This window comes from Phlebotomus papatasi, chromosome 2 (assembly GCF_024763615.1).
Source record: "Phlebotomus papatasi isolate M1 chromosome 2, Ppap_2.1, whole genome shotgun sequence".
Taxonomy (NCBI): Eukaryota; Metazoa; Arthropoda; class Insecta; order Diptera; family Psychodidae; genus Phlebotomus; species Phlebotomus papatasi.
The window spans coordinates 88,915,119-89,469,908 of record NC_077223.1 but is presented as its reverse complement, the minus strand read 5'-3'; the positions used below and the strand labels follow the sequence as shown (position 1 = coordinate 89,469,908).

At 33.8% G+C, this 554,790-nt stretch overlaps 16 protein-coding genes across 25 annotated transcripts; 11 read left to right on the top strand and 5 right to left on the bottom strand.

Moving 5' to 3' along the window:
- Nucleotides 1–1,415, bottom strand: LOC129804978 (histone H3.3A). Its single transcript, XM_055852777.1, has 3 exons — nt 1,282–1,415; nt 432–720; nt 1–330 (listed from the first exon to the last, which is right to left on the bottom strand). Exons 2-3 carry the CDS (start codon nt 711–713, stop codon nt 202–204), a joined length of 411 nt encoding a protein of 136 aa, XP_055708752.1. The 5' UTR covers nt 714–720; nt 1,282–1,415; the 3' UTR covers nt 1–201.
- Nucleotides 1,416–5,752: 4,337 nt separating this feature from the next.
- Nucleotides 5,753–21,478, top strand: LOC129804977 (protein ABHD1). 3 transcript variants are annotated; one of them, XM_055852776.1, is made up of 6 exons: nt 5,753–6,032; nt 7,156–7,284; nt 15,063–15,443; nt 15,512–15,635; nt 19,974–20,060; nt 20,127–21,478. In XM_055852776.1, the coding sequence occupies exons 2-6, from the start codon at nt 7,180–7,182 to the stop codon at nt 20,651–20,653; spliced, it is 1,224 nt and encodes a 407-aa protein (XP_055708751.1). In that variant the 5' UTR covers nt 5,753–6,032; nt 7,156–7,179; the 3' UTR covers nt 20,654–21,478. The 3 variants fall into 3 exon arrangements, with proteins under 3 accessions (XP_055708751.1, XP_055708749.1, XP_055708750.1); XM_055852774.1 differs by lacking the exon at nt 5,753–6,032 and adding an exon at nt 6,613–6,883; XM_055852775.1 differs by lacking the exon at nt 5,753–6,032 and adding an exon at nt 6,680–6,969.
- On the bottom strand, nt 21,393–32,292 carry LOC129804972 (protein MMS22-like). Its single transcript, XM_055852769.1, has 5 exons — nt 31,153–32,292; nt 30,769–30,995; nt 29,835–30,707; nt 26,850–27,911; nt 21,393–21,655 (listed from the first exon to the last, which is right to left on the bottom strand). Exons 1-5 carry the CDS (start codon nt 32,182–32,184, stop codon nt 21,481–21,483), a joined length of 3,369 nt encoding a protein of 1,122 aa, XP_055708744.1. The 5' UTR covers nt 32,185–32,292; the 3' UTR covers nt 21,393–21,480.
- A 2,573-nt stretch (nt 32,293–34,865) lies between these two features.
- Nucleotides 34,866–42,192, top strand: LOC129804973 (peroxisomal targeting signal 1 receptor). The gene is made up of 3 exons (XM_055852770.1): nt 34,866–35,784; nt 35,844–36,384; nt 41,521–42,192. Exons 1-3 carry the CDS (start codon nt 34,995–34,997, stop codon nt 42,062–42,064), a joined length of 1,875 nt encoding a protein of 624 aa, XP_055708745.1. The 5' UTR covers nt 34,866–34,994; the 3' UTR covers nt 42,065–42,192.
- Nucleotides 42,193–42,234: 42 nt separating this feature from the next.
- On the top strand, nt 42,235–53,790 carry LOC129804976 (3-ketoacyl-CoA thiolase, mitochondrial). The gene is made up of 7 exons (XM_055852773.1): nt 42,235–42,406; nt 42,669–42,835; nt 42,903–43,013; nt 47,767–48,146; nt 52,910–52,991; nt 53,073–53,273; nt 53,339–53,790. Exons 1-7 carry the CDS (start codon nt 42,388–42,390, stop codon nt 53,573–53,575), a joined length of 1,197 nt encoding a protein of 398 aa, XP_055708748.1. The 5' UTR covers nt 42,235–42,387; the 3' UTR covers nt 53,576–53,790.
- Nucleotides 53,791–67,438: 13,648 nt separating this feature from the next.
- Nucleotides 67,439–151,226, top strand: LOC129804968 (uncharacterized). Of its 7 annotated transcripts, none has more exons than XM_055852766.1 (5): nt 67,595–67,770; nt 77,981–78,261; nt 78,618–79,167; nt 95,341–96,841; nt 150,710–151,226. In XM_055852766.1, the coding sequence occupies exons 3-5, from the start codon at nt 78,677–78,679 to the stop codon at nt 150,911–150,913; spliced, it is 2,196 nt and encodes a 731-aa protein (XP_055708741.1). In that variant the 5' UTR covers nt 67,595–67,770; nt 77,981–78,261; nt 78,618–78,676; the 3' UTR covers nt 150,914–151,226. The 7 variants fall into 7 exon arrangements, with proteins under 7 accessions (XP_055708738.1, XP_055708735.1, XP_055708737.1 ...); XM_055852765.1 differs by lacking the exon at nt 77,981–78,261 and adding an exon at nt 68,161–68,346; XM_055852764.1 differs by lacking the exon at nt 77,981–78,261 and adding an exon at nt 68,161–68,346 and having other exon boundaries at nt 67,595–67,860.
- Nucleotides 104,815–344,284, top strand: LOC129804969 (translin). The gene is made up of 4 exons (XM_055852767.1): nt 104,815–104,826; nt 343,174–343,296; nt 343,370–343,457; nt 343,511–344,284. Exons 2-4 carry the CDS (start codon nt 343,222–343,224, stop codon nt 344,074–344,076), a joined length of 729 nt encoding a protein of 242 aa, XP_055708742.1. The 5' UTR covers nt 104,815–104,826; nt 343,174–343,221; the 3' UTR covers nt 344,077–344,284.
- On the top strand, nt 154,553–165,930 carry LOC129804967 (zinc finger protein 184-like). Its single transcript, XM_055852759.1, has 4 exons — nt 154,553–154,884; nt 155,162–155,887; nt 160,630–164,563; nt 164,797–165,930. The coding sequence occupies exons 1-3, from the start codon at nt 154,714–154,716 to the stop codon at nt 162,229–162,231; spliced, it is 2,499 nt and encodes an 832-aa protein (XP_055708734.1). The 5' UTR covers nt 154,553–154,713; the 3' UTR covers nt 162,232–164,563; nt 164,797–165,930.
- LOC129804971 (5-formyltetrahydrofolate cyclo-ligase) lies at nt 165,628–176,922 on the bottom strand. The gene is made up of 5 exons (XM_055852768.1): nt 176,709–176,922; nt 171,773–171,906; nt 171,595–171,708; nt 166,263–166,404; nt 165,628–166,176 (listed from the first exon to the last, which is right to left on the bottom strand). Exons 2-5 carry the CDS (start codon nt 171,878–171,880, stop codon nt 165,950–165,952), a joined length of 591 nt encoding a protein of 196 aa, XP_055708743.1. The 5' UTR covers nt 171,881–171,906; nt 176,709–176,922; the 3' UTR covers nt 165,628–165,949.
- LOC129804966 (uncharacterized) lies at nt 193,823–200,640 on the top strand. 2 transcript variants are annotated; one of them, XM_055852757.1, is made up of 3 exons: nt 193,823–193,951; nt 194,013–194,208; nt 194,265–200,640. In XM_055852757.1, exon 3 carries the CDS (start codon nt 194,553–194,555, stop codon nt 200,043–200,045), a length of 5,493 nt encoding a protein of 1,830 aa, XP_055708732.1. In that variant the 5' UTR covers nt 193,823–193,951; nt 194,013–194,208; nt 194,265–194,552; the 3' UTR covers nt 200,046–200,640. The 2 variants fall into 2 exon arrangements, with proteins under 2 accessions (XP_055708732.1, XP_055708731.1); XM_055852756.1 differs by having other exon boundaries at nt 193,823–194,208.
- On the top strand, nt 215,302–333,204 carry LOC129804965 (transient receptor potential cation channel trpm). The gene is made up of 28 exons (XM_055852755.1): nt 215,302–215,612; nt 220,841–221,316; nt 232,258–232,314; nt 259,534–259,616; nt 272,070–272,232; nt 276,208–276,348; nt 278,665–278,737; nt 287,372–287,531; nt 287,605–287,741; nt 288,237–288,393; nt 292,117–292,451; nt 292,592–292,748; nt 293,290–293,391; nt 297,543–297,729; nt 297,811–298,212; nt 298,280–298,435; nt 309,370–309,426; nt 310,272–310,424; nt 313,465–313,622; nt 313,746–313,936; nt 315,602–315,747; nt 315,820–316,041; nt 320,036–320,159; nt 320,242–320,804; nt 320,874–321,120; nt 326,986–327,150; nt 327,655–328,136; nt 332,095–333,204. Exons 2-28 carry the CDS (start codon nt 221,281–221,283, stop codon nt 332,788–332,790), a joined length of 5,550 nt encoding a protein of 1,849 aa, XP_055708730.1. The 5' UTR covers nt 215,302–215,612; nt 220,841–221,280; the 3' UTR covers nt 332,791–333,204.
- Nucleotides 344,285–353,376: 9,092 nt separating the features above from the next.
- LOC129804877 (myosin heavy chain, non-muscle) lies at nt 353,377–430,964 on the bottom strand. Its single transcript, XM_055852546.1, has 14 exons — nt 430,519–430,964; nt 419,991–420,206; nt 401,494–401,650; nt 394,975–395,090; nt 385,586–385,609; nt 380,096–380,188; nt 378,517–379,946; nt 373,567–374,876; nt 366,432–367,984; nt 362,849–362,974; nt 362,321–362,773; nt 362,085–362,248; nt 354,031–354,157; nt 353,377–353,886 (listed from the first exon to the last, which is right to left on the bottom strand). Exons 1-13 carry the CDS (start codon nt 430,651–430,653, stop codon nt 354,043–354,045), a joined length of 5,892 nt encoding a protein of 1,963 aa, XP_055708521.1. The 5' UTR covers nt 430,654–430,964; the 3' UTR covers nt 353,377–353,886; nt 354,031–354,042.
- Nucleotides 430,965–435,026: 4,062 nt separating this feature from the next.
- Nucleotides 435,027–436,352, top strand: LOC129804942 (AP-3 complex subunit sigma-2). The gene is made up of 3 exons (XM_055852733.1): nt 435,027–435,231; nt 435,322–435,413; nt 435,479–436,352. The coding sequence occupies exons 1-3, from the start codon at nt 435,163–435,165 to the stop codon at nt 435,891–435,893; spliced, it is 576 nt and encodes a 191-aa protein (XP_055708708.1). The 5' UTR covers nt 435,027–435,162; the 3' UTR covers nt 435,894–436,352.
- A 4,823-nt stretch (nt 436,353–441,175) lies between these two features.
- Nucleotides 441,176–457,057, bottom strand: LOC129804932 (cyclin-dependent kinase 6). The gene is made up of 6 exons (XM_055852720.1): nt 456,854–457,057; nt 456,516–456,684; nt 447,811–448,120; nt 447,555–447,715; nt 447,344–447,479; nt 441,176–442,068 (listed from the first exon to the last, which is right to left on the bottom strand). Exons 1-6 carry the CDS (start codon nt 456,933–456,935, stop codon nt 441,985–441,987), a joined length of 942 nt encoding a protein of 313 aa, XP_055708695.1. The 5' UTR covers nt 456,936–457,057; the 3' UTR covers nt 441,176–441,984.
- A 9,650-nt stretch (nt 457,058–466,707) lies between these two features.
- Nucleotides 466,708–537,850, top strand: LOC129804920 (uncharacterized). The gene is made up of 6 exons (XM_055852705.1): nt 466,708–467,147; nt 532,202–532,580; nt 536,048–536,278; nt 536,810–536,957; nt 537,030–537,165; nt 537,243–537,850. Exons 1-6 carry the CDS (start codon nt 467,075–467,077, stop codon nt 537,482–537,484), a joined length of 1,209 nt encoding a protein of 402 aa, XP_055708680.1. The 5' UTR covers nt 466,708–467,074; the 3' UTR covers nt 537,485–537,850.
- A 2,172-nt stretch (nt 537,851–540,022) lies between these two features.
- Nucleotides 540,023–553,186, top strand: LOC129804914 (alpha-1,3-mannosyl-glycoprotein 2-beta-N-acetylglucosaminyltransferase). The gene is made up of 7 exons (XM_055852690.1): nt 540,023–540,702; nt 544,748–545,028; nt 545,150–545,299; nt 545,375–545,479; nt 552,243–552,333; nt 552,400–552,570; nt 552,640–553,186. Exons 1-7 carry the CDS (start codon nt 540,262–540,264, stop codon nt 552,751–552,753), a joined length of 1,353 nt encoding a protein of 450 aa, XP_055708665.1. The 5' UTR covers nt 540,023–540,261; the 3' UTR covers nt 552,754–553,186.
- The last annotated feature ends 1,604 nt before the right edge of the window (nt 553,187–554,790 follow it).

The window sequence follows — 554,790 nt, the reverse complement described above, 5'->3', positions numbered from 1 at the left end:
ATTTATTTGTGAATTCAACTAAACACAGAAAAGAAAATTTATGGATCGGCGCTTGAAATTCCTTCTGCTTCAACTTTTTGTGAATTTGTAATTTGGGGCGCGCGATCCGGCCAGATAGTACACCTTATTTGAAATTGTCTTAATACAAAGAAATAGAAAACTCTGGAACAAATGTGTCCACATGGAGTGTGAGAAGAGAACTTAGGCGCGTTCTCCACGGATTCGCCGCGCCAGCTGGATATCCTTGGGCATGATGGTTACACGCTTGGCGTGGATTGCGCACAGATTGGTGTCTTCGAACAGGCCAACCAAGTAGGCTTCACTGGCCTCCTGCGAATGAGAAACAGAGAGAGAGTTTAGATTTGTAGGTTAGAAAGAGATAGAAACAGGATTAAGGTTCTTTCTTTGTCTGTGGGGAAAAATAAACAAACCTGGAGAGCTCCAATGGCGGCCGACTGGAAGCGCAAATCGGTCTTGAAGTCCTGCGCAATCTCACGAACAAGACGCTGGAACGGCAACTTGCGGATGAGCAATTCAGTGGATTTCTGGTAGCGACGAATTTCACGAAGAGCTACAGTTCCAGGACGGTAGCGATGGGGCTTCTTCACACCACCAGTAGATGGGGCGCTTTTGCGGGCAGCTTTGGTGGCCAGCTGCTTCCTTGGAGCCTTTCCTCCAGTTGACTTACGAGCTGTCTGCTTGGTACGAGCCATCTCTCACCTGCCAAATCCAGACACAAAATCAGCAACAAAACAAAAAAAAAGTCCCAAGCACGAGGGGGACTCTTCGGATCACCATCGCATCCACTTCGGCCCACAAAAACGAGAACAAATGCGCAGGCGCTCGGACGCCAGCAGCGCCTCTTCCACCATTTCTCCCGCCTTTATTTTCTCACACGACTCTTTTTTCACAATAAATTACCTTTTGTCCCCGAAATTCCCCAGAAAATTTATCATCAAAATTCCCAGAATTTCCCATCCCAAAAAATCAAAGCAACCAATATTTTTCACCCAAAAAACCTCCCCCAAGAACAATTTTCCAAACTTTGGCAATAGCGAAGTGCTTCTCCGAAGCAAGAAAATAAAAGTGGGGGGCCCAGCTAGATAAAAATGGCTGGCGCGTCCCTTTGGATGCCCTCGAAGACTCTCACAGTAAAACCCACAAAAAAAGCCTCAAAAACACCCTCCCGATCGCATTAACTGTGCGACTTTTGTTCCTTGGGGCCCAAAGAAGATGCAATGTGGTGAAATTCGGGAAAATATTAGCCTTGTTTTGATTTACCTGCGATTTTTCACTAGCACTGCACAAAAGTGAACAAATTTCGACAAAAGACGCGAGTGAACTGACAAGATGGAGAAGAGAGAATAGCGAAGAAAGAGAGAGACCGAAGAGAGCAGGGCTGCCAACTTCGAATTGAATCGGTTCAAGTAACCCGGCTGGAATGGCGGTAAGAGGAAATAAATTATTAGTATATCATATTTATCAGTGGCCTTTTACTCACATTTTAAGTTTGGAGCTTCATAGTATTAATTCTATTCAATATTATGCTAAAGTGATAGTACGAATGTATAGAGAATTTTATTAGCTTTCGTTTAGTAGAAAAAAATAGTTGATAACTTTTCTATTATTTAAAAAATTGAGAAAAAAAACAAAAAATGGGCGTAGAATACCATGGCGTAAAATGCTACATTTTTATATGGAGTTGGCATCATAAATGGACATTTGAATGGCTTTTATACTACATAACCGCCATAACCTAAAAAATGTTAAAATTTTTTGAGTTTTGTCACGATTAGAAAAAATCCTAGAATTGTTGTAGAGTAGTATAGTAAAGAAAAATAATGTCGTGGATGGGACTTCCGGGAAGGCAGCTGATCGCGGAAAAGGGGCTCGACGATGAATTCTGGAGGGAATCTGTCCCCTTTGACAGATGAACCAATGACAACACAACCTTTTAGTTTACTTCTGGGTTTTATTAAATTTCCACTAGGGGCGCTATCAGCGCAAATGTACAAAGTCGATAATGCAGGCAAAATACAAGGTTATGTCTTCAAGAGGCAAATGTCAAGAGTTGTTTTGGTTTTGTGGTGATGTGGTAGTGATCGTGACTGTGGACTTTCCTGGAGTATCAGAGGGTTTTGGTGAGTATTTCCTTTTCCGCCTGCTTCACCCAGGCCTGATCTCCTTTGTCTAACAACAGCTGGAGGGTATACAGCGGTGTGCCAAAGCCAACAGCTAGAGCAAGAAGATCCTCCTTGGCGTAGAGGACAGGGTGGTTAGGCAACTCTCTCAAGGGCCCCCGTGGGGGTGGGTTTATCCCAGCACAGCCAATGCCTTCTGTCTCAAGGCCAGAGGCTTCTACGAGCTGCTTCCGGTGATGGTGTCGCAGCTTAGCTCGTGTCAGCAGCCTACTTGGGGCCGAGGTTACTCCCGGACAAAATGAGGGTGGCCAAAATGCAGGTGAACACCAGTATAGGGTGTCTTGGGTGCAACACAACCTCTACGTGGCAACAGACTTCACGGAGATGCTGCCCCAGGCCAGAGGGTTCACCAGGGCACGTAATCCCTCACGCAACGTCTGCAGGGAGATCAGGCTTCTGGCTTTTCCAGACTACACTCTCAGGGAGTCCGGATCTTTCACCGCACGGGGTCGCCCGAGAAAAGGGAAATCACTGCTGGAGTTCGATCCTCGAGCACCGCAAAATCCACAAGGGAAGGAAAGGTAAGTAAAGTGTGTGAGAGGGAGGGAAATTTTAGCGCACTAGGAGCTATTTAGAACGCTGGTTTCATCAGCGATTCTAGATGCTCTCATCCAGTGCAAAAGTAAGGGTTATCGTGCCACCGGAAGCTATTTAGTGCGCTAGACTCAGCCCGCGCTTCTAAATGCTTCTGACCAGGGCAATACAGAGGGGCTCTCAAGTGCTACCGGGAGCTATTTAGAGCGCTAGATTAACCCGCGCCTCTGAATGCTCTATCCAGCAACAGTAGAGGTGACAGGAATGGCCACTGAGAGCTATAAGGAGCGTGGCTTTTATGCTACGCTGCGGTATGCTACCTGATCAGTGGAAGAGTGGGAAGGAGACGACTTACTTATTTCTCTCTCGCTCTCTCTCTTTAGGTCACACATACACTAATTCACCAGAATTATGGCTTTTAGAGTGTGCCAATGGAATTGATTACATTGTCAAAACCAACAACTAGGTCATTGCCCGATATTTCTGGTGTACGCCTGAAGTATACGGGGATTTTACAAAAAGGCATTTTTCGCCCCTAAAACACTCATAGGGTGCCGAATCCCACCCCAAAAGGATTCGACACAACAATAAGGTGAAAATTCACTTTACGCTTTGTTTTTCTTTTTTGATACCGTTTTAATTTCACATAAAATTTTCTTAAACAAAAACGCAAACTAGGGTAAAGTGATATAATTTGGAATTAGTGTTACAAGTTGGACAATTCGCCGGTACAAGTTGGACATGGCTTTTTTCTTGATAAATACAATGCAAAATTTGTTTTTAAGCACAAGAAACCAAATTATAAAACTAAATCATTAAAAATATACAAATAAAAATTAAGTACTAAATTTATCAAGACAAAAAGCCCTGTCCAAATCGTACTGTTCAGACCTGAACATGGCTTTCGCTAATTTATCTTATTTTTAATCCGATCTTGTGCGGAAGATCTTTATATTTAAATAATAATTTCCCAACTAAAGTATTTTTACTATTTTTAAATATACGCACAAGAAGTTTCATTAATTAACTGTCAATAGTTTGCTGAATATTAACAATTAAAGTTGTAATGTTTACCATAGGTCAGTATATCTATACATGTGACAGTGTAGATATACACAACCGATTGAATTTGCCTAGTCATTATATATGAAATTAATTTCTCCCATTTCTCCCTACATTTTCGTAGGCGTGCACTTTTATGCACTTTTTCCCCAATTTTCTCCCACCTCAATTTGTATATTTTAGAACTAAGTACCTTTGTATAAATAGGCAATTATGCCGAATAAAGACACCTTTTGATCATAAAACCCCGAAGACTTCTCATTGCGGAGCTAAGCATAGAAACCCATATTTGGGCGATGCTGTAGGAGTTTTAAGAGAAAGAGTTCAAGACAAGCAGTTAAGTGAAGTTGAGAGAAGTAAGACGTCTAAAATCCCTAGCAGATGAACTCCAGAGGACTAAGAAGCCGAAGGAGTTACCAGAGACATCAAGATTTGAGTAAGATATTCCTCCCAAGAATAATTTTTGTGAGACGCTTTGTGCTCCTGAAATTATTCTTTTCCCCCCATTTCAAGTGTAGCGATACACGCTCCTTAAATTGGGTCCTAGCTCACGGGAGCACATCCCTACACTTCCCCTTTATTAGCTCTGCCACTGAACACGTACCATTGTCCAACTTGTACCACTGTACAACTTGTACCACTTTACCCTATATGACAATTTTAAAATTTTATTTACAGGAAAATATATAGATATATGTTCTAAGATCCTTGCCAAATTGCTAGGAACAAAGAAATTCAATAGAAATTGGCTTTTTGCTACGCAAATCTGTAAAAATTCACTTTGGCATTTTTTGTGAATTTTCAGAAAATTTATATAAAAATGATAAGAAAATGGAAAATGAACTTATGAGTCGTAAAACTGCTGTAGACGTCTTACGGAACGAAAAACTATTGAAAAATTGCTATTTTGTTGAAAATATCTGCACTGGAATTTTATGTCAGTTTGGTATTTTACGTGATTTTTTGCCTCGGGTTTTAAAGTGTTTTATAAAAGATAAAACGATAAAACTGATAAAACACATCATAGTTTGTCGGTTTATTTTTGGAAATTTCCTCGCCACCCAAATAGGATTCGATAGAGGAAAAAATTTCTGCTGTCTGAGCTTTAGGTGTGTCTACAAATATGTGAAATTTCCATCAAAAATGAGCTTCAAGAAGAACTTTCTTGAAGCTCATTTTTGATAGAAATTTCTCATAATTGGCTACACATTGATGAGAATTTTTGACAAAAAGATGGGTTTTTAAGGAAAATTTGCCTAATGTGTAGACAATTTCTTTCAAAAGTCATATCCAATTGAAGGTATTAATTTTCATCAAAAAAAAAAATTTTGAAATAAATTACCCGCTTACACATTGGAACAAAATTCATCAGTCATTTTTGACATAATTTTTAAAGGACACCATCACGATTCGAGATTGTTTTTCACGAAAATTTCTTGATTTCTGCTGGAAAAAGTGAGAAAAGCGTTTGTGAAAGCTTCTTAGGATACACTCAGTCCCGGGATTATGCACATTTTCAGGACCGAAAAAACGCGAGAAATGGCATTATGCATTGAGAAATTTTGCATACCCGCAGGAACTTTCTTTTTAATAAATCGCCGTAGAACGAATTTTGCGCGGAGTGAAAGTAGTCATAACAAAAAAGATTCAACTGTTTAAAAGAAACAATTTAACAAACAGTACTTTTGGCTAGAATTCTTCAATAAATTGTTAGAATATGAAGCTTTAGGACCGTGCAAAGTATGGGCTGGGCACTTTCTCCTATTTTTGGAAGAAAAATCTCCAGAAAGGCCTTACACTTAACGTATATCATATGACGGATTGCTTGGTTTCTAGTTGGGATTTTTCAAATTTTACCCCTTTATTTCTCCAATCGGTAAATCGGTAAACGACCAAACGCATCGGTTTTTTGAATAGGGGTTGTTGTGGCGCGACTTTTGTAGGGTAGTAGGAGTTCACTCGTGTTTGCGCTCCAGTGAGAACCACCCTCATTCACTGTCCTCAATTTTCTTGTGATTTTTTGACTTTATGATATTTATTTAAATTTTTGTGATACTTTTTCTCAAATTTCTGCATTAAGAATTTTTCTCTGTGTATCAAGGGTGATAATCCTCAGCCAAATCCATTGATTTGTTCGGATTTTTCTACAATAAAAAAATCTGTGATTTTTTCAACTGAAAATTCTTCAGTGACCCTATTTTCTGCACAAAGTGGTGAAAAACAAAAGAAGTCAAGGTAATTAGAGAATCTGGAATTTGGGTAGAAACCCTTGCAATTAGCAAAGGTAAAAGTAAATTTTCCTCATGGGAGAGAAATCGATTAGCCGCAGTGCGAAAGTTCATGGAACATTTGGGGGCTTTTTTTGGGGGGTGATTAGGGTTGGGGGGATGGAGAAAGGTCCACATGGGAAATCTCAAGGGATTATTGGGTGTAATCTGCTTAAACACCTGCTCTCGTCTGTTTTAAAAGAAAAACTGTCTTTATTGCTTGTCTGGATTTTCTTGTTTTATGGGAAAATTATTACAATTGCATGAGGAATAAAATTGTTGTTTTTTTTTTGAAGCATTTTTCTTGGGAAAGAAAATCAATTCGCAAATTGGGGCAATTGAAGCCCGACGTTCTGACGCATTTTCAGGCCATATCGCGGGGAAAAAGCGATTATAGTGGATTGAATTATTGATAAAATGGGATTGATTGGAAAAATCAGCTGGAAGAGCGGTTTTTTATTCCCATATCACCTACGCCACTGGCCTGGTAGGGATGACGTAATCGGGCACGAGTTTTTAACCGCCGATGCACGCACATTGCTCATCGGGGAACGGACGAGACAGACCGAGGGTGGCCGAGGAGTAGCCGAAGTTCATTCATGGGTTTTCATTCGGTAAAATGAGATCACGATCGGCAGTTGTGGGTTCACCACAGTCGTGATAGGTTGGGGATTTGCTCGCGCATTTGCGAAAATCACTGATTTAGCAATCGCGTCTGTGTGTGAGAATATCTAACAAAAGTACCACCCAAAACTCTTCTTATCAGTTTAACTGTGAAAATCCCCATAGGAATTACAGTGAGATTTTCTAAATACTTTGGTGAGTGATTGGTGTAGGCAAAAAAAAAGCGAGGGAAAAAATGTAGAAAGGGAATAGTTTTAGGTGATTTCTTGCACAAGAAACAGGTGAAAATAGAGTTAATTCCAACCAAGTATAAAGCGAGGACGTGAGATTGACTCACTGAATCCCGTTCAAAGGTCGTCAAGAGAGGCAAAAATTCTCATTTTCTCTCTCTCCCTGATTTTTTGCGCCAATTTTTCTGTGTGGAAGAAACATCATCAAGATCATCCTTTTTGGTATTTTCCTTGCAGATTTTGGTTCTAAGGATAATCATCATGATATACGATTTATTTCTTTACTTCATGGATCTACCTCGGTGGCACTTCTTTGCCTTCTTCTTCATCGGCTACTTGTGCTACTACTTCTGGGAGGTTGTTAAGGTAAAGTGTCTATGAACAACAATATCGGGTCAATTTGTATAAATCAGATGCATCAGACAATTGCTCACTTTGCCACAATTCTTCTATAAATAGATATCCGCACGTTTTACCACACAATTCACCACAATTGGCATTTTCCGTGCATTTTCACACTGCCACAGTACCCTCCAAGTCCCATTGATTTTCTCGTGATTCCTTACAAGTTTTTTATGTGACTCCAAAACATGAAAAGAAAAACAACTGAGATAAGGTCAGTAGTGGCCAAAGTTGAGTCTTTTTCATAAAAAAAAGATCAATTGTATCAGCGGTATCCACGATAAGAAAGGTCAGTTTCGAATAAGAAACTAATGAAGAATATATTTAATATATACATATTTTTCATTACGGTTTCAAACGGTTCATTTGGACAAATGCTGTCCTAAAAATTTCAAGTTCATTGGAAACCTTGATGTTTCAAAAAAGGTTGAATAATATAAATTTAGTGTTGACGAATCATCATAAATGTTTGTGTCTTATGTCACGTATAAGTACATAATATGAATTTTCTGAATGGATTAACATAATAAAAGTTGTAAAATAATTTGGTTTTTAAAGGAAAATTCGTGGGTTTATTATTAAATGCCGAAATTTGCCAGAAAATAGTGAAAATGTGGTGTAAACTTTAAAATTCGATATGTTCTAAGTTCTAAAATAAAAGAGCTAGAAACGTCAATTTTTTACCATACTGATATCGATGGCTCAGAACAAGACTCAAATACCTTGAATTGAAATCGGTAAACAATTTGTGCTCGATCAGTGTTCCATTAAACTAGTCAAAATTTTATCCGTTTCTGTGACAGAAGAACAGCTTGCTCGACGTGATTCTTTACCCATAAAATTCTACTCGTAATCGAATTTTCACGCATTTAGAGTTGCAAGCACTCCGATGTTGTCTGTGGTAAGAATCTTAGGTACCATAAATATATCTAGGCTTATCACTGCTATTTTTTTTACTGTGTACTTTCACATCATCTACTATTTATTGGTGTGCAATCGATTTAAACCCGTTAATAGAACTACTTGAATCATGCAAAAGTTCTGCCAAAATAGCTTAAGAGTAATACAAATGGATCTCGAACAAAAAAACAGTTCATAATCGGTTAATTACTGGTGCAAAACCGATTGAAATCGGTTCAGTCTTGTCGAAAATTTCAAGACCTTTGTAAGGAGTGCGCATATGAACCTCTTCAGTTAAAAATTACAATTTATAGGGTCTTTTTAAACCTTAGTTCTGGACAAAATGATATTAGGAATGATTGAAAGGTACAGTAGACTGTTTCAAATTCGGGTATTTGGGACCGAAATGTCACCCGAATTAGAGAGAAATTCGGGCGTCAAACTTTTTGAAATGCAACGATTTTTTGGTCATCTGCACACTTATATTAATTTTACATACTCATATTTTATAGTAAATTTCATGAAAACCATTAAATACTACAAAATCACATCATAACTAAGACAAACCATGGCAAAAGTTGAGCATATTTGCTTCATTCGAAAACTTGAATAATGTTGGCAATTTTTTTTTTTTAATTTAATTGTTGCCCGAATTAAAAAGTAGTCCGATTTTAAAAGAGCCGGATTAGCGAGAGTCTACTGTATATAGTTCACCTTAGGCTACCTCCAAGACAAGTGTCACGATGTGATTTCGAGAAATCTAAAAAAAACATGGTTTTGCAGGGGAAAATATCATGTTAATTTTCCTTCAGTCGACTTATGGGGGGGGGGTTCCTGATGGTCCCAAGTCATTATCTCTAACAGTTTAGCTCTTAGAACTGGCGACGATCGGACGGATGGACGGACGGACTAGCAGCGTGGCGTCATTTCTCTGTCAGAATGATCTGAAACGTTTAAATTTCATTGGGAAAAGTGTTTTCGGGGGGTGAAAGTTGAAAATGTTGGGGCACGAAAATAGTGAAGGATTATACACAATATAGGGTAAAGTGATATAATTTGGAATTAGTGTTACAAGTTGGACAATTCGCCGGTACAAGTTGGACATGGCTTTTTTCTTGATAAATACAGTACAACATTTGTTTTTAAGCACAAGGAACCAAATTATAAAACTAAAGCATTAAAAATATACAAATAAAAATGAAGTACTAAATTTATCAAGAAAAAAGCCCTGTCCAAATTGTACCATTGCATTATCCAACTTGTAACACTTTACCCTACAGTTCCCTCTTTTTAGTTCAATTTCAATCAGTAAGAAAACCAATGCAAATTATGTAAAATCACGACTTGCAATCATTCTCCTGCAAAGTCGATCGCATTTTAGGATTGTTCTGATCTTGCTTTATATAGGTCTCTTTAAATGTATAATTCTCAGGCAAGGAATATGTTGAGTTGATTTAAAAAAATGAATGTTGAATCCTCTTTTTTTTTAAAAAATATTTTCCTATCTCGAGAATAAGAGATATTAATTTTGACCTACTAAAATATTTGCATTATTAATGAGCCTCTTTAGGAGAAACTTTGATTCTCTGATCATGAATTTGTTGTTCGTTTTAGGATTTTCTTCGTAATAGCCCTTAGAGCCCAAATAAACTCAATATAGAAATCAGGCTGATTCTCGAGAATAATAAAATTTATTTCGCTATAACTCTTTAAATATGTATATTAATACTTACGATTATTTTATTAAAATCAATTTATATTCATTTTGCATCGACACATTTATACTAATTGCACTTCCTCTTCTCTGTTCTGTTTTATTTTCCAAACTTTCTATATAGAAGTTTATTATCTTTACCCTGCATTTTCTTGTTTTAAAGTAATTTAGATTTACGTTAAAGGTATTATTGGCAATGAAAATTGCATTGAAAATATTTTCTCTGGACATTTATATGGTAAATTTAAATAATTTTAAGACAATTAGGGTTACAGAAACAATTTAAAATAGATTGGCAATGATTCGGGAATATTGGAAAGAGGTTTAATATTGACCAGATAGATTCAGGCTGATCCTCAAGATTATTTATCCTGTAAAATTTAGCTGTATAAAGATTTATCCTAAACTGTCGTACTCTGTCTGAAGCCTCAGAATCATCAAGTATTAGAAGTTCTTTGCATAAATTTCCCTTTTCGAATGCTTCTAATGATCCAACCCAAGAAGCAATTTTTTCTTAATATAGTCTTGTAGAATTCTCTAAGTAAGGCACTATAGAACCAAAAAATCTTTTTATTTGCTTATAACCCTCTTGGTTCCATCACTGAGATTACTATAAGTAAAGTGGCGCACTCTTAAGGATCTTAAGAGCTTCTATAGGAATTTCAACAGAAAATTCTCACTCTAAGTCTTTTAAAAGTGCACTAGAAGACTTGTCTAATATTTAGTTCTAAAAGGCAGCTATTTTGCTTCTTGGGAAGGATCATTATGCCTCTCGTTTCCCCTCTAAAATCATGTTTGTTTGGGTAATGCTCAAAAATGCATTATGCGATTTTTTTTCATTTTTGAATATCTTTTTAAAGATTTTCCAGGCGGACATTTCATCCTTATACGAAAATACCGTTGAATCATTGCTAACAATGGTTTTTCAAGGTCAAAGGTTAAAAGAGCTATAGAAAGATTATTTCTCAACCGAACGTTATCATATTTCGGATCGTTACAAAGGTCTAGGAATTCCTGAGAAGCCTGAACCGATTCCAATGGGTTCTAAACCGGTAGTGAACCGGTTAATAACCCATAAATTATTTTTATCCGAAAAAAATTATTTTGGTCGATCTTTTGAGTGATTCAATCGGTTCAATAAATCGGTTATGAAACAGTAAACGGTAGATGATGTGAAAGTACTTTTAAGGTATATCGTTTAAGTCACGAGTTCGAGCATTCCGCAAAGTTGTAACGCTTTACCATCCCTTTTATGTTAGAAAGCTTGACAAATTTTATGATTTGTGGCACTTAAATTGTTCATAAATTAGGTTTTATAAGTTTTTACTTTATAATGGTCTTTTAAAGAAGACATTACGACATGTTTAGTAATTTTCTTTTGACAAATTACTGCAGAGAAGGATGTGGATATTACACAAATCTGAATTTCTTTTTAAAGCTCACACTAAACATTAATTAAATTCATTTAGTTTCTCTTAGATTTTGGCTATTTAAAGTTTTATATTTTTCAATATCATGAATCAATAAACTGCTCCACCCTTCCTTAATATGTCACTTAATCCTTTTCTTTATTATTTAAACTTCTTTCTTTCTGAGTGCACAAAATAATCTTTTTCAACCTTTGAAGTAACCTCTAATTAATTAAGACTTCATAAATTTCATCAAAAGGAAATTACATCCAAATCCAAAGCCAATGAAAGTCACATTATCTGAGATAATCGCAACAATGCCTTTAATCTTTGCGGAATTAATAATATTTTAGTCATATAGGAGATAAGAGAAACTCCATTACGAAATACCTGAGATATTGGAATGGAAACCTTATCGAGATCACAGTGATAAAATTTTCTCAAGTCATTCTTTGATTTTGAGTGCATTTCTCTCTGTGTAATCATTACATTAAGCAGACAACGAAAAGCGTGACTTAAAAATTCCGAATGAATGACCAGAGTTTGAATTCATGTGACCTCTCAGTTGATACGAGTTTATCTTGACTTGACACGGACTCATCTCCAACACAAATTGGAGTTTGAACCGCGTGCTCTATTGAAATATAACTTCCTCCTCCCCAAGTCCACCAATGAGAGGCGTGTGCGAATTACTAGAGTTTAAAAAAAAACTCAATTACAATTTTTATCAGCTTAGGCAAATTTGCGAAAAAAACGTGCGTATTTTTTAAGCGTGGGTGAAATGAAAGAGAGTTGATAGATCTCTAGATAAGAGATAAACGATAAGCATTTCTATGGTATTCTCGATGATTTATTCGCTCTGTAATATGTATAGTAGTTAAATATTGTCTAAGATTTGATAACAAATGACCTCCAACGCTATTGCGATATGTCTGATAGTGAATGTTTGTTATTCTCAATTGCTTTTAGTTACAAAAAAATTTCGTGATAAGGGTGAGAATTTCGGAAATTAATTGAGCATTTATAGATGTTTTTAGACTTATGAGATTCTAATTAACAAATAATAATTTATTAACTTTAAATAAAAATCACTTATAAATGTGTGATTTAAATAAAAGTCAGAACCGAACGGTGTGTTTCTGGAGGCTTAACCCTGTCCTCAAATGACTCTAATCTCTCTTCTAAATAAATCCTGAATAATAATAATAATAATAATAATAATAATAATAATAATAATAATAATAATAATAATAATAATAATAATAATAATAATAATAATAATATCCAGAAAGGATAAACACCCCTGACATGCCCGGAAGGAATTTATCTCCCTGATTCTCAAGATTTCCATCCTAGTTTTTTTTAAATTTATTTTGCTTAAGTAAATAAGGTCTCCGATAATCCTTTCCCTTATATTGGGATAACAAATAGTTGACAAGCATTACAGGAATTCCAAAAAATTTCCCTCACGCATGAGTTCTTGCAGTATAGTTTGTTGGGAAGAAATAAGGGGCTATCAAACAGAGCCTAAAAAAAAAGCAGTAGTATTTTCATGAAACTTTCGATCATTATGGATTGAAAAATTATGCCCATTTTTGAAAAAAAAATTATTTTTTTACTGGTCTAACTTAATTTTATTTTTTGATGACCAAATATATTTTTTTACTTCTCATTTGTTTTTGTCTTCTTTGACGCTTCTAGGGGGGGGGCAGCTGCCACCCCCCTGCCCCTAGCTGGGTACGCCCATGTCGCACCATGCTACCTATACAATCTATCTATCTTGAAATGCAAGCTCATCACAAACAGTTATTTGAAGGGCCTTGAATTTAATAAAAGAAATTGCAAGTATCAACAATTTCTTCTCTTCACTTTTTTTTTGTAAAATTTGATTAAAACTTTAAACAGCTGATTTTCAGTGGTCGTTTTCCTGAAATTTTACAATTTTAATAAATTTATCATCCATTTATTTTTGGGGATCTCATTGGCTCAGGTGATAAGAGCACTGTACTCTTTGGCGCAAAGATTCCTGATTCGAACGGTTGAAGTCGAATAGCGTCTGGGGCAAACTTTGAGAAATCATGAGAAAGAGCTATATCCGTGTTGTATATGAATATATGTGTGTATGTATATGATCGACGACCTTGCACTCAATCAATAAATAATACACCGACCGTCAATGGATAAAGTTATTTCATTAAAGAGGGGGTCCGTGGTGCAATTGGTAAGAGCGTTCAGCTCTTGGGCGGTGTGACCCCTGGCTCGACTGTCACAGTTGTGAGTTCGAGTCCCGCTCGGTGCAAATGATTGAAGCGTCTGAATGGATATTTTTCACCAAACATTGTAAACTGAATAATAAACTTGTAAACTCAACAATGTACAAAATGGCAATAAAAGCCCGGTACATCGAAATAAATAAAATAAAATAATGTTTCATTAAAGTGCGATCCTGACATGGAGATCGTGACACGTATATTATCTTTTCGCATGCTTTTTGGGTACATAACGCTTTACTACCGATCAAACTGATTGATAAATTAAAAAAAAAAACATTTTGAAATAAGGAACTGCTTAAGAAAAGGCGGTTTTAAATTAGCATGGGTAATAAGTATACGAACAAATCAAAAAGTAAATCCGTGAAAGATGAATCATTTACGGAATTACTACCGATTCATTACTTATCAAGTCCGATACATATACGTTAGACATTTCAAGATCTTTCAAAAAAAAAAATCCAAATTTAAGCAAATCGGTTAAAAAATCGGCTTTCCAAAGATGGTTAAACTTTGATGTTCGAAAATTCGATATCGAAGTGGTTTTCGAACATAGGTGTCCAAGGACGAAATATTCGCCTTGACTACCTTTAAAACATATCCGAAAATGAAACAAAATCATAGGAGCCGTTTTTGAAATAAACCAATTTTTCGGTATTAATCCAAAGTGAACAAAATATCATGTAGGATGTTGAACATACAGTAAAACTCCGCTATAGACTCATATTTGGTTCCAGATTTGACACTTCGGTCGCACTATAGTCCGTGTCATTTTTTAAACTTATCAACGACTTTTAGTATTGAAATTGCTCAACGGCTTCCACTTTCTTTGCGATTGTGATACTTGTCCTCGCTCTCTTCATTATAGATCACAATTATCACAACTACTCAATAAAGTTTGCCAAAAATATTTAAATAATTATGACAACATTGCATGTCGCGTACTGAAAAACATAACCTAACTTAAAATCAGTGTTTTGAAATCAACGGTCGATAAATTGTGGACTATAGAGCGATGGCTTATAGCGGGGCTCTACTGTACAGTACAGTACTCCCTCTCAATTGTGCATTTAGGGAAAAATGTCGTCCGAAGTATCGAGAGATTTGGGTGGTGTAAAGTCATTGTAAATTTCATAAAAAGCGCTCAATTATAACGAATCACGATAAAATAAGAGGAACTACGCCTAATTTGAGCAAATTTTCTTCAAAATCAAACGTTAAAATTGCCAATAACATTTTTCGCCCAATTGAGAAAGAGTCCAATTGAGTGAGAGTCTACTGTATTTTTCTTCTAGATTTTTTTTACTGAAAACAAACTAATTCCCAAACAGTCCATGAAAAATAAATTTTATAATTTCGTGTGGAAAAGTGATGCATTTGTAAAGAGAAAAAGAAAATCTTTCATCTATAATTTTTTCTACTTGGTTAATAAGTAAATATTTTCCATAGCGCCCCATATTGGCCGTTTCCGAGGGACCCTTCAAGAAGTTCCTGCTGAAGAATGTGCCAACGCTGGAGATGAAGTTCTGGCCGACTTTCTGGTGCGTTGAGAGTCGCGCTCAGACAGTTTTTGCCTCTATCCTTCGCTCCCAAATCATTCCACGTATCAACTACCGCCGCGAAGTGTTGGCCCTAAAAGATGGCGGTGAAGTAGCCCTAGATTGGCTCGAGGAAGGTTGCGAACCCGACGCACCGCTAATTCTCATCTTGCCTGGACTCACGGGAGAGTCTCAGGCGGAATACATCAAGTGCCTAGTAACTGCGGCCAATATGATAGGAATAAGGACAGTTGTGTTCAATAATCGGGGACTTGGTGGACTCACTCTTAAGGTGAACTATTTCCTTCTGAATTTCTCTCTTGCATTTCAATTTATTAAATTTGTTTTTCCCCCCAAAAGACACCTAGACTCTACTGTGCAGCTAATTGTGAAGATCTGTCGGAAGTTGTGAACCACGTTAAGAAGCTCAATCCGATGGTTAAACTCGGGGCAACAGGAATATCCATGGGTGGACTAATTCTAGGTGAGTTCATTTGCATTTTTCCGCTTAAATTTGTGCTTCAGTGAACTTAAATGGGTTTTCGTCGTAAGAATTGTGGAGGAAGTAAAAATTTGCAGAGAATTTTTCCACAAGGCAGTAGTGCAATTATTTAAAAAAAAAATAAAACTTTCATAACTTTCAATGATGATTGAGGAAAGAAAAACAGGTCAATCACATTATTAACTAATACAGAATTGTAACAATTTTGGCGCCATTGGCAATTCGCACGTGAACACACGTGAATGACTTGACTCTGAAATAGTAAATTGTGGAGTTGGAAAAGTATATTTCACTTAGAAATTCAGAATTTTTGATGAAGAAAAGTCAAAATGCATTTTTAATCCTTTTGTTCTTTTCTTAATTCTTGAAAGTCATTTTTGCGATGTAGTATCACGAGAAATTTTAATGAAAATTTTAACTATACCTTCAATTATAATAATAATAATTCTGTAGGAAAGTTTCCTGTTGCTTCTATGAGTCATGAAAACAGACAGAAAGTGGTGCATTTTAAATCAAAACATTGTGCTGAATTATTACATTTTATATCCAAAAACTTCAAGCATTTGCATAAAAAGAATATTTAAGAGTTTTTGTTGGGATTTCATTTTAATCTCTTCTGAGGTTTCAACTAGTTATAGTTATTTTGCTTAACTTTTAATGAGCGATAAGGCTATTACTCTTTATTAGGGGCTCATTAGGTATAAAATAAAGGCGGGTAAAAGCATCTCATGCTTCGCGAAATGCTCGAACTCATATTTGAGATACTATATCTCCATTATTATTATTATTATTATATTATATCTCCAGAGCTTTCGAATCATTTACCGTTTATCGGTTCACAATCCATTTGAACCGATTTATTATACACTTAAAAAGTCGTCTAAAAAAGCTTAGAAGATATAATATTCAACAATTTCTGAACTATTGCACTTATCTATCGAAGTAACATAATTGTATTCAATTACCAGTGGTTTTATGATTATTATTAGGCATTTAGCGTTGAATGAAATATAAGACGGTTCTGACAATTTTCATTTGAGTTCCGAAAGTTCGTGAGGGGCAGTTCCATGCAAGCACACGGAGAAGTTTCCAGTGTGTAACAATTTACTTTTTTAATCAAAATTAACTTAAAATGATCATTGAAAACGTTTTGTAGCTGTTTTGTCGATAAAGTTTGAAATTATGGAAAGTAGTATTTCCTAAAAGTTCATAAAAAAAATTTAAAAAAAAAATTTTCAGTGTTTTTTAAGTGCTTAAAAATGATGAATTTAATTGTCTTAATATATTTTCAGAATGTTTTCAGCAAGATATGGTAAATTTTTTTAATATTATAAAAATTCAAGACTTAAAAATACTATTATAAAATTGTTATACTAAAAAGGACATGTTCTAAGGCGATATAATGATCCAACAATGTACAGAATTTGCTTAGCACTACAAAAGACATTTTTTTCGTATAAAATTTTAAAGAAAATTGGTCAATTAATGAGAAGTAAGCTTGTAAATCTTTGGCGATATTTTATTTTTTCTGTATGATTAATTAGTGTTAAAATTCTGTTATAAAGTTCTTGTTCGATTATATTTCTATTTTAGAGTCTTTGAAGGCTTCAAAATAGTAATTGTCAAGGATTCAGAGAGACCTATCAAAAGAATTTAAACTTATTCCTATCAACTGTTAAACACGATCCTATACATCTGTTTAGCTTTTGACATTGAAATAACGATTTGAAGGAATCAAACAATGTTATTAGCGTATACAAACAAAGCCCTTACGAAACATTTAAATCGTATTCAAAAATGAAAAACAAAATCGCAGCAAACGGTCTAAGAACGAAAAATCGCAAAAACGGTTATAAAAGGGTTAAAAGAGATTTTTGCGGGAATTTGGTAGCTTATCTTCAGCCAAAACCAGAAATCACGAGTTCGCGGAAATCGTAACTTCTGTTTACAATTTGAAAAACAAACAAAACCTGCCTTAAAAAAATAATAAAATTACAATAATAATAGGAAATTTAATGGGTATTTAAATTTTTATAGAATCCCAAATTGCTACAGATTCTAATTAGTCTTACAAAAATTGTAAGACTATAATCGAATTTAACATTATTCACAAAGAAAAATAACCACTTTGTAGTTACACGAAAAATTTACGGCTTAAAATTTACTTGATTGCTTTTTATTTATTCATTTATATTTAATTCTCATAGTGCACTAGGCGCAACATGATACAGGAAGTTCTGCTTTGAAAGAAATTCTCGTGACCGAAAGAAAGCCCGTGAATTTATACTCCAGTGCAGTGACACAGAAAATTTGCATACCCACAAGAGATATCTTTGTAATAAGATACGGAAACGCCATGATGTATGCAAATTATTTTCGGAGCCAAGTTTTCGGCCTATTATTATTATTATTATTATTAATGCATTTCAAATTTACATCGTGAAAAATATTTTCATACATTTAGGGGAATTCCAAAATGATTTTATAAAAATAAGCTTCCAATAGTAGGCAATTCATATCACATTCTTTCAATTTGTTTCATAATTTCTTTCAATTTATTTCAATTCTTTCAATGGTTCCGAAAATTAGCTACCAACGATCGAATTTTCAAAATTTTTCATTTTTTTTTTTTAAATTTTGATCTAAAGTTACTCTTTCATATCCCAAAAGTTGGAATTTCTAAAATATTTTCTACACAATAAATTATTATCAGAAAAAGGCATATTTTTTGACCTGAGAGACCCATGTAACGCCTTAAGCCGGAACTCCCTGTTATTCTTATTCCCGACCACTCCAAAACCGTTTTGTAAGGATTTTTAGAGAACGCGTCATGGGATTTTTTTTTTAATTTTTGGATAAATTTTTGAGGTTAGATATTTTGTCTTTATAAAAAAAAATAGGGATCATTCTTAATAACTTTTTTTCGAGATCAAAAGTTAAAAAGGCTCTAAAGAGCGTATTTCTCAATCAAATGGAAGCATGTTTGGACTCTCTGGAAAGACCTTGGAATTTTCGACAAGTCTCAACTGATTTCAATCGGTTATTAACCGATAAGAAATTTTTATCTAAAGTGTAATTGTATATATAAAACATTACAAAAAGTTTCATTTTGATGCAGTTTTATAAAATCAATCACAGAATTCAAACGAGAAGTGTCACGAAATTAATTATTTTTATGAACATAGGCCTCAGTTATCTCTTCAATAACATAAAGGTTTTATCCCATTCCTTTCAAAGGGATAAGATGAATATGCAAAAATTGAAACAGACCCATCCTTCCCTACCTCGCCTCGACCTTTATTTATACCTAATCTGACTGGACTCTGTAATATTTATTGTTTAGAATAGAAATAAAATATTTAGAAACGTAATTTAGAATAAAAAATGACCAGCGATAAACCCAGATAGACTTATGGTAGCTGAAATTCCTTACAGGCGAACTCAGAATGCTTTAAAGTCAAAAAACCCGATTTGGAGCAGGTTCTGAATTAGACTATTCTACCAAGCCCCTGCCAAGTGTTTTTATATGGAGCTATTTGAAGCCAACTCATAAATTTATCTTGGAATCAGGCCACAGTGCTCAGAGGGAAAGTATATTTAAACAAAAATGTGGTATACTTATCCCTACATACAGTACTCGATCTTATAATACAAGAAAACTTCTTGCTTTTAAGATATTTCGTGTAACTGTCGCGAGTACAAAAAGAATCCCATATTTAATTGGAAGTATGAGATGGATGTAGCATAGTAGTCAATATAAAAGAGATGAAATGAAAAACAACTAGTTAAAAGCAAAAAGGCAAGTAACACGAGCTTCAGACCTAATGCTTAACCATATGGCTTAACTGCTCTAATTTCTTATCAATTATGGTTTTTTGGAGAAAAATAAGTTAGGGTTAATTTATTGAAGATAAAAGAACTACAATAAAATTGCTCGCTATTTAAGATTTTGAAACCATCGCGAACTTAGATAAACTTCTTCTAGTCTGAAGACCGCTTTATAGAACTCAATGCATCTCTTATCATCATTTTTTTGTTCTTTATTTTTGTATTTAAGATTTCAGGCTACTTTTCTAATTGGTAAAACTGGTTCTGACTCCATAATCTAGGCAAAACCATTTTGCTCTTTTTTGGCATTTAAGAAGCTATTAGATCCGATTCTGCTGAATCGATTTAATTCTTCATAAGGAGAAAGTTAAAGGCCTTTGAATAGCCGATAATTCTCTAGAACTAGGGAAGTTCATAAGACCCACACTAGGGGCGCTGTAGCCTCAAATGCTGAAAGAGACTAAAAATGAAATTTTTCAATGTTTCTTTTAGGTAATTACTTGGCTTTACATTCTGATGAAGCTCGCCGTTCGATCACGGCTGCAAAGATTATATCGGTTCCTTGGGATGTTCACAAAGGTTAGCATATACCTGACTCCTTTCCCAAAGCATTTCCTTCATAAAATTTCAGTTGCTTTTGCACAGGAACTGCCAGTATTGAGAAGCCCTACTTGAACAGCATGCTCGGCCGTCACTTGGCTGGAAGTTTGTGTGCGACGGTGAGCAAGTACGATATATTCCAGGATGGCAAAGTGGACATGACAAAAGTGCTGCAGAGTAAGACGATAAAGGAATTCGATGCTAATTTTACCTCCAAGCAATTTGGATTCAAAGACGTTGATAGCTACTATCAGGCTGCGACGTTGCACAACAAACTCGACATGATTAAAGTGCCTTTGCTCTGTCTGTCGGCTGCTGATGATCCCTTTCAGCCATTGGATGCTATCCCAATCAAAGCTGCGGAGAAGTCTTCGCATGTGGCAATTGTGGTGACAGCCCGTGGGGGTCATATTGGGTTTTTGGAGGGATGGTGGCCTTCGTCCAAGGATCAGTACATGGGAAGGTTGTTTAGTCAATTCTTTGCAGCAGCTCTCTTTGACACCAACAAGGATTTCGAAAGGACGTCTCAAACAATGATGATTGGAGTGGAATGTACATCGAAAAGTGATTAAGAGGATGAGACAGATCCTCTTCAAATCTTTCCATCACTTCTCTTTTTCTTTCAGTGGTGCACAAGTGAGTAAAATAGTAATGGCTCTAAGAGCCTTGGCTTTTTTCCTATAGAGACAATTTTTCAGCTGTTTAGTCCCCATTTAGGGGGGATTGAGAAAATGCAAATCTTGCCCACTAAAGAATCTTTAGCATAAAATAAAGTGAATGACGATGGAAAACAGAATGAAAAATAACGAGAAAATTCTAAAAAAAAAACTTTAAACGATTTGCCTTTCCAATTTTTACCTCTAGAGTGCAATAAATCGCAAATATAGATTGTATTAATAAAAACATATCACCCAAATTCATAAATAAATCATTCCACATTTCACACTTAAATCCTACCCGTTGTGCTACGAGTTTTTTTATGGAAGATTCTAGAAAACCAGGACTTTCTTAAAGAACATTTAGAATAAATCAAAAAAGAGAGTTACTGAGCTTTTAAGTTTCTCTTAAAAAAAACAAATAAACAATAAAAAAATAAGCAAAAAGACAAATTGTAGATAAAAGGATAAAATATGCAATAAACTGTAGATAGCAAAATAATTTTTCTTTTAGCAATAGATCTCGGCATTGGTTGAGAAAGTGAGCACAATAAATGCAATGTTTTTAACTAGTTGTAATTACTTAGGAATTTTTCAAAGAACTTTGAAATGATGGTTCTCCGTTTTTTGGGAATTAACTTTCAAAAACTAATAATCTTTAATTTATTAATCTTTAATCCTGTTAAGTGTTTTTTTGTAGTGGAAACATATTGATATAAATAAATATGAATTTACCTTTGACTTCAGGCAGTTTCTTTCTCAGCTACTACAGCATCTTCCAGACTGTTGAGTTGCTGCCGAAGACGTGCATCGCGTCCGGAACCTCGTCTAAATTCCACTTCGATAATTTGATCCTTGAGAAAGGGCAGAAGGTCACTCACAGCCAAAGGATTCACTTTGGCCATTTTCAGCATGAAACTGCAAGACAATTTTTGAACATTTGATGCGTATTTAATCAATTTTATTGATGTAAATGTTTAAATCGGACCCTAACATTTTTTATATAAAGATATCCAAAATATCTTTGCTTAGGAATTAATCAGACAGACTCCTTGTGGAGCTTATAAAATCTAGGGGTTGCAATTCTGCGAATTCTGCAGTGCTTCTATAGTCATGACTAGTAACTCTAGTCCTACTTACTTGCTATACTTGAGGATTAGCCGAGAGACGACTTAGCCTAATTATAACACTGTGCAACAATTTTGAACTTTTTTTTGTCCCTGGGTTCTCATGCTATTTTTTCTATTGCTAAGGTCAAATGATTTACGAAAATACTTATCATTTTGATTTCATTTGGATATTGCGCCTGCTATTTAGGAAAAACCGTTTTTGCCGTTTTTTGATACTTGGGTGGCTATATCTCCGATTCTGCTGAACCGATTTATTTCTCACTAAGGAATAATTTGTTGTCCTTTACATGCCCGATAAATCCTCTGAACAGATGAAGTTCGTACAACTGACACCAGGGGCGCTGTAGTCTCAAATATGTCAGAAAACATGGGAAAATCGAACTTTTTAGCAACTTTGATCAAAAATATCTAGAAAACTAGGACTGCCCCTAACAATCTGTTTTGTGGGTTTCATAGAGAATTTAATCAGCTACATTTTCGTCCATGTACGACTTTTCTCTCAGATTATTTTTTAACCTCGATATTGCGGTTCAAACGAAAAATGAGCATTCAGCCAACTAAATAAAACCTTCACAATTTCGAGTGTTATTGTTTTTTTCCTCGCAATTAGGTAGAGTATGAAGTAAAGAGATTCTTGTTTTTTTTTCATTTATCTTTCCATGTAAGTAGTCTTTATCTCCGGTAATTATCCATTGGATTGTTATCAAATAGGTTCAAGCTAAATAATTAATTAATTTCACATTTGCTATCTATTTAATCATTTCTTGAAGTCTTAAAAGTACCTGAATTAAATTTAATATATACATTTCCCCTTTTGTTAAAAGCTTGAACCGTTTACTTTAGTCCAATTTTTTTTTCTTTTTGAATTCAAACTTTGTAAGAGTGCTGCTTGTCAGACCTCAGTTAGGGCAATACTGTCAAGTAGTTTAGGTTAGATGGACTCACTTATATTTGTACAAAATAGCCTCACGGCTGAAGTACAATAAAGAATTAATCAATCAATCAATCCTCGCAATTAGGCAGCACAAGCTTTTATTATATTATTTAATACTTGAATATCGATATTATGGTGATTTTTAAATGACATTTTAAATTTTTAAATATTATTTTATTACTTGGAAACTGGTATAAAACTTTAACATATGTGATATACATACAGTAACAATTACAAGTTCAAAAACTAGTTTTAGATTTATTTCGACGAAAATCACGTAATTATGAGGTTAAAATTGTAGGATTGTAGATAAATGTAGGAAATTTTTTTAAATAATTATAAAAAGAAATGAATTTAGAAAAAGGATTTTTTGCAAAGTTTTCCATACGTAACTGGTATGTAAAAGGTAAAATAGATACTTATTGATTCTAAAACGTAAATTTAACAAGAAATATTCTTTGAAATATTTAAAATTTTGCAATATGCAGTTAATATGCCTTTTTTTGTAATAGTCTTTTGAGATTGAAATAACACTGAAATCTTACTGAAGATATTGTTTGAGTTATTATCTTGTATTATATCTAAACACATTTTATAATGCAATAAGTATTAATTAAGTCATACAATTGTAAGAAAAGTGAAAATAATACTCTGGGTTATCTAAACTTGAAAAGAAAAAGTCAAAATGTGCGAAATAGTTAAGTTTTTCTTTAGTTGGTTGGGTGCTCGTTTTTCAATTGAACCTCAATATCGAGGTTAAAAAACAATCTGAGAGAAAAGTTGTACATGGACGAAAATGTAGCTGATTAAATTCTCTATCAAACCCACAAAACAGATTGTTAGGGACAGTCCTAGTTTTCGAGATATTTTTGATCAAAATTGCTAAAAAGTTCGATTTTTCCATGTTTTCTGACATATTTCAGACTACAGCGCCCCTGGTGTCAGTTGTACGAACTTCATCTGTTCAGAGGATTTATCGGGCATGTAAAGGAGACCAGATTATTCCGTAGTGAGAAATAAATCGTTTCAGCAGATTCGGAGATATATATAGGCACCCAAGTATCAAAAAACGGAAAAAACGGTTTTTCCTAAATACCAGGCGCAAAATCCAAATGAAATCAAAATGATAAGTATTTTCGTAAATCATTTGACCCTAGCAATAGAAAAAATAGCATGAGAACCCAGGGACAAAATCATCGTTGCACAGTGAATCGAAACAATGATTAAACCGCATTTCTATCATTTTCCACTAAGTAATAAAAGATTATTTATTTTGATCTCTTGAGCATATAAAAGCACATTTTAACGATGTATAATCAAAATAATAATCAGATAACATTTCCATCAGTATCTCTGACTAATCCATCTCTCAGTTTAAGCCGAGAAATCGATTGAATTTCACTAAATTAAATAGGTGTGCCATTCCCATAAATCCATAAAATTTAATCCTATTTTATCAGATCTAGCAAAAAATATTTTTTTTTAAGTCTCAAGCATTAACCTTTTGTCCAACCTACAACAGAATTGAAAACCAATTTTTAATTTTTTTAGAATTTAATTATTTGAACATTTACTTCACATAATTCTAGCATTTAATGTTCAGCCTCAATTTAATTCTCTAACCGGTAATGGTTACTGTGCTAATAAAATTTTTATTACTTTTTAAATTTGTTTATAGTTCCCTGAGTCATAGTCTTATTGACATCTAAACGTTTGAACACAATTTACTCATTTATTTCCTTCCTATTGTCACTTTTAATGTAAAAAAATCAGAACCATCGAAACAAAACCAATTAAAATAATGGGCAAAATTTTGTTATTTATACAAATTGAAAAAAAAGTCTGTACTATAATCTGGGAGAAGTAAATGACTTCTTTCCTGAATGGTAAACATTTCTACTTTTTTTAAATTACTTAATGTAAAAAATTTAGAGCCTGAGAAACGTAAAGAAATTCACCAATTTTTATGTTTTCACACCTGGCGCTTAAACGAAAAAAAAGATCAAGTCGTTTTCTAATGTTAATTGGACTATATAACTGTAGAAATAATTATCTAATTACATTTTTTTATTAAAAAACAAGGTCAAAGGATTATGTCTGAAGTTTGCTTTTTAAATTGGAAAATAACTTTCTTCTTAAGTGGAAAAGAGTAAAAAAAACCCGCATATTTTCTCTAACTTTTTTAAATGTTAAACGTTTGGACCTGATATTTAATTGGTAAAGTAGTGGTTCTATGACTGCATAAATAAGAAATGCATAATGGGCGTAAATAAGTGGCGTGGCTGCAGCGGATCCGTAAGGAATGGGTCGGCTTAGGGCAGAATCACATTGACAGTGAAGTGCTCGCCGTATTTCGTTAATTTACGCATTTTAATTGCAATTCTTACGCAAATTCTGAATTACCGTATTACCTTATCTCATACTCGGTGGCACTAGGTGAAAATAATATAAGACAATTGAAGAAATAAAACGAAAATGCGATAAACGGTGAGCAACAAAACTAAACGATTATTTTGTCGTACAGTGTTTTTTGCTCACCATTTATAGAATTTTCGCTTTATTTCTTTAATTTTCTTATATTATTTTCACCTAGTGCTACCGAGTATGAGATAAGGTAATACGGTAATGGAAAATTTACGTAAGAATTGCAATTAAAATGCGTAAATTAACGAAATACGGTGAGCATTTTACTGTCAATGTGATTCTGCCCTAAGCCGACCCATAGTAAGATCATTATCTAATCTTGATCTTAAAATCGTGCTTGACATTTCACATCGTTTAATTGACCTTTGACCTTCCAAAAATTTAAAATGGCAAATTTTGGAGTTATAGGCGCTCATGTCAAGGCCTAAAAACAAGTTTGTCTTTCCCAAAAACGGGCCACGTCAATGGCAAGCGGACTTGCCGTCATCAAATCCCCTGTTCCGCATGAAGCAGGGAACAACGGACAAACACAGAAGTGGGGGGTGGTTTGGGTGACCCCACAGTCACAAAGGGTGTCACATTCGGAGAATCCCCATCGCCGTCTCTTGTCTCTCGACCGCGTTACGCCGCTTCTCAAATTATTGAGAGACTTTCATGTCTTCCAGTCTTGGTCACCATCAAGAGGAAGGTCTTCCCTTAATTCGGAAAAATCTGGTAGAAAGACTTCCTTCCACAGATTAAGTCTAGCCGCTTCCGAAAGCGAATGAAATCGCTATGGCCATTTTGAGATAAACTTAAATCTGGGTCCATATTCATGAGCACAGATAAGTTTTTTTGACTTGTTACTATGGTTAATATATTTAATAGAGATAATTTTGCTTCACTGCTTAAAAAAGGAAAAGTGTCCCGGATAAATACAAAACGGGGTGTTGTATTAAATAATTGGTTTTGGGCATGGCTAAACTTCCGATTAACCAGGCGATCGACGAACGAAATAGATAGTAAACCAGTAATCAGTTTTGACTGGTTACGTTCGAGAATTTGACAGATGGCTGGCTTAACGTAAATACGAACAAAATAATGATTAGACTGTAATTCCATAAATTTATCACTAAGCCGTCTCTTGGCATAAATTGCAAGTCTGTCTAGGGCATGAGATTCTCTAAAGGAATTTGTTGCTCTCTAAGATTCAAGCTCAAATACTTTACATTTAAACTTTTAACCCTTTAAGGACGAGAAGCTTTCCGCTGAGCGAAATTTAATGAAATCAAGTTACCCTCGATATTTTAGCTTAAATAAGAGATTTACGGTTAAAAAGAAATTTTCTCATCCCTAGGAGTCCTGGAAAACCATGGGTCATATATGACCCAATCGTCCATAAAGGTAAAAAAAGCACAAAATTTTCCAGACGACTAGTTTGCTCGTTTGCTCTGTTATTTTTGAAAGATAAATAACTTGAATATATTTGTAATAATAAAAAAAAATATTTAGAGTACGAGTAAAAATTAAAACGATCAAAAATTAATTTAAAAAAATCTCATTCCATTTTTGGTCTCAAAGACTCTTTAGAAAAAAAAGCTGAAAATATTAAAAAAAAAGAGTAATAAAATAAAAAAGCACTTACAGAAAATAAGCTGAAGTCTGGAAGGACAGTTTAGAAGTTGTAATATTTTTTAGACCTTGCCCAACAATCTGCCGGCATTTTGGTGCATTTTTGTACGTGGGGCTCTTGAATACGAACTCCAGAAGATCCAGAATCAATTTATTGCTTGGAGCAAAGTCATCAGTCATCAGGACGTGATCCATAAGTGGACAGCATGCGACTCCAAGAAGAGTTTCGAAGGCGTCTGCTGAAGAGGCCATTTGTGTGAAGATCTCTCGCAGAATATTGATCGCAAGAGCTGCGTTTGTGTTGCCCTTCCGTGGGACTTGCGGGAAGAACCCTTCACAGTATTTCTCAATGACAAAGAGCCCCATTTGAGGACATTTCGAAGAGAGGCACTTGATAAAAGGTTTAGCTGCTATTGAGGCATTTGTGGCATTTTTGAAGTGCGGAGTCCAGTGGATGATCATGTCACTGATCAACTTCGTCAAGTAGGTATCATTCTTAAAGTTCAACTTGGCAATTCCTTCCAGGAAAACTGGAAAAATCTTCATCATAGCCTTAATCACATGGACAGATTGATTTTTTCCCAAGATCAATGATGACGGAAGAATGAATTCGGACACGAGAATCCTCAAAAAGCAGTTTGCCTTCATTGGCACGTAGATGATGTTTGAGCAATGAAGGACAATCACAGCTATTGTCCTGTATACATTGCTAGCTCCATCTTGGCTGTCCAATCCTTGCAGAGCCCACTTTTCAAAGCCCTTCACATAATTGTGAAATTTATTCGAAAGACCCATTTTGTCTCGTGGATTCTCCATCTGTTGGAATTTCTGCCCAATTCCGAAGAGGAAGGCATAGAAGGGTTCTTTGGATGCAAGAAATTCCTCCTGATTTATAGCACATACTTCCTGGAGCTCAGGAAGTGAGGCAATGGCTTCAGTGGCCAGGCGAAAATCTGCCGTTGAAGCTGAAGAGCAGAAGATCATGCAGCGGATCCAGTGTTGGATCAAGAGGGCAGGATTCAATGCAGATACTTTGTCAGAAGTGGCAATCATTGAGAAGAGGGTGAAAAGTGATCTGGAATATCAGGGATTCCCAGAAGACTTTTTTAGATTGTTTTCATTGTAGAAAGTTTGGGGAAATTTTGAATTAATTTTGCGGGGGAATAATTTTAGGCCACGCCTCCTTTAAAAGCTTTTGCTTACTAGCTTACTTGGTTTTCTTTTTTTACTTTTTATATTTTGAATTTTTATTTTACATTTTAAAATCAAAATCGCAAATTCCTGAACATCGAACGGCAAATCCCGAAAAAGTTAAAATCTTGAAAAGGACAAAATCGGCAATATCCTAATGGCACTGGCACACCTTTTCGATTGAGTGAATTTCAACCGATTGAAATTTTGCCTCTTACTCTTTTAAAGTGAAACAAAGATGTATCTCTTTCTGCCAAATGAAAATTGAAATTGAAATTCCAATTTTAATTTCAAAGAGACAACTATATCTGATTTCACTTTGAAAGAGTAAGAGGTAAAATTTCAATCGATTGAAATTCATTCAATTGAAAATGTGTGCCAGCGCCATAAAAATACAAAATTCCGGACGCAAAAATTATGAAAGCCAAAATCCTGAATGGTCCCACATCCCGAAAGTTTCGATTTTTCGGAATGTTGGCTTTTTGGGATTTCGGATTTTTGCTTTTCCGAATTTTGATCCTTTCGGGTTTTCGGCATTCAGAATTTCGGCTTTTCGGGATTTTGGCTTCCAGAATTTTGGCCCTTTCGGAATTTCGGCATTCAGAATTTTCAATTTTCAGGATTTTGGCTATTGCGATTTTTTCTTTCAGAATTTTGGACCTTGCGGGATTTTGGCATCCGAGATTCTGGCATGTTTTTGGTTTTCGGGATTTTGAATTTTCACAATTTTGTCTTTCAGAATTTTGGGCCTCTCGGGATTTTGGCTTCTACTTGATCTTGGAATTCGGAATTTTGGATTTTTAGAATTTTTGGCACTTTCTGGATTTTGGATTTCAAGATTTTGGCTTTTCGGGGTCTTAGGCGTTCTAGATTTTTGCTTTTTTTGGGAAATTAGGTTTCGGGATTTTAGCCCTTTCGAGATATTGGCTTTTTCGGCACATTAGCTTTCGGAATTTTCGCTTTTTCGGGATTTAGGCCTTTTCGAGATTTTGCCGTCCGAGATTCTGGCATGTGGAACTTTGACTCTCAGGACTTTGACTTTCGGTATTTTGGATTTTCAGGATTTTGTCTTTCAGAATTTTGGCCCTTTCGGGATTATGACTCTTACTGGATTTTAGAGTTTTTGGCCCTTTCGGGATTTTGGATTTTAAGATTTTAGTTTTTTGGGATTTCAGCGTTCGAGATTATGGCTTTCGAGATTTTGGATTTCGGGTTTTTGGCTTTCGGTATTTTATCCCTTTCGAGGTTTTGGCTTTTTCAGCTCTTTAGCATTCGGAATTTTGGCTTTCAGGATTTTGGCCCTTACGGAATTTTGGCTTTTTCAGGATTTAGGCGGCCGAGATTCTGGCATATGTGACTTTGACTTTCGGAATTTTGGCTTTCGGGATTTTGTATTTTCAGCATTTTCAGGATTTTCTCTATCAGAATTTTGACCCTTTCGGGATATTGACTCTTACTGCATTTTGGTATTCGGGATTTTGAATTTCAGGATTTAAGCTTTCGGGATTTTGGCCCTTTCGAGATTTTGGATTATTCGGCAATTTAACTTTTGGGATTTTGATTTCCAGGTTTTTGGCTTAAGAGATTTTTGATTTTAACTTTCGGAATTTTGGTTTTCGGGTTTTTGGCTTTAGGGAATTTGACTTTCAGGATTTTAGATTTTCAAGGTTTAGGCTCTTTCGGGATTTTGGCGTTTGGAATTTAGCTTATTCTGGATTTTGGCTTTCTAGATTTTAGCATTCGGCATTTTGGCCGGTAACCCGTGTCAGTAAATATTCTACGATGAAGAATAAAAGTTTGAACTTACTTGGGATTGCGACAGTTCATCTCCATGAAGCTGCAGAACAGATCCTCAATCCTAGGCAGTCCATTTTGTCCAGAAGCTGCCAGGCAGAGATTTCCCGTGAGCTCTGGCAGCCACAAAATCCCCTCATTGGACTCATACTCCTCCCTGATGTATGGCAAAAGGTGACTAAAAAAGGCACGAAGTAATTCCTGAAGATTGGAAGACTCATCGCCTCTGGAGATGATGCCCTGAATCCTTACGAGTGTTTTATTCAGATGATTGAGCAGAAATTCCCGATCGTTTTCCGAGCAGGATTTCAGGTACTGCCAGATCCAGGGAGCGACCAAAATATGCTCTTCTCGATTGAAGAGCTCAGACTCCGTGAAGATATCGCATAGTCCATGTGCAAAGACCTTGAGGACAATTTGGGGCGTGGGAGTTTCTGGAACTTGCAGATTGAGTTTACTCATGAGTTTTCCGGGATACTGAGATGGTTGGCATTGCCTGAAGGCAAGGATCAGGAGGGCTATTAGGGATTTCGAAGCTGCCAGTTGACGAGGAACTGACAATTCTTGAAGGGGAATTAAGAGGCAGATACTTTCAACCCTCTCTGTGATTTTTTCATCACCCATCGTAGCCAGAATCACCAGTAAACTGGTCAGGTTGTGTATTCCTGTCTCATTCATCGACTGCCACTTTTTTGTTGTGAACTTGATGAAGATTCTCCCGGAAATCCGCTGAAAGTTCTTCATGAACTCGGATTGAGAGAATTTCTGCAGGAAGTGCCCGATTATCTGGCAGAAAGTCGTGTAGCTCGTTTGAGTGGGAGGAATGTTCTTCAGGGAAGTCCCCAGTTGCTGTCTAGCAGCTTTCAAGTAGCTCATAGCTGAGTCACTGTGGAGAAAATCGGGATAAGTTGAAGGACGGGAAAATTAGGAAGACTCTGAAAATTTACTTTGAAACCAGAAGAGAGTTCATTCCATCGCTCGGAATGTAGAAGTTTGTGTTGATTTTTTTGTGGAAGTACTCCCAAAATTGCACAATAACATCAATCGCGGATGCCCAGTAGTTCAGAATAAGTCCGGAAACTATCCTAATGGCCACACGGACTTCCTGCTCTGAAGGTTCTTCAGCAAAGAAGGACTTTACCGTCCTGTCGAGAAGATCAACGTTCTGGAGTGTCTAAAAACCAGTGATAAGCTTGTTTTATCTCATGGATCAGGTAAAGCACGCCTGTAGACACTAAAAATTCTAGTTTCTAGCTTCCGAGACAATCATCTTTAGAAGTTCTCAGTGATTGGCTATCCAGGGCACTTGACAAGATTATTTAACGTCTTACCTCTTTTGAAATACTCTTCGAAGTGATATCCTGGAACTTAACGAGATGCTGGAGAATCCACATTGTGAAGATGTGAGGATTCTCACATTTACTTGGACCTCTTCGCACTCTGGAAATCTTCTCAGATCCCAAGGAAGACACCAAACAATTGAGACTTGTAGTGAAAATTTCCCAGAAGGAAATCTTCTCCCTGAAGGATTCGAGAAGAGAAATGATGAGGAACCAGGACTCCTTGACGCAGACACAGGCAAAAGGAGTCACAGTCAGAACATCCTGTAGCTTATTTCCGTTGAATTTGTTGAGAGAAATCTTCAGTAAATCGAAGACATACAAGCTGATAGCATCCAGGAGCCTCTCCCAGCTCTGACATTCCCTGAAATCATTTTCCAGGGCATTTTCCTGATAGTTCCGGAGGAGAATGGTCAGGTAGAGCCATCGCCATTCGAGATAACCATGGAAGAAATGATGATTTGCCGATGATGGATTGCTGTGGATCGTGGACAGGAGATTGAAGCTGGGAATAGAATCTTCAGCTTCTAGGATACTTTCCAACACTTTCAGGTTCCTAAACAAATCCTCTTGTTCAATTAAATGAAAGGAACTCCTTGTAAAGTGCAGAAGTCGAGTGATATGCATTCTCTTGTCGAAATTTGACTCTGAAACAGCTCTTGGAAGTTTCTTCCCACACTTTAACTCCAAAGCTGTAGTCTTTGCCATCAAATAGAGCGTCCGGAGGAGGCTTTTCTCCAAAAAGACTTCTTGGCAGGCATTCAGGTTGAAGAGAGACAAATTGTCGAGATTCACTTTTCTGCCGGTATTTATCACATTGAGATCATTGTTCTGGACAAAGGAGATACTGTGGAAAACAGAATCTGGACCATCATCTCCAGTACAGACAAAGTGGGATGCATGAAACTCTTCCGGAAGTATACAGTTCATTTGGGACGTTGTTACTTCATTCTCTTCCAGTTGAGCTGATATTTCCATGAGCGCTTCATCATTTTCTTCATCATCACTCCACGCGAAATCCATTTTCTTTTATTTTCACACAATTTTCTTTATTATTTTTCAAAGTTTCTCACGATTTTGCAGATCAAAACAAAACTAACCTCAAAGTGAGAATGTTTTCGCGCTATTTTTGTCACGTGCTCTTCCTTTATTATTTCGGTCACAGCTATTGCATGTGATTGAATTTTTGTTATATGGGATTCTTACAGCGATTCCCTTCTAGCTATAGAATTTTGTGGATTGAAGCAATTTTTTATACAGGGTTAAACAAAAAATATGTTGATGTGCTGTTCTACCATCTTTATAATTTTAATTACATAACGTATTGGGGGCACAAAAAAGTCCTCGCTGTTTTTTTTATAAAAAAAAACAAATTTTATTAAAGAAATTTAGAAAATATGATTTCATTCAAAATACAGTAGACTCTCGCAAATTCGGCTCTTTTAAGATCGGGCTACTTTTTAATTCGGGCAGCGGTTACATTTGAAAAAAGTTTGTTGTCATTTTTCAAGTTTGATTATGATTATCAAATGAATCAAATATGCTCAAATTTGCCATGGTTTGTCTTAGTTTTGATGTGATTTTGCATTATTGAGGGATTTTCATGCAATTTACGATATTATATGAGTGTGTAAACTCAATATCTATATGCACATGAATAAAAAATCGTTGCATTTCAAAAAGTTTGTTGCCCGAATTTCTGTCCAATTCGGCTGACATTTCGGTCCCATATGCCCGAATTTGAGAGAGTCTACTGTATTGTCCCTTGCTTGCTACTACTTTCTCTCATCTTTCAGGCAGAATACGGACACCTCGTCGAAAGAATGAGGTATCTTTTCCCTTTATCCAAGAGTCTACCCATTTCTGGATGTCTTCGTAGGACTTGAAGTGCACACCAGTCAGGAGGGGAATTCTGTAACGCTCTGGCAATGCCATATAACAAATTGGGTTTGAGTCTCAGGAGAGCTTTTAAGAAAATACGATTCTGTAGCTGTGGCATTGCCATTTCAGCTCACTTGGCATTGTCAGAAGTCACGTATTTGAGATTTCTGGCTATTAAAATGACAAAGAATGTCGTTAAACAAATCAACCAAGACAGACTGTATTTGCATAATATCACTAAGTAAAGGCATTTCATTAAAAAATCAATGAATTGCATTTTCGAACTCATATGATATGACAAAAAAAGCTCGATTGGCATTGTCAGGTAACATGAAACATGAAAGGAAGATCTTTTTTTTTTAAATAAAATCGCGGTGGAAAGTGGTAACTGACTCTAATTATTGTATATGGTATGCCACTCAATTTAATTATTTTAGATAATGTTTTTGTATGAAATTATTCTTGGGCTCTATAATAATAAGCTCGCGCGGTTCAACTGTTGTTTGAACCGCGCGTTGCTTGAAGATCTATGCGTCATAGATTCTGTACTCTATTTAGTGAGCCACGAGATCACCAAATATTGCAGGAGCTTTCGAGAAAATAGACAATACACTCACTCAGTCCCGTCCCGGTATTATGCACTTCGGGATTATGCATTTGACGTGACTATCCACATAATTATGCATGTTTGCCTACCATTGGGAGTCAATTTATGAAATCATTTTTGAAATACGCCTGAATATATACTACTTTGTGACGCGGGAAATTGAACAACACTATGATTATTTTTCAGGGTAAAACTTTGATTTATTTGATTAAGGTAAATTTCTTGAATAGTCTATCAACTTATTGAACAACTATGGCCAAAAAGTACTTTCGTTCATGCCATTTTGCGGGTTTTTGTCGATCCTGAAATTGTTCATAATCCCGGAATTGAGTGTAATTCGACATTCAACAAACTGTATTCAGCAAATTGAATAAAACACAGGTAAAGTAAATCAAATGTTTAATTTTTTATATTAAATTTCGAGTAGAATTATCTGATAAATTATCACAAAAGCAGATTTCATATCAACATTTATAACTCATTATTGATGATCTCATGAGAGCTCATCATTTGCACCAAAGTTGTCAGTCTTGTCAGTTTTTTATGTATTTTCCTCAAAACATTCATTTAACAAGATTTAAAATGATCTATATAAACTAGATTTTCTAGATCGTGCAAGAATGTATGGAATTCTTGCACGATCTTGCACGATCTTGGAAATATTCTTTGAAAAATCAAAGTTTTAGGGTTTTATATTTTTTTCTGCGATAACACCAATTTTTTTTAGATCTTGTAAGGTGTCAACTGGTGTCAACATAATAAAAATGGCAGGGTAGGAGGAAATCTCAAATTAGAATTAGAAATTATTGTAGAGTGCTAAATTTAGCAATGTAAATTTAATGTTCAGCAATTTATCTCAAAATTGGAAAGATAGATTTTTTTTATATAAATTAATTCAGAATTAAGTGAGTAACCAAGAAAAAAATCCGAAATAAATCTAAGGTTACCTTTAGAAAAAAAAAATGAAAAGCTCACCAAAGTAACGGAATGAAGTATATAAAATAAAATGCTTGATATTTTATTTAAAAAGGAAATTCTGAGTGGAAATAGTATTGGATAGACGGTGTGGTTTTCAGAAGAATCTGTGATACTAGAGACAAACGTGGTTTACCTTTTTCTTACTTTGCAATGCGCCATCTGTTTTTGGTAAACTGTAGTTTAATCTTCTTTATTTTGGTATATTTCTACGATTTCCACAGACAAATCTGAGTATTCCGCAGTACTTTCTCTGATGGGAAGCGAGACAGCTGTCTTATTTTTTGTGCAAAAAAAACACGAGTATTTTTATCGTGTTTTCTAGTGATTTTCCGTTTAATCGTGTCTCAATTCCCCGGAATAAGTCACAATGTCCATCCGCGATTTAGTTGATCCCGAATGCGGAGGTGCCAATCAGCTGGTGCGGCTGGGAAATCAAATAACACGAGACCATACGTACAAGGATGAGGGATTCTCGGGGGCACCTCAATCCGCCCTTCCTGGGCGATCTGTGTTCAGTTCTGAGCAGTTGATCAATGACTTTATGGCCCAGGTGACCAATGCACCGCCTCCACAGTCATTTAGGATGGATACGCTGCTGAAAGAGATGCGTGACATCGATGCCCAGAGTTTTGGGCATCCCGTTGTGCCGGCTCCTCCAGTCATCCAGGAAGTCCACAGGAGTGACACGTGGTCTACGGAGTTCCTGGAGCACCAGAAGCAAATTTTCGAGCCAGATAAAGTGTCCAGTGGCAGCGGGGAAGCTATTTGGACCCCGAGAATGCCTCCTGGAATGATGTCTGATGGACTGATGCTGCCGCCAATGCAGAATTCAGCTGGGAATGTTGCCTGGACGAGGGATTTCTTTGACAGAGCTGAGAAGGCTGACAAGGAGAAGGGTATGGAATCGGAACCGAGTGCTGAGGATCAAGATGAACTCCGAAGGGCAGCTGATGAACTCCTTCGAACCATGGGCAATGATTCAGATCCATTCCAATATTCTGAATTTGTGGACTTCATGAAGAGTGTCAAGGAGGATCCTACGGTTCTTGGTGAGCAGGGAGAAAAAGTTGCTGAAGACTTTCAACATCCTGACGACCCTCAGGCTACGGCCTCCGGCGACTGGGTCAAAGATTACGCTGACAAAATGAAGGAGGAAGGTATTTTGTACCCCTAATCTCGATAGCTTTGAGTGTTTAATCAGCTTTTTCTGTTCCAGCTGATAAGAAAGACGAGTACAACCAGCAATTTTGGAATCGCCTGCAAGACGAATGGAGGAAGATTGCTGAGGAAAATGATGAACATCATCCATGGCTGACTGAATTCCAGGATTTCTACGATCCCTACAAGGAATACAAATTCGACGAGGACAATCCAATGACCAACGATGAAAATGTCTTTGAAAAGGGAAAGGCTTTCCTGGCTCAGGGAGACAGTTCCAGTGCCGCTCTGTGCTTCGAGTCGGCTGCCAAGCAGGATCCCAACAATGCTGAATGCTGGGAATTGCTGGGCAGGGCTCAGGCGGAGAATGAAAAAGATCCTCATGCCATTGCAGCGCTGAAAAGGGCACTGGAACTCAATCCGGATAACATGAACGTGATGATGGCTCTGGCTGTTTCCTACACGAATGAAGGCCTTCAGACCCAGGCTCTCAGGATGCTGGTCAATTGGATGAGGATGCATCCTAAGTACACTCATCTGGTGCCTGAGAACATGGGACAACTGGAAGAGGGAGCTGTTGGAGGATCAATTGCAAAGCCGTAAGTAATTAATTTTAATCTTTTACAGCTTCTTATTTTCCGGTTTAAACCCGATTGGATCGGTTCAGCCATATTTTGGATTTCAAGACCTTTCAATTAAGCCCGGTCTTTTCTAAATCGGCCGAGAAATACTCCTTTTAAATAAACTTTATTTAAAATTTGTTTTTAAATTGAAATTGCATAAATTACATTATATTTTTACGCGTAATTTATTTTGAGTAATAAAATATATTATTAATAAAGTATTAAACAAATTTATTCAGTTTGATTTTTAAAAATCTTCGTTAAAGCCTGAAATAAGGAAAATGTGGAATAAAAATTATTATGAAATTTCCGAAATTCTTAATTTTTGAGGTTATTGGTTAAAAAAACTAATAAACTTATTCTACACTGAGAGAAATCCGAAAATGTTAAAATAACATTCCGGAAATGTTAATTTTACCCTGCAGTATTGATCCAAAATCGGTGTAAATATTATGCCTTTTAGGTGTATTATGGGTTAAAGTTACCTTTTTCATGTTAATTTTACCCTTAAAAAGGTGTAAAATTAACATTAAAAAATGTTGATATATTTTTACACCTAAAAAGTGTTAAAGTTATGAGGAAAAAATGTTAATCGCACCCCCGTTTTTTTCTCAATGCAGTATTGTGGTATTTTACGTATTTAGCTCAGCTTTTAGTGCAATTTCGAAAGAGTCACTTAGAACATCGAATCTGGATATTTCGCACAGAAATTACATTATTCAGTTTGTTGAGGTTATGTTTTATTTACTTAATTTTCCTTGAGGGCAATTTTAAAACATTTAATGATATAATTGGCCAACTATAATAGCCAGAACATATTTTACTACTTGGTAATACATTTCTTTGAGCTATGATTAATTAAAATCTGGGAGATAACTTGCGTAGTTGAGGTTATGTTTAAAAATACTACAGTAGACTCTCTCTCAATTGGGCATTTGGGGCGAAATGTCATCCGGTTTATCGATAGATTTGGGCGTCAAAGCCTTTGTAAATTCCACAAAAAGTGGTCAATTATAAAGAATCACAATAAAATAGGAAGAACTGCAGCGAATTTGCAGCTTCATAATTAAACGTGAAAATTGTCAACATTTTTCGCCCGATTGAAAAAGAGCCGATTGAGTGAGAGTCTACTGTACCAGAAAATCACTTCAAAATCTCCAATTGTTGTTAAATTTAGGGGAATGTAGGCAGGGTTCACACGTGTGAGCTTTCGAACGATGCGAATTTTCTCTTTGTTGGCAAAGAGTTGGTTCCGCATTTCTTAGCCATAAGTTAAGTATTTATGAACCTTATCTTCATTGTAAAAATAGGCAGCCAAGTCCTTCTTTCCTAGGTGCTAGGATCACAAATAGAAAATTGGCCCGAAATGGGTAATTTTGATGGCGCACATTTCATTTGATTTCTCATAGTTAAACTCATTTCTAAAAAAAATCACTTACACAGTGGATGAAGAGCATACTTGAGATGATATTTACGTAACATTTTTTTGCATCGGAGGGAAATTATTTTCACGGTGGCGGAAAATTTGCAAGTACTACACTGTGTATGGTTTCAAACACTGAATGTGTCAGTGTTCACACATCCATCAGGCAACTCCAGCTAGAAAATCATAACCTCACTAAAGTTTTGTTTTTCTTATGTGAGAGTTGTGATTTTGTGAAGTGGAAAAGATCAAAAATGGAAAACGGAAGAGGAAGGAGAAAATTCAGTGATGAACCCTGGTTGAACAACCCTGGATGTTTGAGCCATTCAATCAGTGCGCAACGTCTTTTGACAATTGGGTTCAAGCCGGGAACACAATCACCGTACAAAACATAGCAAAGCATTCTGGAATTCCTTTCATGAAGGGATTTAGTTCCTCCAACATAAAATCAGGATTCCGAGTAGGAGGTATATATCCATTGGACAGGGAAAAAGTGTTCAAACTTTTTTGATGCCAGAATTTGTAGGTTCATCGCAAACACCCAGGGTTGTTTCGGTAGAAAATGATGTTGCTGTTGAGATACACATGAACTCAAGAATGATATCTCAAATACCAATCAATGTGTGTGAGTCTTTGCATCAACCATCCATAGATCTGGTTGATACTTAACAGGCTTCAATGGATGTCATGAGTGATCCTCAGGCTAATTTGCAACACTCATCAGATGATGCAATTGTAGTTTCAATGGAGGTAGAAGATGAATCTCGAAGTAGTAAATGTTTCTGATATCGCTGACTCCTTGGAAAATGCACATGCACACCTACACACCTCAGAAACCTCTTATGCTTCCAATGTGCATATTATCAGGAGATGCTGTATTTGATGTTTCTCCGGAGGTGAAGAATGAGTATCGTGGGTTGGAAAACTTTCCCAATTTGACTAAGGCGCTAGAAGGTCTGGAAGCTGTTGGGCGCCCTATGACTTTCAAAATGCCATCGAATATTCACTCACCATTTTCCACTCGAGAAGATAGGCAAACGGGGCACTCGTTCATGGCATTGTCAGATGAGGGGTTGAGTCTCACTAACAAGGCACCACCAAAAATTGACAAACTTCTGTCTCAAGGTAGAGTGTATCCGAATGTGGCTTTCCCAGTCTACCCTCTTAATCTTTCTAAAAATTCAACTCGGTCGATCTGCTCTGCACACCTGGCTCTGAACTTCGTTTTGGTGGTTTAGAATCAATTAAGCCAAGTTCCCACACCCATAAGTCACACTAAACATACGAGGAAAATTCGAGAGATGGTATCTACAGTCACTGGGTCTCCGGAACTGAGGAAAACAAAACAATATAAACATAATCTCTACAATGTTTCAGCGGTTCCAGAAATTCCAGCAGACCAGATGATTAATTTTTTAGGGTTTCCACATTTGAAATTTTGACAATTTAGTCGGTTTTCTATATTCATTTGGAAGAAAAAAACAATGCTCCAGAAAATGTAAAAAAAAGTGTTTTAAAAATCTTCTTTTAGTGCAGTGATAGTTTTTGCGGGTTCACAGGGATACACTATAACAATCCGAAAATCATTTTTATTTGTGGATAAAATTTATTTCGAGAAAAAAAGCAACGACGAACCCGAACCCCCTATCGTGTGAACGCTGCCTCCGGGGGCAAGAATCACACGAATCGTCATATTTTTTTCATTTTCCTGTCCAGGAAAAACCAACAATTCTGTGGTAATGTACTAAGCATGCATGGAAACCTAAAAGATCAGGGAACTTTTTCGTGTAGTACAATTCACTGCCCATATTAGAGTTTAGTCAGGAAAAAATTCTAAATATGAAGCACGAAAAAATGTGTGAAGGCTGCCTACATTCCCCTAAAATTTTTAGGAACGCGACCTTTAAACTTTAATCTATACGAAGTTATGGAATAACTTTGAAATACTTAAGCCTTTCGAAAATTCTATGTCGAAAATGTTTTCGGTTATAGGCATGTGTAATCGAAAATGGTCACATGAGTTACTTCCAAAACATATCCGAAACTAAAAATAGCCCTTTAGAACTGTTTTCGAAATCACCGAAAGTCACCGAGGACCGGAAGTTTATATTTCTTATCTTGTTAAAAATAAAATATTAATGAAAGTTAAACCAATTACTGGCACTTTACCGATTTATTACCGATTGGAATCGATGCAGACAGATTGGAAATTTCAAGACCTTTCCAAAAAACCCAAAATTCAGCAAATCGATTGAAAAATAGGTTCTCTAGAGTGGTTAAACTTTAACATTCGAAAATTCGATGTCGAAAATTTTTTCGGTCATCACATTTAAAATTATTTTGAGGTCATGTGTGAATGTATGTTCAGCAATGAAAATGAATTATCCTAGGGTAAGTGTACCAAATTCCGGCCAGCTTGCAATTCCGGCCACATTTTTTGTTTTTCAAATTTCCATGAATTTTTAGTTTTTACATACTCTAGATATTATACAATACAGAAAATAATAAAAAAATATCGCTTCGACGAGCAAGATAATCTGAAAAAGACATTGGAAGAATTTCGGAAGGGCAAGAAACTATGAGAATGAAGGTGGCCGGAATAAGCCACCAATGCCATGTCTACATTTTTATTCGTTTTAAAATATATAAAGAATGATTTTAGAGAAAATAAAGACGATAAACTGTCTACAAGGTTCCATGCAACACTCCTTACAAAAAAAGTAACAAAAAACTCAATTTGTATTAAAAATATTACATTTCAAACTTGAGACTTTAGCGCTTGCATGCAATTATGCCGAGATTTGGCACACTTACCCTATGATGTTTTTGTTTAATAAATGAAGTATAATGGCATAGAATTCTGTAATTATGTCTTTTTAAGCTTCTTTAAAATTTTTGTTCTAATTCTACAAAAAAAATCTTGTATTAGACTTTCGAGACGTTGAACAAATTCAAAAAATCCATCCGGATTACGAAGCGGACATCTGTCATAGATGCCATTTACACCGCCGCATTGGATTGAGATTGAATTGTCCCAAAATTGGATTTTAGGACAATTCAGTTTGAATCTAATGCGACTATCTAAATTACTTTAATGAAACCGTTAAGATTGCGGTCTTTGATTGAGACTTAATGATCCGTAATCCGATTTTGGAACAATTCAAACCCAATCTAATGCGGCAATGTAAATAGCCTCATATTGTCTCCCAATCATCCGGATAACGAAGCGGACACTGTACTTCATAAACATATTCGAAAATGAAAAATATCGTAGGAGTTTTCGAAATAAACTACCATCACCGAAAACGGGAAGATACTCTAACCGTTTGGACCTTGGTCCGCCTTGGACCTCTAAATCAGTGAGAAATTCGAAAAAAACGGATTGTTACTGCTTTCCCTTCGAGTTCGAGCAGTAAAGCGAGTAAAGCACGCAAGAGGTGATACCGCATAAAACCTCAAGCCGCTATCCCAAATCGTTTGACCTGTAAGGGCCCAAATAGAGTCTGAAGATTTTGTTCTGTCGTACACTGAGGTCTTAGTAGGATCATCCTTCCCTTAATCCTTTACTGACAAATTTTACAGGCTAAATATTCTCGAGGATCAGCCTGAGTCTATTTGGGCTCTAAGTTTTTAGAGAGTTTTTGAACATTTATTAATAAAACAACTTAATTTTCCCTGGAAATTCGCAGGCCATATCTGACAGATGTCCAGGATCTCTTCCTGGCCGCCGTAAGAATGGATCCCAGTGTAATAGACACGGATATCCAGGAAGCTTTGGGAGTCCTCTTCAATCTCTCAGCGGATTACGACAAAGCAGTGGACTGTTTTGAGGCTGTGGTGAAGATGTCTCCGGATAATCCCAAAGCCTGGAATCGTCTGGGAGCTAGTTTGGCCAATGGAAATCGCTCAGTTGAAGCTGTGGATGCGTATCAGCGCGCCCTGGCTATTCATCCGGGTTTTATCAGGGCACGGTACAATGTAGGCATTATCTGTATCAACCTCAAAGCGTACAAAGAGGCAGCAGAGCATCTTCTGACTGCTCTCAATCATCAAGCCACCTCATCAGCACGATCAGGAATCGTTAGGGATTCTTCGTATAAGCAAATGTCGAATAGCATTTGGAGTACTCTGAGGATGGCTGTGTCTCTTCTGGGGCGCCATGATCTTCAGCCGGCTATTGATAAGAAGGATTTGGATGCGATGAATGCGGCTTTTGAGATGAACGATGTTTAAGGTTGTTTTTAAACGTAAAATTTGTTTTATTTCATGGTGATACTCTTTGACTGGCAATGAGTTATTTTAATTTTGTAAATGGATTGCAATAAATGTGGGGAAGTGGTATTTTTTTTATTGTCCAGAAATGTTTGGTTAGAGTTATTTTGGCGGGAGATTCTGAAGATTGCAGGTGTGTGCGTGCGAAAGTGGACTTTGACGTATCATCAGTGGAGTTTGGACTCTGATTGGAAGTTTGCAGTTCTCCGCGAAGTTTTGTGTGTTTTTTCTTAATTTCTCTGTTTATTAAATTGTTTTTTTTTTGCATAAAATCCACCTCCGCAATGTCTGCTGTTACCAAAGGTGAGAAAACGCCCTGGAAATCGCAGTGACAGGGCATAAATCACTGAACAATAAAACTCCAAAAATTCTGTCTTGTGCATTTGTAATTAAATGAATTTTAATTTATTGAAGGAAGTTTATTAAAATGCCCATAAATTGCTCAGCTAATTTGGCATGTTTGACCTGTTTGACTCTTGAGGCAAAGATCCTCTGTGTCCGCTGTAATGCACTTTGGCAGTATTCTAAGGCCCATTGATGACATTTTTTTTGTACTTTTTTTCAGGAATCTTCATTGTAGCCGCCAAAAGGACAGCTTTTGGGACATTTGGGGGTGCCTTCAAGAACACTACAAGTACCCAGCTTCAGACAGTGGCTGCCAAGGCTGCAATTGAGGCTTCCGGACTCCAACCAACCCAGATAGATTCCGTTAACATTGGCAACATTCTAGCGGTGGGTTGTCTACAAATTAATTGTTGACTCGCGTAAACAATTGCTTATCTTTCCGGTTTTGTCTCAGGTCTCATCCACAGATGGAATTTATCTGCCACGTCACGTGCTCCTGAACTGTGGCATTCCACAAGATCGTCCAGCTCTGGGAGTTAATCGGCTTTGCGGCTCTGGTTTCCAGGTAAGGATCAGTACGTTGTTAATTATTACCCCAAATGAATATTACGTTTATTACCCCAAATGAAGATTAGAATTACCAAATAAAAATGATACGCTATGATATGATATGTTACGCCAATAATAAGCTTATTGCACACTAAAGGAGCCATATTTCTATTATCAGACCTAAAAAAGCTATAAGTAAGTTATACTGCTCGAACTCCATAGGAGAGCAGTAACTATAATCCTTCTATATTTTACTCACCAAAATTTCCACTTTTCTCAACAAATCTCCGTGATTCAGACGATTTCTGAGAAATAATGCCACTCTGTTAATCCGTCTGCCCGTATAGGGGCCACACGGTTTCAGATAGAAACTTGGGACTTTCGAGGGATTGCCCATAAGTCGACCCTGGGGCCAGTGATTAATTTTCCTCTCATCCATGTTTTAGAGGTTATTCAGATGGACATTTCATCCTTATACGAAAATACCGTTGAGTCATTCCCAATAACGGTTTCTCAAGGTCAAAGATTACAAATACTCTACTCTGAAAAAAAAAATGTTTTGTCAAACTAACAAGACAACTCTGTAAAAAAGATGTTCTTCCATACAGAATATGGAGAAGTTTTGTCAAATCGGCGGCCAACTGGATCTTGTTAAAAGTTTGTCAAAAGGGTGTTTTTATATATAAAATGCAAGAAAAAGTTTTGTCAAATTGGTAAATAACATCCTTTTGACAAAATTTCAACAAAATCCATTTGTTCGTTTAACAAGACATTTTTTTCAGAGTAGAGAGCGTATTTCTCAACCAAATGGTATCATTTTTGATCTTGTTGGAAAGGTCTTGGAATTTTTGACAACCCTGAACCGATTCCAATTATTTTTGAACCGGTTTATAACCGATAACTAATTTTTATCCGAAATTTAACTATATTACTGCTAAGGTAAGGAGGTCTCGGGATTATGCACATTTCCGAGATTTAGAAAAACCGCGTGAAATGACCTTAGGCATACAGAAACTTTGTAGTTGTAATGTAGACCCTCAGGAGATTTCTCTTGAATAAGTTACTGAAACGCCGTAAAATATGCAAAATTTTGTTGGCGCAAATTTCTTGGGCTATTTCAAATTTCAGCGTCAATTCTTCTTAACTTATTTGCTTACTTAGTCGCTGCAATGTCCCTTTTAGGGACCGGGCGTCTCTCACTAACCTCCTCCAGTTCTGATGATTCCGTTAACTCGCTCCAGAAACGTTGGATAGGTCTCTGTCGAAAAATCCGTACTATCGGATGTTCCTTGCGATTTTTCGTAACAATTTTTCTTTTACGGGGAGGGGTTGTTAACCCCTCGCCCAACCTTCTCTAGAAAAACCAGATCCCTTGTTCGGTATACGGGCTTCAAACCTAAGGCTTAGCCATATGGCTTAACTATTTTAATTTACTATCAATCACAATCACGATTTTTTGGAAAAATTTGACTGATTGTGTTATTAAAGATAAGTGATCTATTAGGTTCTTAAAAATCAATAAAATTGCGCGCTGTTCAGGATTTTCAGACTTTCGAGAACTAGACTAAACCTTTAGTCCGAAGACCGCTTTATACGGGCAGACCTAAGGGCCGTGACAGACCTGAGGATAAGCCGAAAGACGGCTTAGCGTAATTATATTAGAAATAATGGTTAAACTACTTTTCCAGAATTTTCCACTAAGTCGTCTCGGCTTAAGTCGTAAGTGTGTCTAGGGCATAAGATTTAGCCATATGGCTTAACTGTTGTAATTTCTTATTAATCACGTTTTTTTTGGAAAAAAATTAATTTAGGATTTGATTTTTAAAGACAAGTGGCCTATAGATCCCCAAAAAACAATAAAATTGCTTGCTATTCAAGATTTTGAGACCTACGGGAACTGGGCTAAGCCTCTAGTATGATGACCGCCTTAGTCTCAGGTTCGCGACTTCCCACTGGGGTTGGTTACCCAATCTTCTCTCACTCACTTGAGTGTACCGGGGCCTAGCAGAGGCATCGAGTACGCTTGAAGATGAACAAAGGAATTGAGGGGAATTCAGACCCATATTTAGACCCCATTTTTAAATTATGTATTTAAAATTTACCGTCTTGAAAAAATTGCATAATTTAGGAGTATTTGATAAATGATTTCACAAATTGGCTCCTAATGTTAGGCAAGTATACATAAGTTGCAAAATCCTATCATTTACAATTTACATAATCCCGGGATCCCTTGTATTTTGGGTAATGTTTTAAATGATTTATAAATAGGTTCAAATCGGTTATGAACCGATTATGAACTGATAAATAATTTTTGACACAAAGCCCATTCTATTACTCTTAAAGCTATTTTGGGGGATCTTTAGAGTGATTTACGAATCGGTTATAATCGGTTAAGAACCGCTAACCGGTAAATTAGGCGAAAGTACTTTTGTAGTATGACATCTAATTCTACATTTCGAGCACTTTGCAAAGCCTAAGACGCTTTTATACCTCTTTATTATTTATAACATTTGTTTTGCGTCTAGTGATCATTGTGATTATAAAATGTTTTTATTGACATCACTTCCAAGTCTTTTTTGCTCTTGTCAAGATAAGAAGTGTTAAGAGCTTTTCCAGCAAATACAGTTTCTGCGGAGGGGGGGCTAAACTCGGGCTAAATCAGTTTGTTTCACACAACAAACTTATTACAAAAAGTGAGAAAGTATTTCAAGGAACCGGGATCTGGAATTTACTCGTCTTTTAGAAGGAATTTATCAAATTTATTATCCGGAAATACTGAGGATCTTTTGCAAATACTTAAAAATCTCTAAAAATTCTGAGAAATTAAATCAGACAGAACCATTGAATGCGCGTAAAAATAGTTGCGTGAAAAATGTCATCAGTGTGTGTAAAGCTGTCTACACTACACACTAGATAAATTATGACCATGAAAACATTTCAATGTAACATTAAAGTGATGGCCTCTATACACTACAGAAATTTATGTCCATATTGAAGAGTTTCTCCTACGTAGGCGTAGGGAATTTGCTTCAATATGGACATAAATTTCTCTAGTGTGTAGATGCCATTAAACTTCAATATTGTTGACGATATTACAACTTATTGAACTACCATTCTAGTCAGATATTCAGTTCTTTGATGATTCAGTTCTACGGATTTTGATGTATATGTTGAGCAATTCATCCCAGAAATCCATCTAGGTCAGGACATCTCCCCTGCTTGCTTCAGGAAATTCCACATCTTCTGGAATTTTGCTGTATCTTTTGTTAAGTACGCTCAGAATACCCATAATTATTAGATGATTTCTCCTGGTTGCTCCAGGAAATCACAGATTTTCTGGGATATTGCTGTTATCTTTTGTGAAGTACGCCCTAAATACCCAATTCGGTCCGAGGATTTCTTTTGTTACTTCAGGAAATCACAGATTTTCTGGGATATTGCTGTTACCTTTAGTCAAGTACACACGGAATACAGAAGTTGCTTAGAAGATTTCTCCTGGGTGCTTTAGGAAATCACAGTTTTTCTGATTTTTTTGCTGTGTCTCTTGTCAAGTGCGTTCAGAATACTCATTATGGTCAGAAGATTTCTCCTGGTGCTTCCAGGGAATCACAGATTTTCTAGGATATTGCTGTATCATTTGTAAAGTACGCCCTCAATACTCAAGTTGGTCAGAAGGTTTCTCTTGGTTCCCTTAGGAAATCACAGATCTTCTGATTTTTTTGCTCGAGTACGTTCAGAATACTCACTATGGTCAGAAGATTTATCCTGGTTACTCCAGGAACGGGCAGATTTTCTGGGATTTTGCTGTATCTTTTGTTAAGCACGTTCAAAATATCCAGGTTGGTTAGATTATTTCTCTTGGTTCCTTCAGGAAATCACATATTTTCTGGGATATTGCTGTATCATTTGTCAAATACGCTCAGAAAACTGAAGTTAGTCAGAAGATTTTTCCTGGTTCCTCCAGAAAACACAGATTTTCTGTGATTTTGGTGTATCATTTGTCATGTACGTCCTCAATACCCAAGTTGGTCAGAAAATTTCTCTTGATTCCTTTAGAAAATCACAGATTTTCTGTGATATTGCTGTATCTTTTGTCAAATACGCCCAGAATACTGAAATTGGTCAGGAGATTTCTTTTGTTCCTTCAGGAAATCACATTTTCTGGGATTCTGTTAGATCTCTTCTTAAGTACGTTCAGAATATTCACACTGCTCAAAAGATTTCGCCTAGTTCCTCTAGGAAATCACCGATTTTCTGGGATATTGCTGTATCATTTGTCAAATATGCCCTCAGTACCAAAGTTGGTCAGAAGATTTCTTTTGGTTCCTTCAGGAAATCACAGATTTTCTGGGATATTGCTGTAATATTTGTCAAATACGCCCAGAATACCGAAGTTGGTCAGAAGATTTCTTCTGGTTCCTCCAGGAAATCACTGATCTTCATTTTATTTCAATGTTATTTTGAAATTTTTAATGGGCATTATTTGTCCTAGTGTGTAGCCGATCAAGTTCAAAATAATGAAATAAAATATTGAAAAACTTGCTTCACATTGCAACAAATATTGCAATAATTACGTAACTGGACAAAGTTTCTTCAATTTTGAAATTTTATGTCAATAAATCTTTGCAGTGTGGAGGCAATTCTTCTCAATATTAGATATTGAAAGCAAATATTGCAATAATTTTTGTCTAATGTGTAGGCAGCTTAACTTTTCTATTTACGCTTACGCGTAAATAGTAGAATGAGATTTTTATTTATTTTCTTTCCAGGCTGTTGTCAATGGGGCCCAGGACATTCTCATGGGAGCTGCAAAGGTATCCCTGACGGGAGGAGTTGAGAATATGACACAGACTCCATTTGTGGCTCGTGGGGCACGTTTTGGGATTCCTCTGGGAACAAATGGTGTCCTGGAGGATGCTCTGTGGGCTGGCCTTACAGATACTTACTGCAAACTCCCAATGGCCCTAACAGCAGAAAATCTTGCTGCTCAGTACAAGATTCCACGGGAAACTGTGGACAAGTTTGCACTGAAGTCGCAGCATAATTGGAAAAAAGGTCAGGATGAGGGTGCTTTTGCAGCTGAAATTGCTCCAATCAAGATAAAAGTCAAAGGAAAGGAAGTTGATTTCACCGTTGATGAGCATCCAAGGTAGGAAGAATTTAAAATTGCATTATTTTTTTGTTGTCGTTGTTGTTGGTGAAATAACTAACCCTGGCTTGTGAAATGCTTCCGGACAGTTGCAAATTTAACTGGCAAAATCACGTCTCATTGAGAGTCGTGAGCTTTCTTTAATTTTTTTTTGGGAATGCCTCTGGGAGATTCCAGGAAATCTCCCGGCCTTTCTGTCATGCATGTCCATCACGCTTTTTCTACCATTTATGTTGCACTCTGTCATGGGCAATTTATTCCAAATCTCTGCTGGTTGCAATAACTTGTGCTTCTTTATTTGTGTTAATAAATTTTTGGCTCGAGAATTTGTCAAATTTTGCCAGTCATACCTTGAAACATATTTTAACGAAAAGTGCTACGCAAGATTCATGCCAAAATTGGGATAAAATTTCCATATTTTCTTGATTTTCAAGCTTATCTTGCGAAGAGATCTATCAAAATGCTAAAAATATCGTCAAAATGAATAATAAATTTTCCATATAATTTGTGTCATTAACCATCTTTTTCTTAAACTTTTATGGATTATTTAAATGATTTAAATGGATGTTGTGCAATTCTTTATAATAGTAATAAAAAACGTTTTTATTAATTAGCTTTTCATCAAACACTAAATCATGTAGGAAAATTACTTCAAATGAAGCAGAAAATTTTGCTTAATTGTTAATTGAAACAATTGTTTCATCAATTGTTGCAATGTGTAAAGTGCATATGAAAACAGTTGTTCAATTAAATTTGCTTATTCACATTACATTTTTATTTCTCAAAGACCATAAAATGCAGTTTAATTGAAGATTTTGCATGAGAATTGCTTCTTTGATATTTTTACCAGTTAATTCTGCTCAATTAATTCCCGTGGTTCTGGTTTGATCTTTTGTAACATTTGCATGTACTTTTGTCTCAATTCTGAGATTAAAACTGAACAATATATTAAGACTTAGATTTTCGGACACCAAAAAAAACTTATCTAAAAAGTGATTTTTGAGATTAGAATACTTCTCAAAATTTCATGACCCTAATTTTAGGGCTAGAACACAGTGATTTACAATTTCGATGGTCTTACCTAAAACCTTCTAGCTTAGTCTAATCGTTTTAAATAATTTTAAACTATTGACCTTTAAAAAATTAATTAAATAAAATTTGTCATTAGAATGTGGAAAAAATTAATAGCGAAGAAACTATTCTAAAATTTTTATAGTTAGCGGAGACACGGCCCATTAAAAATACTTAAACTTGCATTGTAGTACTTATCCAATGAAAAATGAAATAGGAAAATCTTGACAAGCGGAAAAATGCCTGTTTTAATGTGTTTCTGCATTATCGACTTTACTATTTGTTGCTTCTTGTCTTGACTGCTTTCCTTAGTCTTTATTGTTTTAAAATATCACCAAATAGTCGCGACAGCAACCATTACCATTAAAGTCAATAACGCAGAAGAACATGAGAACAGGTATTTTTCTCACTTCCGAGATGTCATGTTTTTATTTTTCATTCAAATAGCACCATTATTCTTGAATGATTTTGATCAAACTACAGTGGGACCTCGATAGAGTCAACTAATTATTTCCAGACCTGTTGACTCTATTGGATTCGTTGACTCTATCAGAGTCCGAAAAAATCATTTAAAATGTGAAATTTTTATATAAAGGGGTATTATTTTATGTTTGTACTAGATCATTGATAAATTCAATACGATAGTAGAATATTTTATTAAATTATTGCATTTATTAAATTAATCTCTGGCCCAAAAAAAATCGTGTATTTAGGCAAAAATGGGAGATTAAGGAATGATTTTTAAAAATATTTTTATTATTAGTAAATACACTCAGTCCAGGAATTATGCACATTTTCGGGACGGAAAAACGCGCGAAATGGCATAATGGGATTTCTTTTTAATGAATTCGCTTAAAAATTTTTTTGCTTAAAAATTTTTGATTTTCTGTTGCTTATTTTTGTTTTTGATCCAAATTTTCTTTTGAGATACTGATATTTTAAATTAAAAATGTAAGGTAAAATAAATTTACACGTTTTCTTTCGAAGCGTAATTTTTATGATTGTTTATCATATACATTTTTATAGAAGACTTTTTGGGTCTTTAAAAAGTTCGAATAAATTTAGAAAAGTAAATTCTTTACATTGTGATCATAGACCTAATCAAAAAATCTTAAGACAAGAGAACTTTCAATCGGTCAAAAAGCTTAAAATCACGTAAAGAAAATTATTTTGTTGGAAAATGATTACACGGTTAATAAACCTACGAATTTTATCACAAAATTACCATGTCCTTAGATAAATATATTTTTTCTTGTGTTCAAAGTGTTACGCCCAACGCACAATAATTTTTGTTTTGTAAAGATGTTTTTGACATTTCAGTGAGAGTGAGTGAGATCTAGATCTAGTCATCTCGCTCACTCTCACAGGAAATTTTGAAAACATGTTTACAAACAAAAGTTATTGTGCACTGGTCATTACGTTGATACACAATAAGACTGGTTTTTATTTCGAAAAGATCATAATAAAATCATAAATTTTATTAGTTCAATAATAAAGGAAAAGTTGACTCTGTCGTAGTCATCGTAGTCAATTTGGGTCCATGTTCACACTATCGGAGTCCGTAGAGTAAAAAAATAGCTGTTGACTAATGGAGATTGACTCTATCGGGGGTTGACTCTATCGAGGTTCCACTGTACTTAGAATTACAGGCTGGTATCATCTGGCAAAATTACTATGCAATATTCTAAAAGATTTCTGGGATATTCTAATTAGAGAGGAATATTTGGACATTTTCAGACAAAAAACATGCAATTTTCAATAGCCAATAAAATGTTCTATAAAGGGAGTGTCCTATATTTTTCGCAGGCTTGTCTTTTGAACGAACTCCTACTTTAGTTTTAGAATGATATGGTTCTAGAATATAAAAGGATTTTTGTTTCAAGGTATAGGAATTTAATAATATAAACTTCAGTTAGTTATTGAGGAAAGCGTTCTTCTGACGACTCAAACTTCGAATAATTTATTCTTTTCGATACATTTTTAATGAATTTGACCCATTAATTAGGCTAATCGAGGTAGTCCAATGCTTCAAATTTCCTGAAAAGAGCCATGTGTCAAGTCTTCATAAAATGGATCTTGGTAGTGAACCTGTCTCACTATCACTGAAATTTTTCTTATGAAGATCCAATTTGTACAGAAAAATTCTAGGCTGATTGGATCTCTTAGGCTAATTGGAGCCCTCTTCTTTCCCTCCAAAACCATGTTTGATTTAGCGAAAATGACATCCATATACGAAAATACTATTGAATCATTCCTAACAAAAGTTTTTCAAGGTCAAAAGCTAAAAAGGCTCTAGAGATCGTGTTTCTCAACGGAATGTAGACACATTTTGGTTCTTTAGAAAGGTCTTGGAATTTATGTCAAGACTGTACAGATTCCAATCTGTTATGGACCTATATATCTATTTTTATCCGAAATTCAATTGAATTAAACTATATTGGATGATTTTTTGAGTGATTTTTGCATCGGTTCAAATCGATTGAGAGCCAGTTACCGGTAAATGATGCGAAAGTGCTCAAGGTATTTATAACATACAATTTATGAATTAGAGCTTTTTGCAAAACATACGAGACCGAAAAAAGCCCGTGAATTCACTCCAGTGACACAGTAAAAAGTATACTTACAGGAGATATTTTTGGAATAAGTTAAAGAAACGCCGTGATATATGCAAAACGTTTACTGTAACAATTTTTGGCATATTCAGCGCCAATGGTTTATAAGCAATATAATTTCAATAAGCGTGAAAAATATTTGAACAATTTTTACCCGTGAGAAACAATTTTCAAATGAGTTTCATAATTTATTATTATTAATAAATTATTTATTAATTTAAATCGGATGATACGATTTTTGATAGTTTTTAATCGATTATATTGCAAAATATTTATTGGTATTAAGCATCTATAACAAAGTTTTGATTATTACATTACCATTGAAGACTTGTATGCCTATTAGAAGCTTATACTGATTTATTTTGTGCTTTTGATATTTGTTGCTTTTCTGTATAATCTTTTAATCCGATTTTATTGTTCAAGTTGAATATATTACATGAGCTCCCTGAGCTGCATATCCTCTTTAGCGGTTGTATATATCAGTATTTTTTATTTATTTCTGAATTACAAAATCTTATAAATCTCATGAATATCGTGACGAAATCTTCTACTATAACTATCATTTTAATATTCATGGTTATTAGGTGTTTTTTTTACAGCTTTTCTATGTCTCTTTTGTACTGTCGGCTAAATTACCCACTTAAATTATTATTCTCTTTTTTTTTTATTATTTTGCTACCCTTTCCAATTGATTTCTTATTCTTTAATTAGTCCTGCACGCAATATTCTCTCTTAAAAATGTTTTTAGGAGAAATTGTAAACATGGTAAGACGCAATGGGTACGACTGTGTCACCCAAATAACCACGAAATTGTACTATTGTGCAATATTTGCTTTTAATTTAGCGACTTTATGTTTCAATAGATTGATTTGTGACCATTTGTGGCTTGGTATTTTGTGTATTTGTGTCTTAAGAGCTTTTTCATACTCATCTGCATTTGCACATTCTTTGCTTTGGCTTCACTTTGGTGGAAAAGTGTTTGTCTTGGTCAATCATGCAAAAATTGTCGAGTGAATGAGGGAAAAATTAACATGGAAATACTTTGGAATAATTGTATGATAAGCAATTTTCTGTATGCAGACCACAAACAACTCTCGAAGGTTTGGCCAAATTGCCGACGCTGTTTAAAAAAGATGGCGTCGTAACGGCTGGATCAGCTTCAGTGAGTGCAAAATTGATTTAGCCACCGTAATGCCCATTTCCTGTTGCAATATTTGGCAAATGTTGGTACTTTCCTTTGTAGGGAATTTGCGATGGTGGAGCTGCGGTTATTGTTGCTTCTGAAGATGCTGTCCGGGAATACAATTTGAAGCCATTGGCTCGTCTTGTGGCATATTCGGCTGTTGGTGTTGCTCCAGAAATTATGGGAATTGGTCCAGTTCCAGCTATTCAGAATGTGCTCAAAGTTACTGGACTTTCTCTCAATGATATCGATCTCATTGAGGTTTGTCTGTTGAGGTGATTTACCAGAAGAATTATAAGATCAAAGATAGGGTTTTTTTTTTGTAGATCAACGAAGCATTTGGTGTTCAAACTCTTGCCTGTGCTGAAGCTCTGAAGTTGGATCAGAACAAACTCAATGTCAATGGTGGTGCTATTGCACTTGGACATCCTCTAGCGGCTTCTGGTGCCAGAATAACTGGACACTTGGTACATGAATTGCGTCGCAAGAAGCTGAAGAGAGCCGTTGGATCAGCTTGCATTGGAGGTGGTCAGGGCATTGCCCTTCTCCTAGAAGCTGTCTAGGATGGAGATTTTTAAGAGACTGCAAAAATCACTGAACAAGAAAAACCACAAAATTTCCCACAAAACTTCCTCAAAAGTTTGAGTTTTTTTAATACACCACAAAACCTCATATCTAAGTCAACATTTTCTAATGAATCGAAGCGGTGATGTGAGAAATATTCCGGATAGAAATGCAAACAAGAGATTATGCAATAAATAATTTTTGGGTATATGAATGATTCGCATTATTCACTTATCGCTCTTTCCCATGCAATAATAAATTGGTGATAAAGAATGGAGAAATTTCATAATTTGAAATCAAAATCTCCATAAGGCTCTTTTCTGACCATTTCGACGTATACCGTGTGAAATGAACATCTTCAGGTAGTGACGCAAAGATTGCATCGATGAGACGGAATTTATACATTGAGATTGAGCGACGTAACAAGATTGGGATCTTTGGCTGTTCCGGGCAAAAATTGTATTTGGTGCGCACAGAGAGTCAATTTGTGTCAGGTGAGGATGGAAGTTGAAAAAGTCAAGAATTCACATTCCGGCATTCAATGTCGTGCAAAAAGCCAATTTTAGAGAAGTAGATTTTTTCCAATTAGCAAGAGATCAACGGTGAATTCTGCATGTGACATTGAAAATTTCACTTTTAATCGGATTCAAGAGAGAAAAATATTTTTTGGAACGAATACGTGAGAAGTTGGACGGTGCCAATTGGATCTGCCTCTTATGGTGCGCCATGGAATTAAGAGATGGGCAATTGTTGACGGAAAAGATGTAGAAAATATTATTGGTATATTAAATTAAGAATTTGTTTTGATCTTGTAATTAAAAATAAGAAAAAAACATCAATAAAATGGAGTATTGGTATTCTTCTAAAAAAAAGGGGTAGAAAAGCATCCTAGGCTTTGCGAAATCCTCCAACTCATGACTTATGTCCTAGACACACTTACGACTAAAGTCCAGAGACGACTAAGCTAGTTCATAGCCAAGTCAGTTCCTGACACACTACAAATGAGGATTAGCATTCACTGGTATCCACAAAACATAACTTTCCTGGGTTATTATGCAAATATTTCTACTGAAATGCACTAATACTCCTCTGAAAATGAAAGCGTAAAGTGTAGGTGTGTCCAGGACATTACACGCTATACCTCAAAAGTACTTTCATATCATTTCCATTTACCGGTTCACAACTGATTTATTGAACAGATTGAATTACTCAAAATATTGCCCAAAATATACCTTAGAAGAGTAATACAATTGAATTTTGATAAAAATTAGTTATAAGTTATGAACCGGTTCATTAGCGGTTCATAACCGATTGGAATCAGTTCAGGCATGTCAGGAATTCCAAGACCTTTCTAACGAGCCCAAACATTAACCCCCTCGGTTGAGAAATACGCTCTTTAGAGCCTTTTTAACCTTTGACTTTGAAAAAAAACTCTTGTCGAGTTGTCCGCCTGAAGAACCTCTATATCCAAAACTTTCTAGATTTCTGGACTTGGGTATACACTCAATCCCGGTATTATGCACATTTTCGGGACCGAAAAAACGCGCGAAATGGCATTACGTATCGAGAAAATTTGCATACCCGCAGGGGCTTTCTTTTGTGTAAATCGGCCGTAGAACGAATTTCGCGCGGAGTAAAAATAGTGAGAACAAAAAGATTACAACTGTTTAATAGAACCGCATTAACAAACGGTACTTTTTTAAAATTAAAAGGGACAGATAATCCTAACCGGCTTATGTAGGTGAGATTCTTAACGTGAGCTAACTCGGAGTGCATGCAAATTCGATTTGGAGCTGAAATTGTGAGTCGCCATTCAGTTATCTTGAATCAAATTCGTGAAATTATACAAATTTTGTATTTAAACCAAAATATCAAGGATTTGGATGAACTAACAGAAAAGTGTTATATGGGTGAAATGTAGACCAGAATGTTCTCTATAATTTTGCCGTAGAACTTGAACTCATCGATTACTCAGAAGCCAAGATAAGCGAGGTTTTTTGTTTCTTAACTCGTTTTTTCATCCAGAGTGCCCCAAGTAGTCATTTGTTGAACTTCAACTATTTCAAAGAATTGTTGTATTTTGTGGGACTTTCCATTTAAAACCCTATTTTAAGTGTCTTGGTGGTGTAGAGGCAGTCAAATTGGCATCTGAGTGATTTCAAAGCGTTATTATGGGAAAAATCATTTTTTTCACACTTAAACGGCAAAATCGGAGTGATAGCGTAGTCTGAGCGGAAAATGATGTATGGACGAAATGTAGAGACAAATGTGTTCTACAATTGTGTCGAAGTAATCAACAAAATCGGTTTAGCGACAGCCGAGATAATTGAGGTTATGTGATATTGAAATTGGTTTTTCGACTGTGGCGCCCCTGGTGTTGGTCCCACGAAGTTCAAATATTCTACAAAGTTGTAGCATTTGGTGAGATCTTTCGTTTAAGCCCTCATTCATCAAAATCGGTCACATAGAACCGGAGATATGATTTTTTGAATTTCGTGAAATTTGACCCCTCATATCTCCGGTTCTGTTTTAACCACAGCGCGCATATGCACCATTTTGGAAACGTCCTAGACTGGACTACAACATACTAAAATTTCATTAACTTGCACAATGCCGTTTTTGAGAAAAGTGACTTTGAATTTCGATGAATTTTGACGCTATCACAGCGCCACCTGTGGTGACTTTTTGAACTTCCATCTGAAAGTGCTCATCGAGACGAAACCAAAAAGGTAAAATTTAGGCCGCTATGTTAATTAGAACCGGAGATAGAGGCCGGTCAATGTTCGAACTTTGACCCCTTATAGCTCGGGTCAGGGGTTATGGATCGACTTAAGGTTTTTTTTGTTTGATAGGTATAATCAACGGCTACAACATACTAAAATTTCAGCCCGATTGCATAAGGAATTTTTGAGTTATTTAACTTTTAAGATTTAAAAATTTTCTTTTTAATAATAGCGCCCCTAGCGGTGGTTTTATGAACTTGCGATGTTAGAAGGGGAAGTGGCATTTCACGAGAGCTTTCCAAAAAGCCCTCACTTTTTAAATTCTGACAATTAGAACCGGAGTTATGGCCATTTTAAGAAATTTTTTTTGGACCCTTATAGCTCGGGTCAGGGGGGTCGGGGGACCTTAAGTTTGGTATTGATGGAAAGCTCTAAGGCCCAGCTATAACATACTAAAATTTGAGTCCGCTGAATGCCATAGGGGCGGAGCTATTGAAAAAACAAAAAAAGGGGGGTCTTCAAAATGGCGGAAGGAGGGGTGGGGGGTGGGGGGTCTATGCACCAAGTTGCAATTTTCACCCGATATATAACCTTTGCCGAAAACCGCAAGTCGATATCTTTTTTAGTTTAGGAGCTATTAAGCTCCAAAGAGCGGCCGGCCGGCCGGCCGGCCGGCCGGCCGGCCGGCCGGCCGGGAACGTAACTTAGCCACATATATATTCGGAATCAGGAAGTGGCGAAACACATTTTGGCCAAATTTGAGGTCGATCGGACGACATGAAATTTTGTTAGGATTATAGTAGGTGAGATTTTGTTAAGAATCTCACCTAATTGTGCTATTTCGACAAATCATAACATGCATGGAATAGAGCCACCAATGCAGGTCATGGCAAATTTCAAGGCCTTTCCAATGATACCTATTTCTTCGCATTTGGTTAAGCCTTTTTGAAAAACTTTCAATATTTCTTTTTTTTTTTTTGAAAATAATGAATCTACTAAAAGTACTATTTTGATATTTTCTCTGCAGATATTAGGATCACTCAAGTTGATTAAGTAGAAGTGAAAATCCTGGTTATACGACAAGAATATTTGAACAGTTAATTACAAATCAAAGCAATTGAGAGTATTTCTGTACTGGTTTCAATGGTTTCAAGAATTTCCGATGTAAATGATGAGTAAGTTTCGACAACTGGAGATCAAAGCGACGACTTGCAATTGGCTAGCCGCATAATAAAACGAAACTAGCAAATTTTAGTTTCAGTTTCGAAATTTTGTCCTATATTTTCTGTTTTCGGTTCTCTTTTTTTGTCTAAAATCATTTAATCGTTTAAAGATCAGTGGATCACCTGGTGTACCAAAAACAAGACCAATTTATTCTACTTACAGGGGTAGGGTAAAATTTGTAAAGATGGACACTTAAGGTACATATTAACTTCCTACATTTGAGAACATTCGAGCCATTTTACACAGTTCAACTTCACTGAGAAAAAAAGAGGGTGCGATTAACTTTTTTCCTCATAACTTTAACACTTTTTAGGTGTAAAAATATATCAACATTTTTTAATGTTAATTTTACACCTTCTTAAGGGCAAAATTAAAATGAAAAAGGGTAACTTTAACCCCTAATAAAAAAAAGGGTAATATTTACACCGATTTTGGATCAATACTGCAGGGTAAAATTAACATTTCCGGAATGTTATTTTAACTTTTTCGGATTTCTCTCAGTGTTTCAATAAGTTCGATTTCCAGAGCTGACCGACTTTTAGCGGTGTCTGACTTTTAACGAATCACTCTAACTTAGAATCGGATCTAAATTTGAATTTTGATCTCTTTTTCATTGTTTCACATTGCCAAAGAGAAAAGAACACTTTTCGGACACACGAAAAGTCGAACTACGATATTCAACTTTAGCAAACAGATACTTACGAAGTTGAGCTGTTTCGTAAGTGTTCGTTTTTCGAAATTTTACCCTATAATCTACATTTTTTGGTTTTCCATTCCCAGTTTTCAATTTTGTTTGTTTTAATTTTTCGATTTTATTGTGTAATTACTCATTTCGAGTTAGGGTCCTAATTTAAAACTTTCGATTTTATACGTTTAGTTTTGGTGTTGATTTTAGTCTTGAGCCTCAAACATTCATTTTACTATTCTTTGATTTTGTAATTTTTTAATTGTTGCTAATTAGGCTTTTGTCGACCGATTCTTGCTTTTACTATTCCACTTTTGATCTTTCAGTTTTCTATTTTGTTTTTCTGACATAATTTTGAGAATTATTCATGTAACTACCTTATTTCGGATTTGTGCTATCAATTTTTAAAAGTTTTGTTCTTATACGTTTGTTGGCCCCTATTGGTTTTTCTTCTTTTATTTTTCAATTTTAGGTTATCTTTTTCGATTTTGGTTTTTGTTTTTAACATTTTTTGATAGGGTTTCCATTTTTTTTCTCTCGTTTAAAGTCCGATTTTAAGTTTTACGATTTGTTTTTGTATCTTTAAGTCGTCCTATAAATAACAAAATCGAGATAACCTTTTCTTAATTTAATAATTCCTACTGCTACTTCTGTCTACGTTGTTTTGAAGTTGTACAAATTTAATTGTCTACATCCCTACACAATCGATATATGCTCCAATTACCATAAAAAATATTAATTGAGAATAAGTCAACAAAAACGAATGTCGATGTAGATTTACAAAATGTATACTTGAAAGAGGTTTCGGTAGATCTGAAGCAGATGCAGCAATCAAAACTATCCCAATTTTTTAGCACTCTTGTCAGCTATAATTGTGGACAATGAAATTAGAGTGGATAATTATATATGGAGAGCTTTTATGTAATTGACCAATTATGAAATAGCATCAGTGAAATTTTTTTCTGGTAGTATTTTTTATTGGTAAAATATGTGTCTTAAAAATTAGGCAATTAAGATGGACTTGAGTGAGTTTTAAGCGGACATGGTGAAAAAGTTCATTTTCCTAAAAACCTTAAACAAACGTCTCGGCTGGTGTTGTTTTTCTTTCCACCAAAGAGAGTCTCAAGGTTTATATTTATCATTTGAGTGTGGCAGGTTAATTTGTAATTTAATATTGTGTTCTTCATTTGACCACACACAGTTTTGTCCACTCTTTTCGCTTAATTTTCTGCATCGTGCACGCATTTGGAAGGCTTTTTCTAATGAGGCGCCTTGTGAATGCTTGACAGATCAACTTGATTTTTCGAGTTTTTCGTGACTGGGATAGGGTTGTAAGATCCCACGATTACCAATTTGTCTCAATCAATCAAGAGTCTTTTGCCATGGATTGGTTTAAAATTGCCAAATATCCTTAAAATAATTGGCTGTCACTTGCAATTATACAATTTAAGGTGATGACCTTAGATCTCCTCTGATCCAATAAATAAATCTTCCCATCCAGAGTTGATTAAATGCTGCGGTGACTTGTAGAGAGGATTAAAGATAAGGTCATTGACAATTTTATAGTTATTGCATATGATTTTCTTTTTAATAAAATTATTTAAACTGTGACATTTTAAAGTACATTCCTGTCGGAATTATGGATCATTTAAGAACATTAATACGTCCAAATTTGTAAAACTTAACCAACATGAGAAGAAAAATGAACTTTATAAAATTTAAATTAATTAACCACAGACGGCCTTTAAAATTTGAGATGAAAAGATAAATTTAACAAAACTTCAAGAGAAAAAATCGTTGGTCTCTTATAATCAGCCAATGGGAAACGATCATTTTCAATATGGCGTCATCGCGTAATATGACAGTTGGTCATTTGAAAATTTAAAAAATAACTGTTTAACACGTTTGAGATCAGATTAAAATTTTCGGTTTAGTGGAAAAGTTTTAGCTGACTCTCACATTTACACAGGTGGTAACTCTGGACAAAAGCATAAAACTGATGGATTGCCAGGTGTAATACGTCTGTCCAGAAGAGTGACCAAGAAAATGTGCGTAGTAAAAAAGAGGAACGATTGATTTACACAAATCCCCAATTCGGTTGTCACTGACAGAGAAGAATTTCACAATGCAACCTTAACATATTCCAATCATGCATAATATCGATGCTTCAATAAAACCATCGCGTTCATCTTCTCTCAATTTTTTTTTGCAAAGCAACATCATAACAGAAAATTATTTGCCTCGCAAACACAAATGCATGTAGGTGGCTATTTGTTGAAAGATTAGCCACGGTTGCGCTCGCTTAAGAATGCAATTGGGACAATTTGGAGGTGATTTTTCCATCAGATTCTCAATCTTATAGGAGATACTCATGCGATTCCGTAAGTTAATTGAACCTTTATTTGAATTGTGTGTAGATGTTTTTCCTCAGAATCAATTTGGCGCTTCAGAGATTCTCAATCTTAGGCACTAAAATAATTTTTTTTTCTATGTCACAGTTTGAAGAGCAAAAAGAAATTTATATGTATGAAGAGGAAATGAATTTGAGTGTGTGGTTTTTTTAATGAATTTATCAAACTTGCATATATTTCACAGTTTCGCAATATCATTAAAATTGTACTCAATCTTTCTCTCAATTCATACTTTTACGTAACTTTATTGTTTTCCATAAATTCAAGAGATTGATTAACATGAAATATTGCTATTTAAATAAATATTGATAGGTTTTAGTCTTATGGAATTGGATGATGAATAACATTCCAGCAGCAATGAATTTAATAAAATTTCACTGATTAAATATTTATGTTTTCTAGTGACCTTATTTAAATGCCTTAAAACAAACAATTGTCCTTAAAACTAAAGTTTGTTTGACATTTGATCTATTGAAAACAAAATAATTAAGCATAGGGGTCATGAAAATCATGAAGTTGATATATCTAATCGTTCGGTCTCTGTTGGCATCTACTTAATGTGAGGAATTTTCGTAAAAATGTAGGATTTTAAAGTAAATTTGCAAGTGTTCACGTAAGTCGTGTTGTAAAGTTCAATATATGCAGATCTACTCCAACAACACTTAGCACTTTACTGTTCTCAAGTGCATCTGTATTATCGACTTTTCTTTGTGTTGGTCCCTGTCTCGACTGTTTTGTCCAGTTCTCGCCGTGTTCTAAACTACCAAATAGTTGTGACAGGAACCAAGCCACAGAAGAGTCGATAATACAGAAGCACTTGAGAACAGTAAAGTACACAGTAAAAAATTACAAGGATAATCGTTGGTTTGGTTTTTTACCACCATTATTCTTGTAAAGTTACTTAAATTATGTATTAATCGTAAACAGTGTAATCTATTAAATGATGACATATTGTAATTTTTAAGTAATGTTCTGTTGCTAATGCGAAAATAGAGAGAATACTGTAACGGGAGTGGTTTTTTACGTCACACGGTATCAAATTTCACTTTCTTGTTTTATATTACGTCTTTTTTCACCGTACGGTAAAATTAGCGAACAATTACATATCGTGTACATTTTGTTATAGATTTCGTGTCACATTACACAGTTTACAGACAAAATGTGTAGAAATTACATGAATGTGTACCAGTATACACAATGTAAAATTTACAGTGAAAATCATGGTAAAGCAGCCAAATTTTTTTACTGTGTAGGGGAGACTGGGGCAAAAAGTAACAAAACGGATATTTTATTTTTTTACAAGCTACCCTAGCGCCCCAAAAATTTCTAATTAGTGCAGTTTTATAGGATATTTGCTGCTCTACAACTTTGTGAAAGTCATTTTCCTGTATGTTGTAAGGAAATACATTTATCTAGCTGTTTTGTAAAAGGTAATTTTGTGACTATTCTCAAAAATGCTGGGGCAAATAGTACCAGGTATGGGATATTATCACATTTTGATTTGCTTTATTACGAGCTTTCGTAAATTTAAAAAAAATAGCTAGGTGACATATTTTCATAGGAAATTTATTCCTCTACACCTTTTTAAAACACAGTTTTCTTTATCTGAACGAGAAAAGCGCTTTTCAAGCTGTTTTAGATTAGCTGTCACCAATGCTAAGACGGCGATGGACGCAGTCACTGTTTTCTGCCAAATCTTTGTAATTATATGCATATATATTTGCTTTCAAGAGCACCTGCTCAAAAGCATTAATTATTAATTGAAATTAATATATAACTAACACCACACATTTAGGCGTTTGAGGCAGAAATTAATTTAAAAGGTTTAAAAGTAGTTGGTTCTTGAAAAAATACTACAAGAAAATAAATATTTTTATAAATTGCTACAGGTGTAAATTTTCAAAGTCTTGGGAAATTCCAAAACCAATTTAGTACCCGCATGTACTAAACTAAATAGTGACTTTACGTCACTTGCATAAAAGAAATTAGGCTGTTACTCTCCTTCTGTCTTGTTTTAGTTTGAATCCGCCTGATCCTTCATACAATAATTAATTAGTACAAATTGGCTATGCCGTGAAACTTTGTTGTGACATTACTTTCTTCTAGTTTTAATTATACTTTTTCATTTTATTTTATTTTCTTCTTCTATACTCTTGTCTATTTCAATCTTAATTCTGACCTATTCTAACCTTTAAAATGTTTTTAGTACATGCTTGTGCTAAATCTTACACTTTATTTTCAATATTTACTTAATGAAAATTTATTGTTTTGTTTGACTTGAGAAATATTATGATATTGCAAAAGTCAAAGATTGAGAATCTTTCCTTCCGAGATATTGCATAAGATTTTTCAGTGGCAAACACTAGAAAAATTGATTGGGTCTCTCTTGTGAAAATGGCAAGATAAAAAGAATGAAGAGAGAGAAAGACAAAAAAAGATGCAAAGTTTCACTTTCTCACCTTAATACTTTTTTTTTTAACCCGCTATAAAGTGAATCCAATAAATAATTGTTGAGAGAGACATACTGAAATTCCACAAATTGCAACAATAACGATGTATATATAAAATCTCAGCAAATTGTCGTCGAAGAAATTGCAAATTTTAATGAAATATGTTGCAATTTTACTGGAATGATGTCTTTTCATCTTGTAGCCCCAGTGCAAAAATTTCAAAACGGTGTGATTGAGTATATATTATATTTTTTTATCGGTTCACTCCCTATTTTGTCTTCTTGTTACCTTTTTTTTTCGTGAACCAATATGTGTGTACCTGAAAGTGAAATTATTTGCATACGTGGTTCGATGGCGATTCTGGCCTCTTGAAAGCAAATTTATTCATTTGATCCACTGATATGACCTACATCTCACCAAGCGTCAGGCATTAAGTTGCCGAGGACTGTTGGTGATGGTGCCTCTCAGAAATGCCGGCTTTGGAGGAAATCTCTTAGTGGTCAGCACCTCCTCTCTGTCTCTCCCTGATGCGATGGGCTTGGGTGGTGCTTTTGATCGTGCTCGATATATATTATTTGCACTTATTCCAATTGAGCGCAAATTTCTAATTACAATTTCATTTGAGCCTCATTCTAATCTAATATTATGTATAATTGTTGGATTGAAAATTGCACTCGAGCCACTTTTTTACCATCGTCATCCAACACTTGGGAGCTTGGGTATGTGCTGGTGATCTGGTCAAGCAACATTTCCCCGTCAATTCTTTGTACAAAGATAAAAAAGAGAAAAATGAGCTTGCCAAAAAAAACACCACTATTCAGATGGCAAAACTGTATTAAATATATCAATCACAGATTTGGACTGTAAGTCCAAGTGGCGGTATTAAAAAAAAGAGTAAATCTAGTGCAATGGAAAAATTGGGTCATTTAGTTTGAAATTGGTACATAAGTATCTAAAATTTATGCCAAATTCTTGAAATATAACACAATACTTTGCAAGAAAATAGATTTAAGTATTCTTAATAAAATCAAAGAATTGAAGAAAATCGTTTTCGAAGTCTCTTCAGAACAAACCATTCCTAGAATAATAAGCCAGAATAAGACTCTTCACTTAAAAACAAGTCCCGCCTCTTACAAAATTTACATTTAAGAAGTGAAGAATGTTGTGTTTTTAAAAGAAAAATTTATAAGTGTTGCTTAGAATTCACAAGAAACTTATAAGTCGAACAGTAGAAATTTTTAACCTAGAACTATGATATCTACGCAAAAACTAGGCAAATTGAGCATTTCTTGAATACAAGTTTTATTCCAATACACGTTTTTAAATCAGCATAGTGTTGATTTTACACCTGATATTGACCTTATAGACGTTCAATAACTATTTATGAGAATTTAATAAATTAGTGACTGAAATTTGATGTAGGTTTGAATTTATATTTTCTTTAATGCTAAAAAGAATCTAAAAACAGGGTTAGTTTATACAATCTTTAGTACGTAATTTCAAACCCAAAATGATTAAACTCTTATGGTGCCTACACACTAGAAGCAATTTTCGTCAAAAATTCCCTTTTTTAAAAAAATCTGACGTTTCTGCCTACAAGGATAGGGGAAATTTTCTTTAAAAATGCATTTTTTAAAGAAATTTCTTCAAGTATGTAGAGGCCATTACGTCAAAATGATTAAACATTAAACGTTAAAGGATGATGAATGATTAAAGGAGATGAATTCCTTCCGGATGCGTCAGGGGGTGTAATCCTTTCAGGACGAAAAAAATTAAAATTTTTTTCCAAAGCTTTCGGCGTTTCAACCCGCCTTCCTCTGTGGTGCTCCTTGGATATTGATCTGAGACCAACTCATCAATGTCCAAGAACCCGCGATGAATTCCCAATTTTCCCTAATTGAATCCTTAATTGGAATAGTGGATATACTTTGCAGAAAAATATTCAGAGCAAATTCACAGACTTGAACCGCCGAAAGTTTTGGCAAATAATTTTGTGTTTTTCTGTCTTGAAAGGATTGCATCCCCTGACGCATCCGGAGAAAGTTCATTTTTTTGATTTGCTTGTGCTATCGCTGCCGCCAGTATTTGATTAAAAAATTCTTTTTGTAACTCATGAACGAAAAGGCTTTTCGGTTTTTAAAATGTCATGAAGTATCCGCATATATTCGTATCGTAGAGCATCCACGTTTCAGTTCCAGTAATCCGACGCGTAAATCCCTTCTTTTTCTGTCGTTTAAGCAGCTTTTTCACAAGGGACTATAAACACCATTCGATGTCTCGCTTCAGTTGCTTCATACGATTTTCTTTTTTTTTATTTTTAATTCATTTCCAACGCTTTAAACCGTTTGGACCGTTTGGACACTGAGTGATCAACTCCTAATGTTTTTTTCTGCAGTTCTTCTTGTGTTTGATTTGGGTCTTCCTTGAATAGTGCTACCAATTTTTTCGTCTCTAACCATCTTCGGCTCACCAGAGCATTCTAGCAAGGCCCTGGTCGGTCTGCAATGGACTTAGAAGATTCTTCCAACAAGGGATATGACATCGTAACAATAATTACCTTGTAATACAAGCATTTCGATATGATTAAAAATAATAATAATAATCCTAATCATGTTAATTTCATCTTCAAAGTAAAGCTTAATAGGTCTCAAAACATTTTCCTTCAACTGAAATAATTCAAATAGGGGTTCATTATTAGGCTAATTTGATAAAATTATATATAGGGGGAAGTAGGGCACCTTTGAAATTTGGATTTTTCACCTATTTTTAATTAAAATTGAGCCCTATCGTGATACATTTTAGCAGCACAAACTCCCCATTAAACATATACAGGTCTGTCGATTTTATACGAATCTGAACGAAAAATATTTAAAGATAGTGACTCGGGGTCTTCATCAGGGCTCCAATCTCCTATAAAACGATTATGATGGAAAATTATTAGGTTCTTTTACTGCTCCAACTCAAAGAGTGAGCAGCATAGAATCTGCTTCTTTTACAACTTGGCATTGTCTTCTAAAACTTAACCCTTTAAGGACAATTGGAACATCGGTGTCCCATAAAGAAAATAATTTTTCCTGACTACCTAAAGTTATTTTTTTCTAGTGTTTGTGTATAATTGTAAAGTAGAAGGTTGAAGGAATCTAGAAAATTTTTTGCAAGTCTCTAGCTATTTGCTATGTAGTAAATATTTAAGCTCAAAAATGGCGAATTTTTAAATTCTCAAATTCATAATTGATTTTATTTATTTTTTATACTTCCATTTTTTTTTTTTTTAAAAAGCCTTTTGCCAATAAAAACTACAATATTCATATACGTAATATTTTTCATTAAAGCGAAAAATATTATTCATTGGTATTGTCAGAAAAATTACTTAAATTTTTGGGCTATTTTTGTCCCTATCGTTCATAGAAGCACAAAATACACCAAATCAGACTGTTGGACTTTCGAAGGTTAGATGTAAGACTTATCATTGATTATGTTTCTCAGTTTAATTTATATTGTTGATTTTCAGTCCGTAAAAAGTGTCTCGTCGTTAAAGGGTTAAACGGTAAAAGATATAAATTTTCGGTCTTCGGTGATCTCCAATAAAAAAAAAAACAATATTCCAACCGTTTTTTCGTTTTCTCCCTCCCACTCCCCTCTATCCCCTAATAAACTATGTTTTCTAGTATTTTTCAAAATTAGCCCATTCTTTTTCTATATAATTTTCGGATATGGTTTAGAGGTAGCCTAGATGAACGTTTCGTCCAAACATACCTACCTATGACTGGAAAACTCGTCATTTTGATTTTTTGAAGGTCAAAGTTCAACAACTTAGGAAGGGAAGGATATTTTTCAACCGATTTCCTTAAATTTGGATTTTTTGGAAAGGTCTTAGAATTTCCTATCCGTCTGTATCAATTTCAACTGGTAATAAATTGGTCAAGTAATCGTAATTGATTTACTTTTCACGAGTATCCTTTTTTTATTTATGCACAAGTATGTCACTAATGTTAATTTAATCAGTAATAAATAAACCAGTGTACCTACACGCTTTGTTATCTCTTTTTAAGGAAATAACGATTTTAATGGTTCCGGCACACCTTTTAGATCAGGAAAATTTCATGAAGTCGAAATTCAAATCTCTTTCTTTCTCACATGCTTTGCATATGTCTATCTTATTCTTTCGCACTCTTCTTCTTTTAAACATCACACTAAATGAAATTTAGCTCAATCGAATTTGGTACGCGAAAGAATGAGATAGTCGTGTGCAAAATATGTGAGAAAGAAAGGGATGCGAATTTTGACTTCATGAAATTTTCCTGATCTAAAAGGTGTGCCGGAGCCATAAGGATCATTTTATATTGGCTTAATATTTTTTCCAGGACACTGTAACCGGTGGAATCTGCAGTCTCTCTTCGCCTGAGCGACTCTCATCTCTGTGGTGATATCAATTTTAGAGGTTTCAGTGCCATCAAAAGTGATCAGCAGCAAAACTGGAACTTTCATTGCTCTCGTGAGTATATTAATTTTCTGAAGATTTTCTGGCTTCATGGTTTTTTCGGTGTCGTCCACATGGTATATTGGGTATCGCGAGAGCCAAGTGCACTTTCAGGGGGAGAGGTTTTAGTGCTGAGTCTTGGAAATTGACTCACGAGGTGCTGAGGTCTTGCACGTCGCCACAAGCTCAATTCAGTTGCTATTCGATCGTCAGGCGAGAAGGTGGAAAAGCATATTTCGTGTTAATCTGTGCCCCCACGTTTTCTTTTTAGTAGCATACCGTTTCTCTCTCTCACTTGCAGAGATGATCTTGTAATTTTCATCAAATTACCAATTGTGCGGTGTTTTGTGTGTTTTCTTGTGATTTTTTTTCTCTTTGCCGGGGTGAAAGAAGAAAAAAAAAGATCTTGAAAGTTTGATCCCAATCGGAATATTTCAATATGTGTGTGCAACAGAGTTTTTAACGGACTTGTGATTCAATGCAACTCTTCATTATAAGCTTGGCATTATCCATAGAGATTTCCAAGAGGAGGATTTAATTTATGGATTAAAATTTCAATCTTCTCTGCATTTGATTACAGATTGAAAATTATCTCTATTTTTTTTTTAAAGAAAGAAGTTATTTGTGGTGGTGGTGAATTTCCACATGAGATGATTATGAAAGGGGAAGGCGGAAAATATTGAGGATTATCAATCTTCTTGCAACACAAGAAAAATGTTCAAATGTGCATTGAAAGGGGAGGCGTGAAAGAGCACAAAAATCTTGTGCGCGTGTGCATTTGATGTTATCACTAAAATGTAAGTTTTTGAGCGCATAATAGGAAAATCATGCGCAAGCAATAGACCTTTCATTGCCAGAAAATTCATTTTGCATTGAATTTCAAAGTAAATAAAATTTGCAATTTTCTCCCACACAAACCTTTTGTATTTTTCACAAAAAAAAAATAAATAAAATAAAGTAAAATTAGAATGTAAATTAATTGGATGAAATTGAGAAGGGAGGAAAAAATTCATCCAATTAATTGTGACCAATGTATAATACTTTCCATTTTTTTTGTTGTTGTTGACTATTCACCAAGTGGAAGTTGAATAATTTTTCAAGCTCATGCACCTTCCGTTGAGTGTAGGCGTGTGAATTTTCATCCATTTTCCCCTGATCATCTTTCTTGTGAATCTCATGATTTTGGTTAATTTGGTCATTTTTACACTGATTAATGTACCTCAGATGCCAAAAGAGGAATGAACAAACCAAAAAAGCATAACTTTTGTGTAAATATTAAGTGAAAAAATGTATTTGACATGAGAAGTGAATTTTTTATCAGGTTTTTTTTTTGCTTGAAAGTCACTTCAATTGGGTATTGTGTGTACTTTTTGGGTGGGATTTTCATTTCATGTTTGATCTGTCTGTTGAGATCGCGAGGATTGCGAGTTTTACCAAAAAAAAAGACGAAACATCTTGTAGACAAATAAAAGTTGATCGTGGAGAGAAAATTTGCAAATGCCATCTGCTAAAGATTATACTACCATGAGGGAGAAAAATGGAAATACAGATAGAAGATATTGTCAAAATTAGTTACATTGTTATATATTGTCTGTAGAAGGGAATCTGATTAAACTGGTTGATAAGAGTGAAGAAGTGATTTGGGAAATTTTCAGAGTATCTTTTCAATGGATAACTTTTGCAAAAGCCAAATCTTAACACATGATTAATTGTCTGTTTCTTTTATTTAACCATTCGTATTCCTTTTATGACAAACTTCAAATGCGAAAATGAATAGAAATCCTAATGGTTATAATTATTAAACACAGTTGGATTCATGTTTAGGAATATTAGAGAGGTAAAAGAATTCAAAAAATCACAATATTCAAAGAATGAAATGTATATTAATTTTATATTTGATTTATTTAAAAATTGCATTCATAATTTTATTCAAAAGCTAGATTTATAAGGCCTAGAAATTTGGAAAATTTGAAATTTTATATTCGTTTTTTATCCATCTATGTATCAAAATTTTTGTTTTTAGCTTTCTAAGTCTTCAACTAATATTTTAGATATTTTTTACCAATAGAAAACGGAAAATTTCTAAAAAAAAATACAAAAACTAGTTTAAGTGTCGGTCTTTGCTAGCTACATATTTTTGCCATCTCTAGAACATCTCCTAAACTAGAAGAGATAGATCCCCCAAAGTTGGCATCAAAAAAATTTTTTTAGGCCTATACTGTATTAAATATCGTTATTTGTCGTTATTAAATAACGACAAAATGAAACGTTCTTGGATTAAAACCATTCATACATCCAATTTTTCACTTCACTGAGAGAAATCCGAAAAAGCTAAAATAACATTCCGGAAATGTTTATTTTACCCTGCAGTATTGATCCAAAATCGGTGTAAATATTACCCTTTTTAGGTGTATTAGGGGTTAAATTAACCCTTTTTCATGTTAATTTTAGACTTCAAAAGGTATAAAATTAACATGAAAAAATGTTCATATATTTTTACACCTAAAAAGTGTTAAAGTTACGAAGAAAAAAAGTTAATCGCACCCCATTTTTTTTCTCAGTGTTCTTCAAAATTGACAAATTGCTGCTTATAGGCACACAATGAGAAATTAACCAGAACAATTTGTGATCGGAAGTAGCTAGGTGTGACAGATACAGGGGGGCTAGTAGAATATCTCATTTTAGTTTTTTTTATGTTGTCTTGGATCATAAAAGTTCGATACTACCACAGAGCGTTGTCATATTGTAATACCAGTCGTTTGTATAGTTTTTGATCGATTTTGACTAGATTTTGATCAATGTCTGATCGCTATTGATCGGTAGTAAATATTTATTGACAATACCACTGGGTTTAAGCAACTTGTATTGCATGATTTCCCGTCGTTTAAACGTTTTCGGATCGGCGCCATAAATTATTTTTGGTCTTTTTGTCCTTTGCTTCGAATATTTTAATAGCTAGTTTAAAGTCACACATTTTCTGAAAAAATTAAGTCAGATTCATTAAGGAATATAGGAAAAATATGAAGTGTTCGAAGCCAGAGTATCTGCGAAGCTTGAAAGCCTTCCCCTAATTTAATACATTTTTGCAATAGCTAATTAGTAAAAAGGAGTGAATAATTTTTACCTCATTTTCTTTTTTCCATTTCGTGTTCTGGGTCTCTAAGGAGCGGATAATTATGCATTCCGGAGCCCAGGGCAATATATAGATCCAGTCTTTTTTTTCGTTTTAGAATTTGAAAACCAATATACTTACATACTTTTATGTTCATATAAAGTTTACTCTTAAAGATAGAAGCGCTTAATTTTAACTCAGTTAAAGTTTTTGAAATTACACGTTGGGAAATTACATTTTGGACTTTATCCCAAATGGCCCATAGCTCAGTAAAAGCTAGTCATTTTTTTGCATCCTAAAATGAATAAATATTTAAAAGCAAAATGAATTTATTGACTATTCGAAGATAACATACATAATTTTAATTAATTTAAATTTTCCATGGCCGAAATTACACTCAAAGTGGCCGAAATTAGAAGCTGGCCGAACTTTGGCACACTTACACTATACAACTTGATAAGAAGCTTTCCCACCGTTGTGCTCTGGAGGTTGGTCTCCAACGCTACTATGGCGGTGGACGCTGAAAATTATACACAGTTTCCCATCAAAACTAAATTGTTCTTCGTAAGCATTGTTGATAAATAATCTATATTGTCAGAATTTTTACAATATCGGTAATAAACTGATATTATCTTATTGATAATAAATCGTTATACGCTCAAATATCATGAGAAAAGTTAGTCGAAACTGGGGCACCACCAAACACGGGGTAGCACCAAACACTGCGATTTTTTAATCAGACAGGAATTTATAGGCACTATAGGGATGCTTGTCTACTGAAGAAATGGTTGAGATAGTCCAAGTAGTTAAGAAATAAAAATTAGTGTTTGGTGCTACCCTGTGTTTGGTGGTGCCCCAGTATCCCCTAAGTCATGGGTTCTGACATTCCGCAAAACTGGGACGCTTTACCATCGCTTTAAAACACACAGAAAAAAATATTTTGTAAAATTGTTCGTTATTGTTTCTGAATTTTTACTGAGTATTTACGAAATACTCACAAATCGTATAACCCACAAAAAATCGTAAAATTTTGTACTTTTTCCACAAATATTGTTCGTGATAACATTTATTCCAAAATTTTCGTGAACCACACTTAAAAAAGCTCGTAAACTTTTGTAATTTGTTCGTAAAGTTTTGCCAGAAAAACAAAAACGTACGTAAAAATGTTTCTTAAAGAAAGAAAAATGCTCGTCAAGTGATCATCTTACGAACGATGTTTTCGAAAAAAGTACAGACTTTACGAACTTGTTTGTGGGTTATACTATTTACATTTATTTCGTAAGTTTCTAGTCGGAATTCACAAGGATATTTATGAACAATTTTACGAAATAAGTATTTTTTTTCTGTATAGAGGGCCAGTAACTGGTCATTGGTTTTAAAATGCCAATTTTTAAAGTACATTAGAAGCAGTTTGTAAATATGAGAAGATTATTTTAACAGGGGGAAGTGGAGCATCTTTCAAAGTGGGGCACCTTTGAAATAGGGATTTTTAACCTATTTTTAAATAAAATTGAACCTTCTCGTGATATAACTTAGCTGCACAAAGAGATTGAGAAGCTATATTACATTTTGATATGGCTCAGTTCCACATAAACAGGAAAAAAATCCCAATTTCATAGGTGTCTCACTTTCAAAGGTGCCCCACTTTCAAAGGTGCCTCACTCACCCCTATATGTAGTAATAATAAAAAGAACCATGAAATGTTAAATAAAGCAAATAGTGTCACATTTATTTGCTGATAGAACAACAATATTTACGCTTTTATGGCGTTTAAACTAAATTTTTGTGGGCCAAGTTCGGTTTTTCCTCTTTGAAAATAAAAAAAATCCAATGTACTGTGTGATAGCATGGTTATGGTATTTTAAAAATAAATTTCATATTTTCATTCAAAGGGCTTAAATATTCTCGGTCTAATACGTATGTTTAGTACCAATAATAACATAAATAAAAAAAAAATAACAGAAAAAACTTTTTGTACGGTTTTGCTTTTTTTTTTAAAGATTCTTTTAAGCTTGCTATGATATACGTACGTGAGCCTATGTACTCAATTATAAAGTTTAATTTTTTTTTAAATAATAAACTTTTTTATTAAATAAATAACAAAAACTACTTTTAAGGTCATTTCATTTCTGCAATGACAATTCATCAAAACTATTTTGATTGCTTTGGCAATCTGCAAGTTTTATCACGTGTTAATTTAGTATATACTCAACTCATGTGCTAAGTATTTTCAATAATTTAGCATTGAATCTTGAAATTTGGATCTTATGTGTGAAGCAATAAGGAAAATGTGCTTTATTGATACTAAATGCATTTTATATTTATTATCTTCATTGGTTCGGTCTTTAAAATGACCTTTTAAATATTGTTTGGGACATTACTTTATATCCAAAATATTTTATGATTTGTCAGTCCCATATACTTTGCGGAAGTGACTGCAGTAAAGTTTACTGGATGCAATTAAAATTCAAATACTTTTGATTGCTAGAACGTTTCTGGTGACCTAAAGGGGATTTGAACTCGAGATATTCGCATAATTGAACAAGTGCTCTAGGGAAAACTAGGGCATCACTTAGCATGGGGTAGCGCCGAACACTAAAAGAACTTTTGTTATACTCCTAATTGTAAACATATTTAAAATAAAACCAAAAAGATTGATCTAAAATTAAAATTTTATAAAGAATCAAATCTTTTTCATTATAATTTTTAATTAATGTTCTTTATTATTGCCAAGACGTAATTAAAAAACATACTTAATAATTTTCAATTAGAAAGATATAGTGGACAGGAAGTGTATCAGTAAAATTTCCAGAAGACACCAGTTTGGGATTTTGATAATCACACATTATCTATATTTTTTCACACACCTGCTAAGTGCGGGGAAAACAGGTGACTAAACCCAGAAATGGGTAGAGTGGAGTCTGAAATTCTAATTGATAGTGCAAATATAATTGTGGAAAATTTCAAATTTTGCGCACTGATCAGCAAATTAGCGTTTTCTGGCGGTATTTAACGATTTTTTTTTCAATGAAACTTACTCTACCCAAACGGAGGGTGAAGGCCTCTGACTTGGAGGTTCAATCATGCATCGCACGAATTTTATAGTTTTTTTTTTACATAATCACTCCTCTGAAATTTGTACATTATGTAGAGTTTTAGGATTAATAAAATTGTGGGTTGATAATTTGCGATTTTTTTTTCGCTGATGGCTACTTCATGCAGAATATTGGTGTTTCGTGTGCAGTCAAATTAGAGTTGGGTGATTCACAAATACACAAGAAACTTTCACTCTCTTGGTGGATTACCCACAAAACAGCAGCAACAAAATTCACTCTCGTTTGGGGGCTTCTCTACCCAAAAGACAACTTGGAGAGAGAAAAGAGCATGGTACAAAAAAAAAATAAACCACGAGCGGTGTTTATTAAATACACATGAGCAATGAAATAAACTCATTAGCCCATTTTACATAACACATAACAATACAGCAGAACGCTTCAAAAGACACTCTTTGGCCAGTTTGATGGTCGGTCTTGAGGAAAATCCCTCCATTGATATTCATCACATGAAATCTTTCGAGTAGTTCTGCAGTTAGCACAAACAAAATCGTGGCAAAATTGAGCAGTTACCGATTAAACTGGGTAGATTTTGCTGTGCAATTTTGCTACTGTAGGGTAAGATTATGGTCTTTTATTTGTTTTTCAAACTAAATAGCATGTCTGATTCTTTTATTTTGCAACATTGTTGAAATCGCTAGCGTTTTACAATAATAATAGATTTGTTAAAGGAAAGATTGAAATATTGAGCAAGCGTGAAAGATTGCTTTTGGCAAAATTGTGGGAGATTTTTTATTTGTGGTTTCAACTGATATTGAAACATCTTTGATAAATTGTGACATTTTTATGATTGAGGAATTTTTTTATGAACCACAAAGTCTTGCACATGGTTAGGGCATAAATGCAACCTTTAATGGAGCTATTATATTGCCAAGAAAAAAAGCAAAACCGGAAAATTATAATGAAAAGAATGTTTTGAAAATACACTTTTGATAGGAATACCTCTGGTACCTTAAGTAGAGTTTTTTCTCATATTTTGAATGAAACTTCACTTTACTATGTGAAATAATTTAGCGCTACATATTAATTTTGAAGCAAAATTACATTATGATAGAGCTCAGATCCATTTGGAAAAAGGGAAAAAGTCCAAGGAACCTCCACTTCCCCTTACACATACTTGTGATGCATATTAAGGATTTTTAAGTTAGCATTGTGAAAACTTAACCTTATCAGAAGGGAACGCTCATCATTTTATATATTTAGTTTTAGTGAATTGTAATCACGGTAAAATGGGGTAATTTGATATCAATTATGATTTGAAATTTTGAGATTTCCTCACAGGTTCAGAGTCATAAAGAAGATGAATATCACAACGAAGTAAAAGCTTAATTCAAGAGTATCGAGAGTTCTCAATAATACTCTTGAATTGAGTAATAGTAGTAAACCAAGAGTACTTCTTGGGTTTACATTTACAAATTCTCAAAATTCCAAATTAGAAAAGATTACAAATTGCCCAATTTATTGCCAAATGGTAATTTAATTTAAATGAATATTAAAAATATATAAAATATTCTAGGTCAAAATCCTGAAAATCTAAAATTCCGAAGGCCAAAATCATGAAAACCAAAATTTCGAAAGCCAAAATTCCGATTACTAAAATCCCGAAAGGACCAAATTTCCAAAATACAAAATCCTGAAAGCCAAAATCCCTAATCCGGCAAGTCAAAATCCTCAAAATCAAAATACCAAAAAGCATAAGTTCCAAAAACCAAAACCCTGATAACCAAAATCCTGAGATGGCCAAAATCCCGAAAGCCAAAATCCCGAGAAGCTAAAATCCCAAAAACCAAAATTCTGAACGCCAAAATATCGAAATTCAAAATCCCGAAAATAAGAATCTCGTACGCCAAAATCCTGAAAATCAAAATCTAGAAAGCCAAAATCCTGAAAATCAAAATCAGGCAAGCCAAGATTCCGAAAACTGAAATTCTGAAAGCCAAAATATGTAAAGAATGGGCCAAAATCCCGAATTCTTAAAACCGTCATAGCGTCATAGCCATTCTCACGATTGCACTCACGCTTATTGGAGACAAAAGGGAATTTTCTGTGTTTTGGCAAATTATTCCACACATTATCTTCTGTATAATTTCGTCCAATCCGGGAATTTTGGTTTTCGAGACTTTAGGTATCGCAATTTTAGTTTTTCGGAAATTTGTCTTTCTGGACTTTGACTCAAACCGGATGACACAAAATACGCACTTTTTAAACCATTTTCGCCTTGGCATATCCCCTCTAATAATTTAATTTCTTTAACTTTCTACTATAAGTAATGATTTTCTAAACAAAATCTTAGAAAGAAAATATAGGTTTTCCGTATTTTTAGGAATTATTTAGGAGAAAAAAAAATGCAGATAAACTTTGTAATATTTCTAAATTAAGTAACTTTACTTCTTTAATTCTTTATCAGTCTAAATTTTTCCGAAAATTTTCAATTAGGATTGGATTATTATAGTTATATGATCCATTAGATTTTGAAAAACGAATAAAATTGGTTGTTATTTGGGATTTTCAGACCTTCGGGAACTGGGCTATAAACCTCTGGTCTGAAAACCGCCTTAGGGCCTTGACAGACCTGAGGATTAGCCGAGAGACGGCTTAACGTGATTTTATTCGAAATAATGATTAAACTACATTTCCATAATTTTCCACAAAGTCGTCTCTCGGCTTAAGTCGTAAGTGTGTTTAAGGCATTAGCCATATGGCATAACTGCTATAATTTCTTATGAGGCAAGATTTTTTGGAAAAATTTAACTTAAGATTGAATTATTAACCCTCTAACGGGGAAGACCGCCTCCAGGCGGTCTTCACAAAAATCACATTTACAGCGATAATAAAGGTTTTATTTATTTAAAAGTGCTATAGTGTCCTCGGTAATAGTCTTATAAACATCTTTTGAAAGTTTGAACTCATTTTGACTCTTCGTTTTGTTGCTATATGTGCAAAAAAACTCATTTCCAATTTCCATAAAAATACCGATTTAAAGTTATCTGACTAAAATAAATTTGTTTTTTACTGAAAGATATGTCATTCTACTTTATATATTTTATTTAAAAAATTTGAAAAAACTAAAAATATGAATTTTAGATGCAAAAAGAGTTTCAAAAAATGTTTATATTTTCTCATCTAGCGCCTAAACTAAAAAAGATAATGAAGAATGGTTGGTTTTTTCGACTTTATTGGATCATAATTATCCTAGAAAACATTGATTTAGAACTTTTTTTCGCATATTATGGAAAACACCGTTAGAGGGTTAAGGCCAAATGATCTATTAGTTTCTTAAAAATCAAAAGAAAAATTGGTTGCTATTTAGGATTTTGAGACCTCAAGGAGCTAGGCTAAACCTCTTGTCTGAAGACCACTTTAGAGGGGTCACTGTAGACCGATATCTCTTACCGTTTATTTAAGATGGGCAAACGTGGTTTTGTATTTTTCTGAAATTGATTTTTTTTCGGATTTCGAAAATTCTAAAAATTTTTGACAAAATAGAATAATAGGGTAAAGTGGTACAAGTTAGAAAGTAGTACAAGTTGGACAATGGTACAATTTGGACAGGGTTTTTTGTCTTGATAAATTTAGTACTTCATTTTTATTTGTATTTTTTAATGCTTTAGTTTTATAATTTGGTTCTTGTGCTTAAAAACAAATTTTCTACTGTATTTATCAAGAAAAAAATGTATGTATATTTTAAAATCGGTAGATTTCTATTGTAAGCTTTAGGTTTTAAACTTATTAACTGGGTTTAAAAACAATTTCAGAATATAAATATTCTGAACCTCAGTGTTTAAAATTCAGGTGAATGAAACATATTAGATAAATTTAAGCATTTTTAAATCTTGACAATAGAAAAATATATGGATCTGACAACGTTTAATGTAAATGACGATATAAATTTCTTAAAGTTCGATCAATATAAAAATGGGAAAGCAATAAGGCTACATGAAGAAGAAATGTAGCACAATATTGAAAATTAAAGATAAGTAAATAAGCTTCCGAAAATTAGCGAAAGAACCTTTGGTAAAAGTTCAGAAGTCATTGAATTGGTTTTCGAAAGATACAAACTATTTATTATTTCCACATTTATATTCGTGATTGAATTTACAGTCTCAAAACCCACATCAGACTGAAAGTGTATCAACATAATGATCAATTTTGCGTATGATAGACTGTGGGTCTTAATGGGTTAATTTAGTATTGTTGTGATTTCAGCAATTGAAAAAGTAAATTGAATTTTGAAGTTTCAATTTGTAATTTACAACCATGCTGAAATACCAGAACCATAATATGAAAACTCTCCTATAAAATTATAAAGACTCTTTCGGATTAAAAAAAAATGTTGCAATCCAGAAGGGAGTGTGAGATTGATTTTTCACGAATTGACACCAATATTCAGAGGTGATTTCTTGTGAGGAGCCCACAAAATAAAGTTATATTGACTGCAAGATCATTTATCACTGACCATTTGCCTCAGTCTATGGGTGAATATGTAGGTAATATGAAAATTAAATTTACAATTCATTTATAGTATTTGAGCCCCATAAGCGACAAATCAAATTATTTCGTATTTGGGTTTGTACCACCAATGCCTAAGTGAGATATCGTAGGTGTTTTTGGACATGATTTACCTCAAGAGTGTTGCCTGTACACAATTAAATTGTTTGCTGTGTACACTTTTGAGACACTTAATTTGATTAAGGGGATAGTTTGGATGGTTTGGATTGAGTATTAAAAGGCAAAAAAAATGTCTCCACCATACACTGCACAATTTCTCAATTTAACATAAAAGATTAATGGGTGGCTTTTTTTCTCTGTTGCCTCAATCTCTCCACTCCACCTCTATGGGCAGTTCCATATGACCAGGTGTGTTCGGCGTAAAGGTAGACAATTGTGCCAGAAGAGTGAAATATGTCGAGATGGAAAGACACGGTGAAAAAGAGAGAATTTACCGGAGATGCAAAAAGCCACCCTGGGCACTTGGATGAGATTCTTCCAGCGCCAATTGAGAATGATCCACAGAGTGTTATGGAGGAGGGACGGATTAGTGTGCCAAAGACTCGGAGTATTGCTGGGCTCTCGAGGAGCTATCTGAAGAAATTCACCAATTACTTCACGAATAGCTCCACCCTCGGCAAAAGCCGAAAGAATCCCTTCACCGTGGAGGAGAAGTTCACGGTAAAGGCCGAGGGGGATAATTTGAGTAGTGATGGCTCAACGAAGGAACTATGCTCAGTTGAATCGCCCAAAGTGATGCAGAAAACTACTGCGACTAAGACAGAAAAAACTGAAGATGGCCAGAGAGCTGAATTACCAGATTCTTCATCGTCAGCAGGAACACCAAATCCGGAATATAACGCGTTTCTCCTGCCGCGAGTCTGCCTCAAGCAACAGGAATCCGGGTAAGTGATCAAGATTTCTACTCTCAAACGAGTTACTATATTTTTTTTTTAAAAACCTCCAATTTCTTGCATAATAGAATTTCTAATAGATTGTCAAACGTTTGTGTTTTGTTTAAATATTTTTCAAGTGCTTCCGTATTTGAAGAATTCCTTTGTATAATAAAATTGAGAAGATATTGGTATAAACATTTTATTAAAATATTAAGTTGTGAAGCTTTCATTTTCAAACAGCTCTTTATGAATTCTTCAATTTCTTTAAAATTTAATTAAGATATGAACTTTGCAAATTGCCAAAGACTAATGAATATACAGTAGAACCCCGCTATAGGCCACCCAACGTTCTATAGTTCACAATTTATCGATCGTTGATTTCAAAACACTGATTTTAAATTAGGTTATGTTTTTTAAGTACGCGACATGCAATGTTGTCATAATTATTTTAATATTTTTGGCAAACTTTATTGAGTAGTTGTGATAATTGTGATCCATAATGAAGAGAGCGAAGACAAGTACCACAATCGCAAAGAAAGTGGAAGCCGTCGAGCAATTTCAATACTAAAAGTCGTTGATAATTTAAAAAAAAATGACATGGACTAGAGTGCGACCCAAGTGTAAAATCTGGAACCAAATATGGACTATAGCGAGGCTCTACTGTACAAGTAATCATGCATTTCTTTGCGACTTTTTTAAAGAGTTCTTGAAGATTTTACGAAGTTCATTTAGTACATACTTGTACTAAATTGGCTAAAATTACATATCGGTTCATAGCCTGTTATTTACTGGTTCATAACCGATTGAAACCGATTTATAAATCACTCAAAAGATTTTCCAAAATACTTTAGAATGTAAAACGAAAAGGTAAATCTTTGCCTTTAACATTTTTTTAGTACAGGATTCTTATGTGTTTCTGTATAATCGACCTTTCTTTTAGTTGGTTGTTGTCACTACTTATTTACTCAGTCCTATTCGTATTCTAAAACCACCAAACCGTCATTACAGGACCCAACACAAAGTACATGGGAACAGTTATGTACTAAAAAAAACTATTCTAGTAGAAAGATTTCCTTTTTTCATATTATTTGGAATATTACAATAATTCTTTATTATTCATAAAGATGCCATTCCAAAAAAATGCAAAGGCGAAATCTTTCTCTTGAACATTTCTTTTAGCACATGACTGTTATCAAGTACTTCTGCATTATCGACATTTCTTTGTGTTGGTTTCTGTCTGGACTGTTGTCCCCACTCCTCGTCGTGTTCTAAACCACCAAATAGTCGTGACAGGAACCAATACAAGGAAAATCGGTTACACAGAATAGCACATAACAACAGTCATGTACTAAAAATATGTTCCAGTAGAAAGTTTTCTTTTTTTCATTTTTAATTGGAATAGCATCACAATTCTTGACAATTCATATTGGTGCTATTCCAATGAAAAATGCAAGAATAAAATCTTTCTCCTGAACATTTTTTTAGTACATTTTAGTACATACCTGTTCTCGTGTGGTTTTGCTTTTTTTGTTGGGTCTATCCATCGTGACAGAAACCAATACAAAGAAAAGTCGAATACACAGAAGTACATGAGAACAGTCATGTACTAAAAGAATGTTGTAAGAGAAAGATTTCCCCTTTTCATTTTTCAATGGAATAGCACCATAATTTTTCACAATTCATAATTCTTTCTTGTTGGATGAGAATTATATTAGAAAATAATTTAGAACTTTTCTAGTGATTCAAAAACCTCAAATGAATTACTTTTCCAAATCCAATTCTTTCTTCAATAAATCTTGTAGGTTATGAAAGTGAAAGAAAAGAAAATATATACTATGGCTCCTTGTTAATTAATTAGACAAGTTAAACACAGTTATTACTAATGTGGTCTGAAGAAACTACAGGAGTTTTGGTTATTTTGAAAACCAATAAATATATTACAAATATTTAGAAGAAAAAAATACTTTGAAAAATTGTTCGTAAATATTTGTGAATTCCTATTGAGGGCTTATGAAATGCTCGTAAATCGTATAATCAATTAAAAAGTTCGCAAAAGTTTTTACTTTTTTCACAAACATTGTTCGTAACATGATCACTTGACTAGCATTTTTTGTTCTTTTACAAACATTTGTTCGTACATTTATATTTGTCTGATAAAACTTTACGAACAAATGACAAAATTATACAAACACTTTTTTAGGATGTTTACGAACATTTACAAACAAGTGTTTGTAAGAAAATGAAAAATGCTTGTCAAGTTTGTGAGCAAAGTTTGTAGAAAAGTACAAACTTTTACGGACTTGTTTGCAGGTTATACGATTTACGAGCATTTCGTAAGGTCCCCGTAGGAATTCACAAACATTTACGAACAATTTTACAAAATACTTTTTACTGTGAACTTAAAAAAATCAATTCCCTTTAAAGCCAGCCTTGCCATGAGGGAGAATGTAAAAGAATGAGGATATTATTAAAGGTGAGAATGACCCAATAAAAGTTTCAATTAAATGAGATAAGACGACCTTGACCGGTGATTATGGTTGGTAGTTCATTTACATAGAAAAGACACGATGATGTTTTTATTTCTCTGTTTATACTTTTCTGTGTCAAAAGACGAAAAACAAGAGCTTTTAAAATTCCATTTCAGTTGCTCTACTTTTGGTCATGTTTGAAGGTCGTCATTTCACTGATTTTTATATTGGATTATTACAAAATTCATGCTGTGTTCTCACTCTTGGGCTATTCAATTCCTTCTCATCCACATACTAAAAAATCATTCGCGGTTTTTATCTTGTTTTTTCTTTTCAACCATTCATGGTGAAGAGAAAAAAAAACATCTTTTTAGAACTTGAGTAAGATGTCATCAGGAATGGGCAAAAGATGGGCAAAATAAACACAATTTTAGGAATATCTAAGGTCTGCTAAACGTGATTAGCTAATTCTGCATTTTAATTCGTCGTTCACGCCTTTTCTGTGCCATTCCTCATGAGCATGATGTGTAATTTTTCTTTTGAGAAAAGAGCAACTTAATATGAGGTTGTCCATTTGAAATGCTAATTGTATTGCTGATTGTTTCCTTAAGTAGTTTAGTATCTTTTGCATAATTTGTGCAATGATTTCTTTACTTAGCATTTAATTTATTTTGAGCTAATATCGTGAGAGTCTTTATAATGTTTTCCAGCACATAATGGTGCAATTCGGAAGGTCTCTCAATGATCACTCCGAACAAGTGTTTTGGATTTTCTTATTAGAAATTCTGCGAAATTTCTTACAAGACACTGAATTATTGATGACTCTTATTTGGTCACTATTTGACTTGGCAAAAGTCAAGAAAAACACACTAAATTATTCATTTTGTAAAATTTCCGCAATATGTTGTGTAGTATTTCAGATGAGAGGTAGTTTAGAATGCTGGAGAAATACTTGAAATGCAATTATCACATAGTTTGAGACTTACTATTTGACAAAGTTTTCCTGATCGTTAAAGTTATTTAAATTTGAAATATTTATTTATTGTTACGAACAATAGGCGATTCATTGACCTTACTGGATTCTGAAGATTAAGGGAGAGACAGACCGAACTGGTAACATTCAGTAAAAATAATTTAATCTTTTACACTGGATACAGAATTTTTTTTGGATTTAGATTAAATTACTTGCATTCGAATTTATTTAAAGTCTAAATGAAGGATAAAATAATAAGGATTTACTAAAAAAAACTCACTTGTTTAACAAATATTTAGTAAATATTCGAAATATTTAGTTAAAATCCAGAAAACATGGAAAAAGTCGAGTAAATAAAGTTTTTGAATTACTAAATCGAATAAGACTTCTGCACAAATTCAGTAAATAATTATTACAGAATGTAGCGGCATTAGAAACTTAAAAAAAACTAAGTGTAATGAATAATTTAATTACTGGAAATAATAGAAATCCAAAAATATCCTAAGAAATTAGTATAACATCGAAAGAATAAATTAGTTTTCTACAATTCTGAAAAAAACTACCATAAATTAATGTATTAATTCTCTAATGAATATGTTGAGGTAGATGTAGGAAAATTTCAGTTTAAGTACTGTGATTAAATTTCCCTACCATTGAATCCGATTTTAGAACAAGTCCAGTAAATAAATATTATTGAGATAAGAGCAAAAACTCTGTATAAGTTAGTAATTTTTTACTCATAAACTCGCAGTAAAACACTTATAATTTTCTTAGAATCATTATCATTTTTTTTATTTTGTGTTTTTTTTTTAACATCTGTTTTTTAGTATTTATTTAGCAATTACCAAAAATACTACTTATACTTAGTTTTTCCTCTGTAATTTTTACTGCCCGATTTCAAAGAGAGATCAGTATATACAATCCGCTTTTTCGAATTTATCACCTACCTAGAGCTTACACGGTAATAAATATCAGCTTCCGGTCTTCGGTGACCCCTAATAAAATAACATTATCTGCAGGCGTTTTTCCCCTATTCCCCTTACCCCTTTATACTTACCTCTGCAAAACTCTGTTTTATATGTTTTATAGTTATTTCGAAAATGGTTCCTATCGTTCCTATGATTCCTTTGTTTTCGGACATACATTCTTATGATTGAAAAAAAAAATTCGACTTCGAATTTTCGAAGGTCAGAGTTTAACCACCCTGGAGGTCTCATTACATATTTAAGCGGTAGGGGAAAATCCCTATGCTTTGCACGGTCCCAAGTTTCATAATGACTAAATTTATCCTATGTTTTTCAATAAATGTGACTCATCGCAGCCATATTTTTTAAACTAGGGTGAAATGTCTTGTTTTTAAAATATATTGCGAAGTCATATTTATTCAGAAACATAGGAAAAATTTAGTCATTATGAAGCTTGGGATGTGCAAACAAGGGTACTTTCCCCTATACTTAAATTTGATATTTTGGAACGGTTTTCAAATTTCCAATTCGGATGCACGGTAAGAGATATCGACTTCTGGTGTGCGGTGACCCCTCCTTAAGTCAATTTTCCCCCTTTTACATATATTAGTCTCATTCCCCTTTTTCGAATATGTTTTGGAAGTATTCAAGATGAATATTTCGTTCATACACACCTATGACCGGAAAACAATTCGATTTCGAATTTTCGAAGGTCAAAGTTAAATCAGTTTTCACCTTACCCCACTTCTTTCCCTCCATAACTTTTTTTTGTTTATTTCGAAGACGGCCTCTACGAATTCTTTTATTTTCCAATATGTTTTAATTTAAAGGTAGCTCAGATGAATATTTTGTACATACATATGAAGCTATTACCGATGAAATTTTCGACATCGTATAAGACATTTAACCATCGAATTCTCGACTCCTGATGTATTCTAAAATTATTTCAGATTCTAGTGCGGATTGTAAAATTTAATATTTTTCAATTTATTAATAATTCTCAATTTTGAGATGATTTGAAGTTTATGAAACAGTTTAGATCGATAGTCAACCGCCATGGCGACAAAAATCTATGAATTATTTTGTCAAATTATTTTTAAACCTTTAAAAAGAAATATTATTAACTATAAAATACCAAAGCTGAAATGGAAATTTTAAACATCCTTTAGTATTCTTTAATTTTTAAAGCTAGTTGGGAGGAAATTTTAAACCTTTAAGTAACGATAATTTTGCGGCAAGATTGAAATAGAAAAAAAAAAACAATTTAACATAAATCTTCAAGCTTCCTTACCCAAGATTTGAGGAGGAAATCCATGTTATCCATTTTATTGAGTTATTTTTTATAAAAATTTTTAAAAGTATTGAAGCTTTTGCAATAAAAAATATTAGTTGTTGATATTTATGGCGGTGTGATGTATTGAAATAAATATTTAGGATTAAAAAAGATTTATTAAACCTATTACATCGTGTTTACAGTTTTATTACATTTTAGAAATAAATCTTTTTTTATTACTTGATTATAGATTAAAATACATTTTATATAATAAATTGTGCTATAACACTGACTTAAAGAAATGCAAAAATGTTAAAATAACATTCCGGAAATGTTTATTTTACCCTGCAGTATTGGTCCGAAATCGGTGTAAATATTACGCTTTTTAGGTGTATTAGGGGTTAAAGTTATCCTTTTTCATATTAATTTTACACTTAAAAAGGTGTAAAATTAACATTAAAAAATGTTGATATAATTTTACACCTAAAAAGTGTTAAATTTATCAGGAGAAAAAGTTAATCGCACCCCCGTTTTTTTCTCAATGAAAGAGCATTATAATAGCATAACGTACTTACTGCATTCTCGAGTCTTCCCTTTTTTCATGTTAATTAAATTTTTTTTTATAAAGAAAAACTATTTGGGTTGATTGGGGTAATATTTTGATTCAAGAAAAAAAACTTCTTTGCCAATTTTTGCAAATGAGCAATAACTAATTTGCCTAGAGGTTGTTTTTGTCAACTATTGCTAAATATATTTTAGAAATTCTTTTCCACTTTGTTTAATCCCATTTATCAAATCATTGAATTAAACCCATGGAATTGGCATTTTAGCAAAACACCCAAAACGAAATATATAATGACTTTGTGTTGTCCATCGCAGTGTTGTTTATTTATTTTTTTTTATTTTTTGCTTCTCTGAAATCACTCTCTATAGCAAATTAATCTTGTAAAAATTGATACGGAGATAATTGAAAATGTTTGCTTGTTTCTTGGTATGTTCTTGACTTATTTAACCCCGCTGATCTTAACTTGAAATGATTTGCGAGTTTCTGCAGGTAAAATAGATGAAAATTCTTCAGTGATTTGACCCAAAAGTGGAAGGGGAAGTGAAAGGCCATTGACTTCGTGCAAGTTAAAATTGCCAATTGGCGCATAAAGTTATTTGTCAATGAAATTCATAATGTACTTCTTTTTGCAAACTTTGCCGAAACAGATCGGAATTTCGGTTAATTGGGTAATGCTTTTTTTAAAAAAACAATTATGGATATGTTTTCTTTTTTATAAGATGAAAAAGCAGAGAAGAACAAAGGTTAAGATATGCGGTTTACAAGTCAGAATATCAATTTTTCTTATCTCAAATGTATGATAATTGAGAGACAAAGATCTTCAAGACACCATTTTTTTTATATGGACTTGAAGCTCGCAAGAGGCTTAATTGGGGGGGGGGGGCTTTATCTGGAGGAAAATACCAAACATTCGCTACTCAATTTGTTTATGGTGTCAGGGGGACGAGTTTTTTTGTTGGAGGTCTCGTCCAGGACAAATTCCACAAAAGTGACCAGATGGAAGATGCTGGGGAATTTTAATATCAAAGATCGATGCTGTGTTTGTCCTTAAAGCAAAGTGGAAAAGATTGATAACGTACTTTTGATTGCATCCGATTGAAAAGCCAATCGAGATTAATGCTAATGGGAGGTCAATCGTGTCACGGATTATTGGGAAATCGTCAGAAATTGTTCGGTTGTTTCAATGGCTTCAATTTCCAAAGCCGTGAGCGAAAATTACAAACTCAATTTTGGGAAGAGACTCTTTTACGTAAAAATCAGTAATAAGTCTAGATTAGCTTATACTGAGTGAGATTCTTTATATAAACCTTTTTTTTACAAACTTTAGGCTGATTGAGAATTTTCAGAGAAACATTTAAAAAAAAACACTAAAAGTATATCTCTTCCATTACTTATTGTCTATTTGCAAGATAAGATAAAGTTTCAACACTTGTATTTCTTGGAAAAGCTTTCAATAAGGTCATCTTAGAATTGATTTGAAATAGTTTACTTTTATTTGATTGTTTTGATTTTATTCTGAAATGTTATTTGGCATTATTTTCTAAATTTTCATAGTTTTGTACGAATTTTTCAATTAAAAAAAGTCTCATGGTTTTATTTTCACTGAGAAATAGAAACAAAAAAGTTGCTGAGCATTAGAGGGAGGTGTGGCACCTTTGAAATTGGGACTTTTCACCTATTTTTAAATAAAATTGAGCCTTATCGTGATATAATTTAGCTGCACAAACAGATTGAGAAGCTATATCACGATAAGACTCAATTTTATTTAAAAATAGGTGAAAAATCCCAATTTCAAACGTGCCCCACTTCCCCTTACTGACAATGCGTATGCTTTTCTTCGTGTGAGGGCACTGTTTTTCTCCGCGAGTGGCGCTGGCAACTGTTCTCAAAATTTAATACCCGGGCTTTTAATTTTAAGGGGTTTAATTTTAAAAACTGGGCACTTCTCCCTAGTACTTAAAATGTAGATGCAATGAATCACATTTATTGAAAATTTAGTCATTACGAACAAAGAACGGGTATTTTCCGCTATTCTACATTAGTAGCTCTTCTTAGCTGCTTGGCTAACACATTAAGTACTTAATTAAGTATTTAATAAGTTTTTAAATAAAGGACTTGATTTTAAGGAGTAATGGGACAATCAACTGCTTAAAAAATATATGGAACAGGAGACAAACTTCAGCACCTGATGGCTAATAACGGAACTAATATGACATGATGCAGCTTTCCCCATAGCAAAAGAAAGCGGAACAGGAATAACAAGCGAAAAATTCCTCGGAATTTTCCAGTATTTTTCCTTGAAAAAATCCATGGAAATTTTCCATAATAGGTTCCAAGAAAAATTTGATGGATTTATGCTGGATTTTTTCTGTGGAATATATCCATGGAATGTTCGTGGAATTTATGTGGATTTTTCCACCTAAATAAAATGGAGAAAAAAATGAAGCTGTCACATGCAACTCGTGATTTTACTTCCGAATATTAAAGAAATAGCAAAGATTACGAGGATTATAATATGTTTTACTAAACCAGCAATAACGAATTAACACTTTATGCAATAAAAAAAATATTTTATAAAAAATATTTTTTCCTAAAATATATATTAAATGACATAAAAACAGTATTATTTTAGGTTGGCGAGCTATTTAATGTAATCACTAAACTATTATCCACACGAAACGCAGTATCGCATAATTAATTATATTATAATTGCCACATGAATCACTAAAAATGTTTGCGGAAGGTTTTCAAATAGGGTGAAAGGAACGTCTGTTCGACAGGGAACCCCTATTGACACTCTCATCAAAACATTGAAATTTATTTAATATAAATTGTTTATATCTAGTGAAATTCATGTAATCTGACCTGCTTTCCTTTAACCTACCCTTTTCTAGAACTCTTCTGCGAATTTAAGAAGGTTTTAAAAAGGTTTAAGCAATTTCAATTGTCGACGTGGAGAAATTTCAAGATTCTTATGAAAAAGTGTAAGAAAGAAGCTTTTAGAAAAAATTTTTTTTTCTATTTTTTTTAATAAAATGAACGTATATCTGTTGCATAACAGTCAAAAAATAACTAAATTTTAATTTAATACACAATTTGCATCAATTTATTTTAATTAAAATGAATTTAATTACAGTGTCAATAAACCGAGACAAAATCGTCGATTTCAACGTCTATTGACAGGTACAGATTGCCGACTTTTGTATCAGCTTGATAGATGAAGAAGAATAAGAAGAATGAATAAAAGTAAACAAAGTTGGTGCATTTTTGTGAAAGAAATAGTGAAATTACTAACAAGTTAAGTCTTTGTGCGCAAAAAAGACTAAGAATGTTTGTTGGTGAGTTGCCACTGGTGATATTTTTATAGTAGAACTTCCTTCAGCTCTAGCACTGCAGAAATCTAATGCGTGACAAAAATTTCGACTGCACCAGAGATGCCCTAATGGAAAGAGTATTGTCTATAAACTATTGAGAGAGAATTCTTAAGGAGAGTGTCAAGTTTTATAAATCTAAAAGCTGCCCATTGCATCCTGTAAGGAATACAATGTAAGATTATGAGGATAGAGAAGTTCATCATCACGAGAATGGCTGCTGTGAAGGGACATAAGATTTACAGAAATCTCTGTGAGGAAGAGTTTCTTACGGAAGGACGGGGCATTCTGGATGGAGATTTAATATATTCCCTGGTTGGCAGTCCCCCAGATGGAGTCATCCAGTGCAATAAGGAAGTTTTCAACCAAAATCTCAATCAAAGGTGTAAAGAAAAAGTGTCCAATAGGTGTTCAAATTTCGTGTGTCAATAGATACCGAAAGTGTCAATAGATATGGCATTTAGTCATGATCTTAAAAAATACAGTTTTTTTTAGTTTTTCAAACATTTTGAGAAAAGTGAATAATACTGAACGGTAGTCAAATTAATAAGTTGATATAAGTTAATATTTAAACACAAAAAAATTTAATACAATAGAAGATATCAGTCAGGAAAGTTACGAAAGTTCTTAAAGTGTCAATAGACGTTCCTTTGACCCTAAATTATCCACCTTGTCACAACACCATTTTATTTGTTTGACATTCGAGAAAAATAGTGGAAAAAACCATGGGAAAACCTGTGGAAAGATAGTGGAAATTTCCATAGGATTTTTCCAGCTTATCCCGCGGACGTTTCACGTGTGAGTTTCCATGTAAATATTCCACGGGATTCAATGCTGGAATTTCAGTGGTTTGTACTTGAAATTCCATGGAGAGCTATGATTCCAATGAAATTTCCGGCTCCGAATTCCATGGGAAACTTAGTGGAATTTTTGCGTCAAATTCCGGAGATTTTTGCAATTTGGACGTTAGTTTTCCACTGGAATTTCCGCGGAATTTTGCTATGGGGTTACTAAGCACTTAATTAAGGTCTTTGTCAAAGTATTTAGTTAAGTAGTCAGTATTAAGGATATGAAAAGTATTTTCAGTAAGTACTTAATTAAGGAGTTTCGACTAAGGATTTTCTAAGGAGATACCATAATGGCCCTAATGCCTATAAAATTTTTTTTATTCCTCTTATTTTTTATTTCTGTAAAATGTATTTCCATATGCTTGTCTTCTTGTTATAATCAATACGACATAATTGCTTTAAAGCCTGTTGAACTGGAGGCACACTAGGTTTGAGTTGATGCCGGATGAGCTCTTGAAATCCCTCAGCATAAATTCCGGCAATCAGTGTCTAGAACTAGAAAATCATTAAGATGATAGGTTAAAAAGTGAAAATTTCATAAAGTTATGCCCTAGATACACTTACACCTTAAGCCGAGAGACGATGACGATGAAGAATTTTCGGGCATGTCATTATTAATCCACCTCTTTGTATCCAGTCGTTGACATGTATCCATCGCATTCTCTATTTTAGTCCCCACTTCTTGCCACCAGATTTCACTACCATCGCCTAGAAGATTCCTTAATTAAGGACTTAAAAAGTACTTATTAAGGATTTATTTTTTGCACTTGGACAAAGTTCTTATTTAAGACTATGGGCAATGCCTTTAATTAGAGCATTAAGCTAGTAAACCTTACGTTGTGTTAGCCGGGTATGGGGTATATGAATTTCAGGCATGCTGGAGAACTTCGAAAGATCTTTTCTTATTTTAATTGAGATGCTCAGAGCAAAAGTTGACTCTTTTAATAGGGAAATGCATATACAAAGGAGAATACTTCTGCTCTGAAGGTCTCGATTAAGAAATGTCTTGGGTTCCGATGCATGCTTTGCCAAAGCTTAAACCCGATCAGATAATATGGTCGTGACAATCATAACAGCTGAAATGATTAAGAATCTAATACTTCACACTCAGCATTTTGTTTCAGATAAAATTTTCCGTCCTGTCTTGTTAAAGGGAGAAAGATAAAAAATACATAATTCAACTTTTTTCGGGTGTTTTGTGGGTTTTTTATGCTGCCTCTAGCAATTTCATAATTTCACTTTTTCTCTCACGTTTATTCTCCTCCCAAGATTGTGGTCAGAGACTTTACTTTTTTCGCACTTTTTTTCCACGAGCTATACAGAATGACGAAAATCTGATCAAAAGAGAAATAATATACATTAATAATTCAATTAACGATCATTGTATCATAATATAGAATACGATGGAAAATTTTTGGCGCCAAAATATCGAATGGTGCTGGAGAGTCTTTGGGAGATTGCTCCCAATTCAAATCTCTTATGGTAAAATGCCTCAAAATAAAGTCCAAAAAACCTGTTCCAAATATTTCATGAGGTTTTTTTTTCTTCAGCCACTCTCGATGTGTGGTGATGGAATATGCCATGTGACGAGCACATTTACCTTCACAAATCTCTGTTGAGTAGGTCAGTTATACCACATTGGACTTCTGTCTGGGTTGTCCCGCATGAAGTGATTAGAAATGCTTCTCAAAGGTATATCACTTGAGACTTGCCATTTAGCCCATATATTCCATGTACTAATCATACGGCCAATGCCCCTTTCTGCTTAATTAAATTTTTGACAGTCAATTGGGAGGTGTTATAAAGATTTCCATAGCAAACACATGATGTTAGTGACGACAAAAAAGACTTAAATGATTTGAAAGTGACTCTTGTTCATCAAAAATCGACAACTATATCTGTTGAATTTCTTTTTTATTGCCCTTCCACACCGATTAATTTACGATAAAACTCTCAACACGCTCTACCTAATTGCTGAATTTACTGGTTTTTTTTGTGTATTTTTCAACAAAAAATAAATTTCCTGTCACTACCATAAAGCTCTCTTTGTCTTTTTTATTTGTCCCATTGCACTGCAAAGAGTATAGAGAGAAAATGCAGAAATTTCCTTTGCACTGCTTCAAGATGAAAGAAAAAGATATTTAATGAAATGGATGTACGCGGGGTATGAGAAAAAGTCGAAGTGAAAAGTCCAGTTTTGCGTTTGACCGACTAACATAGAACAAGTTGGGTGTCATTAGAAATTTCTCCTCCTGGCTAGATATTTCTTCATGCAGCTGGTTGTTTGTGGGTTGAAAAGGGAGCGAAATGTATTGCAATTTTCATGAAAGATAATGAACAGTATAAAGAGAATAAATTAGCTCTTTCAAAACGATTAGGAAGACTGTTTTCTTACACTTTTATCTAATTTTGAATTTTAAGATTTACTCACTGTTTTAGATAAACAAAAAGAGATTTGATGTTGGGTGCATATAGGTTTACTAACTATTCAATTGATTCATGAATTCAAAAACCATTCCTAAATAAAAAATTGCTTACAAAAACAGATTTTAGAATATTTTAGCATGAGTAACAAGCCTGCGGACTTATAAAAAAAAACTCAAGAAAGTTATATCATTTAGGGTACTTTACCGATCAAGCTCGATGTAACCGGGTTGGAAATTTGAAGACGTTCCAAAAAAAAAAAAAACCAAAAGCAAATCGGTTGAAAAATAGGCCCAACAAAGTGTTTAATCTTTGACCTTCGAAAATTCTATATCGAAATTTTTTTCCACTTATGTTCGAAATATTCACCTTGACTACCTCCGAAACTTATACGAAAATGAAAAAAAAAATCTAGCGAGAAGCTATATTCGAAATAAACCAAAATAACATGGTTTTGGAGGAATAAGGGTGGTAAGGGGAAAAATTTAGAGTGTAAAAATTAAAAATTATAGAGTGTTTTTCATAAAATCAATTTTCTAAAATTTACTAGTTATCTGGACAAATACACTCCAGTATCTAATAAAATTAATATCTGTGCTGTATTTCATATATTAAATTCTTATTGCTTATTATTTTATATTACTTATTGTATTGTATTATTACTGTTTTTATTGGTGCTATTCAAATAGTCATTAAAAGCTGTCTCAACTTCTTATTATTGAATATTTTTATAAGCTTAAAATTACCTTTGTAAATTTGTAATTTTCTATTAGAATTGATTTTTTTTTATTTTATGTCCAAATGTGACATATTACACTGACATATTACACTAGTATATAATAACAATAATCAGTTCCGATTATTGTAAAAAAAAATAGAAGTGAATTTTTCTATATGATTTTCAAATTCTTTATCATTATTCGTTATCCTTCATCGTCAGGATCGTATAACCCTTAGGAAAAAAGGCTTAAAAAGCTCTAGTGAGTGAATTTATTAACTAAATGGTATCATGTTTGGGTTCGTAATCGTTGGAAAGGTCTTGGAATCCTTGATAAGCCTAGACCGATTCCAGTAGGTTATAAAGCGGTAATGCACAGGTTCATAACCGATAACTAATTTTTCTCAGAAATTCAATTTTATATTACGCTTAAGGTATTTTGGGCAATGTTTTGGGCAGTTAGTTGTTGTGAACTGCTTAATGCACCGGTTATGAACCGATACGTAATTATTATCCAAAAATCAATTTTATTACTCTTAAAACAATTTTGGGAGATCTTTTGTGTGATTTATGAATCGGTTCAAATCCGTTGAAAACCGGTAAACAGTAACTGATGCGAATGTACTTTTGAGCTATAGTCACGAGTTTGAGCACTTTACAAAGTCTAGGACACTGTCATAATTTTTCTTTACTTAATGTATTTTGTTTTATTGATTTTGAAAATCGCAAATGAAAGAGGGATACTATTTTTGTGAGGCAAATTTACGTTTATTTTCGCATGGAATCGAATTTCTAATTTCTAGTAAAGAATTATTTAGTATAAACTTTATTAGGATAGGATAGATATTTGACGAACTTATGACTAGGCATTTTTTTAGGATAATCAATAAAAGCTCAATTGAAAGATTTAAAAAAAAAAAAAAAAAAACAAATTTGTTGCATTGTTATATGGGAAAATTTTAAAATTCTGAATGCCAATAGGGTGGAAAATAATATTCTTTGAAAAGGGAAGCTTCGCTTTTTGTAAGTGATTAGCAGCCGCATTCAAGTACTAATTGAACCGATGCTGGCCAAAATGCCGATTTGGTATTTTTATGTTCAGGATTTTGGCGTATTATATGGGATTTTGACCTCTTTGAAATTTTGAGGTGCGAAATTTCGATTGTCGGGATTTTGGCTTTTGGTATATTGACTTTCCGGGATTTAGACTTTCCAGGTTTTTTTTTTTGGATTTTTGAATTTTGGCTTTCGGAATTTTGGCGTTCGGGTTTTTGGCTTTCAGATTGAGGCCTTTTCGAAATTTTCACATTTGGGTTTCCGGTTTCCGGGATTTTGGCTTTTCAGGATTTAGGCTTCCGAGATTTTGACTTTCCAGGATTTTCTTTTGGGATTTCTGAATTTTGGCTTTCGAAATTTTGGCGTTCGGGTTTTTGGCTTTCGGATTTAGGCCCTTTCGAAATTTTCACATTTGGGTTTTCGGTTTCCGGGATTTTGGCTTTTCAGGATTTAGGCTTCCGAGATTTTGACTTTCCAGGATTTTCTTTTGGGATTTCTGAATTTTGGCCTTCGGAATTTTGGCGTTCGGATTTTTGGCTAACAGATTTAGGCCGTTCCGAGATTTTTACACTCGAGATTTCGGTTTCCGGGATTTTGGCTTTTCGGTATTTCGATTTCCGGGGTTTTGGCTTTCGAAATTTTGATCAGGAGCTAACTGAACATAAAAAATGAATTGAATTGAAACGAAGTATTCTTGAATCATATCTTGGATCTTGGATTTTTCTTATAATTTTTTGCGCTATTTATCAATCATAAAGAACATTTTCTCCAAATTTGTTAATTAAAATGGCATTAGGGTTTAAAAGTCTTACGAACTATGGCTGTATGACTCAACAGAAGTATTTTCTAAGTGTGTGAAATTGATTGATTTGTTATCTATTTATTTATTTATTCCGCGTAGGTTTGCGATCGTAATAGACAATGAGTATAAGACCTGAGTAAAGAGGATTAAGGAGGAAAAAAGAACATTTTTCTGACCAAAATGGATAATTTACTAATCAAAAATGTTTATTCCTTGAATAAATATCTAAGAACTGTACCAAATATATTCGAATACTCAAGAAAAATAAACAAGAAGACATTTACCTAATTAATTTTGAATACAGTTCATATTAATGCATGAAAATCGTGAAAAGATTGATTTGTGTAAAAACTGTATCATTGCCTCTATTTTTTCTGTAAATGCGATATTTTTTTTTTGTGAATAACGACTGGATAAAAAAATTTAAAATTGTTTTTTTTGCAATTATGCTACATTATTTTGGAATTTTCATCAAAATTTCAATCTTGAATCTTCATTTGCGATGTTGCTCTCTATGCAATCCCCATGTGCATCAAGTGCATAAAAAGCATACAAAACTACTTTATTATCTTTGATGGTAACATGATAAACTAAATGGAAGTCAAAACATTATTTTCCGGCAATTGCAGAAGTATGCCATCCCCTGAAGATATGCTGATTAATCATCATGTTATTTTGCCCCCAGAGTAATTGTATGCAATTGGCTTTGTGCCTTTCAGAGTCACCATGAGACGATCCAATAATTCCGGTTCGGAAAAAGGTTACAGCAAATCTGGTCATGAACGCATTTCATCGTCTCACTATTCAACGGACAAGAGTGGCTCATCGGGATACTATAGCTCTAATCTCTACTCCACTGGCTCTGTCGATGAGCACATTTACAGTGAGCCGGTGATTGATGCTATTGAGGCGTCGGCGGTAAAGATGACACCAAAGATCGCAGAGAAGAAGAATAATAAAACGTGCAATTTTGCTGACACCCTCAATGATGATGAACGAAAGGTTCACCGATCTGTTGGGTATGATTTTGAGAATGAACAGCATTATGGATCACCATTGGAGAGGCGTCTATCACTAGAGTATGCAAAGAGATCGACACAGAAATTACCGACAATTATGGAGGGTATCGATGGGCAAATTCCCCGTCCAATCTGGCCATCGGATATGGATGATTCTCTTGTGGATATCAATTTGGACTCATTTCTGCTCAATAAGGAGAAAAATGGGCAAGTGGATGGGAATGGAAGTTCAGTTGAGGGAATTATCAATCCAGCTCTGGATTGTGATGATTTGTCGGAGAGCAATAGCCTGGAGAATAACTATCGATGTGCCAAATATGTCAATTCCTGTCCAGAAAATCCGTATTGCGTTGAGGGTGTTCTGGAGGATTTGCAGTCATCTGTGGACAAATCCCTTTCGCTCTATCTGCAGAAATGTGAGGATAATATCACCATTCAGACGACAAGGGAATTCCTCGAGGATATCCGGAAGAAACTTACTACTCTCCTGGAGGAGCACTATGACGAAAATGGTGATCCATTGACACCAACACGAAGCACGATTGTCCGTGCGGATGACAAGCGACAGTCTCGTCGCAAATATACCACTGTGATCAAGGAGGACATCAAGAATCTCCGGAGTGACCTGGATGACTATCTAAAGGTCATGAATCAGACGAATGAATTTGAAATTCAGCAGCTATGCACAGGAATTGCACGGGATGCTCGATTGACCACCATGAAGAATGCCCTGGAGAATCGGATGCGCAATCAGGAGAATGAACGACGACTGGGAAGTCTGGTCATGAGGAATTTTTCCGATGGATGTCGTGGATCCGGAAGGCGATCTCTAGCCTTCTATGACGAAGATCTTCTTCATCAGAGTGAAGATCCGAATTTTCAGCTTAAACGAAAAACCTCTCCATGCTCCTCAGATTGTGATCCAATGGCACAGGAAATTGTGGATAGTGATGCCATTGTTCCGGCTGAACAGAGTCAAATGCAGCAGAATATTGCAATGCAGCCAGCGCCTCTTCTTCTGCCGAAGATATACAAGGGCCCGGCGTCTGAGCAAGAAATGATTCTCGAGTGGCATCGCAATAAACCAAGCATCTGGGAGCAGTATTATGGGATCAATAGACCGGATCAGCCAATAATTGTGAGGAAGACCAAAATCACCAGCGGCAACGGCAAGAAGAAGCCCATCTCCGTGGTCTCATACGTGAGTACAATATTAATATTTCTTAATAATATATCCGATTTATCCATAAAGCACCCTCCCACCCTGATATACGCCCCATCTCTCTGTGCTCACACCTCAAATCGCGCTATTTATGGGCCTCATGGTGCGAACAAATTGCGTGTAACCTTGTCGTGGCATCGAATCGTGTATTTTGTAACGTCAACCATGTCTTCGTGGGCCTCTCTTCCTCCTCCCGGACAGCACTGTGCATAGTAGCACGATGCTCTCTAAACTTGGCTATTGCGCCTCTTGTGCAATCTACACACACTTTATTCATATCGCGTCTCACCCAAACAGTGGCTTCTGTCTTGCACTCAAAATGAGGCATTTCGTGTCACGGCTCTGTTCTTCGGAACAGAGCTGTGAATACTTTGGTGAATTCAGATTCAGATTTTGCATTAATCATTGAGAATTTAAAATAATTTATTTGATGACTTTATGATTCTATTTCAATGAAAAATGAAAAGACGGAATTTTTCATTCGAACATATTTTTTTAGCATTATGCACAACGCACAATAAATTTTGTTTAGTAAACATGTTTTTGACATTTCAGTGAGAGTGAGTGAGATCTAGATATAGTCATCTCGCTCATTCTCATGGGAAATTTTGGAAACATGTTTACAAACAAAAGTTATTGTGCGCTGGTCATTATACTGTTCTTAAGTGCTTCTGCATTATTGACTTTTCTTTGTGTTAGTTCCTGTCTCGACTACTTTGTCCAGTTCTTGCCGTGTTCTAAAACCGCCAAACAGTTGAGACATGAACCAATACAAAGAAAAGTCGATAATTCAGAAGCACTTGAGAAGAGTAAAGTGCTAAAAAATATTCAGGAGAAAGATTTTTTCTCTTACTTTTCCTTTTTTATCGAGCTCCTATATTATTTTTAATCGTAACGAGATATTTGCATTGGTAATCATTTTTACAATGACGTATCCCGTAGTAGAAAAAATCTGCTAAGTCCATTGTAGATAGCCTAGGAGCGCTTTCCCGTAGTCCAGAATATTTTCTTTAGAACTTTACTGTTGACAAGTGTTTCTGCATTATCGACTTTTCTTTGTGTTGGTTCCTGTCTCGACTGTTTTGCCCAGTTCTCGCCGTGTTCTAAAACCACTTAACAGTCAAGACATGAACCAACACAAAGAAACGTCAGTTATGTAGAAGCACTTGAGAACAGATGCTAAGAAATGTTCAGGAGAAAGATTTTCTCTATTCCTTTTCCCTTATAAGAAGGGGAAATCTTTCCCCTAAACATTTTCTTAGCACATTACCGAGCTCCTATATTACTTTTATTGGTAACGAGATATTTGCATTGGTAATCATTTTTACAATGATGTATCCCGTAGCGGAAGAGTCTGCTAAGTCCATTGTAGACTGCCCAGGAGCGCTTTACCGTAGTCCTGAATATTTTTTTTTAGAACTTTACTGTTCACAAGTGTTTCTGCATTATCGACTTTTCTTTGTGTTGGTTACTGTCTCGACTGTTTTGTCCAGTTTTCGGCGTGTTCTAAAACCACCAAACAGTCGAGACATGAACCAATACAAAGAAAAGTCTATAATTCAGAAGCACTTGTGAGCAGCAAAGTTCTAAAACAATGTTCTAGCTGATGTTAAGGCATTTTCAGAACATATATAACATCCAACCTAAGTCAAGCGATTGTCTGGATACAGGGGCTCGAAGTTCAAAATTTTGACACTTTCATGAATACAGAACTACGAGGAGCTTCTTTCATCGAAATCATTACAAAAAGGCAGCGCTATCGTTAGACGATAAGATCTAACATACAAAAAAAAAGAAAATTAATGTTTTTGTTTATTTATCATATTATTTGAGGATCTGAAAATCTGTTTTTGCAAAGATGAAAAAAATAAAAGAAAAAAATAAATAAATGCATTTTCGTTTATTTTTTAAATTATGTAAGAGTAAATAAATATATAAAATAAAAGCCTCAACCATTTTTAATGGTTACTGAGGCATTTCGTTTAGGTTTTAAAATTCAGTATTGGACAATAAAGATCGCACAAATATGAATATTTCAAAATTTTAAAATTTGAGATACTGTATCTAGATAAATGTTTGATTTAGACTGGAACATAGATACGTTCTGAAAAGGTCTTGACATCAGCTACAACATACTAAAATTTCAACCTAATCGGACCAGTTTTAGGTTTTGACAGTTATTCAAAATGGCGGACGGAAACGTGAAATCAAGATGGCGACCACGTCAACTTGTAGATCTCGTGCATTTTACCCTTAGATGTGAACATCTTGATTGTCACTTATTATCAGAAATTGTTGATTTTTTAGTATTTATTAAAAAGTGTAAAGTCACTCGCACCTTATCCCAAGTGCAAGCCTTTTTTTGATTTTTTTTTTAACATCGAAAAATTTTACAAAATTAATGCTAGTGGCACAAAATCAATTCATTAACAACTGAATACAAATAATTTTACCCATTCACCTCCCTCCTTTCACTTTAACTGTCCACTTTTAGTGGGTAAAGTTGAAAAACAGCGAAAAAAGTGCAGTCACCCACAACGACGTTACGAGAACTGCAGTATTTCTCATTATTATTTTTTGTTTATCGTCGAATTGAAAATGCAGCAATTAATAAGGACTTGTCGCTGCTTTTGAAAATACCTTCAGTTTTTGAAATAAATACCGTTTCTTCTTGTTAAAAAGGATTTAGTAAATACACCCATATATTTTAGTGAATACACAAACCAATACTTAGGTATTTAAAAAAATAATTTATTAATAATAAGCATAATTTTCTACAGCTGTAAAAAGCAATTATAAAACTACTTTTTTTCTGAAGATTTTTATCAATACATTTTGAAATTTAATAACCATAGAATTTAGTAAACACACAAACATTTTAAACTCAATATTCGATATCGAAAAAATATAAAACAAACTGACTTAGAATAGCTTATTTATAACATATTCTCGATTGGAGGCTTTTCTATCAAGTTTTAAATTTTAGCAAAAATAAAAGCGTTTATGGAATGTATGAAATTCTTATGGTCAACGCACAATAAATTTTGTTTTGTAAATATGTTTTTGACATTTCAATGAGAGTGAATGAAACAGAGATCCAGCCATGTCGTTCTCTCTCATAGGAGACTTTGAAAACATGTTTATAAAAAAAAGTTATTGTGCGCTGGGCATTAAAAATTATACCAATTACATATAATATTTTCTTTGAAAGATTTTTGGCTTATTAGAAATTTAAACAACTTATTTGAACTATATTTCGGTTTTTAGTATTTTTAGTAACTATCCAAGAATTTTTACAATCTCATATTCTCGTTCAAGTTTAAAATCAGGATTTCCTCCCGATATTAATTGGAGTTTGATTCTCTAATTGTGTCTTGGATAAAGGATAAATGGAAATCTGAATTAGAACTATTTTTCTCTAGTGTTTCCTCAATATTGTCGTATTATATTAATTTCCTCAACAAATTTCACCTATTTAACAACAAATTCCATTGATAAAATTGTCTAAAGTTATTTTCCTTAATTTAGGAATAGTTAATTTTACATGAATTCCGTTGATTCCGTTACGTTTTTGAAAATATTGTTCAAATTTGAGGAACTCTACTGTACCTTTTATCCGAGACACAATTGAAGAATCAAATTCCAGCTGTGAATAGGAACTGTATGTGTCTCAGCTAACGCTTACTTAGCTTCTATAATATAAAATGAATATAAATTATTAATTTCCATTTTTAATTATCAAATTAATGTACGGTATAAATTCCATCGTCTTTCTATCGTTTATATGAAAAATATAAAAAAGTATTAGACCTTTATTAATAGATTTAAATTAAAAGCTTTAAATATCTTTATTTATGTTGCCTTTGGGGCAATATAATGAATTAAAGCATTTTATATGAAATATTTTGTCATGTGCTTTCATGAATATTTCTCAATGAACCTAGAACTGGGTGCTGTCTTGGATAATTAAATTGATTTTTTTCTAAATATTTACTAACTCAGTTTTAATTCCTCTTTCACTTGAATTTTTTTTGCTAAATCTGCGTAAATCTTCTCGAAAGACATTTAAATAATATATCTGCAATACTTCAGTAATTCTTTATGCGTGCAATTGCACAATAAGACAGTGCTCTTTTGCCATCGTTGGCCTAGTTTTTTCAGAAGTAGACTGCAATTATCTCTTTTGTGACATCTCTTATCACCAAGCCAGCAACTCTGTTCTGCGCGTACAAACCGCAATAATTTTACGTGTTTGTAGGTCTTTGAGATGTCTTTTCTGCATTGTTGTTTATTATGACAATTCAAGAGATGATAGAAAAATGTGTATAAGTCTGTTGTGGAAAACAAATAGAGACGGAGATGAGGCATATATATGATTTTTTTCTTTTATGTGATGCCATTGGCAACTGGAATAATTTGCCGCTTGATGACCCACTTTTGTAGAGTCTGCGGCGTGTCAGACTGGACCGTGGATCCACCCTTCTCATGTCGAAATGCCTCTTCATGATCATTCTTCTTCATTCTCCTTAAAATCTATGATTGCCACTTTTGGCATTCCAAACATCTGAAAAATACCTCAATGTTACTGTCCATTAGGAGTATTACATGCGGGGATTTCTCTCTCTTTACAAAATACTAGAAACAATTTGACTCCCCGAGGTTCATGGCAACTGTTCCACTCACGATTGTTTTCCTGACCACGAGAAAATATCTTTCTTCTTTTTTTTTCGTACAAAAATTGTGACCGTGCACAGATTAACTTTTGCCACTGAAAAATTATCCAAAGAAAAGAGAGAGATGAAAATGTTTTGCGTGGGCAGTTGATATACCATCAAAATGAATCCCATGGCTGTTAAAAAAAAGTACCCAACCATGTGGACTTCCAGAGAGTGGCAAAGATTGGAAATCTCTGGGTAACAATCATTTAAGCGCTATAAATATTTATTAAATCGTCGACTTGTCTTTAATGTTTAATCATGCCTTGAACTTTCTCTCCAACACACTCTGTGTGAATTTTTCTGTGTGTCCAAGTGCACTTTTGGATTGTAAGAATAAAATTGGAAGGGAGAGACGTAGAGATAAAGGAATCATGTGGCATTTGATTGAGAAAAATATCTCAACAATGCTCATCAGATTGGGTAAATGGTAGAAATTTGTCTTTTAACTGCTGATTAATTGTTTTCTCGTTGAGTAGCTTCCATCGAGGGAATTTTCAAGGTACTATATTACTTATTTTTTAATTTGGTAATGATTCCTAATAGAGTTATTAGAGGATATTACATTAATAGGGCGTGAAGTATGTGAAATTTGATTGGTAAATTAAACGAATAAAATGATAATAATTTTTTGAAAATAGATTTTTAACTTCAGCTGTGAACTGCAAGGTTTCTCCAATATAGCTAGTGATTTTAAATTACTTTAGTACAAAAAATAATAAGTTTTGGACAAAAAATGACTTATATTGCAAAATTGGATTGTTTCCGATTAAATCTTCGTTAAAACCGAGTTAGATTTATTGGTAATTCAAAGGCCTTTCCGTCAAAACCAAACTTACCTCATTCAGTCGAGAAATACGCTCTCTAGAGTCTTTTGTACCTTTGACCTTGAAAACTCTCCATTGGGAATTCAAGGGCACTTTCGTATATAGTCAAAAATAAAATAATCCCGAAGTCTTAGAGTTCAAATAGACTCATACTGATTCTCGGGCATATTTGGACTGTAACATTTTTCAATAAAGGATTAGGTAAAGGAAATTTATGCAAAGAACTTCCAATTGATGATTCTTAGTCCTCAGGGTTTGACAGTTTGAGATAAATCCTTACTACCAAAATTTACAAGCTAAATATCTCGAGGATCAGCCTGAGTTTTCTATTTGGGCCATAAGACTTTATAATATTATTCTATTTCTGTTTGTATACGAAAGTGCCCTTGAATCGTTTCTAAAAGCGATTTTCAAGGTCAAAGGTTCAAAAGACTCTAAAAAACGTAGTTCTAACAGAATGGTGCAAGTTTAGCTTCGATGGAAAGGTCTTGGATTCCCTGATAAGTCTAGTGGTAAAAAGGGGAAAATCTCTTTTTTGCAATGTTTTTTCTATAACTCATTCAGAATTTATACAAACTATCTGAAATTTTTTTTTAAAACTCCTATTGAAACCAATAAGTTACCGTCTGTCTTTGCATTAACCCATTCCTTACCATGGTATTATACATCATACGCAAATTGAGTAATTTTAGATGATTTATTTCTGAGCAATTGCTATACGAATTGATGTCGGGAATGGATTTTTAGTTAATTTAGTCCCTGAATTTCTTGGAAAAAATAGTCCGACAGAGATGGAAATACATTTTGTTGTTCTTTTCTCGCTTCGCGGAAGGTCATGCAAAATTTTTGCTCAAAATGGCGAACGGAAAATTCGACATCCCGACGAATTTGTTAAAATTGGCGTCTTTCCTCTTTCTTGATTTGAATTCTAGTTGCCAATTTGTTTTCTTGGATAGTTACTCTATTAAAATCAATAGAGTAGTGAATTAATGCACAGAATTTAAATTCACTAACCGTTAAGACGTATGTTTGACAGGGGTTCCCCGCGCCCCCATAATAGGTAAATTTTTTTTCTTTTCAAAAAATTCATCTATTAATCAGTAAGAATATAATTGCAAAATATGAACATTCTATCTCAAGTATTTCTAGTACATTGACTGAATGGGTTAACAGAAAAATTCTTGAAATTATAAACCTCTTGAACTTTTAGTTTAAAACATTTACAATGAGACCAATTAAGATCTTTATTGCTGGAATGTCAAACCATAAAAAATATTGTGTAAAAAAAAATTATGCTATTGCCTCTTTCGTTAGAGTATTAATTATAGTACAAACGCAGTAAAGTTGAAGTTTTGGTAAATATTTCGCAGCATGGATATTTTAGTGGCACATTGGCTCTTTTTAGTAATAACTTCTGAAAGAGACAAAGCCTCCAAAGTCCATCCAAACTTATTCGAAAATTGACCAGGAGGGGAATTCTGTAACGCTCTGGCAATGCCATGTGACAAATTGGGTTTAATTAAATATTAGAAGAACTTTTTCGAAAATGCGATTCTGTAGCCGTGACATTGCCATTTCAGCTCACGTGACATTGTCAGAAGTCACATATTAGAGATTTCTGGCAATTCAAATGACAATGAATTTTGTTAAACAAATCAACCAAGAAGTATTGTATTTACATAAAATCATCAAGTAAAGGAATTTCATTATAAAAGCTATGAATTGCATTTTTGAACTCATATGATATGACAAAAAAAGCTCGATTGATATTGTCATTTTTCGAACTCACGCAAGACAATGCCACGAAAATTACAGAATTCTTCTAGAGAAATCTAATGTGCAAGTTCATATTTTCGTCACTTTAGCGTTGGCTGGATCATCTGTTTCGAATTTTCGGTATTCTTGACACTTCCAATCATTTAACAACAACAAGACTGTGTAAACGTTTGCTGCGAAAAGTGAATTTTCGTGTAGGTTGTGTAGTTTGTGTAGATATTTTCCTGAATTTTTGGCTAAAGAAAATATTTACTAAAAGGCAAGGATATGAAAAATTTAGAGATGAAATTATAAAAAGGAAGGCTTACTGATAAATGAGAAATACAGAGATTGGATTCACCGGGATGTAGATAAGTGTCAGCCTATACTGAGGGATCTTAGGAAGATGGAGCTGTAGTAAATAGGGTAGCTCATCGGTTGGCTGTTAAAGTCATGAAAATCTCATGTTAAAGTTATGAAAATCTCTAGTCTCTCTACAAAGTTCAAGATCTTTCAAATAAATAAATAAATAAAATAAAATTTAAGCAAAAACGGTTGAAAAATTGGTCCTCCAAAGTAGTTAAATTTTGACCTTCAAATATTCGATATCGAAATGTTTTTCGAACATAGGTGTGTAAGGACAAAATGACAACTTCCAAAACATATTCGCAATTGAAATGAGTCGCTTTCCAAATAAACCCAAAACAGGTTTTTGGCGTGTAATGTCCTAGACATACTTACGACTTAAGCCGAGAGACAACTTAATGGAAAATGGTGGAAATGTAGATTAACCATTATTTCTAATATAATTACACTAAGCCGTCTCTTGGCTAATCCTCAGGTCTATCAGGGCCCTAAGGAGGGGAATGGGGGTAAAGAGAAAAGACTGTCATAAATAATGTTGATTTATGGAAAGGTCGAAGATCGGAAGTCGTGTATGAATGTTCTATGATTACAACAAAAATTGTAAATTTTAGGGAAAATCTTTCGGAATGCAAACATTTTATAGTTATCGTGCACGAACAGAGTTTTCTCGACCGTTGCGGGATTTAGTCTCGACCTTTTAGCGGTGATGATGTTCCCGGCGGACGATAAATTACTCTCTGAAAGTGCACTCGTGAGGGGAATTAAAAAGATTTTCCTAGCGATTTTTTTTGCATTAACCCTTTAAGGACAAATGGAACACCGGTGTCCCAAAAATAAAAACGAATTTTTCGGACTATTTAGGGGACAAAATACCTTTTTATTGTCAAAAAAAAAAAGTTTTTGTTTTTGAGACACTGGTGTTCCACTCGTCCTTAAAGGATCCAGTCTTTTCTCCTCTTCCTTCTACCACACCAGTACATCTTCTATCTCTGTATCTATTTTTGTCGGCGAAGAAGAAATTGGCGCCGCTCCGAGAGACATCTATGTTGTCAATTCAAAAACCAACAGGGGTTTGACTTTGAGGAGAATCTAGTGCAGACGTGTGCAAGAACCGTTTGAAACCGAATAAACGTCAAAATAAGTTAATTCAAATAGCGTTTTGATCATTGACGTACAAGTTTCATTTGACATTTGTTCGGTTTCAAACCGTTCTTGCACTCCTCTGATCTAGTGCTAGCATAAAATAGAATTTTTGAAACTAGAGAAAATTCACAATCATTTTACGTAAAAAAAAATTGAAAAATCCTCAAAAGCAAATAAAATATTCATAATGCAATTTAATTCCCTTGCATTTAAGCTTGAAGTTGTAATAAATTTTTCCTAATGTTGGACCACGAGTTACAAATTGGAGTTCGCATGGAGAGATAGGGGGAGGCTTTGATCGTTCGCACATACGCTACCTTCAGACACTTCATATTTCTCCCATATTCCTTTATGAATCTCACATATGGCTATATATTGTAATAGCTAACCTTAAATCCCATCTTTCCTGAAAAAATTGAGAGTCTAATCCTTTTTTCCTAGTTTCAGGAAACAAAAAATAAAAACAGGTCCAAAACTGTAATTTTGCTGTGCAATATTTCATACGATTGTGCAGAATTAATATCACTTTTCTGAAAAACTACTATCACAAAGGGTAGAAGGGTTATTAGGAATCAGATTTATGTAAAAATCTTTTAGGCTGAACAGGCACTTTTTGTGGGTGGAACAAAATTCACAAACTTGACTCAGATTCATCGATCGCACATAGAAGACTGCTTCTTTCAGATATTTTCCAGGAAACTTCATTTTAGATACGATCCCTCATATTCACATCTATTGTAATCTACCGATTTGATCCACCACTAAAAAGGAAAACTTAAAAATCGTAAAGTTGATAAACAAGAAGTAATTTGACTCAAATAGGCTGCAGTTGAGTAATTATTAAGCAATTTTGCATTTCCTTGATATAAAAATATTTTTCAAGCTTGCACAAACTGAATGTGCAATGAAAGAATCACATCTGCAATAAGCTCATACAGTTTACAACTGGTTTTTTGACAATCTTTGACATAACCTCACTATTGTGTTGTTTTGCATGACAAAGAAAAGAAATTGCGTCCGTAAGAAGATGTTTTGTGAAAATTTTAGCTTGTTCACCTGCTGAAGCTCAATATCTGTGCTAAATCCCGATTCCTGCAGCTGCAGGAACAGAGAAATCTTCAATGATGCGCATTCAAACGTTTTTGTGCATATCCGGCTCCGTGGAGGAATGGTGGAATCTTGTGTGGTCTTCTCGCTTGCAGAGTTTTAGTCAATTTTTAGCTTTAAAAACTTATTGATTCGTGTAAATTTGGTGATATTTGGACTTTTTAAGAAAGTATTCATCAGATTTAACCGTTTCCGGAGTGAAATTCTCGTAGAACCAATCAAAAAAATGGTTTTTAATGTCAATAAAACATCTCTCAGAAAAGTTCCAAAAAAGTGATATTAAAATGTTTTATTCTATATAAAAATGGTTTAATCAAGTAGATTAGAGTTCCCTTTAAACAATGATGTGCAACTTTTAGTGTCCGGTGCAAAATTTACGGTGAAAATGGGGTGTTCAATGATGGCGTGAATCGTGTGCGATAATAGAAACTTGATTCATCTATCGGATAAATCGCCATTAAATTTTCATTTTCCTCTGGAGGAAAATCTAAGGATTTCCTGGAATTTTGTTTGGTGGGATTATAAACCTTATAAGTAAGACATTTTTTTGGCATAGTTGGAGAATCCATACAGTTTGCATGGTAGTCAGAAAAAATCACTGAACTTGAACATCATTTTTGTATGCGAAAGTTCAAAGCCTCCCCCTATATGTTTCTCCAATTTGACGATTTGTAATGTAGACTTGCAATGCAACTGTTAAAGTGATGTGGAAAATAGTAAATTTTCCGCCCAAATTGGCACAGACATTGCACGAAAATGGTAGACAAAAATGCCAATAATTCGCGATACACATGTAGATCAGCAAAGGGGATTATTATTCCCTCTGTGCCTTTTAGTAGTCAGAAGATTGTGAACTCGTGAAATTAGATAATATCGGCAATTTTTCTTCGAAAAAAGAGTAGAGAGATCGGAGTGAAAAAAATAGAAGAGAGAAATGATATAATTTCTCGTTTTATAACTTAGCAAAGTACTGTGAAATTGCATCATGCTCCTGTACATTTGTGGAGTACATTGGGAACTACGGAGTCACCTCTTTTGTCTCCTCCACCTCCAACAACTTTGGCAATTTCAGCTGTTCGTCAAATTAGTATGTGCGTGTTTATGCGAAAAATTCCACAATATCGAGAAATATGCATGCGTCTAAATGACTGTGTCTGTTTCACAGAGTATGTATATTTAGTTTAAAGGTTTTATGTGAAATTTATTACGCGCACGTCGCTTCATGAAATGCACCATAAAAAGGCTCAATTTGTAAATTTTTCTCATTCATTTGGAAATTCTCTTTGAAAATCCATCTAATGATGCTTCTTTCCTATTCAGTTCACCTGCCGCAATTTTAATATTTTCCATAAATGAAGACCAACTTTGAATAACGTTTGACGGTAATTTTCTTATTGTAGGGTTATTTAGTGAAGTTGGAAAGGTTTATTGCTTTTGAAATGTTTGCGACAGTGCTTTATTTATTATTTAAAATTTTAAATAGTGGCACGTCTCTTTCTAACAAAAACGAACTATTGATGGGAAATTTAAGAATTTTTGTCATGTAAAAAATGTTTTTTTAAAGGTTATGTTAGTTTTAGGTTATCTTCCAGTAAAACAAAAATACAGTAGAGTTCCTCAAATTTGGACATTGGGGGGGGGGGTATACATGACATTCTCACTCCTCAAATTTGAACAATATATTCAAAAACGTAACTGAATTCATGTGAAATGCACTTTCCCAAATTTAAGAAAGATAACTTTACAGAATATATCAATGTAATTTATTGTTCAAGAAATGGAATTTGTTGCGGAAGATACGATAATATTGAGGAAACACCAGAGAAAAATAGTTCTAATTCAGACTCGACGCAAAACTTTCTTCACATAACCTCAAATTTTACATTTTGAACTCAACCGTCGTCGTTCAAATTTGAGGAACTCGACTGTATATAACAAAAGTGTTCGAAGTTTTTTTTTCAACTGTTTTACACTAGAATAGACGAAAAATTCAGTCACATTTACAAAAAATATGTTGTTATATTAGGTTATGTTGTAAAGAAAGCAAAACTCAAAATATGATAAAAATTTTAATTTTTGAATTTGATTTTAATTGCTTCATTAACAAATGGAGTTCAAAAAATTCGAAGATCGCTTTCGAAAGTCAGAGGAAAGACATTTTTAATTCTTGAATCATTTGATTGGTGGCCAAGGCACTTTCTGTTCAAATTTCGAAGTGTCCTGAAGTGAAATGAAGGCAACAATGGCCCATTTTATTATAAAAACTCTCATAATCACTAAGTAATATTTTTAACAGATTTTTAATGTGATTTTTTATGAATTTTCCCAATATTGTGCGAAAATTTTGTTGAAAAATTCGAAAGCAAATTTGAATTTTTCGAACAACAACGACTTTTAGTGCAAATAAAATTCCAAGGCACTGTAAAATAATCTAACTCCAGATGTGAATGAGAAGAAGATGTCTAAATGAAAAAAAAATAGTAACAAACATTTTTTTTATAAAATAAATGAAGCTCCTATTTTTAGTCACGATTGAGTTTAGAATGTTTTCGTGCGTCAAAAATGTTGAAATGTCAAATATTTGTGGTTGTGTCAGGATATAGGCTTGTTGAATATGATTATAAGTACAGTAGAGTCTTCTAAATTCGAACGCTCGGGGGGTATTTTTGACATTTCTCACCTCCCAAATTCGAACGATTTTTTCAAAACCAACGAAATTTATTTGAGATTAAATTGTACTTTGAATCAAATTCTCGTACTTTCTCGCAAGTTTTATTGGTAACATACTTCCTTTTCATTTTATACGATAATAATCTATGTAAACATACAGGAAGAAGCACATAAATATGATTTTCATTCACCAAGAATACGAACTTTCTAACATAACCTCACAATCGACATTTTGAATCTAAACGGCGTTCGAATTTGAGAGATTCAGATTTGAGAGACTCTACTGTAACCTTAAAATGACAGAGGAATAGTAGTATGTGCACTCATTCAAATATGAAAAGATGGCATAATTCAAATGCATTTTTTAGAATTAACCTCATTTCAAACATAACCTCCTTTTTAAAGAATTTCTTCCCTAACGAATGTTTTTATTTAATTTTCTAAAATTCTACGAGTTTTTTTCTCTGAATAACCCTGTTATTTTTACAAAAGACTGCGCAAAAGAAACATTTTGACTCATTTTTCGGTTCAAAAACCGATTTTATTGTGTATATGATGTCAACACTTTCTTTTCAATGAATACCAAAAAAATCACTTTTCAGATAATTTTTCTTAAACCCAAAACGTGACGCATAAAACATTACAAAACATTTACATAGCAATTGAGAGTGTTTTCACTAAAATTCGATTTAATACACTCTCCGTTTATTTATTTTTTTTTCAATTCATCAGATCATCTTTAGACACCTTTTAAAACCATCTTGTATAGTAAAGTCGTGAAATCTCTTCTTCCGCAAATGGTCTTGCCAAAAAATTGCTCAATAATTTACGATTTTAGTAGAGGCTAAAATTGAGAGTCATATCAATTAACACTGAAGTCTGCCTCGTGCTAGACGGACATTTCAGTTACTTATCGCTAATATGGATTGAAGATGATTTGTAGTTCTTCAGGTAATTTATCTGTAAACTGTATCGCTCTTTTCAAAGTGATGCTAATGAACCTGAAAAAGATCCGATCGTCCCGGAGATGATCAAGTGGATTATTTACTTTTAGTTCACCTTTCGAATGTCTTTGGAACAACTAATATTTTTTATAACTCTGACTATCTGATTGGATTTCCACTTTCGAAAGATATTTTCAATTTTTCAGTGAAATTTTTCAACTTTACACCAATTTACTTTTATACATATAATACTCTGTAATGCGTCATAAATTTATTGAGGATATGAATGTAGGTGGCAATTATTGCACGCAAATGCAATTATGCGTTGGATAAATCGTCCATAAAATCAATTCAATTGGTTATAAGTGACAAATTTTGCAATTATAATTCCACTTCAAACTTAATTTAATACAAGTGTGCATATACTTTCTTTCAATAAACACCTTTTACATTAAGTGTAAAATATTGAACTGATATGATATTTATTTATTTAACATTTTAATAAAACGGATAATCCATTTGAATTGATCGCAATGAAAATTCGGACGTTCCATGTGGACGTTCGATTTTGTGTAATTTCGGAAGAGTTATGATACTATTCTTATTAGAAATTAGAAGGGAAAATCTTTCTCTTGAACATTTTTTTAGAACACGACTGTTCTCAAGTGCTTCTGCATTATCGACCTTTCCTTGTTTTGGTTTCTGTCAAGACTGTTTTCCCAGTCCTCGCCGTGTTCTAAAACCACCAAATAGTCGTGACAGGAATCAATATAAAGAAAAGTCGATAATGCAGAACCAAAAAACCTCCAAGAGAAAGATTTCTTCTTTTTATTTTTCATTGGAATAGCATCATTATGATGCTATTGCAATGAAAAGTGAACATGTTTTTTAGCTCTTATTTTTTAGTTCTCAAGTGCTTCTAGATAATTTATTTTTTTTATTGGTTCCTCTAACAACTGTTCTTAGTTTTGGAACACGGTGGGGACTGAAGTATCTTGGTAATCTTGGTACGCCGATGGCTCCCAGTAACAATTTCAGGCTTATCTTGTCAAGAACTGCCGCTGATCACAGTGAAACTTATTATAGAGAGCACGAAAGAAACATCCCTATTGGAAGTTGTCGGAGTTGGGCAGTCCATTAGTGGACCGGATAATTTGTCCAGTACAGGATAATTTGATAAAAGAATGAATCTCTCTTAAGTGAATGAACGCATTATCTGGTTTGTGACGTCGGCCCATGATATTTTCTCAAAACCTTAAACACTTTTCAATTTGGAACATCCTCATTTTTGCCCATTTGACCAAGGTAACCATTTAACCGGACCGACAGTCCTTTTACACTCCGTTTAAAGTATCCGAAATAATCCTGTGTCCTGATGGGATCCAAGGGATCCAAAAATCTTCCGTAAAGAATTTGTTCAGAGTTTGTTAAGACAAAACTTTTTCATTTGATTTATATAGGTTTTTGTGGTTAAAAGTTCATGAATGATCCTTTATCTTGATAAGGGTCTTCCAAAAATCGTGACTTACTGTTTTCTGTCACATGTTTTAACAAAAGCTCTTGATTTTCTCACAAAATCACAAAATGAAAAACTAATGTTGACGATGTTGACGGTTTCTTTCTTATTGTTGCATTGAAATCTTCTGTTAGAGTAATTATAGTACTGATACCTTCTTCCATTTTCGTACATTTCTAATGGTACTCTCTCCACGAATATTGAACTTGTTAAATGTTAAACCGTTCTTTTCATTTAACAATCGTGATTTTCAATCAAAACCTGAGAATTTGAAAAACTTTCCACCAGAGTGCAATTTCTTTTGGTGTCATCTACAAAAGTAAGGTGCATCTTTCACCTTACTTTTATGCCATCTGTGTCGTCTCAGTGTCTGCAGAGAGGTGAAATGATGATGCCAATAAGGCAGTGATGATTGAGAGTCCAAAAATGAGCAATGTGGGAAAATTTGTTGCAATATATACAATGTCAATGTCGCTCACCGATATATTGTCCAATCTGCCCAAAAGGTTATATTAATAACTTGATGGTTGAAATATCGTGTAAGATTAGGTGAATAAGAAAGAGAGAGAGATTGTGAGAGTTCCGGTTGTTTATTTTCACATATATATGACATTCATTTGGCCATTCACCAATTTACAAATAAAAAAAAGATGAAGTGTTTTTGGGTGAGTGAATAAAGGTAGTTCATATACCTTTACGTAACATTCTTCACATGCGATTCCACGCATCATATGGCTGAATTTGGATCGAATGAATACAACTTCTTTTCCATCCAAAAACTGATCTTTCTCTCCATGATTTGATGCACTACATTTTTCTTTTCGTTGATTTGGCTGTGACAATGAACTCGTCAAACGAGATGACCTTCATGGTCATTTGTGGTGAAATTAATTGTGTCCAAGTATTGCAATCTGATAAATTTATATGACTAGTTTAAAATTTGCATTTCTCGATGTCATCTTCATCAACATTGCGAAATGCAATTTTGTCATCGTCACCTTCGAAATGACGATGCTGGTGCCATGAATACTCTCTGCAATATTCTATAGAAATTTTTCCTCTCATTGAATATTTTTTTCACTCTTGCAATTTTATCATATATTTTATGCTTATGTGTTTTTATTTGTGCCAATTTGGAGATTTTTTTAAAAATGAATTTTGTCACATTTATACGTCCCCTTTTTCGTGCTGGTATTCCGTGCTGGCAATGAAGACGAATAAATCCAAGAATTTTTAGTGTGCAAAACAAAACACCTGAATGGCATCGAATCGTTTATCTTGATTGATGCAACGACATACATAATTTCTTTTTCACATTTTATGCTTAATTGAAGAACATCCAGTGAGTTTTTGAGATTTTAAGCTGCTAAGCACGTTTTTATTATGTTATTGGATTTAAATAATTTATTTTTATTTAGAAGGGGTTTACAAGTTCTTGCAGTAGAGTCCCGCTATAGGCCATCGCTCTATAGTCCACAATTTATCGACCGTTGATTTCAAAATACTGATTTTAAGTTAGGTTATGTTTTTTAGTACGCGACATGCAATGTTGTTATAATTATTTTAATATTTTTGGCAAACTTAATTGAGTAGTTGTGATAATTGTGATCCATAATGCGAAGAGAGCGAGGACAAGTACCACAATCGCAAAGAAAGTGGAAGCCGTCGAGCAATTACAATACCTAAAGTCGTTGATAATTTTAAAAAAATGACACGGACTATAGTGCGACCCAAGTGTCAAATCTGGAACCAAATATGGACTATAGCGGGGCTCTACTATATTGCATTAAAAATAATCCTTTTAAAAAACTTGAGTTCTGTTCAAAGAAAATTTTAGGCCGCGTCTTTTTAAAAGGCACAGCTAAAAATAAGGATGTCTTCTTTCTAATTTTTATTTATTTTTTTTTATAAAATAAGATTATCAACGGTTCCCCATACAAGAAAAATAAGTTTTTTTTAAAGAAATTTCGATTAGGATAAACACCTCGGACGATAAAAGCTGGCATTGTAAAGATTGACAGCTAAAATTTAAAATTAATGTGCAAAGCATAAGTTTTGAAAAAAAAAAAATATTTCGGGTGGGGAATATTTTTTGATAGACCAGATACTTCAAATTTTGTCTATGACTTGAATTAGAATATCAAAACTTTCATTAGCCATGTCAAATAACCATAAGGGGCGTGGCTTAAAATTGTATTTGGGTGTAAGATCTTAGAGGTCCATGTTATTATGATAAACTTAGGGAGAATCCACTATCAGCTGCTGTCATGTAGTAGTGGCACTGGGTGCACTCAGAGCTGTAATATGGAGCGGCTACCCATATCAGACAGAAAAGGAGTAGTGAAACATAAAGGGCCCATTTGTGGCCTGGATCCATCGGTAATCCGAAATGGAGAACTGATCCTTAGCAAAATCTTATGGCCTCTACACATTGGAAACAGTTTTCGTCAAGAATTGCATTTTTGATAGAATTTTTACGTTGCAGACAATTTCCTTCAAAAAAGCATTTTTTGATGAAAATAGCTCTTAATGTGTAGAGGCCTTTATGTTATATAGAATCCTCAGTCAGAGCGAGTGCCATAAAGCGGCCTTCAGACTAGAGTTTTAGCCCAGTTTCCGAAGGTCTCAAAATCCTAAATAACGATCAATTTCATTGCTTTTTGAAAGCTTAATAGGTCATTAATCTTTAATAATCCAATCCAAAGTTAAATTTTTCCAAAAAATCGTGATTGTTAAGAAATTAAAGCTGTTAAGCCATTTGGCTAAGTCTCAGGACGCTCAGGACTGAAACCCATATAACTCAGTGGTAGAGTAGTCACCTAGATAGCGAAAAGTCCTCAGTTCAAATCTGAGTGGAGGCAGGAGTATTTCTTGTCTTTAGATAGATAGATAGATAGATAATTTATTTCATCAACAATGTCTTAATAGCGCGTTACAATAGGATTTTTGTGACTTTACGTCCACCGCCGTCTTAGCGTTGGTGCCCAACCTCCAGAGCAAAACGGTGGAAAAGCTCTTTCGTAGGTTGTATATGCCTAATTTAATGAGAACTATGAAGATTGGGTGTACTGTTCACTTGTTCTGACTGAAATCAAAAACAAAATACTCTTGGGTTTACAAAAGAGTTCAACATGTTCAAAAACATTAAAATCTTGCAATTATCGTGTTCCAAAATTAGGAATTTAAAAAGATAATGGCTTGTTGTGTGTGATAGAGCTACCAAAAGACCCCTGATCTCCCTGAGCCTTCTACTGAATCAATATACCTTTTTGATAAGATACCAAAGAGCACATGAATCGCCTTATACTTCGAATCCTTAAACTTCTGTGATATCAAATGTGGAAAAGGAGGAATATCTGATTATCCGGAATAAAGTGATGGGATTTCTTCTTTCTTTATTCAAAAGTGGCTTCGATAATAACTAATGTAATTTAATAGATAACTATATTACAAAAGAAAAATGGCTTCAAATTAACTTTTTTTCTGGATGATGCAATCCTTGTGGCTCCTCTTTTCGATGACTGGCAAGAACGTGAAGAATGATGGCGTATGTTCTATTCAAGGCAGTTGATTGGTCTTGCCCGTCTTGCCTGATAACCTGTTGTATTGTCATTTTTGTAAATTTTTAAAGGCATCAGGTTTACTTTTTACGATCACTTTAAGATTAAGATTAGGATTTGTCTATGGGTCGGTTATATTCCTTTCGGAACCGCTGCACGGAGTTCATTTATTTGGGCCTATTATCCCAATTCTCCTGTTCTATCTTAACCCTCGAGACCGTAAAGAAAGAAGTAAAATATTATCAAAATCGATGCTATGTCAAACTTTCTTTGCCTAACTTTGTGCACAAACTTTTCATATCTTGCCGCGAAGCGAGAAAATAGTAACAAAATGTATTTTTACTTCAGTCAGGTCAGGATATTTTTCCAAAGTCATTGCAGACCTGAAACAATCACAAATCATTTTCGGGTAGCAATTAATTGTGCTGAGATAAATTATTCAAAAATGTCTACTCAGAAAAAAAAAGTTTTGTCAAATTAACAAGAAAAGTTTATCAAAAGGAAGTTTTGTCAAATTGATAAACAACATTCTTTTAACGAAATTGTAATAAGATCCGTTTGTTCGCATAACAAAAGTTTTTTCAGAGTAGTTTGCGTATGATGTATAATGCTATAGATGCGAATGAGTTAATTAATAGGTCAGCTATAGATTGTACCTCCAATGCAAATTTTGAAGTTTGCAATAGAAATTATTCGCCTCTTGTTATTCTTTATTAAAAAATAATCCAATCAAAGAGGTATTTTCGTTCAATGTCTTTTCATCAATTTCCACGATAGATTTTGATGGATGGGACTAAAGGCAAGTGGAGGGATTATTTCGTGATTTTCGTAATTAATATCGATTTAGGTCAATTTATGTTACTTTTGTTAAACCTTAACTTAGTCGCGTGTAGCTCAAGGAAAAGAAGAAAATAACTTTTCATGCGTTTTTGGTCAGTTATGCTGTAATTTCAATTGTTCACCATTTTATAGAATTGATTTTTTTTGTAACCTGTTCATTTTATTGACACTTCATTTATAATTCAATTATTGCCAATTGATCAAAGATGTTTTTATAGTTATTTGCTGAAGACATCAAGAGACTTTTATGGGTGTTTCTTTTTTTTTGCATTTTTCTTTCATCTTTTCATGTCTTAAGGTCAGTCGGGCGCATCCACAGCATTAAAAAGATACATGATTGTAGGTTTCTTGTTGCAAATGCATATATGTGTATATATACAAAACTGGAATCCCCAATAAAACACTCTCACCTTCATTTTAGCATATGAGAAAATAAATAAAGCCGCCAAGATGCATAGAAAATTGATATTGAAGAGTGAAAATATTCACAATTAAAAAGATGAAGACAAAGCATATGGTGTTACTGTTCCTTATACTTATTTTATACCATGCTCATTTGTGCGTTTTATACATTTTTATATGGATGTTTTTTTTTTAGTTATACATTTCTTGTACATTGGATGGGGCTCGTCTTATGCACCATTCATCGCTGTGCCTAATTGCCGATGGAATTGAGAAAATATTCAACATTGGTGAATAGATTTTACTTGGAAAAATTGTTTGTATACAAATCTTAGCAATTGTACTGCATGGAATTACATAAATTCCCTCATATCATGCTGGCGGATGATGTTAGAGTTTGAATTTATGACTTTCCACACCGTTAGAAATTACATATACACCTTTTCACCTATGCTTTTTGGCACCTATTTTGAGATTTAACCCGGTACTAGATAGAGTAATTTCACCATTTGACAATGCGGGGGAGAGATTTTGTCATTTTGGAAATGCCAAGAAGCTAATTGCGTGGAAATGTGATTAAAATCCTAGCCAAGTCAATGAGAATTTTTCATTCATAATTTTCTATGCTGCAAGTGACATAAATGCACATTAACGTGGGAAAAGTGTTTAAAAAAAATTGAAAAGGGCAAAAATTTAGCAATGTGCACGAATTTATTGAGTAAGACGAGTAAGACAATGATAATGTGACATTAGAGCAAACATTACTAATTATTGTAGTACTATGGTAAAAGATATTCTTTGAAAAGATGATTATGGTAAACGAAAAATTGCAATGTTTGTTGAATTATGTAGGTAACAGGTAACCCCTTTGAAGTATATGGCTTTAAGCTGAAGAATGTATGAATTGAGGATACAATTCACATGTTAAGAAATCAGTAATTAAATTCAATGCTCAATTGCAATGACTTCCATATGAGATTCATCATTTTGTAATATTTTTTCTCTGTGTATAGGGGATTGCAGGAGGTTTAGGACGGGATATCTTGGTATAAGGGGTTGTTTTTGGGGCTTCACAGCCAGAAAATTTGTAAATTAAGATTATTGTGGTTAAACCAGTTAAATCGGGTTTAGCTGAGGGTTAAGTCGTTTTGACTATTTTAGTCAGTAAAACGTTCAACTGATTTTCTAGTTACTTATGTCATGGCTAAAATGGTTATTTCTTACTCTTCAGCAAACAATAAAGCCTAATGTAGAATCAGTATTAGCCTGTTGTCTAAAGCAATCTTAAGACTAGCGGTCAAGCCTAAATCCGAAAAAATATAGAACTTCCAAATTCAAGCAATCAATTTATAAGTTAGAATATCCGGAAAATCTTATGCTTACTGATACATCTTATACTACTTTCAGACCAGAGACTTATGGCTGAGACTTAGAGTTTAAGTCATAGTCTGAAAAGATCGCGCAAAAATTTGATAACTTACGCAGCTTTCATACGAGAAATTTAGCCTAATTTTCGAAGGTCTCAAAACCCTAAATAGCAACCAATTTAATAGGTTTCTCAGAATCTAATAGATCATTTGCCTTGAATAATCCAATCCTAATTTAAAATTTACCAAAAATCCTTGACTGATAAGAAATTACACAAATTGAGTCATATGGCTAATGCCGGCTTCAGACTGGATGTTTAGCACAGTTCCTGAAGGTCTCAAAAATCTAAATAACAAGCAATTTTATTGATTTTTCAAATTCTAATGAATCTGCCCTTATAATCTAATCCTAAACATTTTTTTAGAATCGTCCCTGATTAGGAATTAGAGGAGTTAGGTCAGATGGCTAAGTCTTAGGTCTGAAGCCCGTATTAGATAAGTCCCTGTTAAAACGAAGATTTAGTGCTTTGTTCGCGGTTTATCGACCCAGTGAAGCATAAAATCAATCATACCTAAAGTAAAAAAAAAGAATTATGCGGTGTTTGGGAAATGTTTTAAGAATTTTAAACTAAAAATTGTGGCAACCAAAATAACTCAAAACGAAATTTCTGCAACATACTCAAGATAGATATATAATTTTGCGTATAAACGTTTGAAAACGCATTTTGTTTATATTTTCCATAAGTTCTATTTGACAGCCGGCCCGATTCAATGTTTTGTCAGAATCCAAGCACCAAGTCTGAATTTAGGTTTGTTGTTCATACTTAAAGCCATCTTAGTGAGAACTATAGCATTAGCCTAAGGTCTGAAGCTGGCTTTAGATTTAAAGCCTGTCTAAAATGGGTTTTCGGCCAGAGGCTTATGTTCTAGACATACTTACGAATTAAGCCAAGAGACGGTTTAACGTAATTTATAATTAAAATAAAGATTAGACTACATTCTCATCAGTTTCCCACTACACCGTCTCTCGGCTTATGCCGTAAGTTTGTCTAAGGTATTAGTCTATTCTCTGAATGTTTTGATTTAAAAAAAAAAAACAAGAAAATACAGCCATTTTTTTAAATGTGATAGATCACTTTGTCTTTAAAATACAAACCTAATTGAAAATTTTCAATTTTTTTAAAGAACTTATGGGTTTTAAGCCACATTCATTTACCTTAGAGACCAATTAGATTCAAGCTGACTCTAGATAATATTTAACCTGCACAATTTAGCAGTGCAAGATATGGAAATTTATACAAAGGACCTCTAACCGTTGAACCCCAGCCCTTAGTGTATGACAGTTTGGGTATCGTTACTGCCCAATTTTACAGGCTAAATATTCTCGAGGATCAGTCTGAGTTTACTTTAATTAATCTGTATTTAATATGATCAACAATCAATTAAATGTTTTATCTTTATTATCTATTTATGAAAATTAAAAAGAAATATATCTGAGCCACTAGACTTAAAATAAGCATTGGGATTAGTTTGAAGGGCATATGAATCGGTGGCAGCCAAAATCCCGAAAGCCAAAATTCAGAAAGCCAAAATCCTAAAATTTTTACTTTCCGGATTTTGGCCCATTCGGGATTTTGGCGTTTGGCATTTTGGCCTATTCGGGATTTTGGTTTTCGGAATTTTGACAGGGACCCATATGAATATCTTCCATGTTTCAACCGGTGATAAACGCGGTTATGAACCAATCAATGAATTTTTATTCAAATTACACATCGATGCCGATCGAATCGAGAAAAAAAAACATAAAACTCTTCGACTGTTAATTATCGTCTGCATCAAAACAATGCAGAACCAATTTTTTAAGATATCGTATTCAAGCCACAAAATCGGGTAATCAATAAAGTTTTGGTTCCTTTTCCGCCCCTTTCAATTTTCAGAATTTTAATTTAAAATCAGGTCCTGGTTAAAATCCCGAAAGCCAAAATCTTAATCTTCAAAAATCAAATCCCGAAGGCCGAAATCTTGAATTCTTAAAATTCTCTCAAAAAACTCCAACGATTGCGTTCGTGTTTGCTTGTGGCAAAGGGAAATTTTCTTAGTTCTGGAATGTTTTTCCACACATTATCCTCCGGATAGTTTCGTCTCTTTTAGGATTTTGATCATTTGGGATTTTAGATTTTACCATAGTTTTTTAAAGTCTAATCGTAAATAAGTACTCCCGCACTCCCCTAATTCTTAGAGTTATTTTTTGCATTTTGAAGGAAGTTTCTTTTTTCAATATTGAATTTTCACTTAAAAATTTTATTTCCTCTTTTTCTCATAGTTGTTCATAACATTGTACGAGACACTTGACAGAGAGACATTCATGATGAAGTAAATTAAAATTTTAAAAAATCCTACTTTTGCCCATGTAATCATGCAATTTGATTTATTGTTCACTTGTGTTCAATTTCTGCAATTCCGTGGATTCTTGTGCGAGAGACAAAAAAGAAACCATTTCTCAAGAGTGATTTAATCCCAAAGGCGGAAAAACGACAAACAATTTTCTCAGATATTGCCAAAGCTATACATAAAAGTAATCTTTTCTTTTCTGACTTATTATTGTTGAGTAATTTATCGGAAATTATAGTGTGGCGGAAGTTCAAAAGTCGTCAATAACTTTTGTGAAGAACTCAAAATCCCTTTCAGCAGTAGCATTGTGCCAAATGATGAAAAATTCACCTCAATTTTGGAGGTAAAAATCATTAAGTGACATTATATTATCAATTATCTGTCCATTGATTGTCTGTAGATGTATGGTCAATGGGAGACGATATTGTGCAATTTGTGTCTCTGATGGGATGAAGATAATTCAATTAGTTGGCATTTCCATGCCCAGAGAGACAACATCAGCCTTGATAGTCATTTTGGATTGATTGTTGGTCTCCGATTAGTGACTTTGGCGTGACGCTTTGAGATGATGAAAAATTCAACACAATTATCTTTTTTTCTTTAATATTTTGATAAAGGTTTTTTTCCGAACAGAAAAAAATCATTTAAGAATTTTTCATCAGAGTTGCATAAGAGTGTGAGAAAATGGTGAGGGTACCATAAAAAAAAAAACATTAAAGATATCGCTGAAAATAAATGGCGTGTGCAAGAGGCGCCAAAAAAATGAACGCGAAGTCGTCCGGTCTTCCGAGACTGCAGAAACTGACCTTAACTGTCGCATCGCACCACTTTCCATTGACGGGGGACCCTCAATAAAATCTCGTATCTCATGCGTGAAAACATGTGAGAGAATCCATTCTTCAGCTGCTCTTGGAGAATGTTCAAAGGGGTACACTACGAGGAAAGGTTTACCACAAATTTGCATAAAATATTGTGGAAGTTACGAAATATTTACATTTGTGTTAAATTTTCTTTAAGGATGGCGAACCGATATTTGTGCAAATTTTCTAATTATGGTAACCTTACAAGCTCATTTTGCTAAATTAGTCAAGTTTTATAGGTAAAAGTCCCATAAATTACTCCTAAACTTCAAAATGTGTATGCTGTCCGATTTTTAAAGCGATTAATTAATTAAATATTCAATACATGTCATAGTTATTAGAACTAAAATCCTCTAATGATCTTGTAAAAGTTTTATGAATTATTTATAGGGAGAGGTGGTATAGATCCACACCGCTCAAAATTTTTTAAAGGCTCATTAGGAAAACGGAAATATTATAATTAATTCACCGAAAAATATTCAGCATAATACCTCCTACAAACGGTTAACCAAGTAGATGAAAATGTTATCTAAAGACAAATGTGGAATTTTTATGTCCAGTGTAATGTTTACAATAAGGCGTACATAAGCGAAAAAAAAATTGTACGTAGTTGAGAAAATCAGGGCAGCTTCGTAAAAATCACCACTAAATTTTCATTTTCCTGTAGAGAAAAATCCAAGAATTTTCAGGGATTTTATGAGGTGGAACTATGAACCTAGTAAGAGTATGAGGTTTTTCTTTTACATAGTAGTATAATTGATGCGGTTTGTGTCGCATTCAGTGAAAAATCTTAAATCTTGGACATCATTTTCCGTACGAAGCTGCACAAACTCCCCCTAACAATCAAAAAAGCGTTGACACTATTAGAGTCGTACTGTAATTTATCCGTGAAACTGCAATATGCTTACATTATTATTATTATTAGTATTTATTATCTTGTCTTTTTTGACTCACGCTCTGTGCGGCCATCGACGTCTTAGCATCGATACCAACCTTGGTTACTCACTTAGGTTGCTGCGACGTTCCTTTAAGGCACCGGGCCTCTCGCACTATCCTCTTGCAGTTCTAGCGACTCTCCGTTAGCTCGCATCAGAAACGTATTCAGATCCCTTCGGGAGGGGTATCACAGAGAGAATTAGCATTGAGATTTAGTTCATGTTGGATCGTCGTAGGGGATAGTTCATTAGGAGGAACGCTGAGTGTTGTAGAGAAACTTCAAAAAGGTCAAGGCGCTTATCAACATGATAGCCTTAAGGGTTTCTTCCTTTACAGATTCCCTAACGGATATTTAACAATAGTCTTTTCTTAATAATCATAATACACTTTATAGTGAAGAGATACTAGGCATTGTACTTTGTTTGCAATATCGGACACTAAGTTTCTTGGAGTTTCCTTCTCTTTCGAAACTCTTCCAAGACTTTTTTCACGGTTGTTTGTTTTTAGAGACTACGTGTTTTTTTTTGTTTTTCTGGCTTTTAGCTTCTAGTCTATGTTTCTAGAAAAAATAAATAAAAACTTAACATTTATGTATTTTTGAGAAACATATCAAGTGCCCGATATTGCAAGCTGTCCGAAATTTCGTACAAAGTATCAATCAGTTTCTAATCTTACTGTCTTATAATTATATAAAACAAGTAAAATTTGAACGAATAGCAAGAATCTCTTGAATCATTAAATGAAATCAATATTTTTCTCAGTGTATCATTTTACAATATTCAATGTTAAAACTGTATCAGAGCTCTTCATCTTTAGCTTACTGTTTGGAAATTGGTCGATTTTTTTCAAGTGATTAACGTTTGTCTGGTGTTAATCGATAACCGTAAATTAAGTTCACTTTTTTTCGATGACAACAGGTTCCAATTTGCTACATATATATATTATCAACATGCCCCAGAGAAACGGTGTTTTATATATAAATTTTCCTGGGTTTAAAGTCATATGCACTCAATTGAGGACGAATTGGAATTGTGACACAATTACCTGTCAGGTGAGGAAAGCATGACATTCTGAACGACCTTTAAAGGACGAACACCTGACTTTGCGTGCTTTTGGTGTTGATTTGCGCAAAAGTTGATTGGATGAAGTGAAAAGGAGACAACCCAGACATAATGATAGGAATTATTTCTACATAGTCAATGTAATTTTTTTTTCCAATGTGGGTTTTATGCGAAATCGAAAAGTGATTGTCAACAGAGCGGAGATTGGTTATGTTCAGATTAAAACCGGAAGATACAGGTATAAGAGGGAATTGCTCAAAAAGAGTATTTATGCCTTTACCATAAATAATTGTCCACTTGACTCCTCTTTTGTCATAGATTTTCTCGATGTAATAAATCTGTTAAGAGGGAAAATTCCTCTGCAACAGTCAACGACAAGCGTGACGATTGTGACATGGTCTGACCTTTTCTCAATCACATCAGCTAATTTTTCTGCACACTCCCTCACCACCCACATCTCAATATTTCCATATACAGGAATTATGAAGAAATTTCCAAATAGTTTCGCGATAGAATATTCATTATTGTTTAGTATGACTCGTTCGGAAGATTAAGAGGTGTTATTGTGAAAGACAATTTCCTCACATACCAATTACGATTACGTCTTATTAGATTCTTTTTGCTTACCAATTTATCATCCTCACGTTCATGAGATTTCTTTCCCTTTCGGCACTTTTCTTTTGCACAAATCTTTCCAAATGGAAGCAATTTTCTGAAGTATTCTCTTTACCCTCAAGCCAATCATGATAAGTAAAATTATAGTAGCTTTATGGAAAGAAAATTCTGGCCTTTTGACTGTGATAATGTGAGAAAATTGGATAAATTTTTCAGATTCCAGTGTGGTGTTTCAATGTTGCAAAACCAAACACCGTAGATAATTTGTAAGAATAATTTAAAAGCAGTTAAAGTTTTATGTAGGTTTAGACAGAATGAAAAGACACTAAATGTACAAATTCGACTAATGTTTGTTATGGCTGCGGCACACCTTTTAGATCAAGAAAATTTCATGAATTCGAAATTCGAAACCCTTTCTTTCTCACATGTTTTGCATATTACTATCTCATTCTTTCGCATACCAAATTCGATTGAGCTAAATTGAATTTGGAGTGATGTTTAAGAGAAGAAGAAGAGTGCGAAAGAATGAGCTAGACATATGGAAAACACTCAAGAAAGAAAGGGATGTGAATTTTGATAGCATGAAATTTACATCCTTTCTTTCTTCAAAGATTTTTAACGTCTATCCTACTCTTTCATACTCTTCTTCTTCTTTTGAACATCACATGAAATTAAATGTAGTTCAGTCCAATTTTGGAGTCCGAAAGAGTGGGATAGACTTATGCAAATCTTCTGAGATGGAAAGGGACGTGAATTTTGATTTCATTAAATTATACCGAGCTAAAAGGTCTGCCGTAGCCATAAAGATTAATTTTTCACTGACTAAAAATTTCATGACCAAATTTGACGTTTTACATTTTTTGCGAAATTTTACTGATAATTTTTTTAAATATTTCATTTATTAAAATATAAATTATCGGATTATGGATTTAAACTACACTGAGAGAATCCGAAAAAGTTAAAATAACATTCCGGATATGTTCATTTTACCCTACATTATTGATCCGAAATCGGTGTAAATATTATGCATTTTAGGTGTATTAGGGGTTAAAGTTACCCTTTTTCATGTTAATTTTCTCCTAAAAAGGATGTAAAATTAACATTAAAAAATGTTGATATATTTTTACACCTAAAAAGTGTTAAAGTTCTGAGGAAAAAAAGTTAATCACACCCTCTTATTTTTTCTCAGTGTAGTAATTTTCGTTGGGATCAAGATATTTCAGGGATTTAAATGTTTAATTATTTTCAAATAATGCTTTAACAATTATAATGTTAACTATAGAAATTTGTTCTATCAGCAAAAGTTTTACTTAGGGTAAGTGTGCCAAATTTCAACATAGTTGCATGCAAGCGCCAAAGTTATAAGTTTGAAATGTAATATTTTTAATTCAAATTGATTTTTTGTTATTTTTTTATAAGGAGCGTTGCTTGGAACCTTGTAGACAGTCTATCGTCTTTATCTTCTCTAAATTCTTTCTTAATACATTTTAAAATTAATAAAAATTTAGACATAGCATTGGTGGCCTGTTCTGGCCACCTTCATTCTCATGGTTCCTTGCCTATCCGGAATTCTTCTAATGTCTTTTTCAGATCATCTTGTTCGTCGAAGTGCCATTTTCGTTATTTTTTGCATTGTATAATCTGTAGAGTATGCAAAAACTGAAAATTTATGGAAATTCGAGGAAAAATAAAATGTGGCCGAAACTGAAAACTGGCCGAAATTTGGTACACTTACCTTATATGATAATCTTACTGTTTTTAGTGATTTTGGCACATATTTTTGATCAGGACAATGTCATGAATCAAAATTCACATTCCATTCTTTGCCAAATATTTTGCATATGTCTACAGTAGGCTCTCGCTCAATCGGCTCTTTCTCAATCGGGCGAAAAATTTTGTTGACAATTTTCACGTTTAATTATGAAGCTAATTTGCTCAAATTCGATGTAGTTCTTCCTATTTCAGAGGTGTGGAAAAACCGTTAAAATTGAATTAACGTCAAAATAAGTTTCTTATAGTAGCGTTTTGACCATTGACGTACATGTTTTATTTGACGTTTATTCGGTTTCAACGGTTCTTGCACGCCTCTGTCCTATTTCATCGTGATTCTTTATAATTGAGCCCTTTTTGTGGAATTTACAAAGGCTTTGACGCCCAAATCTATCGATAAACCGGATGACATTTTGCCCCAAATGCCCAATTGAGAGAGAGTCTACTGTACTTCACTTTTCGCACTCTTCTTCTTCTTTTTAACATCACAACAAATTTAATCAATTCAGTTTGAGTTTCAAAGAAAGAGACAGACATATACAAAATATTTCATATAGAAAGAGTGTGATAAATTTTGTTTTCGTCAAATCATCTTGATCTAAAAGGTGTACGAAGGCATAATGGCTCAGAAAAACATTTTAGATCAGGAAAGTTTGATGAAATCAAAATTTAATTCCTTTTCTTTCTCAAGCATTTTGCATCTATCCCACTTTTCGGCACTCTTCTTCTTCTTTTAAACTTCACAACAAATTTAATTCAATTTGTATGCCAAAAAATGGGATTGACATTATGCTAAACAAATTGAGAGAGAAGAACGTGTGAATTTTGATTTGATGGAATTTTCAGGCCAAATTTGAATTTTCACTAATCAAATTAAATTTTTCTTATTGAGCATATAGCGCTAAAATTTAATATTAGAAAAAATGTTTATATCCTCTTTTTCCATAAAGCCTTTCTATTTCATTTGATTTCAATTTCAATTTCAATTGATAAGTTGCCAAAGCTCTGTGTCATAGCTCAAATGTTATGAAAAGAAAATATCTTCATTTGACTTTGATTTTCTCTGTGAGTGTCGTAATCGCATTAGGGCAATTAGTCATAAACAGCATTTCTTTATTATAAAATCACTAAAGGTTGTTCGATCTACTGTATTAGATAAATTTTAAAGGTTTTGTGTTACAGTAGTAGCTCTTTTGAAAAATTGTTGGGCATCATCGTGGGTTGAGCACGTGAAGAAAAACAAATTTATCGAAAATAAAGAGCGATGACTCCTCAATGAAGTCTCATTTTGTATTTCATTGAGAGATTGTGTAAGATTTATACCCATTAGACTATTGGAGGATGGGATTATGAGTGTCTGATGATCATATGGCGATTAATATTTTTAACACGAGCTGCCGGTAATGATCATCTCTCCAGTCAAAATGTATATATGCACATTGTGGTGATATTAGATAATCGATTGTATGTCTGTGGCGCAGATTGAAAGATTACATGCCTGCGGTAACTTGCAGACGATTGTTGTTCCCTGACAAAATTTTGATGGGATCTTCCGTTTTTCTATTACTCCATCGTTGCCTCCTCTAGCTGATGGCGTAAAATCACACAAATGCCACAAAGGTGTAAATAACTAGGTATGACTTCTAATTAATACCTTGATTAAACATAAGAGATTGGGAATTTCAAGTGAGAGCTTGTGAAGATCATTGCGGATGAAACCCTTGGAGGGAAAATTGTGAGACTTAGTTGAGCAATGTATTTCTTAAAACAAGGCAAAAATGTCACTTATTGCTCGAACTCTGCAGAGAGAGGAATTGTATATCATCATTTCCATTACTTTGGGTCAAATTTTGAATGATGGACTTTTAGAAACATCTCAACTTTATTTGTACGTTGAAGTTGTCTTTCATAGTCCGACTTTCGGTGTGTCGGACCTTTTACGTTGTTTTACTTTTAGAAAAGGGACAGATAATCCTAACCGGCTTATGTAGGTGAGATTCTTAACGTGAGCTAACTCGGAGTGCATGCAAATTCGATTTGATGCTGAAGTAGGGAGACGCCATTCAGTTATCTTGAATAAAATTCGTGAAATTATACAAGTTTTGTATTTGAACCAAAATGTCAAGGATTTGGATGAACTGACAGAAAAGTGTTATATGGGTGAAAAGTAGACCAGAATGTTCTCTATAATTTTCCTATAGGACATGATCTCATCGATTACTCAGAAGCCAAGATAAGCGAGGTTTTTTGTTTCTTAACTTGTTTTTTCATCCAGAGTGCCCCAAGTGTTCATTTGTTGAACTTCAACTAAATCAAAGAATTGTTGTATTTTGCGGGACTTTCCATTTAAACCCCTATTTTAAGTGTCTTGGTGGAGTAGAGGTAGTCAAATTGGCATCTGAGTGATTTCAAAGCGTTATTATGGGAAAAATCAATTTTTTCACACTTAAACGGCAAAATCTGAGTGATAGCGTAGTCTGACCGGAAAATGATATATGGACGAAATGTAGAGACCAATGTTCTCTACAATTATGTCGAAGTAATCATCAAAATCGGTTCAGCGACAGTCGAGATAATTGAGGTTATGTGATATTGAAATTGGTTTTTCGACTGTGGCGCCCCTGGTGTTGGTCCACTGAGAGAAATCCGAAAAAGTTAAAATAACATTCCGGAAATGTTAATTTTACCCTGCAGTATTGATCCGAAATCGGTGTAAATAATACCCTTTTTAGGTGTATTCGGGGTTAAAGTTATCTTTTTTTCATGTTAATTTTACCCATTTTACCCTTAAAAAGGTGTAAAATTAACATTAAAAAATGTTGATATATTTTTACACCTAAAAAGTGTTAAAGTTATGAGGAAAAAATGTTAATCGCACCCTCTTTTTTTTCTCAGTGTCCCACGAAGTTCAAATATTCTAGAAAGTTGTAGCATTTGGTGAGATCTTTCGTTTAAGCCCTCATTCATCAAAATCGGTCACATAGAACCGGAGATATGATTTTTTGAATTTCGTGAACTTTGACCCCTCATATCTCCGGTTCTATTGAAACCACAGCGCGCATACGCACCATTTTGGAAACGTCCTAGACTGGACTACAACATACTAAAATTTGATTAACTTGCACAATGCCGTTTATGAGAAAAGTGACTTTGAATTTCGATGAATTTTGATGCTATCACAGCGCCACCTGTGGTGATTTTTTGAACTTCCATCTGAAAGTGCTCATCGAGACGAAACCAAAAAGGTAAAATTTAGGTCGCTATGTTAATTAGAACCGGAAATAGAGGCCGGTCAATGTTCGAACTTTGACCCCTTATAGCTCGGGTCAGGGGTTATGGATCGACTTAAGGTTTTTTTTGTTTGATAGGTATAATCAACGGCTACAACATACTAAATTTTCAGCCCGATGCACAATGGAATTTTTGAGTTATTTAACTTTTAAGATTTAAAAATTTTCTTTTTAAAAAAAGCGCCCCTAGCGGTGGTTTTATGAACTTGCGATGTTAGAAGGGGAAGTGGCATTTCACGAGAGCTTTCCAAAAAGCCTTCACTTTTTAAATTCTGACAATTAGAACCGGAGTTATGGCCATTTTAAGAAATTTTTTTTGGACCCTTATAGCTCGGGTCAGGGGGGTCGGGGGACCTTAAGTTTGGTATTGATGGAAAGCTCTAAGGCCCAGCTATAACATACTAAAATTTGAGCCCGCTCAATGCCATAGGGGCGGAGCTATTGAGAAAACAAAAAAAGGGGGGTCTTCAAAATGGCGGAAGGAGGGGTGGGGGGTGGGGGGTCTATGCACCAAGTTGCAATTTTCACCCGATATATAACCTTTGCCGAAAACCGCAAGTCGATATCTTTTTTAGTTTAGGAGCTATTAAGCTCCAAAGAGCGGCCGGCCGGCCGGCCGGCCGGGAACGTAAATTAGCCACATATATATTCGTGATCAGGAAGTGCTGAAACACATTTTGGCCAAATTTGAGGTCGATCGGACGACATGAAATTTTGTTAGGATTATAGTAGGTGAGATTGTTAAGAATCTCACCTAAAATATCCACAACTTTGATAATTTTTCAGGAAATGTGATTTCTGTTTTTTTTTCTCTTCAGTTATAAAAGTGCTATTCATATGATTCTTAACAATAAGACAATTTGCGTAAAATGATCTCACTATATTAGGTGAGATTCTTAACAATCACACCTACTATAATCCTAACAAAATTTCATGTCGTCCGATCAACCTCAAACTTGGCCAAAATGTGTTTCAGCACTTCCTGATCACGAATATATATGTGGCTAATTTACGTGGCTAATTTATGTGGCTAATTTATGGCCGGCCAGCCGGCCGGCCGGCCGGCCGGCCGGCCGCTCTTTGGAGCTTAATAGCTCCTAAACTAAAAAAGATATCGACTTGCGGTTTTCGGCAAAGGTTATATATCGGGTGAAAATTGCAACTTGGTGCATTGACCCCCCACCCCCCACCCCTCCTTCCGCCATTTTGAAGACCCCCCTTTTTTTGTTTTCTCAATAGCTCCGCCCCTATGGCATTCAGCGGACTCAAATTTTAGTATGTTATAGCTGGGCCTTAGAGCTTTCCATCAGTACCAAACTTAAGATCCCCCGACCCCCCTGACCCGAGCTATAAGGGTCCAAAAAAAATATCTTAAAATGACCATAACTCCGGTTATAATTGTCAGAATTTAAAAAGTGAGGGCTTTTTGGAAAGCTCTCGTGAAATGCCACTTCCCCTTCTAACATCGCAAGTTCATAAAACCACCGCTAGGGGCGCTATTATTAAAAAGAAAATTTTTAAATTTTATAAGTTAAATAACTCAAAAATTCCTTATGCAATCAGGCTGAAATTTTAGTATGTTGTAGCCGTTGATTATACCTATCAAACAAAAAAAACCTTAAGTCGATCCATAACCCCTGACCCGAGCTATAAGGGGTCAAAGTTCGAACATTGACCGGCCTCTATCTCCGGTTCTAATTAACATAGCGACCTAAATTTTACCTTTTTGGTTTCGTCTCGATGAGCACTTTCAGATGGAAGTTCAAAAAGTCACCACAGGTGGCGCTGTGATAGCGTCAAAATTCATCGAAATTCAAAGTCACTTCTCAAAAACGGCATTGTGCAAGTTAATGAAATTTTAGTATGTTGTAGTCCAGTCTAGGACGTTTCCAAAATGGTGCGTATGTGCGCTGTGGTTTCAATAGAACCGGAGATATGAGGGGTCAAAGTTCACAAAATTCAAAAAATCATATCTCCGGTTCTATGTGACCGATTTTGATGAATGAGGGCTTTAACGAAAGATCTCACCAAATACTACAACTTTCTAAAATATTTGAACTTCGTGGAACCAACACCAGGGGCGCCACAGTCGAAAAACCAATTTCAATATCACATAACCTCAATTATCTCGACTGTCGCTGAACCGATTCTGATGATTACTTCGACATAATTGTAGAGCACATTTGTCTCTACATTTCGTCCATACATCATTTTCCGCTCAGACTACGCTATCACTCAGATTTTTCCGTTTAAGTGTGAAAAAATTGATTTTTCCCATAATAACGCTTTGAAATCACTCAGATGCCAATTTGACTACCTCTACTCCACCAAGACACTTAAAATAGGGTTTTAAATGGAAAGTCCCACAAAATACAACAATTCTTTGATATAGTTGAAGTTCAACAAATGACTACTTGGGGCACTCTGGATGAAAAAACAAGTTAAGAAACAAAAAACCTCGCTTATCTTGGCTTCTGAGTAATCGATGAGATCATGTTCTATGGGAAAATTATAGAGAACATTCTGGTCTACATTTCACCCATATATCACTTTTCTGTCAGTTCATCCAAATCCTTGATATTTTGGTTTAAATACAAAATTTGTATAATTTCACGAAATTTATTCAAGATAACTGAATGGCGTCTCCCTACTTCAGCATCAAATCGAATTTGCATGCACTCCGAGTTAGCTCACGTTAAGAATCTCACCTACATAAGCCGGTTAGGATTATCTGTCCCTTTCTCCATTCATTCGGTCAGTATAAGATTTAGAGACCAAACGGTGAGAGATAGTGACTTAAAATTCACTCGTATTAATAAGCTGATAATTTTAACTCTTTCGCGATTCTCTCATGGAATTTTGTATGCAGATTTATATTGATAAAATATGCTGTAGGGTAAAGTGGTACAAGTTGGACAATGGTACAATTTGGACAGGGCTTTTTTCTTGATAAATTTAATACTTCATTTTTATTTGTATATTTTTAATGCTTTATTTTTATAATTTGGTTCCTTGTGCTTAAAAACAAATTTTGTACTGTATTTATCAAGAAAAAAGCCGTGGCCAACTTGTACCGGCGAATTCTCCAACTTGTCACACTAATTCCAAATTATATCACTTTACCCTATCATACTTATTATCAGTACAGATATTTCTTTCATTTGAACGAACACCTAAAATAATTTTTCATTGTTTTTATTCGTTTAGCTGGAGCTTAAAAAAATTTCAAGATCGGTTTCGAAAGCTAAAGAAAAGAAATTTTTACTTCTGGTTTCGTCCGCTTGGTGGTCGAGGCGCTTTCTGTTCGAATTTCGAAGTGCTTCGAGTGTCGAAATGTGTCTGTTTTTCCATTGTTGTGGGGAAAATCAAAGCAACGGGGCTCTCACCTTCTCAGAAAGTTTAGTTTAAAAATTTGATACTTCCTGTCTGATCAGTTCCACATCACTTAAGACCCGGGGTGCCTGGGGTGGAATGATAACTTTTCGACATTATCGAATCGATAGTATCGATAAATCTATATCTGTTAGATTAAGTGAATGTCAACTTTTTACGCATTGTTGGGCCACTCAATGTGACATTCTTAAAATAATGCGACTGTTGATAAATATCTGTATCAGCTACAGGAAGTACAGCTATTGTTTAAATTTTTCAGAATCGACAGTCGATTGTATCGAAATTAAGTTATCATGTCACCCCTGAATTAACTCCTATCTTCCATATCTTACTTTTAAAAAGCTCCCGTAGAAAATACCCTGTAGAAAATATTTATGCATTCGAATAATGTGAATTTTCTTATATTTTTTCTAAGAGACTTACACATTTCTATTAAATATTAGTTAGCTTATTACCAATTATTGATAATTATGTGTAAGTCTCTTAGGAAAAATAAAAGAAATTCGCATTATTCGAAAGCATGAACATTTGAAGGCAGAGTACTTTTCCCTAGTGGTGAGCTTTGGAACTTCGAAAATTATGTTTTCGGCCTTATTGCTCAGCTGTCACTTATAAGGTGGAATATTTTCCAAGGATTTGATTTGTTTTAAAAATTTATACAAACATCAGTAATTTTACTGATTTTATTATTAATAAAAAAAATATGCGGGGGGGGGGGGGGGTGCGTTTCGTGTAGGAGAAAATGTAGGGATTACAATAAACAAGTAGCAACCCTGGAATACTTGTTTTTAATTATTTTTCGTTGGTAATTTTTGGAAACAATTTTAACACAATGATTTTTGCTTTATAAAGTGTTAAATTGTTAAAAATGGTTAAATAAAACTTATCGTTATACTTGTACTCCTTGTAGCTTCGACCGTTTGTATAACATTTTTGAAGTGGAATCAGGAGGTGCGTTTAACAACAGTTACATTTGCCCGCCAATGATGTACATATGTAGCAAAATCTAGTGCTTAATTAAGACCTATCATTCAGATCTTACCGATAAGGCCTGAAATAGTACCTAAGACAAGGTTTAGCCATATGGATTAACTGCTCTAATTTCTTATCAATCAGAATTTTTTGAAAAAATTTAACTTAGAATTGAATTATTAAAGATGACCTATTAGGTGCTCATAAAGCAATAAAATTGCTCGCAATTTAAGATTTTAAGCCCTTCGGGAACTGGGCTAAATCTCTAGTCTGAAAACGTTTAAAGCTGGGAGTTAATTAAAGCCTTAACGCTGAGTCCCCCTCCTTACCCTGAACTGAATGAATTTGTATGCAATTGGAAGATCTTTAATCTTTACATTTTAATCTTCAACTTAACAATTTTATTTCAATGCTAGTTTTGAGGTTAGGGGAAACTGGGGCACCACCAAACACGGGGTACCACCAAACACTGCGATTTTTTAATCGGATATTGGATATCAGAGGATAAGACCGATAGGAATTTTTAGGCACTATAGGGATGCTTGTCCACTGAAGGAATGGTCGAGATAGTCCAAGTAGTTTAGAAATAAAAATTAGTGTTTGGTGGTACCCCGTGTTTGGTGGTGCCCCAGTTTTCCCTACTTATGGATCGGTTCTAATCGGTTGTAAATCCGTAAAGTTGAAACAACACGCTGAAATGAATAGCAACTTAGCTAAATGTTAAATCCATATGTAGAGCGTATGGCCCATTAGACAGTTGTTAACCCAGTCGACGGCCAAACCCACCAATCCTAATCCTTCATTCCTATGACACACCCAATACATCATCCCTAGGCGGGTGCTGAAGGTTGTTATATGGTGCTTTTGTTGCTTATGGCAATTACCACTAGTACTTCAGTGAGTGAACATCAGTCGCCGTGGACAGTTCACTCCGAGGAAGTTGAAAGATGGGTGGTACCTTCAGTTCCACATTTTCCTTTAATAAGTTGTATTATTATTTCAGTGAACCTCATCAGGGCTTACACATACAAATATCGTAAAATCTATTTTCAAGCAAACTCGTGAGTTCGAGCTAAAACGAGAATTTTGCAAAGTATCGTTAGCTTGGTCACCCCTTTTTTATTTTAAAGAAAAGTCATGAAGAAAAATGGGATTTTTTCGCGGTAACGCGATGGAATTGCACGATGAAGTATCAGCCTGTAAATGGCATCAGCAAAGTGCTTCAACTATTGTAATGTCGAAGCATGAAAGATGCTTCAACCGGTCCGTGTGGATAAAAATTGCGAAATTTCATGGGCTAATAACTGGTGGACTTCTTTTTTACATGCCAACCACTCAATTATTAGGTTGAAGAGTGACCTCAACAATTGGTGTCTCGTCTTCGACAACTCATTCACCATGCAAGGCACGATGCTGAATTATGTGGTGTCTTGCTGTTTGTGACAAAACTCCCCCATTTAGCATGAACATATCCTCAAAGGTATTATAAATAAATGGCAAATGACGAAAAGTGCATATACGAAAGAGCTCAACTCTTCTTTGAGCATCGTGTTGACCCCGCGACACTCCAAATGAACTTTCTCCTGACAAGTGGTATCACTTGACTTTTCAAAATCACAACATTTTTGTTGGGTGAAAGAATAAAATGAGACATGACGGAAATTTGCAATTGTTGAAATTCTCTTTGGTTTTTGACGGAATTGCGTTTGAAGTGCACCAAGAGATGAAATTGAGAACCTATTGAGATGTTATTGTCTAAAATTGATTTGCAAGTATAATAAAGCATTTATGTGCATCGCGAGTCAAGAAAAGTCTCTGCAATATGATATGACCACATTGTTGGCAATCAGAACAAAATTTTATTGTAGCTTTTTTTAAGGATAATTAAATTAACCGATCTTAATTGTTTAAAATTAATTTGAAACAGTATCAAGTAATTAAATAAATTATATAAATCTTCATTAAATCCTTACATAAACTTCTGCAGATAATCTACTATGTTTACTGTAAGTTTAAACTTTGGATTTCCAAGAATGCTACTTTTTATTATTGTGACAGAAAGTGCATTAATTTCCCTATATGAAGCTTAGCCACACAAAACCGTGATATATGATACACAAGTGGTGAATATTAATTTATTTTAATGAAAAAACATAGCAATAAAATTACGTGTGCAAAATGTGGTGTTTTGTGACATAATAGCTTTTAGGAATATTGACCTCTGATGCACCGTGTGCTAATTAAATTGTTGAGTTGCAAATTTTACCTCATTTCCATATTGATGTGAGAGTCAATGGAGTATTAATGAAATATTGCTGATGCTCATCCTAAAAAAAAACTTTTCTCATATTTATTTAATTTAAAAGTGTTATGTGAAGTAAATCAGTTGCTATTTGTATTAGAATTTTAATAATAGGGGAAGGCTTTCAGGTTTCGCACATACTCCGGCTTCGAACACTTCATATTGTTGTGACGCAAAATTATCGCAAAATATCCCCAAAAAAGGCGCCACCGAAAGTTCTATGGTGGAAGGGCAAGGAAAAGGCAAGAAAATAAGCTATTTGCGCTTAAAAATAAAATTCATGCGAGCAACTGATATATCAATGAGTGACAATGAGACGTATTGGAGGTGAAAGAACAAGCTTAGTTAGGAGTAAACTCTTGCTGAATGAATCAGCCTGAATGGGCTATTCAGAGCGGGTACCGTTGTGCCCAATTTCACCTCCTTTGACATTCCATGGGGCTGAGCAATTGCATTTAGCAACGCTCCCAAACTCTGCCCGATTTCTCTCGCCTGTCGTTTTCCTAACCTACTGATCCTGTAGCGTTCTGAAGCACAAGCAATTGCCGACGTTCGTAATTGCTCCCCGTATTGTTTTCGCTTGAAGTACATAGATCACTCAATTGTGTAGACACGGCTATAGCATTTGATCCAGTTTCGGGACTGGTCTGTAACCAACCTCTGCTAGGGTGGAAGATGTCCTCCATTGGTTTCTCTCTGTATTGAGATCTTTTGAGACCTTTGATGCCAAGCCCTAAACACGTCACCTTTTAATTCTTATCTGGGTCCCTCTTCCTGACTTCTTAAGTCTACGCTTGCATACTCCGAATCCTTCGTTGAGATTTTCTAGCGAAAGGACGCAATAAAGACTAGATTTTCATGTGGAGCCGTAAGACGTCCTGCTGAAGTGCTTGAGTCCTTTAGCATCAAAAGTGAGCCTCCTTCTTTTCCTAATTGACGCCGTCACCCCGTTATGTCTGCGGATGCCAGATTAACTGTCCTATTGTGTATCGCCTACTTCTAACGGATGAAGAGCCCAGCCGTCTCTACCATCACAGAAGAAGAAGACGCTCACTTCAGCGTCTGCACTCCACAGGCCTCCTCCGCTCACATATGCCAGGCCCCCCGACCTCCTTGACCCGAGCTATAAGAGAACAAAAATTGGATTTTCAAATGGCCATATCGCCGGTTCTAGTTGTCAGAATTTGAAAAATTTTGGTGATTTGGAAAGCTCACATTAAATACTACAACCCTCTAAATACCCCAACTTCATCAGATTTAATCAAATGTTTGATTAATCGAAAAATTTATTTTCGAAAAATCGACGTCGAATATTTCGAAAATTAGACAATGTTTTTTTTTTAATTCTTCGCCACTCCAATATTATGATCTCCGGTTGCCGTACTATCTCGCCTTTGACTGATAGGAGTCTTGGGGGGTTTAAACGAAAATCGAGCACTTAGCCAATTAGAGAAAACCTTTACAATTTCGGGTGTTAATATTTTTTTCCTATCGATTAGGCAACACAAGCCCTTATTATAATATTTAATGCTTAAATATCGATAATATGGTGATTTTTATATGCTATTTTAATTAATTAGATGTTATTTTATTACTTGGAAATTTGTATATAGCTTTAACTTATGTAATATACAAAGTAACACTTACAAGTTCAAAAATTAGTAGTTTTGTGTTTCTTTTAGTTTTTTAAGACTAGTTTTAGATTTATGTCGACAAAAATTACGTAGTCATTATGCTAAAACCAATAATTGTAGGAAAAACTTCTAAAACTGCTAAAAACTGAAATAAAAAAAAAAGACTTTAATGCAGAGTTTTCCATGAATAACTGATATGTAAAAGGTTAAATAGATGCACTGAGAGAAATCCGAAAAAGTTAAAATAACATTCCGGAAATGTTAATTTTACTCTGCAGTATTGATCCAAAATCGGTGTAAATATTACCCTTTTTAGGTGGATCGGGGGTTAAAGTTACCCTTTTCTATGTTAATTTTACCCTTAAAAAGGTGTAAAATTAACATTAAAAAATGTTGATATATTTTTACACCTAAAAAGTGTTTAAGTTATGAGGAAAAAAAGTTAATCGCACCCTCTTTTTTTTCTCAGTGTGCTTATTGATTATAAAACATAAGTTTAATAAGAAATATTTAAAATTGTGCAATATTCAATTAATATGCATTTTTTGTAATAAATTCTTTAAGATCGTAGGCTGAAATCTATAATTACTTAAGATATTGTTTGAGTTATTAACTTATATTATGTCTAAACACACTTTATAAAACAGTAAAAATGTTTAAACTTCTACAATTGTCAAAAACAAGTTAAAGAAATACCATGGGTTTTCTAAATTTGAAAAGAAAAAGTCAAAATGTGTGAAATAGTAAAGATTTTCTCTAATTGGCTAAGTCATACCTTACTTTTAAGAAGCTCCCATAGACAATATACGTAAAGGACATTGTCTGCGCTCGTAGTGGTGAGCATTGGAACTACTAAAATTATGTTTCCGGCCGTGTTGTTCATTTTGGGCGACATTTTGGTTCCAAATGCCCGAATTTGAGAGAGTCTACTGTATGGGCAAAATGTGAAGTGTGCGAAGCTAGACAGAGGCCAGTTTCACCGTACCATTGGATTGAGATTAAATTGTCCCAAAGTCGGATTTTGGGACAATTTAGTCTCAATCTAGGCCAGCAATCTAAACGATTTCATTGAGGCAATTTACACTACCGCAGACTGAATTCTCCCAAAATCCGATTTTGAGACAGTTCAATCTTAATCTCTAATGCGGCAGTGTAAATAGGCTCTATGTGTGACACCTGAAAGCCTTCCCCTTCTTCTAGATTTTCGCATGATAATTCAAATTGTCCGTAAAATTATATGATTCGTGTGATAACAGGGGAGTTTTATGATAACTTAAAATTATTTCAATAATATGTAATTCCATTTAATTCTATGTTTTGTAACTATGTTTGAAATTTTCTATGTCACTTGCAACCCGAAATTTACAGCTATTAATTCTGAGCTTGCAACGCCCTTATATCAATGCTATATTTCTAATTAATATATCTGGAGTAATTAATTTGTCACTTTAATTGTTGCTTTTCTATCTGCTACATCTATAAAAAAATAGAAAATGCAGAGAGAATCGACGAATTAAAAAAAAAAGTGTGGTCAATGATGAGTTTAATTAATACATTTCATTCACGTATCGAACTATTTTATATCAATATAAAAATAAATAAATTGGATTAAATTATGACGGATATTTAAAGAAATTATATTTCAATTGCTGCTGTATCAAACTGCCCCCTCTCTTTCTGGTCAATCTAGTTTAAATTTCCATCGATAAAATTAAAGATCGCTCCTATACCAATAAAAAACATCATGCATTTTATGCAATAACAAGGTTTTTTTTTAGTGCATATAAAAGGTTATGAATGAAATCTTTTGTTTAGCCGGGGGCTTTGAATAACAATGCGAGAATGAGATTATTTACATGTCCTTTGAGCATAATCGCTTTTGGTGCGTGCCAAGTGCGTGTGAAAATTAATTTCTCACGCATCTCACCACCCAATACGCACATTGCCCATTATGACTCTGCAAATTTGCCATCCTCATTGAACCACCCACAGATTCAATGGATGCCGCTAATTACGCGCAATGAATATGTGGCAATGTGTGGATCATATGTAACATGTTGGAGAGCGATGGGATTATGTTTAAAGTGAATGATGTGCGATTGCAAAAGGCTCATTTGGGTCACATTTCTTCCTAATCCGTTCAATAGTGTTCTTGTAGCAACTGGAGAAATTAATAAAGATTTACTACTGCTAGCTCAAATGACACTAATTTTATTTTAGTTTAGAGTTGATGAACAGCAAGATTGATGATTCAGGAAAGAGATTGTCTTAGCTAGAATGGGTTCTATTTTTAATGATTTAACCTCTTAACTCTTTCGTGCCCTTTGAAACTCTGGGTACCTAAGGGGAAACAATATTTTAAGCTACCGTAGATACAGGACTTTGCCACCTTGGTGTTCGTAAACTTTACCGATATGGTAGATAGAATCAGTGAAGATCATTATTAAGTGCTAGAATTAAAGAAAAGCTTACGAGTAGCAGGGTGACAAAGTCAAAGTTATGCCCTAGACACACTTACGACTTAAGCCGAGAGACGACTTAGGGGAAAATGATGAAAATGATGTCCATTATTTCGACCATTATTTCGACCATTATTTCGAATATAATTACGCTACGCTAAACCGTCTCTCGGCTAATCCTCAGATCTGTCAAGGCCCTTGCCCCCACATCAACAGTGATTAGGATTATTAAAAATTTAATTCTTGTAAATAAATTAAAAGTAATCCTAAGATAATTTTTGCAATATAGCTTCGAAAATACTTCGAATTGACTTCTGAATATTTTATGGAATATTCTCAAATAGTTTATCTACTGATTGAAGCACTAAAAAGTGCTCTTTTTACTTTTTAAATAGGCTAAAATGTAACAGAAATAATTTGAAAAAAGTTATAGGAAATCCTCAATTTCTTAAATTTAATTTAAATGCAGGAACTTCACGGGGAGGCATAGTTTATACTCCTTTTTTGTCTGGTCGGGTGTATCGGGCCATTATTAGAGCTAAAGGCTAAACGGTTAAAGTAAGTGACTAGGGTTTTCGAGGAACTCCGATATCCCCATAAGTTATCCTCCGTTTTCCTCCATTTCTCTCCACTTCATTCAAAAATATAATTTTTGACAGTTTTTAGATGTTTTCTAGGCTGCTTTTTTAATATCTTTATATGACAATAACCTTGAATCTTATAAGAGTTTTTCAAGGTCAAGTGTTAAACAGCCATATAGGTAGCTTATTTCTCGCTCAACGAGGAAAAGTTCGAATTCACTAGAGATATCTTTAAATCCCTGGACAAGTTTAATTCTGTTTAGAATCGATAAAGAACTCAGTCACGAATTGCATTTCATAACAAGAATTTTCTCAAGGTCAAAAAATCTTAAACTTAGCTTTTTCAAGCTAAACTCTCTAAATGTTTTGGGTGGTTTTCTATTATGGAAAAGACAATGGAAATATCCAAAATCGTAATACTTCTTAGATTCTAGAATAAAGGTTCGTTAGATTTTTTGTGGTTCTTATAGGGTTAACTTTACAAGAATTCGATTTAAATGTTAAAGCTTCCTAATTTGGACCAATTAGATGAATATCTTTGAATTACATCTCTAATTTTTAATCTATACACAAATCAGTAATGCCATCATGTCATGTCAGATCTCAAGACATGAGTGCAAAATGTGGAAGGCCAGATGAGCTTCACAGTATGATGCAGGTGAAGAAAAAAAATCCTCCGGACTGTTTGCTGAAGCTAAACAACGTACAAAAAAAAAGTCCGCAAGAGATGAAGAAAAAACTGATGATGCTGATTCATTTTCACGACTCAGCGGCAATCAATTGGAAATCTTATGCAATATATGGTCACTTTTGGCGGCAAGTTGCTGCTCACAGAAAAAAATTCCACATCCCTATGCTCAACTACACTGATCGAGTAAATGTCCAAGCGTAGACATTTTGAGAGATCAACATACAATTTCACTCAATTATTCTTGACATGGTAATGCCTTTCGTGGCCAAATATGGATTTTCTCCACCTGCACATCTTTAATAGATGCTGATGATTTAGCTTTCGTCAAATCACCAACGTTATACGAGTACATCTTACGGAAGATCTTACATGAAACTTCCTACTCCTAAGCAAAGCTTCTTCAATCGCACAAGAAGACATCATGCAAAATTTATAGCTTCCGATTGCATTTTGTGCCAACATTTGCATTTTCATCCACAATCGCAAATAGATCTTTTGCAGTGGCTTAACTTTTTCTTCAGCAAACAAATTCACGCAACAATTTCATTTTGATTTTCGCCAATATTCTCACATTCACAAAAACTTCAGCTAAAAAAATGAGTCTTTTAATCAATTTTCAAATATTTGGATAGTGAAGGAGATTATCCAGTATCAATAGTTAACATATTTTAGTCATTTATCTTTCGCCTGAAGAGCACTAGCGAAATGTGTTAAAGTCTTCATTTACATTATTGTTAGGTGTTTGAAATATTCATGAAATTTCAAAGACATAGAAAATTAGTAATTTAAAGTTACAAAAATTACAACATAAATTTTTAAATACTATAAATTGACCTTAAAATTTAAAAATACTTTGTCAGTAAATGTGATTCATACATGCGATATATAAGCATAAATAGGGGAAGTGGGTAACCTTTGAGGTACTCAGCAGCTTTAAAAGCTTTAAAATTGAGTTTTAATTTCCTATTTTTAAATAGAATTGAACCTTACTTTGAAATCACTTAGCTCCACGGACCAATAGTGAAACTGAATTGTAGGATGATAAAGCTCAGTTTTGTTTAAAAAAAGAAGAAAGAAGTTCAATTTTAAAGCTGCCCTAATTCAAAGGTGCTTAACTCCCCTTATTCCTCTGTTATCGATTAAACATAACGCTCATACATACTCGAACTCACGAGAAATATAACTCCGCGTAAATTAGATTTTGCATAGTTTTTGACTCCATAATTATTTCTTATCGACTTTAACTGGTAAAAGCTGAGTAGATTGCGAAATGCTCTGTGCTTTGTTAAATTGTCAACTTGTAGGGGTTGTGGAGAGAGTCTGGAAACAGTAGAAATCATTTTATGTTATTGTTCCAAATTCTCAAGCCAGAAAATTAAAATCTTTAAGAAAGAAGTGCTGACACTGGAGGATATCAAAAGTGGCAGCTCAGGATGTTCTGCAGTTCAGCCAGGTTTTAAAAGAATTGGAGTAAGGTTTATTGGGTAGACATAAGGGGCTTAAATAGAGCCTTAGTATCTGCAGCCCACAGATCGTACCATACTCCCTATTACAATCTATCTATCTAAATTGTCGAACTTATTTCAAAAATACCTTCGCGAGACTTAACAATTACCGGTTCAAAACCGTTTTGAACCGATTTATAAATTACTCAAAAGATCGCACAAAAAAGGCTTAGGACAATTATTTTCAGACAAACATTACCTATCAGGTCGTAACTGGTTCATTATCGGTTCAGGATCGAACTGGTTTAGACTTTTCAAAAATTCCAAGAGTTTTTCAATTAGTCCAAACATGATGCCATTCAATTCAGAATATATTCTCTAAAATATTAAATTAAGAATAACTTTGAATATTAAATTCAGAATAAAAATATTCACATAAAACCAGTATGAACTTTTGGCTAAAATTTCTTGATAATGGTATTTTATTCGACCCTATAATCTTCAGGAATCTTGATCTTTTTTTAAGGAGAATATTTTCGTAATGAAGTTGTCGTACGTAATCCTTTTCGTAAAAGGATATTTAACGATTTATAAGAAAAATCTAAATAGTCTGATTAAAAAATTATTCTATTTAAATAAAATTATTCTACCCTCTGCACTATCCAAACATCTTTATCTGTAAATATCTCAGAAACTTGATGGACTACAAGTTTCTTCGGGAGATGTGTTCAAGAGGGGTCCCGGTCAAAATCCCAAAAGCCAAAATCCCAAAAGCCAAAATCCCGAACGCCAAAATCCCGAAAGCCAAAATTCCGAATGGGCCAAAATCTCGAATTCTTAAAAGTGTCATAGCTACTCCCACGATTGCACCCGCGTTTGCTGGAGGCAAAGGGATATTTTTTGTGTCTTAGAAAATGATCCTAAACATTTTCCCCCATATAATTTAATCCCCTTCAGGATTTTGAACATTCGGGATTTTGGCTTTCGGGATTTTGGCTTTCGGGATTTTGACGTTCGGGATTTTGGCTTTCGAGATTTTGGCTGCCACCGTTTCAAGAGACATCATGGACTTCGATATTACCAATGATTTTGATGGTTTTGATATAAACATAAAGGCTTTAATTTAGATAAAATACAACCTTGATATCACAATAATTCACCAGTCCACCAGAATAGGCGGAAGTGGCGGAAGGTCCCAATAGGTAGGGCATCGACCAAACTATTATTTTTCGTCATTTTCAGTTTAGACCAGCACAATAACCACTAAGATCATATTTAAGTAGCTCTTCAGTTACATCATGAATAGGATTATTATTTCAGTATCTATCATCTCATCGAAACGATAACCCGGCCTATTGTTTCCTTAACGCTTAACATGGGTTTCCAATGACGGGAACCATCCGGAACTGAGTTCCGTATCTGCTTACAATTTAGAGGTTACATTACAATTCCATCCGGAACTGGTTACAAGTCAGGTAGCACTTCGAACTCGTCCTAGAGGACGATAACCCGAAGACAAGTTCTTCCAAGCTCCCCTACCTCTTACAGCCTCCAGAAGTTTTAAGCCCGTTGCCCGGTGTGATAGTAATCTAGTCTCACTACAATACCGGTTTAGTATTACCATCCAGAGGCCTGTAATGACCTCCCGTAACATTATCTTTCGGGTTTTACTCTAGGACAGAGGTGTGCAAGCAAGAACCATTTGAAACCGGACAAACGTAAAATGAAACTTGTACGTCAATGATCAAAACGTTACCGTTACATGAACAAACTTATTTTGACGTTATTCGGTTTCAAACGGTTCTTACACACCCATGCTTTAGGTTTAGGATGTGGAAGAGATTGATATCAACCACACCCCATATCGCAGCCAAAAGGATAGTTATCCGACAGGATAGCCGTCAGAGCTGTGAGATGTTTTTAAGGTCAATCTCAAGACTCCATGCACTATCATGCTTTTACTTCCTTGTCCTTAACCCCAAAGATTCCATACCCGGTCTACCACAGCACATGATCCGATACTTCCCCTATACTCTGGAATTGGGTACAGAGGTCATTAATTAAAGGGCTACCACCAAGAAGTACCATAATAACCCATTAGTAAGACGACGATGGACGCAATGCAGTTTCCATATTTTCAACATCTTACGTTCTCAAAGCCTTTATCGATAAGATCAGTGAGATATGTTAAGTGCGCCAAATTCGGGCCAGCTTGCAATTTCGGCCACCTTTTTTGTTCCTCGAATTTCCATGAACTTTTAGATTTTATCGTACTCTGGAGATTATACAATGCAAAAGAATAACAAAAAATGTAGCTTCGACAAACGAGATGACGTGAAAAGGATATTGGAAGAATTCCCGAAGGGCAAGGAACTATGAGAATGCAGGTGGCCGAAATAGGACACCAAAGCTATGTCTACATTTTTATTCATTTTAAAATGTGTTAAGAATAATTTTAGAGTAAATAAAGACGATAAACTCTTTACAAGGTTCCAAGCAACACACTTACAAAAGAAATAATAAAAAAATCAATTTGTATTTAAAATATTACATTTCAAACTTGAGACTTTGACGCTTGCATGCAACTATGCCGGAATTTGGCACACTTACCCTATTTGTAATAGAAAAACTGCATTATGCTCTCCAAAAATGTTGTAACCATTAAAAAAAATTAAAAAATTAAACCGATGATTTCAACATAATAATCACATGAAAATAGCTTGAAATTGTTCTCCCACTATTATTATTGATTGATTCTCGGATGATTTGAACAATAATAGCTTCTTTAAATCAAAAACTGTGAAATCTTTCACATTTTGAGATGAAGATTAATATTATTTCAAAGAAAATTTCGTAACTTTCAAGGCCAAGAGCTGTGCAAAGACGTGCCTCAATGGCATGGTATGCGCAAATTGTATGGATCTTTCTCTTTGTCCAGACGACAATTAACAGATTAAAGTGGATGAAAGAAAGCACCTTTTTCTCTAAATATTTGCCATTTTATAATAAATATATATAAATTATCATTCTTGCTTGTGTCTCATTGGAAAGTTTGGTGTTTTAACGCTGTGAGATAAAAAAAAAGATTTCTCACCCAAACAAGACACTGAGGTTCCATGATGGGTGTGGTTTTGGGCATTCTGGCACGAAAAGTCCATCCACATGGGACACAGACGTACATGCATTATGCAACCGCGAATACACATATTTATTAATACTTTGACTTTCAATTAATACTAAAATATCATTCGACATGTCGCACGCAAAATTGCGACCCTTCGAGACACAAAAGATGATTGCATGATAAATTGCAAAAGACACCCATAACATTGTAGTATAGTATTTTGTTACTTCCATCGGGAGCAGTAACATGCCATTAAAAACAGACAACATTATGAATACACAAAAAAAACCTTTTCTGTCATATCGTAAAATTTCCAATTTTGCATACCAAATGATTTGCTCTTTTTGCCATCAGAAAAGTCATTTCCTCGTCCACAAAGATTACATTCTTAGCTAACTGAAAATGCTTCAGTTCACACAAAATTGATTGAGTTCACTAAGCAGGTGAAAATTAATCTTCACACCTCAAGTTCAATGAATGGCAATCAACACAAGAATGATTAAGTATGAGAAATACAAAACAGATCTCGTCAATCTTCCTGAAAATTAGATCAATTCATTAGAAGAAAAGTGAAATTTCAGATGCAAATTACTTTTTTGTACATTGAACCTTATTATTATATTGATTGACTTTACATGATTTTAGAAATGTTTTATAGAAATAAATAACATTACAAATGAATAGTCAAAGTTGTTGAATAATATATCTTCAGGGTGTTGAAGTTGGTCATTAAACAAACATATTTGTAGTCAAAAACATGTTTATGATCAAAGAAACATACTATAATAATTATGGAAATACGTTAACATAAAATTTATGGAATTATAGTATTGTGCCTATTGCTACCCAAAAAACATTTTTTATTTTATTGTTTTGCAGAATTTTTGTAAAAGGGTATAAGGGTCTCGAATTAGATAAATTCTAATATGGTTCTGAAAATATGTGAGGGACAGTTTTAAGCGGACTCATAAAATACTCAAAAAAAAAAAAAACAATATTTTGATCTCTTACAAATTTATATATTTATTTAAAAACAATTTGTCAAAATGAGCCAAAAATTCGATACTTTCTTTGGAATAGGGAGTTTGAAATTTTAAAATGGTTTTACAGAAATGTTATAGGGTGAGGTAGGGCTACATTGAGCCTGGGTTACATCGAAAAACGCCTCTTTTTACTTAGGGTAAGTGTGCCAAATTCCGGCCAGCTTGCAATTCCGGCCACCGTTTTTGTTCCTCGAATTTCTATGAATTTTTAGTTTTTGCATACTTCAGAGATTATACAATGCAAAAGAATAACAAAAAATGTAGCTTCGACAAACGAGACAAGATGAAAAAGACATTGGAAGAATTCCAAAAGGGCAAGGAACTATGAGAATGAAGGTGGCTGAAATATGGCACCAAAGCTATGTCTACATTTTTATGCAATTTAAAATGTATTAAGAATGATTTGAGTAAATAAAGACGATAAACTGTCTACAAGGTTCTAAGCAACACTCCTTAAGTAGAATGAATAAAAAAATCAATTTCTATTAAAGATATTACATTTCAAACTTGAGACTTTGGCACTTGCATGCAACTATGTCGAAATTTGGCACATTTGCTCTATTTCCTATTTCTAAAAAAAACTGAACCTGTAGGGGAATTATGTAACAGTATAACAATGTCACATGACAAATTTTCATGGTAAAAATTCAGTAATAGAACAACATTAAAGCCTAGTGAGCATCTAATGGTCATTGTAAAGCAGCTCTGTGAAACTCTAACTAACTTATATAAGTCGAATTTTAATTAGTTCTTCTGAATTTACCACATAAAAAATTTTAAATTTGTCCTATGGCATTGTCATACTGTTACAGAACCCCCTACCTGACCGTAATTTAACTTAGTTAGATTCATAATTGTATTGTTGTGAAAAAAACCGCATTTTCAGTGATGGATATAACACAATTTTTGGTTTATGAATCCGCTCATATTTAGTTGAAAAAAATTGTAAATAAATCATTGACTAATTATTTCATATTTTACAGTCTTAGAAATACTAAATATGGTAATTTCAATCCTTTATTATTATTTTATGAGTTTCAAACAAATGTTGATTTTTCTTCTCATAAACTAGTCTACTGTGGGTGACTTTTACTCTTTCTGCTATTTTAATAAAATCGTTTTTCACTTTCACAGAATAAAGAAATTTAATGTTTTCAGTTACTATTTTGACATTAACCCTTAGTTAATTTTTAGGACTCCGCGGGAAAAACAATTTTTCAGACTATTTAAAAACCATAAGAATGCGATTTTTATCTTGTTGTCATTGAATCAACAATTTCTAATTATAAACGACGATGAAGGTTGTCACACGCAAGGGTAAGATACACGTGATCTACAATAAGATAGCGTAGTCGCCATCTTATTTTGACGTTTCTGTCCGTCACTTTGAATAACTGTCAAAAACTAAAACTCGTCCGATTGAGCTAAAATTTTAGTATGTTGTAGCTGATACAAAGACCTTTTCAGAATGTATTTATGATCCGATCTGTGACGAGCAATTACCTAGATATAGAGACTCAAAGTTTAAAATTTTGATATATTCATATTTCCGAGGTCTTTATTTTCTTATCTTGAATATTGAAAACTTAAATGTAATGCCTCAGTAAGCATTAAAAAAAATTATGTTTTCATTTTATATATTTATTTACTCTTTCTTAATGACCAGCGCACAATAACTTTTTTGTAAACATGTTTTCAAAATTTCCCATGAGAATGAGCGAGATGACTAGATTTAGATCTCACTCACTCTTATTGAAAAGTCAAAAACATATTTACTAAACAAAAGTTATTGTGCTTTGGGCATAATAAAAAAACGAAAATGTCAATTATTTATTTATTTTATTTTTTCATATTTGCAAAAACAGTTTTTCAGATTCTAATATAAAGCAAAAACATTACCTTTCTTTTTATTTGTTTGTTAGACCTCATCGCCTAACGATAGCGCTGTATTTTTTGTAATGGTTTCGATAAAGGAAGCTCCCCGTACAGTAGACTCTCGCTCAATCGGTTCTTTTTCAATCGGGCGAAAAATTTTGTTGACAATTTTCACGTTTAATTATGTAGCTAATTTGCTCAAATGCGCTGTAGTTCTTCCTATTTTATCGTGATTCTTTATAATTGAGCACTTTTTGTGAAATTTACAAAAGCTTTGACGCCCAAATCTATCGATAAACCGGATGACATTTCGCCCCAAATACCCATTTGAGAGAGAGTCTACTGTACTTCTGTATTCATGAAAGTGTCAAAATTTTGAACTTGGAGGTTCTGTATCCAGACAATCGCTTGACAAAGGTCGGATTATATATATGTTCTGAAAGGGCCTTGACTTCAGATAAAACATACTAACATTTCAGCTCAATCGGATGAGTTTTCAGTTTTGACGGCTTTTCAAAATGGCGGACAGAAACTTAAATAAAGATGGCGACCACACCATATTATAGACCTCGGACATATTATTTTGAGCTCCCATAATTGCATAATTTTTAACCAAATATTTTTGCAATAAAACTTTAAAAAGACTATTATATGCCATTGTGACAAAAAAAAAGTTAAATTTAGAATAGATTAAGACAATTTACTATTCTGAAACCGCTTTTGGAATTAGACTTTCGAATAACGTTTCCAAGAACCGGCTTACTATTTTTCCTCAACCCCTTGGCTTCCCTTCGAAAACCACTTTTTCGAATTGCTCGAAAGCGCGTCGTGCGATTTTTTTTTAAATTTTGGATATGGTTTAGATTTAGAGGTTACCTAGTCATTCCTAATAATGGTTTTTGAAGGTCAACTGTTAAAAAGGCTCTATAGAGCCTTTCTATTTATCAACTGAATGGTGTAATTTTTGGGCTCATTGGAAAGGTCTTGAAATTCCTGACAAGACTAAACCAATCCATTCTAATCAGTTGCGAACCGGTAATAAACGGATTCATAACCGATAAGTATTTTTTATCTGAAAAACAAATATTACTTCGTTTTTAGGCGATCTTTTGAACGACTTAATCTGTTAATTAAATCGATTAAATCGGTTGTGAACCGGTAAACGGTAAATTATGCGAAATCACTTTTGAAGTATAGCGTTTAAGTTACGAATTCAAGCATTCCGCAAAGCTGAGACACTTTGCCACCTTTTTCATTAAAGAATTCTTTGAGTATTCTATAATATGGATTTTAGACCAAAGGCTTAGCTATCTGGCTTAACTCCTCTAATTCCTCATCAAGCATGATTTTTTAGGAAATTAATGTTTATGGCGCTGGCACACCTTTTCAATTTAATGAAATTCAATCGATTGAAATTTTACCTCTTACTCTTTCAAATCTGAAATCAGATATAGCTGTCTCTTTCAGTAAAATGGAAATTGAAATTTCAATGTCATTTTCAATTTCCATTTTAAATTTCATTTGGCAGAAAGAGACAACTATATCTGATTTCAGTTTGAAAGAGTAAGATGTAAAATTTCAATCGATTGAATTTCACTCAATTGAAAAGGTGTACCAGCGCCATTAGGATTGAATATTAAGGGCAAATGATTCATTAGATTTTGAAAAATCAATTAAATTGCTTGTTTACTAAGATTTCTGACACCTTCGGGAACTGGCCGAAACCTCCAGTCTGAAGCCGGTATAAGTTTAGATTGTAAGTATTTTTTCTTAAGAATCATTTACTTATAATGAAAGTCTCGATCAGAATTATATCATAATTTTTATGATGCCTTAATAAAATCAATTTCGAAAATCCATCAGCTTTATAAAATCCATTATAAGATCATTTAAATACTTTGCTGCTTTTCTATTTAATTCCTGTTCTATCTGAAACCGTTCAGTACTTCAAATACCGGCTTAATTTATTGATCGGAATTCCCTCGCTTTTTTTTTACTCATGCTCTTGCGATCGGTGTTACGCAATGGAAACCGTGAGAGTCGATGCGACAAGAAAGCGTCGTGTTTGCGACTTTGGCTGCGGGAAAGATAATTGGGTCACCCGGTGTGTCTGAGTCAGAGAAATTGCTCAGGGCGATGACACAGAGTCAATATCCAATCTAATGTGAGGCATTTTTTTGCTTCATCCCACAGCCTTCGACCCGGCCTGAATCGGACTTCACGTTGGATTTGCCGCGAGCGCAGCAGCTGGAGCGGAAGCTGAAGGAGCAGAAACGCTTCCGGAGTCGCTGCAAGATCTTCGCTTTTATCCTGAGCTTCTTCTTCTTCCTCGTGACTGTGATGGTGGTCAGTTTGGTGCTGACCAGGGGCAAGAGAATGTTCGGCAGTATGCTGTGACGATGGGGGATTCTCTGCTGCTGTATAGAGTTTATTTAGGGATATCACTGCCTTTTTGTGCAAATGTGTTTGGTGCTCTTTTGGCGTGGGAAACAATCTCACAACTTCTTGACATTGGCCCTGCATTCGGCGACGACGCGCAACGCAACGCAACGCGACACAGAGCCAATGTTGATCAGCAGATTGTTTTTCTTTTTATTTGTAATCTTTTAGTTGATATCGCACATAGTGTATCTTCCGGATGACTACAAAACTATTTAATAAAATTATCTTTAAATGTGTCATAAATAAAAGAACGTCGAATGGAAAAGTACAGTTTGTCTTTCATTGACTCTCAAAGGCTTTAAGTGGAAAGTTAACGTCGCTTACACCAGCAAATATTAAATTTTATGTTCATTTTTATTATTTATAAAAGCTATTATTCATAAAGAATATCAGTTAAATTATTAATCCATCAGAGAAACATGTGGATTTATAGAGTTTTAAATTTTATGACATTTTTATTGTTCTTTAAATTTTGAATTCAGTCTTTCAAAAAAATATTTTGGAAACAATCTAGATTTGCGTTTGCACACAAAGCAAATCTATTTTAATTTTGATATAATTTTTATTAGTTTTTTGTTTCATTTTTTTATATTTATTTTTGTTTTATTAGTTTTTGCCTCTGGCAAATCTTTGAGATCAGAAAAATATCATGAAATCAAAATTAACATCTCTTTCTTTCTCAACCGTTTTGCATAGGTCTATTTTACTCTTTTACACTTGAAATTGGATTGAACTAAATTCGACAGACATAGGTAAAACGGTAAAACTTTCGAGAACAAATGAGATATTAATTTCGATTTCATGAAATTTTCTTGATCTAAAAGGTGTGCCAGAGCCATTATAACTCGCAGTTTCATTGAAACGAATTGCGAAATAAAATAAGTATGTTCAAAAATCTAGAACAAGGAATAATTGGATTGACAAAAGTTATCCAATTTAAACAACTTCAAATGCCGAATTTTTAAAAATCATACCGCCAGCACATCTTTTCAATTTAGTGAAATTCAATCGATTGAAATTTTACCTCTTACTCTTTCAAACTGAAATAAGATAGGTTTGTCTCTTTCTGTCAAATGAAAATTGAAATTTCAATTTCATTTTCAATTTTAATTTTAATTTGACAGAGACAGCTTTATCTGATTTCAGTTTGAAAGAGCAAGAGGTAAAATTTCAATCGATTGAACTTCACTCAATTGAAAAGGTGTGCCAGCGTCATTAGTCCTTCAAACTGAAATTAAAAATAATTATCTTTCCGTCAAATGAAAATTGAAATTAAATTTAATTTCAATTTGTGTGCTCTACTCTAAATAATATAAAAAAAAGGGGAAAGTGCGCTACCTTCGGACGACTGAAGCTTCGAACAATTCATTTTTTTAACGCGTTTTAAATGAGTACACTATATTTTAATAGCTAGTCCAACGCCTCAAATTTTAAAACTAAAAAGAAGTGAGATCCATTAAGAACGTAGGAAAATAATTGAGTTGTTCGAAGCTTGAATCGTCCGACAAAAATGTCGTTTTTTCCAGATAAGTGTTGTGTGAAATAATTTGTTTTTTACAACAAATTTAGTCTATATGTTGATCTCCTGAAAAATTTCTCTGATTGTGTTGGTTTCCTGTAATTTCCAAATATCAATGATTGACAGTTACGACATTTGCGTATTTTATATATGTTAATTTCGATAACGTTTTACAAAGGTTTCTTTTTGGTTTTCCGTAAAAACTTCAGTGATCGCTTTCTTATTCGGATAGGACAAAATGATAGGTTAACTTCGTTATTCGGAAGAATTGTTTTAAATTTGATCGACATTAGGACAAAAAATATTAAAATACATTTTTTGAAGAATTAAAATAAGACTTTTAAAGAACGTTTAATTAAAAATATATTATTAGAGAATTCTTTGTTTTTATAATCCATTAGTAAATGAAAACTTCACAGATTAATTCGTTTTCACTATAATCTACAGATCTACAGATTCTCGCTCAATCGGCTCTTTTTCATTCGGGCGAAAAAAATTGTTGACAATTTTCACGTTTAATTATGAAGCTAATTTGCTCAAATTTGCTGTAGTTCTTCTTATTTTATCGTGATTCTTTATAATTGACCGCATTTTGTGGAATTTAAAAAGGCTTTGACGCCTAAATCTATCGATAAACCGGATGACATTTTGACCCATATGCCCAATTGTGAGAGAGAGAGTCTAACTGTATCAACATGCCAATGGAGTAACTTCGATCCGAATCTGGCACTAAACATTTTCTCTGATTTGAAGACTTCATAGATTTATGTAGCAAATTTTTCATACTTTTTCTTGTTTTTGTAAATTTGAGTTTTGAGAGTTTTAGTTTTTTTTTTAAATCATTGTTAAAAAATCGTCACAATAATTACGATATTTGTTGATAGAAGCTACAAGAAATGTACTTTTATCTCAATTATTTTTGTTTCTCAAGTTCTCTTATTTTAAGTGGTGATTAAGTTTCTCGATTAAAAATTTCATCGAGTTAAGAGTCTTTTATAGTTCCTATGTAGTGATAAAAATTTTCACAGATGGCGCTGAATTCTTTTATAAAATTCGGAATCGTTCACAGAGTTATCAATTCATCGATTTAGAGCTTGGGGTAAGTCTTGGATAAATTATTAGGAAGAACTGTGTTTTAAAAGGTTTAAAATTTTTAATATCTAATATTAAAAATAAAATATAATAAATAGATAAAGTGTTTAAATTTCAATGCTCTTGTATTAGATTAAAAAGATGTTGTAATAATTTTCTCCAATAATTGAGGGCAAAAACAATTTATCAAGAAATACTTTGCAGCTCAAGAAAATGTTGTATAGATTTATAAATTAGAGAAAGATTGTTATAAATAATTCCAGGTTCATTATCATGACTGAACTATAGTCCAAAAAAAAGATGACTGGAAAAATTAGATGCTTGTTGATTTTTTGAATAATATCTTTTCGATGTTTTGCAATCAATAAATAACGCTCCAATGCATTTTATCGATTTTATTCGTTTAACATTGCCGACATTGCCTTTATTTATTTGTAATAAATTTATTATCAACGTTATTGTTGCTCTGATCTGAACGTAATAAAATTGAAATACTTTTAAACTTTAAATTGCAAAAACAAGCTATAAATTTTTTCCTTTCAAAAAGCCAATCTCTGCAAGAATTCTAAAGAGTTTGCTTAGTAAATTTGTAATCTAAATTATTTTTAATATATCTGGATTATCTTGATCATCTTGATTATTATTAACAACTTTATTCCTAATTTTTCTGCTTTTTTGTATTCCAGAGAATTCAATTTCGACTTTTCTGGATTTGTTTAATTGATTTTATTATCAATCCTCTCATGATATTTTTTTTTCTTAATGCTTCAATTAAAATTAAGTAACATTTCTATTTCAAAGAAAAAAAAAAACATTTTTGCAAAAATAACGGTCAAATTTTAACTTAATTTTAAAAATTATACCCGTGACTTCAACCTTTTTTGTTCACAACCAATGCCATCTAGTGACTATCTACAGAATTTCAATATATTTCGCACAAGTTTCTTGGACAATCCCACTAGAGGCGCTGGAATGACCACTTTCGAAATTCAATCGACTCATCGTCGATTTTTTGTGGAACTTCGCCGTGGAAACAAAGCAAGCGGTGCTTGGACTAGGAAAATTTTTCTGGATCGCGTCTGGTGAAAAGTGCTTCGGCTTTCAAAGAGACTAAAAGAAATAGGTGAAAATTGTGCTAAAGAAGATGGAAGAGAAGCCCACGGTGAAGGATTTGAAGGTGGAGCTGAAGAATATGCGGATCTGTCGCTTCTGCCTCAATCGCAATGAGCCCCTCACGAACATCTATTCGATTGAAAATCGATTGAATCGCTCCGTGCCGCTTCCTTTGCAAATTATGGCGTGTGTTGCTATCGAGGTGAGTTGGTAAATGTCATCGATACAATAATTTTTGTCCCCAAGGCACGAAAACCTCAGGATTTATGGAGATTTTGTTTGGAATTTTTTGGGCAAATGTCTCGAAGGTTGGGTTTTGTGGGATGTCGGAGGCTCAGGGGAGGGATTTCTGTGCTGCCGGAGGGTGGAAAGGGTTTGCCGGGGAATTTGTGAAGGTCAGCGGTAAATCCCGCCAAAATTCCTGAGGTTGTGAGTCCGGATGAACCTCCACTAAAGGAAAATCTTCTTGTCACTTCCAGGTGTTCGTGAACGATGGGATGCCTTCGTGGATCTGTGAAGCCTGTCGGGTCTTCATGGAGCATTGGTATCGCTTCAAGCAGATCTGCAAGAAATCCGACACTCATTTGAGGCAATTCCATTTGACCGGTGATTTGCCTGATCGCCTGGAACTTCCTCTTCTTCCGGCTGAATTTCACAAAACGATCGGAAAACAGCCATCCCCCTCTCCCTCAACTTCTTCCCCATCTACCAGTTCTTCCCCAACAACTTCGCAGGCTTTCAAGCGTCCCCGGGCTCCTCCAGCTGTTCAGGCCAGTCAGCCCCTCAAGAAGCCCAAGCAGGAGGTTTTTGAGGTCACCAGTATGGGAAAGACCGTGACTGTGACCAAGAGCGTGGAGTCTGACACTCCGCCGCCCATGAAGATCCTCAACAAGAGCCCCAGGGTTCTCAATAAACCACCCATGAGGGGCGTTCCAGTGCTCAGTGAGCCAATCATCAAGACCAACGAGTCAGGAACTGTGGAGATCATTACGGAAGTTCTGGACAATGTGGAGGCTTACAATGAGCCAGATCCCATCAAGTATGCTCCTCCAGTGGAGACTCACGTCTTTCCGTGTCCTCACTGCGAGCGCTCCTTCCCGCTGCGTCAGTTGCTGGACATCCACGTGAAGAACCACACCAGGGAGCGAGGCTACGAATGCGCCGTCTGCGAGAAGAGATTCTTCAGCAAGTACGACTTGGGAAAGGTAAGTGCCAAAGAGATTTTCATTCAAAACCGCCTTAAAGCGTTCTCAGCCTCCTCTAATTTAAAATAAAAAAACTTTATTTTTGTGCTTTTCAATGGTTACTTTGGGGTGATAAAACATTATTTATTTAATTATTTTGCATAACTAAATTCATTTGATTAATTCTAAAACGCAAATCCAATTTTGAGTAATGTTTCTATTCATTGTTTTGTCGTAAATATGCATTTTTTAACTACCCGGCTAACCAGGAATTTACTCTAAATTGATGAATAGGGTTTCGGATAATAATTTTTGTCATCACTTTCTTTGCTCGAACTCAAAGAGAAAGCAGTAAATTACTAATCAGAATTTTTTCAACTTATTAAAGTTTTACCGTTCAACTTATTGACGTCCGGTCTTCGATGACCCCCCTTAAAAAACATCCACTGATAAGTTTTATTACAAAATAGTGATTCCAAATAACCGGGTTTTTAAGACAGACGGTTAACCGGTTTTGGATGGCTTCGAAACCGATTAACCGGTTTCAAATTTAGGATTAGACGGATTAGATTATAGAATTTTAAGCAATTTTTCAGAACTTTAACTTTGATAACAAATAAATATATTCTTTTTCTCAGTTAGTTTGGAACTTATTTATTTTATTGCTTTATTTTGTATTTAAAATAGTTCTAAAAATTACAGAGTGCAGGAAAACTACTGGGAGTTTTTCCAATAATATTGTTCCGTGGAAAAGCTAATGCAAAGTAGATTTCCGTAAAAATAACTATATTTTTATACAATTTATTTTTCTTAAAATAAATTAGTTATAAACGTTGTCATTTTTGACAATATTTAATGAGGAAATACTTAAAAACTTTATTCTAGATTTTTGAAAATGTAAAAAAAAGACTTATAAAGAATATTTTAACGAACAAACCGAAAGAGTTCTCTTTATTTTTAAAATCTTCTTACTAGGTTAATCTTGTTAAACTTAAGTTTATATAATTTGAATCGTGGAAGAAAAATAATAATCACAAAAATATAAAAAAAAATAATGTTGGAAGGATAGTTACGAAAATTTTTCTCTACCTATAGGGTTAGTGTGCCAAATTCCGGCCAGCTTGCAATTTCAGCCACTTTTTTGTTCCTCGAATTTCTATGAACTTTTAGATTTAAGGTACTCTAGAGATTATATAATGCAAAACGAGATGATCTGAAAAAGGTATTAGAAGAATTCCCGAAGGGCAAGTAACTATGAGAATGATGGTGGCCGAAATAGGGCACCAAAGCTATGTCTACATTTTTATTCATTTTAAAATGTATTAAGAATGATTTTAGAGTAAATAAAGACGGTAAACTCTTTACAAGGTTCCAAGCAACACTCTTTCAGAAGAAAGAATAAAAAAAATCAATTTGTATTTAAAATATTACATTTCAAACTTTAAACTTTGACGCTCGCATGCAACTATGCCGAAATTTGGCACATTTACCCTATTCGCTATAATTTTTTTTTTAAATCTTGTAAAAGTATTGTCAAAATTATAATTTTTTTTTTCAACAAAAATCCAGATTTTTCGATTGAGAATGGTTTCTAAAGTCAATTCTTTAGATCATTCTCTACAAAAAAACATGTCGATGCATAATTTTTGGTATTTATATCATTGAAATCATGAATATAATTTATACAAAATTCACAAATAATTTCATAGACAAAATTCCATAGGAATTTGGAAAAAAAAAGAAATAAAAGAGGTAAACATCTTGTTACTTTTCTACACAAAACAATATTTTACAAGATTGTACTAAATCATTTACAATTTTTTTCTCAATGTACAATTGATTTTTTAGTCTTGTAAATATTTAATTATGGTTTAATTAAAAGATAAAATATTTTCAAGTGAAGAAGTCCTGAAATAATTAAGCAAATAATTCTTTTCAAGAGTGGAAGAAGGGTACAGGAATCCCATTACTACTATCCTTCATATATTATTAACATACTACCACACTACAGATAACACTTTTGCACTTTAGATTCCCTTCTAAAGTCAAGGAAATATATTGCAGTGTATCTTGATTTTCAAGAAATAAACTTATCGGGAAATTTTAAAATTTTTGTTAAGAGACGGTTTTAAAACCGTCTCCAAAATAGGGCGGTTAACCGGTTTTTCGAAATCGGTTAACAGTTGTTGGAATCACTACTACAAAATCACTATTTTTGGTGTATATCAAAACTACCTCTAAGCTATTTAATTTATTTTCGAATATATTGAAGTACGTCAGGTGAATTTCATCTAATAGACATAGACACCTATCACTGGAAAATTCGCCATTTTGAATTATCGAATGTCAAAGATCAACGACTCCACAACGCTCAATTTTCAAAGAAATTGTTTAAACTTTGATTTTTTTTGGAAAGCTCTTGAAATTTTACATGCGACTTTTCGGTTTCAATCGATAGGGAATCTGTAAAGTACCAGTAACGAGCAAAACTTCCTTCAGCACTTCTTAAATTTTTGTTTTTCTCTTTTCCAACAACACTTAAATGTTATTCGCTCTAGCGATCGTACCAGCGATTACCCAAACTTATCCGAAATTGTCCCGAGTTAGAGAAGTTTCACAACCTTTACCTTTAGCTAATGACCGATTCAGGGACAGAAATTGCAAATGTCTACTTTTCATTGCAAAATTTGGGGAAAATATGCTTCTTGAATAAACAATAAATGATTAGCCCTCATGTAAATATCGCATAGTGACAAAAATTTGTTCTAAAGAGATTTCTGATAAGGTAAAGTACCCTCACTCGACCGAGTTCTTCGATTCGACCGGTGGGTCAATTTTTGAATGTTTGATCGGTTTGATGGTTAATTTCTATGAAATTGTCACTGATTCGTATTATTTATGTAATAATTGTCCTAATAATGTGAAATCATACGCTAAATATTACAGCAAACATAAATAAATTGAATAAATAATTCTGCCGGCCGAGACGAGGAACCGGTCGAGCGACGACACTTTACCTTACAATTTACTGAAATGGAAACTGAGCCATATCAGAATGTAATATAACTTCTTAATCTGTTTGTGTAGCTATATCACGATAAAGCTAAATTTTATTTAAAAATAGGGGAAAAATCCCAATTTCAAAGGTGCCCCCCTTTCCCCTATATTCTTTTATGCAAATGTTTCGAGATTGTCATTTTAGAAAGGTCATCGAAGATCATAAGGCGATATCTCTTACCGTTTGAATTTTATATGGGTCAAAAGACTGAAAAAGTGCGAAAAACAGTATTTTTAAAAGAGAGCTATTACCGTTACTTTACCAATCCATCACCGATTGTGATCGATGCAATCGACTTTGGAATTTTACAACCTTTCAAAACAATCCAAATTCGACCAAATCTTAGATTGAGCCCTCTAAGATGGTTGACCTTTGCTTTTGAATAATTCAAAGCTTTTAAACATAATAAAGAAATCAGTGTAACAGATAATGCTTATTGTGAAATTCTCAACTGACAATGTTGTGGCTAAATGCTCACAGCATAAAGAGTAGCAGAAAAAAGTTAGATAATTTTTTTCCTGCAAGTTATTTTGATTTACAATATTATTTACTTTTTAGATGAAGATATACGTATAATAAAATTTTTACAATCTCATCACACTGAGAAAAAAAGGGGGTGCGATTAACTTTTTTTCCTCGTAACTTTAACTCCTTTTACATTTTTTACATGACAAAAAATCCTTAAATTTCCCATCAATAGTTCGTTTTTCTTGGAAAGAGACGTGCTAGGGTAAATTAAGCTAATTCAAAACCTGCTCTAAATGGAAATTTTTCGCTACTCCAAATGGAAACGTCACTGTTTTCATGATAAATACAGTACTAAATAATTATATTTATATGTTTTCTATACCACAGTTTCATTATTTAGTTAATTTTGCTCCAAATAAAGCGAAAATCCATTCATATTCACAAATTTTAATTTGTTAATTTCTCAGGAAAATTAAAAGTGTATCTTCACCATCGAATTTTTTATCGATCGACCTTGTATTCCAATGAAAAACACAATAAAGTAACTGTCGTTTATTCATTTTGTTTAACATTTATGTCATATTTCTGGCTAATTTTAGTTAAATTAAGTACTAATCTTTATTGTCAACGTTACGTGAAGTTTTCAAATGAAATAATTACCTATTTTGTGAATAAAAAGGGTTTTTCTGAAGTGTCTGCAAATGCTTCAATAGGAAACCCCGGAAATATGATTTTTTTGGAGAGATTTTCTTATTGTTTTAGATGGGAAAGAAGAAAAGACCAGGAATAAGAACAAATCCTGCACTCAGGAGCAACTCAACAAAGTTTTGGAAGCCTTTCGTCGTGATTTCACTTACACTGTTTGTCTCCAATTAGAAACTTTCCCTTGTCTCCATTTGGATTAATATGTTTCCAATAGAAGCATTTTACACTCGCGTATTTTTCTTGTATTTAAGAAGTTTTCAAATTATATCTAAAGAATTTTCACTAAACAATAACATTCTAGAAGAGTCAAGGAGCAAATTTATGTAATTCTCTTTAGAAAAAATATGAACTTAATGTGTTGAATCTTCTGTCAAAGTTAAAGCGTCTGGAAATGGTTTTGAATTAGGACATTTACCCTAGTATAATCTGTAGAGTATGCAAAAACTGAAAATTCGACGAACAAAAAATGTGGCTGAAATTGCAAGCTGGCCGGAATTTGGCACACTTACCCTAACTTTAATATTTTTTGCAGCACATGTTGACTCACACCGGAGAAAGGCCATATGAATGCATCGTCTGCCGACGAAGCTTTTCCCGTTCAACTCTTCTACATCGCCATGAGAAGATCCATACGGATACGCCCAAGTATCTCTGTGGCTACTGCGAACGTCCTTTCTTGTCTGTGGCCGAACTGGAGAAGCACAGTGAGAAGCATCGGAAGAACCGTCCATTCCACTGCAAGGAATGCGACAAGAGTTTTGCCTTCAAGCAAGGTCTGGAACGGCATGAAGTGGTCCATGCCAAGGATCAGCCACATCCCTGTGAGTACTGTGACAAGAGCTTCAGTACTCCCAGCAAATTGGCTCGGCATCTAACAGCTCATGCTGGCCATCGTCCATTCCCCTGCAAGATCTGCCCGAAATCCTATGTGCTGAGTCATCATCTGACCAGACACATGAGATCCCACATGAACAGCGTTGCCACGTACAATTGCTTCGACTGTGGAGCGACTTTCAATACGCGAGATGAATTGATTTATCATTCGGCTGTTCATGCAACGCAGAGTTTGGTCTGTCCGCTGTGCAAGGAGCAATTTGGGGATCTGGATGAGGTGACGGAGCACATTAAGAGTCATACAGAAGGGGATCAATTTGCGTGTGAATTCTGTGATTTGATCTTTACGACAGAAGAAAAACTCGATGTTCACACGAATCAGCAACATTTTGAGGATCAACAAAAGTACGGACCATCAACGAAGCAGGAGGAGACTGAAGAATTTGCAAATGAGGAAATTGTTGAGGAATATGTCATTCCAGAGGATAACATTGAGGACTTTGAGACAGTTGTGAAGGAGGAGAAAGTTGAGAGAGTTGTCAAGCAGTCGCCAACAATGATTAAGTGTACGTATGGGAAGGGACCTCAGAAGAGGGCTCAAGAAGCCAAAGCGTCCCAGGAGAAGGCGGCTGCTGAACAGGAAAAGGCCGATATTCGTAGATCAGCTCGTCCGGCTAAAGTCAAGAATTACGCAACTCTCTCGCAGACAAAGTTGGAGGATGAAGATGAGGAATTTATGAAGGACGAAAATATGGAGGACTTTTCGCCAGATGATGAAAATTACAAGACAGAGGATGAACCAGAAGAGGATGACGAATTGCCCAAGAATACCAAAAAGAAGAGTCCAAGGGCAGCTCCTTCAAAGACTTCTCCGAAGGCATCCCAGGCAAATTCAACGCAAGAGAAGATTTCCAATATGCTGAGAGAGGCTGGAAAAAAGTCACAGTCTACTAGTGTCCAGGATACCCTCAAGGGTCTGCCAAAGGGAGTCACAGTGACCAAGAGGGATAACTCAAAGGAAAAACCAGCATTTGGAGGAGGAAATCAGACGAAGAAAACTTCTCCAGGGAAGCCAGAGAAGAAGAGTCCGATGTCTGCGAGGGCAGCAGAGAAGCCCAAGGAGAAACCTGCAGAAAGGAGGCCTCAGAAGAAGGAATCTCCAGAAGAAGTACCGAAAGAGAAAACAACAGAAATTAAAATTGGAAATCAAATACTGAAAGTTAAAAAAGTGCTAATGATGAAGAAAGGGGAATCCGGAGGACCTTCAACATCGACAGCTGGAAATAATTCGGGAAAGTAAAGTTACAATTTTATCCTTAAATATTCATATTTTTTTTTAAATGTTTTTAATTTCTGAAAAGATTTTTCAGAAATTTCAGAATAAGGTTTCAAAAATTGATTTTTGAAACATTAAAAAATATTTTAAAAAAAATCAAAAATCTAAAAAAGGTTTTTGAAAAATTATAAAATTATCTTGGGATTTGAAAGAATTTGGAGATTGTACAAAAAATTCTTTCAAATATTATTTAAAAAAAAGGTTTTTGAAAAAGTCCTCTCAAGTTCGAAGAGTTTCGAAAATGCTGAAAAGGTTTTCTTTTCAAAAAGTTTGAATAATTAAAATTGAAATAATTTTACATAAAAAAGATTGCTAAAACACTTTTTTGACAGATCAAAAGGATTTTGAAAAAAGCTTAATTGCGTTTTCAAAAATTTGAAAAAGTTTTTTAGTAAGATAGTTTACAAAAATTTAGACAGGATTTTGAAAAAAAAACCGAATATCCAAAAATTTGCAAAAACGAATTCAGAGAAATATTTTTCAAAATTTTTACAGGATTTTGAGAAAGTCGAAAATATCTTCTCAAAAACTTTAAAAAGGTTTTTGAGAAATTTTTTTTTTTCAAAATTTGAAAAGGATTTCGAATTACTTTTTTTTTGAAAATTTGGAAAGGGTTTTGAGAAAACTATTTTTCAACATTCGGAAAGGATTTTGAAAAACAAGAAAATATTTTTTCAAAAAATTGAAAAAAAACTTCGTGAGAAAAGTATTTTTCAAAATTCGGTAAGGATTTTGAAAAATCTGAAAATATTTTCTCAATTTTTTAAAAGGTTTTTGGGAAAAGTATTTTTTCAGAATTTAAAAGGGATCTTGACAAAGTTGAAAATATGCTATCAAAAATTTGGAAAAAGTTTTTCGGAAAGGTATTTTTCGAAATTTTAAAAAGATTTGAAAAAAAAACTGAAAATAATCTTCTCAAAAATTAAAGTTTTTTTTTTTTAGAAAAAAGTGTTTTTCAAAATTTAGAATGGATATTGAAAAAGTTGAAAATATCTTTCTGAAAATTTGCAAAAAAAATTGAGAAAATATTTTTCAAATTTTAGAGATTTTGGGAAATCTAAGAATATTTTCTCAAAAATTTCAAAAAAAAAGTTTTTGAGAAAATATTTTACACAATTCTAAAAGGATTTTGAAAATATTTTCTCAAAAACTTGAAAATATTTCGTGAGAAAAGTATTTTTAAAAGTTTAAAAGGGATTTTGAAAATCAAAATATTTTCTCAATTTTTTAAAAGGTTTTTGGGAAAAGTATTTTTCAAAATTTAAAAATGATCTTGATAAATTTGAAAATATCCTATCAAAAATTTGGAAAGTTTTTCAGAAAAGTATTTTTCGAAATTTTATAAAGATTTTGAAAAAAAAACTGAAAATAATCTTCTCAAAAATTAAAAAGGTTTTTAGAGAAAAGTGTTTTTCAAAATTTAGAACGGATTTTACAAAAGATGAAAATATTTTTCTGAAAATTTGAAAAAAAAAATGAGAGAATATTTTTCAAACTAGAAAAATATTCAAAAAAAAATTTTCAGAAAATATTTTACAAAATTCTAAAGGGATTTTGAAAAATATGAAGATATTTTCTCGAAAACTTGAAAAAAAATTCGTGAGAAAAGTATTTTTAAGAATTTAAAAGGGATTTTGAAAAATCTGAAAATATTTTCTCAATTTTTTAAAAGGTTTTTGGGAAAAATATTTTTCAAAATTTAAAAGAGATCTTGAAAAAGTTGAAAATATCCTTTCAAAAGTTTGGAAAAGGTTTTTCAGTTTCGAAATTTTAAAAGGATTTTGAAAAATCTGAAAATATCTTCTCCAAAATTGAAAAGATTTTTGAAAAAAGTGTTTTCAAAATTCAGAACGGATTTTGCAAAAGAAGAAAATATCTTTCTGAAAATTCGAAAAAAAAATTGAGAAAATATTTTTCAAACTAGAAATTTTGGAAAATCTGTAAATATTTTCTCAAAAATTTCAAAAAAAAAGTTTTTGAGAAAATGTTTTAAAAAATTCTAAAAGGATTTTGAAGAACTGAAAACATCTTCTCAAGAATTTGAAAAAAAGTTTTTGAGAACAATATTTCTCAAAATTCAAAAGATTTTGAAAAATCTGAGAATATATTTCCAAAAATTTGAAAAAAAGGTTTTTGAGAAATGTATTTTTCAAAATTTATAAAGAATTTTGAGAAAGCTGAAAATATCTTTCCAAAAATTTGAAAAATGTGTTTCAGAAAATATTTTTCAAAGCTCTGAAAGGAGTTTGAAAAGGCTGAAAATATCTTTAAAATTTAAAGAGATTTTTGAGAAAAGGTTTTTCAAAATTCTGAAAGGATTTTGAAAATCTGAGAATATCTTTCCAAAAATTTGAGAAAAAAGTTTTTTGGGAAATGTGTTTTTCAAAATTTAAAAAGAATTTTGAGAAAGCTGAAAATATCTTCCCAAAAATTTGAAAAATCTGTTTCAGAAAATATTTTTCAATATTCTGAAAGAGTTTTGAACAGGTTGAAAATATCTTTAGAATTGAAAGAGATTTTTGAGAAAAGCTTTTCCAAAATTTAAAAAGGATTTTGAAAAGGCTGAAAATATCTTTCTAAAATTTTGGAAAGCTTTTGAGACAAGTATTTTTCAATATTCTGAAAGGCTTTTGAAAAAAGCTGAAAATTGAAAAAATCTTCTGATAAATTTGGAAAATATTTTTCCAGAGAATTTTATTTCAAAATTTAGAAAAGGATTTTGAAAAAGCTGAAAACATCGTGTTAAAAATTTGAGAAGGGCTTTTGAGCAAAATATTTTTCGAAAATTGGAAAAAAAATCGAAAATCGAAAAGAATTTCGAGAAATCTAAAATTATTGTCTCAAAAAATTGAGAAAGATTTTCAAGAAAAACTGTTTAATGGATTTGAAGAAAACAAACTATTTTCTCAAAAATTTTAAAGTTTTTTGAGAAAAATAATTTTCGAAATAATATGAACAGGATTTCGGAGAAGCTGAAAATAATTTCTCAAAGACGATTTTTGAGAACAATTTTGATGAAGATTTAAAATAAGTTCCGAAATCTTAATTTTTTTCAATCAGAAAAACAAAGATATTTGAAAATATTTTTGAAAACAAGGATTATTCAAAATTTGAAAATGATTTTGGGAAAGCCAAGTCATCGTTGAAAATGAAATTTATCAAAAATTTGAAGAGATTTCGGGAAAAAATAGTAAAAGCCAGATTAAATGGAATATGTCTCGAAGAATTTGAGAAACATCTTAAATGAACGAAAAAAATTAATTTTCGAAATTAGAAAGAATTTCGAAAAAATATCAAATAAAAGAAAGCAAGAATCGTTCTCAAAACCATAAATATAAATGTGAATGAGAGTTCTGAATATTTTTTGTAGTTCATTTTTTTTATTAAGATATGCAAAAAAGTTAAAAAAAAAAAACATAAAAAAAATTCAAACTTATTGTAATTGTTTCAGAACTTTCTTTCCAATCAAAATATCCAAAAAATTACCACTTTTTTCTTATATATTTTTTATTACTAACATAATTATTAACTCGTGATGGGATGTATCATCACAGGATTAGCTGTAGTTTGAGCATCATTTGAAAATAATCCAACTATCTTTCCTAATGTGTGTCTAGATTTTATTGTGAAGAAGATAGATGAATAAAGAAGCCCTAGAATCCACTTTTGAATGAAGGGAGAATCACGCTGTAATCACAGCATCCAGACGGACGTCTGTTGCGTCCATGGGAAGTTCATCGTCTGGTACCAGTTGTTCCTTGAATGCAACTGCGATCAATTTGACGTTGTCCCGGCCAGATTTTTCAATAAGTCGTGCCAAGAATTTATCATAGTACCCCATGCCATGGCCACAGCGGCCACAGGATTCTGTAAAGGCAACTCCGGGCATCAGAATAAGTTCCAAGCCACCTTGGAGATTTTTAAAGATAATAAAATGTTAGTCTCTGCGGTGTCTCGACTACAAGATGTCCAAAAGTCTCGGCTGCTGAACTAACCTGAATCAAGTGCAGACTCGCGGTTATCTGACCACTTGGGCTGCTTGATTTTCCAGCTGGTCATCGGAAGACTCTCATAGTCAGCAAAGTCCTTCAGTTTTACCATCTCCATCACGTTTTTATGGTAAGTTGGCACATAGACCTAAAGAAACAGTTTTCATTTAAAGTTTGTTTAAAGTGATATCCACTAAAAAGTGATATTAAGTTCTTCAAAGTGATAATGACCAGTGCAATATGTGACATATTTTACTTTATCAAAGGCAGTCCTCACAAAAAAACAAAAACTAGTGATTAGCCTAGATCAGCTTATTGTAGGTGAGATTCTTAACTCACATACAATTAGAGGAAACTCGGATTGCATGCAAATTCGATTTGGAGCGTAAGATGAGAGACATTATACTTACACCAATTTGGAATCAAATTTCTGAAAAATTGCAAACTTTTTTTTTTTTTTAATTAAATCATCTAGGACAGAATGTAAATGAACTAACAGGTAGATGATAGTGGAATATGGACCAGAATCTCCCCTATAATTTTGTACCAAATCTTGATCTATTAATTAATGGATCAAGTTAGATTAATAGATCTATTAATTAGCCGAGATAATTCAATTTATTTGTTTTAGAACACATTTTTTGACCGCAGCGGACAGTTTGTCCATGTGACGAACTACAACAATATCAAAGAATAATTGAATTTTGTAAGAATTTTCTTTTACACCGGTCGCGTATAAGTAATCATATCAGCACCTGAGTACAAAAAATATTTTTTTTTTACATTAAATCGACAAAATCTGACAGATGAAATAATCAGATAAAAAAAAAAAATGTTTGGACGAAATCACAGCGAACATACTGGGCTTTTCTGCATGGTCATTGCTTTTTTACATGTGGAAAAAATATTCAAAAAATTGCGGCACCAAACCAATTTTTGAATCAATTTTAGGGTGGAATAACCGGCTATCGCCATGTTTAGGAAAAAATTAAATTAATTTAATCATAACTTTTGAATCCTTGTTACAAGATAAGTTAAATTTGACACAAAGTTACTTAGATGTATTGGCTCTAGATACGTGTAAACAATAATCCTAGAACATAACGCTGGACTACTTAAAAAACTGATTTTTATTAATAATGCAAAAATAACCATTTCGTCGCCACTTTTTACCACTTTTCGCCAGTTTTGTAAAATTTGTAACCACTTCTCGCCACCCACTTGAAAAGAACCACACTCGGTTATTTTAGGCAATGCTATGAAAAGAATACATTCACCATTTCTCTTTCCTTGTGATCACTTTATTATTACTCTCTTTAAATGATTTTTCTTCACTTTTATTTGAGAAATCAAATTATGGGGCTTTTGCAGAAAGTAAACAATGCAGATTTGACAACTGAGAATGTACGAAGTGAAGTTAGCGTCGCCTATTGAAAAGATATGGCGACAGGTGGTAAAATCAATTCCAGAATATTACCACTTCTCGCCATGCCTCATTTTTATACAAAAATAATAAAAAATTAAATATATTAATTGACTAAATACAAATTTTATGTATTCCACAAGTGCAATTAAATATTCAATAGACAAATTATTTACCCAAATAGGTATTTTTGGCCTGATGAAAATTTGACGACACTTAGTACATTTGGTAAGAGATGTTGGATTTGATGCACTTGCTTAAAATATTGCTCTAAAAAGTGATCAAAATCGTGAATCCAAAACGAATAATTATTATTTTTCGATTCTATGCGTAGAAGCAGAAACAATACAAAAAGATTGCGACTCATTTATTTCATAAATTGCGAAAAATAGCGATTTCAATGTAAGTGGCGAGAAGTGGGGCACTGGCGAGAACTGGTGATTCCACCCTATGTGTTTTTAGTTCTCTGAGACAATATTCTTTAAAAAGAAAATGATATTTTAGTAAAATTGGCCAAATATAAATACCTTGAACAAAAAGCAAAGAGCAATGGACCGGTCAATTGCTCTTTGCTTTTTTCTCAAGGTACTTATAATCGGTAAATTTTTCTAATATATCATTTTCTTTTCAAAAAAATTGGTGCAAAAATTGGTTTGGTGCCGCAATTTTTTGAATGTTTTCGTAATGTAATTTCCACTGGTACTCCACTGGCACTCCATGGGTGATATCGGAAAACCAGCCGGTGTTTTCGCATGGAATACCAATGGAATCCACATGGTAAGAGCTGTACCATAGCATTCCACTGGCAGATCATTGCGTTGGCAATTCATGGATGATACTTGACCAAAATGTCCAAAAAATCCAAATTTAAGAAAATCGGTTAAAAAAGAGATGGCAAAGCGTCCCAGCTTTGCGGAGTTCTCGAACTCACGAGAAAGAGCTATCCGTATTATCTTTTCGCATGCTTTTTGGGTACATTGTACACACCGTTTTACTACCGATTAAATTGATTGGTAAATTAAAAAAAAAAATCATTTCTAAATCAGAAACTGCGAAAAGTAGGTTTTAGAATATTTTAGCAAGATTAACCCATTCCTTATCATGGTATTATACATCATACGCAAATTGAGTGATTTTAGATGATTTATTACAAGACAATTAATATTCGAATTTCTGTCGGTAATAGATTTTTAGTTACTTTAGTCCTTCAATTACTTGGAAAAAATAGCCCGACAGAGATGGGAATATATTTTGTTGTTCTTTTCTCGCTTTACGTGAAGTCATGCAAAAATTTTGCTCAAAATGGCGGACGGAAAATGCGACATCCCGTCGAATTTGTTAAAATTGACCTTCATCCTCTTTCCTGATTTGAATTCTGGTTGCCAATGTGTTTTCTTGGATAGTTACTCTATCTAAATCTATAGCGTTTGTAATGAGTTAATGAACAGAATTTAAATTCAGTGACCGTTAAGACGTGTGTTTGACAGGGGCTCCCTGCGCTCCCATAATAATAATAATAATAATAATAATAATAATAATAATAATAATAATAATAATAATGCTGGCACAACATTCCATGAAGGAACAAGGCCTTCCCACAAGGGGATTTCTAGACATGCATTATTATTATTTTTTGTACGGGATGAGGTTGTCAGTCCCATGTCCGTGGAATCAAGTGCAGTGAAGCTCACTGGATGCAATTCGAACACCTTTAACGCCAGAAAAATTCCTGGTGACCTAAAGGGGATTCGAACCCGGGACACTTGCATCATAGAGCGAGTGCTCTACCACTTGACCCATTGAGTGCCCCTGCGCTCCCATAATGGATAAAAATTATATCTTTTCAAAAAAAAATCATCTATTAACCTGTAGGAAACTAATCCCAAAATATGAACATTCTATCTCAAGTATTTCTGGTACATTGACTGAATGGGTTAACAAGCCTACGAACACGAACAAATAAAAAGTAAATCCGTGAAAGGTAAATCATTTACGGATATATTACCGATTCACTACTGAGCAAGTCCGATACATGTACGTTAGAAATTTCAAGATTATAAAATATCCAAAGTTCAGTAAATCGGTTGAAAAATAAGCTCTCCAAAGCGGATATAGAAATGGTTTTCGAACATAGGTGTTCAAGAACGAAATATTTGTCTCGACTACCTCTACTAAAACATATTCGAAAATTAGAGAAATCATAGGAGCAGTTATATAAGTAAACCAAAAAACATGGTTTTGGTGGGGGGTTGGGGAAAAATAAAAAAAGACTGTTCTAGATAATATTGGCTTATATGGGGGAGTCGTCGAAGACCGGAAGTCGATATCTCTTACTGTTTAACCTGTAGCCGTGTTACAAGTTGAAAAAAAGTGGATTATATAACTGTTCTATCTTTGAGTTCGAGCAGTAAAATGAGCCCTCCAATGTGATTAAGCTTGACCTCCAATAAATTCAAAATGGCGAATTTGTCGGTCATATGTATGTTTGCACGAAACGTTTGTCTGGACTACCTCTAAAACATTTTCGAAAATCATTGAAAAAGCCTTGGGTAAATTTTGAAAAAAAACATGGTTTTGGAGGAGATGGAGGGGAGAGTGAGGGGAAAGGGATTAAAAAAACGTCTGGAGATACTTAATGTTTTTATTGGGGGTCACTGAAGACCGGAAGTTGATATCTCACACTGTTCGAGCAGTAAAAATAGTGGTGTAGCGATTACATCGGTTTTATAGGTTTTATACGATATTTTTGGAGAAAACTTAACATCTGTCGTTTAAGTAAGTATACATATAAGACATTCAATCACTAAAATACTGAAAAGATAAGCGGAGATATACACTATAACCGTAAAAAATAATCTTAAAATAACTAGATTTTTATTTAGTTTTTTTTTCATTCCAAAACAAAATTTCGTTCTTGCTTGCATTTTATTGCACGATTTTTCTTATTTTGTCAAAAAAATAAAATAAAATCTGTTAGGGGGAAGTGGGGCACTTTTGAAATTGGGATTTTTCACCTATTTTTAAGAAAAATTGAGCCTTATCGTGATATAATTTAGCCACACAAATTGAGAAGCTAAATTATATCACGATAAGGCTCAATTTTATTTAAAAATAGGTCAAAAATCTCAATTTTAAAGGTGCTCCACTTTCAAAGGTGCCCCACTTCCCCCTATATCGTGTGTGGAGAAAATTTTAGTTGACAGTTTTTCGTGCACAGTTCTTTAAATTACTTTTTGCACTAAATTTTCATAGTACGTTTTTCAATGGGAACGTTTAGCAAGCTTAATAAAAGCGTATATGGCGTATATTCTACGAAAAAATTACGTTTCAAAGAATATAATTTATAACGAAGCAAGTTTTGATAAATTATGACATTGTGATCCCTTCTGCTTATTGTAATCCACAATAAGCAGAAAGGTTAAATTCCACGAGCTTACCTTGATATATTAACCAATTTTTACTCTGTTTCCAAAAGAAAAAAGTGTCTCGGATGAAAAAAAAATGGTGTGTTGTATGAGATGAATTGGTATTATTCTCCGCTAAATTTCTGATAATAGTCATCAAATCGGTTAATTGAATAAACAATAACCAATATTGCCTGGTTATTCTTATGAATTTGACCTCAGAATCTAACTCTATTAAAACTAGACGATTCATTGATTACGCACTTTGATAGTTTTGCACATTTACTGCAAAATTTCTTCATTTCACCGCAAATGTGTAGAGTAATATCGATTATTTAGCTGTTATTCACAAGAGTTTCATCGCACTTTGACTCACAAAAATTAATTTACAAAACTTTCCGTTACATAACTTACAGAGAAACTTTCATTATGGAATTCTTTCATCACAGAAAAAGATTCCATTGCACTACCGCACTAGCAATTTTTCTCAATTTTCAGAACAATCCATTACCTCCTTCTTTTGCTGGAACATTTCCTTGAGAATCTCCACGGTGTTGACCTCTGCATCCGTTGAGAGATAAATGCTGATCCTCTGAGCCGCTTTGAATTCAGGTAAAGCCAAAACCTACAGAGATTTTGGCATTTATCAAGTGGTTTTGGGATTTTGTTGAAGGAAATAATTTGTATACCTTTGCAGTGATTGCTTTAGACTGTGAATCCCTGCCTTCAGGAGTCATAGCCTCGAGACGGGCCTTAATACGAAGACGCAGAGCGGCTTTAGCGGGATTTCGGATCATGTTGCTGGCACACTGTTGGAATGAGACTGAAGACAAACCGATGGTGAGTGTGGCATAATTTCTCATTTCATAGTGTCATCCAAAATCTCTGTTATCACCAAAATGAATGATTTCCCAACCTTGGGTCATGTTTACACTTGAGTTTGTGCAATTCATGTTTCTGTCTTTTTTTTCTTCTTATTATTATTGCAAATAGTGTTTCCCAAATGACGATAATGTGCACTTTGGGTAAGATTTTCGGTCACAAGAAATTCCCAAAAGTCTTTAATTAATCTTGTGCACAATTGTGGGTATATTTTGAAGTTGTATTTGAGATAGCGATTCCCTAATGAAATGTGCAAATGAGACATAATTCTGAGACATGAACTAGGGAGAGTGTTATACGAGAGTAATAACAATTTTAAAGATGGATTTTGCATTGAAACGGAAACCAAAACAAGTTGAACCTGTTAATGCATTTACAGCATATTTAAAAAGCATTTGATAAGCTTTCTTTTAGTTTATAGTAGGTCAGATTCCTGTGACTCATTTTGGAATACGCGATAGGGGAAAGCAAGGCATGCAATGTGTTAAGTAAAAGAGCGTTCGTTGTATGATGCATGTGTCCTAGGTTCGAATCTTACTTTAATCGTTAGAAATTTTCTACCATTTTACCTAGGGTAAATGTCCTAATTCAAAACCATTTCCAGACCCTTTAACTTTGACAGAAGATTCAACACATCACTGAGAAAAAAAGAGGGTGCGATTAACTTTATTTCCTCATAACTTTAACACTTTTTAGGTGTAAAAATATATCAACATTTTTTATTGTTAATTTTACACCTTCTTAAGGGCAAAATTAAAATGAAAAAGGGTAACTTTAACCCCTAATACAAAAAAAGGGTAATATTTACACCGATTTTGGATCTTTATTGCAGGGTAAAATTAACATTCCCGGAATGTTATTTTAACTTTTTCGGATTTCTCTCAGTGATTAAGTTCATATGTTTTCTGAAAAAAATTACATAAATTTGCTCCTTGACTCTTCTAAAATGTTACTGTTTAGTGAAAATTCTTTAGATATAATTTGAAAACTTCTTAAATACAAGAAAAATACGCGAGTGTAAAATGCTTCTGTTGGAAACAAATTAATCCAAATGGAGACAAGGGAAAGTTTCTAATTGGAGTGTATAAGTGAAACCACGACGAAAGGCTTCCAAAACTTTATTGAGTTGCTCTTGAGTGCAGGATTTGTTCTTATTCCTGGTCTTTTTTTCTTTCCCATCTAAAACAATAAGAAAACACTTCACACTTATAAAAAAAACCTTTTTGTTGATGAAATAGGTAATTATTTCATTAGAAAACTTCACGTGCCATTAACAATAAAGATTAACACTTAATTTAACTAAAATTAGCCAGAAATATGACATAAAAGTTGAACAAAACGAATAAACAACAGTCACCTTATTGTGTTTTTCATTGGAAAAACATGGTCGATCGATGAAAAATTCGATGATGAAAAGATACACATTTAATTTTTCTGAGAAATTAACAAATAAAAATTTATGAACATGAGTGGATTTTCGCTTTATTTGGAGCAAAATTAACTAAATAATGAAACTGTGGTATAGAAAATATATAAATATAGTAATTTAGTACTGTATTTATTATGTAAACAGTGACGTTTCCATTTGGAGTAGCGAAAAATTTCCATTTAGAGCAGGTTTTGAATTATCTTAATTTACCCTACTGAGTGCCTTAAAATAAATTTTAGATTTTATATGTTTATTTTATGATAAATTTCTAGCAATTTGAAGGAAAGGTATAGGAATTCATATATTTTTTTGAATTTATATGTATATGTATGGGTCAAACTGTCATTCAGCTGTAAATTTTACAAATTTCATGTAAGGGCATCTGAGAAATAGTCTGAATAAGTTCTCATGAGCTTTATAAAATTTAATGTAATATTAGTAGAAAAAGCAAACCCGAAATCATGACTTAGAAGCTGTACCTCAAAAGTACTTATATGATCCTTTCGCATAATTTACCGTTTACCAGTTTTCAAACGATTTATCGAACAGATTGAATTAGTCAAAAAAGATCGCTCAAACTAGCTTAAGAATTTAATTTCGCATAAAAATTACATATCGGTTATGAACCGGTTCATTACCTGTTCAGAACCGATTGGAATCAGTTCAGTTTTATCAGAAATTCCAAGACCTTTCTAATGACCCCAAACATGACACCATTCGATTGAGAAATATGCTCTCTAGAGCTCTTTTAACCTTTGACCTTGAAAAATCGTTATTATGAGTGCTTTGACAGTATTTTCATATAAGGACGAAATGTCCGCCTGGGTAATATCTAAAACATATTCAAAAATGAATATTAAATAATAAATGAATAGAATTATTCTGTGATATGTAAAGAATCCTGTAATACTACCCAGAGAATAACCAACATAGATACTTAAATGTAAAGACTGAGAATTAATCTTTATTCCGCGAAAAAGGATCCGTTTTCCTGATATAAATTCTTTATTCACGAGAAAATTAATTAGGCTTTTCTGTACACAGCTTTTGAAAACAAATGATAATGAAATTTAATAGATAATCGCAGATCTTTTTTTACAATTACTTCAATTAATGCTTTAACGAGCTCTTGATGAAGAATGAATTACAAAATTGACAATCTCTTTAGTATTTACTCAAAAAATCAGTTTTAAAAAAGTAGTTCTGAAGCTTTCCACCAGAGCGTATGGTGTTCTTCACTAATGGAAAAAAACGCACGAACCGTTTTGGAGTAATCCCACAAAAAGCAAGATTTTGGTGGGGTAGGGGAGGGGAGGGGACGGGTGGGAGAATATGAGGGGCATGTTAATGGTCCTTGGGGTGACTTCTGGGGGGTCCCTCGAAGGTCCCAAGGTTATACCTCTAACTGTTTGACCTATACAACTGGCGACAACTGGACGAACAAACGGACAAACATCGTAGCATCATTTTGTCCCAAAATCGGATTCATAACTGTCCTACCCCTCTCGAGTGAGCTTCAAAATTGAAGCCAATTTCTCACAGTCATATATAATAGACTCGTATGGGTGTTTTTCTGCACTCGTAATCGTTAATTAGGATGATTCAGATTCGAATTTCGGATTTCCAGTATGGCAGCACAAATAAAAATGGTGTTAAATGATCTGAACGATAAAAAGATGTCATAATGTCAGAAAATGGAAAAAAATCAATGATATTGTGTTGAACAACTTCAAAGTGAAATTAAGGGAGTTAGTTAAGATCACAAAAATATCGCATAATATTTTAGGTACGAAAAAGCTCGTCGTGCGATAAAACCGAAAAATTAAAAACGAATCTAAATTGCACGAAATTTGATTTGAACTCTTCCTTCAGTCACCATATTTGCAATAGGACTCAAGGAAGTTTCACCCAAAGTGATGCCCCATCGACTAGCGATTTTACTCAAATGACGAATTAATATGTGAAATGGCCTATTTGAGAACGTTTTCGTAAGAGTTCTTTTTGAAGCGGATAAAACAGTTGGATAATCATTCAAAACGCTATATCGGTTTTTATTGGCATAAGAACGACTTTTACCAATTTTTTTTCTTGGTTATTCTATGGACTTATTGAATCACCTGTTCTTGTGTCAAAAAGATGTGTGCAAGAACCGTTTGAAACCGAACAAACGTCAAATGAAACTTGTACGTCAATGATCAAAATGCTACCTGAACAAACTTATTTTGATGTTTATTCGGTTTCAAATGGTTCTTGCACACCCCTGAGTTAGTGAGAGAACTGTGAGTGGCAGATTGCCTGATTGGTGCCGATCAGTCACTTTAATCGGCTGATCAGCGCCGATCAGTCGTTCTGACCGGCTGATCGGCGTCGATTAGTCACTCTGATCAACTGACAGATAGCGATGATCAGTCACTCTAGTCGCCATATAGTGAACCATAAACGGTAGACCCATTTATCCCCTGTCCGAAAGACTAAAAAGTAATCTGTTAGTGCGGGACAGTACCATCACTGATAAAAAAAAACGGAGGTGCGATTGACTTTTTTTTCTCATAAATTTAACACTTTTAGGTGTAAAAATATATCAACATTTTTTAATGTTAATTTTACACCTTTTTAAGGGTAAAATTATTATGAAAAAGGTTAATTTTAACCCCAAATACACCTAATAAGCATAATATTTACACCAATTGGATCAATACTGCAGGGTAAAATAAACATTTCCGGAATATTATTTTAACTTTTTCCGATTTCTTTCAGTGATGACATGAAAGTGGAATTTACATCAAAATACATATACCATTTTTTAGGGAATACACAATATGCAGGTAGCACTAATTTCTGATACACGTGAAAATTTATGCTGTTTAATACAAACGAAATCCTAGATATAAATAATTTTATCTATAAAAATTTTCTGTATTAATATTAAAGAATTTTAAATTCTGCAATAGTCATAAGAGTTGGAGAACATTATACGACGATCTTTTAAAACGCAGTTAACAAACGTGACCAACCAATTTTACTTTTTTCCTCCAACTTTCTCAATTTCTGAGAAAAGTGGTGAACATATGGAGTTTATTGCTTGCAAAATTCATTCTACAATAATTTGGATTCGCAAAATACTCCAGAATTTTCTTTTCTCAAAACAATGCTCGAAATGAAGAAACTTTTGAGCTTCTATGGCTGGAACAATTTGTAATGAATGAAGTTCTCAGTTCAAGAGACTTCTTATCATATTGTACATTCAAATGTATTCGACAGAGAGGTTTTTTAATAACTTCTCGAGAATTTATGTTCTACTTGAGTCAACTCACCGGAAAGGGATATTTTTTGAGAGTTCTCAACTATTTTATCAGAACAGCAATTCCAGAGTTGAATTTAGGAATCGCGGAGGCAAAAGGGTTTCAGTACAATACACTGTTATAGAGATTTCAGTAACTTTTTTAAATCAAATTGTATAGAAACCGTCTTATTGAGAGACAAAAATACTGCACCAAAGTCGTATTTTTGACAGAAGACGATCTTACACACTCCGCAAAGCGCGAAAGAAAGAGAAAAATAGTCAAACGAGCATTTTCCCAGTACAACAACCGCCTTTTTGGAGACTTTTTCGAGGTGATTTAATAGAAATTCAATTTGTCTCAATTAACTAATTGCGCGCCAAATTCTACCTACTCACATTTTTATTCCATGTAATTCCATGCTCGCTTGTACATTAGATGGACATCATTCATCTTGTGGCTATTTTCTCTGAATGATGAATAATTTATGGATGTCAGAAGGGATTTTTCCACGAATTGATCAGCCAATGAAATTCGCTAGAAGCTCCGAAATCACTTCAATCATGATAAATTCCATTGATTTCGACCAAAGATAGAATATAAACGAAGAGGTGAATAAATGTAGGACACTCCAGTGAATCAATATTATTCCTCCTTGCCAAATATACTTAATTACAACCTTTCTTGAATTCATTGTCTCTTTGGCGAAAATACCAACAAAAAGGAACAAAGAAGATGTTGTCTTACAATTATTATGTAAAAGATATTGATATTACTTGTTACAATTTCAAGTAGAAAAATTTGATTTTCATGTTCCATTTGCATTTTCAATTTGAATGGTAAGCATGTAACAACATGTACTTTGGAAGATTATTTGGAATTAAATTGTTTTAGTAAAGATCCTAGTAACTAGTAGTATTACACGAAGTGTTGAGCTTCACGATTTGAGTTGGTTGATGGGATCAATTCTCAGGAAATTTTAGGTTATTTCACAAGAGTTCTGTGTTCCGTAATAACTTTTCGAAGAGACGAAGCGATTTCAAAGTTAAGTTCTTCTTTTTCTTCTTGATTTTAATTTGTACAACTCTCGGATTCAAAGTTCAGAGAGATCCATATAGCCGAAAAATTAAGTTAAACTATTCGAAAATCGACCGGAAGTATTAACACTTGGAAGGACCCTAGTGGCAGCCGCTGCCAATTTAGTTTTCAATTTAGTTTTTTATAGTGAAGAATATATTATTTCGGCTGGACGCCTGATTGAATGTGTGCAGAATTTATCTAGCTATTTTTTCGTTATAAAATTTTTAATAAAAATTAAATATTAATGTAAATATATTGCAAAAACAAAAAACTGCACTCGGAAGGACCAAGTGGCAGTTGCTGCCATTTGCATTTTATATGGGAGTTTGACGTTCTGCAGATGTAATTTTCTTGATTGTTAGTGTATAAAGGCCCTAAAAGAACAGTTTGAAAGTGTTTTTGATAATTATAGAGATGAAATAAAGGGAAAAGTGACATACCTTTAAATGCGTCAAAATCAGAATGCTTCAATTTTTCTCTTATTTCCCAAAGCTAAAAATCCATTTTGTTAAGCGAAGTTAATAGAAAATAGTTAATAGTATTAACTATTGTTCATAAAGTAGAATTCTCCTTTGAAAAATAAGAGAAAAATTAAAAATTCAAAGGCTGCCGTATTAAAAGGCACACCACTTTCCCTGACTCCATGATTCTGATAAAGATGAAAACATCGAATGGTTAAAAATCTTTAGATACAGTACCCAAAGAAATGAAATTTCTGGTTCAGACACCAGAAAAGAACTGACTAAAGCTCCGAATGTTAAAATGTAATTAAAAATATCAAAATATTATGTAAAATTCGATAAGTGGCAGCGGCTGCCACTTGGTCCTTCCGTGACACTTTTAGTTAGGGTTCTACGAAGTGTTAAAGAGAAAGTTCATATATTAACCGTTTTAGCACTAGTTGTTCATTAATTTCGAATTTTCGGTATTCTTAACACTTCAATCATCAAAAACAGTCGTTTTAAATTTTCGAACTTCTAACGGGTTTTTAGATAAATTCTCCCAGATATACCATCGAATTAGTACAGTATAAACCTCAACCGAAAAAAAAAACACTCGAATTGGAAAGGTTATTACTGAATGTGAAAGTGAGTTACGGTTTTTACTCATTTTTTTTTTATTTCATTTAATAATGCGAAATTGGACATTATAGGGTAAGTGCTCATAATTTTGGACAGTTTCTAAATTTGGACACTTTGAGGGTAAAATTGGACACTAAAAATAAATTGATTAAAATTATGGATTTTTATTCCAATATTTGATGAAAAATGAATTCTATCTAAATATTTGTTCTTTTTGGAAGATTTTGACACTAAATACGTTAAATTTTGAATATGATTTTAGTTGAAATTGTTTTGTTGAAAATTCAGTGTGAGCAATTGCTTACGAGAAATATGACAGAACTTCGTGTTCACTTCAGTCTTATTTAGTTTTGGTGAAGTACTAACAAAGTTTGTTCGCTGTTTTTGAGTGATATTATTGAATATTCATTGAATATTGTGTTGATTCACGTTACTGATGATTTGTACATTTGACCTGAAGTGAGATTTGCCTTGTGAATTATATTTTTCGTGTGAAAAATGGGAAATTTTTTAAGACATTCACCAGTGAGGTGATGATTCTTATTTTGGACAGGTGTTTTTCTCACGAAATTTCGTGAAATTTTAGCTTTTGTGATGACTAGGTTGGACAAATGCCTGGAGAAACAAAGGAGCATCATCTCTACGAAAGAGATGTAGCGAGAAATGCCTTGAAAGGCTCCCGGAAAGGTCAGGGAATGAGCGAATCTGCACGTACTTGGAGTATCGAAGTCAACTCACTTTAATGAATGATATGGAAAGTTTCCGGGCTTCTGTGACATTCTACGTTTCCCTTACATGAACAGGAAGAGGACTTGGTAAGATTGGTTCATCAAATGAAGAACAATGGGCATCCTATTGAGGCGGATTAGCTGTCCAAATTTACAGCCAAGTTGGACAAATTAATAAACAAGTTGTCCAAAATAAGAGCCAAAGTCACCTCTACATATCAATTCATTTTTAAACGTATTAGGACTAATTTTAGTAAAAATAAGTTGATAAATAGCTTGCTAAGTTTCTAAACAACCCTTCTGAAAAGAGAGTAACAAGAAATGTCAATTAGTATTGAAAATATCGCACTTCAAACTTGGAACTTCGATGCTTATAAGCAGACTGTCCAAAATTATAAGCACTTCCCCTAATCTCGTTCAGTAAATAATCCTTCCTATTTGAGAGCTCTCTCCCATTGAGTTTTTTTTCTTTATCCGAAGGTCTATCAGAAAGAATTTACCTAAAAACCCTGTGGAAGTTCGAAAGCTTAAACCGTCAATTTGCAGAAAAGTGAGCAAGTTCATGAAAAGAACATTTGTTTTTAATGAAACCACAATTAAAACCGGAGTTCGTCGGGGGAATTTGGAGTTACTCTAGGAAAACATCGACTCTTTTCAGAGCTTTCTGCTCGGTCTCTAAGCCTTCATCAGTGGTCGAGTCGAAGGCTTGGAGACCAAGCCGAAAGCTCTGAAAAGAGTCGATGTTTTCCTAGAGTAACTTCAAATTCCCCCGACGAACTCCGGTACCCATATATTTTATTATCTAAGTCGGTTTTTTCATAATAATCACAATTCAAACGTTTTGCTATCCTGAAATTCCCGAAAACTAAACAAAAAAAAAAATCAATTTTGCAGCAAACGTGTACATTAACTTACACTTTAGACTTTTGATTTTTGATTAGGCTTGACTTAGTTTTGAAGTGACTTTCTCTCTTCGAAAGGTTATTATTATTATTGAACAGAATGTATTAGGCCAAAATATGATTTGATATTATCTTGTGTCTTTGCGATGTATTTGGTATCATAAGTGATGTTTTATATGACATTTTTGAGGCAATCAATGGATTTAAAAGTAGAGTTCAAAATAATATCCAACGAGTTGATATGCTAATAATGGAAACCGGTGAGCGTCGGGAAAGAAGGAACAGCTTAGAAAAATCTAAAATTTTCTAAGCTGTTCCTTCTTCCCCGACGCTCACCGGTTTCCATTATTAAAAGTAGAGTACTCGCTCGATAATGCAAGTGTCCCGGGTGCAAATCCATTTTGAGTCACTAAGAATTTTTCGTGTGGTGCAGGTGTTCGAATTTCCCCCATACCCTGAGAGTAGGTTGAGTTTAGCAGGACACGAAATGAGTGTTGGTACAACTAAAATCCAACACTCGAATCAACCAACTCTCAGATGAGGCTTGGTATTACGCTCGAGGCTTATTCCAATACTCATGAGGTTCAATTCAACCCCAGCGAGTGTTAGGATGACTAAGGCTTGATTCAACCCATATTGAGTGTATAATATAAAACCCTTGTTTTGATATACGGGAAACCTTTTCAGCTTCGTAATGTTTCAGCTTAATAAAAGTCGATTTTATCCTGTTTTACTAAATAAATCTAACCCATGGCCATATATTGTCATAGCTTGCCCAACACCTCACATTTCCTGAAAAAATGGGAGCCTAGGCCTTTCTCCTAGATTCAAGAAGTGAGAAAACTGATTGTAAAACGAATGATACATTTTATAAATAATTAAAACAAGTAGATGAATGTTCCATCTAAATACTGATGTGAAAATTTTTGTATCCGTGTGCAGTATTTACGGTGAAAATAAGTTTTGCGAAGGTGGACAAATTTTGTACGTAGCTCACAAAAAATTTTGAAACTTGGACTTCATTTTCTGTATGAAGCTACAAATCCCCTATGTGATTTTCGGGAATTTCATGAAGAGGAGAGTAACAAATTGTCTTTCTTTACTACAACATAATTCGTTCCTGGTAGAGTTGTTTCATTCAATACTCATTTATTTAAAGATCTTCTCAGTGTAGACTTTTACTGTACTTGTTTCGATAGGGCATCAGACTGCCAACCCCATCCCAGTATAGCATACTCTCGCTTACTCGTTCAAGTCAGACCAAAGTGTCACATGCTACAAACCGTTTGAAATCCAACAATTTTTTTTGTTTAAGTAGAAAGTTTGTGGAGTAAATCCTGACTTGACAGAATCGACATTCTTCCGGAATATACATACCTTCTAAAAAAGTCACAATGAGAAAGCATCACTGTAGATTTTAGAGCGCGTTGGTTTTCAAACAAGTCTCTAAAATGCTAACAATGTCTATAAAAGTTTTAAAAAGGACAGATAATCCTAACCGGCTTATGTAGGTGAGATTCTTAACGTGAGATAACTCGGAGTGCATGCAAATTCGATTTGGAGCTGAAGTTGGGAGACGCCATTCAGTTATCTTGAATCAAATTCGTGAAATTATGCAAATTTTGTATTTAAACCAAAATATCAAGGATTTGAATGAACTGATAGAAAAGTGATATATGAATGAAATGTAGACCAGAATGTTCTCTATAATTTTCCCATAGAACATGATCTCATCGATTACTCAGAAGCCAAGATAAGCGAGGTTTTTTGTTTCTTAACTCGTTTTTTCATCCAGAGTGCCCCAAGTAGTCATTTGTTGAGCTTCAACTATTTCAAAGAATTGTTGTATTTTGTGGGACTTTCCATTTAAAACCCTATTTTAAGTGTCTTGGTGGAGTAGAGGCAGTCAAATTGGCATCTGAGTGATTTCGAAGCGTTATTATGGGAAAAATCAATTTTTTCACACTTAAACGGCAAAATCGGAGTGATAGCGTAGTCTGACCGGAAAATGATGTATGGACGAAATGTAGAGACAAATGTGTTCTACAATTGTGTCGAAGTAATCATCAAAATCGGTTTAGCGACAGTCGAGATAATTGAGGTTATGTGATATTGAAATTGGTTTTTCGACTGTGGCGCCCCTGGTGTTGGTTCCACGAAGTTCAAATATTCTAGAAAGTTGTAGCATTTGGTGAGATCTTTCGTTTAAGCCCTCATTCATCAAAATCGGTCACATAGAACCGGAGATATGATTTTTTGAATTTCGTGAACTTTGACCCCTCATATCTCCGATTCTATTGAAACCACAGCGCGCATTTGCACCATTTTGGAAACGTCCTAGACTGGACTACAACATACTAAAATTTCATTAACTTGCACAATGCCGTTTTTGAGAAAAGTGACTTTGAATTTCGATGAATTTTGACGCTATCACAGCGCCACCTGTGGTGACTTTTTGAACTTCCATCTGAAAGTGCTCATTGAGACGAAACCAAAAAGGTAAAATTTAGGTCGCTATGTTAATTAGAACCGGAGATAGAGGCCGGTCAATGTTCGAACTTTGACCCCTTATAGCTCGGGTCAGGGGTTTTAGATCGACTTAAGTTTTTTTTTGTTTGATAGGTATAATCAACGGCTACAACATACTAAATTTTCAGCCCGATGCACAATGGAATTTTTGAGTTATTTAACTTTTAAGATTTAAAAATTTTCTTTTTAAAAAAAGCGCCCCTAGCGGTGGTTTTATGAACTTGCGATGTTAGAAGGGGAAGTGGCATTTCACGAGAGCTTTCCAAAAAGCCCTCACTTTTTAAATTCTGACAATTAGAACCGGAGTTATGGCCATTTTAAGAAATTTTTTTTGGACCCTTATAGCTCGGGTCAGGGGGGTGGGGGGACCTTAAGTTTGGCATTGATGGAAAGCTCTAAGGCCCAGCTATAACATACTAAAATTTGAGTCCGCTGAATGCCATAGGGGCGGAGCTATTGAGAAAACAAAAAAAGGGGGGTCTTCAAAATGGCGGAAGGAGGGGTGGGGGGTGGGGGGTCTATGCACCAAGTTGCAATTTTCACCCGATATATAACCTTTGCCGAAAACCGCAAGTCGATATCTTTTTTAGTTTAGGAGCTATTAAGCTCCAAAGAGCGGCCGGCCGGCCGGCCGGCCGGGAACGTAACTTAGCCACATATATATTCGGAATCAGGAAGTGGCGAAACACATTTTGGCCAAATTTGAGGTCGATCGGACGACATGAAATTTTGTTAGGATTATAGTAGGTGAGATTTTGTTAAGAATCTCACCTAATACAATTGATATTAAATGGATATAACTCAACACAAACCCTCTTTATTTGAAGAGATTTTGTAATTCGAATAAATGGTAATCGTTCTTAACCGTTCATAACCTTCATAACCGATAAGATATTGCCAGTAAGATTTTGCGGATTGCTCGAATTCTCGCAAAAAAAACATTGCATATTCAAAAAAGATTCATAAAATTACTAGGGCAAGTGTGCCAAATTTCGGAATAGTAGCATGCAAGCGACAAAGTATCAAGTTTGAAATGTAATATTTTTAATAAAAATTGAATATTTTTGTTACTCTTTTATAAGGAATGTTGCTTGGAACCTTGCAGACAATTTATCATCTTAATTTTCTCTAAAATCATTCTTAATACATTTTAAAATGAATAAAAAATATAGACATAGCATTGATGGCCTATTTCGGCCATCTTCATTCTCATAGTTCCTTGCCCTTCCATAATTCTTTAAATATCTTTTTCAGATCATGTTGCTCATCGAAGCGACATTTTTGTTATTCTTTTGCATTGTATAATCTCTAGAGTATGTAAAAACTAAAAATTCATGGAAATTCGAGGGACAAAAAATATGGCCGAAATTGCAAGCTGGGCGGAATTTGGCACACCTACCCTATATGACGCTTACATTGTAGAATTCCGATATAGACATGAAATGCTGGTAAACGTGAACTTGGAGTTTGTGGTTTGTTAAAAGGACCATGATTAGGTGTATGGGATTACTGGAAATTACCCCACAGGGCATTATTTGAACAGTCAATCTTTGCTATATTGATGAAAAGCCTCAAATTGAGCATATGGACAATTATCTTGGCAAATATTGCCAGAAAATCACCACCCAAACAGTCGAAAAGGGCAATAGGTGTAATAAGGATGTGTGGAAAATGTTTGTGAAATAGAAACACTTTCAGCACCAGCAAATTCATTTACATTATTCAAGTGCGATGACAGTAAAGTCTCTAATTGGATTTTGTGTCGACAAACAAGAAGGAAACCGAGATGGGTACAAGGACCAAAGACAATCATCTCAGTCACCTTTCTGGCTCCCTGCACACGCTTTTGAAGTAATGTGTGGAGTGAGGGCTTTTAGTGTTTCTTGGACATTAAAGGAGCCAACATAGGAATTTCTGATTAAACTTGGGGGCAAAACGCTCAAAGGTTCAGATTAGCTCCAAAATCTCTATTCAATCACTCACTAAAGGCAATCACTATAGGGATTTCTCCTCTCAAAACTTCTCCTTTAGCTTCTGTATCGCAATATAACAACTCTACTTAATCCCAATTGATTTCTAGTGCCATTCTAGGGGAAGTCTGGCGTTTCAAGTTTCCTATTAGTAAAACCATGAAAGTGAAATATGAGGATGCACATAAAGACATTCATGCTAAGGATTTAATATTATATTCTCGTAGTGCTTCACTGAAGTTCTATTTAATAAATTATAACGTGCAAATTACTTCAAAAGTAAAGTGATTTTCTGACAAAGTTTGAATAATTTGAGTTATTTATTGATTGTTGATATCAAACTTTCTCATTAATGACTAGCGCACAATAACTTTTGTTTTGTAAACATGTTTTTAACATTTCAATGAGAGTGAATGAAACAGAGATCTAGTTATCTCGCTTACTCTGATATGAAATTTTGAAAACATGTTTGCAAACAAAAGTTATTGTGTGCTGGACATAAAATTTAAATGTGGTGCACATTATAATTGAATCAGTTTTTGAATACATTCTTTGGATTCCTTTTATAGTCTTGATAATCCATTTATTAACAAAAAAGTAAACTTGACCCACAAAAAAGGGATCAAATTGGCCTCTAATGGCTTCTACACACTAGGGAAATTTATGTCCATACTGAAGAGTTTGTCCTACACAAACGTACGGAATTTGCTTCCGTACGTTTTTGGCATAAATATGTTTTCATGTTAAAAAGAGATGGCAAAGTGTCCCAATTTTGCGGAAATTCTCGCTAATTAGTTCGGACTACTTTTTAATTCGGGCAACAGTTAAATTTGAAAAAAAGTTTATCGACATCTTTTAAGTTTTAAAATAAAGCAAATATGCTCAAATTTGCCATGATTTGTCTCAGTTATGATGTGATTTTGCATTATTAAAATGTTTTAATGAAATTTACCATGAATATGAATATGTAAACTTAATATTAGTATGTAGAAGAACAAAAAATCGTTGCATTTAAAACAATTTGATGCCCGAATTTCTCTCTAATTCGGGTGACATTCGATCCTAAATGCCCGAATTTGGGAGAGTCTGCTGCATCCGCGAATTAAATTTTCGCATGATTTTGGGGTGTATAACGATTTATTACCGATTAAATTGATTCACAATGTAAAATTAATTTCGAACTACAAAATGGATTAACAAGTGGGTATGTTAGAATGTTTTCGACATTAGTAACATTCCCGTCAAATAATATCTGCAGATATCTTTAAGATTTCTGTAGAGAAAATCTACACCTCTACAGAATATCTGCAGATAATTCTGTAGATATTCTTACGAATTTTATTTGGGCTTGGGACAAAATTCGTCAGAATATTTCGGCAGATTTTCTGACGAATTTCTGTAGATATTCTGCCGATTTTCTGTAGATTTTTTCTACATTCCAGACTTTCCAGATAAGATGTGTCAGAAGAGATGGAAAAATTTTTCACTGAAGTTTGCAAAATTCAATAGAGTTATTTTTTGTGATATCACGGTGTTTATATAAAATAAAGAATTCTGCGACGCCGTGTTACAAGTAGAGAAAAGTGAAGTGAAAACTTTAAGCAGAGTATCGACCTAAATTTCGTGTTTTTGTATCATTCCATGGGCGATTTTTAAAAAATTAGTATTTTTGCTCGCATCTTTTTATTTATTTAAAATGTTTAATCGGTAATGCTTGTTAAGCAGAGCATACCATTTTCTTTATAACTCCTACAGTTTCTACATAAATCAACAATATTTTTGTGAAGTAATGGACACTATGCCGATTTTCTCGGCAGAAATTCTACCGAAAATCTGTAGATTTTCTGCAGAAATTCTGCCGAAAATCTACAGATTTTCTAGCAGAAATTCAGCAGAAAATCTACAGATTTTCTCTGAATACACTGGAATATACCGTTAAAATTAAAAAAACCTCAGAGTAAAATCGGCAAGTAGAATAATGATTTGACGGGTTATTTACGCACAAACAAAAAGGGATATTCGAGAAAAATGAATCAATTATGATTACTTGACCGATTCATTACCGATTGGGACTGACACAGCCGAATTCAAAATTTCAATACCTTTCTTACGGTTCCAAAAAATCTAAATGTAACCAAATCAGTTAAGAAGTAAGTCCTTCAAAGTAGTTGAACTTTGATCTTCAATAATTAAAAATGGAGATTTTTTCGGTCATCAGTATGTTTGGACGATATGTTCGCCTAGATTACCTGTAAAACATATCCGAAAATTAAAGAGATTTATAGTGCCATTTTCGAAATAAATAAAAAAAAACATATTTTTGGAGTCGTTAGGGGCAAATAAAAAAACCGTCCGGGATAATGTCTACTTACGGCGGAGTCATCGAAGACCGGAAGTTTAAATCTTTTTGTTCTCTAGCTCGAGAACAAACATAAAGTCAAATAAAAAATAATTTCCAAAAAAAAAAATTGTTCAATTATCGGTACTTAACCGATACATGATCGATAAGGACCGATGCAGTCGAGTTCGAATTTTCACTTCCCAAAAAATCCAAATTTAACCAAATCGGTTAAGAAGTAAGTCCTCCAAAGTAAGTGACCTTTGATCTTCAATAATTCAAAATAGGGATTTTCCGGTCATTGGTATATTTGGACGTTCGTCTGGACTACCTCTAAAACATATCCGAAAATCATTGAAAAAGATTTGGCCAATAACCGTTGAATTTTTAGTAGATTACTGACGACAATTAACATAAGAAAGTCAAGGAGATGAACTCCCTCAGATCAATGTCCAAGAAGGAGTACCCGCGACGAATTCCCAATTTTTCCCTGGTAATTGTAGTGAAAAATTAGAGTAATTGTAGAAAGTCGTTCACATTATTGTTATTTATGTTATGTATATATTTTTTAATGTTTAGTAAGTCCTCATTTGGAGTAGTGGATAGGCAGTATGAACAAAATTTTAGAGACAAATCACAGATTTGAGTGAGTTGAAAGACAAAGAAATGTAAGAGCATTGTCTAAATAAAATTTCACGCCTTTTTAGTCACTGAGGAAGACGCGTTGAAACGTCAAAAGCTTTGGCAAAGAATTGTGTGTTTTTCTGTCCTGAAAAGATTTGGCCAATTTTGAGGGAAATCAAAAAAAAACATGGTTTTGGTGGTGATGGAGATTGGGTGGGGGAAACAGGAAAAAAATGTTTTTATTTATGTATTTATTTATTTTTTTATTTATTATATTTATTTATTGACTTAATTCATGCCCCTACAGGGAAAAGCACTCTCCCTCGTTCATGGCTTCGAATAATGTCAATTTTCTTTTATTTTTCCCAAAAGACTTACATATTTCTATTAATTATTAGTTAACTCATCAACAATTATTGATAATTATGCATAAATGTCTTTAGGAAGTTAAAAGAAATTAACATTATTCGAAGGCATGAACGGTCGAAGGGAGAGTACTTTCCCCTACATAAATAAGTAGTACATTATGGGTCTATACAGTATGGGGCTGTCAAAACGTCTGAAGATAAAGTTTTTTTATTGGGGGTCATGGGAGACCAGAAGTTGATATCTTTTACCGTTTAATCTGCAGAGAGGTGACAAGTTGTAAAAAAAGCAGATTACAGCTCTCTCTTTACGTTTGGGTAGGCTCGAGTCTCCTGTAAAATAATTTTAAAATAAGACTTTTGACTTTGAAAAATCGTTATTAGGAATAACTCAACGGTATTTTCGTATTATGGGTAAAATTTTCACTTAAGGAGAACTCTAAGAAATGTCCGAAAATAATATTTTAAGAAATCGTACGACGCGTTTTCGAACAATGCCAAAAATCATGTTGTGGAAGGATAGGGAAGGGATGGGGAGAAGAGTATTTAATAATTCGGAGGTCTTACATATAGAAGGAGGTCCCTGAAAATCCTACGTTTTTATCTCTAAACATTTGGCCTCTACACGTGATAAAGACCAGACGGATGGACAAACAGCGTGATGTCAGTTCACAGAATTCATCTGAAACGCGAAGATATGTTGAGAAAAGTGGTTTCTAAGTGATTGGGGAGGTGGAAATTTTAGGGAGTGAAATAATCCAGGGTTTTTTATAATTGCTCTCTCGGAATTCAAGCAGTAAAATCATACTTTTTCCACAGATCTCGAACGAGTGAAATCGTAATACGAATTTAATTTATAGATTTAATTTTAAGTTTCTTTTCTCAAATTGATAACATTATTTCAGTTAAAGTGAAAGCTCTCCTACGTCTCTCATATATCAAATTAATTTTATTAATAAATGTTTAAGTGTTATAGTCAACAAAACTCAGAAAAGTACTTTTTATAAAAAAAATTATTGCAAATTCTCGAGCGAAGAATTTAAAATTTAAAGTTTTAAAAAGTTTCTCAAATTCTGACTGATATTCCTTCTGTTAAACGAATTAAAGTCAACGTGATTGGCATAATTGTGTTTTGAATTGCATTTATCTCTTATAGTGCAAAATAAAAGTTAAAACTAATTAAGGGATATTGTTTTATTCTCAAAGTAAATTTTAAATCCTTCTAATTGCACGGTTTTTTCCATTTGTTTGAAATTTTATTTTTCTGACACTCGCTCTATGGTAATTTCTTAATAGGGGAAGGTTTTCAAGTTTCGTACACATACTCTGGTTTCGATCACTTCATACATTTTCTATATGGCTTTATTCTATATGGTCAGAGATTGTTATTTAAAAATATTTTGCTATATATGCCATAGATAAGGTCTGATTCATTAAAGGAATGTGTGAAAAATATGAAGTGCTAGAAGCCAGAGTGTATGCAAAACCTAAAAGCTTTCCCCTACTTATCGTACTGTTTATTTGCAGTACCCAAAGAAAAACATGAGGAAATTAGAAATAATTGAATTCTTTGTCAAAGGGGTATTTTCTCTGTGCAATAAACTGCGTTGTAAATACTCAGAAAAAAAATGTTCCAATTTAGTGACATTGCAGAGAGAAGAGACTGATGGTGCCAATGGACTCTTCCTCTTTTTTTTCCTCTGTAGTCACATCCGCACATCGAGGCAGAATGAAAAAGTTCAATTGGGCGAACAGAGGGAAATTCTAGGGTGTTGCGTTTTCCCATCCCGATATTCCGATGAAAGTTCTTTAGATGTTAAATACAAATTAAAATCCCAGAAAAAGAAGAGACGACTTTTATCAGTGATTGCTATCATTTGGAAAGCCTTCAATTTAATATTTGTAGAATTATGCTAATTTGACCAAAGCACTTCAGACTTCAGTCAATTCTATGATTGACTATAGACTATTCTATTTTCTATAGCGTCGGAAGATGCCGAGAGGTGGCTTTTTCACCCTCCCTGTATACACTTTTACCAGGCTTTTATTGACGGGCGTGAACGCGATCCTACCCAATTTTTTGGGGCCAGCTTCAAACACGCCAATTTCATTTTGGGATAATGAAATTTTGGGGAGAATTTGTTTTAAGGGCTTTCGTCTGCCCAAATTTTCGGTATTTAAACATAAAATCGCATAATTTTGGACGCTTAGCGAGTAATTACAGAAGATTGTGAATTTACTAATTATATATTTCGTGCGGTTAATAGGTAATTTTATTCTTATGGTATTTTGCTGCTGCTGATGAATGAAAGATAAACCAAATTTAATTTTATAGCTGTGATATTGGAATGAGTATGGACAAACTCGTGGATTTAGTGTAGAGTTATGAATAATATAATTTGTTTTGAAGAATTTGTTTCATGTTTCACGTTTCATGCATTTGCCTAAAAGTTGCCATAGAGGACCTTTGAACTTTGATTAATCGATTCGGAAGTTGACCTTTCAAGGTCAAATATTAAAAGTGAGTTTTAAACATAAATAGGGGAAACTGGGGCACCACCAAACACGGGTTTAGCACCAAACACTAATTTTTATTTTTAAACTACTTGGACTATCTCGACCATTTCTTCAGTGGACAAGCATCCCTATAATGCCTATAAATTTCTGTAAGTCTTGTCCTCTGAGGTCGAATATCTGATTAAAAAATCGCAGTGTTTGGTGGTACCCCGTGTTTGGTGGTGCCCCAGTTTCCCCAATTTTGTTATTTAACTTTTGAACAAGTAGCAGGTAGAAATTGACCTTTTGGGAAAAAATAGTTTCTATGAGACCAACTTGTTATATTTCTTCTCAAAAAACGGAAGTAGCTTTATATCTTTTAATTTTTAAGATTGCAAATATCAAAAAATAATGTCTTTTAAAAAATGGTGGCAAAGCGTCTCATACTTTGTGAAGTGTCCGAACTCCTGACTTTCATGCTATACCACAAAAGTATTTTTGGATAATTTAACGATTACTGGTTCACAATCGATTAAACCGTTTTAAACTGATTATAGCACTCAAAAGTTCACCCAAAACAGCTTAGGTACAGAACGCAATTAATTTTTGGTTAAAAGATACTTATCGGTTCATATAATCCCTATAAACGTTAGGTATCGTTTTATAACCGATTGGAACCGCTTCAGACTTCTCAAAAATTCCAAGACCTTTCCAAGTTTAAGAATTCTAGATAAAAATAAAGCTCTTCGTTCACGTATAATTTGTCACTTGCACAGGAGATCATTAAAATGTCACTTTTGCCAAAAAAATAACACTTGTCATCATAATTCTATGTTCAGACACCAGAGAGACCAAATATTTTTGACATATATTCTACATTCCGAAAAAAAATATTTTTTTTTTTAATAGTTTTTGTCCATTGCTGCATAAACACAGAAAAAAATATTTTGTAAAGTTGTTCGTAATGCCTAGCGCACAATAACTTTTGTTTTGTAAACATGTTTTTAATATTTCAGTGAGAGTGAATGAAACCTAGATCTAGTGATCTCACTCGCTCTTATAGGAAATTTTGAAAACATATTTACAAACAAATGTTATTGTGCGCTGGACATAATTCGAATAATTCTTTTTTTTTTCAATATATTTTTAATGAATTTTGTCCATTGTTATTATATTTCAATTTTCCTGAATTATTTATTAATCTTATGGAGATTACAGAGAGTTCCGGCTTAAGTGAAAACGCATTGAAAGAATTTGATATCAATAATAAGTCATAATAAACATAATCAATGATAAGTCTTACATCTAACCTTGGAAAGTCCAACAGAGTCTGATTCGATGTATTTTGCGCTTCTGTGAACGATAGGGACAAAAATAGCCCAAAAATTTAAGTAATTTTCTGACAATACCAATGAATAATAATTTTCGCTTTAATGAAAAATATTACGTATGAGTATTGAGTTTTTATTGCCAAAAGGGTTTTGCTTAAAAAAAATTGGAAGTATAAAAAATAAATAAAATCAATTATGAATTTAGGAATTTAAAAATTCGCCATTTTTGAGCTTAAATATTTACTACATAGAAAATAGCTAGAGACTTGCAAAAAATATTGTAGATTCCTTTAACCTTCTACTTTACAATTATGTACAGATATAAGAAAAAAATAACTTTAGGAAGTCAGGAAAGATTATTTTCTTTATGGGACACCGGTGTTCCAATCGTCCTTAAACGGTTAAATGTATGCAAATATTTTTCATGCGGTAAATTTGAAATACATTTCTTATGAACCGTTAGCATTTTAAAATAGGCTGAAAAATTGGCGCTGAAAATGTTTTGCATACACCATCGCGTTTTCATAACTTAGGGCCTTGACAGACCTGAGCATTAGCCAAGAGGCGACTTAGCGTAATTGTATTAGAAATAATGGTTAAACTACATTTGAATCATTTTCCACTAAGTCGTCTCTCGGCTTAAGTGTGTCTACTGTCTAGGGCGTTATTCCAAAGACTTCTCCTGTAGGTATGCAATTTTTCTGTGACACTGGAGTGAATATACGGGGTTTTTCCGATCCTGAGAATTTTTTTAAAGCGCAGCTCCCAATCAATTTTTTACAATGTCAATTCTCCTACTGGAAGAATTTGCTAAGTTCATTGTAGTAGCCCTCTAAGGAGAGCTTTATTGTGGTATGGATGCTTCTTCCAGGCTCTCAGAGTTTTGTGAGCATAGGCGGTGGTGCATTTACGTTTTATTACAGTGAAAATGTCTTCATTCAGTTGCTGTTTGCACCGGACGAGACTCGAACTGTGAGAGTCGAGTCAGAGATCTCATCCGTCCGAAAACCAACACTCTTTCCTATTGCGCCATTGTGATCCTCATTTCTTCTATAGAACCATGTGTCAAATCCATTAGGGACATAGAAAAAAAATTGAATTGTACGAAGCTTTAGTCGTCCGAAGCGAAGGTACCGCACTTTCCCCTACTGCTCTCTCTGTGGAGTTTGAGCACTAAAATCTGTGAATCCTTTAAAAGGTGGAACACCTTAATTTCTATGTACAAAGAAATCAAGGAATTGTATTAAATTACTTGCGAAACTTAAAATCAATATACCAATCATTTATTTATTCACACTTTATGACAAATACTTCTGGAAATATTCAATTTAAAGTCTTCTGCATATCTAAACTCTAAATCTCTTGGATTCACATGGAAATGGAAGTTTAGATTATTATATCAAATTTATTTGCATTGGATTGCATAAATTTCAGACATGAGTGCATTGGAGTATTTCATCAAATTTACCCTCTAAATGCGTTCCAGCATGTCGAATAACTCATAAAGTCCACTTTATTGCTCTTCCCTTGAGATGTTTTCTAACAATTTGCCTCAAGTATCTCTATCAAAGTCAAATTAGCATCACTTCAGAATGTGGTCCCTTTGCCTCGTGAGGCATTTACCACAGAAAATCAATTTTGCAATGACCAAGAGAAAGGGTCGTCTCGGCAAATTCAATATTATCACAGAGTGATTGTTGGAAACGCGAGCGCTAACTGGCGGAAATATTTGAAGATTTATTATGTAAGCCCTTCCGGCACATTTGTCAGTCTTTTTGTAGAAAGCGTGGCGTGACGTGCATTTGTGAATTTTCATAGGAAAAGAATTTGCGTAAGTTAGGATATTTCCTCATGTTAAAAATCTATTTAATTTAGTAATATTTATTGGTTAGATTTGGCTGAACTCCTTGGGAGACGATCAAGCTAAGTCCTGAGTCAGGAAAAAGAGTTATAACTTGGTAGGTTCGATAAACGATTGAAAGAAATTTAAAATGGCGTCAGGATAAAAATTATTAATTGAATTACAGGTTGTAAACTTTCAAAAAGCTTGAGGTTGGTGGAAGCAAACGGAGGCCGTTTGAGATTAAAGTAAGGATTGAATTGTTTGAATTAAAGAAATGAATTGAAGTGTATATTTATTTTAGGGACCACCAACATTCATTCATTCATTTGTAATCAGCCATTTAGTCATCGCCAAAGTAATCAAGTCCTTGCAGTCCGCCACGGGGAAATTGAGTTAATAAAAATAAATACAGTCCACTATCTCTTGATTTGTTTGACCCAGGGGACTTGGTCCCCAACAAGTGGTCCTTCTCACCGTGGATCAGTGACTGCAACGGACTGCAGAGGATTTGATTGTTCTGTCCGGAAAGGACCGCGATTGTCGCGATTGTGATTCTTGATTTGTGAGGGCTTTCCAGACGAATAGCACGATGCCTCGCAAGAGCCAAAGGGCAACAAAAGGTCGACCTCCAAATCGTTATGGCTTTGATGAGGAGGATGACGACCTTGAACTGACTCTCACTCAGGCTAAGATTGAGAGAACTCGTAAGGAAATGGAGTTTTTGTCATTGCGGGAAAAGGAACTTGAGTTGCGCCAAAGTATGATGAAATCTAAGCGGATGAATTCACCAACAATTCTGGGGGATGTCCAGGGGGATATTCCAAGGACCTCAACACCTTTTTCATCGAATTCACGCAAGAAAGTTGAACTTTTCAACCCTCTGGTTACGAGGGGAAATGTCGTGTCTGATGATGAAGAGGCACCAGTGAATCTGGACGTGATCGTTGACAGGTTTGCAGAGTTCCAGAAGAAACTGATTGACGACGCAGCCCCGAAGAAGGAAGTTCTCACAATGACAAATGATCAGTTCCATTCGGCAATTCAGGAAGCTGTGAAGGCTAAAGAGAGAGAAATTGCCACCAAACTTACTGGCTCCAAAGTGAAGCAAAATGCCACTAATGATGTGGACAAACACTCAAAAACGTCATCGGATGTTTTGGAGGTTATGGAGCGTTTTCTTGTACGCCAATCTTTTGGAACAGATGTACAAAAGTTTGATGGGAGTGTGAAGGAATGGCCGTTGTTCCGTGCTTGGTACGAGAACACTACCCAGACGTGTGGATATACGGATGTTGAGAGACTCAACCTGCTTCAGAGGTGTCTCACTGGAGAAGCCAAAGAAACAGTCAGATTTCTTCTCTACTCAGCATCGAATGTGAACAAGGCTTTGTCGTCACTGGAAGAGCGATATGGACAACCTGAACATCTGATTCGCACCATGATTGCACAGGTGAAGGCTTACCCACCTGTAAGAGTAGACAAGCCGGAGAGCTTGGTTGAATTTTCCACTATGATGGTGAACATGGTAGCAGCGATTGAGGAATTCAACCGAATGTGCTACATTGATAATCCCCAGCTGCTGGATGAGCTTGTGCTAAAGCTCCCGATGTCAATGCAGATTTCTTGGTCAGAATTCCAGGTGACCAAGAGCTACGTGACAGTGAAAACCTTGTGTGACTGGATTGCGGTAAAGGCCAGGGCGGCGAATTATCGTGTACAGGTTAGGGACTCAGCGAAAATTGAGCAGAAACCTGTCAAAGGCAAAACCGTGGCAACTGTCAATGAATTGACCGAGCTGAGAGCCGAAATGGCGGCATGCAGCTTTTGCAAGGGAAAACATGCCCCACAAAATTGTGAGACTTTTAAGAAGCTCAAAATAAGCGACAGATGGAAGATTGTGAGAGAAAAGGGAGTTTGTTTCAGATGCTTGAAGCCAAATCATTCTCTCTCAACTTGCAGTGATAACGGAAAATGTCCAAAACCTGGTTGTGGTCAGAAACACCACAATCTTCTTCACAGAGATGACAAGCAGCAAATGTTCTCTCTAGCTCAGAGAGAAGATGAGGAGAAGCTAGATGCTTCAGATTTCCCTACTGAGACTGATCAGGACTCGGATCAGGAAGATGAAATTTCCCCACAGAGGGGAATTGTGATGACTGGAGCCACAGTGGCTCATGCCAATACGAGTAATAAGATTCTCATGAAGATACTTCCGGTGTATGTTACTGGACCGAAAGGTACCTTGAAGGTCTACTCCTTTTTGGATGAGGGCTCCATGCTGACAATGATGAAGGCATCTCTAGCAGAGAAATTGGGGCTTAGTGGACCAAAGTGCCCTCTGACGTGGCAAGGAGCTGGACCGACAGCATGTACTGATCTGACATCGACTGTTGTCAACTGTAGAATCAGAGGTACTCATCCCAAAGCCAAGGAGTATTTAATGCAGAAAGTTAGGACTGTCTGTGAGTTAAGTCTCCCTAGGCAGACAGTGGATATGGAAGCACTGTCACGGGACTGGAAACATATGGCCGATGGTCATTCTGAATCCATGGTGGATGCAGAGCCCGATCTGCTGATAGGGCTGGACAACACTCCCTTGATTGTGTCACGGGAGATTATCCACGGACCGTGGAACGCTCCCTATCTGGCTTTAACTTGGTTAGGCTGGGTAGTAATGGGAAAATTGAATAATCAAACCTCATGTGAGGTAAAGACCTACTCCTACTCTATTGTGGAACGCAAAGATGAGCTGTATGAAATGGTGAAGAATTCCTTTTCCTTGGAGGGCTTTGGTACTGAAGGTCAAGAGAAGGTACTCTCTCGTGAAGATAAGAGAGCTCTTGAAATCATGAAGCGCACCACCCGTAGGACGAGTGATGGGCGTTTCGAGACTGGATTGCTGTGGAAGCAAGGTCATCAACCAATTGTGCCAGAGTCAAGAGATGTAGCTGTCAAGCGCTTGTACACCATGGAGAGGAAACTAGACAGAGATCCGGCATTGGCCGAGGCTTACTGTGCCAAGATAAGTGATCATCTTGAGAAGGGATACTTGATAAAGCTCACAGAAGAAGATAGGATGACTCCTACTGGAAATACTTGGTATCTTCCACACTTTGCGGTTTTTCACCCGGCTAAGGGAAAAATTCGAGTGGTATTTGACTGTGCGGCTAAGTCAGGGAATGTATCACTTAACGATCTGCTGATGAGCGGGCCAGACTTATTGAAATCACTTCCGGCAGTGTTGGAAAACTTCAGAAAGGGTAAATTCGCATTCACTGGAGACATCAAGGAGATGTTTCATAGAGTTTATGTTAGGGCAGAAGATACCAACTATCAAAGAATCCTATGGAGAGGAATGGATAGGAAAAATGAGCCAGAAGAGTACAAGATGAATGTGATGACATTTGGGGCATCTTGTTCTCCCACTCTAGCGTCATATGTGAAGAATCTAAATGCCCAAGAATATGCCGAAGAATTCCCAGAGGCAGTGAAGGGAATACTACACAATACATACTGTGACGATTATCTGGGATGTGCAGATACCATTGAGGAGTCTCGCGGATTGATCAAGGATATTGTTCAGGTTCATAAAGCCGGTGGCTTTGATATAGTGAACTGGACAGCCAATGACAGCAGAATTCTTAATTGTGTGAGTGACACGATGAAAAGTTTGAATGCGAAGGATGAACCTGAAAGAATTCTTGGCTTGTGGTGGGACTCTTCTGAAGATGTCTTCACTTTCAAGACCACATTCCATCGCGTCGCATCTGATATTCTGTCTGGAGAGAAGATACCCACAATGAGAGAAGTATTACGGCTGGTAATGTCAATCTTCGATCCATTGGGATTTTTGGCTATGTTTTCGGTGAAAGGAAAGATGATTCTCCAAGAGATTTGGCGTCAGAAAATTGGATGGGACGACATCATTTATGGTGTGGCTTTGGAGCAGTGGCAAGCATTCATCAAGGAGCTAAAAATGATTGACACAGTGAAGATACCGAGATGTTATTCTCCGAAACTTCCGGAAGCAACTTCAATCCAGCTACACGTCTTTGGAGACGCCAGCGAGAGTGCCTATGCATCAGTTGCATATTTACGGATTGAAAGTGAAAATAGTGTTGAAGTGGCTTTTGTGTGTGCTAGAACTAAAGTTGCTCCATTGAAAGCTACCAGTATCCCAAGACTTGAGTTACAAGCTGCAGTGCTTAGTGCGCGAGTTAGCGTTGCGGTAAAAACATCTTTGGATCTTGAATTTGATCGAGTGGTTTTGTGGACGGATTCCCTAACGGTGATGGGGTGGATCAAAAGTGATTCTCGTAGATACAAGCAGTTTGTTGGACACAGAATAAGTGAAATTGACCAACTGACAGAGATTCATCAATGGAGATGGATTTCGACTACACAGAATCCAGCTGATTTGGCCACGCGTAGAAAGCCGTGTGATTTCAGTGCGTCCTCTAAATGGTTCACTGGGGCGCCCTTCCTGAAATTGGAGGAGGAACAATGGCCTCAAGATGATAAAAAACAAAAAGTTGCAGACAATGGAGACATTGAGGTGTTTCAAGTGTTAGTGAATGTTGAAAGGTTTATTGGAAATCGTCTGATTCCAGAGATGAGTCGTTTTTCCCGCTGGAATCGACTTGTCAGAGCGACTGCTCAAGTGAAAAATTGTGCGCAGTTTTGGTTGGAAAAGTGGCGTAAAGCGAAAGAAAATCTAAAAACAAGTGAATTACCCGGACTCAAAGTGAGTGATTTGATAGAAGCAGAAAAAGTGTTGCTTCAGGAAATACAGTCAGTGTACAGAAGAGAAATACAGTGTCTCCAAGAGGGAAAAGTAATTCCCAAAGAAAGTGATTTGTATCATTTGACGCCATTTGTGGATTCTGATGGATTATTGAAAATGAGATCACGTTTGCAAAATAGTGAAGTGCGAGTAAAGTGCCCCATTATTCTTCCGCCGAAGCACGTGGGGACAAAGTTGATTATTAGTGATTTTCATGTTCGGAATCATCACCAAGGACGAGAACAAGTTGTAAACAACGTTCGTGAAAGATTTTATATTCCAAGAGTGAGAGTGGCAGTCAAGAGGGCTTGGCATGAGTGTCAAATTTGCAAAAACAAACGCGCCCAACCTTTGATTCCTGAAATGGCCGTGCTTCCATCCGCAAGAGTTAATGATTCAGTGTATCCCTTTGTAAAGAGTGGAATGGATTATTTTGGACCATTAGAAGTGAAGGTGGGTCGTCGTGTGGAGAAAAGATGGGGAGTAATCTTCACTTGCCTAGCGACTCGTGCTGTGCACTTGGAAGTCGCACACTCCCTGACGACAGACAGTGCCATCATGGCAATTAGACGTTTCATGAATCGACGCGGATCTATAACTGATATGTTCTGTGATAATGGAACAAATCTTCGAGGAGCTGATAACGAATTTCGACGACTTTATGCAGCCGTAGATGAAAAGAAGATTCAGGAAACCTTCTCCGAAAAGCGTGTGGAATTTCACTTTAATCCACCAGCCGCACCACATATGGGCGGTGTTTGGGAAAGACTTGTCCGTTCCGTCAAAGTTGTATTGAAAGAGGTCATGAGGACACGGCATCCCACTGATGAGGAGTTGCACACATTCTTTATTGAAGTGGAGTATATTCTAAATAACCGGCCTTTAACTTATGTGTCGATTGATCCTGATGACGAGACTGCCATCACTCCCAATCATTTCTTGATTGGAAGATCTGGAGAGAACCGACCGATTGGGACCTTTGATGACAGCGATTTGTTCCTCCGCAAAGCATGGAGACGAGCTCAGTATTACGCAGACCATTTTTGGCGTAGATGGATGCGTGAGTACCTTCCCGAGTTGACAAGACGAACTAAGTGGTATTCTACCACTAAAACTATCAAGATTGGAGATGTCGTTGTTGTGTGTGATGAACAGTTACCTCGCAACCAGTGGCCCTTGGGTCGAGTGGAAGAAGTATTTCCTGCCCCTGATGGGAAAATTCGTTCAGCGATGGTAAGAACTCGTTACGGCCTATACAAGAGACCAGTTGCAAAGCTTGCTGTGCTGGACGTGGAGTAGGTGGGTGCAGGAGCACCAGAGGGGAAAATGTTGGAAACGCGAGCGCTAACTGGCGGAAATATTTGAAGATTTATTATGTAAGCCCTTCCGGCACATTTGTCAGTCTTTTTGTAGAAAGCGTGGCGTGACGTGCATTTGTGAATTTTCATAGGAAAAGAATTTGCGTAAGTTAGGATATTTCCTCATGTTAAAAATCTATTTAATTTAGTAATATTTATTGGTTAGATTTGGCTGAACTCCTTGGGAGACGATCAAGCTAAGTCCTGAGTCAGGAAAAAGAGTTATAACTTGGTAGGTTCGATAAACGATTGAAAGAAATTTAAAATGGCGTCAGGATAAAAATTATTAATTGAATTACAGGTTGTAAACTTTCAAAAAGCTTGAGGTTGGTGGAAGCAAACGGAGGCCGTTTGAGATTAAAGTAAGGATTGAATTGTTTGAATTAAAGAAATGAATTGAAGTGTATATTTATTTTAGGGACCACCAACATTCATTCATTCATTTGTAATCAGCCATTTAGTCATCGCCAAAGTAATCAAGTCCTTGCAGTCCGCCACGGGGAAATTGAGTTAATAAAAATAAATACAGTCCACTATCTCTTGATTTGTTTGACCCAGGGGACTTGGTCCCCAACAGTGATTTAACAATGAAGCTGGTGTGGTATTTTATTAGGGGTTTCGAGGGTATCTCTCTCAACTATGCGGAAAGATTGATCTGTGAGTTACTCACGAACACACGAAACCACGTAAGGTTCGTCACATAAATTTTGACGAGCCGTCTAATGCTGTCTGATGGTTTTCTGCTCCTAGGGAATAAATCGCAGAATTTTTATGCATTCCAGATTTTGCGATTAAAAGCTTTTTATTGTTACTCTTTCTTATTCTCACTCTGTCTATATGGCTCTTTTATTGCTTTCTTCTTCGCTATTGAGATTTCAATCAAATATCTCTGGTCTGTTTTAATCGTTGTGAATTAATTGAGATATTCCAGGATATGGATCAATTTTCGAATGTAAGAACTTTTAAAGAGAGAAGGATAAATCAAAGACAACGCCATAAAATCAAGAAGGAGAGCTTTATTTCATTAAATATAAGAGGTAGGGGATAGTGGAACATTTTAGGATACTCTAAAAAATTAATAATTCACGTCAAAATTTACGTTTGTGAATTTAATTTGTTTTTGTTTTAATTGAAAATATCTTTAAAGAGAATTAATATCTATTATCACACATTTCATTTAAAGCTTGATGCATTTTATATTTATAAGGCTATTAGTAAATGAGGATTTTATTATTTTAAAAAAAACTTTATTGAATGTGAATGAGCTCTTAAAGTTTCAAAGTTTGATTATACGTATGTAAGTTTTCATTGCATTATTAACTTTAAAATAATACATTAAATGGCAATCATACAGTCAAGTTCAAATGGAAATATACAAGAAGTTTCCCTTTCAGTAGTGAAAATTATTATAAAATTTTTTTGTCAATTCTCATTGAACTTTTATGAAAATAGTTTGAAACTATCCATAAGTTAGCAAGAATTGTAGGGTAAGTGTGCCAAATTTCGGCATAGTTGCATGTAAGCACCGAAGTCCTAAGTTTGAAATGCAATATTTTTAATTCATATTGATATTTTTTGTTACTTCCTTTTCGGGAGGGTTGTGTTGAACCTTCAAGACTAGTTTATCATTTTTGTTTTCTTTAAATCACTTCCTAAAATATTGAAAAATTAATAAAAATATAGACATTGCTTTGGGTAGTATTTCGGCCACTTTGTGTGAAATTTCGGCCACCTTTTTTCTGACCACATTTTGTGACGCAACGGATAGAAAATTTCAAAACGTCAAACGGAACGAGTTTAATATTTCATTTAATACGTTTATATGACTCACAAGCCCAGAGATCTTCCGTGTAATTTGTCCTAAACATCTGAAGAGTAGCATCTCAAATTTACGCGCAGATTCCCGTAGCAATTTGCACTTCTTTAACTCTTCCAATGACTTTTTCACATCATCTTTTTCATAGAAGCGATGGTTTTTTTCTCTGGACATTGTAGAATTCAGAAATTGAAAAAGAAAACATAAAATGAATAAGAAATTTAGGAAAGCAAAAGATGTGGCCGAAATAGGCAACACTACCTCACTGTAGAGACGCTCACAAAGTATATACTTTTTTACGCGAAATACAGGATCCAGCTGGGAAATTTTACCCGAAATTTAAAGATTGATTCACTATTAACATAAACAGAAACAATCTTTAATGAAAACTAATCAATTTTCATGAAAAACACCGAAGGAAAACCTTCTGCACTTCACCACAAATCACAACACTGCTAGAGACACAATCGATCTGTCACATTTTTTGTAAGACTCTTTCCACACTGAGTTTTTACAACACAATTTAAATTCAAATTATACCTAAAATTTAACGGTCTTTGTGTTAATACATCCTAAAATGAATAAATATTTGAAAGCAAAATGAATTCATTGACTATTCGAAGATTACATACATAATTTTAATTAATTTATTTGCATGGCCGAAATTACACTCAAAGTGGCCGAAATTAGAAGCTGGCCGAAATTTGGCACACTTACCCTAATATGAGTTTTATTGCAATTTTTTTTATCGTTTCTGTCAGTATTTTTGCATGTAAGTCAATTTTAGGTGTTTATATGATCTCTAGACTAGAGGTTTAACTCGTTTGAGGGGTTATATCTAGTTGAACGAGTAAAATTAACGAGTTTTTTGGTGATTTTTTTGTGACCTTGCTAGTGCATCGATTTTGTGAGGCACTTTACGGATAACAGTAGAAATCACCAAACATTGTATCTGGAACAATATTTTCATTATAAAATTCACATGAATAATAAAAAAATCCGTGATTTTAGTTGCAACTTGAAAAAAACAGGACCTTTATGCCCTAAACAGACTTACGGCTTAAGACAAAAGATGAGTTAGTGAGAAACGGTTGGGAATATAGTCTAATCCATCTTTTTAGGGATACTCTTCAGGTCTTCAGGACAAATTACACGGAAGATCTCAGGGTTTGTGGATCATATAAACGTATTAAACTAAATAAACTCGTTCCGTTTGACGTTTTGAAATTTTCTATCCGTTGCGTAACAAAAATTGGCCAAAAAATGTGGCCGGTATTTCACTCAAAGTGGCCGGAATACTACCCAAAGCAATGCCCATATTTTTATTAATTTTTCAATATTTTAGGAAGTGATTTAAAGAAAATAAAAATGATAAACTAGTTTTCAAGATTCCACACAACCCTCCCAAAAAGGAAGTAACCACAAATATCAATATGAATTAAAATTATTGCATTTCAAACTTAGGACTTCGGTGCTTATATTCAACTATGCCGTAATTTGGCACACTTATCCTATGTTGAAAAAGAGTTAGAAAAAAGTATGCTGTTTTTTTCTTAATTTTTTGATCCATTAAAATATTTTTCATTCTCATGTCCTACATCATTTTCATGTTCATATGTTATTTAAATAAAAACCAAAACAAAACGAAAAAATTTCAGGTGGATATAACATTATTCACGGGTGTATCTAATTTCGAATCAGCGGCCAAGTAAAATTAAAATTATAAAAAGCAACATCAATTTTTAATCATTTTTAACCCTAATTTTTTCAAAAGAAAAAATCTCGTGTTTATATTTGGTATTTTTTTTTTAATTTTAAATTAGGAATAGAATATTTTCCTGAAATTCTTGTGCCAAATTTCGGACAGGTTTTTTTTTGTGTGCAACTCAAAACGGAACTCTTCTAAGGATTTTTCGGTGGCTTCTTATTCATATGGGTGACTTTCTTTTAGTGTTCTACATCTAAGTTGAACAAAAATGGAATTTTGAGAAATAAAAGTAGTGTCCGATTTGCAAGCTATTCGAAATTTGGCATTAAAATAGTTCTCTTAAATTCTTAAATTCGCTAAAACAACAGTTTTCTTGCAAAGTGAAAATAAAATTTTGTCATATAATTTATAGTTTATCAGTTTTTTTCTCTTGCCTTCTAAACGTTTTTCCACATTAATTTACAGACTTAAAAAATTTATTGTAGTAGAAATTATGAGGTTAAGTGGTTATATAAAATTATACAACTGATTTTATTGTTGTTAAACGCACTTCAAAGAAAATTATCTATTTTGCTGAGCGGTAAATTTGGGCTAAAATCGATTTGTGAGTTTATGTCTCATTTTTATTAACTGCGATTTTTTTCGTATAAGAATATCAGGACTATCAGCAGTAACTTCTTGCAAAAAAAAAAACCACCATTTCACTACATCGTTCACACGCTTTTCCACTTATATTTGCATATTTCTCTTATGTTCCTGAAGCATCTTTTGGTTTAGGGATGTGCCATATAATAATTGAGAATAGTCTTTCCTTGATTTTTCGGCGACGATTTTGCGAGAAAGAAGCAAAAGAATTGCAAAAGTCGTAAAAAAAAGGCTGAAGTGATATTGTTCCTCATTATGGTTGTCAGCCGCCTTGGCAATAAAAGCGTCTTTCCGTCCTTTTTATATTAATGCCTATCTCCTTGGCATATTCCGTGTGCCTTTTAGGGCATTCCCTATCAATTCCAAACTCCTCTCACAGAGTTCATCATGCTATACTGAGAGCCAACATCTGCTTTGATGTCCACAGATTACCTCACGTAGGCATCTTGGGATGCTATTAGAATTTCACATTGCTGGATGAGTTCAATCCCAGCAGCAACACTCCAAAGCAATAACTCTCAATCTTGCTTTTCATTATTGCTTTAGTGACACTATGACTTGAATGGAAAGCTATTACTATAGAGCAGATTTTTTTAGTTAAGTGGTTATTTTTGTAGCAATATTTTTTTAAATAAAGTTCATAAGGCACTGTAAAGCTTATTCCTCCTACTCGCGATGATGATTGATGAATGACTTGATTTGTTCTGAAATGTTATCAATCATCACAATTATTTTCACCTGATTATTCTTCATTGTTCTACTGTGTGGGCTTTTAATTAGAAACGAGATGGAATACTTGTTTCAATTTTCAAAGATGTATTATTTCTGCAAACCATTTCCTCATTCAAATACATTGTACGCTAATATGTTGCAGAATGCTTTATAAATTCCAAAACTTTTGAAATGAAATTGCAATTCTCTTGCTAGCTCAGACAACTATTGGAGCTTCCATCTATTTGTAATTTATCTTTGTTAAATTGTGTATTAAAACGTGAAATTGAAATAAGCACAAATTTTCTGTAAAATCAGAATTCAGTGAAATATCGAATAAGTGCTTGAGGGCAGAAACAATGTCATTCTTGGGAGGAAATAAAGAGGTTTTAATGTTGCAGATGGAAAAAGTAAGGATGGAATATAAATTCTCTAGGAGCAATAAAACTAATAATCATAAAGTAAATCCACACAGGCTCCCCTCTTCGTTGTCTCACCAACAATCTTAGCTCACCCAGACCTTCCTTTTTGTCGCCTTCGTCAACTTGGGGGGTGAAAATCCTAGAGATTTGTGTGAAGTCGGATAAGGGGAATATTCCCAGACTATCACCGTCAGTCACGAGACTTGAATTCATCCCCAAAAACCACCCACATACCCCAGTAACCCCCCACAAGTCGTCTATCTTCGCCACTCAACAAGTTTGCTGTGTGTCTTTCTTTACCATGCTCCTCTTCTCTCGACATTGTGCCGGAGAAAACCTCTGCTTCTACCATAGAAGCAGTTAAGAGAGAAATCCTGCCACCTTAACACCCACACCCATCCGCAATGGACTCTGACAGCAGATGACTCCGTCATCAGTGCGGAAGAATCTACCAAGTCTTCTCTGCCCATCTTTTATCTGCTCCCTTCTTTGTTATTAGTTTTTATTTGAAAGTCTTGAGCTTTTATCCTTTCTGGTTTCCGTACTCTTTCCTCATTTGTCCATTGGATGAGCAGCACTCTGATTGTTAGATTACATGTCAAGTAATTTATGAGTCATTAGGGTTTTAAGGAATATACGACAACTGTAGTCATTAATTAAAACCTATCGTTCATTTAAGATCAAACACGAAAGAAGCTTGAAATTTATCTATGATAAGAGATAAGGCATATGACTTAATTAATTAATGTCATAAATCGTTAATATCTTTGTTTTTAGTAGAGGAGACTGGGGCAAGAAGTCACAAATCGAAAACTTCAAAATTCAATATCTTCCAAGATAAAAAAGATAGCAGCTCAAATTTTTTTCTATAGATAGCCTTCATAGACCTCCTTCAATGTCGTAAGCTTCTTAGAATTCGAACAAGAAATTTAGAAAATAAAAAAATATCGAAATTTTTAGCCCTATTTTTGAAATATTTTCCTTGCAGAAGATAACAATTATTATCTACTTATTTTCGAAAATTGATGCAATGGTGAATATTTCTTAAATAATTTGGATTTTTTGAATACGAATCCGCTATCTATTTTAGAATTTCACAAAAGTTCTTTTCTCCAGAAATCCTTTTATTAAAAATGGCCACTTGGGGTAAAAAGTAACAAAGGCTATGAAGCAAAAAAAAAAAACCAAAAACCGAAACAATTTCTGATGTCCCACGGTGAAAAGAAACGTCAATGCTATGTGTCGCCGCTTGTTGTTTGCATTGGTCAAACGATTTGCAGTCTTTTGTGTTTTTTTTTAAAAGCGTTTGAAAAGCGCTTTTCTCGTTTTCTCGCTTTTCTCGCAGAGAAAACGGTGTTTTACAAAGATGTAGATGAATAAATTTTCTATGAAAATATGTCCTCTAGGATTTTTTTCAAATTTACGAAAGCCTGTAATGAAGCGAATCAAAATGTGATAATACCCAATGTCTGGTACTATTTGTCCCAGCATTTTTGAGAATAGTCACAAAATAACCTTTTAGAAATTGGCTCGATAAACGTATTTCCTTACAAAATAGAGGAAAATTACTTTCACAAAGTCGTAGAGCGGTAAATTTCCTATAAATCTGCGCTAATTAGAAATTTCTGAAGCGCTCGAGTAGCTTGTATAAAAATAAAATATCCGTTTTGTGACTTTTTGCCCCAGTCTCCCCTATGTTTTCCTAATCGGTGATAGCAAGAAATGATTATTTCAGCCCTTAGTCATTTAGACAGAACTGACAGAACTGTAAAATATTATGACATGCGGTTTCCGATATAGTACAAAGTGCATAATATATAGATCGAAAGTCATCAAATCACATTTTAAAAAAGTATTTCGACTGAAGTATACGTCTTAATTGAAATTCATATAATTTTCACACAGTTTTTACTTAAAAATTCAACATTTAGTTGAAATACACAAGGTTTCGCACTATTAGGGGCTAGAACAGCAGCAGTGACAAGGGATAGGGTCCATTTCAAGCGCTATTGTATTTGCTATAACCTGGGTTTGGGAGTTTGCGAGGTAGGGTAATTTTGTTCCAAATGTGTTCCTTGATGTCGAAGGAATGTCTTTCTGGGCTGCATCCGAATTCCTAATGCGGTCCTTCTACTTCCGTGAGAGCTAAGGACGGCTGGGATCTATTCGTCAGAGATAGAGTCTCTATCTGCAGAATGCCAGATAGCACAGAAGATAGAAGCAACTAAGGTCTTAAAGAGGGTACTTCGTAACTGGTAAAAATAAATGGATCACCGGGGATTATTCGAAAACTATCGTTTTTTTTAACAAGATAATAAACGAATAAAAACAATGAATAGTCATCTTTATTGTTCGCTTGATGAGGGAAACGTTGTGAGTAATAAATTTACGATAAAACATGTTTATCACGATAAATGTGCATTCAAAATTTGAAATTTGATCCATCCATTGCAAAGGGATTAAAATGATCCTCTTAATTTTACCGGTGGTCGAGGTAACAGAAAGCAACACGCTTAGTGCTAAAACGGTCCAGACTCCAGACTTGGAGAGAATCCTGCCTAAAGCGTGCAGGACATCAACTATTGTAGAGTTATGGATGTCAGGGTCCTCTATTCGTTAACGATGGGCGATCGATTTGTAGAACAGCAAGGAGCAAGCGTCGCGGTGCCCACAAAAGTCGAAACGCTGAGAGACCTCACGCGGGCAGAAGCTTTCGTTTCAATGCCAATGGGATCAAGCACTTAAGTAAGACGCCTTATGCCATAGATACACTTACGACTTTAGCCGAGGGATCGCTTAACGTAAGTACATATAATAAAAATAATGATTTGACTAAAGTGCCATTAGTTTCCTACTAACTAAGCTGTTTCTCTGCTTAAGCCGAGAGATAGATTAGTCAGAAACAGATGGAAATTTAATCTTATCAATATTTTGATTATAATTACGTTAAGCTATCTCTCTGCTTAAGTCGTAATTGTAAGTGTGTCTAAGGTATCACGGCTTCTTAAGGTGTAGACAGTCTTAATCAAGTCAATCCACTAGTTTGGACTAGAGTCCTGGATAATTTCCCGCGAAGCGTAGAAATGGTCTTGACGAAGAAGGGTTCCGAAGTATAGGACAAAGGAGACAGGTAGGGTAAAGTGGTACAAGTTGGACAGTGGTACAAGTTGGACAATGGTACAATTTGGACAGGGCTTTTTGTCTTGATAAATTTAGTACTTCATTTTTATTTGTATATTTTTAATGCTTTAGTTTTATAATTTGGTTCCTTGTGCTTCAAAACAAATTTTGTACTGTATTTATCAAGAAAAACACCATGTCCAACTTGTACCGGCGAATTGTCCAACTTATAACACTAATTCCAAATTATACACTTTACCCTACACGTTTTAGCCTTGTGTGGCTCACAAAATTCCACAAAAAGAGAAAACAATGGTTATGGTGGCTATTCTAAGGGGAAAGAGGATTGGGAGCAATTGAGAGCGTCCTAGGCTGCGTTATAGAATTGAAGCATTCTGTAATTCTGGAATAGATATAGATTAGATTCTGTAATTCTATAGAATTGAAGCATTCTGTGAATTGAACCAGTTATCTGTTGAATCAATCAAGAGTTTTGAAGCTACTTACTTCGGCTTATAGTATGGCCAATGTTTGTTGATGTGCGATTTGTGTGAAGGTGTTAAAAGTTTTGTTGGAATGTCCACTCCTTCTCATCGAAAGGTTTGTGCGTGAGTTGCGTATAGCTGCAAAGCTTTTTCCAATACAATTAAACGATATTTATTGGCATTGACTTTGATGCCACGATCTAAATTCTTTAGTGGAGTGCATTAGCCTTTATTCAATTTTTATGAAAGGTTCTGTCCTGTAATTTTATACAATACAAGCATCATTTTTCTTAAAAAAAAATAAAACTTAATTCAAATCTGTAGTAAAGATCCTTAACTGAAAACTTCTCACTAATTCTTACATATATTTAGGTAGACGATGCGCTTTTGTCTTCGTGGTACAATGAAATATTTTTTTATCTACACTAAAAGTGACACAGTGTAAACAAATAGTTTTTTGGGATATTTGATCATCCCTTTGGGGCTTATTTGTTTAAATTGACAATATGCCTGACGGGGAAAGAATTTCAATCTTCTTGTAAGTCTTTTATGCATAGAATTGGATAAGATTGTAAAGCTATTCACTAGGGAAGCTTTTCCATCGTCTATCGACAGATCTATATATACACGTATTATATAGTTATTGAAGTTTAGGGAATAAATTGTTGAGTTCAAAAAGCGGACAAATGATATCAATGGAAGGGAAAATTTCTCCAAGGAATTTACCCTCAAGTAAATATCCCATTCCTCCAAAGTTTTTTTTCATCGTCAATCTATCTCATTTTGCAATATTTCAGCAAAAATTGCCTCGTGTGCAGTATGGAATTTGTAGAATTTTCCGCAAAACGGAAAATTATAGCTCCCACTTGAATTTACAGGCCCATTCTTTCCTGTCTTCTACTTCCATTTCCGTGTGTGAGTTATCTAATGATATAGATAGTGATTGATGATAATATTTATATATCCGAAGTTACTATCGCGAGGATTCTTTCATCCTCGTCATCAAATTAGCGCTTTATTCTAACTTTTTTAATTTAATGTCCTATTTTATACATATTGTCGTATAATTCTGTATTGTATAATTCAATGCTCTCATGAGGGACATTCAGGTTTAAATTAGTTTTTTTTTCATGAATGCGTTGTAGACTACCTCATTTATTGCTTTTTAACAATTTAACAATTCATTTTGCTGTGATGAATTCTAAAGGGAATAGGATGACGATGTAGGAGGGCACAGTGCAGAAGTATTGCAGACTTTTCAACATTTTCTCATAGAAATTACTCCACTCAGGTGTAATTATATACTGTGAGATGAAAAATTCAAAATGACTTTTACTCTACTGAAATGTTGAGTTTTCACATTTTCCACTTGTCTCAATTGTTTAGAAATTGTTAAGAATTAGAAATTTTACGGTTAACTTCGTGCCCTACATTACTTCCCCTGGTACATAGCATTTTATCCCACTATACCAACTGGAACATGGAAGTGGTACATTAATGAATTCACCGGGGTGACTTCCTGTGGTGGATGCTAAACAAAGAGAATGAATGATTTCAGTATGTGTTGGTGCGCGGTGAGAGTTTACCGCTGATAAACATAAAAGAAATATTACTAAAATTGACCCTCGTTCATTTACAAAATAGCATAGTATGGAAAACGAACAGTATCGCAATTTTGTTAAAAATCATCAGGATGTAAATAAAGCAAAGTAAAATATTCCTGATTTTACGCACATTTTAAAGTACAACAGAGTTTTTGACCTTTTGACTTTAAAAGGACATTTCAGACAGTTTTTCCTTCTCAAATTGCTCCTTTTCGTAACGATGGTAAGAATTGATAAACCCTACAATAAAAAGGGGCATTTACAATAAAAATTTGGAGTGAAGAGTAAATTGAATTCTTCATCTATTTCATAATCTAAAATATCCAAAAAGAGAATTTAATACGTAACAGATCAGGAAAAAAAGATAGGAAATTACTAGACAGGAAAACTTTCGACACTTTTCAGTACTCTTCATACGGATAAGGACTCTTTAATAATGTTCTAAAATTTCAAGGGGTATCTCATATGAAGAAACTCTTGTCAAATGCTTGAGAGAGTTTTCGAGGAAATTGAGAAACTATAGAAAGCCTTGTCAGCAAAAGGAGAAATGAGCAATAAGTAACCCATTGCAAATTTTATTTGCTCAGCCTGGCAGTATCAAATAATTTTATAGGGTTGAAAGAACGCTTCTTTGACAAGGAACCCCTATTGACACTTTTGTCAAAATGATGAAATTTATTTAATGTATCTGGTAAAGTGCAAGTAATAGGGGAAAGTGCTCTCCCTTCGAATGTTCATGCCTTTGAATAATGTGATTTTTTTTTGTTTTTTGTAAGAGATTTACATTAAATTATCACGGAATTATCAACAACTGATGATAATCCAACTAATATTAATAGAACTGTGTAAGTCTCTTAGGAAAACTAAAAGAAAATTCACATTATTCGAAGGCATGAACGTTCGAAGGGAGAGTACTTTCCCCTATGATGTTCTTTCTGTAATCTACCTTTTTCTATAAAAAGATATGTTCAAATTTCATATCCTAAATCGGTACTAAAAGTGTCAATAAGTATGATATGATAAATTCTTAAAGTATCAATAGGTGTTCCTTTCACCCTAACTCCGCCTATTGTTATACTGTGATCCAGTTAATCACCTCAGATTAATTTCACTATCAAGCAAGTGATGGAAAACTATTCCGTCACTATGAATTGCGATATTTTATCATAAGATTGGGGTCCTAGGTTTGTAAATGGGGCTTCAAAATTTGTAAATCGCGATATTGTGACTCATATACAAGTAGTTATAGGGTAAGTGTGCCAAATTTCGGCATAGTTGCATGCAAGCGTCAAAGTTTCAAGTTAGAAATGTAATATTTAAAATACAAATTGATTTTTTTTTAATCTTTCTTCTGAAAGAGTGTTGCTTGAAACCTTGTAAAGAGTTTACTGTCTTTATTTACTCTAAAATCGTTCTTAATACATTTTAAAATGAATAAAAATATAGACATAGCTTTGGTGCCCTATTTCGGCCACCTTCATTCTCATAGTTCCTTGCCCTTCGGAAATTCTTCCAATGTCTTTTTCACGTCATCTCGTTTGGCAAAGTTACATTTTTTGTTATTCTTTTGCATTGTATAATCTCTAGAGTACGTAAAATCTAAACGTTCATGGAAATTCGAGGAACAAAAAAGGTGGCCGAAATTGCAAGCTGGCCGGAATTTGGCACACTTACCCTAAGTGATTTATTGATGGAAATTAAATAAATTTCTTTTTAGTGTTAACGCAATAAAAAAGGCATTAAAAATTTTCAGTTTGTCAACTCCCGGACGACTTTACCTACAAAAACAGACCCTCAGTTGTTTAGTGGATCGTGAATAAACGAGAAAAAATGAAAATTCGAAATGAATTTTAGTGATTTTGACCAAAAAAAAAAGAAAAAAACAGTAACTTCTTTGTACAATTTTGAAGAATTATTAACACGTCAATAACTCCCGACCGAATATTTAACTCCAAGAGAGAGAATTCTAAAATTTCGTAAAGTTCTTACCAGTGAAAAAATCAAAATGAAAATCTCACTTCAGATTTTTCACAACTGCTAGAATTGCGATTCTCAGATTGTGAGTGAAAAGTGACTGACAGAAATTATAGAAGCTTTTGCTAGAATGCCAAAAGTTTTCAGGTTGATTGTGTGTCTGAATGTTTCTTTGAAACGTCATTATTTCACTGTATTTTGTGTTAAAGAAAATATTTTTTGCACAGTTCTGTGAACTAAATATGATGAAGTGATGATATTGAAAGATATTCTGTAACTTGTGATATCTTCACGCGAAACGCTCCCTTTGAGGTTATGTTGCATACTTTTCAATTTTGCAGGGAAGACGATATTATCACTCGCTGAAGCCAGAGAAAGATCTTTCTACATATATTTATCTTGTGAAAAAACACTACATCATTTCTAATAGTGAATTCTAGTGTTTTATACAGTTACCAAGTAAAAATTTTGGTGAAAATCTTAAGTTTAATTAAAATCTGAACACACTTTCCGTCTTGCTTCACGCAAGTTACGGAATAACTTTTCTAGTAGTCGTGAAAGAAAGATTCTGAATCTTTCAATCTCTAATGAAGCGTTCGCAGAGTTAGAAATCCTACCCATTGATTTGTCTGTCCAAGTACAAACGGTCTTGTATATTGCGCCATTGAGATCCTAAATTTTGTCAGTAGGAAAGTCCCCATGTTTTGGACGGTCCCAAGCTTCATAATGACTAAATTTTTGCTACGTTTTTGAATAAATGTGACTCCGGAATACTTATATTTTAAAAATATGACACTCTGTCCTAGTTGTTAAAATATGGATGTTATCAGTCCCATTTATTGAAATACACAGGAAAAATTTAGTCATTAGATGAGGTACCTTCGAGCGGTTAAGGGAATCACTCGTAGAGATCGAGTGAGGAATGTGGCCGTTCGTGAGGAACTAAGAGTCGAGGAGCTGCTTCTTCGGGTTGAGAGATCACAACTTCGATGGTATGGACATGTTCAACGCATGAATGAAGAAAGATTCTCCAGAAAAGCTATGCAAGCCATTGTGAGGAGACCTCGGCCTCGAGGCAGACCTAGGACAAGGTGGCTGAATCAAATTCAGAATCTTGCCTTGGAACGCCTCGGGATCGAACCCGAACATCTTCCTGAAGTGGCGGAGGATCGACAAGCGTGGGCTTCTAATTTGGATGTCATGGGCCCGCGACCCCAATAGGGATAAGCGGTTGAAAATGAATGAATGAATTTAGTCATTATGAAGCTTGGTGCCTTACAAAGCATGGGCACTTTCCCCTAATATCTCGAATTGTCATGCACTAAAGGAATTAGTACGCGTTCATCGATTACAGGTTCGTTCCATAAATCCTTTGCTGCCACATTTTATAGGCTAAATGCTCGAAGATCTGAGGGTTCTAGGGAAATTTATGCCTGAGAATTTAGGGCTTTCTTTTTATATATATTTTTTCTTTTCTTTCAGAATGCAACGGAGGTTTCCAAAGCAAGGTCGGGTCACTCGCTGGAATTCAGACATGACACATGACCTTAATTTGATGTAAGTTTGAAAGAAAAACATGCTGAAATTTCTGACATTCAGACCGCACACAACATAAACAAAAATATCGATTGACAGTTAAATACTCTAGACACGAAAGATTTCTCAAATCAAATTTGAGAACTACGAGGTGGAAAAGTGAATCTTCATTTCAGAAAAAAGAATCTGACATGACTTCTTATTTTCGGAGGATTTATCAATTTGGGAAATTGATTAGCTGGATTGGATTGAATTATAAGATAAAAACAAGTAAATAGGTTAGTTTCCTTATCCTTATCCTTATAATCGGAAATATCTCCGATTTCGTAGGAGATAATATATTTTGGGAAAATGGGTTGGGAAACATTTACATCGCGTACTGAATTTGCGGGGCGGCTGAACTTTTTAGAGGGGCAGTAGCCAACGCCGCCCGCCGTAAGGAAATAATTTTATACAGAATTGCCGAGGGAATCTTAAGTTCAGAATTTAGGACATCTGCTGTATAGGAAATTTTCCAGACGATGGTTGGAGCATTTTCTCGGGGAGAAAAGTTGAGAAGATTTGGGGGGGTTGATTCATTGAGAAGAAAGTTCAGCTCATTAGGCGAGTATGGGCATGCAAAGAATTTGCTAGCAAAGTGCCATGTACAGTGCGAAACCGACCCAATTTCGTGTTGGGAAAATCTATAGGAGAAGGACGCAACAGTGTGTCTGGCAGGACTTTTCCGACTGAGCGCTATTTAAACTTGACCTGCAATCTTCTGGAGCTCTTGCCCTCCACCACAGTTTTTGCACTTGTGCGCACACTGGTGGTGGGTTTTTGCACATTAGGTATAGCGCATGAGCTTTCTGCTGTCACGTGGGCAGTGCATCTCACTCACATGTGCTAGTTTCAACATGGTGAACCACAGCGGCTAAAGAGAGATGGCTCTAGGTGGTCTCGCGGTGCCGATGCAGAGTAGATGTTCAGTGACGGCGGCAGAGCCAAGTCAGTCACTATCAATCCCTCAATTGTGTGAGACGTGATCACAGCAATTGCGTGAGATTTCTTTTTTGTACATATCGAATTGAATTTAAGTTAGGGAACATTTTCATTAATTAATTTTTACGCAAATAGCCACGAAACAATATATTGATTGTATAGTAGTGTCTTGAGGAAATTCCCATACTATTTTTTTTTAGTTATTATCTTAGTCTTTTCGTGCCATATATTGCAACGTGGTGTGAAGGTTTCTTTGTGTTTGCCTCACAACCTGTGTTTCTCATGCTGAGGATTGGCAAGTGACTAAAAGAACGGGGTGAAAAGTTCTTTTCCCTTTTGAAGGGGAAAATTTCTGTGAAAATTCATGCAGATTGTGCTAAGATTACATATGAGTGGATTACTGGTGGAAAATGTGTAATTCGACGTGAGACTCATCAATATATTTTTTTCTGCCACATTCGCAAAAGTGAACTCATACTTTTGTCTGGCTTTACTAAAATATTGAGGTGTGAATTTGTTTTATTTATTTAATAAACATGTCGTGAGCCTTTTTCCACACTCCTAACTAAAAGTCTACCTCGAGTTATTGTTTAAATTTTCAATTTAGCCCTAATTGTTCAAAAGAATATTTATACAAAGTGATTTTTTTCTGCAATAGCATTCCTGCTACATTACCGAGGCATAATTTCTGTGACATTGTGCAAATTTATGATTTCATCGTGGTGTCATATAAATTTTCATGCTATCCTGGGAATTACTTGCCCAAAAAGTGGCTAAAATTGTCCCCAAAAATCCTGCGTAAACCCAATTATAGTATGAATTGCGCAAAGCCAAAATAAACACGCGTCATATTGACAGTCGGATCAGGCGTTAGAAACATTTTATCGGGCTCAATAGTGGCCGTTATAGCAAACAAAATTTAAAATGTCTAACCATTGCATTTTGTTCAACACAGATCTCACATGGAAAATTAGAATGTCTATCGATTTTGCTCGTTAGTATACATTATCCTTGCAAATTTACCTTCAAAGTACACACAGGTAGTTTTGAGGACCCTTTTCGAGGGCATTTCGTGATGCCAATTAATGACCATTGCCGCGCGCCATTGAACTAAAAGCTTTTTACCGTGATTTCAGTTATTATTTTCCACTTGAAAAAAAAATCAACGCAATTAATGTGGCAATTTGCGATAACATATTCCAAATGCTATATCTTATCATGTATGGCACAAAATTCTGATAAAGAAGTTATTAGGGTGTATGCCAGATGGTGAGAATAGAATATTTAGTACAAGTAAATAAACATTGATGTATGACTTCCGAACAATTTCCAATGTTTGCAATTTTCTTGCAAACTCTCTTAGCTTCACAATATAGTAGTTTATTCTTTATTCACGTGAATCACTCTTGTATGCTTTCAAGAGCATCCGAGATTGAAGGGCTGACGAGAACCCTTTTGTGCAGTACCAAGAAAGTACTAACAGTATTCGCTTAAATGATTTTTCAGAAGAGTGAAGAAATCATTGTTCTCAATAGTTAAATACACTAAAATGGAATTTTTGATTGAGCTTTGCAGGAAGTGTTGAATGACTCATTTACGCGCTATGTTTACAAATAGTATTATCAAACTATCTAAGTGAATTATCATGTCTTCACAGAATTTAGCAGTGATGAATATTGTCTCTTAGTAAATGCCAAAAATAGTGCAATGACTTGAGGAATTTATTAAGTTATGTAAACATAATCACCAAGTGTTATACGATACAGGTTGATTCGCTTGTAGTGAGACTGATGTTTCCAAGGATTTAGGGGGTTTCTCCAACTTTTCATTACTTTTACTAACTACAAGACAAACTTTAGAACAAGTAAAACCTTATTTGAGCAAACTTTGAAATTCTTCCGGTAAATTTGGTCTCAAATTGTTTGCAGTGGTATAATATTGCACTATTGCACGTGCTAAAAATAGAGCAATTATTTATTTATTTACGGAATTTTACGGTTTTGGAAAATTATGTTTTGTGTAGAAGAAGGCTTATGGGCTTCGAACATTTCGTATCGTATCATATTTCGTATAGAATATTACACTGGAAAGTTAATTATTCCCAAAGTTAAAGGGGTTTAAAATCTTAAAAATTCTATACTCAGTATGTAATATCTCAGCTTGAAATTGTTCTCCTGTAAAGTTGGCCATTCGTGACCTATTCGTTTTATATTCTGAGCCATAGATATTTTTTTCCATTTTCGTTTAATTAATCTGACCTATTTTAACTGGAAATGTGTGACTTAAACCAGCTATTAAAATATGTCATAAATATAGGAAAAATGTTAGATGTTTGAACGTTTGAAGCCAGAGTGTGTGCGAACCCTGAATGCCTTGTTTTATTATCCGCTGGTAACTGCCAGACCTAGATGTCTCAATCTTCAAGCAAGCTTCAGATCTTAAGTTTAGTTATATTGCTTAAATTTAATCATTTCACGATATACGAGTTTTATAGAGAAGTTTTTTTCTTCCTAAAACAGTAGAGTAAGACCAGTTATTTCTTTAGAGTTTTATTATATTACTCATCTTGCTTTTATTTAAAAATTAGAAACATTCGGCAACGATGGTAAATCTCCAATCTAAAGATCGTATTAGACTAAAGGCTTAACCCTGTTTTTGAAATACCTCTAATTTGAAAACAACAAACTATTATTAGTAAAATATCATATTTATCAGTAGGCCAAAGCTTTGAGGCTTCGCACACACTTAAGCTTTGGACACTTCATTTTTTCCCATATTCCTTTAATGAATCTGACCTATGGCGATATATATTTGCGTAGCTAGTATTAGGGTAGACCTTTTGAGGGCGCTGCATGCGGAAGTGCGGAATTAATACCGCACGATTCGGTTTGCTGTAAACTCTAACTTTTCAGTTTTTTTTTTCTTTATGCGCACAAAATTTTTCAACAAGGTTTTGTGATTTAAAACTGTTGAAAAATTCTAAAAATTACCACTATTATAGTTTGATCATATTTTTTCACACTATTATAGTGTGTTAAATTTTTAAACAAAAATTGTGTAAAAATTGTTGGATTTCCATTTAAGACTTATACTTCAGTCGAGATGCTTTTCATTGGGAAAAAGTCATATATAGAACATCAAATATATAATATATATGCATAATAAGTATATCGTAAAGATTCGAGCATCAGATATAATCATTTCTCATTTGGGGGATACCGAGTACATGAAAAAACATTAAAAATGTCTAAAAAGGCAAAAAAAATCAAAATCTTCTTCAACAATTTTTGAGTTTACACAGAAAAATTCAACAAATTTTAAATTCAACAACTTTAAATTAAACAATTTTAAATTAAACACTTTTTCCAAATTTAACACAATAATAGTGGTGTGAAAGATTACACACTATAATAGTGTTATTTTTTTACTGTGTAGCTCTAATTAGCGAAAGTGTAAGGTCGGCTTCAGACCTGGCTCATGTCAGTTCCTCGCTAAGATGGCTTTGTTAGTGACTGAGTATGAGACAGAAACTTTTTCAGACCTAAATTGAGATTTAATGCTTAGATTCTGACAACGTTGAAATCTGGAGGCTTGTCAAATGGAATTTTCCGAAAAGATAAACAAAGTGCGCTTTTAAACGTTTATGAACATATTTTTCTCTCGAGTATTTTAGTGAAATTTCATTTTGTGTTTTTTTGGTATCTCAGTTTTTCATTCAAAACATCACACACTGGGATCGCTGGGGTGCGTCATCATTGATAAGCCACTAACAAAGCACTAGGGGAAAATGCTCTCCCTTCGAACGTTCATGCCTTCGAATAATATGAATTTACTTTTAGTTTTTCTAAGAGATTTACGCATTATTATTAAATATTGGTTAGTTTATCATCAATTATTGATAATTATGTGATAATCATGTGTAAATTTCTTTAAAAAAAATAGAAGAAATTCACATTATTCGAAAGCATGAATGTTCGAAGGGAGAGCAGTTTCTCCTAAACATTTATTTCTACTAGGACTTAGCTAAGTCTAAAAATTTTTGAGTTTAGTCACAACTCGATCTTTTCAGAGTATGACTTAATCGGTAAAGCGGTCTTGAGACTAGTGGCTTAGCCCAGTTCCCGAAGGTCCGGATTTACTAAACATCTAGCAATTGCAGTAACTTTTCAATTCATATTAAGTCAGTTGCTATAAATGTACGTACAATATTTAGTAAAAATTTTCTTCTAAATATTGTGTATTGAGAAATTACAGCAGTTAAGCCATAAAGCTGGGCCTTAGGTCTGAACACCGTATAAGTCTCATGCCCTAGACACACTTACGACTAAAGTCCAGAGACGACTAAGCTAGTTCATAGCCAAGTCAGTTCCTGACACACTACAAATAAGGATTAGCATTCACTGGTATCCACAAAACATAACTTTCGTGGGTTTTTATGCAGATATTTCTACTAAAATGTACTAATAGTCCTCTGAAAATGAAACTATTTGTAATATCATGTCTCAGTACACGTGCAATAATTATTGTCAATTACAATTACTTGTGAGGTGGCAGCTAACTCGCGACTTAAACCAATTTAGGCGATTCTAGTGAATAATTCTTGTTGTTATTCGTGAATTGAGGCGCTCGGAGCAAAAAAACTCTAAATCGCATGCATTTCCCTATTAAAATAGCGTTTTTTTGCTCTGAGCTCCCCAAATGTGAAGTAAATTTAAAAGTAGTTTCATTTTCAAAGGATTACCAGTGCATTCCAGTAGAAATATCTGCATAAAACCCACAAAAGTTATGATTTGTGAGTGCCAAAAAATGTTAAGCCTCGTTTGTAGTGTGTCAGGAACTTACTAGGCTATGAACGAGCTTAGTCGTCTCTGGACTTTAGTCGTAAGTGTGTCCAGGACATCAGTCATTAGTCTCTAGTCTGAAGTCCGTATGACCATGAGTGCTTCAGAGCTTCAGACGCACACTATTTATTAGAGAACGTCTAACCAACGACTCCTGTACATGATAATATAAAGAAGTCGTCGCTCTAATATACCTCTCACTCTATATAATCGAAGATCACCGGTTGCAGTTCGGGAGTACATTTGCAACACTCAGAATGAACTTGTTTAGCAACTTATTTCTCTTTGATTGTTTTTTCTTCTTGTTTTTCATTTTTTATTGAATCTGAATATGGAGAAAATATGAAAGTGTTCGAAACCAGAGTATGTGCGAGTCCGAAAGCCTTCCCCTATGCATTACATTTTATCTAATTATTGAAATAACATTAAGTGGAAAAGAGCATTCGGTTTCCTCACAATAAAATAAAGAAATTCACAGTTGAGACAATTTAACTGAATGGGGTTCTTCTTTCCTTGATCAGTCTTTGAATTATTTATCAGATTGAACCGCGACTTTAGGTATGTAATAGGTAATTCATTTCAAAGAAGTAAAATCGTAACCTTGGCCTTGTTAAGGGAGAGGACATATTAGAAAATGAGTGAAATTTCTTTATTCTTTCAAAATAAGATTCAGATAAAATTTGTAGACAATTATTAATAATAAAGAAAGAGTTATAAATAGAAGAAAAATCATATTGAAGATCTGTACAAGTAAATAATAGGAAATGTGTCGTCTATTAATGGAATTTGAATGATAGACTTTACTATTATGCTTTTTTTCTCTCTCCTATCCAACTGTCATCTATTTACCTATTGAACTTAATTTGATTTTGATTGCCTCGTTATCATTTCAGATTCCAAATCAACGCGATTGACGTTGGAGTTGTGTCCAATTGCGCGAGAAAAGGGTGTCTTTTCGTCACATGAACCCATGCTCTTTGGCAGGTGGGAGAGAGTGACCCTTGATAGAAAAGGGTGCCCTCACTGCCATGTTGCGTGCGTGGGAGTTAGAAGAAATTTTCTGATTTCATTGAAATCCAATAAGGACGGAAAATACCGTCATTTTGCCATTTGCCGTAGTTAAAAGGCAGCAAAGGAGCAAGAATCCTGAGATAAATTTATGTATGTGTGTGTCTCAATGAATCACATTTGAAAATGCTAAGTGTGTGCAATTAGTGTGGAATTCAGCAATTTACCGTGTATTCCATCTACGAAGTTTGTGGTGCTGAAGAATATTTGGAACATCTTTCCGAACGCACAAGTAGCACAAGAGAAGGAAAAGTTGAGCACGAAAATGCTGAAGCAGAAGCGTAATCCAAATCCAAAACCGGTAAGAAGAATTTAATTATTTCACATGAGACTAATAATTTAAATGCATTTTATTAATTGCTGAATTAATTAGCATTATAAACTTGACATTGAGGTAGAAAATGTCTATTAATAAGAAAGGAAAATTATTGTAGGTATTTAATCATTTTTGGATGAAGATGTGGGAAACTGTGTGAATTTTGACGGCCAGTCCATTCGCATCGATTTTGGCCATATGCCAAGTTTTCCTGTTTTTCCAACAGACACACTCCTTTCATCAGATCCACAACATCTTCTGCACCACATGCTCAGTTTTGGTGATTTTCCGCATTGTAAAATTGGGATCGTTATTGGGTTGTTGTCAAAATGCTTCAATGAAAAGTTTTTAATGATATAGAAAATGTTGTTGCTCAAAACTGTCAACAATAATAGTTCTTTATCTGTCTTGATGGTTTTCTTATCCCTTGGAGTCCACTAATAAAATTGGTAATTGAGGTCAACGAAAGTTATTGTAGTAAAACTTTCTTATAACCAAATTATAATATTGGAAAGGTTGCGATTTTCATATACATATGACAAATTTTCAGAGACTTACCAGAAACCTATGGATTTCCTAGAGATCAAATGGTTAGAGATAACGATTTGAGATATTCGAGGGACCCCCACTTAACTTAACCTTCAAACAAGTTTCATTCTTCTGCCCTACTTCTCTGAAAAAAACCCTACTTCTCTGTGATTTGCAAAGACAGACCTTAAACCAGAGGTGAGCAAAATCGATTGAAACCGAATAAACGTCAATGTAGGTTTGTCCAGGTAGCGTTTTAATCATTGACGTACACTTTTAATTTGACGTTTGTTCAGTTTCAAATTCAAACTGTTTTTGATCACCTCTGCTTTAACACTAAACCTACCAAGATGTAGTCAAATTGACCGGTTTAAAATTAACACATTTAATTAATTAACGACTTGGATCCGTTTACACGAACACAGCTACTACAGTCTCTGTACAATGAGTGGTTCGCTTCCACCAATTCCTTATCCTATCCAGTCCGTACTCATGCAGTACATCCCAAAGTTGTTCTCTCGGTATTCGTCATAATGTCTTTTCCAAGTCTAAAATAAGTAAAAAGTGGAATTGCATACTCCTAAACTTTTACGACAATCATCTTCAGGTTGAAAAGCTGGTCTTTGGTGCTTCCACCAGGTCTGAAATTGCATTGTTTCTCACCCAGTTTAGGCTCGACCATGTCGTTCATTAACTTTATTTACAAGATTTTATCACATATTTTAAAATCAGTTAATTGACATGAGCTGCCTTTGACAGAAAGGGGGGTGTTGGAGATAATGACTTGCATATTGCGCTTGTAATACAAAAAAATCCAACAGCTCCGGAGCTTTGGAAGCTGAAAGTTCACGAAGGAATGTACTGCGTTATCTGCAAAGGGAGTGCAACTCTCAAATTGAGTAACTCTATAAAGATAAATATTTTACGTAACTTGTGGGTTCAATTGATGCCCAAACAGTTTAGGTGAAAATTTAGTTCATATACGAAAATGCCCTTGAAATATTCTTTCAAAATCTGTCAAGGTCAAGTGTTATTTAGCTTCTAAGACCCAATTTTTCATCCGATTGAGCTAAATTTGAATAATTTTAATAGGTTTTAGGCTCCTACATATTTCTGAGCCAGTTTGAACCAAATCTTTCAATTTTTCCTGAAATAAATCAAAATACCTATTGAGTATTAAAATTAATATACTTCAAAATAACATTATAGGGGATAATTAATTTCAAATTTTTCCTAAATAAAGTCATATCTGAGTTGATCCTGCGTTGAATTAATTAAAATTAATGAACAATATTGAGCGCAAAGTTTGGCATTTATGGTTAATTCATAATTTAATTTAAACAGTTTAATTTGTTTGCGAAGAATAATTATATTTTGCCTAATTTGTTTGAAAACATATTTCATGTATTTGCATATTTTTCTTCAAAAAGTTGGTTAAATAGAATCAACGTTTTAAAATAAAAATTGGTGGTTAGTTCTCCTGGAAAATTTATACGAAAAATTGATGAGCAAATGAATTTTGGAAATATTTGAAAGTCATTTTCCTTTTTTGGGATAACATTCCTGTTTAATTTAACTTTCAGTAACAGAAGTATTTAAAAAGGATAAAAACATAACAACCCATATCATATTCCAAATGCAATACAAAAACAAACTTCTCATGCTTCATGTTTTGTGTAAAATAACATTTTTAAATTGAATCGTACATTTCATTTTGTACAATATGATTGCGAATGTAACTTACACTGGTAGTTGTTACATGGTTCTCCGGCTTTAATCGGGATTTGAGTATATTGTTGATTATATAACTAGAACTAACTAATATCGTTCCACACGTAATCAAATTGTGTTGGAAATTCTGTTACTAACTCAAAAGTTGATATTGCATAAAATTTTTAATTCTGGAGGCATTAATTTAATATGATATCACTCTGACTGTTTTTCTTGCAACAAATTGAATTTTAGAAATGAATATAGTTTTAACCTAGTTTTATCTTTCAAAGGACTCTTCTCCCTGATATTCCTGGAAATTTTCAGAGAAACCAATTAACATGTTACAACCTGGAAAGCACTTACAATTACACGTATCACTCACCGTACGAAACTTCTTGCGTTTGCAGTTTTTGAATTCTGCATATGTTTTTGATTGAGACATTTTGTGCAGATGATTCTATTTACAAACGCAGTATCAATTAACTAGAAAATGATGCGATACTCTTCTATCTGATGATTTTGATAAAAAAAATCACAGGATATAATCGACGGTAATTTATTTAATCCAGAAGAATCTCATTAGAGCCAGGGATCCTTTTTTTATCGTTCATTTTACTTCTCAATATCCTTCATTCACATACAGAGGCAAAAAAAAAACGTAGCGTTTGTACTGGAAATGTTTGAATTTTCCAATTTTCACAGTCCGTTTTTCTCTTCCTACTCTGTACTAGTCCGATGGAGTCTTCATAATTAATCAATGAACAAAAGCAAGCACACTCCGGAGGCAGTATTGCCTGCTAAATGGCCGAGAGTAAAGTGTAATGTATACAGTGAATAAGATTAGAGATATTGGAATGAAAACAATGAGGAAGGAGAATTTGCAGAGTGCTCGAAATCATAAGATTTCGATTAATGACCAATCAGACCGGGTTTATAATTTATCGCGATATTTGTTCAAAAAAGTTGTAAAACATATTATTAACATCGTCATAATTTTCAACCGCTTATCTGTATTGGGGGAGCGCGCTACATTCAGGATATATACAGGTTAACAGCCCACGTCTGTCGATCCCCTTAATGAATCTAATGACTAAATCAGAGGTGTGCAAGAACCGTTGAAACGGTTGAAACCGAATAAACGTCAAAATAAGTTTGTTTTCGTAGCATTTTGACCATTGACGTACATGTTTCAATTGACGTGTATTTGCTTTCAACGGCTCTTGCACCCCTCTGGACTAAATCATTAGATTCAATGCGATTACTTACTAAAAACGTCCAATTTTGCCCAAAATAAAGTACATAATCTTCCGAAATGTCAGCACTAAATCGTGCGTGTAATACAGACGCTGCCAAAATTACAAAACTTACTATAGGAAATTCTTCAGAACGTAGAATATTCTTCATATATTGACCCTTCAGATTATCATTTGTTCCGTTCTTTACAGAATAGTTTACTGTGGAATAATATGTATTCATTGGAAGATGTTTAAAACCACCTTGCGAACCTTTTTCAAGAAAAAAAAACAGGCTCTTTCTTAAAAAAAAAATGAAATTGATAAGCTTATATATCTTTGGAAGACAAGTATAAAACGGTAAATTTTGTTCTGAAAACATTCACAGCTCAAGTATGAAAGAATAATGTGATGAAAACATGCACCGCGGTTAAATCTTAAAACGGATGGCACTCAAAACCGTCAAATGGTTGAAATTGAGCATAAGTCCTGCATAGCTCAAACAATATTGAATCTAATTTTTTAACAGGTGTCTTAATCTAAACCATTTTATGTTTAACAGATGTGCGTGTTTTCAGAACAATATTAACAGTTTAATGCTTGAGCTGTTCAGATTGTCAATACGACCTTGAGCGTTTTATATTTAGTCTGTGCGTGTTGTCAGCACAAATTTAATACTTTAATTGTACCGATTTTTAAGCACAACTTATACATTTTGCAATTGAACTGTGCGTATCTTCGGCACAATGTAAACCGTTTATTGCTTCAGCTGTGCAGATTTTATGCGCAATATGAGAAATGCGAGTTTTATGCACAATCTGAACAGTCTTATACTTGAGCGAGTGTTTTCATAACAATCTTGACTTAAAATTTTAAAGTTTTTTTTTTAATTTCAACTCGAAATATTGAAAGAATATAAGGACAAAATGCTTTTTAAAAGCCAGAGAGGCGCCAAGAAAGCCCTGCAAAAAAACTTGAAGCCCCTAGAAAGCCTGTGAATGAATTTAAAATATCCCTTTTTATTTCAACACGAAATATTGAAAAAAATATAAGGGCAAAGGGGTTTTTCGAAAACCAGAGGGGCACCCCATTGGCTCTGGGTGAGTCTCTTTCACTACAATATTTTTAGTTCAATATGTCAAAAATAAAGGGTCACAGTGTGAGCTATGAGGCAACTCATGACAGTTCATTTGATTAAAAAAAAATAGGAAAACCGGCGCCCCTGTAGGCTCGCGCCCTGGGCGGGCCAAACTGTGCCGATCTTTCGATTTATTAGCAAAATATGTAGTGTCGATCTGCCGAATTTTACCACTTATTCATCCCTTGTGAAATTTTATTGTTTTTTTTTTTAATATAATAAATCATTTATCTTTAATATAATATCCTTAATATTTTTTTTAATCATGATTAATGAGAATTTAGAAAAGGTAAACCATATGCTTAAGGTTACGCCTAAAACCGGTATTAACTTATCAGACTGTATTTCACTATTTTTGTTTTATTGAATATTTGACATTTTTTTTTGACTGCCCAATATATTGCAATCTTAGAAACAAGTTATGGGATACTTTAAACTCTTATTTTCACATCCTTATTCAAAATTTAGCGTTTAAAAAATTATGGCGAAACTTGTATTGAGATATAAGAAGATACATATCATAATAAATGTATATTTTGCTCCTTTTGAGTTCGAGTCCGAGTTGAGTTCGAGTTTTTTCTCGAGTTCAACAGAATTTATTGTGATTATGTCAGGTGATTATGTTAGATAATATCGATAAAATATTGCTTCTATTTTTCAACCGTTCTAATGAATAAGATAGCAAAATGAACACAAAAACTTCTCCTTTTTACCTTTTCTAGGAAATTTATTGCAAACTAAAAAAGTTTATTTTCGAAGAAAAGAAAGGAGATCTTTTCTTCATTTTCTTTTTCATTGTTCCATTTAATATTAAGCAATTTATCCTCGATCGATTTTAAATTTTAATTCAATATTCCTCTTCATTCTTTTATTCCATTTGTAGTTTTTTTTATGCGTTTTAATTCATATTCTGGCTTTCCTGGAGAGAAAATGACTTAATAAACAGAAAATCCAATATTTTGAAATTATTTTATCAATGGGGAGTGAATGCGGAAATCTTTTTTGCGTCAGATGGAAATGAATGACGAAACTATTTCATCCCCTAGAATTGTACTCGTAAAATAAGTCAAGTGTCTGAGGGACGTTTTGTGGAGGAGTGAATGTGAAGTGGGCGAAATTGTTGCGAGAGGGAGGCTCAATGATGGCAAATGGGGCCATAATAGAGAGTGAAATAGGTGTACCATGACCTATAATAATCCATTTACCCTCGAGGAGGCAATTTCACCAAATACTGACAGTGTGTGGATTGCAAAGTGTTGTGGTTTCTTCCAAAATGATCTTTTATTTCAATCTATTTTCTGTACAGACTGGCCGACAAAAAGTCCAAGAATCTCAAGTAGTTTATTATTGTATGGAAAGAAGTGAGTTAAAAATATTAAAATGCTTATAAAATGGTGATAAAGAACCCTGAAGAAAATGACTAATCTCATTGAAAATTCTATTGATTGATTCAGAGAAAACTTAAAATTACACATTAAAACGAATTAACTGCTATGTGTGTTACGATGGAATTTTTTTTTATTTTTGTCAATTTGAGGAAGTATTATAGAATTGTTGTTCTTTACTAGAATATTATATTTTTTATGTAATTGAAGGTAATAGATGTTTTTTTTTGTGAGGAGAGACAAATAAACACGCAACGTGTAGGTTTGTGGAATTATGAAAATTCTTCTACATAATAAGGGGCTGCTCATTGTTTTCTTTTATTTTTGTTGTTTTTTTTTGTGAAGAATTATTGAGGAAAATGTATTTTTTGAATGTTCAACAGTTCGCTGACTTTTACCTCATGGCGGGAATATTATTAATTTAAATGAGACGAGAATTTGTTTTCATTCGTACATATATTGGTAATATTATATATAGCACTACATAATACGTAATGGTTAGGGATTCAAAATCGGGTATAATATCATTGTATAAACATGAGTTTAAAACTTAATGTAACTTACTTTATATTTGTTGAGGCGGTCCCAAAAAGCGGCCCGTGTACCACAACTGTTCACTGGTAAAAATAAAAGGATCAAATTGATTCTTTTGCAAAAGATGGATCAAATTCACATGTCCTATTATGAAAAATGTGTATTCATAGTTCGAAATTTGATCCATCCTTTGCAAAATGATCAAATTTGGATCAATTTAATCCTTTTATTTTTACCAGTAGTGTTAGTCTATGGCACGACTACCCATTATTCACTTGCAATCGCTTATCCCTATCAGGGTCGCGGCTTAAGATACCCAGCTTAGCAGCTTACGTCTGTCAATCTTCTACCGCTTTGGGAAGATGTTCGCGGCCAATCTCAAGGCGTTCCAAGGCAAGATCCTGAATTTGATTAAGCCACCTTATCCCTAAGTCTGCCCTCGCCCCGAGGTTGACACCTCTTTACTATCCTAGAGCTCTGATTTGGCATCTCGTTAATGAAGGACAATAAAGCTCCATGTTGGGACGTTTTAATGACAGAAGCGGAGTAGCCCAAAGTTATCTTCAGCTGTATATCTAATGCCGAAGTGGGAGAACACAGCACAATGTCCTTTGGTCAAAACGTCCTTAACTTTCCGTCAAACTACAATTTGACTAACTACAATTTGAATGGTCAAACTACATTTCTATCATTTTCCACTAAGTCGTCTCTCGGCTTAAGTAGTAAGTGTGTCTAGGGCATTATTTTAGCACCACTCCTCGCTTTCCCCTACTAAATCATGTGTTTTGGGATTGTTCGAAAACATATCGTGCGATTTTTTTTCATTTTTGTCTTTGTTTTAGAGATTATCCAGGCGAAAATTTTGTCCTTATACGAAAACCCCATTAAATCATTCCTAATAATGGTTTTTCAAGGTCAAATGTTTGTAAGGCTCTAAAGAGCGTATTTATCGCCGAATTGTATCATACTTAGACTCGTTGGAAAGGTCTTGAAATTTCAGAAGAAAATGAATCGATTCCAATCGGTTATGAATCGGTAATAAACCGATTCATAACTGGTAACCAACTTTTATCAAAAAATCAATTTTATTACTCTTTAAACTGTTTTGTTAAACCTATTGAGTGATTTTTGAATCGGTTAAAATCGGTTGAGAACCGGTAAAGCGAAATTGATGCAAAAGTACTGTTGGGGATATATCGTCTAAGTAATAAGTTCGTGCACTTCGCAAAGTCTGGAAGTTTCACCATACTTACTTTTCTTTAAAAAATCCATGTTTCTTTTAAGTCTTCTCTTGTAACTTAATAATTTCGCACAGCGTTTTATAAGTTACTAGTTATTATGACGTTCTCATTTCGATAGCAATTCGACATAAGTTTTGTTTGTCGCCAAATTAGTAAAATTTTGGGCATTCTGCTGGCGTTCAATGTTCAAAAGATGTATTTATGAATCAATATCGTGTATCTACACAGAGAAAATTTTTCAAGTATCCAGATTCAATACCCATGGTATTGATTTTAATCCCACCATTTCAATACCAAAATTATCCCAAATTTTCTTGAAAATAGGTGCATATTGGGATTGATTTTAATTTCTAGAACAAAGTTAAGAAATATTGGGATTACTTTTAGGACATATTGGTATTAAATTTATGAAATTAATTTTTTGAGGAGGAAATTGTATTGTTTCTATCTCAATTTGAGATTGAATTTTAGAATTCGTGGGATTAATTTAATCCCATTGCAGCATTGATTTTTGAAAGTCATTATTTATTAGGAAACAGTATTAATTCTATCCCATTCTGGTATTGATTCTATCCTATTTTGGTATTGATTCTATCCCATTTTGGTATCGATTCTATCCCATTCTGGGATTGATTCTATCCCATTCTGATTGATTCTATCCCATTTTGGGATTGAGATTGATTCTATCCCATTTTGGGATTGATTCTATCCCCTGGGATTGATTCTATCCCATTCTGGGATTGATTCTATCCCATATTTGGGATTGATTCTATCCCTATCCCATTCTGGGATTGATTCTATCCCATTCATTCTATCCCATTTTGGGATTGATTCTATCCCATTTTGGGATTGATTCTATCCCACTCTGGGATTGATTCTATCCCATTTTGGGATTGATTCTATCCCACTCTGGGATTTATTCTATCACATTCTGGGATTGATTCTATCCCACTCTGGGATTGATTCTATTTTGGGATTGATTCTATCCCATACCATCTTCCTTCCCAAACCGATTCCAAAAGGACTATAGGGTATGGATTTTATCCCACTGAGGTATATATTCTACGATACTATGGTATCAGTTTTATATTATTAGGGTATCATTCTCATTCCCGATGGGATAGAATCAATCCCAGAGTGGGATTGAATCAATCCCAAAATGGGATAGAATCAATCCCAAAATGGTATAGAATCAATCCCAAAATGGGATAGAATCAATCCCAGAGTGGGATAGAATCAATCCCAGAGTGGGATAGAATCAATCCCAGAGTGGGATAGAATCAATCCCAGAATGGGATAGAATCAATCCCAAAATGGGATAGAATCAATCCCAGAATGGGATAGAATTAATCCCAGAATGGGATAGAATCAATCCCAGAGTGGGATAGAATCAATCCCAGAGTGGGATAGAATCAATCCCAAAATGGGATAGAATCAATCCCAGAGTGGGATAGAATCAATCCCAGAGTGGGATAGAATTAATCCCAGAGTGGGATAGAATCAATCCCAGAGTGGGATAGAATCAATCCCAAAATGGGATAGAATCAATCCCAGAGTGGGATAGAATCAATCCCAAAATGGGATAAAATCAATCCCAGAGTGGGATAGAATCAATCCCAAAATGGGATAGAATCAATCAATCCCAGAGTGGGATAGAATCAATCCCAGAGTGGGATAGAATCAATCAATCCCAGAGTGGGATAGAATCAATCCCAAAATGGGATAGAATCAATCCCAAAATGGGATAGAATCAATCCCAGAGTGGGATAGAATTAATCCCAGAGTGGGATAGAATCAATCCCAAAATGGGATAGAATCAATCCCAGAGTGGGATAAAATCAATCCCAGAGTGGGATAGAATCATTCCCAGAGTGGGATAGAATCAATACTGGAGTACCCTAAAGTCAATACTGAAATTATATGAAATTAATCCCACAATGGGATGAAATTAGAAACTCATTGTGCTGTAATAAAGGAAATTCAAGCAGTCCCGTGGCGCAACTGGCTAAGGTGTCGACTCTCAAGGGAAGATTTGCTGAAAAGTTGTGAGATCGAATCTCGGCCGATGCAAAAAAATGGATTCTTGGTTGGACTTTGCGAAAATCAATACTACATTGGAATGAAATTAATACCAAAATGGGATGAAAAAATCAATACTTGGAGTACTCCAAAATCAATACCAAATGGGGATGAAAATCAATACAAAAAATAGGATGAAAATACCCTAAAATCAATACGAAAATTGGGATAAAAATATCCTGAAATCAATACGGAAAATGGGATAAAAACACCCTAAAATCAATACCAAGATGGGATAAAATTAATACCACAATACCCTAAAATCAATACTAACGAGGTATTGATTCCAAGGAATATTTTTTTAATCAATACCTAAATACCCTAAAATCAATCCCAGAATGGGATAGAATCAATCCCAAAATGGGATAGAATCAATCCCAGAGTGGGATAGAATCAATCCCAGAGTGGGATAGAATCAATCCCAAAATGGGATAGAATCAATCCCAAAATGGGATAGAATCAATCCCAAAATGGGATAGAATCAATCCCAGAGTGGGATAGAATCAATCCCAAAGTGGGATAGAATCGATCCCAAAATGGGATTAAAATCAATACCAGAATGGGATAGAATCAATACCAAAATGGGATAGAATCAATACCAGAATGGGATAGAATCAATACCAAAATGGGATAGAATCAATACTCATTGCGATTGAAATTTAATGATTTTATGGTATTAAATCAATGACAGAGATTTTCTTGAATTTAATCCCAAAATACCCTAGAATTTAATACCACGAGGTATTGGAGCCCTTTTAATACCAAAAGTATCCCAAAAAAGTATTGATTCTAGGGTATTTTTTTTCTCTGTGTATGCGGTATTGCTTGAGTATTATTCTAATTCTCTGTTAAATTTATAATGAGCAGTCCCTAGATATATTTTTACTTATCACTATAATAATTATACCCTTACTACATAAATGTCTAATTGTTCTTATGTGTTGTACTATGTCTTTATACTGTGTATCGCAAAATTAGGAAAAATGTACATTTACTTGTATTGTGTTTTCTCTTTTCATTTCTTCTTTCTTTCTTTCTATGTGAAAAATGTGAAAAAAAATGTTAAAATGTGGAAGATTCGATGGGGCCTGAAAAAAATCTGTTGGGGACTTATTAATATAACCGTGCCTCGGGTAAGATTTTGATTTGTTCATTTGATTTTTGGTTATCTTGCTACTTTTTCTCCCTTTTCTGTAAAATATGTTTATCATATATGTTTTTAAAGAATTTTTTTTTTGTTCATCCCTCTAAGGAAGTAACATATTTGCATAATATTTGATTTTGTGAGACAACTTTTGCCGAAAGAGTTACTCGATGAACTTCCTTTTTTTTCTGTTTGTTCTGTATTTGTGTGAATGTTTAATTTTTCTTCTTCTCTCAACCTTCTTTCCATACTCATCCTGTCATCACATACAAACTGATTTTATTTACTTTATTAAATCAAATTGAAGTGATTAATGCATAAATTTCACATTCTCTGCAAATAAGGTAAAGTGTGCTGTAAAATGTATCACGTCATGCAATTTCCCATAATCATTCAATTTCCTCTTATGTTGTGATTTTTTTGCTGTATTTTCAATATCAATTAACCAGTAGCATGATTTGATTTTATATTCATTGAAAATTGTATAAAAGAGTTACATTTTTCACACAAAAAAAAACTTCCTGTGTCCTCTCATGAAGGCTTCCATATCAATTTTTCACAAAATGCGATCTGTTCAGGATGTTTCGTTTAGAATTTTATATTATGGGGTGGTCTCGTCACAGAGTTTGTTTTTATGTAAAAATTTTGTGTTTTCTTTTTTTTGTTTTTTCACGTGAACTGCTTCAGAGTAGGTTAGATTTTCATTTTTTTTTTTGCTAAATTACTGCACTGTAAAAGAGTTGACTATTGCAGCTTATTCGAACTTTAGATTTAGCAGATTTAGGTTGATTTCTTAACTTCAAAAATTTCATAACAGGTCTTACTTAGAGTAATTTTAACTTACTGTAGTAGAATAAAACGGTCTTCAGACCTTAAATTTCCACTTAAGATTAGATATTTACGACAAATAATATCTATTGGATTTTGAAGAAAATAATTAAATGGTCTATTATTTAAAATTTTGAGAAATTTGGGGATTAGGGTAGAATAATATTGACAGTAAAATGCTCACCGTATTTCGTTAATTTACGCATTTTCATTGCAATTCTTATGAAAATTCTCGATTACCGTATTACCTTATCTCATACTCGGTGGCACTAGGTGAAAATAATATAAGAAAATTGAAGAAATAAAACGAAAATGCTATAAACGGCGAGTAAAAAACTGTACGATTAATTTCTCGTACAGTTTTTTTTGCTCGCCGTTTATCGAATTCTCGTTTTATTTCTTCAATTTTCTTATATTATTTTCACCTCATGCCACCGAGTATGAGATAAGGTAATACGGTGATGGAAAATTTGCGTAAGAATTGCAATAAAAATGCGTAAATTAACTAAATAAGGTGAGTTTACGGCGAGTATTTTACTGTCAATGTGATCCTGCTCTTATGCTAGACCTGCAGTTAGGTCAGTTAAACGAAGTTATTAAACCTTCAATCTGAAGCTCTTTTTACAATTTTTTAAAAGTATTTTATCTTTTTACGTCTTTTTGATTTCAAAGAGGATAGAATTCAAAAGAGAATTGAATGCAGGGAACTTTCCCATGAACTATCGTAAAATTTTTCCTTACGTGTAACTGAAGCGAAATTAGAAGACGTTATCTCATACTCATAGGATGTATCTTGTAGAAGAAGTGAATCAGGCTTAGTATTTAACCTTGTTCGTGAACATATAGTAGAGTCTATTAAATCTGAATCTCTCAAATTAGAACGATTGTTGATTTCAAAACTATAAATTTGAGGTTATATCGAAATTCGCCTCTCGAAGATCAATAGCGATTGCTCTTCAGCTTGGGTTATTGACACTACTTCTAAACCATAAGTAATAAAGGGCCTTACTGTGGTTTTACATATTATGATCTTCGATGACCGAGAGACGTTTCGAGAACATAATATTGATAAAAGAGCAAGGGAGGGTATATTCCTTGCTCCAATCCGCTCATTGACTTCCATCTTCACAGTATTGTCACAGCTCACCGTGGATTCGTAATATTTGAAGCTTTTGACGACCTCAAAGTTTCAAGAATAGAAAACGTGAGGTTCATTGACACTGAGTCTCCATCTTCTTCGCGGCAGTGGCTCCGCACTCTTACCCATGACATTGATATCTTTTGCATATGCATACAACTGTGACGACCTTTATCAGATTATATCAGATTCAGATAGGTCGTTGCCGTAAAGTCGGTCGTATCAGATGCTCCTTGCGAGTTTTCGTAGCAATCTTGCTTGTACGGTTAAGGGTTGTTAGCCCCTCGTTCAACCCTCTCTAAGTAGGACCAGTAGGGGACTTCTGTAATTTTTAGTGACATTGTCACGCGTGAGTTCGAAACCTGACAATGCCATTCGAGCTTTTTTTTATCATATCATATGAGTTCGAAAATACCGAAAATGCAATTCATTGAATTTTTAATGAAATCCCTTTACTTAATGAATTTATGAAAACACAGTACGTCTTAGTTGATTTGTTTAACAAAATTCATTGTCTTTTGAATTGCCAGAAATCTCAAATATGTGACTTCTGACAATGCCACGTCAGCTGAAATGTCACGGCTACAGAATCACATTTTCGAAAAAACTCTCCTAAGATTCGAACCCAATTTGTCATATGGCATTGCCAGAGCGTTACAGAATTCCCCTCCAGATCCCTTGTTCGTTAGCCTTAGGTTCGTGACTTCCTACTAGGGTTGGGTTGGGAAGTTTTCTATCACTCACCTGACATGAGTGTAACGGGACTATCAGGTATTTAGCCCGCTTGGAGGTGAACAGGAATTGAGGGGAATTCCTATCGTTCGAATTTGGAGGTGATAAATGTTATTTGTACCTCCTAACTAAGCCTTATAATTTGAAAGACTCTACTTTATACTGTCATTTAGATCAGGAAAATTTCATCAAGTCGAAATTCGAATCCTTTTCTCCCAGGCTTTGCATATGTCTGTCTCATTCTTTCACACTCTTCTACTTCATTTGAACATCACAACAAATTCAATTTAGATCAATCGAAATTGAACTGCGAAAAGAATGAGGTAGACATATGCAAATCTTTTGAGAAGGAAAGGGATGTGAATTATTTGATTTAATTGAATTTTACCGATCTAAGAGCTGTGCCGCGGCCATAACGTATGCTTTACGCGTTGCTGTTCGGCTCTTCTCTTTTGTCGCTTCTCGTTCCTCGCGCGGTTTGTGCCATCTATGAATTATCCACCATATATTATTCTCATGAGGTGACTACTACCTATTATAGTTTATGATTTTAATTTATATGAGAGTTTAGTACTATTTTAGTGACGTATTAATTCATTCTTCTGTAAAAACCATAAAAATGCACAAGAACTGAAATTGTTTCTTTGTAATACCACTCCACCCTCCATCTGTCTCGTTCCTAATCTTTTGAAAATTAAACAGGGAGCGATTATTCTAACTTAAAAATACCTCTGCGCACATCGACTTATTCTAACGAATTTTCAAAGCACTATACTCTGGACATTTTATATGGAGATGGAGAATCACATTGGAATTGATATTATCATGACGATTGAATGAATTTGTGATGAATTCTCACTTTGAATGAATGAAATTTTCAAGCACGTGATGTATAGATATGAAGATTTTCATGGAATCTTCTCACAATTTCATTTAGCATTTCCAATTCGATTTATTATGCAAACAATATTTCTCATTTCCCAATAAAATATCCATTTCAAAATATACACATACTTCATTTTCATATACAGCAAATAGATTGAGGACATATTAAATTTTACGCAAATTTTGTACTTTAGAGCACACCGAACTCTTATACATCGACGATTAAAAACGTTTGCGTTTAATATCCCTTTAAGTGAATGTCTTTTCTTTTTTGTGAATTGTCGAGTTTTCTATTGTTATTTTTGTCCATATGTGAACACTAAATTTTCCTGTGTATTTTGTGTGAAAATTAAACTTTTAGCACTACCAAGAAACTTTCTCATTAGAAAGTGTGGAACAGAATGAGCATTTTCATGCTTTAAATGGGTCTTCTATTGTCAATTGCAGTAGATTATTAAAACATTTTTACGTTTCAAAGGAAGAAAACTTTATCACGCAACTAACAAGACACAAAAATAATTGAATTATTTATAAATTCTATTTATCTTGATGCCATCAATTCGACATTTAATGATTTTTATACACTCCACACAGTTGAGTAGACTCAAATTGGTCTAATTCTATATATAAGGCTATCTGTTGTGTTGTCGGAAAATACAAAGGATAATTTTAGTTTTTCCTCTTTCACCGTCACATCGACGACAAAATTGAACATTGATGAGTGGATTGATTGCAATAGATAATCTATATTTTTTAATATTATACCAAAAATAACAATGTTTCCTTCCACTTGGAAAAAATCAATCACTTGAACAACAGCGTTAGTAATTAATTTCTCACCTGTGATTGATTTATAGATTGAGATTACAATATTGTATTATGTCCAAATATTTACATGAGAGCTATTTTAACGAAAGCCCTACTTTAAGCATTTGAATAAGAATTTTTTTTGTAAATTTGAGTCAATGGATCGGAATTCTGTGAATTTCCGGATGTCGTGACTAAAATTTGAAGAAGTTTCACAATGCTGGGAATAGAGACAATGCAATTTATCCTCTTGATCATAGCTGGAAGATGTTGAAGCAAAAATGTTACTCTAAAGTTTTTGGGTGTGTTTTAAAGTGTCTTCTATTCCTAAACTTCTATAATGAAAAGGGAGTTCCTAAAGTTTTATGATTTTGCTAATTAAGTGTAAATATAATTCTATCCATATGCCACTTATATTCCTCTTTTCTGCGAAAACGTTTCCCCCTAATTTCTTTTATTGGTGAAATTGATTCATTCTGTGTATCAATTTGGGATTTTCTTTTGTCGAGCATTATCTGTCTCTGACACGAGTGAAATCACTGACTTCTTTTCTCACACTTACGAGTCAATGTTTTTTTCATGGATGGATTGGGAGAGAAGCTTTTCTGATTTTTTCCATTGATCATTCGTGCGTACGATTTAATGTAGCGATTTTTTGTCCGCAAAAGCTAGGGATAGACAAAATAAATAATTCACCAACGATTAGCAGTGGACTGGTTCGACAAGGAAAAAAAAAAGAATGAAACATGAAGGATCGAATGATAGATGGTAATGTTGAAAAAAATAAGGGATTTTTTATGCTGTATTAAGCATTATGCTTCCATGATCACAGCTATTGCGATACTTGGGCTCAGTCAATCTTCAATTTTTTTGTACTAAGAGGTAGGGCAGGATGGGGCAGTTTAGCTGAAGGTTTTTGAAGACTGATTTCGTTGGTTGAATCAGCAACTTATCTAACTCCATTTCTTTTGTATTTTTGTTGCAAACGCTACGCAGCGATATGTCATTTGCAACGACTACAGATATAGGGGAAATGCTTCTAATTTTGTCCAGTTTCTTATTTTGGACACTTTGAGGATAACATTGGACACTAAAAATAAATTGATTAAAATGATGGATTTTTATTCCAATATTTGATGAATAATGAATTCTATCTAAATATTTGTTCTTTTTGGAATATTTTAACACTAAATACGTTAAAATTTGAATATGATTTGAGTTGAAATTGCTTTGTTGAAAATTCAGTGTGAGCAATTGCTTACGAGAAATATGACAGAACTTCGTGGCTTACTTCAGTCTTATTTAGTTTTGATGAAGTACTAACAAAGTTTGTTCGCTGTTTTTGAGTGATATTATTGAATATTCATTGAATATTGTGTTGATTCACGTTACTGATGATTTGTACATTTGACCTGAAGTGAGATTTGCCTTGTGAATTATATTTTTCGTGTGAAAAATGGGAAATTTTTTAAGACATTCACCAGTGAGGTGATGATTCTTATTTTGGACAGGTGTTTTTCTCACGAAATTTCGTGAAGTTTTAGCTTTTGTGATGACTAGGTTGGACAAATGCCTGGAGAAATGAAGGAGCATCATCTCTACGAAAGAGATGCAGTGAGAAATGCCTTGAAAGGCTCCCGGAAAGGGCAGGGAATGAGCGAATCCGCACGTACTTGGAGTACCGAAGTCAACTCACTTTAATGAATGATATGGAAAGTTTCTGGGCTTCTTGTGACATTCCACGTTTCCCTTACATGACCAGGAAGAGGACTTGGTAAGATTGGTTCATAAAATGAAGAACAATTTGCATCCTGTTGAGGCGGATTATCTGTCCAAATTTACAGACAAGTTGTAAAAATTAATAACCAAGTTGTCCAAAATAAGAGTCAAATTCACCTCTACATATCAATTCATTTTTAAACGTATTAAAACTAATTTGAGTAAAAATGAGATGATAAATAGCTTGCCAAGTTTCTAAACAATCCTTCTGAAAAGAGAGTAACAAGAAAAGTCAATTAGTATTGAAAATATGGCACTTCAAACTTAGGATATCGATGCTTATATGCAGACTGTCCAAAATTATAAGCACTTCCCCTATTGTAAGGGCTTATAATTTTGGACAGTCTGCTTATAAGCATCGATGTTCCAAGTTTGAAGTGCGATATTTTCGATACTAATTGACTTTTTTTTGTTACTTTTTTTTCAGAAGGGTTGTTTAGAAACTTGGCAAAGGTTTATCGTCTTTGTTTTTACTAAAATTAGTCTTAATACGTTTAAAAATGAATTGATATGTAGAGGTGAATTTGACTCTTATTTTGGACAAGTTGGTTATTAATTTGGACAACTTGGCTGTATATTTGGACAGCTAATTCGCCTCAACAGGATGCCCATTGTTCTTCATTTCATGAACCAATCTTACCAAGTCCTCTTCCTGTTCATGTAAGGGAAACGTAGAATGTCACAAGAAGCCCGGAAACTTTCCATATCATTCATTAAAGTGAGTTGACTTCGGTACTCCAAGTACGTGCGGATTCTCTCATTCCCTGGCCTTTCCGGGAGCCTTTCAAGGCTTTTCTCACAACATCTCTTTCGTAGAGATGATGCTCCTTTGTTTCTCCAGGCATTTGTCCAGCTTAGTCATCACAAAAACTAAAACTTCACGAAATTTCGTGAGAAAAACACCTGTCCAAAATATGGAGCATCACCTCATTGGTGAATCTCTTAGAAAATTTCCCATTTTTCACACGAAAAATCTAATTCACAAAGCAAATCTCACTTCACACAATATTCAATGAATATTCAATAATATCACTCAAAAAAAGCGAAGAAAAATTCTAAGTACTTCACTACAGCTAAATAAGACTGAAGTAAACACAAAGTTCTGTCATATTTCTCGTAAGCAATTGCTCACACAGAATTTTTAACAAAGCAAAACTCAAATCATATTCAAAATTTAACGTATTTAGTGTTAAAATCTTCCAAAAAGAACAAATATTTAGGGTAATGTGATATAATTTGGAATTAGTGTTACAAGTTGGACAAATCGCCGCTACAAGTTGGACATGGCTTTTTTCTTGATAAATACAGTACAAAATTTGTTTTTAAACACAAGTTTAATTTATAAAACTAAAGTATTAAAAATATACAAATAAAAATGAAGTACTAAATTTATCAAAACAAAAAGCCCTGTCCAAATTGTACCACTGTCCAACTTTTACCACTTTACCCTAGATAGAATTCATAATTAATCAAATATTGGAATAAAAATCCATAATTTTAATCAATTTATTTTTAGTGTCCAATTTTATCCTCAAAGTGTCCAAAATAGAAACTGGTCAAAATTATAAGCCCTTACCCTAAAGAAAATAAAGTTAGCTCAATTTGTTTGCACGAACTGCAGTACCCGCTCTCTTATTCGGATCCGGATCGGAGTTATTCGGTTACCATCTTGACAGTTTCATTTAATATTAGTTTTTGTAGGGGAAATATTTCAGGCTTGGCACACAAAACTGATGTTCAAGTTATATTATTTTTTTCTGTTTACCATTACAAACTGTATCGATTATCCAAATGTGACAAAATATCTCAAAGTCCTAGGTAATCCTCGGATTGTCCTACAAAGGAGAAGTAAAATTTAGTTGTGATTTGTAAATCAAGTTTCCAGCTCCGCACACGATTCACGTCACCATTGAACATCCCAATTTCACCGTAAATTTTCTACCTATCGTATAATTTTTGAAATGTGACTAAAACTTCATTCGATCTGGCCATTTTGGTTAACTGATCCGATATCCACTTAAAGAATCACATCTCCTATAAACTGAACAATTACCTTTTTAACATTTTAAAATAATTTCTGCATAAATCTTTAATACGATATACAAAAAATGTGGAAAAATCACGATATAATTCATTTAGAAGAATATATTTCATAGTGACATGAAGGAAATGATGGAAATAATGTTTATCGGTATAAAAAGGAAGTCCAACAATTTTTATTCACTGACACTTTAACAATAAATAAATCAATTATTTAAATGTATTCATGAAGAAGTAGCGTGCTTTTGAGAAAATTGTATAAGTAGCAAAGGAATTTCTTATGAGAGAATTCTTGCATGTAACAACACATTTATGTTGAATTTTTGTTTAGTCTCTATAAGGGGTTTATGTTGGAAAATTAACCATTGTTATACTTATCTGAGAGATACTTAACACCAACCAAAGTAGAAAGTGTGTCTGGAAAACCACAAAAGGGATCTCCTAACGTTGTCGAATTGAGGGAGGTGGCTGTTTTGCCCACAAAATACTGAAGAAGAGATATTGCCAAGATGTTAAGGAAATGGTAGAGAACATGTAAACCCCTACATATTATTCCATGCAAATTAATTAATGTTAAAACTTTAAAAGGCCTCTGGTATAAAATTTTAATTGTGAGTCATGGAGGGAGAATGCTCTACATTCCGGTTTATCCACATTATTCTAGTATTCACAGTATTTTGGGATGGAACAGCCACAGAATCCTTACGATTCATTGTACTAGAATGCATAGAATTTACACTTTTCTAGACGATAATGTTATAGATTTAAGATGAGTTTCTTTTCTTTATTTTTTGCGATTTTTAAATTTTTACTGCTTAAATTATTTGAATTTTCTTTCCAAAAAAACAAGGATGGCAAAAGCTTGGTAAATTTACGGTATACTCGAATTTTAAAATTGATTTAGAAACAATTCTTTAGCCAATATTAGAATGTAAATCAGAGGTGTGCAAGATTCGCTGAAACCGAATAAACGTCAAAATAAATTTGTTCTGGTAGCGTTTTGACCATTGACGTACATGTTTCATTTGACGTTTATTTTCAGTTGTTCGGATGAATAAACCTTTCTAGTGATTCATAAATTGCCCAATTAGCTTAGAAATATGTCCCTTGAAACCTTTATAAAAAATAACCCAAAGTCAAAACAGTTCACTAGAAGAACAAAAGGATAATATATGAAATGAATCAATTTGATCTTTTTCAAAAGAATGGAATCCTTTAATCCTTTGAAAAGTTATCACCGTGGTGTTACATATAATATTATTAAGAATTAAAAAAAAGGACGGAAAGAGAGGCTATAGTATGTAAAATTTTAAATAGAAAAATACATGTGTTAGTAACGGTTGCACGATCAGTAAGGTACTGCTGTTCATATTAATTGCTTTCTGAACTTTCTGAACCTTTAAAGCAATTTGAGCAATTTTTCATGAGTGCCAACAGTGATTCAGACAGTTTTCGAGCGATTTAATGCCTGCCAACTTTGTACGCACTGGTCAAATGTGAGAGAGAGGTAAGATACTTGCTATCCTTTTTTCCCATTCCCGCAGTTCAGAAAGTATTAATCTTGGTACTAATCTTATATGTGACACCACGGTCAGTATCACTTGAAATTGTATAAGCATATTAATTACCGAGTTGTCACATGGCAAGATTAATACTTTCTGAACTGCAAGAAAGGCAAAACACTTGGATGTGTTTTATCTAGCCTCTCTCGCATTTGACAACAGCGTGCAAAGTTGGCAGCCATAAAATCACTCGAAAACTGATCGAATAACTGTTGGCACGCATGGAGAATTGCTCGAATTCTTTTTCAGATTCTTCAGACAATTCTAGAAACAATTAACAGGAAGAGTAATATTTTACTGATCGTATTACTCCACTAGACTGCTCTTTTTCTAACACACGAAGTTTTACATTTGAAATTTTGCATACTATACACCTCTCTTTCCATCTTTTCTTACTCTTAACATTACTCTTATAGCAGCGCCACGGTGACGATAATAAAATATGTTTTATCATTAACTTATTACTCATGACGTATTTCTCTCACCTGAGCGAACTCCAGAGCTGTCGTTTTCAATGTTTTTATTTCTGTATTACTTAGTAAATTACACGTAAAAAACAGACACTTTGAAAGTGTCGTCGATGATCCTTTTATTTTTACCATCAGTGTTCTAGAGAGCATATTTCTCAACCGAAAGAGTCACGGTTGGAAAGGTATTGAAATTCCTGACAAGTTTGAACTGGTTCCAATCGGTTGGCAATTTGTTATGAACCAATTATGAACCGATAACTTTTTTTTATCCAAAAGTCTATTGTACTACAGTAGACTCTCACTCAATTGAACTCTTTCTCAATTGGGCGAAAAAAAATGTTACAATTTTAGCGTTTGTTTTGAAGCAAATTTGCTCAAATTCGCTGTAGTTTCTCTTATTTTCTCGTGATTCCTTTATAATTGAGCGCTTTTTGTGGAATCTACAATGTCTTTGATGCCCAAACCTCGATAATTCGGATGACATTTGGTCCCAAATGCCCAATTGATAGAGAGTCTACTGCATTCTCTGTAACTTTGAGTTATTTCTAAAACGGTTATGAATTGATAATCGATAAATGATGCGAAAACTACTTTTGAGGTATAAGGTAAAGGAAGTATATATCGGCCATGTATCTTGTATCGGCCAGCTTGTAGAAGATATCGGCCACCAAGATAAAATGAATATTTAAAAATTTACAAACTACGTTTTACCAGTTATCTAATGCAAAATATATTGCGTTTGTTCATATGTAATCTTCTGAATTAAGTTTTTCGTCAAATTTTTAAGAAAATATAATTATTCATCTAATTTATTGAATCACTGTATTGAAGTCTTAATCAAAATTCAGCCATTTCTCAAATTCTTATGATTTTATACTAGAATTTCAGTGACACAAAATAAGGAATTATACCTTATTTAAATGATTTACGAATCTGTCAGAATGTAAAAAATATTACTCAGTTATTCCACTTTTAGTATCAGAACACTTTTTAATTATCTCGCTACGCATAATACGAATTAATTTGTTAATTGAGAATAAGTACGTTTTGTTCCAAGTGCAGAGCTCACCGGCCATTTTGCATCGCATGTCGATGTCATTTTCGCGAGCAGTTGAGGTTATGTTTTTGTTGTGAAGAAGAATTTCCTCAGGTGAATTTTGCATTTTAGCAATGTTAAACATCTTGAAAGATGTCTTAGAATGTGCAATATGCTGAGAAAGGGTTGAAAAACGTGCTGGATGCCATGACGGCAGGTGATTCCTCTCGAAAACGTCTGCAAAGTAAGGAGTGCCCAGAATGACCCTGAATGATAAACTTTCCGGAAGACAATCAAACGGAAAATCACTGGTAAGCTTGTACTAAGTAGGAAAAAGAATAAATTAAGCTTGTGGAGTATCGTGAATCAAGCCGAAATTGGATTTCTTGTCCTTAAATACGAGCTCCAGAATTGGATCAAAAATATGGCGAAAAATGAGAAGATGCAGACACCCTTCACTAAAAATCTCCCTGGAAAGTGGTAAAAACTGATCCTGATGGTTGGGTTCTGATAAGGGGTGGATGACAGACAGTTTTTCTTCAAGTACCACGTAATTAATTAGAAAAATATTCAAATTTGTAATATTTTTAAAGGGGTTTTATTTTTTGGCCGATATCTGCTACACTCCCGGCCGATATCTCCCTCATCTGCTTTCATATGGCCGATGCAATATGCGCAGTGCATGGTTGCAATTTTACCAATTATTTTACTAATTTCTCTGAATATTAAGAAATCAAATGTAGAGATATAGATAAATGGAATACTAGAGTTCCAATTGACATATTTTAATATGCCAAAAATTGGTTTAGAGCTTTTATTTTAAGCAAATTATTGAGCATTTTTCTTAACTGGCCGATACTTACTTCCCTTACCTTATAGCGTCTAGCTCATGATTTTGTCACCTCTTTTATTGGTTCATTTTCAAAAATAATATAAGTTATATTTAATATATGTAGATAAATAGATTCTTTTGAATTTATTGGCAACTTGAAAATACTTAGCTCAATATTTAATCTTCGTATTTTTGTTATACCTGAAAAATCGTAACTTGCCTTATAATTTATAAGTCATAATATCAATGAATTATACATTATTATTTTTTCTGTAGAATTCAAGCAATTAAGACCTTTTGAATATTTTTACGTATTTTTCCGTAGAGTTTTTTTTTTCATTTTTTTAACTGCTCGAACTCCAAGAGAGGGCAGTTTTCACAATCGACTTTTTTTTTAGTCATGATGATGTTCTATAATGTTAAATCTGTGTTTGACCCAAAAAAAATTGTAGAGAGAATTTTCGATGTTGTTCTGGTTTTTATGAACATCATTCTCTTTTACTAATATTGATGATATGCAAATGTACCGAAGGAACTTCAACCTCATTTTTCATTCTGAGGGTATGTTTTTGATGTTTTTCCTACAATGGGTTAAGTTCAGTTTAACACAATCTATTCATTAATTAATACAAGTTTTTCAACTACTCTCAGTTTGTTTATTTCTTCTGTGAGTAACAACAATCATTTACTCAAGGTTTAATCATTTTTGCTTGGACATAATACTATATCTGTATTAAATTTTTTGAAGACAATAAATGTCTTGTATAAAATTCCAGGACAATTTATTGAGATTTTAAAATTTATGCCTGTTGTGTAGTTGTCATCGAGTTTATGTTAAACTGATAAATTATCTCTAAACTCATTTATCAACAAAGTTTGAGTTTTTTTTAGCCTAAATTCACACAGCACTGCCCTGTTTAATTGGAAGATGTTGCTTAAAGAATGATGTCAAGTGGAAAACTGTATAAAATGAATAAGGGAAAATGAGGGTAAATTTGCCCAGTGGTTCGAATAATTAGAAATTAATTTCAATAAACCTAAAATCAGATATTTCTAGGGTAAAACATTAGGATATTCGAATTTTTTAAAAGGATTTTCACGATAGAAATTTAATTTTATTCAGCCTGTTGTATCAGAAATTAATTGGGAAATTCTTCCTTTCTATTCAAGTGAATAATCCTTCAAAAAAATATAATTTTGTTTGGATTTGACTGAAATTTAACATTAATAATTTGAAAGAGATTGATTGAAAACGCAAAGTAAATAATTGATTTTGACCTCGTTTGATATTGAAATTAATTTGGAGTGCTTTAAAATTTTCACAATTATATTTAATTAATTGAATAAAACAATAGTGATTGTTATATTTCACAATTATATTATGTTTTTGGGTTTATGCCATATTTTATAGGGGATTATTTTTGAAGTTGACAACATGTCAAAATTTCAATAGGGCTCATATACTTCTTGATATTGACAAATGCAGTTTTATTTCATGTTTTATTTTGAATTTCTATAATTTATTAATGCTTTATTGATTTTTTTCACATTCCTTCTGGGGTGTCATGAATACCCAAGCTGTCCTTTTTCACACTGAACAAGGTTGCACGCATATGCATTTATTATAAATGCATTTCTCTTTAACTACTTGTTTTGTTATTCAACTTAATTTCATTCAATTCAAAGAACTTGCTTTTATTGGTGGCATTCCACTGAAAAAAATTCGTATCCTCCAAAGGATTAGATTTTCGCAGAATTTTACAGTTTGAAGAATTCCTGAAAAAAAAATGATCGCAAAAAATCTGAGCTAATTAAGTCATTCTGTTTAGTCGTATATGTTCAGCGGTCGATTAACGGAATTCTGTAACAGGTTGACAATGTCATATGACAAATTTTCATGATAATTCGGGAACAGGGCAACATTAAAGGCCATTAAACATCGAATGGATATTACAAGGGCCACTACTATGAAGCTCTTAGTAATTGATGTGAACCTGATTTTCAATTACATTTTTCCAAATTTTTCACAAACAAATTTTTAAATTTGTCATATCACATTGTCATACTGTTACAGAATTCCCCTACTGGCACTATTTGAGTTAAGGGCCAAATGGCTCGAAATAGCGATTTGGCATCTTTAGAGGACTCTTCTGTAAATCATCCATCACATAATAATTAACATGGTTTTCATTATTACACTGAGAGAAATCCGAAAAAGTTAAAATAACATTCTGGAAATGTTTATTTTACCCTGCAGTATTGATCCGAAATCTGTGTAAAAATTATGCTTTTTAGGTGTATTAGGGGTTAAAGTTACCCTGTTTCATGTTAATTTTATCCTTAAAAATGTGTAAAATTAACATTAAAAAATGTTGATATGTTTTTACACCTAAAAAGTGTTAAAGTTATGAGCAAAAACAGTTAATCGCACCCCCGTTTTTTCACAGTGTATTCACTTTCCAATCCCTATTATATTCAAATACTTCACAAATTTTAATTGGAATAGGCCCGCTCAAGGAAGTGATAGGTCTGGAAATATGGTTTTACTCGATATTTATTGTAAGGAATTTTTAAAAGATAATTAAATTAAATTAATTACCCAATTCGGAGTTATTACTATTCTTCAAGTTCGTCTTCTAATTTTAACTTGGGGAAAGTGCCCGTGCTTTGTACGATCTCAAGCTTCGTAATGATTAAATTTTTCATATATTTCTGAATAAATGTGACTCGTCGCACGCATACAGTGAGCGTCAAAAGTTTGTTGCCTCATGTTGTATGTTTGGGAAACCAGGTGCAAAAAATGATAGAAAAATTACTTTTTAAAATTTTTCTTTTTGCAAGTTAAGTTGCCTGTGATCCGTAGATCGTTGTTATGTATTTCGAAAAAAAAAATTCATTTTATTTTATATAAAAAATACTTGTTTTCCAAAAGTTGATCATTTTTTATGCGTCAAAAGTTTGTTGCCTCATTTGATTATTACTTGTTGTTTATCACTTTTATACACATGTATTTACCATTGTCAACTTTAGAAATCTGCAAAACCACCATTGGGATCTCAAATGACATAAACTCAAAATATAGCCGGTTTACTTTAAGTTGTTTGCATGTTTTTGACCATTTTGAGTATCTTTTCAAATGAGGCAACAAACTTTTGGCACATGAAAAATGAACCATTTTTAGAAAACATTTTTTTTTATATATGAAATAAAGTGAAGTATTTTTTTTCGAAATACATTAATAAGATTTATGGATTACAGACAGCCAATTTGCAAAATGAAAAAAAAATTAAAACCTATTTCTTTCTATCATTTTTGAATCTGGTTTCTTGAACATACATGACGCAACAAACTTTTGACAACTACTGTATTTTAAAATCTAGGCGGAGTGCCTAGTTTTAAAAATAAATTGCGATGTCACATTTATTCAGAAACAGATGAAAAATTTAATTATTGCCAAGCTTGGGATCGTACAGGTACGAAGTATATGGGAACTTTCCCCTACTTACGAATGTGTATTAGTTGGTGAGCACTATACCCCTATAATATCAAATACTACACTGAGAGAAATCCGAAAAAGTTAAAATAACATTCCGGAAATGTTAATTATACCCTGAAGTATTGATCCGAAATCGGTGTAAATATTACCCTTTTTAGGTGTATTAGGGGTTAAAGTTACCCTTTTTCATTTTAATTTTGCCCTTAAAAAGGTATAAATTTAACATTAAAAAATGTTGATATATTTTTACACTTAAAAAGTGTTAAAGTTCTGAGGAAAAAAAAGTTAATCGCACCCTCTTTTTCTCAGTGTATAAATGTTCTAGAATTAATCTGATGGTATACAAGTAAAATCCAACCGAAGGGCATATTAATCATAATGTTTACTCTATAAAGTTAAATAAATAATGGGAAGATGTTTGGGAAATTTATTATCAATTTGGAAGACTTACAATCTATTATGTGAATGCTTTTTAAACACCAGATAATTTTCACTGACATCAACTTAGATAATGCCTTAGGCTATAGTTCTGACTGATTTGACTGCAGACAGTGGATTTAGTCGGGTTTTGGTGCTCAAAGTGCGCGCGAAAATATCACAATTGAAATCGCGGAGTTTCAGGTGCTCCCAGGGAAAATAATTTCCCTTTTTATTTCACCTGTGTAAACGGTCTTAATTCTTTCAATGAATATATTAATTTGCCATTATTGAATTTCTATTAGGACATCAATATCCCTCATCAAGGGCGTGTATGTGTGTGTGGTAATTTTAAATTTATCGTCCACAATAATCCACGCGGATGTCATCCCAAATATAAATTTCATATGCTCGCCATGGATGTCAAAATTAAAATAAATGTGTGTTGAAAGTAGATGTCATATATAGCAAGGAAGGGAGTTGAATAAAACCAACATAATATAAGTGAATCGAGGGATTTTGTGATATATTTTCAGTGTTCTATCAATTTTTCCGCAAAAAAGGGGTGGATAGGGCGCGGTGAACATTTTTCCACAGTGTGGTTTTCGTGGTTGTTTTTCGATCCTTTTCCCTGGTTTTTCTCATTTGGTGAGGTAGAAAAAAAATACATATCCGAGCCATCATGACTAAAGGCTTCCGTCAGAGTATCGCGGGGAAGAGATTGAAATTCATACGGAAGGTCACTCCATTTTGTATATTTCCGAATTTAATGGAGTTAAACGCACGGAATTTATCTAAAGAACAGGTGAATAATTGTAAAATTTATTGCAATGCTTTTACCATTAATAAAAAAGCATTTCTGCAATGCTTAAAATGTCAGACATCTTCTGTGACTAAACACCAGTAACTCATTAAGATTGCTCAAAGAAAGTGCGATAAGATAAAAGTATTCCATTTTCATAATTATCTCACTCAAACCATTTTATACAATTAATTTCACAATAGTTGATATTACGAACCTCGCAATAAGGTTGTATATGTCAACATTAATAATTCAAAGTTTATGTTTCATTTTGCATTTTCAGCAACTAAATCAATATGCATATGAATAGGAGAAATAGCATAACTAAATATTTTATTTACAAACTATTGCTATCATCAAGTTTTGTTTTACTACTCGAATTCTAGGAATATATCGTTCATTTAAATTTAGCAGATGGCATAAAATTGTTTAACTTTTTTTGAATAATTATCTTGAGCTAATATCTGAATAAAAATTGTTTATATCTTTTGTGACGACACTGCACAAATAATAAATTTAATTTAGTCAGAAAAGTAGTGAAATTTTGATCAGTGTTCAATTTAGAACTTTAAAAGCAGTGATATTTTCATGCGAGTTAAATATTTATGTTTCGTAGGATGGAAGGTAGGAACACCTGTTCGACAGAGAATACCTAATGACAATTTAATCAAAATATTGAAATTTAGAAATCTCTTATAATTTATCTAATAAAATGCAAGACATTTTTTCATTTTTCTATCTTGTAAGGATACATGTTCAAATGCCATATTCCAAATTGTACAAAATAGGGTGCCGATAGATCCAGGATATGATTTCTTAAAGAGCCAATAGGTGTTCCTTCGATCCTAGTTATTAATTTATATAAATTAGGGCAGAATCACATTGACAACACCGAGAAAAATGTGGATGGTAAAATTTACCATCCTCCATACAAAATTCTAATAGCCGGATAGTAAAAAAGTCACCCAGCAAACGCGATATTAAATTAGACTGTCAAAAATTGTAGAATCTATTGCATGGATAGTAAATTCTAATAGCCGGATGGTAAATTCTAATATCCCGGATATTAAATTTTACTAGCCGGATGGTAAATTTTACCGGCAGGATAGTAAATTTTACTAGCCGCATATTAGAATGAAAAATGTCGGAAAAATTTATTTTTCCTTATTTTCATTGATTTTTGGCCATTGTTTGAGGGCTTGGGGCCCTTCTTGGATGACTTTCTCTGTATTTCAAGCCATTTTGGTGTGTGAAAATTGAACGACTGCGCCGAGATTTGAACACGCGACCTTTGTGATGACAGTCCAGCATCTTCCAGCTGCGCCACGAATTCCTATAATATATTCAAAGTATATCGGGAACCGTTGCATCGGCACCCACGATATTCCAAAATGACATTCTAACAGCAGGATGGCAAATTTTACTGGCTTGGATAGTAATTTCAATCCAAATTACTATCCTCCGTTAAAATTTACTGTCTTCCAGTTAAATTTTAACATCTAATATGCGGCCAGTAAAATTTACTTCCCGGATATTAAAATCTAAGAGAGGTCAAGGTAAAATCTAAAGGAGGATAGTAGATTTTACCATCCGGCTGTTAGAATTTACTATCCATGGGATAGTAAATTTTAAAATGTCAAGATGGTGGATTCTAAAGGAAAGTTTCTATGGAGGATGGTAATTTCTACTATCTTTTGAGGCAGTAGAATTTAAAGACATGATTTGTAGAAAATACCATCCAAATTTTTCTCGGTGAATAAAATGCTCGCCGTAGCCTCACCGTATTTCGTTAATTTACGCATTACCTTATCTCATACTCGGTGGCATTCGGTAAAAGTAATTTAGGAAAATCGAAGAAATAATACGAAAATTCGATAAATAGTGCGCAAAAAACTGTAAGAGAAATAATTCGTAGTTGTTTTTACTCACCGTTTATTACATTTTCGTTTTATTTCTTCAATTTTCTTATATTATTTTCACCTAGTGCCACCGAGTATGAGATAAGGTAATACGGTAATTGAGAATTTGCATAAGAATTGCAATGAAAATGCGTAAATTAACGAAATACGGTGAGCTTTTAACTGTCAATGTGATTCTGCCCTTATGCCCTAGACACACGTACGACTTAAGCCGAGAGACGACTTAGTGGGAAATGATGGAAATGCACTTTAACCTTTATATCTAATATAATTACGCTAAGCCGTCTCTCGGCTAATCCTCAAGTATGTCGAGGCCCTTATTAGTCTCTGTTATGTAGAGATTTAGGTTTTTACTATCCAAAATGTTGTAGTTCACTGTTCGAATTTAATTTTTTACTGTTCATTTGTTTTTGTGTTTTTTTATTATTTTTTTTAATGTAAGCATCAATTCCTTAATGTTACAGTTTTTTTTAAAATGTGTATAAATCTTTTTGGAACATTAGTAACAGTTGAACTCTTAAGAGTTGTGCCCCTATTTCACAAAAAATAGCAAAACTAAATCAATTTTGCAGAGCTCTACTACAAACTAATTTTTCAAATAAGCCAACGAGAGTAAAATTTTGAAAAATATTTCCAACGGAATAATTCAATTGCCTAGGGAAAAATAGGGTATTTTAAAATCATTTTCAATTTGTAATTTTTAGATTTCTTCATTGTTTTAGATGTGCAAAAGAAAAAAAATGCGAAGAAAAGATATTCCCTTTCTTCTTACCCTTCTTGTGCTGTTCGAACTCAAAGAGGGAGCAGTTATATAATCGTCTGTTTTTCAACTTGTGACCGTCCTGAAGCTTAAACGGTAACACATATCAACTTCTGGTCTTCCATGACCCCCAATTAAAAAAAAACAATATCTCCAGATCCGGACGTTTTTTTTTACTCTCCATCCCTTCCCCACCGCCATCCCTTAAAAACAACATTTTTCAGTTTTTGTTTTTATCAAAAATGGCCTGAGCTTTTTCAATTATTTTCGTATATGTTTTAGAGGTAGTCCAGGCCAACATTTCGTTCAAGCATACCTATGTCCGGAAAATTCGCCATTTTGAGTTATTGAAGGTCAATGGTCAACCACTTTGGAAGGCTCATTTTTAACAGATTTGGTGAAATTTGAATTTTTTCATCGATAATGAACCGGTTAAGTACCCGTAAGTGCCAAATCTTTTTTTAAATATTCTTTTTTTTCTGTCCGTAAACTTGTCACCCATCTAGAGGCGAAACAGTAAGAGATACGAACTTCTGATCTACGGAGAAAGCCCCCATAAGTCGACCCTAGGAGCATTAATATGGTTTTTGTTTTCCTCCCACCCCTCCATCTTCCAAGTACTCTATTTTACGGCCCTTGTAACTTCTATTGTTTGTACAATAACTATTCGGATGTAAAAAGAGAAGGTGCCAGAGACAATTTAATTTGTCCATCATTAATCGTCGTGGAAAAATCGAATCCCAAATTAATTTCAATCATTCAAATCTTAGCGCTAAGGCTCTGAATAATACCTAAAGCTGGTTGTTATTTAAAGCCTAACTTACGATTTATGAATAGGTTTAAATTTATAGGCTATTATAAAACGAATTATTCAATGGAAAATTATATTGTATAAAATTTCAGCCAAAATGCAAAATATTCGAACTTCTAAGTATGCTCTTTTGTTCCATTTTGGACCACTTACCAAATTTATAAATCTAAATACGATTTATTATTGATATTGTGTAGGGGAGATAGGGGTAGAATTAGCCAGCAAATGAAGCTTTTTTTTCGAGCGTGATTTGTGAAAAAATGATAAGGTTTGTCTAATATATTTATGTTTCATAAGTAGCATTAGGATATTGGCTGTATGAAACAGTGTAGTTCAAAGCTCTCAAATCCTGGCCTTTTTCTAGAGAGGATAATGAAAAAAGTATGACACATTGGCTACACTTGCCCCGGCCTGGGAAGATATAGCCACTTTTGGGGTACTAATTGCCATCAGTTTTCCCAGACGAAATTTTAAACTGGAGATACCAAATATTGTTTTGCTTGATACATTGAAGTCCACTGATGCTAAATATGTCACTTAATTTTAATGAAAAAGGCTTTAGCAGACTTTTTATGACATTTTTTAATTGCGGCAAAATTGATGAAAATATTCTGAAAAAATCTATTTCACAAATTTTTCATCCGAATGGCAATATTGCTTGGAATATCAATAGTACTTTTTCGTCTAACAATTATCCATGTATTAGTGAAAAATCATGAAGAGTTTTATCCCGCCACGGAAGAGTGGATACATCTGCTCCGAGGGCTGTTTCAGTGTTTATCATCTTATATAAAAAGGAGATAATTATTATCCAAGTGAAAAATATCTCTTAATTAACTTTATTAAACCAGAAACAAAGTAAAGCTATGAGATTTTGACTAACATCTTAGAAAACCAAATGCTGGGCCAAAAATTGTAACATAAAAATTACAATTTTATACCCATTTTATAAAAATGCTTCTAAATTGTAGGATAATAGGATCAGACTTATAAATATTTCTGGCAATATGGAGATGTGTTCCTACTTTCATTAAAAAATACTTTGCTCGATGTACATTTTAAGAAAAACGAGAAAAATCCACTGAATAATTCTACCCCTGGCTATAGGTACCCCGGTCTCCCCTACTAAGAAAATTTGATTATATTATGTTAAACTATTCTTTTGATTATATAAATACAGTATATACAGTAATAAATAAAATATATAAATAAATATATACAGTATATTTTTGTTATTTAATTGATTTGAATTTGACTGCATCATTCTATTTATTATGGAATTGTGATGTCGCATTGCGTTGTTAAAAAAGAAATTTTGAGCCATCAGCTAAACTAAATATGAGCTGAACTTGTTATACCAACCACTCACTTAATATTCACTTATTGAATATTTATTAAAGCACAACGTAAACTGATATTCATTCATAAATCTGAAACCATACTTTTTTATTGTTTATGATTTTTTCAATTCAGCGTTTTGTGAAGAACAACAGAGTAACATTGAGCGTACTGCTGCTATATAACTTTACTACACAATTTGTCAGGAAAATCACATTGTTGTTGGGGAATTAATCACGACTCACTAATTTCCATTTATTAATAGTTTTTCAATAGTTAATAGTTTTTCAACTAGGGTTTTTCAGGACTAGGGGATTTGTCCCTTTAAAATCAATTATTTGCGGTTGGTCATTTGAGTTTCGAGGTGGTCTGTAAGCCAAACAGTGGAAGTCCAAAATGCCCATGAGCCCGCAGGAATTGAGAAAATAATCTATGTTATTGTTTATGCAGACCCAAATGCCCCAAATGTGACTAGGCCTAAAATTGCTCATATTATAGGCATCTTAAACGAATAAATGCAATATATTTTGTAAAAAAGATTATGCACAATGAAAAGAAAGATTTCATAAAATTGTTCGAAAATATTTATGAATTTCTACGGGTGTCTTACAAGATGCTCGGTAAATCGTATAGCCCGTTAAAAATTTCGTAAAAGTGTGTACTTTTTCATAAACATTGTTAGTAAGATGATCACTTGACAAGCATTTTTTGTTTATTTACAAATATTTCTTCGTACATTTCTATTTGCCTGCCAAAACTTTATGAACAAATAACAAAATTTTACAAAAAAAAATGTGTTTACGATTACGACGATTACGAACAAATGTTTGTAAAAAAGAAACAGAAAATACTCGTCAAGTGACCATGTTACGAGTAATGTTTGTTATAAATACAAACTTTTACAAACTTTTACAATTACAAACTTTTTCTTGGTTTGTACGATTTACGAGCATTTTGTAAGTCCCCAGTAAGAATTCACAAACATTTACGAACAACGAAATATTTTTTCCTGTGTATAAAAACCTGCTTAAAAAATCGTTAAAAATTAAAAAAAAAACCTTTTCCAGTTTAAGATTTTATGCCTCATTTGGATCAATTACATTAAAACTGATTTTATGAATCGAGTTGTAACTACGGACAAGCCTTGGACCTATTAACTATGATCCTAAATTGATGTAAGAATTATTTCAGTAGACTGAAGCTAAATATTCACTTCCGAATCAAACAAAATTTGAAAAATCGGTTAATATGGTTTTGGCATTAATGTCCAAGATTCTTATTAATTGATTATCTTGAATGAGGTAGAAAAATTAACTTCGAATATTACTGTTCACTTTTGGACCAATATAACCCAAACATTTTGACGAAACACTTGTTCACGAAGGCATTTCGACAATGTCGAAATTTAAAGATTCGAATTACGAATGCCTTGGTCATGTCATCCAGCGTATTCTCTAAATTTGACTTCCACCAGGTACTTCTATCTGTCCAGAAAAGTAAAGAAATTTATCCGTCACTAATGTATATATGTATATATTAATGTATAGTCCTATACATATTACTTTTTGTATCTAGGGTAAACCTTGATTAATCATCTAATTAATTTAATAAATTATTTCACTTCTGTTGCTTATAGGCCCAAAACAAATCAGGCTGATCCCAGCATTGAATCCAATTTGAAGTCAACCAACTTGTTGACAACTCAAAAACAGTATATCGTATATGCATTTACCTATTAATATAGCCGGTTTTTGCTCTGAGCGTGTCTCAATATTCTCGAGCATCAGCCTGAGTCTATTTTTTCGGCCAACTGGGTCCTTACGATTGAATGATTTTTGTGAACTCAGAGCTTAAGTACTGCTAATAATCCACCTATTATTAATAATAATAATAAATAATAAATCTATTATTATTATTATTAATTTGCTAGACATACTTACGACTTAAGCCAAGGTACGACTTACCGTAATATAAGCCGTCTCTCTGCATAAGACGTAGATCTGTCTACGGAATAACAGTTTATGTCGAATAAAGGAGTAATAGCAGCCATAGAAGCATATTATGGAGACCTCCCAGAAACACATTTCCACCATGGTTTAGACTTTTATTGAAGGGTCATTGGGTGAAGTGCGTTGAGGTTATAGTATAGAAGATTATTTTGTTAAAAAAAAAATAGCGTTGGATTTATGAGGTTTTTCCTTTATGTCTTTTACGCGAACTTTTCAGACAACCTGTAAGATGATTTTTATTCTCAGAAAAAGGATTTTCATTTTAATATATTTTTATTTTCTTTTGGAATTTAATGGCAAATGCAACAAACCTTAAAATAACAGAGCTTAGATGGAAACCTAAATTCTCTAATTCCACGAAAGCTATATTAATCTTCTAGTCAAAATTGAAATATAAACTTAAGACGATAGTAAACTAAGAATTTAAGTAAGTTATCTTCTCTCAGGACTCTGATATCATTTACTCCTTAAATATGGAGCATTGGTATAATATCTATGCTTTCCGCATTTGATAAATCCAAGAGGTAATAATCAGATAAAGAAGCAGGAAATGAAATATGAGGTCTTTCACTGGAATTTAATTATTTTATAACCAAGATTTAATTAAATGAAATAAAACATCATTCTTAGAAATGTTTAAGATTCTGAAGACAATTTCCCTATGCTTTTAATTTAAGAATAGTTTATCCGTGGAAAGAGGCGAAAACTCATAATATTCACTTTTAAGATCATTGGTACATTTCGTCGGTTGCCTCAGCAACTGTGCTAAGTGCATCCGCTTTGTGTCTGCATTTGTTGCAAACGCCGCGCAGCGATGCGTTGCTTAGATCGAATGCTGACACAAAGCAACCCAGCGAGCACCAAATGCTAAGCTTTTTCAAATCAGCTGAAAACATATATTTTTTCAGCTGAGCTCTGCTAACCTCGAAGTTACACTAGCGATCGCAGTGGCAATTAGTCGAAGTTATTCTTTTTCCCCAATCGAGTGAGAGACTTTAATGCACTTGGTTTTTGTCTTTGCTGAGTTGAGTAGAAGCTAAGGTTAACCTTTTCCATTATTACAATTTTATGATTCTTACAATAACCACATTTGACATTAAAAAATAAAGCAAAAAAATTTAAAATTCACAAAATTTTTAAAAAATCATATTTATAATATATTTTGAATAATATGTATTCTTAAACCTTTTCCGACCAATAAATTTAATTTTTTTTGTCTAATTTTATCAAAAAATATTGTGAATTCATTTATAAAAAAATATACTACACCTAAATTAAAATTGCATTGCCAAGAATTCTTGTCCGCTGTGATTTTAAAAAAATTAATAACCCAAGAAATTCTTGGGAATTCTCAAGATATTTTGATATTTAATGAATTCTAAATTCGAGAAATATTGAAAAAACTTCGGAACCTCATGGAAATACTAAGAAGATCAAGAACATATAGAATTTAGAGCCTCTATAATTTTTATTTAATGGTATACACAGTCTACTCAAAATTATTTGAAATGATTTCCAACAAATTAGCATATTTTCCTGACTTTAAAGGTATTTAAAAACTCTCTTCTAAAAAATATAAATGCATATCATTTTAATTTAAAAAATGAATCATCAAATTGAATAAATTTTTCATTTAAAAAAGAATACGTACAGTATTAAAAAAAAACGATAATTGTTGGTTTGTTATTTTACCACGATAATAAAAGTAGTTTTTTGCGTAAAAATGCGCTTTAGAAAATTTATAATCGAAAATTTATAAATATACAGCAATTTATAAATATGCAGCATATACATTATGCATATGCATCGTGCACGGATCATACATTTATTTCACTTGTAAAATATAAAACATTTTATAACATAAAAAAATATATTTTTTCCGCATTTGCCGCAACAAACAAAAACGCTTTTATGTAAATTTTTCAACTTAAATTGTGATAAAACAATTATATTTTATTTTGTAGTATCCATAGAATTTTTTTTGTAGTATTTTTAAAAGGCATTATTGAACTCATTAACTCTTTCCGGACCGCAGCATATACTGTAAGCTAATTTCACTTTTTTTTTTAAATAAAAAATATCTTTGCTCAGAAATTAATTGAGGTCCTACAAAAAAATATTTTACATTTAGACATCCTTATAGTTTGTAATCATTCACAAGAATAGGATTTTTATCAGTTCTGAATAATTAAAAAAAACATTGTTTTCCACAAAGTATTCATATGCTGCTTTGTGTATTCAGAGTCCCAAAAGAGGCGAAAGAGTTAAGTGGGGGAGTCACAACTTTTAAATGGATTTTTTTAAATGCATCTGCAACTTTATTTACCATAAAAAAGTAAAAAAAAGTAGAAAAATCCTGTTTCAAGATCAATTACAATAGTTGTGACCGACTGTGAGCATAATACATCAATGGCTGTTCCAGGAAAGATGCCAATATTTAATTGCGAAAATTGAGGAAAATATGCTTTTTGCAAAAGAAAAAACATATTTTTCATAAATAATGAATAATTTTATAACCCCCGACTGAATATTTGCTCAGAAAAAAATATTTTTTTTTCTCGGGAAAATAATGACGCAATTCACTAAAAAATGCAACATTTTTGGGCGGGAGTATGTTTAATACTCTTATTTGACCATTCTCTATAGGCAGCATACCGCAGCATAATTCCTATAATAATACAAGTAATAAAAATCGTGATTATAATATCCCCCAAGTTGATAAATAATTTCAGGGGAAATTCCAAGTCCATTTTGACATTTTGAGAGAAAAAGAAAAAAAATGAAAGAGAAAATTTGCTGCTAAATGCTTCCTGGCGCCATCTACCGGCAGTATTTAGTTCTGCCATCATCCACTGCGAGCGCTAAACAGTGCCATTTTTATGTATTTGCTTAGCACTTTTTGTTCGAGAGCTGCTGATTGGCCAGCAGACCGATTCAGCAAAAAAATGCTGAAAATCCTATTTTATTCTGCTAACTGTGCTCGCTGAGAAATGCAGTTAGCACAGTTGCTGAGGCAACCGACGATTTGTAGTAACCATCACAGGCATATTTTTAATGTGTTTTACATTCTCAAAATTGTTGTTTGCAATTTCTGTAGTTTGCACTCTGGAATGTTAATATTGTGAGTTATGTTGGAGAATCATGAAGAATTCTTTTATGAGTGTTATTTTTTAGATTTTATTCTGTATGAAAAGCTTATCTTATGTTCTTTTTTTACGTAGTATGTCACCTCTCCGATATGGTTTTTTAGAGACCATCAAAAGAATATTTCTTCACTTGTCGGCTCAGTTGTAAAAAAAAACAGAGATATAATTTACAACATTACATCAACAATACATCTTACACCAATTTTCCTCACGACTTTAGATTTTGCTCCCGTTTTAGTATTTTATTTTTCAACGCAGAGTAATGGTACCATTATCAGACGTAATATGCATACATTTTTTTCTCTCAAAACACTCCCTTACGCAATGAAAATGTCAGGAGTATCGTTTATCGGACAATTTATCACAGTTGAACTAATTCAGCAATGATATTCTTTTTCCAGCATACACCACGGAGCTGGATTGAAGCGAATTTTCAGAAGCGCGAATGCATTAAGTTCATCCCAAATCCGAAGGATGAGGAGCGGTAAGTGTCACAAAGTGTTTTTTACGATCGTCCTCAATGGTGGATGGAAAATGTTTTTTTTTTTCATAATAGCTGAGTGAGATGAGCATGAGGTGGATGTGTGATTTTTTGTGCTTTCCTTTGCGATATATTCCCATTTTTTGCAATGGAAAGGGCGACACGTACTTCTTCAGCAGACGCTTTTAAGATGACGATATCGATAAAATCCATGGCTATTTAAGTTCTCGTTTAGGGCTAGAGGATGTGACCGTGAAAAGTTTCACTCACATTTTATTTTTTTCAAAGCTAATTCATCGATGTGAAAAGTTTCTTGGATTAATCGGCTTTCTAGAAAATGTATAGACAGTGTCAACATATTTTGCTGAGGACGTAAAAAATGTATTGTTCGTAATCATTGAATTCTTAATTATAATAATTAAGAATTTGTTATTAATAACTTTATGCTACTTCTTACATTATAGCGTTTACACACTAGAAGCAATTTTCGTCACAAAATTGCCTATTTAAAAAAAAATGACGTTACCACCTACAATGATAGGGAAAATTTTCTTTTTAAAAAGCATTTTATAAATCAGTGATAAGCCCAGATAAACTTATAGTAGCTGAGATTTTTTTGCAGGCGACCTCGGAGTGCTTGCAAATCGTGGTGCTTGCAACAATACGTGAAAATTCGCATGTGAGTGGAATTTTGGGGGTAAAGAATCGCGTCGAGCAAACTGTTCTTGACGTTCTTGACGATCGAAGCGGATAAAATTAGCTCGACACGATCCTTTACTCCTATTTAACTCAAAATTGAATTTTAACGCATTCCGAGTTGTAAGCACTCTGAGGTCGCCTGTAAAGTATCTTAGCTATTATAAACTTATCTGGGCTTATCACTGATCCTTTTCTATTCTAAATAGTTTGAGTACTTTGAGTAGAAAAGGCCAACAAAAGAAAAAAAATGTTCATTAATATCGGTTAATAAATACTAGAGATCAGATACAACCAGAGAAGGAGCTCTCTATCGTTTCCGTCCCGGAGTTGGTTGGAAGCAACGCTAAGGCGGTGACGGTGATGTTTTTTTTTTTATTTTATCATTTTCTCTATTAATATTTTCTTGACCTCAAGTTCCCTATGTTCCGAGCGATATCACACGAAAATCTTCTTGACTGAAGTATATTCTTAAAACGAAAACACTTAAGCAGATACTTCAGTCGAGATGAAATTTTGCATCGAAAAAGCGTAATAATTACATCGATATCCGACGAATTAATTCAACTCGCACGAAGAGTTGTTTTAACTTTATTTACTAAAATTTACAACGAAAAAGAGTAACAATTACATCGCTATTCGTAGAGTTAATTCAACTCTGCCATAGAGTTGTTATACCTTTTTAGGTTTTTTCTTAGTGTAGAAATAGCAAGTGTCGGTGTACATTTAGGCGGAGTGGGGCGGATGTGATTCGCCGTTATAAATTTCAGGATTTCAAATACAATATATTAAAATTTCATCGAAATCGCTTCGTAAGTAACAAAAATACGGTCAGGTCAAGACATTTTTGATTATAGCTCAGGCTAGGGAACATCAACCGAAATTAAGTCTAGTTTTCGAAATATTCGGCATCGAATTTTCGAAAATCGATTTTTCGATTAATCTGACCTTCGATTAAATCGAAACCGATTGGGGTGTCAAGGAAGTTGTAGTATTTCACGAGAGCTTCCCAAAACATAAAAAAATATTTCAAATTTTGACAATTAAACAATTAGAACCGGAGATATGACCATTTGAAAATTCAATTTCTGACCCCTTATAGCTCGGGGCAGGTAAGTCGGCCTTAATTTTTTTATTGAATTGAAAACTCTTGGTCCCAGTTATCTCATGCTAAAATTTGAGATCGATCGATGCCGTAGGGGCTGAGTTATTGAGAAAACAAAATTTGGTGGGGGTTGATCTGACATCATCAACTTCAGCTACCTATCGACCTTTAACGTTTACCGAAAACCGCTTGTCCATATCTCGCTCCATTCTCTCCCAGAAGCGTCTGTACCCCGACGGGACGGATGAGACGGACGGGGTGGATGGGACAGACGGGACGGACGGGACAGACCGGACGGACGGGACAGACGGGACGAACGAGTGACGAGTTGGACATATGGACGGACGGAACGGTCGGAACAGACGGGACGGACGGGACAGACGGTACGGACGGGACAGACGGGACGGACGAGTGACGAGTCGGACGCACGGACGGATTGAACGGACGAGACAGACGGGACGGACGAGTCAGACGTACGAACGAACGGACAGACGGACGTCCACGAAAATCGATTTTTAGCGCATATGATATTCGTGATCAGTGTCAAAACATGTAAATCTAAAATTTGGGCCCGATTTGACATGGTCGGATTTCACCTCGGACCACAAGAGCTGAGATTGTAAATAATATCAGCTAAAAGATGTCGAAGAAATATGCTGTTTCTTTAGTCTGCATGACCCACGTAACCCCTCTAAGCAGTATTTAAATAAAAGAAATCAATTACCTACTTTATCGATTCACTACCGATTGGAACAATTTTACTAATTATCAGTTTTGGGAAAGATTTTGGAATGATATCCTTATGATTTAATAATCAGTTTTTGTTGATACTAAATCGCTATAGACTCAAAAATTGTACTAAAAGATAATTCATGAAGAGCACTCTTTCGTGAGTTCGAGCATTCCACAAAGTTGCCATCTCTTTTTAGCTATTAATTAACAATCAGATTACGTTACTACGTGTTTATTTTGTTACTTGGGAGGCCAAACGAATAGGGTTAAAGAGTTCCAATCTTGAGGAGACTCTTTAAATGTTATAGAGGTTAATTGTGTTATGAGAACTTTATTTTATATTCCTGCAGTATAAATACACTTTGGTAAATTATTTTAATGTGCCTCACAGGTGTGATATTTAGAACAAGTGCCATTATCTTTCTTTTTTGTTCTAAAAGAAAAGAAAAGAAAAGAAAAGAAATTTTACAACTTTTTGTATCCAATTTTATTAAGACAATACTCAAGGAAATGCTACAGTCCTGAAAAATTCTGCATAATTTATTGGTTTTTCAAACCTCCTTTTCTGTGAAACCGAGCCGCAGAAAAATTGAGAAGGGTAAGGAAGTGCTTTGAACATACGGATACGAAATATTGTCAAGTTTTAGGAAAAAATTGGTAAAAGAACAACAAAAAAGTTTTTTTATTGCATAAATATATTGTTTGTTTCAAACTCAGTTTCTTAATTTGAATAAGCAAAAATTTAATATGTATACTAAAACCCTGGACTACCAATTATAAATGCTCAAGGGATTTATGTTGATGCCACGGTAAACATCCAAAAAGAGGAAGTTTACCAAAAAATTATGTACGCGTGAAAGTGTCTGTTAAAATTTCATTACAAAACTTTACAACCGACTGTGACTCTCCTATTTGTAGGCTCTCTCTTTGAGATTTTCGTCATTTCCCTACGCTGCAAGACAAACTTTATTCATTTCTAACCCCAATGTTATGTGAAAATTTTAACGTATTTTGATCTACTGGGGGATTTATAACCCTCATTGAATTAGTTGAGATAACACACAAATTTCACACTCTTCATCTCTCTATTTAATATGAGGAAGATGTGGTGAAGCTTATATCTCTATCGCTTTAACACTCGTGGTTAGTCAATGGGTGTTGAATGAGAAATACCCAGAAAATTCCTGTATAGGTTAAATGAATATTTTTAGTGGGTCTATAGATATTCTTATCCTTTGTTATAGTTTATGTAGAGTCTGTGAGATAACATAAAGCAAACATATGGTTGCAGTCATTCGTTCAAGCAATGAGGTTAGAAAGTTAAAAGCATCTCTTAACCCCATCAAACTTATGCCCCATATCACGAAGAATCCATCGTTAAACATTTCCTCTTTCTCTCCCTGTATTCTATCAATATGCGTTGGAGAAAATTAAGAGAAAACTTACTTATTCTATCTTTATGTCATTTTAATAGCTCTAATGATACCCATACCCAATAATTACCAAGTGTCTTTAATTCGATAAAGATGTAGACTAGGAGCACTATGTACCCTCATGAGAATATCATAGAATATAAATCGTCATGGGAGATTGAAGAATATTTTTCAGTGACACATACAATAGGTTTTTTTTCTTTTTTTCTTCTTTTAATAAAAATCCTGAAAATCTGTCACATTCTATTCCACAAATGTTTCTGAAACTTTCTTCGTGTTTTTTTTTTTCTTTATATTATGTCTCCACCCACGCAATTTAGATACATTTTTCCACTTGCTGACTCTGCTGATGGTCTTACTGCCACTCAACATTTTTCTTCTTTCAATTTAGATTCTTTCTTATAAGGTCGCAGTTTTTGGAATTGATTTCGAAAATTATTTATTCAATTCCAGAGAAAACTCGCAAATTGTATATGTGCAAAACTTTTAAAATTTTATTTCAAAATTCTAATTCATTTATTAACTTTTAATGATTTTCTTGAAATTTATACAAACTTTTCGAAATTTCTTGTTATTATAATGTTCACTATTTAGAATTTTTTTTATCATATAATGCATATGAGGTATTCGGAAGTTTGTTAAGGGGGAGCCTGGGGTGAATGATAACTTTTTGATATTATCGATAGTATCGATAAATCTGTATCTGTTAGAGTAGAAGAATGATGACTTTTTACGCATTATTAAGCCATTTATTATGACATTCTTAATAGAATATGACTGTTGATAAATATTTGTATTAGGTACAAAAAGTATAGCTATCATTCTGTGGGGACACTTCCGGTAATCGCCAGTGGAAATTTATTTCACCTTAAGAAGAAAAACAAATTTTCTGTCTTGCCCAGAGCTTTCGGTTCGGATGTGGACCTTCTTCAGTGGTCGACTAGACTATGTTTTTTGATTTCCTGAAGTTCGTTATTTTTGTAAAAATGGAAGATCATCACCAGCAGTAATCACTTGGGAAGGTTTTTACTAATAGATAATTAGTTTTCTTGCTACTTTTCTAAATTTTCTTTTTGCAATTGTAACATAATGTTCAGAGGATGCAATCAAATTGAGGAAACGGTCATTCTCTATGCGTGCGACTGCCACTGCTTATGTAACATCAGACGGTGCTGTCTGATGAAGACTTATCAAGATTAAAGCCGCTTTGTTTAATTGAGTTTATCCGAGAAACGGGCTGGCTTGTACCAACTAACCCTCAACAGGGGTTAATTTAGTTGGGAATGCATAATAGATCCAAATGGAGGCCTGAGTGCAGTCGTTCAGACGTTGCTACTATTGAAGTCGTACTGTTATTATTTACAAAACTAACCATAGTTTTCTTTTGCGAAAAAAATACTATTTTATCAGGAATAAATTTTCATAAGTTACGCAACTTGAAAGCATGATCGAAATGTAAAAAATATTTAACGTTCCAAGTCCACAGAATATGTTCATCTTATTGTCTGATTGGTTGGAGCTTGAAATATTTTTAAGATTTGTTCAATGTGTGACCAAGTGAGAATCTATTTATTCAAATATAATGACCAACGCACAATAACTTTTGTTTGTAAACATGTTTTCAAAATTTCCCATGAGAATGAGTGAGATGACTAGATCTAGACCTCACTCACTCTCATTGAAATGTCAAAAAAACATGTTTAATAAACAAAAGTTATTGTGCTTTGGCATAAGTCAATAAAGCCTAAATATCAAAATATTTTTATACTCTTAATCTACTTTATTTTCTCTAATAAATAAATATGCAATTTTATCTATTTTAATAAAAAAAAGAGATTATCTGCATTCATTTCAACAATTTGGCTACATTTCCAGTGTCCTATAAATACTTATCACTGTTTTTTTCAATTTTTATCAGAATGTTTGTTATGCCCAACGCACAATAACTTTTGTTTGTAAATATGTTTTCAAAACTGCCTATGAGAGTGAGCGAGATGACTACATTTAGGTTTCATTCACTCTTATTAAAATGTCAAAAATATGTTTACGAAACAAAAGTTATTGTGCGCTGGGCATTATACAAAGTTTATGAAATACTTTACTAGTTTTTTGTTGTATTTTTATTACTGACCAAAAATATATTTTCCTCTGAAAAATTTAACAAAACTCTTACCGTTTATTATTCTAAATAAGAAAGAGAACCCCAAAAATGTATCATCCGCATTCCTGTTACCACAAAAATAATTTCAAAGAGACAACTTTATGAGAAACGAATTATCCCATGAAATTTAAAATTAAATGCCCGCACTGTTATAATAAGAATCTATGCGGTCAGAGACTTTTGAAAGCTCGCTTGGGGCTTTTTCTTCTATTATAGATAACATACACGCACACAATTTCAGACCACCATTGTATTCTTCAGGCAGATGGATTATAAAAGTGTCTATGTACACTCATAAAGTTCTCAATGGGGTTGACGATAAATCCAGAGAGGAAAAAAAAGTACAAATTTTTCCAGTCATATTTTTAATGTGTTTGTATATTTCGGGGGTGTATCTGGAACCAAAAAAAAAAATAAAAGAGAAAAAGAAGTAAAGAGAAAACAACGAGAGGAATTTCACACACAATTCGTAACATTTCTCGCTAAAATATCAAACACATCTTCTGCGCGTGTTTCACGTATTTACAAGAATTGTTTAATTCTAAAATATTCATCTGGGTGTTAAAATTGAAGGAGAGACATCCAGCACTTTATAAATAATTCACAATTATTCTCTGGGTAGCAGTGATTATGGCGGAAAATACACCAACTCTGACAAGATAATCTCCTGGAAAATACTCAAATCTCGCCATTTCGACACACTTAAAGTGATTTTTGTGCCGTAAAGTATGGAAATTTCTGTGATTTTATGTCTACAGTAATTTTACGTCCAGTGACAGAAAAAAAATATTCAAATGGAAAATTTATGCGTAAAGTTTCATTCTGTTTTTCAAACTGTCCAATCAGTTCAAGTTTTTGGGAAACTTTAATTAAAGAGTAACGATGCAGGTGATAAACATAAGAACATAAAATTTTGAATTCTATAGCACAATAAACGAAATTGGTATATTATCTTTCTAATCACGTACACAATCAAATTAAAATCTTAATCCAATAATACGAAGCTTTTGTTAAAAGGGTCGAATGTGGTGAGAAAATTAATCGAATATTGCTGTAACTTATAACCTAATCCTGGTTCAACAATGTGTTCTAAACCCTGTGTTAATAAATGTAATTACACACCCGATTCAGCTGGGGAAAGTGAACAGAACGCTAAATAGTTCAAATTATTAATTTAACACATCATCATAAGCTATGCATCTGCACTGAGCATATTGGGAGCAAGGAAGGAACCGCCACGCGTATTTAGAGCTAAATCGGTGAAATCGGTACGCCTGGACAATCTAAAGGCCCAGACGCTATACCTCAAAAGTACTTTCGGATCATTTACTATTTATCAGTTCTTAATCTATTTGAATCGTTTTAAAAATTATTCAAAAAAATTCCTCAAAATAGTTTTAAGAGTAATAGGGTAAATGTCCTAATTCAAAACCATTTCCAGACGCTTTAACTTTGACAGAAGATTCAACACATTAGGGTAAGTGTGCCAAATTCCGGCCAGCTTGCAATTTAGGCCATCTTTTTTTTTCCTCGAATTTCCATGAACTTTTAGGTTTTACGTACTTTAGAGATTATACAATACAAAAGAATAACAAAAAATGTAGTTTCGATAAACGAGATGACGTGAAAAAGATATTGGAAGAATTTCTGAAGGGCAAGGAACTGTGAGAATGAAGGTGGCCGAAATAGAGCACCAAAGCCATGTCTATATTTTTATTCATTTTAAAATGTATTAAGAATGATTTTAGAGTAAATAAAGACGGTAAACTCTTAACAAGGTTCCAAGCAACACTCTTTCAGAAGAAAGAATAAAAAAAAATCAATTTGAATTTAAAATATTACATTTCAAACTTAAGACTTTGACGCTTGCATGCAACTATGCCGAAATTTGGCACACTTACCCTAAGTTCATATTTTTTCTGAAGAGAATTACATAAATTTTCTCCTTGATTATTCTAGAATGTTACTGTTTAGTGAAAATTCTTTAGATATAATTTGAAAACTTCTTAAATACAAGAAAAAACGCGAGTGTAAAATGCTTCAATTGGAAACATATTAATCCAAATGGAGACAAGGGAAAGTTTCTAATTGGACACAAACAGTGTAAGTGAAACCGCGACGTAAGGCTTTCAAAACCTTGTTGAGTTGCTCCTCAGTGTAGGATTTGTATTTATTCCTGGTCTTTTCTCCTTTCCCATCTAAAACAATAAGAAAATCTCTCCAAAAACAATCATTATTTCCGTTTCCTATTGAAGCATTTGCAGACACTTCAGAAAAACCCTTTTTGTTCACGAAATAGGTAATTATTTCATTTGAAAACTTCACGTGCCATTAAAAATTAAGATTAGCATTTAATTTAACTAAAATTATCCAGAAATATGACATAGGGTAAAGTGATATAATTTGGAATTAGTGTTACAAGTTGGACAATTCGCCGCTACAAGTTGGACATAATTTTTTCTTGATAAATACAGTACAAAATTCGTTTTTAAGCACAAGGAACTAAATTATAAAACTAAAGCATCAAAAATATGCAAATAAAAACGAAGTACTAAATTTATCAAGACAAAAAGCCCTGTCCAAATTCTACCATTGTCCAACTTGTACCACTGTCCAACTTGTACGACTTTACCCTAAATGTTAAACAAAACGAATAAACAACGATCACCTCATTGTGTTTTTCATTGAAAAACATGGTCAATCGATGAAAAATTCGATGGCGAAAAGGTACACTTTTAATTTTCCTGAGAAATTAACAAATGAAAATTTGTGAATATGAATGGATTTTCGCTTTATTTGTAGCAAAATTAACTAAATAATGAAACTGTGGTATAGACAATATAAAAATATAATAATTTAATACTGTATTTTTCATGAAAACAATGACGTTTCCATTTAAAGTAGCGAAAAATTTCCATTTGGAGCAGGCTTTGAATTAGTTTAATTTACCCTAGAACTATTTTTCGGATAAAAATTATACTTATCGGTTCATAATCGGTTCGTTACTTGTTCACAACCGATTTGAACCAATTTACAAATTATTCAAGAGATTGCCGAAAACACCTAGAATCATTAACAAGACTTAATCGATTTTAACAGTTTTTCAATTAATATCACCCTGTAATTTGTTTTCAAAATTTATTTTTTTCACTATTTCATTACTTAAACAAAATTGTAGGTTTAAATTGGTTATAAATCCATGTAAAGGTTGCTAAACGACTTTACAAGATTAATTGAAGGAATATGGGAAAAATATGAAGGTTGGCTTTTCTTTATACGCTGAGATATAACTTAACTTTCTTTCATTTTCAAAATCAATAAAAATTTAAGTTTCTGGTACAGAAATTTCACCTTGCTTTTTCAAAGAGGAGAATGTAAAACATAATTTAAAATTCCCACGATGTACTTAGTGTCAGTGTACATAAAAGACTCCTTTTAATCACACTCAATTGAGGGGCGTTTGTGGGTGATAAAACCACAATATTTACCACTAGAACAATTTACATAGTGGTGAATGCAAAAAGCGAGGGTGGTAACTAAAGTGGAAAATGTTTGCAAATGAGAAATACCTTTAAGGTGTTAAAAGAATATTCTTTCTGAATTAACTACATTTAAATTTTACGTATTTAAATATTTGATGTTTTTGGTACGCAAATATTCTTATGATTTGAAAAGTCTTGCAAGGATAACTTTATCAGTTGCAATAAAAATACTTGCAAACACAAAATGTGATAAAAAAAAAGAGAACAAGGAATTAGTTTCAAGGCGACTTTAAATTTTCTTACAATCACAACTTGTTCCAGTAGAAAGCTCTTTCATTCTATTTTTATCACACGAATTACATGTCTGTTATTTTTATTAATATTGCTTCTCTATTGTCAAGATAAAGTACGTGATATTCTTCTTCAGCATAATACAGTGAAAATCAACGAGGTGTGAAAAGTGCTTTCAATTTACATGTGAATAAAGGGCAAAATTGGCGCAATATGACTTTATTACATGCAAAACCTCTGTGATTCTTATACATTTTTTTATTGTGTCTCATGCAAAACCGTTCCTTTCTTATAATGTATACTCCACGAAAAAAGGGAACATCCATCGTAAAAATGGTACATAGTATGAACTTGAAGATTTTCATCCGTTTTAAGATAATAATGGAGTCTTTCACAGTATAAATTGTCAGTCATGCAAAAGGAAAAATTTACATATAATTTCCAGCAACAATTCTTGCTGAAACCCTTTTTTTAATGCCTTTCTTGCAGACAAATGTCGTATTTTTGCATTACAAAGAAGTCATAGAATTTTCTTCTACTCTTTATTTTCTAAGTCATTCTTCCTCTAACGTTGATACAGTATGAATTTTGAATGCAAATTTGTGAGATTTAGCAGAAAAATAGATTGTTGGCTTCCTTTCGGTGCACACCGTTGTATATCCTCTATCAAAATAACCAAGAAAATAACCAAGAAACAAAATCAACATATATATACAAACATGAATACAAGAAAATTCTATATTGACTCTTATTCATGCGGAAGTTGGTAAAGATTTCGATACATGTTATCAAAAATTGGAAAACTTCACAAATAAATTGTTTTTCAACAATCACATTGATTTCTTAAGATTCTTTCACCCATTCTATTTCCATTTGGTTGATAACGTTTCTTATGGACCAGATTTTCCTTTTATATACGAAGAAAGTTTGTTAGATTTATTTTCTTAGGTCACTTTATTGAGAACTTTGGACTCATGGGGTCTCAACTGAAAGTCTCATGAGCATTCCTATGAAATTTACTCTGATATACCCTTATCAATTTCAACAGCAAATTTAGTATACCCAGGGACAGTTGAAAAACACGGAAAGTATAAACAAACATTTAAATTTACTTTAGAAAAATTTTCTTTCATGCCGAAATAGAAAAAAATCGCGAGCGGCTTTTTGAATTTTCATTTAAATTTCAGTCAACTCATGCGGTACTCCTTTTCCTTCATTGTGATTTTTCCTATTGGATATAAATGCTTAAATGTACCTTGGCGAGTTATGTTAAATGTTCATGAAAAGCTGAATAACGTTTTCATCCAGTAATGCTTACGGATAGGCGCCATTAATTGGTTTAGAGGCCAAACGGTTAGAGATAGACTTGGAACTTTTGTAAACCCTCCCATAAGTCGAGCCAAGAATTATTAAAACATCTCTCAATTTTCCCCCACACCTCCCCTTTCCACATAAAACTGTGTTTTTGCGTTTCCTCGAAAACGCTTTGTGCGATTTCTTTTTAAGTTTTGGATATGTTTGAGAGATTACCTAGGCGGACATTTCGTCCATATACGAAAATACTGTTAAATCATTAGTTTTATAATTGTTTTAATTAAGTTTTGTATATGCTTAGAAGTATAAGTAATAAATATACCAAAAGACTGAGTTGATTTAGTTTTACTGAAAACGCTCTTCGTGGAATTTTCCATTCTGCTTTGAAGAGTACTCGTGTGTTAAGACGGCGGTGGACATAAAATCACAAATAACTCAGTAAAACAATATTGTATTGTTCTATACAGTAGACTCTCACTCAATCGGCTCTTTTTCAATCGGGCGACAAATTTTGTTGACAATTTTCACGTTTAATTATGAAGCTAATTCGCTCAAATTCGCTGTAGTTCTTCCTATTTTATCGTGATTCTTTATAATTGAGACTTTTTGTGGAATTTACAAAGGCTTTGACGCTCAATTCTATCGCTAAACCTGATGACATTTTGCCCCATATTCCCGATTGAGACAGAGTCTACTGTAATTTAATTAATTAATTTATATGAATTTTATCTCGAATAATATGAAATGCTAAAAATCACGTTTTACCATGGAAATCTTAAATAAATTTTTTTTTCAAAGTCAAACTTATACAACGAATTGATTTAGAATCTCTGACTGTAGATAATGTGATGTCTTCCGGAATAAATGCGAAAACTTCAGCTAAGTTCTTTTGACTCATTGGATCCTCCTTCAACTTCCTCCCTCATTATTGGTCTTTATGTTGACAGAGTGAAGTGTATGTTTGAGCTTTTTTTGTGCTGAGAATCTCAATGAATAATATCGACTCTTCTGTTCTAAACTATGATATTCCAAAAAGACATTTCAGGATATATTCCAGTCGTCTGTGAGATTCTGTTTTGCCTTTTTTTTCAGAAAAGTGATTTTGCTAGTGCATTTATAAAACTTGTATCAATCTAAGATAAAATAGTAAAACTATATTAGATTGACTTAGAATAGGATAGAATGGAGTCATCGTTGTAATAAATAATCTCATGCATGAATATTTATCTCCATCTCAAACAGATGCTGCTGCGGCCAGGCACGTCTCACGCATCCCGTTCTACAGGGTGTGGATGCGGGATCGCCAACTGATGGTTGGGCACCGTTCAAGCACACCCGACCTCATCCTACAGATGCGTATGGCACGATAGAATTCCAAGGAGGAGCTCATCCTACTAAAGCACAAGTGAGTGTTTTTTTATGCAATTTTTCATCTTTGCCTCTTTTTTTCTGCGTCATTCAGGTGAAAAAGCTTTTATTGAAACCCTATGTTTTTCTATATAGAACATTTTTTTCCCTGCAGAATTGTTAAATCACTTGAAAAATTGCTTTTTTTACGCATGACTTGATTAATCACTTATATTATCCATTTTGAAGTTTTAAAATTCATCAAAGATAGGGATTTAAATAAAATATAAAGATAATTTTTGTTGAATTTTTCATAATTAAATAACTTTCAAGGTTTGCCAATAATACTTGATTAACTTTTCAATATCTCCGAATATATACTTTAAGCAATGTGAAAGCACTTTCATTGTCCATTGGGAGAGTCTTTAATTTGACATAGAGTCATTTTGTTTATGGCAAATGTTGTTCTTAAGTGAAAAAGGGAAACTCTTGGACATAATGGATAAAGTTGTCTGCTATATGTGCAATTGTTGATTATTGGCTAGTCATTCAAACAATTTTGTTGTGTTTTCTAAATGATGGTGACCACAAGTGCTGTTAAGCACCGAATAACAAACAAAACAGATTCAGTACTATTTCAGTGAAATCTGGTACTACGATTCATTTTATGGTAAAGATAACAAACCAATCGAATAGTTACAGTGGATTATGGAAAAAATACTGTTTTTAAAGCTAGAAAAAATACAATTTTCGGAAATTTGTGGTACTTTACTTATTAATTCCTTCTGTTTACAATTCTAATATAGTTGTATAATTATACCATAAGATAAGAGGTTAACCTATTCAGGACTAGTATGACATCGATAGTCAAAAATATCAAAAAAAAACTCTCTATATGGTCACTTAACCACTGGTCTTCAAAGGATTAATGGCATTCAAAAGAAAATGTCCCTAATCCATGCAACATTTCGAACTTGCTAGAAAACTTAAAGTCAAGTTATTCTAATTAAATTTTCACATAAAGTTGTTAAAATGTTTAAAATACCTCATAAAGAAAATGTTAAATTTGTTAATCAATGATTCTGCGGGAAATTAAATATACTATTGAGAAAAGTTCTCTTGAAAGCACAGAAGAAGTTATAAGTGGCTTAATCGGTTTAATATCCTTAATCGGTTAGTATCCACCGCCATTTAAGCGGTGGTGACCAACCTCCAGCTCCAGAACCAAATGGTGGAAATGCTTCTTCGCAGGTTGCATATGCCGTCTAAGCCAATTAAAAACCATAAAGTATAAATGATACAATATTGAAAGACCAAAGGAAAGAGAACAAAAATTAGAAAAACAAGTAGTCACGACGACAGGAATGATCTAATGAGCCGCTGCTTCTTCTCTCTGGGTAATCTATTCCAAAGAGACACCCCCATGACAAAGAGTGAGAAATGAAGAATGCGGCTCAGTGTGACAATGTCATATGACTAATTTAAAATTTTGTATATGGTAAATCCGGAAGAATTAATTATAAATCCGACCTATATCAATTACTAAAAGCTTCTTAGAGCTCCTTCCAATGGTCATTCGATACTCCTTAGGCTTTTATGTTGTCCTGCTCACGAATTTTGCAACACAGATTTGTCATATGACATTGCCATACTATTACATAATTCTACTTTTGGTTGACAAACTCGGCTACAACAGCTCAGCCAGATAACCAGGCTGATCGCGTTGAAGCACGCGACATAGAAAAATCGACTGCTCGTGACTGTAGGAAGAATGAAAGAGGTTGCTCCAATACTACATTATAATATTGAGAAATACGGTCGTAAGGACAAAGCGGAAAGATGAAATGAATGCAATTATTAAAGGATACGGTCAAGCGGCAAAGAGAAGCTTTGTAGCATGAAAAAAATAACTCAGCACCATAGGAAAAATGGGGAAGAAACAGGGCATGAACTAGGGGTACCCGAATATCCTGAACGATGAGAATTAATCCATTATTTTATTTATTTTTTTTAAAGATTTTGAAGATAAAATTAACATAGTTAGGATTATCTGAATAAGATCAAATATGCACCATTTTATTTGATAACTTTTCTTCAAATTGAAGACAATTTCATAATCCCACGATTGAAGAAGTTCTCGTTCCTACTGGTAAAAAACTTGACTAGCTGATTTTTACAAGCCTTTCTTGATGACAGTTCTACACTATCAAAAAAAAATTGAAAATGCTTGAAAAGGAGATAGTCGCTTGGTGCCAAATTTGGGCTACACGGCGAGTTCAGTGAAACCTCCCAACTAAAAGCTCTTGGAGCTTCTGAAGCGTCATTAAAGATGTGTGCGGCCTGGCGTTGTCTTGATGGAACACAACGCTTTTTCGCCTGCTTCAGTCTGGTCGTTGACAATAGTGGTCTGAATTGAATGTTTGGCCATTGTACAGATGCTCATAGTAGATGATTCCCTTCGGATTTTGGCGATTGTTTATACAGGCTAATCACGCTTGTACCATGATTTCTTCCGATTTGTGTTCTCGTATGTGACCCACTTTTTATGGTCAAACCAGGGGCCCATCAAACCTAATAAAAATTGAAGCTATTTTTCACTTTTCCTTGTAAAAATTTTGCAGATATTGCACCGCGACTTAAACAAATTTGCTCGTACTTCTTGTATAATTTTGGTGAACATTATGATATATGTATTTTTAGATAGCTTTTAATACACGATTTCGAAATATATCAGACTGATAAGTCAATTCTCTTTAGGAAAAAACTTGCCAATAGTCTTCAGTGCATTTATGCAAAAACGTATAGAAAAATGAAATGTCGAGAGGCCCCTGGTCAAACACCATCCGTTTTAAAAATGAGTCGATTTCGTTACGTTTCAGCAAAGAGTCTCAATCATCAATTCGGCCCAAAAAGTTATTTTTTGACAATTGGTGTGACACCCGTATACCTAGCTTTTTCGTTAGATCAATATTATGCAAATGGTTCCAATGCGATGCGATTTCTATATCGTGAGATATTACTTACTAAAGAAATCTTCCTAAAAGGGCTCAGGACGTTTTACTCGACCTAATATAAACCGTTTTTTTTTTAAATAATTCCACTAATTTGACATTAAATTTTTATAATGGAGTATTTATCCGTCTTTAGACTTAAGAGCTTAATTTAAACCAATTGCTGAAAGTTTTGAATTTCTTCATAACAAGCAAATTGGAAAATTTAGATTTTCAAAATTTGTTAGATAATTTTGTTGAATTGTCATAAAGAACAAAGTATTGGTTACGTTTAAATATGAATTCCAAGTCTGTATGCCACTTTCACAACTACGATAGGCTTTAAGCTTGTAGCTTAATTTGTTAACAAATACTTTTATAATCCCTAAAATTTCTCTTTTATTTTAAATTAGATTTTACAAAGAATTCTGAGTGATACTGACTGCTTATCCTAATTCTGTGTGAGATTTTTCTTATTTCAAATTTAAATGTAGGTATTCTCAACGGTTCAAAATTTTATTAATCACTTTTCAATACGGAACATCATTTTCAATTAGCGCACTATCCAATTTTACAATGAAAAAATTACAGCTGCCATTGTCTAAAATTAAAGCCTATTACTATTTTTTTACTCTCTCAGAATAAAACTTGACATTTAAATACACTGGTATTTATAAGCACATTTGTTGAGTATTTTATTAATTTATTTATTTGATCTAAAAACAGCAATGCACTTTTTCATGCAGGATTTAGCTTTTTGTTTCGTTTAATTAAATTATGGTTTTTTTTGACTCATGAAGAATGAATTTGAGAATTTCCATCTTTTTAAAGCACTGCGATGATATTAATCATAAATCACAAATGTTCTATATAGCATTCCATTTTCCCTTCCCTCTGTATTCTCGTTGAAATTCCAAATTTGTAAAGGGATGAAAGTGAGAAAAATCGTGAGAAAATTTAGGGGAACTCCATGAAAAGGAGCCACATGCATGAAATCCGTGACTTTAATTCTCTATCTAAATATATGCCCTTTACTTTTGCAGTATGTGAGATTGTCATACGACACGAGACCAGAATTGCTCGTTCAACTGTTCACGCGAGAATGGAATTTGGAGTTGCCCAAACTCCTCATCACCGTTCAAGGTGGAAAGGCGAACTTTGAATTGCAGCCAAAATTGAAAAAGGTAAGGACAAGTACCTTTGCTTCTCTTTAATTTTACTTTAAGTAGTAGAGAGGCTTTGAGTATGACACATCTTTCCGGACTTTTGGTTGCAAAATCTACCTTTTTCCTATGTCATTCATGTGTTAAAGCACGCTTCAGATGGATAGGAAGTAATCCTTTCTTTCCACTGTTGATCCATAGATTTCTCCTTCACATCTCTGTCTCATTTTGATATGTTGTGCTCCTTTCTCCTTATATAGAAGGTCGGATACACAATGACAAATTCACTGCGGGCAGCCTATCGAGGCGTGAAAGTGAAATTCCAACTGAGTGAAATACAAAAGACATGTCTAGCATAAAGTGCTGACCAATTTGTGTACCAGATAAATTATTGAGATTATATATATATATATATATATATATATATATATAACTAACATATCATAATTTCATGAAACTGTAGGGGAAAATACTCTCCCTTCGAACGTTCATGCCTTCGAATAATGTAAATTTTCCTTTAGTTTTCCTAAGAGACTTACACATTTCTATTAAATATTAGATGGTTTATCATCAATTCTTGATAATTCCGAGATAATTTAGTGTAAATCTCTTACGAAAAACAAAAGAAATTCGCGTTATTCGAAGGCATGAATGTTCGAAGGGAGAGTACTTTCCCCTATAGAAGTTATCATTGTTGTACACTCAACAGTTGCTATTCAGGGAAATAGGAATAATTCTTATCTTAACTTGTTCATTTCTTTTCCTACGCATAGCCCAACAGACGCAAGATAACAACTTTAGCTTATCGGTGACCCCTCTCCCACGACTATTTTTTATTAAAATTTTCGGATAAACTGAGTTTTTTTTAATCGTCTTATAACATGATTTTTTAAACGAACTTAGTTTGCAATAACTTGTTTATATCGCTGCAAATTAATCTTGAATCAGAAGATATTAAAAAATGTCGGAGATGTATCTGAAATACATCTGCTTTTTTTAAGGTTTCATAAGACTTTACAAAATAAATATATTATATATTTTGTTCATAAACAATGCTTTAAGAATGTTTATGAAAACTAGCTGGAATTCTTTTGTAACAAACAAAAGCTTTGTGGGTTAGTGTCCACCGCCATTTTAGCTCTGGTAAATGATAAATTCAATTTTTTTTATTATAAAATTAAGTCGCGCTCTGTAAGTATATTTGCGATGAATAAATAATCTACTTACAGTAAGAATCATAGGTTTGTTACCGTGCTGCGTTTAAAAAAATATTTCTTTAAAAATTAATAGTGTATTACTATTTTTTATCAGGTTTCATTTTCTATTTCTAAACATAAATGTAACATCACAATATTAATACATTTTTTAGTATTAAAAAACTTATTTTCATAGCCGCCTTCTTTTAGGCTACCAAAAGTTTGTTACGGGCTACATTAGTCTTTGTGAAATAATTCAGGTATGGAAAGATAAAGCTTCCTACACTTGTCTTGTATGAAAAAAAGTCTGATGTCAAATTCTCGAACGCAGCCAGTTACAACTGGTTCCTGGTAAACTGTAACGCTACTGCCCGTATATTGTAACAGGGTACTTAAGAGGAACTCCAGTGGACAAGCTCTATCCCTTAGCAGGAATTACACCACCACGGGAGAGAATTATTAATCGAAACGATTAATAGTAATAACTGATTACTGTCTATTTCGTTTATTCCGAATCGTTTATCTGATTTCGTTTATTTCTCTTGGAAAGTTGTTATTATAGTTCGGGATGGGAATTAAGCTAGATGGAGCATATACTTTGCATAAGTTACTTCGTAAAATGAAGGATAAGTAATTAAGTTTTTTCGTTATCAGCAATTTTAATATAAATTTTTATTATTTTGAAAAGTTGTCGAGCCTAAAATAATTTTCTTATTATGTTAAAAATTATCAAAATATACTTTAATTAAAACCGGGTGACATAAAAAAGTTATATCGCAATATTTGGCATTATTTTTATAATTTTTTCGCACTGTATCCTAGACATACAGTGTCGTACATATTTCTATGAATAAGCCGGAAGCACTACTGGAAATATTTTCCTAATGTGTACCATACCTTTTATGTTTCTTCCGGAGTTGTAGAAGTGTATAGGCTTTGGTGTGGGAATAAATGAAGAAATGCTAAAAGAAAATTTGATGAAAAGGGAATGGCGAAAATTTACCATTGAGAGACAAGATGGCACATTTCCCTACGTCAGGAACGATATAGTCACATGTGAGGCAATTGTCGATTTCAGCGATGTGACATGATGTCTGTGTTGTTTCTATTCTTTCACAAATTGTCCTCTCTCTCTCCGCAGGAAATCAGAAAGGGATTGCTCAAAGCTGCCAGAACCACCGGAGCCTGGATTTTTACGGGCGGCACAAATACCGGTGAGTCCTTTCCACCCAATCACATCGACGTGTGTGGCATTTTCTGTTGAATTAGCTACCCCAAAAAGTTCCCAAGGGGGCTACTAAGTGAAATTTATGATGAATCCATATGCCCCTAATGTAACTCCATGTCCATAACTTTTAACCACATTCCCATATAATCTGATACTATGATGTTGATGTTGCATGAAAATCTATCCTTTACACAAAATTAATTAGCTTTTCTGTTACTTCTATTGGGAAATTGAGAACAGAGGCAGTGATGATAAATTAAATTTTAATTGAATCCGGCTGTATTGCTCCGATAAATCAAGTTGCTGAATTGTAAACGTTGGAAGACGTAGAATTTATCGGTCAGTATGAAAACAATATTTTTCATATTGCAGAACCAAATGGTGTGCAAAGTGTTTTGCTCTCTCTATGTAAATGATGTACTTAATTGAGAACAAAGGATGGATTTTGCATAAAGTTCTCAACAGCCCTGCAGATTTATGTGCGGAGAAGAAAAGTTCCACTTTTTAATTACTGTTGGTGCCTTAAGGGGTTTATCTTTTGAAAATACTGTCTCTCTATAACTTTTAATCTTAATTAAATTATAGTTTTAAGCATGATTTAATTATTCTTTGTTCATTTTCTATCTCACAAAGTGCCTATCAAACGCAAGTAAAAACATTTTGTTTTAGTTTGTGTAGGATTAAGTTTTATTTAATCATTTTACTAAGTGATAATAGGGTAGTTGGAGAAATATTAGATTATGATAGACATTTTTCAAATAGAAAAGGAATACACAGAAAAATTAGAAATGTATGTCGAAAATTGTTCGTAAATAATTCTAAATTTCTACTTTGGACTTACGAAATTCTCGTAAATCGTATAACCTACAAAAATGTTCGTAAAAGTTTGTACTTCTTTGATAAACATTGTTCGTAACATGAACACACTTGCTGAGGTTTTTTTTCTTCTATTGGTTCTCGAATTGCAAAACCTTGATATCCACACGGTTTGTGTTTTGGATTTCAAGATTCCAAGATATTTGACATCGATTTTGATTTTTTGATTTCAGAATACCAAAATCTTGAAATTTTCTTGATCTTGATTTTGATCTTGGTCTCAGAATTGAGGCCATATTGTTTCTATATTTTGGTTTATCTTGCAAAAATTACGAACAAATTACAAAATTGAACGAAGATTTTTCTGTGTAGAAAGTAGAAATTTTTATAAATTTTTCAGTGGGTTTGGGGAGACTGGGGCAAAAAGTCGCAAAACGGATATTTTACTTTTTAAAAAGCTACCCGAGCACCTCCAAAATTTCTAATTAGCACGGTTTTATAGGAAATTTACTGCACTACAACTCTGTGAAAGCCATTTTCTTCTATTTTTTAAGGAAATATATTTATCGAGCCGTTTTCTAAAAGGTAATTTTGTGATCATTCTCAAAAATGCTGGGGCAAATAGTATCAGGCATAAGATACTATCACATTTTGATTCGATTTATTACGGGATTACGTAAATTTAAGTAAAATACCTAGATTACATATTTTCATAGGAAATTTATTCTTCTACACCTTTGTAAAACACCGTTTTCTTTATCTGAGCGAGAAAAGCGCATTTTAAGCTATTTCACAATAAACACACAAAAGACTGCAAATCTTTTGACCAATGCAAACAACAAGCGGCGACACATAGCATTGACGTTTCTTTTCACCGTGTGACATCAGAAATTGTTTCGATTTTTGGTATTTTTTGCTCCATAGCCTTTGTTACTTTTTACCCCAAGTGGTCGTTTTTAATAAAAGGATTTCTGGAGAAAAGAATCTTTGTAAAATTCTAAAATAGATAGCGGATTCGTATTCAAAGAATATCCAGATAATTTGGGAAATATTCACCAGTGCATCAAATTTAATACAAGTAGTTAATAATTGATATCTCCTGCATGGAAAATATTTCAAAAATAGGGCTAAAAATTTCGATATTTTTTTTATTTTCTAAATTCCTTGTTCAAATTCTAACAAACTTACGACATTGAAGAAGACTTATGGCGGCTATCTATGGAAAAAAAAATTTAAGCCGCTATCTTATTTATCTTGGAAGATATTGAATTTTAAAATTTTCGATTTGTGACTTTTGCCCCAGTCTCCCCTATACAATTCACGAGCATTTTGTAAGTCCCCGGTAAGAATTCACAAAGATTCACGAACAATTTTACAAGAAAGAAATTGTGTAAGAAATAAAAAATAAGAAATATTTTGCTATAGTTTAAATCTTCAGAGGTTAAAAGAAAATTTAAAAGGATTTTTACGTAAAATGTATTACAATGCAGCCTTTTTTATTCCGAGAATATAATTAAACAAAATCAGTAGGGGGAAGTAGGACACCTTTAAATTGGGGTACGTTTTAAAATTGGTCTTTTCGAGTATTTGAACCTTTATTTGGGTACTGATGGTCGGATTTCAGAAGCTGAGATAGTGTAAACTCACAGATGATCTAAAAGAAAATTACAGAGACTACAACGCAAACTAGTGCTGTAATTGAGGAACCACTTTAATGTTCCATAAACTTTTGATGTTCAAGTAACGTTCGTATTTGACACTAAAAATAAATTGAATTTCAGAAATCACAGTAGAATTTTGCAATATAAATATAAACTCATTTTCAATTTATTATATGAATAGGATAAAAGGACTTATATTGACATTTTAAGAACTTGTGTCAGGATTTAATGGCACCCTAGTTTATACCATTTGGGGTCTGAAATTTGAAAGCTCTAATAGGAAAAGAGAACTTAAATAAATTATATTAAGGAAGGTTTTCAGTCACTCTGGCTTCGATCAATATTTTTCCAATTTTTGTTTTTAAGAAATGTATGACTTAAGACTGGCTATTAAAATATATTGCCATTAGTTAAGATTTATAAAAGGAATATGGGAAGAATATAAAGTGTTCTAAGCCAGAGTATGTGCGAAATCTTTCCCATACTTACATTTTATTAGATACATTTAGGGCGAGGTGGGGCTATATTGTTGTACGATTTTTTTTGCATATTTCGAAATGAAACTGGATTTTAATATAATGTAATTTAGATAGACAAAACAATTGTGGGTCTAAATAAAATAATTGGAAGGATCAGCTTCATTTAGAAAAAATCGAAAAAAAATAATATATCAATGTAGCCCCACAGCTCAAAGTAGCTCTCGCCCTAGTAAAGCTTGGTATTTTTACGAAACTGTCAACAAGTGTCCCCTGTGGAACATGTGTTCCTCTGACCCAAAAAATAAAGAATCATTAATTTCTTAAATGCTTTATATCACTTTCAAATGAGTACCATTCGGCCCATTTAAAACTACTTATTTATATTATTTAATTCTTGTAAATGAACGTAAGTAATATGGCTTTTAAACTAACTAGAAACCTTTATACGTTTTTTCATCACATAAAATTGAGAAATAAAAAATATTCTATGTCTGCCCTGTCTAGCTCAAGATTCAAGGAGCACCTGTAAAAAGTTACACTATATCCTTTATGCCATACTATAAAACTCTGGATTTTTTATGTTCAATTTTACGTTGTATTTCGATAAAGCCCTTTTCAAGTCGTAATTACGAATAAGAAATCGAAGTTAAAATTTTCATGACTATTCAAACCGTCTGTAAATGTTAGCATTAAGACTTTTCTTTGAAATCCAAAGTGAAAATTTGCATTATCTTCCTCCTCTAATTTATTTACTTAAGTTATATGCTTTCATGAAGGCACCCTCATGTGTAATTGTGGATTAGATACAAAAGAAAGAAAAGAAAAAAAAGTTTTCAGAGGAAAAAAAGGTATGACAAAGGAAGAAGAAAATGAGAAGAAACCAAGAGTATTATTTTTTCTTCAACATTGATCCCCACAAAATATATAATAGCTTATGACAAAGGAAAAGGTGATGAGAGATTTTTTCTCTATTTCCCACGTATCTCATCTTTAATACAATTTTATCAGACGCTTTGCGACTATATCGATAGCGTTGTGTAATATAAACTTTGACAAAGTTATTAAGCGTCTAAGATGACGGTTTTTTTTAGCAATAACCACAGTGAAAAGTTAAAATAAAAGTGACTTTTTATCCCTTCCCACGGGTAGAATCTCTAGCGTGATAGGACTTATCCCCATAAATAGTCATTTGATACCGTCGACAAGTCATTGGAAAAATGTGACCAAAATGGGAAAACTTTTAATTATCAACTTTTTCTCGGGCACAGGGGATTTCATCATGAACAAAGTGTTTTAATTCAGTCGAGTGCAAAGTTGACTGCCAGACCTTTTTTTTCTAGCTTTCAGTAGCACAACAGGACTTTGTTCTGACACCTGCTGCGAAAGCTATGGCAAAAAGTAGAGAAGAGATTTCAAAATATTGCTGTAATAATGGCAAATTGTATGACTGGCATGTTGCTAAATTGCATTTGTTTTCTCTCAACTTGTTACACTTCACTCCACTTAAATTTTTGTTGTTTCTCAAAAAGCATTTGCAGCCACTTCTAAATAGAAAAATACCGAAAGCATCAGCTTATGCTTTGCTTAAAGAATATAACCAATTTTTACGTTGTCAAGAATTTTCTGGATTGAAAAGATGATATTTTATTATACTCTGTCAAGTGCTACAATTCTTTCAAAAAGTATCATAAAATTCCATCATTTGAAAATTTTTTACAATTGCTGCAAATACATTTTCGGAATTGAAGTAAAGTTAAAAGATAACTTATTTTTAGTTAAAAAAAATCAGGAGAGGGTAAAATAAGGTAGTTCTAAACCATTTATAAATTTGAAATTTTTAGATTGTTTGATTGATTTAGATGAGCAAAAAAAACATGAAGTAGGGGAAAGTACTGTTTCTTCGAACGTTCATGCCTTCGAATAATGTGAATTTTCTTTTATTTTTCCTAGAGACTTATACTGAATTATCACATAATCATCAATAATTGATGATAAGTTAACTAATATTTAATAAAAATGTGTTAATCTCTTAGAAAGAATAAAAGAAAATTCACATTATTCGAAGCAGGGAGGTGACATTAGCTCTGAAAAATGCGACCAGTTTTAGTGTAATTTTTTCCCTGTTTTCGTACACATTTCACAATAAATCTTCAAAACTACGTAGGTTGCCAATTCGGGGTTTTCGGTTGCCTTATCGTTATTAAATTGGCTTTTATTTTGTATTAGTATTTTTTGCTAAGTCATTCTACAATGACAGAAAATAGCTAATAAACTCAAAAGTTTTTTCGGCGCGCTAGAAACATATGGGAAACATAGGAAATGTCATGCCCCTGATTCGAAGGCATGAACGTTCGAAGGGAGAGTACTTTCCCCTAGTAATCTTGAGTGTAAAGGTTCAAATAGTTTCAGGCTAATTCTCAAGTATATTTAGCCTGTAACGCCTGTAAATACTAAGGAGTAATCGATAAAATCTAACGATAAATATTAAGGAGTTAATAATTTTGGTTTATATATTGTTGACCTGAGGTACGAAGGTACATGATTGGTTTAATGTTTAGGGGAAAGTACTCTCCCTTCAAACTTCGAACGTTCATGCCTTCGAATAATGTGAATTTCTTTTGTTTTTCGTAAAAGATTTATACTAAATTATCATGGAGTTATAAACAATTGATGATAAGCCAACTAATATTTAATAGAAATGTATAAGTCTCTTCGGAAAACTAAAAAAAAGTCACATTAATCGAAAGCTTGAACGTTCGTAGGGGAGTACTTTTCCATATACAACATTCGTTCCATAATACTAGTTAAATCCCCTTTATTATTTAAAACTTCGATTCAAGGCTTAGTTCTTGTACGAGCCATTATTAAGCTCACATTATCATTAATATTACATCTGAGGTAGTGCAGTAGAGGAGGGTGGGGTAGTTTCACCACTGAATTGCAAATTAGACTTTAAGATTGCTTTATGAAAAGATGATAAACAAAAATAAAATTTAGTAGGGGAAAGTGGACTGCCTTTGAACGCGACAGACTCCGAATATTTCAATTTTCTCTTATTTTTCAAAGCAGAAATTTTATTTTATAAACTATACTTCATTTAATACTATTAATAATTTTCTAGATTTTCTATTAACACCGATTAATAAAAAACAATTTTTGTTTTTAGAAATGAGAAAACTGTCTCCTACATCTTTTAAATAACATTTAGGATTGGTAATAAAATACGAACAATTATTCTTTAATTTTGTTAGTCTTACTGTGGAGAAGATGATTTCACCTGAATGGTAGTAGGGGACAGTGGGGCATATTTGAAATAGGACATTTTTTCTTACATATTTTTAAAATGAACTGAGTCCTATCTTAATGTAATTTAGCTTGACAATTAGTAAGGTCCAGTTTTTATTTATAAACAGTTGATCAACCCTATTTCATAAGTGCCTAAATTTAAAGATTCCTTACGTTATTTTATGCGTGAAAGTGCTTAAACGTGAAGAATTTCAGGACTTTCTATGACTTTAAAACACAAAATTTATAATTAAAGAAGGATTTTAATGCAGAATTTTGACACTCTATTTTTATAAGATCGGAAACTTTAAATATTGTCCTAATTCCTTAATAAATGCTAAATTTTGATAATTTTGTCCGCGAATACAATGATTTTCGCAGTGTGTTAAACTAACACAACAAGTAAGTAACAAGAACAACTACCCAAATCAGGCCAAAACATAACCTTACCCATGTGTTGACGTAAGAACGGTAAAATCTGTTTTTCCAAACATTCTTCGAGGTAAATATTTGACGTTATTTTCGAATATTTGACGACAGGCTTCATTTTTTGCCTGCGTCTGCATATCCCTTGCCAATTTACAAGCTTCTTCGCAAATTTCTCAGTCAACAAAAGTTTGGACTGTGATATCACCACGATCAGACGCAATGTAAAACTTTTGACCGGGAAGTTTCTGAAAATCCGTTTTTAACATAGGTCCATTAAAATACATCCGTTGAATTTCGTAAAAAATCATTCGCACAGAAGTCTTGTTCGTTTTTGGTTTCCAAATTCTAATTCAAGGGCCGATTTAGATGTGTACTACACAGTACAATCTACAACCTTCTTTTACGAAAATATACCGCATAGTTTGATAGTTTGCATGGAATTTTCTAGTCATATCCCGAATAGAAGTAACAGGAATGGTTTAAATGCGCTTCGGTACTTTCCTTATCAAAATTCGGTCACTGCTTTTAGTTTTCCTGATGGCCTGTTCAACTTTTTCTATACTTAGGTTTTCCCTATAGCTCATAATTGTGTTACATTTGCTGATTTCGTCAAATTGAGCAATTTAACTAACTTCGAGTTCGATTATTCCGGAGTTTTTAGGTTTTTGTGCAGAAATTTATTTCTTCTTTTAAGTTGCATCTTATGTTTCTCTGAACCGGATGATGAATCTTGTTGAAATTTGCACCAGTTGTTCTTTGTAGAAATGTAAACAATATGCTACCAAAGGATTTAGGTTCCCTCTGGTAGAAGGGTGGGAATTTGCAACGGATTGTACGCTTAATAGTCTTTTTAATAACATTTTAACAATGCAATGTGAATCCTTATTATATCATAAAAAGGACAGAATATTTTGCAGAAAATATTTTGAAAAGCAAATAAATTTAATATTGAAAACACCCATAAAACATTTAAATTCTATTTTTAATTTTTTTATAATTGCACTATTAAGAAAGATATCTCTGAAATTTCGAACATAATGGCTCTGGCACAATTTTTCAGGAAAGTTCCAAAAAATCAAAATTCACATCTTTTTCTTTTTTTTTATTTTGCATATGCTAGTCTACTCTTTTGAACTCTTCTTCTTCTTTTGAACGTCACACCAAATTAAATTTAGTTTCAGTCCAATTTTGAGTCCGAAAGAGTAGTATAAATTTAAGCAAAACTTTTGAGAAAGAAACATATGACTTGCGTGCGGTTTTTGTGCAGAATAAATCGAAAATAAAAAATGATTTACAAGAAATTAAAACTGTCCTATCGTTAGACTGTCCTATCCTCCTTTATTAACGTAGAGGTTGTAATGCCCAACGCACAATAACTTTTATTTTGTAAACATGTTTTTGACATTTCAATGAGAGTAAGTGATATCTAGATCTAGTCATCTTGCTCACTCTCATAGGAAATTTTAAAAATATATTTACAAACAAGAGTTATTGTGCGCTAGGCATAAGGCATTTACCCCTCACGGATATCGACTGTAAGAAACTGCCATGTTTTCCTCTAAAATAAAATGAATACAAAGTGTACCGCATTCTATGATTGTTTAATCTACGTTCCTTGTGTCTCTTGCGCATAGTACTCAAAGTTTTTGTTCAAATTTTATTGTTCTTTTGGAAACTAAGGGCATGGAGTGAATTTCAAAGCATAACTTCCACCTGAAACTGTACTAGTGCCTGCAATTTAATTTTCCACGTACGTTTTCTCACGTAATGGAAAGATGACTCAGGGAGTGAGAGCTTTTTCCTGACATTATCACTCCTGAGTGGTCTGTGTAAGTGCATTTTTCCTTTTGCATGACACGCCAAAGGATGGGAAACCTATTTTCTGACATTATTGACAAGCTTTTTTGTGCCAAAATAAATGCATTTTCCTGTCTTACCCAATTGCACCAGGTGTCACGAAACAGGTGGGTGATGCTCTGCTCCTGGAGGGTCAACAACGAACAGGACGGGTTGTGAGCATAGGAATTGCACCCTGGGGTATTGTTGAGCGTAATCATGAATTGTTGGGCCACAATCGAGATGTACCATGTCACAGTATTAGTTCGCCCAGGTGAGTTGAATATTTTGCTATTTCTTTTTTTGCCACTATCCCCACATTATTGATCTAATGTATGACCATTTAGATCGAAATTGGCTGTTCTCAACAATCGACACGCATACTTCTTGCTCGTTGATAATGGTACACAAGGAAAATATGGTGCAGAAATCATCTTGAGGCGAAAACTCGAGAAGTACATTTCCAACCTTAAGCTCCATCCATGTAAGTTATAATGGATTTTTTTCCCTCCAGTAAACGTGCATACATTATGTGATTAAACCATAATATATGTGTGGAATATTCTGCGAAAAGTTTTCATCCCATTTGAATGATTGCCTTTTTTCCCGCATCAAACTACTAACGATCTTCTCAAAATTGGTAAACTTTTCTCAGAGTTTCATTTTGGTATACCAACCCAAGCACTAACAAAGATGCTTCAAACAGAGATGCATCTTCTGTAAATTTGTATAGATGAAAAGTAAATGTTATAGTATCATCAAAAAGCTTTAACATAATAACAGGGATTCTGGCAGAGAAGATTTGCAATAACATAAAACGATGAAAAACTAAAATCCATACAAATTCCCCTCTAAATTTAAGCACAATTTACATTGGTGTCTTTATCTGCCATACCATTAATACACTTCAAGTCTTTTGCGGAGCAGGAAGTGGATTTAAAATAATTAATGAGGATTTTTCTGGCTACTTTCTCAACAGTCACTCATTCCAGTACTCCTGTGGTGTGCCTTGTGATTGAGGGTGGCACGAACACCATCAGGGCTGTGTTGGAATATGTTACGGACACACCACCTGTGCCAGTTGTCGTCTGTGATGGCTCAGGAAGGGCCGCAGATCTAATTGCCTTCGTGCACAAGTAAGTGGTCACAAATCAATCAAATTTGCTAGGCGGGGTATGACTAAAAAATTGATTTCGTGTGAATGGTTCAGTGAGATTTCCATAAATATCTCAGATTGGATAACAAAAAAATATTGTACTATGTCAGGGAAATGGTCATCTGTCTAATCTGTAATCCTATATCAGTGTCACACATTTACTCATATTAAATATTCAGAAAGAAAAACAAAAGGCAGCGAAGGACAATTCGCAAACTGCTGAAACTCGTGTGTGTATTGTACGGGTTTCAGTCAACCTCAAGCTTAGCTATATGACTTAACTTCTATAATTTCCATAACTGAGATTCTTCATATGCGATCTTGAAATGTGTGTTACTCAGAAGGGTGTTTGCAAATCGGATTACTTGAATATTCGATTGCGACTTGAAATCTGGGGGTAAAGGATCGGTTTCCTCAAACTGTTCTCGTTGACGAAAAAGAGAGATTTAAACCAATTCATAAATCACTCAAGATCCCCCAAAATAGTTTTTTTGGAGTTATAAGATTGATTTTCGGACAAAAATTACTTATCGGTTCATAATCGGTATATTACCGGTTCACAACCGATTTAATTTACTTAACCGTCGCTACAACCAATTGCTAGACTTGGCCTAACTCAGGACCCGTCACGACTGTTACGCATCACTCTTCTCCAATTCTGCACCCCTAATGAGCTGGCGTCATGGTCTATGTCGTCGTCGGTCCATCGGAGGCTGAGTCGGCTTCGTTTCCACGATGCATAAAGTATTCCCCTAAAGATTTTGCAGGCTGGGTCGTCCTCATCTTGGGAACCAGATGACCAGGTCACCTAAGGCTATTGAGGTGATTGAGGCGTATTTGCTTGACGACAGTTAACTCTCGGTAGCGCTCATACACCTCATGGTTGTATGCTCATACACCTCATGGTTGTATGGGCTCCGGAATCGTACTCCTCACATAGAGGGTCAATAATCCATCGTCGAATCCTCCTCTCAAACGTGACCAAGAGTTCACAATTTGCTAAGGACCCACATCTCAGACGAATATGTGACGACTGACAGGATCATAGCCCTTATTAAAGTAGTAGCTTAAGCTGTCTATACACTAGGAAAAATATGGATAAGTGGGCCTTCAATAATAATATTTATAAAAAACTACAATTATTGAAGAGAATTATTGAAGAAAATGCCTCCACACAGGAACTAATACGTTTCAAAGATTCAGGGAGATCACCTCCTTCCGGGCGCGTCAGTGGTGTTTCTCTTTTCAGGGACACGAAAAACACACAGGATTCTTTGCCAAAACTTTTGACGCTGCAGTGCGCCTTCCTCAGTGGTCAAACTGTGATATTGTCTCTGAAAATTGTCTTAAAAATATCTCCACTACTCCTAATGAGAGTACACAGGGAATTTTGGGATATCTCTGCGGGAGCACATCACTGGACATTGGTCAGAGGCTAACTGATACGTTTCAATATTGACACTTTGTGTCATTTCTTAAGTCCTTCTTGCGGCTTGAGATTCTTTTTCGAGAAAATTTACTATTTTGCTCCTGAAAAACTTTGGAAAGTGTTTGTCGAAGTTCATAAGGATAGTGTTCAGTGAATTTTAGTGGAAAATTTACCAAAAATGCGAGAGGAGTGTTTGTCTACAGATTTTGTGCCAGGTGGAGTCCAATCAAATTTTAGAGAAGTTCTTTCCGATTTTTCTTTAAAAATTGCCGGAAGTAATCCCTTGTGTGCATCATTGAAGAGTCCTTTGGAACTACGATCTCACATTCGAAAAAGGAGAAAATTGAGAGATTCATCCCAATTCAATTCCTTACTTTTGGCAGAGATCTTCAGCCTTGATCACTTCTCCAACTGGATGCTAGGGTTGAGATCTGCCTTGAGTCAGAAGCCCCAATCAATGTCCAGATACTCAAATTATTCCAAATTTACATCCGAACGAAAACTGCTAACAAATTTATTTTTTATTCCAGTAGGAAATCACATCTCCTGAAACGCCTGAAGCGTATACTTTTTCTCGACATTTTTTTTAACTTGCGCCTGAATCCACTAAACACATCCCAATAGACTTCAAAAAGTAATTTTCAAATGTTTCGCAGGAGAAAATGATCGAATTTGTATGAAAGCGAAAACGAATTTATTGAAGAAAATATAATATCAAATGAACTTGATATTAAAAATTTTCTTCAATATTTCTTCCATATTCCGCTTCAATAATATTATGGAAGAATTATATTGATGTTATTTGTCTCAGTGTGTAGGGGTAAATAATATTGAAATACAATATGGAAGAAAAACCATCCATATTGAAAAGAATATTGAATAAATTGCCTACACACTAGATAAATTTCCTTCAATAATCCAAATTTATGTCCATAAATTTTATTAATGTGTAGGCGATTTTTATCAATATTGATATTGATATTGATATTTATTTCTCTCAAACAGATAGGGTCCGCCCCTCTTACATTGTTTGATAAAAAAAAAGAAAAAAAAGAGTGTAAAAAGAGTGATAAGAGCAAAATTACATTCTTATTACATAAAATGAAGAAAAGAAAAAAAGGAAAAGTACCAAAAAAATTAGCATAAATAGAGAAAAAAAAAGAATAAGAATGTTCCTAACTCCCATCTGACCTAGACTGATAGTGCCTTGCAATGTCATCCTGTGAGATTCTAGCAATCAGAATTCTTGACAAGCCTGAACCGATTCCTATCGGTTATGAACCGGTAATGAACACGTCCATAACCCATAACTAATTTTTATCCGAAATTCAGTTATATTACTCCTGAGGCGTATTTTGGGCAATGTTTTGAATGATTTATTAATCGGTTTAAATCGGTTGCGAACCGGTAATGTAAGCGTTATGAATCGATAAATAATTTTTGTCCGAAAATCAATCGGTACAAATTGATTCAAATCTGTTAAGAACCGGTAAACAGTGAATGATGCGAAAGTATTTTTGAGTTATAGAATCTAAATTTCATCAAAGCAAATTTTCTATTCGTTCTTTAGCAAAGGCATTGCACATGTATTTAAATTGAGAAATATCCTCACTATTTCAGATGAGAAAAGAGGAAAAGAAGAGCACATCTTTCTGGTCTTTGTCTTTTACCTATCAGAAACAGTGATGAAACTTCAAAATTCAAAATTAAATTCTATTCAAAATCACCTCATTGTACCCTACAGCAAATTTTGCATAGATTAATTCTCGTCAAGATGAAATTATATACAATTTTAATAAAGCTAAATCCAAGAGAGTAACATATCTCTGTGAACATTGCTTCTAATTAACATTTCATATTGTTATTACGTTAATACAAAATGATGTTCGGATTGTAGGATAGTTTTGAAGCGGAAAATAAAAGAACTTTATATTTTGTTAATTAAGGTATACGTCTAAAAAATATTATAAAACAAAATAAAAGTTACAAGTGAAATATGAGGAAAAAAAGACAGATTTCTGGAAACTTAAAGTTTTTGATACCTTAATAAAATATTTAAATAAACTTCCCAATTGTTATTTTATTGTTAGTTTACCAACAGAAAATTAATACACTTTCGCAAACTCAATTATCTTCTTGACTGCTCCTTATTATCTTTTCCCAAGTAGTGGATGGAAATTTGTGGTTTTGAATGGATTTTGTATGCAATGAGAGTTCATGAAATTATCACAATGCAATTAAACTAAAATGTTGTGCATGATTTCCTACATAAAGGTATGCAGCTGACGGTGAGGAGCAAACTGTGCTGGAGTCAATGAGGGATTATCTGCTCAATACAATACAGAAGACTTTTGAAGTGACAATCGATCAAGCTGAATGCTTGTACCAGGAACTGCTACAATGTACCCGCAATAAGAATTTAATTACCGTATTTCGCATACAGGATCGTCCTGAAAGTGATATTCAAGAGTTGGATCAGACAATTCTGACGGCCCTCTTCAAGTCACAACACCTCAGTCCACCGGAACAGTTGAGTTTGGCTTTGACCTGGAATCGTGCCGATATTGCACGGACGGAAATATTTGTGTATGGACAGGAATGGCCTCCAGGTATATGTTGCACATGCACATGTGGCAATTTGTACATTTTGTCAGGATGTGAACGTACTATCACTCAAGAGGATGCTCCTATGAAGAAGGATTCTTTGATGATTTATTCAATATTTTCCAACACATACTTCTCATTTTAGGTGCCCTCGATGAGGCGATGATGCAAGCACTAGAACACGATAGAATCGATTTTGTAAAGCTTCTACTGGAGAATGGGGTGTCCATGAGGAAATTTCTCACTATTCCGCGTCTCGAGGAGCTCTACAATACCAAACATGGACCAGCAAATACACTTGGGTACGTTGAAACGTGATAAGTTTGTTTGAATTTATGTGAACTGTGATTGTTTTATTGGAAATTCGTTTCGTGGTTGTCGCATCGCCAAAACCACTTGACGGATTTACGAACTTGACACCGTTTTTGAACGCTTGAGAGTGCATGCATATTGCTATTTCTTTAAAAAAAAATCCTTCGTGAAGATATAGCGGAACTGTCTTAAAAGATAAAAAAATTGTATTGAAAGATGTGCAGAACGTTATTCCCTATCATAAGCTTGACCTTAGAAAATTGACAGCAATATCACAGTAACCTGTTTGTATGAGAAAATCAGAGCGGAAATGGGACTCTTAATTGTTGTAAGAGCAAATGAGAAGGGAGAAATCAAATATATAGTTGAATCATGAATTTTCCATTAATTGTTCCTGCATGCAACTCATGTACGTTACTAATTGTTTCTAAAAAGAATTACATTTCAATTATTGACGCTTTTACAATTTCCATCTCAGCTGAAATAATAATAGCAAATCCTACTCATCAGCTACTTCACTTTTAATTCCAGATACATCCTGAGGGACGTGCGGCCACACATACCAAAGGGATATATGTACACGCTACACGATATTGGATTAGTGATAAATAAATTAATGGGTGGCGCTTACAGGTTTGCTCATTTTATCACTTTTAGCCCAGACTAAACGAATTAGTAGCACTTCCAAGTTCAATTTGCCCTAGTAATCCTGAGCTCTTTTGTTGTCTCTTTATCGATGAATTCCGTTTGAAATAACAATATGTAGAGACCATTCTACTTTTGTACGTGAACTTTATGAATGAATTAAAGGGAACGTTTTAACTTCCAATGAAAGCGACTAATAATACTAAATGACATCTGAATGACTCTAGGATGGTAATATCAAGCATGTGTGCTGTATATTTTATCTATCAATTCTCAATGGAAAAATGGTTAGTAAAAAGCCATTATCCACTGAAGAATTTTAAAATCGTCCAGAAAAAATAAGTTAGTGAGAAATTATTTATCCACAATTATTTTTAATTTTTCTAACACTTATTTTCATAATTTTCATACTCATTCCTTTTACAAAAAAAATCTATAAAAACGCAATATTTTAAAGATTAATCAAAATTACTTTTGTCTTACCCAAATTTATTCATCCTGATTAGACTACAGTGGGAGAAATTCAAATAGAGACGAACCTATAAGTAGGTGATGTGGGTGGTTTGTAAGTCCGATCGACAGTAGTGTACCTAAGTGGGTGCGGGAGGGGCGGTCCGCCCAGGGCGCGAGTGTCCACGGGCGTCGATGTTCCTTTTTTTTTAAACAACTAAACCCTGACTCTTTATTCTTTCCATGTTGAAGTAAAAAAGATTTTAATAAAATAGACTCCGAGTCTTTCTGGAGTGCCCCTATAGTTCTTAGCATAAAACGGTTTATATTGTGCTAAAAACGTACACAGCTGTTAAACATTAAACGATTAAGATCGAGAAAACTGTTGAAGATTTAGATTCAATTTTATTTGAGCTATGCAGGACTTATGCACAATTTTATTCATTTTATTCTTGAGTTGTGCTCGGCTGTACCGGTTTTGACGAGAACCATCTGTTTTAAGAAGTCTAACCGCTGTGCATGTTTTCAGTACAATCTTAACCATTTCATGCTTAAGCTGTACATGTTTTCAAAATAATCTTAGTCAAAATACTATTCTTCAAAATTTGAATTTTTACTGTTGATCAATATTGAGTACTACATTCCTTGAAAAGGAGAGCTTCCACTTTTACATTTAACTTTTATTAAAAAAAAATTAAAATTTCACTGCATTTTCAAAATTAAACCTGTTAAACTCAAAATTAAAAGTTAAATTTTTCACGGAATATGGTAGTCAATGATACTGATAAACAGTAAAACCCCCCGCTCGAACAATTTTTACCGTGGTAAGGGCGCCTTCGCGTACAACCGCACCCCCCACATAAGTGTCTAGATACGTCACTACCGATCTACCTAACATTTTTTTCGAATACTGTATCTGACGTACACTAACGGCCAAAACATTAAATACACCCTTCGTAAGCTTAAATACACGTGATTTGGACCGGGAAAACGCTGTAATATCCAGTTCTTCGACATCAGTTCCAATCTTGGTGGAAACACTTCAGGATGTGTGGGCAAAGTTCCTTCAGACATTTTGTAGAAATTGATCAAGAGGATGCCTGGAATATGTGAGGCGCTTATCAAAGTTAAAGGAGGATTCTTCGAGGAAAACTAAATTTGATGATTTTATTCACGTTTTTTAAATAAAATAATGAAGTAAAAGAAATTAAATTGCAACAATAATAAGAAGAAATTTGAAAAATAATAAAAAATATATGAAAAAGTAGAATTTGGGCTGAAAATTTCAATATTCAAAAAAGAAACCCCTTTCAGAACACATCACACTGGAAACCGACCACAATCCGTACCAAAAATATTCCCTCGGTATTATTTTCAGTTTTTCTGAGACTTAATAATATTTACTAATAGTATTTAGCTTATATTAAATGATTATTAAAAGATTAGATCAGTTTTAGAATGTGGGGCTACTTTTGCATTTTTGTCCTAAAAGCTAATTTTTGACTGATCCTCAAATTATAAATTTTGTAGCTCATGTAATTTCTCAAATCTTGTTTAAAACTGTTCTTAGGTTTATATTTGAAACTATTTCAGTCAATAGAACTGGATATTACAGCGTTTTCCCGGTCCAAATCACGTGTATTTAAGCTTACGAAGGGTGTATTTAATGTTTTGGCCGTTAGTGTAGATGTATATTATCTTCAGTTTCTTCCGGTGTTCGTCAGAGGATTGTCTTCTTCTCAAAACCAAAAAGACTCAATTTTCTCCAAAGCTTTCAAAGCAATGTCGAAAGCTTTGGAGAAAATTGAGTCTTTTTGGTTTTAAAAAGAGACTATAATATAGTCAGAAGAAGTAAATGCGATTGTAGGGCAATTTGGATTGATCAGACAAACTTTTTATCCTTTTTATGTTTTATTATTGTTCAACGTTATACTGGTATTTTGGATCTTCAAAGAGTAAAGAAAACTAATAACTGCTCTCTCTTTGAGTTCTAGCAGCAAACTCCTACATATAAAAATAGTTCATTAAATTGTTCTTAAATGTTTGTGAATTCGCGTTAGAGATTTACGAAATGCTCGTAAATCGTATAAAGGCAGAATCACATGGACAATAAAATGTTCGCCGTAGCTTCACCGTATTTCGTTAATTTACGCATTTTCATTGCAATTCTTACGAAAATTTTCCATTACCGTATTACCTTATCTCATACTCGGTGGCATTAGGTGAAAATAATACAAGAAAATTGAAGAAATAAAACAAAAATGCGATAAACGGTGAGCAAAAACAACTGTAAGAGAAATTAATCGTATAGTTTTTTTTGCTCATCGTTTATCGCATTTTCGTTTTATTTCTTCAATTTTCTTATATTATTTTCACCTAGTGCTACGGAGTATGAGATAAGGTAATACGGTAATTGAGAATTTGCGTAAGAATTGCAATAAAAATGCGTAAATTAACGAAATACGGTGAGTATTTTACTGTCAATGTGATTCTGCTCTAACTCATAAAAGTTTTTGTTTTTGACAAACATTGTTCGTTGACTTCACGAGAATTTCTTGTTCTTTCTCTAATCATTTGTTCGAAAATTTTCCTAAAGAAATTTTGTCCTTTGTTTGTAAAGTTTTGCCAGATAGACGAAAATGTACAAATAAAAGTTTGTAAACGAACGAAAAGCGCTCGTCATGCGATTTCTTCACTAAGAAAGTTTGTGAAAAAAGTATAAACCTAAGTTGTACGATTTACGAGCAATTCGTAACCTCCTACGAAAAATTCACAAACATTTACGAATACTTTTACAATTTTTTCTTATGCAATAATTAAAATAACATACTATTATCGCGTTGCATAATTACTAAGCTATGTTTTCAACGTCTTTAACCGTTTTTAACTGAAAGGACACTATTACAGCTTAACCCATTCAGTCAATGTACCAGAAATACTTGAGATAGAATGTTCATATTTTGGGATTAGTTTCCTACAGATTAATAGATGAATTTTTTGAAAAGAAAAAAAATTTATCTATTATGGGGGCGCGGGGATTCGCCCTCAAACATACGTCTTAACGGTCACTGAATTTAAATTCTGTGCATTAATTCATTACAAACTCTATTGCTTTAGATAGAGTAACTATCCAAGAAAACAAATTGGCAACCAGAATTCAAATCAGGAAAGAGGAAAGAGGCCAATTTTAATAAATTCGACGGGATGTCAAATTTTCCGTCCGCCATTTTGAGCAAAAATTTTGCATGACCTTCCGCGAAGCAAGAAAACAATAACCAAATGTATTTTCATTTCTGTCGGACTATTTTTCCCAAGTAATTGGTGAACTAAAGTTACTAAAAATCCATTCCTGATAGCAATTCGAGTATAAAGTTACCCAGGAATAAATCATCTAAAATCACTCAATTTGCGTGTGATGTATAATACCATGGTAAGGAATGGGTTAAAGAAGCAATTTTAAAGCAAATAAGTTTGAGTTTTTATGATATGCACACAGAAGCTTTTAATAGATTACCATCCGTGTATGAATAAATCTGCGAGATATACTGAAACGAGTGCCAGTCATTTGTCGTGACTAATTTTTATCGTGCCACTATCCTGAAAGTTCAGTCACATTTAATTGGCAAACTCTCATAAATCACGTGTATTTAATTTGGGTTTTTTTTGTGCCATGCTTAACACCCACACAGATCCTACTACACGCGTCGTAAGTTTCGACCAATTTATGCCAAAGTCATGAACAGCTACGTGAACACGCATAGAAAGTCATCAACATTCCAGCGGCATCCTGGTGCAAATTCCATGAGTCTGGTGACTGGTCTCCTGCCATTTACATCGGAGATGGCTCTCTTTGAATTTCCCTTCAACGAACTTTTGGTATAAATTTTTTTATGTTGGACTTTTTTATGAGATTTTTCTTTTTATCACTTTAATGACTTGTTGCGTGTGCACTGTCAGATTTGGGCTGTCCTCACGAAGAGGCAACAGATGGCATTGCTTATGTGGACCCATGGGGAGGAGGCTCTGGCCAAATCTCTTGTTGCGTGCAAATTGTACAAAGCAATGGCTCATGAGGCGGCTGAAGATGATCTCGACACAGAGATTTATGAGGAATTGAGAAGCTATGCCAAAGAATTTGAGACGAGAGGCTTGAAACTTCTGGACTTTTGCCATAGGCAGGATGGGGAGAGGACTCAGAGGTTGCTCACATGTGAGTTGAATTCATGGTCAAGCCAAAGTTGCCTTTCTCTGGCCGTGGCTGCCAATCACAGACCACTCTTGGCGCATCCCTGCAGCCAAGTTATTCTGGCAGATTTATGGATGGGTGGTCTGAGGACCAGGAAAAACACCAATCTCAAAGTATGACCCCCCCAAAAAGGAAGAGATAGATGATCTCAATGTATTTTTGATTAATGATTTTCTTCAGGTCATTCTAGGGCTTCTTTGTCCGCCATTCATCAAGAAGCTGGACTTCAAATCCAAGGAAGAACTCCAGTCAATGCCCCAGACTGAGGAAGAACATCTGGAGAATCAGAATCTAGACTACGAGGATCACGAGAAAGCACATCAAAATGACGCTGAGGTAATATTTATCATTCTTCTTATTGATAGTATGAAAATTTCGTTTTCATCCATCTCATGAAATTCTTCACTGTCTTGGCATTCACTTGTTTGATCATGCAGAAAAGCAGAATATTTTCTATTTGTTCAATTTCCTTCTGGATTTTTTTATTACCATTACACAAAAAAAACTCCTTCAACAGAAACTCCATCTCATTAACATTTCAATTCACTTTGTAGACCACAAATAAGAGGCGATGCTCTGTTTCTTTCAAATACAAAATAGGAAATCAATCATGCTCTCAGGTATCCAATTTATTAAATTGAAATCACGTTTATTTATATGTTTTTCTACTCTATATCCTTCTTCGTTCTTCCATACTTTTCCGTATAATCGCAAATATTGATGTGTTTGAGTTTGTGAACGAAGCTCGAGATGTGTTTTATCATTCAATTTCCATCACCACAAAGCACGCCTCTCCTTTGGCTGGTTTTGATGCTCTATACCGGTGGGATGTAATGAAAATGTGGCATAGAAGGGGCTGAAATTGCGAACCGGAAAGAGCACCCACTTCCTTAAATATAATAATTCTGTTTGTTTATATTTACATTCCGCTAAAGTGATTTTGTTGCAAGTGAAACTGGAATATCATATCTCTTTTCAGGAAATATTTCTATTCAACATTTTGACTTTTGCCCTGCATTTTTATTAGTTCGAAATGTTCAAAAGATTAAAAGGAATTAAATTTTATTTACGAAATTGCATTTGAAAGAACTTTGATAAGAAGTACTTGAGTTGTATGCACTTGAGAGAAAATTGGAATTTTAATTCAGGTGCTGCTTTTAAACTATTTTAGTGTAAGAACTAAGAAACACTTTTTTTCATTTATTCTCTATGTATATGGAAATGAGTAAGATGCAAATGAAAAGGCTTTAAAAAAAGAAATTTCAATTTAAATGACAAATTCTGGAACACGGACCTTTTTTGTGAAAAATCTACAAGTAGAAGAGGGGTCACTACAATCCGTTGTTAACCTATTAAAGTTGAAACAGAACAGTACACCTTTCTGGTCAGTGAATTAATTAACTATTTTTAGAAATTGAAGATTTTCAATTGAATTGAAATTTAAAATTTATTTTTTGAAGTTTAGTGCAGTAAATGTACAGTAAAAAGTTAAATTTGATCAGAAAAGGATATAAAATTTAAAACAGTGATTTATTGAAGTTTTAACAAAGGCAATTTAAATAATTCTTCAAAATAATACACAAAAAAGCCATTTTACATTATGCTGTTATGTTTTACGTTAGTAAAACTATCAAAGAATAGGGGAGACTGGGGCAAAAAGTCACAAATCGAAAAATTCAAAATTCAATATCTTCCAAGGTAAAAAAGATAGCGGCTCAAATTTTTTTCTATAGATAGCCTGTGTTACCTGTAATGATACGGGTAGAATTAAGAAATTAATAGGAGCCTTCTAATGTGGCTTGGAGGCCAAATGTTGCCCTTCCGGATTTCACAAAGAATGCCCGCGTGCAATCCACATGCACTCCACTCACTGGGAAGTCTTGTGACAATGATGATTGATTCCTCTGAAGGATATCACTTCACTCACTTCACCATAAATTCTTAAACACCTCTCAATGTGGAAAAGCTGTCACTGAGACTAAAAAATGTTTTTTTTTTTCAATTCCAATTTTATTTTCTGAAAAATTACTGAGAGGCGGAAATTAAGCGAACTCTTTCTGGAGAGGTTTTTTCACAAAACTGGTCTAGTGAGATAAAAAGAATGACTTCTTCTCTTATCACTGATTGAACTAATGATCTGCAATAATGCATAATCCCATCAGATAAACTAATGTGGACAAATTTTAGAATTATCCATGGACAGCCTCCTAAGGCCTTTTTCAATGTCGTAAGTTTCTTGGAATTCGAACAAGGAATTTATAAAATAAAAAATATCGAAATTTTTAGCCCTATTTTTGAAATATTTTCCTTGCAGAAGATAACAATTATTACCTACTTATTTTCCAAAATTGATGCGCTGGTGAATATTTTCTAAATAATTTGGATTTTTTGAATACGAATCCGCTGTCTATTTTAGTATTTCACAAAAGTTCTTTTCTCCAGAAATCCTTTTATTAAAAATGGCCACTTGGGGTAAAAAGTAACAAAAGGTATATAGCAAAAAGTAACAAAATAGCGAAGCAATTTCTGATGTCTCACAGGAAAAGAAACGTCATTATCATGTCTCGCCGCTTATTGTTTGCATTGGTCAAACGATTTGCAGTCTTTTGTGTGTTTTTTTCTAAAATAGCTTGAAAAGCGCTTTTCTCGTTTTCTCGCTTTTCTTGCAGAGAAAACGGTGTTTTACAAAGGTTTAGATGAATAAATTTTCTATGAAAATATGTCCTCTAGGTATTTTTTTCAAATTTACGAAAGCCTGTAATGAAGCGAATCAAAATATGATAATACCCAATGTCTGGTACTATTTGCCCCAGCATTTTTGAGAATGGTCACAAAATTACCTTTTAGAAATTGGCTCGATAAACGTATTGCCTTACAAAATAGAGGAAAATTACTTTCACAATGTTGTAGAGCGGTAAATTTCCTATAAAACTGCGCTAAATAGAAATTTTTGAAGCACTCGTGTAGCTTGTAAAAAAATAAAATATCCGTTTTGTGACTTTTTGCCCCAGTCTCCCCTACAGTACGAAACATTCCAAAACATAGAAGTTTTAGTGTGGTAAATTTTAAGGGGTTTGCAAAAACGCAAAATTGAACTTACACTGCGTAAATTCGCAGTAAAGCTCCGTCCGGACGTGGAAACACAAACTGTGGAGTCTTCAACCCAAAAAGATAAAAAAAAAACTCACTCTTCTCCAGAGCTTTCTACACGCTCCGTGTCTTCCTCAGTGGCTGTGGAAGAAGTCAGAAATCATTTCATTGTTTTTAACAATTTTTAACAGTGTATCAGTTTTGAATTTCACTCGATTGATGTCAAAGATCACTGGGTTTTGCTTGTGTTGCCGCGTCCGGACGGAGCTTCCCACTAAAAATTTTCACTGAAGCTGAACGGCAATTTCCCCCACGAATTTTAGTAAACACACAAAAAAATTTCCGTTAATTATTTGTAAAGTTATGCCAGACAAACAAAAAAGTACGAACAAATGTTTGTCCAAAAGAACACAAAATGCTGACAAGTGATCATGTTTGTGAAAAAAACACGAACTTTTACGAACACATTTATGGCTTAACTCTTTAACAACGAGACACTTTTTACGGACAGAAAATCAACAATAACAATTAAACTGATAAACATAATAAATGATAAGTCTTACATCTAACCTTGGAAAGTCCAACAGAGTCTGATTCGGTTTATTTTATGCATCTATGAACGATAGGGACAAAAATAGCCCAAAAATTTAAGTAATTTTTCTGACAATACCAATGAATAATATTTTTCGCTTTAATGAAAAATATTACGTATGAGTATTGTAGTTTTTATTGTCAAAAGGGATTTGCTTTAAAAAAAATTGGAAGTATAAAAAATAAATAAAATCAATTATGAATTTGAGAATTTAAAAATTCCCCATTTTTGAGCTCAAATATTTACTACATAGCAAATAGCCAGAGACTTGCAAAAAACATTCTAGATTCCTTCAACCTTCTACTTTACAATTATGTACAGACATAAGAAAAAAAAATAACTTTAGGTAGTCAGGAAAAATTATTTTCTATATGGGACACCGGTGTTCCAATCGTCCTTAAAGGGTTAACTAGTACTTTAACGAAAGATGTTTTTAAAAGGTTAAAAAGGCTTGAGGTTGAGAAATACGCCTTAAATTGAATTATTCTACGCTATTTTGGGCAATATTGGCAATGTTTTGAGTCATTTATAAATCGGTTCAAATCGGTTGTGAACCGGAAAACTTAAGAAGTAATTGTCCAGTGTGAAAAACTACGAAATCAGTCACAAGTTCGAGCACTTTACAAAACGTGGGACACAGAAAAAAAATATATCGTAAAATTTTTCGTAAATGTTTATGAATTCCTGGAGACTTACGAAATACTCGTAAATCGCATAATACCCAACGCACAATAACTTTTGTTTTGTAAACATGTTTTTGACATTTCAATGAAAGTGAATGAGATCTAGATCTAGTTATCTCGCTCATTCTCATAGGAAATTTTGAAAACATGTTTACAAACAAAAGTTATTTTGCGCCGGTCATAACTCACAAATAAGTTTTGTACGCTTATTTACAAACATTTAAGAAAACACACAAAAAAAATCCGTTAAATTTTGTTATTTGTTTGTAAAGTTTTGCCAGACAAACAAAAAAGTACGTACAAACGTTTGTCTGAGTGATTATGTTTGTGAAAAAGGCACGAACTTTTACGAACACGTTTATGGCTTAAACGATTTACGAGCATTTTATAAGTCCCCAATAGGAATTCACAAACATTTACGAACAATTAAACGAAATATTTTTTTTTCTGTGTAGAAAATTATTTTTTTCAATTTTTTTTGTGATATCTGCATTAATCTCATAAAAGTGGCATGGCCTAATATTATACTAAAGGAAAAATAGGTCAAAGAGTATTTCAAAGTGGGCAAAGAGATTTTTAGGTTTTCAATTAAACTTATCCAAGTTTTAAGAATCTCGTGGGAATTTCGCCAAAAAGTAGCAATAATGCAGAAATTTGGCAATCATATCTGGATAGTAGAAATGAAAGAAGACTAAAGATAAAGCTTTGTAATCCCAAACAGATTAAGGGCAGAATCACATTGACAGTAAAATGCTCACCGTTACCGTCAAAGCCCTCACCGTATTTCGTTAATTTACGCATTTTCATTGCAATTCTTACGCAAATTTTCCATTACGATATTACCTTGTCTCATACTCGGTGGCACTAGGTAAAAATAGTATAAGAAAATTGAATAAATAAAGCGAAAATGCGATAAACGGTAAGCAAAACAAAAAACTGTAGGATTGTTTTGCTACAGTTTTTTGTACAGTTTTATTGCTCACCGTTTTTCGCATTTTCGCTTTATTTATTCAATTTTCTTATACTATTTTCACCCAGGGCCACCGAGTATGAGATAAGGCAAAACGGTAATTGAGAATTTGCGTAAGAATTGCAATGAAAATTCGTAAATTAACGAAATACGGTGAGGGTTTTGACGGTGACGGTGAGCATTTTACTGTCAATGTGATTCTGCCCTAAACTTTAAACAATTACACTCTTTTGTTGTCCAAAATTTAAAATAAAATGCAAATACGAATTTACACAAAATTTAAAGAATTTACGTTTCGGCTACTTAAAATATTGTTTCATGTCATTTCTGGAAAAATATTACTTTATAAACTTCCGTTTTCTTTTTGAGAAATTTCCTTCACTGACCCAAGACACGTGTGAAAAGTAAATTATTCTTATTTCGTAAGCGTTGATTCGTTTTATGTGCGTGTACAATGTTTAATACGGAGTTTGACCAAAAAGTTTTTTAACTCTGACCAAATGTACTCAAGGTTTTGATATAGTATTTGAAGTGGTCGAGAGTTTGGGGAATAGTGAATTAGGCTTTATTGTACCACAGCCCATAGACTTGGGATGTACTGTCCGATCGTCATTCGTGCATTCAACAAGATATTGAATACATATAAGGATTTGATACATATGTTTATAAATATATCAAATCGGATTACTGCATTGATTCTGGCTAATAAGTCTGCAGAATCAATCAGAGGGGCTCTGAATATTTTAAGTGTTAATCTATAGTAAATAAATCACAGAATGAATACTGAAAAGATTTTCAATATTCAGTGTGAAATATTTTCAGAAGTTTTCTTCTCCCTGAGCTGAAGAGATTTAATTTGCTTTTGAATTGGGCACAGCCGAAAATATTTCAAGAAAAATATTTCTCTGAGATTTGGTTCCTTTTGCTTGCAATTTCTTTCGATGTTTCTTTTTACTCTTGTTCTCTGTACTTTTATGAGTGTTTGTTTATATTTCCATCCAAATGTTGTCATTTGTTGTTGGACCTTTTTTTTTCGTGAATTTATCGATGTAATAGCATAATCAAGAAACACGAAAGTGTCTCTTCTCCAACTCTCTTGATATGGGAGAACAAGTCCCTCGTCCTGGTAATATATAATATAACAACGTGTTAATGATGTGAGGTTGGATGAGGAGGCCCCAAAGAGAAAGGAAAATCATGTGGGATTTCTGTATTAGTAATGGTAGAATGTAATAAGGATATGGATATTTCGGTGGCAGGAAACACGCGTGGATGGCACGTGACCCAAATGCCGACCATTCACAGATGATGAGAGAATTGGAAAAAGAATATTTCATTCACCTGTTGAGGCAAGAAAATTCCATTGATTTTCCTTGTTTGCTCTCCCTTTTATTATTCAACACTCACGGTCTGAGGGGAATTTCATCCACATTTCCGATACCGCAATATGTAGGTTGGGCGGAGGACTATGGGAAGGTGAGAATAATGTAACACTTGAGACTTGAGACACAAAGAAGGAGTACACTTCATAAACATAAAATATCGCAAAAGTACCTATTTGTTTACTTAAACGAAAAGTCTCTTTATTTTTCAATGAATGACGGAAGGTAAAATTCATACAATTTCTGAGTATTTTTTTATGAATTTAAAATCTAACAACAATATATCAATCATTTTGGAATTATTAAATTTTCTAGAATAAAATCAATTTGTACAAAATAAATTGATAGTGATTGCTATCAATGAAGAAATTTATTCCGCTCAAATAAATTTGTGAATAGTGATTCAAGTGAAATAGATAAATTTGTTAGATAAAATTTATTATATCAAAATTTAAATTTTTTACTATTAAAAACATTTAATTTTTTTCTGATGCATTGTTTTCCTGGTAAGCGATATATCAAATACACTTGGTGATTAAAATTGATAAACTGCATTAAATTCAATAGACTCATGTAACTGCTGGTGTTACGTAAAGTTCACGGTAGCCTGTTCCTTAGACTCTGTTCTACTAAAAATAAATCAACAATTAATGACCTTTGACACTACAATTACCGCTGTTACTAGTGAGATGCTGGTTTAATAGCCCAAATAATATATGATTATTACGTATCTGTAAAATAAATAAAGATAGGCTAGAAGGAACACCTGTTCGGCTAGAAACATCTATTGGCAATTTCTTCAAAATATTGAAATTTGAAAAGCCATATTCCTAATAACTAAAAACCAGAGTGGGCCAAAATCTCGAATCTGTCGAAATCCTGAATAGTTCAAAATCTCGCAAAGTTATAATTCCGAAAAGCAAAAATCTTGAATGGGTTAAAATTCCCGAAAGCCAAAATCCCGAAAGTCAAATTCCTGAAAAGCCAAAATCCCGATTGGGTCAAAATCCCGAAAAGCCAAAATCTCGAAATCCAAAATCCTGAAAAGCCAAAATCCCGAATAGGTCAATATTCCGGAAAGCAAAAATTTCAAGAGTGAAAATTCCGAAAGCCAAAATACAGAATAGGTCAAAATTCCGAAAGCCCATATTTCGAATATGTAAAAAACTAGAATGAAAAATCCAAAATCTGTCGAAATCCTGAATAGTTCAAAATCTCGCAAAGCCACAATTCCGAAATGGCAAAATCTCGAATGGAACAATATTCCGGAAAGCCTAAATCCCAAAAGCCGAAATCCTGCAAAGCCAAAATCCTGAAAGCCAGGTTTCCGAAAAAGAGCTAAAATCCCGAATTCCTAAAAGTGTTATTCATAACTATTTCCATGATTGCACACGCGCTTGCATAGAGAAAAGAGAAATTTCCTGTGTTTTGGAAAATTATTCCCCACATTATGCTTTGTATAATTTCGTTCCTTTCCGAATTTTGACTATTCGGAGTTTTAACTTTCTGGGTTTTCGCGATCGGGATTCTCAATAAATACTCCGCGATATATTTTAAATCTGGGAACTTTTCCCTAGTTTTTAAAATATGGGTGAGAAGAGTCACATTTATTGAGAAATATAGGAAGACTTTAGTCATTATGAAGCTTAGGATGGTACGAAACATGGTCATTTCCCCTTAGGTCAGATTAATTAACGAAATATGGTAAAAATATGAAGGGTTCGAAGCCTGAGTAAGGGGAGTCAGCAGGACATTATACACTTATGAACAGCGTCCAAAAGTCTTAAGTTCTTATCTGAAAAAATTTCAAAAAATCATAAAATTATTAGTTTATGATGTGATTAACAATTTTGTGATTTTTCGAAATCTATTTCAAGAACTTAATATTTTTGCAAAGCTATCTATAAATGATGACTCTACGTCATACGGTAAAAAATTTTGGCACATAATTTGTTCCTAAAAATTAGCTCGTTCACGGACACCATAGCTTTTGGCACAATCTTGTTCATTTTACGAGACTCAAAAAGATAATCAATATTAGCAATTAGTAACGAATTTGTTCCAAAAAATAGCTCGTCTTAAAATCGTATCCCTCTCTTCTCACACTCAGTCACCCGTCACCAACGAACCGAGGAGGACGCCAAATCTGTGGCAATTTTTGTGCTACATGGATTCACTTTTTTAATTCGAGATTCCCTTCCCCTCCTACTGCCAGAACTCTCATATGATTTCGTCATGCACGCATCTGTATAAAACACTCTTAAGTTGATTCTTATTTGATGTTCCTTATGAACTTTCGCCAGCGAAATCCATCTCGACTGAAGTATAGGCCTTAACTGTAAGACGATATCACTTACACGAATTTGTTTCCGACAATTAAACAAAAAAATTTCCCATATGAGTAACAATTTCGTTCCAAAAATTATCTCGTCCACAGACACCGAAAATTTTTGGAACAAATATGTTACAAATGTAGGAATAATATTTTTATAAAGAAAATTTACCAATTTGTTTCTGACAGTGGGAATAAAACAGCCGAGTGCAACAAATTCTATTCCAACTTTCAGGAACAAATTTGTATAAAACTAAATCAACTCAAATTTGTAGACATTTCACCGTATCAAAACGGTTCCAAAAGAAAACTAAAAAAATTGTAACTATATTTCGTAACAAAACTGTAAAGAAACTTTTTGGAACAAATAAATATCTTCCCTAGGTACAAATTGATTCAGAAAAAAATTGTTCCAAGGAAAACTTGTTTCAATGTTTTGGTCAGTGTCCAAAAGTTTTTACCGTGTATGTGCGAAACCTGAGAGTCTGCACCTACAATGCTTGGTGAAAAGCAAAAATGCATGAGTACGATGCTTTTCCTTGCGACTTAGGGCAGAATCACATTGACAGTAAAATGTTCACCGTCACCGTCAAAGTCCTCACCGTATTTCGTTGATTTTCGCATTTTCATTGCGATTCTTAAACAAATTCTCAATTACCGTGTTACATTATCTCATACTCGGTGGCACTAGGTAAAACTAGTATAAGAAAATTGAATAAATAAAACGAAAATGCGATAAACGGTAAGCAAAAAAAACTGTAGGATTTTTTTGCTACGGTTTTTCGTACAGTTTTTTTGCTCACCGTTTATCGCATTTTCGTTTTATTTCTTCAATTTTCTTATATTGTTTTCACCTAGTGCCACCGAGAATGAGAAAATGTAACACTGTAATTGAGAATTTGCGTAAAAATTACAATGAAAATGCGTAAATCAACGAAATACGGTGAGGGCTTTGACGGTGACGGTGAGCATTTTACTGACAATGTGATTCTGCCCTTACGGCGTTATCACACTTGCACATTAAAATTTTGATGTGATTCACATTAATTGTCGCTTGTGAGCGTTTAAATATGTTATTTGTGTCTTTGAGTCACTTAATATTTGGGGTTTTTCTATTTATTGATAAATAAGTGGACTTGGCCTGCAAAAATAAGTTTAAATTTACCTAAAGCATAAATATTTTTCACATTAAAAAATTAAAGAAAAAATCGCATTAATTTTTCGCATTAATGTTATAAATCGATTTATATCCAATTTTGCGGGCCAAGTCTACCTTTTTATCAGCAAATAGATCAAATTTTGAATATAAAATTATTCAAACACACAAATTACACATTTGGACTCTCACCAGCGACAATTAATGTGAATCATATTAAAATTTTAATGTGCAAGTGTGATAACACAGTTGGACCGCTAAACAACTTTATTAATCACTTTTAGGTATAATATCTGAGAGAAAAATCGCACATTTCGCAAAGCTAATATGCCTTGCCACTTCAATTTGGCAAAACTTCCGGGTTTTGCTTCCCTAACCCTACAGCATTGTAAAATCGGAAATGTGGATGAAAGTAAATCGACGTGTACCCACGTAATAATTGATAAAATGCTCAAAGCAGCAAAAAATGAATAGCAGAGGAAGTTCTTTAGACTTTGTGGGGGTTAAGAAAGAGGAGGTATTTTTACTTTTGATTAAAGTCGATAAATTTTGGGGATGTTAAGGATTGATGGATAATAGAATTGGGCGTGGGTATGGAAGTGAAAGTTCAACTTTGAATTAAATTCTTTTATCAAAATTTCCTTGTTGCCTCATCGAATATATTCCTTCCAAACTTCTTAACTAAAAAGGTATACTTCTATCGTGAAAGGGATTTAATCAGACGGAGCTTTTCCTGTCATCACGAGACAGGATTAATTTAAGAGAAGTTCCATTAAGTGCTGCAGTGAAAATGTTTTGAGGGAGATATGTTGAGAGATAATCTATGTGCATCTTTCTCCATCTATTTTGTTTTCGATGTGGATTATACTAAATTCTGCTTAGAACGTTTTTCTGCATTTTTTTCTCACTTCAACAATGAAGTAGTTTTTGCCGTCTATAATTTTCTAATGTTCTTTCGTTCAGTTTTTCCTTCAGGCATTTGCCAATTTCATTAACTCATTTCATCAAACTCTCATTATTTAACAAAAGAAAAATTGTTCTAATGCTTATGTGTTGTAATTTTAGGCTCTTTTGTCTGATACGTATTCAATGCGAGATACCAAAGTTCATGAAAATGGCAAAGTATGTGATTTTTTTGTTTATCTTCTTATTAATTTTTTTTATCTAACAAAAAACTTGTAGTAGATTTTTAAAGGAACTAAAATAAATAGATAACACCTTCCCTAACTTAAACCAGTTAAAAATAACATTTGTGAAAAATAACAAATCTAAAATGAATATTTTCTGTATTGTGTAGGTGGGTCTAAATGGATATAATGAGTTCTTAGCCAAAGTTAGTTTTGTAATTTTATTAATTGATGGTAACTTTATACATCGATGTTATATATAGTGTTGTTTGTCATGTTCAAAGTTTTCCATTGAATGCATGCCAATTTGTTTGAAAATGCTCAAAGTGAGACTGGCAGAAGCACTAAAAAGCCCACCTTCAGTACTTATGACATTCAATGAGTGGGATATTTCTTTTATTTGTAGACTGATACGAAAATGCAAGAATAGATACCCACTAGAGAACTTTTTTTTTACAAACTATTTATCTGAATTGAACCCTTATTTCTAAAATGTTTATACAAAAATTACTAGGGGAAGGGTTTCAAGCTTCGCATGCACTCTGACTTCGAACACTTCATATATATCCCACATTCTTTTAATGAATCTGACCTGAGTTTTTTAGGAAATGAGTGACTTAATACTAATTTATATTGCCATAAATCAATATCATTAAAAGAATATGGGAAATAAAATATGAAGTCTTTGAAGTCAGAGCGTGTGCGAAGCCTGGTAGCTTTCCCCTATAGAGATATTGTAGATAAAATATGCAATTTGTTTTTTAAAAAGTAATTAATATTCTAGTTTAGATTAAAGTTAATATTCTAATCTGCAACAAATTGCGTGAAATGTGGTTTTAGGTTTCACTCACAGACTCCGATGCAGGAATTCACCAAAAGGACTACATGCAACTTTCTTATGATTATGACATTAAGCAGCACCGTCCTCTCAAGTGGAAGAAAAAAATTTACGAATTCTACACAGCGCCAATAACAAAATTCTGGGCAGATTCAGTAAGTTTAACCATAATTCATTTTACATAGTAAAAGTTTAATGTAACTTGCAAATGGTACAACTAGAGTTGAAACTGTTTAGAGAAGTAACATGATATAAGACGAGCTTTTGTCGCAAAATTAGATTACATTTTGCCGTTTAAAAAAAAATGTGCTGTATTGAAAACTTATTCCCTTACGGAGTTATCACACTAGAAAATTTCACATTAAAATTAAAATAAAAAGTTGCTCATTAAAACTTCTAGAATCACTCGAAATCGCTGATTTAGTCAGGACACATTGCTAGAATTGCTCAATGTCACGATGACACGCGGGCTGTCAGATCAATGATTTTGTTTTTGAAGCATTTCAGTCGCTTGAGTGAAAATGAGTAATTATCAGTGAAGAAGAGGAAGTTCTCCTCCTGTACGCTACTTTTATGTTGTGCAAAAGGACCCGCCAAGCGAGATGAAGCAGGATGTGGGCGAAGGATTCTACCCGAATGACTCCAATAAAGTGTTACCCGATGAAAATTTAATGAGCAAATTTTATTCATTATTTTGCTCATTAATATCAATCGTATTTATGCTATATTAATCTATTTAAACCAATTTTTGTGACCCGAATCCACTTTTTTATCACCGAATGAATCAATTTCTAAAAGCTCTTGACAAAAATTGCACATTGGGACACATATCAGCAACAATTAATGTGAATCACATTAAAATTTTAATGTGAAATTCTCTAGTGTGATACTACGGTTAGTTTAAACATATGTTCTCTAAGGGTTTTTACAGACTTGAGGATTAGCCGATTATATTCGGAGGATTATATTCGAAATAATGGTTAAACCGCATTTCTATCATTTCTCACTAAACCGTCTCTCGGCTTAAGTCGTCAGTGTGTCTAGGGCATAACACTTACCCAATGACCACAAAAACGTTTTTTTTATGGACGTCACCGAAGACAGGAAGTTTATATCTTTCAATGCTTAAACTTCAGATGAAAAGTAGAAAACAAAAAGGATTATGTTATTACACCAATGAAAAATGGAAAGGAGAAATATATCTCTTTGGAGCTTAATAGCTCCTAAACTAAAAGAGATATCGACTTGCGGTTTTCGGCAAAGGTTATATATCGGGTGAAAATTGCAACTTGGTGCATTGACCCCCCACCCCCCACCCCTCCTTCCGCCATTTTGAATACCCCCCTTTTTGTTTTCTCAATAGCTCTGCCCCTATGCATCGATCGGGCTCAAATTTTAGTATGTTATATCTGGGCCTTAGGGCTTTCCATCAATACCAAATTTAAGGTCCCCCGACCCCCCTGACCCGAGCTATAAGGGTCCAAAAAAATTTCTTAAAATGGCCATAACTGCGGTTCTAATTGTCAGAATTTAAAAAGTGAGGGCTTTTTGGAAAGCTCTCGTGAAATGCCACTTCTCCTTCTAACATCGCAAGTTCATAAAACCACCGCTAGGGGCGCTTTTTTTAAAAAGAAAATTTTTCAATTTTCTAAATTAAATAACTCAAAAATTCCATTGTGCATCGGGCTGAAATTTTAGTATGTTGTAGCCGTTGATTATACCTATCAAACAAAAGAATACTTAAGTCGATCCATAACCCCTGACCCCAGCTATAAGGGGTCAAAGTTCGAACATTGACCGGCCTCTATCTCCGGTTCTAATTAACATAGCGACCTAAATTTTACCTTTTTGGTTTCGTCTCGATGAGCACTTTCAGATGGAAGTTTAAAAATTCACCACAGGTGTCGCTGCAATAGCGTCAAAATTCATCGAAGTTCAGAAACAAAAAAACCTCGATTATCTCGGCTTCTGATTAATCGATGAGATTAAGTTCTACGGCAAAATTATAGAGAACATTATGGTCTACATTTCCCCCTTATATCACTTTTCTGTCACTCCATCCAAATCTTTGATATTTTGGTTTAAATACAAAATTTGTATAATTTCACGAATTTGATTCAAGATAACTGAATGGCGTACCCCAACTTCAGCTCTAAATCGAATTTGCATGCATTCCGAGTTAGCTCACATTAAGAATCTCACCTACATAAGCCGATTAGGATTATCTGTCCCTTTTATATTTTAATTGCCAATAAGCATATTAAATACCAATTTCAACAATTTTTATATAAAATTGATGTGGTTAGTAATAAATAACTGTAATTAAAAACTTAATGATTAATGTCAATTTTAATTAGTAGGGAAAGTACTCTCCCTTCGAAAGTTCATGCCTTCGAATAATGTGAATTTCTGTTACGTTTCCTAAGAGATTTCCACATGATTGTTACATAATTATCAATAATTGATGACAAGCTAACTAATAGTTAATAGAAATGTGTAAGTCTCTTACGAAAAATAAAAGAAAATTGACATTATTCGAAGGCATGAACGTTCGAACGGTGAGTACTTTTCCCTACGTAACTTATTGACATTATCTGAAAATTTATAACAGTGCCATGGAATAATTTGTTTATGGAAATTTCTGAAACATTAGCCATAATTTAATTAAGCACCAATTTGTTATGTCTATCTAAAATACATTACGTTAAATCCCAGTTTCTTTATACATGCAAAAATAGCGTTTTCAAATAGCACTACCTACCCCTACTCATGAGGAAAAATCAAATTTAGTATTCGTATTTAAAAGAGTTTGCAGAAAAACTCACACTTAAATTGAAATCAAGTGTCGTGCAAATATTTCATGACAACTGAATGGCTTAATTTTCACAAAAAAAATCACTATGAAAGGACAACAAATAAGATGCTGTTAATAATTTCCTCCGCGTGATGGCACTGTTTTCTCCCGCTACTGGCGCTGGTAGCAACTTAAATGCGGCTTGAGCAATTTTTAAATAAAACAAGCTTTTAGTCTACGAACTCAGCCAAATGGAATATGAATGGCTAAGCATTAAAACTTTTCGCATATGCCTATTCAACTCTGAAATGTTCAAATTTTTGTTTTAGTGCAGTTACTTGAAAAAAAAAGGATGTTCGACATAGAACGAAAAAAAGTTTGAAATACTGTCTCTCCCCCAGTTGGCGTACGTGTTCTTCTTGGTGCTCTTCACGTACACTGTACTTGTGAAAATGGAGAGAACACCTAATTGGCAGGAGGTTTACTCAATTGCTTACATAACGACGCTTGGCTGTGAAAAGATACGTGAAATTATATCATCTGAACCTGTAGCAATAACGTAAGTAATTGAGATTCAACCCCTCAAAGTTGTGGCAGAGGCATACGATATATACCAGCTATTTTTTTTAAACTTTCCTCATCTCTCAAATACTCTCTTATATCTGGAAAATTATATATTCAGGCACAAATTTTCCGTCTGGGCATGGAATATGTGGAATCCATGTGATGCTGCTGCCATAATTTTCTTCATGATAGGACTCGTGCTCCGTTTCAGACCAAATACCATGGACATTGGACGGGTGATTTACTGTGTCGACAGCATTTATTGGTACCTTCGAATTCTCAATATTCTTGGCGTCAACAAATATCTCGGTGAGTTAGTGAAATGTTCTACAACTTTGACTGAGTTCATTGCTTGCAATTTTGATAATTTGCTACCATCTGCTTCCTTTTGAAATATATCTTCATTCTATAGTTTTTTTTTTAATAGTCAATGATAGGATCATTAAACAGTTCACTAAATTTATTTCAGACCTAGATAGAGAGGTAGATAAATTTTAGGTTCATTGTGTAACCCAAAAGGGTGGTAGGCAATATAGCTTATTTTATCGATAAGTAATTATTCGCCACCAGAGGGCAAATTATTGAAATCGTACTCGCACCCGGTCAGCTCTTTAGTGGCCGAGAGAAATCCACGAAATCGACTCCAACACCTCGAATATTCAAATCCTTGTGTAACGACTCCTTTATAATGTAAACGTAAAGTAATCGTTGCATGTACTCAAGAATTTGCGGGTGTGCAAGTGGATTTCTTTTGGCCACTAAAAAGCTGACGGGCGTGCGAGTACGATTTTAATAATTCACCTTCAGGATACATTCAATCGATAGAATTCACATCTTGTCGGTAAGATCGGTTGAAAATGAAGTGCTTGGAAGTATTTGGAAGTGGAAGTGCCCGAATATAAGATCTTTTCTGCCTAATTCCGTATTTTTCGGACTACGCTAATTTTAGTTGAGATTTTTAATTCGAACAGCAGTGTAATTTGAAAAGATTTTTTTGACATTTTACAATTTCGGTTATGACAATAAAATGGGGAAAATATGCTCAAATTTATTACAGCTTAATTTGTGTAGTAATTTCTCCGAGGAAATATTCAGCTGAATAATAATTTTCTTTATTTTTTACGTGAATTTTAAATTCAAAATTGCTCGTAAATACAGTAGACTCTAATTTCTCTAATATAACAATAACGGAAAAGGTCCTGGAAAAATAGCCAAGTTTGTTGCAAAAGTTAATTAGCAATCATTAAAAACCTTTCCCAAGAATGCAATATGTTTTAATTTTAAAGGATTTTGAAACCAAGGAGAGAATCAAGTTTGATATAGAATGAAGACTCTTCCAAAGTGCTAAATTAGTTGTTGTACTTGTACTTTTGGTCTCTTACGGACTTTCAAACGCAGTTTCAATTGTTACAAACTACAATACATTTTTTATAAACAAAAACTCTCTTTTCCAAAAGTAGCTTCACTGGTCTCTTATGAAAATCCAAAATAAGTATGCGAGAATATCTGTCGCTAGAAATTCAAAATATTAGCAAAATGTTAATAATATGCGTAATAATAAATTTCTTGAGATATTTTTTTTTAAGTTTTCTTAACTAGATTTTTCATCAGATTAAATAAACTATTTATTTCTAAGTATGAGAAGTGCATCAAGTGCAGAAAGTGTTGGGAGTATTGCAGAATTTTCGAGAGTGTTGCGAAATTTTGGAAGTGCGAAGGGCTATTCCATACAAATTGTGGAAGTGCCTGGAAGTGGTGTACACATTTTCACCCTAATATCTCCCCCTTGGAGAAGACTAATTGGCGAAATATTGTACATTGACACATTGAAGTGGAAATAAATTGTAACGCCTCAATTAAATTTATAATGGATTTTGAATTGTCAATTTTTAATATTACTTTCTCATGTCAATAGAATTTAAATTACACAATGACGACTTGTGATTTAAATTGTTTAATTTTAAATAATTTTAGGACCTTTGGTTACGATGATGGGCAAAATGGTGAAAAACATGATTTATTTTGTGGTGCTTTTGCTGGTGGTTCTCATGAGTTTTGGTGTGAGTCGCCAGGCTATTCTGTTTCCCAACAATGAGGCGGATTGGCGCCTTGTGCGCGATGTAAGCATAAATCTGTGAGATTAATTTTATTAAATCCGCTGAACTACAACTTCTACCTCCTGTGGGAAACAGGTATATTTCCAGCCCTACTTCATGCTGTACGGTGAGGTATTTGCAGATGACATTGATCCACCATGTGGAGAGGATCCGTCACAGGATCCTTGTGTTACTGGTCACTGGGTAACTCCTATTACCATGTCCATGTACCTGTTGATTGCCAATATTTTGCTCATTAATCTCCTCATCGCGGTTTTCAACAACATCTTTATTGAAGTCAATGCAGTTTCACACCAGGTGAGTTATTCATCATTAACTAAGGATAAATCACTGTAAACAATATTATGCCACACTTAATTACTTTGGATTGGACCGAACTTAATCTTCTCCATGTAATTTTATTCAATCCAAAATGTATTGATTTTGGTATGTTCTCACTTTATAAATTCCTGCAATTGAAACTGGTATTCAATAAATTTTAAACTTTTCCGCCACAGATGCTTTAGTAATAGTTTTTTTTTCAAATTTTTAAAATATTTTTATTTTATATTTTATTTTCCATTTTGTTTAATAAAGTATTTTACAAAATTCTCTAGTAGAAATTTTTCATGATAAAGAAGTAGGATTTTATGAACATGCACTGAGAAAAAAAGAGGGTGCGATTAACTTTTTTCCTCATAATTTTAACACGTTTTAGGTGTAAAAATATATCAACATTTTTTAATGTTAATTTTTCACCTTTTTAAGGGTAAAATTAACATGAAAATGGGTAACTTTAACCTCTAATACACCTAAAAGGCATAATATTTACACCGATTTCGGATCAATACTGCAGGGTAAAATAAACATTTCCGGAATGTTATTTTAACTTTTTCGGATTTAATTGTAATAGGTTTAATTGTAATAGATTAATTGTATCCCTATACTGACTGAGAGAAATCCAAAAAAGTTAAAATAACATTCCAGAAATGTTAATTTTACCCTGCAGTATTGATCTGAAATCGGTGTAAATATTACCTTTTTTAGGTGTATTAGGGGTTAAAGTTACCCTTTTTATGTTAATTTTACCCTTAAAAAGATGTATTTTTACAGACTTATCACACTAGAAAATTTCACATTAAAGTTAAAGTGAAAAGTTGCTCATTAAAACTTCTAGAACCACTCGAAATCGCAGATTTAGTCAGGACACATTGCTAGAATTGCTCAATGTCACGATGGCACACGGGTTGTCAGATGAGTGTTTTTGTTTTTGAAGCATTCCAGTCGGTAGAGCGAAAATGAAAATGTGCGATTTTAGTGAAGAAAAGAAAGTTTTCCTCCTGTACACTACTTTTATGTCGTGCAAAAGGACCCGCTAAGCGAGAAGAAGGAGGTTGTGGGCGAGAGATTGGCTCCTAACGCGACCTTCACATGGTGTCGTTGAAATTCATTGGGGCGATTTTTTTGGACATAATAATTTTCTCCGGATGACTTCGGAGGAATTTAAAGAGCTACTTCAAATCGTAGAGCTTTATTTTCAAAAGAAGACTACGAAAATGAGGGAGCCAATATCACCCAAATCCCGACTGAGGTGGGAGTTCCGGTGATTGGTGACTCAATTTGTCGCAAACGGCCTGAAAACCATCAGACCGGCTGCCTCAATTTTTGTATTCCCGGTAGTTGTAGTCCCAAATGACGGATTCCTGATGCACCGCCCCAATTAATTCGGCCACCATCTCATTTGACCACGAAATCCTAAAAGTTTATGAAGGAATATAAAATGTAGATCAAACACATTTTTGTTTAGTTTTTTTTCTTACTTATCCTCTGCACCGATCTTTTTCAAGGTCTTCTGTCCTTTTTCCACCTCGTGCGCGATAAATAGTAGGTATTAGCACTACTTTTTATCACAATTTAATCACGAATAAATTGGTGAAAAAATTGTGGCGCAGAAACTACCCGAATGACTGCACTAAAGTAGTACCTGATGAAAATTTAATGAGCAAATTTTGCTCATAAATTTGCTCAATTCTCATTAATTTGCTCATTAATTATCAATCGCATTTACAGTGGCGTCAAGATAAATAGCACAGTTTCGGACACTGTAATATATGCTTTGTTTTTCGAAAAATTATGCTTTTAAATGATGAAAGTAATAATAGTAAATGAATATGTATATAAAAAACATTTTGAATATGAAGAAAAAACCTGAAAGTTCTATCAAGAAATTTAGTACGATCAAAAAATTCTTGAAATGGCACATATTAAGAAGACAATATAAATAGCACACCCTATAAGAAGTGATAGTTTTCAGCTTCTACTGCAATTAACAACTTACGAATTCTATTTGAAAATTAAATTTGGATTAATTAGTACTTAGTTAAGTAACTTTTGGAAAAAAAGAGGGCTTGACAACGAAGGACCATTAAGGAAATCAGGATTTAACACTATTAAAATGTGATTGTATTTCATGTAGTGTGGATATCTACTTAAAACTATCTCAAATTAGTCTCATTCGAGGGATTTATCTTGTGGTCAACCTTTTCCTTTAAATTCAACAGGATTGATGTCCTTAGACTATCCTGCCATTCCAGAAGATCAATTTTGTTCTGATTGAACCAGTTTTAAAAATATTTGACAGTGTATTTGGGATCATTAGCTTGGTTAAAACTTAAAAACCAAAATTCGATGTTGAAGTACATGTTTTGTACAAAGATATCCTTGTAAAAAAAATTGGTTTATATTACCTGATATTCCATATATACAGACCATATGCCACTTCGTAAAAAGTAACACCATACTATAAAATTCCCATCGCTAAGTTTTACGTTCTTAATTATGTATCAAGGACAAAATTATTGACTTTTGAAACATCTAATATTTTGTTATGTCATATTCTATGATATTAAACAGGAATACATCTGTTCAAAGAATATTATTCCAGAATTACAGATCCTTCTGCATATGCTCTTTAACAAAAATCAAACAACAGGTATGATTTCGCTTAAATATTAACTCTGAACGTCTGGCAACACTTCTAAACCGGGTATATTTTTAGATAATTGGCTTTCAGTAATGCTCACATCAGTTACTTTTTCAAATTTTGTTGAATTTGTTCCTTTATGGCTCGGGCACACCTTTTAGATCAAGAAAATTTCATGAAGTCGAATTTCGGATCCCCTTCTTTCTCACATGTTTTACATATGTCTATCTCATTCTTTCGCACTCTTCTTCTTCTCTTAAACCTCATTCCAAATTCAATTTAGCTCAATCGAATTTGGTATGCGAAAGAATGAGATAGTCATATGCAAAACATGTAAGAAAGAAAGGGTTTCGAATTTCGATTTCATGAAATTTTCCTGATCTAAAAGGTGTGCCGGAACCATTACTTTCGGAATGTCGGCAAATAAATTCAGTTTTAATATAAGAACAATGCAATGGCAGAATTTTCTCTAGGAATCGTAATTTTTTCTCGAAATTTTCGAGTTTTTGCGTGATTTGTAAGTTTGATCATAAAAAATTGTTGAATTCATGGTTATCTTCCTTGAACAACATAATTTACAAAAAAATCTTAATTATCCTAAACTCTTTCACGTAAACCTGTAAATTTCATCCAAGGCCTCTATTTACATGATTTTTCAATTCTCATAACTTTATTTTACGAAAATTTGTGGTATTAATGCATATAAATAACCAAAAATACAGAAATATAATTAATTTTAAAATAAAAGTAAATTTAAGGTAATATTTTCAGAGAAAATGAAAGTGTGCTATTTAAATTGACCGCACGAATTATACCTAAACTCACAAAATGACAAAAACACATGGTTTTAATAGATACAAATATTAAATAATTATCATTTTTATTTATAATGGGCATTATATATTATAAAAAATAAAGCATGATAAAGTATAAAGATTGATATTGTATCATAAAACATCAAAATAGGAAAATCGCTGAAGGTGTGCTATTTATCTTGTCGCCACTGTATGCTATTTTAAACTATTTAAACCAATTTTTGTGACTCGAGTCCACTTTTTTATCACTAAATGAATCGATTTCTAAAGGCTCTTGACGAAAATTGCACATTAGGACACACATCAGCATCAATTAATGTGAATCACATTAAAATTTTAATGTGAAATTCTCTAGTGTGATACCACGCCTAGAAAGTGTTAAAGTTCTAAGGTAAAAATGTTAATCGTACCCTGTTTTTTTTTCTCAATCCATTTTGGGGGATCAAGTCTTTCTCTTTTAGTAGTTGCTAAATCATGAAGGATTTGTGGTATTAAAATTTAATGATGTTGGCAGGTGTGGATGTTCCAGAGATTCACGGTTGTCATGGAGTATCAACTAAAGCCAGTCCTTCCGCCACCTCTAATTGCCTTCTGTCACATTTATTCGCTTCTAAAATACTTCGTCCGGAAAGCGAAAGGTAGTTGGCAGTACAGGAAGTGTACGTTGCCCGGATGACTTAAATGGTATTTCTCTTTTCCTCAATACGCTATTTTTCACAGGACTACAGGGGCCCCGTGACAACGGGCTGAAACTCTTTCTGGAGCGTGAGGACATGGAACGCCTCTATGACTTTGAGGAAGAGTGTGTTGAAGGATACTTTCGTGAGCAGGATGCTGTTCTGCTCCAGTCCACGGAGGAGAGAATTAAGAGTACCACGGATCGTGTGGAGAATATGAGCCAAAAGATTGAAGATATCAATCAGAAGGAAAATCTCCAGACGGCCACGGTGCAGAGTATTGAGTTTCGTTTGAGGAAGATGGAGGAGTCTGCTGATCAGATTCTCTCTCATTTGGCTGTTATTCATCGCTTCATGTCGACTCACACGTCGCTCAATAGCGAAAATATGCCCATGGGACTCATTAGGCAGGACTCGAGGACACGCAGTACGTCAGAGAATGAAGCTGTTACGTCGCTGACTGTCAATCCTCGCCGGAAATTCAATCGATCACTGACAGAAGTACGTCCAGATGCCTACATCTTTGACGATGGACTGCATTTTGAGGTGAGACCAGTGCCTGAGGAGAGCGAAGTGGCGAGGTCCAGAGAGACTCTCACTGAAGCTGTGAGTGTTCTTTTACCCCTGATACATCCTGAAGTTAAAATTGATGATCCTCCTGGATGGGATTTTCAGACGCTAGCTCGAAAGGTTTCAACTCAATCCGATGATTCGGATATTTTTGGGGAAGGCGGCGGAACTGTAGCCAGCAGAGCCATCACCATCGAAGTGCCCAAGAAGCCACCTACCCTCAATGTGGTGCGCCAAGAGACCACAAGCACAGAGAGTCGAGACACACTGACACCAATGGAGATGAGTGACGCTCACACTTTAATTGGCGAAAGACTCTCAGCTGAGGATATTGTGGATATGAACTATGACGGTGAGTTATTCAATAATTTATTTCAAAAACTTTTGATTACTTTGTAAAGTTATATTCAAAGCGTTTACTGTTGGTGAAATACTTTGAAAATTGTAATAGCTTTGCAACAGAAAGTGATGAAGTTGAAAGGACTTTGCGGTGTTACCGAAATCATTATATTCATGAATGTGTATTTGAACTAAATCACCAATAAAACTATTTTATTTATAATATATATCTAAACTAAATAACTTATAATCCTGATGGGGCAAAATGTCACAAATTGATAAATTCGAAATTCGATATCTTCCAACACTAAGAAAAAACATAAAAAGTTAAAACAACTTTTTGGCAGAGTTAAATTAACTCTACGAATATCGATGTAATTGTTACTCTTTTTCATTGTAAATTTTAGTAAATAGAGTTGAAACAACTCTTCGTGTGAGTTGAATTAATTCGTCGGATATCGATGTAATTATTACTCTTTTTCAATGTAAAATTTCATCTCGACTGAAGTATATGCTTAAGTGTTTTCGTTTTAAGAATATACTTCAGTCAAGAAGATTTTCGTGTGACAAAGTTCATATGGAACATCAATTAGAAATATGCCTAACAGTCTTTCATGAAGACATGTGCGTGTATCATACATGATATTTCGCTCCGAATATAGGGAACTTGAAGTCAAGAAAATATTAATAAAGAAAATGATAAAATAAAAAAAAACATAAAATTGCAAAACACATTCATTTTAGGATTTGAAAGAGAAAAAATATTTTTTAACTTTTGAAACGAGTTATTTTAACTCCTAAAACGAGTTAGTTTCATTTTTAAAAAGAGTTATTTACACTCTTTTGTCATATAAATTTTAGGAAAACCAAGTTAAAACAACTCTTCCGAATATTACACCTAAATAGAAGTAAAATCAACTCTAAAATATAAGTTAATCGAAAGTCACTACGAAAAAAGGTTAATTCAACATCGATTCAAGTAAGTTTTACTCGATTATTTTTCTGAGTGAAGAAATAATTCATTTTGAGGAACTCAAACAAATCTGACCAGAAATCTCATGAGGGGATCTCGGTGGCGCAATAGGTACACTCAGTCCCGGGATTATGCACATTTTCGGGACCGAAAAAACGCGCGAAATGGCATTATGCATCGAGAAAATTTGCATAACCGCAGGGGCTTTCTTTTGAATGAATTGGCCGTAGAACGAATTTCGTGCGGAGTAAAAATAGTTCAAACAAAAATATTCAACTGTTTAAAAGAAATTCATCAACAAACAGTACTCTTTGGCCAGAGTTCTTCAATAAATGGTTAGAATATTTAAAAAATTTACCTTAATAAAAGAAATTAAAGTTTTATTCTGAAAAAGTAGCAAAATGTTTTCAAATGTCCCGCGTCGCAAAATAGTATACATTCAGGCGTATTTAAAAAATGAGTTCATAAATTGACTCCCAAGGGTAGGCAAACTTGCATAATTGTATATGTGCATAATTCCGTCAGGTGCATAATCCCGAACGACTTAATGCCGGGACTGAGTGTAAGACTGTTGACTCTTGGGCAGATCGATCCCCGGCTTGACTCAAAGTGTTGTGAGTTCGAGTCCTGCCCGGTGCAAAGATCTGAATGTCTAGAAAAAGACATATTTTCACTGTGATATAACGTTATAAAAATGCACCGCCTGTGCCTCAAAAACTGCGGGAACATGGAAGCAGCATCCGCACTACGAGAAAAGCATTCCTGGGCGATCTACGATCAACAGATTCTTCCAGCACGAGCACGTTGTAAAGATTACATTGTAATAGAAATAAAGTGTCTCGATACAATTAATAATAATAATCTCATGAGAAACTTAAGGAAATCACGGAGAACCGGGACAACCCATACAATACACTATACATTTTTCAGGGAACCCGGGGAACTTACGAGTATACCATTTTATTCAAAAAACTCATAGAGCTCATACATAGAACCCAAGAAATCCACACATTTTTCGAGGAACACACGAGAAACACACATATTTTTCAGGGAACCAATGAAGAACCTATGAATTTTTTAGGGAACCCGGGAACTCATAAATTTTTAGAAGGTCTTTGGAACCTCACAGGGAACACATAATTTTTTTTCAGGGAACTCACGAAGAACCCACAGGGAAGCCAAGGAATCCATATATTTTTTCAGGGAAATCATGGAGAATTTATAAATTCTTCAGGGAATCTGGGAACCTATTGTATTTTTTTCTAGGAACCCGGGAACTCATACATTTTTTTCAAAAAAAAACTGGGGTGCTCATATAGTTTTGAGGGAACTCGGGGAACCCATGTGAGTTTACCTCCAGAAATTCTTCAAATAAAAATGATCGGGTAGAGTAAAAAAATGTAAAAAAACGATGTAAAAAAATACTTTACTTGCGTGACATCTCCAGGTCGCCTTTTCTGCATTTCTTTTGTACGGGAATTTTCTGGAATACAATTTAGATTTAAAAAAAATCATTCACAAAATTATCTTGAAAAATGGTCTACGTTTCTTACAGAGGTAGATAAAATGGTCCACATCAAAATATAATAGAGATAAATTTTCAAAAAGAACATCTTAATTAATATTCTTTCTGATTTTCTGCAGGGTAGTAAAAAATATAATACGAGATATTTTCAAAAAGCAATATGAATTTTTATTTTTCTCGAAAAATACTTATTTATTCATCAAAATCTTCTTTGTTCTCTTCTACGTGTTCCCTGTCAGATATAATGCACTTGTTGCTTAAGCTTTTTCCAGTCTTCGAAGTTCTTCTGATATGCACTTTCTGATATGGCTTTGAGCTTCTAACATAGCTTCCAACATATTTTGGGGATATTTCCACCAAGATAACAAAAGAGAAAAATCAAGAATCGAATGTATGTTACCCGAGAAATGTGAAAATTCATTTTGCTTTTTGAACACACTTTATACATCTTCTGTCATCTTTTATCCCAGGTTTTCCTATATTCGAAAAAAAGAGAAAAACATGATACCCTAGTTTTTCTAAGGTTGTTGATTAAAATTAAGGAAAATACCCTTTTCTAAATACTAAAGAAAAACTTTTAGAGAAAGCGAAATGCCCTACTCTGAAATAAATTTCTTTTTAAACGAAAAAACGGATTTTGCTGAAATTTTGTCATAAGGATGTTATTTATCAATTTTACAAAACTTTTCCTTGCATTTTATATGGAAAAACACCCTTTTGACAAACTTTTAACAAGATCCAGTTGGCCACGGATTTGACAAAACTTTTCCATATTCTTACAAACTTGTCTTGTTAATTTGACAAAACATTTTTTTCAGAGTAGGCACACTTACGACTTAAGCCGAGAGACGGCTTAACGTAATTATAATCAAAATAATAATCAGATGGCATTTCCATCAGTTTCGAACAAATCCGTCTCTCGGTTTAAGCCGAGAAACAGCTTAGTTGGTGGAAAACTGATGGGAATTTAATCAAAGCAATATTTTGATTATAAGTACGTTAAGCCGTCTCTCGGTTTAAGTGTAGCGACTCCAAAATTGAATCGCTTAAAATTATAAATATTTAAGAAACACTTGGACATTCCGCGACCTAATTATAAATTTGGCTAATAAACAATAATATGTTACCTCGCGACACAGAAGAAGAGTCATAAGGCAGTCTTGTACACGGAGTCGAAAAACAGTCAAGAAAAACACCAGCTCCCGTCTTTTAAGCTACATAAGTTGTAAGTGTTTCTAGGATACAAGAGTAGAAGTTTAATCCTGTTACCATAATATCCCATGTTTTAACTACACAAACTCCACAAGAGAGTAGTTTCTGCAATCCATTTTTTTTTTTTCAACTTCTCACCACCCTGGCTGCCACACGGTGAGAGATGTTGACTTACGGTCTTATGTGATCCCCCCCCCCCTACAAGTCCATATTATCTAGCGAACCACTACTGGCAAAAATAAAAGGATCAAATTTCGAAATATGAATGTACATTTCTCATAATAAGAAATGTTTTTTTACATGTTTACATGTAAGTAAAAAACAATATGTTTTTTTTTACTTATCTGAAAATTGGCCTAGGAGATTTCGTTCGCCTAGGCCAATTTCATTCGGAGTTGTTTTTCATTGCTAATGTCGAGGAGCAGAATCGGTTGAAGCTGGTTTTCAATCCCTGTTTGCGTTACGTTTTCGGACTTCGCAAATATGATCATGTTTCTGCTTTTGAAAAATCCATTCCCGGTGTACCACTGATCTCCTATCTTGATATTCGTGTGGTGGACTTTATTTCCCGACTTCTTTGCACACCGGTAGGCCCCGGTACCTTGCGGAGTTCATAGTTCCTGGATCCTCTGCTAGATCTTCGTGTCTTCGTGTGCCCGGTTCAGGGAGTCATAATTCTTTCTTTGTACAAGGTGAAAGAGGGGGCTTATCTTGAATCATATGGCCTCCCTCATTCCTCAAGTCCAACATCACAATCATAATATTTAGGGCTAACTTTTGTATAGAGGTCATACTGTCCTATTTCTTCTAAGTAAATTGAATTGAATTGAATCTTCAATTATCCAAGGTCGGAATTCAACCACCCTGAGACGGACTAAGGGGACTAATTTTCAACCAATTTAGTCAAATTTGAACGTTTTGAAAAATTTTGAAATTCTGAGCCCGGCTGCATCGGTCACATTAGGTGATGGATCGGGAAAATAACGGTATTAGCTTTATTTTAAAAGTACTGTTTTCGCGTTTATTCTGTGTTCTGATCCTCCTAAAATTCAAACAGTATGAGATACCGACTTCCGGTCTTCGATAACCCTCCTAAAATTCCCCCCTCCCCCTTTATTAGTTGTTAACCCGCTGAAATATGTAAAGAATTAGGTTGCCCAATTTACCCAATTTGCCCAATTGCCCAATTTGTCCAATTTTTTTTAATATGAGAATTTCACGAACTTTAGTTCAATGTTAATTGTAGTTATGTACAGAGAAATCGTCAATCAGAGCAAAGTGACATTTAAATTATCCAGTTTTTTTCTCAGTGGAGACAGAAAAAATTCCTGCCTCCACAGAATCGAACTAAATAACGTTAATAAAAACCTCTCGTTTTTAATGATTTTCGGATATATTTTGTTGTTAGTCCAACTAAACATTTCGTCTCTAGACACTTTTCACCGATTAAATCGCTATGCCAAATTAATTAGGGAAAAAATGCCTAATTTTCACTCGATTTAGACAAATAATTAATTAAAATAATTATGATTTTTTAAATTAAGATCTTTTTAAAATACCCTTTTCTTCAACCACTTTTAAATTCGAAATGATTTTGTGATGATTTATAGACAACTTTAAATTGTCATTAATCTTATATTCATCCAAACATCTTTAAAAAAAAAAAAGAATATAAGACAGAGCTCCTTCTCGGAAGTTCCAGCAGTTCGTAAAACCTCGGACGCTTTCCGTCCTCTTTGGCCAACGATCAAGTTCAATAAATTTAAAGGACCTAAAAAAATTTTATACTTTTTCTGATACCATAAGACTTAAAACCCTTAACATGTCATTTCAAAATTCTTGGTTAAATAAATTAAAAATCATCTGGAGATTCTTGAGAAAAGATGTCAGTTTATTGCCCTTTAAAATTATTTCGTAATCTTTCTTTTTCAAAAGTTTTATCTATGTACAACATCCCCCCTATAATACCTTGACATAAAAGAACATACGTGATCCACAGTATTTCAGAAAATTCAATGGAAACGGAAATGGAATAAATATAAAAGTTATTTCTTTACTCTAAATTTCTCAATTTTTCTAAAGCCATTGGAAATTGAAATATATACGACCCAGAAGTATTTTTCAAAGCTCTTATTGAAACAGGAAATTCTCTTTCTGCATTTTATTAGGCACCAAACCCAGAGCTGCAAGAAGACGAAATTCTTCGAGTGGTCGTAGGAATTCAGAATCTTGTTCTAACTATGATATCAATAGATCTCAGAACAGTCTTCATTTGGGAATGCCCAGGCGTCAGTTGAGTCTCACTCAGTCGGAACCGGAGTCCAACGAGCCACGTAAGTCTCTAAGTAGTGTTATTTAATGTAAATATGAACAGAAATATGCACATTTGGTAGCTAGTTATACCTTGTTGACTTATCTATAATCTCCTTATATTCTCCATTTCACAAATTAACTATATTCAGATTTAGGTGTCTCTCACATATAAACCACAATTATTTCAACAATTTCTCCAATATTGATGTTCTTATTAAGCATATACCATGTCAATGTATTTATAACATTTTGGAAATTCTCCGAGGATACCCTTACAGAAATCCTATTAAATTTCCTGCACTCGAGTACCAAATTGATTTATTTAAGGAGTAAGAGGAAAACTCAAGCAATTTCTCTCTAGAATTGCTTATATTTTCACTATTTTATCAGTCAGAAATTTCTCTTCTTTACTTATTTTAATTTTATTTTGAATAACAATTTATTTTAGTAAAACTTCTCATCAATTCCAATGGGAAAGTTTTATGCACATTTTTGCATATATTTTTCTTTCCTTTTTTTTGTAGCTGGAACAGCAAAACCAATCGTTAAACCTAGTCGGAATCTCTTACTCCAAATTCATACTGAATATACATCAATTACGGATGAATTGGAGAGTGTTTGCCACATGCTGGCATCTCCCACCACATCAATTAAAGGCTTTGAGAGGCCAAAAAATGTCAATGAACTGTCCAATCCGGAATTTGCGGCTCTCATTGAGAAGCAACATCTCAAGGAATGCGAAGAAAATGATTACTTGATGCTAGAGCGATTGCTTGTGGCGCGGGGATCACTCGAGGATACGGATGAGTCTTTAGAGGGTGGTTCTCTGGATTATCCACAGCGCCGGATGCTCCGACGGGAAACTGCTGTGGAATTGCCAGTGACACCATCGAAGAGTGTGATGGGAAGTGTGACAGAAACTAAAGAAGGTGGTGATAAAGACGAGGTGCATGAGAGATCCACTGTACCTCCTGTTCCGGCCAGAAGCGTTTCTGTTGAGCAACAGGTAATTGAGAACTTTATTAAGTACATCATCCTTTATTAACTAATTAACCATAATGTACAGAACATTTTCTACGAAAAACTCTCTAACTGAACCTTCTGAATATATTTCCACAACTTTTAATATTCAAGATTTCTTTTTTGAGAATCAGCCCGTTTTTGAAAAAAATATTGAAACACCCAATTAGTGCACTAAGTACTTATTAAGTATTTAATAAGTTCTTAACTCAATTACTTAATTTTAAAGAGTTGAAGAATATTCAACTGCCTAAAACATGTATGAAAATGAGATAAACTCCAATGCTTTGTGGCGAATAGAGAAAGTATATGTCATGACTCGGCCTTAACTAAGTACTTAATCAAGGACTTTAGACTAAGTACTTCTTAAATAGTTACTCTTATGGTTATAAAACTTCTTATAAATCATCAAATTTATATTATTTCCTCAAAAAAAAATCACTAGTGTTGGGCAAGCTCCTGAAATTCTTCCTGTAGAAGTTCCAGACGTGTCTGGAACAGGAAGATCATTAATATGATAATTAAGAAAAAGGGACAGATAATCCTAACCGGCTTATGTAGGTGAGATTCTTAATGTGAGCTAACTCGGAATGCATGCAAATTCGATTTAGAGCTGAAATTGGGGTACGCCATTCAGTTATCTTGAATCTAATTCGTGAAATTATACAAATTTTGTATTAAAACTAAAATATCACAGATTTGGATGGACTGGCAGAAAAGTGATGTATGGGTGAAACGTAGACCAGAATGTTCTCTATAATTTTCCCATAGAACATGATCTCATCGATTACTCAGAAGCCGAGATAATCGATGTTGTTTGTTTCTCAACTCGTCTTTTCGACCAGAGCGCCCCAAGTGTTCATTTGGTAAACTTAAACTATATGAAAGAATTGTTGTATTTTGTGAGACTTTCCATTTAAAACCCTATTTTAAGTGTCTTGGTGGAGTAGAGGCAGTCAAATTAGCATCTTTGTTGTTTTCTAAGCGTTATTATGGGAAAAGTCAATTTTTTCACACTTAAATGGCAAAATCGGAGAGATAGCGTAGTCTGAGCGGAAAATGATGTATAGACGAAATGTAGAGACAAATGTCTTCTACAATTATGTCGAAGTAATCATCAAAATCGGTTCAGCGACAGTCGAGATAATTGAGGTTATGTGATATTGAAATTGGTTTTTCGACTGTGGCGCCCCTGGTGTTGGTCCCACGAAGTTCAAATGTTCTAGAAAATAGTATAATTTTGTGAGATCTTTCGTTTGAGCCCTTACTCATCAAAATCGGTCAAATGGAACCGGAGATATAATTTTTTGAATTTCGTGACTTTGACCCCTCATATCTCCGGTTCTATTGTAACCACAGCGAACCCATCCACGCCACTTTTTGTAAACTTCATAGCCTAGACTAGAACTTCCTAAAATTTGATTAACTTGCTCAATGGCGTTTTTGAGAAAAATGAGTTTTAATTTTGATGAATTTTGACGCCATCGCAGCGCCACCTGTGGTGACTTTTTGAACTTCCATCTGAAAGTGCTCATTGAGACGAAACCAAAAAGCCAAAATTTAGGTCGAAATGTTAATTAGAACCGGAGATAGAGACCGGTCAATATTCGAACTTTGACCCCTTATAGCTCGGGTCAGGGGTTATGGATCGACTTAAGTATTTTTTTGTTTGATAGGTATAATCAACGGCTACAACATACTAAAATTTCAGCCAGATGCATAAAGGAATTTCTGAGTTATTTAACTTAGAAAATTGAAAAATCTTCTTTTTAAAAATAGCGCCCCTAGCGGTAGTTTTATAAACTTACGATGTTAGAAGGGGATGTATCATTTAAATTCTGACAATTAGAACCGGAGTTATGGCCATTTTAAGAAATTTTTTTTGGACCCTTATAGTTCGGGTCAGGGGGGTCGGGGGACCTTAAGTTTGGTATTGATCGAAAGCTCTAAGCTCTAGCTCTAATTTGGATAGCTTTGGAGGAATCCCAACTTAAATTTTTAAGTTCTTGGAAAAGTTCTGAATTGATTACAAATGTTATGAAGCAAATGTTATTAATCAATTACTAATTGTTTGGAATTAATGAACGAAAGTAAAAAACATTTTGGCCATGTAAAATTAAACAAAATTGACCTTTTTTATCTCATATTTTTTATTTATTTTGCGGTATTTTTTCAGTTAAATTTTTTATGGTATCAAATAATATTAATATTGTGGAGAATCGATTCGTAGTGTAGGGGAGACTGGGGCAAAAGTCACAAAACGGATATTTTATTTTTTTTATAAGCTACTCGATCGCTTCAAAAATTTCTAATTAGCGCAGTTTTATAGGAACTTTACCGCTCTAGAACTTTGTGAAAGTAGTTTTCCTCTATTTTGTAAGGAAATACGTTTATCGAGCCGATTTCTAAAAGGTAATTTTGTGACTATTCTCAAAAATGCTGCGGCAAATAGTACAAGACATGGGGTATTATCATATTTTGATTCGCTTTATTACGGGCTTCCATAAATTTGAAAAAATACCGAGAAGACATATTTTCATAGGAAATTTATTGTTTCCTTTAGTGTTTCCTCAATATTGTCGTATTATATTAATTTCCTCGACAAATTCCGCCGATTTAACAAAGAATTCAGTTGATAAAATTCACTAAAATTATTTTCTTTAATTTAGGAAAAGTGAATTTTACATGAATTCCGTTAGGTTTTGAAAATATTGTTCAAATTTGAGGAGTGAGAAATGTCATCTATACCCCCCAAATGATCAAATTTGAGGAACTCTACTGTATTTTAGAAAAAAAAGCACATAAAAGACTGCAAATCGTTTGACCAATGCAAACAACAAGCGGCGAGACATGGTAATGACGTTTTTTTTCGCCCTGAGACATCAGAAATTGCTTCGCTTTATTTTTACTTTTTGCTCTATACCTTTTGTTACTTTTTACCCCAAGTGGCCATTTTTAATAAAAGGATTTCTGGAGAAAATAACTTTTGTAAAATTCTAAAATAGATAGCGGATTCGTATTCAAAGAATCCATCCAAGATTTTCACCAGTGCATCAATTTTGGAAAATAAGTAGGTAATAATTGTTATCTTCTGCAAGGAAAATATTTCAAAAATAGGGCTAAAAATTTCGATATTTTTTATTTTCTAAATTCCTTATTCGAATTCTAAGAAACTTACGACATTGAAGAAGGTCTATGGACGCTATCTATAGAAAAAAATTTGAGCCGCTATCTTTTTTTATCTTGGAAGATATTGAAATTTGCATTTTTCGATTTGTGACTTTTTGCCCCAGTCTCCCCTACTGAAATTCAGAAGCAGGGTATCATGTCCTTTAAATTTATTTTGCAATATTTGAAGCAATTAAGAACTAAATTTTGGGATATATAAAAGTAAATTTATAATTGTCCGTATACCTAATTAACAACACGAAACGGCTTTTAACTGTTCATTTGAACATTAATCTGAAAATTAATAGGAAAATTTCGACCACTCAACATATAAATTTACAAAATCCGTTTTATTCGCTTTTTGGATACTTCTTTATATCCTTTACTTTCCCTGTCAATATTATACTTGAAAGATATTTTAAAGTTATAGACATCTTAAATCTCAAAAATCCAATTCTACATGTAAAATCTTAGCTTCAAATCGCTCTCCTGTAAAATTTTCCTACTGCGAGCTGTTGTTCGTTTCTTATTCTGAGCGGTCGATTTGGAAATATAGGGGAAAGTACTCTCCATTCGAGCATTAATGCCTTCGAATGTGAATTTTCTTTTATTTTTTTTAAGAAACTTAACATATTTTTAATATTAGTTAGTTTATCATTAATTATATATAATTAATGATAAACTCTCTTTCCCCTAAATAATATAATAATAATATTAAAATTCTTTAAATTACATAAAAGGCATAAAAGATTAAAAGGATTCTCAAGGATTAGTAGTATACATTGCAGGTGACTTACTCTCGGCAGCAATCTCCTCAGGCTACTATTCCCCGGACTGACTTTCTAAATCCCATTACGAGTTTTATGGAGACACGAATGTTCAAAAAGTCCAGCGAGAGTCTGCAAAAGAATTCAAGCACTGACACGGAGTATTCTCTGCAGCCATATCGAGTGATCAAGCAGAGTTCCAATGAGACCAACACATCCCTCAACAGTTCTGTTAATATTGATAATTCCTCCTTGGCCAATGATTCCCTTGAAATTGATGCAAATGCCACAGTCATTGAGAATGTTCAGGTGATTGCGGAGGAAGTAAAGCCCTCACCATCGCGTCGAGGACAATTTCTTATGGGAGCTGTAACGAGTGGTGCAGCTTTTCTGCGAAAGCAGTTCAGCATCGAGAAGAGTCACAGAATTGATCCAGATGCCCATTCATTTTCCACTCCAATGGCCATTTCAGAGGATGTGGAGGAGACCAAAGAGAGTCCTAAATTTCTCACGTGTGCCACACGAGGGGGAAAAACTGTGGTGACAACAAAAGAAAGTAGCTCTAGTACTGAATCTCGTGATGAAAGACAAATTCCATCTATCACGACAAATGTGGTACAAGATGAAATTGCAAGGCTGTCGTCGAATATCAAGAGTAGTACCGATGACGAAAAGGAGGCACCCTTCAGTGAAACAATGTGCTGATTCTTTCCAACAATATGCCTCCGGATTCATATTCCACGCGGACGGAGGAATAACAAGAGAGATTTAAGGCTCCAAGGCAAGATTTTATCTCAAGGTAAACGATAAGATTTTCAACATGATTTTGTTCATCATTTACATGTTAATTTCAAAAACAGCACTGAGGCTGACTTAAGTTAAAAAAAAAAGTTGTAAAAGTTGTGATTCTTTTATTCATAATATTTCTAATGAACTTTAGAAGTGCACTATGAGTTAAGATTTTATATTTATTACAGCAAGCGAAGGAGAAAGTGAGAGACCTTTGAAATGAGGCACTTTCAAATTGGTTTTTTCTAATATTTTTAAATGGAATTGAGCCTTATCATGAAGTATTTTAGCTTCACAAATGATTTATGAAGTTAAATTATATCATGTTAATGTCCAGGTTCATTTAAAAATAGTAAAGAAGTTCTATTTCAGAATATTATTCAATGAAATAATTTTTGCTGAGGCAGAATTATATTCTATGGTACAAATAGAAGCCAAAATAGGTTTATGGTACCTAAAATCATTTTAGGGGAAACGTCGGATTGTTTGCAATTCGGAATGCTGGCAAATTCGATTGTGAATCATAGAGATTGATAGAGAATCGCACTATCATCATCGCATTATCAGAATATAAGTCAAACAACTCGATTTTTTACAAGAATCGTTTTATTCGCTTTTTGGATACTTCCTTATACCCTCTACTTTCTCTGTGAATATTATACTTGAAAGATAATTATTTTCAAATTTAGGGTAACGTGTGGTATTTTTGAACAACGTGCTTTTTGAAACAAAATATGGGTATTTCTGGACACATCAAAAATTCTCTAAATGTCTGTTTTCTTATTATTTTTAAGTTCTATATGAAATTTCAAGCTCTTTGAGTATCAGACAAACATAAAACTTCTGAAAATTTATTTAATTTAAAGTGTGAAATACGCGTGAATTGTGAGTAGGGGAAAGGCTGATAATTTTGGACAGTTTCTAAATTTGGACACTATGAGGGTAAAATTGAACACTAAAAATAAATTGATTAAAATTATGGATTTTTATTCCAATATTTGATGAATAATAAATTCTATCTAAATATTTGTTCATTTTGGAAGATTTTAACACTAAATACGTTAAATTTTGAATATTATTTAAGTTGAAATTGCTTTTTTGAAAATTCAGTGTGAGCAATTGCTTACGAGAAATATGACAGAACTTCGTGTTTATTCAGTTGTGATGGTACTAACAATTTTTCGTCGCTGTTTCTCAGTGATATCATTGAGTATTCATTGAATATTGTGTTAATTCACGTTAATGGTGGTTTGTACATTTGACCTAAGACCTAAGGTGAGACTTTCCTTGTGAATTAGATTTTTCGTGTCAAAATGGGAATTTTTATAACTAAGAGGTTCACGAGTGCAATGAGGTGATAGTCCTTATTTTGGACAGATGTTTTTCTCTCGGAATTTCGTGAAGTTTTAGCTTTTGTGATGACTAGGTAGTATAAATGCCTGAAGAAACAAAGGAGCATCATCTCTACGAGCGACATGTAGTAAGAAAAGCCTTAAAAGGCTCCCGGAAAGGCCAGGGAATGAGCGCATCCGCGAATACTTGGATTACCTAAGTCAACTCACTTTAATGAATGATATAATGAATGATATATGGGTTGATTTTGAATCCTAAAAAGTCTCAAGCTATTGTAATTTCTAAAAAAGGAGTTTCCCTTGATTTCCATCCATTGCACCTTTATGGTGAAATTATTCCTTTCTCTGATTAGGTCAAAAACCTGGGCATAATCTTCAATGCAAATTTCTCATGGTCTGATCAGGCCATCTCTATTTGCCGAAAGGTCAACTATTCTCTGTATACCCTTAGACGTTTCCGGGACATCACGCCCTATAATACTCGTTTGATCCTCGCGCGAGCGCTTCTTCTTCCTTTTTTTAATTACGGAGCAGAGCTATTTTTTGCGGCGGATAGTGACACAATTCGTCGCCTGACGGTTTCCTTTAATGATTGTGTCAGGTATATTTGCGGCATAAGTCGCCGAGATCACATAACTCCATATAGAAACGTTTTCATTGGATGTGATTTACCATCTCTTTTGAAGATGAGAGCTGTACTGTTCCTGTTTCATCTATTGATTTCTGGATGTCCCGAGTACCTGTCGAGCCTACTGGTTAGGGGGAGCTCAGCCAGGGTTCGGGGACTGTTGGTTCCTAGAGTCAACAGTGAATGTCTTTACAGGACTCTGTTTGTTAAGGGCGTCACTGTTTTTAATAGTGTCCCGAATGACAGGCGCTCTTCTGCAGCTGCCATTCGAAATTTCTTCAAAGATGAAGCCTGAGAAGCTTAGGAATTTTTCTTTACTTTTTTTTCTTTTGTTTTTCTTTGCTTTCTTTTTCTTTTCTTCACTTTTTTTTCTTTTTTTTCGTACTCAAATTTAAACTCCTGATTTTGTTAACTTCTTCTTTTTCTTTTTTTTTAATCTTTTTCTCATTTTCTTCCTTCTTTAACTTCACAATTGTAAAAGGGATGACCCTATTTTTGTGAATAAATATATTATTATTATTATTATTATTATTATTATTATTATTATTATATAGCAAATTTCTGGGCTTCTTGTGACATTCTACGGTTCCCCTACATAAACAGTAAGAGGACTTGGTAAGATTGGTTCTTAAAATGGAGAACAATGGGCATCCTATTGAAGCGAATTATCTGTCCAAATATACAACCAAGTTGTCCAAAATAACAGTCAAATTCACCTCTGCATATCAATTCATTTTTAAACGTATTAAAACTAATTTTAGTAAAAAAGACGATAATTAGCTTGCCAAGTTTCTAAACAATCCTTCTGAAAAGAGAGTAACAAAAAAAGTCAATTATAGTATTGATAATATCGCACTTCAAACTTGGTACATCGATGCTTATAAGAAGACTGTCCAAAATTATGAGCCTTTACTCTATCACATTCCACTATTTACAAAACCTTCAGTGTGGTCAATTTTGCAGATGTCAACACAAACAGTACTGAGTTTTTTTTCGATTTAAGCCACTTTACAAGTAAAATTTAAACAAAAATTTTATGAAAGAGTGAAGCTTAAACCTTCTACTTAAAGGTAAATAGTCAGGTTCAGTGACATTTATTTCCTTAATAGCGATTTTTGTCTGTCCCGAAATACCCAATTGTCCCGAAATACACCATTCTTACTTCTTTACATTTTTTGCTATTTTGAATAAAAAATTATGAATTTTTCAACATTTTTCGGTAAGAATCTTATTCTGGATAGAAAATAAGGAACATAAATATTTGTATCAACAAAGAAAACAATAATTTGAGAAGTCATTAGTCAGTTTTAAATTTCAAAAAGTTCTAAGAAGTGTCCCGAAATACTACACGTTACCCTATAGAGATTTTAAATCTCAAAAATCCTATACTCTGCATATAAAATCTCAGCTTCAAATCACTCCCCTGTAAAATTTGCCTACTGCGAGCTGTTCGTTTCTTATTCTGAGTGGTCGAAATTGACACGACGCAATTCTTTTACGTTAATTTGGGTTTCCCTAATTTCAAGCTTAAAATAAGTCTAGGGTGAGTGTGCTAAATTTCGGCATAATTGCATGGAAGCGCCGAAGTCTCAAGTTTGAAAATAATATTTTTAATATAAATTAATTTTTTTTGTTACTTCGTTTTAACCCTTTGAGGACGATTGGGTCACCGGTGACCCAAAAATTGATTTTTTTTTCTACAACCTTCTCAAGTTATGTTTTGTGTATAAAAAGTCGGAAAAAGTGATTTTTTCAGACCCTCATTTTTAATCTTCTCGTCCTTAAAGGGTTAAGGACTGTTGCTTGGAACCTTATAGACATTTTATCGTGTTTATTTTCTCTAAAATTGTTCTTAATACATTTTAAAATGAATAAAAATGTAGACATAGCTTTGGTAGCCTATTTCGGCCACCTTCAATTTTTAAGTTCCTACCCCTTCCGGAATTCTTCCAAAATCTTTTTTACATCATCTTGTTCGTCGAAGCGACATTTTTTTTTTTATTTTTTGTGTTCTATAATCTCTTGGAGTATGCAAGTATCTCTTGGAGTATGGAAATTTGAGGAACAAAAAAGTGGTTGGAATTAGAAACTGGCCGAAATTTGGTACACTTACCTTAGATTTTTTTTATTGTAAAAATAGATGCATAAACTGTCTAAGCATATAGAAGAGGGTAGGGTATTTTCATGCAGCTCAACTTTTTTCAGGGGTGGAATGATAATTTTTCGACACTACCGAATCGATAGTATCGATAAATCTATATCTGTTGAACGGTTGAACTAAGTGAATGTCGACTTTTTACGCATTGTTGGGCTATTCATTGTGACATTCTTAAAAGAATGTGACTATTTATTAATATTAGTTACAGGAAGACCTGCTATCGTATAAATTTTTCAGAATAGACAGTCGATAGTATCGAAAATAAGTTATCATGTCACCCCAGGATTCATTTACTAAACCAATATGAACCATATTTAAACTAATTTTAAATTTAAAAAAGCTAAACTATACTGTTTTGACTTCCTTCTCATGTGCTCTTCTATAGTTCAAAATTATTTTTAATGAGTTTAAAAAATATTTTGCGTACTTTTCACTTAGAAAAGTTATTATTTGTGATTTGAAAAATAAGAGAATCACAACAATTTTTTTGTGTTTTATTTGAGTTATTGTGACTTAATTTATATACAATTTATTGTTCAGAAAACAAATCTCGATTTAAAAAAGAGAACCTTGAAAAGAACTTAATAAATTTAAATATTTAAATTTTGGAAAGATAAGCAGTGCTTTTGGTTTTTCATTTTTGAAAAATTAAAAAAAAATAGGTCATTTTCAAAGTGAATGTTAAAAAATGAGAGTACTTAAATGTTAACCCTTCATAATGCAATAAATATTCTAATTGTAAGACCATAAAGAGAATAACATGGAGAGAATGGAAATATTTAAAGAGTTTTTAGATGTTAAGATGAGTGAACCACCAAATTTTACACAATATGTGCGCGGCCTAAACACGATATATACATTTTTTGTAAACATTTAATTTAACAAAACATTGCAAAGAGTGGAACACAACAAACAAAATTAAATAATTATTAAAAAATAAATAAATAAATGGACAAATTTCGAGGGAAGGATAAAAATTATTTGGCGTGAAATGTGGGTATAAAAGAAGAAAAAGAAATTTAAAATATCGTTTAGAGAACCACCTTAAGTAAATTTAAGAAAAATAAATAAAAAAATGTTAAGTAAATGTTACAAAATATAGAATTTTTCGAATGAATAAAGAAACATCATTGACAATACAAAAAAATTGGAGATTAGAAGCGAAAGATTCAAGCGTTATTATAAAAGAAGTAATATAATGTCTTCAAATCATCCATTATAGAATTTATTCTCTTTATCGATTCACTATAGTTCATTGAAAAATTTATTGAGGAAAAAACTATTGAGAAAAGTGAATCAAAATGAAATGTTAAGGATTTGGCTCTAGCACTCTATCAAATTGATAAGATTTAAATGATTGATTAGCGAAGATGAAAATCTGTTTGGATAGTTTGGAAAATTCAAGAAGGACTTAAATCTTGTACATAAATCACTATCTTTAGACACTTTTCTATTGACCTCTTATATTTTTCTCTATACTTTGTATATAAACTCGAATCTATGAAATGTTGAGGAAGATATTTTAGAGATTGTTAAAACACATTGTTAGTCTTTCTGATCCAAAATGGATACATTTATTTTTTCTCCCTCTATATAAAGTATAATATACAAATTTCATATGACAAATCAAAAGCCATAAAACACAAAACACAAAATAAATCCCACAAGAAAGATTATTTATTAAACAAAAAAAAAATAGAAAGTATTTTGAGAATAATAAAAAAAAAGAAATAAAATGTTATTACAATGGAATGTTAAATTGCATATGGAAGAAGAATTTAGATGAATTATTTTCATTGAAGAGACATATTTGCCTATTTATCCTGTTGCAAAGAAATCTTATAAAAGAAAAAAGAAAGGTGTTGAAAATATCGAAAGTTATACAATTTTTTGTGTAATATCAGAAAATGATCATATCCGGAAATAAAAAAATGTGAATGTTAAATTTTGTAAAGAAATCACTGATTTTTTTTAATGGTTAATCATGGATTACAATTCTGAATACTCAAACCAATTTCAAAGTTGCAAAATTTTCCACCTTTGCAGTCAAAGTCAAACTTTTAAGTGTAATTCGTTAAAAAATCAAAAATTCTTCTGGATAATTGTGAATGGAATTGTCCAATAGATGGCAGAAGTTGGCTTCCATAAAAACGAAATTTGCTGCAGGCGCCTCTAGCGGAGAAATAGCAGCTTGACGTGTCAAAATGAGACGTGCTCGCACTCCGTCTTTTTTCTTTATTGCAATAAAGTCGACAATAAAAGCAGTAAAAGTCAACTGAAGAACTCCTAATTCTTGTAATTGAGAGACATTTGTGGAGAATATAAGTCTTATCTCTTCAATTATTTAGGTAAGAAAAGCTAATTACCTTTTTATTCACGATTCTCTACATTTTTAGATGTTCCTTTTGTTTTTACAGAGAGAAGTTGCAAAGTTGGCAGTTTCAGAACTGAGAGTTCCTTGGTAGCTTGTTTCAACTATACCTGAGATGGCCCATTCTTTAAGAATACATCATTTTCCAGCAGAGAGAAGCAAGTGGAATCATAGAAATTATAAAAATATATGACAATAAATCATGAAAAATCTAAATACGCTTGTTGTAAATATATTAAAGCATCAATGGGAATGGAAATGGTGAGATACCAATAATTTTACAGCTTCTATATACAATCCGAAAAAATGTCATATACCTTGATTGAGATCACAAAACATCGTAAGAGAAATTTCCTGGAGATAGTGCTGTCTTTGGGGTGAATCTCCTGTCCGGATACGGCAAAGCTACCTCATGTAGAGTTCAATTCAATTCAATTCAATTTATTTAATTTAAAATAGGACAAACTGTCCTCTGTACAAGATTGGCCCTATACAATAAAGTAAGGTAAATTAGGAGCCTGCAAAGGCCACATGACTCAGGATAAGCCCCCTCTTTCGCTCTCTGGGCAAAGTGATCCAGAGTATGACACCCTCCACAAAAATAGAGTTGCGAAAATTACGACTTCCTGAATTGGGCACACGAAGATACGAAGACCTGGAGGATGATCCAGCAACCACAAGCTCTGCGAGGTACCGCGGCTTACCAGTGGAATCTGAGTTCTGAGAGTTCTCAATACAAATTCAAAGCATTAGGTAGGGCTCGCTGTGGCTTGAGAAGTGTTAATCAAAACAACTTGGTCGCGAATACGTGGGCACATTAAAGATTAAAACTTTCCCTATGTAGGTTGGTGATTAGTCCGTTCGAGATATTGAGCTTATTATAATACTATGAAAAATAGTAGAATGCTTAAAAAAAATTTGAATTATCCCATATTTCAAGTGTCTATGCCCCTGATAATTGTTCGGGCTTTCTCTTTTCGATACTCCGTATTTGTTGTACCTTTTTCCAACAGAAAATATTTTAATTTATAAAAATTTAATATTACCTTATGCAAGTTAAATTCATTTAAGATCCGTAGATAAGCGGGAATATTCCATTAACTTCTCTAGTAAAATAACCTTAACAGTTAACAATACCTAATCGTTTAAGTTCTTATTTTTTGGGGGTTAATTACACTCTTAAAATTTCACTAATATCACCGATCTAAGCTAATTGTTATCCTTAACTTTTCCTTCCCCTTTATCCTATCCTCTTAAAATTAATTTTTTTTCAATCCGTATTGCAGAATTCTTACCACAGAATAGCATTTTCTACCAATGACTGCTCCCGATAATTACATTCCATTTAAATATCAATCTAAATTCGAATTTAATGCTTCTGGTAAACCTTTCTGGTCAGGTAACTTCGTGAAGCCAAAATTTTGGTTCTTCGTTTTCCCAAGCCCCCTTTCTTATTTAGCACTTTTCTTGTGATCATAAAGCCAAAATCAATTTAGACTTAAATTTAAGATGTAGATTTGTAGGTAGAGCTTAAATTTCCCGCCTTATAGCAATAAATGCTCTGCTGAGGCAACCCTAAATATTCGAGACGCAATCCCCATTGCAAAAGAAAGCGGAATGGGAATAACAAGCGAAAAATTCCTTGGAATTTTCCACTATTTTTCCTTAAAAAATTCCATAGGAATTTTCCATAATAGGTTCCAAGGAAAATTTAATGGATTTATGCTGGATTTTTTCTATAGAATACATCCATGGAAATGCTCATGGAATTTATGTGGATTTTTCCACCAAAATAAAATGGAGAAAAAATGAAGCTGTCACATGCACCTCATGATTTTACTTCCGAATTTTATAGAAACGGCAAAGATTACGAGGATTATAATATGTTTTTATAAACCAGCAATAACGAATTGACACTTTGAGCAATAAAAAAATATTTTATTAAAAAAATTTTTTTTTTCCTAAAATATATATTAATTAACATAAAAACAGCATTATTTTAGGTTGGCGACCTATTTAATGTAATCACTTCATTATCATCTACACGAAACGCAGCATCGCATAATTAATTATATTATAATTGCCACATGAATCACTATAGAAATGTTTGCGGAAGGTTTGGAAACAAATTCTAAAAGTTGTCGCAACACCATTTTATTTGTTTGACATTTCAGAAAACTAGTGGAAAAATCCATATAAAACACTATGGAAAGATAGTGGAAATTTCCATATGTTTTTTCCAGCTTATCCCGCGGACGTTTCACGTGTGAGTTTCCATATAAATCTTCCGCGGAATACCGCGGAATTTAACGCTGGAATTCCAGCATGTCGTACTAGTAAATTCCATGGAGCACTATGATTTCCATGGAATTTCCGGCTTTAAATTCCATAGGAAAACTTAGTGGAATTTTAGCGTCAAATTCCAGCGAATTTAGCCATTTGGACGCAAGTTTTCCATTGGAATTTTTGCGGAATTTTGCTATGGGGATGTCTCCTTTCTAGGCCAGCGCCTCTCGTGATGGTGGAGACGACTGTATTAGTTTAGTCGATCGTACGATCTCAGTGAGTGCGGACGTAAGTTCGTCTTGAGTCGTACAAGTGATAGAACATAGTGCGGAGAGCTCCCAACAGTCTGGAGCCCACACCAGTCGATTGCATAAGCAGGTCACCTCCTAGTATATTAGATTTAAGAGTAGATATTGCTTGCCCCCTATAGATTTTGATTTCATGAAATTTTCCTGATAATTGCGGAGGTGAAATTCATTTTTATCTGTAAATTTAACATTTCAAATTTTTTTTTTAAATTGTAAAATCAATTCCAATAAACCTGGAAACCGTCTTTGGAAATAAATGTTATTAAGTTCACCCAAAGACCACAAACTAATTACAGTAGACTCTCAAATTCGGACATATGGGACCGAAATGTCAGCCGAATTAGACAGAAATTCGGGCGACAAACTTTTTGAAATGCAACGATTTTTTATTCATGTGCATATAGATATTGAGTTTACACACTCATATAACGTACTAAATTGAGATAAAAAAAAACTTTAGTAGAGAATATATCAATGTCATCTATTGTAAAATAAATGGAATTTGTTGCGGAAGTTACTAAAATACAATGATATTGAGAAAAAACCCAAGAAAAATGGTTTTAATTCATACTCCACGCAAGACTTTCTTCACATAACCTCAAATTTCTGAGTAAACCAGGGCAGCTTTGTAAAAATCGCCACTAAATTTTCACTGTCCTGTAGGATCCAAGGATTTCCAGGAATTTTGTGAGGCGGAATTTTGAATAATAAGTCAGAGATTTTTTGACTAGTCATATAATTGATTGGGTTTGTGCGTTTGTGTGACATTCAGTAAAAAATCTTAGATCTTGGACATCATTTTCCTTACGAAGCTGCACAATCTCCCGCTATTAATTTTTAGAGTTACTTTTTCTATTATTCAGTTGAAATTTTTACTAAAAACTATCATAAACTGTTAAAATATATCTTAAAGTATCTTATAATACCTATAATACCAAGAAAATATATAAAATTAATTATTAAATTCAGTTTGAAAATGTATTTGAGGGTAAACTTTTTCTGAAGTGTCCGACTTTCCAAATTTTACCCTTCCGACCGCGTGCTTCTTGAAAGTGATGAGTGTGAGAGAGGCAACAGAATATTGGACAAATCTTTATTTTTCCATCGTATATTTTGCAGACAGAATAGTTGATGGGTTGTGCTTTGCCCTTCCTTTTCTTTACACAGTGTTATCTGATAAGAGAACCAAAACAACTGTTTTCCTCACAGTTTTGCTCTAAATTCCCTAAAAATACGTCAGAAAAATGCAGAATCAGATGATTAAGAGTATTTTCACGAAGTTCCAGGAGAATCTGAACAAAGAGCAGGAGCTCAGAGAGGTATTTTCTTGTTTTAATTCGTATTTTTTGAGACCGCTTTGATGTCTCTGGATATCGGGATTTTTTTTTGCAGGAAATCCGCTTAACTGTGAGGGAGATTGATCAGTCAGCCAAAGAGGCAGCTATTGCACTCCAGATAATCCACACAAGTATTACTGAAGGTGAGTAAAAAGCAGAAATTTCAGGGTTGAGCAGAGACATAACCTCAAATCAGTTCCTCAGGGATGCCTCAGGGCTCGGGAGTTATTCCAGGAATGCCAGAAGGGCTACAGGAAGCTGGCTGAGATAGTACCAGAAGGTCAATACTATCGGTATTCCGATCATTGGCATTATCTCACGCAGAAACTCGTCTCTCTGGTGGCCCTTACTGTGTACCTGGAGGCTGGTTTTCTTGTGGCCAGGGAGACGGTTGGAGAGATTCTGGGTCTAGAAGTGACTCAGAAGAATGGTTTCCACCTCGAACTGGAGGACTATTTGCTGGGTATTCTGCAAATGGTCACAGAACTGGCCAGATTTGCTGTGAACTCCGTGACTCTGGGTGACTATCAACGTCCAGTGATGATTTCACGCTTTGTGGCAGACTTAAATGCCGGTTTTCGTATGCTGAACCTCAAGAATGACGGTCTCAGGAAGAGATTTGATGCCCTGAAGTATGATGTGAAGAAGATTGAAGAGATTGTCTATGATGTTAGTATTCGGGGACTGGCCAAAGTGAATGTTCAGGCCGACAAAGAGGACATTGCAGAAGTATCAGGAGACACAGACAAGAAGACCGAGTGATTTTTTTTATAGACTTCCCAGTCTAACACTATTTACCATAATAACCATGGATTTTCTTTCTGTGAGTTTTTTTTTATAATTTCTATTTTTATAAATATTAAACTCTTCAATAAAATATATTAAGAAAACATTCTTATAGTAATTTAATGGTCTGTAATTCTCTTTAATAAAAAAAATAGTTGAAATAAAATAAATATCTTAAAGGCAATACGTTATTTTAAAGAAAACCCCTGAAAGTTATGTGATTTTAAAACCCCTTGAGTTATGCAATGTTCAGTTCATCTTTTCAACTTAATCTTTTAATAATAAGAGAACCCATTTTAATTTTAATGAACGTTTATTTTAAGAAGCCACTAAATCCAAGACAGAATTTCTCTTAATTAATTTTAATTTTAATCCTTTCAATTGAGAGAAATTAATTCATAATTTGCATAATTTAATCTAAATCATTAAATCTCCTTCAAATCCATGAAAAGAATTGCTTATAAGAACATGTCTCCTATACAGAAATATTCTCCTTATCCTTGAAAAAAAAACCAGGGTCACTGAAAATCATGGGGCCAAAAAAGGTATCGTTATCAAGGATATTACAAAATTAAATGATTCTGAGATATATTTAAAGATGGAAATTTTCTAAGATTATTAAACTTGTCTCATCTCAATAGCAATACATTTTAGGATCTTGGTGTCAAAGAAAGATTTGTAGAGAAGGACTAAAGTAAGGTCTTCCTGTAACAAGCCAGACAATGTTAAAACTCTTTTACTTGTAAATTTCAGCATAAAAAAACTTATTTTGACGTTTATTCGGTTTCAAATGGTTCTTGATCACCCTTGTACTAAGGATTTAGGATTATCGAATAGGGTTCCTTCGCATAAATTTCTATTATTTAATAGAAATATACAGTGGGACCTCGATAGAGTCAACCCCCGATAGAGTCAATCTCCAATAGAGTCAACAGCTATTTCCTTACTCTACGTACGGACTCCGTTACGGCGTTATCACACTTGCACATTAAAATTTTAATGTGATTCACATTAATTGTCGCTTGTGAGCGCCCAAATATGTTATTTGTGTCTTTGGGTCACTTAATATTTGGGGTTTTTCTATTTATTGATAAAGAAGTGGACTTGGCTTGCAAAAATAAGTTTAAATTTACCTAAAGCATAAATATTTTTCACATTAAAAAATTAAAGAGAAAATTGCATTAATTTTTCACATTAATGCTATAAATCAATTTATATCAAATTTTGAGGACCAAGTCTACCTTTTTATCAATAAATAGATCAAATTTTGAATAAAAAATTATTCAAACACACAAATTACACATTTGGACTCTCACCAGCGACAATTAATGTGAATCATATTAAAATTTTAATGTGCTCGTGTGATAACACAGTTAGAGTCAACTTTCCTTTATTATTGAACTAATAATATTACATGATTTTATTATATTTTTTCGAAATTAAAATTAGTGTTTTAGTGTGTCAATGTAACGCTTTTAACACAGGAAAAACATTTATGTAAATACATGGTAATATTATGATGAAATTCGTATATTAACTCTTTCGCGTCACACTTTTATTTCAGCAAGTGAATTCATGTAAAATTGAGTTTTTCCTAATGCTTATTGTCTGCAAGGGAAGTATATATACCATTTTTAAAATCTATATCACGGGCTTTCTAAAAGAGTTTTAGAACTCCTGTAACTGTGAACTGTACTCCTGGTGTTCAAGGAATCTTCCTGGTAATCGCTTGAATAGTCACTGTCACAATATTTTGAGTGGTATTTGGCAAAAACAAACTTATCCACATATTTATTCACACACAATACAATTGCACAATATAAGACGTTTGCAGAATACTCTAAAATATTGCAAAATATGTTATAATTCATCAGATATAAGATGTAATGTCCAAGAGTAAGATATTTTCCTTCTGGATTTCACAAAGAAAAACAATGTCCCAACTGCCCCAACTACATTGTTGGCACGAAAACACTTTCATAAACTTTTCCCTTGCCGACAATAGGGTCATGTATGACCCGGAAAATTCTACGCGCTTTTCTGGAAAATTGAGAGTAGTTTATTATATCAAAATATGCAATATACAATCTTTGGATATTCTCTTTTGTGTTTCTAAAGAACTTTTTGCTGAAAAAAAAAATAAATTAATATAAAAAAATTTCAAAAAGAAAAGTCATTTCACAAAGTTCGAAATTAGTGATTTTTGATCTCTAATATTTTCTTTTCCTAAATATCTAGAGTCTTGAGAAAATTAGCGAAGAATCTTACATCTTTCTATTATGATGTCGTGCACAAACCGATAGATTTCAATTAATGTAAATAGTCAAAAAAAATTGTTTTTCCCCGGGTCAGTTGGGTTTAAAGAGGTCTGCCCAGGTGGTTGAGACTGATCCAAATATTTTAAATTCTTATTTTTCCTCTGCAGCGCAGCCTATTGGTTGTGCTATTCCTTCATCTTCAGGTGCCTCTCCAGTACCGGAATTTAATTTTGTTAATGTCTCTCCACAGACAGTTTTTGCTGCGGTCATGAAGGTGAAATCCACGGCATCCGGCATTGATGGAATTTCTCTCAATTTTGTCCGCATGCTACTGCCAATTATACTGCCTTGTCTAACTGACCTGTATAATTTTGCAATCACTTCTTCCACCTTTCCGCTTGTATGGAAGAAGGCCTTGATAACCCCGATCCCGAAGATTGCTAATCCCGTAAATCCGTCTGATTTCAGACCAATCAGTATTTTGCCTGCTTTGTCCAAGCCTCTTGAGATTGTCCTCCTAGACCAGATATCATTACACCTGAACAACAATAGTCTCCTGTGCGAGTATCAGTCTGGATTTCGGAGAAACCACAGTACAATATCTGCCCTTTTGAAAGTCCAGCATGATTTGGCACATGCGTTGGATGGGTCCCTGTTCGGTGTCCTGATTCTTTTGGACTTCTCGAAGGCTTTCGACAGTATTTCACATGAGCTGTTGTGCCACAAATTGAAACATTTATTTGGTTTTTCGGATGTATCTGTGAAGTTGATTGCTTCATACCTTACATCTCGCTCCCAATCTGTGAGGTCTGGTGGACAAATATCGGATGCGCTTGGTATTTCTCGGGGCGTCCCTCAGGGCTCAATTCTAGGACCCATCTTATTTTCACTTTTTATTAACGATCTTCCGCAAGTTCTCCGTTATTGCGGATATCACTTATACGCTGATGACCTTCAGGTGTACTGCTCTGGGGATCCGTCCCATTCATTTTACACATTTGAGGCCATCAATGATGATCTCTCAAGAGTTGGTCAATGGGCTGACTGCAATGGCCTTCTTCTTAATCCTGCTAAATCTCAAGCCTTAATCATTCACACCAGGTGGAGGAATCCTGTACCTCACCCAGTTTATCTCTCAAATGAGGTGATTCCTTTCACTTCAAGGGCCAGGAACCTGGGTATTATTTTTAATGAAACTCTGACATGGTCTGATCATGCGGCTGAGATTTGCAGGAAAGTTTTCCTCACTTTGCGCACTTTGCGACGCCTTCAGTCCTTCACGCCTCAGGGTACAAGGCTTCTATTAGTTAGAGCTTTAATTGTCCCTTTCTTCACGTACGGGGCTGAACTATTTTTCAGTGCTAACGTTGAAACACAGGCCCGACTGAATAGGGCATTCAACTCTTGTTTGCGGTATGTCTTCGGACTCCGAAAGTTTGATCATATTTCTCCTTGGGTGGATTCAATCCTTGGTCTTCCTCTGTTTCCTTATCTGGAGACTCGTGCTGTAGACTTTATCTCACGGTTACTATGTGTTGGTATCGTTGGTATGCCACGGTATCTTGCGGAGCTTGTGGTGGCTGGATCATCAACTAGGGCTTCGTGTCTCCGTGTGCCCAGTTCAGGTTGTCGCATTCTCCGCGACTCCCTATTTGTTGAGGGAATCGTTCTTTGGAATAATTTACCTCGCGAGCGGAAGAGGGAGCTTATCCTTAGATTTGTTGGTGCCGCGCGCTCCTCGTGCCCCGCATGAGCCTTTTTTCTTCTTCTGCTTTTTTTTTTTCTAAATTTAAAACTTCTTAAATTTTATGAAGCTAAGCTAATTGTATAGAGGACAGATTGTCCTATTCTTTATCAATAAATTGAATTGAATTGAATTGAATTGAATTGAATATGACCCTAGTGACGTGAAAGAGTTAAAAGACGAAAAATTTGGGAAATCACTGGGAAAATGAAGAGACCGATGGAATGATTTGTTTTAGGAAAATATTCTTAGAGTCCTCCTCTAAAAATCATCCTTTGACATGGACATCTTATACTGATAACTATAAAAGGGTCACTGGGGATCCTTCTACAAGAGTCATTACCCAAAAAACAGTCGAACAACTGGCTGACATAAAACGATTAACATCATATTTTGTGAAAGTTCTGTTCTTTCAACTTTTTAAACAAATCCAGAGTAATTGCATTGATATCAATAATTTTTATTAACGAGCAAAATTAATAAGAAAAAAAATTTATAAAAAAACCAGCCACAATTAATTAAAGCTAAACTTTCAAGGGTATTAGGGGAGACTGGGGCAGTCACAAATTAAAAATTTGAAAATTCAATATCTTCCAAGGTAAAAGAGATAGCGGCTCAAATTTTTTTCCATAGATGGCCTCTATTGACCTTCTTCAATGTCGTAAGTTTCTTAGAATTCGAACAAGGAATTTAGAAAATAAAAAATATTGAAATTTTTAGCCCTATTTTTAAAATGTTTTCCTTACAGCAGATATCAATTTTGACCTACTTATTCTCCAAAATTGATGCACTGGTAAATATTTCCTAAATGATTTGGACTCTTTGAATACGAAACCACTATCTATTTTAGAATTTTACAAAGATTCTTTTCTCCAGAAATCATTTTATTAAAAATGGCCACTTGGGGTAAAAAGTAACAAAAGGTATAGCAAAGAGTAACAAAGACTGAAGCAATTGTCTCACGACGAGAAGAAACGTCATTTCCATATTTCGCCGCGTTTTGTTTGCATTGGTCAAACGATTTGCAGTTTTTTGTGTTTTTTTTTTCTAAAATAGCCTGAAAAGCACTTTTCTAGTTCAGATAGAGAAAACTGTGTTTTAAAAAGGTGTAGAGGAATAAATTTTCTATAAAAATATGTCACCTAGCTTTTTTTTTAAATTTACTAAAGCCCGTAATAAAGCAAATCAAAATATGATAATATCCCGTACCTGGTACTATTTGCCCCAGCATTTTTGTGAATGATCACAAAATTACCTTTTAGAAAACAGCTCGATAAATGTATTTCCTTACACAATAGACGAAAATTACTTTCACAAAGTTGTAGAGCAGTAAATTTCCTATAAAACTGCACTAATTAGAAATTTCTAGGGCACTAGGGTAGCTTGTAAAAAAATAAAATATCCGTTTTGTGACTTTTTACCCCAGTCTCCCCTACTCTGAAAATTTGAATCAGAAATTTTTCATTTTTTTTTAACAAATTTAGCCGTTGAATATTGCGAAAAACTTTAAAAAAATTTAAATGAAAACGAGGTTTAATATGCAAATCAAGCTTAATTTGTGACAAATTTAAATTGAATTTATTAAAACAAAGCCATGGAAAAAGTTTTGTGCCTTTGTTCTGTAAATTATTTCTATCTTAATGGACAACACGTTATACCCATTATTTTGTATTTCTGCTCAATTTTCATTTTTAATAAAATATCTATCACACTTATATCACATTAAAAAAATAGTTATCACAAAACTTTCCTGGCACTGTATAATTTATATTTTTTTTACAATTTCTTAGCCTCGATGGAAACTATAAAAGCCCAAAAACTTACGAACTTCATCATCAGTCCACGACAAATTTTTATTGTGTACTCAAGAAAATTAATATTTCGAGTTTTTACATTCTCCAATATTCTCAAAACCAAGATTTCCACAACTGGTACCATCAAAGTGATCAAGTATCTACAGTTTTAATTTTCTGTACTTCTGCAGAGTGCTCAAAAGGAAGAACCTTCAGTCAATCTTTGAACATGGCAAAGATTTTTTGGATTCTTCTAGTCGTTTTTTACGTGATATCTGTAACTCCAAGTACGAACGGACATCCTGAAGTAACTGACGGAGGAACTGAAGGGACACTGCCGTGCTTTTATCGACCTTTCCTTGAAATACTGTGTATCGTTTTTTCGGAAATAGGACTTTTGCGACGGGACTGCTGTTACGACGGAATAGTTGATTGCTGCATAAGCGAGCTTGCGGTTGTATCTGTGCCATGCTTGTTTCGTTTAGAATGTTTCTTAGAAAATGATCCATTAATTGGCATGTGTGAACTGTTGTGTCCTTAAAGGACTTCTAGGAACTGAATTTTGATAGTAAAATAATCTGAATAAAGATTATTTCAAATTAAATGTGTCTTATTTTCTACCAAGAACAAATATTGATAAGTTTAGATGAGCTTACTGTACCTAATGAAACGACAACAGAGTGGTAGCGATTCCATTTCTGCGTGCAACCTGCGGTTTACGACTAGGTAATTTTTTCTCAGTATATTTCATACTGGATAGGGTAAGGGCTCATAATTTTGCCCAGTCTGCTTATAAGCATCGATGTTTCAAGTTTGAAGTGCGATATTTTCAATACTAATTGACTTTTTTTGTTACTCTCTTTTCAGAAGAGTTGTTTAGAAACTTAGCAAGCTATTTATCATCTTATTTTTACTAAAATTACTTTTGTTACGTTTAAAAATGAATTGATATGTAGAGGTGAATTTGACTCTTATTTTGGACAACTTGGTTATTAATTTGGACAATTTGGCTGTAAATTTGGACAGCTAATCCGCCTCAACAGGATGCCCATTGTTCTTCATTTCATGAACCAATCTTACCAAGTCCTCTTCCTGGTCATGTAAGGGAAACGTAGAATGTCACAAGAAGCCCGGAAACTTTCCATATCATTCATTAAAGTGAGTTGACTTCGGTACTCCAAGTACGTGCGGATTCGCTCATTCCCTGGCTTTTCCGGAAGCCTTTCAAGGCATTTCTCGCTAAATCTCTTTCGTAGAGATGATGCTCCTTTGTTTCTACAGACATTTGTCCAACCTAGTCATCACAAAAACTAAAACTTCACGAAATTTCGTGAGAAAAACACCTGTCGTAAGCAATTGCTCATACTGAATTTTCAACAAAGCAATTTCAACTCAAATCATATTCAAAATTTAACGTATTTCGTGTTAAAATCTTCCAAAAAGAACAAAGATTTAGATAGAATTCATTGTTCATCAAATATTGGAATAAAAATCCATAATTTTAATCAATTTATTTTTAGTGTCCAATTTTATCCTCAAATTGTCCAAAATAAGAAACTGGACAAAATTATGAGCCTTTCCCCTACCTAAAAACTCGTTGGAAGTTCGAACGTTTAAACCGACGCACAATAAGTGTTTTTACCAGTAGTTCTGGGCTTCCCGTCTTTTCTTTTTAGAAAGTAGTAATTTTAGATATACATTTTCAGATATGCAAAGACTGGGTTGTAGAAATCCGGACTCCTCATACTATTTCTACTCAGAAGTAGGCTTTCCGTCCGACCCAGAACCATTTTTCCTTGTTTTTGTTGTTATTGCTCGTTGATTTTCTTTTTTATGTAAATTATTAACTTTTCAACCTAGCAGTGGTCATCTCTAGTCTATTTGCCACTACTAGAATTGTTTTATTCGAGTGTGTTTGTCTTGGCATAAAGTAAATGCTTTTCGTTACAGCATTATTGTTGTTCAATTAACTGATCGCATACAGAACTTCACTCTCCGACTCGTTGTCAGATACTCAGTGCCTTGTTGAGGATTGATGCAATTCTCAAAAGTACTCTTTCCACCGACTTAAGACCTCTTCCAAGATTTCCTACCTTGGATGGAATTTATTTAATCTTTAATTTTATTTACTTATTTAACTTTTATTTACTTTGAAATTCTCCTTCAGAGGCAGACTCACAGAAATTCACCATTCGAAAAAAAAGCTCAAAAAACTTTTAGTTTTTAAAAAATTTATATTATAAATATTACATGATTCATTTATGAACAGAAACCGTGTTAATATAAGTTCCAGCATTTTATAAACTATATAATAATCAATTAAAAGTAAATCCTATTGTGGCTAAGACGTTAAAGTTGTGAAACTTATTAGAAAAGACCCTTCAAAGAAGCGAAATATTTCATATCAAAAGTTTTTTTTATCATCATTTTTTTTAATACCTTATTTGCTACATTGATTATTTTGTTTCTTGACAATATAAAAAATTGTATCATTTAAAAAATCATCTCTCATTTTTTTTCTACAGACATTTTCTTCATTTTTTTTTTTATTTTTAATCTCTCAATCTTTTCTAACTCTTTGATTTCTATCAGCGTGCAAAATATCGTTTCTTAAGCCATTTCTTATCGTCTCATTACTGATTTTCTTCTTATCTTCTCTCAATCTCTTTTGATTATCTTTCCTCGATGGACTGATGTCTCAACATTTCTTTTTCTCCAATTTATTTATTATTAAAAATTTTATATATCCCATCCAAAAAGAAAAAAAAACCTCCTAAAAAATATTCATTATTAAAGTATATACGTAAAAGGAAAAGAAAATCAGAGAAAAGGATTAAAGAAACAAATAAAACATTATTTTCTACGCATTTTTTTTCAATTGGATTCTCGTCTGTGGAATCCTTCTTTTTCTTCTAGTTTTATGTAATTTTTTTATTAACAAAATATTTTTTTTTCTTTAAAAATTATTAATACTTAACGATTTGCTGATATTTTCTTCTCTTTCCCAAATTTACGTGGAAAATAAAATGATAACTTACGTTCTTTTACTGTTTTTTTTTTCTTCAAAGAAAAACGCCAAGGAAATATTTAATAAAAAAAAAGAAATAAAATGGGGAAAGAGGAAAACAATCAAAAATTAAATTATTATTATTTAAAAAAAAAAAGATATAAGAGAACAAATGCAAAAATCTTTTTTTTTTCTATCTTGGGAATGGACAAGCCAATTATACAATTTTTCTTATTTTTCTCACTACCCATTCTATATTATTCTTCTTTCTTGCTTTGTAAGTACAGCTTTATCTTTATTTAGGCTTTTTTGCAATTTATAAGCAATCAAACAAGAATTTACGTAACTCATTCAACGCGATATTCTCCTTCCTATGACTTTCTCAACCTCTTTTTCCGTCACACTTGCTTTCTTTTTTCTTCTAAAATCTCACACATCCTTTTTACGTCCTTACTTCTTGAGCAAATGTGTGAGTTTATTTTTTTTTCATTTGCCGCATCGCGAGAATTACAAGAAAATGCAAATGGCACATAATAATAATTAATTAATTAACAATTACATTAAAAAAAACATCTTAATCATTATTTTCATCTATAGCATGAGGCGCAAAATGCAAAATTAAAAAAGAAATCATATTGAAATGGACTGAAAAAACGTTACTATAAAATCGTTATGAGCGCAAGATTGTTTTCTTCACGTCTTTCTTTTTGCTATTTTCTTCTGCAAAATTTAAAAAAAAAAATGTTCAACGTGAAATATGGGAAGACTCTTGAGATATTATACTTTGCTACTTTCTTCCTGATTCTATTTAGTCCCTATTCTATTTTTCATTTATTTATTTATATATTATTCTTTCATCTCCTGATAAATTCCCCTTTCTATTATTTGTTTTCTTTTCTGCGTTGAGAAAGTCACCTCAAAATTGGATATTTTCCCTTCTACAAAGAAATCTCATGCTAAAATTTCCTTTTCCTGTTTCATTTTCTAAAAATACAAAAAAACTCTACATTAGACAGAAAAATAGTAATTCTCGAAATGCTTCATCTTTTCTTTTATATAATTGTATGTACGAAGAAGAACAAAAAAATTTTATATACTGTTTGCAATAAAGAAAAAAAGAGTGTGTACCTATCGTCGTCGTCAATTGGTGGACTCCTCACCGTCCATGGATTCATCTTTGATGGTATTTGTGGAATCTTCGAAATCACGTTTGCCCAATCGAGAGGAACTTATTCCCATTCCACCGACGCTACGTCTGCAAAACAAAAAAAGAACCAAGCAAAAGAAGAATATTAGACAACACAATATTTATTGATATTTTTCTGATCCATTAATTCCTATTCTAAAACATTTAAGCAACAACTTTGAAACACCTTTCTGTGTTTGAGTTTTCATGTTGTTTTTTATTACCTGGGATTATTATTTCGATTTCAATTTGCTACTTTTGCTGGTTTTTCATATTTGAGTGATCGTATTTCGAATACAACTAAAACGATTTTATACTAGGGTAAATGTACCAAATTTCGGCCAGCTTGCAATTTCGGCCACTTCTTTTGTTCCTCAAATTTCCATGAATTTTCAGTTTTTGTATACTGTAGAGGTTATACAATGCAAAAAGGCAAAAAATGCGCTTCGACGAACCAGATGATGTGAAAAAGACTTTGGAAGACTTTCGGAAGGGCAAGGAACTATAAGAATCAAGGTGGCCGAAATACTACTCAAAATTACGTCTTTATTTTTATTCATTTTAAAATGTGTTTAGAATGATTTTAGAGAAAATAAAGGCGATAAACTATCTACAAGATTCAAAGCAACAATCCTTTAAAAGAAGTAACAAAAAATCCATTTGTATTAAAAATACTGCATTTCAAACTTAAAAGATGAAGGAGACATTTTGCCAACACAGCCACTACCGCGGAGAAGATAGGACTCAGTGTCAACGAGGGAAAGCCAAAGTAAAGGAAACCGGTTTCGCAGCATCAAGATACCACTAGGACCTCACACTCAATTCCACTCGGATCCACGGTAAGTTCTAACAACGCTGTGAAGATGGAGGTCAATAAGCATATTGTAGTTGGGAATAGGTACTCTCATGCTCTGTCAACAATATTCCGTTCTCGAAACGTCTCCCGGTCAACGAAGATCATAGTATATAAAACTCTAGTGTCCTTAAACAGCTGGGGATGCTGAGGTACTGGAGGGCGTTGGTGGAGAGGCGCCAGGACTGGAGGAGGTTAGTGCGAAAATCCCGGTCACTTAAAGGGACGTTGCAGCCACTTAAGTAAGTAAACTTAAGACTCTGACGCTTGCATGCAACTATATCAAAATTTGGTACAGTTACCCCACATAAAGAAAAGGTTGAAGACCTTTAAATTACTCACGATCCTACAGGACCAACAAAGTATATAAAACCGACACTAGAGGCCGCTGTATACTAATACAGTAGCCTCTCGCTCAATCGGCTCTTTTTCAATCGGGTGCAAAATTTTATTGACAATTTTCACGTTTGATTATGAAGCAAATTTGTTCAAATTTGCTGTAGTTCCTCTTGTGTAATCATGATTCTTTATAATTGAGCGTTTTTTGTGGAATTCACAATGATTTTGATGACCAAATCTATCGATAATTTGGATGACATTTTGCCCCATTTCCCGATTGAGAGAGAGTCTACTGTAATACATTAGAAGACATAGAAAAATCTGTTCCAGGCATTAGCCGTACTTCTGCCATTCGAGATATTTTACAGTACAGTACAAATGAGCAGAAAAAAATTAAAATTGGCCAGCAAAAAAATCAAATTTGATCAGTACGCAAGTCGGGTCCAGATTGAATGAGGAACAATGCGGTTTCAGACCTGGTAGAAGCACCAAGAATCAGCTTTTCACCCTGAAAATGATTGACGAAAAGGCTTGGGGGTATGCAATTCCACTCTATGATTGTTTCATATATTTGGAAAAAGCATATGACCGAGTACTAAGAGAAGAACTTAGGGATGTACTGAACGAGTACAGACTGAATGAGGCATTGGTAAGGGTAGGAGCCATCCAGACATTGTACAGAGACTGTAGTAGTTGTGTTCGTGTACACGGATCCAAATCGGAAGGTTTTCAGGTGAGTGTTGGACTGCGCCAGAAGTGTGTTAAATCACCATTGTTGTTCATATTATGGACAAGATTATGGAACGCAGTCGGGGGCAAAATGCGATTCCTATTGGCGATTTCAGGATGAGCCATCTCGTCTTTGCAGATGATTTGGTTTTCTTTGGATCTTCCGAAGAAGAGCTTCAACGCGCATTTAACCGATTTTTTTAATTGTTTGTGTCGAAGGTGCCGAAATAAGAATGACGGTGAACGTGGTTAATCTAAGGTAATAATAACCTCCCGACAGCCTCTACAATGCACTCTACGTGTTAGTTTAGTCTCATTAAAACAAGTGGAGAAGTTGTAGTACCTCGGAGTGTTATTTACGAGTCATGGTATAATGGATGGCGAACTCCCCTCGCGGATCGGTCAAACTTCTGTAGTAATTAGGGAGCTTAGCAGATGCGTGCTAAGGCCGAGCTTTGTCGTTCGGCTAAATTATCGGTTTTCAAATCTGTATTAATTCTTATCATTCACCGAGAAAAATTTGGATGGTATTTTCTACAAATCGTGTCTTTAAATTCTACTGTCTCAAAAGATAGTAGAAAATACCATCCTCCATAGAAACTTTCCTTTAGAATCTACCATCTTGACATTTTAAATTTTACTATTCTATGGATAGTAAATTCTAATAGTCGGATGGTAAAATCTACTATCCTCCTTTAGATTTTACCTTGGCCTCTCTTAGATTCTAATATCTGGATAGTAAATTTTACTGGCCGCATATTAGATGTTAGAATTTAACTGGAAGACAGTAAATTTTAACGGAGGATAGTAATTTGGATTGAAATTACTATCCAAGCCAGTAAAATTTGCCATCCTGCTGTTAGAATGTCATTTTGGAATATCGTGTGTGCCGATGCAACGGTTCCCGATATGCTTTGAATACATTATAGGAGTTCGTGGCGCAGCTGGAAGATGCTCGACTGTCATCACAAAGGTCGCGTGTTCAAATCTCGGCGTAGTCATCAATGTTGGAAAAAGATTTTCACGCATCAAAATGGCTTGAAATACAGAGATTGTCATCCAAGAAGGGCCCCAAGCTCTCAAATAATGGCTAAAAATTAATGGAAATATGGAAAAAAAAAATTTTCCGACATTTTTCGTTCTAATATCCGGCTAGTAAAATTTACTATCCTGCCAGTAAAATTTACCATCCGGCTAGTAAAATTTACTATCCTTCCAGTAAAATTTACCATCCGGCTAGTAAAATCTAATATCCGGGATATTAGAATTTACCATCCGGTTATTAGAATTTACTATCCATGCAATAGATTCTACAATTTTTGACAGTCCGATTTAATATCGCGTTTGCTGGGTGACTTTTTTACTATCCGGACATTAGAATTTTGTATGGAGGATGGTAAATTTTACCATCCACATTTTTCTCGGTGTTCTTAGAGCAGAATCACATTGACAGTAAAATGCTCGCCGTATTTCGTTAAATTACGCATTTCCATTGGAATTCTCACGCAAATTCTCAATTACCGTGTTACATTATCTCATAGTCGGTGGCGCTAGGTGAAAATAATATAAAAGATTGAAGAAATAAAAAGAAAATGCAATAAATGGTGAGCAAGAAAAAAACTGTTCGATTAATTTCTTTTACAGTTCTTTTGTTCACCGTTTATCGAATTTTCGTTTTATTTCTTCAATTTTCTTATATTATTTTCATCTAGTGTCACCGAGTATGAGATAAGGTAATACGGTAATTGAGAATTTGCATAAGAATTGTAATGAAAATGCGTAAATTAACGAAATACGGTGAGGCTACGGCGAGCATTTTATTGTCAAGGTGATTCTGCCCTTATTCTCACCTATGGTCCCTATGGTCATGAGATTTGGGTAATGACCAAAGGTTATAAGATCGCGGGTCAAGTTGCCGAGATGAGGTATCACTGGGCGATTAAGAGAATCACTTGTCGAGATCTACTGAGGAACGTAATCGTTCGTAAGGATCTAGCAATCGAGAGGTTGCTTCTTCTGTTTGACAGATCACAACTTTGCCTGTCCTCTGAATCAAATTCAGGATTTTGCCTGAGTGCGCCTTTTTAGGACTGACAGCGAAAAAATTGAAAATGATGATGACAAAAATTAACATCCCTTTCTTTCTCAGATGTTTTGCATATCTGTTATTGAGCCACTGAGATCCCTAATTGCCCTGTAATGATCCATGTAATTTGTTCTTGGTACCAATTCCGCGATATTTTTAATCAATGGAGGGCATAGATGAGCTTTTCATCCCTTCGGGGGTAATCGGTTCATCGGGATCCAATTATTGTAGAGGCTCTGCTGCCCAAATTCGTAATAATATTAAATTTATTTTGATGATTTATTTCATGATTTTTTCCTGTCTGCAAATAGTCTGCCAGGGCCCGTAACTTTAAATTATTTTTTCACTGTTCATTTAGCTCTCAGTCTTCTTTTTACAATCCAATTCCCTTTAAATTTCTTCTTTCCTTTCTTCATTTGTAAATTCGTTTTTTTTTTATTTCGTTCATCGCAATTGTTAGAAGGATAACCTTAAACATTTATTATTTAAACGTACTCAGAGATAAAAATCAAATTCAAATCTAAATAATAAGCTGTTTTGTAAAATAAAACCATTATAAATAAAAAAAAATAGCTTAAGAACTCAAACACATAAAAAAGATTCAAAGTTGTTACTTGTAATTCAGCAATTCAATATTTCAGTAAATAAGAAGCAAGTTGGAGGATAAAGAACACAGGAAATATATAGTTTTGAAGATATTCAAGGCTCTTTGGTTAATTGCTTTCTGTTGTACAACATTTTAGGTTCAAATGTTGCACTGCTCACTTACCAACCTAAGGAAAAAAATTAAAATAAGGAAAATTCAAGGAACTTTCTCGCCCCAAAGATATTACATATTTGTTAGAAGACGTGAGAAAAAGATAGTAAAAGCTGCAGCAAAAATGAATTATACAGGAGGGAAGGGACTCCGTGTATGAAATGTTCTGAACTTTGCAACAAACTTTGGGGAACAGATTATATTGGAGGAACACAAGTGACAAACTTTTCGTGCTCTCTTCCGCAAAACAAGTTATAAGTTACATTTGGGAAGTTACGGGATAAGTTGCAATTTTCAAGAAAATTGTTTTACTTGACAATACGTTGTTTTTATTCTACACTGCGTAAGTTTAAAAACACAAATATTGAACAAATAAAATTAATTTGAAAGAAATTGTTGGTAGAGCGTAAGGTTATCAATTTCTTTCAAATTCTAAAATTAAGTTAAAACAAACTGTTAACACTCAACTGCCCATTTGGAATTATATTGCAAGTTTGTAATAATAAAAGCATAAAATATGTCTTTAAAAATCATATTCTTTAACGTAATTAAAGAACTTTAAATGTGAAATTTTCCGATAAAGATGAAAGTTTAAGCCATTGACCAGGAACATCAGGTTAGGAATGTTTTTCCACAAATGTAATTAAAATAACAAAACGCATTTCTTTTAGAAATTTGGGTTAGGGAAAAAGGAACACCTATTAACACTTTAAGAACTCGTGTCAGGACTTATTGACACCCTACTGAGCCTAATCACAAGTAGATTTTGATTCTCCAATAGTGTCTTGGATGAAAGGTAAATGGAACTCTATTTGCACAAAAAGTCGTTGAAGTTCGAAGAATTCAAATTCAATTTCGAATTTTCATACTAAATTTTCGAACAAGATGGGGAAAATTTATCAAATATCACACTAAAAAGCTGGCTAAAGAGTTACTCAGTGATTATGTAGTGATTAAATACTGGGACAAGAACAGTAAACGTCGTTGTTCTGTTTTTTTCCTCACAACAATGTGAAAACCGTCACATTTTGACACTTGAGCACTTCGAAATTCGAACAGGATGTAAGTTCCCCCACCTTGCGAAAATATTAAAAAGTAAGAAAGTATATTTTTTGGATCTTCAAATAGATTTTCGAATTTTTCAAGATCTACTTCTGTACGGAAAGAACATCGAAAATTCGAAATGAAAGAACACCTAGTGCTAAAGCGGCGAATCCGTGAACTTACACTTTTAGCTGAGTTTCTTTACAATTTTAGCTTCTGTGCTCCAAAGTCAAATGCGACTCCTTCAAGTCGGGCCCAAATTTTGAATTTACACGTTTTGACACTCATAATCACGAATATCATATGTGCTAATGTCTCCAGCACACCTTTTAGACCTATAAAATTTCATTCATTCATTCATTTTTAACCGCTTATCCTTATTGGGGTAGCGGGCCCATGACATCCAATCTAGCAGCCCACGTTTGTCGATCCTCCGCCACTTCAGGAAGATGTTCGGGTTCGATCCCGAGGCGTTCCCACGCAAGATTCTGAATTTTATTCAGCCACCTTGTCCTAGGTCTGCCTCGAGGTCGAGGTCTCCTCACAATGGCTTGCATAGATTTTCTGGGGAATCTTTCTCTATAAAATTTCATGAAATCGAAATTCATGATCCTTTCTATTTCACAAGATTTGCATAAGTCTATTCCTCTTTTTCGGACTAAAATTGTATTGAACTACACAGCTTTCTCCTATATCCGGCTGACGTTTGGACAAAATGACATTTGAGTTTTTTGAATCTGGTCAACGGTTTTTCTATTTTGCACTTTGTATATATTTATTTGCTGTCGAAAAACAACAGAATTTTCTTTGTTGTGCGCGTATGTTTTACTCTGTACCACAATTAAGTATCAAAGGCTTTCATAAAGTGAAAATAACATTTTAATTCATCCTGAACAAGCTGCATACTATCAATGGCACTGGCATCTGTCAGTGTTTGACAGCTGTCAGCCGGATATCGAAGTGCCGGATATCGGAGAGAGCTGTGTACATTTAATTTGATGTGATATTCAAAAGAAGAAAAAGAGTACGAAAGAGTAGGATAGACATATGTATAAAAAACCTTTAAGAGCGAAAGGGTCGTGAATTTTGACTTTATGAAATTTTCCTGATCTAAACGGTGTGCCGGAGCCATAAAAATCAATTTTCGTGGACGTCCATCCCGTCCGTCCGTTATATAATCACTTCTGGAGAGAGAACGGAGAGAGATATCAACAAGCGATTTTCAACAAATGTTAAATATTGATGGGCCGCTAGAAATAGGTGATGTCAGATCCCCCCACCCCTTCCGCCATTTTGGAGCACACCCAAAATTTGCTTTTTCAATAACTCAGCCCCTATGGCATGGATCGGGCTCAAATTTTAGTATGTTATAGCTGGGCCTAAGACCATTCGATTTAAAAATTTAAAAATTGAATTTTCAAATGGCCATATCTCCGGTTATAATTGTCGGAAAGCTTCATTTAATGATTTTTTAAAGGTAATTTGACTTGATTATTACAAGCTTTCTGGGCAATTGAGGGTTAGTGAATTAAAAATACATTTCTATTTACAATTCACACAGCAACAATTATGAAATAAAAATAATGGAAAATAAAATTTAAAATCAAAGAATGTCTGTAAAATGATTTTTGATAAAAAAAAATATTATATACTACAAAAATCTTTAATTTATAGAAATGGCAATATAAATTGTATTTTTCAAAAGTATCACGAAAATTTTCAAGTGTGGTTCATTATTAAAAAAAGAAGAAAATAAAAATGTCTAAAAATATGGTGAATAATGTTGAAGAATTTTATCTGAATTTGCTAAATTGTTTCATGGAAAATTGTGTTAAAAGAAAAATAAAGTCAATTAATAGAAGCAAAATGATAAAAAAAAATATCTAAGCAAAATTTTTTCAACAAATTTTTTGACTCACACTTTCATCAACTTTTAATTTCAGTGAACTTTTTTGTTTGGGGAGCTTTTTTTAGGGGAACATTTTTGGCCTAAAATCATATTCGACTCTAACTAAATAGATCAGTCGTTTCTCGGATGCTACAATTACAAGAACAGAGAGAAAAAGAAAATAAGTAAGAGTGTTGGGATCTCTTTGCAATCACACTCCATATAGAATTATTTTTTTGTAGAAACTAAAAATATTACTGATAGGAAAAATTTTCAAAAAAAAAGAACAAATTGACTTACCTAATTTTCGTCTTTAGGGAATTATTCTCCCGTGTCAGAGCTTCATGACTTTCCAGCATATCCTCTAATTCGCGTTGTGCTTTCCTCTTTTGAGCCTTTTCCTTCTGAACTTCCTCCTCAGCTTCATCCAAATTGCGCTTCAAGGTCTTCATGCGATTGTTGAGCTATATTCCAAACCACAAAAAAAATATATTAGACTCTGATTTTCGTAAAAACCTCCCCAAGAATTTTCCTACCTTCTCAATTTGTTCCTTATACTGATCAGCATGTCGACGTTCATCTTCAATGTTCATCGAGTACTCCTTCAGCTTCTTGTCCATCTTTCTGTTATTCTTCTGTTGCTGCAGACGCTCCTTGGCTTCACTTTCCAGCTGCTCCTCCAGATTAGCAATTTTATTCTCAAGCCCAGCAATTGTGGCCTTAATTTTCGTACGCTGAGCCGTTTCAATCTCTGCCAATTTGGCCTTCAGCTCCTTATTCTGCCGCTCAAGTAACGCTCTGGCATTCTCATGCTTCTGCGTATTCGACTTCTCAGTGGCCAATTCAGTGGCCAACTGTTCCATCGTAAGCTGAGCCTTACGATTTCTATCCAGAAGCAACTCAGAGTTCGATTGTTCCTCCTCGAGCTCTTCCTCAAGTGTGGCAATTCTGGCTTCTAGACGACGCTTTTCGTCCACCATCAGTGAACCCTGAACAAGTTTGAAAATACTTCATTTCCATCCTGTTTCTTCACAGAATAAACCAGGAGAAATTTCTACACTTACTTTGCTGTTATTGCTACTGACTTCCTCCAGCAACTCATCGCGTTCTGCTTCAGCAGCTCGCCTGGCACGTTCGGCACTTGCAACATCTTCCGTGAGTTGAACTACTTCAGCTTCCAGAACCTTGGCCTATTTCCAGAATTTTGTAAATTCTCCGTTATAAAAGTTCATTAGGTGTCATTAGGGTGTTAGGGATTTTTAAAAATAAAAAAAAGTCTATTAAAAATTGACAATAAAGTTCAATCGATTTTATAAAATCATTTTTTTCCAGATATTTATTTCTGTTAGATCCGTTCAGGGAATCTGCAAGGGCAGAACGGACGGAGTCCTTAACAACCTCTACCCACTAAAGAAATTTATGTCTATATTCTTCTCGTTCAGTAACAACCTTCCCGATTTGAGAGCTCTCTCCGGTTGAGGTTTTTCCTTTACCGATTCGAAGGTATATCAGAGAGAACTTACCTAAAAACCCGTTAGAAGTTCGAACGTTTAAACCGACGAGTTACACAAAAGTTAGCAAGTTCATCAAAAGGACATTTCTTTGAATGAAATAACATTTAAGAAATTCTTCCATCCTGAAATTCCACAAAACTACACAAAAATTAACTTTTCGCAGCAAATTTTTGCATACTGTTGTTGACTCTCTCTCTCTTCATTTTATGTTTTTTGGCTGTCAGACTCAATCAGGTCCATATAGCCATTTCGCTCTCTTATTTACATACGAGTTCCATCTGTTTTTCTTTTTTCCCATATGTTTGTTCCTCTCATCTCTCCTTATCATTTTTCTTTTTGCTCCATCACAAATCCTTTTTTGCTCCCTTATCTTTTATCATACTTCCTTCTTGATATTTTTGCGTTCAGTTTGTAGCTTTTAAGGACGGTGAAAAACTGTTTTCCAATTATTCACCGGACGCGCTTCGATCAAGGATCGAACCGAGGGCCTCTGCGTCACAAAGCCAACACTTTACTGTTGTTGACATTGTTGACGATTGTAGTGTCAAGAATATCGAAATTCGAAATGGTGAGTACGTGAACTTGCCCTATAGGCTTCCGGTAGATTTTCGAATAGGTTTGGCTTGGCTTTGTCTCTTCAAAAGGTTGTTACTGAACGGAGCCAATATGGAGCATGCAGATGAACAAAAAATTGTTGCATTTCAAACAGTTTAACGTCTGAATTTTTCACTAATACGGCTGACGTTTCGGTTCCCTTACTGTTCGAATTTGACAGAGTCTACTGTATAAGGCTACAGCACCTCTGGAGTTGATTTGATGTATTTATTAATTAGTTCTAGTGAATTATCGGTCTTTTAAAGGCTGTCAACTTTCTCTCAGTAAAGAACGAGATCAATTCAGCAGAAACGGGCTTATTGATTTCATTGAATTTTTTAGGTCATCTCTCATTTAAGAGTTAGGGCTAATGAAAGTCAATGCAATAATAATTCGAGTCCCGATCAAAATCTCGAATGGAACACAAAATCCAGAAAGCCAAAATCCTTAGATCAAGATCCCGGAAAGCCAAAATCCTGAAAACTAAAATCCCGAAGTTTTAAGTCACATTAACTACTCCCAGGATTGCTCACGCTCCAATTTTGGCTGTTTGGATTTTGGATTTTTTGGTATTTTGACTTTCAGGATTTTGGATTTTCGAAATTTTGACTTTTCGGTATTTTGGCTAACGAGATTGTGGTCGCTTTGGGATTTTGGTTTTTATGGATTTTGACAAAATCAAAATTTTAACCTATTTGTTATTTGGCCCATTTGGGATTTTGGTCGCCACCGAATAATTGCGAACTGGCTGAATTAATGCTAAAAGGATATTGTTATATGTGTTTTTCTGAGTTCATAATTCGCTCGGAGTTGTCACTCAGAGAGATGCGAAATTCTAGAACTGTTCCGTTTTTGTGAGTTTATGTAGATTTAAGATTAATCTTAAACCCCGAATGCGGTCCTCCAGCTCCATATCTCGGCTTCTGTATGCCAGAGGTACACACGCAGTGCCGTTTCTATATTGCGGTATACCAGCCTTGGTTGGATCAGTTGCAGTGAATGTGTATTTGTATCGACAAATCTCTTTATGCCGAACCCGTTTCTGTACCAGCCTCTCTTGTTTAGGCGGTTCATGTTCAATGCATTAGGCAATACTTTTTCATCCATTCACTGGACTAATTCGATACGGCTGCTGAAAAATCTGCAGCTGCCGAGTTTCGAACCCGAGACCTAACAGTCATAGAGACATTACTCTACCAACTGATCCACTTAGGGTCTCCAGTTGTGTTTGTGTAAATCTTGGTGAGAAAAGTGGGTTAAATGCCCACTTATCCTCTGCAGAAGGGCTCTTTTGTGTTTGATCGTTAAAAGTGACACCGGTTGTCTGTGTCTGATCCCCCTCCTGGGATTTTAATATATCTTAAGTAATCAAAAGATCTTCTTGAGTAACTTCACTATGAAATGTCACAACATCCCTTTTTAAATACTATGGAAATTTTAAAAGGCCAAATTTGGTAGGGAATTATTTTCAAAAGGGACGTGGCCTAAAAGTTTACGCAGAAAGACTATATAAACTTGTTCTTTTTCAACCAAAATTATGAAACTGTAAACATTTAGTTTCACAACATCGAAATATTAAAAAGTTTCAATGTATTTTGTTTTTGAATTCTCAAAATATCGTAGGGTAAATTAAGCTAATTCAAAACCTGCTCCAAATGGAAATTTTTCTCTATTCCAAATGGAAACATCATTATTTTCATTATAAATACAGTACTAAATTATTATATTTATATATTTTCTATACCTCAGTTTAATTATTTAGTTAATTTTGCTCCAAATAAAGCGAAAATCCACTCATATTCACAAATTTTAATTTGTTAATTTCTCAGAAAAATTAAAAGTGTACCTTTTCACCATTGAATTTTTCATCGATTGACCATGTTTTCCAATGAAAAAGAAAATAATGTGACTGTTGTTTATTCGTTTTGTTTGTCATGTTTCTGGATAATTTTAGTTAAATTAAGTGTTAATCTTTATTGTTAATGGTACGTGAAGTTTTGAAATGAAATAATTATCTATTTCGTGGACAAAAAGGGTTTTTCTGAAGTGTCTGCAAATGCTTCAATAGGAAACCCCGGAAATATGATTTCTTTTGGAGATACTTTCTTATTGTTTTAGATGGGAAAGGAGAAAAGACCAGGAATAAGAACAAATCCTGCACTCAGGAGCAACTCAATAAGGTTTTGGAAGCCTTTCGTCGCGGTTTCAATTACAATGTTTGTCTCCAATTAGAAACATTCCCTAGTCTCCATTTGCATTAATTTATTTCCAATAGGAGCATTTTACGCTCGCGTATTTTTCTTGTATTTAAGAAGTTTTCAAATTATATCTAAAGAATTTTCACTAAACAGTAACATTCTAGAAAAGTCAAGGAGCAAACTAATGTAATTCTCTTCAGAAAAAAATTGAACTTAATATGCTGAGTATTCTGGCAAAGTTAAAGCGTCTGGAAATGGTTTTGAATTAGAACATTTACCCTACATCAAAATTGGACTAAAATTTTCAAAAATAGGATAAGAATAAAAAAAACTAAACTTACTTTTCTTTCCGCTTCTTTACTGGCAGCTGCAGCCTCTTCCCGGGCAGCCTTGGCTTCCTCAGCATCACGGAGAGATTCCTTGAATTGCGCCTGCAGTTTCTTAGCGTGCTTCAGAGCATCCTCCTTGACTTTGTTGTTCATCTCGAGAGTCGCTTCCATATCCTTGATATCACCCTCGAGCTTCTTCTTGGCCGCCACAGCAGCAGCTCGCTGTTTCCTCTCCTCATCCAATTCCGTCTCAATATCCCGGAGAGCTTTCACCAGACCACGCCTCTTCTCCTCTGACTGCTCCTCCTTGGCCTGAATATCCCGCTCGAACTGAGCCCTCAGTGCCTGCATATTGACTTCCAGACGCAACTTGGCATCTTCTGTGAGCTGCAGATCATCCTCCAATTCCTCATTCTGTGCCTTCAATTCAGCTAATTGACTCTCCAGGGCACGTTTTGCCTTCTCCAACTCATGCACATTCTTATCTGCCGTTCCCTGAGAATTGGCCAATTCATCGAGTTCATTCTGAAGAGCTTTGCGCTTCCCCTCGAGATCCTCAATTTTCTCGTAGGCTTCATCGAGTTCACGGGTGAGGGAGAGGACTTTTGTCTCCTTCTCACGTGCCTCTCGCTCAGCAATGTCCAATTCTTGCGTGTACTTCTCACTAATTGCCTTTTCTTCAGCCAGAACCTTGTCAAAGTTCTTCTGTTTCTTCTCCAATTCCAAGACCTTTGTCCTCTGAGCTCCAAGTTCAATTGTTGCATCTTCCAATTCCGACTGGAATTTCTTTTTACTCTTGTCCAATCGATCATTGGCCGCCTGAAGCTCCTGAATCTGATGCTGAAGTGCCTCAATGTCCTTATTCATCTTCTTCTTGGCCTCTTCGAGTTCCTTGGTAGCATCAACATCCTCTTCCGCCTTCTTTTTCATCTCCTGCACCAGATTCGTCATCTCTGCCAGTTTCTTCTCATAGTTAATCCTGGCCTCCTCATCTTCCTCCAGTTGCTCCTGCAGTGACTCCTTCTCCGACTCTAACTGACGCAATTTCGAACTCAGAGCCAATTTTGTGCGAGTCTCATCTTCCAAGGAAGCCTGAACTTCCGAAAGCTGAGCTTCCATATTACTGGCTGATTTGATGGCAGCCGAAGCTTTAAGCTCTGCATCTTCAAGTTGCTGCGAAATATTCTCACATTCCTGCTGCAACTTCACAGTCTTCTCCTGCAATTCCGACCGAGCACGTTCCACTTCAGCCAATTTCACCTGTAATTCAGCAATTTGCGATTCAGCCTGCTTCCGACGACGATCGTTCTCCTGTCGTGACGAATTGACATTATTGAGCTCAGTGGTCAAGTCCACATTTTGTGCTTCGAGGCTCTGCTTGGATTTCTCAAGGGTGGCCTTTGCCTTTCGCAGATTCTCCAGTTGCTCATTTAACGTGGACAATTCCTGGGAATGTTTGTGACGCATATCAGCTAAAGTTGACTCATGACTTGCTGTCTCCTCCTCCAAATTCTTCTTCAAAGTGGCCAATTCTTGTTCACGCTTCGACCGAAGCTCTTGCTGGGCTGCAAATTTTACAAACACGCTGCCTTAAATACTTTCCAAGGGGTAATTCATTTGGAAAAAATTAAGACTATTATTCGGGAAATTTTATATAAAAATGATACTTAAAAAATTGAACAAAAAAAATCCGGGTATTCTCAAAAAAGTTTTAAAAAACGAAAAAAATCCGAGAATTCTAGAAATTGACTGAAAAACTCAGGAAATGATCCTACGCCATGTTTGGTGGCCATTTTGTAAAGCAAAATGAGCAAAATGTATTTTTTTTGTTTACTTCCTCTATATAAGCATCTTTTTGGTTAAAAATTATCTTTTTTGTTGCTACACTGAGAGAAATCCGAAAAAGTTAAAATAACATTCCGAAAATTAGGTATATTGGGGGTTAAAGTTACCCTTTTTTCATGTTGATTTTACCCTCAAAAGGTTTAAAATTAACCTTAAAAAATGTTGATATATTTTTACACCTAAAAAGTGTTAAAGTTATGAGGAAAACAAGTTAATCGCACCCTCTTTTTTTCTCAGTGTACTTATGTTTTTCTTCTAAACTTCTTTTATGGTAAGTGTGCCAAATTTCGGCATAGTTGCATGCAAGCGCCAAAGTCTCAAGTTTGAAATGTAATATTTTTAATTCAAATTGATTTTTTTGTTACTTTTTTATATAGAATATTACTTGGAACCTTGTAGACAGTTTATCGCCTTTATTTTCTCTAAAATCATTCTTAATATATTTTAAAATGAATAAAAATGTAGAAATGTAAAATGTGGTCTATTTCAGCCACCTTAATTCTCATAGTTCTTTGCCCATGCGGAATTCTTCCAATACCTTTTTCAGATCATCTTGCTCGTCGAAGCAATATTTTTTTTCTTATTTTTTGCATTGTATACAATTTAGAGTACCGTGGTTGCGGGTAATTTTGCACTCTGCTGTTTGTGAGACTTTCATTAATTCTAGCACTTAATGATAGTCCTCGCCGAACCGGTCTACTATAAGAAAGTATATAGGAATATGTTGTACCAGGTAAGGTTCAATGATCCTCAAAAGGATATTTGTTGTTTCAGTAATATAGTCAATGAAATTCAAATATAGGTATTTTGACAAAAAGGCTCTGTGAAATATTATCTGAACGTCTAAGTTCAAAGTAGTAAATTGCCCAAATCTATTCTAAATTTATCTGGGTAGAATAATACACTTCGATTTTGTTCATTATTTTTATCAAAATACTTTTTATCACGATTATCTTCCTAAGAACGCATGATTTATGTTATAAAATTGCACATAATGGTCTTTCTAAAGCTTTATTATAGAAGTATTTGACTAAAAATTATCCAATTTTTTGAGAATTTAAGATAAAAGGGACAGATAATCCTAACCGGCTTATGTAGGTGAGATTCTTAACGTGAGCTAACTCGGAGTGCATGCAAATTCGATTTGGAGCTGAAGTTGGGAGACGCCATTCAGTTATCTTGAATCAAATTCGTGAAATTATACAAATTTTGTATTTAAACCAAAATATCAAGGATTTGGATGAACTGGCAGAAAAATGTTATATGGGTGAAATGTAGACCAGAATGTTCTCTATAATTTTGCCGTAGAACTTGAACTCATCGATTACTCAGAAGCCAAGATAAGCGAGGTTTTTTGTTTCTTAACTCGTTTTTTCATCCAGAGTTCCCCAAGTAGTCATTTGTTGAACTTCAACTAAATCAAAGAATTGTTGTATTTTGCGGGACTTTCCATTTAAACCCCTATTTTAAGTGTCTTGGTGGAGTAGAGGCAGTCAAATTGGCATCTGAGTGATTTCAAAGCGTTATTATTGGAAAAATCAATTTTTTCACACTTAAACGGCAAAATCGGAGTGATAGCGTAGTCTGAGTGGAAAATGATGTATGGACGAAATGTAGAGACAAATGTCCTCTACAATTATGTCGAAGTAATCATCAAAATCGGTTCAGCGACAGTCGAGATAATTGAGGTTATGTGATATTGAAATTGGTTTTTCGACTGTGGCGCCCCTGGTGTTGGTCCCACGAAGTTCAAATATTTTAGAAAGTTGTAGTATTTGGTAAGATCTTTCGTTTAAGCCCTCATTCATCAAAATCGGTCACATAGAACCGAAGATATGATTTTTTGAATTTCGTGAACTTTGACCCCTCATATCTCCGGTTCTGTTTTAACCACAGCGCGCATACGCACCATTTTGGAAACGTCCTAGACTGGACTACAACATACTAAAATTTCATTAACTTGCACAATGCCGTTTTTGAGAAAAGTGACTTTGAATTTCGATGAATTTTGACGCTATCACAGCGCCACCTATGGTGACTTTTTGAACTTCCATCTGAAAGTGCTCATCGAGACGAAACCAAAAAGGTAAAATTTAGGTCGCTATGTTAGTTAGAACCGGAGATAGAGGCCGGTCAATGTTCGAACTTTGACCCCTTATAGCTCGGGTCAGGGGTCTTAGATCGACTTAGAGTTTTTTTGTTTGATAGGTATAATCAACGGCTACAACATACTAAATTTTCAGCCCGATGCACAATGGAACTTTTGAGTTATTTAACTTTTAAGATTGAAAAATTTTCTTTTTAATAATAGCGCCCCTAGCGGTGGTTTTATGAACTTGCGATGTTAGAAGGGGAAGTGGCATTTCACGAGAGCTTTCCAAAAAGCCCTCACTTTTTAAATTCTGACAATTAGAACCGGAGTTATGGCCATTCTAAGAAATTTTTTTGGACCCTTATAGCTCGGGTCAGGGGGGTCGGGGGACCTTAAGTTTGGTATTGATGGAAAGCTCTAAGGCCCAGCTATAACATACTAAAATTTGAGCTCGCTCGATGCCATAGGAGCGGTGCTATTGAGAAAACAAAAAAAGGGGGGTCTTCAAAATGGCGGAAGCAGGGGTGGGGGGTGGGGGGACAATGCACCAAGTTGCAATTTTCACCCGATATATAACCTTTGCCGAAAACCGCAAGTCGATATCTTTTTTAGTTTAGGAGCTATTAAGCTCCAAAGAGCGGCCGGCCGGCCGGCCGGGAACGTAAAATAGCCACATATATATTCGTGATCAGGAAGTGGCGAAACACATTTTGGCCAAGTTTGAGGTCGATCGGAGGACATGAAATTTTGTTAGGATTATAGTAGGTGAGATTGTTAAGAATCTCACCTAATTACTGAGATCTACAAGATGGTATGATCGCCATCTTGATTTGACGTTTCTGTTCGCCATTTTGAATAACTGTCAAAACAAAAATCTCATCCGATTGAGCTGAAATTTTAGTATGGTGTTGTTGATGTCAAGGCCTTTTCAGAACATATAAAATCCGACCTAGGTCAAGCGATTGTCTGGATACAGGGGCTCAAAGTTCAAAAGTTTGACATTTTCATGAAGAACTACTGGGAGGACTGGGAGCTTCTTTTATCGAAATCATCACAAAAATGGCAGCGCTATCGTTATGACCAGCGCACAATAAGTTTTGTTTGTAAACATGTTTTCAAAATTTGCCATAGGAGTGAGCGAGATGACTAGATCGAGATATCACTCACTCTCATTGAAATGTCAAAAACATGTTTACTAAACAAAAGTTATTGTGTGTTGGGCATTAGGCGATGAGATCTAACATACAAACAATAAGAAATGTAATGTTTTTGTTTATAACAGCATATTCTGCAAACATGAAAAAATAAAAAAATAAATAAATACTTTCCGTTTATTTTTTTTTTAAATTGTGTAAGAGTAAATAAATAAAAGCCTCAACCATTTTCAATGGTTACTAAGGTATTTTTAGGTTTCAAAATTCAGGAGTAGAAAATAGAGATCGCACAAATATGAATATTTCAAAATTTAAAACTTTGAGCCTCTGTATCTAGGTAGAGGCTTGATGTAGACTAGAACATAGATACATTCTGAAAAGGTCTTGACATCAGCTACAACATACTAAAATTTCAACCCCATCGGACGAGTTTTAGGGTTTGACAGTTATTCAAAATGTCGGACAAAAACGTCAAATCAAGATGACGACAACGTCATCTTGTAGATCTCGTGCACCTTACCCTTAGAACTGAAGATCTTAATTGTCTTTTATTATCAGAAATTGTTAATTTTTTAGTATTTATTAAAAGTGCAAAGTCACCCGCAGCTTATCCCAAGTGCAAGCCTTTTTTCTTGATTTTTTAACATAGTAAAATTTTATAAAATTAATGCTAGTGGCACAGAATCCATTCATTAACAACTGAATACAAATAATTCTACCCATTCACCCAACTCCTCTCACTTTAACTATCCACTTTTAGAGGGTAAACTTGAAAACAGCGAAAAAAAAGTGCAGTCACCCGGAACGACGGTATGCAAAAATTAAAAATTCATTGAAATTCGAGAAACAGAAAATGTGGCCGGAATTTGGTACATTTGCCCAATCCCCATCAAAATCGTGTTAGTTTGGTATATTTTGTAAATATCTTTAATGATTTCTTTCATTTTCGGATAGGACAGACATAACCTCAATTAATTGCTTTCATCGATTTTTTAACTCCAAATATTTAAAAATTAATCTCAAATATTTGGAAAGTGCTGATTTATAAATTCTCCAATTTGAGACGTTTTTTTTGGTAGTTTATAAACCCGTTTAATTTGCTGGGTAAAAATACTTCATGGGGAGCTCTATCTCGTGCGTTCGAGCATCCCGTAAAGCTAAGACGCTTTGTCATCTCTCTTATTTCACTTTTTGGTTTTGTATAATTATTTGAATGAAGTAATACAGTAGACTCTCTCAAATTCGGGCATTTGGGACAGAAATGTCAACCGAATTAGAGAGAAATTCAGGCAGAAAACTGATTGAAATGCAACGATTTTTTGTTCATCTGCATACTCATATTGAGTTTACATGCTTATTGTCAAGAGCATGACGTTTCCTATGTTTCTAGCGTGCCGAAAAAACTTTGGAGTTTATTCGGTGTTTTCTGTCATTGTGGAATGAATTAGTTAAAAATACTAATACAAAATAAAAGCCAATTTAATATGGAATGGTCAACCGAAAACCCCAAATTGGCGACCTACGTATTTTCGGAGATATCTCGTGAAATTTGTACGAAAACAGGAAAAAATTTACACTAAAACTGGTCGCATTTTTCAGAGCTAATGTCGCACCCTTGCTCATTGCTATTATAAATTTCATGAAAACCTCTTAATACTGAAAAATCACATCAAAGCTAAGACAAATCATGACAAATTTGAGCATATTTGCGTCATTTGATAATCATAATCGAATTTGAAAAATGTCAACAAACTTTTTTCGAATTTAACTGTCGCCCGAATTAAAAATTAGCCCGATCTTAAAAGAGCCGAATTAGCGAGAGTCTACTGTATTCACATTTTATCATTGGTCTGCATATTGTAATGGTTTTATCCAGTTTTTATGATCCTCAGTACAGTTTGTGTGAAGCAAAGATGCATCATATTGGTCATTCGCGTATCTCAAAAAGTTTACTAATTTCAAGCTAAAAGACTGAATTATCTGCATGAGAAAGTTCCCGAGAAGACGCGTGGATTATTAATAATCAAATGAATAATTCACAATTGAAAATTCTTACCTGCAGTCGTGTCTAGAGAATCAAGTAGTTCATTCTTGAGGGCTTCGAGCTCTTCACTGAGATCGCGACGGATCTTCTCAGCCTTGGCCCGAGCCATCTTCTCAGCATCCAAATCCTCCTGAATCTCCGCCAAGTGAGACTCCATCTCACGCTGAGCCTTCTGGGCACTGGCCTTAGCTGCAGCCTCCTCATCGATCTTCATGAGGGTCTGCGTGAGTTCCTCTTCACGTTTCGTCAGTTGCTGCTGCATCTCGTCAATTTGAGCCCGACGCTCATTGAGTTGCTCCTTGAGATCCGCCACTTCCGTCTCAATTTTGCGTTTTGTGCGATCAGACTCTTGACGCTGCTGATGATCTTTCAGCAGACGCTCTTCTAGCTCAACAATTGTGGCTTCGTGTTTAGCTTTCAATTTGCCCAAGTGCTTAGCTTTTTCTTCCTCTTCGGCGAGGGTCTGGGACAGATCATTAGCACGCTCCTCGAGCATCTTCTTCTCCTTTTGCAACTTCTGATTCTGATCTTCAGTCAGAGCAAGTTCCTCTTCATACTTCTTAATTTTCCCATCGAGCTGAACCTTTTCCAACTGCAATTTCTGCCGAGCAGCTTCCTCCTCCTCTAGCTGCTCCTCGAGATCCTGAATATTCAACTGAAGCTTCTTCTTTTCCGTCGCCAGAGAATTAACACGTTCCTCCTCTTCCTCAATTCGTGCCTCCAGGTCCTGCATCATCTCCTCGAGTTCCTGCTTCCTGGCCGACAGACGCATTCGACTCTCCTCAGCCTCAGCACAAAGCTCAATCTCTGCCTGAAGCTGCTCTGCCAACTGAGTCTTCTCCTCCACGGCCAATTGGAACTTACGCTCATAATCCTGAGCACTCTTGGACAAAACTTCCAGTTTCTCACGTACCTGCTTCAGCTCATCCTCTTTCTGTACCAACTTTTCTTCCTGCTTCGTCACCTCGAGCAGAGGCTTAACCTTGGTGTACAGACGCCACCATTGCCAGTTCCTCAGCTTCAAATACGCCGCACAATTTCGCTGAATTATCCGGATGGCATTGAGCTGCTGCAGACGCTTCTGGTAGTTACGCCTGGCCAGAAAGCCACGACAGAATGCCTGGAAGTTGACTATCAAATCGGTAATCTTATAGTCACGCTCCTCCTCCAAGTGTGCCAAGACACCAGCCCTGAAGAAGATCTTCGACTGCCCAACACGGTACAAATTTGAATCCAGCTCGAGAGCCTGGATCATGCGCTCGCAGGCCTTCTTGCCGTCCATGAAACCCTTGGGAATGACGTTGGGCGTAAGCAGCTCGTATCTAGAAAATTAATAACGATCATTATTTAGCACGCGTAACAAATATGTAAGGATTTCTTTCATTTAAAACAACTCAACAGACTTACTGACCAATTGTGAATATTGATGATAAATTTTCTGTACTATATTTTTTGCTCTTGAGAATCTTTATGAAACTTGGAAAACAATTATAATGGAACAATATTTCAGTACCCTCCGATTACTGCGATTTTACTCAAAAATTTTGTAGCGATATTTTCTTCTGACATTTCAGACATTTTTCAATTCAAATTTTGTTTTTTGAATTTATATCAATTAATTTTTTAGAAATATTAAGACTTAGTGCATTTTCAGAGTACCTTGCGTATTAGAAAAATAGGGTTTCAGAAAAAATCATTTATAATACTTCGTATAGGGCATTGAAGGACAATAAGAACACTCTGGGAAAACATTTATCCTTTACCGGTTTCTAATTGGTTTGGACCGATTTACAGATCACTCGAAAGATCGCCCAAAGTAGCGCAAGAGTAATAGAATCGATTTTCAAGCAAAAATTAATTATCGGTTCAGTACCGCTTCATAACCAATTGGAAGGAGATCTCAATGGCGCAATAGGCAAGACCGTTGGCTCTTGGGCGGTGAGATCTCTGACTTGACTCTCACAGCTGTGAGTTCGACTCCCGCCCGGTGCAAGCAACTGAATGTCGAGTAAAAGACATTTTTTTCACTGTGATAAAACGTAATAAAATGTAGTTTTACTATATGGAATCCGGCCGATAATTTGATGCAATAGAGAAAACACACGGAATTTCGACCTGGTTCTTCTCCTCCTTTATTCTCTAGTCAACGTTTCGGAGCTGAATGGCTCCTTCCTCAGGTATGAAAATTGGTGGGAAAAGGGTGTCAGGGAATTCTTTCACTATCACTTTTACATATATGGACGATGTGCGTTAGAAAGAGTAGGGGAGACAGGGGCAAAAAGTCACAAAACGGATATTTTATTTTTTTACAAACTACGTGAACGCCCCAGAAATTTCTAATTAGCGCAGTTTTATAGGAAATTTACCGCTCTACAACTTTATGAAAGTAATTTTTTCTCTATTTTGTAAGGAAATACATTTATCGATCCGTTTTCTAAAAGGTAATTTTGAGACCATTCTCAAAAATGATGGGGCAAATGGTATCAGGCATGGAATATTATCACATTTTGATTCGCTTTGTTACAGGATTCCGTACATTTAAAAAAAAATACTTAGATAACATATTTTCATAGGAAATTTATTCCTCTACATCTTTGTAAAACACAATTTTCTCGATCTGAACGATAAAAACGCTTTTCAATTGACGTTTCTTTTGACGTGAGACATCATAAATTGTTTCGGTTTTTCTTACTTTTTGCTCCACACCTTTTGTTACTTTTTACCCCAAGTGGTCGTTCTTAGGGCAGAATCACATTGACAGTAAAATGCTCACCGTCACCGTCATAGCCTTACCGTATTTTGTTAATTTACGCATTTTCATTGCATTTCTTACTCGAATTCTCAATTACCGTATTATCTCATACTCGGTGGCACTAAAAGTGAAAATAATATAAGAAAATTGAAGAAATAAAACGAAAATGCGATAAACGGTGAGCAAAAAAACTGTACGAAAAACTGTAGCAAAAAAATCCTACAGTTTTTTTTGCTCACCGCGTTTATCGTATTTTCGTTTTATTTATTCAATTTTGTTTTACGATTTTCACCTAGTGCCACCGAGTATGAGATAAGGTAATACGGTAATTGAAAATTTTCGTAAGAATTGCAATGAAAATGTGTAAATCAGCGAAATACGGTGAGCATTTTACTGTCAATGTGATTCTGCCCTTAATAAAAAGATTTCTTGAGAAAAAAACTTTGTAAAATTCTAAAATAGATAGAGGCTTCATATTCAAAGAATCCAAATCATTTAGGAAATAATCATCAGTGCATAAATTTTGATTAATAAGTAGGTAATAATTGATATATTCTGCAAGGAAAATATTTCAAAAATAGGGCTAAAAATTTTGATGTTTTTTATTTTCTAAATTCCTTGTTCGAATTCTAAGAAACATACAACATCTATGAAGGTCTATGGAAGCTATCTATGGAAAAAATTTTAAGCCAGTATCTTATTTATCTTGGAATATATTGAAATTTGAAATTTTCGATTTGTGACTTTTTGCCCCAGCTTCCCCTACACTCTAGTGGAGTAATATGACGAGTAAGATATTACTGTTCGTATTAATTGTTTTTTGAATCATATTACAGGTAATTATAGAAATTGCGTGCCAACTGTGATTCGGTCAGTTTTCGAGCGACACACGAGAGAGAGGCATGATAAAACCCTTGCTATCTTTTTTTGTCATTCTTGCAGTTCAGAAAATATTAATTTTAATAATATTAATCTTATATGTGACATGGTCATGAAGCTTTTAGTAACTTACAGTGAGTGTCAAAAGTTTGTTGCCTCGTGTGTGTTCGGAGATCATGTGCAAAAAAGTTATAGAAAAATTACTTTTTAAAATTTTTCTTTTTGCAAATCAGTTGCCTGTAATCCTTAGATTTTATTTATGTATTTCGAAAAAGAAATCATTTTATTTCATGTTTAAAATAATTGTTTTCTAAAATTGTTCATTTTTGATGCCTCAAAAGTTTGTTGCCTCATTTGAAGGAACCTGTGTCCAGACTATTTAGCTGGGATTCTTTACATTCTTTTTATGGTACTTGTCTAGGCTAATTGCTAAAATTTTAGCGTCTTTTGGTTAATTGTCGTTTTAAATCATATTCTCGAAAGCCTTTTAAACATTATTGTTTGTTGTGGAATTATTTAATAAATTGTCTTAGCGGAACTTTTTAACTGTGTACTTAAATTCCAATACAGTAGACTCTCACTCAATCGGCTCTTTTTCAATCGGGCGAAAAAAATTTGTTTACAATTTTCACGTTTAATTATGAAGCTAATTCGCCCAAATTCGCTGTAGTTCTTTCTATTTTATCGTGAGTCTTTATAATTGAGCGCTTTTTGTTGAATTTACAAAGGCTTTGACGCCCAAATCTATCGCTAAACCGGATGACATTTTGCCCCATATTCCTGATTGAGAGAGAGTCTACTGTATTCTCATACTCTGAATGGTATATGTCTTGGCTTACAGTTTTTAATTTTTTTATCGTCAAGCAGAATCAAGCAAAAGTCAACGTCTAAAGGCATTAAAAATCCAGAATCAAATAGGAGTCTAAGAAATGAATGGATTAACTTTCAATTTTTGAAGATTCATCTAATTAACCACCATTAATTTTATTTTCCGAAAACCCTAAATTCTCGAACTGAAATGATAAACTGTCCTGAAATTTTAATTATTCCAGAGAGACTTTTTTGATCAAATTTCGCTAGAGGAGCAAATTTAATTAGTGAAGAAGAGCAATAAAATGACTATAAAAGTCATTTCTGGAGTAGCAAAACGACCAACAAGAGATGCGATACTATTTCTAAATTTTAATATGAATTTAATGCAAAATCCAAAGATAGAGTCTCCAAAAAGGCGGATCTTAATTTCGCCTCCAGTCAATAAAATGCTACTTTTGGACATTTATCTGAAACTAAGAGAGTGTGATTTCTTTTGGAGAGGGGAGAATTCAACTCACCTTTGTCTGAACTCCTGGAATGGAATACGATTGGGGAAGCCCTGGCGACAGATGCGAATTCCCTCGAGGACACCGTTGCACCTCAGTTGATCGAGCACGAGTGGAGCATCAATTTTCCCGGCTCTCTTCTCATGATTGGGTATGATGCAACGAACAAAATTGGGATTTGTATTCTTGAGGGTGTCCATCAACTTGGCCAATTGCTCCTTGTACAGATGAGATACCGTCCTGAACATTCCCTTGCGTGTTCTCGCGCCGAAAGTCGTATCCGTGAGCGCCTGCTGGGCCATTCCCACAATTTCAGCATCCTTCCAGATCTGCACAACAAATGGATCTTGGGATGCTTGAAGAAGACTCACAATATTCTCATTGAGTGGATCCATATTCTTCATCAGCCACTTGCTGGCCAGATAGTCCACGCGTCCAGCATAGTGAACAATGGAGAAGTCGGCAACACCCCTGAAGTCTGTCTTGACGAATTTTGGATGCATCGAATGGGCCGATACGAGTTTGTCCACAAAGGTCTTATCTGTGGCTTTAGGGAACCAACACTCTTCATCGAGGAGTGCCATAATTCCCCCAGGTTTATCAATCAAATCAATTGTTGGCTGCAAATCTAGGCCAAAATCGATAAATTTCCACTCAATACCCTCTCGTTGGTACTCTTCCTGCTCCAGTATGAACATTGTGTGATTGAACAATTGTTGCAATTTCTCATTCGTATAGTTAATGCACAATTGTTCAAAGGAATTGAGTTCGAAAATTTCAAAACCTGCCATATCGAGGATACCAATAAAGGAAGCCCCCTGTCTCTTAGTCCTATCCAGAGAACGATTAATCCTGGTCACGAGCCACTTGAACATCTTTTCATAGCAAGCCTTAGCAATTGCTTCCACAGCAAATTCAACTTGTTCCTTTGTCTGGGCTTTAGTCACAAAGTCCCGACCAACTTTAATGCGTGGCGTTAGGAAGGCTCGGGTCATATCCGTGACATTCAACCCAAGAAGATGAGCAATCTTCTGAGCTACCGTATTATCCGGCAGCGTAGCTTGATCTGAACTACGTTCCTGCTTGAATTTCATACATCCAAACAACAATACCGAACTCACAATCCGGAAAATGGAATTAAAATCATCCTGGGTCATTCCCATAATATTCATACTCTTAACAGTTGCCTGAAATTCCGCATAGTCATCAACTCCTGGCACTGGTAAACCACCATTCGATAGGAAAGGATATGACTTAACATCATCCAAAATGAACTTTTCACGCTGTTCTGGTGATGCTCCAGCCAGCAATTGATAAAAAATATGGAATGTTCTTTCATCCTTAGCCTGTCGAATTGCTCGAGACTTTTCCAGCAAATATGTCTCAATATTTGCTCCCGATATGTAACCAGACGCATCAAAATTGATACGAATAAACTTTCCCTGGTTATTTTTTTTAATAATGACGCGACGAAGAAAGAGAAATTTATACGTAAGTCACTCATCTCAAATATCAATTGAGATATCCATTTTCATCATATTGGTAAAGCAATATAAATCATATATATATAAAGAGGCAAAATGATACTTACAAAACGCGATGAATTGTCATTCTTCACAGTCTTGGCATTTCCGAAGGCCTCAAGAATTGGATTGGCTTGCAGCAATTGTTGCTCCAATTCGCCCTGAAATAATTTACGATATTGTACCACTCAATTAGACATTCCCATTTTAACAAAAGCATATATATTGTTGTCACATAGTATAGCACAGCACTTATGATAGGAGAAAATAAAGTTTAGTAGAAAGACTAATATATAGAAAAGATAGAAGACTGCATTACAAACACAAAGCACGGTAAAGAAGTAGACAATAAATCACATCATTTTGCATTATCATTATTCTTACATTATTACTTTTCTTTTGCTTAATTTGCATTTATCTCACACACAAAAGCATGCACAAGAAAACAAATTAGTGATAAATGGTCATAGGATCGGGAGATATTGGAATATAATGATGAACCAGATTATCTAAATTGCATATTTAAATTCTTATTTATCATTTTATCACATTATTATGAATGCTTTTGAGCTTGTAGGGTGAAGTCTACACTTATGGATGTTATATACTTATGGAAAGCGTGCAAAAATCCCAATTTCTCACCTAAAACAGATTGCGAAAAGTCATAAAATTATTATTTTATAATATGATTAACAAATTTTGTGATTTTTCAAAATCTGTTCTATGTATTAACTTAAGATTTTTGCAAGCTGTCCATAAGTGTATAACATCTATAAGTGTAGACTCTACCCTACTCTTTGAGTCATATAAAAAAAAAAGATATCGTTTACAATCTTTACAATAATGTTGTGGGAAAAATTGCGTCCACCGCCGTCTTAGTGTTGATAACTAACCCCTTAAGCAAAGCACCCCTACAGGGTGAGTCTATTGAACTGAAACTTTTCAACATGTTGTATTTTTTTCATTTCAAAATGATTTTTTTTATGAACATTTGAAGTTTTTGACATAACCACCATTGGCATGGACTACGATCCTGAGGATCCTGAGTTTTCTAGTAAACGCAAACGCATCGCAAGCTGCACGAAAACGTGTGCTTTCGAAGTACGAGCAAATTCACAACAAGCTATCTTCAGCTTATCGATACTTTACTATTTTTTTGTCCTAATTATTGATCAGAAGTCAAACGGATTTGCATCTGAGAATAATGGATGGCATTTATGTGTCTGAAATGAACAACAAAATGTATTTTTCGGCCAAACTTGTTTGGCACGCGATTTCTGTGATCATACCGTGTCTTGTTGGAACCTCCAGAGTGATGTCAATATCAATACACTTACAGATCATATTTAAAGTATTTTCTTCTTATTTCCTATTTACCATTCTTTGCTTTTTTTATTCTAAATATTGCAATCATGATCATCAAATTCCTCAGACAAGTAGATTTTCTTGCAACTTTTAGTTATCAACGCATTGACGGATTCATGTTTGATTTTACGACAATTGCATGGTACCTATTTTTTCCTTATTTCTCTGAATAACCTCTCGCCTTGCCTTTTCTGGAGAACTTGTGAGAATTGTAGAGAAAAAAAGTGAAGCTATTTTTCACTTTTCGTTGAAAAATTAGCACATAGGGGGAACTGGGGCAGTAGTAATCTGGGGTAGTTGTAAACACTGTGATTTTTTTCATTAATTTTAAGACTCCAGAGGATAAAACCCATAAGCATTCATAGATACCATGGGGATGTATGTCCACAGATAAATTGGTCAATAAAATCCTAATATACTTTAAAAATAAAAATCATTTTCCTGAAAATGTTGATATTTCGATTATTTTGATCATTTGGATTTCCACCTGGAAATTAAAAATTGTGTAAAATAATCGAAATGTAGCAATACCAGTTCTTTCCTACATCTTTTAGGATTATATTAATGCATTTACTAGAGAAATTGAGATACTCATTACTTTAAAAGAATTAATAATTGGTCAGAAAACAGCATTTGGGGTAGATGTAAACAGGCAATTTCAATTTACAAAATGAGTAGGTAAAAGAGCGGGAAATTGACCTTCATGCGAAATATCTATAATTCATAGATTACGAAAAAAATTGGTGGCGCTGTGTTCAATAAAAAGTCACATGATGTCAAAATATGGGGAAAATCTATTGAAAAATGTCTTTGATATGCATGCTTTTAGTTTTTTGCTATTTTAATTATTCTTTGTAAAAAGTGTCGTGATTTTTTGAAAAATATACAGTCTTTATATATCTCTTAAGTAATTAAAATAATCGAGAGTGGTGCAAAGTTAATTTCAAGGGTGGGAAAAAAGGTGTTTACATCCTCCCCAGAAAGTGGTTACTTCTACCCCAGGTATTTTGTGAAAAGAGAAAAATGCACAGGGACACAAATTTTATTTTTATGGAAAACTCAATTGTTTTCCAGCATCCGCATTACCCTCGACGAATTGCCTATACCCAAGGGTAAAACATGAGCTAAGAAATATTTTCCAAAAAATCAGGGTGTCCTTGGAAAATCACCTCAAATTCGCATGTATCGAAAATGGTTACATGTGCCCCAGTCTCCCCTATTGCACCGCAACTTAAACAAATTTACTGGTAATTCTTGTATTATTTCAGCGAACATTACGAAATATGTATTAGTTTTCAACACACAATTTCGAAATCTATCAGAATGATAAGTCAATTCTCTTTAGAAAAAAAAATTGCCATTAATTTTTAATTCCTCTATATAGAAAAAACGTATAGAAAAATGAATGTCGAGAGGCTCTTGCCTGTATCAAATTATATTTCAAAAGACAGATTTTCCAGGTAAAAAAAAAATCATAGAGTAGGGAAAGTGCTCATATTTTGGGACAGCTTGTAATTTCGGACACTTTGAGGGTAATTTTGGACATTATAAATAAATTGATTAAAATTATAAATACGTTGAATTTTGAACATAATTTGAATTTAATTTCCTTTATTGAAACTTCAGTGTGAGCAGTTTCTTAAATGAAATATGACGGAACTTTATGTTTACTTCTGTATTATTAAGCTGTGGTGAAATACTAACAATCTTTCCTCGATATTTTCAAGTGATATTATTAAATATTCATTGAACATTATGTCGATTCACGTTAATAGTGATTTGTTCATTTAATCTGAAGTAAGGTTTGGTTCATGAATTACGTTTGTCGTGTGAAAAATTAACAATTTTGTCAGAGATTCACTAGTGAGGCTAGCTATTTCGGACAGGTGTTTTATTTCTCGAAATATCGAAAATTTTTAGCTTTTGTGATGACTAGGTTGGAAACATGCCTGAAGAAACAAAGAATCATCATCTCTACGAACGAGATGAAGTGCAAAAAGCCTTAAAAGAAAAGAGTCCTGGAAAGACGAAGGAATGCGTGAATCAGCGCGTACTTGGAATATCGAAGTCAGGTCACTTTAGTGAATGATACAGGAAGCTTCCGGGCTCCTTGGAACATTCTATAGTATTTTCTAATAAACAGGAATGTGACTTGATAAGTTAAGTTCTTTAAATGAAAAACAATGGGCATCCTATTGAGGCAGATTAGCTGTCCAAAATTACAAGCAGTGTCCAAAATTACAAGCAAGGCGTATAAAATTTCAGTCAAATTCTCTACATATTTATTTTTTTTTAAGCGTATTAAGATTAATTTTAGAAAAAGCAAAGACGATAAACTGTTTGTTAAGGCTCTAAACGACACTTCCTAATGATTTCATTCGTGCTTATATGCATGCTGTCCCAAATTATGATCACATCTCCTATATAACTTCTCACTATCCATTTCCTTCAAAATTTTATGATACAAATCAGAAATTAAACTTTATCTTCTATTTTGAAAATATGGATAATTTTTTTATCCTTTACATTTTTTTAGTTTTCTCACTAAAATAGTTATATTCACAAGAAGTTAATTAGTTGTAAAAAAAAAAGGATAAATTGCAAAATCATAAAATTAAAGAGAAGCATAAATCATAAGTAAAGATCACTACTGAAACAAAGTTTTCTTTCTGTTACTTTCTTTAATGGCTCTACACATCATCTGCACAGAGTACAGACGATTTCCTTCAAAAAAGCAATTTTTGACGAAAATTGCTCCCAATATGTAGAGGCCTTTAGTCCAGTTTTTGCCAACTATTCGCCATCGAAACGCCATTTTTAAGTAATTTATAAATAAGATAATTTAAATGAATATGAAATAAAATTTAAAATAACAAATTATATAATAAAAAAATACTGTTTCAAATATTGAATAAGCCTGTAAATTCCTTACTGCAAAAGCGCAATAGAAAATAATTTTCAATCATGCAGAAATTTTGTGAAATGAGGATACATCTCACAGTGATCATTTTCATCGATTTTCAAGCCAGTAGAGATGATATTGAAACCATAAAAAAGTCTAATGTGCAGTATTGAATCAAACACAAATTACAGACAGCACACAAGATACTAAAAAAGCATCACAGACTTCACAAACACATTTCATACTTTTTAGAAAGAATTGTGCCTCATTTGCCCACAAGATATTTGCATATTGCAATTTTGCCTCAATTTCCACGACTAAACATTAATGCACAGTTGTTCCATGCCCTCTTAATAGACTTATTTGTCCAAACAGAACCAATTCACCCAAAGAAAATTTCACTTTGTCAATACAAAATGCAACAGTTAGAGAAGGAGATGGTGATCAATGGAGATCAATGAGAAATTGAGCTGATCTTGAGTAATTGAAAGTTAAATTGAATAGAGTTCGATAGAGAGTCAAATGAAGAATAATTTAAGAGTGCCTTCCCCCCATTTTGCATTGATGCAAAGTCTCCAATAAACTCTGTTACATCTCAAGATACAGTCAACAATTCAAAGTATTTTTTCTCAGTTCCACACAAAAATCTGCCTGTTTTAAATCAATGCAGCAAAATCATTAAAATTTTAAACTTTACGAAAATTATTACGTGCACTTCTTTCTCAAATTTTATCAAAGAAAACATTTACGCAATTAATACCAAAAAAATGTTAAAAACAACAAACAGCAAAGTGCAATAATTGAGTCAGCAAAAAAAAAACTCAATTTCCTTCCTTGCATCATAACAATCAAATTAAACTAAATGATACGACAGCGAAGAAGATAATCAATACAATGTTATCAAAAATTAATGTTAACAAATTTCCAAAGGCAAATTCGAATGTAGATTTTTTTTCTTGTAAGAAAATACTTTACCGCAAATGTTGTTGTGTGGTTCTGCACAAAACACAAACGCAAGGATAAATCACGAAGGAAAACGAAAAGAAAAGTCAGTCATCAAATTCATTTTTAGCATCCTTCAACAAATGTTATGATTAATATTGTCAAATCAAAAAAGACGCAAAAGGAAAAAAAATATCGTTCCTTAAAAGGTAAAAAATAAAATATTGGTGTTATATGAACATTGATTAAAATTATATGATAAAAAGAATTTAAAAAAAAATTAATGGAAGGTTACCCAAAAAAAAAGTTAATGTCAACAAAATACAAGAAAGGAAAATTTTGTACTCACAATAATAAGAGCTGGGCTGGGTCCCTGCATTGATGATTGTTGATTTGTGTTGATTTTGTGTGAAGAAGTTTTGAAGAATCAGTGCGGAGGTGCATCAAAAAGCATTTTGAATAACATCCGATTTACAGCGTGGAGAGGTGTTTTACAAAAGGTTTTTGTAAAAATTTTGAGGAATAGCAAAAAAGAAAATAAAAAAAGGAATATATACACATTAATTACAAAAGAATAACATTAGCGTATAACGGGTAATGAAATAGTGAAAACTTAGCTTTATATTTTAAAACTAGCGCTTATATATATTTTTTATTTTAATAAAAAAAATGGGAAAAATGAAGCCACTAAATGTTTCTTCAAATTAAAAATGAATAGAATGACTTTAATTATTCTAATTCCAAAATTAACTAATTAAAACTAACTTAAACTTGTATATCAAGTATTAATCGAGCTCAACAACTCTAATTCTAGCAATTTCGACGTAAATTCAAACCCGGTTATATAATTTCTATAACTCTTATCACTTAATTAGAACGGTCCGGATCAAAATCCCGGAAGCCAAAATGCCAAACGCCGGAATCTCGACAAGGACAAAATCCCAGAAACCAAAATTCTGAAAACCAAAATCAAAAGAAAAAGTCGAAATCTCGAAAAGAAATCCTGAATAGCCAAAATATCGAATGGATCAAAATTCCGAAAATACCAAAATTTTGAATAAGCCATTTCTCGAAAAGCCAAAATCCCTATGGTTCAAAATCCCGAAAGCTAAAATCCAGAACGCCAAAATCGCGAAAAACCAAGATCCCGAAAGCCAAGATCCCAAAAGCTAAAAACTCGAACGCTAAAATACTGAATTCCTAAAAGTGTATTTTTTTTTGGCTTTTTTGGGAATGTGGCTTTTAAGGGTTTTAGCTTCCGTGATTTTGACTTTTGACTTGCTTTCGGGATTTTGATTGGTACCGGATTATAATGCAAAAAAACTAATGTTCTTTGATTTATGTTCAAAATATTTAATAGAGTATTTTAAATTTGTTTGAATTAATAAGTTCTAGCACTTTTGACATATCATCATCATCATTTTCAACTGCTTATCCTCCTTGTGATCGCGGGCGTATGACATCCAATTTAGCAGCCCACGGTTTCCGATCCTCCGCCATTTCAGGAAGATGTTCAGGTTCGATCCCAAGGCGCTTTAAGGCAAGTTTCTGAAATTGATTCAGCCACCTTGTCTTAAGCCTGCCTGGAGATTGACGCCTCTTCACAATGGCTTGCACATTTTTTCTGGGGAATCTTTTTCACTTTTGATATATTTGTTACGCAATTGTAGCAATTATAATTTTTGATCATACTTATAAATGAAAAATCGACAATGAACTTGTTTAGTAATCATGGCATTTTTGTAATTGGTTGAAATTAGCTCTGTGTTTCAAGCGGTTTCATCAATTCTAGCAGTTTTGACACTGTATCGATTTTATTGCTAATCATTCTAGCACTTTTAGACTAAATAATTGTCAGAATTTAAGAATGATTTATTTGTTTATTATTTCTCGCATGTAAAGACGTTTTTGAATTAGTTCTAATTTGTGACAAGATAATGACTTGCTACCGTTCTTACTTTTGTTGAGATTATGTGTCAGACTGCTCGAATTAGGGTTGCCCTATGAAGTTCACAAAAAGGTCTTTACACAATCCTTTAATTTTGAATGCATATTTTATTCATCTAACGTAGACTGTATGACACAATTAATGCAAAATAACTATGACGTCAATTTAGGGAACAAGATGAAAATTAAGTTAAAGAAATTTTGAAGATTTTGATAACCATAATGGCTCCGGTATACCTTTCAGGTCAGGACAATTCATAAAGTCAAAATTCACATTATGAAATTTTTTTTCCGAGAAAGAAAGGAACGCGAATTTTGATTTCATGAAATTTTACTGGTCTAAAGTTATTGTAAGGAACTTCCGCTTTCCCTACAACTATCTTAAAATCTGATTTAATGTAAAGATTTCGATTTCTTTTATTGAGTAACTCACCAAATTTGATTTTTTTCAAGAATCAAAATTTTTGACATATGTATAACACATTCAACTCATTAAATGTGATAAATACGTAAACCACCATCAAAATCTTCCTCATCAATTAGTAAAGATTGCTCTCACTCCATTGTCATTTTATTTGTCCCATCGATTAAACCCATTTAATCTCATATAAATCACAATTAATTGCAAGTACCGTGTATGCACAATTAATTAGTAAAATGCGTGGAGTTGGAAAACTTGATGTAATTTTGCTATATAGTATATATTCTCCTCTTTTCTCGCAAACATCAAAAAGATAAGCATCTTCGAGGTTATATTTAATATACTAAAATCACGTAAATAGAGCTGAATATTGCGCCTATTTTTTTTTCACTTCACTAACAACAAACTCCCTCTCATTTGAGCTCGTGATATTCTATTTAGAATATTATATTTCATCTCTCGCAATTCTCAAACATTTAATATTATTATTTTCCCTCACATGAAAAAGAGACTCTTTAATAAATTAATCACTACCAATCCTACACATTCTTTCAATTCTCAACAGTATATTCTTGGCGTACAAAATCAACTGTTTGCGAGCAAAATACACCAATTGGCACCGCAATTTTTCATCTGAAGGGGATTTGCATAAAATTTGCGGCAGCAACACAAAAAAAAGATCATTCGTCAGGTAATGTAATGAACGTAGCAAAAGACTTTGTTAGTTATTCTGGTCTCAATTAAAATTCTCCATTTCCGAATTATTGCCACAAAACGCCAACTCCTTGAGCATTTTTGGCTGGCAAAATTTACATTGACGCCCAAAGTATCAACATGAATTTTTCCTCTATAACCGAGAAATCACCGTCTCTATATTCCCTCTTCTCTCTCGGCAAAGCCCATCTAATTAAGCCATTATTTTTCTTTCGTCGCTCATCACGAGTTTAGCGTAAAAAGAAAACGCACCTAAAGTTTTTTTCTTCTGATACATATATACTTAGCTCTAAACCACTCGTCCTTGTTCCACCATCAACACCAAAATGAAAAATTGAATGTGGTGAGGTTTAGTGTAAAAGAAGGGAAAAATTGGCACAAATTTTATCGAACAATCCCATCAGTTTGAGAAAAACATATGGTGAAAAGAGAGAGACACATGAATGAAAAATAAAATAACAAAATGACTTTACACACGGTACTCATTTAATTCAATCCATATTCGGCCAAAATAGAATCGAGTAACATTTACAAGACAAGACAACCTTTACCATATCGGGAATGTCGTTTTTCACCACAACAACACATCCACAGAGAGCATAATTTTTTTTTTCACGAATGAAGAAGAAGGAGGAGAGAGCAACGAATGGCTTTTATAATTCCTTTCCAGTTGTGATTTACCAATAATAGCAGCATATTACATATTATCTCATTATTATTATTATTTTTTGTCAAAAGAGAGCGGTGACAAGTAAAAAATCCTTCCCGCAGTTTGTTTTCGCACCAATTTTGTCATATGAACTAAAATTGGATGGAAGCTCTTCAATAAAAACATTTAAAAAAAATCCACTCACGAATTCCCACCAATTAGCTCTTGAGAAGGATTGATTAATGCCAAAAATTAAATCAATTTGTTCTCTCACTTGTTTGTGCTTTTTTTCATTGAGATTTTTCGGGACAATTTTGGAAGGCAGCTCAAACAGCTTTTAACATCTGTTCTTTTTTTATTAAGTGTCTCTCACAATTAAAATAATCTTCTACTTTTAGTACATGCGTGTACTAAATAAAAAAGTGGAATGTTCGAAAAATTGAAGAAGTCATTAAAGTGATAATTATAATGTTTCTTTTTTTCTTGATATTTTTCATAACACTCTGGAATTCAGAAGAGCATATTTTAACCCTTTAAGGACGATTGGAACACCGGTGTCCCATAAAGAAAATATTTTTTCCTGACTACCTAAATTTATTTCTTCCTAATGTTAGTACGTAATCGTAAACTAGAAGGTTGAAGGAATCTAGGATATTTTTTGCAAATCTTCAGCTATTTGCCACATAGTAAATTTTTAAGCTTAAAGTGATCAATTTTTAAATTCTCATATTGAAATTTTATTTTAATTATTTTGTATACTTCCAATTTTTTTAAGTCAAACCGTTTTGGAAAAAGAAACTAAAATACTCAAACATAATATTTTTCATTAGAGCGAAAATTAACAGTCACTGGTATTGTCAGAAAAATTACTTAAATTTTTCGGCTATTTTTGTCCCTGTCGCTCATAGAGATAAAAAGTACACCGAATCAAACTCTGTTGAATGTTCTAAAGTTAGATGTAGAACCTTTTACAAATTTTGTTAATCGGTTTCATTTTTATTGCATGACTTTCTGTCAGTGAAAACTGTCTCGTCGTTAAAGGGTTAAGTGATGCAGCCAAAATCCCTAAAAAAAAAAACCGAAATCCCCAGCACCAAAATCCCGAAAGCCGAGATCCCAAAAACCGAAATCCCGAATAAAAAGATCAATTTAGGAATTCGTAAGAATCTGAATTAAATTCAGAGAATTAATGGTAATAATTAATTCAGGTTCTTAAACTTATAAAAGAAACGATGCCGGCCAAAATCCCGAAAGGGTTAATATCCTGAAAGGGACAAAATTATACGGAGGACAATGCGAGGAATAATTTCCCATAAAACCTAAAAATTTCCTTTTGCTTTCAGCGAAGTTTAACATCTGTATTAATAGGCTTATAACAACACTCCAACCCCATAGCTAATTTTTAGCACATGCATGTTCTAAACCTTCTAAACAGACAAATTTATATTTTTCACAGGAAAAGTAGTCTTACCAAATCAGTCTTGGAGAAGGAATTTGAAGTCCTTTTTATCAAATTCGTGATAATGTACAATAGGGTAATTTTGAACAGAACCTAATTTCGAATTTTGGGATTTTCTCATCGTTTTATATGACTACACATCAAAACAAAATATTTCATAAAATTGTTCGTAAGTTTGTGAAATGCAACTAAAAAGTTTGTAAAAGTTCTACTTTTTCATAAACATTTCTTGTAACATTATCACTTGACGAGCATTTTTTTGTTATTTTACAAACATTTGTTCATACATTTTTGTTTGACTGGCAAAACTTTACAAATAAATGAAAAAAAAATTAGGAAGACTTTCTGTATGTTTACAATCACTTACGAACAAATGTTTGTACAAAAAAGAAATGCTTATAAAGTGATTATATTACGAACAATGTTTGTGCGAAAAGTTCGAACTTTTACAAACTTTTTAGTGAGTTATTACGATTTACGAACATATCGGAAACGGAAGTCCTCTGTAGGAATTAATATTCACAAAAAATTTTACTTAAATATTTTTTATTCAGTTGCAAACTGATTTTGTAAACACTATTTCAAATTTTAAGAAAATACACACGATTGTTTTTTCTTTTCCATGAAAATTTTTAGTTATTTTTAGTACTAAATAAACTTTTCCTTAAAAAAATCAGTAACTGTTGTATTAGAATTTGAACATTCCTTCTTTTATACACTTTTATACTTTCTATGTAGTGCTAAGTCATTTTGAACCAACTACCTGTTGATCATTCTCAAGTTTCTTTTTCTTTTCTTGAAAATGTTTCTGCATTATTAATTTCTTTACTTCCCAGATTAGATTACCTTGCTTTTCATGTGACTTTTTTTCAAAATATTATAGAAGCATTTTTAGAACATCCTTGAGATTTAGTACAATCACGGTAGGGGGAGGCTTTGAACTTTCGCATACAAAAATGATGTTCAAGTTCAGTGATTTTTTCTGACTACCATGCAAACTGTATGGATTCTCCAACTATGCCAAAAAAATGTCTTACTTATAAGCTTCATAATCCCACCAAACAAAATTCCAGGAAATCCTTAGATTTTCCTCCAGAGGAAAATGAAAATTTAATGGCGATTTATCCGATAGATGAATCAAGTTTCTATTATCGCACACGATTCACGCCATCATTGAACACCCCATTTTCACCGTAAATTTTGCACCGGACACTAAAAGTTGCACATCATTGTTTAAAGGGAACTCTAATCTACTTAATTAAACCATTTTTATAAGGAATAAAACATTTTAATATCACTTTTTTGGAACTTTTCTGAGAGATGTTTTATTGACACTAAAAACCATTTTTTTGCTTGATTCTACGAGAATTTCACTCCGGAAACGGTTAAATCTGATGAATACTTTCTTGAAAAGTCCAAATATCACCAAATTTACACGAATCAATAAGTTTTTAAAGCTAAAAATTGACTAAAACTCTGCAAGCGAGAAGACCACACAAGATTCCACCATTCCTCCACGGAGCCGGATATGCACAAAAACGTTTGAATGCGCATCATTGAAGATTTCTCTGTTCCTGCAGCTGCAGGAATCGGGATTTAGCACAGATATTGAGCTTCAGCAGGTGAACAAGCTAAAATTTTCACAAAACAGCTTCTCACGGACAATTTCTTTCCTTTGTCATGCAAAACAACACAATAGTGAGGTTATGTCAAAGATTGTCAAAAAACCAGTTGTAAACTGTATGAGCTTATTGCAGATGTGATTCTTTCATTGCACATTCAGTTTGTGCAAGCTTGAAAAATATTTTTATATCAAAGAAATGCAAAATTGCTTAATAATTACTCAACTGCAGCCTATTTGAGTCAAATTACTTCTTGTTTATCAACTTTACGATTTTTAAGTTTTCCTTTTTAGTGGTGGATCAAATCGGTAGATTACAATAGATGTGAATATGAGGGATCGTATCTAAAATGAAGTTTCCTGGAAAATATCTGAAAGAAGCAGTCTTCTATATGCGATCGATGAATCTGAGTCAAGTTTGTGAATTTTGTTCCACCCACAAAAAGTGCCTGTTCAGCCTAAAAGATTTTTACATAAATCTGATTCCTAATAACCCTTCTACCCTTTGTGATAGTAGTTTTTCAGAAAAGTGATATTAATTCTGCACAATCGTATGAAATATTGCACAGCAAAATTACAGTTTTGGACCTGTTTTTATTTTTTGTTTCCTGAAACTAGGAAAAAAGGATTAGACTCTCAATTTTTTCAGGAAAGATGGGATTTAAGGTTAGCTATTACAATATATAGCCATATGTGAGATTCATAAAGGAATATGGGAGAAATATGAAGTGTCTGAAGGTAGCGTATGTGCGAACGATCAAAGCCTCCCCCTATATCTTAATAAGTATTCAGTAAGTCCTATGTTCCAAAGAAGTAGGAATAGGGGAAAGTGGAGCTACTTTGAACTGTGGAGCTAAAATTTTATATACGATTCTTTTCGCACATTTCTGAAGCAAACTGGATTGTAATGTAATGTAATTTAGCCCTACAAAACAATTGTGATACTAAATAAAATAATTGTGAACTCCAGCTTTCTTTATAAATATGCGAAAAGGGAGATGGGGTTACTTTGAACATTGGGACTACATTGATATACGATTTTTTCGCATATTTCTGAAGGAAGTTGGGTCGTACCAAAATTTAATTTAGGTCCACAATTGTTTTAGCTATCTGAATTACATTACGGTAATGCTTAGTTTCTTTTAAAAATATCAGAAAAAATTGTTGTAGTACCACAACTCAAAGTAGACCCACCTCCCCCTATCTACACAGAAAAAAATATTTTGTAAAAATTTTCGTAAATGTTTGTGAATTCCTATAGGGTAGTTACAAAATGCTCGTGAATTGTATAACCCACAAACAAGTTCGTAAAAGTTTGTACTTTTTTTTACAAACATTGCTCGTAACATGATCATTTGACGAATATTTTTTGTACTTTTACAAACATTTGTTCGTAAATGTTCGTAAAATTTTGTCATTTGTCCGTAAAATGTTCGACATGAAAACAAACATATACGAACAAATGACAAAATTCTACGGACATTTTTTGTGTGTTTACGAACATTTACGAAAAAATGTATGTAAAAGTACAAAAAATGCTCGTCAAGTTATCATGTTACGAACAATGTTTGTGAAAAAAGTACAAACTTTTACGAACATGTTTGTGGGTTATACGATTCACGAGCATTTCGTAACACCCCCGTAGGAATTCACAAACATTTACGAACATATTTACAAAATATTTTTTTCTGTGTATATCAATGTAGCCCCACAATTCAAAGCAGCCCCATTTCCCCCTACTAATTTTTCTTGTTTTGTTTATCAAATAAAATGGCAAATATGAACTGACGCAGATTAGTACATTCCTGTGCTAAATATATTTTATTTTGTTTTCAATATAAATTTCGCAAATGTAAAATTTTAATCAAAATCCAAGAGAAACTAGCTGGATTCAGTTATCTTCAATCTAGTGGATAAACGTTTGACACACGAGTCTTAAAAAATCCGGTGCCTCAACGTTCCCCACCCTCCCGCTGTTCGTAATAGCTCTATTATTTAACTAAATCAGGTATGCGACACTCTTTGCATTTTAAAATAGTTTTGTGATTCACTTTAATTAATCACAGCCTGATTAAGGAAACTGCAAAAATAAAATAGCATCAGAAGTTGTATAAAAGAACCTGGTGAAACATGTTTCTACTTAAAATGAATCAAACGGTGATAAGAAATGCTTTTTGCCAAATTTTCGAATATTGATTGCCTTATAGTTGCACACTGATTTGCATAGAATTTATTACAAGTAATTTTGTAAGAGAAAATGCAAGAGAGTTGAGAATAGTAACATAAGCAAGAGAATTCCTAAGACCGCTATTAAAATGATTTATGTATTGTCCAATTTTCAACCGTATCCCAAAGCCTTCATCATTGTTTACCCTCCTTGACAAATTCATTCATTCTTCTGTAAAATCGTAAATTCTTGATGTATAAGAAAACTTTGTACTGATAAAAGTAAATAAAAATTTTATACACAATTGAATTGCTGCATTGTGTCAATTAATCATAAATTCCAATTATCCGTAGATAAACACTTTCTTAAGTGCTCTCCACACACACACACACACACATATTTTACAGCCTATGACAAAATAGGCAACCCACTTGGTCCGGGTAATAACCGAATGTCCATCTCTCGTGCCGTTTTGCCACTCTCTCCCCACATTAAATTATATCGAGAGTTGTTGAAGAAAATGCAAATGATGCAAGACAATACTGTTGAGAATATCGTTTAGTGTCATGTCCACAATCTCCCATTGCAATCTCCACCGGTTATATAGAAATAACACCCGGGGAGTAAAAAGAGATCAATTGCCAATATTGTTGACTTTATGTCAATTTCACACTACCCATGCCACCCCCACAAAATTACACGTGAAATGATGAATGATCATTATTGAAAAAAGAAAGAAAAAAGAAGAAAAAAAACATACCGAGCCTTTTGGTTTTGAAGCGGCTACATAAGCCAAATACTGGATCACTTTCTTTGTATTCTCCGTCTTTCCAGCACCGGATTCTCCCGTGCACAGAATTGACTGGTCTTCACGATCTGCAAATAAAAATTACCAATATTGAAAACATGATTTTTCCCCCCTAACAAAACATTCCAACAAAATAGTTTTCTCATGACTGTTGAATTTTTCAAAGTAATAAAATTTACTGCCGAGTTCAATGCTATCCCATAATTTAGATAATTCTTATCGGAGAAAAATTACCCAAAAAAGCTAACTTTCCATTGGAATATTAGCAAAATACTCCATTAAATTTCAGCTTTTTGTCATATTGAGGGCAAAAATATAGCCAGAGAAAAACAGGTGGTTAATACTTTTTTTTTATTTAAATTGGTGTTTTAGGTGAAAGAGGGACACACGATCGAAAGGTAATTCAACCAATTTTCATGTCAATCTCTCACCCAAGAACTTCCTCTTTAGGCGAGAAAATTGATCTACATTTAGTGCAATAATTTTGTATTACACAGATGAGATATATATTGGGAAACATGAGAATCTGCCTGAGAAAATTCTCAAAGCAGAGAGAAAGATTGCCTTGTTCTATGCTGTATATATGAACAATCCAAAAAACCTTTGGATACAGCCACGACAGAATCATTCCATTTCATATTGAAGCAATCGCAGAAAAATCTCCCAACAAGTCACGAGATTTCTCTCTCCGGATGACAATCAACAGTCCGTGACTTTGTGGAATTTTCATCTTATTCGTGAATGTCTCTTCGAGGTGCAAATCTTTCGCATTTATTCTCTCACTGATATTACCACCAATAAAATTGCCTTCAAGTATACAGGGTGTATGGAGAGTCAAACATCTTTGGTATTTCAATTAATTAGAAGGTAATGACGCTGGCACACCTTTTAGATCATGAAAATCTCATTAAATCGAAATTTACATCCTTTTCTTTCCCAAATTGTTTGCATAAGTCTATCCTACTCTTTCGCACTCTTCTTCTTCTTCTTCTTCTTTTGAACATCAAACCAAATTTAATTCTGTTCAATCTAATTTTGAGTGGGATAGAATGAGATGAACATATGCAAAATATTTGAGAGAGAAAAATATGTGAATTTTACGAAATTTTCGTGATCTAAAAGCGGTGGCAGCCAAAATCCCGAAAGCCAAAATCCCGAACGCCAAAATCCCAAAAAGGCCAAAATCCCGAAAGCCAATATCCCGAATTTTCAAAATCCTGAAAGGGATGAAATCATATGGAGGAAAATGTTTAGAAAATTTCCCAAGACACAGAAAATTTCCCTTTGCCTCCAGCAAGCGCGGGTACAATCGTGGGAGTAGCTGTGACACTTTTAAGAATTCGGTATTTTGGCTTTCGGGATTTTGGCTCATTCGGGATTTTGGCTTTCGGAATTTTGGCGTTCGGAATTTTGGCGTTCGGGATTTTGACCGGGACCCATCTAAAAGATGTGCCGGAGCCGCAAGAATTCACAGTTGTGTTCATTTTCAAAAATCTTAATCGACAATAGGAAAATCCGAAAATCGTCGGGAAGAGACAATCACTCAAGGAAATTCATCAAATTTCTCCAGAGCTTTCGACTCGATCTCCAAGTCTTCATCAGTGGGCAAGTCTTGCAATTTTTCTCTGAGACTTGTTCACGATTTTCGTCAGGATTACAACAGGGCATGAGAGGGAACGGGACTTACTTACACTGTCTTTTACAATTTTTTGTAATATTTGGCACAATTTTCGGATCTTCTTCAGATCCCTGAGATTCTCTGAGTGATTGTCTCTTCCCGACGACTTCTGGATTTCCCTATTGTTGATTGCAATTAACGTCGGCTTATTCCCACAATCAAAAGTCTTATTCAGCAAAAAAAATTGAACTTTATTTTTAATCAATTCTGTGACATAAAGATAGAAAAACTTTTTCAACTTAAAGTCGAATTTTTAAAGTTAAACCGTATTTGCCAATTAATTAGTTAGTTAAAGGACAAAAGGGCTGTGGAAAACTAACTAGGTAATAATAAAAACCGATAAATTAAAGCAATTAAATACTATTTTTACAAATTAATTCGTAAAATAAGATTGAGCAACTATCTTTAGCATTATCTGCTACTTATCGTGTTCCATGTTTATTAATTCTTTTAAAGGTTCCCGGTCATAATTTCGAAAGCCAAAATCTAATTTTATGAAAGCCACTCTAAAGCGTAAAATAGACACAAGGATCGGCTTAGGGATCAGCCCGAAAATGAGGATTGGTGTCGATACACTCAGGGATCAGCCCAAAATTTAGAAGATAAGCCTGATCTTCTAAATTCGTGAGGTCTAGTGAAATGACGGGGAGTAGGCGACATCAGCGCCAGTGTTGAAAATAAAAAGCTTCATTTTGGGTGTTTTTAGGTGCTTTTTAAAATGTCAATTGGGTGAAAAAATATGAAGAGTAATGGTACGCAATGTTGCAAAATCTTAAAATGCATTAAGATTGGAGTAATGGGAAAGTCAGAGTGCTCTTTCCTGTACGAAAAATCCATTGATAATGCACTTAAGAAGTACTTCAGCAATCAAAGTGTGGAGATTTAATAGAACTTTACGCTGAAAACGCTAATCCTTGATCCTGAATCCTCAGTGTATGATAGTTTGGGCTGATCCTTTACCGCCAAATTTTTCGAGCTGAGTATTCTCTAGGATCAGTCTGTGTCTATTTTCGGCATAATATTATAGGGACTTCAGACTTAAGGTTTATCTAATAAGACTTAAAAGCTCTAATTTCTTTAAAACCGAAAGTTTGAGAGAAATTTATTAGGATCGTATATTAAGGGCAAACGATGATTACGATTTTAAAAAGTTATTGCAATTGTTTTTCTTTTTTTATTTTAGAAAATCGAAACTTTTGAGAATTGATCAAAGGTTTTTGGTACCTTTGTTATTTAAAGCAACTGCACCTTACACTAGAAGAGTGAGTCAACGTAAACATCAGTAGCATCGGAAACTTCTTTAACAGGATTGAATATTAGAAGACACTCTCAGTTCTTAATTTTCTATTTAAAATTTCTCTTATTGAGAACAACCCGCAAGAGGGTTTAGTAATCTTATAAAATTCGTTTACACCCTGTAAAATTTGTTGTGCTGGCAATTTTTGGGCCGTAAAATACAAAAAAATTTATTCATTGGTATTGACTCATGGATTAAGTGAATTTTGCTGTAATGAAGTTTATTTTCTCTTAATGCCATTGAAATAACTTCGTCTCGGAAGTTTGACTTGAACGAAAAAAAAACGCACCAAACATTACGATGAATCGATGGATTTATGCTTACAAAAAAAATTTCTCCACAATCAAAAACCCAAACGAAAACTGTAAAAATTTTCGAGAGTAAGAGGGAGTTCTTATTAAAACAAAAATTCACCACATTAGCATTCATGTGACTATTTGTAAGAAAATGTAATTAGTTCATGCTGACAAAGCACTCAGAGCAACTGAATTCGTGTGCAAGTTGCAGAAAAACTGCACATACAATAGAAATAAATTAAAGCATGGGGAGAGTTACAGAAAAATGGGATAGACTGCCAGTGATCAGAGTCACTCGATCTGACGCCGTCTGTCTTGACCAATTCTTAAAGTCAGGCACTAATCCGAGAACTGCGTCCATATGCGTCCACTAGGCGACTCTTTTCATTATGCACAAGATGCAAGTGAAGCCACAATCTTTCACTCCTCTCCTATAAGTGCAATTTTATGCATATACTATACACACATATTGCTGCATTCTCCAATCTTGGTGCACGTTTCAACACCATCTATGGCATTGTTTTCAATAAGGTCGTCGTCATCATCGTGAAATGAGCAACTCTCCATGCTCACACACTGTGGAAAACTATCGCGATTATCGGTCACAGCATCCGATCTGTGGACATTCTCGCATCGCAAATATTCTTTTTTTTTTTTCTTTTCATCACGCATTCTCTACACACAACGGCGTAGACAAAAAAAAGCGTCAAGTATAAACATTCTTTAAACTCCCTTGAAAGTCTGTGTTTGTTGAGAGATTAATTAATTTCTTTCAACTTCTTAATCAACGATTGAAATCAAAAGTGTCTGACTAATTACTCTAAGAATTTATTATCCCGTATTTGATCAATTACGTGAAGAATTGCTAATTGCATCTTATATGCAAATATCTTTAATTACACATTAAATACACATTAAATTCAATGAAGAATTACTCCTGAACTTTTCAATTAATGTAATCATATTTTGTGAAAAATATTCGTACTTGAAAATTTATCTCAGACACCAACCAATTTTATGTCCCTTACAGAGAAGCATAGCAATTGTCAAGGTACCTTTATAATTCTCAAAATTACTTTATTTAACGACATTTATTAAAATTCCAGAAAAAAACTAATACTAAAGATTAGTATTAGTTAGAGTAATACTAATCACTAAATAGTGATTATATTACTATACTAAAGATAGCCATACTAAAGATAGCCACGTAAAATAAATTGCAATAATTAACGCATTATCCAATACACAAACCCATTTTTTAGCACTTGAAAGAATTTTCGGTCTGAGGGGAATTAGCAGATAGTGACCATAGCAGTCTTGTTGAAAAATAAACGTGTCATAAGAAAATAACATTAGGAAATTATTTTAATACTTTTTAATTGATCGAAAACACTTTAGGAAAAATCTTTTAATCAAGACACCAACCATTCAGGTGTTTACTATGATCAGCATAGTAAAAATTTGACAAGATTAACACGAAATTCGTTTTTAATTAAAGAATATTACCTTATAACTTATAAAGGTCTCTACATATTGAAAGCAATTTTCGTACAAGAATGCTTTTTTAAAAAGAAATTAGAAATTGCCTCTAGAACTAGAAATTTCTTTAATTTAATTCACAATAATGAAACTGAGGTATAGAAAATATATAAATATAATAATTTAGTACTGTATTTATCGTGAAAACAGTGACGTTTCCATTTGGAGAAGCGAAAAATTTCCATTTGGATCTGGTTTTCAATTAGCTTAATTTACTATACAAAATAAAAATAAATAAGTCGACTTCTCTTATCATACATTGTGTTAAGGCCTCCACACATTATGCGAAGTTATCATTAGAGTTGAACATTTTGAATTAAATCGCTTGCACATACGTCGCTTGAACCAGCAATTGTCGTAACTCACTTGTGAACGAAATCACAATTAGATGGGAAAGGAGAAAAGACCAGGAATAAGAACAAATCCTGCACTCAAGAGCAACTCAACAAGGTTTAGGAAACCTTTCGTCGCGGTTTCACTTACAGTGTTTGTCTCCAATTAGAAACTTTCCCTTGTCTCCATTTGGATTAATAAGATTCCAATAGAAGTATTTTATGCTCACGTATTTTTCTTGTATTTAAGAAGTTTCCAAATTATATCTAAAGAATTTTCACTAAACAGTAACATTCTAGAAGAGTCAAGGAGCAAATTTATGTAATTCTCTTCAGAAAAAATATCAACTTTGTGATGAATCTTCTGTCAAAGTTAAAGCGTCTGGAAATGGTTTTGAATTAGAACATTTACCCTAATTTTAAGTGGTTTATATTCCGATATTTTACGCAAAAAATCACATATACCACAAATGTATCAATTGTTTAATTGTTTTTATTTAGGTTTATTGCTAATTTATTTAATAGAATCTTTCAAATTTTTATGAACGCATTTCAAAAAATTCTAAAAAAAAACAAAGATTTACCTCAGAAGTCATGTTGCGTTAAGAGTGCATAATTTTTATATTTTGATATTTAGCTAAGACACTTCATTTTCCACAAATTACATTGCACCAGAATAATAAATGTTAGCTTTGTGGCTTTTTTTTACAGCTTTAATACTTGATTCTATTCCTAGATTCTAATCCTAGAATTGAAACATGTTTTTTTTTCATAATAAATAGACTAAATAAAGTAAAAATTATTAACTAAACTAAACTATTAACTTTAAGCCAAGACACAAACCTATTTCAATGTACTTGTTTTAATCGTTTCAATGATGGATAAAAAGCAATATTTTGAGCTTAAATACTGTAAAATCTGCGATAACTCTTTCTCCAGGTGTAAAGAATACAAAAAGAACGTCAATTATTGTCCCATCTCAGCAAAACCGAATGCGTACATAACAGAGAGAAATTCTCACTTAAATTCATGCACTGCTGAATACATGAGTGAATAATGCATATTATTTGACCAATTCTTTTGTCAAATTCCACCCACCCTGACCAAATTGACCGAATCTTACAGTCTGTCTTGCTCTCCATCGATACAAGATCAAAAGACCACCAAATCAAAAGTTAGTGTGGGTGGAATTATCTAAAGATGAAATAGCTGTTCATAAGATTTTTTTTTGCTATTCCTTTCTCCACCACCACCTAATACAACACTATAATAATGTCGAATGGTGAAGTTGAGGCAAAAAAAAGAGTTAAACATAATTTAATAGCAAACCTTGTAACATGGATCTGTAGGCAGTGTCTGTGATGGCAAACACATGCGGAGGCACTTCGTGGCGTTTTATCCCCTTGTACCGCTCCATGATCTTTTCCGTATAGATTGGCAATTTTTTGTATGGATTCACCACCACACAGAAGAGGCCAGAATAGGTCTAAAAGGAGAGTTACCAAACAATTTAATTAGAAATCAAATCATTATTATCATCACTCATCTCTCTTTTAATTGTGTCAAAACATTAACATCTTTTTTGTTTCTTTCCTTTTTAGTCTCTTCACACTGTACTCTTTTTTTCCCCAATTATTCCTCGAGGGGAGACAACATAAGTACATCGTAAATTACAAGCAATACGCATAGATATGAAATGGTGCAAGGCATCAAGAAGTAGAGGAAACTTGTATTGCATGGCCATTCAAGATTAATGTGTTTTTTATCAAAGTCACATTATTATTATGGTCTCTCTTATAGCGACAATTAACTTACAACAATCAATGGTACAACTGCACATGAAGCATGTGATAAAATACACAAAATTTCATATATAAAATTCTCCATGATTCTGGACAAAAAGTCAATGCACTCCAAGTATATTGCCAGACCAAATTTTCTCATTCTCTCTTCCAATCTCTCTCACTCTTCCTCGATTAAAGACGTTAAAATACGATGAAAAGTTGAAGTTTTTTTAAAAAAAAATCGTCATTAAAATTCTCGCATGAAATGATGTTAAGAGATTTTTTGCAGTTATCCTCTTTATGGTCTCTTTTCTCGCAAAAGAATAAAAATTCTTTTATCCATCGATCACCCACAAGACCACAAATGCTTCAAAAAAAATCTCATTGAGACAACCATCAGAAGAATGCAAAATTCTTGCAAAATTCATCAAGCGGATCAAGTAAAGTAAATTTATACGCTTGAGACGAATTTGCAACTTTGTGACAGAGAAGGTTGAGAAAAGGTGTTAAATAATCTGTCCGAAATAGCGTCTTCAAATGTGAATAGCCCTCTCTTTATTTTTTTTTGGATGATTCATACTCATTTTCTGTTTATCGTCTAAGCATAAACTCTGAGAATTGTCTACACTGAGTCAATATAAAATTCTCATGCTTTAATTTTTCAGGAAATTTCACGAGAAAAACTCCATGGACAGTAAGTAAAAAAAAAACTGGTAGCAAAGCGTCCCAGGCTTTCGCATCATTTACATAATTATCGATTGAAAATTATTTATCGATTCATAATCGGTTCATTATCGATGCAGAACCGATTGGGACCGGTCCAGGCTTGTCAAGAATTCCAAGACCTTTCCAACGAGCTCAAAATGATACTATTAGTATGTGAAATACGCTCTCTAGAGCCTTTTAAACCTTTGACCTTGAAAAACGTTGGTAAGACGGATTCAACAGTATTTTGGTATATGAACGAAATGTCTGCCTGGATAAAACTGGAAAATTAGGTGCATACATATTAATGATCCCAAGTCAAAGAGCCTCAAGGCGATCTGATGATAAAGTCGCGTCTTTATAACTATGGGGCCTCGGGTTCAAAGCTGAGCAGTATCAGAATAGTTTTGATACCATATCGGCTTTGAGTTCGTCCAGTGCACATCAGCAAAAATGTGAACTGCATAAAGAATATAGAGGCTAGTACAAGAATAAGTTTCGGAATGAAAGTGGTACTTCAGTCGATACAAATATTCACTGTCACTGATCCAAACACAGACCGAAATGGGCTGCTGTTATATAGTAGCGATACTGTACTGCGTGCATAGAGAGCTATTACAAGGACCGGCTGTTCCTGACAGGGGATAAGATAGAGTAGGAATGGGGAAGGGGAAGCATAAGGGGGCCCCGGCCAAATCTTATCTTAATGGTCCCAAGATCGACTTATGGAGGAGGGGTTCCCCAAAGGCTCCAAGTCTTTTATCTCTAGTCGTTTAGCCTCTAGGCGTGGTAACAACCTAACAGACTCGAAAACCAGAAAATTCGAAACTTCAGAAATTCGAACAACATAATAGATTTTTTTTAATCAACTTAAATGCATTGATAAACTATTCTTTTAACCAGAATTGCCTTTTTTAGAGCCTGAAGGAACGTTAAGCATATACTTCATGCGCTGCGCATTTTAGAGGGAATTGCAATTTTGCGCCACTAGCGGCTGATAGATGAACTTCAAATGTCTTGAAAAGTTTTTATATAGCAAAAATGTCTATTACGTCTCTGAGCTTTGTTGTATTGTCGGTTGCATCTACTGTTTCCGTATCTGCATTTGTTTTTCATCTGCATTTGGTACAAGCTACGATACAGACGTAGCCTTATGCGTGAAATGCAAACACAAAAGAAATGCAAATACGAAAACGGTCGATGCAACCGACGATATGTCGAAAAATAGGATGATTATCATTAAGAGCCAACGATATGTAATACGATTTGTGTCATTAAATCACTTAATATTTAGAATTAGATCTAATTATTCATTAAAAGGTAGACTTGGCCCGCAAAAATTATTTTATAAATTAACTTATAGCATTAATGTGAAAAAATAATGTAATAATGCTAGCTTTGCGGGTCAAGTCCATCTTTCTCTCAATAAACATATCAAATTTTAAATATTAAGTTGGCCTGTACTATTGTAGGGGAAACGTCAAAAAGACAATTTTTGATGAAAATTGCTCTGAATATATTGAGACCTTCAAACAAACTTAGAATTGACTTTTTCCAATAAAGATTTCTGTGTATCTAGAGGTTATGTCATTATGAGGTTATTTATTAACATAACCTCACTTTACAATACCTCTGTACTTTATAAGTAATTTCTTCTAATGTTTTCTATCTGAAAGCACTAGAAGAACGTTTCTGATTTTTTTTTTCATTGCAGTATTTTACATCGTTCCGCCATATTGAAAGTACTCGTTTCTTATTGGCTGATACTTTTCTTAGCATTGAAATACTTCTCTCAATTCATTTTTTTTCGAAAAGATTGAAATATTTCGAGACTTCTTTCCTCCAAAAACACTTATCTAGAAGGTTGAGTAAGATAGGGATAGTCTGGCTCACCCTATCGATATACAACCCTTCTTTGACTCCTTATTCATTCCAATCACACCATCAAATTGACAATTTCTCCCTTTCCCAAAAAGAATTTCCAGCCTTACGGGAGAGTCTCGACTGTCTCGCCATAAACCACTATATAGTGCTGTAGCAGTGATGATTCAGAAAAGGTGGAAATTGAAGCGCGAGCGATATCGAAGAATTAATGCTAGAGCATTTCTTCCTCTGTATTTGTGTTCTGCCACATTCCATCTCAACATTACAGCTCAATGTCCCTCCAACCCAGAGGCAAAGCACACATTTATTTATTTTTCTTATATTCCCTCGCACATTTTATCATTCTTTCTCTCCTTACACAGTCATTCTACTAAATGACATGAATATCATTTATGGTAAATAGAATTCTTTTTTTTCGTAAATTTTGCCTGTGTGTGAAATAATTCTTTTTTTTCTCCTCTCATTCTAACCTAACAAATTAATTCTTGAGATTTTATATTCTCTCAATATACACATTCATATGGTGTAGGGGGCACATAACATACAACACAGAAAAAAAATTAACCAGAAGCTGGCCACAAAAGACTTTCTGCCATGGTTTTCTCTGTGAAAACCATGCAATATATACATTGCTTTTAAATTATTCTGTGCCAGAAAACAAATATCACTTGTAGCATTTTCGACACAAAGTAATGATCTTCAATTTCTTTATTGCGCCGAAAAAATAAATATAAATATATATACATACTATTTCCTCCATAAGATCACCACGGAGATGCGATCATCGAGGATAAAATGCGAGGCATTTAAAATTTACAAGACATCTCACAATGGTGGGAGCATCATGTGAATATAAATTGAAAATTTTATCGATATTGCCAATTTAAGTAAAAACCCCCATCTAATTTTGGTATGAAGAAAAACCAGCGAGAATCGTATGCAAGTTGTTAGAAAAGCTAACAAGGAGTTCAATTGCAATTTGTATTGATTTTGAGATTATTGCCACACATAATAATTTTCTGTTAAACTATAATATCACCAAGTTAATTGAAGAATTGAAAATGCAATTGTACAAAACCACAATGTTGTTACAAATGATATTAAAGATCTCAATGATAGCTGATACTTAAGGGTATAATTATCGACTTTGTCATTAAATGTGACACTTGAATCAACAAATACCAATTCTTTTTGTCATCGAAAATTCATCATCATGGCCCAATCAATATGATCAATCTAGTAGTGTGATAAAGTTATGAATTTGCTTGTTAAACAACATTCCCATTTTATTACATTATATTCCACGTCAATTAAACGTCCATAAACCTTTTATGGTAGTTCAGTTGTAGCTCAACCAAATTTACACACGCCCTCGAAATTTTACATTTAACATCTTTCACTAATTTTTCATCTGTTCTTTTTTTCTATTCTTGCTACACATGAATGAGATTTTTGTCAGGAAATTCACTGATATTGCAAATGAATAAAAATTATAGCCATGGCTTTGGATAATATTTCGGCAACCTTACTTCTCGCAGTCTTTCTTGCTTTTCTGGAATTTTTCATATCACCTTGTTCGTCGAAGAAACATTTTCTGGTTTTTCCATTCAAAAAGGTATACAAAAACTAAATATCAATGAAAATTTAAGAAACAAAAGAACTGGCCGAAATTGCAAGCTGTTCGAAATTTGGTACAGGTCCCCTACATTGATTTTTAGGCTTCGTAAGCTACGTAACACCTTAAGAAAGATAGTCAACAGGTTTCTCAGTGAGCGAATTCTAATTTCTATATACCTAAAAATTTCTGTATAACAAGCAAATGAAATAAACCTTAGAAGTTTGAAAGATTAATTGGGTTAAGTTAACATTTTTCCAAAAATTTACCCTGTTAAAAACCGAAAATTTGTTAGTTGGCTCATTCTTATCATTAGTCGATTCTTCCTGAACTACTACCCATTAACCTAAAAATCTTCAGTGAACTTAAGAATCAGAGTAGCTAAATCTTCATTAGGGTTTATATTGGAATTTCTTTGCTCTCTTGCGCGAACCAGAGGCAACTTCAACGTCAAGTGCACGATAATAATAGCAAGATTCAATTTTTAGTTCATCCAGAAATAAACTTCCAACTTTTCACACTAACACCACACATCCCATTCGTCTATTTGTTTTGGATCTTCAGTCTTCAGCATTGCCTTTCCATTTTGCAGAATTTAATTGTAACACACGCCACATTCAATGGAGATGTACTAAATTGCTCAATACAAAGTGATGAATATTCCGGTACGAAGAGTACACAAATTCAAAAACCGCTCAGGAAAGAATAAAATGGATTTTTATGCAGCATCTCCCACAATCTTTTTCTTCATCAAAATATTATCTAATTCACGCAGTGCCAATGCCAATTTGAATTGGTGCAAAAAAAGTGTTTTTTAGTGACTTAATGGCTATTTATACCAGACTTTTTTTTTCAAAAACGGCGGAAGAACTCATGAGATGTACAGCATACATTAGATAAACAAATTTTTCTTGTGTTTGCCAATGATAGGGAATTACAGAGAGATATTGCTCAATAGCGCATCCGGTCAGTGTCATCATCTGTGCGAAAGTCAAGAGGAGAATCTTCTCTGCACGCCATGCAAAAAAATATATATACGCATTGTAGACATATTTTACAAAATTATTTTGTTGATCAAACAAATTTCCCTGTTCATTCGATGTGACCCAAAAAATTCACTTTTTACCATATTTAGCGCTTCTTTTATTATGACTCATGCCTTATGCTGTTTGTTATTCATTCGTATGCATTCCAATGTGCTGGCAAGTGTGGCTTTTTTGTGTAACTTCCACATCATTCAAATTACACTTTTCCTTATCACCTTTCCCGTATTAATCACACTCTGTCCTTCCCCATATGACATGCTGGTGTTTTCTTCTTCAGATTCTCATTCATTCAATTACAAAATTGAGCTTACATTTCACTCCAATAGAATTGTTTTGCAACTACTCTTGTTTCTAATTGAGTGAGAACAGAAAATATACATTATGTTTTTTTTTTCTTTCTCTTTAATATCAGAGGAATGTGTCTCTGAACTCATTCAAGGTTATGACTAAAAAGATCTTTTAATAAAGCAAACATCAAAATAATTTAAATTGGAAGGCGAAAGGAAGCTCTGCTAAATTACCGTATCTCCAAATAAATTTAATAAAATAACACTAAAAATTAACACTTAATACAATAGTCTATAGTCTATTCTAAAAGAAGTGTTCAAACACTGAGCAGAAAAATAAATGTTTCAGGAAACAATGTTTCGAATAATAATTTTTCTAAATCCTAAAAATTGTGCAAGCAATCTGTAAAACTAATATACTAAATTCGATAATCCGTTAATGGTCTAAATTCATGAACACTAATACATTAATCCCTAACAAAGTTCCTGCAGTAATCCTGCTCGATTTTACTCCATATGGAAACCCCCCTACTAACAGACAAAACAGAGAGTGATTAGTAAGATTTTCCATGTTTCCCATCAATTTGCCAAATCACTTCGACATTAATATTCGCTAATGAATGAGCATTTGACAGCATATTGAAGCAGAGATTAAAAAGGGAGCTATAGGAATATAAATTATATATAATAAATCCTAAAATAAATAAACTTGTATATTAGTATACAATGAATGAATAGAATACTTTGTTAAATTCATTAAATTGGAATTTATAAAAGCAAATATTTATTGCATCAGAGGCAACAGGTACTCCTAATTATAGTTATTTTTGGACTAATTAATATTTCAAGTGCTAAGTCTAATTCTAGCAGATTATGCATACTTGTAATTTCCTCGCAAAACTAATGAGAACAGCTTTAATATTCTCCAGAATTGGAACTTACAGTCAAATGTCAAACTGTTCAAAATTTAGAGTTGCCTGGCAATACTGATTGTTAAGTATTCACTGAAAGAAATCCGAAAAAGTTAAAATAACACTCCGGAAATGTTAATTTTATCCTGCAGTATTAATCCAACATCGGTGTAAATATTACCCTTTTTAGGTATATTAGGGGTTAAAGTTACCCTTTTTCATGTTAATTTTACCCTTAAAAAGGTGTGAAATTAACATTAAAAATGTTGATATATTTTTACACCTAAAGTGTTAAAGTTCTGAGGAAAAAATGTTAATCGCACACTCTTTTTTTCTTAGTGTTAACTATTAATTAGGCACGGTAAACCTTATTCTAGTACTTTTGACATTTATTATCTTCATCACCGCGGTTTTACATATAAGATCAATATAAGGATTAATACTTTCTGAACTGCGAGAATGGCAAAAAAGATAGTATGTGTCTTATTTTGCCTCTCTCTCTCGCATTTCCCCACTGTATATAAATTTGACAGTCATTAAATCGCTCGAAAACTGACAGAATCAGAAGTAGCGCGCATGGAAAATAGCTCGAACTGCCTGTAATATGGTCCAAAAAACAATTAATACGGACATTAATATCTTACTGATCGTATTACTCCACTATAATGTAAATGTACTCTTTCTAATACACGTGATTTTCATTTGAAATTTTGCATTCTATATACTACTCTTTCCGTCTTTTCTTACTCTTAAAATTAATCTTATATGTGACAATACAGTCACATATAAAATTAATATTAAAAACACAGAAAGAGAGATGTATAGTACGCTAAATTTTAAATGGAAAAATAGGTTATACAAAGGATTGCACTCTAGTGGGGTAACAAAACCAGTAAAATAATTACCGTTCGTATTTGTTGTTTTTTGAACGGTCTGAAAAGCAATTCGAGCAATTTTCCATGCATGCCAACTGTGTTTTGGGCAATTTTCGAGTAGTTTCCATGTCTGCCAACTTTGTACGCCAGTAAAAGTTGATTTGAAAATTGCAAGTTGGAGGCTACATCAAAAACTTTCTATCTTTTTTGGCATTCTTAACATAGCACCGGGAGCAACGAAAGGAAGCTCCACGCGTATTTAGGGCTTTTGGGAAATAAATCGGTGCTCCTGGACAGTCCTCGGGGACTGACTGATCCACCACGAGGCTGAAATTGAGTGTCAAAAAGAACACACGAAACCACTTGACCAATCTCCAGAAGAGGCCAGACTTAATCTGTGGAAGGAAGTCTTTCCACAGACTGAAACACTTTCAAATTATTCAGGATGTAGTAATTATAGTAGTTTTTAACATTAGTGGGTTGTGAACATAAAATGAACAAAACTGTCATTCTTTCATGAATAGGGGAATGTAGGCATGGTTTGCACAGAGTGAACCTTCAAACGATGCGAATTTTCTCTTTGTTTGCAAAGAGTTGACTAACAATTTTCATTTCGTTTTATGAGCTTAATAATTATCTATTTTATGGCTAAGAAATGACGAACTAGCTCTTTGCAAACAAAGAGTAAATTTGCGTTGTTTGAAGGTTCACTCTGTGCGAACCATGCCAACATTCCCCTATTTTGATTCAAATTGATCAAATTCAGTTTGACTAGAGTAACCCTGTGAAATTAATTGAGCTCTAATACAGGGTCTATAATTCTAGCAGTTTTGACACTAGTTCTATTACTGAAGTTATAGAGAATAAAATAAGGGAAAATTTTCCCATTTCACATCTTATTGAGACGAATAGAGCTTTTTAGAGTAAATCAGTCTTGAGTATCCAATTTCACTGATAATATTATTCTAGCAGTTGTTACTTATTTTTCCTTTCCGACTGATACTTTTCTTAGTTAGACCAATCTGCTGTAGTAAGGGATACCTGACGTACTTTGACGTAGGTTATGTGGTAGAGAGCTTGCTGCATTACGCAACTGTTGTAGGTTCGATTCTCGGTTACTGGGAATTATATATAAGTCGTCAAATCTCATCTACAGACAGAGCTCGATTATAAGACTGAAAATTCCACCTGTTCCATTAAAGTTCTAGCAACAATATAAATAAATACATATCTAAAATTCTATAGGGGAAACTGGGGCACTACAAAACATGGGGTAGCACAGAACACTAATTTTTATTTCTAAGCTACTTAGATCATGATGACCATTTCTCCAGTGAACAAGCATCCCAATAGTATCTATCTATAAATTCATACAGGTTTTGCTCTCTAAAGTCTAATATCTAATTAAAAAATCGCAGTTTAACCTATGCATTTTAATATAAGATTTTACAATTAACGTTTATTTACTATAAATCTTTTGTATATTATCCCACACACGATGCCTTGTGAAAAAGGAGAAAATCAGATATTCCTCCAATGTCCACAGAAGTTCAATCAATTTAAACCAATATATTAATTTCAATCTTCTTTCGACATTTCCATAAGAATTCATCATATACACTGTCTCAAAATCCTATTAAAGGTCATTTGCATACAATGGTGAGTTATAGTATTTTTTGACAAATACTACACACAAATTCACTTTTAGTCTTTTTGTCAAATTTCTCTCTATTGTCTTGTATGTGTGTGGTAAGGGAATTAACCACCTCCTCAGCATTAAACATTATTTATTGCAAAATGATTCAAAAGACAAGAAAAAAACAGTATCAAGATCTCTTCAATTAATCTAATAGTCTGAAGATGTGACATTTATCATGTTTATAAAATGCACCAATTTGCTGTGATTTTAATTTAAAATGCAATTACATGAGTTAAGAAAACATTACAATCATGTTGCATGTGTTTCATTTTGAACAACACAAGAAGCCGTTCAATTAGCAATTTCTCAATCAACTCCCTTTCCCCTGGTTTTTCCATATTTAATGCAATAAGAGACCGACTTGCCTCTTCTCAGGTACAACACATGTCATCCGATCTCCCAAGGTACACGGTGTCATACATTATGATTTATTGGAGAGAACATTGGTGAATATGTCCATTATGGGAATTGGATGCAAATGAAATTCTTAACATTAAATAATTTGATCGGCAATAGGCTTTGGTGAATTGGAAGAGACAAAATCATTAATGGGGAGAGAAAATGATGTGGAAAAGACTTCTTTATATAAAAATACTTTTTGGCTGCTACTACCTCTCAAGTTGAGAGAAGCCTCCTTATTTCAAGTCATTATTCGTGTGAGTTGCTTCCAAAATTGGCTGGACTCTGTTTAACTTGATTTTTATTGCGACATCGTCACATGCTGAGTGACTCTCTGTATATCCATGATTTTTCCTCACATCTCTTAGACTTCTCTTATACCAGTACCACAGCCAATTTTGATGAGGCCAGAATGAGCCAGATATAAAAAAACGAGTGTGGTATTAAAAAAAACACCAACAGTCCAAACTTATTTATTATTATGAAAACCCATGGAGTTGTCTCGCACCCAAGTCTATATCAATTTAATACGCACTGAAATTTATCACCAAATTTGGTGAGAAAGTCTCTTGGGTGACCATAAGAATAAATTGAGCTTCTCTCTCTCATAATGTTTCACACAACTTGACATAATGTGCCAAATTGCTTTAATCGGACATCAATTGAGAGAGAAAAAGGCAAAAAATGTACATTATCAACATGAATATATGAGGAACAATTATATTCTCACGGATTTCATATACCCCCAATGAGAGTATATGACTAAAATTTTATGATAATTAAAGTTAAAATCATATTGAGAAACTCTTTCAATATTACCTATTTGTGGTGACTTTTAGAATTAATAAATTTAACTTTATAACAGAAGTCATATTGGATTATATTTTAAAAGCAACACGAAAGAACATTAAAGAACAAATTCACTAGAGTGCAACAGGTGCAAAATGTGTAATATTCTTCTTTGACAAGATAATGGAAAATATGTTGCAAAAATTGCTTTTATACATGCCACTGACAAGAAGCATGCCGCAATTATATTGGAAAAAATCAAGAGGGGAAATGGCTTAAAAAGCTTTTAAACTATATTCAACTGAAATTTTATTGTTTTTGCAAGAAATATCGATCATAAATATATCGTCAGTTGCGTCTATCATCGTTGTATCTGCATTTGATGCAAATGATGGTACAAACGTCATATCTTGCATGAAGAAATGTTGACATAAAAGAAATCTAGATACGACAACGATTAACGCAGACGATAAGTATAGGGGGAAGAGAGGTAGCTTTAAAATATGGCTTTTTATTCTATTTTTAAATAAAAATAAACCTTATAAAGTAATATAGCTCCTTAATTTGTTTTTAGAGCTAGCTTAAATTGTGGTAAGGTCCTGATCCATTTAAGAATAGGAGAAAAACATAATTTCAAAGATACCCTCCCTAAAGGTGCCTCAACTACTACTATAACGGTTTACTACTGATTTAAATTGGTTAATAAATTACCAAGAAATTATACCAAAAACTGAAAATTATCCAAGAAGTGGGCATTTTCGGATGCTGTGGACTTTTACATTAAAGTAACATTAATAAAGCAAAAGATATTGAATGTGAAACAATATTGACAGTACAGTGTCGTTAGAATGAATAATCAGAGATCATTAGCGTTATGCAGTAAATAAGTTAATAGAAGACGTGCCTGCCCCGTCATCGAGGGACTCTAGGTCCCAGAAACTATATCTAGATAACTTCGACTTCTAAAGAGGGTGGAGGGTTACTCAAAACTGTAAGTTAGTATCTCTTACAATTTGATCTCTAGTTCTAAGCTTACGTATAAATAAAAGGCAGATTAGGGCCAATGCATCTATGTTGAAAAAATCGATTTCGAACCTCTTTTCGTTCATATTCAAAAATAAAAGAAATAATTAAAGTAATTTTCGAGAAAAACGGTTTTCGAAAAGTTAGAAATGACGGAGATAATTTTGATTTATGGATGTGGTTGGTCACTGAAGACTAGAAGTTTATATCTCTGACCATTTGGTTATGAACTTCAATGCATCAATTGGTAGAGTAGTGTATCTGACTGTGAGGTTTCGGGTTCGAAACTCTCGAATTAGCCCAGTGAATGAAAGAGAGGTAATGCCAATGCATTGTCAAAGAACTGTTTAAAAGCAAGGAAGGCTCGTACAGAAACCAGTTCGGGGTGGAAGATATCTGTCAAAATAAATACACATTCACTGAAACTGATCCAATCAAGGCTGGTCTGCCGCAATATAGAAATGACCCGGAGTGTGCCTAGTTATACAAAAGCAAAGACAATACAATTAAGTCACAATAAAAAGACAGTACAATTAAGACAGAGTGGAAGAACGGGTACATGGGCTGCTTCACTCTCGCGGTGAAGGAGACATTCGTCGAAGTAACCGCAGTAGCTGCAGAGGATGGGATTCAAGATCAACGAAAGAAAAATGAAATACATGGTCATTGGTGACGCAGCATCCAGATTCCGTCAGAATGTCACTTTTAACGAGTACAATTTTGAGGTTGTCAATGACTTCAAATACCTCGGATCGGTACTGACGACGTGTTGTGAAGTCGGAGTAGAGGTTAACGAGAGATTCGCGGCGGGAAGTAGAAACTACTTTTCACTCAAGGAACAAGAAAAATTAAATTATACAGAACCATACTGATAAGCAATGTCATAACGTATGGTCTGGAAACAGTACCGTTGACCCGCACAGAAGAAAGAAAACTGCTGATCTTTCAGAGACGGGAACTACTTCGAATCTACGGGCCTTTCCATGAGGAAACTACAGGGGAATTCCGAACAAGGATGAACCATGAACTGGAGGAGCTTTATGGTGAGGCCGATATTGTAGTCTCTATCCAATCACATTTGTCATATGCCAGAGGAGAGAATACCCATAGGAAACTGTATGAGCAAAATTCGGAGGACGCAAGGAGGAAGGTCATTCCCGAACGAAATGGGAAAATGTAATGGAGGATGTCCTGAAAACCCTTGGGTTATTTTGACGCTAGTGGACGCTAGCTTTAGATCGCATGGACTGGCAAGGTGTTGTGCAGCAGTTCTTGTCTCTTAAAGGGACGTAAATGACCATCTAAGTAATTTAGTAAGGAGGAACGGGGAGTGCATAATGGGTCTACATAAACGGTCTGGATACAACGGAACCGATACAGATTTAAGTCAACCGATAGAGAAATCTTTATCCTAGAAGGCAGGAAAAGGGTGTCCCTTCCAGAAGCGTCAGTGGAGGATAACTATCAACTCAAGAGAAAGAACCTTCTCTGTTTCCCATAGCTTTCGACGTAGAGTAAAATGAGGTAATATGGAACCATTTACAATTTGGGACATTTGAGTCTTTCTCACCGTTTTAGAGATACAAAAGGAAGGAAAGCTGTTTCTGTTCTTCTTAATCGTCTTTTTCTTCCATTTCGCGGTCTTTGTTTTCTCTTTGCTCATCTGAAACAGTGAGAAAGTCTCAAATGTCCCAAATTATAAAAGGATTCCAAATTACCTCATTTTACCCTACTGTACGCCTTCCTCCTTAATCGCAATCTTAACTACTTAGTTTCTAACTCGGAATCAAATTTTCTGACAAATAAAAATGACGCATTTGAAATACATAAATCAATTATCGATACTTCAATGATCAATAACCGATTGGAGGATTGATGCAACCGTATTGTAAATTTTAAGAACTTTCAAAAAAATCCAAATTTGACATTTTATAAAAATTAGGTCCTCTAGAAACACAAGGTCATGACCTGTTAGGTTTTGTCCCTAATTATAAACTAGAGGTCAAATGAGGTGCTTAGCTTTGACCGTATACGTACTTTGCAAAGTAAAGCCAAATTTTAAAACACAAGAAATACAACAATTACCATTCTCTTCAAAAACAGCCTTATTACTCAGATAAACTATGAGTTATATTTTTTACAATCTCTTAATGATCGTGATGCACTTCAGACCTAAAATATTTTAAGCATTTCCTCTTTTAAATTTACATTTTGGAAATACCAACGATTTTGCATTTTTTCACTATAATCTCCGATAAATCTTCTATGAGACATCGATGAATAATTTGATAGGAAATCTTTAAAAGTTGATATGGTCATTCATACAACAAAGCTTATAAAATTCTTTAAAGTATGTGTTGTGAAAAATATTTTGAAAAAACAAGTATCATCATCCACGTGATACGGATCATTTTCACGATGAACAAAACAATTAAATAAAGAATCTCACAAATATTCTAGTCGAACATCAGTGCCAGAGCCCGGAGGAAATGAAAACATTGTATCTTTTTGTTTTGGACAAAAGATATTTTTCCAAGAAGTGTGGGACTTTGTGAATAAAAGTGAATTACCTCATTACACGATTCACGCAGTTGTATTACAAGAGTAAATAATAATAATAATAATAAGGTTTTAATTGAAATACTCCTTGCAATTCGCTCTTTCTTTCCATCAGTTCTTCACCAATTCTTTAATGTAGTATAACTTCTTTTCTTATTTGATATTTCTCTCTCTCTCTCTCTGTCTCTCTCTTTTATATTCTCTCTACATTTTCACCACAAATATACGTTTACATTTCATTGCAAAGATATATTCCATAAGGCAAACATTCGTGACCTTCACCAAGAGAGTGCAAGAGACTTTTCTTAGCAACTGTAAATCAATTGCACATCTTGCGATTCTTTGTGTTCACATTGGACTATGGAAACAGGGAATAGACGTAATTTTCTCTCTTTTTAACTTAAAATATAAACATCTAACTCTGTGTTGGAGAAATTCTACAATGGTAGAATGCAAATGTTCTTAAAGGCTTTTCAAAATACATAACACCAAAAAGAGCGTGGCTTTTGGTCATTTTAGCACCTCTTTTTTTCTGTGCAACCATTACACTTTGCGCACATTGAATACAAAATTTAAACATAAATTAAATGCTCACAAGAATTTCCTCATTCTCGTCCAAATCAGATAAAAATTCAATGTTTTTCGCGTAACTTCTTCAACTCCCTCTTATTGCTTATCTTTTTTTTCGCCAAGTTTAACTGGGGGAAATTCCAATTAATCCATATGGAAATGATGCCAAAGAGGAGAAACAAGGCATTCATGTATTCGATTTAACTAACTCGATAAACGTTCATCACTTTGGGTCTTAAAAAAATTTGTTCTTCGACATAAAATTCATTTTTTTTCTAAGCTGGAGGAAAAACTTCTAAACCCCCAATATTTTCCATATTTCTGACGAATCATCTTTTAGGATGTTTGAGTGCAATCGTGCCTTTCAATATTAAACGTGTTTGCATTACAAAAAGTTGAACAATTTTTTTTTTCACTCTTTTCACACACATTCCATCATTTATAATATACATTGGTGTGTGATTCACAGGTTTGTTTTACACCATGTTGACTCATGGACAAAACGGCATTAAAGATCCACACAGCACGGAATTGTATGGACTAACAAAGAAGTCAACCAAGGAGAGAATCAAAGTGAAAATTTTTACCAAAGAATCATCAGATGAAATACCTTCTGGTCAAAATATTAAATAAACATCGCATCGAATCATCATTTTCAGCAAGATATCGCGCGGTTGTGGTTCTCTTTTTTTATTTACTCCTCAAAGCTCAATCATACTACGTGACGTCATCAATTCTCATTAATCAAATATTTACAAGTGAACCTTCAAACGTGACCAATTCAGAAAGTGAGAAGAAAGAAGTTCACGAAAAAAATGCTCAAAAAGCAAATTGTATCACAAATAGGTCTTCGATGTGTAAATAAATGAACTATATTTATTTAGAAAATACTCAGAAAAATTTATTTTGCAAGGTCGTGGTATAAATTTGAAATTTTTGGACGAATAGGAAATTCATGAGGCATTAGTCGATCACTTTTGATTATTTCAAACGCCATAGTAAGACACTGAATTACTGTATAAAATAAATCCTTACAAGCAAAGTTCGTACAATCACCGCTAGGTGGCTCCAAGCTTTATGCAAAGCCTTTATGCTTGAAAGGGGTCAGTAGAAACGCAAAATACGAAAATGCACGATTTATTATGGTACAAAAAATATCTATAAAGTAGATTCCTCCAAAAAGTTACGTTACATTGTCTCAGATGGTCTTTATATTCTCTCCCACACCCCCTCTTTTTCCTGAAAAACAATGTTTTTTTTTTTGTTTTCTCCAAATTTACCCAATTTCTTTCAATTATTTTAGAAGGCAACTTAGGTGAACATGTCATAAATACGTATCTGTGACCGGAAAATTCGCAATTTTGAATTTTTGAAGATCATAGGTCAACCACTCTATAGGGCTCAATTTTTACTTTTTGTTTGGTCAAATTTAAAATGTTTTGAAAAGGTCTTGAAATTTTCAACCCGATCACATCGGTTTCAATCGGCAATCAATCGATAAAGTATTCATAAAAGATTTATCTTTTTCGAATAGGGGAAAACATCTACCTTCGGACGACTCAAGCTTCGGACAATTCAATTTTACTGTTCGAACTCCACGGAGAGAGCAGTATATAAATCCCTCGATTTTTTCACCCCCTAAAATTTCCACTTTCCACCCCCCGGAGAACACTTTTGTTAACAAATCTTCACGTTTCAGACGGTTTCTGAGAAATGTCACGCTGTTTGCCCATCTGTCCGTCTGTCCGTCCGGCTGTCGCCAGCTCTAGAGGCCAAACGGTAAGAGATAGCGACTTGGGACTTTCGGGGGACCCCCCCATAAGTCGACCCAAGGATCATTATCATGCCCCTCATTTCTCCCCCACCCCTCCCCTTCCCATCCAAAACCATGTTTTTTTGGTACTGCTCGAAAACGCGTCGTGCGATTTTTTTCATTTTTGGATATATTTTAAAGATGCCCCAGGCGGACATTCCGTCTTTAGACAAAATTACCGTTGAATCATTCCTAATAACCGTTTTTCAAGGTCAAGAGTTTAAAAGGTTCTAGAGAGCGCATTTATCAAGCGATTGGGGTCATTTTTGGGGTCGTTGGAAAGGTCTTGGAATTTCCTATAAAACTGAACCGGTTCCAATCGGTTTAGAATCGGTAATGAACCGGTTCATAACCGATAACTAATTTTTATACGAAATTCAATTAAATTACTCCTGAGATGTATTTTAGGAAATATTTTGAGTGATTTATAAGTCGATTCAAATCGGTTGTGAACCGGTAATGAACCGTTTATTTACCGATAAGTAATTTTTGTTCGAATATAATTTTTATTACTCTTTAAAGTATTTTGTAGAATCTATTGAGTTATTTATGAATCGATTCAAATAGGTTGAGTACCGGTAAACGCTAAATGATGCGAAAGTACCTTATCATAGCCAGGGACGCTTTGCTATCCCTTTTTCTCTATGTTCCTAATGGATTTCACCCAAAGCTCTTTTCTGAAAATTTTAGGTATTAGACTAACTATTAAGATATAATATTATAATCGATTAAATTCATTTATAGCGGAATGTAGGTATGGTTCGCACAGAGTGAACCTTCAAACGATGTGAATTTTCTTTTTTTTTTGCAAAGAGCTGACTTACCACTACTCATCTCGTCTTATGATCTTGATAATTATCAATTTTATGGCTAAGAAATGACAAACTAGCTCTTTGTAAATAAAGAGAAAATTTGCGTTGTTTGAGGGTTCACTCTGTGCGAACCATCCCAACATTTCCTTAACATATGGAAAAACTTGTGTGTGCGAAGCATAAATCGTTCGAAGGTAGCCCGCTTTCCCATATTAATTTTTATATTTGTCTGTAAGTTTTTCATTGATGTAAAAACGTTGTAAAATATTCACTTTTTAACCAATATGCGTTTTCAGAATGACTTCCTCATTTATGAATCAATCTGTTTTGAACCGGTAAGGTATGCATCTAATACGGAAAAATAATACACAGATGTCTTTATTTCAAGTGTGAGCATTCTGCGAAGGCAAGCCGTTTTCTCACATCTTTTTAGTGCGAATAAAAAATGTTTTGAATGATTAAAAAATCGGTTAAAATCGGTCGTGATCCGATAAGTATTTTTTGTCCGACAATTAATTTTATCCCAATTAATTTTTTTCTAAGGAAATTACACCCCATTGACTAATTCTGCCCCTGACTCATTCTACCCCGATCTCCCCTAAATATTACTTCTTTAATTACTTTTTTTTTATTTTATTTATTTGGCCAATGGAATCGTTGAAAATAGGGGCACAAAGGACTCTTCTGAACCTAGATGTCCAATACAAGTCGCAAAGTTCTAAAATCTTCAATCTGAATATTTTTTTTATTAGAAACCAATGAAATCCTGCAAAATTATGAATCAGACATGGAATTTCTACCTTTAAAAATCTCCCTGTGAAAGTTCAATGAGTGGTGCAACCACAAATACTCAGTGACGAAGGTACATTTTATAAGAGAGAAGAAGCCCAAGAGAAAAAGATCCAAAAGCAGGCCACAAAAGAAGTTCCGGTTACTTTTGTTATCTCCGCTCAAACACTCATACATACACAGACATTTCTCCACTCTGAGAAAATTCATTGAATATACCCGCAACGTTTAAGAATAATGCATAAAGAAAATGCTATAAAACTTACATATATCAATCCAGAATAGTATCTGTCCTTGATGTTGTGCAGGACAGATGCTTCATTGAGACAAGTCAATTCAGCCATGTCCTCGACTTTGTCGAATTTTGGCGGATTCATCTTCTGGATGTCATCCCGAAGTACCATCAACTTCTTACCACTGTCAGCCACTTCCACTTCCACTTCATCATTATTTTCACCCTTAATGCTGGCCGCAACGAATCCCTATACAGGAGTAAAAGAAAAATATAACAAATCATTAGTCAAAGATATTCTCCATTGGCTGACAAACACGTTGCAAAAAATGCAAATGAATCTTATTGGAATTTCCTCATGTTATTTCGCCTCTGTAAAATTATATGCATAACTGCAGTGAGCAACTTCTTAGAAAGAAGTTCATTTTATAATGTTTGAATTTGCCGAGAAATGAAATTACTTTATAAACACACAAAAGAAAGTGAAGCTCAATTTCGATTTCATTGTTCAATTTCCCCACCAATTTCCCCATCAGCAGCTCCACACTATTTTTTCTCAATGCTTCTTCCATTGATGAGAAGTATCTAATTGATTTCCTACCAACTCCTTCATCTCTTATTTTCGTTCAATGTTGTCTCGTAATTAGAAAAATACGCTCTTTAATTCAATTTTATCAATCAAGCACTCTTTATCAGTTTAATACCATTGAGAAATAAAATGTTTTTTTTCTCTTTCTTATCGTTAATATTTTCATGAAACATACCTCAGATATTACCAATTGATTTTGCGGATAAATAAATTGAATGGAAATTCTTATAAATCGAGAATACATTTTCTTTATCGCATTTCTCCAAAATGAAATCTCCGTATCAACTTCTTCGGTACCCAATTCAGTTTATATTGAGTCTTCACTGGGGCAATGTTGATTGTAAAATTTTAAAACCAAAAACCATGGATCATCAACAATAGCCTGCGGACTTGTATTTTTTCGTTCTCCTCTCTTTGCTAATTGTTTCTTTTTTTCCCCACTGCCACTATAATTAAATAAAGAATATTGCCTACTGAAGATAAATTAGGTATAGGCAGCTTTCCAGAAGAAAGACGTTCAATTTGCAATTTATCATTGACTGAAATCAGTGGTTGGGATATACCTTCCTCACTTTCAGTTAGTAAATACCAGTGTCTTAAATTCTGAATCTTTTTAGATATTGTAAAAAATCTAAATTACGACATAAATATGAGAAAAATGTTTTAGATTTGTTGGAGGAAAAGAAAAAGGTAAATTTAGTGATATGCTTAAAAAAAATCACTTTTTTTACATCTAAAGCCTCTAAAATAGAAAATTAGGCGAATAGAGTAAGATCTGTTAAATGTACGGAAGAATTTAAATCTAAAAAGTCACTAGTCCTTAAAAAAATCAAAATCGTGTTATCAGGAACAATTGGTCATAAGAATAAGATAGGGATAATAATTGGACATAAGAATTTATATCGTTCTCACGAGATTTTTCATACACAACCTAAACAGACTATATAATTCGGATTTTATAGAATCAAACGAATCAGAAAGGTATTGCATTTCGTAATCCTTGACCCTTAAGTTAATCCTATTATAAGGACAAATGGGACACCGGTGTCCCAAAATTTTAGCTATAGAAAGTTATTTTGTCCTCTAAATAGTCGGAAAAAATTATTTTCGTTTTCAGAATATCGGTGTCCCAATCGTCCTTAAAGAGTTAAGGAACTTAAAGTTCAAAATCCTACTTTTTTAAAATTTCCTTCAACACAAAGGGGAGCACTCAATGGGTCAAGTGGTAGAGCACTCGCTCTATAATGCAAATATCCTGAGCTCGAATCCCCTTTAGGTCATCAGGAATTTTTCTGGTGTTACAGATGTTTGAATTGCATCCAGTGAGCTTTACTGTACTTGATTCTACGGAGAATGGGACGGTCAACTCCATCCCTGTATAATAAAAAAATACTAAGAGATGTTCCGAATTCCCCTTGAGAGAAGGCCTAAGTTCCTCTATGGAACGTTGTGTCACCATTATTATTAAACTACATAATAAACTTCAGCTACGCTACAACGGCTACATCGCATAAAGTAGGGTAAAATAAAGTAATTTGGAATCATTTACAATTTAGGACATTTGAGATTTTCTCATTGTTTCAGATGAGCAAAGAGAACACAAAAACCGCGAAATAGAAGAAAAATACGATTAAAAAGAAAAGTAATAGCTTTTCTTCCTTTTGAATATCTAAAACAGTGAGAAAATCTCAAATGTCCCAAATTGTAAATGGTTCCAAATTACCTCATTTTACCCTACTCAACTTTTTGTTTATTTTTATTTTTTTTTTGGATTTAAGGTACCCAAAGAAAAATATGGATAAGGAAAAAATATATCTTTGAATTATTTAGAACCGATAAAAATCCGATTCGCGTAGATGATTTTCATACTACAAGGATGTTCAATTCTAGAATTTTTTTTGTAAGACCTCGATTAATTCATGAGATTATTTTTGATCAAAAAATCGTGAAATTAGCTTATTGTCTTACTGTATAAGCTGCGGTCCTGAAAGAGTTAAACGGCACAATCTTATTAAACCATCTTAAGCAATGCATTCAAAATGCAGCTTTGTAAATACGGGCCTTCTTTTGGTTAGACTTAGTAAAGTCAAAATCTTGAAAAGAACGACGAAATTAACGACGAAATTTGAGAGAAATTCGGGTGACAAATTTTTTGAAATGCAACGATTTTTTATTCATCTGCATACACATTTTGAGTTTACATACTCATACTTATGGTAAATTTCATGAAAATCCCTTAATAATGCAAAATTACATCAAAACTCAGACAAATCATGGCAAATTTGAGCATATTGGGTTTGATAATCATAATCAAACTTGAAAAATGTCAACAAACTTTTTTCGAATTTAACTGCCGTTAGAATTAAAGCCCGATCTTTAAAGAGCCGAATTACCGAGACTATTGTATTTAACATTTAAAATTGTTGCAGATAAAATGAAAAGCCCTTTATTTTCCGAGTATGGTAAGGATAGATGGAAAATAACAATAATGAAGATATTAAAATTTGTAAATGTTTACCAATGTTTACAAAATCTGTAATTGTTAGGCATTCTTTTGAGAATGACCCATAGTGTTCAAAGTTGTGTTTATGATTTTTTGCTAACTTGTAAGAGCAGAAATAGCACAAAAGGAGCAACTGAATTGGGAAATTTCTCTAGTTAAACTGTTCTAATGTGACGTGGGAATTGAATTAACTGCTTTTAGAGTCGAAATATCATGTTCAAAGGTCAAATTTACGACAAGAATCAAATGACCATTAAGCCATGGATCTTACAATTAGCACATACAACGCACCATTTCCTCTTAATTCGAGACACTTTTTCCTGAACAGAGTGGGAATATTTATAAAAACATTATTTATCGGAAACTTTATCTGAATACAATTTAAAATATCTTCTAAACAATCTTGTAAAATCTTGCAAAAATAGGTTATTTCATATAGAAAAGTAGCAAAAGGTTTCTCTATTCCTGTAAATACAGGGATTCTTGTAAAATATTCTTGTTTTCAACAAGATATCTTTTTAAAATCGATCCCACTAAATTATTACACAAGATCCTTGTAAAACTCTTGTCAAAATCTAATTTTATTATATAACAAAATTATGGGCTAGTATGTTTTCGTTAGTAGAGGATGATCAAAAAGGATTTTAAAGATCATTAACAACAGAAGAATCATTATGTTTTACTAGGGTGGCGGTATTACTTATGGCCAGTCTATACTTGTGGCCACTTCGCAGATATCTTCAATTTTTTCCCCCAAATTAATTTCGAAGAACCACAAAATTAGAAATATTTGATGTGCTATCATTAAATGAAACTTTTAAACTGATTTACATTTATATTTCGGTAGAATTTTACTTATTTTGTGGGAATTATTTCACTGATGCGGCAGACGGTCAAATATACGTCAAGTCGTTAAGAAATTTACTAACGATCTCATAATTTTTAATGACTAAATTTTATATCTTCAATCAAAAATATTTAGTACTATTTTCCAACTTTGTTTTCTTGGTAACTATATTTTCATTTACCACTTGATTTTGGTGGTTTTTTAAACAAAAAATATAAAATAAAGACAAGGCCATAAGTTATGACCTATTTGATAAGATTATTGACTTGTGGCCACAGAATTTGACGTGTGGCGCCCTCACAGATATTTGGTTTAGCAAGTTGACAGTTGTTGTATTTTGATTCAGTGAATTTGAGTTTTCCAGCAAAAATTTAATAAAATTTAAGGTAAGTGTTGAAATTATAACATAAAATTGATTATAAAAGAATAGTGTGTATGATCTTGTTGATTTTTTCAATAAACCTGCATTTTGTTGTAAATAAATTAACTTTTTCTCTTATATCCCTCTTAAAACAATGCAAAAACGAAAAAAAGCCCTATTATTGAACTCAAAGGATGCAAGAAGTATTGAGGAGCATTGAGAATGGAGTGATTACGACATGTATTCCAGTCATTTCAGCTGTACCCCAATCCCTACACAAACTCTGCATTAAAATCTCCGGAAACTCTCCGGGAAAAACATTTGATCATGGATGCTTTCATAGTGCCCAAAAGAGAACAAACAAAGGAGGATATTCTGAGGTGGATTCTTTATGCAACCAAACGTGGCTTTTCTATCACGAAAGACAGGTTGGATCACTGATCACTGTGCGCAGAATCAATGTTAGTAGTCTGCTACTATAATATTATGAGTAAAATGTTTGAAAAACTATGGAAAACTTGTCAAGAAAAATAATAGAAACCTATAAAAGTGTTTAAAATGCTTTTCTTTTCTTTTCTAATAAAATTATTTTATTGCTAAGTTTGTTTTACATCATTTGAAATTGTGGCCATAAGTTATTCCACGAATGGCCATAAGTTCGTGAAAGAGGCCACAAGTTTTGAATTTTACATGGTTGGGAAAACCATATATTTTCCGAAATTTCAGGGTTTTTTTTAGGAAATTAATTTGAATATATCGAAAGAAACTACATGAAAGAAATTACTCTTCAAATGTTGCTTTAATTGGTCAAAAATATCAACAGCTATAGGCAGATATGTCCTTAATGTGGCCATAAGTGATGCTTGCACCCTATATAAAAACAAAACTTTGACAATACTTTTACAAGATTTTACAAGAATGCCTATCACATTTATTCAGAAACATAGGAAAAATTTAATCATTACGAAGCTTGCGATCGTACAAAGCATAGGTACTTTCCTCCACATAAATGAAAAATCAGCTTAGTCAATGTAATTGACAATATAATTTATCTGTATTCACTCATTCCCAAAAAATAATATTCCGCGTACAACGATACACATAAACGGTGATGTAAATAAATATCAATTCCACCGATAAGGGTCTTACGGAAATCACTACTTTATAAAAATCTTATCGTGTGATGGATAACGCGGCATAATTATCGGTCTTATCAAAATAACAGGGTTTGGCTTCGTATTTATCAAACACTTCGCAAATACAGTCTGATTCTCAAAAATAAAAAGAACTAAAGTATCTTTTAAAAGATCGATGAGTATTTTGCGTAAGAAATCAGCCCGCGTGATTTAATTGATCACAGCCCTGACATCGTGGCACGAGATGAATAACAGAAGAGTATCAATTCGTTGAACCACTTTGCGTATAATTTACAGGGTAGTTCATTAAAGCAATTTTCCTGACACTCTTGAAAGCTGTATTTATTAATCACATTGATTTCTTATAATGGTTTTGCGCCTTGAATTTCGAAAGAATAGCCCTGTAATCAAAGGGTTCATTGAAGTCTGAGTACATAAGCATTGACTTTGCATCTGGCCAGTAAAGAGCCTTCTCCAGTTCTCTCATGTTTGTGGCAACTCTTTTCGGTTTCTGAATCCCTCACAGAGGCATTTTGAAGGGGTATTGAATGTCTTTCGACAGCGCAACAAGTCAATCCATGAGAGACCATCTGAGCCATTTATCCGCCAAGTTCGCGGGGCTTCCTGCTGTTGCTGTCCAGAACCACACTCCAAGTGTGGCCAACGGCGTCCTCTTGCCACACACACTAACTCCCGGTCTCCAGTTCTCAATTTCGGGGAGTGGTGTACACGTTGAATGAGCCGCTTCGCCGCCATCCAAATGTGTGTAAATGGAGTACTTTGTGGACACAGGAGAGAGAGAGTCTCCATAACCACATTTCTGTTTCATTATGTATATATATATTTTTTTTAAACCAACTTTTCGGCAACGACATAAAAGCATTTTTTCCCATTCCCGCTCTCTTGCCACGAATTTGGTGTCTTTTCCAAAATTGCCTGACGTCATCGCAGACCAAATGCCGGTGGAGTCTCTGATTCTCTCCCTCTCTCTAAATCTCACTCATCTCTCTCTATCGAAGAGGCAGAAAGAGTCTCTCAGGAGAGAATTCACGACCGAGAGAGTATAATTGAGAGATTCCCGAAGGGGCAAGCAATTTCTTGTTTTTATGTCATTTGAGTTTTTCAAAATTTGAAACAAATTCCCTGAGTGATTTTTGATTATGATCCACTTTTAGGACTTTATAACGATTTTCTCAATGAGACCGGTCGTGAAATCGGTAGTAGATGAAAAATTAAAAATTAAAGTAAAAATGAAACTGAAATTGCAACTATTTTATTCTTATCTTAATATTACTAGGGAGTCAGATTGAAAAATTAACGCTCTTCAAGAAAATACTAGGGGAAGGCTTTCAGGTTTTGAACACACTCTGGCTTCGAACATTTCATATTTTTCACATATTCTTTTAATAATTTTGACCTAATGACAAGATATTTTAGTATAGCTAGTTTTATATCAGACATTTCCTGAAAACACTCAGATTCATTAAAGGGACATGGGAAAAATATGAAATGTTCGAAGCCAGAGTATGTGCAAGACTTCCCTATATTCCAGGCATTAGAAATATTTGCTAATATTGAGGGTTTCAAAATAAATATTTACGCACTGTGCTCCCTATCACTTTAAGCCTTATGTACTGGACACACTTACGACTGAAGTACAGAAACAATTAAGCTCGTTCATAGCCAAGTTAACTTCTCCATACATGAAATCTTGGTAATGAGTGTATTTAGTAATAAAGATTTTTCTCAAACTGTCATACACTGAGGGCTTAGAATCACCGATTAAAAGTCCTTTCTGTAAATTTCCTTTAAACGTGAAATTATATTAAAAAAAAAAAACTACGAATAGGGGAAAGCGCGCTACTTTCGGGCGACTCAATCTTCGTACAAGTAAATATATTTGACTTGACTCTAGGCTCTTTTAACAAATTTTGAGGAATTGATCTAGCTATCAAAATATAATATTATAATAGGTCAAATTTATTAAAAACATATTTAAAAAAAGAATTATTCGAAGAGTCGTCCGAAGATAGCACGTATTCCCCTATTTTTAACATATTTTCAATTTATTGGCATTTAGAAGATTTAAATAGTTACCCCTGAATTCTTAATTAAAACTTTAAGCATTTAAAAAGGCTAATTCATATTCTCCAATAAAAGATTATTATTTTATTTATGCAGCGGTAAATTGCCATATGCATTTAAAGAAAATCAGGTACATCAGAAGACTATAATTCAATAAAATTCTAACTATAACTTCCAACAGAAGTTCTCTTTATAATTTTACGTTTTCAAATTTCTTTAATCATTTAAGCTAATATGTAACAAACTTCACAATAAGAAATCACAAACTTTTTTTTAAAGATTTCCTTAATTTTAAAGGTGGTCGGAAGGACCTTTTAAACCTTGAATTTTAGAAAATTTAATTATGATTTTACTCAGGATCACATTCAACTCAGAATAGGAATTCTTAAATTTTGATACAAAAAATTAACTTCAATCTTTAACCCTTTAAAGACGAGACAATTAAAGCAACGTTTGTCAGAAAAAATCATTTTTCTGGCTTTTTAAAGCGAACCATAACTTTAGAACAGGGGTAAGCAAGAACCGTTTAAAACCGGATAATGTCAAAATGACTTTGTCCAGGTAACGTTTTGACCATTTACGTGCAATTTTGATTTTACGTTTGTTTGATTTCAATTTTGCTTTAGAAGGCCATAAGAAAAATTTTGGTTTTTGAGTCACCTGTGACCCAATCGTCCATAATGGCCTCTATACACACTAGTAGAAATTTCTTTAAAAAATGGCTTTTGAAAGAAAATTTTCCCTATCCTTGTAGGCAGAAACGTCAGATTTAAAAAAAGGCAATTTTGACGAAAATTGCTTCTAGTGTTTAGACATCATAAAGGACCAGGCGTCCTTTATCTCAAAATTTGGGAGCAGAGGATTGATTCTTAAATCTCTTATCCATATTTCAAAATATTTTCTAGTCTTAAAGTTTATTTTTTTTTTGAAAAGTTAATAGTTTTTAAAATAATTTAATTTACATTTAGACTCGAAGAATATTAACTATTTCACTGATACCAGTAAAGAGTTTAGTGTTAAATGCTTTCATGAATTTTGTCTTGTATAAAAATTATGCAGATTGAACAAAAAAAATCTAACCTTCCTCTGTTCTAAAAAACTATTTTACACCATTTAAATATTTTTTTTTAATAATTTTAAAAATTAATCAAATTTTAATTTTAAATATTAATAGCGCTGGCACACCTTTTCAATTGAGTGATATCCTATATATCACTGAATTGAATATATTCAATCGATTGAAATTTAGCACTTACTCTTTCAAACTGAAATCAAATATAACTGTCTCTTTCTGTCAAATGAAAATTAAAATATAAATTGAAAATGAAATTGAAATTTCAATTTTTGACAGAAAGAGACAAACATATCTTATTTCAGTTTGAAAGAATAAGAGGTGAATTTCAATCGATTGAATTTCACTAAATTTAAATTTCAAATCATATTTTTAACTTTGAAACGGACACCTCGAACTTGTAGCCAATTGCATCCAATATTAATGAAAAAACCTACGTCCAATAATTAAATGAAGTTGTTTTAACCATTTTTATTACGTATAAAAAATTGAATTGTAAAAAAAATCAATTCCTCTATAATATCAACACTTCTTTGTGAGTCACCTCTACTTCTTTTATCTGAATCGCGAAAAACTAAACGATAGTTCAATGATTCTAAAATGTCATTTTCCAGTTTAACTCAATTCAGACTATAACATAATGTTTATAATGTGAATAACATAACGGTGAATAACATTAAGATCTCAACTTAGATTAGACAATGAAGTATCTTATCAGTCTGAAGTATGTTCCCAATTGCTATCTATTTATAAAATTGATATCATCCTCTTTCTTTTCCTATTGGAAAGTATTACTTCCGACACAAAAATGCAAAGGAATTTAGAAAATATTTATTTAAAAAACAGTCCACTAACCCGTAGCAAAATTAATCAAAATTGATAAATTGAGAAAAGAAAGCTGTGAACTATATTGTTATTAAAAAATAAATCATTATTATTAAAACAAACTTGTAAACTTTAGGATTTGCAATTGACTTTGGAATGATGATTTGCAATTTCCCGAACAAGATTCTGTAATTTTATATGTTTAATTTCTTTTATGCTTAACTAACTTCTATTATTTCTGCATGAATTTGCGAATATTTTTCAAGAGCCTTTATTAGTAATTTATATCAAGTAATTAGATTAGAATATCCGTATATTACTAAGAGAATTGAGGACCATAATAGAAGTTTGTTTTATTCTACGATAAACTTAATCCAACAATTTTTTTTTAATTCAACTAGTTTGAAATCTTAAACCGATTTAGCAAATTTTCTTATTAGATCAGAAAATTGTTCTTATTCTCTTGGAATAAATGATTATATTTAACCCAATTTGTTCGTAAAATATTTATGCATTTATTTTAAAACTGTGTAGGAGAATAAAGTGGGATACTTTGAATTGGGACACCTTCGAAATAGGGCTCTTTTCCCTATTTTTAAATAAAATTGGGCCTGGCCATAATGTAATTTCACTTCACATTGGTTTCTGGAGCTAAATAAATCATGTTAAGGTCCAGTTTTATTTAAAAATAGAAGAAGCACTGTTTCAAAGGTGCCCTTAACGGTACCCTACGTCCCCTAACTAAGAATTAAAAGTAGTATCGGGTGCTAATGATAGTAATTCCATTTCTTTTCTGCAAAATCTAAATTTATTTTGAATTGGAAGTGTGCACTTGACTTTCGTAATCATGAGCCCCTCGAGAGAGTGGCTCTTTTGCGAGAATTCATTAATTTCTTGGGCAGCCGCCACTTGGGCAGTTAGAACGAACTGTTCCCGTGGATTTTGTGGCCAAGTGGCTGCCGCAGAGGAATGAGTCGTCAATTCGGGGAAGGTAAAAAGTGCTTGTCTTATCAGAAGACTGGAAATTCCGGCGGAAACTGAGTCAGAGCGGGGTCTTTGGCTGGGGCGGAGGTTCAAGTGCACAAGAGAGAGCGTCTGTGAGAGGATAACAAAAAGGTTTTGGGCAGACGCGCCCCGGTGTTACCTGTGTCTCATGGGGCACCCAGACGAGGCGTTTCTGTGTCCACTCAGCCTGGGTGGCGGGATCGTTGAATTGGCTCCGCTCCACAGACAAATACTTGAGATCCGGATCATTCCGATCAGCCATTTCGTTAGCCATTTTTTCCTCGCGCAGCGTTTGCACAATGAAACACAATTTTTTCTACTTTCCTCTGGCAATAATCCCTGTACACTTGAGTTCTATCGACACGGCAAACACAAAAGTGGCCAGCAATGGTGCATTGGATGTTGAGCAGTCACTATTTTAAATCACACACGCGGAATTTAGCCGCTAATTTTTCCACTGATTCACTCCACACACCTTCTTCAGCAAATCACACGCAACCTTTTCCCACAAGATTCTTCTTTCAACTGAAGTGAACTCAACTCCGTTTGCAACTGTCAACTTCGCGGAACGCCACCCAGTAAAAAAATTCCTGCGACACTGCTACGAATTGTCCAGTCGTTATCCATACCGTTTAAAAATTTCCATCGACGTGTCTTCTTACAACATCCCAATAAACCATAAGATCAGATAAATTCATGGACATTTTCCAGTAATTTTAAAAGCGAAAATCATTAAAAAAAAAACAAATTACACTGCAAATATGATTTTATTACATATGAAAAATCGTACTTTCTCTACCTGTAACTTCCAAAAGCAACTTTTGAACTTAAAACTAAATTATTATTTCTTAAAATTAAACACCAATTACTTTTTAAAAATAGTTTTTGTTTTCCCTTTTAATTTTTATTAAATATACAGTAGACTCTCTCAAATTCGGGCATATACGACCGAAATGTCGCCCGAATTAGACAGAAATTCGGCCCAGCAAAACTTCGATCTGCAATTCTTCACTTTTGAAATTTTAACGTTTCTTGTCATTCAATCGGATACTTCGTGTGACTTCGGGATAGTCGTGCGACTTCGTGAGCATCACGAATTTCTTTCGTGTTTTCTAACCATTTCCTTCCCCTTCGTATTTTCTATTATGGCTGATTTAATAATATTGTATTATAACATTATAATAATATTGTAAAAAAAGAGAGTATTCACGTAAAATTGTTGAATAAAAATTGAATTTTAAATAAATTGAAATAGATATTTTTATGTAGTTGAAATAATGTTTAGAAACATTAGAAAGGGTAGAAGAAATATAGAAATCATCTAAATACTCTAAAGAAATTCTGCCGATAATTTTAAAATTTTCTATAGAAATTCTGCAGAAAATTCTGCAGAATTTTCATACAACGATCGGATCCACCTTAGAACAAAATTCTGCAGAAATGCTGCTGATTTTTCGGCAGTTCGTAATTCAAATCTGACGAATTTCTGCAGAATTTGCCGGGTGGGGGGGTGACAAACTTTTTGAAATGCAACGATTTTTTATTCATGTGCATACTCATATTAAGTTTATACACTCATATATAACGTAAATTGCATGAAAATCCCTCAATAATGCAAAATCACATCAAAACTAAGACAAACCATGCCAAATTTAAAAAATGACAACAAACTTTTTTCAAATGTAACCGCTGCCCGAAATTAAAAGTAGCCCGATCTTAAAAGAGCCGAAGTACAGTAGACTCTCACTTATCCGTGGACTCTTTTTCCGGGTGACATAAAAGAATCCGTGAGACAGTTGAATTTTAAAAATTTTGTTGACATATTTTCCCCGTTTTGGGTTTTTTTTGTTAAAGCAAATGTGCTCTATCTACTGTTAATTCTTTCTCATTGTAACTTTTTTGGACAGTACGCATGTTTAGAGAGAATGTCGATTCAGTCAGATCAGAATTCACTCCATAAATTTGCAATGTAAACAAAAAAATCGTTAGATTTCAAACAATTTGATGTGTATCACTCTCAAAATCCGTGTGACATTTCGGTCCCGTTCCACGGATAAGCGAGAGTCTACTGTAGCGAGAGTCTACTGTATTTATAAAATATCGTAATATTTGAATGAAATAAGTTTGCAAATTTGCGCATTCTTTTAATTTGATACTCTTACAAAAACAACCATAAACATAACATTTAAATACTAGAAATGTTTTTGCTTTTCGATCTTTTCGGAAACAGGGAATCCCGGGATTATACATATTTTCAAGATCGAAAATATCGCGCGAAGGCTTAATGCATACAGAAAATTTGCATACCCGCAGAAGATTTCTTTCAAATAAATTTCAGAAATACCGTAAAAAATACTCAATATTCTTTTCAATTTGAGCTTTTGTGGTCCGAGGTGAAATCAGACCTCGTCAGAGCGGTCCAAACTTTGGATTTATACACGTTTTGACACTCACAGGCTCATCACATGTGCTAAAAATCTATTTTCATGGACGTCCCGTCCATCCGAACCATCATATAACCATTTCTGGAGAGAGAACGGAGAGATATCGTCAAGCGGTTGTCGGCAAAGGTTAAATATCGATGAGCGACTAGAATAAGATGATATCAGAAAAAACCACCCACCCTCCGTCTTCCGTCTCGAAATACTTACAGATTTTGTTTTCTCAATAACTCTACCCCTTTGGCATCGATCGATCTCAAATTTTAGTATATTATAGCTAGGCCTAAGAACTTTCGTTAAAAAAAATTGAAACCCCCGAATTTTTGATTCCAAAGTAGTCAAAAATTTAATTTTCAAATTGTCCTACAATTCTAATTATCAGAATTCAAAAAATTATGCAAATCTTTTGAGAAAGAAAGGGACGCGAATTTTGATTTCATAAAATTTAGCGATCTCAAAGCAAAAGTGTGTCGGAGGACAGACTTTCACTCTTTTATAGGTTTTATATTTCTATTTTAAGTTATATTTTGAAATGATTTATGAACGGTTTAAATCAGTTAAAAAGCTTTTCGCAACTCATAAAACAATTTAATTTATCTACATCTACCATCCAGTGAATACCAAAATCTAAAAAATATATGTAAAAAAATTATTTTTTGTTCCCTTGAGAACTTATGGTGTGAGTCTGCTGTCGAAATAATTCCCATAGGAAAATCGATCGAGAACCAGATTATGGTTATTTTTTTAACACTTTAAAACCCGAGTCAAGAAATCACGTAAAATACCAAACTGGCATAAAATACCAGTATAGATATTCTTAATACAGTAGAGTCTCTCAAATTCGAACGCTCGGGGGGTATTTTTGACATTTCTCACCTCCCAAATTCGAACGATTTTTTCAAAACTAACGAAATTTGTGTGATATTAAATTGTACTTTGAATCAAATTCCCGTATTTTCTCGCAAGTTTTAGTGGTAACATACTTCCTTTTCATTTTACACGACCATAATGTATGTAAACATTCAGGAAGAAGCACATAAATATGATTTTCATTCATCAAGAATTCGAACTTTCTAATATAACCTCACAATTGACATTTTGAATCCAAACGTCGTTCGAATTTGAGAGATTCAGATTTGAGAGGCTCTACTGTAAAAAAAAACAATTTTTCAATTGGTTTTCGTTTCATAAGACTTCTACAGCAGTTCTAGAACCTTTAGAACTCTTTATTTTCTTTGTGGTACGTTTATGCTTCATTTAGTGGGACGATTGTGTGTCAAAAACTTTAATTAAAATGAAAATAACACATTAATTCACTCTGGACAAACTACATGTTTCGTAAAAAAAATCGTTTTGAATACATCAACCCCCACTGTTTGGCAGCTGTCACCCTGATAATGAAGTGCCGGATAACGAAGAGCCGTGTGTATTTTAACATTCTCACTCTCACGTATTTTTTGTAATTTTTTCGAATCGTGAAAAAACTCAAAAATGTTAACATATTTTATGTTATGTAGTAAAAAGGTCATTCAAATGTTCATTTTTGACGCCAACTCCATATAAAAAGGGGGATATTTTAACAGAATTTGGTATTATACTCCCATTTTTTGGTTTTTTGCCTATTTTTTAAATAGGCTATTTTTTCGACTAAACGGAAGCTAATGAAATTCTCTACACATTAGTGTTATCACTTTAGCATAATGTTGAATAAAATTCCTAATATGAAGCTCTAAACTTAAAATTGGAGTAAAATGCCATTTTCGGTTTTAAAGTGTTAATTATATATTACAAAAGTAATGATTAAAAAAATCATTGCTTTTGTAAAGTTCATTTGATTCTCTGCCATTTTTAATCAATACGACAAATGCTGGTTTAACTGACGATTTGTTCGGGTTCTTCTGTACACCCTTCCGATCGATTATTTCCCCCTTGGCATTAAACCATTTATTTTTCAAGCTTTTTTACAATACTTGTTGTACGTTATTTTTAGAATTTTAATAATTTAGGTGACAATTTCTTACCAATTTTTCTTTTGATAATATTTTGAAAAAATAATTTATCTGCTTTTTTGTATGTTTTTCTGAAATTCCGTTTTCATTTGAAAATGTGAACAAAAGGAGCAAGGCGAGTTACGGCGAAAAGGTGAATTGTGTCTCGGATATTGTAAATGCGGTTTGAGTCTTAATTGAGGTGAAATTGACTCTTTTGAGGTTCCAAGGAATAAAAAGAAGAAACCTTTGGAATTGTCAACAAAAATTTTCTGAGAAAAGTTTGTTTGCATATTTTCTCTCATTTCCGTGGTTGTAAATGAAATTAGTAGTGTTTAAGTAGTTTAGTTAATCATGATAAAGGCAATTCTAGTGTTTAACAATCATGGAAAACCCAGACTGTCGAAATTCTATCAATATTTTGTGAGTTTTGAATCCAAAATGAGGTTATCAGGGTGTCACGATGTGGGCCCCACATTTTCCGATAATGCAGTGATAATTCTCTATTTATAGAGCGAAGATATGCAGCAACAGATTATCAAGGAGACATTCCAGCTGGTGTCAAAACGAGATGACAATGTGTGCAATTTCCTGGAAGGTGGAAGGTAGGATTCTTTGTTTTAGATTTCTTTGTGCAGGAGTTTGTAATTCCCGGATGATTTCTTGGCAGCCTAATTGGTGGATCGGACTACAAATTGATCTATAGGCACTATGCTACTCTCTACTTTGTCTTCTGTGTGGATTCGTCGGAGAGTGAGCTGGGGATTCTCGATTTAATCCAGGTTTTCGTGGAGACTCTCGACAAATGCTTCGAGAATGTCTGTGAGCTAGATCTGATTTTCCATGCTGATGCCGTCCATCACATCCTGTCGGAACTGGTGATGGGTGGAATGGTGCTGCAGACAAATATGGCAGATATCCTGGCCAGAATAGAGGATCAAAATAAACTGGTGAAGCAGGAGGCGGGAATATCAGCAGCCCCTGCCAGAGCCGTGAGTGCAGTGAAGAGCATGAACATTCCGCAGCAGATAAAAGACATGAAATTGCCAGATCTGCCTCAAGCGATCAAAGATCTGAAATTCTGACCAATTAGCTATGATCCTCATCATGCAATGTACATCCCCATTGAATGCACTCCCATCTCCAGCGTGTCTCAAATCGGTGAACTGTATCAGAGTGACGTGGCCTCAAATACGCCCCAAATCCTCCACGATAGAGTCCTACCCACGCCCTCCAGTGACTTCCGTGTCCTCAAATCCCTGCGCAGTCTCGCCCTCAATCCCTATCGACTCAATTTCACCACCCACGAGGTCCTGGGCGGCATCAATTCCCTGGAACCCGAGGGATCCCTTGCGAAGGGAGACTCTACGCGAGATTTCCTGCAATAAACCCCATCTGGCATCCACAACACAATATCTAATGAGACTACTGATATTTTATTTTATGTGGGAATATATTTTTAGGGCCTCCGGAACTTCCGGACAGGAAGGTTCAGAAGGCAATGCTGAAAGGAAAAAAAGATAATAAATGTTCCGTACCATTAATTGCATTTCTTTTATTGATTTTTTTCCTAAAAGAAAGTTCTGGGAAATTCTTCAATGAGAATCATTAGGGTTTAGTTTCGGATTAGCAATACAGGGTGACTCGGCTATTTTGTATCCTGAAATTATAAAGTTTTGAACAATAGGGGAGGGTAGGGTAGTTTCACGGAGCTGAACATTTTTTCAACAAAAAAAAAAAAAATTTCCATTTGTCAAGACACCTGGCGATTTGACTTCTTTCAAAGTTCTTTTAAATGTACTAATTTAATTTTTTTACTGGCCAAAATAACCTACAAAAAAGAACAAATACACTCAGTCCCCGGATTATGCACATTTTCGGGACCGAAAAAAAAACGCGCGAAATGGCTTTATGCATCGAGAATAATATATGCATACCGTCAGGTGATTTCTTTTAAATGAATCGGCCGAATCGGCCATAGAAGAAATTTAGCGCGGAGTAAAAGTACAGTAGAGTCTCGCTATAGGCCATCGCTCTATAGTCCACAATTTATCGACCGTTGATTTCAAAACACTGATTTTAAGTTAGGTTATGTTTTTTAGTATGCGACATGCATAATTATTTTAATATTTTTGGCGAAATTAATTGAGTAGTTGTGATAATTGTGATCCATAATGAAGAGAGGAAGGACAAGTACCACAATCGCAAAGAAAGTGGAAGCCGTCGAGCAATTTCAATACTAAAAATCGTTGATAATTTTAAAAAATTACATGGACTATAGTGCGACCCAAGTGTCAAATTTGAAACCAAATATGGACTACAGTAGAGTCTCTCAAATTCGAACGATTGGGGGGTATTTTTGACATTTCTCACCTCCCAAATTCGAACGATATTTTTAAAACTAACTGAATTTATGTGAGAATAAATTGCACTTTGAATCAAATTCCCGTAATTTCTCACAAGTCTTGTGGTAACATACTTCCATTTCTTTTTACACGACCATAAATGTATGTAAACATTCAGGAAGAAGCACATAAATACAGTAGAGTCTCCTAAATTCGAACGCTCGGGGGGTATTTTTGACATTTCTCACCTCCCAAATTCGAACGATTTTTTCAAAACTAACGAAATTTGTGTGAGATTAAATTGTACTTTGAATCAAATTCCCGTACTTTCTCGCAAGTCTTAGTGGTAACATACTTCCTTTTCATTTTACACGACCATAATGTATGTAAACATTCAGGAAGAAGCACATAAATATGATTTTCATTCACCAAGAATACGAACTTTCTAACATAACCTCACAATTGACATTTTGAATCCAGACGGCGTTCGAATTTGAGAGATTCAGATTTGAGAGACTCTACTGTATGATTTTCATTCACCAAGAATACGAACTTTCTAACATAACCTCACAATTGACATTTTGAATCCAAACGGCGTTCGAATTTGAGAGATTCAGATTTGAGAGACTCTACTGTATAGCGAGACTCTACTGTAGTCATAACAAAAATATTTATCTGTTTAAAAGAAATTCACCAACAAACAGTAAGTTCTATAAATTGTTAGAATATTTAAAATTTTTACTTTAATAAAAGAAACTAAAGTTTTATTCTGAAGAAGAAGCATAATGTCTTCAAATTATCCGCGTCACAAAATAGTATACATTCAGGCGTATTTCAAAAATGATTTCATAAATTGACTCCCAATGGTAGGCAAACTTGCATACAGTAGACTCTCGCACATTCGGCTCTTTTAATATCGGGCTACTTTTTAATTCGGGCAGCGGTCACATTAAAAAAGTTTGTTGTCATTTTTCAAGTTTGATTATGATTATAAAATGAATCAAATACGCTCAAATTTGGCATGGTTTGTCTTAGTTTTGATGTGATTTTGCATTATTGAGGGACTTTCATGGAATTTACGTTATATATGAGTGTGAAAACTCAATATCTATATGCACATGAATAAAAAATCGTTGCGTTTCAAAAAGTTTTGTCGCCCGAATTTCTGTCTAATTCGGCTGACATTTCGCTCCCATATGCCCGAATTTAAGAGAGTCTACTGTAATTGTATGTGCATAATTCCGTCAGGTGCATAATCCCGAAGTGCATAATGCCGGGACTGAGTGTATAAAAAGTACTCCCTCCGTTCCGAAATATGTCGTACATTTGGCGAAAAATCAAGGATTAAGGAATGGTTTCAGACTTCAGAGAATGTTTTTGTTATTTGTAAATATCTTATGGCCTCTACACACTAGAGAAATTTATGTCCATATTGAAGTGAATTCCCTACGATTGAACAGGAAAAAATCTTCAATATGGACATAAATTTCTCTAGTGTGTAGACGACATTATGCATGAAATATCCTCCATGTTCAGGGATAATATGGAGATCCTATCACGATGGTAAGTTGAGGAATCGATATGTTGAAGTTGTCTATTTTTCGCGTTTTTTTCAAAGACCTCCGGTAAATAGTTAATCACTACAAGATGGACTGTGATTAACAATATAAGCTAGAATTTGTTCTAAATTTTTAGTATGCACAAGTAGAACTCAACAGTTATTATCGATATCACATTTTTTATATCTCAAATTTTGCAGAATGAGCAATAAAAAGAATATCCTTTTTTATGTGTTCGAATATCTGGATGCAAAATGTTAAATGTTGAGAAATAAGGACTTGGGAGCTTCAGCGGACCCCCCATAAGTTGATCCTGGGACCATTTATATGTTTTTTAAAACATATCCAGAATTGAAAAAAAATCGCACGACGTGTTTTCGAGCAATCCTAAAGAGATAATTTTGGAGGGGAAGGGGAGGAGTGGGCGCAAAATAAAGGAGATATTAATGGTCCCAGGCTCAACTTATGGGGGGGTCCCCCGAAGGTCCCAAGTCTGTATCTCTCACCATTTTGCACCTATTTTAGATTGAAAATAAAACGCCAAAAATAAAATATTTTTAAGACATTCGTTCCTCAACATACCATCAAGACTGGACCCCAATTTTAGTACTGGACATTAGCAATAGTTCTTTACAAGAGATTATTGTTGATACACAAAACATTTGCCAACAAACTTTCCCTTAATCCCAAATTTTCCCAAACGTATGACTTATTTCGGAACAAGAATTTTTCCCAAACGTCCGACTTATTTCGGAACGGAGGGAGTATAAGACAAAAAGGATGAAATTTTAGAATTAATTGAAATAATAGGGGAATGTAGGCAGGGTTCACACGCGTGAGGTTTCGAACGATGCGAATATTCTCTTTGTTTGCAAAGAGTTGGTTCCGCATTTCTTAGCCATAAGTTAAGTACAGTAGACTCTCACTCAATCGGCTCTTGTTCAATCGGGCGACAAATTTTGTTGACAATTTTCACGTTTAATTATGAAGCTAATTTGCTAAAATTCGCTGTTGTTCTTCCTATTTTATCGTGATTCTTTATAATTGAGCGCTTTTTGTGGAATTTACAAAGGCTTTGACGCTCAATTCTATCGCTAATACAGATGATATTTTGCCCCATATTCCCGATTGAGAGAGAGTCTACTGTATTTACTGTATGAACCTTATCTTCATTGTAAAAATAGGCAGCAAAGCCCTTCTTTCCTAGTTGGTAGGATCACAAATAGAAAATTGACCCAAAATGGGTAATTTTGATGGCGCACATTTCATTTGATTTCTCATAGTTAATCTTTTTTCTAAAAAAAAAATAACTTACACAGTGGATGAAGAGTATACTTGAGATGATATTTACGTAATAACTTTTTGCATTGGACTCCAAATTGCATTTTTCCTTTTTGCATTTCATAAATATTGTTATATAAAAAGAACATAAATTTTCTGCGGTATAATGTTAATTTTTTAAAATTTTTTTTTTGTGTATGTAATTTCTAGATAACGATACTTTTAGCATCCTAAGATCTTCAGAGATCCTTACTCTTTTTTCAGAAAATTTTTTATATATGAGAGTCGTGTCCTTACAAACAATCCTTTTCATGAATTTGAAGGATATTCAGCGATTTAAATGGAGAAACTAGAAAATCACAGGGGAAAAAGAAATAGGGATATAGTTTTTTTTCTAGGAAAATCTTCCTTGAGTCCCCCTCCACAGAATGTCCTTTGACATTAACACCATACTAACATGCTACGATGTACTGTTATTTGGATAAAATATGTTTAATAAAATATTTCTTCCTATATCTTAAAAATTTTTAGTGGTGATGGCGAGAGAAGTGGATTTCTTGAGTTGTCCACATGTTCAAAAGTAATTTAAATGCATAATGTCTGGAGATAATGGAAAGTTTTATGATCCTATGATGTTCAGGAGAATATTTTTGTAAACGATGCAAGTCGTCCTATGCATCCTTTTAATGGATTTGAAGGATAATTAGGGATTTATGAGGAAAATCTGAAATACTTCAGGGAAAATGAGGAGATAGGGATATAGTTTGTTCCAGAAAAATTTTCCTTGAGACCTCTACACATCCTTGAGTCATCCTTCGACGCCAACATCCCACGATGTACCATTTTTAAGAGAAAAACAAATTTCATAAAATATTTCTAACCAAATTTCTTAAAGATTTTCATCTTAATCTAGCTCAGAAACTAGACGTGATAGACCATAACTTTCTTCGGAGTTATCACTCAAGAGACACCAAGGAATCCGAAAATACCGGTCATTTGAAATCAGATTTCTTGCTGTTGCACAGTGTTATTTAAGGGAACCGGGCCTCTCGCAGTAACTTCTTCACTGACTGGAAGACTGTTTACTACTTCCTTCTATCGTTTTTTGGGGCGTCCTTTCATCTTTATCTCTTCATTATGAGGACAAAAATTATTAGAAAGTAAAACAACAAAACATAAGTATTTTTCTTAAAAATTCTCTTTTATTTCTTCCAAAAAAGTGTTTACAAACTACAAAATCGCCAAAAAATCGTATAAATTTTGTCATAATGCCAAATACTGCAATCACATTCCAGGATAATTTCCATGTTGAACAACCTAAAGAATTTCGATGATCGAGTGAGTTTGCTTTAAGTGAAAATGATTGCTTTCTTCTTTTACTACCTAATCGTATTCATCCTATACAATTTACCTTCCTAATTCTAACAGGTTCCTTACTGGAACCTTTCATTGGTAAACTACATTTTTTTGCACTTAAATCTACTACTAATTGACATTTTATTTTTTGTAAAGATGATGGCGTGATTTTATACGTTCTAGTTCTCTCGAGAAACCCTCTTCTTCTCAAAAAAAAAATCAGTTCTTTCGCTTGTCTCACATTTTTTCTAACTCGCTGAAAGTCATTATTTCCTGTGAGACTCACATCACTCTACTTAACAACCTAAACGAATTAATTAACCACTATTCGCTTAATAAACTACCTGAAAAAAGATTCACTGCAACTTTCCAAAAAACAAGTACCCAAAAATTAAGATCGAAATTGAAATGTAAGTCATTTTAATTTTCCGTTGTAAAAAAAACTGTTTTTTTTGTCCATTTATCACAAAATTTTGGTTAATTTTGGTACAGTGACTCCAAACTATAATACTTAAAGCTATCTCCTAGTTTAATAACTAAACTTTTCCCCGATCTATGTGATAACTGATAAAAAATGCCGAGATCTGGATCCAAAAAAAAAAAAAAACAATTTAAGAAACTCGCCGTGACGGACGTTAGAGTGGCTCCTGCTTAAAATAGGCATGATGGAGACATTCCATGGCAGAGGGGCGACTTCTGGGGTCGAACGCCAACATTTGCTGCAAGAAATTTTTTTATTTTCAAAATAAAAAGCCAAAGCTTTCTTACTCCTAAATGTATGTAATGCTCTTAAAGTTTCGTCAAAAATGTTTAGGCTTTATAAAATTTTATAGATAAAAATAAGTTGATAATCTGATACTGGTTTCAACATTCATATGTCCTGAAAGAGAATTTATTAATAATCTAGTAAGATTTCTAAAATTACAAAGCTTAAAATTTTGAGATTGTTCTATATACTTTATGCGAACACTAAACTAAGTTTGCCTAAAACTTACTTTTGAATTAACTCAAAGACTGGGGCAAAAAGTCAGAAAACGAATATTTTATTTTTTTACAAGCTGCTCGAGCGCTTCAAAAATTTCTATTTAGCGCGGTTTTATAGGAAATTTACCGGTCTACAACTTTGTAAAAGTAATATTCCTCTATTTTGTAAGGAAATACGTTAATCGAGCCAATTTCTAAAAGGTAATTTTGTGACTATTCTCAAAAATGCTGGGGCAAATAGTAACAGACATGGGGTATTATCATATTTTGATTCCCTTCATTACGGGCTCTCGTAAATTTGAAAAAATACCGAGAGGACATTTTCATAGAAAATTTATTCATCCACAACTTTGTAAAACACCGTTTTCTCTGCGAGAAAAGTGAGAAAACGACAAAAGCACTTTTCAAGCTATTTTAGAAAAAAAAAACACAAAAGACTGCAAATCGTTTGACCAATACAAACAACAAGCGGCGAGACATAGTACTGACGTTTCTTTTCGCCCTGAGACATCAGAAATTGCTTCGCTTTTTGTTACTTTTTACCCCAAGTGGCCATTTTTAATAAAAGGATTTCTGGGGAAAAGAACTTTTGTGTAATTCTAAAATAGATAGCGGCTTCGTATTCAAAAAATCCAAATTATTTAGAAAATATTCACCAGTGCATCAATTTTGGAAAATAAGTAGGTAATAATTGTTATTTTCTGCAAGGAAAATATTTCAAAAACAGGGCTAAAAGTTTCGGTATTTTTTATTTTCTAAATTCCTTGTTCGAATTTTAAGAAACTTACGACATTAAAGAAGGTCTATGGAGTCTATCTATAGAAAAAAATTTGAGTCGCTAACTTTTTTACCTTGGAATTTTGAATTTTTCGATTTGTGACTTTTGCCCCAGTCTCCCCTATATATATACTTTAATTTTTACTATTTTCAACTTGAGAGTTCTTGAGACCTTTAATTTCACGAAAATAATATTTTCAATACGAGATGAAAGTAAGTCCCCTCCTTACAGTGTAAAACTTTTTCCCGCGTGAGGGCTCTGTTTTCTTCCGCTAGTGGCGCTAGTAACTGTTTTCAAAGGCTTTCTAGTCGAAAACTTCATATTTTGATCATATTTTATTAAGGTATCACGGAATTTTTGGGAAAAGGCGATGCATTTTTATTACGTTTTATCATATAAAAAGCTCCCCCCCTCCGGACAACCAATTTCGTGCACTAAGCGAAACTCGAATCCACAACTTTAAGACTCGAACTAGAGTTCTCACCGCCAAAGAGCTGATTAGCATTCTTACCAATTGCTGCACTAGATTCCCATTTTCGCGCCAATTCTTAAGTCTTTAGTTCTTTGAGTTCTCACAAAGAAGACCAAAAAGAGTGAAGCTAAGATACAGTAGAGTCTCGCTATAGTCCATATTTGGTTTCAAATTTGACACTTGGGTCGCACTATAGTCCATGTAATTTTTTAAAATTATCAACGATTTTTAGTATTGAAATTGCTCGACGGCTTCCACTTTCTTTGCGATTGTGGTACTTGTCCTTGTTCTCTTCATTGTGGATCACAATTATCACAACTACTTAATAAAGTTTGCCAAAAATATTAAAATAATTATGCATGTCGCATACTAAAAAACATAACCTAACTTAAAATCAGTGTTTTGAAATCAACGGTCGATAAATTGTGGACTATAGAGCGATGGCTTATAGCGAGACTCTACTGTATTTTCAAGTGCCACAAAATTATCAAAATATTAGAAATTAAAGTACAGTTCCCTCAAAATCCCATGCCCTGTGCATCTCTAGACCATATGACAAAGCAAGGAATTGTTAGATTTGCCCACTGAGGAAGGCTTGGAGACTGAGCCGAAAGCTTTGGGAAGAATCGTTGTTTTTCTGAGCTGCCCTATATCCCCGACGCTCACCGGTTTCTTCACAATAAAAATGAAAGGAATCGATGAATTAGTTTTTGAGATATTTCCAAAAAAGCAGTTTCTGGAGGTGAAGGAGTGGAATGAGAAAGAAAATCCATATGGTATTTAGATTCCTTACATTGACTTTCGGGGGGGTTGTCAGAACATTCCAAGTGGCTAGCTCTATTACTTTGGTCAAAAAATAAATCAGAAGAAATTCTTCCCTTCTGCCAGATTTTTTACCATCTGTGGGAAGGAGGGGATGGTTGTCTTTGCTGTAAATGGATCAAATGGACTCTAGGGGCTTCTCTAAAACATCCAAGACTGAAAGTAGGTGAAAGTATATAGTCTGTGATTACCTATTTCAAATCGGTCTAATTGACCGGTCGTGGTAGGTAGAGCACATGAAAAAAGTTTCTCGAAAAAGACAAAACAAAACAAAAAACAAATACTGAAAAATATATCACATGGACATATTAAGAAAAGTCATGCACTTAGGTAGTGGCAATTGAATGTTTAAATCTACGTAAATATTAGAAATATGTCCAAAATGTCAATTTGACCGGACTCGGTAGGTTTAGTGTTAAATTAACCATAATATGTAAGGGAAAAAAACCAGAAGTGATTATGAAAAGTGCGTTTATAACGGCCGGATGTCATAATATTGCACTCCTATTAACGTAAATAATCCGTAAAATAAAATTTTAGACCAAAAACTTGCGTTTCAGAACAAGGGACAAAAATTTGTACCAATGCATCCCTTCTTTAAAAGGCTGTAAAAAATATATTAGTGAAAAATTCTTATCAGGCATATTTTGTAGCTTTATAATAGGGCTAGGGCTCTCCAAGAAAAAAAAAGTCTGAGGCAAAATATAAATTAGATCCTGAGATATTATTTTTTTTTATAGAGAACTGTGAAATATTGATACAATTTTGCTTTGCCCTCAACTTGCTGTCCGGGGGCGTAAATTTCAAAAAAGTGTCTGATATTCTGTCAAATCTTTCCTTTAATTCTTGATTCTAGAGTGTAAACTACCGGAGATTTCTAAATACCAACAAATCTTCTTTCTATATTCACTATACTAGGGTGGAATCACCAGTTCTCGCCAGTGCCCCACTTCTCGCCACTTACATTGAAATCGCTATTTTTCGCAATTTATGAAATAAATGAGTCGCAATTTTTTTGTATTGTTTCTGCTTCTACGCATAGAATCGAAAAATAATAATTATTCGTTTTGGATTCACGATTTTGATCACTTTTTAGAGCAATATTTTAAGCAAGTGCATCGAATCCAACATCTCTTACCAAATGTACGAAGTGTCGTCAAATTTTCATCAGGCCAAAAATACCTATTTGGGTAAATAATTTGTCTATTGAATATTTAATTGCACTTGTGGAATACATAAAATTTGTATTTAGTCAATTAATATTTCATTTTATATTATTTTTGTATAAAAATGAGGCATGGCGAGAAGTGGTAATATTCTGGAATTGATTTTACCACCTGTCGCCATATCTTTTCAATAGGCGACGCTAACTTCACTTCGTACATTCTCAGTTGTCAAATCTGCACTGTTTACTTTCTGCAAAAGCCCCATAATTTGATTTCTCAAATAAAAGTGAAGAAAAATCATTTAAAGAGAGTAATAATAAAGTGATCACAAGGAAAGAGAAATGGTGAATGTATTCTTTTCATAGCATTGCCTAAAATAACCGAGTGTGGTTCTTTTCAAGTGGGTGGCGAGAAGTGGTTACAAATTTTACAAAACTGGCGAAAAGTGGTAAAAAGTGGCGACGAAATGGTTATTTTTGCATTATTAATAAAAATCAGTTTTTTAAGTAGTCCAGCGTTATGTTCTAGGATTATTGTTTTCACGTATCTAGAGCCAATACATCTAAGTAACTTTGTGTCAAATTTGACTTATCTTGTAACAAGGATTCAAAAGTTATGATTAAATGAATTTAATTTTTTCCTAAACATGGCGATAGCCGGTTATTCCACTCTAGAGCACATTTCTTCCCTTTAACCCCACAAACTTGTGTTCTGGGAGTCTAATGGACTCTAAATATTAGAGAAAATTCCCTACGTTTGTTCACGTTACTTCCCTCCGTTACTTCAAAGTTGAAACAAATTTCTTACTTGTTTTTAAGAAGGCCTTAACAGCACTGAGAGAAATCCGAAAAAGTCAAAATAACATTCCGGAAATGTTAATTTTACCCTGAAGTTTTGATCAGAAATCGTTGTAAATATTACCCTTTTTAGGTGTATTATGGGTTAAAGTTACCCTTTTTTATGTTGAATTTACCCTCAAAAGGTGTAAAATTAACATTAAAAATTATTGATATATTTTTACACCCGAAAAGTGTTAAAGTTATGACGAAAAATAGTTAATCGTAGCCTCTTTTTTTCCTTGTGAGCGGTAAGGCTGTGTTTTTCTATTAAATTTCTGCTTCTCCACAAAGAACTGACGCTTGTCTTATTATTGTTTTAAAAATATATTAAACGTTATTAGCCTTTGAATCGGGATTTTTTATTTAAACTGTAAATATTTACTTGAAATCTTTAAGTTTGATTTATTTTAAAACGAAGGAGTGTTCAAAATCATAAAAATGCTCCACTGTTTAATATTAATTAATTTCTTGAAAAAATATTGAGCAGGTAGATTTTCTCGCAATCAATCGATTTCTATATAAAAGATAAGAGATATCAAATAAAGATTATCAGGAAGGCCTCTTCAATATTGCTTGATTCATTGTTCCTCTATTTCATTTGAAACAAAAATATTTCTTAGAAAACCTATGATTAATATATTTTTCTGCAATTGTTATCACCTTGTAGAATATTTTATTATTAGTAAATTTGTACTTAACACGCTTGGTAATTTATTGTACTTCAAAAGACAAGACACTCCGTTCAAGCGATTCAAATTCTCTTTCAAGGACTGTAATTGATATTTGATCGGAAAATTCTAAAATTAAATGAATTCATCCGATTGAAGTGAGTTTTCTTGTAGAAAGCAATTGAGAAAAAACACTTTTAAATGCTGAAAATATAACTCAACACCTCATAAAATAGCATCCGGCCGAATTTCAAGTTTCACTTACCGCAAGAAGATCGTTGGAGTATTCACAAAGATATGGGCATAATTCTCTCGGTTGCTTCGACGAACGATTAGCGAAGCTCTCCCGCGAGATGGAAATTCCCGCCGGCCAGGCATTCGCACTGGGTCTTCCAGTCAAGCTACAGAGAGAAATTGGTCGAAATCATTTCTAAAGATTTTTCCTTTCTGCCAAAAATCACGTAAGTAAAACTTACTCAAATATCCTATCCAATTGATTCTTCTCAGAGGCTCCCGGAAAGAGAGGCTCCCTGGAGAACATTTCGGCAATGATACAAGCAGAACTCCAGATGTCCAGAGCACTAGTGTATGGCTGATTGAGGAGAACTTCTGGGGCTCGGTACCACAGAGTCACAACCTATCAATTTAAAAAAAAATCCACCCGGAAATCGTTCCCAAAATTGTCCCTTTGAGTAAGTTCTCAATCGCTAAAATTCCTCAAAAACCACTCACCACTGACGTGAGCTTCATTTCGAAGTCATACGTCTTGGCCAGTCCGAAGTCAGCAAGTTTCAGGTGTCCTGAAGCTGACACAAGAAGATTCTGGGGCTTGAGATCTCGATGGATGATGCGATGGGAATGGAGAAAATCCACTCCCGTCAGCAATTCCATCGAGAGTCTCTGAAGGGTATGAGGAGTCATTCCCGTGCTAGGCAGTCTCTGTATATATCCAGCCAGATCCTGTTCCAGGTGCTCAAACACCAGGTACAGCACCAATTGCTGTTCACGTTCCAGTCTCTGACCATGGCACACGTCAATCAACCTTTACAACAAAAATTTCACGGAATCACATGAAAAAGTGTGATTTTTGGCAGAAAAATGGATTTATCAGTGAATCATGTGAGCAAAATACTTAAAGAAAAATTTAAAAAAAAGTGAAAACATATTTCATTTAAAACCAGTACTAAAAAACGGTGCAGTGAAATTCCTAGAGCAGTGAATCTGAATCTATACTTAAAAATTTAATAAAAATTGTTTTTTAAATATTCATGGAAAATGTAAAACGTGAAAAATAATTACGGAAAGACTTCAATTGGATAGCTTTCATTAGTAAACCTTTTAATTTTGTGAATTTTAAATCTTGTCAATTGCAATATCCGGAATATTTTCCTATTTAGGATCAAACGTACGAGAGTATTTTTCTAATGAAAAAAAATAGGTTAGGCATAAATAAGTAAAGGTGCAGTTAGTAAATAAGTAAAGGTGCTGGTCCAATAAAAAATGGGAAGAGGAAATAAATCCCTTTTCCAGAACATATTTTTAGCACATGACTGTTGTCAAGTGCTTCTGCATTATCGACTTTTCTTGGTGTTGGTTCTTGCCTCGACTGTTTTCCCCAGTCGTTGCCTTGTTCTGAAACCACCAAAACAATCGTGACAAGAACCGACACAAAGAAAGTCGATAATGCAAAAGCACTTGAGAACAGTAAAGTGCTAAAATATGTTAATCTTTTACTGAAATAGAACCATAATTCAATCAGTAAAGGATTACTGATTGAATTAGGGTAAATGTCCTAATTCAAAACCATTTCCAAACGCTTTAACTTTACATACATAAATTTGATACATAAATTTCCTCCTTGACTCTTCTAGAATGTTACTGTTCATTGAAAATTCTTTAGATATAATTTGAAAACTTCTTAAATACAAGAAAAATACGCGAGTGTAAAATGCTTCTATTGGAAACATATTAATCCAAATGGAGACAAGGGAAACTTTCTAATTGGAGACAAACAGTGTAAGTGAAACCGCGACGGAAGGCTTCCAAAACCTTGTTAAGTTGCTCTTTAGTGCAGGATTTGTACTTATTCCTGGTCTTTTCTCCTTTCCCATATAAAACAATAAGAAAATCTCTCCAAAAAAATCATATTTCCAGGGTTTCCTATTGAAGCATTTCCAGATACTTCAGAAAAAACCCTTTTTGTTCACGAAATACGTAATTATTTCATTTGAAAACTTCACGTACCGTTAACAATAAGGATTAGCACTTAATTTAACTAAAATTAGCCAGAAATATGACATAAATGTTAAAGAAAACGAATAAACAACGGTCACTTTATTTTCTTTTTCATTGGAAAACATGGTCGATCTATGAAAAATTCAATGGTGAAAAGGTACACTTTTAATTTTTCTGAGAAATTAACAAATTAAAATTTGCGAATTTGAATGGATTTTTACTTTATTTGGAGCAAAATTAACTAAATAATGAAACTGAGGTATAGAAAATATATAAATATAGTAATTTAGTACTGTATTTATCATGAAAACAATGACGTTTCCATTTGGAGTAGCGAAAAATTTCCATTTGAAGCAGGTTTTGAATTAGCTTAATTTACCCTATGGAGGAAAATTTTATGATATACAAAGTATTATGTTTAGGTTTTTGTAACGATACGTAATCTATCAGATACGTTTTACAATAAATATTGAATTAGCTTAATTTTAGATTTACTCAAAAAATGATAAGTATTTTAATAGCTGTATTATTTCATTCTTGGTAAATTTTATTCAGTAAAAATCGAATTTGATAATGTAAAAGAGATTGCAAAGCGTCCCAAATGCTCGAACTCATGAGATAGAGCAATCCGTAAATTACCATATCGCTCGATTTTTGGGTGTAAAACGGTTTATTACCGATTATGTCGATTCACAAATCAAAAATCAATTCCGAATTAGAAAATTGGTTAAATTAGAAAATCATTGAAAAAGCTTGGGACAATTTTGAGAAAAAACGAAAAACATGGTTTTGAGGAGACGGATGAGGGTGAGGGAAATGGAAAAAAGACAATCTGAGATAATGTCCACTTATGTGGAGAGAGGAAGGTGGGGTTATCGACGACCGGAAGTCGATGTCTTGTCGCGTTTGACTTCTAGCTCAAGAACAATCGTAAGGTGAAGTAAAAGAATAATTTCCGAAAATATGATCCGTATATCGGTACTTAACCGATTTATTACCGATGAAGACCGGATTCGAAATTTCAATACCTTTCCAAAAAAATCCAAATTTAACCAAATCTTTTAAAATTGAAGCCCTCCAAAGTGATTGATCTTTGACTTTCAATAATTCAAAATGTAGAATTTTCCGATCATGAATATATTTGGGCAAAATGTTCGACTGGGGTACCTCTTGAAAAACATAGGGGAAAGTGGCCTGCCTTTGAATGTGTCAGCCTTTGAATGTTTAATTTTTTCTCTTATTTCTCAAAGCAAGAATTCTATTTTTTGAACTATAGTTAATACGATTAAGTATTTTTAATTATCTTCGATTAACAAAATGAAATTTTAGCTTTTGGAAATAAGAGAAAAATTTAAGCATTCAAAGGCTGCCGCATTCAAAGGCAGGCCACTTTCCCCTATCCGAAAATAAATCTATAGGCACAATAGATTTCGAAATAAACCAAAAAATATGATTTTGGAAGGAATGTAGGGGGTGAGGGGAAAAACGTCCGGAGATAATGTCTTTTTTATTGGGGGTCACTGAAAATCGGAAGTTGACCGTTTAAGCTCCAGAGCGGTGACAAGTTGGAAAATAGTGGATAACTCCTCTTTTTTTGAGCTCGAGGAGTAAAATTAAAATCCTAATTTTCTAATGTTTAAAAATGAAGAAATTATATTGAAGGTGAGCAAATTCAAAAGTTAAAATATGTTTATTCCGTATTTGAAGATAGATAGAATTATGTTTCATGGTTTTCTTCCTCCTAAAATCTTTATCTGTAATGTTAAGGGATTTTAAATACCATAAAAATTCTTCTTATAAAGCAAATTTTGCTACTAGAAAAATCACAGAAAACTGCGTTACTCGTTTTTTTAATGTTTTATGGAATTTATGCCCTTTCCTTCTTCTAAAAACCCCAAAAATTCCTCTCCCGGAATTAAAAAAATATATATAATTTTTCATAATGTGTATAAACAACAAAAATTGTTTCAATTTCTTAAAACCAGAAATAAAAAATATAAACCGCTAATTTAGCAGAGATTCTTTTTGCAAAAGATTAAGGCCCTAATTCGGCCTTAAATGACTTTCGATCAAATATAATACCGATGGGGATATTGCACCTATTTTTTAAAAAAATATCATCTTGAAAATAATAAAATAAATTGACTGAGTTAAATGAAAAAGATTAATTTTTACCCATTTTTACCTCTTTGTGTGTTTTCCTAGTACTGAAGCATGAAAATGGAAATATGAAAAATTAATTATCTTATTAAATAAAGAGATATCCATTCATTTTTATATAATAAAAGAAAGTTTACATTATTTTGAACAAATTTAAATACATGAAAATATCTAAAACAATGTTAACTATATTTCGTGTACAAATTCAATTTGTGTAAAAGTGAGAAGGAGAATAGCGGGTGGCTTTCATATTGGCTCCTCCTTTATCAGCTGATGCTATTGATAAGTTATGAAGATCTCGAATGGGGTTGGGTTTCATCTACAGACTATTTGTTCTTAGCGAATGAACTATTTGTCTCTCACTTTCGCGGAGTGAATATTGAAGATTTTCTTTTTGGCGGTGTGATTAACCTGATTAGCTATGGAAAGAGGTAACTAATTTTCATATAAAAAACTAGTGATTATTACGTTTTTTTTTACAAAAAAAATAGCTGGAATTAAAAAAGGATAAGTAAACGACCAATAAAACCTTCCTTCAAAAAAAGCAATAACACAATCGATGCTAACAAAACAAAAGTTATTGTGTACACAACGTTATGTCTCTGAAATTATTTTGTAATCACAGAAACAAAATTATTAAAAATATAAAAAAAATAAACTAATTTTCATAAAAGATTTGATTAATCTAATTGTTTATTGATTATGATTAATTAATTATCTAATTAATTATTGTTTTGCTGATGTAAACTCTCCACTTCAAACTCATTAAAAGTCAAAACTAAAAGAACTGTAAGGGCCTTGACAGACCTGAGGATTAGCCGAGATACGGCTTAGCGTGATTATATTAGTAATAATGGTTAAACTACATTTCCATCATTTTCCACTAAGTAGTTTTTCGGCTTAAGTCGTAGACTTAAGATTTAGATTTAGATTATTATGATTAAATGGTTGACACTCGAACTTTCGATCGTTCATCAAGGTCTTGAAACCAAGAAAACTTTAAGATTTAGAAGAAAACTAAAATCATTACATCGCAATTATAAGTTTTCAGGGAGTAGTCTTTTCAATTGTCTTTTCAATTTTGTAAGAATTTGCACTAATTTTTGGCTAAATAAACTATTTATATAATATATTTTATAGAATGAAATATTTGCAGATATTACTTTTATTATCTTTGTAATCGAAGCCATAAATAATTAATAAAAAAACAATATTATTAAGATATTGATATTATAGCTGAAATTCTGTCATTATTTAGGAATTTTATATGAATTATTTCTAAAATTTTTCGGTTGAATACCCAAATAGACTTTACATATCGATAAAAATCTTTAGAAAATAAAATTGGGATAAAATATTAGTTAAGCCAAGACACATACCTTTAAGGGGTTATACCTAATTGAACACCCAAAATCAACTGGCTTTTTTTGCGAACTAGCTAATGAGCCAATCCAGACAATCAATATGAAATTTTCAGGCGTTATTAAAGATGTCTTAAGGAACACAAAAATATTATTTATTTTAATTTTGAGTACAAAATGGCAGTGCATTGGTATGCGGACTGAGAGTCGATTTTTTCCGATTAGCTTGAAATTTTCAAGGTAGTTTCTTTGATGGATTCTCAATAAAAGTACACATGATTGCTGATAAATATTGATTTCTGCAACTTTAGCAGCCCATTGAAGAAAAAAAACGGGGTTTCGACTAAAACCTCGGGTTTATTTGTCTATAACACATGTAATTTTTTTTGTCAATCTTAATAACCGTGTGTACTACTATATGAAATCTATCTGACCAGCTACCCTAAAATATTCCAGTTAATTAGATAAAAATTATTCGAGTTTTGTAAAAAAAATGTAGTTTCGAGAAAACGTATCTAAAGTTTAGCTGGTTAGACGGGTTTCAGACCTAAGTCTTAGCCATATGGCTTAACTGCTCTAATTTCTTATCAATCACTAATTTTTTGGAAAAAAAACTTAGAATTGGATTATTAAAGATAAATGATCTATCAGGTTTCCAAAAAACAATAAAATTGCCCGCTATTTAGGATTGTGAAACCTCCGGAAACTGGGCTAAACCTCTAGTCTGAAGACCGCATTACAAACGGTACAAACACAAGTGGAGTTTGATTCTCTTGTAGTGTCTTGGCTAAAAGGCAAATTTTTGCACCAAGTGGGGAAGATTATGAAATATCATTACTAAAAAGCTGGCACAAGAGTTACTCAGTATTTATGAGGTGATTTAATAATGGGACAAGAATAATAAGCATCGTTGTATTATTTTTTCCTTACAACAATGTACAGACCTTATAGACTGACACATTTTGATACTTGAGCACTTCGAAGTTCGAACACGAAGTACTTCAGCAACGGCTCGTTCAGTAATAATCTTTAGTAGAGACAAAGTCTCTCCAAAATCCTAACGAAAATCTACCAGAAGCCTAAAGTGCAAGTTCACGTATTCGCCACTTTAGCGCTGATTGTTCATGTTCTGCCATTTTGAATTTCGGTATTCTTGACACTTTAACCGTTAACAATGTCAACAACAGTGTGTAAACGTTTGCTGCAAAAAGTGATTTTTTGTGTTTTTCTTTTTTGAGAAAATTCGGGATGGAAGAACATTTGAATTGCACTTTCATTAAAATAAATGTCTTTTTGATGAACTTTCTGACTTTTGTGTTTAAACTTTCGAACTTCCAACGGGTTTCTGAGTAAGTTTTCTCTGATGTATCTTCGAATCGGTATAAAAAAATATATCAACCGGAGACAGCTCTCATATCAGGAAGGTTATTACTGAACGAAAGGTTTGCGGACTTATCATGAAGAATGTCTCTTTTTTGGCTTTACAAATATATCTTCGAATTTTTCAAATTCTACTTATAAATGGTACGAGTAGAAAACACATGCGTTTCCGTTCAGCGTGTTTCAAAAAATCATCGTTTCTGAGCATCTAAAAATTGTTTTCCAGAATAGGTCATTCTTTATCGTTTTTACGGGTTCATATGTTTTAATAAAATTATTTCAGGTGGATATAAATCTCTTAAATCCTTTCAATTGCAACTGCAATATTCTGAAAGATTTTATTCTTTAACACTTAAAAGACTGAGTGAGAGAAAAAATCATGTAGGTGCCCATGCTTCGTATGATCCCAAGCTTCATAATGACTAAATTTTTCGTATGTTTCATTTCTGAATAAATGAAATGTCCTAGACACACTTACGACTTAAGCCGAGAGACGACTTAGTGGAAAATTATGGAAATGTGATTTCAGCATTATTTCGAATATAATTACGCTAAGCTGTCTCTCGGCTAATCCTCAAGTCTGTCGAAGCCATAAATCCGAAATATATTTTAAAAACTGGTCACTTTCTCCTAGTTTTTAAAATATAAGTGCAATTAATCACATTTATTGAGAAACAGGAAAAAATTAGTCATTACTCTGAAAAAAAAAATGTTTTGTCAAATTAACAAGACAAGTTTGTAAAAAGGATATTCTTCCATACAGAATATGGAAAAGTTTTGTCAAATCGGCGGCCAATTGGATCTTGTAAAAAGTTTTCCAAAAGGGTGTTTTTTCAATATAAAATGCAAGAAAAAGTTTTGTCAAATTGGTCAATAACATCCTCCCACCCGGCAAATTCTGCAGAATTCTGCAGAAATTCGTCAGATTTGAATTACTAACTGCCGAAAAATCAGCAGAATTTCTGCAGAATTTTGTTCTAAGGTGGATCCGATCGTTGTATGAAAATTCTGTAGAATTTTCTGCAGAATTTCTATAGAAAATTTTAAAATTATCGGCAGAATTTCTTTAGAGTATTTAGATGATTACTACATTTCTTCTACCCTTTCTAATGTTTCTAAACATTATTTTAACTACATAAAAATATGTATTTCAATTTATTTAAAATTCAATTTTTATTCAACAATTATACGTGAATACTCTCTTTTTTTACAATATTATTATAATGTTATAATACAATATTATAAAATCAGCCATAATAAAAAATACGAAGGGGAAGGAAATGTTTAGAAAACACGAAAGAAATTCGCGATGCTCACGAAGTCGCACGACTATCCCGAAACCACACGAAGTGTCCGATTGAATGACAAGAAACGTTAAAATTTCAAAAGTGCAGAATCGTAGATCGAAGTTTTGCTGGGCTTTTGACAAAATTTCAACAAAATCCATTTGTTCGTTTAACAAGACATTTTTTTCAGAGTACGTAGCTTGGGATCGTACAAAGCATGGGCACAGTAAAAATAATTACAAAATTCCTATATCTCGTTCGAATGTGCGAAATTTTCTAAGCTTGTTGGCATTAGAAATTTATAAATTTCTAGTTCCTATAAAAAAATAAACTGTGAAAAGTAAAGCTTAAGCTTCTGTAAAGCTTATGGATCACTACAATTCACAGGTTTATTGAAATTTTTAAATAAAAAAATATAAAAAAATATAAGATTATTTAATTTAAAGTCTTACTTTTCCCTTGGTTTTCCATATACTTTTCACATTTATTTATCATTCATTATTTATATTTCCTATGTTTTAAAATTAAACAAAAAACAGAAAAGCGAAATTCTTATTTATCCAGAAAATTTTTGTCCATTAAATAAATTCAGCAATATCGAAAAAAAGCATTTTTATTTGCTGATAATTTTTTCCCTGTTGTGAATTCAATCCAAAAAATAATAATAAATGCGCCAGATCCCAGAGTATTCTGATGAAGTTAAAAGATAAAAGACCCCCATGAAAAACTGGTTTGGATCATAAAATAATCTTGTTCTCTGATCAAAAAAAATAACTACAAAAAACCCGATCTGAGCATCAAGAAGACACAAAAGAGATTTTAGACAAATTTTCCACTGCAATTTCCCATTTGATCATGAATCGGGAAATGAGGACAATTGAGGGGATCCACCAATTGAATCGGTAATGCACAGAGCATTCGTTGGATTTAAATTCAAATGGAGTTTTCCAGTAATCCAAGACACACTTGGGCCTATCGGGCCGGAAACGGGAAAAGGAGAAAGATTGTGACTTACTTGACAATATTTGGATGAGAATGCGATTCTAGCTGTTTCAGGAGGGCAATTTCCCTGAGGGTGGACATGGGGACACCATCATCCGTGAGCTTAACACGGACCTTTTTGAGTGCAACCACCAGACCGGGATTTTGTTTGTCGATTGCTTTGAAAACTGTACCGTATGCTCCTGTCGATTGGACAAAAAATTGCATCAGGGTATTTTTTGCAGATCCTGCTTGACTGCAAGAGCTTCAGGTGGACGAATTGAGGGGAAATGTGTTGGAAAATGGGAAATTCGACCACATTTTGCCCTAAAACTGCTGACGAACTTGTGTCCAAGCTAGAACTAAGCTTACCGTTTCCGATTTCGCTCACTTCTTCATACTTTGCTGATGATCGAAATGGCATATTTTCGCACAGACTCTTCACCGAGGTCATGGTCAACCGGGAAATGCATAGATTTTTGCCAAGTGCACAATTTTCACAGATTTGTAACAGATTTTCCACCAGCCTTTCAAAATTCTTCTTCTTCTTCACACCCCTTACTTTGACACACGCGCTGTCGAAATACGCACCACACTTCATGTCGTACAGTTTTTGGACACCCCTGAATCGGGTCAAATAGCCAAGACACACTTTCAATTCAAATCTATGCACTTACCGGCAGCTAGAAAAAACGATTTTTTGCCAATTTCTTGGTGAAAATGCTGGAAAAATGCACAAATCCTCTGGTTTTTTTCTCTCAATGGAAACTCTTAAAATAGAAGAAGTTGGAGATGTACAGAATGGTCTTCATCATTTGGTTTTTGATCTCATTTCGTTGCAGTGTTACATAAATTAGAGCTGAAAACAGAGTTACAAGAAGCAATTAAAATTTTATTGTCATAGAAAAGATGTCTTTTTGCAATTAAAATATTCCCAAGCGAAAGTTATGCAATTCATGATAAAAATTCAAATAGAATACATTTCATTTTTGTTGCAGGAAGGTCTGTAAGAAGAAATAAAAAGTGAATTAACTCATTTCCGTGGAGGAAAAATGATATATTTTAATAAACACGCAAGTTCATTCTACATGAGATTGCATAAACTGCGACAGAATATATTGAGAAAAAAATTCTATTAGAACTATTTTACCAATTTCTTCTTGTATTTACAGTTTTAATTAGATTACTTTAACGACTGTGTTTCTAATCTCCTGGAATCTTTGAATTCTCAGCTTAAGAACTTATCTTTATTTTAAATTTCACACAAAACAATTTTTTCTCAAACAAGATAAAAAAAATATTAGTTTTTCTGCATGTAACAATCTTCCTGTCTTCTCTTAATAATTCCATAATGCTATCTCGTGCTTTCAATTGAGAATAAAAAAAAGAAGAGTCATAAAAATGTGTGAGGGTCTTTAGCATTTTGCAAAAAGAACTTTCACGCTGCTGTGGACTAAGAACAAATACTCCAACACTGGGGAGAGATTATGCATAGAGATTCTATGTTGGCAGAACACGCGAAAAAAGGCAATGTATCAAATTCCATTGGCGTGTCGTTGAGTTGGAGGAAAGAATTATTAATTCTTCACTAATCTCTCATCGAAGATTTGTCACCGGCAGCCACCAGCAAGGCCATTGAACAGTCTCGCGCTTGTCCACGGATTTATTGCGGCGCACCTTTCTGCAAATAAACTAACGGAAATATGCACCCAGGATGATTTATGGGCAGACGTGGGAAAATTGATAAGCAATAATAATGCATTATGTATCTAAGAAATTCTCCACAGATGAAAGGCTCAATTCAACTGACAATGCGCCAGAAGAGATTTCAATGAACGCAGACAACTTTTCCAGGAGTGCCCCTCTTTACAATTTGCCCCAACTTAAAGTTGGGAGGTGCTGATGTTGAAGTTTTATGAAAGAATATTAACCAATCTCTTTTCCAAAGATTTTTTTTTCAAGAACATCTTTTACACGCAAGATCTCTTTCATGTTTTTTTTTATTATTTCTCTCATTCTGAACCTTCTGAACACTTTCATTTCTTCAGGCAATCGACAGAAAGACTTCTTTTAAGTTCTTCACAATTTACATTTGATGGAAAGCATGGGAGTTTAGAACCCTACATTATCGTTTTAATACATTTTTATGCTTGAAGTGCTTGAAAGTTTTGAAATAAAAAATCCATTTAAAAGCTTGAAGTACTTTTTCAACAGATTTTTAACTCCAGGAAACACCATATTTTGAAATGGGAAGCTTAATGGCATAAAAATTGAGTTTAAAATACTTACAAAAATATTCCGAAAGCGTAAATCAACTACCATAACTTTACCGATTCACTACCGCTTTGGTTTAACTCTTTCGTCTCTTTTGGGACTCTGAGTACCCAATGCAGCATATGAATATTTAGTGAAAAACAATGTTTTTTAATAATTCAGAACTGACAAAAATCCTATTCTTGTTGATGATTAAAAACTATAAGGATGTCCAAATGTAAGATATTTTTTGTAGGACCTCAATTAATTCCTGAGCTTAGATATTTTTGATTAAAAAATGATGAAATTGGCTTGCAGCATATGCTGCGGTCCGGAAAGAGTTAAGACCCCGAAGAACCAAAATCACAAATGGATCGACTTTGCGAATGGTCAAAATCATGAAAGGAACGAAATTTACGGAGGATAATGTGTAGGATAATTTCCCAAGACACAAAAAATTTTCTTTTACCTCCAACAAGCCAGGATATATTCGTAGGAGTAGCTATGTCACTTTTAAAAATTCGGGATTTTGGCTCTTTCGGTGTTTTGATTCTTTCGGGATTTTGGCTTACAGAATCTTGGTTCTTCGAGATTTTGACTTTTCGGGATTTCAATCCATTAGTGATTTTGATCCAGGGGGTGCCATGTCATTTTTGATATAGAGTCTTTTAGTCCATCCGGGATTTCGGCTTTTCGGGATTTTGGTTTTCAGAATTTTGGATTTCGGGATTTGGCTTTCAGAATTTTGGCTTTCGAGAATTTAGCTTTCGGGATTTAGGCGTGCAGGATTTTGGGATTTTGGGATTTTGGCTTTTCGAGATTTTTGATCTCTTGGGAATTTGGCTTTTTGGGATTTTGATCTATTCTTGATTTCGGCTTTTCGGGATTTTGGTTATTTGGGACTTTGACCCTTTCGGAATTTCGGCTCTCGGAATTTTGACTTTTCGGGATTCTGGTTCTTTCGAGATTTTGATCCATTTTGGATTTTGGTTATTCGAGATTTTGGCTTTCGAGATTTTGGTCCATTCGGGACTTTGGTTATTCAAGATTTTGGCTTTCGGGATTTTGGCTTTTCGAGATTATGGTTCTTTAGAAATTTTGATCTTCAAAATTTTGACTTTCAAGATTTTGTTTATTCGAGATTTTGGCTATTCGGGACTATGAATTTTCAGAATTTTGGCTTTTTGGAATTTGGTCCTAGTCGGGACTTAGACTTTTCGCGATTTTGGCTTTTCGGAATTTTGATTCTTTCTGGATTTTGGTTTTCGGGATTTTGTTTTGCGAGATTTTTGGATTTTCGAGATTTTGGCTTTTCGGGATTTCGGCGTTTGAAATTTTGGCTCTCGCGATTTTTGCATTCAGGATTTTGGTTTTGAGATTTTGGCTTTTCGGGATTTCGAGCTAATCAGGACTTTGCAAATTCGAGATTTTGGTTCTTCCGGAATTTTGATTTTCGGGATTTTGGCTTTTTGAGATTTTAGTTCTTTCGGGATTAAGGCTTTTGGAATTTTAGCTTTCGTGATTTTTGCGTTCGCGATTTTGGCCTTTTCGGGATTTTGATTTTGAGATTTTGGCTTTCGAGATTTTGTCAAGATCAAGACCCATTTTTATTGCTTAAATAGATAGATGATAGATAAAGGTATCTATCTATTCATAGTTAAATGGGTGTATCTAGAAATGAAAGCAAAGAAGCGCCGCGTAGATTTACAAACACTCGAACATTTACAGTAGACTCTCGCTCAATCGGCTCTTTCTCAATCGGGCGAAAAATTTTGTTGACAATTTTCACGTTTAATTATGAAGCTAATTTGCTCAAAATTGCTAGTACTTCCTATTTTATCGTGATTTTTTATAATTGAGCGCTTTTTGTGGAATTTACAAAGGTTTTGACGTCCAAATCTATCGATAAACCGGGTGACATTTCGCCCCAAATGCCCATTTGAGAGAAAGTCTACTGTACCCGAATCTTTGAAGTTCGTTTGAAACTTCGAATATTTGAATCCAAAACTTTGAAGAGCGTTTTCTCCACTTCTCATTTTTACAATTTCTTCAGATTGACGAGATGGGTCAAGAGAAACCTTATTGATTGAATGAAGGCAATAAAAGCTTTCTCTTCAGAATTAAATTCTCTTCCAGTTGAACATAAAAAGTGTTTGAAAAAATAGTTTTTCATAACTTTTACAGTGTGTTGAAGTCAATATTTTATCCAAAAAAACGTTTTATTTTTTTTCGTAAAAATTAATTTAAGCACTTCAAATAATGTAATAAACATTTATATACTAAAAATCTCATAAAGGTTGGTATTTTACTTCTCCTTCAAAGAAAATAAAAAAAACAGTTAAGTGTTGACTTTCTAATTCAGGATTTCCCTTTAACTTACTTTAGTAAACTTAAAAAAAAAAATAGAATAAAATGGATTAGATTGAGATTTATTTTAATTTTGTTGATGTAAACGTCAAAGACCCTCCAGCCCTTTATATATGGATTAATTTTAACCTGTCCCATTGTTTGTGCCAAAAAATCTTCGAAGCACGCAAAAAGGAATTCAGATTAATATTTAAAGTTAAAAAAGCCCAATTTCAAAGCTGTCCCAATTCAAATGTGCCCCACTTCTCCCTAACTAGAAGTTCTTTAACAATTCTGAGACTAAACAATCATCAAATATTATCTCTTACTGTTTTTTGCAGTGTTGAAACATTTAACAGGTTTAGCAATATCTAATGTTTCTTTCGTATTTCAAGCATGTTTCATGCATGTTTCCCCGTGGCTCTTATTTCAATTTTTCTTTTTCTTAGCACTATTACAGAAAATTCAAATTAGTTGAAGAATTTGTGGAAATCGCTGAATAAATTGAGTTTTTGATGCCTTTGACGACACATTCATTTATTATAGGTATAGAAATATCTATGACTAATTCACAGTTAAATATATTTAAATTAAGAGACGATGCATCTATCCATTTAAGGCCAAAACTTAGAGAGAATTCTTTTCAACGCATTTAATCTGATATATCTCTTGCATTTCCACCTTCCAATTTTCGAAGAGTTTCAATCTGCAGTCTGCTCGAATTTCGAGATAAATTTACAAGTTAATTGACTTACTTTTTTATTTTATTAAGAAAATAAAGGGTCTATTCTACTATTGACACTTTACAAATCTTATTGAAGTAGGGAATTATATATTATATATAGGAAGGAGGTAGTATGCATGTATTAAAAGCTTAAGACGTACACTAACTCCATACCGAATTTCATGAAGATCCCTCTAACTGATCTTGAGTAATTCAATGTCAAAATAATATTTTTTCGAAAGGATAAAGACAGTTTTACAAGGACTTCCGGGGAATGTCGTCCTGGGTCTCGGTAGATTTTCACCCTACTCCACTATCTATAGAATGCGCTTAGTCTCGTCTGTAGAGCATCCCTCCTATCCCTCCTATAGATCTTTGCCCATTGTTCTTTAGTATTATTAAAACTAAATTTATTTTGAAAATATTAATTGTTAGTAAGATTATTGAGTAACCAAACGAAAGCCAATAACTGAATGATTCAAAATTATATAATATTATTATTTTCCGTATATATAATAACGATAAATACTTTATAAACTTAATTATGTCTTAATTTCTTGATTGATTTTACATTTTGATGATTGTATTGGATATAAAATTTTAATGTAAGAGTATAGTAAGTTTTATAAAATTTATATTTTTAATGTGAATACTTTGTAAGTCATAAAAACCAATATTTTAAGATTAAAATAATTTTAAAATGAAGACAAATTCAACACCAAAGGATTTTATTTCTAAATTTAAAATATGTTTAATAAATTGACCTACGCAGTAGACAAAAATGTCAATCCTTCAACTATGAAAAATTGATTTAAATTTCCAAAAAATAATGGGTAAGTCTTTTGCATAATCCCATTTTGGCAAATATTTTCGTTCTTCATCTTCATTTTCAGTTCCTTGGCTTCTGGAATTAATGTCACTAAATTAATTAGTTTGTGTATAGCCCCTACATTTTTATACTTCATGGGACCATCACAGGGACTATCACAAAGAAACTGAAGCAGAATAAAGTGGACTTTCTACTGAAATGCCATAATTGCCGAATACTGTAATTTATGGTCCAATAAAAAGAATCAGTTTAGTGACTTCTTTGATACTCTTCCGCCAAATCACGCGAATGAATTCAAGAAATACTAAAGAAGAGCTTCTGGATGATGTTACATATGTTTGACCACTCCTAGAAGTATCTTTCTCTTTGTTCTGTGAAGACAAGAAACTTAATAGAATTTCAGACAATTGACAGTGACGGAATCGGCCTTCAGGACACCTCCGGATATTAATGACTAATCTTGGGCGTGAAATGCAAGGCAAATGGGAAGAATTGCAATATAAGAAATTCGCGCCCACGCTTGATGCGTCTCGACACTTCCATTTCACTCTCAACCATCCAAGAGACGAAAAGTGCATCAAGTTTGAGTAAATGGGATTTTACAAAGTATAACTGCAAGAGTTATCATTTCGAGAATACAATTAAGGTGTATTATGTATACTTCCTTCTTGCATCTAATACCATAACCATTTTCATCATCAATCGTTCACTCAACTAGGCAGAACTGAATCACAAAGAGGGAAATACATTGTGCAAAATTATTTGATACACCAACTGAATTGATGTATTTGGAATTGGAATAATCAATTCATTATGGCAGCAATTTCCATTCTAATGCTCACTAGGAAATTGCTTGATTTCTCTGGGATTCATAGTTTCATGATTTATTTATCAAAAGATTATTACCATTTTCAACATACGCACGCCAAGCAGATGAATTGAATTTAATCTTTTCCAATTTTCCAGACTCTTGATCAGATTGCATTACAATCGACAGTTCAATCAATTCAATTCATGATCAACAGGTCAAATGGTCAACTTTTTGCATTGAAAAATGTTTTATCATTAAAATTTTATTATGTATTTTATTATATAATACGATTACCTAATTTATAATTAAAGCTTGATAATATTCTGAATATGTTAAAATTTGATATTAATATTATAAAATTTCTGCAATAATAAATCCATTATTAAATTATAAAAAAATACTGAAAAGTTTTAGCACAGGTCTGTACTAAACCACTTTATGAGTTTATTTTCACTTATAATGTTTAGTAAAAAGTGATGGAAGGACACTCTTACACAGACACTATTAGCATAATGTGCCGTAAAGTAGATATCATAGTCTTTGAAATTTTTTTTTAGAATAGAAAATTAAGGATCTCCAATTATTTTTGTACTAAAATTTAAGAAAGTTGTCAGAGAATATTATATCACTTATTTTAAGGAGGGATCCGAAACAAATAATTCAAAGGACATAAATGAAAGGAAACGACGTGCTTATTGTAAAAACGGTCAAAACATTGTACTGTAATGTTGGCTCCTTCGCAACTTATTACCTTGGCTCAATATTTATAATTCCTTACTTGATTAAAAAGCATGAAGAATATGATGTAGCTCTGTAATTATTTATTCCAGTCCCGAAAAGTTAATACCTATTAAAAAAATAAGGAATTAATTCCAAAATATGAATATTCTATCTCTAGTGTTTTCAATACATTGCCTGAATTGTCTGAATGGGTACAGGCAATGAATACGTTTAGTACAGCAGTATGATAAATTTTTAGATATGGCTGCAACTTTTTGAAATCCTTATCCACTTATTTTAGTATTAAGCTTTAAATGTTTATAGGTGTCAGCAAATCCAAAGTAATAAAAATAACCCTTTTAAATAATTATATCATTCCGTGATTTAGTACAGCTATGTCCTAAATTTCTAAAATTAACGTCAATTTTTTGTGTTTTCCAGACACAGGAACTCTTGCTATCTGTTACGAAATAATTTGTTACATATTCATTTTGACAATTTCTATCCGGACATCTTTTAGTACATTTATGTACTAAACATTAAACTTAACGGAGTTTAACTGTTTGACGATGTTGTGAGTGACTGATCCTGAAGAGCCCGGCGAGCTGCCGACACTTTAACCGACCGTTGTTAGAAGAATCATTTGAATAAGATTGACAACTGCAGAGGATGTAATGAGACTGAGGAGATGGTCATACACCTTGTATGTGACTACCCCAGTTTTGTGTAATTTGAATAGGAAACTGCTTAGTAAAGTAGTACTACCTCAAAGTGAATTATAAGGGATACAACCGGTCTGCTTGATGGAGTTTATCCGGAGAATGGACTGGCTTAACACACCCTGTCCTTAATAGGATAAATTTTAGAATGTGCATAATGTGCCCAATAGAGAGGCCTGGGTCCAGCGGTTATTTTTGACCGCCCCTCTTCTAAATATAAATGTAGTACAGTCATGTTCTAAATTTTTAATAATGACGTCAATTTTTTTCATACACAGTGACTATTTCTATTTTTTATGAAATAGTTTATCATATTCATTTTGACAGTTTGTAAGTTGACATATTTTAGTACATTTTTAGTTTTTTTTAGTACAGCCATACGGTAAATATTAACCACAACTTCTTATTTTATTTTTATACATATTATTTTTAATCCAGGATTGTCAGTTACATGTTGATTATTACAAGTTCTGTACTAAAATGTACAGAACTTAAAATGTTTGTACGCAAAATAAAATTTGTCAAATTATAACTTCAAAATATTATTTATAATGGTGCTATTTCAAAGTGAAATAAAAATCTTTCTCCTGAACATTTTCTTTAGTACATGGATGTTATCATTATTTTCCTTGTAATCTGATTTTATTTGTGATGGTTCTTGGAACGACTGTTTTTATCAGATGTAGTCGTGTTTCAAACTACCGACTAATCGTGATAGAACTCAAAACAAAGAAAAGTCGATTATGCAAAAGCACATGACATGGTAGCAGTCATGTACTAAAAAAATGTTCAGGAGAAAGGTTTCTCCTTTTCATAGGAATAGTGTAATAAATATTTTTTAGTACAGTCATGTACTAAAAAAATGATCATGATGATTGATCAATGTAATAGCTGTATTAAACATTCGTCTGAACACATCTTTATTGGAAGAAACATGACCATTTGACCATTCATCGGGGTACCATGAAGAAGATGGTATATATCATTTGACTTCTCACGTCTCGTGAGTGATTTTCAATAAAATGCATGTTGAGTCACTCTTGTAGAATTGATCTCAATTTTCTCATGAGCCGCAGAAGAAAACAATGTGCCATCGATGGTGATTAAAATTCTCCATTGAATTTCAATGCGCAAGATTGTAAATGTCACGTATCGGATGTCCTTGTGGCTTGATAATTCCTCCCATTGTTCCTTCCATCCTCTGGTTTTTTACCGCCCTATTTCAGCCTCAGAGTGACTTGTTTTTTTTCTCTTGTCTCCTGACACAAGAAATATTTCTGCATGAGAGTCCAATACAAAGAGATCCACCACAAAACGTGTCACAAGGGGATACCAATGAGAAAAAAAAGATCCATTTGCCTGCGAAATCTCAAAGGGGAGTCTTTTGCGGGTTCGTGTCTTACGAAGCGCACAAATCTTTCGTTCACTTTAGCCATTCGCGGTATTTTTATTTATCGCGATGGGAGTATTCTGCAAAACTTTTTTTTTGGCATAATGTATTTGGGGAATGAGTTCGTTGAATTCGCGAGAATGTTTTTTCGTAGTTTTTGTGTCGATTTCTCAACTTGCACACCTTGAAAATGTAACACCCACCCGCACAACTGATTAAACACTGAGTATTTTGTCTTATTTACTGAGTCAATTTTTTTCTCTCGAGTGTAGAAAAAGTGAGTCTGTGTATTTTTGTTAAGTGTTTTATTTTTATTTCTCATAAGACGGTTTGTGGTTTTAAAGTTAGGCTGTATTGGAGCTGAATGTTAATGTATGGAGTCTCGCGAGTTACCTTTCTTGGCTTAGTGAAGCTTTCGGTGTATCTCGCTGCCTGTCTCACCTTTAGTCGTTGCTGAGTTTTCAACGGAAACGGGTGCTGACGGTTATTCTTTTGATTCTGCGAAAAATTGTGCAATCCACAAGGGGATTCTCTGTGATTCTACGGCATTTTTTTGAGAGTGAAGAAATCTTCCAAGAAATTCCACCAGAGAAGCTCAATTTTAACCCATAAAAGCCATAAACTAAACCTCAAAAGGAAAATAAGTGATGTTGGTGCTTATGTTGGGAGTGATTGCATAACATGGTTGTATCGTGAAGTGAAGTGAAGTGAAATCGATCTTGAGCGTTCAGCTCATTCTCAATTGAAAGTGACCCTCTTTTCCAAAGCAACAACCACTAAACTTTCAGTGCTCCTGCAACAATGTGTCTGAAAATGAATCTTCTAGCCGCAATTCTACTCTTTGGATGTACCATTGGACTGTCTCAAGCGAAAGGTAACAAATTTTCAATTCACTCTCAAACCACAATGCAAGAAAGAGAGGTCATCTTGATGGATAGAGATAAAATATTCCGTCCAATTGAATGCAAATGACGCAAGATACTAAAAATGAACGTGAATTTTTCATAATATAATCATCAGTTAGCGGTGGTCAAATTAACTTCCATCTGGTGGGTGACCTTTTTGTCTCCAGGAAGACTCACACTGTGTAGCTTTTTTTTACTGAAAAAAGTCACAAGAAATCACACTGTTTTGTCACAGAGAGAAACTTTTGCTTTAGAAAATGACTAAAGATAAAGATGCTAATTGTCTGGCTCCCACAGATGCTTGAGAATACAAAAGGGGTTCCAAACTAATGCGATAAATTTTGCAAATTGCAGAGGATCTCTTACTCTGCGTAGATAAAGATAAACATCGGGAAATTTATGGAGTTTTATGATGTGAAATTTAATAAAGAGAAACGGTTTACAAAATTTGAATGAATAATAAAGTTCTTTGTTAGACTAAGAAATAAGAAGAAATACTGATCATATTTGCAAATTTCAAAAGTTTCAGTTAAGTTTATATTTGCATTCTTGTCTTTTTAGAAACTTGTTTAAAATCAAAAAAGGTTAGGGGAAAGAGCGCTACCTTCGGACGACTCAAGCTTTGAACAATTCTTTTTTTTTCAATATGTTTTTAATAAATTTTCTATACCTAAAATCTTCTAAAAAGAGCCTTGGGTCGGTCAAATCCCTTAAGAATGTAGAGAAAAATTGAGTGGTCAGTTGTCCAAAGCTTGAGTTGTGCAAAGATAGCGCGCATCCCCTGTGTTTTTCTTTAAAAAAAAATGAATCTTTATTGAATATTTGATGCACCATTTTAGAGGCGTTCTAAAGATCTAGACTCCTGATTAGTTTAGATCGGGGGGGGGGGGGGGCAACGTTAATAAAAAGTGAAGCGATTTCTCGCTTTTCCCAACAAATTTGTTCATAATGATTGTACGATTCTGGCGATGATATTGTGAATTAAGTATTTTTAGATAGCTTTTAATGCATAAATTCGAGATCTATCAAAACGATAAGTCAATCATCATCTTTAGAAAAGGACTTGCCATTAAGTTAACTTCCTGTAAAAATGTATGAAAAAATGAACATCGATAGGTCTTTGGTTTGATGATCTTTAAACGAATTAAACTGATTTTCCGAAAATCCCCAGTCGATATCCTTAACTGTTTGGTATCTTTAATAAGAGCCCAAATATACTCGTACTGATCCTCGAAAATATTTAACCTGTAAAATTTAGCGGTAAAGATTTATTCCAAACTATTAGACACTGAGGGCTTAAGTTCATCAATTAGAAGTCCTCTACATAAATTTCCCTTATCTAACCTTTTACTACCAAATTTTACAGGCTTAATATTCTAGAGAATTAGCTTGAGTCTATTTAGGCCATAACACTTGTAAAGAGTATCAGATAAATAGTATTATAAGGTAAAGTGCTCTCAAGTCGAGCAGTTCCTCAATTCGACCGGAAGAGTTATTTATTCAATTTATTTATATTTACACTAATATTTGGCGTATGATCTAACATTAATAGTTCAATTTTTCCATAAATAAATACGAATCAGTTACAATTTTATAGAAATTCACTATTAAAACATTCAAATATTGACCACCAGTCGAGTTAAGGAACCGGTCGACTCGAAGGCACTTTACCTTATATATTTATTTTTTGCCTTGCTCAGCCTGCCTTACCAAGGCCTTGTCTTTCAAGAGCCAACACAAGATTAACAAAAGATCGTTCAATAATATGAAAAAGACCAAGTTAACTGAAATCCCACGTTGATAAAATTAAACATGTTCGATAAAGTTAAAAATAATGCTAAAACACTAAGATTTTTTGATATTTTTAAAAACGATCGTATCAAATAAAAATAATTTTGGGTATTTAAAGACAAAAATTGACTTCCAATTTGGAGTAGAAAATTTGATAAGAATGATCGACAATTTTATTTTAAGACAAATGAAATAGTTTAGAGAAAAAACTACATTATAATAATATTTAAATTTTGTTGGATGTTCGATTTGAATGCATCTCCTTGAATTTGCTTTTTTTTATCTCGAAAAAAAAAAAATGCTTCAATAGTATTCTAATCACTCACTGCACTGAAGGCAATTTATTGTATAAACGAATGCAATTTTTATGCTCTATAAAATTTATATTTATGCATATGTGAAAGATATATTATATTATCATAGATTAAAAAAATATTAATTTTCGTTTACAGATTATTACTAGTAAATCTCAAATTTTACTAATTGCTTACACACCATTTAAATGAATCTACAGTCAAGTATATCTTAAATATGAACGACACGGTTACATTAAAAATTTAAAATTTGAAGTTATGTCAAGAAAGTTTTGTGTGGAGTCTGTTTTTAAAGTTTTTAAGCATTTTTTTACTGGTGTTTCCTCAATATTATCGTATTATTAACTTAATATAATTATTTATATTGATATATTCTCTAAAATCATTTTATTTTAATTCTAGTTATTTGAATTCCGTTATGTTTCTGAAAATATTCTTCAAATTTGAGGAGTGAGAAATGTCATTTACAGTAGAGCCTCGCTATAGGCCATATTTGGTTCCAGACTTGAGACTTGGGTCGCACTATAGTCCATGTCATTTTTTAAGATTATCAACGACTTTTAGCATTGAAATTGCTCGACGGCTTCCACTTTCTTTGCGATTGTGGTACTTGTCCTCGCTCTCTTCTTTATAGATCACAATTATCACAACTACTCAATGAAATTTGCCAAAAATATTAAAATAATTATGACAACATTGCATGTCGCATACTAAAAAAAACATAACCTAAATTAAAATCAGTGTTTTGAAATACACGGTCAATAAATTGTGAACTATAGAGTTGATGACCTATAGCGGGGTTCCACTGTATACTCTCAAATATTTGAGGAACTTAACTGTATTGAATTTTTTAGGCCTCCATAAAGAACATTCAATAGTACAGTGTGAATCCCATAGTGTCAACGATGATAACCCTCGATAGAGTCAATTGCATTATATTTAGGTTTATACACATTATTTATGATCCACTCCCAATAATATTAGCCAATGACGAAAAAGATTATAGTCTGCATCGAATTTTTAATAATGATTTTTTAAATAAGTAAAAGTTAATAAAATATTGCTGAAATAGCGTTCAACCAAACAGAACTGAAATTAATGGGCCAGTCTATTTAAAATGGCAATATATTGGTAAAATACAGAACAAAATAAACTTTTTCCGAAGAACTTGATCTAATCGGTGGATCTGGAGGCGAGATAATTGTACTATACCAATAAAAAAATGAAAAGGGGAAGTATTTGAGCTGATTTTTTTTGGCGATTGAGAACAGAGTTTCTGCATATCGATACAAGTGACAATTTCCCTTCATTTAACTTGTTTTAACTATTCTATTTTAACCTAAATTATAAAGTAACAGAAAATACATTGTTTCTTATTATTTATCATCACTTTTATAAAAAAAATATAAATATTGAAAACTGGTGACAGGATGTTGGTTGCACGTATTTGACCATTTTGAATTACTTTTCCAAATGAGGCAACAAACTTTTGGCGCATGAAAAATTATCAACTTTTGGAAAAGAATTATTTTCTATATAATAAAATGAATTAATTCGTTTTAAATACGTAAATAAAATCTATGGATTACAGGTAACTAATTTCCACAAAGAAAAAATAAAAAAAGCATTTTTTCTATCTTTTCCCACCTGCTTTCCCGAATATACATGTACATGAAGCAACAAACTTTTGACACCTACTGAATCTCCTTCCTATCTACTGTATGAACCCTTCTAGCTCGGATTTCAGGTTCGGGGGTTTTAAATTTTTTTCGTTATCTATACCAAACCATTATTGAGAAAACAAAAAAGGGTAGGGTTGGGAATCAATGTAAAGTTGCAATTTTCACCCGATATATAACTTCTCTTTTAGTTTGGGAGCTTGAAAGAGCGACCGGACAAATAACCGAACGATTACAAAGGTATTTAGCCCCTCGTATATTCGTGAGCAAGGAGTGGCATAACATACTTCGTCAAAGTTTAGGCCCAATCAGAAGACATGGGATTTTATTAGCATTATAGTAGATGTAATTCTTAAGAATCCCATCTAATAAATAAGATAAAAATATTGCCGGGTGTTTGTAGAGTTGTTTGAAAATAAATCTTGCATATACCATGATAACCATGATAAAATCACCAGATAGCCCCAATTATTTTCCCCTCTATGAGCAAAATTGAGACAAAGATGTGGATGTGAAATGCTAATGAACACTCATATATAGTTTTTTTTACACCCACATTGAAGTCACCGCCTTCAGAGTTAGCAAACTTGAGTGGAATTTTATTGAAAAATTATTCACTATTGCCTCTGTCCACGGTACTTCTCATGCCGCATGGTTCTGCAGAAAGTGCAGACGCAGAGAGTGAAACGAGATGGTGGAGAAGATTGGTGAGGAGGGAGTTCGGCATGGCCTTAGACGATCACCCGCAATTGGCTACTGAATTACCTACCTTGCTATATGATCGCGGAATATTCAATTGTGAATTGATCACCATCTTCAATTGATTACCATTAATTGACTCCTTTCAGCTGATCGATAGCGCTTCCTTTTAGACCCCCACGCGATAATTGAGATGTTTTACTATCCATCTCTCCCCCTCTTTTGCACATATATATTTTGTTGAGATGATCGCGCGCGATCTCTTGCATGATCACGTGGATGTTTGATTGATTGGCAAATCAGCAGATATTTTACAACTATCCACTGTTGTTTCATCGTGCAGTGTTGCACCATAGAATATCCAATGTATTGTATGAGAATTATTTCCGGAAGAAGGTAAAAATTTTATAGTGAAGACGATCTCGGGTGATCTTGCAAACTAGAAAAGAAGTTCCACAACAGCAACTCTTATATCCAGTGTGGCGAGTTATCCGCATGATACTCGTGAGATTCAATCCACCAGCCAACATTAACCATTAACCTCATGCCTCGGGAGCCATCCGCAACCAGAACCGCTCCTCGTGCTTCCAATGAACTGTTTATACAGTTGGAAGATGATATTTTCTCCAATGACATATAAATTGTAATTACAAGAGAATTATTGACTTGCACTCCATACAATATACTCTCCCCAAGACAGAAAAAAAACATCTCTAACCACTGCAGACTGTTTTTCCCAGCATCTTCTCTCATTTTCTCACTATGCCAGAGACTCTTCATTTCATCACCAAAGCATTGATTCATAACTTGTCGCTTAATTTGCCACGATAGCATCAGCCAAAAGAGATTACCACCTTAATGGAAATGGTGTGCAATATTTCTTTACTTGGATGAAACCTGTGTGTTTCTTGGTTTTGTATTCAAGAATTTGAGTAGTGAAAATTTTCTCATTGCTTTTATTGCAAATACCACGCGCGTTGCTAAAGAAGCCATTTCCACTCACAAGAAGATTATATACTTTCGAGGTTCACTGAGGAAAAACGAACTAATGATTGAGGAATTTCGAGGTGAAATGGAGAGGAAACCTCAAGATAGTTCTCAACTGCAATTTGGTTAATACTTTGAGAGTTCTTAACTGTTAAAGAATTGCAACAACTGCACCAGGAAAACACTCAGATAAATCGAAAGTATACAGCAATTAATACTAGATTGTTCTTTTGAACCTGTGACAGAAATGAACAGTTTTTAAGGCGTTTGACGTCACGCTGCTTGTTCGTCGGACCGTTTCTAACTCTAGAGGCCAAACGGTTAGAGATAAACACTAGGGACCATTGGGGGATTCCCCAAAAGTCGATGCAAAAACCGTTAACATGATCATGATTTTTCTTATCTCTTTGAAAGAAAACCTTTAATGTGCCCCATGTTCACAAAAAAATTTAATTCAGTAAAGGTCTTCGTTTGCATTCTGCAATTTATTTTCTAAAATTACATCACACTAAAACTTTTTGGGATGTCTCATTTTCACTATTCCAAACCACTGCATTTATCTATCAAAGTAATATAAATGTAATAACTTTAGTAATGATCACATGATTATAATAAAGTATCAAAAGTATTGATTCCAACATTTTTACTTTAAATTCCGAAAATAAAAGAGGGCACTTTAATGCAGGCTATAGGGAAAGTTTTCTCGGTGCCGGATAAAATCCCAAACACCAAAATCCCGAAAGTCAAAATTTCGAACACCAAAATCCCGATAACCAAAATTCTGAAAAGCCAATATCCCGAATGAGTCGAAACCCTGAAAGCCAAAATTTCAATAGAAAAAATCCAGAAAAGTCAAAATCCTGAATGAGTCTAAATCACGAATGGATCAATATCCCAAAAAGCCAAAATTTCGAAATCAAAAATCTCAAAAACAAAATAGTGAAATACAAAATATCGTAAGCCAAAATCCCGGATGCAAAATGCCGAAAAGCCGAAATCCCAAAACCAAAAATCTCGAAAGCCAAAATCCGGAAAGTCAAAATCCTGAAAACCAAAATCTCGAAAATCCAAAAAACTTAAAGCCAAAATGAATTCTATGCTTAATAAATTATTGTTTTATTTAAAAACAATTAAAAATGTTTACTTATTAAGATAAAAAATATTTCTCTAAAATAAAATTGAAAAAAAAAATTATTCAGAAAAAAAATTAAAATATTTTTTAATACCTATGTTTTCATGTTTAAACCTAGGGCTTAGCCATATGGTTTAATTTCTGTAATTTTTTATCAGTCAAGACTTTTTTGAAAATTTTGACTAAGATTGGATTATTAAGAACATTGATTATTTGAGCATTATCTCCTTTACCTACACAGAAAAATACTTCGTAAAATTGTTCGTAAATATTTGTGAATTCCTACAGGACATTTACGAAATACTCATGAACTGCATAACAAACTAAAAGTTCATAAACGTTTATAACTTTCACAAACCTCTTCCTAAAATGATCACTTAACGAATATTTTTGTTCATTTACAAACTTTGTTCGTGCATTTTCGTTTGACTGGTAAAAATTTACGAACAAATGACAAAATTTTACCAACATTTTTTGTGTGTTTACGAACATTTACGGACAAATGTTTGTAAAAGAAGAATAAAATTCTCGTGAAATGATTATATTACAAACAAATGTTTGTGAAAAAATACAAACTTTTACGAGCTTTTTAGTGGGTTATGAGCTTTACGTGAATTTCGTAAGTCCCCAGTAGGAATTCACAAACATTTACGAACAATTTTACGATTTTTTACAGGCGATTTTTTACAAATTTTACAGGCTACATACTCTCGAGGATCAGCCTGAGTCTATGTGGGTTCTAATGCTTATTACTCTAAAAATAAAGTTTTGTCAAATTAACAAGAAAAGTTTGTCAAAAGGATGTTTTTCCATATAAAATGTGAACAAAAGTTTTGGTAAATTGATAAATAACATCCTTTTGACAATATTTGAACAAGATCCGTTTGTCCATTTAACAAGAGTCTTTTTTCAGAATATGAATAACTTCTAATAAACATTTTTTTCTAAGTACTCAATCAGTGTAATCAGCATCTCTTTGATGTACCATCCTAGAGAAACAATGTATCTGAGTGCAAAATATGATGGACATGGCTTTCTTTCTCTCCTTCTTGCACTCATTATTTGACCAATGACGAGAAATGTGTAAACAAACAGGAAAAATCTCACTCTTTAAATTACCACGAAGTTTCTTCTATCTTCTTATTCTCATGGTGATTCCTCACCATATTTACAAATAGGCAAATAATCTGCGATGTTTGTTTGAACACAGTGACTGAGGAGATAATGGAAATGTTCCAGTGAAGCAGACCTTTTTGCCCGATGGCATAGCAATTCCTGGTACACGTTTCCCGTGCGATTCACGACAAGACTTTTGCTGGGGAGAGAGAGAATAAAAAAAAAGACAACGCAAGACGATCAATAGTGGTGTATTATTGTACAAATGGATGGGGAGAAATAATGTAATCTAAGGCAATTCGCTCCTTTGGCATCTCATGGTCGTTCGTCTTCTTTTAGCACAGGTGAGGGAAGCAAAGAACGGCATTGTATATGGCTTGGGATAGTCGGTAATGTGCTGCAAATAATTTAAATAAACATGCCCCGGAGATTTTGAAAGGATGCCGCTCACGAGAAAACTTGATGTGTTTGGGATCTACTTTAGGTGGGGAACTGAGAATTGTAATCATTTAATGGAAATAGTCGTGTAGCGCTTCTTCAGGATGATATAGCAGGAGGATCCGCAGGAGACAGAAGAGGCTGACTCTTTGTTGAGCGAAAAACTTAAGAAATCACTTAAGACAGGGGACTTTGAATATTGTCCTGGCACTTAGAGAAGAATCTTCGTTGCCTCCTTTTGGTCATTTTCAAGTTTTTCAATTTACCACCTCCAGATCCATACCATACCTTGTTCATCGCTTCTTCATAATCTCCACAGTGGCAAGTGAATCTATTGACAAATTGGCTTGTCCGCGATGGATTGAGTACAAAGCACTTAGACACTCTTTTGTATGGACAATCATTAGTTGCATAAGAAAACTTGTTTGCGTATTGGCATCTCATGGGATTGATGTCAAATTTCAATCGTTTTCTTTGTCGCACGTGCTTCTGTACCGGAAGACATTGCTGACAATCTTTCTTAACTTTGAGCGCCATACAATCGGTCCTTATATGGAGTAAAATCATCAGATTATTCAACAGTCTTGTACAACTATTCCCTGTGATAATCTCTGGTAAAACAATGATACATCTAAATGCATACCTATCCAACCCGTCCACTAGTATAAGCTGAGATTTTGACTAAATACCTTGAGGCAAGCAAATGAGTTAGAAACACGTGAGAAAGGATCCTAATTGAAAATGCAATTTAATACATATTTATCAAACTTAGAAAATCATTTGTACAACCATACTATTTTACTTAAGGTTATATTCTAGAAATTGTTCACAAGACATTTCTTAATAATCGTAATCATATTTGTTTGCGATACAAATCACACGGCCAAACAGTCTCAACAAAAGTATTCACATTCTGGAATTGTTCAGAATTAAATACCCGTGACAAATAAGTTTTTAATCGTGAAGACTTAGCATAGGAAGTTTGAGACCCCTCATTATTAAATTGGACTCTGTTATGACGAGTGTCTTTGAATTTCTTCTGCTAAAGGTTGTATACACAATATAGAAAGATTGCAAGAGCCATTTAAATGCTAATTTTATTGTCTTTAAAGTCGCATTTACATGAAGATGAAAATCACACTGACTTTTGGGCAGTAAAGTGATTCTATGAAAAATAATTATATATAATATATTAGATGAGATCATATATTCTGTCAGTAGAAGAGGTAAAAAGTTTGGAGTGGTATATCTCAGCTCCTGATGAACATAATTGGATGAGTGAACTATTGTTGGAAAGCTTGGTTCATTAGCTTTCAGAATCTGGTATATGTAATTGGCTATGAGTAAATCATGGTCATCCAGAACCATTTATGTCGAAGAAGACACTTTTTGCAGCGTCATTTTTGACCATCTACTGCTGGGACCAGGAGTGACCCACAACTCTCGCACTTGGACTGTTCGTTAGAGGAATTCAAAGGGTATAATTTGTGGAAGAAATTTTTTTTTTGGACGTCTTACTTTTTTTTATTCATCGACTTTTGCAAGAATTTTAACATTTTATACGCATAGAAAAAAATGACAGAAATCCTTCTATCTCATTTTCTGGACAAACTAATGAAGATATCGACTTGGAATGTTCTAAGTACTCCCCCATAAGTTGATCCAAGGAATCCAAATATCATATCAATTTCATCCCCACGTCTATCCTTCCCCTCCAGAAACCGCTCTTTTAGGATTTTTGTAATTTTTTCCTTGCGTGTAAAATGTTAAAATTCTTGCAAAAGTCGATGAATAAAAAAAAGTAAGACGTCCAAAAAAAAAGTTTCTTCCTCAAATTATACCCTTTGAGTTCCTCTAACGAACAGTCCAAGTGCGAGAAAAGTGGGTCACTCCTGGTCCCAGAAGTAGATGGCCAAAAAAGACGTTGCAAAAAGTGTCTTCTTCGACATAAATGGTTCTGGATGACTATGATTTACACATAGCCAATTACATATACCAGATTCTGAAAGCTAATGAACCAAGCTTTCCAACAATAGTTCACTCATCCAATTATGTTCATCAGGAGCTGAGATATACCACTCCAAACTTTTTACCTCTTCTACTGACAGAATATATGATCTCATCTAATATATGCGTTTACTCAGTAAAGATAATGGTAATGAAGTATATATAAATCCTCGTAGTTTGTATAAAAAAGCGAGTGATAAGCCTAAATCAGCTTGTAAAGGTGTGATTCTTTTCACACCTTTACTTTATTATATTCTTTTTCAGAGCCTTTTCCACGTCATCCACGGTATCGAAGTTTAAGGGAAATCAGGAAACAATGTAAGGCTTTTTTGCATTCTGATACGCACTCCATTGTTTCCCTTTTGTAAATTTGTTTTTTTTTATGAAAAAAAAATCAAACAAATTTCACTAAACCTGATCACTGACCTTTGAATATAAGGTTCAAACTTTCGGGGAGACTGGGGCAAAAAGTTACAAAACGAACATTTTATTTTTTTACAAGCGGATATTTTATTTTTACGGATATTTTATTTTTTTAATTTGACCAATGCAAACAAAAAGCGGCGAGACATGGAAATGACGTTTCTTCTCGCCGTGAGACATCAGAAATTGCTACGGTCTTTGTTACTTTTTGCTCCACACCTTTTGTTACTTTTTACCCCAAGTGGTCATTTTTAATAAAAGGATTTCTGGAGAAAAGAGTCTTTGTAAAGTTCTAAAATAGATAGTGCTTTCGTATTCAAAAAGAGTCCAAATCATTTAGGAAATATTTACCAGTGCATCAATTTTGGAAAATAAGTAGGTCAAAATTGATATCTGTTGTAAGGAAAACATTTCAAAAATAGGGCTAAAAATTTCAATATTTTTTTTTTTATATTTTGAAGTCCTTGTTCGAATTCCAAGAAACTTACGACTTTGAAGAAGGTCTATGTAGGCCATCCATGGAAAAATTTTAAGCCCCTATCTCTTTTATCTTGGAAGATATTGAATTTTCAAATTTTCAATTTGTGACTTTTTGCCCCAGTCTCCCTTACTCAGGGGCCTCTGGACATTTCATTTTTCCATACGTTTTTGCATGCAAGCACTGAAGAATATTGGCTTTTCCTAAAGAGAATTAACTTCATAATGTTATGAGAATTTCATAATGTGCGCCGTAATAATACAAGAACTACGAGCAAATATATTTAAGTCGCGGTGCAATATCTGCAACATTTTTACAAGGAAAAGTAAAAAATAGCTTCACTTTTTATTAGGCTTGATAGGCCCCTGCTTTACTCTTTTATCAAAATTATGTTACAATTTCACCGATAAAATAGTTTAAATCGTGAAAAGACCTTGTTTACTTTTTGTGTTGACAATGACATAATTGACTACATTGAAGATTTTGTCACTGACAATTTTCTCGCGTATTTTACACTCTAAATTAAATAAATTTTTAAATATTTTCTGTTAATCTGGTTCTTAAAGAAGTAAAGAAGCTTAAAAATAAAAAAAATTATGATTTTAAGCGACATATGTATTCTGAAGGACCCACGGTTCTGAAATGTACCGTTTTCTACACTACCTTAAAGCAAATTTGCTGTAATGTTCACAAAAAAGTATATGAAACGCTTGATAATTGAATTCTTCAATTGAGAATGTGAAAAAAATGCACAGAAAATACCATCCGCGAAATATCTCAAAATCTGAGGTACCGTTATACGTGCTTCAGACCTAATGCCGGCTTCAGACTGGAGGTTTAGCCCAATTCCCGAAGGTTTCAAAAATCTAAATAACAAGCAATTTTATTGATTTTTCAAAATCTAATGGATCTTTTGCCCTTAACATTTAATCCTAAATAACAATTCCTTGAAAAATCATGCCTGATAAAGAATTAGAGGAGTTAAGCCAGATGGCTAAACCTTAGTTCTGAAGCCCGTGTAAGGCTTAGCCATATGGCTTAACTTCTCTAATTCCTTATCAGTCCAAATTTTTCCAAAAACTTTTAATTAGAATTGGATTATTAAAAGTAAGTGATCCATTAGATTTTGAAAAATGAATAAAATTTGTTGTTATTTGGGATTTTCCGACCTTAGGGAACTGGGCTAAACCTCTAGTCTAAAAACCACCTTATGGACACTTTATTTATTTTAGGTGTGATTCTTTCATAATCACACCTATTTTTTAATCCATCTGCTCAAAGAGATCTATAAAAATATTTAAAAAATTCTCGAAAAAGAAAAATCGGATTTATATACAATATTAAGAAAAAACGCGTTTTTACACATATTCTCATATACCTCGACACGCGATAAGAACACCCCTCATTTTCGTCATCAGAGGTACTCTAAATATCTACCCTGTGAATTTGAGACTGATCAAAGAAAGTCGACCAAATTGCAATAGGTGTGATATGTAAGAATCACACCTAAAAAGGGTTAAGAAACTATGGGACTCCCCCACTTTATTGAAATTTTCTTGTATTTTCTACAACATTTCCTGTAGTAATATCCAATTAAGAGACCGGTACTAAGTTTGCTAAATTAAATTTTTTCTTAAAGAATTAATTTGTGAAAAGAAACTTAATTAATTGATTTATTCCCGATTTCCTCTATAAATAATTTTAGGACACGCCCACTAAAGTAACTATAAGTATGTGCAGTTATTTTTTTTTAATTTGCAATATATATCATAGAATACATATAAATATTATAAGAAATATAGAAATAGTGGATTGTAGATAATAATAATATAAGTTTATTTCTCTTTTGAGTGGTTTACTCCAGAGGCGTTGTAGCATTCCGATATAAAACACTCAGAAAGAAAAAAAAAAGAAACAAAAAAGTTACTGAAAAGGGCGTAACTAAAATAATTTTTGGGCGGAGTTTACCTATAAAATAAAATTAAACTTACTTGTAGAAGCAATTTAAAATTTTCAATAAAATGTTTATTAATATTTATTTCATACTTTAATGGTTTCACCGTCTATATTTGAAATATTTGTGATAAAGATATTATTTTTTTGCTACTTATCATAGATAGATGATTGCGGATTACTTCCTGCCTTTTAGATCTATAAAGAGCTTTTCTTAATATTCAATAATATTTACGACGAAATAGATTTTTTTTAATAAAACTTTATAAAAATTCGTTCTCATTACAATTTATTTAATTAAGTTATAAAAAAATATAATGTGCAATTTTCAGAGGTACTTCAGAAAGCAATATAAAATTAAATTACAGAAGTGTCTGAAAGTAAATTAAGCATTACTTTGAATGCAAAGGGCAGTTAAGAAGACCATTTAAATTTAAATATTTCAAGGTGAGGACATACCATTTTCAATAGCCTCAAGCTAGTATTTGCATTTTGGCAGAGCAAAGCATTGGGTGTTTGCAATCTCGTTTGCTTCTTTCGTCGATGAAAATTCAATAGAACCAATGGATATACTGCTGAAAAGTCCACCACTTTGAACAGGTTTCACTCATTCACATCACATTCCCAATGTTTTTATTTTTGCATAAGTTTTCTGTGAATTTGTATGATTTTGATGCTGGAAGGAAGGGTAGAAATCTAGAGAAGAATGCAGATGTTGACTCGTTATGGTAATTCACTTTTGATTGTCGCACAATCGAGTTTTACCATTGAATGGCAAAACACGGGGCAATTGAGAGGGAAATTTGCACCTCCAGGCCACTCATTATCCCTCTATGTTTCCTTTACATATTTTTTCCTAGTTGGTGGTTTAGTGCTATAATCCTAGCAATTAATCCCAGCACAATTGAAGGTAGAATGTTAGCTATATTATCCATTTTATCGTTCCGTACACGCTTTTTGCCAATTTTCCCACTTAAAAGTGTCTTCGATGGCCTTACCACAGAGTATTTGACATCCTCAATTCGCCGTGGGAGTGAGAATAACATCAACGCGATGCTGAAGATGGGCTCATGATGACCCATGAAGAAATTCATTCCCTCCTCGGGATATAAATTAAATTCCTCAAGCACTCTGTCGACTCATGCTTGTATCTCTCAATATATCCAACATTCACAATTAATTTTGAAAAATTACACTATATCTTTCCGGGATTCCTGTGGTACAGTCGACTGGTTAATATTGTACAAGAAGTAAATTTCTCATAGTGGTTAAACATTTTTATTACATTTTGAATTATAAAGATAAAGAACAAATATCTACTGCAATTTGTGGTTATTCTGGGTAAAAGTACCTAACAAGATAATATTATCCCGTGATATGGATGGAAAAAAATCCCTTAATCACATGATGATACAATACGACCTAAGTGCTCGTGGTTGACTTAACCCTTTAGGATCCTCATACAGTTTTCCTGAAAATATTGTCTATCAGTGATAAACATGTAGATTTTATTTGCTATAGTCCAAATACACAATGAAAGAAATATTTTTTTGTAATAAAGTCATTGTTTAGGGGAAGGTTTTGTAGCTTCGTAATGTTGCAGCTGAGTAAAAGTCAAGGAGTGAATAATTAGCTCTCAGAGTGAACCGTGAGCACCGATCGGCAAAACTGGCTAATCTGGAGCTTAAAATTGACAGATCGGCACAATTTGGCCAGAAATCGACAGACCTGCATGTTACTTAGCAAAAATCGGCAGGTCGGTACAATTTTAACGAAGACGCGGCAGATTTAAATATCAGTTTGTTCTTAAGAAGTATAGCGTTCGTTTAAACTGTGCGATTCGTTTAAATTCATGTCGCGATATTTCTGTGGAAATTCTGCTAAATCGGCATACCGAAACAAGATCAACAAATCCATGCGAACTAAGAAAATCGGCACAATTTTTACAAAAAAAAACGTCAGAATTCGAATGCACCGTGAGCGGCAGAGTTTTTGGTAAAAGTTAATTTTTTCTAAGTTACTAAATGAATCTCATCCATGGACATATTTATATTCTAGTAGCTACTCCGGTACCTCACATTTCCTGACAAACTTGGCAGTCTAGGACTTTTCGTGATTCAAAAACCGAAAATAAATAAAATTCTGTACGACAGATTGGAGGTGTTAGAAAAAGTCCAAGGATTACAATGGGTATGTTTATGAGAGAATCATACCTAATTGACTAGTAAAACAATGATTTTCCAAGTGTCATCTCCTAGTAAAATAGCATTAAATTGACTTTGAAACGCATGATACCGTCTACAAAGGGTTAAAGCTACAAGATGAAAGTTCCACCTAAACAGTGATATGCAAATTTTTGTGGCCAGTGTAATGCTTCCGGTGAAAATGAGGCGTACATAGGTGTCAAAATTTTGTACGTAGCTAAGCAAACCAGGGCAACTGTGTAAAAATTGCCGCAAAAGTTTAATTTTTCTCTAAATAATGGAAAATCTAAGGATTTCCAGGAATTTTGTAAGTTTGAGACCCTATTTTTTGACATAGTGATATAATTGATTCGATTTGTGTCGCATTTAGTAAAAAATCTGTGATATTGTGTTAACATTTTTTTGTTATAAGATGAAAAAATAATAGAATTTTTCCGAAAATTTTCGGAAAAAATCATCTAGAGTTTACAGATGAAGGCAAGAGGTCAGTAATTTGTTTTTCAGTAAAGTGTATAGTAGATTTTCTAGTAAAATATGGATTGTGTTTTCGACTTTTTAGTAAAATCGACGCCTATCCCTGATTTTTTTTAAGAGATCTTGCAATTGCCGGTCTTTTTAAAAATCATCTTTTCATGTTTATCTTGGCAAAATTGATACCTCTTTGACAGACTAATTTTGTAGCCACTGATCATAATTTTTTTCCAAAGATCGGCGTCAAGCTTAAGACTTATTAAAATATCGTACCGATTTCCGATATAAAGGGATTACATTAGTCGCGATGACTAAAAAATTGATAATTTTTTATCATATTTTTTTTTCAACATAGTAAACAAAATCAGAGTTCTTGGGTGGGGCTACTTTGAGCGTGGGGCTACATTGATATAAGACTTTTTCTCATATTTTTAAATGTATTAGTTATGTAAAATAGTTAGGCAAATCAGTTAAATTATGGTAAGTTCCAGCTTTATGAAAAAATGTATATAAATATGGTGTCACAGCTCAAAGTAACTCCACCTTCCTCTAAGCATGTAAAGATTTAACATTTCAACTATATTTGCTGCAATTTGCATTTCAAAATTTAAAAAAAAATCAGTCATTCGTATCTAATTTTTGGAGTATGATTTGCGGTATGATAATTTCAGAAAATTTAGTTCAAACGTTGCACTTTTATAGGCTTGAAATTTAAATAAAAAAAAATTATATTAAAAAATTAGAAAAATGTACTGTTTTTCAATCTTTCTGACCTGCGTAACCCCTTAAGTAAAAATTGATATTGACCTCTGTGTTTTGTAAAAACTCGATCTGATATCTATTAAAGGTCAACGATTTTGAACACGATACAGTCAAAATATACTTGTTACTTTAAAATTACTATCAGACACCTTAATGGTTAAATACATCTTAAAGAGGTAAATCAATAAGTCCACCTTTATTCTGATTCTTGAGACTTGGGCCTAAATGGGTTAATATTTGTAAAAAGATAGACCATAAAGATAATTAAAGTAATATAAAATAAATTCAAAGTCATGGAAGACTGGCACATTACTGTACTTAAAGAAATAAACACCATGATCCATACTTAGAAATTGCAGATATTCTTCGATAAAATCTTCAAATTTAATTAACGTCTAATAAATTAAACTAAGTGCAAAGTCTAATAAAAATATTTACAATATTATTATTGTTTTTCAATTTTGTTTTTCAAAAGAATTCCAAATTGAATAATTTATGATTCAATGAGACGTGAGGGGCTAAGTTTTTATCTTTAACCGGTCATTGCGTACTTTCTCTCAGCTTGTTAACTGGAAAATCGTGAATAACTTTGTAGATTTTCTGGAGCATCCACATCGGAAGTAAAATTATACAGTCAATTAGTGAGTATCGAGGTGCGCTCTCCCTTCCAAAAATGAATCTTTATTGTTCTTTTGCTTCTGCACAATTTTCTGCTTGTGGTCATAATCAAATTCAGCATCTTATTTGATCTCATTGCGGCTTTTATTGCATGAAAGCATTTGAAAATTGATCTACTTTTGTTCTAATCCCATCTCAATCCATAAACTGAACTAGGTCTACCGATTTAGTGATGGAGCAGCATCTGAAACACCACAATTCTTACTATATTCTTGGGTAATTTTTTTTTACGGGTCTATGTCTATTTTGTGCAAGATACTTGGACTTGTCTTGGAAATCTCCATGAAGATCGCATTCATTCTCCCGCCACGCTTAACGGTTAATTGATGGTGAGATTGCCACTGATACACTCCTGCCTTCGCACAATCTTATGGTCAGTGAATTTCTCAAAAGAGATGCTCTCTTGTGCATTTTGATACCATCCCATAGGCTCATGCTCAGTGGACTAACACCATTCGGATGCACAAACACGCACAATTAAAGAGCACCTGGGTTGGTGGCGGCATCACGGTTTGGAAGTTATGGAAATTCGCCGTCAATTTATGAGGTGATTCCGCTTCTTGGGGCTGTTTTCTTTCCATTTTCGAAATGTGAGATTGCAGAGATTCAGCTAAAAGAACTGTTTTGACACCCAGTGCTCTCTTGGTAGAGAAGATAGCGTTAATTTAATCGACGCTCAGGATGGAATATTTTACTGTTTGGTGTAAAAAATAAAGAGGAGCCAAGAAACTCGTATTGAATTCAAATTTTATACAAATTTTACTGGAGGGGTACTCTAGGAATGCGTAATATGCAATTCAAAGCGAAGATAAAATGTGTAACGGACAGGAAAATTAGCTATGAAGCTCGTAATGGTCTGGAGGAAAATGCAACAATTGCGCTATTTATTGACATTCTTTCATTCTTTTATTTATATTGTTGATATTAATATAAAAAGATATAATGCTTTGTACTTTGCACTATACAAACATTTTTTTTAATTCAACAAGAAATCAATGTTCATAAGCTTTTCAAATTGTTATACGTATTTAGAGCAAATGGAGCAAATTTTCCAATCCCGTTCAAATCAATTAGAGTACCTAATAGCCAATTGCTTTACAAATTGATATATAAAATATTATGATTTGCATATTGTTAGTTAAAATGTGTAAAATTGTTGCATATTGTTTTGCACTATTCATACTGGGAGTTGCACTAAATTCTTTCGTTCAACTGAACAAGCAATCGTTAGTGTTTGCAAATTTCCTTTTCCCTTTATAAAGCACTTAGATGAGTTTAGTCATATTTTAAACGTTAATTAACCAACAATATATTTGCGTTTTGAGAAGTAAGGTTTGCAAAATATTCAAACTCGTAATGTAATATAGACGATAAGCCAAAGGTATTTTCGCATAAACTGAAGTTTATTCCGGTTCACAATCGATTTGACCGGATAAATAATTCAAAATATCGCCAAAAATAGATAGGGAGTTATGCAATTGACTTTCGAATCAATCTTACTTATCGGTTAATATTCGGTTTATTACCGGTTCATAACCAATTGCTACCGGTTTAACCTTGGCAAAAATTCCTAGTTCTAGATTACACAGAAAAAAATATTTTGTAAAAATGTTCGTAAATGTTTGTGAATTCCTATGGGGGCAGTTACGAAATGCTCGTGAATCGTATGACCCACAAACATATTCGTAAAAGTTTGTACTTTTTTCACAAACATGATCACTTGACGAGCATTTTTTGTACTTTTACAAACATTTGTTCGTAAATGTTCGTAAACACACAAAAAATGTTCGTAAAATTTTGTCATTTGTTTGTAAATCGTCGGTTGCGGCTACCTCTGTCGTATCTGCATTTCTTTTGTTTCAGCATTTCACGCAAGAGGGGACGTCTGTATTGTAGTTGCTCCGAATGCAGATACAAAACATATGCAGATACGACAGAGGTAGCCACAACCGACGAAATGTTTGTTTTCCTGTCGAACATTTTGCGAAGATTTTCGAACATTTACGAACAAATGACAAATTTTTACGAACATTTACGAACAAATGTTTGTAAAAGTACAAAAAATGTTCGTCAAATGTTCGACATAGGGTAAGTGTATGTCAAATTTCGGCCAGCTTCAAATTTCGATCACTTTGTGTGTAACTTCTGTCAAGCAAGGAAATTAATTACTATTATGGATTTAATCTTCGAATTGTCAATGAAATTCTACTTTTTTTATTTATTCATTTTAAAATGCACTTAAAATGTAACCTTTCTCGTACTAAAACGTGTGGCTGGAGCAAGTATGTAGAAAGTTAATTTTTTTATATGGAGCTATTTGAAGCCAATTCTTAAATTGATCTCGGACTCAGCTCACAGTGCTCCGAGGAAAAAATTATTTAAACAAAAATTTAGTATAGTTATCCCTCCATACGGAAAGGTATCTTATAATACGGGAAAACTTCTCACTTTTTTGTTATTTAGTGTAACGGTCGCGAGTGCAAAAAAATTCCCATATAAATTTAAATCGAGGTATGAGAAAGTGGCTTCAAATTTTAGACAACTTGCCAGGGGCGTGTGCTGGAGGCATAAAATTCAAAAGTCAAACTAGAATTTTGATTCAACAATTTTATTTATTTATTTTATTTATTTATTTATTCAAAATCCACTTAGGTGCTTTTGTTAACATTGCACCGTATAATCGATAACACACCTTTTTAATAAGAAAATTTTCGTAAAACCAAAATTCACATCCCTTTCTTAAACGTTTCGCATATGTTTATTTCACACTTTCGCTTTCAAAATTAAATTGAATTAAATTGAATTTGTTATGACGTTCAAAAGAAGAAGAAGAGTCCGAAAGATTGACATGAGCGAAAAGTTGTTGGGAAATTTTCTTGATCTAAAAGGTGTGCTAGAGCAATTAATAATTCGAAATTCTTTTGTAATTGCTTTGATAACAAAATTTGTGCTATTTGGATATTATGACATATTGTTTATCCTAAAATATCACACGTCTTTGACCATTATTTAGACCATTTCTAAAATTGATTCAATAATCACTTAACATTTGCTTATTCTTGGTTAAACAATTGCCCAACACTTCCAAGTAAACACTAAATTATTCAACATCCTATCCGGCTATGGGATCTCTCTTTTGCTCTTTGCAAATCGTAAGTCAATGGCGTTTTGCAAAAATCAACTATAATTTTCCTTGGGAGTATATCTTATTTATTTACCATGATCTCATCTCTTATGCAGCAACACCATCAGATATTTTGCAGTGTTTTTAACACCCCGTGGGCGTTCTTTTTACTTGTTTATCGCCTTTTTTTTGTTGCACTGCGTCATTTTATGCGTCAGTGACGCCCAAAAGCCCCCAGAGAGTCCATCTAAAGCCAATTAATTCTTTTCACAGACATCGTTTCGATTTCATTTGGTGGAGTCGATGGAGTATGTGTGTTCTTGAAATGCATTCCGCGGTTTGATTATTGTGGTTTGCAGACCCCTCACCAGCCAAAGGTCCCCAATTAAATGCTCTAGGTTGTGGTGTGTTCGTTGGTAGAAAAGTGGTGCAAGAGACACAATGGGCTTCGAGAGGGAAATCAATCATGGAAATCGAAAAGTCCAATGCAAACCCAAAGTGTGCACTTGCAGAATTATATTGTTAGAATGGTTAAAAGAACTTGGCCGGAGGCATAGGTTAGACACAAAATGCGCGGGAACATTGTAAAAGTCCATGTATGGAGAATTTAACTAGAACCGTCGACGGATGATAATTGACAGTGAACGCTGTCCTATAATGGCATTTAATTCACTGGAGAGATCTCATAAAAATTCATCATCATCAACATACAATGGCGTACGCCACACACCCCACAATTCTCAACTCTTCCCGCGTGCACCATACTTCTGAGGCCAATCTAAATTGGATCTCATTAAATCTCTATGCTGAAACGATATGAGGACACCAGACAAGACCACCAGTTAAATACAATTGTAAGAACGGACTGTGTCAGAGTTGGAAATGAGATAGGAAAATTGATGGGATTCCTGCCGATGTCGCTTTGAGGCTTAAAAAGGTATTCCACTCCAGTGGAGTTCCCGCAGTTGCAAAGTCGTAAAGTCTTTTACTCTAAATAGCTCAACAAATCTATCACGTAATTTCAGTAAATGAATTGAGTTGTAAAGGTATCCCAGAGCTTCTACTGTATTGAAGTAAAAATTCCATCAACACGAAACATCAGTCCCTTTTAATTGTATTTGCAAGGTAGAACGCTTACCTCTTAATACTATTTGAAGCATTTGAAGAAATTCACGATATTGCTTCCCAAGAAACATTAAGTCATTGTTAGACTGATTTTTGACTGAAAAATTAGCACAGCTCCTGAAGTTATCGATTTCAAAATTTAAAATATTTCCAGAATTCTTGCGTACTAAGAAACTAGAGTTAAACCATAAAGTTAAGTGTTAGGTCTGAAGGCTGTCTTTAGTGTCAGTACAACCTATAGAGATAAAGATGACATAAGTGATATGATAATCCAAGTCTAAAAGGAAGAAAATATTTACTGATAAGGCATCAATGGGCTTTTCGCAAATGTTCACAGATTACAGCCTTTCGGCCTTGTTTTCCAGAGCCTTATGGCCTAGACACACTTATGACTTAAGCCGAGAGACGACTTAGTGGAAAATTATGGAAATGAAGTATAACGATTATTTCATATATCATTATGCTAAGCCGTCTCACGGCTAATCCTCAGGTATGACAAGGCCCTTAGCTTGTTAATTGGTGGTGCTTATGAGCAGCTAGAAAAGTATAGGTTACAATAAAATTTCCGGACATATGATTAGTTTGGCCAGGGGGGTAACATTTTAGCTCTGAACAATGCGACCGGTTTTAGTGTAATTTTTTTCCTGTTTTCGTACACATTTCACGAGATATCTAAAAAACTACGTAGGTTGCCAATTTAAGTTTTTCGGTTGCCTCTTCGTTATTAAATTGGCTTTTATCTTGTATTAGTATTTTTTTTCTAACTCATTCTACAATGCCAGAAAACAGTTAATAAACTCAAAAATTTATTCGGCTCGCTAGAAACATGTAGGAAACATAGGAAATGTCATGCCCTTGAGTTTGGCAATATCGCTCTTTCTGGCCTTGCTCCAATAATGACATGTAAAACATATTGCAAAACTGACTATACCTCATAATTGTAATGAAAAAGCATTTTAGAAGGATCTAAAGCTACAAGCATTATTTAGGGTCAGAAATTCCTTTAAATCAAACCAAAAAAAGATAGCAAGGCGTCCTAGCTTTGCGGACGACAAAGAGCTCTCCGTGTATTATGTTTTCGCATGCTTTTTGGCTAAAAAACAATTCTAAAATAAAAGACTGCTTAAAAAAAGCACATTTTAGAATATTTTAATATGAGTAACAAGCATACGGACAAATAAAAAAGTACATCCGAGAAAGGTATCTAATTTAAGTATACTTTACTGATTAAGTGCGATGCAGCCGGGTTGAAAATTTCAAGATCTTTCAAAAACATCCAAATTTTCGGTTGAAAAATAGGTCCTTCAAAGTGGTTTAATTTTGACCTTCGAATATTCGATATCGAAATGTTTTTTGAACATAGGTGTCTAAGAACGAAATAGTTACCTTAACTACCTCCAAAACATATTCAAAAATGAAAAAAAAAATTCTAGGAGCCGTTTGCGAAATAAACCAAAAATATAGTTTTTAGAAGGAATGGAGGTTAGTGCGGGGAAAAAGCAAAACAGACTTTGACTTATTAGGGCGAGGGGCCATCGAAAATCGAAAGTCGATATCTATTACCATTTGGCTTCTAGCTGTGATGCAAGTTCAAATAAAATTATAACTATTCTCTCTTTGAGATTGAGCAGTAGAATATTATATTAAAATGATATAAGTTCTCAATTTTTCCGTCTAGAATATTTTCTCTCTATAGGTTTGGACTAGGCCATTCTGTACATTGTTTTGTTTTCCCTTTTTGAGCCGAACTGGGCCAAGCCCAATTTGGTTTAAAGACTAGTGAATAATCTGCTTTTAATTCTTAAAATAGTCAACTTAAAAATGTTTAACCTTTAAACTTAAACGACCATTGTTCAAAAGGTTTATCTTTGATTCTAATAACTATTATAAAATATGTTTTTTCTTTACTGTTCATTTATGTCGATTACTGTGACCGTCGAATCGGCGATCTCACCGCCCAAGAACTTAATTTATAAATTTTAACCCTACCTCTTTGACCCTTACAAACCTTTCTTTTTAAGTACTTGTACACAGAATATTTTTAATTAAACGTTTCTAAAGGGTGTAGTATCACATTGTTATAATGTTTGTGCTGTATTATGCATTGTTATGGCCTTGCGATAATCTTGAATAACCAAAAAAAAATTTAATGTATAATTACAACTTCTGAAACTTTCGAATCGTCTTGTCTGAAGAAGCTTAAGAACAACTGTAATTACCAGCTAATTACTTAATTGCTATGTAGCCAATGTTGTCAAGAAGTTCAATTAATTCTCTGTATAGTCCCTAAGGACAGCTCGAAACAGTTTCGTGGAATTCGGATAAGAAGTCCAGTGTGAAGCAAAATGCAAGAATCATCTTTCAATCGAAAATAAATCAGTGCGATTTTTTTTTGTTCGGAGGGCAGTTAAGATGGAAGGAACAGCAACAAAAGTTATTCATTTTCTCGATGGCTCTGAAGTAACGAATTTTTGAATCCCGCTGAATTGTAACGCGAACGATAAATTATATATATACAGCCAAGAGAAGGTTCTTTTGAGTTGCCAAATAAAATTTATGCGTGAGTGAATCTCTCATTTTGGATGTTCATCTCGTAAAAGAGGCGAATGTAATTATGTTCTCAGTGGAAATCCATGTTCTTCGGTGATTGACTTACTGTGGATCTTTTCTTTTTCGCAAAATTTCCCCGCCTCTCATCTTACTTGGGTAGAATTCATCGTTGGAGGAGGGTTCCAGTTTGATGCACTCACCCAAGAGTTATATAAAGTTAATATATGGCATGACATAGTTAGACAGAGATTGTCACGCTGCGATTCAATTGCAAAGGGATTTGTGGTTAAAAGTGAACAGGCCTAGCTCGCCTGGAGATGACCATCATCGGGTTGCTCCCCACAGTGGCTGGGATTCTTGAGTAAAATCCAGGAAGCAGCTACTTGACAATCATAAATCTCGGGGTGTACACTACATGTACTGTAAATTAGAAATTCTCACTGATCTTCACTCTCTCTGTGTGAAACTATCACTGATTGCACTTGCCTCTTGGCCACTACAACTCTCTCCGTGTGTACCAGAAAAACAGTGAGAACAGCCACTTCGAGACAATGGACATTGCTTAGGCCGTGGCGGTGGCATATCATCATTGGCATCACTTTCCAACCCAACATAAATCACATAATGCGTGCCTTTTCACCGGGAAAATCTCTATTCTGCCCAGTTCGCAGGAAATAATTCAGGAGAGGAACTGTGGGAATTTCTCACCCTCGCGGATACTTCTGAAGCAATCTGCGGTTTATGCGGTCAAACACTGACTTTTCATATTCATAGTCTTCTTGGACAACCATCTTCATTTGGATCATCGATGCGTGGACAACTAAATGGTTAACCCCATGCATTAATCCACCGCTAATGAAATGGTTATAACCGTGAGTTCTTGGGTGTATTTTTCTACAGTAGAAAACTGCATAATTTTCCAGTATTACCGTTATGTCAATTTAAATTTGAATATTGACATTCAGGCATACGACAAAACATAATTCCAATACAGTCAAGTTTCTCAAATATAAACATTTGGGGGTGTATAGGGTAAGTGTGCCAAATTTCGGCATAGTTGCATATAAGCATCGAAGTCCTAAGTTTGAAATGCAATATTTTTAGCAGATAGTGGACGGAAAAATAGACCTCTCTTGATTTTTACTCTTTAATTCTTCAGTGAAGAATTAAAGAGTAAAAATCAAGAGAGGTCTATTTTTCCGTCCACTATCTGCTACATCTCATCAGACCGAAAATTCATTCAGAGCAATATTTTTAATTCATATTGATATTTTTTGTTACTTCCTTTTCGGGAGGGTTGTGTGGAACCTTGAAGACTAGTTTATCATCTTTGCTTTATTTAAATCACTTCCTAAAATATTGAAAAATTAATAAAAAGGGACAGATAATCCTAACCGGCTTATGTAGGTGAGATTCTTAACGTGAGCTAACTCGGAGTGCATGCAAATTCGATTTGGAGCTGAAGTTGGGAGACGCCATTCAGTTATCTTGAATCAAATTCGTGAAATTATACAAATTTTGTATTTAAACCAAAATATCAAGGATTTGGATGAACTGACAGAAAAGTGTTATATGGGTGAAATGTAGACCAGAATGTTCTCTATAATTTTGCCGTAGAACTTGAACTCATCGATTACTCAGAAGCCAAGATAAGCGAGGTTTTTTGTTTCTTAACTCGTTTTTTCATCCAGAGTGCTCCAAGTAGTCATTTGTTGAACTTCAACTATATCAAAGAATTGTTGTATTTTGCGGGACTTTCCATTTAAACCCCTATTTTAAGTGTCTCGGTGGAGTAGTGGCAGTCAAATTGGCATCTGAGTGATTTCAAAGCGTTATTATGGGAAAAATCAATTCTTTCACACTTAAACGGCAAAATCGGAGTGATAGCGTAGTCTGAGTGGAAAATGATGTATGGACGAAATGTAGAGACAAATGTTCTCTACAATTATGTTGAAGTAATCATCAAAATCGGTTCAGCGACAGTCGAGATAATTGAGGTTATGTGATATTGAAATTGGTTTTTCGACTGTGGCGCCCCTGGTGTTGGTCCCACGAAGTTCAAATATTCTAGAAAGTTGTAGCATTTGGTGAGATCTTTCGTTTAAGCCCTCATTCATCAAAATCGGTCACATAGAACCGGAGATATGATTTTTTGAATTTTGTGAACTTTGACCCCTCATATCTCCGGTTCTATTGAAACCACAGCGCGCATACGCACCATTTTGGAAACGTCCTAGACTGGACTACAACATACTAAAATTTCATTAACCTGCACAATGCCGTTTTTGAGAAAAGTGACTTTGAATTTCGATGAATTTTGACGCTATCACAGCGCCACCTGTGGTGACTTTTTGAACTTCCATCTGAAAGTGCTCGTCGAGACGAAACCAAAAAGGTAAAATTTAGGTCGCTATGTTAATTAGAACCGGAGATAGAGGCCGGTCAATGTCCGAACTTTGACCCCTTATAGCTCGGGTCAGGGGTTATGGATCGACTTAAGGTTTTTTTTGTTTGATAGGTATAATCAACGGCTACAACTTACTAAATTTTCAGCCCGATGCACAATGGAATTTTTGAGTTATTTAACTTTTAAAATTTAAAAATTTTCTTTTTAAAAAAAGCGCCCCTAACGGTGGTTTTATGAACTTACGATGTTAGAAGGAGAAGTGGCATTTCATGAGAGCTTTCCAAAAAGCCCTCACTTTTTAAATTCTGACAATTAGAACCGGAGTTATGGCCATTTTAAGAAATTTTTTTTTGAACCCTTATAACTCGGGTCAGGGGGGTCGGGGGACCTTAAGTTTGGTATTGATGGAAAGCTCTAAGGCCCAGCTATAACATACTAAAATTTGAGTCCGCTGAATGCCATAGGGGCGGAGCTATTGAGAAAACAAAAAAAGGGGGGTCTTCAAAATGGCGGAAGGAGGGGTGGGGGGTGGGGGGTCTATGCACCAAGTTGCAATTTTCACCCGATATATAACCTTTGCCGAAAACCGCAAGTCGATATCTTTTTTAGTTTAGGAGCTATTAAGCTCCAAAGAGCGGCCGGCCGGCCGGCCGGCCGGCCGGGAACGTAAATTAGCCACATATATATTCGTGATCAGGAAGTGCTGAAACACATTTTGGCCAAATTTGAGGTCGATCGGACGACATGAAATTTTGTTAGGATTATAGTAGGTGAGATTGTTAAGAATCTCACCTAATATGGACATTGCTTTGGGTAGTATTCCAGCCACTTTGAGTGAAATACCGGCCACCTTGTTTGTGATCACCTTTTGTGACGCAACGCACAAACACTGAGATCTTCCGTGTAATTTGTCCTGAAGACCTGAAGAGTAGCATCTTAAATTTACGCAGAGATTCCCGTAGCAATTTGCCCTTCCTGAACTCTTCCAATGCCTTTTCCACATCATCTTTTTCATAGAAGCGATGATTTTTTTCTCTGGACATTGTAGAACTCAGAAATTGAAAAAAACACATAAAACGAATAAGAAATTTAAAAAAGCAAAAGATGTTGCCGGAATAGGCAACACTACCTCACCCGAGAGACCCTCACAAAGTATATAATTTTTTACGCGACATACAGGATCCAGCTGGATAATTTTACCCGAATTTTAAAGACTGATTCACTAATAACATAAACAGAAACATTATTTAATGAAAACTAATCAATTTTCATGAAAAAAACACCGAAGGAAAACCTCCTGCACTTCACTACAAATCACAAGACTGCTAGAAACACAATCGATCTGTAACATTTTTTGTAATACTCTTTCCACACTGAGTTTTACAACGCAATTTAAATTCAAATAATACCTAAAATTTAACGGTCTTTGTGTTAATACATCCTAAAATGAATAAATTCATTGACTTTTCGAAGATTACATACAAAATTTTAATTAATTATTTGCGTGGCTGAAATTACACTCAAAGTGGTCGAAATTAGAAGCTGACCGAAATTTGACACACTTCCCCTATAGATGATATTTCTCACTATTCAAATATAAACTTGGCTACCAAATCAAGTACTTATTAAGAACTTAATAAGTTCTTAAAATAATGACTTAAAAATATATATGAAAATTAAACAAAAGCCAGCACTTTGTGACGAATAGCAAAACTAATATGATATAACTTAGCCTTACTTTTATGTTCTTAATTAAGGCATTTTTTAAGGTCTTTAATTTTGTGGACAAAATAACAGCAGATTATATAAATTTTTATATAATTTATTTATTTGCGAGGGGGCACATTTTTTAAGGTATTCTGTTTTCCATTTGGAGTTCACAATAGGTTGAATAGGTAGAAAAGATAAAGTTTTCTGTTATTCTTTCGTTTAATAAAAAATGTTTTTACAACTTATTTTATCTCTTTTACAACTGTCTCAAGGACAAGCTGGCATTTTGAACTAAAAATCAAGATTTTTTTTATCTTTTACGCAGTATGTATTTTGCCATTATGTGTACGATTTCATCGCGACCATCTGCTTCAAACATCCTATAATCTGGTCAGTAAAATTAGCTGCGAAAACGCAGAATTAAAGGAAACGGAGAGTCACTTTAATTACATATATCAGAGGGTTAATACATGAGCGAACAACAAAATTGTGCAGTGCGATAATTACTTTTAATTACCTGTTTAATTACGTTTTATTGATTTTCGCGTAATTTATCACCACTGCACTTTTAATCCGATTTGTAGTGAGAAATACATACTTGAAGACATAGAGAATCGACAAAGCATATAAAGATGTTGATTGAAAGTGGTGGTCTAAGAAAGGCAAGGAGGAGAAAAGGAGGAAAATCATTTCTGATGAAGAAGTCTAAGGGAGGTGACTCTTGGAACTGGAGGTATGAAGTGAGCAAATACATATAAAATCCAAGAGATGGGACCAAATTAATGGTTCTCGAGCATGGTATTCGAGGCATGAGAAAAATGACATTTTATCCAGTAGTTGGGAATTAATTGATTTGCTGCAAATTGCCATCACCCATGATCCACAAATCGAGTATCATTTCTCACCATTCAACGGGATTTAATCTTGTGCTCGCGATCACCACAAGATCTCAAAGGAGACGTTGGTTAACTCCTCCACCTCTTGTGGGTCTTGGTACAGAGAGGTCATAAAATGTTCACATCTAAAACATAGGAAATAATAAACATATCAGCAAGGCAACAACTACTGTGTAAGCTTTAGACTTCTTATTAACAACGATACAGCTTCAACTATTGAATCACTTAATCTCTTTTTGATGCACTACCCAGAAATATTTGCCCAGGAATTCCTCCTATTCACGAGAAAATTAATATAGATACAGAAAGAAGTTTGAATACATAGATGAGTAATTGATGGTGATGGTGGTTTTTTTTACTTTCATCTTCCCATATAGATTACAAGAGTGATTATCAATCAAATAATTGATTTATGAATTGATTCTCTTAAATATACTACCTTTCGCGGTATAATACACTGAAAGAAAACTCCCGATAAAGAGCTCTGCCTTATATACCTTTTCGCAAGTTTTTCTGATGTATAGAAAATTATTGTCGAATTAAATTTGTCTATAAATCACCACAAAACCATCTTGAAGATGAAAATTGTTCAAGAAGAGGGTTTCAAAAAATCAATAACCTTTTAATTAATTAATTGAACAAATCGGGCGAAAAATTAAGCTTTGACCTTCAATAATTCCAGATGGCGATTTTTCCGGTGATAGGTGTTTATGAACGAAATGTTCAGCTAGACTACCTCCAAAACATATCCAAAAATGAACGAAATCGCCAGGGCCAATTTTTTGCAAAGTTCGAAAAACCTCATTTTTTACCTATTTTTGGGGAATAGGGAACGCATGAAAGGGGAATGGGAAAAACTAAAGAGGTTGGGTTCGAGATAACGTCATTTGAGGAGGGGTCATCGAAGACCGGAAGTTGATATCTCTTACCGTTTGAATTGTGTATGGGTCAAAATAGTTTTTTACAGCTAGAACTCCACAGAAAGAGGAGTAAATCCCTTGATTTTGAATTATGAATATCTCGACTCCTTACTCCCTAATGAGTCATGTTTTGTTAGAATTTTGTAGGTTTGATTTTTTTCTAGGTCAAAGCTTACAAAAGGTCTACAGACCGAATTTCTCAACCAGATGGTATTATGTTTGGGAAAGTCCTGGAAGTTTGAGAATATCTAAAAATTCCAAGCGAGTACAGTTAGCTGAAAAAGCAGTTTTCAGCATATCTTTTCTTAATCGATCAGCAAGAATATGCTGACCGGTCAGCAGTTCTCGAACAAAAAGTGCTAACCAAATATATGGAACTGGCACTGCTTCGAGAGTGTCATTTTATGGTTAAAAATTCAGCTAAAAATACATTATGTTATCAGCTGAATTGAAATCGGTTATCATTTTGTGCTCGCTGGGTCTGATCCAGGGTGGTCTGATACTTCAGCATTGAAACGGGATCCAGAAGGCCCGAAATACTTCTGGTTCATTCAGGAATATAGGCCATTGCTGATTGAACCATTGCAGCATAATGTCACAGCAATTGTGAACTATGCCAACTAGAAGGGTCTGATCCAGTTAAAATTTTCCATAAGATGTAGGTACATACGATGTGTACGAGACCTTAACACTAAATTCTCAAAATTTAAAAATTTCTTCTTATACCTCTAAAGATTTTCTCTCAGTGTATGTCTGGAAATAAAATGCAGAATCATTAAAGAACCAACAGAACCAATGATTCTCTCTCCAAGTTCATGAACACGAAATTTTTGATTTATACTCTTACGAGTTTGTACCCTTTTTTGTTCAACACAAATTTTTATTTCCAATAGAACATTGAGCAAAATCAATGAGATAGTTCCCACATATTCAAAGTCCAACATTGCTAATTCTACATTTTCTTAAGAACATTCAAGAGAAAAAGAAATTAATTCCCATGAACACTGATTTTAGACGCAGTTCTTACATTGGGTGAAAAAGAAAAGTCAAGTTGAGCAAGAAATCGATTGCAAGAAAGTCAAGTCTTGTATTTATTGCTTCCGCATTGGAATTGTGTCGCCAGAGATGCGATAGATGGAATCCCATAAATTGTTCCCCTTCATCCCACAACCACTGCTCCAATTCAATTTTATTGGGGTGAAAAGGTGAGATATTTAGTATGGGAATGGGTGATCAAGGAAGTCCATCGATGCACAACAAGATTCTCAGATAGTCCGTTGGAAAAATCCAGACACGCATATCTTGTGTAAGGAAAAAATTCAGGTTTTTTTTTTCGAGATCCACTGTGGTACTCTTCATGATCCCGGATACATTCTCAGAACAGTATACTTGGAAAGATATTCTTACAAGATGAGGAAATGTTCTCATGAGCTTCCCTCTTTGGAGGAATATCGATTATTTGTATCGATAACCACCCATAGTGCACAAAAGTAGTCTTATTAACTTAATTAGTCAAGTATCACGTATGTTTTTTAACTGAGATGCTTCACAACTCCCGTAGTCCGAGGTAAAATGTTACCTCGTCAGATTGGTCCCAAATGTTGTACGTGTTGTACTTACATGCTTTAGCACTCATAAATCACGATATGTGCTAAAAACGTTTTTTGTGGTCGTCCCGTCCCGTCCCGTTCTGAACTGACCGTCTCGTCCCGTCCTGTCCGTCCGTCGTATAATCGCTTTTAAGATATTGGCAAGCTGTTTTCGGTAAAGTGGTAAAGGTTTAATATTGATATGAAGCTAGAAGTAGGTAATGTCAGATCCACTCCGACATTCCCTTCCACCATTTTGGAACACCACCAAATTTTGTTTTTTCAATAACTCAGCCCTATGGAATGGATCGGTTCAATTTTAGAACGCTAGACCGAAGAGTTTTCGATTGAAGATAAAATCTGGCCTCCTCCAAGCTCCACGACCCAAGCAATAAAGGTTCAAAAATTTGACTTTAAAATTATCATAGCTCCGGTTCAGAACACCTTCTCTTAGAAAAAACGATTTTCGAAAATTCGATGTCAAATATTGTGAAAACCAAACAATGCTTTTTGATTCAATTTTAATATGTTGTGGCTGAGGTCGAAGCTTTTCCAACGATAGGTCGCACGCCCTCTCCCCTAGCTAGATGTTTCCTGACCTCATCTAATCGAATATTACTTGACCGAATTATATTTTCGGTATTAATTAAACGACTTTCAACGAAATTTTAGTAGGGGAGACCGGGGTAGAATTAGCCACCAAATGAGATTTTTAATTGCGTATAATTTGTACAACAAATGTTTTTTTGAGGCTTATAAATATTTCAATTAAGAGGAAGGGAAGTATATATTTAGAATAAAGAGTTGTTTCCTTAATATTCCTTCGCAGGCAAACCATAAGATACCCCTATCTAATCCTATACGTGGTTAATTCTACCCCGGTTTCCCCTATACAGTTCCTGAACCAATGACAGGTCACATGCGTCTTTGCTCCACCTTGATTCACCCTGATCCTAACTATATCAAAATTGACCGGACTCTATCTCTAATGCTTATTAACCGATTTCAATGAAGTATTTTTCCTTGTGTTGTCCTTCTATTGTCAAATTATTTGGAATAGACTATGACTAGTGAAAAGCCCAGATAAGCTTATGGTAGCTGAGATTCATTACAAGCGACCCAGGAATACGTGTAATTCAGGGTTTTTGCAGATCGGAATTCGATTGTGAGTTAAATTTTGGGGGTAATGAATCGTGTTGAAAAATTTTCTCTAGACTGAGAGAAATCCGGAAAAGTTAAAATATCATTCCGGAAAAGTTAATTTTACCCTGCAGTATTTATCCAAAATCGGTGTAAATATTACCCTTTTTAGGTGTATTGAGGGTTAAAGTTACCCTTTTTTCGTGTTAATTTTACCCTTAAATAGATGTAAAATTGACATTAAAAAATGTTGATATATTTTTACAACTAAAAAGTGTTAAAGTTATGAGGAAAAAAGTTAATCGCACACCCTTTGTACTTATGCTACTGATAACAGTTTGCTCGTCGCGATTCTTTTTCATATTTTCACACCTTCGAAGTTCCAAGCACTTCGGGGCTACCTGGCCTGTAAAGAATCTCACCTACCATAAGCTTCTCTGGGCTTATCACTGATTTTTTTTAATTAGTAAATCAGGGAATTGCTAAGTCATTAAGTTCGTTCCTCTTTCTTGTGCCCAAAATGCAGTACTTGAGTGTGTTGCCCTTTCATTCAGTTCTACCATGCACTTGACTTAAAACACAGACACAAAGATTGTATATTATGAGACATCTTTCTTAATCAAGGGGTTAAGAACAATACCATTCACACAAGATAAAAAAAATCTCGGATCTTAAAAAAAGGGGAGTTAAATTAATTCATTAACTAGTGGTATTGATAAAAGATTAGTTCTTGATCATTAAGAAAATATTTTTTTTATTCACTCAGTGGAAGATAAAGAAATTATGCAGATACGTGTGTTTGAATAGAGGAAAGTGTCCAAGCTTCGTACAATCCCAAGCTTCGTAATAACTAATTTTATCCTGTGTTTCTCAATAAATGTGACTTATCGCACCCAATGGAAAGTGCCCAGTTTTTAAAATATTATATATTGCAGAGTCACAGTTATTGAGAAACATAGGATAAATTTAGTTATTACGAAGCTTGAGATCGTACGAAGCATGGGAACTTTCCCTGACTTTACCAATTCATATGCAATATCCAAAAGATTTTTATCCGTTATTCTGCAAGATTGTTGGGAGATTTAAAAAAATGTTGTTATTTCTTAAAAAACATGTATAATAATGACAATAGTCAGCTTCATACAAATATAATTGTGGGCGTGGTCTATTTTTATTTTATCGAGAACCTTTTGCAAAATCCAAAATTCTTGATATTTATCCGTTGTTCTGTAAGATTGTTGGAAGATTTAAAATATGTTGTCATTTCTTAAAAAAATCCTGTATAATAATGACAATATTCAGGTTCATACAAATACAATTGTGGACGTAGTCTATTTTTATTTTATCGGGAACCTTTTGCGCTCTTTAAAAAACCTAGAATTAGTCGAGGATCTTAAAGTGACAAAAACACATAGTAAAACCCAATAAACATTTAAAACAAATTTCAGTAAAGTGAAGTATTTTTAAAATTTTTCTTACAACATTGACCCCTTAGTAGTGGTTGAGAGAACATAAATTTAATAAACCCGCGCAGCTATAATGTCACATTATACTTTTACGACAATTTATATTGTTTGGTGAGAAATTAATATACCTAGAATTAAAACGTAAGATGATTCATGAGTGTGATAAACTAAAACATTAAATAGACAGTTGAAGAAGCAGAAAAAAAGCACACAATCGAATGGTAGCAAGATGGTTGGTCATGGACGGTGAAAAAGAACTTGGGGTTTTGCGGGACAAAGAATTCCCACCGAGAGTTGGAAAAAAAGGAGATTCAGTTTCTATCCCAAAGAGTGACAGCCACAAATGGAGAGTGAGATTGTCTGAGAAAGATTATAATTTCTATTTGTGATGCTTGTCATCATCTTGAGAATATTTACCTCTCCCTCCAACCGGAAGGTTAACATGGGAATTTTCAGTTGAAAGCACGACGCAAAAATGAAAATGAAACGCTTTCGGATTCACCTGACGAGATGATACAGGTCTCGAGGTGCATTCTCAAGAGTCATCCAGTACTGAAATTTTTCACTGTCACTTGTGGAATTATTTCATAATTTTTTCCATCATCTTGCGAATAAGAACTTGTTCCTCTGTGTCAACTTATTGAGCTTCCCAAGATTAAAATGGTCACTGCAGGTGCTTCATATTCCATCAAGAATATTGTCATTTCGCTGGAATTTAAAGCATTGCATTGGGAATTAGGAATGAATTTCATTTTCATGTAAGCTATGATAATGCTTTTTCTTCTTTTACACAAAGACAGAAAAGTTCAGATTCATGAAAAGAATATGGGAAAAATGTGAAGTCCTTGAAGGCAGAGTATGTGCAAAACCCGAAAGACTTCCCCTATGTTACGACTATTGCTGATCCAAGCGACGATATGTTTCAAACGCATTTCAAGAAAATATTTTGTCAAAAAAATTAGCGGACTAATTCAAAAAAATAATTTTAAAGTATTTTTGGCGAATTTTGGGTCAGATGGTATTATTATTATTATAGGGGAACTGTGCAAAATTTCAGCCAGCTTTAAATTTTGGCCACTTTGAATGTTACTTCGGCCAAACAACTAAATTTATTATGGATTTAATTTTCGAATAGATCATTGCCTTTTAGGGTAAATTTTCCAAATTTCGGCATAATTGCATGTAAGCGTCAAGATTTCAAGTTTTAATTGCAATATTACTAATACAAATTGAATATTTTTATTACTTCTTCTTTAGGAGTGTTGCTTGGAACCTTGTAGACAGTTTATCGTCTTTATTTACTCTAAAATCATTCTTAATACATTTTAAAATAAATAAAAATGTTGACATAGCTTTGGTGCCTTATTTCGGCCACCCTCATTCTCATAGTTCTTTGCCCATCGGGAGTTCTTCAAATGTCTTTTTCACATCTTCTCGTTTGTCGAAGCTGCATTTTTTGTTATTGTTTTGCATTGTATAATCTCTAGAGTATGTAAAAACTAAAAATTCATGGAAATTCGAGGAATAAAAAAGATGGCCGGAATTGCAAACTGGCCGGAATTTCGCACACCTTAATGCCCTGGACACACTTACGATTAAAGTCCAGAGACGACTAAGCTAGTTCATAGCCAAGTCAGTTCCTGACACACTACAAATGAAGCTTAGCACCACAAAACATAACTTCCCTAGGTTTTTATGCAAATATTTCTACTGAAATGCACTAATACTCCTCTGAAAATGAAACTATTTGTAATATCATGTCTCAGTACACGTCCAATAATTATTGTTAATTACAATTATTTGTGAGGTGGAAGCTAACTCGCGACTTAAGCCAATTTTGGCGATTCTAGTTAATAATTCTTGCTTATACGTTAATTGTGATGTAAATTTACAAGTAGCTTCATTTTCAAAGGACTACTAGTGTATTTCAGTAGAAATATTTGCATAAAAACCCACAAAAGTTATGTTTTACCAGTGCCAGAAAATGTGAAGCGTCGTTTGTAGTGTGTCAAGAACTGACTTGGCTATGAACGAGCTTAGTCGTCTCTGAACTTTAGTCGTAAGTGTGTCCAGGACATAATATTTATTCTTATTAGGAAGTTTGTTTTTAACTAGGACTTTGATGCTTTTGCAAATAGGAAAGGCTTTCAGGCTTCGCACACACTCTGACTTTGAATATACTTAATATTTTGACCAATTTATGAGAATATATTTTAATGGTTATGCCCTAGACATACTTACGACTTAAGCCGAGAGACGACTTAGTGGAAAATGCTGGAAATGTAGTTTAATCGTTATTTCTAATAAAATTACGCTAAGCCGTCTCTCGGCTAATCCTCAAGTCTGTCAAGGCTCTTAGTCTTAAGTCACAGATTTCTTGGAAACGATTCAATAGAGACATATCGAAAACATATGAAATGTTCAAAGATAGAGAGTGCGCGAAGACTGAAAGTCCTTCCCTAGGCCATAATTATAAAACTGAAAGGTAATCTAAGGTAAGGTTCCCTTTATTCGACCGGTTCCTCTATTCGACCGGTGGGTCAATTTTTGCATATTTGATGGTGAATTTCGTCAATTTCTATGAATTCGTCACTGATTCATATTATTTAAAGAATAATTGACCTATTAATGTTAGATCATACACAAAAAATTATAGCAAATATAAATAAATTGAATAAATAAGTCTACTGGTCGAATGGAGGAACCGGTCGAATAAAGGGAACCTTACCTTGTAATGTTGCATGCTCTTTGCTACTTTTATTTAAAAAAAAAACAATATCTTGATCAATTATATTTTTCATACATAGGATAACTGTAGCAAATTTCGGTAGTTTCATGCAAGCGCCAAAGTCTTAAGTTTGAAATGTAGTATTTTTATAAAAATTAAATTCTTTTGTTACTTCTTTTCAAGGAGTGTTGTTTGGAACCTTGTAAATTATTTTCCGTTTTTGTTTCCTCTAAAATCCTTCTTAATACATTTTAAAATAAATAAAAATATAAGCATAGGTTTTTGGAAATATTTCGGTCACTTTGGTTCTTACAGTTCCTTGTTCTTCTGGAAATTTTCCAAAATCTTTTCCACATCATTTCATTCGTCGAAGCAAATTTTTTTTAAATCTATAATCTTTGAACATAAAACTAAAACTTCATGGAAATTTGAGAAACAAAGAAGTGGCCGAAATTGCAAGCCGACCGAAATTTGGTACAGTTCCCTTATAAAAAAAAATAGAAAAAATCAATAAAAGAAAGAGGTATTTATTAAAAACATTATAGTCATTATTAAATAACTACAAATTACCTTGAAAGAGAATATCAGGAATACCTCAAAAGGTATCGTAGAAAAATGCTAAGATTTTCAGTCTCGTAAATATGCAAATATTTTACCCATTTTTAATAAAGTGAATTTTAATAAAGAATGTACTTCCAGTACAAGAAAATTGTTGAGAAGATAAGAATAAAAAAATAACTGAAAACCGAGAAATGCATAAAAAATTGCTAATAATTTAAAAGTTTTATCGTTTAACTTAAGATAAAATCAAGAACCGAATGGCAATTTGATTCTTCAATAAAAGAAGTTCGTGCTGTAAAAGCAATATACGTGCATAATGTATATAAATAAGAACATCTTCCCATACTTATTGATATATGCTTTTAAAAATTATTGACATGCTAAAAGCTAAAGTATCATTTTATTTTTAGTATTCCGAAATATTCTTTCGCTGCCTAAATTAATTTTATGCCTTTAACCTCTCAGTTAAATTTGGATAGATTAGAATACACAATCTTTATTATCAATCAAGAAATAAACATCACATTATCACTTTCCTAATATTAACACTTCTTAAAGAACATTTTCAAATCCAACAAGATATTTTTAGTATATCCAAATACCGCCTCAATTTTATTGCAAAATAATTTGATGGCTGTAAAATTTCATGAGGACTCTTGACAGATTCATGAATAAATCAGAAAATCTTTCGCACATCATTGGCATTCTCCAAACTAGAAAAAATAGCATTGATTTAGACAAAAAACTGATATTGACTATTTACCAATAAAACAAACTTGAAGTTGAATTACAACGGAGGATTTCTTGTTAGCAATCAGCCATTCTGCACACTTATCGATTATATCGGTGCGTAAAAAAGCAAATGAAGAGCGGGGAAAAGTTCTCTTTTCGGAGGTATTGAAAAATTAATTGTTTTCTCGAGTGGTTCAGCTTAAAAAAAAAGTAGTATGACCAAAAATTGTAATTAGATATTTTGGAGGTGTGTTGGAGGATAGTACCGTTAAGATGTTGAGGGTTTAAGAAAAATGTCCGCATTATGTGTGAAGTGGAAAATTGATTATTCCTTCTTCGACGACCATAGAAGAATGTCTTTCGCAAATTGTCACAACCCACGAAGAAATGCCGTGAATAAATTAGCGATTAGAAATAGACATGAAAAAACGAGGACGGGGGAGAGAGAAAAATTGCGAGACAGCAATCGGAAACGACTGAGAACATTTACAGAGGAAATTGATGGCAAAATTGACTCGTCCTCGTAGAAGATCAAAGGGCTTCTAACTGACAAAGTGAGGGTTTGGAATTGGAAGTTTCCTTACCTATGGCCCTGCCCTGAATACCCTGAATAGGTTTTTTTGGTTGAGTTTGAAAACCCAAAGACCCAGAACCTATCGACGAAGCATCAGAAGAATTTGATTTCAAGACATTTCCCTCACAATACACTTCCTATAAATTAAGTACTGAGAGCGATAAATCACACTTTATTTAAAACTTGAAATACCACAATGGAGTTGACAAAAATATGAACAATTAATTGAAAAGCAATTAATTGAACTAAAAAAATAGGCATCAGTATAAATTGGATTTGCCGATGTTGTCTATTGGACGAAGAGAATAACATTTATAACCTATGCTATTGTCTAAAATTTAGGACACAAGGAAGGATATTTCTTCCTTGTGAAGAATTTTGAGTTGAAGGTACCGCCCATCTTTAAACTTTCGACTGTCACTGAAGTACAGAGAAGATTGAATTGAATAAAAGCCTCTGGAGATTTCAGCATTCGTCTAGTGATGGTGGTTTGGGCATGTCATATGAATGAAGGATTGGGATTGGTGTATTCGACCGTTGACTGGGTTAACAATTGTCGAATGGGTCATATACTCTACGCATTTTTCACTTGGACGTAGTTTTTATTTGGGAATCGCACCCAGAGTCTTTGCATTACAGAACTGAATCACAATTCTATTTTCAATAGTTACAAACCTCTAATCGAAGACAAACCCACAAATCCATCCGTTTTTATGCAGATTTATGTAATTCTCATTTCGTGATGAGGTAAAAATCAGTCACCAGCACAAATCTCCTGTCATTGCATATGAATGACACAGTGGCATTGCATTTACTTAATTTGATACACTAAGTAATGTGGCTTGATGAATAAATTTTGCGTGTTTTGTGTCCACAGCGACAGCTGATATTTATTGTTCCTTTTGAACATAATGAAAAAGGAGTGAAGAGCTCAGAATCAAATGCACTGAAATGGTGTATAATTGCACGGCAAAAGGTAATACAATACCAAGCCGTTACGCATAGCAAATCCCCTTGCACATGGAGATTCGAGAGAAAAAAAGAAAGAGTAATTCCAACTGCCTTAAAGACAGTCTTTTGCACTCTCAACTCCCATGTCACCACTTTGCATTCTGACGTGACAATTTAGAGTCACTCCAGCTGCATTCTCCACACATTAATTTCAGCCAAGAAGTCATCAAAAGAATTTACTTCCTTCAACACTATAGTGAATTTATTTATTATGTATAAGTTACGTATAAGAAGATGTAAATTAGAATGAGTATGTTAAAAGAATTCCTTTAATTAATAGACATCATTTTATGATGCAGTCACGCCTTATAAGAGCACCATTAAGTGTTTAGCCTTCAATAAAGATGACTCTTCTTCAGACATTCCGACACATTTTATATAGCAAAAAAGAACCAATAGAAAAAAATAGAAGGTATATTAAATGTGCAATTAACCCACTTTAAATGCGTGTTTCCAAAAAGCGGGACTTAAAGAACGTATGTCTCTGACGGAGGGATTTCTGTTCCATCATCTTCCAAGAAATGTGGTTGAGAATTTACAACTCGATTTAATGTCACTCCTTGACAGGTTGAAGGGAACTAAAAGTGATACTCTATCTTAGGCACTAAGTTGGTCACTCAAGAATTTGCTTGACAACTGTTCTTCTAATCGTCTTGAGTGTTTCTTGCTGAACTTTTGGATTTGGAATTTGGATGAGACAGTGAGATAAGCTTGCAATATCTCAAATGACCGTTTTTACATGTTAACTTGAAATTCTCTACATTAAGTTGGGACGAAAATCCATCTTATAGGTTCACATTTCCGCAGAAATTAAATTAGAGCTTTAGAGATTTTTATTAGATAAAGAAAGCAGGGTTAACTATTCATCTGTTATATTGCTACAAGGAAAAAGATCATATGAGGTCCACTTTATAATGATGAGCCTCTCTTTTTTGGTAAGGAATTTTTCATTGTAATGCATTGAAGTTTTATGCTTCTGAAAAATGCAAATACGCAGGGGAGAGTGAGGCAATTTTACATATAGTAGGGTGAAAGCACGCTACCTTTGGACGATTCACTCATTGTAATAATTATATTTTAGTAGCTAGTCCAATGCTTCAAATTTCCAGAAAAGAGTCATGGGTCAAATCTATTAAGAACATAGAAAAAAAATAGTTGTCATCATGCTTGAGTCGTCCGAAGGTAGTGCGCTTTCCCCTATTGCCTCTTTTTTAAAAGCTTTACTAAAATAAATATGATTTGTGATCAGTGTATTATGTGGCATTTTATTTAAAGCTCATGATCATAGATCGAAAGTGTCAGTTATGATTCGAAAAGAGATTTTTAACATATTTTGCTAAACCTTTCGAAATTTCTTTCTTAAATTTTATTTAAAAGCAATGAATTGTTTTCAACAAGATTTAAAATCTTGTTAAAACCACATCACATAAAGGCAAAGGCATATTGGGAAACAATATATGGATTCCCCGTGAGTTCCCTTAAAACGTATGGGTTCCCCGTAAGTTTTCTTAATAATGTATGGATTTCCTGGGTTTCCGGAGAGTTCCTTGAAAAGTATGAGTAGCCCGGGTGCCCCAAGAGTTCCCTGAAAAATGTATGGATTCCCTGGGTTCCTTATAAATTTCCTGAAAAAAATGTAGGGGAAAGTGCTCTCCTTTCGAACGTTCATGCCTTCGAATAATGTGAATTTCTTTTGTTTTCCGTAAGAGATTTACACTAAATTATCATGGAATTATCAACAATTGATGATAAGCCAACTAATATTATATTTAATTATAAAATAAACTTTTAATATTTAAAACTAAAAGAAAATTCACATTATTCGAAGGTATGAACGTTCGAAGGTGGAGCATTTCCTCTATAGTTTCCCCAAGTTCCAACATGTATTCCTCGTGACTTCCTCGTGGGTTCTCTGGCCAAATTGGCTCGAGTTCCCCCAAAATGAGTTTATGATATGATTCCTTACAATCTCACCCATTACTTCGCTTTGATCAGCAACTGTCCTAACTGCGTTTGTTTTGTGCCTAAATTATCATTGTAAATGACACAAAGCAAGAGCTGTTAACACATTTTCTGATCCAAGTGACGACCAATCAATAACTAAAAAAGTTAGTGATTCTTTGAACTCATTTATTACAACTCACAATTTCTGCATAACAGCATAGAAGTATGCTGTAATACTGGCCATAATATTAATACCATCATACAATATTAAGAATATATGAAGAATATTTTTCATATAGAATAAGTAGTTGACGTGACCTCTCTGATATTCCGTGACTCACAACAGTTGCGTGATCTCCCATCCAAATAGTCTGACTGACATGTGACCGATCTGTGCTACTTGGGTATAGAACATTCTTTGTCATACAATATTGATAGAATAATGTTTAATGCAAATATTTCAACAATCTCTCAATTTATTAAATTAAATTTTAACTACAAACATGACTTTTCAAACATGCCTCTGAATCTTTAGTACTATTCTTAGCATTATTACAATATCTTCATCTGTTTGCTTTGTAATTTTGGCTCCAGGCGAATAACAGATTAACGCGTTTAACACATTGATCTGAACTGAGTGACGGAAAAATGATGTCCAAAAATGTGAGTATCCACTTGAGACAACTTTCCTCAAATTTCACTTGACATGTCCGTTTTGGACTTCGTTGTCACCAGAATTGTGTGGCAATAGAAAAGATTCTAGAGAGAGTCAAATAATGGAGAAAAAAATAACTTTTATGATCTTTAAGTATTTGCCAGACTCTCGAAGTCCAGAGCCGTAAGGCACGCATATGGTTCTGACGTGGAAAAACAACGGTAGGAACCAGCTTTCTAGAATCAAAGACTTCCTGCTTGGAGCATCATTCGTCGTGCACAATTATCGATTAATTTCAATATCTGCAATATCATATTAAATATCCATGAGTTCTGGAGAAGGAGATGTCTGGGTCGTTTGCATTATCAATTGTATGGTTCATGACTGGAACGTGATTTCCTGCAGGATAAATCGCGCGCGCGCCTTCCATAGGCTAGATGCAAATCCACAATCGATTCTTCTGATATTTTGCTATTTTCAAAAGAGAAAGAGTCTAGACACACATGGGAATATTAATGGTTTTCAATTTGTCCATAACTGGTTTGATCTCTGGGTTGCATTCTGCGTGAGTTCCAGGGAAGTTGCAAGATGAAGATGAGGTAATGGACAGATATAAAGAATCTCTTCCTCAAGGTACTCTGTATGGTCCCATTCGTCCCATCCATTTATCATTCGGGCAAATAGTGCAATACTTAAAATTCCGCGTGTGACTCATGTCTTTTCGTCCAAACCCAGAGACGCCTCCAGGAGAACCCAAAAACCGTCTCCAAGATTTATGCTCCCTTCTCCACCTGAGAAGCTCTCGCATTGATTTTGCACACATTTCCATTTCGCATCAACTTGTTTTTCCTACACGACTGAAGACGGTTAAAATTCATTTACGGTACAGCGATGATAACATACGCCACAATATTTTGATTATAGAACGTGCTGAAACACAGCCAAATGAAAGTCAACGCACAAAAGAGTTCATTCACACCGAGTGAGTTAGGAGAGGAGCAACAAGAAGCACCCAATTTGTGACCAAAATATTAATTTGAGCACTTAACATCATCAATTGTGGGTCTGTTGAGCTTCTCCTTTTATTCCACATCGAGGCATTACAGTGTGAAGACACTTTAGACTTCTGTGGATACCTTCATGAAACTTTGACGTACAAATTATAGCCCTTTACGAGCCGCCCCAGGGGGTTAATAACGCGATAAATTGTGTTAATTGATGAAGAATGCTCATCAATTTTTTCCAATACAAGTTTGAAAAAGTAATTTCATTGATTTTCTTGTAAAATTCAAGGCATTCATTATAGTGTAGGGGAAATCTTTCAGGCTTCGCACACACCTTGGCTTGGAATGCTCCATTTTTCCCATATTCCTTTATTAAATTTGTAACACATTTCCTGAAACAATTAGGTTAGATTCTTTGAAGAAATATGGGAACATGGAGTGTTCGAAGCCAAAGTGTGTGCGAATCCTGAAAACCTTACGAACTCCAAAGAATTACATTTGTTTGGATAGAAATTTATAAGAATTACAAAGGTATCAAACTTAGGGGTCAAATATACTCAGGCTGATCCTCGAGAAGTCTGTAAAACTTGGCAATAAAGAATAAAATGTATGTAAAAGGTGTTTAATCGATGATCATGTTAAGGGAAACCCTCAGTGTATGACAGTTAGGGATAAATCTTTACAGTAGAACCCCGCTATAGGCCATCGTTCTATAGTCCACAATTTATCGACCGTTGATTTCAAAACACTGATTTTAAGTTAGGTTATGTTTTTTTAGTACGCGATATGCAATGTTGTCATAATTATTTTAATATTTTTGGCAAACTTTATTGAGTAGTTGTGATAATTTTCATCCATAATGAAGAGAACGAGAACAAGTACCACAATCGCAAAGAAAGTGGACGCCGCGGCGTCCACTTTCTTTGCGATTGTGGTGCACGGCCCGCCGTCGAGCAATTTCAGTACTAAAAGTCGTTGATAAATTTTAAAAAATGACATGGACTATAGTGCGACTCAAGTATCAAATCTGGAACCAAATATGGCTTATAGCGAGGCTCTACTGTACTACCAAATGTTACTGACCAATGCCCTATACAGACTTACGGTTTAAGCCGAGAAATGGCTTAGTGGGAAACTGATGGGGATGTAGTATAATAAATATTTTGATAAGATTTTGTTTTATAATTTATAAGGATGGTTATCCTTACAGGTTTGCAGTGCTAATCTGATAAAAATCCTTCGTAAAAATTTTGTAAAATCTCGTTGCCCCATATGGAAGAGTAACGAGATGTTTGGCTACCCCTGTCGCCATAGGAATTTTTGTAAAATCTCTTTATTTTCAACAAGTTATCTTGTTGATACTCGATAAACCACATTTTTTACTAATAGTATGCAAAATCTTGTAAAAGTTCTGTCAGTATTCTTTTATTCACCAGAAAATGACGTTTTTTTTTAGTCGGAAATGGTCTCTGAAGTCCTATTTATCCAATTCCTACAGATAGCATACCGGTGCATAATACCTGTTATAACATAAGGTCATAAAAATCGTTATTATTATTTTCACCAAGTTGATAAACTATTTCACAGAAAATATTCCAAGACCATTTTGAGAGAAAAACATAAAAATGAAAGAGAAAACTTATATTTTGCAGCGCCATCTATTGAGAAATTCCCATGAAAATCAGATTTTGAGAAAACTTTTACAAGAATTTTGTTAATTCATTTTAGTGGCACTCCCAAAAGTGCGAAAAGTGCACTCCCAAAAGTGGGAGTAGGTACTCCCAAAAGTGCTCTACTGTTTCTAGAGCAACACCGCAGTTTCTACAGGCTGCTGTTGCTGCTAAATTCATTATAAATAAGTGCAAGTTTAAAGTCTGACCTATAAACATAGGTACCTACATTATTTATTCCACAAATCATTTCTGTGATTTCTGCCCAGTTCCAGCAGGAATATTCTTTGGACCAGCAAAGGATCCCAAAACTGTTTAGAGTCCTGACAGTCTGTCCAAAACTTTTACTGGCCAACATGTAATCGGTGGGTCACCTTATGCTTCAAAATCTCATTTAAAATTCCCATAACAGGCAAGGAACCCATAAAATCCTTGAAGAATTCCTCCCTATCCAGAATGGTTACATCACTAGGCTTCTGAATAACTGGGTTGTCGCCCATCAGTTTACTCCAAGTTACTTAACCTACTGTCGTAGTCGGAAAATTTATACAAAAATGTGATGTTAACCCCTCGATTTCTCTGCAATTTGACAAGGAGTTTATCCAGTGTGTGAAGTCGTGAAAAGACGAAAAACAGCCTTCCATCCTCAATTAGTAATTCGTATGTGATGCGTGATGTTGGAAAAATCCCTCCAATTGGCACCGTCTTGGCAGAAGTCAGAATTCTCAAAACACCAATTAAAGCACTTTATTCGTATGTGGAGCTATCAATCAAGGCGTTTAAAAAGATGAAAATCTTGAGCCGGCTTGGTGTGAGATGTACAACAAAACACTAAATAAACACTTCATTGTTGAATGATGGACAATTAAGGGGGAGATTTTTGTCTAATGACCATCTCACTATTCTCAAAGAGACAGGTGGATATGTCTGAAAACACTGTGCCGAAGAACATAAGACAGAAGTGTAAAAAATTTCTACAATTCCCTTCAATTTTTTTTTACTAACTGGTATAATTTTATAATGTATCTTTATGGTGGTACTTTTGAGAAAGAATAGCGAGTGAGACTTCTTGTTTCTAAATGATGGCAATGAGCACAGTAAAAATTGCTTTTTTTTGAAAAAATTTTCGCCTCAATTCACACACAACGATTAAAATCGCGTTTGTGGAAAATTATATAATATTTAAGCTCAATCTTGGCCTTATTATTGCTCGGTAAGGAAAACAATATTTTTACAATTCCTTAATTTTATGTGTGTCTTCTTACACGTGCGTTATGAGATTTGTAGGTCAAACAGTGAGAGATATTAACTTGGTTTTTAAGAACCCTATTCACTTGATCCTACAAATATTGACATGACGACAGCTCTCTACTTTCCACTTAAAGAATGCTACCAGCTACCACTTTTACATATTTTTTATTTTCCTTTTCAGCCAAAAGCTCCTGTTTTTTGCTAGAAGTAGTAATTTTATAGAAAGTTTAGTTTACTTGACATGGTTCGACTAAGGATCGAATCAAGAGCTTCAGCGTTACGCCCTAGACAGGTCCCGGTCAAAATCTCGAAAGCCAAAATTTCCAAATCTAAAATTCCGAATTCTTAAAAGTGTCATAGCTAAGCTAATCCCACGAATGGCACCCGCGCCACTTGATGGAGGCAGAGGGAAATTTTTTGTGTCTCGGGAAATTATTCTACATATTTTTTTGACACGATTTTGAACATTCGAAATTTTGATTTTAGAGATTTTGGATTTCGGGATTTTGGCCGTTTCGGAATTTTGGCGTTAGGGATTTTAGATTTCGGGATTTTTGCTGCCTTTGGTCCTAGACACACTTACGACTTAAGCCGAGTGATAGCGTAACATAATTAAAATCAAAATGATAATCAGATTATATTTCTATTAGTTTCTGACTAATCCATTTATCGGTTTAATCTGAGAGATTTTAGACTCTCGGCTTAAGTCGTAAGTATGTCCATGGCATTACAACAGGGCTGTGTCTCTTACGACTTCCATCTTCGAACACGAGTTTAATATGTTTTAAATTTAAGCGTATATTGCGTTCCTGTACGCCTATGAAAGTTAACCCTTTCTTTTAACGGATTTTCATGATCAAAGATTTCTAAAGCGATCTTCAGACTAGAGGTTTAGCCCAGTTCCCGAAGATCTCAAAATCCTAAATAGCAACCAATTTTATTGCTTTATCTGAATTTAATAGGTCATTTTGTCCTTAATAATCCAACCCTAAGGTAAATTTTTCCAAAAAATCTTGATTGTTGAAAAATTAGAGCAGTTAAGCCATATGGCTAAGTCTCAGGTCTAAAGCCCGTATAAGGCTCTATAAGGGTACATTTCTGAACCGATTTGGCCAAATTTAGATTTATTTGAAAGGTCTTTGATTACTAGTTAAGTAAAAATTAACTAGCTAGCTCAAAATGAACCGATAATGAATATAGTGAATTAGCCGAATAATTATGTTTTTATCAAAAAAATTCAATTATAAAACTTCTAAGTTACTTCTGGTAGATTTTGAGATGATTTATGAATCGGGTCGAAACGGTCATGAACCGCTAAACAAAAAAAGCAATAACACAACAAACTAGAGAACAAGATGCTTGAATGTTAGAACACTAGATATTTTTTTCTCCACCACGAGGATATTTTCGATTAAATTGAGCAAGTTGAAGAATTAATTTGCTCAACACGACTCTTCTCTAAAGCAATTAGTAGGACCGTGTTAGCGACTGCTATAAACGTGTGAAAGAAAAATAGTTGTAGATGCAGGAAGACTGAAGAAGTCATGTGATTTACACAATTTAATAATTGATCAAGATAAATAGTGTCTGATAGAGGCCTTTATTTCGCATTACAAGCAACATCATCATACAATTTGAAAAGATTTCAACGCGATAGAAGCGAGAAAAGAGTATACGCAATTGAATTGATCTTGACACACTTTTTGCAGAACTGTGTTAATTTTCATGCAATTGTTCTCCTCATCATGATCTCCCCCTCAATTTCTTCTCAAAATCCCCATAATGGAATAGAGTTATATATAATACTAAAAGCACACGCCATGTGCAATTTAGAGCTGGACGAATTGCTCAAGCTGAAATATAATGAGAAGAGACCTCAATTTTCCGAAAATTGAGAGATATTAATAGCCATCATATTCTCGCCAGACGCTCTACTTCTTCACCACTGTTAACATGATGGATGAGGGCGAGAAAGTTTTTTTTTCTAACAGAAAGGCTATAGAATACTTTTATAACATTCGGAAAGAATGAAGCCTCTTGCTTTGAAAGGTGTTGGAGCATGACAATAAATTTTAATCAAGAAAAGGAAACATGCAAAAAAAGCTATAAATAATACAATATGTACTTTTCCGTAAAGTGAAAATATTCAGTTATTAGCACGATAAAATTATCGTGTGAAATACTAAATTAATTCATGTTCTTCCTCCAATTAAACATAATTGATTAGTTGAATTGTCTCATGCCTCCTATAAGGAATATTCATGCTTTTTTACGATGCTTAATACTGAATAACAAATTAAATTTACACTTTGAAAATATTTTGGTTGGTCACAAAAAAATTTTCCGTATAAAAAGGAATTTATTTCTGTGTCTAATGGCATTACATGTGAATGAAGTAATCCTCCCATTCATACTTGAAAAATTACTCCATTATTGCCTTGAAAAGTTTTTCAGATGTACACATAATGAGATCGAAATAAAGGAAGCGAATGCGTTAATAGCTTAGCACACAAAGAAGTGTTTGTTTATATAATTTGAAAAAAAAAGAAGGACTCATAAATATTAGAATGTAGAATCTCATATTAGTATTACAGAAAAAAGAGGTGATAAAGCGTATCAGACTTTGCGAAGTGGTCGAACTTGTGACTTAGATGCCGTGCCACAAAAGTTCTTTCGTATAATTTACCGATAACCTCTCAACCAATTTAAGCCGATCCATAAATCACTCAAAATATCCTACAAAATATAGTTTTAAGAGTAATAAAATTGATTTTAGGATAAAAATTACTTATCGGTTCATAACCATTCCATAGTTCATTACCAGTTTGCAACCGATTTGAACTGATTTGAAAATCACTCAAAACATTGCCGAAAATAGTTTAGTCGAATTTATTGGAATCTGCTCAGGTTTGTCTGGAATTCCAAAACCTTCCCAATGTGACCAAACATGACACTATTCGGTTGCAAAATGATCTCTTTAGAGCCAGCACAATCTTTGACTTTGAAAAATCGTTATTAAGAATGATTCAACTGGCTGCTCTTAGGAGCTTAATAACTCCCAAATTAAAAGATATATCGATTTACAGTTTTCGGCATAGGTTTTAATCAGGTGAAAATTGCAATTTGATGCATTGACCCTTCTTTTTGCCATTTTGAAATAGTTCAACCCCTATTAAATAGATAGGATTTAATTCTTAATATGCTAGCTGTCTCTTAGAGTTTCCGCTTAAAAAAACTTAGGCCCTGTAACCCCTTGACTCGACCTAGAAGGGGTCATAATTTTTTCATAAAACGGCTGTAGCTCTGGTTCTAATTTTTCGATTTTGATCAATGAAGACGTTTTGGAAAGATTTGGCAAAATGTCATATTTCCTTCTACAAAAGAAGTTCGTAAAACTATTGCTAGGAGAGCTATAATTAAAAAGAAAATTGTCCAATTTTCTAAAAGCTAATGAGCTCCAGCCATATGGCACGGATCGGGCTAAAATTTTAGTATGTTATAGTGGTTATAACTACACTATCTATCTGTAAACAAAAAAAAAATAAGTCGCTCAATAACTCCTGGCCAGAGCTATAAGGGTTCAAACTAAAAAAATATATATATATGGAATCCGGCCGATAACTTGATGGAATAGAGAAAACACGGAATTTCGACCTGGTTCTTCTCCTCCTTAATTCTCTAGCCAAGGCTCAGGCTAGAGAATAAAGGAGGAGAAGAACCAGGTCGAAATTTCGTGTTTTCTCTATTGCATTAAAATAAAATTGGCTGACCTATATCTCCGGTTCTAGTTAACATTTTGATCTAAATTTTGGTCTACAACAGGTTCGTCTCAATGAGCACTACGTAAAAATTCAAAGTCGTTTTTCTATTAAAAAAAACGTCATTGTCCATTTTGATCAAATATTGAAGTGTTGTAGTTTGGGCTATGAAATTTTTAAAAAGCGGCATGAAAAGAGAATCTCACATACAATAAACTGATCTAGGTTCATCTGACGGTTTTCATATATCGATGAAATCTCACTACAGGTTTTCGAGCAAATTCAAAAAATATGGTTTAGTGGGGAAAGGAAGTCGATTTCTTCTAAGAGCGTTGTTATAGTCTGTGAATTATCCCTTTGGAAAGAATATCATAGAGGTTTAGTATTGAGATTTTAGTTGTGATTTAGATTTTATTGTCGTAGGGAACCGATTGTAGGAAGAACACTGAATTTTGGGGAAAACCTCTTTAGAAGAAAAGGTTCACATTCCTGCGATTTCCTTAAAGCCTTCTTCCCCTACAGAATCCCTAAAATGTAATTTTTCATGTTTGTTTTACTATTAAAGTTTTCTTAATATATTTAAAATTTAATAAAAATACTCATATTGCTTTGTGTGCTATATCGGACAATAAGTTTTTCAAAGTCCCTTGCCCTTCCGACACTCTTCCAAACATTTTTCTTTACCGTCTCTATCGTCCTTTGTTTCTTTGGCATTGTACAACCTCTAGAAATTCAGAAAAACTAAAAATTTTGAGACACAAAAGAAGTGTCCGATATTGCAAACGGTGTGACTTATGGCACAGTTCCCTAAATAGTAATAATTCTGAAGATAGCTTAAATATTGACTTGAGATTGACAGTGAAATTAAATATTTTAAATTCATTATCTTAACTAAAAGCTAAATGCAACAATTAAAAAATAACTTTAAAAATTTCATGTTTTAAATGGTCATCATTGAAAACTCTTTAACGATTTTAAGTCAGAAAAACTAAAAATTTTGAAAATTTTGCGACACAAAAGAAGTGTACGATATTGCAAACGGTCCGATTTATGGCACAGTTCCTTAAATAGTAAAAATACTGAAGAGAGCTTAAATATTGACTTGACATTGACAGTAACATTAAATATTTTAAATTCATCGTCTAACTAAAAACTAAATGCTATCTTTAAAAAAATAACTTTAAAAATTTTATGCTTTAACCCTTTAAGGACGATTGGAACACCGGTGTCCCATAAAGAAAATATTTGTTCCTGACTACCTAAAGTTATTTTTTCCTTATGTTTGTACATTTTTACAAAGTAGAAGGTGAAGGAATCTAGTATATTTTTTGCAAGGCTTCAGCTATTTGTTATATAGGAAATTTTTAAGCTCAAAAACGACAAATTTTGAAATTCTCATAATGAAAATTAATTTTAAATTTTTTTTATACTTCCAATTTTTTTTAAGTAAAACCGTTTTGGAAAAAAACTACAATACTCAAACATAATATTTTTTATTAGAGTGAAAATTTATCACTCATTGGTATTGTCATAAAAATTACTTAAATTTTTATGCTATTTTTGTCCCTATCGGTCATAGAGGAAAATAATACATCGAATCAGACTCTGTTGGATTTTCTAATGTTAGACGTAAGACCTTTTACTGATTTTGTTTATCGGTTCCATTTTTATTGCTGATTTTCGGTCCGCGAAAACTGTCTCGTCGTCAAAGGGTTAAATGGCCATCATTGAAAACTCTGGAACGGTTTTAAGTATTTTTATTTTATTTTTTAATTAAATATTGTCACTGTTCTGTAAAGATATAAAGTTCCTAATCTTTGGAAAAAATGTGCATTTAAAAAGTGTGACCTACTTTAATGGGACTAAATATTCCATTTAAAAATGTTTCTTGATAAAAAAATGGCTTCATGTTTTATTTCATCCAATTTCTTTCTTGCACCTTATTTTCATATAATGAGGAGCTCATTGATGTATTAAGGGGCAATTTAATTTTTTCCTCTTTTCATTTTTTTCTCTATGAAATAGTACCACACCTATTAAATATCTATTGAATCCTATAATAGCGATTAATTCTGCATTTTCTTACCAAATTGAATTTAGAAAAAAGTTTATGGGATTGATAGCACATTTATTGCTGAAGAAGTGTGCTAATAGCTTTCAAAAACAATTTAAAATTACAACTGTACATGAAATTATTTCAAGATTCTTTCTTGGATTCTTTTCCGACCCTTTTTTTATGTTAATTTGAATATGAAAAATAATTTACAAAATCCCTTAAGTCATCATCATGGTAATATTATGTAGAGATCCCTCACGAAAATCGACATTTTAGCATCAAAACACGCCAGACAATTTTCTATACCATGCAAGAGGAAAATTGGCGTGGCGGGAATTGGAATACAACATGTTACGAAATGCAACATCTTTTCATTGTACCTCAATTGAACGATGGTATGGGAGCTGAAAGAAAAAAAAAGAAATCTCGTAAAGCAATTGTTTTCGTATTAACGTTTTGTGTGTCTTTGGAGCATGTCCCATATTTCAAGGGGCCGTGCGAGGATGGAGGAAATTGGGTGAAGAGCGAAATTGACGCATGGGAAAATGAGTGATTCACGGTCGATTGATTGTTAGTCAAATCAATTGGGAAGAATTGGATATGATCTTATGGTGGGATAATGGTGCGGCGCTAAATGATCACTTAGATGGAAAATGGATGGTTACTCTTGCAGAGACTACAATTCTGACACTAGTGCTCCACAGATGATCAATTGGTGTTCTTTGGACCCAAACAATCATATCTGATCGACGTCTGGGCATCAATCAACGCTTCAGTACATGGTGCGATCTTTGGCAAATAGTGAGGAGATGCAGCAAGATCGCTCCCGATCAGATGATCAAATGAAGCGAAAAACGCGGCAAAGTGTGAGAGGGATTAATTGAATCCATTGATTCCATATATGAAGGAATCACCTCGAACAAGAATCTTTGCAGTCATCTGTAAGGCGATTGATTGCTTTTTTGTCGATCACCCCAGAAGAATGTCTCATGCGATTTGTATCTTATATGCTTTTTCATATTTCATTTCCTGCAGCTTCAAGAAGCTCAAGAATTTCCCTCGAGATTCATTAAGCAATTAGGTTTTAGTACTCTCAACCACCATCTGGAAGCTCCTTCACATATATCCGTAAATTCTCATGGGCGATCTCGTACGATCATCGCGTAAGAAGTATACTTAAGAAGTAACTCAAAGATCACATGAATAACTTTTTTTGTAGTGAGTTGATGCAATCATTTGTAACTGGCTTTTTTATTTAAGCTCAACCTCCAACACTCTTTGACTTCCGAGTCATTTTTTATCCATCTGCAGAGACCATTACATAAAATGAGGCAGAAGTGTAAGATCATTGCGTGGAATCCAAATGAAGAGATTGTTAAATTGAATTAGATGAAGTTACGTTGCAGAGAAAATCTCTCGCACCTGAGAAATTCTTTTATTTTTCCGGGTTATTCAGTATGGGATATCTTCATTTTTTTGTCACCCGAGTTCTTGAGAGCAACATATGATGTCTGAGTGAATGTTGATGACCATGAGTGACAACATCGCCCATGTTAGTTGGGATAGCGAGCATTTCGTTGGTGCCACAAGAGACGATAATTAATGAGATTAGCAGTCGTCACTTGGACACTTAACCAGTCACCATTTGGAATATACATAAGATTCATCGTTCTCATGTAAATAAGCGGCAAAATGCCATAATCCGTTGCTCAAGACCACCTCCATTGAGAGATCCAGCGCAGAAGAAAGCCCAAAAATATCACAATTAACTTTGGAAGGAAGTGTGGGAGTTCTTTCAATTTAGACAACTCTAAAGAGCATAGTAATATCGCCTCCTTGAAATCTTTGAGAGTTTAAGTACAACCGTTTAATACAAGAATATTTTAATGGGCTGAATGGTAAATAATTTGCTCTTTCTGATCTTTTCAAATAATCCGGATAATAAGTAATAAGACTTACACAAATTTCTATCAATAAGCTTATGTAAAATATTCCTGAGAAATAGTGTCACGAAATATGGAAATGTGAACCAAATTTTTTATATAGAAAGTGATTTCTCCTTACATAATTATCAAATCAAAACAAATGCAAAAATTTAAATAGGGATAGGTTGGGCTCTTTTAGACAATAAATAGTATAATTAGTATCAATTATATCCAAAAGAAAGGACGAAAATTGGTTTTCCAAAATTCGTTTTGAGTTTTAGTCGTTAAGTTTCAATTGAGGTGTGGTACGCCGTCTATGGCACAGCTTACTCTAGCGGAGGCATAACAGATCCTTCATATAGCGCTTAACAAGACTATCTTACGATGATACAACTCCACTGGTAAAAATAAAAGGGTCAAATTGACCCTTTTCCAAAGGATGGATCATATTTGACTCTCTGAAAGGGTCACCAGGTACCCTTCGAAAGGGTCACGGTTTTGACATCTATTTAATTCCGGAATAAACGAATAAAAAAACAATGAAAAAGTGATCTATCGCTCAGATGAGAGAAATATGATATCAGTAATAAGTTTACAATAAAACATGATTATTCGTGATAAATGTGCATACTAAATTTCAAGAGATACAAAAGTGAACCTTTCAAAGGGTCAAATACGATCCATCCTTTTGAAAAGGGTCAATTTGACGCTTTTATTTTTACCAGTGCTGCTTGTAGCATTGACAGATCAGAAAAAGGAATTAAAAAATAGGAAGACTTTCAGGCTTCGCACACACTCTGACTTCGAACACTTCATATTTTCCCATATAATTGCTATATAAAATTGCTTTGAAATTTTGTGAATTTAGTGAAAAAACATATCATTTTGATAAACTTTCAACAAATTTTATTAAGGCCCTTACACATTTAGAGGAATTTCCGTCAAAAAAATCCTTTTTTGAAGAAAATTTCCTACAGTACTGTAGGTGAAAACGTCAAATTTCTGTCAGAAATGCAATTCTTGACGAAAATTGCTCTCAATATGGCCGAAAATTAGTTGGTCCCTTGTAATTTCCAAGGAGCGATATCTTTCCTTTTAAGAAATTGATTAACGTATAAAATGTTCTTTTATGGCATCTGCACACCAGAAAAAATAAGTTCATATTGAAGAGTTTTTTCTACACAAGTATATGGAATTTACTTGAATATGGACACAAATTTCTCAAGTGTGTAGAGACCATTAGAGGAAATTATAAAATTTCGACTCCTTGTTTTAAAGATAAAATAAGTTGTAATTTAGATAAGCGACATAACCTAATCCCTTGCACAGGGGGGTGACATTAGCTCTGAAAAATGCGACTGGTTTTAGTGTAATTTTTTCCCTGTTTTCGTACACATTTCACGAGATATCTCCAAAACTACGTAGATTACCAATTTAGGGTTTTCGGTTGCCTCTTCCTTAGTAAATTGGCTTTTATTTTGTATTATTATTTTTTGCTAATTCATTCTACAATGACAGATAACAGCTAATAAACTCAAAAGTTTTTTCAGCTCGCTGGAAACATAGGAAATGTCATGCCCCTGCCCTTGCAAGAAGTTAAGAATTTATGGTTCAGACAAACAGTCCATATAAAAAGGAAATACCACAGAGCGCTTTTCCTTAATTCACATTTGCTAGAAAATTCATTCAATAAAAAAATCCTAAAAGACAACGATTTTCTCTGCAAGAGACAACAGTAATCAAGCTTAATTAACCTGAAGATCAGTTTATCCGGAATATGGAATAACAGTTGGACATTCCTAAAATTCCAAAACAACATAAGAAGGTTCGTAATTAAAAAAGACTGGTCATCAAACATTACTAAAACTAATATTATACTTACACTTACACCGCTTACACCCATATTCGCAGTCAGCATTCAATGCCACATAATATCCAAGTTTTTTTTTTAATATTTATTTTAATTTAATAATGGCACTGAAGTAATTTATAGCTGAGATTCTCTACAATCTCAGCTTCTGCGGTCCGCGATGAAATGTGACCTCGTCAGATCGGGCTCAAAAATTACATGTGTCGTAGATTCGGGTGACTTTGTCTCCTGCGTGTGACTTGTACCCTCTCCTTTTCGTAAGCGTATCTTTAATTCTAATGTTTAAGAACGGTTCTCACCGATCAAGAATGGTAGATCGGATCGGTAAAAACCATCCTTAAGTTCTTGAAGTAAAGGACAGCTTATGAATATGAACAGAAGGGGTCACAGAGCCCTCACGGTCTCGCCATTCATAGCCATTTGAATCTCAAGCCGTTTTCGGAAACAGTTAAATCGAGTTCACAAAGTCATATGGTGATATCAGATCCATTCACCTACCCACTCCCCTACCGTTGTTTTGGAATACCCCCAAATTTTGTTTTCCAATAACATAGCCCCTATGGCATGGATCGATCTTATATTTTAATATGTTATAGCTGGGCCTATCAGCTTAAAAAAAACTTAAGCCCTCTGACCCCCCTGAGCCGAGCCATAAGAGGTCAAAAATTGAATTTTAAAATGGCTATATCTCCGATCCCTTTTTTAATTTTAATAAGGATCCATCTGAAAGATGATTACTTTTATATCTCCGGCTCAAATTATCAGAATTTGAAAAATGCTTGTGGTTTGAATAGTTGTTGTTAAATACTAACTCTTCTTCTTTGATTATGTCCAATGCCTTGGAAATTTCCATTTTGAATTTCGATGAAATTTTAATACATTGTATCTGACATATCTGAGATCGAGGTCTTTCTGACGATAAGTCGCATCTCCGGTATATACGCTAGAGTCTGGTCCACATAGGACCGAATTCTACCAACTAAAATTTAACTCACAATCACGCTTTCAGGCATTTCAAGTTGCAGGCACTCCGAGGTCCCCTGTAAAGAATCTCAGCTACCATAAACTTACCAGAGTTTATCACATAGTTTTCCTATACAAATTTACCTCTAAAATTATATACTGAAATCTAAATATTTAATTTGATAGGTCCATCAAACTTCTAACAAAGTCAATACTCCCATAACTTTTTATTCACTTTTTAATGTGCACATAAAAAAATATATTTTGCGCTAATCAAGATCTCCCCTAAGATCATCTTCTATTTTTACACCATTATGTGATTGATGTATAAGACAATTTCGTGTATTATATGAGGAGGGTTATATGAAAAAAGACCACCTGTAAAAAGTATCTAAACAAACTCTAACTCAACAAAAGAATTCTGTGAAATTAAAGGAAAAAAAAACTAGAGAAAACATCTCTCACACCTCTGGACATTCTCTTCGTGTGACTCTAAATAGACAGGAATATATCACTTTTGTGACTTAAGGTGGAGGTGATGGTCAAAGACCTCATCAATTGCTTCTTATTTCACTTTTTTCCTCCGCAACTTCTGCACCGAATTTCTCTTGGCACGCTGAATGAAAGCTAGCAACAACAATGTTTCAGCTTGTGGAAGCTATGATTCTTTTATTCATCAAGTTTATAAAAGAATCCAAAAGAAAAAAAACTTACTTGAATATTTTGGATGTCTTAAGGGGTTACGTTGATCAAGATGTCACACGTCATACTTTCTTTAAATATATTTTTTCAACAAAATAAAAAAGGTCAGGCTTATCAAAGTACAAGATTTAAAGTTTAAACTTATTTTTCCGAATCTTTCGTTTATAAATTTCAGAAAACGCACCTTTTAGGGCCTAATTTTCGAAGACCTTTTTGAAAAACTTACTGTGCAGTGGACAAGATTTGTCAGAGTTAAATTAAAAACCAAATATTTCCTGTTAAGTGATAACAAAACCAACAGCAAATTAATTTAAAATTTTGTTAAAATATACACTGAAGCTTTGCTTTGTATATACTTCGATGATTTTCCTAGATTTTTGTGTAAAAGTGCTTAAGAAATTCCATGATTGTTATTATGCAAAGTCTCCAGTTTATGCCACTTTTTCACATTCTGCGATACCAAAGGATCCATTTAATGTCACATTTTTAAAATGAAAATTTTGGATTTACGAAATAAATGTTTAATAATTTAAAAAAGCTTTCAAAACGAATTCGATTACAGTCGAGTTCCTCAAATTTGAACGACGCGTTGCATTCAAAATGTAAAATATGAGGTTATGTAAAAGAAATTTTGCATGGAGTCTGAATTAGTACTATTTTTCTCTGGTGTTTCCTCAATATTGTCGTATTATATTAATTTCCTCAGCAAATTCCACCTATTTAACAATAAATTCAATTGATAAAATTCTCTAAACTTATTTTCCTCAATTTAGGAAAAGTGAATTTTACAGGAATTCCGTTACGGTTTTGAAAATATTGTTCAAATTTGAGGAGTGAGAAATGTATTCTATACAGCCCAAATGTTCAAATTTGAGGAACTCTACTATAGGGGAGACTGGGGCAAAAAGTCACAAATTGAAAATTTCAAAATTCAATATCTTCCAAGATAAATAAGATAACGGCTTAAAATTTTTACCACAAATATCTTCCATAAACCTTCTTCGATGTTGTGTGTTTCTTCGAATTCGAACAAGGAATTTAGAAAATAAAAAATATCGAAATTTTTAGCCCTATTTTTAAAATATTTTCCTTGAAGAATATATCAATTATTACCTACTTATTATTCAAAACTTATGCACTGATGATTATTTCCTAAATAACTTGGATTCTTTGAATACGAAGCCGCTATCTATTTTAGAATTTTACAAAGATCCTTCTCTCAAGAAATCTTTTTATTAAAAATGACTTCTTGGGGTAAAAAGTAACAAAAGGTATGGAGCAAAAAGTAAGAAAAACCGAAACAATTTATGATGTCTCACGGCAAAAAAAACGTATATGCCATGTGTCGCAGCTTGTTGTTTGCATTGGTCAAACGATTTGCAGTCTTTTATGTGTGTTTTTTTCTAAAATAGCTTGAAAATCGTTTTTATCGTTCAGTTAGAAAAAATAGTGTTTTACAAAGGTGTAGAGGAATAAATTTCCTATGAAAATATGTTATCTAGGTATTTTTTTTTTAATTTATGGAATCCCGTAACAAAGCGAATCAAAATATGATAATGTCCCATGCCTAATACTATTTGCCCCAGCATTTTTGAGAATGGTCACAAAATTACCCTTTGGAAAACGGCTCGATAAACGTATTTCCTTACAAAATAGAGGAAAATGACTTTCACAGAGTTGTAGAGCGGTAAATTTCCTAGAAAACTGCGCTAATTAGAAATTTCTGAAGCGCTCGAGTAACTTTGTAAAAAAAATAAAATATCCCTTTTGTGACTTTTCGCCCCAGTCTCCCCTATTTATTTATTGACTTTTTTAAACTCTTTATACTGCACTTCAACTGTTATGCTTTCTCACCTTTCTTGAAAAACCTTACTCTTTTCCTTTCTAATTTCGGTTTTTAATTTTTTTTAAACCTATTTTACCTTGTTATTCAGATCTTTTGACAAAAAAACACTCTATTATGGCAGGTCGGTCTCTAATGATTAAAACTGTGAAGTTTACTGGCACATTAAGATAATCCATCCTAGAATCACTTTCCTATACTTTTTTGCCTAGAAAATCTCGACATTTCCTCATACCTTCTGATTTCCTTTAGTTTTTTTTCTGGACAGTTTTTAAGGCAAAATTGCTGAAGAATTGGAAATTAGCCATTTTCCTTTAGAACAGGTATCTCATTGCTAATCACCTTAATTACACACAATGCTTCTCTAAACTGCTTGGACGAATACTTTAATTTATTATTGCTCCGTCTCTGAGCCATACTTAAATGTGAGATAATTGCAATCTCAAGAGAAGGACATTATGAAAAAGTTAGAAAATTAATAATTAAATTAGAAATCATTGGGTTGGTCAACAAAACTTTTCTTCCGGATAACCTTACAGGAAAAAGTTTAACTCATCATCAGCTAAAAGGAAATATTTTGTTTTTAGTCTCGTCAGATGAATATACCAAATATACTTTTTTTACTTTACATTCCGAATATAAGATTGATCTGAAAGGGTTGAATGAAGCATCATTACAGTAGCTGGGATTATGAAAGAATCACGGCTAAATGAGAATATTTAATTCTCTCTTTATTGTTCCACATGGTTGATTTCTATTTATATTCGAGCTTAGGATGGATATATCTCTAGCAGTCACGAAAATTCTATAATATTTGCGCCTTCTTTCGTCTCCAGTGGATCTCGCGCGAAAATGACGCAAAAAAGGCTAGAAGCTTAATCCCTGGAGGAGATCATAAGATCAATTGTTGTCGCCGAGATCAACTTGAGAGAGGATCGCGGATGTCAGTAGCAAATAAAGCAGATTTTATTGATTGATTGATAGACGGTTTGAGAAGATACAAATCGCCTCATAGCCGCGAGAGTCCTGTTATTATTGATCGAGTATCTCGCGGAGGGCGAGTTATAGATTTCCACCCAAGGAGAAATCCATCAAACACCAACGGGATTTCAGGTGTACTCGTGCACTAAATGCAACGGCTATGCAACATCCACATGAGAATAAAACGTGATCATTAGGGTTTATTACCTTCTGGATGGGATATTCATGTGACACTCTTGAGTCCGTTGCTCTAGTCGCTATATGACCGACTATAAATGGGATTAGCTGGATGATGTGAAGGAGTATCTTTCAATATCCCAGGGGTTCACAATGAGCTGCTATGCGTGTGTCAAGCGCCACACGGTTCCATCCTAAGCTATCTCATAAATCACAATTCGACATGCAGATCTTCTGCTTGTGGTAAAAAGATTCTCGTGACTCTCACTGATGACGATGCCGCTGATCACGTCCGCGAGCAATCGCAACGGGAAAGTGCTCCATGAGATTCATTTGACCGGAGAAGTGGCCAAGTTGCCACTCATCGGATATGCTTCTTGGTGCGGAGAGTGTGAGTGTCCACACATTGAGAGTGACACCTTCCAGCTCTAACGGATTTAGCACCGTTTTCGCAACTTGTCTCGCCAACTTTTGCACATTCTTCCGCAGACACGTGGATGTATTCTCAGAGACAGAATACTCCTATCAATCATCCCCTTCAGTCCATTTTCCATCTGTTTTTGCTTTAGAATCTATTAGAAGCCAACATTTCTTTGCTGAAATATTTGCAATTGGTAAATGCTAATTTTTACTCGAACATTAAAATTTATTGGATTTTCTGCATTCTCGTACTGCATTCTGTGCATTTCAAATTGTTATTTTGCACTGAAATACTTCTTTGCGGATATTCTCCGACAAATTGTTTTTCAATAGAAAAGAAAAAATATTTTTCCAAGGATTTTTTTTTCAAATTCCTGAACTATAATAAGAAAATTTGATGATTGATCTAATTGATCATTATATCTCGCACCAGAATTTTTAATTTTGAGGAATTTATATGTTCATATATTATGATATTTTCATGTTTAAAAATTTAAAAAATTCTTCAAATTATGACTTATTTTTCCTGTTGAAAATAATTAACTTAAAAACAAACATGTATTATCTGTTAATAAAAAAGTAAACCTAGTCCTTGAATGAAGGACTTTAAAAAAATGAAATTTGTAGTTTTAGGTTAATTTTATACAAAAATACCATATTCGACATATTTACGACACGTTTCGTCTTGTAAAATTAAATGTGGTCAAAGAAACATATAATCCTTCGTGTAAAAACTTCCTTAACTCAACATTAAATATTTGGTTTTAACATTTCAGATGAACCTACAAGAAGTTGTCAACCGAAAGCTAAGGCTTTTTTTTCAAAAAGATTTCTAAAAATCAGGTCATGGTTTGACTTTTTAGGATTCATTAATGAAAATTTAAGAAAATTTATTTTTTTAAATGTACAATTGCATACTTAAGAGCTTGAATTAAATATCAATTTATTATGTTGAAAAAAAATTAGAGAAAATATGTTGCTTTTTAGTCTTCTTGACCCAGGTAACCCCTTAGAGAGGTTATGATGAAGATAACCTAAAAGCAAAGAGCTTAATGAGAAGAGAGGTTAAGAGAAAGTATAAATCTTAAGTAAAGCAAAGTAACAAAAAGAAATCCAAGTCTTAATTGATTACCCTCTTTCTCTAATAAGAAGTTAAGTTGAAAATTTGAAATTAAGGTAATCATTACCTCACAAATCCTAAGAAATCATTTTAAATGACACAGTCATCAAAATGACTGCGATATAATTATTTTCGTTAAGATGTTCTTTGTAAGAGAAATTTTGGAATTTTAGTTTCCAAATTTTCTTGCTCTACTTTATGTTTTTGTTGGCGAACGTTTGGATCCTGAGTTCTGAGTTTTCGATCCTGAGGAACCTTCTTCAGGACCTGCAGACTCAAATCAGAATCGAATCGAAACGTCGTCGGCCAATAAAAACATAAAGAAGAGCAAGAAAATTTTAGACCGAAATTCCAAATTTGATTTACATACTAATGCCGGCTTCTGACTAAAGGTTTAGCCTAGTTCTCGAAAGTCTCAAAAATCTAAATAGCAATTTCATTGATTTTTCAAAATGTAATGAATCATTTGCCCTTATAATCCAATCCTAAACAACAATTTTTTGAAAAATCATGCCTGATTAGGAATCAGAGGAGTTAAGCCAGATGGCTAAGTTTTAGGTCTGAAGCCGGAATAATGGTCATTAAATCAGTTATGCTCTCTATTAACTAAAATTATATTATTTTACTGAACAATTTTTTTCTGACCAACTTTATAGTTTTACATTTTTTTCGATCATTCAAATTAGTTATTGATATATCATGGTTTCATCACTCTTTTTAGGTTAGGAAATTTCAGAAAATCGAAATTCGCTTCCTTTCCTTCCCAAAAGTTTTTCATATGCCTATCCTACTCTTTCGCAATCTTCTTCTTTTTTTTGAACGTCATGACAAAAATAATTTAGTTCAATCCAATTTTAAGTACGTAAAACTTGATAGACATTCAAAACGTTTGAGGAAGAAAGGGGTGCTAATTTTGATTTTATGAAATTTCCCTGATAAAAAAGACGTGCAAGAGCCATTACAAATTTATATTAACACCTCAGGATTAATTAAATGCAGGATGGTAAACATCCTGATAAGAAATGAAACTAGGGGAAAGTGCCCATGCTTGATACCATTGGAAGCTTCGTAATCACTAAATTTTTCCTATGCTTCTCAATAAACGTGACTCCGCTATATATTTTAAAAACTGGCCACTTCCCCATAGTTTTTAAAAAATATGGTGGCAATGAGTCACATATATATTGTGGAACATAGAAAATTTAGTCATTACGAAGGTCTCAATCTCAATGGTATCAAGCATGGGCACTTTCCCCTAACTTCTCGTTTTATCACCATTGAAATTGGGCATTTTTCACCTGTTTTTAAATAGAACTGTATCATATTTTGGCGAAGATTATGACTTGTAATTTTTAATGCACAATTCCGAAATATATCAGATTGATACACAATAAAAAAATTATCATTTTGCAGTGATAAAAAGCAATTTTTGATCAATTTACAAAAAAATGAATACTTTATATTATATATATATATATTTTTTCTTATTGAATAAAAATGTTTATAAACAAAATATTAGAACATGTTTTCCATATAGGTGTAGTTTTATTAATCTTTCGTAAGACTTTCTGTGGCATAACTTCTCTTAATGACCACTTTAATAAACAGGAATTATAAAATTAATACTAGATTATTCTAAGAAAGTCTTTTAATCTTTCATTAAGTCGTGAATAAACACTTCCTTTGACTATTCCTACAACATAATTTTCGCATTAAATTTACAACTGATGTACGATAAGAAGAAACTGTTTTTTTTCGATGTTCGCATTGCAGAATCGGACGTAAGGTTTATTCCATTAACTTAAAAATTTGTCCATTCTCGTGAGATAGAATTAAAGCAAATTATGATCATTATTAGCATAAAAAGACGGAAGGATTGATAGGTAATGCGATATATGCAAATGATGCTTTATTTGTAAATATAGTGGAATAAAATGGACAATGAATAAAAAAGATTGTTCATGGTTTTCCTGTTTTTAATGGCGGCTCAAATAAAGAAACAATATCGATAATAAACATTTCGTTGGAGATTTACCATCAATAAGACAAGAACAAGTTAATGGTACCGAAAGAGTCGCGAAAGTGAGAAAAAATCGATCTGAAGATGCGATCATGCGATCTCTCTAGAAAGGAATCCATATTCTCCGCGATCACTGAACAAATAGTTAAGTCAAGTCATATCATGTTCAATCATGTTTGTATGATCACCACTGAATTCTTATTTTTTGTACACCCTAATAATTCCATTTCATATTTAAAATCTTGAAGACTCATTAAAGTTGAGAATAAATTAAAAGAAGTTGACACTTTTATTGCCTTCTGCACTTGGACAAGTTAAAAGGGAGAAATTCAGAGAACCCATTAATGAATCACAAGGAAATGGTGATCTCATTATTTTTACTATTGAATCACAAAGATCTTGAGCAGTGGCTCAAAAGTTATATAAGATGTAAAAACACAATTTTGGATAGAATAAAGTGGACATCGAGAGAAGCAAGAAGTCTTCTTTATTTCTCAACATTCTGATTTCCCCGCTCGGAAATCATAATTAAATGTTAGCATTGAAACCAATCGCTCATTTTATTTGTTGAGTTATGATGCAGGCGATTCTTCCTGAGATATAAAATTTTTAATATTCGAAAAACATGACTCATCAGGAACATTTCAAGAGCACGGGCCATTTACAGGGTGCTCAAGAACGTCAAGAACATATTTATTGCAGAAATATCTCAAGGAGAAGTGATATTGATTTCATAAAAACCTTGTAAGGAATTTTTCTATACCACCCTTTATTTGCAATACAGAAAACGATCAAACTGACTGTAAAATGTTGGATCTTGGAGGAAGATATCGCAATGAATCCATCATGATGTTCTTTTCGATTTCAACAATGAATCGCTGTTATTGAATAATCGATCAATTTGCTTGAAGAATTGAAGTACTTTAGCATTCTTAAATGGTTTCTAATTTAATTGATTCGTGATTGATGCTAATGATTGCCTTTTCACTTTCGCTCCAGGTGCTCACAAAGTTCACTGCTCCGAGGAATTGATGCGAGTGGAAATCTCATTGCCATCAACGGAACAAATGCAGAATCCTCAAGTGTACCTGGATGGAATGAAAGGCTATCCTGATCCTCGGTGTCAGCCCCAAATCACAGAATCCCTAGCTGAATTTCATCTTTCCCTCACTGATATCTATGAATGCGGAGTCACGAGGATTGTTAACAAGATTACAGGGAAGAAGGTTTTCTACCACCGAATCATCATTGAGGGAAAGGGCGGGAAAGAGATCGTCAGTGTAAAGTGTATCACAACAGGTCCAGTTTACAATGTCACAGCCAGAGGACATGGAATTGTCAGGAGAGATACTCTTCCTGCTGGATTTCAGGAGCCAGAGTAAGAAATTTCACTGAATTTTTCAGGATGAAAAGAAGGAGAAACTGGGGCACTATCGAACACTGCGATTTTTTAATCAGATATTAGACTTCAGAGGACAAGACCTATAGGAATTTATAGGCACTACAGGGATTCTTGTCCACTGAAGAAATTATGGTCATAGCCCAATACAAATAATTTAGAAATAAAAATTATTGTTCGGTTCTACCCCATGTCCGGTTTTGCCCCAGTTTTCCCAGTACATTATATCGCATTTTTTGAGAGAATTCTTAGAATTCCCAAAAGAGGTGCAAAAGAAAGCAAATTTAACTCATAATCTGCATAATAATATACAATATAACTATTACAAGACCATTGCAAAGTTTTATTAAAAACAACTGATTGTAAATTAACTAAATTATGACTCATTTGAAAATCCCATAAAAGAAGTGGCAAAGCATGCCAGATTTGCAGAGTACTCGAACTTACGAGATAGAGCTACCCATATGAATTATCTTCTCTCGCGATTTCCTAGGCTTACCTTCAAAACATATCCAAAAATGAAAAGCATCCTTGGAATCGTTTTCGAGAAAACATTAGAAAACTCTAGGTCTAGACAATGTAGACTTATGGAAGGGTCACTAAAGATCAGGAATTGATATCTTTCACCGTTTAGCTTCAAAATCGAAAAAAATATACACGACCAATAAATAACAATAAATCGAACAATATAAATGATTTAACGTAAAGTGCCCTGTAGTCGGCCGGTTCTTCAATTAGGCCAGTGGGGAATTTACATAGATTTGTTATAAAATGGTCTAACCGGTCTAACATTATAAGGTCTATTATAACATAATGCAAATTATTCGATTATTATGTACGGCCTGGTGGTTACGATGTCCTCTTCATTAGGTATGGAATAATTAAGGAAGAAACACATAAGGTATATTGTTACACTTGACTTGCACTGGAATTAGTGGACAAGATTGGATCGTGGAGCTCATCTCATCGAAACGTTGTAGCGAATAAAAATTGAAAGAAGCGAAAAAGGTCTTACTCCGTTTTCACCAGATAAGGGAAGTGTACCACGGTTCGGAATGTTAAGAGACGTGCTCCATATTTAATTGAAAATATGAGTTCCAAAACACTATTTGGTATCTTTTTACATGCCAATTGATATATTAGTGATCCATTTAACTATTTTCGTGTATTGACACTTTTGCTAATTACGGAAATTAATAATATATATAGGTATAATTGTAAGGAAGCAATGTGTTCCGCGGATCGGAAGATACTTAATCAGGTGTTCCACGGGTCGGAAGGGGGTAAGCCACGGATAGGCAGACGTTTTTGATGAAGATTCCCCTGCTTTCTTGGCATCTAAATCTAAATCACTCTACAAGGCTTCATTTAAGCTTTTTTGTCATCCTTACACTGCACTGTGTATTCACATGATACAACTTCTAAAGCGCAGTTTTCCAATTTCTTTTTACCAATTTTCCAATTTTGCTTCTAAAACTTCTAGCGCAATTTTCCACGAAAAAAAAGTACCGATCCGAAGAACAGATGGAAGAAAACGTACCTACTTGTTCGCAAAAAATAATTTATTTTCAACATACCTTTGCCGAAACAATTTAACAAGTGCATTGATAGTGAAATTAGAGTCACTGAATATTAATTTTTTAATTAACACAGATTTGTAAATTATTTTAATCAAACATAATTCCTCATATTCTGTCAGACAACATTACCGTGTAAAATTTTAAGAAAGTGATGAATGGCGGATTTTTTGCTAATACAGTGATTCAATAAATTAGGTAAATAATAGCAATTTTGTTTGAAACTCGACGATAAAATTGGTTCTGTAGATAATATATGAACTAACGTGATGCATCTTGCTAAAGAAAATTACTAAAATATAGTGAATAATTTTCAAAAGTACATTTTATTTTGGGGTACCGATACGCGGGACAACCTTCCGATCCAAGGAACACTGACGATCGCTGGTACATTTACCTTAATGCAAAGATAAAATTTTATAGAAATTGATTATAAAACGTTAAAAAATTAGTTAAATAAATCCACCAGCCGGTTTGAGGAACCGACCGACCTGGGGGAACTTTACCTTATGCGAACTTTACCAATTCATAAACCAATTGGAACCGATGCAGTTAGATTAGGAAATTCCCAGGGATAACTTATAAGGATTCAGAGTAGCTCAAGTTCCCGATTCCCCGAAATGGTATAATGGCTCCTAGAGTTCCCCATGGGTTCCCTGAAACATGTATGGGTTCCCCATGTTCAGGTATTTCAAATTACTTGAACTTAGACCTTCAAAATTTAATATGGTGAATTTTTGGATTACAGATAGCCTACCTCTACCTCCAAAATCCAAAATTTAATAAAATCGTTGGAGCTGTTTTCAAGTTTAGTTTTGGAGGAGTAGAAGTTTTGGAGAAGAGTGGAGAAAAAACGATAAAAAATGTCTCCAAATCATATTTTTTTAAATAGGATCATTGAGGACTGAAAGTTCATTTCTTACAGTTTACTCTCTAACCCGGTAACAAATTGAAAACAAGCAAATTATTGTGCTTTTCCAATAAAAAAGAAATAACATGTTTTTTTAGCACTTTACTGTTCTCAATTGCATCTACATAATCCATTTTTCTTTATGTTGGTTCCTGTCACGACTGCATTCAGTAAGTCATCGCCTTGTTCTAAAACCATCAAACAATCGTGACAGGATCCATGAAAAGTCGATAATGCAGAAACACTTGAGAACAGTAAAGTGCTAAAAATAACATGTAATTTTTTTCATTAGAATAGCGCCATCCTTATCAGATCCTAGTAAAATAATAAATTAATAAAAATTGTTTGAACGTAAATATTCATATAGAATTTATAGAATACTTGTTTAAGTTTTATGGTCTGGTTTCTACACATTAGAAAAATTCATGTCCATCTTTAAGAAAATTCCCTACACTTGTGTAGGAAAAACTCTTCAATATGGACATAAACTATTTTACTATTGGCCTCTACACACTAGAGAAATATATGTCCATATTGAAGAGTTTTTCGTACACGAGCGTAGGGAATTTGCTTCAATATGGACATAAATTTCTTGAATGTGCACTGTGTAGAGGCCATATAGTTGGCTGCAATTTATAAATCTCATTAAAAGCTTATAAGTGTCTTATAATGATTTCTCTTATTCTATAATGGCCTCTACACACTAGTAGAAATTTCTTTAAAAAATGCCTTTTCAAAGAAAATTTCCCTTATCCTTGTTGTAGGCAGAAACATCAGATTTTTTTTAAAAAGCAATTTTTTTACGAAAATTGCTTCTAGTGTGTATAGACACCATAAGGGCCAATAAGAATTTTATATTCTTCAGGTCTGAGATTTTAATATCTCAACAAACAATGTTACATCACTTTTAAGACAGTTCTGTGATCATTGGATTTTTCTAATACCCCTTTCTTTTGCAGGGATCTCGAGATCACGACAATGGTGATTGAGAGGGCTCCTGAACCAATTCTTGGAGTAGGAGTACGACAGGGAGATGAATTAGTATCGGGAGAGTTAAATGTAAGCCCAGGAACGCCACTCAAGATGGAAATCTATCTGGATAAGGCTTCAGCGCCAGTCTATGGACTCGGAGTCACGTATATGCAAGTTACTGATACAAGAACTCAAGAAGAAACTATCATTTTTAACGGGTAATTGCGATTTCAAAACCTTTTATCACCTCTAAATGCTATTTTGAGCCTTTTTCTAAAACGGCAAATTATGCTATTAAGAGAAAAGTAGAACAAATTTAATAGCAAAATCAATTAAATAAAGTCCCAATGATATGTTTTCCCTGTTATTTACCCAACGCCTCGGAGTTAATAAAATCATAAGATGATATGCCCGTAATGTTAATTTGTAAATACTTGAGGCTATGCCCCTGTGGTAAATAAATATCTAAATAAGCAATATTTATTTTAAATACTTTAAGTCAAAATCAATAACTATTGAGAGAAATATTTTAATTGCAAATATTCAAAGACTGTGTGGTTTTTTTTTCATTGCGGATTCTTAGAATAATTGTGCTGTCCTCTAAACATAGAAAGAGTTCATATCAATTTGCTATTATACCGATCATCTTTCTTTCAACATTTTTCCAGATGTTCTCTCTCTCCCCACAAACAATCGATCTCACGCAAATAATAGAGAGCTAATTGTAATTAATTTCATTCATTCTCCAGATGTTCCGTTGACCCGTATCTCTTTGAGAACTTCATCACAGACGACGGGGACTTCCTCACAGCCAAATTCAGGGCTTTCAAATTTCCCGAGACCACTTTTGTTCAATTCCGCGGAACTGTTAATGTTTGCCTGGACAAATGTCAAGGAGTGAGTTTCTATTTTTTTTAGAGTTTGTGCTAGAATGAATTCCATGATTCAGCATGTGATCTCTCATTGCAGATCCCATGCAGCAATGGACAAATCGGCTATGGACGACGGAAACGAGAGATTCCCTCACAAGCTGATCCGAATAAAGTGTACGAAATCTCAATGGCCACATTCATCAAGGTGAACTACGAGAAGGGAGTGGATCAAGGTGAGAAAAGCTGAATGGATCTTATATCCACAGAACGATAGCAAAATAAATTGATCACTCTCTCTCTCTCTCCCTAGCCACTGTCGATGAACTGGAGGCCAAGCTGAAACAGTTAAAGATTGCAAATCAGAAATTGGCGCGAAATAGTCGAGGAAGCATACAAGAAGTTGATCATTCTAAGCTCAACTACCGATCAGATGGGGAATCCGCCACAGTGGAAGAAACGACGCTGGTTAAGGTGCAACAGGGAGCAGGAAGTGTAGCTACATTGTCTGTCTTCTCAGCTATCCTGGTCAGCTTGACCGCCCTCATGGTGTAGACTGTTCTTCCAACGGAAGCAACTCTTGCAGAAAGAAAAATCAACATTACCGTGATACGCGCCACTAATTTGTTAATGATGACTCAACGAACATGTATTAAATGCTCCACTAATGCTTTTCGAACGTGTGTAAAATAGAGAGAACGATGATACGAGTAGGAGAATTGGAATAACCACCCCCTCTTTAATAGGTATTAACGTGTAAGAGATTATTCATACGCATTGTGATCTCCTAATTGAAAATGAAAAAAATTTAGGACCTCATGACTATGAATGTCCAGTAATTAATTGAAAAGCAATTAACTAGTCTTCTAAGTGAAATAATGAGAGAGAAATGAATAAAAATTGAACAAATTGATTGAACAATTTAGTTGTTTCATTCCCCCTAATGGCCTCTACACACTATAGATATTTATGTCCATATTCAAGAGTTTTTCCTACACAAGCGTAGGGAATTTGCTCCAATATGGACATAAATTTCTCTAGTGTATAGAAACCATAAGGTGTCTACACATTGGAGCTGATTTCATCAAGAATTATTTCAAAAAATTTTTAAAGAAAAATTCATATTTTTGAAGGAATTTTTGAAGAAAAATGCCTCCACACTGGGTTTTTTATTTTCCATCAAAAATTTTTTGACAGATTACCATCATTTCCAAGTCTCTTGCTCTTCTGACTGTTTTTCACGAAAATTTGTTGTTTCACTGCTGGAAAAAGTGAGAAAAGCGTTTGGTGAAGTTCCTTGGGATAGTATTTATTGAATTTCTGAAGAAAATCTTCTAAATATGAAAGGGACAAGTGTTTTTCTGGAGATATCGTTCCTCGTGGAATCCAACCCAGCCTTTGAAGGAACATTTCCTGTGATTTTCCTCCAGAAATTGCCGAAAGTTAATCCATCTGTGTATTCTTGAGGTGTTCCACTGTACAGTAGCCTCGTACTCCACGGATTGCAAGATGGATGGAAAGGAGAAAATTTTCGGGCACTTTGGAATCTCTATATGCCTTGGTTACCAAATAAAACAAGAGCTAACCAGAGCCACCGAGGAGATCTCAATGCAAACGAGAGCTGTTTGGAGCTACCAAAAACCATCACTTGAACCCGCAGAAGAACATCAGAATGATCTTTTATGTCATTCACTTTCTCAACCACTAGGAACTATGTGGGATTGCTTCCTTTCGAGAACACCAACAACTGGATAGCCACAGGCCTTCGATTCCTCCGTGGGACTCCCAGTTTGAGTAGTAGTGCATGAAAAGGTGGTGAGAAATAAAAAAAAATCTAAAGTAAAATCCTTAAAAAAAAGTTGTTTATTGAATCAATAGATAACAAAATTCCAAAAAAAAATATATATTATTTTTTATAATTCAATTTTCTAAAAAGAACTACAATGAACTCCAAAGAAAAGCTTTTTAGAGTTGAATGTGATCCACTGTTGATGTAGGAAATTTGATAATTTCAACCACTCTAGTACTTTCTCCGTGTTGCTTCCATGTCCTCCTATATCTATTTTGAACTCCTCAAGCGATCTGCCACTGCTCTTTGATTTTCAGTCCTAAAGTTTTTGCCAAGAGTTGATAAATAGAATCCTGAATCTTTTGATCAGCCGGAGCACTTACGTCCATGCTCCTGATAAGGAGGGTCACTCTTCCGGCAGTTTCTACGACAAAATCACTTTCTTACATGATTAATTTGCAAAGTTAAATAGCAGCCACTGGTTGATGCAAGGAATTTAGGAAAAAACACATCAGTACTCCCTTCATATTGGATAGATGTCTTGTCTACTTATTTCGAAGTTCTTCTCATCATCCAGAGGCATATCCACAATCTTTTTCTACTGTCCTTCCATTTGTATTCCTGAAATATTTCCAGAAGGCCACTGTACTGTGGAACACCTCAAGAATACACAGATGGATTAACTTTCGGCAATTTCTGGAGGAAAATCACAGGAAATGTTCCTTCAAAGGCTGGGTTGGATTCCACCAGGAACGACATCTCCAGAAAAACACTATTCCCTTTCATATTTAGAAGATTTTCTTCAGAAATTCACTAAATACTATCCCAAGGAACTTCACGAAACGTTTTTCTCACTTTTTCCAGCAGAAAATAACAAATTTTCGTGAAAAACAATCTTGAATCGTGATGGTTTCCTTCAAGAATTCTGTCAAGAATGACTTTGATATGAATTTTATTCCAATGTGTAGCGGGTAATTTCTTTCAAAAAATTTTGATGGAAATTACCTTCAATTGGATATGATTTTTGAAGAAATTTGTCTACACATATTAGACAAATTTTCTTAAAAATCCATCTTTTTGTCAAAAATTCTCACCAATGTGTAGGCAATTTTCTTGAAGAACACTTCTTAAGGCTCATTTTTGTTAGAAATTTCTTATAATGTGTAGACAACTTATCTGCCTTAAATCCACCTCTTATTTTTAAGAGTTTCAACTGAAAAATTCAAATTTAAAATTCTCCCTAGCGGCATCGAGTGAGCAGCTGATAAAATAAAAAAAATATCTGCTCTGCTGTGCTGTATCGCGCAGGTACACGTCAATTTTTGCCACATGACAGCCGAGTGGCAGTGTAAAAAAAAATTCCCCCAGTCTTCAGTGTTGTTGAGAAAAATCGTGAAAATCGGTGTGAAAGTCGCGTGAAAAGGTATGTGTCAGTGGCAGTAGAGGTAGAGCCGGTCGCGAGGGACAATGCTAACGCGACGTAGAGTGAGAAACGCAGGGAAATTACGGCGGATTCAGGCTTCCGGATGTTTGGGCTGCTAAAATGCGCCTCATCCAGCAATTCCTAGTTGTGACCTTCGTATCCATCTGGGTCATTGTCACGTATATCGTGTTCTGGCGCCCAGATACACCGGGACTCCGATCCACCAATTCCGAAGATCCACTCTATGCCGAATTCTTGGAGAAGCTCAATCTCCTGGAAAAGTCCGTAGACCGGCAGAGTGACGCATATCAGAAGTTGGTGGCCAAACTCCTGGTGCTACTTGAATCTCGCGTTGAACATCCCACAACTCTAGCCTCCACAAAGGCAGCAGACGGAGTTCGAGAGATCTCACTGGAAACTGTTGATAATTCCCCACCATTCACTGGTCCAGTCATTCCGATTATTGTGTTTGCCTGCAATCGGATCTCCATCAGCAACTGCCTCGATAACCTCATCCAATACCGTCCCAACAAGAAGCAATTCCCCATCATCGTGTCACAGGTAAATCATGTCTCCGGACTTCCTATCCCTCTCTGAGCAACGACCCGGGAAAAGGGGGCGGGCTGGAATACATTCACATATTCTCTTGCTCTGATGAATATTGTCGGACGATAATGAGCTTCCAAGCTCATTTTCCTTATCCCTCTGCGATCTGCACAAATGTTTCAGCAGAGAGAAAAAGTGAATACAGTTCATGGGCAGAAAATTGCAAGCAAAGAAAAATCTTAGTATTGCTTTTTTTCAATTTATTTTGATAAATTTCAATTTAGGGTAACGTGTGGTATTTTGGGACACTAGCACTTTCAAGTTTCAAACAGCTTAACGACTTCTCAAATAATTTTTTTCTTTGTTGATAGAGATATTTGTGTTCCTTGCTATCCGGAATAAGATTCTTATCGGAAAATGTTGTAAAATGCATTAAGTTTTTTTTATACAAAATAGCAAAAAAAAAGGAAAGAAGTAAGAGTGGTATATTTCGGGACAGTTGGGTATTTCGGCACAGACAAAAGTCGTTATTATGCAAATAAATTTCACCGAGCCTGATAACTTACCTTTAAGTAGAAGTTCTAAACTTCACTCTTTCATAAAAATGTTATTTAAATTTCGCTTTTAAAAAATCTAAACACTGTGTTGACATCTGCAAAATTGACCACACTGAAGATCTTGTAAAAAGTGATACCCATATTATGTCCCGAAAAGCACCTTGTCCAGAAATACCACCTCTTACCCTAGTTTTAAAGTTTCAAAATTTTAAAAGTGAATTGCAATCGTTTGTGCTAGAAGCTCATTTTTGTAGTTTTTTTATTAGTGCAAAGAAAAACAATTATTTTCTCAACACATTGGTTTATTGTATTTCTTTCGTACATTATAAGTTCGTTTGATCACCACTGCATTGATATAGACTTGGGACTTTTAGAGAGCCCTTCTATAAGTCAACCCAAGGATCGTTAACATACCTCTCAAATTTCCTCACTCCTCCACTCCCCTTTAAAAACAAAAACCATGTTTTTTTTCTTTTTTTTTAATGTCGAATTATTCATTCTTAATACCGGATTTTAAGGTCACATGTTAAAAGGCCTGGGGTTTATGTTTGGGCTCGTTGGAAAGTTCTTGGAATTCCTGATAAACTTGAACAGTATCCATTAGGTTAGGAACCGGTAATGAACTAGTTCATGCCCGATAAGTAATTAACTTAGTTAAATAACTTAATAACTAATTCTTCAAAACATTTCCGTGCTTTACCTCAAAAGTAAATTAGAAATTATTACAAAGTAAAAACTACAGTAGAGTCTCGCTATAGGCCATCGCTCTATAGTCCACAATTTATCGACCGTTGATTTCAAAACACTGATTTTAAGTTAGGTTATGTTTTTTAGTACGCGACATGCGATGTTGGCATAATTATTTTAATATTTTTGGCAATCTTAATTGAGTGTAGTTGGGATAATTGTGATCCATAATGAAGAGAGCGAGTACAAGTAGCACAATCGCAAAGAAAGTGGAAGCCGTCGAGCAATTTCAATACTAAAAATCGTTGATAATTTTAAAAAATGGCATGGACTTAGTGCGACCCAAGTGTCAAATCTGGAACCAAATATGGACTATAGCGAGGCTCTACTGTAAATTAAATTTGTTATGACATTCAAAAGAAGAAGAAGAATCTGCGAGAGCATGATAGAAGTACGCTAAGTTTTTAAGAAAGAAAGGGATGAGAATTTCGATTACATGGAATTTTCCTGATCTAAAAGGTGTGCTAGAGCCGTTAATGCCATTCAGGATTATGTAGTGGCTTGATTCCAAAGCCTTGAAATCCAAACTACCCCTGTCCAAATCAAGATGTGAAAAAGTGGCTTTTAGAGTAGACCGTGAGCGGTGATCGGCAAAATAGTGCCAATTTGGATCTCTAAATCGGCAGATCAGTACTAATTTTATCAGTACAAAAACCTCGTTATTTATGATAAATCAAGTTTTATATAATAGCTCCACACTTGTAATACAGAAGGAAAACTCACTTTTTAACAATTTTATTTTATTAAAATAATATTATTCAGTCTTATAACTTTTTTTAATTTCATAATAGCTATAGAATTGAATTCTTAAAATGTTACAAGCGACTTAAAAAAAATATCTCTATAACCCAATCTGAAGAAGATTTTTTTTAATTTATTATGTATTTTATGTATAAGAGGAAGCTGCAAACATTGTGATTTTCTATTAGTTGTAAGTGTCCAAAGAATGAGACCTAAATGTATAAATGGGTACTGAGAAGAAGTGTTCATAGAAGAAGAACATAAATTTATTTATGTAAATTAAATAAAAAAAAACATTGAGCACTTTGGACTGTCTTGACGGTTCTGATACTTTGCCAAAAAACAAAATTTAAACGAAACACGTCAATTATTGCTACTTTATAAATGTGTAATCAATTAGGACCTATGTATACAGGTTAGAAATTTCAAGACCTTTCCACAAAATAAAAATTTGATCAAATCTGTTGAGAAATAGGCGCTCTAGAGTGATTAAATTTTGACATTGTATCATTCAAGATGGCGATTTTTTCAGTCACAAGTGTCTAAGGTCGAAATGTTCACTAGGACACTATAAAACATGTAAAAAATGAAAATGCTTTATTTCTTGAAATATTCCAAAAAGAGTAATTTCTGAAGGAAAAGGAGAGACGTACGTTAGGGATGAAATTGCAGTAACATTTAATAATAGTTAATTTGTCCTAGAAATCTTGATCAGGAGCTGAGATACATCATTAAAAACTTTAGACCCCTTTTACTAACATAAACATGTGATCTCATGCAATATACTTAAAAGTAAATTTTCAACAACTTCAATGCATTATAGCCAAATCGCACTAAAGTAGCAAGGTTTCTCGATGGTTTTTGACAGAGCAGGACCTCTAGAATAAATAGAAATTGGTTATAGATCGGGACCTCGCGGGCCTCTTTACTGTTTCTTTGGTTCAAATTTATGTCATTTTTTCATATAAAATCAACCAAATCGCAATGCAAGGCCAACTTTGACGTATTATTTCAAGGTACCTTAACTTTAAAGAAAAAAAAATCTGGGTATAAGGTTTAGTGAGGATACTAGTCAACAATTATTTGGCGATATTAGATTTCAAAAATTTGAAAAAAAAAATTTCGATTTTTTGCCAGGTTTTTGGGTATTCTTCCAGACTGTGCGACGGGTCGATATAATTTTACCAGAAATCGGAAGATGGGCATGAGTTCGGTATGAAATCGGCATAATTTTTGGAAAAAATCAGCAAATCGACACTCGAGTAAACCATCCAAAAGTTCACTGATCCCCCTATCCTTATAGCGTTATAGCCCTTAAAAATTCTTGAAATGTTCTCTTTATATATTTAATATTTTACATTCTTTTCTGAAAATGTTTTTATTTATAAAAAGTACTTAAGATATATTTTTATGAATTTCTTATTAGAATTCTAGCAGTTTATTTGCTTTAAGCTCCCACTAGCGGTGGTCAAATAAACTGAATATGATTTGAAGCATCTGAAAAATTCCTTAAAAAAGTAATCATTTTCATAATTAACATCTAAATTGAATTTATTCGGTAAATAAATACAAATACTTAATGAATAAAGCAATAGTCATGCTTGGAGTGAATTTGAACGCTTTAAAAAAAAATGTATTTGATGGGTCATGTACTGTGGGAGCAGTACAATTTCCTGTGACTTTCATTAAATCGTTTTTCTCTGCAATTTTTCTCAAATATTGTACTGGTATGTTTATGAATGCGTGTAGCAGCAATATGAGGGGGAATATCTGTGTTTATCGCTAATTCAAGGCTAGGAAGAACATCATTTTAGAAGCTGTGATATAAAAAAAAAACGACACCTTCAGAAATGTATATGTGCTTCATATCAAATTGCTCAAATAAGTGTAGACTTTTCCTCCAACCTTATCATATTTCTTCACTTGTCCTAATTGATTTTCCATGCGATATTTCTCGTGCTGCCAATCACTTTTTTTTAAAGACATTTTGGGTTTACTTAATGTGGCATTTGCAGGATTGCGATGATAATCCAACGAGGGATGTGATTCTTTCGTACAAAGAGCAAGTGTCACTAATTTCTCAGCCAGATCAATCGGACATTATTGTTCCGCCGAAAGATAAAAAGTTTAAGGGGTACTACAAGATAGCCCGGCATTACGGTTGGGCTCTCAATACTGTCTTCTCCCGTGGCTACGACTATGTCATCATCGTGGAGGATGATCTCAATGTGGCTCCGGATTTCTATGAATATTTCCTGGCCACGTATCCGCTGCTGAAAAACGACTCTTCCCTCTGGTGGGTATTCTTATCTCGTGGCTTCTGGCACGTGGCATGGTGCTCAGTGACCCATTTGCCGCAGTCTATTTGGGGAAAGACAATGGCGGGAAATATCTAATTGTTCAATATGTTGATACAGGTGCGTGTCAGCGTGGAATGATAATGGAAAGGTGGGATTAATTGACGAAGCGGCTGCGTCATTGCTCTATCGAACGGACTTCTTTCCTGGACTAGGATGGATGCTCTCGAAGGAATTGTGGGCGGAATTATCTGTTAAATGGCCTAAAGCGTAAGTAAACAATTACACTGAAAAGACTCTTTTATTGCTAAGCCTCGCACAAAATAAAAATAATTCAATCAATAGATTCTGGGACGATTGGATTCGACATCCAGAACAGAGAAAAGAAAGATCCTGCATTAGGCCTGAGATATCGAGAACGAGAACTTTTGGAAAGATTGGCGTATCAAAGTGAGTACAAAAAAATAAAAGAATCTTAGCTAAAACGAGAGAAAAAAATAATAGTGAAAGCTTTACATATTCATTACAAATATTTATTCATGTTTGTATATAAATACAAAAGAGGTTCTCGCAAGAAATTACTTTGCAAAATGGTTTTATCTCATTTTCTACCGCATTGCCGTGCAACATTATTATTCATTGTGCTTTGTTTTAATTAATTGAAAATGTATATTCACGCTTCAACAATTCATTTATCAACATAATTTGTGCAAAAAATTACTTAACAAAGCGAACTTAACGGGGTCAATTTGAACATTGGTTAATTTTTTAGCATGTGATTATCAATGTTAATTTCACTGGATTTCAATTAACAGGCGGTGATTCATACGGAAAATTTGTTTTTGCAATTATCAAAGAACATTTCGAGAGACTCATCAAATTTTTATAAGGCTTACGATACTCGAAAAACTTTGAATGAGTCGAAAGTTAAGATGAAAAAATCTTTAGAAGGTTCTGAATTACTCGAGAAACCTTCACGGAATGTTAGAAAATCTAATAATGCTTCGAAAATCCTTGCAAATCCAGAAAAACGTTGAATAAGGCTTTAGGAGTACTCAAATCATTTGAGTAACTTAATTTTTTTTGGAGAAATATTTGAAACATTTTGTGAAATCACAGTAAAACATCGAAAAGCCTGAGAAACCGTAACACATGTTTCGAAAAATCAGAGAAACCCTGAAAAAGGCTTTGCAAAACTTGAGGAACCGTGAAAAATGTTTCGGAGAAACAAAGAACCATGAGAAAAGATTTCGTAAAGCCTGAAAAATTTTAAGGAATATTTCGATAAAGCAGAGAAACCGTAAGGGTTCGCAAAACCTGATAAATCGTGATAAGTGTTCCGGAAAAACAAAGAAATCTTGAAAAAGGCCTTGTAAAACTGGAAAAACTTTAAGTAAGGGCCTTGACAGACCTGAGGATAAGCCGAAAGATGGCTTAGCGTAATTATATTCGAAATAATGGTTAGACTTCATTTCCATCATTTTCCACTAAGTCGCCTCTCGGCTTAAGTCGTAAGTGTGTCTAGGGCATAAGGCTTTGCAAAACCTATCTTAGGAAATATTTCGAAAAAGCAAAGAAATCTTTAGAAAGGTTTTCCTAAAACCGGAAAAACCTTGAGGAATATTTCGAAAATCCGAGAATCTTTGAATAAGGCTTCGCGAAACCTAAGAAACCGTGATAAATGACTCAGAAGAGCAGGGAAAACTTAAATAAGGACTCGCAAAACCTCAGATACCGCAATAAATGTTCGAAAAAGCTGAAATATCTTGAGAAAATCTTCGTAAAACCTGAATGTTTCAATAAAACAGAGAAACCTTGAGAAGGGCTTTGTAAAATCTGAGTGAGAAACCATTATAAATGTTTCAGAAAAGCATAGAAATCTTGAGAAGGGCTTCACAAAACTTGAAAAACTTCAATGAATGTTTTATAAAAGAAAAATCATAGCAACCTTAAGAAAAGCTTCGCGAAATCTGAGAAACCGTAAAAAACGTTGCGAAAATCAGAGAAACTCTTAAAAAGGCTTCGCAAAACACGAGATATCGTAATACATCTTTCGGAAAAGCAAAGAAATCTTGAAAAATATCTAAAAAAAAAAACTGAGAAACTTGAAGAAAGGCTCCATAGAACCTGAAAAACATTAAGGAGTATTTCGAAAAAGCTGAGAATCCTTGAATAGAATCTTATGCCAAACTTCAGAAGTAGTAATAAATGTTTTGAAAAACCAAGAATACCTTTTGAGTAAGGTTTCACAAAGTCCGAAAAGCCTCTTTAGGAATGTTTCAAAAAATCAGAGAAATCTTAAGCCTAGCCTCGCAAACCCTGAGAAACTGTGAAAAAAGTTTCAAAAAAGCGAATAAACCTAAAAAAAGGCTTCGCGAAACCCAAGAAACCCAAGAAACCATTAAAAATGTTTCGAGAAATCAGAAAAATCTTTAGAGCTTCGCAAAACCTGGGAAACCGTAACGAATGTTTCGGAAAAACAGAGTAACCTTGAGTAAGGCTTTGTAAAACATGAGAAACGGTAATAAACGTTTCACCAAAACTTAGAAATTTTGAGAAAGCCTTCGGAAAACGTGAAAAACATTTAGGAATATTTCATGAAAGCCAAGAAACGTTGAATAAGGCTGTGCAAAACCTGAAAAGCCTTGAGTATTCTTTCAAATAGCAAAGAAACTTTAGGAAAGGCTTCGCAAACCCTGAGAAATCGTAATGAATGTTTCAAAAAAGCCGAGAAACCTTAAAAAAAACATCGCACACCCTGAGAAATCGTATAAAATGTTTTGAAAACGCTGACAAAGCTTAAGATTGGCTTCGCGAAACCTGAAAAACGGTAAAAAAAATGTTTCATAAACCAGAGAATTCTTGAAAAAGGCCTATGGCTATATGGATCTCGTTTTAGTCCGACAGCCGTAAAAAATAAAATAAAGAACAACAAGAAAAAAAGGCCTTACAAAAGTTAAGAACTTTGAGGAATATTCGTAAATGCCTGAAAACATTTAGTAAGGCTTTGTAAAACCTAAAAGCTTTGATTATTGTTTCAAAGAGTAAAAAAAACTTTGGGAACTTCGCAAACCCTCGTAATCCCTCGAGAAATCGTAATGAATGTCTCGAAAAAGCAGAGAAACCTTGAGTAAAGCTTCGTGGAACCTCAAAAATCTTGAGAGTTTGTTTTCGAAAAAGTTAGGAAATCTGTATGTCGAAACATCAGAAACATTAAGATAAAAAAATGGAGAATCTTTGTGTAAGGGTTCGATAAATCCGAAAAATGTTGAGAAATATTTCGAAAACGGACAAAACCTTAAAAAAAACTTCACGAATCTCGAAAAACCTTTAGTCATCTTCAAGTTTTTTTTTTTTTTTTTTTAAAACTTAAAAAAAAAACTAATAAATACAGTGAAATATTTCATGAAATCAGAGAAATTTTGAATGAAGTTTTGCAAAAACACCTCGAGAAATGTTTCGCAAGGCCAGGAAAACGAGTAAAACTTCGCGTATCCTAAACCATAATGCAAAGAATTATATCAAAGTCCAAGAAATATTCCGAAAAAAATCTATCAAAAAAATCACATAGCCCGGCAAACTTTAAAACGATTATTATTATTTAAAAAAAAAATTGTTGGATTTAGAAAAACCTGAAAGATTTGGAGTATCTCAATAAATTTTATAAAATGTTCTTTTTTTTTTAAGAAGAAAATTGCACTTTAAAACTTTGAGAGGGTTCCTCGAATCTCGAAAAATCATTACAAATATTTTGCTCTATCAGCAAAAAAACTTAGAGTTTTCATATTAGCTCTAGAAATTTAAAAAATTTCTTTTAAACAGAGCCTTCAAAAATTTTCCTGAGAAATAAGAAACCTGAAACCTTTATTAATGAGATACGTGAAAGGTTCACAAAATGTTTATTTATGTTTCTCATGTTTCTATTAAAAGAAGACATTTAATTAAGCCTACACCAATTTCCCCAATTTGTACATGATTTGTCTATCTATTTTGTCAATAATGTGCGTGATTGTTTTCCTAAAACCGGCTACAGTGCGATCAAAATAAACTTGATTGACGCAAAGCCAGTTTTTTCTGGTTAAACTAAATGATTCCAGTAATTTTGATGTTGAATTGTTAAATTTTCCACACATAATAATAAGTGTGATCCATAAAACTGGTTAATTAATGCACAATATGGAAAAGCTCCTTCCGGCTATCATTATTACAATGAATCATTTTGTTGTTTAAATTTCACGAGAAAAACTTAAAGAACAGAAATAACAAAATAAAATTTTATTGTTGCGCTTAATTCAAGAGTATTTGCAAACTAATTATATTTCATTCAGAAAAACGTTCCCCATTAATCTTTAAATGGTTTTTATTTAGTTTTTTTTATGGTTTCTTGTGTAGCATATGGTTCATGTGAATTTTCCTCCTTCATTCAGAGAAAAGTGATTTTAACCACGTACTAAATGAATTCGTACAGTACATACTCTGAAACTTCTGAAAAACATTGAACAACCACTCAGTTTTGTCAAATAAACATAATCATCGAATAAACACTGAAAATATTTCTCAAGAATTGAAAAGAACTGATAAAGAGTATTTACAAAGGCTTGGAACAATTCATGTTAATATTTTTAGCTCTTTTGTTATTGTACCAATTTATCTACTTTAAACTATTACTATTTAAACTCAAAGGGGAGTCTTAAGGGGGATTTTTCTTTATCAATAATTTCCAATTTCCACCAAGAAAATCCGATGGGGAAATGTTTTAGAGAATATTTTGTGGGAATATTCTTGTCTTTCCAAATAGTTTGAGATCATAAAAATTGATGGGTGGATGGAGAATCAGAAACAGAAAGCTCGCGGAAAACTTTCAAAGGAAATTTAAAAAAAAAAATGAAACTTTGATCTTTTATGTTTATAATGAAAGTTAACATTCTTGCCTTTAAAAAATAATTCGGTAGTTTATCCGCTACCCGAACCACATAAAATCATTGAGATCGGATTAAACTAGGATTCATACCGATTTTAAAGTTAAATCTAAAGCCTTTCTTAATTTATGAAATTTTCTTTAGGACATTATTCTCAAGGTTAATTGGAATTTCGTTTAAGAAAAAGTAATTATAGTCCCAAGAAAACATTTTTGTACCTTTGTTCAAATTCATTAAAATCGGTGCAGAAGTGGCTAAAAGAATAGTCTTTAATTATATTTTTCCAAAATTACATATTTTTAGATTTATCGTCCTAATAATGATTTTTATTGATTTTTCAATAAGATCAAATTCATAAAGATTGTATTTTTTCGGGATTTTGGCTTACGAGATTATGGATTTTTCGAAATTTTGGCTTTCGGAATTTTAACCCATTCGGGATTTTGTCCCATTTGGGATTTTGATCCATTCAGGAGTTTAGCATTTTAGATTTTGGCTTTTCGGCCTTATGGCTTTTGGAATTTTAGCTTACAGAATTTTAGCGCCCGACATTTTGGCTTTTGAGACTTTGGATTTCGGATTTTTTCTTCAGGAATTGAATCCATTCAGGATTTTGGTATTTCGAGATTTTGACTTTTGGGATTTTCGATTTCGGGATTTTGGCGTTTCGGTTTTCGAAATCTTGGTTTTCGGCATTTGGCACTTCGAGATTTTGACTTCTCAGGATTTTACCATTTGGGATTTTCGCTTTTCGAGATTTTGATTTTCGGGATTTCGACCCTTTCGAGATATTTACGCATTCGGGATTTTGACCCATTCGGAATTTCGGCTTTCTGGATTTTGGCGTTTGGGTCTTTAACCCTTTTGGGATTACGATTTTCGAAATTTTGGTTTTCAGGGTTTTTTCGTCCGAAATTTTAACTTTTGGGGCTTTGGATTTCAGGATTTTTTCTTTTTGGATTTGAACCCATTCAGGATTTTGGGTTTTACGATTTTGGCATTTCGGTATTTTAGTTTTTTGGGATTTTGACTTACGGGACTTTGGCTACTCAGAATTTTACCTGGGTTCAGGATTTTGGTGTTCAGCATTTTGACCTTTTCGGGATTTTTAGATTTTGGTTTTCGGAATTTTGACTTTTAGGGCTTTGGATTTCAGGATTTTTTCTTTTGGGATGTGAACCCATTCAGGATTTTGGCTTTTGGAATTTTGGCATTTCGGGATTTTAGCTTTTCGGGAACTTGGCTTTCGGGACTTTGGCTTCTCAGAATTTTGCCTGGATTCAGGATTTTGGTGTTCAGTATTTTGACCTTTTCGGTTTTTTTGGATTTTGGCTTTCGGAATTTTGGCTATTCGGGATTTTGACCGGTACCTTCATAAAGGCTATCTATGGTAAAAATTTGAAGTCTGCGTCTCTTTGATTTTACAAAATATTGAATTTTAAAATTATCAATTTGACAAATTTTTGCTTCAGTCCCTCCTTTTTTTACTATAAAATCCTGGCTCTCCTGGCTATACGCCCTTAGTAATTCAATGAATGAACTATCTCCGCATACTTAAAATCTGTACTTCATTTTGCTATTCAAATTGTTTTAATTGGTTAAAATCATTGTGCTTTAATTTTACTAAGGCTTGACGAATTCACCTTTCTTTCAAATATTAAAATGCTATGTTTTTTTCACCAACAAAGGCTTCGGAGTTATCACACTAGAAAATTTTACATTAAAGTTAAAGTGAAAAGTTGCTCATTAAAACTTCTAGAACCACTCGAAATCGCTGATTTAGTCAGGACACATTGCTATGTCAATGTCACTATGGCACACGGGTTGTCAGATGAGTGTTTTAATTTTTGAAGCATTTCAGCCGTTTAAGGGAAAAAGTACGATTTTAGTTACGAATAAATTGGTGAGAAAATTGTGGCAGAGAAACTACCCGAATGACTGCAATAAAGTAGTGCCTGATGGAAATTTAATGAGCAAATTTTGCTCATAAATTTGCTCAATTCTCATTAATTTGCTCATTAATTATCAATCGTATTTATGCTATTTTAATCTATTTAAACCAATTTTTGTGACACGAGTCCACTTTTTTATCGCTAAATGAATCGATTTCTAAAAGCTCTTGATAAAAATTGCACATTAGAACACATATCAGCAACAATTAATGTGAATCACATTAAAATTTTAATGTGAAATTTTCTAGTGTGATACCACGGTTAAGCTTTTACGTTCGAAAAACTCTTTGATTAATTTTTTGTACTTTTATTTATTTGTTCTTCATTAATCATTATTTTTAGTGGTTTGTTCTTCGAGAAACATCTGAAATACATCAAATTAAGTGAGCAATTTGTCCCATTCACCAAGATGAATTTAACGCATTTGTTAAGGGTGAGATTTTTATTAGTTTTCTGGACTTTTTTCCTTGACTGAAGATTATTTTGAATATTTCGGTAGACAAACTACGATGCGACTTTCCTGAAGCATGTCTACGAATGTCCTGTGGTGACTTTCGAAGAATTGAGACGTAGAATGATCCAGACGAAGGAACCCGTTCGCATTCAGTACAATACCAAAGATCAGTACAAGAAGGCAACAAAAATGTTGGGATTGATGGATGATTTTAAAGTAAGTGGGGACAGTGTTTGCAAACAGTGGAGTTTTTTTTTAAAATACATATCGATTTGTTAATTGCAGAGTGGAGTCCCAAGGACTGGTTACCATGGAATAGTGTCATTTTTCTACAACAATCAACGTGTCTATTTGGCACCAAATAGAAATTGGAAGGGATATGATCTATCGTGGAGCTAACAGAACATAAAGGATAAACTGCATTAAATTCTTCCAGAGATGAAGAAATTATGGAATATGGGGTGAAAGTAGTCTGATTTCTATGTCATGGAACTGAATTAGAGACATTCCAAGTAAGTCAGATATTTAAAAAAAAAGAAAAATTAAAAAGAAATTGTATTTAATAAAATAGTGAAAATTCTATATCATCAAACTTACACGAGGGGAAAATTGTAGAAAGTGAAAGAGAAATTTTCCTCTGTGGATTGGTGATTTTTTAAATTATAATGATAATTAAAATAATCTCTTTTAAAATAAGAGACCAACAATGATTGCCAATTTGTTCCTTAGTTAATTTTCTTTTCTAAAATAACTATTTAAAAAAATAATAATAATGAAACAATTTTTCATGAAGAGAAAATAGAAAAAATAGCTTATTGCAGACAGTATCAAATAATTCAAACATCTCACTCATTACTTTTTTAATCTTACTAACAATTTACGCTGAAAATTGTGGTTTTGTACAACAACAATATTTTGTCCATTCGTGCTAACACAATAAAGACAGGTAAGTGGCAAAAGTTTGATGATAAGGTGTTTTACGACTATTTGATTTTTAAATATTCTCCACCTTTAGGGGAAAGTACCCTGCCTTCGAACGTTCAGACCTTCGAATAATGTGAATTTCTTTTATTTTTCCTAAGAGACGTACACATAATTATCATTAATTTATAATAAGCTAAATAATGTTTAATAGAAATGTGCAAATCTTTTACGAAAACTTAAAGAAATTCACTATATTTGAAGGCATGAACGTACGAATAGAGTGCTTTCCCCTACATGATTTTAAGTCACGCCCTTTTTAGAAGACTAAGACTAGAATTTCTAATTTCCAAATTAGAGCATTGAAACAGTTTATTTAATATATTGGAAAGCATCACAGATCTATTGGTTTTTATTTAGAAAAATCAAAGATTTCCGGTTTTGGACGCAATCGATTCCAAAGGAAATTTATACAATAATACGATCACTCAGAATATAATGCGACTAACTCGATTTTTTGCAAAATTCGTTTTTTTCGCTTTTCGGGTACTCCGTGGCACCCTCTACCTTCCCTGTGAATATTATACCGAAAAGTTAATTATTCCCAAAGTTATATCGGTTCCGATACTTAAAAATCCTATGATCAGCATGTAAAATCTCAGCTTTAAATCACTCTCCTGTAAAGTTGGCCATTCGCGAGTTAGTCGTATTATATTCTGAGTGGTCGATATGTCTTTCGTTCCTGTTATAATTATTGTTGATTTGAATGAATGAAATTTCTTAATTAGATTTGATTTGTTGTAAAAGAAATCATATAAATTTATCTAAAGACTATAATAAACATCGAAACTTTTACGATTTTACCTTCTAAATCCTACAAAACAGGAGAGTTATGCCCGTTATGCCCCTGTAATTCCAAATAAGGGGCACACCTTTTTCAGATAAGATTGAAAGAAAATAACTTATTATTCCCTGTTTAATAAAAATAGCAAAAGTAACTTAATTTCAATTTTGAACAAACAACAAATGAACAAATATTTTTATAATACACTGTAAATTTGTTAAAATAAAAAAAAATAGAAAAGGTTTTGAGAATGATACAAAAATAAATAACTACAGGTTGTATGAAAAGCTTGCATAAAAGCATATTCTAATAAGCGTTAAGATTTTATAAGTGAGAAACGATTATTTAGTACTACTCTTAGTATGAATTTTTAGCAAATCTTATTGTGATCCTTGCAATCCAATTGAAGTTACACCTTAAAACAAGGTTTATAATAGGAATTTGGTATTGAAATTCGTGTAGAAGGTTTTAAGTTCCTTAAGAATGCGCGATTTTACTATTAGGCCTTTATGGATAATTAGAACACCGATGTCCCAAATAAAATTTCCTACGACTTTTTAAAGTTATGTTTAGCTCTCAGAAATCAGAAAAAGTGATTTTTACCCCCAAAAGAGGTTTAGAGTTAGAGGTTTAGTAGTCTCAGTAACGGAACCCTACACTGAGAAAAAAAA

Excerpts from the sequence above, each read along its gene's own strand:
- LOC129804978 (XM_055852777.1), bottom strand. The coding sequence starts at position 713 with ATGGCTCGTACCAAGCAGACAGCTCGTAAGTCAACTGGAGGAAAGGCT. Across the intron at positions 331-431 it reads CCGCCATTGGAGCTCTCCAG|GAGGCCAGTGAAGCCTACTT; the intron begins GTTTGTTTATTT and ends TCTCATTCGCAG.
- LOC129804977 (XM_055852776.1), top strand. The coding sequence starts at position 7,180 with ATGATATACGATTTATTTCTTTACTTCATGGATCTACCTCGGTGGCAC. Across the intron at positions 7,285-15,062 it reads ACTTCTGGGAGGTTGTTAAG|CGCCCCATATTGGCCGTTTC; the intron begins GTAAAGTGTCTA and ends TATTTTCCATAG. Across the intron at positions 15,636-19,973 it reads CATGGGTGGACTAATTCTAG|GTAATTACTTGGCTTTACAT; the intron begins GTGAGTTCATTT and ends TGTTTCTTTTAG.
- LOC129804972 (XM_055852769.1), bottom strand. The coding sequence starts at position 32,184 with ATGGATTTCGCGTGGAGTGATGATGAAGAAAATGATGAAGCGCTCATG. Across the intron at positions 27,912-29,834 it reads ATGAACTGTCGCAATCCCAA|ATCACTTTTCACCCTCTTCT; the intron begins GTAAGTTCAAAC and ends CTGATATTCCAG. Across the intron at positions 21,656-26,849 it reads CAGACTTCAGCTTATTTTCT|TTTCATGCTGAAAATGGCCA; the intron begins GTAAGTGCTTTT and ends ATTGTCTTGCAG.
- LOC129804973 (XM_055852770.1), top strand. The coding sequence starts at position 34,995 with ATGTCCATCCGCGATTTAGTTGATCCCGAATGCGGAGGTGCCAATCAG. Across the intron at positions 35,785-35,843 it reads TGACAAAATGAAGGAGGAAG|CTGATAAGAAAGACGAGTAC; the intron begins GTATTTTGTACC and ends TTTCTGTTCCAG. Across the intron at positions 36,385-41,520 it reads GGAGGATCAATTGCAAAGCC|GCCATATCTGACAGATGTCC; the intron begins GTAAGTAATTAA and ends GGAAATTCGCAG.
- LOC129804976 (XM_055852773.1), top strand. Across the intron at positions 43,014-47,766 it reads TTTGCGGCTCTGGTTTCCAG|GCTGTTGTCAATGGGGCCCA; the intron begins GTAAGGATCAGT and ends TTTTCTTTCCAG. Across the intron at positions 52,992-53,072 it reads TAACGGCTGGATCAGCTTCA|GGAATTTGCGATGGTGGAGC; the intron begins GTGAGTGCAAAA and ends TTTCCTTTGTAG.
- LOC129804968 (XM_055852761.1), top strand. The coding sequence starts at position 78,677 with ATGTCGAGATGGAAAGACACGGTGAAAAAGAGAGAATTTACCGGAGAT. Across the intron at positions 79,168-95,340 it reads CTCAAGCAACAGGAATCCGG|AGTCACCATGAGACGATCCA; the intron begins GTAAGTGATCAA and ends TGTGCCTTTCAG.
- LOC129804967 (XM_055852759.1), top strand. The coding sequence starts at position 154,714 with ATGGAAGAGAAGCCCACGGTGAAGGATTTGAAGGTGGAGCTGAAGAAT. Across the intron at positions 154,885-155,161 it reads TGGCGTGTGTTGCTATCGAG|GTGTTCGTGAACGATGGGAT; the intron begins GTGAGTTGGTAA and ends TGTCACTTCCAG. Across the intron at positions 155,888-160,629 it reads GCAAGTACGACTTGGGAAAG|CACATGTTGACTCACACCGG; the intron begins GTAAGTGCCAAA and ends TATTTTTTGCAG.
- LOC129804971 (XM_055852768.1), bottom strand. The coding sequence starts at position 171,880 with ATGATCCGAAATCCCGCTAAAGCCGCTCTGCGTCTTCGTATTAAGGCC. Across the intron at positions 171,709-171,772 it reads CTAAAGCAATCACTGCAAAG|GTTTTGGCTTTACCTGAATT; the intron begins GTATACAAATTA and ends AAATCTCTGTAG. Across the intron at positions 166,405-171,594 it reads TGTTCCAGCAAAAGAAGGAG|GTCTATGTGCCAACTTACCA; the intron begins GTAATGGATTGT and ends CTGTTTCTTTAG.
- LOC129804966 (XM_055852757.1), top strand. The coding sequence starts at position 194,553 with ATGCCTCGCAAGAGCCAAAGGGCAACAAAAGGTCGACCTCCAAATCGT.
- LOC129804965 (XM_055852755.1), top strand. The coding sequence starts at position 221,281 with ATGCTGAAGCAGAAGCGTAATCCAAATCCAAAACCG. Across the intron at positions 287,532-287,604 it reads CACAGTATTAGTTCGCCCAG|ATCGAAATTGGCTGTTCTCA; the intron begins GTGAGTTGAATA and ends ATGACCATTTAG. Across the intron at positions 292,452-292,591 it reads TGGACAGGAATGGCCTCCAG|GTGCCCTCGATGAGGCGATG; the intron begins GTATATGTTGCA and ends TTCTCATTTTAG.
- LOC129804969 (XM_055852767.1), top strand. The coding sequence starts at position 343,222 with ATGCAGAATCAGATGATTAAGAGTATTTTCACGAAGTTCCAGGAGAAT. Across the intron at positions 343,297-343,369 it reads AAGAGCAGGAGCTCAGAGAG|GAAATCCGCTTAACTGTGAG; the intron begins GTATTTTCTTGT and ends TTTTTTTTGCAG. Across the intron at positions 343,458-343,510 it reads CCACACAAGTATTACTGAAG|TTCCTCAGGGATGCCTCAGG; the intron begins GTGAGTAAAAAG and ends ACCTCAAATCAG.
- LOC129804877 (XM_055852546.1), bottom strand. The coding sequence starts at position 430,653 with ATGGCTAACGAAATGGCTGATCGGAATGATCCGGATCTCAAGTATTTG. Across the intron at positions 385,610-394,974 it reads CTTCAAAACCAAAAGGCTCG|GGACCCAGCCCAGCTCTTAT; the intron begins GTATGTTTTTTT and ends TCATCAATGCAG. Across the intron at positions 379,947-380,095 it reads ATGACAATTCATCGCGTTTT|GGAAAGTTTATTCGTATCAA; the intron begins GTAAGTATCATT and ends AAAAATAACCAG.
- LOC129804942 (XM_055852733.1), top strand. The coding sequence starts at position 435,163 with ATGATAAAGGCAATTCTAGTGTTTAACAATCATGGAAAACCCAGACTG. Across the intron at positions 435,232-435,321 it reads CGAAATTCTATCAATATTTT|AGCGAAGATATGCAGCAACA; the intron begins GTGAGTTTTGAA and ends CTCTATTTATAG. Across the intron at positions 435,414-435,478 it reads AATTTCCTGGAAGGTGGAAG|CCTAATTGGTGGATCGGACT; the intron begins GTAGGATTCTTT and ends ATTTCTTGGCAG.
- LOC129804932 (XM_055852720.1), bottom strand. The coding sequence starts at position 456,935 with ATGACCTCGGTGAAGAGTCTGTGCGAAAATATGCCATTTCGATCATCA. Across the intron at positions 456,685-456,853 it reads AGTGAGCGAAATCGGAAACG|GAGCATACGGTACAGTTTTC; the intron begins GTAAGCTTAGTT and ends TCCAATCGACAG. Across the intron at positions 442,069-447,343 it reads ACTCCAACGATCTTCTTGCG|CAAATGTTGGCGTTCGACCC; the intron begins GTAAGTGAAACT and ends AATTTCTTGCAG.
- LOC129804920 (XM_055852705.1), top strand. The coding sequence starts at position 467,075 with ATGTGTCTGAAAATGAATCTTCTAGCCGCAATTCTACTCTTTGGATGT. Across the intron at positions 467,148-532,201 it reads TGGACTGTCTCAAGCGAAAG|GTGCTCACAAAGTTCACTGC; the intron begins GTAACAAATTTT and ends CTTTCGCTCCAG. Across the intron at positions 532,581-536,047 it reads GCTGGATTTCAGGAGCCAGA|GGATCTCGAGATCACGACAA; the intron begins GTAAGAAATTTC and ends TTTCTTTTGCAG.
- LOC129804914 (XM_055852690.1), top strand. The coding sequence starts at position 540,262 with ATGCGCCTCATCCAGCAATTCCTAGTTGTGACCTTCGTATCCATCTGG. Across the intron at positions 545,029-545,149 it reads AAAAACGACTCTTCCCTCTG|GTGCGTGTCAGCGTGGAATG; the intron begins GTGGGTATTCTT and ends ATGTTGATACAG. Across the intron at positions 552,334-552,399 it reads ATTTAACGCATTTGTTAAGG|ACAAACTACGATGCGACTTT; the intron begins GTGAGATTTTTA and ends ATATTTCGGTAG.